This window comes from Calonectris borealis, chromosome 4 (genome assembly GCF_964195595.1).
Source record: "Calonectris borealis chromosome 4, bCalBor7.hap1.2, whole genome shotgun sequence".
Lineage (NCBI taxonomy): Eukaryota > Metazoa > Chordata > Aves > Procellariiformes > Procellariidae > Calonectris > Calonectris borealis.
In genome coordinates this window covers 51,143,628-51,714,531 of record NC_134315.1, presented here as the reverse complement: position 1 = coordinate 51,714,531, position 570,904 = coordinate 51,143,628, and the positions used below count along the sequence as shown (strand labels likewise).

The 570,904-nt window shown below is 44.9% G+C and overlaps 16 protein-coding genes and 1 long non-coding RNA gene across 52 annotated transcripts; 10 read left to right on the top strand and 7 right to left on the bottom strand.

The window, feature by feature from the left end:
- Positions 1-120,247: 120,247 nt before the first annotated feature.
- On the top strand, positions 120,248-125,147 carry GPRIN3 (GPRIN family member 3; the record flags this gene model as incomplete). The annotated part of the gene is made up of 1 exon (XM_075150297.1): positions 120,248-125,147. A coding segment is annotated over one exon (2,376 nt), but the record flags the coding sequence as incomplete, so codon positions are not given.
- Positions 125,148-164,501: 39,354 nt separating this feature from the next.
- On the top strand, positions 164,502-300,311 carry FAM13A (family with sequence similarity 13 member A). 11 transcript variants are annotated; one of them, XM_075149561.1, is made up of 23 exons: positions 164,502-164,543; positions 167,193-167,382; positions 170,227-170,436; positions 180,066-180,246; positions 190,949-191,108; positions 221,174-221,346; positions 247,568-247,609; positions 257,218-257,262; positions 258,878-259,057; positions 261,952-262,138; positions 265,083-265,159; positions 265,882-265,924; positions 271,023-271,173; positions 278,893-279,106; positions 279,486-279,624; positions 280,734-280,815; positions 280,954-281,174; positions 282,530-282,613; positions 286,795-286,890; positions 288,445-288,528; positions 292,560-292,756; positions 293,452-293,553; positions 294,614-300,311. In XM_075149561.1, exons 1-23 carry the CDS (start codon positions 164,517-164,519, stop codon positions 294,738-294,740), a joined length of 3,012 nt encoding a protein of 1,003 aa, XP_075005662.1. In that variant the 5' UTR covers positions 164,502-164,516; the 3' UTR covers positions 294,741-300,311. The 11 variants fall into 11 exon arrangements, with proteins under 11 accessions (XP_075005662.1, XP_075005657.1, XP_075005654.1 ...); XM_075149556.1 differs by lacking the exon at positions 258,878-259,057 and having other exon boundaries at positions 164,503-164,543; XM_075149553.1 differs by lacking the exon at positions 288,445-288,528 and having other exon boundaries at positions 164,503-164,543.
- On the bottom strand, positions 299,163-354,092 carry LOC142082027 (putative E3 ubiquitin-protein ligase HERC3). Of its 13 annotated transcripts, none has more exons than XR_012673554.1 (26): positions 354,019-354,092; positions 348,811-349,068; positions 332,506-332,665; positions 330,987-331,063; positions 330,189-330,410; positions 327,687-327,778; positions 326,530-326,660; positions 325,755-325,915; positions 325,154-325,230; positions 324,254-324,378; positions 323,658-323,717; positions 319,405-319,516; positions 318,487-318,676; positions 316,502-316,665; positions 315,857-315,970; positions 315,356-315,504; positions 314,567-314,590; positions 314,391-314,480; positions 312,443-312,613; positions 311,664-311,807; positions 310,131-310,297; positions 308,921-308,987; positions 307,018-307,100; positions 303,567-303,750; positions 302,729-302,831; positions 299,163-300,965 (listed from the first exon to the last, which is right to left on the bottom strand). XR_012673554.1 is itself a non-coding variant. In XM_075149552.1 (26 exons), the coding sequence occupies exons 5-26, from the start codon at positions 330,195-330,197 to the stop codon at positions 300,757-300,759; spliced, it is 2,535 nt and encodes an 844-aa protein (XP_075005653.1). In that variant the 5' UTR covers positions 330,198-330,410; positions 330,987-331,063; positions 332,506-332,665; positions 348,811-349,068; positions 354,023-354,046; the 3' UTR covers positions 299,163-300,756. The 13 variants fall into 13 exon arrangements, 11 of the variants coding, with proteins under 11 accessions (XP_075005653.1, XP_075005646.1, XP_075005642.1 ...); XM_075149552.1 differs by lacking the exon at positions 315,356-315,504 and adding an exon at positions 328,515-328,572 and having other exon boundaries at positions 354,023-354,046; XM_075149545.1 differs by lacking the exon at positions 315,356-315,504 and having other exon boundaries at positions 299,163-302,499.
- A 4,243-nt stretch (positions 354,093-358,335) lies between these two features.
- Positions 358,336-378,730, bottom strand: LOC142082029 (putative E3 ubiquitin-protein ligase HERC4). Of its 5 annotated transcripts, none has more exons than XM_075149566.1 (23): positions 378,637-378,730; positions 377,482-377,614; positions 376,714-376,790; positions 375,925-376,146; positions 375,071-375,162; positions 374,342-374,472; positions 373,412-373,560; positions 373,021-373,097; positions 372,613-372,707; positions 371,328-371,387; positions 370,512-370,614; positions 370,167-370,350; positions 369,659-369,837; positions 368,405-368,503; positions 367,093-367,197; positions 366,891-367,013; positions 363,501-363,641; positions 363,230-363,396; positions 362,176-362,242; positions 361,895-361,971; positions 360,686-360,869; positions 360,201-360,300; positions 358,336-359,563 (listed from the first exon to the last, which is right to left on the bottom strand). In XM_075149566.1, exons 1-23 carry the CDS (start codon positions 378,728-378,730, stop codon positions 359,349-359,351), a joined length of 2,874 nt encoding a protein of 957 aa, XP_075005667.1. In that variant the 3' UTR covers positions 358,336-359,348. The 5 variants fall into 5 exon arrangements, 3 of the variants coding, with proteins under 3 accessions (XP_075005667.1, XP_075005668.1, XP_075005669.1); XM_075149567.1 differs by having other exon boundaries at positions 378,646-378,730; XM_075149568.1 differs by lacking the exon at positions 378,637-378,730 and adding an exon at positions 378,428-378,558.
- On the top strand, positions 363,814-365,055 carry LOC142082030 (phosphatidylinositol N-acetylglucosaminyltransferase subunit Y). Of its 2 annotated transcripts, none has more exons than XM_075149569.1 (2): positions 363,814-364,004; positions 364,172-365,055. In XM_075149569.1, the coding sequence occupies exons 1-2, from the start codon at positions 363,814-363,816 to the stop codon at positions 364,311-364,313; spliced, it is 333 nt and encodes a 110-aa protein (XP_075005670.1). In that variant the 3' UTR covers positions 364,314-365,055. The 2 variants fall into 2 exon arrangements, with proteins under 2 accessions (XP_075005670.1, XP_075005671.1); XM_075149570.1 differs by having other exon boundaries at positions 363,892-364,004.
- A 2,834-nt stretch (positions 378,731-381,564) lies between the features above and the next one.
- IGFBP7 (insulin like growth factor binding protein 7) lies at positions 381,565-399,689 on the top strand. The gene is made up of 5 exons (XM_075149540.1): positions 381,565-382,042; positions 394,969-395,078; positions 396,606-396,722; positions 397,834-397,960; positions 399,443-399,689. Exons 1-5 carry the CDS (start codon positions 381,565-381,567, stop codon positions 399,460-399,462), a joined length of 852 nt encoding a protein of 283 aa, XP_075005641.1. The 3' UTR covers positions 399,463-399,689.
- Positions 399,635-426,931, bottom strand: POLR2B (RNA polymerase II subunit B). 2 transcript variants are annotated; one of them, XM_075149538.1, is made up of 25 exons: positions 426,889-426,931; positions 426,543-426,615; positions 424,647-424,797; positions 414,395-414,507; positions 413,909-414,128; positions 412,823-412,981; positions 411,617-411,781; positions 410,884-411,080; positions 410,043-410,162; positions 409,501-409,687; positions 408,256-408,399; positions 407,835-407,974; positions 407,606-407,717; positions 406,997-407,151; positions 406,539-406,737; positions 406,261-406,429; positions 405,701-405,797; positions 404,302-404,396; positions 403,761-404,011; positions 403,584-403,673; positions 403,202-403,309; positions 402,600-402,713; positions 402,347-402,507; positions 400,779-400,974; positions 399,635-399,895 (listed from the first exon to the last, which is right to left on the bottom strand). In XM_075149538.1, the coding sequence occupies exons 1-25, from the start codon at positions 426,905-426,907 to the stop codon at positions 399,806-399,808; spliced, it is 3,525 nt and encodes a 1,174-aa protein (XP_075005639.1). In that variant the 5' UTR covers positions 426,908-426,931; the 3' UTR covers positions 399,635-399,805. The 2 variants fall into 2 exon arrangements, with proteins under 2 accessions (XP_075005639.1, XP_075005638.1); XM_075149537.1 differs by lacking the exons at positions 424,647-424,797; positions 426,889-426,931 and having other exon boundaries at positions 426,543-426,612.
- On the top strand, positions 426,895-437,323 carry NOA1 (nitric oxide associated 1). Its single transcript, XM_075149539.1, is given in 8 exon segments — positions 426,895-427,139; positions 427,142-428,105; positions 428,837-429,001; positions 429,866-430,062; positions 432,455-432,586; positions 434,762-434,878; positions 435,711-435,828; positions 436,440-437,323. Coding segments are annotated over 8 exon segments (2,133 nt in total). The 5' UTR covers positions 426,895-426,905; the 3' UTR covers positions 436,646-437,323.
- A 6,723-nt stretch (positions 437,324-444,046) lies between these two features.
- Positions 444,047-460,650, bottom strand: REST (RE1 silencing transcription factor). 2 transcript variants are annotated; one of them, XM_075149534.1, is made up of 4 exons: positions 460,558-460,650; positions 458,288-459,198; positions 452,693-452,776; positions 444,047-449,565 (listed from the first exon to the last, which is right to left on the bottom strand). In XM_075149534.1, the coding sequence occupies exons 2-4, from the start codon at positions 459,186-459,188 to the stop codon at positions 447,863-447,865; spliced, it is 2,688 nt and encodes an 895-aa protein (XP_075005635.1). In that variant the 5' UTR covers positions 459,189-459,198; positions 460,558-460,650; the 3' UTR covers positions 444,047-447,862. The 2 variants fall into 2 exon arrangements, with proteins under 2 accessions (XP_075005635.1, XP_075005637.1); XM_075149536.1 differs by lacking the exon at positions 460,558-460,650 and adding an exon at positions 459,312-459,480.
- A 1,604-nt stretch (positions 460,651-462,254) lies between these two features.
- LOC142082021 (uncharacterized) lies at positions 462,255-463,563 on the top strand. The gene is made up of 3 exons (XR_012673553.1): positions 462,255-462,289; positions 462,850-462,944; positions 463,109-463,563. It is a non-coding gene; the product is annotated as an uncharacterized LOC142082021 (long non-coding RNA).
- Positions 463,564-473,672: 10,109 nt separating this feature from the next.
- On the bottom strand, positions 473,673-483,702 carry SARAF (store-operated calcium entry associated regulatory factor). Of its 3 annotated transcripts, none has more exons than XM_075149531.1 (6): positions 483,567-483,702; positions 482,909-483,084; positions 481,288-481,678; positions 478,181-478,289; positions 476,126-476,244; positions 473,673-475,601 (listed from the first exon to the last, which is right to left on the bottom strand). In XM_075149531.1, exons 1-6 carry the CDS (start codon positions 483,646-483,648, stop codon positions 475,576-475,578), a joined length of 903 nt encoding a protein of 300 aa, XP_075005632.1. In that variant the 5' UTR covers positions 483,649-483,702; the 3' UTR covers positions 473,673-475,575. The 3 variants fall into 3 exon arrangements, with proteins under 3 accessions (XP_075005632.1, XP_075005633.1, XP_075005634.1); XM_075149532.1 differs by having other exon boundaries at positions 478,181-478,286; XM_075149533.1 differs by lacking the exons at positions 473,673-475,601; positions 476,126-476,244; positions 478,181-478,289 and adding an exon at positions 479,374-480,206.
- A 136-nt stretch (positions 483,703-483,838) lies between these two features.
- On the top strand, positions 483,839-488,633 carry LEPROTL1 (leptin receptor overlapping transcript like 1). Its single transcript, XM_075149528.1, has 4 exons — positions 483,839-484,071; positions 484,528-484,603; positions 485,966-486,152; positions 487,226-488,633. Exons 1-4 carry the CDS (start codon positions 484,056-484,058, stop codon positions 487,340-487,342), a joined length of 396 nt encoding a protein of 131 aa, XP_075005629.1. The 5' UTR covers positions 483,839-484,055; the 3' UTR covers positions 487,343-488,633.
- Positions 488,634-490,633: 2,000 nt separating this feature from the next.
- On the top strand, positions 490,634-505,208 carry SRP72 (signal recognition particle 72). Its single transcript, XM_075149523.1, has 19 exons — positions 490,634-490,796; positions 491,966-492,086; positions 493,881-494,004; positions 494,811-494,954; positions 495,739-495,850; positions 497,027-497,058; positions 497,679-497,803; positions 497,896-497,953; positions 498,146-498,277; positions 498,679-498,807; positions 499,331-499,403; positions 499,974-500,038; positions 501,032-501,127; positions 501,588-501,691; positions 502,297-502,374; positions 503,029-503,166; positions 503,422-503,459; positions 503,776-503,935; positions 504,952-505,208. Exons 1-19 carry the CDS (start codon positions 490,685-490,687, stop codon positions 505,124-505,126), a joined length of 2,016 nt encoding a protein of 671 aa, XP_075005624.1. The 5' UTR covers positions 490,634-490,684; the 3' UTR covers positions 505,127-505,208.
- A 1,587-nt stretch (positions 505,209-506,795) lies between these two features.
- ARL9 (ARF like GTPase 9) lies at positions 506,796-512,895 on the top strand. 2 transcript variants are annotated; one of them, XM_075149526.1, is made up of 5 exons: positions 506,796-506,960; positions 507,436-507,604; positions 510,425-510,600; positions 511,310-511,342; positions 511,712-512,895. In XM_075149526.1, the coding sequence occupies exons 1-5, from the start codon at positions 506,811-506,813 to the stop codon at positions 511,889-511,891; spliced, it is 708 nt and encodes a 235-aa protein (XP_075005627.1). In that variant the 5' UTR covers positions 506,796-506,810; the 3' UTR covers positions 511,892-512,895. The 2 variants fall into 2 exon arrangements, with proteins under 2 accessions (XP_075005627.1, XP_075005628.1); XM_075149527.1 differs by lacking the exon at positions 511,310-511,342.
- Positions 511,943-527,981, top strand: SPMAP2L (sperm microtubule associated protein 2 like). 3 transcript variants are annotated; one of them, XR_012673551.1, is made up of 10 exons: positions 511,943-512,032; positions 516,293-516,343; positions 517,360-517,482; positions 519,133-519,252; positions 519,566-519,686; positions 520,792-520,923; positions 521,423-521,598; positions 522,175-523,574; positions 525,709-525,858; positions 527,858-527,981. XR_012673551.1 is itself a non-coding variant. In XM_075149525.1 (8 exons), the coding sequence occupies exons 1-8, from the start codon at positions 512,013-512,015 to the stop codon at positions 522,287-522,289; spliced, it is 858 nt and encodes a 285-aa protein (XP_075005626.1). In that variant the 5' UTR covers positions 511,943-512,012; the 3' UTR covers positions 522,290-524,435. The 3 variants fall into 3 exon arrangements, 1 of the variants encoding a protein (XP_075005626.1); XR_012673552.1 differs by lacking the exon at positions 517,360-517,482; XM_075149525.1 differs by lacking the exons at positions 525,709-525,858; positions 527,858-527,981 and having other exon boundaries at positions 522,175-524,435.
- Positions 523,953-532,443, bottom strand: HOPX (HOP homeobox). 2 transcript variants are annotated; one of them, XM_075149529.1, is made up of 3 exons: positions 532,113-532,443; positions 527,161-527,336; positions 523,953-524,622 (listed from the first exon to the last, which is right to left on the bottom strand). In XM_075149529.1, exons 2-3 carry the CDS (start codon positions 527,302-527,304, stop codon positions 524,545-524,547), a joined length of 222 nt encoding a protein of 73 aa, XP_075005630.1. In that variant the 5' UTR covers positions 527,305-527,336; positions 532,113-532,443; the 3' UTR covers positions 523,953-524,544. The 2 variants fall into 2 exon arrangements, with proteins under 2 accessions (XP_075005630.1, XP_075005631.1); XM_075149530.1 differs by lacking the exon at positions 532,113-532,443 and adding an exon at positions 527,591-527,902.
- A 14,067-nt stretch (positions 532,444-546,510) lies between these two features.
- Positions 546,511-551,809, bottom strand: SPINK2 (serine peptidase inhibitor Kazal type 2). Its single transcript, XM_075150591.1, has 4 exons — positions 551,710-551,809; positions 551,268-551,305; positions 550,593-550,702; positions 546,511-546,678 (listed from the first exon to the last, which is right to left on the bottom strand). The coding sequence occupies exons 1-4, from the start codon at positions 551,756-551,758 to the stop codon at positions 546,633-546,635; spliced, it is 243 nt and encodes an 80-aa protein (XP_075006692.1). The 5' UTR covers positions 551,759-551,809; the 3' UTR covers positions 546,511-546,632.
- Positions 551,810-570,904: the final 19,095 nt, after the last annotated feature.

Sequence of the window (570,904 nt, the reverse complement as noted above, 5' to 3'; positions counted from 1 at the left end):
GGGCATTTCACGGGTAGGGCCTGTTCCTAGTCCCACTCTCACTGCCTGTTAAGTCAGCCTAAACTTTGAGACTTTGAGGTCTGGGTTTTCAGGGTTTCTTTCTTACTGTTTCAGCTTTTTAATTAAAGAGGAGATGGACAGTAGTATTCAGCTGGATGCAGAAGAAGAGCTGTCATTCTGTATATGTCACTGGTTTTGTTTTTGATTTGGTTTTGTGATTTCAGAGGCAGCCCAGTCTTGGCCTCTGCTTAGGCTCAGTGCATAATTGCGTTGCCTCTGCTGACTGCACTGACTGACCCCATCCTAGGAAATTGCTTAAGTGGCTGAAATCCAACTTCCCACGACCTCCGGAGACTTTTCTGATCCGTTGTTGTTCTACACACTGAACTGACCAAAGCTTGCCTTCAGTTAAGAGCCCTACTGATACCTTATATCTTAAATACCTCTGGAAAAGGCTGGGCATACGCCTGGGAGAGGGCTTGTACCCTCCACGCAGCACATCAGCTCCTTTGAGGCACTGGTGCCATGGTCTCGCAACTGGCCAGATTCTGCCTGCTGGTGAGAGGTGTTTTGCAGAGCTGCTGAGGAGGACGGCAAATGAAAATCACACTGTTACCTCTCTGAAACAGAGGCTACTTTGCCAGTCTTTAGTAAAGTATTTCCACTTCACAGCTGCTGTTTAGAGGATGAAGGCTAGCCCACTAAGTTGTGCAGAAAGCAAAAGGAGATCGGTAGGTGCCAGGCACGGTGGGAGAGGGAGGAACTCTGCTCCGGATGCCTGCTTGAACTCACTCTCCAAAGTCGCACTTTAAACAGCAAAATAATATTTAGCTGTCTTAGACATCATTTGGATAGAGAGGATGCCCACCAGTTGGGCTGCTGCAGCAGCAGGTCTGCAGCGTGCTGCTTGGGGAAAGCGGGAAGGAACACAATTCCCCAGTCACCTTTGCTCCTACGGTGCAAGGTTTCATTAGGTGTGACTGAGCAGGAAGCTGAAATTCTTTAGGGAAAGGGCATGATTCAGAAAAAGGCAAGGAAAGCAGCATGCCTGTTGGTGACCCCTGTAGAGGTTTACCAAATTGTCCTTTTCATAAGGGAGAACAATTTACATTGATGTAAATTCATTGCTCTCCCTCCTTCTTTGCTCTGCTAGAGATTGCTGCAGGTGATGTTTTTTAAATGAATGCGTTATTTGGGTGAAAGTAGTGATGGATCAGAGCAGGAGTGTTTTCTACTCCCACTTCACATATTGTTGTAAAGATTCTTGCATTGATTGATGTTGGCAAAATTGTGCATGGTTGTTTCTGGCACAGGTGGTAAGGCTGCGGTTATCTTATGCTATTTTGTGGAACTAAAGCAAGCTGCAGTACAGGTATACCCAGCATCTATGTTATTGTTTTATCCACCATCAGAAAAGCAATGGGAAACGTCCTCAAATCATCTTTTATTCTAGAGAACAGTACCACATAAAGATGGCCGCACAGCCAGGGTCCACTGTTATGAGACATTATTTGATTCTTTTAATTTTATTTCTTCTATTTCAAGCAGAAATCTGTGAACCAGAAATCAAAGAAAATTTGATTTCAAAAGCACCTGAATGCAATATATTTGAACCAAAATATTTCCCTCCCTCGGCAGCTGCTCCAGGGGACCATAATATTCTTGTTGTCAGCAACAAGGGCTGCGGAGCAGCGAGGGAGCCCCCACGGTGTCTGTCTCCTGGGTATCCCTGGGCTGTACATGTCGCTTCAGAGCAGCCCAAAAATTCCAGCTCCTCCATCCCACCTCTCTCACAGGAACACTGGCATTTCTAAAAGCCCTGTGTCCAGCTCTGGTTTAGGGATTTCAGGATATTACTCTAGAGGCTGGAGCAGAGCGTGGTCAGGTTCTGTACCTTCAATTCGTTAATTCAGTACCCAGGAACCCAGAAGAATATTCAAGAAATCAAAAACTCGAAGTAACCTGACAAGAGTGGAATGTCAGACTCTCTTACGTTTCTGCATTACTTGTTGTAGGCTTTCTGTACACAGCATTTTAAGTTATTTAGATCAGAACAGAATATGCATGCCACAAACTGGGAACTTCACAGTTTTAAATATATCAGGTCTTAAATATATCAGGTATAGCTTTTTTTTTCCAATGAGATAAAACATTTCCAATATTTTATAAAACAAATCAATTACCTCCAAACATGGCACAGTAGCATTCACTCCTCTTCTCTGAATAATTCCAACTCATGCCTAGCAGGCTTGACTTTGATTTTAAACATAATTCTGAAGAATGATTTAATTTTGGTTTTCCTTTGCAGTGCCTAGGCTGCAGGTGTGTGACGAAAATATTCCCGAGGTAAATGTCCCTGTGCTCCCACTGCAAATTATTCACCTTCATATATTGTAGAGGGTGATAAGAAAACATTGGGAGTGATCCAAGCATTTGTTTATAATAGCATTGTATATCTAATTCCTCTCTTCCTGCTGACGTTCTCAGATGTGTAAAGTGACTGGATCTTTTCCAGGCCCTTCCATACAGCTTAGAGAAGTCATACCAGCAACTCATTACTGACTTACAATAAGCACGATAGACTGATTAGACTAATAGTTGGCTTGGATTATGACTTACAGCTTTCCTACTTTAATTTAGATGCATACAATATAGATTGTAACAGCCACACAATTACACAGATTCTTAGAAATTGCCCAGCAGGAATGGATGATCCCCATTCAATTTTTCTGTTGAAAATTGTAAACATATGAGCAGAACTACAGTTTCAGCTTCTCTCTATTTTTTTTTCCACAGCTGAGGAATATGTCTGTAATCCTCAGGATACTTTCATGTGTCTCTGAACTTACCTTTTTTTTGTGTTACAACTTGGCTACAGAGCCAACTTGGCTACAGAGCCAAGTTGAGTTTACACGAGACAATAAGATGCAGAGATATAACAGTACTGATCTCTGTTGGTGTCAAGAAAAGTCCTGCAAATGCCATAGGACTGAGTTGTGAATAATTTTGGGGGCGTTCATACAGTTTCAGAAATTTCAAGGCAAAATCATAGTCTTAAGGATAAGAATTTTACTGACTCCACACTGTAAAACTGCTGGGTATTCTATTCTTCAGATGATGCTTGAATATATATATCTTTCTTTCTCAAACTAGAATGTTAGTAAGCTAGCTAGCAAGCCTCCTTAAGATTGATTTATCCTGGAACAACATCTTTTATATAATCAAGTTATTTCATAGCTGAGGTTCAAGACGTATTTGTTATTTTCATCTTCTGGTAGTTTTAATTTTGATTCTAGGCACAGATGAAGCAACACTCTTCCAGTAGAAAAATCTGATGAGCCTGATGTAGTCTAAGCAGGGACTTGAATATCTAGTCCTGACTTACACACATGCGCTCACCTGTGTACGCCTTCCCAGACGAGCTTGGCTTATGCTTCTGACCACATTGTACTGGTGCGGGCACGGGGTGCCCAGCTCAGCACCCAGCATATAGAAGAACCAAATCTAAGCTATCAACACAGCATAGACATCCCCAAGAAACTAATCAATAATCTACAGTAGGATGGGAGTTCCCCCCTTTTCTGTTCCTTAAATACAGTCTGTTATTTCAGTGATGTGTCCTTGTCTGCTGTTCATCACATAGTATCTCGTTTTATCTTTGCAACAGTTACTTGGTCGATGGTTTTCAATTGCTCTGAAAAGACTAAATACTTTCTTCTCTCTCCTGGGACTTCTACCTATTCTTTATCTTTTCAAACTGCTTCTTTGAGCTGAAATCCCTCCAGACAGTTCTTAAAAGGTCAGCTCCGCTTTACTTAAAAAAAAAAATGCAGTATTTTTCGTCCAGCTAATTCCCAACGGTTATTTAACACTTGTGAATTTCTATTTTCTTTTTTTTTTTTTCTCCCTGCCTGCCCTGGCCATTTCTGTTACATTTCAGACAAAGGAATGCTGAAAATCTGAGGTCAGTTCTCAGGTTGCACCAAGAGCAGTTTGTGACATGTGTGTTCATCAGATGCAGATGGGGCTCATAGAATAAGCTCTCTTCACCTCTTCTGGGATTTCCAGGCCCTGGAAACATTTTAACTAGTGGTCTACACAGGTGATCCAGAGACAAATTGTCTCCAGCTGCTCATGCACCAGGCCAGCTGCTTTGATATCACTATATCACCAGGCCAATATATAGATGGGTCTTGGTTTTAAGCCCAGTTGCTCTTAAAAGAGTGACAGCTTGTTCAATTGCAGGTTTAAAAAAAAAAAATCAACAGACAGGTTTGAACTTTTTGGAGTGACTCGCTTTTGTTCAGGCATATGCAACTCATTTGTTTAAGGTAAAACAAACTGGCAATTTTTATCCTCCTCTGCATAGCATATAACAGCATAGTGCATTAGGCAAACAAAAGTCCACTTCTAAGTCAGAAATTAATTCATTTAAAGACCTATGCAGGGGGACACAACTTGAGGAGGTAGAAGATTGCTGTGGTCCGTGTTTTTGTAATAGCTGCGTGATGGCATTTTCAGCGCCCAGGAGCTGGATTTCCCTGCTGGTTTCCCGGGTGCTGGCATGGATAGACTTCAGGAGGAGTTCAGGAATACTCCTGGATTCTTGGTACTTACTTTGATGTCGACCTAGAGAACAGCTTGTGCTTACTTTTAAGTAGAGCTGTAATTGGGAATGCAGCTCTGTTTGCAGATTTGGCAGATAATGGGGTTGTTTCCCTCCTCCTCCCCCTCTTCAGTCAAATGTAAACTCTCAGCATCTAATGTAATGCTCTCTGCTCATTCTTCTTTCAACTCTGTAAGATTTCAAGGTAGGTACCATTTTGCTTGAAATCCCATCGTGGCAGCTTCTGGATTTGATGAGTACTACTGACACAGATTGAGGCATTGTGAAGGGAATCCCAGCCACACACTAAAAATACAAATTCTCTGTCATGCTAATGTTCTTTCTCCTGGTGATGTCCTCTTACTTATTCCCCCACCCACACCTCAAACTCCCACTCAATAGAGGCTTCCTTTGTGCATGATTAGTCGCTGCTTCTTCCTGCCAAAATAAACCTACCTACATTTTTCTTGTTACCATGTCTGAAAGGGCCCTGCAATTCTCTCTGACTTGCTTTGTTTGAGCAGTTCATCCCTTTTCATTTCTTTCCTTCTTCTTTGCCATTAGAAAGTATTCATTACAGTGCTTGAGAGGCCAGGAGAGGTTGCCCTTTCAAGCAACTGTTTACTAATGGTAGGTAAAATTTTTGCAAAGAGCTGTGCTCAATATTAAGCCATTTCAGTGTAGCTTTAGAAACTGTGTAGCTTTTGTGAATTTTGCTTTGCAGTTTGGTGGTAAAGCAGAGCTATATCCAGCAAAACTGAGATGACTAATGAAAACATTTGATTCTGAGACTCTGAAATTTCACCAGTCACGTGGTTTTGAAGGCAGCTTATGATTATGGAAGTAGTGTAGAGCCATGCTGCCTTACTGAATGCAAATAAAAGGCCCACAATTAACTCATAGAACATTTCCTTTTAGATATTATGAAAATTTGTTCTCACCTCTCTCCCGAGGAACAGCTTTGAGTGTTCAAGCTGAATTGCAAACAGTTGTTGAGCTGTAAGTAGATAGAAAGGATGGATACTGGTAATAACACAACTACAGTGGTCTCAGTGCCAGACTCCAGAAAATTAATTGCATCCTCAGAAGATACAGGTGGAATTTGTATTAACATTTTTTAATTCAAACATCTTTTTCTCAAAGGAGCTGATAGCTCTTGCAGAGAGACCTTCCAAACTTAGGGAATATGATCTGAGGTGGCTGATCCTTTTGTGAACTCACACACTGAAAGTCTCCTTATGGTAGAGGAAAAGCGGTCCAAGACACAATCTAAGCAGCTCATCTGAGAGCACTGGAGATTTCTGACTGTTGCAAGTCATTCAAGATGACTGAATGTAACAGCAGCTTTGCTTCGAAGGAAGTCTTAGACATGGATGTTCTTGCTGTCACATCTTAACTAGCCCAACAGTCTACATAGTAAATGCAACTATTCAACAGGCTGCGTGCAGGAAAAATTGCTGTATTTAGTAATAATTTTTTCTGGTTATGTTTTAGAAAATAGATGGGAAAATAAAGCTAGGGGCACATGTCAGGAATAAGTCTTGCACCTTTCTGAACAGGATCTGCAAGTTCTCACAGCAGTAAGCAGATTTACCCACTGAATACAGCCTGTGGGGAGAGGGGGAGCTGCTTAAGGAAACATCCGACATTATCAAGTATTTAGCCACCAAACGCGCCGGGAGAAGGGTGGTGCTTACGGTGCCGGCCCCAGCACCCTGAGCACCTCCCAGGGTGGGAAGCTGCCGGGAGCGCTTGGTTTTGCTGACATGACATCGCCACCTGGTGCCTTGCCGGGGACAACAGCCCTTAAACCTGATATTGGCCACTTCGGTCACTACAAGGACAATCCACTCCCCCCCACGGTCACCACTGTGCTAACAACAAGCGATTCGCAAACTCCATCCACGCAACCGTGCCCGCACATCCCCCCTTTTGCCGCGGCTGCGAGAGCTGCTAGGAAACGTCGCTAAAATCCTGACGATAACTTTCCAAGAGGGATTAAAAGTATTAGCTTTGGCCTAGTCTTGGGCTCAAAACTGGTGCTGTGTTTGCTGTCCTGTCCTCCTAAATTTAGGATCTTTTCCCTCCTTTGCTCAGCTTTGAAGAGCAGTCTTCTCCGCATTCCTTCTGTATCATCAAATCCAGTTTTTCCCCTAAAATGCAGGGAAAAGTGGAGCTGGTGAGCTGACATACGTAAACAAATCATCACTTAAGCACTTGGTGAAGCAGTGCTTAATGTTGGGACAAATGATTCCCTTACTTTCATCTATGTGATGTTTTCATCTGTATAAAAAGGCATAAATAACATAGAAAAATAAGTGAACAACATCAAAAATTATATAGTTCTGCTCATGCATCACAGATGATGGCAAACTACATCAACAGAGAGAGACAGAGCCCAAGTGAATTGTGAAAATCTGACTACAAGATGCTCAATCTTTACCAAGGATAAGTGACTTGTTCTGATTACCAAGACGACTCAGAATATTTTTTATTTCTTCTGAAATAAGAAAAAAAAACCCAGCCCAGTACTTTAGCTTGGTGACGTAAAGAAATGAGTCAAGCTTTGGGATGTCTATATGAACCTGCAAACACTCTTGAGATTGTGGATATATGGAAAAGAGACTAAGACCTCAAATAGTAACTGAGTGTACTGGTTACTTTTGCTAAAGGCATCTTTTTATCTTTGAGAATGAAGGAAAAACTCTTTGAGGATTGAAGAGTTACTACCTGTTAGAAGAAGTACAACTATAGGTGTAAAATGTATTTATATATTCACTAATGGTTTTATCTAGATAAAGAGTAATATTAAAGTTCCCCATGTTAATTGCACTTCAATTTGAGCACATTAATTACACTAATTAGAAAGTCAGCATGATGAGTCTTATTAACAAATAGTGCCATGTTTTAAAAATATGTCTTGAGTTTTTCTCAAGATCGGCCTCCAAACATTATAGAGGTTTAGTAGTTGAGGCCAATCGTAAAGGGAAAAAAAACAAAACTCCTGCATGTAGTTTGTTCAGCAAGTTAATTCATTTAAGCGGTTGATCATTAGACTCAGCAAAACAATATTGCCTCCCCTTCATTGAGCTTAAGCTTGTAAGGTTACAACTAGCTGTAGTTATATTCATTAGACATTCTGTACTCTCCAGTACCATCTTGCATTTGTATTAAGACAGCATACAGTCAGGTCCCTAAAACATGTAGGAGTTGGTCATCCAGTCTGAAACCATCTGCTGGGGTCCCCCTCTAATCAATGTCCTTCCCATTTCTTGGGTTTACTGACACTCAAGCTGTGACATCCGTGCACATATACATCCCACCTCCTCTAGAAAATACAGTGATTTCACGCAGAAAGGCACTTTCTGCTCCTAACACATAGCTGCAGCCTGTCATTTTCAGGTGGTTTGGCTGCTCAATTGCCTAGTCTTGAGGCTGTTCATCATGAGTCAAACAGTCAAATGGCAGGGAACTCGTGTTCCTCGGGCAGAGCCAAAAGCTTTCTCCTAGGTGGCTTGCTGTGCTCTGCGTTGCCTTCTCAGCTTTTTTCATTTCACAGCTTTACTTTAAGAGTAATTGAATTTTGCTCTCTTACTGCTGGAACACCGAGGAATGGAAAAGACATAGCAAAGCCAGAACAAAACGGCTATTCAGGAATGAGACTAGAAAGTCCCTTTTCTCTGTCTTTTTTCAACTGTCTCCTAACAGCGGCTCCTACCAGGCAAAGTTTCAAGAGCAAAAGCACGAGGCCTGCACAAAAAGAAATTAGGGCTATTCTGTGAAAATACATGCATTTAAAAAAATCTAATCTTAATGGGAGGAGAAGCTGTCATTCGAGCTATTTATAGACCAATGACTTTCGCTGTTTTGCTGTTGTCAGATCATTTACTCGCGGCAGTTTTCTTTTGCAGAGACTGAATGTACGTTATTGCGTGACTGTGCTGTGGTGTGGCACAGGGCTTGGAGCTGGGACTGCAACCCTCGCTTGGAGAAACAGCATTGCTGACAGAGGACAACTGGTGGATTATCTGGCCTTAAAAAGTCTGGACAGATTACCACAGATAGGAAGGCTGTAGTTTCTCTGGCCTCAAACCTGCCTCACCTTTGGGCTAGCACAAGTATTTGTGCAGTCAGGTAACAGGCAAGACTTGAGGAGCTAAAAAATAGCCTGGCCAAAACCAACAAAGATGTTTATTTTTCAGCCTGCTAGGTATCCCAGTATATTCACAGAAAAGCTTGTGCTAGCGCAAGGAAGGAGTGTGGAAATAAACAATCGGGGAGAAGGGCAGGACTGTCTCTTTCGATGGCTGTGCTTGCTTAGGTAGGCTGAAATTGTCCTTGAAGTACAGCCAAAGGATAGTCATCTGAAAATGTTTGAGTCACTGCACAGCCCAGTTTGATTCCTTTTCCTTTGGAAAACGCAACTCCGACTGTTAATACTGTTAGGGAATTTAAAATTTGGAAAGTTTCCCCTATCTAGATACTTACTTTGGGAGGCAACCTTGAGTAAAGTTTGGGGGAAAACAATCAAACTGGGTGACACACCACCACTGAACACTGTTGGTTGTATGAAAGGCTTTGTCAGCTTAACAACGCAAAGAGAAGCGGGGAGCTTGCGAGGCTCAGCTTAGCAAGCTGTGCAACTGAAATGGGAGCAGGGTGAGACATGCCATCATTTGCTTTTGGCAACTGACTCTTAAGGCCATGAAATGCTGACTCACTTCTCTTACTGGAATATGTTAGGACAGGATTATGAGGATGTTTCCTCATTACATGAGAAGGAACTGAGACATAGCCATTGGGATGCTCTGATGTCAAGGATTTTGTGAAATACCTGCAAGACAGCTGTGACATTAACTGTGTTGTTAATGCGGAGGTAATGTAAATATGAATGCATTGATGTCTATCTGCTAGAAACATTTTTATCTCAAATGTACTGGTGGGATAAAGGCTTATAGCTTCCTTTAAAGTAGCAGGTACTTTATCGTGCTTAGACTGTAGAAGTGCATGTTTGCAGACAGGTCTTTAGAGAGTGTCACCTTTAATGGGTGTCAGTCACCTCATCTGTCTGACCTGGAAGATTATCAATATGGAAGGAAAAACACATTGCTAGCGAGGATTTACTTTATGACTTTGTGACCAGAACCAAAGGTTTCTACTGAAGTTAATCTGTGCTATTTTGTAATAATTTCAGTATCAACAATGCACCAAGCAAAAAATGACCAACATTAACTGGGGCTTGTCTAATCTGGTGGTCAGCAAGATGCAGCAGATCACTGAAGAAAGGCTGCCAGGGGTGTGGAGGATGTGAAACAGCTGCCCGAAATACAGCAAACTGCAACAGCAGCAGAAGCAGCAAGAGCAGCAGCAGCCCCTGAGCAAGCCACTGTAGTACAAGCACTGGCGAGGCCAGAGACAGGCTGTAGACATTTCTAATGAATTAGTCTGGGATGAAGAGATAAAGAGGACCTTGAAAAATCACTTAAGAAGTCAGAACAAACCATTCAAGGGAAAGCATTACCTGCGAGGAGTGTAATCTTAGCAGGAAAAAATCAAGGTCGTTCTAACTTTGCAGCAAAGGTGTACTTGTTTCAAGAAAGGCAGCAAAATCCTTTGTATGTGAAGCGTATCAGAAAGGTTTTGACAAACAGTGTGAGAGCAAAAGGCTGTTTAGTTTGAGCCAGTGAATAGGGACAGGACTTATGAGATCAATACTCATTAGCCACCGTTATCAAGGGTAAAATATGATAAGAACTGACGGAGTTACACAATTTATCATCACCCACAAGTTGAACTGTGGTAACTTATGTGGAAGTTGCCGGTCATCATGACCGATGGAAAATAGAGCACATATGAAGAAGATGGGACAAAGGCAGAAGTATGCGTACACTGATAAGACTAACCTTGAGGTGTATCCTTAGGTACCGACTAACCAAGATTGATGTTTAATATTCTAGTCCAGTAGTGATGACTTTTCCCTTACCTAAAGGATTTACAGTTTGTTTGTCTGAATATATAAAAGCGTGCAAATCTAAAGATAAGGCAGGATTTAGCCTCAGGGCTTCTCCCCAAACGCATGTTCGCAGTAAAAAGCAAATGTTCAGCCTAAATTTATGTTTCAGAGCCTGCTTTGACACTTAGTGTATGGACTCTTCCAGCATGTTCCAGTCATCAACCAAAACATGTGACCTTCAGTCTTCTTCAAAACGACCTGTTTAGGAGCTCTACACCATTCCAAAGACGTAACTTTAATGAAAAATTAAACATGTGTTCAACTGCTGCTTGATGAAATGGTTGGTAGTGAAGAGAGAAAAGACCTCTTTCTTCCTTCTGACCATCCTGGGGGAGGGTGTATTTTCACATACAGGGACTTTCAAGGGCTTTCTACTTCACATATATGGCTGTCATCTAAGAAGCCAGAGAAGTGCTGGGCTGGTGGATGCAGAACAAAAAAGAAACATCCCCCAGATGTGATACATGCATAGCTCTGAACTCATACCTCATCTTTTTTTCTGCTGGGTTATTCACCATTAAGTACAACACCAGTTGCCTCACATATGTTCAGTCAAGCCCCTACTGTGTCCTCAGAGCTCTTTACAGTTTTGGATTGCTCTTGCCTTAATCTAGGCAAGTTCATTGAAAATACATTAGAAAAGGTGTTTTTGTTTGTCTGTGTACCTGGAGAAATATAGCCCCAGCAAGAGTGACCCTGGTATCCAGAAGAGTGCAGCAGGATGTGTCTAAGACAGCGGCTGCAGAAGAGCATCAGCATCCAGCACCTCACCTCACAGATGCTTCCCCTGATAGTAGCAAAGAGTTAGACAAGGTTGTTCATTCATTACAGAAAGGATCAGAGCATGCTAAGCTGGGAAAACTATAAAATGTGAAATTATATAAAATTGAATATGATAGGTGTAAGTGTTAATTAGGAGCTAATTATCTTCTGTTAGCAACTGACTCACAGGTGTTCTGAGCCTCACAAAAAGAGACAGGAATTCATAAGGTAACGACAACAGCATTTTGATCTTGTTGCAAAACCTATGTGTTACTGTCTGTTGCAGTTTAGTCTAGTGGTTTAATTCATGCATTTTTTTATTTTTTGGGAAGGAGACCTAGGGAAAACAAAGTGTTGCTACACTGAAGGGATACCACCAGTTCCACTTTGCGTGCTGCGAGTTCTGTGGCTGATGGATGTGGTCAGTTTAAGGTTACAGAGAGAAATGCAAGTGCGGAGGCTTTTATTTGTCTTTCCTGTTTGTATTTTCATGTAGAGTCAGAGGAAATTCCAGCATAGAAAGAGGTGTTGGGCAACTGATAAGGTGAGCTTATAGATCTGGAGAGGACCTCCAGTCACTTGATGTTACAACTGTCCATGCCAAATCATTTTTTTCTGTAGTGGTAGTAAGCCGAGTTTGAATACAGCTGTGGTGGGTTATCTTCATGCTCCTGTTGGAAGACTGTTCTGGAAGCTCAGTCCCAGCATTGAACGCTCAAAATATCCAAGTAAAATGCATTTTTAACTGGTTGGTACCTATTTGTTTTGCTGCCAGTACAGTCCAGTAGTTTAAGCTGCGTTCTCCATTTGCAGTAGTTACCATTCTGCAACGTTCCTGAGGAAAAATCCTACCCTTTTCTAGCTTTCATTTTGTTAGGTAAGTAAGCTATGCTCTTTCAGCTTTTTTCCTCATAGGTTGCCTGCAGGCATGTAAAACATTAAGCAAAAATACAGGGAAAATACTGAGAAAGAAAATCTCTGTGCAGAGGTAGTGGAGTGGAAGGGGTTATTGCAAAGGAAGTAAGAGCAGAGGAGAAAAGGAAACAAAGATGTCTGTAGCCTGGGACAGAGTGGTATGATGCAATGTGCAACTGAGAAATTCGGGTAAACATTCTAACCTTGATTTCTTTGTAATCTATAAAAAATATTCGTTGATGTATAAACCATTCTTCATACCATTGGTAGACGCAGAATTGTAAAGAATTGTTTCTTTTCATCTTTGAAGGAGTCATCTACAAAGATCACAAATTTCCGAATACTTGCTCAGAAGACTGCACTGAAACAAAAAGACCTGGGTATAACAAGAAATAGTTGCTGTCTGTTTCTGTGTAGAAAACCGTTGTCCTGTGCTTCTCCAGCACTACCACACTCATCTGCCGGCCACACGTGCTGGTGACAAACTTGTGGTAGCAGACCCTGCTGGAGTTGATCATGTCTATTCTGATATGACACCTGATTCATTTTTCATCCATAGAAAACCAGAAGTGCTTTTTTGATTGCTTTCCATTATTCAGAAACAGGAAACAAAATAGCAAGCTCATTTAGTACCGGTACTTGTTGCCCTCTTCTCTCTACGCAAGAGATATTCGTACTATGACAAACTACTCCACAGCAAGGTCTCTCGAGCTTTCTGCAGATGTAGTTTTGTCTAAGTGTGTGAACTTGTGCATTTGGGCTACCAGGTCCAACAATGATAAGTGGCAAAACTATGAATGACTCGGTATGCCTCAAATTAAAAACAGACAGACTGGGTTACGGACTCAGATCTTCCTTGGTTTTCTCCATATCATGCTTCCGCAGTTGCTGGTATGGTCTTGTACTCAAGTTGTGCCCTGTCATCACTACGTTGTGGTTGGATCAACAGGAGGGAGTTACCTGGCGTGTTCGTCATTGTTTGAAAAACAGGAGACAATGCAGAAATCATAGGCATTTTCCTTTTTTAATGTATTTTGATTAAGCAATAAAGGTTACAAAGGCTCTTCTAACCTTAAAATAAATGGCTGGGAAAAAAGCTTACATTAAAAAAATAAGAGGAGTCTTTAAATAATCTTTAGACAGAGACTGAAACTACCTTGATGCTTGAGCAAGTGAAAAATAAGTAAAGTAGCCCAACTTTGGATGTAAATATATCATGTAAATAGATCTTACTAAGAGACTTATATTTCTGTTTTTAACACAGAAGTTAACTACCTCTTAAACAAATTATATTCCCAGGCAAAAGGTATGTCACAAATGTAAAACTAAAAAAGTGCAATTTATATTTTGAACTGATAAAAGGAAAGAAAAATTGCATTTCAATGGCTTAGCCACCCTTTGTCAGATCTTTTGTAGCTCTTCACACAGCATCAATTTAACACCATTATTTTCTGTAAATGTGCTATTTTCCTCTGCAGTTATTACGCAGAGTTCACCAAAGAACAACCAAACGATCTGAATATGCCTCTCGCAGCCGGTGTTTTATTCCACCGTGGAGCTGCTCGCTGGGTATAGATGGGAAAGTGTGTATTTTGCTCACGGTATATATTGAGTTTCTGTAATTTTCCAGGAAACCCAGCAACTCCCTTTGTTTAACATACATTTAGATGTACGTCAAGCAGAGCAAAGAAAGCCATACCAACCATTCTGCTCTGAGGAACAGTCACAAAAGCTTTCACTGTCTGTAGACAGGTAGAGGATTCCTAACCTGAACTCTTGGTTGGAAGGAGATTGGCAATACGGAGAAAACCAGGTCAATGCCAGCAAGCATTTCACACTGATCTGCTTGAAAATAGCATTTACATTTTATTTCAATCGTATTTGTCTGCTTATTCTCTTTATATATTAAAATTTAGTAATAATATTCTAATTGCTATTTTTTTTAATAAAAAGGATAATAAAGCTTGCAGTAGGGGGATATTAAAAAGGATATTAGGAGATTATAGAATAATGATAAAGTAAAAATTGCTGCTGCTCGGACAGATATTGACCATGAAAAGGAAATTAGAACAAAGTCTTGTGGAGAAAAAGAGAAAAGAAGAAATGGGATAGTTGTGTAGAGAGAATAGGATTAAGTTCAGCACGGTTTGCATCAGTTTTCAATGAGGATTGCAGCAGAGGCTACTCTGGCCTATAGAAATAAATAATTGAGCATTGAAACTAGATAAAGAAGATGGTTCTAAAGGTTAAAAAAGACACAGGGAAACAGGTCCTGAAGGTTAAAAAAGACCAGGGAAACAGGATATTCTCCATCCCAGAGCTCTGGCTCAAGGTATGAAAGATTTTATTTTTTATTTTAAATAAACACCAAAATGAGATGCCATAAATACCATGACCATCGAATAACACATGAATAACTTTTTTTTGAGAAAGATTAAAAAATGAGTTGTGCAAACATTGCATCCTGTCATCTGACCTCAGAATGCACAAAATTCTGAAACCTGATGGAGAAAAATAGAAACACTGTGCAGTGATAGATGGCAGAGTGAAGCAGACTAACCTCTAGATCCATGAGACATATGATTATTTTTTTAAGACAAGAAAGTAGAATAGTTTTCATCTACTTACACTTAAGCACAGTATTTGATTTTGTAGCACCAGAAAAAATTACTATTTAAACTGAGGCAGACAAGATTTAATAGAAAAAATAAAAAGCAGGTAAAAAGCTGTCCAAAGGGCATAGAGCAGTGGGCAATCAGGAGACAGCTGGCTGGGGGAGGTAACAAGGAGCAGGTTTGGGGGTGATCTCTGTGGGCCTTTATGGTTGTGCAGATGAGCTTTTATCACATAACCTAACAATTATTACTAAGTGTTTGATACTGCATCATATGGACTGTATTTGCCTATTCCAGGTGCTCACCATACATAGGTGCTCCTGTAGTAGATGGTGTGTATGACTGGCAAAGTTCTGCATCTACTGTAGCAATGCCTTGCTCTTCATGGGAAACCACACAGCTCAGTAGGACTTGCTGACTGAGTCCAGAGCAAATGCCATGCTAAACTGCCAATCACTTAAGAAGCTTAGAGCTATTTTTTGAGCTCTGTGGAGAAGCTGAGGAAGGTGAGCAGCCTCTGTCTCAAGGCAGGGGAGACAGAGGCGACTCTGAAATAGAGCAGGCCAGCACTGTCATCAGAACATCAAGTTGGACGCATTGCAGGGTCCAAAACTCAGCATTTAAAGAAGCCTCTGACTGAGCTGCTCAGGATTAGCATCTTTGTGTGACGGTTGCCCCTTAGCAAAATGAGACATGGATCTCTCCCGTTGTCACTTTTTCACACATTACGACAAAGCATGAAAGTTCTGCTAATCTCTCTGCTTGGCTGAACAAAGCTGTCCTAGTGAATGGCAAATAAACAGGTACAACATAACAAAGAAAAGATTTTGTAAAGCTATTACCACTAAACTTGAATTTTAAGAAATGTGAAAATGAGAAAAGACAGACTATTAATTCCATGTAAATGACTGGCCTTATTCCTATTCTAATAATCTATTTTAACTCCATGTAATCACAATATTGCGTCGATTAGCTCACTGAAATGTAATCTTATTAGTGGTTCACAAGGTTGAATTTAATCTAACTGATTATGCTAGTGCATCTCTGAGTAGTTGGTTCAGTATTGTTGAGGCTCCTAATGAACTGTCTGTGCATTAAAATTCAGCAAATAAAAGTTATTACCTACCTTATTCTGATTTGTTCTAGTGGTCTGCACACACTAGTAATTTTTCCTTTATTTGAAGTCTTATGTAAACTTTCTATTGCTAAGAAGCCACCAAAACCCTTATAGCATGTTTTCTGTATGTCAGCACCTATTTGCAGTCTTCATAATTAAAAAAAAAAAAAAAAAAAAAAGAAAAACCAACCAACCAACCAGGTTTTCTTCCCATGAATACTAGTAAAGCTTGTTTCCACACTCTCACACTGTTGATAACCTCCTTGGTGAAGAGTGCCTGACTTGGTTAGTAGTTCCACCACTCTATTTGCAGAAGGAAATTACAGCTGCAAGACAGGCTTTGCAGTGGTTTCACTTTCTTTCAGTACTGGATTAGTTCTTATATTAATCCCTATTAAGACAAGTAATTATTTTAGAGGGCAGTTTTAATAGCAATGCTAAGATTTTCACTCTGCTTTTGCCTGTGTATTGAAAGTCACTCAGCTGTGAAAGATTACACTTCCATCTGGGGACTTGTGCCAAGGGAAAAGGAAGGTCATCCCTTGCAAATGGACAAAAAAGCACTTTATGCAGCAATTGCAGGTTTGGTACAAGAATTAAAAGCCAGGACAATGGAGTTATGGCTGGTCAGGAAAAAGGAAACATGGAACAAAGAAACAATTTTAGCCTGGTTGTAAGGAGGTTGCAACCTCACTGAAGCCATTGTAATTACACCAGGGCTGAATTGAGCCATGCTGTCTTCGAAGAAACAAGCTGTATATATTTATTCTAGGAAGAATAAAAAGTGTAAGTATTTGATATAGCCTTTTGAAAGTGCATTAGCTGAACAGTGACATCTTTAGCCATCCCACTCTCCAGTACCTAATACTCCAGAAAGCTGGGAGAGTGCAATGTGTTCATCTTTCTGCTGTCTATTTTACTTTCTTATATCAGGGAAAGAAACCTCTACCCTGTCCAGAAGAGGTTCAGCTTTGCAGGTCTCTGTGAGGGGGATTAGCGTTCTAAATCTAAAGCTGTGATTTCTAAATCAGGGACGCTGGTATACATTTTCTAGATGTTTATTGCCTGGGTGTTTAAGGCTGCATTTGCTGTGGCAGTTTCTGGAGCTGTTCTAGATACATCTGGTGGGAAGAAGGTTTAAAAAGTTAAATGGCAGTTTGCAATCAATGGAAAGGGGGAAAGGGAAAGAAAGAATGGGCTGGTGTTCAACCTCAAGGTCCACCTCCAGCTACCGGTGTGAGATGGCCTAAACTCCTCACATCTCAGGGGAATCTTGCTCGTGAAACGCTGCCAGAGTGACGCTTGGTGCACGCTCTGGTCCCTTGCTAAGATGAGGTATTTCTTAGCAGCACTTAAACTGCCCAACTGTTGTGTGTCAACATATACCTACATCTGGCACCGCCAGGATGACTTGTGCTCCTGTGCATGGTGGTTGTGTGGCATTAAAGTGCATTTCAAGTGCTCAGACTTTTTTCAATCTATCAAGTTGAGCTTGACCATGAAGCCAACGAGCCTTACAGCTGTTGCTAAGATGGTATAAACCTAGAAGTGGAACTAAAGAACATAAAACTGCTTGAGTGCTTGTAATTATCTTTTAAATTAAACATCTTTTAAGTTAAAACAGATGCCTTATACTAAAGTGTGAATAAAAATTTCATAGGATCTGTGTGAGCCACCTCAGGCTATTTTTACTTCTAGCTTATAGCCATGATGGTGATGGGAATGACCAGCCAAACCTGGCTGCCACCTGTGGACCACCCAGTTTGTCTCACCTGGAGCTGCAGGACAAGGTCACACCATGCCCTGAAAGCCTTTTTAAAATGGTAAGCGTACAAAAATGCTTTTTGATGTAACCAGGGTGAGTGTTGCAATGTTGTTATGGGTGTTTATAGTATACATGGGAGAGGGACACAGTTATGGGTATTCAGTCTCCAATAGTAGAAAAGAATGCATGGTAAGAAAATAATATCTATTTTTACTCAGCTGCTTTATATGAAATGTATTTGAGATGCTATAACCAGGCTTCTTTAGCGGTTCTACCTAGTATAAATTTTTGGTTTTGGCTTTGTACAGATACACAGTGAAAATACAATTAAAATACTATCTCCTTTCCTCACAAGTGAGGAGACTGTTAGATCAAATGCAGTGGTATGATATTAGCTATAAGCTGCCTCTGAGGTCACATTTTCATGATAACCTTACTGACCCAGAGATTCTCCCTGCCTTAGGGGCAGCTTCGGATGTGAGCGGACAGCACAGAGGTTGGAAGAAGGAGCTTCTGCTGTGCTATTTACAGAGAAACAGCAAGTGGACACAGTAATAACAGTAATAATCTGGCTGAAAAACAAATCACAGAGTGGCTGAGGCTGGAAGGGACACCTGGAGGTCATCTGGTCCAACACCCCCTGCTCAAGCAGGCCCACCTAGAGCAGGCTGCCTAGGACCACATCCAGACAGCTTTTGAGTATCTCCGATGATGGAGACTCCGCAACCTCTTTGGGCAACCTGTGCCAGTGCTCGGTCACTGTCGCACTTAAAAAAGCTATCAAACTTAGCTTCTACATACTGGGTCAGATGCTTAACTGGGACCATCCTTGCAGTCGATATAGTCTGCAGTCCACTCTTCTGTCCTGTGCTGAAAACTAAGCATGTAATTACTCTCTCATGTAATTCAGAGTCCTTTCAAGATCCTGAATCTGCCATTCCCCTTTGTCTTATGGGGTGCCCCTGCCTGACAAGATAGATGAATGTTTTCAGAGCGGAAGAAAACTTTAATGTTTTTTCCCCTCTTCCTACATGTTTTTGAAAAAAGCCCTGAAAATCATGACCTAAACTCTGTGTGGCACACCGTGGTGCAACCTGGGAAAATCAGCTTACCCGACATTCCGCTTCATGCTAACTGTCAACGGTGCCATCAGCGAGTCAAAAAGACGATAGTTCATGACCGTACTGCAGCTCTCATATTCTCTTTCCAAGCACGCTCCACGGGAGAGGGGAGCCTAGGCAGGAATATACCTCTGTTCTGATTTGTTGCTGTATGACAGCCCCACCGCTGAAGTCAGGGGAGCGGAGGTGTGCTCCGTACGTGCCTCCTTTCGCCACAGCTTTCCACTGCGCTGCACAGTGCATCTTCAAACAGCTTCATAAAGGAGCTAGAGAAAGTCTGCTTGCAACAAGCGTATGGCTATAAGCCTCTCTCTCCATTCTGATTAAATGCCTGCTTTTTATTCATGGCTCCTTCCACTCTGATAAACATCAGAAACAGCCTAATTATGTTTTTCTCTCTACTCAACTTGTGTTCATTAATCTTATCTACATGTATCATCTCCCACATTACACCATAGAGACTTGGAGTCAGATTTTTCAAAGGCTTTTAAACACCTTATGCACGATGATTTCTATCAACTGTGACAAGGACGATTTCTATAAAACCTTGTTTTCACCAATCAATGTAAGTAAAGCTGATAGCTTAGGAAAACATTATACAAATCATCTGAGTAGAAGTGAGGCAGAGAATGGAAAGTCTAATTGGCTGTGGGTTTTCAGATTTCCAAATTAAGTTTCATACTAAACAGAAAAATAACTCTGAAATAGAGTCGATTTAAACAGCCTGTATTCTGCTATACAATTGGAAATTACTAAATAAAACACCTAGAACTAAATTCTTATGAAATGTGGGCTATTACGAAAAATGGCATGTTACAGTATTGTCAGAATTCTTTTCCTTGTATTGTCCTCTGAGACAATGTTTTGCAAATCAGTACGATTTCTCTAAGACATATTTTTTAAGGGAAATTAAGTTCCCTGATCACTGCCCAGCCAGCCCTGCCTGAACTGATGTTTTGTATGAGCTGAAGTTTTGTATGAGCTGACCATGTGCATGGATTTTTTCTGGGGTTCTAATGAAAACATGACCTAAGTCCTGCCTCTGGGATTGTTTGAAAGTTTCAGCTCCAGCCCTGTAAATACTTGTATTTTGGTATACTCACTGTGCAGTGGACATACGTGCTCCTCCTTTCCTTCTGCAAAAACCTCATCTCCAGAAACACCCTGAGTAAAGCAGGGAGAGATGACGTGAGTTTTTTTAGTGGAGCAGCTATCGGGTTAAAGGTGCCCATCAATTCCATATGGCTGTGATATCCTAGGGGATTCATGGTGCTTAAGGGCTGGCCTGGATGGCACATGTAGAGCAGCATGGATGTTAGTGAAACACAAGTCTTATGTCTTCAGGTCACAGAGCCCATCTGGGGCTTTGGGCACAGCTGCAAGTTTTGGAACTGATGTGCTCCAAAGAGTCTGGATGTGTTCAGGAGTGGAAAACCCCAAATTTTCCATTGAAGGCATGAAAGCCCCGCTCGGTCAGGTGTTTTCCGAGCCTTTACTAAAACATGGCAATTCTGACAAGCCTCAGTAGCAGACATATTTCTGTTTGGCTGAAAGTTGCTTGGGCAGTTCAAGTATAACGCAATAGTTGTCTCTCAGCGTGGGCAGAGAACAGCATGAATGTGCCCCAAGATAACAGGGTGACCAACAGAAACTGCACTTTAAATAACAGAAAAAAATCCAGGCAGGATCTGTCCTTTTCTGGGCTGTAAAAAACATGCATATACAAGGAGGAGGGGAGGTGAAGATTCTGCTATATGCATGTTTTAAATATTGAACAAATTATATAGTTTACCATGTGAAATCAATTTCTAAAAACATTTTCAGTAAAACCTGAGTTACTTAATGAACCCACTGTTCATCCATAAACAGCATATATACTTAGAGTGCATCACCACCCTGAATGACACAGAAGACTTGCATAACCCAGATGTCTTCGCTAAATGTGCAAGGGTACAAGAACACGGCTGGAGCCAGTGCTTGCAGAGAGGTGTCATGCAGGTTTCTGCATGGATTTCGTGTGCTGAACAGGTGCCTGTTAGAAAAGCCACAAGACAATTCACGCTGAAAAAGTACTGAAGTCAGAGGAATTACCCTCCTAGGTCAGACCATCCATACTGTCTGGAAGTTCTTGGGATTTCCGAAAAAAAACACCCCACTAGAAATTGTCACAGCAAACAAATATGGTGTAATTTTTCTCATCCTGTTCTCTATTAGTCAGAGATGTGTTGCAGGCAGAAACCAAAGGCTCTTATCTCTTGCCCAGTATGAACGTGGATATTGGTGAAATTTCTGTGTGTTCTCAGCCTTTTCTGGAAGGTCTTGGTGTGGGGTAGAGATCTGCTTTGCAGCCATGTGTAGTGTAGAAAAGTGTTTCATTTTATCAGTTTTCACTCACCCCCTCTTATCGCCTTTATTGGCTGGCCTCTTGTTTCAGGTTTGTGGAATGGGGAAGTTTTGCGTCAATTGTATTTTTATAGGTAATCATTAGGTCTCCTCTTCCTTGTCCTCTGCCTTCCACAAGAAATTCCCAGGCTGTTTCTTAATCTTTTTTCACGCAAGAGCTTTTCTAGATCAGCGATGACTTGCAGTGCCCCCTTCAAGCTTGGTTCAGTGTCGGCGTCAGATGGTGCCACTCCAACTGGAAGCACTTTGCCTTGAGTTGCATCGATATCATCACACTGCTCTCGGTAATGTTCACTGCCGTCTTGTTTGCCAGGCTGCTTGTCTGGGTTGTTTTGTTTGTAGCTGTACCTGGAACAACGGCCTCCCTGCAGCAGGTTACAGTCCCCCTTGTGCTTTCCAAGCACCTGTAAGTGAGTCTGTTTGACAAGCATGTTCAGCGGGTAATCAAAGGTTATCTTAATTTTGACTATAAAACACTCTGTCAAAAGACAGTATTGAATTATTCCAACTCCTGAAGTATTCATGTGTTTTAACTTCAGGAAATGTAGGGCTCCTAATGTAAAAAAAAAGGCAGGCTTGTGAGTGACTGAATATCTTTGGAGAAGGCAGAATAATTAATTGGTAGGTCATTTCTAAGGAGCAGAAAGACATTCTTCAGATTAATAAGATATTGAATTGTTTCTAGAACTAGAGAAAAGCAGCCATGCAAAGCATTTCGCTTTGTCACATATTGGTGGGGGAGACACGTCAGGTGCTGGTGAAAACATTTTGCTTTAGAAGAAACCACTTCAGAGTGTTCACCCAGGGCAGAAAGCAGAAGAAAGAAAATCGTCTGTATGCTGTCAGATCCACAGCCTGTTCTGCTGCCTGTGCTTTGAACGTCAGATCATAACCATCAATTTCTGTGGAAGGGGGCTGGGTGAGCTTTGTGCCTAACACGTGCCAGCTGCCGAGGCGAGCTGCCCCGGTGTCGGCCCGGCGCGCAGCAGAGCGGCAGATCCCGGCGTACCCCACGGGGGTTTCCTGAGGCGGGGAGGGACCCGCCGGCAGCTGGCAGCTCTCGCCAGAGCGGCTGGTGAGGCCTGGGCGTTGCCAGAGCAACCGCAGGCACCCCCCCACCCCCTATAAATATCGGCCTAGGGAGCATGAGGGACCAGGGCGTGGCACAGCAGTTGGCGCGGCAGTTGGCGCAGGAAGGGCGCTGTCACCCTACCAGCTCAAAAGGTCCCTTCAGTCGGTGGTCACCACCCTCCCACAAGGTGCTTAGCTACGGTAACCACCAGCAGAAAGCCTCGTCCTCTGCACTCGCCAGAATGGACGCAGCAACCCAGACAGAGCTCCCATGAAAACACGCAGCCATCCAGGTCTCAGGCTGCAGGGCGTGCCAGAGCCTTTCACCATAACTGATGGCCCCTCGTGTGAGGCATGACCAAGTAGATGATTCGCTCAGCTTGGTGGCAGAGCTTTGAGGGGAAACACACAAATTAAGGAGCATCAGGGAGTCTGAGAAAAAGAGAGACTGGTGAAACCATGCTCTGCCCTCCCTGGGACAGAAACAGGAACATCCACCAGAAAAAACGCAAAATCAAGGGGATTTTGTACCCTCTCCACACCAGGCAAAGGCAGTAACTTAAAGGAAAGCTGTGAATGGAGGCAAGTCTATGCTCAGGGCAGCAGGCAAACTCCCTCCTTGCCTATCTCACCTTCCCAGGTGCCTCCATACAACAGGTATGAGGCTCTGGATGTGGAAGGCCAGTCAATGGACAATGTGGATGATGATCCGTCTACACCAGAGGTGTTGCCAAGGTCAGAAAGGCGTACACCCCACGTATCACGACTACCTCCACAAGGAAAAAAAGATGTCTGTAGGGTTACAGTTGTAGATGACTCCCTTCTGAGAGGAACAGAGGGTCCAATATGCCAGACAGACCCTCCTCTTAGGGAAGTCTGCTGCCTTCCTGGAGCCTGGGTTAAGGACATCACTAGGACACTTCCTAGCCTGGTACGGCCCTCAGACTATTACCCATTGTTACTTTTCCATGTGGGTGGCAATGAAGCTGCAACACGTAGTCCAAGGGTAATCAAAAGAGACTTCAGGGCCTTGGGACGGTTGGTAAGGGGATCTGGGGCACATGTAATTATTTCCTCTATCCTTCCAGTTGCATGCAGCGATACTGGAAGAAACAGACAGATCCAGTCTATTAATACATGACTCCATGGCTGGTGTCACCACCACAATTTTGGGTTTTTCAATAATGGGATGGTATACATGGCACCAGGCCTGCTGGTGTCAGATGGGATTCGTCTTTCTCAAAGGGGGAAGAGGGACTTTGCTCATGAGCTACTGGGGCTGGTTGACAGAGCTTTAAACTAGACTTGAAGGGGGAAGGGGATAACATCAGGCTTGCCCGTGACAAGCTGTGGGATGTCACGCCAAGGTTAGAGGGACAGGGTGCTAGTGAAGGCCCTCACCCTGTTGCTCTGCGACATGCTGGGTATACTGGAGCACACTTGAATTCTTACAGAGAGGAGCCAGGGGATCCTGAGGTAATAGGAGCCAGCAGGGAAGTACCAGTGAAATACCTGAAAGGAATTAAAGTGTGTTTCTCTAAAAAGGTGACATGGCTGACAGCCCAGCTGAAGTGCCTCTACACCAAAGCACGCAGCATGGATAACAAATAGGAGGAGTTGGAAGCCACTGTGCTGCTAGAAAACTACGACCCAGTTGCCATCACCAAAACTTGGTGGGATGAATCCCATGACTGGAGTGCGGCTATTGATCGCTACAGGCTGTCCAGAAGGGACAGGCAAGGAAGGAAGGGTGGAGGGGTTGCCCTCTATGTCAAGAAATGGATAGATTGTGAAAAGCTGTCTCTGAAGTATAGCCACGAGTAGGTTGAAAGCTTATGGGTAAGAATTAGAGACTGAGGCAACAAAGGGAACCTTGTTGGTGGTATCTACTACAGGCTGCCCGATCAAGAGGAGCCTATTGATCATAGAATCATAGAATCATACAGGTTGGAAAAGACCTCTAAGATCATCGTGTCCAACCGTCAACCCAACACACCATGCCCACTACACCATGTCCCTAAGGGCCTCATCTACACGTCTTTTAAATACCTCCAGGGATGGTGACTCAACCACTTCCCTGGGCAGCCTGTTCCAAGGCCTGACCACTCTTTCAGTAAAGAAATTTCTCCTAATGTTCAATCTAAACCTCCCTTGGTGCAACTTGAGGCCATTTCCTCTTGTCCTATCGCTAGTTACTTGGCAGAAGAGACCAACACCCACCTCGCTACAACCTCCTTTCAGGTAGTTGTAGAGCACGATGAGGTCTCCCCTCAGCCTCCTCTTCTCCAGGCTAAACAACCCCAGTTCCCTCAGCCACTCCTCATAAGGCTTGTGCTCCAGGCCCTTCACCAGCTTCGTTGCCCTCCTCTGGACGCGCTCCAGCACCTCCATGTCCTTCTTGTAGTGAGGGGCCCAAAACTGAACACAGGATTCGAGGTGCAGCCTCACCAATGCCGAGTACAGGGGCACGATCACCTCCCTACTCCTGCTGGCCACACTATTTCTGATACAGGCCAGGATGCCGTTGGCCTTCTTGGCCACCTGAGCACACTGCCGGCTCATGTTCAGCCGGCTGTCAACCAGCACCCCCAGGTCCTTTTCCTCTGGGCAGCTTTCCAGCCACTCTTCCCCAAGCCTGTAGCGTTGCCTGGGGTTGTTGTGGCCGAAGTGCAGGACCCGGCACTTGGCCTTGTTGAACCTCATACAATTGGCCTCGGCCCATCGATCCAGCCTGTCCAGGTCCCTCTGCAGAGCCTTCCTACCCTCGAGCAGATCAACACTCCCACCCAACTTGGTGTCGTCTGCAAACTTACTGAGGGAGCACTCGATCCCCTCGTCCAGATCATTGATAAAGATATTGAACAAGGCCGGCCCCAGTACTGAGCCCTGGGGAACACCGCTCGTGACCGGCCGCCAACTGGATTTAACTCCGTTGACCACAACTCTCTGGGCTCGGCCGTCCAGCCAGTTTTTTACCCAGCGAAGAGCGCACCTGTCTAGGCCGTGAGCCGCCAGCTTCTCTAGGAGAATGCTGTGGGAGACAGTGTCAAAGGCTTTACTGAAGTCCAAGCAGACCACATCCACTGCCTTTCCCTCATCCACTAGGCGGGTCACCTGGTCATAGAAGGAGATCAGGTTGGTCAAGCAGGACCTGCCTTCCATGAACCCGTGCTGGCTGGGCCTGATCCCCTGGTTGTCCCGGACATGGCTCGTGAGCACCCTCAAAACCAACCGCTCCATGATCTTCCCCGGCACTGACGTCAGGCTGACCGGTCTGCAGTTCCCCGGATCCTCCCTCCGGCCCTTCTTGTAGATGGGCATCACATTGGCGAGCCTCCAGTCGTCCGGGACCTCCCCAGTTAACCAGGACTGCTGGTAAATGATGGAGAGCGGCTCGGCAAGCTCCTCCGCCAGCTCCCTCAGTACCCTCGGGTGGATCCCATCCGGCCCCATAGACTTGTGAACGTCCAGGTGGCATAGCAGGTCATTAACTTCATCCTCTTGAATTACAGGGGGTTTATCCTGCTCGTCGTCCTTGTCTTCCAGCTCAGGGGGCTGAGTACCCTGAGGATAACCACTCTGACTACTAAAGACTGAGGCAAAGAAGGCGTTGAGTACCTCAGCCTTTTCCTCGTCCTTGGTGGCAACGTTCCCCCCCGCATCCAGTAGAGGATGGAGATTCTCCTTGGCTCTCCTTTTGTCATTAACATACTTATAAAAGCATTTTTTGTTGTCTCTCACGACAGTGGCCAGGTTGAGTTCTAGCCGGGCTTTTGCCTTTCTAATTTCCTCTCTGCACGACCTAACGCGATCCCTGTACTCTTCCTGAGTTGCCTGCCCCTTCTTCCACAAGTGATAAACTCTCCTTTTTTTCCTGAGTCCCAGCCAGAGCTCTCCGTTCAGCCAGGCCGGTCGCCTTCCCCGCCCGTTCTTCTTACGGCACATGGGGACAGCCCGCTCCTGCACCTTTAAGACTTCCTTCTTGAAGAACGTCCAGCCTTCCTGGACCCCTTTGCCCTTCAGGACTGTCTCCCAAGGGACCCTCTCGACCAGTGTCCTGAGCAGGCCAAAGTCCGCCCGCCGGAAGTCCATGGTAGCGGTTTTGCTGGCCCCCCTCTTTACTTCATCAAGTATCGAGAAGCATTCTCTACCCCAGCTACAAGAGGCATCGCACTCGCAGGCTCTCATCCTGCTGGGGGACTTCAACCACCCCAACATCTGCTGGAAAAGTAGCACGGCAAGCTGTAGGCAATCCAGGAGACTCCTGGAGTGTATCAAGGATAACTTCTTAGGCCAGGTAATAGCCCTACCAGAGGGGATACTGGACCTGATGTTCACCAACACAAGTGAGCTAATCAGCGACATTAAGATTGGAGGCAGCCTGGGCTGCAGTGATTATGCACTGGCGGAGTTTGCAGTCCTGAGAGATATGGAACAGGTGAAGAATAAAGTCAGGACCTGGAATTTTAGGAAAGCAAACTTCCAGCTGTTCAAGGAATTAGTCAATGGGACCCCCTGGGAAACTGCCCCAAGGACAAGGGAGCAGAACAGAGCTGGCAGATCTTTAAGGACACTTTCCATACAGCGCAAGAGCTCTCAATCCCCATGTGTAAGAAATCAGGAAAGGAAGGCAAGAGACCGGCATGGCTGAGTCAAGACCTGGTCAAAGTAAAGGCCAAGAAGGAAATGCACAGGCAGTGGAATGATGGACCCGGTTGTGTAGGGATGGGGTCAGGAAGGCCAAGGCACACCTGGAGCTGAACTTGGCAAGGGACACAAAGAATAATAATAAGGGCTTCCATAGGTATGTCAACCAGAAAAGGAAGGTCAAAGAAAGTGTACCGCCCTGATGAACACAACTGGTAACAACAGATGAGGAGAAGGCTGAGGTACTCCACAACTTTTTTGTCTCAGTCTTCACTGGCAATCTCTCTTCCCACACCTCTCAAGTGGATGGACTGCAAGGCAGGAACTGGGGGAACAAAGACCCTCCCACTGTAAGAGAAGATCAGGTTCTAGACCACCTGAGGAACCTGAACATACGTAAGTCTATGGGACCTGATGAGATGCATCCCAGAGTCCTGAGGGAATTGGCTGATGTAGTTGCCAAGCCACTCTCCATGATATTTGAAAAGTCATGGCAGTCAGGTGAAGTCCCTGGGACTGGAAAAAGGGAAACATTGCACCCGTTTTTAAAAAGGGTAGAAAGGAGGACCCTGGGAACTACCAACCTGTCAGCCTCACCTCTCTACCTGGGAAGATCATGGAACAGATCCTCGTAGAAGCTATGCTGAGGCACATGGAGGACAGGGAGGTGATTCGAGACAGCCAGCATAGCTTCACCAAGGGCAAGTCTTGCCTCACCAACCTAGTGACCTTCTATGATGGAGTGAGTACATCAGTGGACAAGGGAAGAGCTACAGATGTCATCTATCTGGATTTCTGTAAGGCCTTTGACACAGTCCCCCCACAACATCCTTCTCTCTAAATTGGAGAGATAGGGATTTGATGGATGGACTCTTCAATGGAGAAGGAATTGGCTGGATGGTCGCATCCAGAGAGTAGTGGTCCACAGCTCAATGTCCAGATGGAGATCAGTGACAAGTGGTGTCCCACTGGGGTCCGTATTGAGACTGTTTAATACCTTCATCAACGACATGGACAGTGGGATCGAGTGCACCTTCAGCAAGTTTGCAGATGACACCAAGCTGAGTGGTGCGGTCGACACGCCTGAGGGTTGGGATGCCATTCAGAGAGACCTGGACAAGCTTGAGAAGTGGGCCCATGTGAACCTCATGAGGTTCAACAAGGTCAAATGCAAGGTTCTGCACCTGGGTCAGGGCAACCCCCAGTATCAATACAGGCTGGGGGATGAAGGGATTGAGAGCAACCCTGCCAAGAAGGACTTGGGGATACTGGTGGATGAAAAACTGGATATGAGCCAGCAATGTGCGCTCACAGCCCAGAAGGCCAACCGTATCCTGGGCTGCATCCAAAGAAGCATGGCCAGCAGTTCGAGGGAAGGGATTCTGCCCCTCTACTCCACTCTGGGGAGACTCCACCTGGAGTACTGTGTCAAGCTCTGGTGCCCCCAGCACAGGAAAGACATGGACCTGTTGGAGTGGCTCCAGAGGAGGGCCACAAAAATGAACAGGGGGATGGAACATCTCTCCTATGAAGAAAGGCTGAGAGAGTTGGGGTTGTTTAGCCTGGAGAAGAGAAGGCTCAGGGGACACCTTATTGCGGCCTTTCAATATTTAAAGGGGGCTTATAAGAAAGATGGGGACAGACTTTTTAGTAGGGCCTGTTGCAACAGGACAAGGGGTAATGGTTTTAAACTAAAAGAGGGTAGATTCAGACTAGATATAAGGAAGAAATTTTTTTACAATGAGGGTGGTGAAACACTGGCACAGGTTGCCCAGAGATGTGGTAGATGCCCCATCCCTGGAAACATTCAAGGTCAGGTTGGATGGGGCTCTGAGCAATCTGATCTAGTTGAAGATGTCCCTGCCCATGGCAGGGGGGTTGGACTAGATGACCTTTAAAGGTCCCTTCTAACCCAAACTATTCTATGATTCTACATGCTCCACAGATCCGTGACTGGAAGAGAAACTATAGATATTCTCTCAAGTGTGCCTGTCAAGATGATGATGAATTTCCTCAGTTGCAGAAATAAGGAGGTTGACGTGGACAAGCTGCTGCAATGTTCTTTTGCCAGCCAGAAGAGGTTTACCTGCGCTGTTATTAGGTGTTATTAGGTTTTATATTTAATGTTATGCTGGAAATCTGCTCCATGAAGGGAAATTAGTGTCACCAAAAGATAATATTTAGTTGTGTGGGGTACTGAAAATCCTGCTACCAGGATGGAAAATAAATAAATATGTATTATTTGTGATGTGAGACCTTCATAATCGGGGAACAGCCAAGAGCAAATAATAATGCTAAAACACTGAATATGGCAGGGATTATCAGAGTTACCGCTAACATTGTATCCCATGACCTGAAAATAAATCTGATTGTTTTCACCTACTTGTAACAATTTTAGATTACTTTCTAACTTTTGAGACAGTTGCATGACTGACAATAGAGCTCTGTATTCAAAGTGACTTTTAATTTCTGTAGGACAACCATTGCTAACGCTTAGGATGGGAATCCATACTGGAATTTAATTCCTGTGTAAAGACCATTTGATCTGTCTGCAATATATCCACATGATGGAGCTGTTTAAAAATAGGACTGAGGAAAGTCTTATGCCATGCCTGTGAGACGTAACTCGCTCTTGCCAGGTCAGTATTTCTGAGGTTTCTGGTACAGCATGAGGTTGTGAACTGACAGAAATGCTTTGGATGGTGTTTATAGACCCGTTCAATCTAATAGGAATTTTCTGACTTAAGCAAAAGCAAGGACGGGTCTGCATTACTGTAGAAGCTTATCCCAGCAGCGTGGATAAAGCATGGCCCAGGAGTAGCTGCTATGAAAAAGCATGCCATGGCTTCATTCTCTCAAGGAATTTCAGAAATGCTGTGGTCTATCGGAGGTGGACAGGAAAAAGGGAGCTTGTTTCTTCTGAGATGCCTTTAATAACAAGAAACATATCCTGAAAAGAGTGATCCTGACAGACAGTTTGATGGCTCTTATGTCACTTCTACTGCAGAGATTTCAGTAGAGAAATCTCTGCCATTTCTATGATCTTGGCTGCTAATGGGAGCGTTCATTCAAATGGCAACAGCATGTCAGAGCTTTGAAATGGCTCAGTGATGCTCAGCAGCTGAGGCAGAGAAGCAAACTGTGTGCACTTACATGGATTCCCTTTATTACTTCTTATAACTGCCGTGAGAAAGAAAAGAGGAAGATTTTAATGACAGTTTTGTCACCCTTTAGCAATGTTGTTTATAAACAGCTTAAAACATAGTTTCTGATTTCAACGATGTTCAACAATGTTCAGTTTTCCTGACCTGCTTCACAGGGTTACAAGCTTGCTAGAAGACCAGTGGTACCCAACGGGAGCGAATCAAATGTCATAGATGTATTAAAATGGCACTAGCTGGACTGAAGCCCCTGAGAAACTCAAAGCCAAAATGGCTGTAATGCTACAAGTTATCAGTTACTACAGCTGAGGCTGTTTTAAAATAGTTTTGTGGGGTTTTTTATCAGGGCAGTGGATGTTTTTCTTTGGGATTTTATTTAATTTTTTTTTTTAAAGTTCTCAGGTCATGGTATTCAGCAAAAAAAACAGGCACACAGTTTATAGCTATGTGCATGCTTCATTGGTGAGGTAAAATGTTTACCTAATACTGAGTCACATTTTAATAATAATTACGTAAAATTACACAGACTGGGAACTGTAACAGCAAGTTCCTGAAAATTTGACACAGCGATGGGTGTAAGTCTGACTAGGACCTTCTCCTGTCTTTCCCCTGAAAACTTACATTTGAAAAATATGCATCTATAATCCTGCACATGCTGCTGTTATGAATTACGCGCAATGTTAATCAATTGCTGTTAACTGACAGTGTGGCATGTCACACCCACCATAGAGTGCTGCCGGTGCAGAAGCATTGGGTTGGTAGTAGCCCAAATAAGCACATACTTTACACAGAAAGAGCTTTCTACAGCCCTTTAAGATTACTTTCTTGAGACAGTGTCTTAAGGACACACTCTTGAGACAGTGATGTCTCCTAATGAAGTCCTAGTTTACTAGTTTTCACTCTCCTAGGTTCCTACATAGTATCTTTCTTTCTCTGAGGAATCCAGAGAGAAAACTGGCCTTTGTCAGGAAGCCAATAGACAATTTAATTTAAATGCATCCCAAGCAATATTGTGACCCTGATTTCTGCTTCATCTCAGAGCCATCTGCCCAAGCCTCTGTGTTTGGCAAGCTGTCGTGAGTGTCCAGGCTCTCCAGGTAATTCCAGGCTGTGGTTGATGTGGTGCCACTGGGGAGAGAAACGACTGATTTTGTTCACTGACAGAAGCTGTGAGCTTCACACCTCAGTGCTGGAGGCTTTAAAAGCTAAATTACATGTTCAAGTAATATCAGTGTTGTTTATAATTAAACTGCCTTGTGCTGTGACTCAGCCAGAAAGCAAGAAAGAAATTACACGCATACAAAACTCAGAAGATCCTTACCATGCACAAAATATTGGTACGACATGATGCCAGTAAGTTGGCAAGAGTGTGCATGCTATTTAGGTTTAGCATTGAATCCAGATTCAGTACTAGATGTGGTGAAGCTGATGGACTTTGGAATGTTTTTTATCTCCAGGTTTAACACCCGAATCCCAGATCAGGAGAAGACATTGTGAAGACACCAGCAAGATACAGCTGAAGTCCCATGGAAGTTAGCTACTGAGGCAGAGAATGCCCTGACGGGAAAATGAAGTACTGCAAGTCCTAGTTTCTTACCTTAGCAGTGACCTCAGTGACTGGACTGCGGTAAGTTGACAACTGTGTCTCCCATTGTAGCCCCTTACAGAGGTTGCCGATAAAGAAATTGTGGCAAAGATGTAAATTCAGCAGTGGAAAAGCTGCTATAACATTTGAGCAAGGCCCAATATAACCTTGAAAGTTGCTGGCATAGTCAGGCAATTAATGATTAAAATGCCATGTGTTTGGGCCAGTGCAGTGTCCTGTGTCAGTGAAAAAGCTTACATGTTGTTAAGCTGCTCTTCAGCTGAGCCTCCTATCTTCAAAGTAGCCTCCTGGTGTGTCTGCAACACTCACAGCACCAGAGCAGCACTGGAAAAAAGAAAAAAGAAAAGGCAATGGAGTCACATGGGATTTTGACCTGCTCGGAAAGAAGTCCCTGAAAACCTCTAGAGTCTAATGAGGACTTGGTGCTTGTTACTTGTTCATTTAGGGGTTTGCAGTGTTTTTCATAACCAACCTTGGACAAGCAGTGGGGGGTAGATTGCCACAACAGCGTATGAATTTTAAATCGCCTCTCCAGTGGGCAACTGTAGAGTTAGAGAACTAGGACTGGGAGCAGGATTTAGCTCACGTAGCTTACCAGGGAGCAAAAAGAAAAGAGGGGGAAAGTAGACAAATGGCAGTAAATAAAGCCTCTGGAGGAGGCTGATGAATGTGGATTGCCACCGCCATTGGCTCAGGACTAAGGCTATGAAACAGAATGACAGAAAACAAAATCCAGAGAGAAGGCAACCAGCCGCGCATGATTTTGCTTTATGAAAAGAAATACCATTTGGTCTATAGATTATCTCAATGAGAAGTAGGAATGAAAATCTATCTTAAAACGGCTTGTGAGAACAGACAGAATAGTTTGCTATTTTATACCAATCTGTCTTTCTTGCTGATATCTGTAAATACTGATGCTTAGTTCTTTGAATTCCTATTTGTTCTGTTTTGGCATTATTATCTCTCTATCATTACCAACAAATGTGGAGTTAGCCATCTGGAAAAAAAAGTCTATTCTAAATTATGTTTCTTTCCTTACTGTCATGTGATTATTAATTCAGATAAATGAATTTAAGCTATTCTTGGGTCCATTAGCAATCTGTTAGAGAATGTCAGTAAATTACTCTCTACTTTTTTAAAAACGTTTTGAGATGTATGGAGTGAGAGCATTAAATAGTAATTCACCCTTCTGAGTGATAACACTGGTCATTACAGCACCTGTTCTCACACTTTTATCTGTGAGTCAGAACTGCAGCTTGCCACAGCTTTTCCCAATGATCTACAGGGAGAGGTGTTTTGGGGAAAATGCTTTTTAGTGATTATGAAATGGGTCATATTTTGCCTGTCAGCTCTTCAGAACTGGTATTAATTTCTTTCACTGCCTGCCAAATTTATTTTACTGCTGACCACACATAGATATTAACTACAGCTGGCCCGCATGTTGTTGCTCAGATGAAGCATAGCCTTCAATGAGATTCCACAGATACAACTTTGAAAAGTAATATTCCATGATTCAGCTGATAATTCTGGTAGACAAAATGGAAAGGATTGCATCTCCTTCAGTTTTAGTCACAGGAACTCCACGCAGCTTATAAGAGAGTAATACTGTAGTCATCAGATACAAACATGTAACAAACATGCTGACTGAGAAAAACCTGGTTTGAGTCACATGGGTCTTAGTTTAGATGAGTATTTGGGATGCCTCTTATTGGAGCTGTAGTGCAGAATTTTTGTTCATTTTTCTCGTACTTCAGAGAGGTTATTGTTTAGTGACATCAGTATGTGTCTAGATTTCCTTATGAGCAATCAGTCAACCTTTAAAAATTGAAAGTGAACATGTTTGCCTACAGTGAATAGATTTCTTTCCCTATTTATTTTCCTTCTGCTCCTTCTTTTGGAATATATCCTTTCCATACATATTCTCATTTTAGATGTACATATATAGACAGTGTATAGAGAGATACTATATATATTTTTTTATTATATATATGCATATATCTTGTGGATACACACTGCCCTGGTGTAATGCTACAGTGACTTGGGAATTGTACAAAATGGCCTATGGTTATGTTTTTAGCAAAACTGTAAATCTGAAAAGAAAGAATGAATTGGAAACCTAAGATATCACATTCCCATTCCCATACCACATCCTGACTTTTTCTGTATCTTAAAGGGTCCCCAGGGCTCTGCACAATAAATTTTTTATAGCTTTTGACATGAACTTTTCTGTCAGGAGTCACCAAACTTGTAGCGATTTGTTCGTTAGAGATCAAAGGAAGGGAAAATGCTGTGAGAGGTTTTCTATGAGCCCTACCTGCCTTGTCTCCACAGTTCTTGCCGAAAGTGCATTCATCGTTTAAGTTAATGCAGAAATAGATAAATAATTTGGTATAAACTGCTAATTTTCAACACTACCAAAAATCATCATCATCTTTTGCAAAATTTGATCCATATCGCCTGATTTTTTTCTTTGTGGGGAGGAGGGAAGAGGGATTTTTTCCTTAAAAGCTTGTGTCTAACTTACAGCTTAAACACTAATCAGCTGCTGGCCTAACAGAGCTGTGCTCTTTGTTAGTGTAGAAAACCAGTTATGCTATTCCTTTACATGATACTCGGTCTTTAGGTGGACGTGTCCACAAGGCAAACTAGTTTCTGGCTTTAGTTTTGCAGCAACATCATGACAGCAACATTTAGTCCCCTCCTCCTGTCAAGGAAAACAAAGGTAAATAAAGAAATCAAAACTCCTCCATAAGTCAAAGTGAAATTCCTAGTAAACTATTAAAGAATGCTTAGTGAATATAAAACCACACATGTATTTCAGTTATGGCCATATCTAGCACAGAAATGCAGAGGGAAAAACAAAACAGGAATGAAATCATTCCCTATAACTAAGTTATCAGGTCCTGGGTGCTCTGATGTCTAAAGCAAGGACCAATCTAACAGGGCCACGAGCTGCCCTCTGCACCCCAAGTCTTTCCTTCAGGCTGGCCTTTCTATTGAAAGAGGATGCAGGGGTATGCCTGCTTGCACGGGTGCCCTTCCTACTGCAGTTTGCATCTTGTCTGGTGTGTGTCTCCGGCTCCCACAGCTCAGATTTCCTCCAGGTGCCCTGGAGGGGTTGGGCCATCCAATTGACAGCTCACATCCTAATTCTTTCACCTACTCACAGGAACAGGCCCCAGCGCTGAGATTCCAAATCCCAGAAGCTGGATATTATTTTACCGGTGTAATCATTAGAGCCAGCTCCAAACTTTACTAAAGTTAGTGAAAGAGTCCTATCACTGTACTGGCTTTGGAAAAGCTTAGCATCTAAAGGCAGAAGTCGGCAACAGTCTTCAAATGGATGGGCTTGCTAGAGAGCATGTTTTATAGGGCACTTCTTTTCTCTCCTACATATAAGCAGTGGGCTCAACATACCAATTTATTTTAGCTGCTGGCAAAAGGTCAATAGCTATTCTCTTTCATTTAATGGAAAGAAAGCATGAAGAAACACTGTGATTTAGCCCTTCTATCTCTGCACTAGATTAATTATAGCCAAAATGATCAAATCCTCGAGTTCACAGGCAGCTTCAAGGAGAAATCATTTCTTTTTCTCATTGCTTTTTGTATACAGTTGTGCTAACCAATATTTTTAACAAAGCTTTTTTGATAATATCAACATTTAATAGTGAAAAAAACCAAGTGAAGCTGTGCCAATTCAGTACAAGATGAAAACTCAAGACTTTCAAAGGGGAATTATTGCAAATGCAAATAGTTATATCTAATATAGTCCTTCAGGTGCTGAACCTTCAAGATTTTTGGCAACTTCTGAGGATGCTGAATAGCACTGATTTTTTTTTTTAATTGGCTGGGGAGAGCAAGAATTACTTTGTAGCCAACTGGCTGCTGCATTCCCGTTGGGGTGGGACAAAAAGGACATATTCTGCAGTTGGATTCCTTGTTGATGCAGAGTTACTAGGAAACATGATTAATTCCTGGCACTGTAATTTGCTGTCACCATGTAATTCCTATGTTCTGCCTAATACCTGAATAAGTAATGAACACGGTAAGTCTTTCTGTGTAATTATATATACAAAATGCAACACCAAGAGAAGTTAAGACAATTCTGCTATAGGGTGCGATAGGGAAATGTGCAGAGTGAAACTACCTCAAGAAGGGGAAGGAGATGAATTTGAGCTTCTGGCAGCCTGGACTATTAAGCCAGTAGCTGAAAGAACAAGGTGTTGCAGGAGGATCATCATACCACCTTAATATAAAACTTACCTTGTCAGAATACGTGCCAGTTTGTACACTAAAGACTAAGGAGATGGAAATGAAACATCGAGTTGTGGATGCGGGGCACCTCGCTGCTCTGCCCTTCAGAGTCTTTATTGCACTGGGATTTCACTGGTGAAAACCCTGATCTGCAGAAACTTTACATAACTCCAGAAGGCATGTGGCAAACAAGCAGGAGAATGAAGAATGAACTTTTCAACTTTACACTGGGTTTTTAGGCAGTACTAAAGTTTCTAAATGCTTTTGTAGCTATAGTCCTTCATTAAATATTATTAGTGTATTATAAATGGTTTCTTATTCATATTTCAATAGAGACACTATTATAAATGATTTAGGAAAGCTACAGCCATTAATACTAAATGCTATCTGCCCCTCTGTGTGGGCAGTAATACTAAGGTCTTCAAATTGGTACCTCACCTCTACCTACCTTAGGAGGGTGTGAAAAAAATTTCTTTAATTAGGTGATTTTAAAACAAGGTTACCAAACAAGGAAAGTCAATACATGTACTTTTCTAATGAAATGAGTAAGGTAACCTCTACTTTATTTTTAAAAAGATCAAAGGAAAAGCTCACAATCAATAACTCTACCCTGGGAGAAAAGAGAGGCAGAGATTAATATGACATTCTGTTGGTACATGCCTGTGTAGGTGAATGAGAGAGCAATTACGTCCCATAATGAAACTGGACAAAATTATGTATTTCTACACACAGTAGACAGAAAATATATGTCCTTCTAATTCAACTAAGTTTTCTATGTCAGTAAACCAGTACCTTCCTAAATAATGTCCTAGTAATATTTCTCTATAATCTATTTCATCTTTTTCTTCCGTAGTATTTATCCTTGCATATTTCTCTGTGTATTAGATAAATCTGTATATCAGGTTTGTCTGTATATATTCTTATACAAATTCTGAGGAAAGTTTCACATTTCCAAGCACTTCTGAAATAACTATCCAATCCTGTTGTAAAGGGTACCACTTTCTTGGCCTTGATAAGATGGAAAAAATAAATTGTGTGTGTGAATTCTCCTTTTCTACTATTCTTACAGTTTCCTATTTTTCAAATAGCTATGGACTGAATCTGAATATAGAGAGAAAGAGAAGATCATGGTGCAGAATACTTTATTACCTGAATGTGGGTCCTAAGTTTGCTCTGCCAGTAGGGAATAGGAATATCGGTTCTGCATCAGGTCTTGGCAGGACTCCTGCATCCCCTAGAGATGCAGAGAATCTAGCCAGGTTGGTATAAATTAATTAAGTTTTTTAAACTGTGTTGTGGTTTCAGAGTAAAAAATCAACTAGAGTACATCTTTTTTTCCATGGAACATGTCCACAGCGCTCAAGACCAGGCAGTCACCTTCCTTTTCCAGCGTCAGTTGGCTACCAGGACTGGTGGTGATTCATTACCTGCTAAGCACAAAGACAGGCTGTACAGAAACCGAGATACGGATCCGGTGCGTGTCCCACAGAGTGATTACCATCCGTGTCAGGGAAACATACTTCCTCTTCAGTTCATATTTGACCCTTGCTGTCATTCTTGTTGATCTTTCCCAGTCCAGCGTGAATTCAGTATTGTGTTAATGAAACGTGAGGAAAATGGCTGAGTTAAATCTTCTCCAATTCTTTGCACCAGCCACTCTTCTTTCAGCGGGCTGTTCGTAATCACTGCTAACACAGAAAACAGGCTGACAGCCATGAAGTACCTTTTGAGTCAAGCATGCTTAGATTTTACTATCTTTCCACTCCGTTTCCTTTCTGCCAAGAAAACAAAAGAAAACATTTTCCTCTATGTTGGTCTGCTTGAAATAATTTTGTTTTCTGCAGTTCTCATGGAATATTTCAAACCCCTTTCCCTCCAGATAATGGACCTGAAAACTGCTCAGCACTGGCTGCTCTGCAGCAAAGCACATGTGCAGATAAGCTTAAGCATGCATTTAATTGTTTTGCAGGATCAGGGGTGGAGTTAGCAGCATTTTGCTGTACAAAGGACAACAAAGTCACCAGTCCAGTGAAAGAACAATGAAAATTCAGGTTTAAGACATTCACTCAAGAGCTGTCAGAGGAATCTGATTTTAGTCAGATGACTGTACAACACACTAAGATGCAGAGGGTTGATTTGTGTTTAAGAAGCAGCCGTAGGTGTTTTCCCAGATAACAGGAGGTTTTTTTCTGAGAGCTAGTGCAAAGAAAACCTTTCTTGAGTTTTGCACCTCTTTCTACAGCATTGCAGGAATTCATGGCAGAGTGCAGTACTGAAGGCTGTCTCAGATGAAATAGGAGCAGCTACTTACTGACATTTTTAATAGATACAGATTTTCCAAATGGGTGAAGACCCATTGAGACTACCAGAAAGAGAAGCATGAGCTTTCCATTCTCCTTCATGAAAAGATTTAAGCCACCTCAGACCTCTTAAAAAAACCAGCCTCTTCTCTTTCTCCTTTTCTCTTTTCTCTCGCTTTCAAACATACCTGATGCTACCAATAAATAATTCTAATATGAGCACATAAGAATGCTGTCATCCACAATTTCTGGATTTTACATATTCCTTTCACGGATTTTTCACTAACTGTTGTTAGAACAGGGACTGTGATGGAAATAGATAATAAACTTTCTCTGACTACAGAAATTTCCTGGCACCCCATTGGAGAGTCTATAAATTCTTGTTGAACTGTAGGGATCAAAAGTAATTCAGGAATACGAAAGAGCTACTTATCTCCTGGAATTTATTTGCTTGCTCCAAAACCCTGATTAGGAACCAAGGCTGTCGTTTCAGGACACTGGAAGCACAAAATATATAGTGAAAGTAATTAATTTTGAAGTTTGTGACCTGAAGGGAATTGCATAGAATATATACTCATTTTTAACATTCAGTTTTACATTCATTTCTTCAGCATGCTAATGCATACAAATTATGACTGACTTCTAATGCTGTAAGTCAAAAAAACCCAATCTAATAAATTATTTCAACATATATCCATCTGGGCTTCTAGGTGCCAACCTAAGTAAGAATAATAATAATATAGTAATAATAGCACTGAACTAAAAGGCAATCTCTAAAAACCATTGCCATTTCACAGGCTTATAAGAATATGCTACTTATGATAAGTTAAATGTAAACTGAAGTCCTCAAAAATTTTCTACCATAGTATCTAGGAATGGCACATCACCAAAAATAAAACAAATTAAAATAATCTATCCATTTGTCCAGCAGTGCAGGAGTAAAGGGAACAGAAGATTATATTAGATGTCTACAGTATTTGGAGTGGTATGTTTTATCCACACTAGTAGTGGAAGGGATCCCTGCACAGGAATTATAGTAAAATCAGTATGCATCTTTTTCGTTCTCTCAGAACCTGTCTGTTAACCTAAAATACTAGCCGGGACAGGTCAAAGGTAAAAATCTGCCTAGAGCAACCATTTTCTTTGAAGTGTGGAAAAACAGCAACAATAGTTTTCCATGTTCCTGGTCATAGCAATAGAATCATGTGAAATACCAGGAGAGGTGAGAACTTTTGTCCCGCATAGATACATTATTTAAATATTGGCACAATACACTTTGGCTGCACGTTGTCCTTTTCCCTGCAGGTTTGCAGGCATGTTCTTTCCAGATCCTGCACACACCCTGTTGTTACCCTCACACACAGCTGACGAGTGAAATTACTCCCCTAACCTAGTGTCTTGGCATCCTTGCTGGTCTGACTGCTGAGCAGTTCAGTGGTAAAACTCCAGTAGTCCAGTTTTTACTGGAGCACAGTCAGAGCTCAGGTTGCAGAAGCTAATATTGGGCTAAATACCTGTGAATAACCACTGCCCAACCTCAGAAATGGAAGGCATGGAGATGTTGATATTCTGGCAAATATCCTTTCAGATTTTCCTAAATAAAGACATTTAAATGGGTGCTGATATCACTTTCCTAGACAGCTAGGATCTTGCTCACTCCAGGATATCTCATCTGATATGGCCTAATATACTTTCATATATGAATACTAATATACAAATGCTACTACTATATGTCTCTAATATACTTGCACAATTAAACCAGTGTTTTATGCCATTTGAAAAGGTCACATTTTCTGGAGATTCTTGCATCATTCTTAAAAGAGGCTCCAAAATCTTTTAAAAATGTCTTCCATCAAATGTATATTTACTCAGTTCTACGTTTATCCAGTGTGGTCCAGCTGTCATATGATTAAGAAAACTTCAAAATGCCTCACAGGAACAGTTTTGTAATCCTAAACTTCAAGCTTAACTACACCCATTTGAAAAATGTGTTACAAGAGTGCCTTTGAGCTGCTTCAGAGGCATACTCTGTGATTAATTTTTGCAAAGGTGCTAGAAGCAGCTGTATGAGCTGAGCACTCAGAGGTACTATCAACAAAATGTAGTAAGCACCAGAGAGCAAAGCCTGGTCTTTCCAGTCTAATCTTTCCCACTGCTATTCTAGTTTTTTAATTCATCACCACAAATTCATCATCACCTCTTCTCTTTCCTCTAAGAGTGGTTACTAAGAGGGTGCTCCTTAGTAGGAACTGGAAACAAAGTATCTCTCATCTAAGAGTGTTTACCTTAGAGATAAAATGAGGAAAAACAGTAAAAAAATGCAGTTTGAAATACTGTGAGTACCCTTAGACAGCAGGAAAGCAGCTGATATTAATGATGATCTTTTTACAGCACCGTTTCTCAGAGGCTCCAATGCCTAATTGACTTCAGCAAAGTGTGCATTTACACATATCAAGGAGAAGAGTACAGTGGTACAGCTTTATCTTCTCTTCGTGCATTGATCAGCCAGCTTGCCCTGACTTGCACCTCAGGCTGACTGAGAGTAGAAAAAAAATGGTTATGATTTTTTTTTTTTTAATTCTTTTTCTTGTTTTTCAACTGCTCACACAATTCTGTAAATAGGCAACCCCCACCCCCCCACTCCCCCAACTCTTTAAAGTCTTGACTTAAATGTTTAAACACTGGTGTTCTGGCCACATAGCATTCCTGGTCTGTGGTGGGAAACTACTACACAATATGCAAAAGCTCTGTTGTCTGAGAGGAAACAAAATGCATTAGGAAGAGCAAGAGGGAATTCTCTTAGACCCTAACTACTCAGTCAGCAGCATTAGCTCAGCTTGGTCTGAGAATGGCTAAGTTAGGTAAGGAGACCTTACTGTAGTTACAGTAAAAGAAATGTAGAAAAATAAAAGAAACCTGTCCTATCATATGTCCATTATAGCTCATGCATTCCCATGTCAAAAGACCTCTAGGCCCTAGGTCAGCCTTTTGGAAGGATAGAGTTCTCAATTTTCACTTCGGCCTGATCAACCAACTTTCCATGAAGGTCAACAAAATTAATAAAATTATTATTGGCAGCCAGATGTATTCATAAAGCCTTCTCTGAGGGAGAGAACAGAGCTGCTGTTCCACTCAGTCTCAACTATGCATCAGTGGGAAGAGGCACATCATAACTGTGAAAAGAAGCTGTGATGGCTCTGACACAGAGCTGGTAGAGCCCCAACCACTGCAGTGCACAGTGAGACGGATTCATCTTCTTACCAGAGTACCAGATGAAGAAGATGTCTTTGGAGGTATCTCTGTGTGTGCTGACAGTTACTAATAAGATCACCATCTACTGGTATGTGAAAACACTTGCCACAGCTCAGGTACCTATATCCTGTACCATGCCTCCCACATTATGTCTGTCTTTAGACCTGTTCAGATCCATCTGACCTGACAACCAGCAAAAGCTGAGCTCCTGTGCTGTGTCTCAGGACCTGGCAGAGATCCCTAGTATCATCTTCCGCTTGCTAGAAGGTCTGACTTGGCTCAGCAGCTCACAATTCAAAGTGTGCGTGGAGGAGAAATAATTAATGTTTTTGGGGTTTCCCCCTTGTTTAAAGACTTGGCTGTCAGACAAGAATCACTGTACACAGAAATGACAGGCACACACTCAGAACAAAAGAGACAGCTTGGAAATGATCTGATAAAATTTTAAATGTCCGAGAGAGCAGCAGTGATTTTCAGGAGCCCACAGGTGCCTGAAACCTGGCTGCAGCCCATCCTTTGTTTTTGGACATTACTCTGCAGCTAAGACTGCAGCATTTAGATTTCTTTCCAGAGATCTGGATGCAGTGAAGCAGTGTCATTTAATCACAGGGAAAAGCTCTCTGCGCAGTGTTCTGTGCTAGCTGTTTTCCCTGCCGCAATCACAGAAATCCACTTATGGGCCAACACTTTTACATTTCATTTCATGTACCTAGATGCCTATAGCCAACTCCTGTTCTCTACAGGAACCCAGGGACACTCAGCACCTTTGAAAATTAAGCCACTCTACTTTTCCTGTCTTCGAGTGCTTAATCAGAATTGCTTGAACGGATTCCTAGAACTTTGTTGAGCTTAGAGAAAGATAGAAAATCAAAAAGGGGGAGGAAATTCTCAGTATTTAAAGATGCTGTAACTGTCACCATCTAATATCTTGCAATTTTAGTGGGTTATCCCACTAGAGAGTTGCTGGGATGGAAGGTCCACTAGTCCCCTTCCTTATGACAGTGCACAGGAGAAATGTGCACTGAATCCAGCATTTTCCTACCATGGCTGCATTTAGTTTGGACATAGAGATGAGAAATTTTCACATGGGATGCACAGAAATTGAAACCAAGTGTCTATGGCTCATGCATAGCTTTTACTTTATCTGCTGCTCTAATTGAATTTCCATGGAGAGATATCAGAGACAATAAGGCTTTCAATTCTGCCTTGTGTGACTTTATCAGTAGCTGGCTAGGGAAAGTACCACAGAACACAAAAACTCTTTGGGAAACCCTGCATGGGGGAATACTTACCAGTGGATTCATCACTGAGGTGAACGGCTGCAGCGAGCAGGATTCTGCCAGGCTCTGTCTTAGCTCTGGTTGTTGTCTGTATTTTCTGTAACAGGGACAATATGTATCACGTTTTCAAACAAAACCAATCTGGAAAGATTTGCAAATAGGGTTTAGAGGACCTCATTAGCTGGTCTAAATTATCCTGACATTTGGAATAGTGGCCTGGAAAAACAGGATGCTATTCAGCAAAAAGAAGTGATTATTCCCACCTAGGCAGGAGTTATCGCTAGCATATAGCAGGACAGCATTGGGTATAATTGGAGCATGGGGCCAGTTTTACATTGCAAGACAAATGCAAGGCACAGTGACCAGGTACAGCTGCTCCTGACTTGAGGCTGGAGGTGGACTGGCTCTTTCAGCCCAGATTTTCTTTGCTACCATGCCAACTATTAGCAGCAAGAAAAAGGATAATGTAGCACATAGCTAGGAGAGGTCTGTCTGCATTTTCCCCCAAGGCACTAAGTGGGGCTATAGCTGGCACAGACACATGAATTCCAGCTCATTAGCTCTCCTGAAGACTAAATTTCTGCCCAGGATACAGGCACCTTATTCCCATAGACATTAGTGAGAGCAGCACAAGCACACCCAAGGGCAAAAGATAAACCCAGTGCTTTAATACCTCCTATAGTTTTTGTTACCCATAAGATTGCAAAGAACATGTTCATGTTGGAAGAAAAAGAACAAATGGAATAAAGGCAATTTAATGGCTAAAACATAAATGCTCGTAATCTTATCTCTTTGTGGCACCTGCTACCAGCAGCAGTTATAGGAGCTGGAGCTAGGATTTAAAGTTATATGAGTCATTTAAGCCAGTTATGTATCAAAATCCATATGACTAAAATATAAGCCTAGGGATGTTTCAAAGGCATAAAAAATTGCAATCAATGCAAAAAAAAAAAAATATCAGGGTTTTGGGGTTTTTCTCCTTTAAAACACCCCTGTTGACTGAAAGAAGCTAGGCTTCGGAGGGCAGACTATAAGATCCTGGACTGGATTTCTGGAGTGTATTTAGCCTCCAGAATGCATCTGTCAGTAAGACAAGAATATTTTCTAAAATGGCTAAGCAAGCTAGGAACCAGTCTGCTACTGGTTTTCACTAGCAACCGTGCTTGTGCATTGCTTTGTGAGCAGAAACGAAAAGTAAGAGCCATCTAGAAAAGAGAAGGCAAATGTAAGAGAGGTGGTTATACGAAGTGAGAAGGGAAATGCTTGAGTTCAGATCTGTGGCTAGTATCATAGTATCAGCCCACACTTGCAATAGTCAGTTTTTGTGGACTGTGGCTCATAATTCAATCCTGCATGGCAGATCTGGGGCTCTGGGCAGCAGCAGTACTATGGGACACATAAGGCTGATTGTGGATAAATTAGATAATTTACTTGCAATGAGCGAATGTGGCAGGCTGATTTTTTTTAGCCTTCTCACAGTGGCTTCCCATCATACAGCAAGAATATAGTGAGACAACAAGCAAAAACTGGTATTCCTGAGTGAGAGGTGAATCTCACTTGGCATCTGAGCTGACCCTCACAACTAAAATATCTAAGTGATTCACATTCTTTAATACATTTATCCTCACAATGAACCTTTGAGACAGGAGACAATCTCTCTATCTTATGGACATGTGCTACAGCAAAGTTAAGATACCTCTCACATTTACTGGACAGAAGCCTGCTGTGGATTTACAGTATTGTATTGTCCTAATGCCTTGGTGGACTGGCTATACCCACCCTAATTAAAGCATTTGAACCTCCTCCTGCACAGAATTACTTAGGCAGCCCAGAAAGATACAACTCCATGGACAATCATATCCCCATGGAGACAGAAACAAATTGCTTTTTTACATCACTGAACTGTCATCACTCCACTACGCTTGGACAAAGCGACGCTTTGGTTTTGCAGACTAGGAATGCTATGCATTTCTGTCACAAATGGCAACATCATAGGAGAGGGCAAAATCTGCCTTTATAACATCAATGTTTTGTTCTTCCTATGAGAACCATGACCTCCAAATACAATCCAGGCAGCGGTATTAGAACAGAGGATAGCTTCTATCATCGGAGGACAGATATTTTCACGTAAACCCTAGCTGTGTACATCCGCCTGCAAACTCACCAGAACAGCATCTGTTACACGCAGATTTTCTATTTTACAGTGACACCTGCAGTGTTAGGACGAAAGTGCCACTAGCAAGAGCAGTGCTGCTCAGCTGTTTCACATTAGGACACATGCTGATTCGCTTTGAGGGCAGGCTGTGAAGCAGCACAACACATTGTCAGCCTTGGAAGACGCTTTCCAAAGAGCGCAGATCCACCACTGGCTCATCTATAGGTTTGATGAAGAGCAAGCACTGATTGCTCAGTGTTACTAAATGAGCCAGGATTTCTCCTCTTCACTCCCCCGGTGAGTGAAGCAGTGTAGCTTCCAAGCCCTCCTTGGATTTCACCCTTCAGATCTTTAATTATGATGACTATATATGATTCCTGTGTCTTTAAACGAGATGGTGTTTGAAAGGTAGTTGGGGAAAATAAGCAGCTGTTGAAAACCTACAGTGCAGTCAATCCTGCAGTTCCCCTGTCTGTTGGGGAATTTAAATTCAGGGACTGACTTTACTGTCTACATTCCAGGCATGAATTATTGGGAATTCCACACGCACTATTACTTTTATATCTCTGGTGATCTTTCTGAGAGTTTTGAAATTTTAAAAAATGGCAATTCTATCTTCTTTCTGGTTTGTTTTTTCCCTAACCAAATTCAGCCCTGACCTCTGACGTGCAGGTGCTGGCAGCTCTTGTTATAAAGCAAAAGCAGAACTGAGTTTGTTTCTGAGGATTACTGCTAAGTTTGTGACAAAATGTGCCTCTCCACAGACAGGTATGGTTCAGAATATGTTTATATATTGTCCCCCGGATGTAACTGTGCCATTCATGATGAAACTGCTGAGCTGCTGTGGGTAATCTCATAAGATAAATGCAACTGCCAAAAAAATGGTGCATGGTACACTCTCACTGATACTATATTTGGTTATATTCACTGGTTCTTTCTACAGGTTTAACCATCAGTGCAACCATTAACAGACATACAACTCTTAAAAAGATTCAGGTGTATCCAATAGTAGCCAGACTTCAGTAAACCATAGTTGTTTGAAGGTAGAGACTGCCAATAGTAATGACCAGGTCCTCTGAGGAAAGGGAATGTTTCTTAGAAGAAGGTATGTCAACAAAACTTCTTGCACATTCAAAGGAGTGGGGCACTGAATCTAGCTTCCCAGAGGAGCTGATGGCTATATTTCATGCTTGTTAAAATGCATGCCTAAAGACTTCTAATTTTACTGCTTACATATATGTCATAATGAGCTTTTTGTGCACAGAAGTAGAAATATATGGAAGTATATATTGGAACACGAATGAGGACTTTTTTTTTTTTACCTATAATGCTGTTATTCCTCTTGGAAGTGGAAGAATGAGACAAGGCTTAAAAGAAAAGGACTGGAATTGATGAAACCTAAGATGAAACCTTGCATAGCTACAATACACTAAAGAAATAAGCATATATTTGTAGACCTTCACCTGTCACTACTTCCATGTTCCTGTTTCTGATGGGAGAGCAGTCCATGGCACATGGATGTGTCTCAGGTGAAGCACTCTACAATTTATGGAAAGCAAAAGTTCTGCCCTCGTCTCTGCGACTGCGCTGAGGTCTTGGGAAAGTCATAGATTTGTGTGCGGGCATAGATATTTCCAGGCATGCCAGCAATTTCTTAAAAAGATTATTTTATTTAAATTGCGTTAAGACTTCTTGCTTTCCACCTTTTTTTTTCTCTGATCACCTCTAACTGAAGGTATGTTTTCTTTTTACATTGCCTGTGCTGCTACCTTAAGATTTTAATCCACCTCTTTAGAAAGTCCTGTTTGGTGTAGTGATCCAGCCCTCTGTGTGCAGAGATGCTCATGAGAGGGGAGCCTCGCTGTTCCCAGCTGTCTGCAAAGGACCCACACGTCATACCAATTTTTCATCTGCCAAACAGACTGATTACATGAATACAAAGGGAACACAAGTAAGAGAACAGCTACAAGGTGACCGTGTTAAAAGATATATACTCTTTATGGTGAAAGTTAGATTGCTTCAAATGAAAACTTGTGTTATGGAAATCAAGCCTGCTCTTGTCAGTGGGAGTAAGTTCTGGCCCATATGTCTTTTGTCATCCCCCTACACGTTGTTAGTGTTCAGCTTCAGTCTATAGAGGGAAGGGGATTTGGAGCAGCGACTGAGCAATGCTTGGGGGTGCGTATGTATGAATTATATTCCTCCATGTTTGATTTAAACAGCAGACCTGCATAAGAGTATGCATGGGTATGCCTCTACTAGAGGGCCACAACCCAGTGCATGAAGACAACTGAAATAGAGAAGACAACTGAAAGAGAGATACAAAAATCTTAATGTCCTCTGGAAAGATCAGAACATGAAAACAGATGTTCCAGGCTAGAACATGCAATTTACATTATGCAGTTGCCCAAATTTCTCTCAAGGGACAATCTTGTTCTGTAATCTTCGTGTTGTTGCTGTGACAATTCCTTCCTTTGATTTTCTTCCATGAGGCAAGTCACAAAGCAGGAAAGACTTTCATATCAGCCAAAGGAAGTTTGACCAAGGGGATAGGGTCATGGATGAGGATTTAGGAAGATTGGTCACTATTCCTGGCTTTACTGGCAATCCTTTTCATTGCATTGAATAATGCCTTTTTCACTGCTGCTTGCCCCACCTTTTATCTCCACTGCCTGTTCAGCCTGAAAGCCCTCAAAGTCAATGATGTCTTGCATGTTTGTACAGCACTCAGCATGTTGGAGCACCTATCTCCTTCTGGGTTTCTAGGTGCCAACTAAGTAAGAATAATAATAATATAAAGAAAGTAATAATAATAGTAATCTAAAACAGAATAGGCAAAGACAACACGTGACAATGGTCCTTGTAGTGGATAGCATATGGAAGTTGTTGCAGTGGGAACACAAGGTGGGAAGGATTTCTGGGCTTGACTGGTGAATGTAAAAAGGTTAAGGAATGTGAAAGAGTTCATTCTTTGAGTCACACAGAAAACATAAAGTGTGAATCATCAGACAGACCTAACTGCAGGACGCAGAGATGCCGCCCTAGTTATAGTACAGCTTTGAAAGACCTAACCAACACTGATCAAAGTCTGGACAAGAATTATTACATTTTACTGGAGGAAAAACAGGAGAATTCTTACCAGCCGCTATTAAATCAAACCCTTTAACACCTTGTAGAAGTATCCATTTCCCAAACTGCTCTCAAAAAGTACTTGCAGGTAAGCAATGACTACTATGGTCAGTAGAGAATCGCACAACACAGTCTCACAAATGAAGCGGCGGGCCATTTAGCACTAATCTTGCCTCAGTTATTAATTTGTCTGCCAAGCCCTCAGCTAAAGGAAGAAATTCCATGGGTAATTGCTTTTTATGAAACTTTATTCCTGGAAAATCAAAGGCTGAAAAGAGGAGCGATTTCCTCGGTTGGTCCCTGCTCCCCTGCATCACTGCAGGAAGGGGCTTGCAAGCTCAGCTCTGAGCTTCAGAACAGGGCAGAGTGGGGGAGAAAAAAGAAAAGAGAAAGGTTATACTGCTACCTGCTGATAACCAGATGTCTTAAATGGTATCACCACTGCTTCCTATCTATACATCTGTAAATCCTCCTTCTTCCCACCCCCCTCCCAGTATCTGTCCAGCTCACCAGCCTAAAGGACGCCTCTTATCCACACAGGCAACCTGGCCCTGGTATTTCTACCTTAGCACCTGGACAAGAGCTGCACTGCTTTTTCTTAGCCTAGGTGACTAATTTACTTTCCTACATTCCTGTGAGATAACAAAATTTCCTTCCAACACAGGAGGAAGGAAAAGCAATGTGATTTTTCAGGAAGGCTGTATCAGATGTGTTGGAGCTGGGCTTCTGCAAGCCAACTCCAGACCTGAGGCATAAGCCCTCTTCCCTCTGCAAGCCCTGCTCCTGTTATTTGTGTATGGTTCTGCTTACGTGCTTGTAGACACCCAGCAAGTTAGCAACTGGTTGACTAAAAGAGCGCGGGTTTGATCTGACGTGTGATCCTGATTACCAGTCTGCTAATTGCCCTGTCTTTGGGCACAAATTGTATATTCCAGGTCTCGAGACTTGACTTTTTGTCCCTTCTGTTCCCTTCTCTAGAAGGGAACCAGGTACTTAGCCACATTTTAATTTCTTGTTTCCCTACATACAGTCCCTCCATTCTACGTATTCTTCTTTCATAGAACACAGGCTAATTTTTGGTAAATATATCATATATCAAAATGTGTATATATATTATCCTTGTCTACTAATTTGACTCTCAAGTCAGTGGTGCTGTTTCTTACCAGGCACTGACTGAACCTGCTTTACTAGTCTACTGTAGTGAATAAGCACAACTATGTTTGGCTTGGGGAAGGCAGAAATAGCTACCGTCAGAGGAGCTGTATCATCTTTTTCAGGGTTGAATTCAGCTGAACATGTAGAGACTATCTGCCCTTTGGTTCTGAAATAATAGGAGTACTTGCCTAATCTAATCCTTTATACCTTCAAACATGCTCTGCTTTATTCTGCAGGTCTCAGGTACTATGGGATTAGAATAAAATGTGAAGAGCTTTGGTGCTTAAGCAGTGTTTCTAAGGTCATCGCTTATTCCCTGAAATAATTATTTCTGTTCTCCTGTGGAGGTTGAGATGAGGAACTGGGCAGGTTGAGAGGACAAAGGTTTGTGCTGTTCATTACAAAAAAGTCATTCATTCTGAGTACATTGTGGAAGTCCCAGAAGAAAAGAAAATGCAGTGAAAGATCATTTCCACCCTGCTTGCTGTATGTCCCCACATGCTCAGGACATGGATAAAAAGACAGAAGGGAAGTGACTTCTCTAAGAGTTACTCAGCAAGTAAATGACTGTCAGATCTCAGCCCAGTGCCTAGAGCATGTGGGCACAGTGGGGGTGTCTGCCCCCTCGAGTGCAAGCCTGGGAGACCCTGACCTCACCTGCTGGATAACCAGGAGAAAGTAAATTCATCCTGGATCTAAAAGATGATCTTCCTCTTTGAAAATGTGACATGGAAGAGCTCTCTAGATTTGCTGTGAACTTGCTAACCAAGCAGGGAAGCATCAGAAAAGAGGAGCAGTCTGTGCAGTTGCCTCTCATTGGTGCAATGACATGTAGACTAAAAACTCCAGATAACCAACAATGGAGCAAAGATAAAGCTGTTTCTTTTTCTTCCATAAATATCAAACAAGATATAACCTCTGAAGAGTTTTGCCAACATCTTTCACTCCAGAATTTTTTTTTTTATTAAGTGGAGGTGTATATTGACAAAATTCACCTGAACTATTCAATTCAGGTTCAGCCATGTATTTGTTTCATAACAGGAATGCTTGTCATTTCTTAAATGAAAATGCCATGGGTGATCCTCAGTTGGTGCAGATCAGCGCAACTCCATTGAAGTGTCAGGAGTTCATGTCAGGAAACAAAGGACTCTGCTTATTTGGGCTCCTCCCATAGCTATGACAGAACTGTGGTTTCTAAATTATTGCCCCATAGGAGACCAGACAACTCCTTCAAGCTGCTAATGTTAGTTTTTCTTGTGAAATCTAAACCCACTTAATAATATTCCCCTTGATATTTAACTTTTGGAGACACCATGTCTGATGGTCACCAACTAAACCATCTGAAAAGCCAAGTGTGAGGACAATTTTTCTATGTTACCTTGGAGCTTCCATTTTCAACATTTCAGCCTCTAAGAACAGAGCAAATATTTTCAACACCAGGAGTCGAGAAGGTTCAAAACTTCCAGTAAAGCCCACTTAAACTTCCAGTAAAGACCATTTCAAGTGACAGATGAAGCTTTAAATTCTTTCTTATTTTATCTGCACCAACTGTCCTTAGCTCACCATCAGCTAGAGCTTGCAGATGGTATCCTTTGATGACTTCTCAGAAAGCAGAGTAAAGCTTCAAGTGGCCTCCCAAACACATGCTAATTTAAAAGCGCAGAATGAAATTATGCTAATGGATTACTTCTTGTAGCAATAACACTTCATTTGCATTCTTTTTTTTGTATCTAGACTCCAAACGGTGCGAGGTGACAGCTCCGATCACAAACATTGCACTCTGGTAGTCCCTTGGTAACAGCCACCTCCTGCCAGAAGACTCTTTTTCTGGGAGCCACACAGCAGTGCCCCGCAGGTTAATGGGGAGAAAATCAGGAGCAGAGGGCATCAAAACTGGAGACAAGTCAAAAAGGAAGTAGGCTGTAGAAGTGTCACCTGATGATTTCAAACTGGTGAGAACCTGGGGAATTCCTGCATTTTTCCTACAGAAAATAGGTTGGACTTAGTTTTTTCTGTTCATTTATGGTTCGTTCTCTGCTGGTCAGAATCACATAGGCATTAGGATGCTTAAAGGCACGGTGGAGGGCTGAGAGCACAGGGTTACTCTGGCAATGTAAAGGAAAGCCATGGGCAAGCCATCAGCTTTGGATGGCTGTCAATCAGGGGAGACAGATGTGGGCCAGGACAGGCAGACGGGGCAGGACAGAGCTGAGGACGTGTGGCTGAGCTGGCCAGTTCAGGGGACAGATGAAACCTGAGGTGTTGCTGGGCAGGAAAGGAGTGAAGGCAAGACTTGCAGCAAATTAATATTTTTAAAGATTAAATAACCATTTTCAGTCAATAGCAACATTCACCCAGCATATACCCAGTGCCTCTGTTTGTAAGCCACAGCTTCCATTTCATCTTAATTAACATTAGTGTGCTCTGTAATTACCTTACACCAAAAACCGTGAAGCCCCTCTCTGCCTGTAGTCACTGGTAGCTGGAAATTACAGTGGGTCCCGTTGTGGTGCTGTACGTGACAGAGCAAAAAAGAGATTAAGCCCTTGTTTCATCTACCTAACAGGTATCTCTGTCAGCAGCTATCTGATATTTTGGTAGAGACGTGCCCTTGTTTCTGTAAATCAGACCGGGATGTAAACTGAAGCAGTAAAGAAAACCATGATTGGCATATTCAAAATGTTAAGGCAGCGCATTTTAAAGGCATTTAGTATAACTGATGAAAATACACTTGGTGCTGTGCCTTGTTGCTGTGTTGGAGCAGGGCCACCGGACACAGGGGCTGCCAGAAGTGCTTTTGGCCCAGGAGCAGGGCTCGCTGCTTGGGTGCTTCGGCAGCAACCCCGCGCAGCTTTGCCAGCCAGCTCTTTGGAGAGGCAAGGTAAAATGCATATCGAATTCCTCTAGATGGCACAGCACCTTGATAAATCTGGGAATGAACACTCTTCGGTGGACGGCGAGAGCCTCCACTCCTATCCTGAGAATGCTTTTCCTGCTTAATTGTGGTTAATTGATCTAATGCCACTGTTAGGCTGGAGCTTCTTCTTAAGGCAAGGTGGGCTTTTGTGTCCAAAGCCTTGCCTCACCCACCAGCCTCCCAGGGCACTGTGCTGTCTGCTCGGGGCACTCACGCAGGGGTGGGGCACGTCCCACTGGAGGTTACGCCTTTTCTAAGAGCTGGAAAAGATGAAGAAGGAAAATTTGAGTGGTGTCTGATTCTTATTATTCTGCAGCATGCTGGGATTTTTGTTTTACTTTTTAAACAAGTAACCGTATGCTCAGGATTCAGCAGTGAGCTGCTATTCAGTTGAGTCCCTTGCTCTCTAACACAGGCAATATTTTTCATGAGAAAACAGCTTTCATGAAGCCACTAAGTGGCATTGCTGTCTTGTAACCGTAGCCCTGAGAGAGATCCACAGGAAGGTTTCTACAGAGCTACAAGCCAGGCTGCTCCTTCAGTTACTACAGGAAAGCAGTCGGACCAAGCGCATCCAGCTTTCAGTAACATGACCTCTCCAGCACCAAATTCACTTGCAGTGGTTTGCTCATCTGATGAGTCCCATCTCTTTCTTCTGAAGCTTCTGCCTCTTTTTTAGGAGTGGATCACGAATTGCTTCAACTCTCACCTTCCTACAACACACACCTTCCTCATGAGGACAGAAGAGCTGTGGGGTTTTTAACCTCAGCTGAGGACAGATTCTGACGCCAGAATTTCTTGGATTTATTTCTAACTCCTGGTTGGCACCTCTGCCGCTCCACCTCAGTGAGCAAGCAACTCCTTTTATCTCCTCCTCCTGGTCCTAATTAAACAGTTAGCGATTATATATTTGCCCCCAGCAAACTCCCCACCAGGCTCTCTGCCTCCCCAAATATTTTGTTTACAGTTAAAAACACAGTAATCTGGGGGGAAGGGCCTAATCCATACAGTAAATGGACTAAATTATACCCACACTGATACAGAGCACAGGAGATTTACAGAAGGCTGAGCAAATTGAGATATACACCAAAGGGGAAAGTACATTTCCCTTGACCATGCTGCGCTCATCAAAAGATAATGAATATGCAAACGACTTTTGACATGCACGGAAAGTTGTGGGCCCAGATTGCACCAGCTGTACTTGAGCAGCGTTTTCCCCCAAAGTCACCTTGGCCACTTCGCTGGGCTGGGAGCGTATATAAATACAAATGAGCAAACTGTTCTTCACCAAGGCCACTGCTGTTCTTTAATGTGTGAAATATTATAGATCGTTTCTAGAACACCGTGCTTGAAGCACATGGGGGATCTTAACACAGAGTATTTTTAGATGTAATATTTCTAAAGGCACGATAGATCTGGAATCAAAACCAAGCAGAGATCATTAATTTGTTATTGCGCTGGCTTCCTTGCGAGTGGCAGCTTGTTAAGGTAGAGAGACTGTGTGTGAGCTGAAGTGTGAACCAAGATCATCACGCTGATTGTTTCTAGTTTACACTGGTCACTTAATTTGCACTAGATCTGCTGCTATACAAGCATAAAGAAAATAAAGAAACACATGCTAGGCAGGAGGAGAGCGACTATCTGAAGAGTTTGTCTACTTTGAGCAGTTGCAGTGTTTGAAGACTCCCAAGTTTTAATGCATGTAGTCCTCCCCTTGGGTCAAAACCATATTTCCATTTGTGCTTACAGCTTGTAACTTAAAGCAGAGTCATGCATTTTCCTGTATGGTCTATTGCCGTCTGGTTGTATAAAGCTGCATCTGCTATAGCTTTTTTTCTTACGTCACAGATAATGATGGTGTGAGTATTGGTAATCAGAAAGCAGCTATGGGCTGTCATTCCAGGCACCACCTGTTTAAATCTTGTATAGGAGATTTTGTACAAAACGAGTCATTTAAGTGCTCATCATTTTTGTGCTCTGCGGCCACCAAAGTCCCTGCTCTTTGATCTTCTTTCTCAAGGTGGCTAAAAAACCTGGAAGATCTCTGCACCAGGGCTTCTAGCAAAACTGCATCAGCCTTAGCAACAGCGGAGAGGTTTTCAGGGAAAAGCATGTGTGTTTGCTAAGTTTAACAATGTCATCCTCCTGTTGCGTATGCCCCTGCTTTCTGTGCACTATCCTCAGTAATTCTGAGAACCGAGGAACAATGCGACTTTGCTTGCACGCTTTGTTTTGCATCCGTAATTTTCCAGGTTGCATGTATGAAGTCGGTCTATGGCGTTGCAGAGCTCAGCCTGCCATCTCTCTGGGTTATTAAAGGGACTCAGGGATTTAAAATCAACACTTCTGTAAGGAAGCTTTGCACCTGTTATTGCCATAAGTAACAGCTCACATCACGCAGGCAGCCCAGCATACACTGCAGCAGCCATGACATGGACTGAATCAGCCCATGTCAGGCTCTGGTGAGTGAACAGATGGTTTTCAAGCCTCATTTGCCCCTACTTGCTAGTCTTCCACCATGCACAGCTCAGACAGATCGCACGGCTGGGGCTCAGTGGTTTTATTCGGAAAGGAGCTAAGCACAGTGACGCAGCACTGTGTCCTGCCTCTGCCCCCACACTGAAGGCAGTGGGCGTCAAGAGAGCTCTGTACCTGGCAGGGTTAAATCATTAATGCTCTGTACCTGGCAGGGTTAAGTCATCAATGTATGTAAATGCAGCAGCGGAAAGGAAAACAAGATGGACAGATGCATGCTGCTTTGGCATAACTTTGTCTAGAAAGGAAAGAAAGTGATGCTAAACTCTGCTGGAAAGGTTGCTCACTAGCAAAGCGGCTGGGACAGGGAGTGTCTGTTTTGTGTATTGCCTCATTCTTGCCTGGTCTTTAGCAGTACCATAATAAAACAGATGAATAATCATAACTGTCCCAATGCACATTTATAGTTTAAATCCTATGTTAATCCTAGCAGTACAGTCTATTGTACCTGAGAGGAAAGGGGAAAAAAAAACCCAACCCTGGCTCCAAGCTAAACAAGTCTCTCCTCTGGAAAGGTAATTAACAGCTGGTCTCCATGGAGCCTTTATCACAAAATCAACAGGAGTCAGTTCTGATTTGCCTTGTTCTTCTTTACTTTGTGCTACTTTCACTGTTTATAAAAATGTTTGTGGGTCTGTGGACTCTCATTGGAAAAATGAGGCTAAGAGGGTTGTGACAACTGAGGTGCATGAAATCAGGTAAGTTTGCTTTATATAGAGATTTTGGCAAATCTTCATTTCAGGATTTTACCCTACCTTCACTTTCCTGAGCTCCCTGTTGCAGGCTGCCGATTTTATCTTTCTTGTGCCATTACAGAAATCATATAAAAATTATGACTTTCCATTGATTTTATCTTCAATAGTACAACTTAAGACTTTTTTTTTTTAAGACTACTGTGTCAGCAGCTGCCCTAAACACAAGAAGATTTAGCGATAAAACCAGTGGCAAAGTAGAAGATGGAGATGTTTCTATAGCTGTGCGCACAGACCAGGCTCCCTCTAGGATCATCTGGAAAGGCTTTAGAAACCTGGAGTGGATTCAAAGAAGCACAAATAATGAGACCTAGTAATCGCAACTAAATGCACACATTTTATCAAAAAGGGAAGGAGTAGATGGACATTTATTGAAATGCGGATGTTCTTGCAAGAGAGGAATTGCACAAGAAAGTTGACAGATTCTCTGTCAAATCGATGTTTAAACCAGATCAGATGGTCTTCTGGAAGTCTTATCATGGGTAACACAAAAGCTGTTGGGCCTGATGTGGAAGTCACTGGATAAAATTCTCTGGCCAGTGTTACGAATGAGGTTAGACTAGATGCACACAGTGTTTTCTTCTGACGTTAATCATGCGAGCATTTTAATCTTCTAGCTGCCTGGTAGGGTCAGCATGGCTTGTAGCTCTCTTTTCGTATGTCTTCTGAAAAAATAGGACTCTCTCTCAAATAGTTTGCACTAAGTCCACAGAGGACTCAGAAATTAAGTCTGACTTCCGATGCCTTTCCAGATCAGCTAACCTCTTGTTATCTTTCTCTCTACCCTTTGCTTGGCTTTTCCAATTCTCATTTACCCTGACCTTCAGGGCTGTAATAAGAAGGGACTTGCAAGTGGAGTATGTTCCCTTATCTGTTGGCTGCATCCCAAGAGAGCAGAGCTGCCAGGGAACGCAGATTTTATGGGGTACCAGGGTGTTAAATATTTATTATATAATGTGCAACCTACACACCATAAAGGCCTTTTTTCCTTCCTGTCCTCCTTTCCACCTTTTTTTTCACCCCTAATAAACTTGCTAGGCTGCAAACAGGAAGAAAAGAACTCAAAGCAAGCCCTGCTGCTCTTACCAACATTATCGACAGGGAACAAACTGTTATCAATAACAAAGCAGAAGAATACGAGGAGGACCTTTTTTCTCATATGCAGTGTAGTGCTCTGGATTTTTTTCCTATGGATTCTGTATTGGTTTTTCCCCTTACTGTTTGTAACAAAATGGGGAAATGAGATTAAAAATTCAATACTGAATGCAAACAGACCATTTAGGTTATACTTTGTTCAGTAGTGCTTCATGTTTACTTTACCGATATAACCTTTCCAGACATTGGCCACTTCTGGTGTGATAAATAAATATTATCTTTAAAATAGAAGCCTTACATCACTGCATACGTAATAGACCTGAAAACACGGACACTTAATAATCACCATAAATAACAAATAGTCATTTATAGGTACTGAGCTGCCTGTCAAGCAGTGAGCTTTTATATGCACAGGAAGATGAAGAGTGAGATGAAGAGTGAGAATGTGTTGACCCAAAACCACATCTGTAAAAGCACCGTCTCCACGGACTGTTAGGAAATGGAAGTTCTTTAAAGGAAATGTCAGGTTTTTCTTTGAAGTTCAGATACTTCTGGATCTTCTTTCTGCTCTCGAAATAAATAAAACCTAGTTCCAGAAACAATAGAGAAAGCAAATGCACCTATATCTAGACATATTTTTAGTTTTTTGAGAAAAAAATAGTAGCTAATCCAAACTGGGCATGAATAAGGATTTATGGGTCAGGGTTTGACCTGCCACTGCTTGGGAATGAAAGAGAGTGCTTGGGAATGAAAGCTGGGACTGAGTCTCACTGGGACAAATGAGCGGTCTCCGTTTACCTTCTACCCTGGATTCCAGGGGTTTTCATCCCAGCACTGGGATGAAACCAGTCTGGGTTTTTAATTTTAAGAGATACAAAATATCAGCAAATTAGGCCCTGTCCCTTCTAAAGTCAATAAAAAGATATTCAGGGAATTCAGTGCAGCCAAGTTCTCATAATGCAAAAATGAGTTGAAATCACTAGGTTTCTCTTTCACCTCTGTAAACCATGGAAGTTTTTTATAAGTTTATAAGTTATCTGCAAGCACAAAATTCTGCAAGATCTGAAAGCTTTTCTATAATCTTGGATGATTCTTTAGCTGATAATAATATGCAAGCGTTTGTTACAGCATTACAGGCACAATGTTAGAACAGTCACAACCCTCTTTTTTGTAGTGCAAATATCTTTAACTAAGCAGGTGGCTTCTAAAGGTGCTGAATGTATAGCGGATTTTTTTAATTTGCTGGCCAAACAGGCAAGTGACTACTGACGTGGAAGAATATTAGCAAAAAACGTAGCCTAACATAAAGACTGAGCCTAGCAATCTGCGGATCTCACATACAGAGAAATGTTTCTCTATATTTACTCTTACTTGCTATGATTGGGCAGCTACTCCCTGTACATTAACTGTAGGAAGTAATAAAATGAATTTTCATGTCACAGAAAGGATGTCTTATTTTCCTCTCTACTGAAATGATTCTCCCTATTTTTTTTCTAGTGCAAAACTCGTTTGTGTTCTGTTTCACGCCAAGCTCTAAGAAGCAGATGCTCTTTTGGAAGAGACAGGTTCTTTATTCTTCCAATTTGGGATGATATGCAGAAAGAGATTTTGGCTTTTCAGTGTGTAACTACTGGCTGATCTATTAATTCAGCACGTCTGTGGTGGATGCCTGGGCCAGAACCAGCTCTGCTGCGTAGACCTGAATCTGTTCAGATGTGAAGTTTGCGCTTTGATCAATTCCACACCTGTTTTTGGATCCTCTGGCCTTAACCACCAGGCAGGAGATGAGGTTGAAGGTGGTAAAGGACAGCATACTATTGTAGGTATTATTTTTCTAGCAACAGATAACTGAATTATAAAAGGAATGTGAAAATAGATGGAACAGCAGCAAAGAAAGGCAAAACACACATTTTCATCTATTGACTCCCTCTGAAGATTTTCCAAGGATACCTTTAAAAGCAACCTTTTGTTTCTTCTTGTGTGAAAGGGCTGGTGCGGAGAAAGACTTGGGTTGCTCAAGTTGTAAACCTGATTCATGCCTGAGGAGACTTTGTACTGCATCTTACAGCTTTGTCACATCATGCAGCCTTAACATCTCTGTGCTGTTAATGTTTCTGTGTACTCCCCTCAGAGCTGCTGTAACTGCGGCTTTAATGGGGCAGATATTATTTGTTCCTTATTCAGGAAGTGAATTCACATTGAAGTCCATGCAATGTTGCCCTGAATAGGACCAAGGTAGTAGATTTGTTAGAGGCTGCCTGAAGGAGCATTCAAATTAATGGACACTCCTTAGTTGACTTCCAAGGGCATGCAGTTGAGCGGTGCTTTAGATGGTGCTTAGCAAAGACGCATATAGTGTGGGACGCATCCTCAGCTACTGCGACCTAAGTCACTGGAGATAACTCAAGTCAGTGGAGTTGTGCCAGCTTGTGCCAATAAGCTCTTCTCTCTGTGTGGAGATACAAGAATAAAATGCCTTACACATGGAGAGAGCCTGTAAGGACATGCGGGAACATAACTGGAACTGTGGGAAGACAGTAAACAATTTCATCAACATTTCACTGGGAAATAGAAAATAATACTTCCAGCTGATCATTTTCAAGCAATTGCCTGATGGCCTGTGGAAAGATGGGATATTTCTCTTTGGAGTCCTGTGGTAGTGCTAACTATTACATCCACTACGTACACTGCAAGTATTAGAGGAAATATTTGAAAGAGTTGCTTAAAACTGGCTAACTTCAAGTTTTTCTGTAGGCTCTAAGACATTTCTCCCTCTACCTGGAGCTAACATCTTTCCAAAATTCAGATATTGATAACTAAATAAATAACTGTTTGACATCCTATCATTCCCACTAGGGAAAAGTCACGTCACTTTGCATGAAAACTGTATCTGCTAAGTAATAATGTTCAGAAAAAAGCCCAGTCCATGTCTCACTCAAGGCAATATTTATTTGGCGTATTCATGTTGGCTAATGATAGCCTAACACACCCACCCCAACCCAACCAGGGGCTGCATGCTCATGGGACCCTTACCCAGGTAAAACACCTATTGAAGTCATGGCACTTCATTTTTTTGGAATAATACTAAAAAAGCCCTGTATGATTTTCTAGGAATCTGCAGGGCTTTCTAAGACCAGCTAAGAACTCGTCCCAGTGACTACAAGGGGGCACGTGCACAGCCTTGCACAGCAATGAGTAAGCAGTTGGGGTTCACAGAGCCTGATCTAAGGTGGCGGTGGCTGTCACTTACCTGTCAGGGAAAGGGATGTTCTCTGCTTTTGCTAGCACTGCTAGCACTGAGTCTGTGGGGAGAATTACATCTCCTAACATGGCCAAATTAATAATTTATTCAGTGGGGTGGGTTTCTGAATGCCAGCAGGATGAAAAAAGTGCATAAACAAAGTAGTCTAACACCTGCCTTACAGCTCCTTGCATTAGCAAACCAGCATAATGTGGGGTCAGAGCAGGTTGCAGCAGGGAGAGCCACAAGAGCAGCAACGACTTCCTCTCTTGCCCGTGCAAACTACGCAGGCACAGCTTGGTTCCGATGCCAGTCGCTGGCACGCTCGTCTAAATACACCACTACGGATTTCTTTAGCTTCCCAAATGTCACACGTGAGTACCATCCAACAGTGAGGAGCTGGCAGAGGAAACTGAGGCAGATGGCTTCTCAGCCCCTTCCTCACCCAAAGGGCTTCAAGTCCTTCTGTTTCTCTGGAAATCTGTCTGCATTTCCATTCCCCAGAAGGGAATAAAGAGGAGCCATGACATCTACCACCTTATTCATCCCATGACAGCTCAAGTCTATGACCAAAGCCCTTTCCTTTATCCCCTGCAAAAGAGACATGTGTGCTGAGGCCTCCTGCATCACCAGCGTGTCTTGTTTCCACCTCACACCTTCCCACTCATTTTCCTCCAGCCTTTCCACTGCTTTTCCAGCTTTGTACAAACACTTCAAAACCTGTCTCCTCTTCATACACCAAGTGCACAGCAATGCCAGGATTGGCCAGGGTTATCAGCAGGAAGTCTCAAATCCTGCACCAGATGGCTGAGAGAGTCTAGCAGCTCCTAGCAGTGGGGAGGCAGAGGAGTGACAGCCTGACATGGCTGTAAGGAAACATTTTTTTGCTCCACGGTGCACTTGTCTCACCATTTGCAGAGTTGTTAAGCCATACGGTATGCTGTCACAAGCTCCGGGGAGGGAAGCGGGGAGCACCACTTCAGACGATGGGCTGGCTTCCTGCAGGAAATTTTTACTTCTCCTCTTCCTGTTGCCTTTCTTGCTTTAATGCTGGCTGTTGTGGAAGCCAGGGGTTTGTGAAGGAACATTGCCGGTTCTTTCTGTATGTTTCTGAGATAAAAAGAGTGCCAGAATTAGGTGACTGAAAATGAACTCTGGGTATTTGGTTTATTTTTTTTTATTATTATGGGCTACTTTGGAGTTGGGGCATGGTTCTGAGTGCTGGGAAAAGGGCTTGCCGAGGACAGTCATTTTTTACCTGCCATTACAACAGCTGCCAAAGGGGGTAACTGCTTATATGCTCTTTTTCTTCAGCCTTCAAAGCCTTTAAACTGCTCCTTCTCTTGCTCGTGCTTGATGAGACAAACTGTAGCTTGCCCATGTTGTTTGAACCTCAAATAAATTAAAGCAGACCGCGACATTCTGGAGTAACTTGCTCCCCACACCACAAAGCCACTGTAAAATGTAGGCCCTTTGTGATACTGGGCTGCAAAAACATATGAAAAGTGTGTGCACACTGCATAATGTATAGAAAAATGAGCTAGAGGAGATCCTTGCTGGCAACTAGTTAGCTGTAGAAGCTAGCTGTGCTTCTGGCTGCACAGCACCAAGCAGGTGTGTGTGACTTGGCACTGTCTCAGCTGAGTTGCTTGACGTTGCTTGTTCAGGACAACCTGGCTATCTCCCTCCCCACCCTACTGCAACAATGCAGCATGGAGGTGCCTTTGGAGGTTGCTCCTAACTCCGGACATTTAAAGTCGCATTAGACAAAGAGGAGGGGAAGGGAAGTAGAATTTGCCGGCTTCTGCAGATGACCTGGCTGCAGGCAGCTGAGGTTGTGTCTAGCTCTGCAGCAGGCAGAGCTGGAAACAGAAACTCAGTCTCACGAGTCCTGGCTGGTCTCTGCACTTGACCAGAAAGATGAAGAACATTGGGAATGTCAAAGCTTCACTTCACAAGGCTGCTGGCAGAGACTGTGCTACAAAGAAACGGTCTCCCAGTAGATTCATAAGCAAATACCGCCATAAAATGAAAGTTATTCTTTCCTGCGGCAGAGCCTATCAATCTGACAATGCATGTATCCAGATTTAATTTATGCTTCCAAGTAAACTGGCATTTAGAGCAATTGGCATGGTTTTTTTTATTGGCTGCGCAACCTTCATGGGGACCGAGCATAGATTCAACAGCATTTCAAATAAACAGGCTCTCTGCCCCAAGACAAATTCTCCAAAGTGACTGAGATCTCTATAATTCAAACTGATATGCTAGGAGAACTGGAGATGTGTTCAGTTCAAGACGCACAGCGCTATGGCAATAACATTAGCAGCACCAAGCTGAAGAGGTAAACAAAATGATGAAACACTTTGGGATGAGCATTAATCAAAACCTCAGGGAACCTGGGGCAGGTTCAGAGCAGGATCCACGCTCTGCATGTTAGACCCCTTCTGCCAACCTTGGCACTGCTCCCATATAGCCATATTGTGATATTACAGATCATCTGACAAGAGACGGATGTCATGCAAGCACAGCCAGGAAGAAAACTTCCCTTCCCAAAAAAACATGCAATTCTTCATGATTTTCCTTTAAAGCTTGCCACTACATTCCTGTCTCCAGCGTGTAAGAGCCTTATTTAACGTTGAGCCTCACCAGTTTAGGATTGATTTTTCAGCATTCCAGCCCCCTCTTCTACCAGGATTTCTCAGCCTGCAAAATATAACTATGCTAAGATACCTATTCCCCTGGTGAATGCCTTCAGTCCCTGACTGTATACTGCAAGCAGGCTGGGAGGCTCAGCATGCTGGATGAGCAAGCTTACTCTTGGCATGAAAAAGAGATGTGCTTCTCCCTGGTAGAGTGGCCAGGAAAAACCAAAGACCTGGAGCTCCCCAGAAAATGTAGAAGCAGGCCCCCAAATCTCCCCCTGTCCACTCTCCTATAGATGAAAGAAGTCTCATTAGGATCAAGACCCCTGTTCTGTTTTCTTTCTATTCTCTAAACGTGGTGTTCAAAAACTCTATGAACCTTTTGGGTAGGCAGTGGTTTACCTACACATCTAACCAGGAGAAAGGATATTTGACTACCTTGAAATCACTTTCTTTTTCTTCACCTTTCAGTGTTTTTGCCAGACAACCAGAGAACCTAAACAGTGTCATTTGATAGAGGGGATTGAATCACACTTGCAAACACAGAACATGTGGAGCAAATAGCACACATTCAAACTGTAAGCTGGGATAGGTTTACATTTGCATTTACAGCTGAAAACTCAACAGTTGCTGAGAATGCACAGGCCATTCATGCACGGAAGAAAAAAAAATGCCATCAAATACAGGATTTTCTAGGAACCACTTATCCACATTTATTTTAAAAACAGTCGTTAAAAACGGAAACACTTTAAGAAAGTGAAATACAGGATATGGGGAGCTAACACTTATTTGACATTGAATGTGTAATTATTGTTATTTTTCCTAGGTATTTATTACACATTTGAAAGAACTTGTTTGTTTCCCCTTAAGTCATTGCAAAAATAAACAAGCAAAATTGTTACTACTGTTGCAGTAACAAATACAAACAAATAAAAATATCTCATCCCATTTTAGTTAGCTAAATGAAGTTTGTGGTTAATTGCTTTTCTAATGACTTTGGACCTAAGGATGATAGTGTTGGTGGAAGGAAGGAAATTATATGGTAGATGACTGCTGATTAAATTATTATAATGCTTGTGGCAGGGGAAAGAGCTTATCCTGTAATAAGTATAGCCAAAAAATGCTGAGAAGGAAAAACGCAACTCTGAATGAGTTTGTTTCTGCTTGCATTAGGGGTTGTGGTTGTGGCACACCAAGGTGAACTCAGGCCCTTTGCAAATGGTCCAGCTGTGTCCTGTTTTGAAGACACAAGTGGAGGCATAGGGTCCTCCTGACCTGCCTGGGCATCATGGTGAGCTGACCTGTGAGCAAAGGGATCTCCCTGGGCGTGCTGTAAAACCAGCATGAGCAGGGCAATTATAGGGCATCTTCTAGTTCTCATCAAGCCCCTGAAAGCAAACACAACGGACTCTGGGAGACTCAGGTCTGTTTTAGGGAGGAGGAACTATAGCCATCCTATTCCATTAACACTTCTTGTTCCCTTCTCCAGCCCAGCACCCTTTCTTCACGGTCTGCTTTCCTGGGCTATCTTGCATCAGGATTTCTCTCTAACCGGGGTCACATTAAGGTATGGTCTTAAGCCTGACTTTCTCTGAAGTGTGAAGAACTGGTTACTGGTATCAGTTTGTATTGTATCATGTGCAGCCCCCAACGGGAAACCAAATCCCTTTTGTGCTGAGAGCTAAACAAATGAAAATGTGCTCACTTTTCCTGCATATTCTCTTTAAAATGACTTGGTCTCTTTTTGAGTGGAGTGGTTATATTTGCTGGAACATGCAAAGGGTAAGAACAAATATTTTCAAATAAAAAATGGGCATATCAAGTCTTCACTGCCCTTTCTTGATCGGAGACTGAGGTTGGTGCATCTTAAGTGCTAAGGGAAAGAGAGATAGTGGAAGAGCAGTGAGGGTAAACTGCAGTATTTACAAACTGCTACATTTGTGTAGATAGTCCCAAGCACTCTGGGTATCTACACCCTCATTTCATACTGCACTTTGAGATGCACAGGGTTATTCTGTAACACACATCCAAGGTGATGAGAGAAGGACTGAGCTAGAGTCAGGGATTTTCACTGCCAGAAGCAGTAAGAACAAGATGGCCTTAAATTCGGCTGCTTGGCCCTAGTCATTCTCATGGTGGAAGCTATAATTTTGCTTTTCGGCCCCCTGCCCATCAAAACTAAACATGCAACTAATGTTAAAAGGACAATGGGATCAAACCAAGACCTTCTTTTCTGTGAACCTTTAGGACTGAAACGTTTTTCTTCTGTTCTAACAGACCCTGGTGCAAAGCTAGAATAATAACAGGCAGCTGGTGTGGAGCTGAAGTTTAAGCCTTAAACCTGACAAGGCTGTTATAAAACTAATATGCCCTTATTTGTATTCCTTATGCTTAGAGATGGGAGGGAGGTGTAAGTTCATGGCATGTAAAAGCTGGAGCTCCTCTTGCAGAGATTGCATGTGTGATGTGTATATTTAGCATCTATTGCCTTATATTGATCTTCAGCATCATGTTTTAACGTATTGATTATTATTAACCCAGTGCCAGGGTTATAGAGTTACTGCAGGTGAATGTTACCCAGCGTTATGTATTTCAGCAGTGATCTATTTTCACGTTAAAGTATGAAAAAGGGACACTGCCTGCTAGCTTTTGAAAAAAAAAAAAGGCAATAAGATTAAATCTAATATGACTGGAAACGTTCCACAGTTTCTTTTAAAATTGCAATCAGACACATCATTGTTGTTTCTATTTCATTTGTCCACAGTGATGAAGGACATCGCAAAACACCTTCACATTCCTTCGGCTAAAGGAGGTGAAATGCAATAGCAACAAGATGCAAAATCACCCATTTCGTTCCCTTCCCCAATGCCCCTGAAAAGCCGCCTGTTGAAATTACATCTGGCCAAAGTCTGAATGTCCGGCTGTGCCTCAGCTGCACCAAAGGCAAGCGAATGGCTGGCGGGGGCTGCAGACAGCTTGTGCAGGTGTGCAGAGGGGTGGGTGTCCACACCTCCCCACCTGGCTGGTCACATAGGCTCTGCCTGCTGCAGAGGGTGCACTCTGTGCCAGAGTCTGCCTTGTGTTGATCTGCAACACAGTGAAACTGGCCTAAAGAGTGCCTCTGGCCTGGAGCTGCCCTACAGTTCAGTCCCCCTTGGTTATATTGGGACAATTTTTTGTGCAGCCCCCCTGTAAACTGGGTAGCAACTGGCACGGGATTAGCTGGGAGAGGACAGGGGGATGGATGAGCTGGGAAAGACTGTAAAGGGTCAGAACAAAGATCCAGGTGCCCACGATTTGCATAACCAGTTTTTCTGAGGTCCTCTCTCTGCCCATGTTTGCTACCTAGAAAAACCTATCATGGACCAACAGCCTGGTTGAGGCATAATTTTACTCATTTGTTTAAACTGTTGTGTCTGGCTATGAGACTATTCTGTTTTAAACTAGTTTGGCTGGAATGAATTAAGCCTAATTTTGAAGGAACTATCAATCTTAAATCAGATTTTAAAATGCCACAACCACGTGTAAAGGCTTGATCCAGTTTAAGTTCATTCAGCTGGTTTCTATTTGTACAGCTATGGCATCAAGGATCATACAACCACAGCCTAGGAATCGGTTTGAGTAAAAATGAAAAAAAAGAAATTTCAATTTAGGCCTTTTTCTCAAGGTTCTCTTGTAAGGTAATTATGTAAAAGGCAAATTGCCAAACAAGAGTCCAGTTCTGAAAACAGGTAGGCAAACCTCAGCAGTGATATGGTGCTAACTGCATAGGTAAAGTGTGTAGATACATTTTGTTTTCTGAATCAACGTTCATGTATTCTTTGCTAAAGGTTTCCTACAGCAAGTAGTAGAGGTAGTCAAAGAAGGCATATTATTTTCTTTTCTCTTTTCATCTTTGTTTGAGCATTGAAATACTAACTGTCTTTGTAGCCAATTGAAGTACTTTTAGAAAAAAAAACTTTGCAAAGGTCTTTTTGTCACCAAAATTCACAATTTCGAAAACAAATAGCATTAATGTGCAATATTTTAAAATTTTGACTACTCCTAGGAAGCATCAAAAGATTCTCATCTTCATGAATGAATAAAGCTCGCTCAAAAGCATGGAAAATCTGTGGTTTCCATTAAAAATTGTTATGAAGATTTAAGGAGTAAGAAATCCCATAAGTACAGGGAAAAGGGAAATTGCAGCACATTCCACACAGTTACAACTGTGAATGCCATAAGGCTTATATTGGAAACCGTAAAAATATTCTCAGGTTAGAAACCCATTTCAATTTTCTCTTCTAATGCTGTTCTTGACAGTGTAAATGCATGAAATCACACCAGGTTAGGCACTTAAAGCAGGTTTTTAAAATGTCTAGGAGATAGGGATGCCTGGTTCCATCCACTTTAATAGACACAGGGAATCCCTGAGGCAGCTTTTACAGTTTTGCATTAGGCTTTTCTCCAGCTCTCCAAGCAAATCTAGTGTGTGGCTGCCATTGCATGGGAAGATGAAGTAAATGACAAACACAGAGTGTCAGCATGGGTCAAAAGTTAAGGTGATCTTGAAGCCCTTTAATGCCTTGGCAGGAGTAACCAAACAAAGGGCCAAAGTGGGATGCTTGACGGAGGCAGCGAAGACTTGGAACAACTGCAGGTACGCAGCACAGAGTGGAATGGGGAGACGACCTTTGGCAGGTAGAGACACCCTGAGATAATCAGCCTGGAAAGGATAGTAAAGGACCTGATGCTGGAGAGGAATACCACGGACAAGAAGCAGATGGGTCATGCCTGGTGCCTGTATATCTAAAGGTTAAAAAAAGTTCACTGAGTCTTCAAGCTGGGACTTAAACAAGAGCTGCATTCCTTAACTAAGGAAGGTAAAGAGGGGCAGCCTTGATCTTGGATAAAACAGTGGTGGTGTTTACATCGCTCTTGAACCAAGCAGACTGTCCAATCGTCCAGGCTGTCCCTCTGCTGCCTGCTGTGGCTCCTTCACAATGTCTCTGCGTGACAGAACCATCTGCCTTCTCTATCAGTGGGAGAGTCTGGCTGTTAAAAATGATGCTCCTCAAAGCGTCCCCAAAGGAATTTATCCACAGGTATTAAAAAGTCACCGTGTTGCAAAATGTTCTGCACTTCTACCAGAAATTATATTTTTTAAGTATTTATAGGTCAGAATATTGTGTTAATTTTTTGCTGATGCTTTATGAAGACTGTTACGATCCGGAACTCATGAAGTATCATATTTTTACACTTCATGCTGTTAACTTGTAAACCAAAGAGTGAAATATGGGGACCGCACACTTTTTGTCTTGTTAGGAATAAAAACAGAATGTGCCAGTTAATGCCAATGATTGTAAAATGGAAGCTAGTGCCCCTTTTGCAAAATGACAGTTCAGTTTATACAAATGAAATATGAAGAAGGCAACACATTTTGAGTAACTTTTAAGAACTGAGCAAGACAAAGAGGTGTGTTGTTTGCACAAAAAGCTTAATGAAATTGCCATTGCCTTCCTCTGCATGGCACACAGACGTAGCACTAAGCAATTAACTTGATATCTTTGGATTACTCCCAAACTATACTTGACTTCATTGCACACCCACAGAGGAATTACTGCTTCTGCTTCCACTGAAACCAGGAGTGCGCAGTAGGATCCTACGCTGATCACGTGGATCACAGGCAGGGCTTTCTAGGATCCTGAATTGCTAGTATATTCTGAAGCTGTAATCTTCTCCTTCTGACAAGTTACCTGCTTCATGGCTTAACCCACCCACAGTTCTCTCTTGGCTGGAAAGGAGTGGGTCAGCTTTGCTAGGAAAAGAACCTTTCAGAAGAGCCGGTCCTGTAGACTTCTCTGGCTATGGCCTATATGTGGGGATTATATGACATATCAACCCTGGAATATGTGTAGGAGTCTGGGAGACAAAGATTAAAGTTCTTCCGGAGCAAAAACTTACTATTCAAAAGGAAAAAACTCCATCAGCAGATATTGAGACAATATTTGTTTTCCCAAGATCAAAAAACCCCAGGTGGTTCAGTCATCACTGCTAGCTGATTTGAATCAGGCAAGGTAACAGCTAGAAATTCAGATGGCCTACATACCAGCAAGTAATACAATCACAGGATGCAGGGTCCATCTTGTTCGCGATCTCTGTGGTCAGTGAAGAGTTAGCTGACAAAGCATGACAGAGCTCCAGCTGAGGAGCAGTACAAACCAACTACCAAATAGCAAAGGAGGTGAACAAACCTCAAGTCCCTTTTTAATCTGATAGAGGAAGAGCTGGGTCTCTTGCATCATAGAGCAGTGTCAGATTTGGGGCTCATTTGATTAAAGGGCAAGCTGTCTGTGTTTCTGCCCGCTATTTTTACTGGCTTTGTTTTGTTCCAAAAAGTCCTCTGTCTTTAAAAGCCCATAGTTTTGTTGCTTGTGCAACTGAGAGGATTCCTGAAATCTTGACATTTCAAGAGACAAGAAAAATACTTCATGCCCAAGGAGGGAACTTCTCACTGAAATAAGAAACAAAATTCTAAAAGCAGGAAAAAATAAAGCTTGCTTAGAGATAATTGCTGTGGGAAAAGAACACTGGTACCTTGTGAGGAAAACTGAGAATCTGATTTGAACAATTATCAGCAACCAGGCTTAAAGTGCTTGCTTGGCTGAGAACGTCTGTCTCCATCTTAATGGAGAGGAATTCTTCATTGAAAACACAAGTCTGTTTCCCCCTATGCTTAAATCAGAGGAAAACCTAATTACATTGGTCTATCTCCTGAGCAAGATTCGCCCTGAATTAAAGATGGCAGACCCTGGTCCAAGATGAGCCACAAAATATGTGTCCGTGTACCAGCATATACTTTCAAGTCATTTAGTGTTGGTGTGTTTGCAGTCAGATCTTTACTTCTTCTGTAAGTGCAAGAGTGAAGAGAGGGATGCTAGGAACTGTCAGAATATCTACCAGTATATGCAGTTGCCAGATATAACTATCTGGAACATTTCACATTTTTTTGAAAGCTTAAAACACAATATTAATGAGCACAAGGATTGAAATTTTGAGCTCTCAAAAAATACAGGAATTGAGATTATCATCTGTGCAATTTTTATTTAGGTCCCCTTCTGTGTTATACGCTTAGCATCAAATAGGAAGTCTGCAACTGACCCAGAACCTTTGACTCATTTTCTAATGTTTTAAGCCCAGAAAAAAAAACCCTGTTTTTTCCTGCAGTTCTCTTCCTCATGCACTGCCCACTCTGTGCACTCCATGAGCTAACAACCTTCCAGGGCCACTAGTAAGAAAACAAAGATTGTGTTGGTATATTATTGGAAAGAAGGCATTTAGATCTGTCATACCGACTGCTAACATTTACACTAGGGAAATAACTAGTAGAAAAGAAATAACAAAGCAATAGTTTTTGGCTTATGTAGACTACCTACTAGGGGTGGAGGTATATGTGATCCTGCCATTTTACAGACCCATGTCTAAGCCCAGTGCACAATCTCCAGTCGTCTGCAACATAGTGCTGTGGCAGAGTTTGGAGCTGGTACGTTAAAGATCTAGGGGCATAGTTCCCTAAATACGCTTGGGTAAGTCACTTCAGGGCTGAAGGGGGGGGGGGGGGGGGGGGAAAAAGAAGCTTTGGATAGTGGTTTTACTTTGGTGGAGTAGTTCAGCAGTTATCTGGTTTCCTTAATCTGATCAGTTTGTCCAACATTTGTGTTTATGGTTTAGCACAATCTGAAAAATGCTGTGTAAGTTACCGGAGACATTTTCATAAAAGAAGGCAGATTCTTACAGATGGCTGATGCAAAATTCTTGAGAGAAGAGACTTTAGCTCTGAACAGCATGTCTCTTAATGCAAGGAAGGGCAATGCAGGTGCTGCATGACAGGTTACATTATAAATGACATATTTAGTGTATCTTATTCGGTTGCCTTATTGAAGAGGTCAAGTGAGTGTTTTATATACACCTTGGTGCATTATTAGGAGTAATTGTAAGGATGTTGAAGCTATACTTATCTGTAAGCATCCTAGCAGATGGAAAAGGCAGCAGGAGGAATCTGAAGAAGGCCAATAAAGCCGGAGGGGTGTTATTGCAGAGAAATGGTTGGGTACACTCCACCAACATTTCTGATCAACCTAGGAGGTAATTAACAGGAGAATCGGTTTGGTTGACACTTTGGACATCACGAACACCACAGACTGAATCACAGGAGCTAACCTGGAACACTCTGCTTTCACATACAGATAACAGGAAGAGCTTGGTCCCTGCCACATGGCTCAGAGAACCTGCGTGAGATGCCACCTCCCCTGCTGAGCGGGCAACCAACCTGGCATGTGTAAAGGGTAGCGCAGTGTCCCGCAAGTGAGAGCTATCTGACAGGCAGTGTTAGAAACTGGTTTGCCCTGTATTTGTATACGAAATGTACATATATATGTGTGTATTTCAGTTAGGACTGCACATTAACGTACCCAAAAATGGCTTCCTCCTCCACACCACATCCCTCATTTCTTTTAACCTATGAGCCCTTCAGGTCAGGGGTTGTTTCATACATTTGCCAGCTGGGGGTTATTGTAACACAGATCAGAATAACTGATCAGGGTTGTGCTGACAGATGCTGTTGATTCTTGAAATCTTGCCATGATGCCCGAACCAAGTTTTTATTTCCTTTCATCAAAAATACCTCTTTCCATTCTGAGAGCAAGGCAAGGCTAATCATTATTATTATCCTGTAATGGAGTGATAAAACCCAGTGACACACACGAAGCAGCTGTCACAGCTTCTCTCAGCCAGCCCATCAGCCCCGTCTATTTCTTTACGACAGTTTTAATGACAGTGCCGTGCTGATGTCAGGGACAGGAAGGGCTGTAGGAGGGGCAGAGCATCACGTAGTTTGTCCTGTTGCCCAAGGCAACTGAGTATGCACAGACCTTTGCAAGCTGCATGAAAAGACATTATTTTCATGGCCCTTGTCTTGCTTAATTATCACTTCAGCAAGATAATTTCATTTCTTTTTCCCCCTCATCCCTGCCTATTCTTTATAAAGATCTCTCTTGAGTAGAAAAGGTCAACTATGGAAAAAGTCATAGCAGAAAGCAATGCTAAATAAAGGTTAGGTGATGTGATTTGATTTGACTCCTGTGTAAACAGCAATTGTGTTTTCTTCTTTGTGATTTATTAATGAGGGAACTGACAGAAATGTCTATATTTAGATTCTGTGAAAGATTTCATTATAAGAGGTTCTTTTATCTTTTTGTTTGAATAAGCCTGATGCTTGACAGAAGGGCTGCCCATGGCTGTAGTATGCCTCTGCTTTGCTTATGGAGCTCCATACAGCTTTCATCCATGTGAACAATATGTATATCCGGAAGGGTACATGGTGCAGAGTCAAACAGGCCACCTCTTGAAGTCAGTAACCAAAATGTTAATCCAATCAAAGTGGTCAGCAACTTTTTAAGAGATGTAAGCTCTGCACTTGCTGGGAGAGGACATTAAAAATGGCTTTATCTCTGTTCTCAGTTATCTGATAAATGCAAAGGTTTACAATGGACCATATCCCCCATTTGATTCCTAGGAGTGACTGCAGCTACTCCAGACCTAAACTGACAGGGGTTAGAAAGAATATACAATTAAGGGGCGAGAAGGTAAAAATAGGAAGGAACTTTACTTGATGTTCTGAAAGCACAGAAAGACGTCCTAAAAAAATAAAGCTAAAGTTTAGGTGCTAAACCCTTTAGGCCTTCTGTTACCTGTTTTTTACCTAATACACCTCCGTCTTCCAGCCACTCAGCATGTGAAGTTGTAAAACTTAAGAGTCCCTTGCATCTCACTACTGTGTTTAATGATATGATACTTACACCTGTCGTATCACCTTCCTTTTGGTCTATTGAACTGAACAGTATGGGGCTCAGATGGTCTGTCTCTACTCCAAAATGTCTGTAAGATAAAGCCTCTTGGATAAAGGTGCTATAAAGTAATAACGCAAACAAGAAGCACAGGGGGGGGCAGGGGAAAGACTTGCAGCAACAGAGTAGGGTTAAAGGGAGATTTAAAGTGTAAGACTGAAGGATTAAGGCAGTATCATTTCGGTTGCAACAGGCTGAATATTGTTGATGAGTACCAGAAAGCCAGACAGTTTTCACTACAGGCTTTTGCCTTTTCCTGTCCATTTGTATGCAACACATCACACGTTCAAGCTTGTGGAGAAAGTGACCTTACACAGGGGAAAGCGAGAGTGAGCCCAACCACTGTGCTGCTCCAGGGCAGCCAATCCACAGCCGATGTCTTGTTGCTAAATTAAGCAACAGGCCAGGGTCTGAAGCAGACGTGGACTCAAGGCTTCATAAATCAAATTTCCCTGTAGCAATAGAAGCTTACAGGGAAAAAGCAAACAGTGCTTTTGTAAACCCATTCATGCATTTCCAGACTGGGCCTATTATTTTTTTTTTTTGGCCATTTCTGAACAGTTCAGAGCTATTAGTAAATAAATGCTGCAACAGATTTTTACTACATGATAATAGAGCACTTATACTATTACTGAAATATTTACCGAAACTAAACAGTATTATGTGTGCAAAACCCAGATCTCATATGCGGAAAACTGAAACAGAAGCAGTATAAATGTTGGATCGTAATTATCCATAATTGCAAAAGCTTTGAACTAAAAAAGAATTGAATCCTTCCACTTGCTGGGCTTGATTTAGCACTTCATTAGTCAGATTTCGCAGCAGTTACAGAGCTGCTTTGGAATTCAGCTGGAGTAGCACAGCAGTGAATAATGGGCATGCTTTACAGATGTACTGCTTGCGGAACCGGAGATTTTAGGGCTTCTAAGGTTATCTTCTAGAGGGCTGCCAAACAGGCGTCACCTGAAGTTCCTCTCAAGGGAAGAATCTGAAAGCTTTCACTTTTGTGGGTAAAATTTGAATGATATGTTCAAGCTGTCAAGTTGTCCTGCAGGGATGCTAGACCCACTTGAAGTTCTCGGCTGGAAAATCTTTGGTGAATCCTGTAAAGACACTTTCCTTTCAGTGACAGTCCAAAGAAAAGTAGGCAGGGCCCTGGAGCCGTCTGCCTGGTTTCTGCAGGAAACCTTCCCACTTTGCCTGTTCAGCTGCTCTGTGACATATTGTGGTATTACCTATGTGGCAACAGAGAATGAGGTTTCATTGGTAAAGTCTTGTGCAAATATGGAATAAGGAACATTGTATGCCAAAGGAGTTTACAGTATCTATCACAAGTTATTCTCTTGTATGGGACCATTCGGCCTGTCCAGGACAATCTGTTTTTCTAGGGCCACTGGTTTTTATAAGTTCCCTGCTTCAATAGTAATTACTATGTGGCGAGATCCAATATTTCTTTAATCTTTCAAACCTTGAAAAAGCCACCCTTCCTTTTGAATTAAACCTTGGAGTTTGATGTCTTATTGTAAGAAGGGCATGTTTTTATTTATAGAAACTGAAAGGCCCACTTCTTGTTTCTGAAGCAGAACTGAGAAACAATAGGTTTTCACATCAGCATTGCAAAGAGAAGTGGTAGAGAAGCACTGGGACCTTATCCATGACTTAGGTACAATTCCACAACAGCTTAGGCCAGCTCTATGATCTGGGGGTTTCACTCCTCTTCCCACCCTTCACTTGAGGTGGTGGGGGATCCCTACACACTCGTGGTGAGATAATAATTCAGAGAGAGATAGTTTTTGCCTGGGTTAGCGCTCTGGTCCAGCTCACAGTGGAGGCAGGTGAGCGTTTATGCTGGTGTGGGGAGAGGCAGGAATGTGCAGCTGCGGGGGAGGAGGCAGGCAGGACTGTGGCCAGTGCAAACTGCTCTGAAACTACACTCCTGCATGTCCTCCTGGCAGCCCCCAAGCAAAGACTCTGTCTGTGGCCCCCCTGCTGAAGGATGAGGCCAAATGTCATGGAGCAAACTCCATTGAATTTTATAAATTCTCCTATCCTCCACAACAGGATGCAAAGTGCTGTTGGGCATGGACCTGGAGCGTCCTGTCTGCCAGCCAGCCATGCACAGGAATTGCTTGGGAGAGTACTAGCTGGCACTGATAAAAGCATGAAATACATGAAGGCACAGTGTTCTGGAGGAGGTTCTGGTCTAGCGGGTTACAGTAGCATGCCCCCTCGACCCCCCAGGAGCTTGAAATTTGCTAGATCAACATTAGTTTTCCAGAAAAACCACAGTCCAGCTGCATGCCCTGTATTGTATGAGCCTTCCGGGTTGCAAGAGGATCAGAAAATCCATATAAAGGGAGAAAACCATCTTAGGTAACTGCTTTTTTTTCCCTGTTGAATTCCCTCTGCACCTTTATTTTATGTGTCCGAATGGCATCATACAGGCAGGGAAAACTCCTGGAGGAGACTGGGCTAAGTCTGAGCTCAGTGGCTATGGAAAGCAAGCATATTGCTATACTCTGTGGAAACATGATTAAAACGAGTCAGTAAACAGCACAGGCAGCACAAGAAAAAATCCACACGCTGCTGACGTATACGGAAAAGCAACGTGTTGATTACTCTACAAACACACTACATCTCTTTTGCATGAAAGACTTGAAATTAACTCATTTGTCTCCACTTCATAATTTTCTTTAACTTCTGAAGAGTCAGTAAGTTAAAGCTGGCACATCAAGGCTCAGCACATGCGAGAGGCTATTTGACAGAACTGCCCATGTAAATGTTTCCAACTGACTTTCCCACATACAGATATGACACTTTCTCAAAAGAAATAATTGACTGCGTACAGGAGGCCTCACTAGGAACATGTTGGGATGCTCAGTATTGTCCAGAAGATTAAACATTTGAAAACTGTATGTGCTCTAATGTTGTTGTGAGACATTTCTAATGGATGGGGTTTTTTCAGAGAGTGGAATGCTAAGTTTTTTTATTAGAGACTCAGTTCGGCTCCTTCTGGAATATTACAAAACTCCCAGTGAGTTTCAGAGAAGGAGCTGACTTTCTCTTATCTCTCCCTAGTATGGGATGCATCTTCTTGTATCTTCTTTTCCCTTGAATACTCTTCCCTTACACAAGGCTAGCCTGTGCCTTTTAAGCAGTTAAAAAACTTTAAAAAAATTTGAACGTCAACTTTGGCCAATGTTTCAAAGGGCAGTACATCTAGCCTAATTCTACGAAGACTAATTTATCTTATAGGAGCATCCCTAATGTCAGAGACATCTCAGTCTGTGGTGTTAAAAGTGCCAAATCCTTCACAGTCACTTTGCCTGAGTTTAGGTCATCTGTGCCATTTTCTTTGAAAAACAAAATACAATGTGACTCAAGTCACTGCATGAAACGTCTAGCCCCGGGACCTGCTCCTGACCCTGCCTTCACCCAGAAGAAAACCAGGTCCAAATGTTATAAACCAGAAATGAGCAGAAGCACATCCTCAGAACAGATGTCTAGGAGTTAGAACGGCTGCAAAACATGGTGGCCGGGTCACTCCGGGGTACAGAGCTGTGGCAGGCCCACCCCGGTACCCTGCAACGGGGGGAACCTTTTCACCCCTGTGCACAAGATGCAGGGGTGCACCCAGGCCTGGAGGGGCAGAAATGGCAGGACCACCCAAACACACCTGCAGCCTGTGGGAGGCATGACCCAGCAGGGAGAAGGCACCTGGGCTCCCGGTTTTGGAGAGCAAGATGCTGTTTGTGGGGGCTGTGTGCATCCTGAGGGAGAAGCCTACCAAACTGAGGGAGAAACCAAGTCTTTCTGAGAGAGGCTGGCTTTGCTGAGGGAGCTCAGCCAGGGGGTACGGACTTGACCCAGTTGTACATACTCAAGGGTAAAGGGTGTGTATGTCGAGACCCTTGTCATCTAACAAAAGTCCTGATCAACACTGTGGTGCCCCTTAATGGAGGTCATACAGCAGCACGCGGCAAACGGGCAAGCACATAGAGTGCAAATTCCCCTGTGCCCTGCCACTGCAATGGCTCATATCTATGATGTGGAGGGGACTGTCTTCGGAGATGGTATGGTTAATCCGTGCAGTGGTGCAATACAAATGAACACAGGAGGGAATATTGCTTTCATTTCTCTAGCCTCTTCTCATCAATCTTGGTAAATAAATAGGTTTCTCTCTTCAGTCTACTCTTCTCTCAAGTAAATGAAACTAAAAAGCATCTGCCTCTGACTGTGCTCAGCTGAACCTGAGTTGCTTCTTAGCAATGCCACTGAGATCAGAGAAGTATTGCCAACAATTAAGCTAGAGTGAGAGCACAATGGGATCCAGCTTTGATTACAGTTTTTAATAAAAAGCCTCAAATTCTTTGATGGATTCTTTAATGCTATCAAGATATTATTTTTTCTTTTATTCCCCACCCTTATTTCAAGAGAGCCATTCAGTGCATTGGTGATACCCAGTTTATTCTTGTAGTTGTGAGTGATATCCTCCGTTAGCAGTATAAATTGCACCCGTTGCCCTTGGCAGAATTCTCATTTCATTAATATACACTTTTTAGAAGACTAATTGAATTTTTCCAATATATCCCGCAGCAGCCATTGAATTATTTATCTAGTGGTGGATATGTGCAAGCTCACGGGCAGTGATGCTGAAGAGTCACCAGCGGCTAAGGGAAAGTGCAGAACATGCTCTGCTTATGTGTTGGTTGAGATGCTTCAGAAGGCTCCTGAGAAAGCAGGCAAAATAGGAAGTTCTTGTCAGCATCACCTTGCTGTGACAGTGATGCTTGCTTGTGGGTCAAAAGACTTGTCAAAATCATCTGCTGAGAATACACTGGGATAGAGAAAGGTAAACCTAGGCTGAGAAAGGAAGGAACAGCAATGGACTCTATGTTCAAAACCTTGCACAGCATCATGGGGAGAAGATGATATTCTGCAAAAGGCATAGATTGCACTGTGACCTTTGATAGAAATCTTAACAACCCAAGACTTCCTTGGAAGTATTCTGCAATGATGATAAATTCACTATCCACTTCACACACAGGTAATTAGCATAACTGGAAGTAAATACAGAGAATCAATGCAGGAGGAGAAAAGGGAACCATGAAAGAGTGAGAAAAACCCCAGCACTCAAGACAGGGACTGAGTTCAAAGATAAGCAATATTGTCACTCTTGCTACATTAAAACTAGCATAGACAAATGCATGTCTAAGTCTGACAGAAATTAATTAAGAAGTTCATGCCGCAGACTTGTTATTACTAACAGAAAAGAGCCACATTAACAATTGCACAAGGACTCTTAGCATGATGCAATGTGGAGTCCCAACAAACATTTGCAGGGAACTCATAAATGGACTTGTGACTTTTCCTGGTGCAGGTAAAGCAGGAATTAACTTCTCCTCTATTTTTTCCACCTCCCTATCTGTCTATTCCACTCCTGTGCTGCAGGTTACTGTGCAGAATGAAGTCAACACAAAGAAATGTCTCCTTGAATCCCTGAGGCTTCAGAGATTTTTATTAAAATCACAATAAAGATGGCTTTAAGGATCACCCACTTTGCTCCCTCAGACCTGGGGATGGCAATTCCTGTCAGGAAGGACAGGTCACAGGAAGAAGTAACTTTCAATCTCTCAGCGAGGATTTCCAGGGCTCATTTAGAAAATCTCCCAGCAGTCTACCATTGAGTCAGATGAACAGATTCAGAAGTAAGTTTTCTCCATGTGTGACTAGTTCATACTGCTCTTCACTAAGATCAATAGATTTTTAACATTTTTTCCTCTTGACAGTATGAATTCTTTGTATGTATATGCATAATAGGCAATTGTTAATGTGTACAGGGAGATAAGCCTACTGCCATTAGTATTAATAGCAAACTCTTTATGGAAATTAATCCTGTTAAGACTTACTTAAAAGGAAGATTTGCCACTACTGACTGTCTTCAATAATTACTAAAGTTACTGTTTCTCTCTGTCTGTGTTAAAGGTTGATGCTGTGCTCAGCTCAAAAGAAGTTACACAGGGGCAGAGTTTCTTCCAGAGGACCTGCAAAGGATGAGGCTTTATTACCAACTGAATTGTCGAAATGGCTGTACACCATCTGTTACAGGCTGCTGCCTTTGTGTCCATCAGCACAATCCACTTAAAGACTAGTCACAACCAAATTTCCTACACTGACGAGAGTTCACAGGCTGCTTTTCCAATGAGCAATGTGACCCTTTCCAAAGAAGAGCAGCAATAATGTGAAGTAAACGCATACTCTTACAAAACTGGGGACATCCCAGTGGAAAAAATCTCTGATGGTGACTCCTGAAACAGGGTATTGGAGTATTCTGGGAGCAGGGTACTTCTGCATATACATGCAGATTAAAAGGAATTAGAGCAAATCTGCAATGACTACAGCTGCAAATAACATTTACCAAATACAAATCAATTTTTCAATTACACTGAAGATACTATCTCAGCAAAGAATTCACTGCCTTAAAAGATTCTGTCTTGAATCTTAAGGCATTCTCTACTAAATTTAAATGGCCACAAGCCTCTCAAATATCATGATGTTCTGTGGAGAATATGGGTTGTATGGTAGTTACGTCAAAGTCAAGTGAACAATAGCAGAGTCTTATCCATCCTTTGTAATGTGGCAGTTAATATACTATAGATTTATGGCGATGACTGTAGTTTGACTTACATCTCTCATATACATAAGGTTACCTCACAGCTGAGTTTTTCTATACGAGTCCCTTAACCACAAAAATGTTTCCCAGAGAGCAATGCAGTAAATCTTTTGGTTGGGAACTGAGTAGGTGATAAGAATGTCAAGTCATATTTATGCTTTTTTTCCCCTGTAACGAGTAAAAGTGATTTACACTTAGGCAAAGAGCTGATATAAAATGACCCCTATAAATTTAAAATGTTTGTTATCCCAATGACATAAAAACACACTGTTTTGCTGGAAGAAAGAAGCATGCTTTCTCTGTGTATTCCAAGAGGGAGTTAAAATTTACAGTTGTTTTTGAAAACTCAGAAATCTTTTTTTCTGGCTGGACTTCCACGTGTCTTCCTAGGATCCAGCCTGGTTCATGTCACTACCTCATTCTCCTACTCTTTACAGCTCTCAATACCCAGCAAAAGGAGGGGCGGTTTCATGACTACCTGAAGTTGCAGCCACCTGCTTCATCTCTCAGGGCTTTTTGCAGCAACCAGGGAGCCGCCGTATCTGGCAGTGCTGCCCTGTGAGTCCCCAGGATGCCCACCTAACCCAGAGCTTTCAGCTTCAGCCTTTTATGACAGCTTTATGGCTGCTGAGGAATGCTGTGTCTTACCAGACCATTTAGATCAGCTTTAAGGCTTTCTCTACTGCTAAAGGCAGATTCTTATCCATTATAAATTGCCAGAGATTCATTGATTTGAGTTTTCTAATAATGATTGCTTCTTAGAGTATTACCAGTTGGCCTCACTTTGATCAAGATGCTGGCTCAGAGCACTCTGGCAGGAAAAACGGGTACAATTCTCTCATTTAAACCCAACATGGTTATATCTGGGGGACTGAGCATTAAAAGAAATGGGGAGGTTCAGCTCCTTTGAAGCAACACAGCATTAGGAGTTAGGCATGCAATACCTTAGCCTAGAAGGTTTTTTATATATATATATCTGTGGTTTTTTTTGTGTATATGACCACAGAAAGCGTTGGGCATAATGGCTGAGAGCTTTGCAGTTTTTCATCTATGATATGGAAGCAGTAAAGGAAAGAGGATTTTTATTTGCCTTATTCTCTCGCTACTTTGGCATCCTATTCAGTGACCACATCCAGGATCTCACGCCAGCTGAATCTGATGATGAGCAGGAAGGCAGGACTAGTCCCAGGCCTCTGATTTTGGAGTCAATCCACCAGGATGCCATCACAGTGGAGGAAAAGTGGCAGCTGACTCATAAGCATTTAGCACAAGTAGGGAAAAGATAGGAGGGTGAAAGGTGCCATCACATGAGGACTGAGGTCATTCCCAATAGGAGCATGGGGAAATGTGATCCGGTGGAGACTCATAAGGGCGAAACCCGTCTGCGTGTTTAATAGCAGGGTCAGAGTAAAGAGAGGATTTTGTGGCCATTCTAGAGGTAGGAGACTGGGAGGAATTGGCAACCGGATTGGGGGAAAGCCACTGGGTGCCCAGAGGGTTTTGCCAGCTGGGAAACAGTTCTGTGCTATTTGACAAGGGAACACGGTGTCAATATGTATCCCTTAATACTCAGCAGCTGCTTCTTCAGAGCACAGCAGGAAAAATTTTGCCATGCTTGTTCTGCTGTCTGGGCAAATGGGTGATTTCCCTTTGCAAATCCCCAAGGCATAAGGCTGCCAACAGGGCTGCTGTTACGGGAATCTGAAAAAGATTCTCCCAATATAAAACGCAAACCACACCACTCTTGTAGTACTTTGCTTTTAACATTTCCATCTCCTGGGAGACAGTGGAAATTAGCACCTTAGGACTATGTTCAGAGAAAGCTGGGCGAAAAAGCATCACAGGTAGGGAGACTGGTCAACCTTTCACAGGGAGAATGGGGAAAACCAAGCTGCTCTGGTGGGACAGAGATGCGTGAGGTCCACGGTCTGAGCTGGCTGGCTTCTCCCACATGTGCCTGGTGGGCAGCAATGTTAAAGTCCAAGGAAATCTGTCAAACCTTCCTATCCATTAAAAAAGGTACCATTTTGTATATGAAGCAGGTTTCAGGTAGTTTCTATTCCCAAATATCAAATCTGCAGGTTCTGTAAACAGTTGACCGACAATATGGCTACCACTGATTTTTCTGCCTCTTGTTATTTCACACAATACTATCTCTGAAAAAGCAAACCTAGAGTGAGTCCTCTCTGTCAGCTCTGACGATCACAGTACTCAGGTACGTTCTACTCCACTGCAAGCTTGGCAAAGAAGAAAAAAACTCTGAAACCCCAGCAGCCCTGTTTTGCAGAGAGCTATCTCCTTTGCTCCCAATAGCTTCCAATTCTGTCATTCTTGAGCACCTGCCCTGTGCTTATGGATTTCTTTTCGCAACTGTCCTGTAAAGTAAAGAGAAACAAGGCCCTAAGGGCTAGACTAACATCATGAAGGAGGTCTGTGGTCACGCTCAAATGGATATAAAACAATGTCAGAATCCAGTGCCCCAACCACTGAACCGTTTCTGTCTGTCTCATATTTGTAAAAAAAAAATCTCTCCCAAAGCACTTGAGCCAGCCTTAGTCATTTGTTAGCCTAGAAAAGGTTCATACCCAAATGCACAATGAGACATTCAGAGACCTCCAGCTCCAAAACACGCACATTTCTATGCCAGCTGGGAATGTTCTGGTGACTAATTTGTAGTGAGGCCCATGTGTGCATCTTTAACAAATTTGTTCTAAAATATTCAGCCTCTCAGATAGCCATCTAGGTCATTTGTTTCTATTTTACAGTTTTGTTTTGGGGGGGGACCTGAGGGGGGTTGGTTTTGGTTTGGTTTTGCTCTTAATGTGCTGGTGGTTCAGTGTTGTTGATGTTGTCGGCAAGTGCTGTTTAATGCCTTTGGCTACACACGCAGCATTGATCTTAAGACCCTTGAGCTACACAGAGTAGTACTAAACACTCAACTAAGAAGAATGGCAAATAACAATAGTAAGGGAGTAAATGAAAGGCAGATCCAGGCTTGTGTATTCTAGACAGTGTATTCTATAAAATATCGTCTCTTTCTGGAATTTTGGGAGTTTTCACCACTGTTAGTACCTAAGCACAATTGCAAGAATCATTCTTGACTAATCTCTACAATGCTTCCCAAGATCAATATAACAAAATTCATACATGGTGGGTTTTTTTGTCAGGTACATCATAAGAATTAATATTTGTTACCTTACTGTTATACCATGGGCAAAAAAACTGAAGTCGTTTGGTCGGATATAATGCCTGACTTTATTTCACGGAGCCAACAGTGAAATGCTTTTTCTTCTTGTGCTGTTACCCAAAATATGCCTGAAATGCTCAACTGATCTTCAGCAAGAAAATTGTCTTACCTCTGCTATCTGAAGAAGAAAGATTTTATGATTCTTACAACAGCTTTATCTGGTAAGCTACACTGTAAAGTGCATTTGCATTCATGGCCAGGTGTGAAGATTAACATCTGTTGAGAAAAGCTTCAATACTGTCTTCAAAATAAGAGGTTAGAACACCTTCCCTAGTAGAAGATGCCTCATATTCTACCGATTCTAGAGGGAAAGGACAGAGGAGGTGACTAGACTCAGTCAGGCAAATGATGGGTTGGGACAGAATTGGAAGAGGAGAGGTTACTTAAGGTTGACCTATGGAAGTGGGATGTTTTGTAATTTAGCCCTGACGTGGGATAAAAGGGGGATGCTACTCTGAGCATCTCGTTTGACTTGTCTTGAATGTTTCGACATGTCTTGAATAGTAGAGAGAAGTGGCTTGCTTTCTCTTTTTTTGTTGTTCCTCTAATCTTGTCACAGCAGTATTTAAGCTGAACTTTCATGGAAAGGAAAAATTCCACAGCACACGTCAAACGTCACAGCTAACATTTCACCTAGGATACGGCTAGTCCCAGTCCTAGGAAGTGTAGGAAGGCACACTGCTGGATTGCAGTTTAGCTTTGCAAATTGACCCAAATGCACATTCATCCATTCATTCACTCATTCCGAGTGCTAGTTATCCAATATATTCTTAGATAACAAAGATTGCAAGTCCCATAGTGACCCTGAGTGTGAGGGGTCCTTAGCTCTGTGTTGCGATGTGAAGTCTAGCACATGTGGTCAAAGCCAAGGATGTGTGGTTGTGTCTACTGGTAATGTATACTTGTTGAGTATATTTTCTTGACAGTGAATTCTGAAAGAATATACTGAAAAGAAGAAATAACAAGTCTTTTTTAAATTAACAGCCTTCTAGAGCTGACCTAAACTCACAGACCATCAGTTTCTGAGTTCAGAATGCTGCTAATTAATCAAAGCTTCTGTCATAAAGCAATGTGACATTAAATTCCCATTAGATGTAGATGCAAAAATGACTTATTTTTTTCCATGCTGAACACCATTCAAATATGTTATCAGTAGGCAAGATAAAATAAAATTATTAGAATTAGTTTCAGCTATTTCTGCCTGTGCCTTTTCCCTGGTTAACAGGAGTCTGAAGATTTTTTTAGCTCGAAGACAAGCTCAAGCTCTTCTAAAATTATTTTACTGGATGTTGGCTTCAAAAGGACAGTAAAACGTTTGTTCTTCTGCTGTCTGTGACTTATTCCATTATTTTTGTCTTGTCCACTGAAATCAGTAAGAAATCACCAAGAAACTTTGGTGTCAGTTATGTTGAACTCAAAGACAATTTTTGGTACCCATACATTTCCTTAGAACTGACAGGAAAATGTCTTCTTGCTCTGCAACTGTGAGACAGGTATCTTACAAACCTACCTGTGAATCACTGAAGCTTGACTAGCTCATGTTCTGGAGGGATGTCCCAGACTCCAGAGGAAAAAACATCTTTAAAGAACATGCAGACAAAGCACCCTGTGATAACCATGCTGCTACTCCTAATGCTACTCACCAACAGCCAAAACGGACATGGTTTTTGGTAGAACCTGCATAGGCAACAGTGGTGGTCTATACTGAAGAAAGCCCATCTCAAAATACTTTCCATAGGTTCACAGGTCATAAAAATGCTGAAATCATACAGAATGGGCCCTGTATATATCCCAGATGGATCAGTTCAGTCCTGGCTTGAATGAGTCATGTCCTTGGTGTTAGTGACAGAGTTTGGATGGTCCCTGTAGCAAGGAAGGGGCAGTAACCAAGGAACAGTGAAAAATCAGCCTAGCAGAAAAAGTTACAAGGACAAAGAGGGAGGGAGAAACTCCCAGGCAAACCTTGTCCATTCGAATGAAACTAAGCCAGTGTGAGCTCTGTGGTGAACCTGTTCTGGAGGAGCCCACGGGGAAGGTGCAGCACGGCCATTCGGGCAGCCCTCTGAACAGGGCTGGCTGAGCCTGTAGATGAGGGTGTCCAGTGTGAATGGACTGAGCTGTTTACAGCATGTGTGAAAGCTTAAACGGAATCCTGAGAAACAGAAGACAGGGCCTGACCTACTTTAGCTTGAGGAACTGTAAAATCAGTCGATTTGATCAAGTGAAGATCTTTACTTCTGCAGTAAGAAAAGGAGAAAAAAGGCAAAACAAGCTTTTTGAAACGATCAAGCTCAGCTTCTAGAAACAGCTACACTGAGCACACCTGAGCTACAACTAAGCTTTTTTAGCCAAAGATTTAATTTCTATTTATTCGGATAAATAGAGCAGTTATTACCTGTTTCTGATACCAGTAATGTTATTAGACCCATGGCTGGGCAAGAGATGTAATAGATGCATGAAAAGGCCAAAAAACTGGAAAGATTTTACTTCCTTATTTTAGATAAAACAACATAATAGATAGATGACCCATAGATAGATGATGATGATAGATACAACAACATGAAGAATGGCCAAGAAAAAGTAAATCAGATTTTTTATATAGAATTCAGGAATAATGGGTACACAGACAAATTTAAAGATGATAACCAGAAACGTTGCTTCACAATGCACAGTTGCATCACAGACACTTTGAAACCGTATGTCAGTAGGATTCTGATGAAAACGAGTGAATACATGCAGGAAACAGAAACACCTGATTTATTATTTTATCAGCTGCCTGGAATGAATGTAAGGCTTTCTGTTGCAATGAAGTACTGATGTGTTTAGAGATCATACCGACAGGTGATTTCATTCCAGATTTTTTTTACCTTTTTGGGCATCGGGTTCTAGACTGACCTATGGTACACGTAGTTTTCTTGGGTTTGTTATATTATTTACATTTAAACAAGAGCCTCTGCTCCTCTTCAGTTTTTTTCTCTCCATCTCCACTCTCTACTGTTCATGGTACTTATTCTCCATGCTTACATCTATCCATCATTTATCTACTCACCTTGCAGCACCTATTACATCTGCTTTTCATCTTGTCTGTTATATGAATCAGCATAAAAATCCATGTTGTTGGGAAGGCAACTGTGCGCCGTAAACAGCCTTGGTAGTGGTCCAGGGAATGATTCTTTTGGTAGCATGAGAAGAAGTTCCCGTCTTGTGCGACAAAATGTGAAAGTGTGAAAGTAACTGTGGTAGCCCTGCCAAAGGATGTTCCCCTCTGGAATAACACTTTTTACAGCCAAGGAAGCAAGCAGAACTAGCCTCACAATTAGAACAAACAGGTTCTTAAACTCAGTGCAAATGTACAAGCCGTAGAGTGGTCCCACGTCACAGAACTGTATTGGGAGAGTATTTCATTTACATTTACATTTAACTTCAGCACTCACAACCATTCCTTAAAAGAATCCCTGGCTGATTTTCTTTTTTCCTGAAATTGTAAAAATATCAAAGACTTGATATATACAGTCAATATAATTTAAGCAGAGACAGGGCTCTGAATCCAGAGACCCCATGTGTCTGATACCGCATTAGCTTGATTTATTGTTCACAGTAGGCAGTGGTTGTCTGAGCAGATAGGCTTTCCAGTTGTATTATTTGACATCATTACAGTTGAATATGCACCAGAATACCATGTGGTGAGTACGTAATAAATCAGCTCATTATGTCTATAATCATTATGATTATGTGTTGTTCCAGATCTCAGTTTTGTTGACATAAAAGGAGGTAAACAGTATAAATTACTGACTCATCAAATGGTTTGGTTTAATTTGTTGAGAAGGCAGAAGGTTATTTTTTTGTATGGCCTATTTCACATTTAGAATCACAATAATGAATATATAGAATATGTGTGAAATGGAAATAGCAGAACCTGAAATTAATCATACCCAAATGTACTTCATAAACACTAAGGGTGAAAATATAAGTGTCACAACACATTGACCAAAAGCTTCCCATCATATCAAAGAAATCACAGAATCAAGACTACTAGAGGTTGGAAGAGACCTCTGGAGGTCATCTGGTCCAACCCCCCTGCTCAAGCAGGGCCACCTAAAGCAAGCTGCCTGGGACCACGTCCAGACGGCTTTTGAATACCTCCAAGAATGGAGACTCCACAGTCTCTCTGGGCAACTGTGCCAGTGCTTGGTGACCCTCACAGCAAAGCTGTCTTCCAGCTGGTCAGTCCCCAGCATATACCGGTGCCTGGGGTTATTCCTCCCCAGGCACAGGGCTTTGCACTTCCCCTTGCTGAAATGCTTGAGGTTCCTGTCAGCCCATTTCTCCAGCCTGCTGAGGTCCCTCTGCATGGCAGCACAACCCTCTGGTGTACCAGCCACTCCTCCTAGATTTGTGTCATCAGCAAAGTTGCTGAGGGTACACTCTGCCCCATCATCCAGATCATGAATGAGAATGTTTAACAGTATTGACCCTGGGGGTCTTCACCCCTGGGGTATATCACTAGTGACTGGCCTACAACTAGACTTCATGCCACTGATCACCACTCTCCGGACATGGCTGTTCAGCCACTTTTCAATCCACCTTACTGTCTGCTCATCCAGCCCATATTTCATCAGCTCCTCTATGAGGATCTTAGGGGAGTCAATGTCAAAAGCCTTCCTGAAGGTAGACAATAACCACTGCTCTCTCCTCATCTACCAAGCCAGTCATTTCAAGATAGAAGTTTATCAAGTTGGTCAAGCATGATTTCCCCTTGACTACTCCTGATGACTTTCTGATCCTTCATGTGCCTGGAAATGTTTTCCAGGATTAGCTGCTCTATCACCTTCCAAGGATTGAGGTGAGGCTGACTGGCCTGGGTCCTTCTTCGTGCCCTTCTTGAAGATAGGAGTGACATTTGTTTTCCTCCAGTCTTCAGGTACTTCTCCCAGTCACCATGATCATTTTAAGATAATTGAGATTGGCCTTGCTATGACATCAGCCAGCTCCCCTAGCAGTTGTGGGTGTATCCCATCAGGGCCCATGGACTTGTGTATGTTCAGTCTGCTTAAGTATTCTCTAACCTGACCCTCGTCCACCAACACTATGTCTTCCTTGCTCCGGACATCTCCTGGTCTCTGGGACCTGGGATTTCTGAAGGACAGTCTTGCTAGTAAAGACGGAGGTGAACGCGGCATTCTTACAGCCTTTTCCATGTTCTGTGTAACCAGGTCTCACATCTCGTTCAGCAATGGGCCCACGTTTTCCTTAGTCTCCCTTTTGTTACCTATGTACCCATAGAAGCCCTTTTTGTTGTCTTGACGTTCCTAGCCAGCTTCAATTCCAGCTGGGCTTTAGCTTTCTTAACTTCACCCCTGGGTGCTCTGACAATGTATCTGTAGTCCTCTCAGGTTGCCCGTCCTTGCTTCCTCCCTCTATATGTTTCTTTTTTGTGTCTGAGTTTGGCCAGGAGCTCCTTGTTCATCCACGCAGGCCTCCTGGCATTTTGCCTGACTTCCTCCTCATAGGGATTGACTGCTCTTGAGTTTGGAGGAGATGATGCTTGAATATTAACCAGCTTTCTTGGGCCCCTCTTCCCTCCAGGGCTTTATCCCATGGGACTCTACCAACCAGATTGTTGAAGATGCCAAACTCTGCTCTCCTGAAGTCCAGGGCTGCGAGCTTGCTTTTTACCCTCCTCCCTCCCTTCAGGATCCCAAACTCCACCATCTCACTGCCACTGCAGCTAAGGCTGCCTTTCACTTTCACATCCCCAGGGAGCCCTTTCTGGTTGGTGAGTATGAGGTCCAGTGAGCATTTCTCCTGATTGGCTGCTCTGTCACTTGGGTGAAGAACTTGATGCACTTCAAGAACCTCCAGGATTGCCTATGCCCTGCTGTGTTGTCCCTCCTGTGTATATTGGGGTGGTTGAAGTTCCCCATAAGGACCTTCACGACACAGTCAGAAGCAAAAACTGTCAAGAGGCGCATGGTGAGAGCCAAAGACTCTCATAGTTTTCACAATGCTGTAGAAATTCACATCCTTACATATTTTCAACTGAAATTTGACATAGCTGCTTGAGGTACAGCAACTAGCATATGGATTCATAGTGTTTTAGAACCAGCGTGAAACAGAAAAACACCACAAATACTGAGTTTGCTCACAATGGCATATTATTTCTTCCATGAAGTTTTCTTTATATGCCCTTTTTTTTTTTATAAAGACCATAATGTTTAAGAGAAACGTTCTTAAAAGAAATATGACCAACAGAACCTATTCTTTCTAGCCATAAACTGTGTTATCGGTCCCAGTCTAATGATCCAGGAGTGTTATTACCGTGGCTGAACAGCGCATCCATTTGTGAGATGCCCAGTACAGCCCATTAGGTATGTGAGACGTAAAGGGAGAGGGAGATGCCGTGTAACATGTGGAATGAATATTTGCTCTGTTCTGTCGGTTATACGGAAAGTGCATGATCACAAAACACACGCATCACATCACCTCGTGTATGGTTTTCTTCCTCGATACATTTGCCTCTAATGGCACAGCTGCTGACTGCAGCTATCATACCAGAGGACTTGTAGCTTTTTTTGGCTCAGCTCCCAGTCGAAAATGAACGTGTTCAGCCAGTCATTCTCTTGTTTTTCTCATTAATGGGAAGCAAAGGTGTAAGTGCCTTCACAAAACTATAAATGTTAAATGGTTGCAGTCACAAGTTTGCTCTTCATTGCTTTTTTCAGCTCAGTCTTCAGCTGGAGTTTTGCCTGGGAAAAGTTTTGCTTTTATTTACTTTTTGAAGTATTCCTAACTCCTTTTCCTAAAGACGATGTGAAAGATGCTGCATAAAAAAAAGGCTTCTACAGAATTTAAATTCGGTATCAATGTCATCAAAACTGAAAATATATTGAGAAATATGGTAGAAGCAGTGCAGTAAACAGCAGGTCTAATCCACACCAATGTAAATTTGTGTATCGCTACTGAAGTAAATGAAACTATGCTAGTTTAGGCCAACTACACATCTTCTCAACGTGTTATACCACTTCTCATTTTGAAAAGTCATCAGCTCTATTTTTTTCAGCTACAGTAAAGAACTTTCTTTTAGCCAGATGGTGATATAGTTTAAAGATGAGATTTTAAAACATTCTACAAGAGTCTTCAAAGGTGCTGTAGAAGTGCGGTTGTCATTTCTGATGATTAATTTTATTCTGGCAGCTTCTAGAAAATCCAGGCTCCTGTTGCCCTGAGCTCTGGCCTAACACATATCAAAAGATAATCCTTCTACAGTTAAATCTATGCTTTCACTCTGGTCAATACTAGCAAGTTAAAATGGTTTAATTCTTTATTATTCTCGATATTATTGAGACCTATGCACATATTTAATTTTAAGCACGTTCTGTTGACTTTAGTAAGCATGGTGCTTAAAGCTAAGCATCCATCTATGTGCTGCCCTCAGTATGCATGCTCTTCTGCATTAAGACCTACAAAGAGTTAACATAAAACAAATGTATATAGCTGGAGATTAAAGCAGACAAAAGGATGGGGAAAAATAATAGTAAATTGGCCATGACTCATGGGTGATTAAGCAAATGAATTAAAAACTCGGATAAATAAACCAGAATAATCTAAATATCTGGTTTGCATTGATATGGTCACACATTGATATGTTGAGATATGATGACTTCTTTAGCCTATCAGGACAGCAGCTAGTGGAGTTCAGAGCTCACAACAGGGTTTAGATGGTTTAGAGGTCTTTAATACCAGTATTGGATGATATACCAAATGAAACCATTCTATGGTAGGCTGTGGTTCAGGGAAGAGAAAAGGACTGTCCTGGTTTCGGCTGGGATAGAGTTGGTTTTCTTCCTAGTAGTTGGTATAGTGCTGTGGTTTGGATTTGGTGTGGGAATAATGTTGATAGCACACTGATGTTTTGGTTGTTGCTGGGTAGTGTTTGCATGGTCAGGGACTTTTCAGCTTCCCATGCTCTGCCAGATGCGCGGGAAGCTGGGGGGGAGCATAGCCGGGACAGCGGACCCAACTGGCCACCGGAGTATTCCGTACCATATGACGTCATGCTCAGCATATAAAGCTGGGGGAAGAAGAAGGAAGGGGGGACGTTCGGAGTGATGGTGTTTGTCTTCCCAAGTAACTGTTACATGTGATGGAGCCCTGCTTTCCTGGAGATGGCTGAACACCTGCCTGCCGGTGGGAAGTAGTGAATGAATTCCTTGCTTTGCTTTGCTTGCATGCGCAGCTTTTGCTTTACCTATTTAGCTGTCTTTATCTCAACCCACGAGTTTTCTCACTTTTACCCTTCCGATTTTCTCCCCCATCCCACTGCAGGGGAGTGAGCGAGTGGCTGGGTTCTGCTTAGTTGCTGGCTGGGGTTAAACCACGACAAGGATGTAGGGGAAAAACCATGTACATGAAAAGAGTTCATAAATAAAGTGGCCATGCCCTGAGTGCGTGTGTGCACTTCATCACCGTAACCAATTTCTACAATGATCTGAGTCTCTTTGATGCCTCTTCTCAGCTTTCCTAGGTCATCATTGCATTCAGAAACAAAAGCATCTATGCCCTACTGGGTATGGGGAAGAGATTATTAGTTGAGCTGTATTTCAGTCATATTACTGTGTTCATTCCTCTTGGATTTCCTTGTCCATCAGGCGATAATAAGTAGACCCAGTGCTCAGCCATGACTGCTGAGAGCAGCATGGGGATTCTCAGTAATGCTGTACAGACAGAAAGAAATGTTTATCTGAACTCGGCGGGAAAACATTCAGGCACTAGGTCTGAAGTACATGGGCATGAAGGGGCTCGGAGCAAACAAAGCTCCCAACCCCTGTCTTTTTTGCCTCAGAATTACAGTTGCTCCTTTCTGGCAGGTGCTGGGACTGATCCTCCACAGGCTCTGAAGGTGCTTCACAACCCTAAAATAGAAAGGGCACAAGAGCCCATAGAAAAGCTTCCTAGCCTTTCCAGCTGAACGTATATGACTCTTATTGCTGTGACTTTCAAGGCTGGATGGCCAACTGCCTCTCTTACACGCCTTTGAAAATCCTACCATGTTTCCACTTCAATTAATCTCAGAGTTGGTTTCCAAAGAAGAGGAAAGTATTAGCTATAAGTACTAAAACAGCTTGCAGAATTGAGTTAATTGGTTAACTGAATGCCAGGACTGTGTTTTTAATATCTCAGGCTAAGGGGGGGTATTATTAGCAGAAAGGGTTTCGCTTAAGAATCCAGATAAGGAATCTTATGTTTAGGAAAGTTTAGGAAAACTACACTAATTATAACTGTCTCTTGCTGAGCAACCCCTGAGGTCTCATGAAGTCCTTGTAGCAGGAAGGTCTCGAGTGCTTATAGCTACCTCTTCATAAAAGTACAATTGCTGGCAAAAGGAAATTGCGTCATCCAGTCTTTCTTCTTCCTTAACAAAAAAGGGGAAGTTTCATTGTAGTAATCTTAATGGCAGCAGGATTGATTCTAGGAAGTTTGGCAATGTTTCTTTAAAAATAGGTCATTTAGCAGAATAATGAAGAGGAGTTGAACACTGACTCTGTTTGCCAACCTGATCCTTGTATTCCTGACCCAGACATGACAGGGTGAGGACCGGGCTCTATACAGCGCTCCAGAGCACCAAAAAAAGTAGCAAGATTGTAAAAAGAATGAAGTAAAGAAGAATTGCCAGGAACCCCTGGATGCGCTAGTCCTGTAAATCTTTTCCTGATAAAGTTTGATGCTCCCTCCACTCTCCCCCGCTCCAGTGAGGTACCCTCATGTTTGGGAGTACTTAAGAGTACTGCCGATTTGATTTTGGCACCTGTGAAACAGTGGTTATTGTTGGTGAATATTGAAAATACCTCTTAAATTTTCCATGGTTAAATAACTATCAGAAAGCCACATTCAGGAATGGCTGTTACATAAATACGTGCTGATCTTAATGGCCACTGTTGGGGAAGAAATTACATATGCCACGGTGGGAAATGTAAGACGTTTTTCATGATCACTTAACCCATGAGTCAAAGAGATTTAGGATCAATAACTGAGCCTGAGGGTGTTTTGCAGAGAAGTGAATAAAATATGGGTCCATTCATATGGATCAAGGGAATATGATTCATTGATATTTTCGACGATTAGAGATAAAAATTATTTTCTTAGGTCCTCTAGTCAACTGTTCTTTTTTCCCCCCAATCTTTTCCATATTGCAACAAGAGTTTTCCTCACAGCTTGCCCTATAGTTTTGGAAATCCTGCTCCTATTTATCCATAAAGGAAGGTAGAAGAGTTAAAATCTTCCCGGCTGAAAACCTGTACTTGACTTGAATCTCCGGGCACTGCAGAACCATTTCCTGTGATTGCGGCAGAGAGAGATAAAATTCCACACTGGTGGGAATAAACCGAAATTAGATCAAAGATTTCCAGACAATTATGAATCCTAACCCAAAATGTCTCTTGCTGCTAATATTTTTGCTGGAATTTGTTTTTTTGAAGGCAAACAGGGCAGTGCTTCATACAGGAAGCCAAATTTGCCTATCGAAAACAACAATCCAAATTGAAAGCATGACAAGAGCTGATCCGCATTTGCATACGCTGCAATTCCACATGCAAATTTGTACAACTCCGCAAGCAAACGGCTCATTAGGTGCCTGGATAGCTATCTATGGGCACGCTTCCTCAGCTGACACATGCAAGTCTAGCAAAGGTGGACGGAATTAGTGGATTTGGGATGTGCAGTTCTAGCTCTTCTGCCGTGAAGCAGCTTAGCCTGTAGTTTTGCTTTAGGAGCTGAAGAGAACCGGCTGGCACAGGAGGCAATGCGGGGCAAGCCCTGGCGCACCGTCGGGGGTCAGACACGGCTGCCGAGCTCTCTCGGGGGTCTGCGGAGGGGCCCGAGGACCCCCTGCTCAGCCCCATGCGCCTGACGGAGGGCAGGAGCCTCCAGCTCCTGGGCTATAAAAGCCAGGAGAGGCCTGGGGTGGGGCTGGCGTCAGCTGGAAATGCCTCCCTGCAAGCAGGTACCTGCCCGCGCCCTCCGGGTTTGGGAGGGCTGGAGGCGGGGTCCAGGGGCTAAGCGCCGGCAGGCGGATGGCGCGGCGCCCTCCGCGGCGGCTGGGGCCCCCTCGCCGCCTCCCGGGAGCTGCCCCGCTCTCCCTGCGGCCGCGGCGGGGAGCCCGGGGCCCCGGCCCGGCGCTGCAGCCCGGGCGCTTCCCCCCTCCACAGGCCGGCCGCAGCTGCGAGCGGCCGGGGGGCGCCGCCGCCCGCTCGGCGCGGCTCCCCGGGCGGCGGCGGAGGCTGGCCGGGGCCGGTCTCCCCGATCCTCCCGCCGCAGCTGCCTCTTCGTAGTCGGCACGAATCGCCTCCCCCGTGCCCCCCGCGGCGGGGAGGGCCACCCCAGCGGAGCCCTCCTCCTCCCTCCCTCCCTCCGCCCGCCCTCCTCCCGCCGCTGCACACCCCGAGGAAGGGCTTGTTTTCCTGCCCGGATGATGAATTTCTCCGCAAGGTCATCCCTGCCCGCGGCGGCGGCGTGCCCGCGGCTCCCCGGGCGCCGCCGCGGAGGTAAGGGGCGGGGGGAGCGGAGGGAGGGGGGGGATCGTGAGCACCTCCACACCCCCCCCAGCAAGTTTTTTCGGCGCCGGAAGGAGAGGAGCGGGTTCGGTGCGAGGACAGGTGCCCGGGGCACGGCGGGGGGCTGCCTCGCCCTGCCGGCCTTGCCCGGCGCGGGGGTGCTGGGAGGGCTGAGCCGTGCCCGGGGAGCGCGCCCCGAGGAGCCGTGCCCTCCTCCGCGGCGAGGGGGGCTGCGGCCGCCGCCGCCACGCCGAGCGGACAGCCGTGGGTGGGGGGCGGCCCGGCCGGACCAGCCCCGAGGGGGCCTTTCGAATCCTGTGCTGATTTTTACCGGCGCTTGGAAGCGGGTTGGGCTCCCGCGTGTCCGGGAGCGCGGAAAACTTAGAAGAAAAAATAAAAAGAAAAATAAGGTGCCCCGCCGCCGGGCCGAGGGGCTGCGGCGGGCCGGACCGGGGGGATGCGCGGCGCGGTCGCCACGGCAGCGGCGCGGTCGCCACGGCAACGTGCCGACGGCCCGCGGCCGCGGTGTCGCAGCGCGGAAGGTCCCCCGGAGGCCGCCGCGGGGGGCAGCCCCCGCCTCCCGCCGCCCCGGCGCGGGGCTCACGGCGGCCTCCCCGGGGCGAAGCCGGACGGAAACAGACGTGCGGATGTACCGATGTACCGCGGGACGGGTGTCTCCCAAACCCGGGGCTCCCGAAACCGTGCCCTCGGGGGTGCTGGGCTGAGAGCGGGAGGGTGGTCTGCCCGGGTTGCGGTCAAGTCACAGCACGGCTTGACGGCTCGCCGGGTGATGCTCGCCCCTGTTGGAGCCGCGCTGCCGCTTCGCTAGAGGCGCGTTTAGCGACCTGGCTGGGGGCGTGAGGGCTGGTCACAAATCCCTGGCCGGCCTCTTCTTTCTCCTGCTGAGGTCAGTGGCAAAACTATGGATGATCTTGCCAGCTCCCAGCCTGCGACTTGTGTTGTCTACAGATCAACCTACCTTTTGCGCCCCAGGCCTTGTCTTCGTTAATACTTTTTTTTCCTTCATACTTCTTTTTCTCTCAGGAGAAGATAACAATGCTGCTGGTGGCTTTATTAGAGTCATAAGGAATTATTATGATCCCATAATCTAACCTCTTCCATAATATGAAGCACAGACTATAACCCAGTGAATGCGAGCTCCAGCTCACCAAACAGTCTTGATTTAATGACTTCCCGTGATGGGGAATTTACTACATTCCTGGATAATTGGCTCCTATTATTAATCTCATTATTAAACGTTTGTGTCTTTTTTCCACTTTCAACTTTTCTGACTTCATCTTCTAGCTACTGGATCTTGTAATGTCTTTGTCTGTCAGATTAAATAGCTATCTAGTTTCAGATCGTCTCTCTCTGCTCAAGTATTTAAGGGCAGTAATTAAATAGCCACTTAACGTTGTCTCTGAGATAAATAGACCCAGCTCCTTTGGTCTCTCCCTGGAATGCAGATGCTCCCGAGGAGAAATGGCTCGGCCGCTCTTCTCCGAAACCCCACCGTTGTCCTTGCTGGCCACCGGCGTTGCACAGTGGATTCCAGGAAGGCTCTCGTTAGTGTCACGTGCGGAGATAATAACCTCGTGCTCAGTATTCCCCTGTCTATTCACCCAATGGCACGAACTCTTCTTTCCCACGACTACACAGTGGGAACTTCTGTTCTGTTAGTTACATGCAGCGATCCCTGCGTTTCTCTGCGAGCCAGGGTTTTCTCAGAAACTGGTTGCCTGTCCTGTAAGGGCATTTAAATTAAATTTTCCTACATGTGTAACTTTGAATCTGCCTATATTAAATGGATTTTTCCCTCCTCCTATCACTCTACTTCCAGGGAGCCCGCAGCTCGGGAATGTCGATAGAGCTCTGGAGTTTCTCCCTCTAGAAGTCAGCTGAGTTTATTCCTGGGACCTCTGTGCTAAAACTATCTTTCTTCTTCTTGGTAGCATTCGCTCCAGATGACCTTAAAGTTATTTGAAGTTTACTGGGGGAGAAGTTATATTGAGTAATATACAAACTGCAAACTGAAAGTGCCCACGACAGTGACTTGGTTTCGTAACTGCTTTTGTTCAGCTGTGCCTCCAAGTGTTGGTGAGAGAGAAAGAGATTTGCTTTCCTATCTTACAGAACTGTAAATCCCACTGCTGGATATGATGTCTAGGCTGATACATATATTGTCATTACGTTGTGAATCTTTAACTTGAATTTTGTGAGTTTTACTTCCTCTGAAGTGTGCTCAAGCCTGGATTTGTAGCTGTCTTTAGAAAGCACAGTATCTGAGAGTATGGGCCAGAGGTGGGTGGTTGTGACAGGATATTGTCAGGTTTTCCAGTAGCATGTAGGAGCTCGAAGGGGACTGAAAGGATGAGATTGAGTAGTCTGAAGGCACCTGCTCCAGGAGATGGTATAAAATAATTAAGTTCTTTGAAGTGGGCTTTTTGTTTGGTTGGTTTTTGGTTTTGGTTTGGGGTTTTTTTTTGGGGGGGGGGAGAGGGGTGGATTTTTGTAACCACCTTGACTTACCCTGAGAGCTTAAAGCACACTGAGGGAGGGTGATGTTAGAAAGGTCCAAAAATTAAAGACCTTATCTGTACATGCAGACCATCCCATGAAGTAAGTGAGGTGATGATCCTTGTGAGTAAAGTTTGTTTGCATGACTGAAGATAGCAGGTTACAGCCTTTAGAATGACCTAACTGTCTTCAGGGTGTTAAAATTAAGAAAAAGTACATTCTGGTCATGTAATGACTTAAGTGTCAGGACAACGAGCTTTCTTGAAATTTCACACAGGATTTTTTGTTTTTCTCTTCAAGTCCCTGAAAATATGTCTACAAAAGATAGCACTAAGATGGATGAATGAGGTACCCTTAAAAGGTCTGAAAATCATTACTGAGCTCAGATATCACTCAGATTGAATAGAGTGACCCTATGAGCTCTAGAATTTTCTACAGGCTGGTGTCAGCATCTTAGGAATTGTTTATTATGCATATAATTTTATATCCCCCCAATATGAAATTTTGAAATTTTATTACCTGGCAGGTAGCTTCCCCATCCATTCAAACTTAACCTCTCTTCCCCCAAGCTGGGCTAATTTCTCTGATTTTTTTTTTTTTTTTTTTTCCCCCCAAAACATGCTTTCCCTTCTCAAGGTTGCATTTTCTCTTCAACTCCTTTTGCAATCACAAGAGCAGACATATCTTTCCATAGAGTGACTGGTCCCAAAACTTACCCATTCTTGAGTCATGATGCCCATCCTGGGTCAGCCCAGCGTTAAGAACAGTGGCTGTTAATTAATCCTGCAAGGCTAGGACAGACAGACGGTAGTATTTTTAAGTCTCAAACTTAGTGTCAGCTGAAGACTGTCCAACAAGTGCTAGATTAGAGTTTGGCAGATTTCATTAGCAAAATATGTTGGCAGTAGTAAAATTTGTCAGATTTGGGTCCTACAACTGTTACTGCCACATTTATTTTTGACAACATAAACCCCCTCCATCAGCTGCAGTCGAAGCTAAGGAGAGCCTGATTATATTAAGAACAGCATCCTGCCCCGATTTGTTTGTGAAATCGTCACTGATGTAGGAGTAGAAGCAAGCTGCTCGTCGTCTTACAGCTACAGGCAGAGCAAAATTTTGTAACTTGTACGACTGTGCTTCTAGCAGCGCATCATTTCTTAATTTATAACCCCCACATTAAAGGCAGAGGTGGGATATAGGCTGAATCTGTTGCCTTTGTGGATTTAAGAGCAATCCTGGATGAAGAGCCGATATTATCTAACGGCATGTAACGACTTCATAGCTGATGAAACTTTCATACCTGCCCTACAGGGTTATGAACTGGTTCCATTTGTGCAAAATTCTTTAAAATTAGTTGTGTTGTTACTGGCAGAACTTTGATAATATTACAGAAGATGAGAAATATAACAAAAATCACCCAGGATTGTTTCTGTATTAACCTTGGATACTAATTGTAAGCCTTGATACTATGTGACAAAATGTTTAAACTGATCCCATATTTGGGTCATTTAGGTAAACATCACCTTCTCGAGAGTCAGAATAAAACAAAGATTGATATTTACTGGGGAAAAACAAGTTCTGGATATGTTCTGAATGAAATTAAATTACCTTCCTGTAGGAAAAGCTTTTGAGAACGTATCTGAGCACAGTTTACTTTTGCAAATAGTAAAAATAGAAAAAGGGCTGCATATATCTGCATATATTTATTATATATATGGACTTTGAACTCGCTAACAGTTCTATAGAAACAAAGACTTACAGGAATTAAAAATTTAATCGCAGATGATCAGTTACTTATTAAAGTTGAGCGATTCGTTTCTGGGAGTCCAAGGCTAAGAGTTCGCATTTGCAAATTGACAGCAGATCCGAAAGGGCAGAGGTGTCAGCACGCTGCTGAGTAAGTAGGGGAAGAACGCAATGCCAACACTTGCAACTCCGCACGGGGTGTGGGGGAGTGAGACAAAGGGAAAGGTGGAGACCAAAGGAGTAATGACTAGGAACCAGCGTAATATCACTTTGCCCCAATTTGTCCTCTGTCAGCAGTGGACACATGTACTAGGGGAAAATAATTAAGTGGAGGGAAGAATGCCAACCATCACAAATATTACAATGAATTGCTGTAAAAGCTTCTATCAGGGTGCTACAGGCATGCCCACAGAGGACAGATTGAATTCTTCTTTTTGCCCCCATCTCTAACTCCATGATCCTGTGTTACAAAACTTAGTGGCAGGTATGGAAGCTATTACCACAGCCGATATCAACCAGACATCCAGGGAGATCCTGTTTATTTTTTTTGAATGACCCAGGAACCAGAGTCTGTATCTATTATATCTGTGGTTGTAAATGTTAGCAACACCCATTACTTTTACTGTTCATTTTACTATATTTACTATACATTAGTAAAATGTGATAATAACGGTTGAGTTTGCTCGCTTCCTTGCCTGCTTTCCTCCCTCTGAAAGTAGTTCTCTTAGAAGGACAAGAAGGAGTTAATTGAGGGGGACACGGACACACCAGTGCTTGATTAAACTATTAGTATCTGTACTATTAGCATCTATACATACCATTAGTATCTGTATCTAACATAGTGGAGACCAGCTCTGAGCTGAGACTCAAAGCCTGTATCACTTAGCAAATGATAACAATTCATTTTCCAAACTAAGTTATATCACTGTCATCTAGCTTTGGAGATGAAAATATGCTGCTGGGGGAGTGGAGAAGAAGTTTTGTAGAATAGGATCATAAGAAGAGTATTCTGAGCTGAGATATTTCTCGTCTCCCTCTCGGGCAACCCTCACAGTCACTACTAAGGAGACAAACTCAACTCTGATAAAATAGACATGAAGCACATTGCTAGACAGGAATCTTCACTGCGGTCTGATGAACTTCTGATCCAGAAAGCAGCATCATCACTAAGTTTAAAATAATTCATATTGTCTATGGATTGATCGTAGTTACGTAGTATTTTGTGTGCCTATACATTAATGCACACACACAAATTGGGGGGGGGGGGGGGGGGGAAGAGCAGTGTTTCCTGAAGGGTTGGTAGCCTAGCAAAGTCTGACAAGAGCTAAAAAAGCTACCTCAGTAGTTCAGTTAGCTACAGCTATGTATTTGTTCAACTGGAGCATAGATTAGGACTGAAATAACTAGGCTAGGAAAGGTTGCTTGGAAGGAACCTGCAATCAGAACTAATGTATTCTTACTGTCTAAAAACCAATATACTAATCATAGGGAGAAAGTAGTGACCAAACATTCATCTTTGGAAAGGCAGATCTTATTACTTGCCCTTTTATCTGACCTTTTTTTTCTGCTAAATGGACCAGGTGTTTCTAAAAATCTTGAAAAGTAATCAATGTTTGCTTGAATTCTCTCTGTGACACCTGTATCTTGAGATTCTGCTGGAGCTCAGTGATGGTAATTAATATTGTCAGCTCTTCACAATCATCATGCAATTATCACCAGTTGGTGTTTTGTCCCGAAGAACAGGATAGCTTTCTATAGGCATATGTGGTTTTCTTTTTCTTTTGGAGAAAGTTGAACAAATATTGGTTATGATGATCAGGATCCCAGATCGCATTCTAGTGGTCTCTTTCCCAGTGATGCTAATGTGCAAACAAACAATTTTTAAAAGGGAAGTCAAAAAAAAAGAAAAAAAAAATGGAACTAGGTGCTGTGCAATTATTTTTACTGCTCTTCATGCAAAAAGACAAATTCAAATAGAGGACATGAATACTATGCTACATTATGACTAATCTTAAAAGGATACTATAAAAAGCAATGGCTTCTCTCAAATGATGACAGTGAAGTCAGTGAAGATTTAATTCAGAAATTTTCCAGTGGCTTCAGGCCCCTTTTTACATGCAAGGCTAGACCTGCTGCTCCATGGAAAAGTCACTAGAAATCTGAGAAAATCAGTCAAGGTGTTATCATGGAAACAGGATAACGAAAGATCTGATGTTACCTTACATTTGCATAAACAGGAGTCAATTCATTCACATTTGTGTGCAAAGCAAATAAAAATAGTTATGTGGTTGGGCATATGTTTCAGATGAATGCATTTTTCCTTTCCTGGGTGGAAGAGAAAAGGTGGAGAACAGTAGACTGGTTACTGATCTGATTTTACATCATTTTTGGAAGAGATGAGTGTTTCTGTTGGTAGAGGTTTCTCTGGAGCATGGTTTCTCTGGTACCAGGGGAACGTGGTGTCTGTCAGCTCAGGGGTGAGCCGAGTCCCTTAACCTAAAGCCAGACTGACTGAAAGTGATTTTTCTACTCTTGAGCAGTCATTTTGCCTTAGTTAAGAAACTGTAAAACATGTTAAAGTCCAAGGACTGGTGCTTTACCTCCAGTGTGTTGCCAGTGGGATCTTAGTCCAAAAAGTAGCGTGGCTGCGGAGTGCTCAGGAATGGTCCCTCCCCTTCCATAGGGCCCCAGGTCTCTGACCGTGGAGTATTTCCAAAAGCAGCATCAAACAGCAGAGTAAATCTGGAAAGTCAGTGTAATGGACTAGATAGGAAATCTTCTAACAAAGAAGGTGATGTGGACAGGGCACTGTTGCATTTGAGCAAGTCCCCATTTTCTTAGACTACTGGAGCAGCAATTCAGAGCAGCTTTTAGGATGTCCTTTGGGCACTGAGAAATGAACTAGGTATCACCAGGTCCCAACTTCAGAGAGCGGAGTGCTATAAATCTTCCCAGCTTAGCTCTCCTAGAAGCAGTCTGGCTGTTGGGGAGTTAGCTAGCCCTTAGGCTAGAAAATGCTGAAGGATAATCAGCCCTTAGTGTTTAACAAACTAAAGGGTCACTATCAGTAATGTCACTCTCTTTCCTCTGAAGCATCAGTTTCACGAAAAACTTCACACAGTTGAAAGACTTAGCTTTAGAGATGAGTCATTAGGAAAATGAGAAAATATAATAAGCATGCTGGGGGGGTGTAGGGAGGGGTAGAAGTAATGTGACAAAATATTTGTCAGAAAGATGATACTCTGAGAAGAGCGGTATGGAAACAAGATGACGGAATTATTCCACCCTGAAAGGCTGGTATTTCACAAGTGCTGAAAGTTTCATAACACTTCAGCATGCCATGGCATCTCCATATTTATTAAAAGAAAATGTTAATCCTCCCCTTGAGGTTAATAATTAGGCAGTATCTGTTAAAAGCCAATAAGCAGGCTATGAAGGTCTGCATAAGTTTATCAGAACCGAGATTTCTGCTCAAGCTAAGCAGTAGCCTTACAGGATCTCCTGTTTCGGCACTCTGAAAAATAACATACTGGTCCAGGCTGTAGGGACAGGTATACCAATTAGAAATGCAGCTGTGATAACGTTTGACAATTCTTAGCTGCAGCACCAAAGGCATTTTCACAGAAAGGGTAAGTGATATTTCTAAGGGTCACCCTAGTCCATGGTATGGCAGAATGAAGTGACCAGGCTTTTGGGCCCCTGCCTGCTGCCCGGACCTTCACATAAACCTGTTCATGCCATAAGCACGAGCACTACTAATTGCTTGGAAGACCCATACCTGCATATGGTGATTGCAGGTCAGGACTGTGCAGAAGGTGTGCTGTTTATCTCAGGCCTGAGAACATAGGGTTCATGGGGCTAAATTCAGCTTGTAGTTTTGGCCATGTGCAAATGATGCTAGAAATGCATGAGGATGCACTGCAAACAATGACTGAGGAGTAAAAGCTGTTCATTCATTTCCTGAGAAGTCAAGCGAGCTCCATCAAGAGATGCAGAGGAAAGCTTTAACAAATGGGTATTATAGAAGGATTAACTTCATTAATTTAGCTGCTTGTGCTTTTGGCACTGAGGAATTAATTCAGCCTTTATTGATTGTTTAAGTCTCGATTAGCTTGATGCCTAAGAAATGGAAGGGACAAGCAGTTTCCTCCCACGTATAGCAGGCGTGGAAACTAACAGAGATGGTCTTCCCTTTGGTGAGGAGAGGGGTCTTTACCTCCTGGCTGCATTCAGTGTACACCTCGACTTCAAACCTCAAGCCATGGGGCCAATTTACACCATCCACAGTGCAATAAAAGCAGATAATACCCTATCATAAGGCCTGGGAGCCTTCCCTCAGAAATACTCCTGTATTAAATGGTCTATTTTGAGTTGCTTCCAGCTGGACCATGCTTGGCCATTATCATAGAGACATGTGCAGTTGATATGGAGAAATAGCAGAACAGTATTTATCCAGTTCAAAAGATGCTCTTAATATGAAGAGCCTCAGGGGAATATTGCCTGGAAAATGCATTTTCATAATAAAATGACCTATTTTAGAATTACAGTTTTCCATGCTGGAGGAGGCAGGAAGGTGGCAGGAGGCTTGCCAAAGAGATGGACAATAAGCGCACTCACACTTGCTCCCTAACGAGAAGATGAGTGGACTGAATGTATTAATAAGATAGCATAGGGTTTTTTTTCAGCTAGGTTCCTGCATGCAAGCTATTTGTATGTGTCTGTTATATCCAAATGAACATGCCTGCAGGAATGTGAGCAGACGTTCCTATCAGCAGCCAACCCAAACACGCAGATGATAGGGAGAGAGCCCACACAATGTCTGTTTGAGCCGCTCCTCAAAAAGCCTTAGGAGAAGAAAATAAAGTAAAAGGAGGACAAAGCTGCTAATAGTTTTGTTAAGTATCTATCAAGAAAGCAAGCTTCAACTACATTACACTTCTTATACTAGGATCTCAAATAAAGAGCTGTGTAACAAGTGCTATTTGCTGTTACTCATCAGTTCATCTGCACAGATGCTCCAAGACAACCCATGTGTTGTTGCTTCTCCAGTAGCAGAGCCTGCCTTCTAGTGACTAATGTATCCCACCTACTCAGCCTCAGTTTGTCTCATCTTTTGCCTGTTGAAACCTTTCTTCTTTTTTAATGTGATTTATAATCTACCTTCAGCAATCAAATTAGTCTTTAACCACCATGTGAGTTCAGCTAGTTGGCAATCAAAGCCACACCTGTTATTGTAAAATCACATCAGAGTCAGTAGCTAACACACTGCTCAGAAAAAAAAACTTAATTAGATGGGTGAAATTTGACCCTGCAGTTAAAGGCTGTAATTCCTTTGATGCAAACCCCATCAAATGGAGCTGCCGGAGGTATCCAACCAGAGATACTAAATTGATATGAAATTATTCCAAACACCAGAGTTGCCATTCTGACATGAAACCAAACAACATGATCCTTTCAGTCATCCAGTCTTAAGCAGCTGATTCAGAATCAATTTAGGGCAGATGAGGTAGAGATGAATGGACAGAATATTTAGCCATGGTACTTCATCCAGCCAGTAGCATGCCCTTTGAAATCTTTGTCCTCAACAGTCTTTAGTGATGGTCCAGAAATAGTCCTGGTTGTACAGAACAATGTTGCCATCCTAAACAGTGGATAATGATGATAATGAACTCCCAAGAGTTAAAAGTTTGATTGTACCAGTGGCTTCTGCAAATCCAGAACCTGTCTCCAATGTACTTTGCATGGATGCAGTGCACTGTGCAGAAGGTTTCAAGTCCAAAGTTTTCTATATAATAGTTTGTTGCAATAGCTTCTTATCATTGAATTTGGGAAAGATCAGAGTGGTAGGAAATTTGCAGAGAAAAAGACACTGAATAGGTCTTGTCATGACCTTCTGTGTCTGGTTGCAGAAAGGAGTTTTCTGATCACTTTTATGCAGTTTTACTGATGCTTCTTTGATCCTTTGTCTGAGTGGTTAATGATTCAACTTCTCCTCATATCTTGAATGCAAACAAGAGTGTAAAAGTACCTGTTTTCTAGCAGACCATATGTTGGCTCTTGCTAAGATTTTGCACAGTGGAGTTAAAGACACATTTAAATGTGTTTTGGAGTGGACCTGTTAGCTTAGTTTTGGAGAGCGTTTTGAAGAAGAAATGCAGTGAAAATATATATTACCCCTTGAATTAATGCAGTATTCTTCCATCTCTCCTTCCCCCTCTTGAAGTCTGACTTAGTGTGTTGCATGTGGAATTTCATCCATGGGCTCCTGAGCTGAACTCCATGACGAGGATTTAACTGGGATAAATCTCCTGTAGTCACCTACTCTTGATTTGAAATTCTTCACTGCTGATGGTTGAAATGGTTAATCAGTCATATACACTTAATGACTAATTCTGCCTTTCTTGAGAGAGGATTTCATGTTTGTGACTGAAAAGAGGGCAGTCTTTGGGAAAATGGGCTTTCCCCTTCTGCAGGGATGCTTTTTTTGGTTAAGTCGATTTGCTTTCCTTTTTTTGCTTCTTATGTCCCTAAACACAGAAAAATACATTCTGTATAGTCAGAGAGCAGCTTTTTGAATAGTGTTTGCTGTTAGTCACCCATTGAAAGAGAAAGACATAACAGATTACCAAAAAAAAATCAGGAAATGGAAAAAATACCCATCAGAGGCTTAGAAAGACAGAGCAATGCTTACGACGTTCAAGTTGAGTGTGCAACGTGAGGTAGCAAGAGGTATGAACATGGTCACCATCACAAATATTTAAGCAGTAGTAAAACTGTCGTTCAAAAGGATGCTATACCATGGTGCAAAACATGATTTAAAAACATCCATTTCTTGTGAACAGTTTCCTGGCCTTGAGCTATATGAAGCTGTGAAATGGTCTGGCAAGGAGCACGGAGTAAGAGACAGATGGGGAATCAGTGCTGGAAGAGCATTCAAGCCTAGGTCCAGGAGGCAGAGGGCCAACAAATTTCTGTATCACATGGACCAACCAACTTGCTTGCTCCTGCACGTCCTCTTTTTTCTGACAGAGCAGCTCTCCCCTTTACCTCTTACCTCCTCCTGCCTTCTTACCCAGCCAGAATTCACTCAGCAGGTGTAGAGATAGGTCAGCCTCATAAATGGAGTAAAGTCGTTGAGTCCATGTGGGAGAAGGCTGGTGTTCCCGGGATTGGCATTTAGCCTCATTCTCCGGTTTTGTGAGAGAAACTTAGGCCTGAGGCACACTAACCTTGAAATTCAACAGCTGAGCAACTCGATCTAGTTGCTGCCCAGAGAGAAGACCAGGGGCTAATGAATTTCCAGGGGTTGCGGCTTTTCCCTTAGAATAAAGGGCAAAGACCCCACACACTAGGGGAAAAGAACATGTTTTCTGTCCTCCTGGGAAAGGAAAAGAGGGAGAGTTTTGAAGTGGTGATGGGGGATTTTCCAGCCCGTCTGCAGTGCTAACGAAACATCTCTCTCAAACCACCTCCCGTGGCAGTCTGCATTTGCGAAAATGTTTTTCTCCTGTTGACCTGGAGTAGAACAAACCCAACGGTTTTCCTGTGGCTGCCCACGCCTGTGGTTTAGAGTTGTTAATAAACAGATTAGGGAGCAGAGTGCACAGAGCTGAGGTAGTTAGGATCAAGCTATAATAATTACCTGGACTGTGCTGATCAGCAGCTGAGCAGGGATGCAGGGGAAGGTGCAGGCTCCTCACCTTAGTGACAGCCAAGTTTCTTGGAGCAGGGCCTGAGTTTTTCATAATATGGTTATACAAGGAATACCTGATAAATTGCTCTTAGTTCCCTAGCTCTGTAGCCTGGACTTGCTTGATCTTCTGACCCAATACTGCTTCCATTCATTCTTGGTCTGCTCTGTCCCCCTTTGCTCAAGCACACAGGCTACAGGTTTATAGGAAGGGTCATTCAGAACAAATTGCCAGCCTTGCTCTGTGCAAAAGCAGCAGCTCACCTGTAAGAAGAAAAAAAGATAATCGAGTGGAGTCGCTTGCTCAGTATTTCACTGCCTGCTGCCCTGTTCACACTGGATGTCCTCCTCTCTGTTGTCAAACATTCACACCCCATCCCATCCCATGCCCTGCCCGATCCCATGTCCTGCCCGAGCTTTCTGAAGAGCAAGAGCATTAACAGAGCCTTTTCCAAAAGTGCTTACCTCCTTGTATGAATACTTACAGATCTGCAGTGGTTGCAAGTACTTTTCTTGGGTGGATGGCCTTCCTAGGTCAGTAACAGCCTTTGCTTCTTCAGCTTTAAGGCGGTGCTTTTTGGGTTTTGTGGATTTGGGGTTTTCTTCTTCACAAATGCTGGCAGCAGCATATTCTGTACACGTGTTCGGTTTTCTAGCTTGTGCTTTAACAGAGGTACCAGTCTGCTTCGCCTCTTTATAGATTCAGGACTTGCTGTATGGCAGTAATCCAGTGAGGGGACACCCCTTTTAATATTTTTTGGTAACGTGTCAAAGGTGGATCTCTAAAGCCAGATTCCTACGCTCATGATTGCAGAGTTTTTAGTAGTAGGTGATGAGATGTAGGGTAAAGATGTTCTGTAGTTAAATCAACTGGTGTTAGACGCTGACTATTGCACAGTTTTCTCTGAGATCTTCAGCTGTGTTAGCATCTAAAGAAGAGGCAGAAAAAGTACCAGTTCCTACCTCTGCTCTGTCTCTTGCCTGCTTAAGCTATGAATGTTTAGTATCTTTATGCTCACATGTAGCATCCAGCAAAATGGCAGAATATGTTAGGACCTTCTGGCATTTCTTGGATAAGAAGAGGAACAAAAGGAATTGTGTTTTCAAAAATATTGAGCAGCTTTTGGCTCCCACTGGCTTCACTGGTATTTCTGATTATTCAACACTTCTGAGAATCAGACTTCTTTGATTTCAGTGCCTAGCTTTAATCACCCAGATTAGGCTGGATGACTATCTTTATGTTAGCATATATCAAAGTTTTTGTGTATATGTATGTCTGCAATCACGTATGTATGCGTAGTTTGTGGTAATGAAAATTGTATCCATAAGTAGGATGTCAATAAAAATAAATTGTGGTGGGAAGCCTACCGTGCATCCACAGCTGTCAGATGACTGGTTGAAGTATCTAGTGCTTATCTTCAAGAAGTTCTGTGTGGAAGTAAACCATCTTGTCTGGCTCATGCTGGCTCTAAGGTTGCTATGCGTTTTCTCGCTCCTTCAAGTATGCCTCTGTGCATGAGGCATCTGCGTTCAGCGCGAGTCCAGTAATTAAGCCCTAAGCTGTGAATGATCCTTTTTCACGCCCTGCCAGCTTCCACTCCAGCTGACTTAGAAACAAGGACAAAGCTATGGCACAGCCCCGCTCGCTCACAGCTGTGCTTTAGCAAGGTGCAGCCTGACCTCAGCTCATTTCTAAGATTTGCGGGTTAAATATTCTGGCAGTTTGAGCAAAGGCAGCTAAAACTGCTCCGAAAAGGAGTAAAAAGGAATGCAGCCTGATGTGAGGAGCTGGGCATTAGGTGACAAACTCCGTAATTGCTTGGGGCTGCCACATCCTTTTTCTTTTTTTTTTTTTTTGAATGCTTGGGGACATGTTTTGCTTTTGTACTGTGAAGCAGCTGCGCGTAGCTTGAGAAGCTTGTAGCTTCACCACACGTGAAGGTGAGCTGGAGGGACAGCTGCCACGGTGAGTGCCGGTCACGCTGCCCATGGGGCTGTCTGGTTGGGGCTTGACCAGGCGGTTAAGGCAGCCAGCTTCAGTAAACCCGAGACTTTGTTAAACCCAGATGTGATATATCTTGTTTGCGCCGTCATTTTAATTAATGCTAATTATGCTCATTAACCAATTTGGCAATCATCCTGAGGGGTGGTAATTCAAGTCAAAGTTAATGTCTTTTACCAGTGCCTCTCCCACGGTGTGTGTTGCTTCAGTCACCTGGTAAGTGGAAATGTAAATATGCCTGGCTTAAATGCAGAAGAAACGAGGAGAAGAGGTATGCCCAGCATTAGGTTCAGCGTAAACCTTGAACTCTAGTTCTGGAAGATCCCAGCCCTCGACAGGAGTGGGGATGTCAGGTTAGCTGGTATAAGCCGTCATGGCCTTGCAGAGGTCCAGGGTATGGACTATACATCTGGTATGGGTAATGCAGAGCTCCAGGGTGTGGCTACGGCTGTGCCATATCGCAACAGGCAAAGCTTTGGTTTATGACGACTCCAGTAATTGACTCCCAATATTATTCTTAGCTTACAAAATAAGACAAGCTGGGTCTCTGTTTCCAGCATGTTTTATTGAACTAGTTTCCAGATTTTGCATTACTATCTCTTTAATATGTGCTGTCTTGAGGAAGCATTTCTGGTTTTACTTTGGTTCTGACACAGATGGGGTTTTCCAAGTCTCAGACACTAAATAAGGATTTGCCTTATGAGCATTGTGATTTTTAAGAATTCGGAAGCAGAGAATGTAATTATTCTTAAGCCTGTGAAAATCCACATTTAAAACATAGTATAAAAAGCTGCAAGTAGTTGGGTACCTTAGTCCCCCTTGTTGGGGCTGGAAGGATAGAAGCACACTGAATCTAAGGAAAAAAATACATGTTTTGAATAAGCCATTGTTAGGAGACAATCCTAATGGAAGGGAGGATGGTTCCTGCGATTGTTAGAGCAAGAGATTTTTACACCCCTGGGCTGCCTGCAAGGGCAATTCTGAAAAGCTATTACCATCAGACACCTGTGGGATAGACTGCAAATAATGAGTTATTCCTAAAATAAGCCCTCGTACAGCACAGCTGTTGGTGTTTTTCTTTGCTGCAGGAAGGCGGAGGTGTTGAGAGAGTGACTTGGTGACTGAGTTGGCTTCTTCACCCAGGAAAGCACTGCAGTCTCTTTGTTCAAGCACATCCATGTGGCGGATGGAGAAGGCTTAAGACTCTCTCTTTGTCCTGAAGAACTCTGGCTATATAGTGAATTTCAGGACTCAAATTTAGTGAGGTAAGGTTTGGAGGTTGATTTTTACCAATGCTGAGTTGGTATTGATGCCAGTACCTCCTTTTTCTCAAGCCAAGAGCCAGAACAGTTAAGTTTCTCTCAATTTTAACTGATCAGATCTGCCACGGTGGCAGTTGCTGTCATCTGGGAAGTTTCTCAGATGTGGCTTTCAACACCTTCTGTCATCTCTGGGTGGAGACTGAAGAAGACACGGTATGGTTTATAGGTGTAATATTTTACTAACGTGTTCCTATCTAGCGTTTGCCTTCATTAGGGTCAAGTGGCTGGAAGCCCTCACACGGCTGCAGTGCTATGTATGCAGTTAGGCTGTTCAGTCATTTCTGGATATAAAGAACAATGGTGTCACTGTTTATTTGCAGTTCATGACGAGTGTCATTTTTCCTGGCTTTGCAAGGTGCCATTTAGGATGTGTCATCCTGCCCCTGCTTGATTAGCACATCCTGCTTTCCCCGTGTCCCACATGCGGTACCTCATCAGTTAAAAAAATAATGACAAATGAAGCACTGGTCTCTGGTTTGGTCCAATTCCACCAGCGTCAACGTTCAACAAAATAAAGCGTATAGCCTCCAGTAAAGAAAAAGAAGAGATGACAGCTTTTCATGTAACGGTCCCACTGAAGTGATATCGTAAGCTTGTGTGGCTGAGGTGAGCAGGTTAGAGTCCTTAGCTGGATGTACAGGTTTGAGTCATTGCCCTCAAAAGAGCATTTCCCAGTGTTGTAAAGATACCACTGAATTGCTCCGATTTTATCTCTGAACACCGAAGGCTTCCAACCTGCAGCCATTTGGTTTCCTGCAGAGCCTCAATGCATCAGACAAAAAGTGGCCCAGCACACGGCGCTTCCTCTCGTGTTTTTTGAGAAGGTGTTTAGCAGGAGGCGGTTTACTAAGGAGATTATTTTGTTCTTTTTACTGCTCTTATTGTCAGCAACAGACAGCAGTGGAGCAAAGTGAGAACGTGAAGAAACAGGAAGCAACAGCTGAGGTGGCAGCAGGAAGAAGGCAAGATATTTTTAACTGTTTGGTTTTTTGTTGTTTTTTTTTTTAAAAAAGCCACGTTGATAGCTGTTTCAGCTGCCAGCCTCTTTATTCGCATTAGTTGTGTTTCTGATAGCCAGGAGGCAAGAGCAGACATGGTGAGATCATCGTTGTGCCTTTCTTAGGTTAATCACACGCTACGGCAAATTTCTGTTACAGTAATGACTGGTTAGGCTCTGCATCCTTCTTCTCTAATTACATGCCATTTGGAGTAGTTCTTTTCCATTAGAATAACGCCTGTAAATTACAATGGATATGTCCTTTGCCAGGTGCCTGTTATGTATAGATCTATTTCCTTCTCTAATACTGAGCCCAGCATCTTCATTAAAATAATATGATATATGAGGAGAACTTAAATTTTCAGATGGTGTGTGAGACTTAAACATTATTGTTGGCTTTTACCTTATGCAGAAGACATTCCTCCTGCTATCAGCTCTTCCAAGGCAAAATTTCCTTACTTGCAAGGTTGGTTAAAAAAGAAGTGCTGCTACACTACACTTCTCTGGGCACTGATAATATGGTTACTCAGCAGCAAATCAGGCCTAATTATCTAGGGTGCTACCACCACTACTGGGGCTGCTTCAGCCATGTGATGAATGTTTGCATTCTGTGCACTGGGGGAATGTTCTTAAGGAGAAGGTCATAATGAAATTCAGGAAATTTGCTTTCAAGGATCTGAAAGCATGTTAGAAGTAGATAGCAACCTTTGTCCCACAGAGCCACCCTTTCCAAGGTACACCTACTCAGCAGTAGTTATGTTTTTCTGATCACACCAAATGTGATTTCGGTCTTGATCCAGCTCCCAATAGATCTATGTCCACATAAACCTCACCAGCTGGTTGCTGCCAGTTGACTGGGAGTCTTAGCAGAGAAAGCAAGAATTGCATCAGCACTGAGCCAGCATTATGCTTCCACCCCTAAAGACGATCACTCTGCTTTATAATGAAGTCACGTTGGCATTGCTGTGTAGGAAAAAGGTATTTATTGTTGGCTAGTGTTAAACTGCTCTCTCGAAAAACAGAGCTTTTGTTTGTCAGCTGTCAACATTCAAATGCATTCAGTTGCATGAAGTGCATTAATGAGGGGTTAGATTTCACCATGCTTTCATCAGACAGAAGATAGCAGGATAGATAAGGAATGAAATTCCCATTTGGTTGATGGGCAATTCTGTTGCTTTCAACATCAAACATGAAAGTGGTGCTTGAAAGGTCCATACAACCCTCCTGTTCACATCCCTCAAACACCATTTCTTGTTTTTACTCAATAATAAGCTGAAGAAAAATAACGTAGCAGTGAGCTATGTGAAATGGAGTCACCTGCCTGATGTGGACAGCAGGTTGGCGGTTTCCTCCCATGTGCACGTGTCAGCAGCGTGTGCGCAGACGTTCCTCCTGAAAGGTGGCTTACCCTTGAAGTCAGGCTGCATTTCCTCAAAAGTCACTTCCAGTGTCAGATACTGAAATTAAAAAAATGCACTGATAAATAATGAGGCTAAACATAATAACATGCAATTAAAAAAAAAAAAAAAAGAAGCAAAATATATATCCCTCGGGGTTTTATCCACAAGTCACATCCCCTCTAGGGTGGCCAAGGAAATGAGGTAGGAGTGCCGCTGTACCTTATGCAACTGTTACAGCTGGCTGCCAGTTGGTGTAGTTGTTGTTTGATTTGGCTGTGTTCATAAAGCCATTTATCCTTCCCTTTCACCTTGGAGGAGAAAGACTGACGGGCTCTTGGCGCTGTTCTGCAGCAAGCCCAGTGTTCAGCAGGGACTTTCGCATACTTACACGCCTCGCCGAAGAAAGTCTTTTTACCGGGTGCTGTAACCCTGGGAGGAGGCGTGCAAAGAGAGAGCCTGTCTTTGCAGCCCTGTGCTGCTGCCCAGGACCCCCCTCTGCCGGCAGGGAGGACGCTCTGGAGCACAGGAAAGCACAAGCTGAGTGGGAAGGTAGAGGGGCAGGACGGGGACACGGGGCAGAGGAGTGGACGGTGTGGGGAGAAGGGAGTGGAGGTGGCGCACGTTCAGGCTGCCACCCAACCTCCTGCGGTTCCTTCCCACGCCACCTGCCTCTGACCGTGCGTGGGGCTCTTTTGAGAGATTCTAGAGGCTGCAATTACGTGAGGATCTCAGCTTCCCCCAGAAAAGGCTTTTAATCTGTGAGAAGGAGGTGAGCTTTGAAGGCTCAAAATTTCAAGGGCAACAGATGATGCCACAATTCTTAATTTAAATCAGGATTTTCAATCTCCTTTCCAAATGTTGATTTCTAGCAATCTTCTCGAGACTATATTTTCTACCACTTTTAAATATTGTTTTTCCCTGCTTTAAAGTGTTGGAGTGCAAAGCGACCCCGTTTTCCTTCTGGAAACCTGAAGGAGTTCTGCAAAACCAGGGTGCGCTCGTAAATCCATAACCGCTTGGTCCTTACTCCCACGAAAACAAGCTGCTCTTGCAGCACTTCCACAGCACTTGCCAGCCTGCTGCCTTTGGCCGTGGCCAGAGGATGGTGACCTCTTCAGAAGAGCCAGCCCAGCTTTAGTGCTGGGGAACCCCTGAGAGAAAGTCACTGGTGTGACGCGGTAGCTGTATGCATCAGGGTGCAGAAAAGGATAATGTGATCTTTTCCGATACAATGACTTGCTGACAGAGATTAAAAGCAAAATGCAACCAGGAGTGAAGTTTACATGCATGCAGAAGATTTACATCTGCTAACAGTGCACGGGCTCCCATCAGGGCTCTGTGCACAGGCGCCAGAGCTGGACGTGGTGGTTGCTGCTTGTCTGTCTCCTGGCCGGGGCGAGATGGGCGCTGCCCACAGGGAACAGACGGGACGCGGGCTAGAACATCCCATCTTAGAGCAGAGCTGCGGTCATACTTCCTTTTAGACCGACATCTTTCTAACTGAAGGGTAACTACTTATTCTGCTGCCAGCAGGACAGTAGAGCTGAATCAGGCTTGGTCACCACACAGTTTTTATTCATCCATGGTTATGGGCCTGCCTATTTAAAGCCGGCTGTAGATATTCACACGCATCTGTCCCTGGGCGACTGCTGAGGTGCACACATGTCTCTGGACTGTTTTGAAGTGTTGGGGAGAGGTTCTGCTCAAGCTCACAAGCCCAGACTCTCGGATGAGCTTGTCAGCACCGCTCTGCACTCAGGCAGCCATGGGACTTGGACGGGTTCGCACCCGTCAGCCTGAAGTTGGAGCAGAGGTGTACTCCCAATCTGGTTCAGCCCTGCCTGGGTGCACTCTTTTTAGACGAGTCTAAAGCTGCTGATGCCAGTACTGATTCTTCTGGCAATTCTGAGGTTGTGCTAGGGATGGAGTGACTGATGCTTGCTTCTAAACTGGGATAAACACCACAGTACCAAAATTATAGACAGATGATCCCTTGTGCTCACTGCTAAGTACCTGAGAGTACTTAAGAGAGATCCCATCTCTGCAAGCCTCTTCTGCAGTCTGCTGGACCCTGCCCTTTCTGGACTCCCAGGAATTCCGCAAGAGTCTAGGGAGCACAGAGAGCGTAGATTTAAAGAGAAAATGTGCAAGAGCTACCTGCGGGAACAAAATGCAGCAACGCTATCTGCATGCTGCAGTGAGAAAATATTGTAAATATTAGATTTAAAAATGTATTTAAAATTAATCAGAATTGCTTTGCATCTAGTTGAGTAGACTCTGTCATTCACAGTAAGGTTACTGTGGCCTCTTGGAAGGGCGTACTAAAGGTTTGCTCAAAAGCTCAGCAAAATGAAGGAAGATGCAAAGCAGTTTGCTTTGCTTTGGATTAGGCCCAGAGGCCACTGTGCCATTTGGTAGGACTGGCTTAACCCATTTTCTCATCTGCAGGTTGTGGGCAGCAGGTTAAGCTGAGCTTTGTCCTTCTAAAGTGAAGCTCCCGTGCTTTGCACTTTGCAGAGTGTAAGCCTGTGCTTGGCAGAGAGGTGCAAGGTGAGAGGAGTCAGCAACCAGAAAAATATATTTCTTCAGCTTATACAAAATGCTGCTAGATAAACCTTCAGTAGCTGTCAGGCTGATTGGCAGCTATCTCTTTTTGGCAAAAAATGGCAGTGCATCTTGCCCTTGATTTTTCACGCCATTTTCCTTGGTTTATTACCATTACAAAGCAAGCGCAAGCAGAGCCTGGCATTTTTCTTAAGTACTTACCCTCTGTTTTTCCTTTTGGACTCATTTCCCATTTTTCCCTCCGCTTTTCCATTTTTCAGCATCGTGTCTTGACACCTGTGCGAGCAGACCTGCTAGGCGCTGCGGGCTGTGTCTCGGCATCCAGGAGGAAGAGCTGCGAGGTCCGGTGAGGAGCCAGGCTGCGCCCCGAGAACCCTGGCAGGAGCTGGGTTTTCCTCGGGGCTGTTCGTGCGGTTCAGTTGGCAGTTTCAGCTGATGTAGTATTGCGGCGTGCGTCACGGGTGGTTAAAAAGTGCTTCTAGCGCAGGTGCTGGGAAGGGTTTTAGGAGGGGCTGTGGGGTTTTGTTTGGAGGTATTCGCTGTAATACTAAAATGAGTGGCCTAGGCTTCCAGAGAGCAGGCTTGTACAAATAAAGGTTCTTTTCTCACGGGGCATGCATGTGTCTGTTGCCACAGCATTTCATATAGGCCAAATATGCAAAGGGGTTTCATAAATAGGTATGCGTTCATTTCCAAAGGTGACTAAAGTGTGTCCTTCAATTCAGGAAATCCTTAAACTCCTGATGGCCAGCAGCAGGAAGGGCGTACAGAGGATCCATGTCTCTGTGTGTGCTAGGACTTCAGGCTGGCCAGGAGTGGATCTGATGTTTTTCTACAGCAAACGTCCCTACCCCAAAAAATAACAAGAATAATTGAAAAGCTTTTCAAATAAACCCCCACACACCTAGAGTTAAAAACTCACAAATGAGAAATGTAATTTTTAATACAGTGAAAAATAAAAATAAACAGGTAAGATAACAAGTTCTTGTAGGCAGGCCCTTGCTCCTGGGCAGGGTTGCAGCCAGCACAGGGGCTCCTGAGCTGCATGAGACTGCCTGGTCCTCTCTGGTCCCCGGGAAATTCCTCCTGTCACATCCCAGCTCCTTCTCAGCTTCCTCTCAAGCATTTGTTCTGTGGCCCATTGAGCTGAGCTGTCTTCCCTTCTCCTTCTAGAGGGGTATGACTGAACCAACCAGCCATTTAAGGGAACGTAATAGTGAATGCACAAATAAGACACATACCATCTATCACATCTTGCCCTGTTTCTGTCCTTAGGGCAGATGTGATAGAGCCAAACAAGGCTTCGGGTGTGAACTAGCATGACCTTCATATGGTCATACTATTAAGCGGGCCCATAACAGCTAGCCCTGAGCCCAGATACTGCAACAGAAGTGCTCAGATACCATGATGATGGGCTCAGCTGATGAGCGGAGTTGAGGTGAGTTGTAGTTTAAGGCAGCAGAAAAGCATCAAGAAGCAACAGGAAAAGGTGAATAGCGAAAAAGGACAGAAAACACCTATTGCACTGAAAGCAGTCTAGCAATAGGCTGTTGTGCATCTGGGCTGAATAAACTCATATCGGTTCACTGGCTAGTGAGGGAGTAAATAGATATTTTGCAGTATCTGCTAAAGTGTTACAGCAGTTCTGCTAACTGAATCAGCAGAGGCCAGTCAAAAGCAAACCACCACGTACAGTCGCCCACTTTGCCTAACGTCTGCACAGAGGTGCTGCAGCCCCGTGGTGTTGAACTTGCTTCTTCCGTCCACCTCCCTGTCTGTCTGTGGCACGGGTTCCTGCAGTGTTTGCAGTGTGGCCTGCAATAACATCTGCTGTCCCCAGGTGTAGGAGGGGAAGTGGGACTTTCTGCACCTTCTCCTTGAAATGCCAACCCCATCTCTTGTGGGAACCGCATGTGTGCAAGTATCTGTGGACATCCCCGGGTGCCTCTTGCTTCCTGTGATTGTAGCGTAAGAGTCTGTCTCCTATCAGCATCCCAAAGCATGCTGAAAGATGGAGGCTGTGTGTATCTTGTATCTTACCTCTTTGGGCAACCTCTTTCGTATTTTAATGAATACGTCCTTGGTTTGTGGTGTCCTTCATTTGTAGTGCCAGTCTTTGGTCCCACAGATAATTAGGAGAAAATAACCCATGAAGCAAATTTTTCACAAACAAACAGAATAACAAACACCCTTTGACATTAAAAAGAGGCAGTCACAGCATTTACAGAGAACAACAACTTAATGAACTGGAAAAAAAAAACATTGGGTGCAGAATTAGAAGGATGCAAGTGCATCTGTATGCTTAAAATTTAAAGAAATGTGCTTTGTGTACTACACATCCAGTGGTCTAATACGAGTTAGAGCGTGCCATTGTCTTTCCTCAGATAAAGAAATGAGAAGGAAGGCTGAATTCCTGCTTCAGCAGATGTTTATCTGTGTCCTTAACCCACGAGGTTGTATGATGATTTTCGTGACGATCTGAGAAATCGTATGATGAGATTAGAACGGTTAAGAACAAATATTCAGTTTTTCCATTTGTGGACAAGGGTGAAGAGAGGAATGGAAAGCTGAGGAGAATCCAGAATTGGGGAGGGGGTGCTTGATTAGTTTGGGAGCTGCTTTTTAATTGTTTTTCATAGTTTGTTTTTAAATTCTTTTTAAAATTGAGGGTAGGTGGAGATGCTGGCAATCTTATTTGTGCTTTTGCAGATTTTCAGATTTTTCAAGAGGGAATGCGAAGCAGAATCTTATGCTGGAATTTCCTGGAAATTTCTTGTTTTGTTTTATTAAATGTGCAGACTTTCTGGTCTTGTTGACATTCTCATAAGCAGCAAGAGGGAAATTTGTAGTGTTGATTTATTGGGGGATGGGTGATACTGAAATAAATAGGAGTTTCTTTACGTTGTCAAAGTTAGAAACTACTTCTTGCAAAAGGTCCAGAAAAATTCTTTGTTGAGATGAGATTGACACAGGCAGGCAGACTAATTTTGTCTGAAAGAGTAAGGTGAAGGAGAACTCTGTTGGTGTAGAAAATCTGTTCTTATTACTAAAAATTGATTTTGACCTCTGTGGAGACACTGATTTCACCTCCTGATAAAAGTAAATTTTGGATGATTGCTCCAGGTCAGGCATACAACACTTGAAAAATTCATCAGTGATCTTGATTTGTTTTGACATGTTTTTTGGCCTACTACTGAGTTTTGTATTTCTGTTTCTTCTAGGTATTTGCTTGCAGTCAGTGTTGCTTGTTGGTTTGAATCCTCACTGCCTTGGCAGTTGAATAGTGTTGCCCACAGGTCCCAGCGTTGTTCTTCACTCCTATATAATAGGACTCCAATAATAAAAATGAGACAATAATCATAAATAAGACTCCAACAATAAAAATGCCTTTCCAATTCTGTAATTAGTTGGGTTTGCTTGCTTTTCTCTTGCGTAAGACTTGTATTTCATTCTGATTTTTATTAATCCTTAAGAAAGAGCATTGTCAAAAATTACCACATTTATTTAGACTACTACAGTGCCTTTGGCTCCTGTCATTAGGATGGCTTAGTGAAGAGTCTAACAAGAAAATAGCTCCCATGACTTTGACAACGGAGTCTTTATAAAAACCTTATTCTCATAAACTAGCTCATTTCCAGAGTCATCCCAGGCAGTAGAACGACCCAGCCCCCCAACCCGTGTTCAAGGGACAAGCGAAATGTCTGGGTTATGCTCTGTTGCCCCCCACCAGTGAATAGGTCCGTGTGGGGTTTTTGGGGCAGAATTTCCTCTGTTGGCATTATATGTCGAGGGCTCGGTAGCAGAATTGCTTTTAATTAGCACACATGGCCGTCATTTAAATGTGTGTTTCTAGTGATGCTGGTGAAGAGCCACTAAACAGATGGGGGGAATTCATGTGGCGTTCAGATCGGAACTAACTCACTTAATTGAAAAATTAGGCATCGTTCCCCCATCAAGTGGGTATGAGTTAAAGACAGTGCTCCACCATGCAGATTGCCTTTCCCAGTTTTTTTATAGTGAAGAGCTCTGCCGTCTTTATTTCTTCTGAAACTGTTCGCCAAGTAGTACATCTCATCCTAAAAATGGGGGTTCGTCTTGTTCCATTATTTGGTTAGTTGTTCTTAAATAAACTCTGGATCTGAAAAAAAGAAATGTGACCTGCCCAATCGTATATACTGGCTTGGTTTGCATCGATATTTGGAAAAGGAAAGAAGAGAGTAACGGAAGTTAGACAAACAGATGCCCAAAGCCATCTGCTCCTCTCCTCACGGGCGTTAGACGTTCAGTTTGGAATAGCTCTCCTTTCCTTCAGGACTATGTTGGCTGGCTTTAAAGTGAGCACAAAATGAAGTGGAGACATCTCGTAGGCGGTCACAAACTTCCACAGATTTGCAGTCTAATTAACATAAACTCAGTACTTCTCAAAAAGTTTCGCAATCGTTAGCCTTGCTGGAAAGCCGTTGTGGAGTGATGCAGGGCTGCTATCGGAGATTGCAGCTAAGAAACTCGGGATCCTTCAGGGGCAGGATCGCAGTTTCCCAGGGCTGGCTTAACCCAGCAGACTGTGTATATCTGTGGTTGGACAGAGCCCAAAGAGAGCCAGAGCAATATAAAAACAATAAATTATTAATATCTGGAAGACATAAAGCTTAATGAATAAGTAATAAGTCTCAGCATTTTCCTTTTCTTAGAAAAGTAGGCTGGCTGTATTTGTTTTAATTTTCCTTTCACTGAGCATTTTTATCCTGTTGCTTTTCTAAGTACCGTAAGCTGCTGAAATTTAGGATTAATTTTACAGTAACTAAGGAAGTTATACCGCTGCCATTCAGGCAGAGAGAGAGAAGGAGAGTAGGGATGTTTTTTGGAAAGGGCTATTGCTGCTTTTGGTAGCAGGGAGGGAGGGTCTGGAACAGCTGAGCGATTGCTCAGCTCCTTCCAGCAGTGTCTCCCAAGTAATGTAGCAAAGGAGACCCCACTGAGTGCCTGCAGAGACATGGGCACACAGAGGTAAAGTAATTTTCCCAGCGTCATCCCTCTGGTTGACAGAAAACCAAATGTTCAGGATGTCTCCCAAGCGTCATACCCGTGCTTTGCTGGCAGCGTAAGCTGGGGAAAGCCTTTTAAACAAGCATAGGTAGCCTGCAATTTAAAAGATTGGGGTGGGACTTCATCACTGGCCACCACCACTCCACTGACACGAATCCAGCCCTTGACCTCTAGCAGGATCCGAGTTGGGCTAATCCTTTTGAAAGTCCAGCCAACAAGCACATTTGGAGATCACCTCCTATTTGAAGCGACGGTTTCTCTGCAGTCCTGGCCGGATTTCAATCTGGATAACTCTGCTCCACCTGCTTAAAATCCCTCCCCAGTGTTTCACTGGGTATGGCATGGGCCCCACCTGTTCTGCGATGCTGTAATGTCCCCTTCCAGTTTCATACCACCTGCTCGTAAATTGATTTCTAAATCATCTGTGCCTCCATTTATTAATCGAGCTGCCTTCCTTGTAATTGTTTCAGAGGATCTAAATGTGAAAGCAGCAAGTATGTGCACAGCCCTGGTGCTGTACAGTGCAGTAGCTTCTCTTGGTGTTTATCTGCACCACTCAGCAGGTTGTCGTCCCTCCATATTCCTCCTCATAGGCATAACAGGCAAGGTAGCACCTTTCCTTCCACAGGTGGCTTGCTAGAGGATTTTATCACAGTGAGTTTCTTTTGTGACCTCAAACTTCCACACAAAGTCTCCTCTCCTTCCCATTCCTCCCTGCTTTCAGTTCATATTTCTTTTTTTTTTCCTCCCTCTTGGCATGTCATTATGTTTTCATTAATGTATCAACAACAGGGCAGCTGTTGTTGCTTTGTCCCTAGTACTGTCTTCTCCATCTGGACCTTGGAATTGGGAGATCCTTGAAATCCGTGTTCTTTATGTGACTTTTAGGCAGAATCAGGTGCTTCACTTTCCCCCTTGCCTGCAAGTATTTCTCTCCAAGCTGTAAAATCAATCTGTTCTGGGTACTTTTTCTTCTTAAATCTGACTGCTGCTAACACTCTGTTTCTTTCATTAACAGGTTAGCTCTACAGGAAACTTATCGCCGACAGCCTGCCCTGTTGTACCCACCGCCCGGCAAGAAAACTCCAAGGAGAAGCTGAGGGCAAACCACATCTCTAGGACAGTCCGTGGGGACAGTACCAGATCCTCTGAGGTCTGCCAAGCTTTCCCTGGTCACAGCTTCTGTGGAGGAGGACAACCTGGGAGACCTGCAGTCTGCTAAGCACCAGCCTCAACTACCCAGTGGAGAGAGGGCCAGCAATGGCTTCCCGTGCACGCCGTCCGGCTCTGCTGGAGTTTGCTTGTTCAACCTGAAATGCACAGCGGCTGCCAGCACGCAGAGGTGCGAGCAGTGCTGCGAGGACGATGCTAGCCAGCAGGAAGCCTTCCCTCCCGGGCTCGCCAGCCACGCTGCGGAGGAGCGTCCCGCAGCCATAGAGCCTGCTGGTTGCTCCCTGCCAGCGGGCAGCCGGGGACCGGCAGCGCCAGCCCCTGCTGCAGCAGCAGCCCCCTTGGCGGGGCGGGGGCCAGAGATGATGCCAGCCCCCCAGAGCTCCCGGCAGTTTGTGCAGGGCAGCCAGGCGAAAACGAGCTCCCTGACGCAAATGGATGACTCTGCCTTGAAACCACAGGGGACTGATGATCAGCCAGCACTTGAGGTGTTAATTTGTTCTTCCCCAGGCGACCCTATTAGGGGTAATGAGTCCTGCTGTACTTCTCAGGCAAACCTTCTGCAAAAAGGGGAGAAAGACAGGGGAGCAGAAAAAAACGGTTCTGCTGCGTGTCGGTCAGCCTCGCCAGCAAGGCACGTCGAAGCTGACCTGGGGAGAGACCCACAGACCAGTTTGGAGGCAAAAAGCAGGGCTGCAGACACTATGCAGTTGCATCCCGCAGATAAAACTGAAGCGGTGCGGAGCAGCGAGGCACCAGCCCAGTCTAGCCACGAGAGTCCGCATCCCATACGCAACGCGGACGCCGAGCCGGGGAGTCCAGGCCCCGCCCAGCTCTCCAAATTCAGAGAAACGGGTACAATGACGGTTCAGTCAGAGAGCAGCTCTTTAACTCAGGAAGCAGTAAGCAGGACATGGCGAGATGCTGAGGTTCAGGCTGTGGCTACAGTGGAGAGCAAATCGGCCTCCACCAGTCCCAGCATCCTTGCTGCCTTCTTAAAAGGGAATCTTCCTCCAGAGGAGAAGGAAGAACTGCACATAATTTACCAAGGAGGTATGGGGCTGAGCCAGTCTGCACTTACTGGCAGTTTACCCTCACAACAAAAGTCCTCGTGTTCTCCTGGTATCACGTCAGAACCGACTGTTGTTACGGCTGTGACTGCTTCAGCCCAAACCCAGCCTGTCAAACTGCCTGGGGTCCCGTCTGATGTGGTGTCTCCAGCCTCAGCAGATAATGCAAATCCTGCTCTCCCCGTCTCCCCTGCAGCCGTTACCTCCCCAGGGACACCTGTGGGTAATGCTGAAATGATCGGCGCAGCTCGTGACGGCAAGGATGCTGCTCGGCTGCCGATGGATGCTCCAGTCCCACCGAAGCCCATCCCTGTTGAGCAGCTTGCAGCTGAGTCCAGTAATCAAACTCCAAGCACCGCTTCTGCTGCCGCTGTCCCGGGAACCGAGAACAACGTGCGAGATCTCGTCCATGATGCAGGAAGCAGCCAGTTGCCTTTACTCTGTAGCACAGATGGAGGAGTCAAGCAGAAGGAGGTCCTGGGCAGCTCTGAGCAAAAGCCTGTGCAGTGTAAGGGTGCGAGCCAAGGGGAGGCCATTCCTCCTCAATCTGTGGTAAAACCAAAGGAAGAAAATGCGGTGGTGCTTGATCCTAAAGGAGGGATGAATGTTAGCAGCCAACCTGCTGCTGTCCGCATAAAGGCGTGCTCGGAGGATGCAGGTGAAAAGGAGGAGAGCAGAGGCCAGGGAGACGCTGGCCAGGCTCAGTCGGCCGGCGGCCAGAGCCTGCAGGCAGGACTGACGCCCGAGTTGAGTGCGAGCTCTGCACGTTTCGCCCCTCCCTTGGAGGCATCAGCATCTCCCCAGCAGCAAGGCCTCCAGGCCAGACGCCCGCTTCACACAGCAGCTCTTCCTGCTTCAGCTCAGGCCTTGCCAAACCTGGGGGAAAACAAAAAGCAGCCCACCCCGGCCATGGAGGCCAAAGTGCAGGTGAAGCAGTCCAAGCATGTCAGGGATGTTGTCTGGGACGAGCAAGGCATGACGTGGGAGGTTTACGGTGCTTCCCTCGATCCAGAATCCCTGGGAATTGCCATCCAGAACCACTTACAGAGACAAATACGGGAACACGAGAAACTGATCCGGACCCAGAACAATCAGACCCGGAAATCCATTTCCTCGGATACATCCTCAAATAAAAAACTGAAAGGGAGGCAGCACAATGTGTTCCAGTCCATGCTGCAGAATTTTAGGCGTCCTAATTGCTGCGTCCGACCCGCTCCCTCTTCTGTGTTAGACTGACGTGGTTTGCAGGGGTGCGTAGATGTCTGTGGTGGTAGAGAGAATCCCTCCCCTCAAGTCTCGAGTCCTGCTGTTCAGTTGTGTTATTGGGGTTGTGATGCAGCAACAGTGGAAAATTATTCCCCTTTGTTTTCTGAGTAGCCACGCGCTCCATCACGCCGTTATTATTGCCACAGCTGGTGTATTTCCACATTATGCCCCCATCCCGACCACTGTCAGATGAAAAGCTAGGCACTTAGCAAAAGCACAAATTTCAATTGCCACCTCGCTGCAGGGAGGGCAGCACCTTCTGATAAAGCAAGAAGCAGAGAGATTGTCAGAATTATTATGGGAAGTTATTTGTGTGCATCACGAGGTCTTACACAAAGGGGTGGGCTGGGGGAAGCTGGGTGAGGTGAAACTGAGGTCCAACAGCTGTAAAGACCTCATGCAAGACAACTTTCCTGGTGTGTAAGTTACCCACGCTGAGGCAAGCCCGTGAAAAGGCTACGGACACTGATCACTTCTGTTGAAACTGTGGGGCACCGTTCTCGTGTGAGCCCCAGAGAGCCAGGTCTTCCCCTCCCATTGAAATGGAGAACCAGGCAGAGTGAGGATCAAGGCCGAAGGATTATCTCTTCGGGAGAAGTTAAGTCAATGGGATTTCGATGGCGAGAAGGGGAGGTGAGAGAGGGATATACTCTGTGGGCTTTTTCTCCCCTGCATCAGCCACGCTTAAGGTACGAGCAGGCGATGCGCAGAGAGCAGGCGAGGCACGGGGGAGCACCTCAGCAGATGTACCCGCATCCGACAGGACGGTGCCCTCGCTGGCGCTGTGGTGCTCCCGCCAAGACTTTTGAGAGCAGCCAGCCGTTCTGGCCCCTCCGCCGGGGTGGGCAGCGCCTGCTCCCAGCCTCCCGCGGCGCCGAGCACCTCTCCTCTAAATCGCTCTTTCAAGTGATGTGGATCTTTTTTCTCTCTCCAGAGATGCACAGTAACGTTTTCCCGTAGGAGCAGGCTATCCTGTGCGCCAGGGCCCATGAGCCTACATGTTCAGTGTGTTACACTGATTTTTTTCCTTTTAAGTCCTTAGCCAAATCTACTCTTTTTTGCCGTATTTTGGTGCTTTTCTTGCTGCCTTTCATAAACTGAATACCATTTATTTAGCCTGTGCATATTTTGTTTTACCTAATGCTCTCCATATTATAAACCATTATATTGTTAACTTGAAACATTTACTTTACAGAATTACTGAAATCTTGAGACAATCTTTGCTGTATTTCTAACGTTAGAAAAGTTGTAGAAACTGCTAATAAAAGGTAGCTTAGTGACTGTTTCTCCAGAACTGTGATATACAATAATGTCTCAACTGTATGTTGGTCACATTTCTCACCTTAATAATATTTTTCAACCTGGGAAATGTGTTTCCCACTAGCTTTTTATTCTGTCCACTAGAGTTCATGATGGGAGGCTGGGGAACTCCTGCAGTTTGTAGAAAATTTAGTTTTCAATCCTGCAAAGCACTGAGGATTTGGATATTGTAATCCTGCAGAGTACTAGAGTTAAATAGGGGTTATTTTTATTCCATTAAAGATTTTTCATGAATCATGATGATAATTTATTTCTGTCTCTAGTACCACACACCAGACTTACTCTGTAGATCTTACTCTTACAACTGACTCGATAAATCTTACAGTTTTACACAGTGTAAATGAATACTAATATCCTTTTTTTTTTCCTTCCTTTTTTTTCCTGTGAAGCAGACCTGAGGTGGTCCCCTTTTATTTAGGAGGCCAGACTTTTTAAGTATATCAACTGCCAAGCCTTCAGAGCAGTTGTTCTGGGGCAATTTTTCCCCAGCAGAGAGGTAAAATACTGTAAGATACAATATTTTAACCCAGTTCAATGAAAGGTGTTGCCTCTTAGGCGTAGTACTGAACTGACTCCTTGTTTTCCTCTGGTATATATTGGGGGCGTTATGACATGTCCTTGTTCCATTTCTGTACATTATTTCAAGTCCTCTGCCACTTGACGCTGAATTGCTGATTCTGAAATACCACGTTAGAGAGTGTCTTCCCACCTCTGCCTACCAGGAGGAAAGTCTCCTACCTTTTTTCTGTTACTACTGCTGTTTCCATCCCCTTCCTAGCAGTGTCCGAGATGTGAGTTTCATGTGAAATTTTGTGTGGGAGTAATACTGGCAGTATCATTAGGTCAGGTTAGTTGACAAGTTCGGTGTCTCTTCCCACGTTGTGTCCGTGTCAGCCCTGAAGAGGTTCCCCGAGTTGTCCGCGGTGTTTGCTGTGTCCTGTCCAGGTCCAAGGCTGCTCCTGCTGCCCCCTCCCTCCAGCTGCTGCCCAGCCTGTCTTCCTGCGGAACGGTGTCCCTTGGCTCAACTCGCGTCCCTCTCTCCACTGTCCCCCTCGCTGTAGCGTTGTCAGCCAGCTTACTCTGAACTGTCCCTTTACAAATATGTTCAGTCTGAATATATAAATGGATTGTCATATTTTTTTCCAGAGGAGAATAAATGGCTATTGCACATTCACTGATTTCCATGAACTTTATCCTTTAGCTTAAGCTCTCCAAAATATTTCCACCGTATGGGTTTGAGTTGCTTTATTCAGACCAAACTGGGCTTGGCAATGAGTGAGCAGGGTGCTTGGCCAGCACCGGAATTAACTCTTCTTTGTGAGGAATGGGAGATCTCTCCTGGTTCCCTGCAGCTGCTTCCAGCTGTGAGTCTTCACCAGCCGGTCCGCCCACACCTCCCTCCCCACCCCAAACGACCTTTCTTCCAGGAAAATTTCATCAATACATACGTACCACAAAATGCTGATGGGCAACTTACTAAGTGGATGCATCTGAACAACTGTATGGGCATAACTGGAAAAACCGTAGTGGTCAGCAGAGCACTGTGCTTTTTGTGTTCTGGGAAAATACAAGTGCAAAGACAAACCGCAAAATGTCGGTGACCTGCCTGGTGGGCACAGAAGTCCTGCAGGCGTGCGTTTGAAGCCAAGCAATAACGCGCCAAAAACCAACACACAAAAACAAGTCAATAATCACCAGCACATCTCATGGAAACTGTTTTAGGTTTTCACTTTGCCTTGCTAGGGCAGACTGTAGGCAACCTGCTCGTTTAACACTGGTAATTTATGCTTTCTCCTGCGTACAATGTCTAGATGACAACGTGAATCCTCATAGGAATGATGCATCTTTCACCAGCAGCAAAACAGAACTAGGTTTTGGGTAGCAATTAGCAAATACTACGCTTGTGAGTTGTCTTGTAGCAGCCAAGAAAGACTGTTCTTGGTGTCACGTCAGTGTCGAAAATGAAAGTGTGCTTGGAGTAGCAGTATGGCAGAGGGTAGGGGGAGATGATCCATGTGCCACCACCTCGCTCTTTTCCTCTGCCCAGTGACACATTGCATTGGTTGGATGGTTAACAACCAAGGAAATCCATTTGGGCTAATAAAAAGAGGGTTCGAAACAGAAAGTACTTTGTCATTCTCAAGAGTAAATCTGTATGAAAAAAAAAAATTACCTGTGTTGCAGCCTAGCCAGTTGAAGTAACTCTTAAATTCGGTTTGTTGCAAGATGAGAAATTTTGGGAAACGAGCTAATTGTCAGGAAATTCTTCCCCGTTGGTTGAAAGGTTGGCATGGCCAGAACCATTAATAAAAGCAGTGAATGAGAAGGGAAGAGTTACTTCTAGTTTCACTTCAGGAGCTTTCCAATAGGAAAGATGAGAATAAGCATGTTTCAATGTTGCCAGTACAAAACCTAAGTTGAAGGAGAACCTCACTGCAGGCAATTTGCAATATAGTCCTGGATTTCGTGTGAGGCTGTGACATCCACCACTGTCTGTGTGTGCTTGGTTGGTGTCTGCCAGCTTTGCGTTGCCTTGGGCACAAGTGCTGAAGTCCTGCCTCATTTCTGCTGACTTGGTTTGCAAAAACGAGTGGGGAAAGAGCTGGAGGGACAAGGAGGAGAATATCTGTCTCTTCCATTTCAGAGGAAGAAAACCTCCTTTTGAATATACAGGAAGGAATTGCTGAGAAACATGGGGAGGGAAGGACCAAAAGAGAAGTAAAATGAAGTTGATGTAGGTGCTTCATGAGGAATTCCCATTCCTATGTCTGTAAAGCCAATGTTTTGCTCAAGTTTTGCCCATTTGTTTGTTCTGAGCTCACACATTTTTCGTATTGTTAGTGTCCCGTGGCTTTTAGGAAAATGAACATTTCCAAAGGCTATATATTTTGCTGGTATGTATAGATATATCCAAATACAATTCAACAAAACCACTAGGTAAACAACCTCTGTTTATTAGTGCTACTACCACATAAGAGCTTGTAAAATGCACCGTTTGGAAAAGTATATTCAAGGGATCCAGAAAAGGTGAATATATGCTCTAAAAATAACACTAGCTTTTATCTGGAATTTCATTACTACGTTGAAGTATTAAAGTTAGAAGTGGAAATCCAAATGAAAATCAGTGTTGAAGCTGATGGAAAATTCAAGTCGGCTGCCACTGGTTTTCAGTTTGGAAACTTGATGGAATCTACCATACCTGTGTTTCATTATTTAGCTCAGTATATGCAAGGTTTGTATGAAAGTACAAATTTTATTAGCTTATTAGGTCCATTGTCCTGTTCCACGTCTATCCTTCTACACCTTTTAAAAATGAATGCAAAAGATTACCAAGACAAAGTAAGTATTTCACACCCAGCGTATGGAAATGGCTGCTCTGAATGAGAGACAATTGATCGTCAGGTTCCATGGTCTTAGAAAGTTAAGGGCTATGGTCTGAAGGAAACTCTCCCCTCCTTCCCCCCCGCCCCGTTTTTGTAATGTCTCAACCTCTGCTGATTTATTTTTCGGTGACTCTGTGATGTCTTATGAGTGGTCAGTATTTTCAGTCATCCTAAAGATATGCACGTAGATCCTCATCCAAGTGCTGCACACTGCCAATTATCTCTCGAGTCACTGGATGCTGCGGTGGTCCATGGGCCTGAAGGTCAGGTCCTGTACATTGAAATGGCTGCAATGTTCTCTTAGAGGCCTAAATTATCCCACTTGAGTCAGTGTAGATGTTTAAAAGAAAGAATGAAATATTATAGCTGAATTGAACTAAACTGAAATTAATATCATCCATTTTTTTTGAAACTCTGAGATTTATTGTTTTTTCTGCTTTGTGCTTTTCTGAGCAGCTCTTCATTCCCAGAGTTTATAATGTGGATTTTGCATCAAATCCTGGCAAGAAAGATTTTGCAATGTGAAACATATAATTCAGGCTGCTTTAAAGAAGAAAATTATGTTATTACTATGCCCAATCACACAGAGAGGAAATATTTTTTCCTGTAGGAAAACGTTTGCTGTAGGTAAGCTTAGCTTATGTGTGCACGTGTCCATGTTTGAAAGGGGTGTACATGTGTGCAAGTCTCGTGCATTACTCATACTCTAAGATGACTTTTTCCCTTTGCCCTTCTGATTGAATGCTGGAGGCTTAGCATTTTCCACAACTTTGAGGCAAACTTAGATCACTCTGCAATACAGAAACGAGGATTTTCTCCTTATCTGGTCTCTAAAAAAATTCCCACAGCCATATCTAAAAAAACCACCAGTTGGCCAACCTCTGTGTCCAGACTGTCAACAGAAAGTGCGGTGGCTGGGCTGTACAGATATGCACACTGGCTCCTGAGCTTTGTGGAAATCCACACTTGTATGTACAAACTGGTTTCTGCACAAAGACTATGGGTGATAGCAAGCATCTGAGCTCATTAGGAACAGAATCACGTCAACTGAGTCCCGTTTGAAATACTAGACCTTAAGTTTTTGTTAGCTTTCTGCTTAGATTCACACTCTCTGGAGTAGAAATAAATGATAAATCTGCCAGCAAAGTCTCCAGCACTTGTCTGCTGCAGAATACGAGTCTCTCAGATGCTTCTCAGCAGCTCTGCTACAACAGGCGACCCTTCTGCTGGAGGGTCCTCCTGACAATACTTCCCTCAGCCCAGCTTATAATCAATAGTTTCAAGTACATCAAATGCAAGTTTAGACACTGCCCTGAGGAATTTCAGGAAAATGGGAAAGAAAGATCCATGCGTTCATGGTGCATAAAATCACGTCTGAAGCCTGAAGTTAAGGTCTCAGTAGCACACTGAAAAGCATTGGGAGTTTCTACCCAGAGTTTAAGGGAGAGAGGGTAGGTGAACTTTGAATTCCTGGCTGTTGCAAGTACCACGAAAATGATGGCCGTGAATCAGTCAATAGCAGAAGAAAACCAACTTGGGGGCTTCTAACGACAACTAATATTATTGTGGCTTTATTATTTTTATAGTTACACTGAACGTGATGTACTGTATGAAGTAAAGATAGTATTAGGCTTCCAGGTGTACCGTGGCATTCATTTGGCACACACAAATAGAAGTTTGCATGTGAAGAAGTCTTACAGTGATACTAAAGCAATGTTACCCACCCGATCGAGTCCCTTAGGAATTTAATGTTTTGCTGTTTTACATCTCCTGGTTTCCATGCTGAGTATAATAAAATGAACACTGTCTTAATTATTCTGGGTCTCTGTTTGTAGGCTGACATGGGAAAAGAAAGGACTTTTAAGTGTTGCTGGCCGTTGTGGCTAAATCTGCGAAAGTCTGTAAGACAGAGCAGCTACGAAGGGCTTTCTGAATTCAGGCCTGAGACCTGGCACCTTGCAAAGCTCGGTGCAGTGGAAGCCACCACGCACTGTCCCTGCCAGAGAAGAGACCCTTCTGTGTCAGTGCCGGTGCCTTTCCGCAGCTGTTGATGAGCACAGGCTTTTCCTCGGTGGCCGCTACTCTACCCTTTCGCGTGAATTCAGTCAGCCTTTCAGCAGCCCGTTGCCGCACAGCAGCACATTATTCATTCAGCTCAGCTCCCCAGGAGCCGCGTCCTGCTCCGAGGTGGAAAGGGCAGCATTTTAACCCTGCAGTGTCACTGCTGTAGCGAAGTGCCACCACCACCCGCCAGCACGCCTGCACGCCACACACAAAGCCGAGAGCATCAGCATCAGAGTGACCTGAACCATTTTCCTCCCCAAAAGGAAACAAAGTTTTACCTTATGGTACAAAAGAGCATAAGATAACAGATGATGGCAGTGAAGTATTTTGGTCCGGGGGTGTTACAGGTATGGTATTTCCACGTTCCTGTTTACTACTAGTGGGCATGAGGACCCCACCTCGGCGTACTCGTTCCTATGGCGAGGGGAGAGGAGCGGAACAGATCCTGAGATAATGTGGTTGCGCAGCGCCTCGGCTACCAGGGACATTCTGGCTGCTCACCCCAAGCTGGAGCCCTCTTACCAAAAATAGTTGTTTCCTTCGCTGTTTCTGTACTTCTCGTGTCTGGTGGTTGGCTGCTAGGGTTCAGGCTACTTCAACTAACTGCCCAGTGCTTTGGGCAATCGCGCAGGGTATTTTATTAATGAGCTTTGCTGGATTCCTTGTCGTATGGTTCAGGTTCCTGCGCGCCACCGGCTGCCAAAGATTAGTCCCGAACCCAAACTGCCAGGGGCGGGTGTTCCCCCACGGTATCTGGGTTCATTCAGCTGCGTGCCGCAATTGGCAAGCTCTCTTTCTAGGCAGGAAAACTGAGGTCTCCCTTTCCTACTTCATCCATGTAGTCTTGATGCAGTAGGGAAAAAACCTAGAGATTCCCCGGCCCCAGGGGACTGATCCAGCAGGAGAGGGACCAGTGCAGAAAACAAGCTAGCATCCTATGAAACCAATAATCACCAGTGTACATTTTCCATCTGACACAGATTTTATACCATATCACATAGCAGTTTCAGTGAGATAGTGCCTGCATATGTAGAGAAAGTCTGGCTCCTTGTTCATGCATCAGTTGATTTCCTGAGGACGTGAGCTTTCCAACCAGCAGCACTACATCCCAGGGTACCTGCTTCGCTTCTTTAACCAGCCAAAGAAACTGTCATGCCTTTAGGGATTCAAATGCCATCAAAAACACTCTGTGGCAGGTGGCAGTATTGTGAGTGGAAAACTTAAGATTTCCTCATCAAATTTCAAATTACTCCTTGGAGAACCATAAATTGCTAGTTTCGCTAGCCAGTGTTTTAAAAAGTAGGCACTTAAACCTGCAACTGAGTATTTAGACAAATATGGCCTCATTTGTGAGAAGTGTAGGGTGCTCTTATCTCCTGTTGAGGTCAGGTCACGGAGACCTGTGGATGCTTGATATCTGAAAGCTTGACATCTGATGCTTGATAACAGAAAGCCACTGTTAATTAGACACCTATACCCAGTATGCTAGTAGGTAACTCACAGTAGGCAACTATGCATAGTAATGACAGTCTGCATGTTTGGACCCACAGAAAGTTGTCAGCGCAAATTAGGAAACGGTCACGTATGCCCCGTTGCTACTCATATTTCAGCAGTGTTTGTCGGAGTGAGGGTACCGCTGCTTGCGTTGCAGAGCACCCTGCTTCTTGTCCTTTGCACTTACAAGAGTCAAATTAAGTGGGATCAGCAGCTTGGGAGTGTGGGTGCCAGCCTGCAAAGGAATTTGCTTTTGCTGTGCCATCTTAGGGCTGAATTAACTTCTTGAAAAAAAAATGTTCTCTAATAGCCTGCTGTGGACTGCGGCACAAGGAAGGGATTTGGGTCATTCATGCTGAGGTTCTGCCTTAATTCCATAATTCTATTTATTTCTTTTCCTAATTAGAAACCTGCTCATGGCAGTGCTGTTTCTCTAAATCCACTTGTATAACATCAGAAAGACACAAGCGAGCTGAGCAGTTCAGGACATGTTTCTCATGGGCTCAACCGCTCGGCTCAGCACCCGCCTTTTCCTCGGTGCCTGTTAGAAAATGGCTGGTGCGTAGGAATGGCCGCTGGGTTCTGCAAAGCCTCCGCATCCGCGCTGAGCCGGGGACTACTGGGCTGCGTCGCCTCGGGCTCGGGAAGGAGGAGAGACGAGGTCCGCCCGGGAAACGGCAGAGGTGAGGCCATCCACGAAGCTGCTCCTCCTGTGATTTGGGAGCCCCTCACGCTTCTTCCCTCATGTTTGTGTCTTCCTTTTTGAAGGAGAGTTACTGAGCTATTAATTAATGAGACAAGTTGCTTATGTTTAATAAGCCTTAAGCTAAGGGAGAAGCCTCTGGGGAAACACTGGCTCCACGCATTGGGTTATCCACCCTTCTGAAACGCCCGGGCTCCCATTAGGTTTCAGATGCTTTGAGCTCCTGATCTGTAGGCAGAGGCAGGTGGACAGGCTTCCCTGTTTTTTCCTGGCTCTAGAAGAGAAGGAATAGGGAATAAATAGGGCTGACACTTGCTCGGGTCATATCCAAATGTCTCCTCGCACCCAATGTGACCATATCTTTAGGTATACCAACTATTTAAAGGGGAAATGCTGGCTAAGAAAGCGGAGAGCTATACGGCAAATCCTACAAATTCTCCTAGGCAAATGCAAATGCAGTATATGCTCCAATTTTGGTTAATGATGTGAAATATTCTTTATTATGGGTTTTTGGTTAATGATGTGAAATATTCTTTATTATGGGTTTATCTCCTTGCCTTTACTGACATGGCTCTGCACGCTTATATGCTTCTCTGCTGGGACAGTTTTCCTGGTATTCACCCTAACTTCCCTGCCACACAGCTTACGCTACAGCAGGCTATACCTCCTTCATCCACCCGTCTTAAGCAGTGCTCTCTCTCCTCCCAAACTCACCCACCTTTCCAGCTTGGGTCAGTTGATGTTGAAGGACTGTTTGGAAGAATGAAGCGCTGGTCGCTCGCTCCCATCTGCTCTTCACTTTTTGAATGTTGCTGTGAGCGATACTAGCAACTGTCTTGCATTTCTTAATGTGAGTTCCTGTGCTTTGGGGACGTACCCTGAGATCATCAGACGGAGTGCAAACAACACAGCCAGTACATGGCTTCTGCTCCCTGGGGTGGACATGGGGGAGTAGCTTCTTTCCCCTCTGCCACGCATCTCTCACATCTCCCTCTTCCCTTGCAAAGCCAAAGCCAGGTTCTCTGGCCCGTTTCCCCGTGGCAGTGCAGGTGGAGTGGAAAGCAGTCATATTTTCTCCACTGGATATTTCCCTGAGATGGCACACTTCCCACAGGCACAGAGCTGCAGTAACGATCTCATAATGTCCACTCCTTTGCTTGCAGGGAGAAAATCTGTCCCGTTTCTTTTGTCCATTTTCTTTCTAGCCTGGCTCACATACAGGCTGGAATAGCTACTGCAAACTAATTGATGGCACTGTAGAGAGCGCCTGCAAAATTGAGGGCAGTCCCTAAACGGTCCTAATCTCTGCTGAAACAGAAGCTGGAGCTTTTGTAGAACCTGCCTCTTACAAAAAGAGAGCTATATGGTATAGCTTACAGCTTTTTTTATAGCTACATATGTGGAGGTTGTGTCCAACTCAGCACAGCTGGTCCTTTCTGTCTCCAGTGCAGGTTAAAAAAGAAGAAAACTACATTGAAGCCTCCCTCTCCTGGGGCACACTTCTCTCTTTTATTCATCCAAGCACATGTAGTGGCACAATGCAGGCATTGCTCTTTCCTGCTGGCCTGCTCTGACCACACACTTTTCTACCATTGCAAGGCATCCAATACCAGCTCCGGAAGAGCTGTCATACTTCTTTAACTTGTTTGGCAAGTGTTGCTTGAATATTTGGGTCTTTCAGTGCTGTGGCTTATTTCCTTAAAAGGTCATATGCCTAATCAAAACAAAAAAAAACAATTACATTTCCAGATGCTAGGAAGACGAAGAGGTTTGTTTTCAGTGTTCCTGGCCGAGAATGCAGCATGTGCAACAAACAAGTGCGATTGTGAAGAAAACCACAGCACAGAGCTTTGCTTTGATAGGAAAGAGAAAGGTCTGCAGAGGAAGGGATGGGCTGATTTAAATGCTCCTTTTCCTGGGATGCTCCACATCTTTCCAAGTGAATGAATTATGTTTTGAAAAGGCATTTCAGCACCATTAAAACAGTTCAGCTTGGCTTTCAAAAATCAAGTGATTGACATGTTTTCCAAGGTGCTGCAATGTGGACGAAAATGAGTGATAGCTCATTAAAGGAAAAATACCCATTTGGGTGAAAAGTCTCTGAGCAGCTTTCCTGTAAGACTGGTTTCTAATCAGTGGTCTTGGCAGGTTGGACCTTGCCAGGGAGGACAGTGAGAAAGGAGGCTCCCATCTCTCCCTGCCTTTGCAAACACCAGGTGTACTGGTGGTGTGCATTAAGCTCAGGAGGCAGCAGAGGCTCTGCAGGGTGGGAGGAGGGCAGGGGCACAAGTGCTCTTCATTACTTAAGCCCAGTGAGCAGGGAGAGATGAGAGGCAAGAGCCTAAAGACAGTTGACGAAGATGCAGTGAGTTGCAGCAGAGACTTAGGTACAAGAGTGGGCAAGGGTCCCTCTCAGGAGAGATGGGAAAGCCTTGGGTGATGGCTCGAGAAGACTGTTCATCCTGCAGGACAGCTGAGAGGATCAGGGGAGCGGAGCTGCAGGTAAGGTGCGACATTGAATTCTTGCATGTGTGATGAGTTCATTCGAGGTTGGTTCAAAGGGTTGTGAAACTTGCATCTGATGAGTGGAGAGGGTGGAGGGCCTGGGTTGAGAGGATGGACCCAGAGGTGGAGCACTGTGCTACACGGAGAGCATAGTGTTATTAATGCATAGCAATGAAAAGGTGCAGCTTCTGGGAGAGGCTTTGATTCTCTGCACGGAAATGAAGCGGTTTGAGATCCTGGGCTGGATTTGGTTCTTCTTTGCAGGCCCCTAGTAAGAACAGGTAGAGTTAGATCCAAAGAAAAGAAGGACAAAAGAGCTAAGGCTGCAGCAGGTGTGTCTGTGCTCCCACCAGCCAGGGCCACGCAGCGAGTGCCAAGTGGCCCCACTATCTGGACTTATCAGAGAGGCAGACAAAACCCTGTTAAGGCCAGGATTTCCCTCAGAGGTTTTCTTGTTTCCCCTCTCTTTTTCTTGCCAAGAGACACATAGCTGCAAAAAGAAATATGAAGTTTGTGGTTGATTGTTTACCTTAAGTTTGCAGTGGTTTTAGTGGGAGAAAAATGTGTTGACTGGTTTTTGATGGCTAGAAAAGGCAGATGTAGATTGAGTGGGTAACCTCTGAGAGTACTAGAGAAATGTGACATGAAAGCTTTTACATATATAAAAAGGTATTGTCAGCAGACTCTTTCTTTAGCATTAAGACTCCAATAAAGAATGAAATTGTGCTCTGGTAATTTGAATGTTCTTGACAAGTTATATGGGATTGCCACCTATCTTAAATGAGATCTCTTTTAAACGGAGCTAAATTATTGAGTCCTCTGTCTCCTAGCTCTCATCCTAGCTCTGCCCGCCTTGTTTACCAGGACCAAACACTGCCTGCAGGTATACACAGCACACGTTGATTTTAATGTCACGCTAACACACTGCACACAAACACCATTAACAGTTCTTGCAAGCAGCACCAGCCATGGTGTCACACGGTATTTAACTCTTTCTCACCCTGTGCCTTTGGCATGCAGGGCCCGGAGTGGATCTGGCCTTGCAGAGTCTCTGTTTCTAATTGGGGGGGAAAAAAACCCAAAAATCTGAGGTTTAGCTCTCCAAGCTGCAATGATTACCTTGAAATTGTGCCTTCAGCATAATTGATGCAGCTGTATGCCTTATACCTGCAGGTAGCTCTAAATCATTTCTTGCAGTGCAAATTAATATCTGACTGAAGAATCAATTTTAAAGCCCAAAAAGACTGTTGGCAATAATTTTGCACAGAATTTGGTCCTCCCCTGCTGTTAGCTGTGGCATAGCATAAAAAAGCTAGGAAGAGTGAAGGTCACTTTTTCTCCTTTGTTTGAGCAAAAGGGTAAGATTCTCTGCTTTGCTTCTAAGTGAAGCAAATCAAATCTTTTTTTCCCTCCTAACTTTTAATGAGCTGTCAAACCCTGATAGAAACCGAGAGGAAACAGCTGATCTTGGCAGGACTCACAAGGCAAAGCTAATTGTCTCCTCTGGAGAGAGTGACCATCCTTACAGTCTATTTGACACATGAATGGCTAATACAGCTATTCAACACATGATGATCAAGTTTACATCCTCCTTGATAAACTGTTTCAGCAAACAACAGACTAAACTGTATTTCAAGCCCAGGGTATTGAAAGTGTCACATAATGTACAGCTTGCATGTCACAAGCAGCAAAACATCGCACCCTGGTAAATGTGCTTTTTAGCAAAGGCAACGCCTTCACCCTTCTGAGTGCCTGCTGCCATGGCTCAAGGCTGGCACGCTCCATGTCTGAGCTCCCCCTCCTCCTGAGGTGACCTTTCTGAAGAATTTTGCAAGTGGATCACTCCATCTTAAGGAAACCACTGAAACCCTAGGGAGCATCAACCAAGCATGCCATCTTAGGTCATGGTGATATAGTGCTTGCATACAGCCTCTTGCTCACAAGAGCAACAACTTTGCAGTAAAGAGGGCAAATGTGTTGGCCCAGGGTTTAGTTCTCGCATGTCTCGCTCTAGTGAGTGACAACCCCCGGGTAGTGCTCTCTTTGCCTATCAAACCAGCAAGGGAGTGGTTAGTCTCAGGACCATAGTCTTTCCTCATTGTGTCGCATTGTATAAATTACTATCAAAATGGCCAACCTGGCAATTGTGGAGGTAATTTTGATTCTTACGTACTTAGGCACCACTTTTATTGTAGGCTATCCCAAAGCCATCAGGCAATAGGGAATCTTGGGCACTGCTGTGTAGGTAGGTTTCAACTGGTGATCTAGGCACCCTGGCACGGGGCTTCTAAGTCTTGGCCTTAATGTCTGAGAGAGGCTCCTTAATCTTCTAATTATCTGCCATATCTAGAGAAAGTTTTTCCTTCCGTGTCACTTGAACAAATGCCTGCACCCTCTGCTACCTCCAGTCTAAGAGGACATTTTTCTCTAGGATGCGCTAATAGCATGGGAGCCAGAAAATGCTGCAGTCACACTGCAGGGCATTTTACAGCTTCTTTTGTAAGCCCAAGCATTTTAACCCATTTGCCTTCAACACGCAAAGTGCTCAGTTATGGTTTTGGGCTTTTTTTTTTTTTTAAAGCCACTCAGCTGTTGATCAGCTCATGGCCTGGACAGGGTGTGACATGTGGAGGCCATAGCAAGGCAATGCTGGCTGGCAAGTACCAAATAGTGTCAGTGCCAGAGTCTAGGAATGTTGTCTAACTAAATCACTTGGGAGTGTTTCAGGCAAGGCTGGTAAGCTCCAGCTCAGTCACCTGTGTGCAGAAGTTAGTTAACATGTTTCTCTGGCATATGCTAGGCAGACAATCTGCTCAGGTGACTAGTAGGATCCCTTCTGGTGATAAAACCTGCAGAAGACCTGTTCTTCACTGGGGTTTTCCATGTCTCAAAGGACATAAGCTTGCAGAAAACAGTTCCTTCCAGAAGCTGAGCTTATTCACCTCCCACAAGGCTCAATAGGGAGCAAAGGCCTCCAGGCTGGGTCCCCAGTAAGCGGAGGCAGACAGCCCTTGCATCTCTTTGCTAAGCAGCCAAAATAAGCAGGGAACCTCTGCTAATTAAATGCATTAAATAATGCTGCTTCCTGGAAAAATTTGTAAATCAATGCTTGTCTGTCAATCTGCCCAAGCATTGGCATCTTCCAGCCAAATCTGCAGTAGCATTGCTAACAGACTGATGACACATCTCAGTGCTGCCTATGGCACCTTGCCATCTCTGATGTTGTTATGTAGGGACACCCTACAGCAAGCATGCCCTCTGCAGAAGGATGAATAAGGCACAGCATCTGCACCGCTTGCTCCATGCTGCCCTCAAGCAGTACGTGCTTTGGTTACTCTTCAATGCCATCTCTGCAGTCCTGCTACTAGTACAGCCTTACCTGGATCACTAGGCAAGAAGGTGGCCAAGGCTTTTCTTGAGGGAAGGCAAGGTTGCAGGAAGTCCATTGGAGCCAATCTCCTGTTGCCTTCATGTCGGACTTTGGGCCAAACTGTCCTTGTGCAAGATGGAAACAGCCTGGCTGCTGGCCAGCAGCCAGACCTGCCTGGGACCCTCACCTCACCTGAGAAGCCCCAGCTCCCTCCTGCCCAGGTGGGATGTTACATTAGTGCTGTCCTTTTCCTAGGATCACATGCAGGGGTCGCAGAGAATGCATTTCCTTTCAGCTTAGTCCCACCCCTACTTTACCGTTTCAGTAAGACTCCCCTCTGGAAGTCTTCTCACTCCTTCTGCTCCTTAACCCTCCTTAACCCTAAGAGTTGATCAGATTAAAGAAATTCCTGAACTGTGGGAACTCCGGGAGGATGTCTGGCACCAGAGCACAGCAGCATTGCTCAGCGGGGAGATTCTTACCAGGAAACAAAATGAAGGGCTCTGATTTCCTTCTGAAAGCCGGAGGGAATCTGCATTTACCTATACCCCAGCATCCTATTTGGCTTTTCATTCAGCCAGTCCCTGGACTGCAATCACCAGCACTCTGGGCATTGCCACGGACTCAGATGACTGCCCTGGAATGTAATGAGACTGCAGTGTATCAAGCACAATAATACACATCATACTCCTCCACTGCACCGTGTTGTTTTTGCATATAAGGACAGGGACTCTGGTTTATGTAGCTTGCTCTGAAGAGACATATTGAGTCTGACCTGATGTTAGATTTGAAAACAAAAAAAAAAACCCATAGCTGTTAAACGTACATGGAAAAAATCACCTCTTTCTTCCTGTTCTAATCAACGGGCTGTCCACAAATGCACCTGCAGCTTCTCATGTTGGTGTTTAGTTGATTAAAGATTTGTGTCTGAATCAAACCCCAAGGGTCAGATTATCAGCTGGAGTTAATGAACATAGCGCTATCGACTGCAACAAAGCCATCAGTCACTTTATAGCGGCTGATGAATTGACTTTGATTCTGAATAACTCCATACACTAGCGCACCTAAGACCTGAATCTGACTTGCGCAGCTGCTGTCCTGTAGATAGTGAGACTGAGCTTTGCACGTTTTGGGGGAGGTTAGACATACTACAATGTTACATTTCGAGGCTTACCTTAACCGAGCCAGAAATTCCGTGTTCAGAGTCGATGGAGCCCAGTTTATTGACTATTTCTTCACCTCCCAGCCCTGAGTCATTTTTTTTGCTGTTCTGTTTCATTCCAGTCCTCAGGGACTGGGACTGCAAACCCCGAGGGGTAGAGAAACCACACACACCCCCACTCACCCACCTACCCCCCTCCATACCCCACCCCCCACACACATACCCCCGAACACACACACACCCCCAGCTGTACAGTGCCTGGCGTAAAGGGGCTCTGCCTCCTGAGTGACCTTCTTGCTGTTGCCTGAATATGGAGTCATTGACTATTTGTGAGAAGCTGACAGGGCTGTTAGCGCTACCTGCAGGCATTTGGTTCCTCCACCCTTGATTTAATTAGTTATTCACTTGTCATGGTGTGTCTATTCAGGAGCAATTGGGGGGTTTGCTTGTTTGCTGTAGCTGTTTCCACATCTGGATGTGATCTTCACAACTGCAGCCGGCAGAGCCAGAGCCTGGCCCCTGAGCTCCCTCTGATCCCTGAAGCCTCCTGGGGGGTTTCCTTCCCCGCCACACGCAGAGCCCGAAAATGTTGCTGCGGCCACATGGCCGTGCCACGCAGGCCTGTTGCTTCCCCTCTGCTCTGGGAAAGGCTGCAGTCCTACCTGCAGGCCTGACTGCAGTTTTGTGCCTGGTTAACACGTGCATTTCTCTGTGTAAACCCAGTCCAACGCTGTGGTCTCTGCCAGGAAGCCACAGGAAACATCTCATAGCTACCATACGCTCGGCTGCTAACAACACTAAACAGAAGGTTTGGGGTGTTGCTGATCACCATCAAATGACCTTTTAATCCCATTCCCATGGGAGTGTATTAGGTTAATTTTTCAGCTGTCAGTGAGCACATTGCATCTCCAGCAGTGCTGCAAGGACAGGTCCTTCTCTTCACCAGGTGCCGTCAGGGGCTTTACGCACACTGCTGTACTGAAAGTCAATGGTAATGGGCATTTGGCATCCCAGATCTTATGGGTCCGTTGAAGCAGAGATGGTCTGGGAGGCAGAGAGCATCTGCAAATTCAAGCCTCTCTCAGAAGATGTGCCTGAGAGATAACGATGATCAGTAGCATAATACCTAATAACAGCTTGAGGCAGCTGGGCTGGTAAGAAAGCCCAGTTGTGGAGGTGGAGCTGCCATAGCCTGTATAGTCACTTGAAACAGAAGGGGGAATGGGGGAAATATTCCGTTTATGCCCGTGTGGCTTTTGTCTCTGTGAAGGCAGCATGATCAGGAGATGCTGAAGCTCCGATCTTGTCTCCTGGGTACCATTTACACCCAACTGGAGCGATAGGGAATAGCAGGCTCTAACGGCAGCCCTAAGCCCTAGGGGTATGAGAGCTCAAGGTCTCAGTGTTTAAGCAGTCAGAGGATTTGTGCATGGGGAAGCAAGAGGTAGTAAAGAACTCGACACCAGGCGAAGTCATCCTTATTCCAAAGGTAAGAGTTTCTTTGGCAATTCTTTCAGTATCTCCTGCTTTGTCTATAATGTACTGATTTCTAAAGGCTTCTTTCTCTTACAGTGGGTCTTCAGCTTGTTGCAGGGGAAGTGGCTGTGGTCCGTGATGGTATGTGGAAGAAAGTGTTTTGTGGCTGAATTATATCACCACTCTGCAGAAAACATTACTTGATCATCAATGTCCATTTTTTGCAGCTTGCCTCTATGAGAAGGAAAAAGTGCACTGCTGCCTTAGCTCTAAGCAGTATCTTCAATACTCCTCAAATCAACTGACTAACTGCTCCTTGTACTACTCAAGGAAACATGTAGAAATAATTAGATGAGTGAACGTATGTTGGTTTAAGGCATTAATAGCATATCTTTAACTCCTCAGATGTATCCAGATTCAGGGGAAAAAATGATGAGAACAGCAGGAAATTCAGTGAGTTTTGACAGGTCATGGCGATATTTTTTATCATCTTTTTTTTTTAAATGGACAGGCCGAGACTGGTTAGCGTTATTACTGTTGGACTTAAAGCATAAGTTATGAGGGTCTCCTCTGCACCATTCCCTGCAGTGAATTAATGAACTTATCCCAGTGCTTTAATACCTAGTCAGATTCTCATTTGCTGAATCTTTATAAAGTGTCTTGCAGTGAAACTGTACTATTAAAGTAGTAATTTTAGAGCAGGCTAAAGTAACAGCAAGCCCATCATTTTCATCAGGCAGAATTTCACTATATTGAAACTGAAACTGAGGGCTCAGACAACTGCATTTAGATTAATTTGTAATACTGTTCTTTCTGGTAGATGGGGCCTGGAAAGACCAGAAATGGATACAAGAGGGATGACCCAAAATTTTTGCTCAGTATTTATACCCTCAGATCACTGCAAAATCTTGGCCTTTTTGAACTCACTGGCAAGACTGGTATCAGAAGCTTTTTTTTCCTTGGGGAGCATGTTATCTTTCCCTCTAAATTTCCAGCAAGGAAAAAAAAAAAAAAAGAAACAAGTTTGTGCCAACTTAAGGTCCAGCTGAAAACCAGGATATCTTCTAAGTGGCTTCCTACAGGGGCAGTCTTCAGGTGTCTGTCTTGTTGGTTTGCAGGATGAGCTGGTGGACAGTGACACATTGTCTGGGTAACACGTTTCTCCAGCAGCAGCCTGCAGGAAGCCTTTGGCACAAGCTCAGAACAACGTTTGGGGTTCAGAGCAAAAAGCCATCACCACAGTCTTTAAGGAGCCCTCAGACAGCTCCACGTCCAGCACAGAGCTCAGAGTGGGGCGACAGCCCTGACCTATAACTGAGGGGTTATTCTGGTGGCTGGGCATGTTGCGAAGCGCTTGTCTTTAGATGTGTCATGCAGACATCCCCTCTTGCTGCTGGGATGCTGGGGACATAGGAAGGCTATCTGCTGTTCACTCCATCCTTCTTCACTGCAGTGCCCAGGACAGCACCTGCAGGTCCTCGGTGATTTTCCCTCCCTAGTGTTAATTTCTTAAAACATGCTTATAAACCATACAGTATATAGGTGCTACTTTTCATGCATTGTTTCTGACAAAGTAGGTGAACGCGTTTCCCAGGTGTCCCCAGCTAAAGACTGCCTGGCTAAGCTAACTGGGATTTTATGGATTAGCCCTAACTTCAGCCTTGCCCCCCAGGCCTTCCCAGGCAGACACGCCTGTATACATCGCTTCAATGGGGAGAGCATCCTTCAGATTACACAGGCCTCCTTCCTGTTTGGATAAAGCTTCTACAGAGCAGTGAAAGAAGCTGTGTCTAGGGGATATAAATAGACAACCTTTCTGAATGAAAACATGTCTGTCATCTTTAAAACAACAGCAGTGAGAGACAGCCCAGGGATATGTGTGACAGATGCCTTGTAATAGATACCAGAGGAGCCATCTATCAGCCCTGCCTGTCCACTGCTGTACCTGGAGTGCCTTCAAAACTAGACAAAATATTTTATTCTGATAGAGGAACCCAGAGCAAAATTAAAAATCTCTTATGATTTGAACCAGATACATTTTCATTACAAATAGAGCTCAGACCTCACTTCAAGATCACCAAATCTGACTCTTCACTCCTTCCTGCCAGTTAGGTGGTTTTTCTATTGATACGGTTTTCCTAAATCTTCCCATCGGTTTCCAAGCCTGGCTCCAAGAAAAATTTTAAGACAGTACTTAGCTCTAATGCCAAGGTATGCAGGACTTAGAAGTCCTGTTACTTCTATTTGAACTAGACCATATATGTTAGCAATAGCATCTTTTACGTAAGGCAGGTGGACAGAAGTTCCTTTGTCTCTTACCGGAAGAAGCATGATTTGGCCACAGAATGCAAATGCCACCAAACCAGTGAGTCCAGAAAAATGATGAACAGCTAGTAAGTGTTTAAAAACTCTTCTTTCCAGCCATGGGCAAATGACTTACCGAAACAAGATATCAAGAACTGCTAAAATTTTTTACAAGTGTACCTTTGTGGTGCTTCAATTTTGCCTCCACCCCTGGAAACAAGAGTTGTGCTATTCCAGCAGCATTTCGAGGCAACACTTCCACTCCATTAAATACTGCCACTTTTTGCACACATATTCTAAGCGCTTTTATACAGAGTCTCTTCCTACTTACTTCTGTCCCAGCCAAAACCAGGACACCCTGCCAAGAGGCACTGGCTGCAGTGGGCTGGGAGTGTAAACACCTTCATTTCTGATTTTCAAACATTTGTCATTTAAAATTTTGAAGTGATTGATGGAAAAGGTCTCCGAGGTTATTAAGGCTTTGCTCGCTTCCCATGTGTTGCCCGTTTTTTCAAATGACACCAATACCTGACAGCAGCTGTGGCAAGGCAGTGTCATCCAAAACTGGTATTTTGGCTTGGTTGTGGAAGAGGCACAAACTACTGTGATTTATTGTTTGATGCACTTGCAGGCAAAAATTGTAATAAAGCAGCACTGATAAGCAGAGGTATAATAGCTGTGTAGAGATCAACTTCATGATTAAGTGGAAACTGTGTCCACTGGGTATATAAAGTAATAATCTTACTATTCCTATATTGTTTTCCATTTAATTACTTTTGTTGGTATTGTCTACCCTGAACCTTTAAAATATCCTCAGAAAATTATTACATCTTCATGACAATGCATATAAACTATTTATCTCTGTCTTCTAATTTTTACACCTCTAGGATTTTTGTCTGTAGCTAAGCGATCCACAAACTTGTAATCAGGAGGTGGTAAAATATTGTAGGTAACAGAAAAGCCACTTCAGATACTTCAAGTACTGTCAAATAATAGTTCATGTTCTGTGAAGGGGCAACATGTGTGCTCTGTTATGCTTCTCTAAATCCTTCTTCATTCAATGTAGCGAACTTTGGTCCTACTCTTCTTTCTATAGAAATGACCAGCTGAAAATGAAGTAAAAGCTTTCTAAAACAAGAGGAAAAAACCCACTGACGTTCTCTTTGTACTGAGCAGAAATTTTGCTGGTTTCCTATTATGAGCCTCGGTGGAGCAACATTTACTTGGTACCTGGCAGGCTGCTAACTCATGGCATGCAGAGTTAGAAAACAGGTTTTATCTTGCTGGACTGACTCCAGAAACGCCTACTGCATCAAATCCAGGCTCTGTCTAACCCTGCTCAGCTAAGATTCAGCTGCTATTCCATGTTGTCAGTGGCGTCAGGCTACAATGCATTTTCTTAATGAGCATGTTTGTGTGCTAACTGCAAGTATCATGATTCGAGTGGGGCTCAGCCTAGCCATGCCTTTTGCTCTGGTTTGTTTCTATCAGTGGGAATCCAGAAGGGGGGAAAAAAAAAAAAAAAAGGTGTCAGAAATTGTCCCTAATTTTCACCTCTCTTTTGAACTAAGTGGGAAATGAGGGCAGTGCTCAGCAGTGTTCCCAACTATAAATATCTTCTAAAATCAAGAGTGGCTTAAAACTATGCCTCAGAAAAACTATGCCTCAGATTTTGGCCTGCAAACTCCAGGGCCTGAGACAACCAAGTTTACTGACTCGCTTTTCAACAGGGCTAGAGGTTCCAAACAAGAAACCAATGGTGTGGGTACCGGTGCCAGAAGAGGGAGCGTTCACACTGGCCGAATAAAATCTCCTTGTGCTTCTTGTAGGATGGTTATCTATGTAGTCTATGAGTGAGAGCTGCTGTTTGCAATGTCTAGTTTCTGTGTTTGTAGCACAGCAAAATCATGAGCAACTCTGCAATAAGTAGTGGTGGACCATCCCTGTGTCTGGTCCCAAAGAGAAAATGAAGCTCAATCTGAAGGCTGCTCATATGGTTACCTTGTGATTGGCCTTTCTGTTAGCAATATTTCTTATTTTCCCTTTGCCTGCAAAAAAAGATCCTAGTTTTGATTCTTAGAGAGGTAAATGTTGGTTCAAGTCATTTGTTGCTAATGCAGGGTTTGCCTGGATACTAATTTGATGCTTTTGCTGTTGGGAAGGTTTGTGGCAAACTTCAGTACTCATGGTAACAGCGAATGTGTGCACTTTGTATACTATAGATGTTAGAATTAGGGACTGAACTGAATAGGTGTCACTGGCATATGGCTGAGATGAGTTTGAGGGTAGTCATTAAAATCTGTCAAATACTAATACTCGGTTCTTTTTCATAGCAACCTTCCTTGCTTTCTCTCCTGAGATTCTGGGCAGCTTCATCAGTTTAACATTTCTCCTGGATGGTGAGGGAGGCCAGCAAATCTCCTAGGCCTGCCGAAAGTGGACAATTAGTCAGACCTGGAGAACTTGGTCTTTGATTCACCAACAGAGACAATATTTCAAAGAGCATTTCAGGCTTCCCGGTATCTTGGTGCTAACGTGACTCAGCCTACGCTAGAGGAACCATAAGTATTCCAGGAGTTTCACTGCCATTTCCTGCAAGTTTAAAATGCATTTGCTGTTTTTGTGACAAAAGAAGAAACTAGGGAGCAAACCTTAGTGCAGTGAAGACTTTTGCACAAGAGCAGGTGTGCTTCTAAAGTGTTCCTGTAACCTTGTAGGCAGAAGGTTAAAAAAAAAAAGGAAATTGGATGCAACTCTGTTGTGCTAGGCTGTAACTTTCCTTTAGATATTTTAAACCTGAATTTCATGTCCATATCCAAAGTGAAAACAGATACTGTCTGTTTAGATTGTAATGTAAACACAGCAGCACTGGCAGCTGTGGAGAAGACATAGTAAAGACGACATAGCTCTGCCAAAACCACCACTTGTGGGATAATTGGCTGTTAGTGGCTTCAGCCTGAGTATATTCCAATGACCGTTATCTCATGACTGAGCTGTTATTCAGCTCAGTTATACTGCTATATTTTAAAAGTTATATTTTACCCACCAAGAAAAGTAATATGAAAAAGCTGAATATAAATCTGAATTTAGCATGGGATCTGTGGCATGCTGCTGGAATAACTGTTGGAACAAAGGGTATTAAGCATTCCTGGTAAAAACAATGATTTATCACAAAGCAAATGTTCAAAGTCAGTTTGCAATCCGAAGATTTATCTTTGGGATCTGTCTTTTATCCCACCAAAGCCAACAAACAATACAAAGTAGGAATCAATCAGAGTTGTCTTTCTTTTTTATGTGATTAAGAATGGGCTTTAGAAATACTGGAAGCTGATGAAACTAGGCAGATACTTCTTTCACTTGAGTAAAGCTGCCCCTCACTTTTATAAATTGCTCAGTCAATCACAATCAAATAGTTTCCTCAATTTTGTTAAAGAGCTTCCTGTTCATACTCCGTGAGAATTTTTTCTTCCCTCTGGATGCAGTTCACACAATCATATACAGGTCGGGGCTGGAAGGTGACTCAGGAGATTGCTTTGAGCGTGGGGGTTGGAATAGACAGAGTCAGCTAGAGCAGGTTACTCAAAACCTGACTGGACAGAGCCCTGGGCATCTCCAATGATGGAGACTTCACAACCTCTCTGGGCAATCTATGCCAGTGTCTGACCACCCTCACAGTGGTGAAGTATGTTCACTTTAATGTTTAAATGGGATTTCCTATATTTCAAGTTGTGCCCATTGCCTCTTGTCCTGTTACTGGATAGCACTGAGAAGAGTTGGGCTCCATTTTCTCTATCCCCTCCCCCCCCATCAGATATTTTTACACATTGATGAGATCCTCCCTCAGCTGTCTCTTTTTGAGGCTGTACAGTCCCAGCTCTCTGTCTCTCCTTGTATGACAGATGGTTCAGGCCCTTAATCATCTTGTGACCCATTCTCTGGACTCACTCCAGTAAATCCATATCTTCCTTGTATGGGGAGCCCAGGACTGGACCCAGCACTCCATTTGTGTCTCACCAGTGCTGGAGGAAGGATCACTTCCTTTGACGTGCTGGCAATGCTTCTTCTAATGCCACCCAAGAGGCTGGTGGTCTTCCTTGTCTCAAGGGCACATTGCTGGCTTATGGTCAACTTGGTGTCTACCAGGACCCCTAGGTCCTTTTTTGTAAAGCTGCTTTACAACCAGTTGGTCCCCAGCATGTATTGGTGCATGGGGTTGTTCCTCCTCAGGTGCAGGGCTTTGCACTTCTCCTTGTTGAACTGCATGAGTTCCTGTCAGCCCATTTCCCCACCCTGTCAAGATCCCTCTGGTTGGCAGCACGACCCTCTGGTGTACCAACCACTCCTCCCAGTTCTGGGTTATCAGCAAACTTGCTGATGGTAGACTCTGCCCCATCACCCAGATCATTAATGAAGATGTTTAACCATATTGACTCCAGTATCCTCTCCTGGGGTACACCGCTAGTGACTGCCCTCCAGCTGGGCTTCATGCCACAACTGGACTTCATGATCACATCTCTGAGTCTGGCAGTTCAGAGAGCTTTCAATCAACTGTCCATTTATCTAATCCATACTTCATCAGCTTGTCTATGAGGATGTTATGGGAAACAGAATTGAAAGCCTATTAAAGTCTACTCAACAAATAAACAACATCTGCTGCTCTCCCCTCATCCACCAAGCCAGTCATCTCATCATTATCAGGTTGGTCAGGCATGCTTGTCCCTTCATAAATCCATGCTGACTACTCCCTCATCTTGTCCTTCATGCATTTAGAAATGGTTTCCAGGTTTATCTCCTCCATCACCTTCTCAGGGATCAAAGTGAGGGAAAACAGCTTGTACTTCCCCAGATCCTCTTTCTTGCCCTTACTGAAGACAAGTGACATTTCCTTTCCTCCCATTCTCAGGAACCTTCCCCGAGGACCACAAGCATTAGCAAAGATTAGCAAGAGTGGTGCCACAATATCACCTGCTAGCTCCCTCAGCACTTGTGGGTGCATCCCATCAGGGCCCACAGACTTACTCTATGTCCAATTTGTTTAAATGTTCCCTAACTTGATCATCTTCCACCAAGGATAAGTCTTCCTTGCCACAGAGTTTCCCACTGGTCTCAGGGACCTCGGAGTGCTTAAGGCCGGTCTTACCGGTAAAGACTGAGACAAAGATGACTTTGCGTACCTTGGCCTTTTTTGTGTCCGTTGTCACCAGGTCCCCTACCCCTTGCTAAAAGATGTTCGCAAGCAATATCCCTCCTGTAGACTTATTTTTAAGAAAACATGTAGAGTAACCCCATGAATATCACTCAAGCGATTTGCATTGTCTGTACAGCTGTTGGGCAGCAGTACAGCAAAGCACATGAATTAGCCCTTTGCTGTCAATAGCATTACTCATGTGCCCGAAGTTAAGCACATATTTAAAAGCTTTGGGAAATGGGCCTTTAATTTCCATCAATGTGAAATGCTTGAAACACAATCTGCTGCTATTTAAATCTTGTCTGAGACATGTATAGAGTACAAAATTGTACACATTCAAAGATCAATTTAAAGAATTGCTGCTAGCAAAGGAAAATGATAGAAAATAAGAGACCAGCTAAGAGTGGTGATTTTAAGGACGGTTAGGAGCTGGACCAGACTGACCTTCTCATGCTTGGTATGCATTTTGCAAAGCTGGATGTGTTGTTTGGATGCATTTGGAAAAGTACTGTATAAAGCCTGAAACACTGATCTTAAAACACAGAAGACTTAAGATGATACACAAAAAAACTTAAACTCATCTCAGCTCTGAGCACCTCTTTTCCTCAGGTAAGGAGTTGTTTGTCCTATGTGCACTGGCACTTTCAGCTACAGAAATTTGAGTCTTGGTTTTATGGGACTTCGGATGTTTTCCTCTAAGGCCGGTAACGCAAAGCACATTGCTAAGCGTCTTGCTGAGTGTGCCAGTCCGGCACCCTGGGGAACGCTTCTCTGTGTGTGCATCTTGGCCCGTTCCTTCATTAGCCTCTCTGCTAGGACACACGGTTCTTGATTGTAATAACAACTTTGTACAGGTTAGAGAAGGAGTTTAGCTGGTTCCTGTAAATATGACTGATCTGGGAGTCAGAAATGAGTGTTTTCAACTTTGTGATACTGCTGATGTCATTTCATTTCTCGGGGTGGAGGGGTTGCCTTTGTAAACTGTTTCCGGCAAAAACTGCGTCTTTGCACAGTCTCTGCCCCTGTGGGAACCATGGCTTTTGCCTAATCTGCTACTTTGAAAGTAATAATAGTCAATTATTGTAGTGGGACCAAGATCACAAGTCCCTTTTCTGAAAAGCAGCAGAGTGGCTACCATGTGCCACCAGGGTAATCAGCGCTGGCTTTTGAGAACAGCCCTTCCCAAGAGATTATAGAGATGAGGGCCCGAGCTGCCCCTGTTAAGGGCTCTCTTGTAAAACTGAGAGATTAGTTTCACTTAGATTAGCCCTGCCAGATTCCGACCTGGCTCTTTGCATCCTTCTTCCTGAAATGATCTTTGAAGTCTCAGTGAGACTTGGTGCAACAAGGCTCTCTGCTACTTAGCATCAGTCTGCTATCTTCTTCTGTCTTCTCTCTGGAGCAGGTCTGTGGGGACACACAGAAGAACAGTTGCACGGAGGCTGAACATGAGCTGACAGAAAAATGCAGTTTTTTAATTTTTGCAAGTGCCCTGAGGTTCCTTGAGATGAGGAATATGGGGAAAACATAAGCATTTAATATTGTTCATCTAGGTATACTTTTACTTGATTAACGTATTTATTAATAGTGCTATCAATAGCACCATCTACTGTCTTCAGGATAGCAGGACACAAGCTCTGCATTATAATAGCAGAGATGACTAGTGAAAAGAGAAGAGGGCATCTAAAGAGGTTGCTCTCCTCACCTCCTGGCAGCAGCGGTGCTGGAGAGCCACTGCATCTACCTGTGTTCACAACGCAGGCAATCTGCTGGGAGCTGGTGTGGCAAATCTCCATCAGTGCGTCGCAGCCCTGTTTTCAAGCTATTGGGGCCTTCTGTTCAGCTGTGTGTCTCCAAAGCGTCCATCTTAGCTGGTAACAAATACCAGGAATATTATTTCTTCTAGCACTTTGCCTAGTCTTCTCCACTTGCCCTTCTAATCTTTAAGCCCATTCGGGGGCCAGCATCACCTTCTCACTGCCAACCTACTGGGTCTGCCTCTCTGCAAGGCACAATGTGATTTCCTTTCTTCCCTCCCCAAGATACACGCTGTGGATGCTCCTGAACCTGTTCAGAGGCTAAGCCAGGCAAGGGAATACAGACGAAGAGACATAGATATGGCTGACCCAAACTAAAATCATGAGCTGATACAAGCCATTGTGGGTTTCATTAATCATACAAACTACATGTTTAAAAAGGAGACCATAACACAGCGCACAGTCTGAACAGCTGCCTGAGCATCAGGGCATGACAAGGTCTCCGTCCTTTGCACAGGTCAGATTAATAGTGATCTCCATATGATGCAATCTTTAATTTCTTTTCCCCTCCCATAATATCATACGACTTTGGGCCTCTCTGCCCTGCAGAGCCATAATCCCTTCTCTAGCCTGTCAAGAGGGAGGTTTATCCTAAAGGGAGTGTTATGAAGGTTCCTGGATGCTCCAGCCCCACCCCTGGGATTTGATTATGGGAAGCAATCACCTTATTATTCACTCCAGATTTGTCCTCTTGTCAAAAGGAACAAACTTTTCTTGTTCCTTTGTTTGGCCTTTTTTGTGTTGTTCCAGGACAAGATGTCTCACTTACAAATCTAATTTTTTAAGAGGAATTCAATTTCTCACACTGCTGCCAGTTGCTTTCCAGCATTCACAGAGCCACTGCTCTGCCCCGGGGAACTGAAAGAAAAAAAATCATAGGCAAGGAAACAGAATAATCAGAAGTGGCCAGCATCAACATGGGAATGAGGAGTACCAGGGAAAAAAAGCAGTCATTTCCAGTATTGAGGAGGCAAGGACATCTGGAATATGGAAATGGATTTTCAGGGGGAGTCTCTGGTGTCTGCAAAAGGGTGAGCCCACATGCCTACCATCCCTGCAGGAGGGCATGAAAAACACCTCTTTCCCCTTCCTCAGTCAACTGTAGAAACCTAATGTCTCTGGGGCTCCTAATCATCTCCAGACTCTGGCAGAAACCAACAACTGGGTTCAGCAGTGGCAGTGGTTAGGGGCAAGGGCTGGGATGGGACGAACAGAGAGATTGTCCCCTCGCACTCATCTGAGTGAACCTTCTGCAGCAAATAAGCCAGCCTGATAGCCCGGCATAAGGCTTAGGGTCAGATACTCAGCAACAAAAATGAAAACACTCCTCGTGGTAAATTACCATGGGGTTCTCTGGAGAAAAATAGTGTGTGATCATGTCATTAAGGGCTGTATAATGATGCATCTGCCTTTGGGGTCAAGTTAAATCTGTACAGACAGCCCTCATTATAGCTCCTCCTCACTTCCGAGTGTTTGGCTATGCAGATTAAATAGTGTTCTTTTGCTGCAGGATTTGGGAGTGTTGTATAAATTTATGCCATGAGAAAGTCAATAAGTGACAGCAGTTTAAAGATCTGCTCAACAGAAAAGTAAAAAAGAAAAAACAAATCCAAGCCAAAAAAATCCAGTTGAAGAACAGACAAGTCCTGTCTGGATTTGAAGATTAGATAACTTCATAGCTAACATTAAACAGGAGAAAAAAGTCCAAGTGCTTACAAGACACTCAGGACCATGTCTGAATATTAATTATGAAGTTGACTTCAAAATTGAGATGCTTCTATGGGGATGCTTCTATTGGCTGAATTGTAGCAATAGTCTGACGGGGCAGCAGTGATGTTGTGAACAACCACCTTAGTCCTTGGGAAGGTCAGGGATCCTACTGGTACTAGTCAATTAATTGGCTAACCTATGATTCAACATTGCTAAAACATTGACTAGTGCTTGTGGAGTATTTCAGCACTGCTAATCCCTGCTGAAGCACTCAGGCATTCACTGCAGGCAACAGGAGGCAACTCTACCATTGAGTAGCTCCTGGGCTTGGTGAGCCCTCATCTCCCCTGCTTCCCCACGCTGCACCTCCCTTTCCTCCCCATCAGCATACACAGCGTATTTTTCAGCTCAGTGCCTTTCTCTAGCCCCCCTGCTGCTGTCTTGCCAGGCTGTTAATCACAAATGCATCCAATTGGAATTATTCTGGGACCCGTTAGCCTTCATGCCATTAACGTGGCTGCCCATGAATCAGGGTGGCTTGAAAAAGGGGATTTTCCCCCTGTGGCCCTGAGCTGGCTGGCAGAGCCCTGGTGCCCCTCTCCTCAGCAGAGCATTTACTTTCAGTGCCCTAATGGGTGCATGTTTCCATCTATTGCCCACCTCTGTAAAAATGTAATTGACAGCAAAGATCAGCTCGGTTGCCCCAAGGCAAACTCCGGGACCCTTCTTCATACTCCTAGACAGGTGAAAATGTCTTCAGCCCATTGGCAACGGCCTGTAAGTTTTCTCTGAGACTCTCTGCTGATAGTGAGGAGGGATCTTTTCTCCACCCCACTCTGAATAGTGGGAAAAGAAGTTGTTGCTTGGGTAGGGAGAGAATAGAGAGTAGGTTGGGCAAACCCATGAGGTTGGATAGATGAGGATATGTGCCATCATGTGCTGTGTTCTGTAATCAGCGTGAAAACAGTTATTAGCAAGTACGCACAGCAGGCAATGAGCCACAGAGACCTGCGAAAATGACCTTGTTTCTGCTTTCTCCTCTTCTGAATCCTGACCTTGCTCTAAGGGGGATTCATCAAGTCAGGCCGCAAGGAGCTGAGTGTGCAGTGAGGTCCTTCGGCAAGTAGTGCATGTCAGTGCTGCATCCCTGTGCTGGTTATCGTATACCTCTGTATGCTGTGTTGGCTTTTTAGTGTTGGTTTAGCATTCACAGTGCTAGAGCTGGTGTGTTATATGCATCTATAGGGTACTTAAATTCATACTTCTGGGAGCAGAATTCTTTGGAGAGTCCGAACTCCCCTGCAACTCCACCACTGTCTTTGCAAATTAGTCTAATACCACCATAGGTACTCCTTGCTAACTCAGAGTGCTGAGTCGAAACGTCCAAAGGACACTTGTGTTCCTGTCTCTGACTGCCCACGGTTTTGTGGTGTGCTGGGTGGGTGATGGGCAGCAGTAGTTGCCCTCTGGGGTGCCAGAGCCATGGGTGGCCGTTGCTTTGGGTGTTCACAGGGCATACTCTCTCCGCACCGTTTTCCCCTGAGTTGCAAATGAAGCATATGGAGGTCTTGCTAGAAGGACACTACAGGATCTGTCTACACCTTCACTGTGAAATGGGGATTGTGCTCCTTTCCTGTCATGGTGAATACAACTATTCAATGAAAGCGGGCTTTATAATTGCGGTGCCCTAAGGTGACAACTGTGTTTCATCTACATCCAAGCTATACTGTTTCCGTTGACCTCGTCTGGTGCCTGTATGACCTTCAATACCCTTATGGGCTGTGAAACATAAACAGGATTATCTGTGCATGGAGACTTTCCTGTCTCCACTGAGGACATGCACAGCAAGCGGCAGCAATCCCCACTGCTTTATGTTCCTTTTTATAGGCAAGGGTGCTGCGACTCCAAATCATTAGGCACTGTGTGGGGGAGATACGGTAAAAACGACCTTACAGCCTTTCTGAGCCAGCACAGACACTAAATCAGTTGGCAGCTACAGTAGGAAAAGACGACTGTGGGGAAAAAAAACACGGGTAAATCAGAGCAATCAATCACATCTGAGTCAGATCTGCGCACGTTCTTTTTTGTTCGGCCAGGCTCTGGCAAGCGGGGATGCACTGGAGGAGAGCTGCTGCCTCTACTGCATCCCACAGAAACTCCCAGGCACGGAGAACCCTCTTTCTTTCTGCAGCAGGAAGCACACTGCGTGTGTGTATATGCACACGGGCATGCTTTTTTGGATTAGGTGACATGGCAAAGAAGCTGGGTTGCAACCCAAAATTATGGATCGTACCTGGAACAACTCCTGAGCTGTGGGCAGTACAAGATCATGAAAAGAATCTGAATTCTGTGGCTGAGCACCCCCTGCACATCTTGCTGAAAACCAAGCTTTTGAAAAGCTGTATCAAAGAGCTGAGCTGAATTCTGTGCTAACTCAAGCTTGTTGAACTACATTTCCCAAGACACTTGTAGGTGGCAAAAATGTGGAAGACCTGTCAGAGGATGCATTTTCTCCAGGAAGAAAATTCATTATTCCAGATGCGTAAGATATACAGAGCTCTGTGTGACTCACAGCATAAGTGAGCAGGCAAGTAGGAGAGAAGGGTTATGCTGCAGCGGATAAAACTTCATTTCTTCTTAAACAGAACAATTTTGTAATGGAATCATTGAAAAACAAGCTCTTAATCCCATTTTTCTCCTCTCGGAATAGGATTACTTTTCAAATAATTACATGCTTTTTACTTAGCCTGGGTTCCTGAAATGCCACCTGTTTGGTCCAATACAACCGTTAGCTGATTTGTTGTAAACAATAATTTATTGTTATTTATTATTTTACCCTTTCATTCAGCTTTATTCCATTAAGAGCTTGTGCACTACAAAGTCCTGTTTCAGTTTTCTGTGGCCAGGTTCATTGCATGGTTTACATCATTGCAGGACTCCCGCCTCCGGCCTGGCCACTCTCCGAGTGCGTCAGGGTGGCTCGCTGCCCTCTCCTCTCGCAGACAGCCTGTGGAAAGGCGAGCTGGCAGAGGCTGGACGGACTCTCTCGCCCCGTCATCCTTTATTTATCTGTCTCACCAAGGGTCTTTGACACTGAAGAAACAAGGAGACGAGGCCATTGCACAAGGGGTTTACAGTGCAAGCAGATGTTAGCGCTCGGGCTTCTTGAAAATTTCCAGATGAACTACTTTTCAGTGGAAAATAGCTTCTTGACTAAATGAGCATGTTTGTGGAATGTGTCTGCTTCCCATAGATCAGTCCTCTTTTGCTGAAAAAGGGAAAGTCCCAAACTCAAAAAAATTCCAATTTGGAAACTCAGTTCCTGTAAAACACTGTGACCTGGGGTTGCCATGTCATGTGTCTTTCCCTACCAAGCCTCCCCTTGGACCACGGACAGGAAAAAATCTGCTGGTTCCCTAGGGCTGCTTCCTGCTGCAACAGCACCCGCATCGCATAATCCAGCTTCAGACTAGTTAGGCTTCTAGCCTTTACTCCTCCGTCCAAAAAGCTATTCCAGAACTTCACTAGGTTTTAAATATTTTTTTTTTTATTTCCACCCTAAAATTATTCACTAGCCACATATGCCAGTTTGACTTTTTGCTAATGTTGTTCCATACATTATAGCTCTCTCCTCTCTCTGGTGTTTACCTCTACTATGTTGTGGCAGTAAGCAATCATATCTGTTTTCAGTCTTCAGTTTGCAACATCAGACTGAATTTTCTCCTCTCTATTTCATACTGCTAGTTCTTTTCTGCACTTGTCTTCATTTAAATTAATCTTTCATGAAGCAGGACTGAACACAGTACTGCAGATGAGCTTATGCCTGTGCCTCAAACACCAGAACTGATATTTCTTTGATTCAGCTGGAAACACATCACATCACAGATCCTAGGATTTTCACCAGGGTTCATTATCATACTGCAGCCAAAGCAGGTCTTGGACTTCCAGCTAAAGCAAAGGATAGGAGCAGGAATCATCTAGCCAGATTGCTAATGAGATGGGGGGGGGGGGGGCGGAATTTCAGAGTTGAAATAATCGATTTTCAGCCGAAACGGCATAAGCTAACATTTTACCAAAAAAAAAAATCAACTTTTTCTTCTGAGGAAAACTCTCTTTCTCTGACCAACTCTGCTGAGCTCCAGATCTCTCCATGGTACTAGCTTTCAGGGCAGTGAACAAGCCCAGTAAAGAAGTCTGTAAAACCTGGACAAAATCAGATTTGCAAAACTTGCCTCTGGTGTGACTCTGAGTTTTGCTTGGCTCCAGGATGCACGATTTCCAACCAGAACAGGTAATCAATGGTTTTGTTACAGTTGTTTTTTGAAGGGCATTTGAGTGGGCTTCAGCTGGGATGCTGACTTTTACAGTAAATCAACTTGTCAAATGCCATTCATTCTCAAAGTGCATATTTTACACACTTGGTAAATGCCTGATAAACTAAAAATATAACTAAAAACAACTCATAGGGCAATGGCAGCCAGCACAAGATCTTCCTTCTTATCCTCTACAGAGCAGCTGGGTAGCCACAATAAGGCCTCAGAGCTTTACCATGAAGGTTTTGCTCTCCTTATGGGCAATGACAAACTCCTGATAGACCAGAGATTCCTAAAGCAAGGTCAGATTTAATGTAAGTGTTATATGTTTGCACCACGGAGCCTAAGTGCAAATTCCCTCTTGAGTGGTTTTCATCTCCAGTGCCCAAATCCTGGCTTGTGGGCTTCTCTGCTCATACAAATTAATGGGCAGGATCCTGTAGCAGTATCATATGTGGCTCTCTGCAGTCTGGTACTCAGAGACCTTTTTGTTATTTACACAGACTTGTATTTTCAAGACAACAGCAAAAAACACCAAATGTGTAGAAGTTTTATTTAGACCCAGCCCACACATTTCTCTGCTATTGATCATGCTTCACTTCACCCTGCAGTAAGGGACGTGTGATTTCTGTTGCCTCTTTGGCTTGACTCTATGATTCACAGCCTCTTCTGAGGCAACATCTGCTCATAACACACCTTTTGCAATGTTCAAAGCCAGTAAAACCAATTCTGACAAACTAATAGAAGCTCATAGCCCCGGTCCGTTCTGGGGAAGACTTCACAGTATTTTGAGTTGGGAGACATGTGCAAGTACTTTTTTCCCCTAGTTACACTTGAAAGGGAATGAATGACTTTGATCGTAATTTGCCAGCTGGTGCCTCATCTTTGAGGCCACCAAGGTCACTTGCAACAGTCAGGGCAAAGGTCTGTGTTTTGTGGCTACGTTTCCCTCATCACAAAATCCTCAGCAAACAAACTGAATAGTTTTGGTAGATTTTGAGGGAGCTTTGAGCATTACTTGTGTCAGCAATACCAGGGAAGTCTCCAGGGACGATGGGGAATAGCTTCTTTGAAAGGAGAGCCTGGCTTTTACATAGTGCAGAGAGGCAATGAAAAACAGAAAGTTACAGAAGAGCAGAAAATCCTGACTACTGTGAGTAGCCAGCCCTGCTGCCTTGTGTTGCTTTTGCTGCCAGCCATCTCCTGGGCAGGCAGCAGTGGGGACATAGCTGCCAGCTTTGCCTGAGAAAGGGCTGTGAGATTAAGCTCACGCACATAACAAATGAAATTTCCAGGCAAAAAAATTAACCTGGTCTGCTGCATGTAGCTGGTCACTGAAAGATGAACATTTTTAATATGAAATATTGGAGATATTTTCCTTACAAAAAAAACATTTATTGCCCTCCCATTTTTTCTTCCCTTCCACCGTTCATCTCCCTGGGGAATCCTGGAAACTCTTCCCTGCTTTCTGACAGTTGCCTGGAGCGACTGGCACTCTTGAAATAGCAGCAGCCCAAACACATTGGGCTGTGTTGCAACCTTTTCACAAAGTCCAGCCAGATTCAAGAGCTCGGATTCTCTTTTTAGTTGACTTAAGTCTAAATCTTCACTTCTGGCTAAGGCTGCCTCATCACCATGTGTTAGCTGAGTTCACACAACATTGCCCTGTTCACAGCTGGATTCTAGCGGGGTCTTGATCCCTCTAAACCAGGGATCCTGGCCCGCACTGGGCACGAAGGTGTAGCCAGACACAGAGGCTGGATTATGGTGGTTCTAGGTCAGAAAATACAGGCTGACATTTTTGAGGGCTTTGGAAATAGGGTAGACATCCCGTTAATATCCCCAGAAGTGTGTCTCAATGGCAGCACAGGCTCCCACATGCATCTTGTCCCATGGGGATCCTACGTATCTTTATGCATGTTGCAGTCCTGCCAGCTGCTGCCTGGATCTGCCTGGTTTTAAAAGTGTGTGCAGGTTTCACCAAGCATCATTTTTAGGACCCCATAGCTTACTGTGGGATAGTGTAGTAATGCCATTCTCTCTCCTTGTAGAGCTGTTGATCTTTAGCAGTTTAATTGCTAAGGTTGACTCACAACCTGAGGTGGGGGCTGAGATGGGGGGAGAAAGAGGGGACAAACATTGCTTATCTGCTTGTAAAGCTCACCACTATTCTCACAGGGTTTCCAATGAAGTGTTATTATTCTGTTGTACAAACATAGGACTAGTCTCTCAAGAACGTGCCTTCTGGAAAAATGGACCTATTCCCTCTTCTGATCTTCACAGCAGCCCATCCTCTTACCTCCTGTTTTACTTATAGCTCTGACCCAAAATTTATCAGCAGTCTATGAAATTAATGGTCTTAAGCTCAGGTGTCCCCTGCTAAGATGGGATTGAGAAGAGGATCTTGTTCCTAAAGCATGACAAGTAGATTTCCTAAACTGGTTGGCACAGTGCTGGAATGGAGATCCTTTCTACACCAACCAAAAGAAAGTCTTTGGAATGCAATGTTGCTGAGATTTTAGAAATAAGTATGTTATTTTTTTTATTTTGACAAAGACAGGATTTTCCTCGGGCCCCTCTTGTTGATGTGGCAGAGGAACTGGAGGCAGGGGACCCGGTGTGAGATTAGAAACTGCATGACAGCAGTTACCGAGCCAGGAGGGCATGCTTTATGCATCCCTGCTGCTTGTGAAACCGTGGTTACCCTAGGCCACAAAATATATTTTTCTTTTGCTGCCTTGCAACCATTCCCTTTTGCCACAAGATGGGGATGTAAGCACGTGTTTAGGTATGAAAAGGCTTCTTCCCCTGCAAGAATGACTCTCCGTGATCCTTGTCCCCCCAGAGACCTCCTTTTGTTGCTATTATTTGGAGCGTGCATACTGGCAAGATACATTAATTCATAAATAATATCTGGTGGTATGCTTTGCTGTTATTGAGGGATGTTTGGGTTTGAAACAATTCTGTTTCTTATCTTTGTTGAAATTAAAACATCTCTGTGATGTAGTTGGCCATAAACCCTTTGAGCTTCTTGCAACTCCATGTCAAATTTTAACTCATTGCAGCAGTAGTCAGAGGCAAACCCCTCTCTAAAAATATCTATGTGAATTTATGTCACTAAGTAGAGATTAGTGAGCTAATGATTAGTCAGCTAATAGCTGACTACTGATTTAGTCAGCTAAATCAATTCTAAACTTATATAAGCTGCTTTATTTTCTGTTTTCAACTCCAAGAGTCACCATACACCCACAAATGTTGCTCCAAGTGGCCAAGGGAAGAAATCCAGGCTAAACTGTGGCTGAGGCAGGCCTTTGCCCTGCAGATCTGCTGTTTAGCTGGCAGTGGTTGGCAGCTTGGCTGAAATGACTAACAGGCTACATTTCGTAACATAGCAATGGGCAGCCCCTGAAAGGTTTTGGTAGAAAATACTATGTCACATATATATTTATTTTCTTTATGTTGCTGTAATGAAGCCTCCCATTCCTTCTGACCTAAGGGCAAGTGTTTAGCATACTCAGCCATGCATTTAGCCAGCATTTTCTTAGGCCTTGCACACATACAGGGAGTTGAAAGGGACTTGAACATCCAAAATCCCATCTTGCATCATCCATGTTGTAAGGTGATACATCCTTTCATCGCTAGTTTGGGACCACTGATATCTTTGTGAATAGCTCTAATCACTCTCACAGGTCTGCTCCAGGATGTGGGAGCTCTACAGAGATCAAACACTGCAGCACTTCGATGAAATATGCGTTTACAGTTGTTTGGGGGGGAAGGAAAGCAGAGAAGGAGGGGAGAGGAGAGGAAGAAAATGAAACTTGGAGTACCAGAAGCCATAAATCTGAAAAAATCCACCACCACCCTCAAAAAAATACTATATCAAAATGTAGGTGCATTCTTCATTGTTTACCTACAATAAAAAATAACTTATTTATAAATCCTTTTCCTGTTTATCACTACTGATTATTTATGTGCTTTCCTTTACAGTACTGTTTATATGATGAAGTACTCATCATTCGGAGTATTCTACGTTCAGAGAAGTCATATGTAGTAATGAGTGCCTCCAACAAATATTGACTGTTCCTAAAGGAAATTCTGCATAAATGAAGTGGGATGTCATAGATAACAATATAATGCTAAGCAGCAGAACAACATTATTCAGGCTTGATTAAACTGTAAATTGTGTTTCAAGAACAAGAATTTTTTTTTTTTTTTACTTTACGATCATAACTTTCATACCAGATTGCTCTTTCTCCCTACATCCTCCCCTGCCTTGAAGGGCAAAGGTCCTGTGAAGGCATTCAAAATTCATCCTGCCATTTCGGTAGGGTTTACACTGGAAAAGAGCCACACAACAAAGCCTTGCCCCACCTTTTAGTGAAAGAGCTCTCAGAAATGCTGGTTTTAATTTTCTGGCCCCCATGTGCTGTCTGGTGGCTTGTGGTGTTTCTCCATTTGAACAACGCAATGAAGTGAAAACAAACTAGTTTCTAGTCCCCTTCACTTTCTGGTTTTCATGCAGAAGTGCAAGGTAGCCATGTATTTGTTCACAAAAGCAAACAAACAAAAAAAAACCCCATTTAATTAGTTTTAGATATTTAAGACGTTTAATCTGTTTACAAGAACAACATCCTGGGGAAAGTCATCCTTCTTTTGACTCCAAAACCCAGTGTATTTTGGTCTAGTGTTACTAAAGGGCAGGCACTACCGTTAAAAAGCAAAGATACATGGAAAGCTGATGAAATGGGAGCAGGCAGGGGAGAAGGCAGCATTTTGCCCAGCTGCTTGGAGAAGTTAGTTTGTCTATTTGTTTAGTTATTTATATTTATTTTGTGTCTTCCAGTGTTGGTGCCCAGGCAAGTGGGACGCGGGGCCTTGCTGCCAGCCCTGACCGCTGGCAGGCTGAGTCCAAGTGCTGGCGCCATCGCCAGCCTCTGCACATCTTTCTTTGTAATGCAGGCATAGGCTGTGTTACTGAAGAGTAAAATCCTCAGGAGTAGTTTGGCTATCGGGCAGCTTGCACTGCATTTAGGCATTTAGGCAGAAACTGTGTAACACCCTTTGTGCTTTTAGTCTCCCACATACATTTAACAGCCACAGTGATTTTTAGTACGACTTCATGCAGGCATAGTGATTTGCCTGGGCAAAAGTTAACTGCCGTGATATAGTTTTGGTTTGGGGAGGGGGGTGACATTTCTGTATTATGCTACAAGCCGGGAGCTGGGGTGGCAGCAGGCAGCAGCAGCACTCCTGCTCCTGGTACTCTATTGCTGTTTTAAAAATCCAGCTTTCCCTGGATCTAAATTAAATAACCTAAATTATCACACAGTCCTGCAATGGTACTGTTTCTCTGCACAGCAAAATTACTTAGATCACCAAATCCTCAAACGTCAAACAGTTTTGCACAGACATATTTAACTTTGTAATTAGGTAAGCCTGAAGAAGCCTGGTATTATTTCAAATAATTCTGTAATTAGTCTGACTGTCTCTATCTCATTGATTCAGCAGGCTGGTAATCCCGCTGCTTAAGTGTACATTCATTTTTTACTCAGCTATTTAATAGCTCAATACTTCACATAGATGCCTTGATCAAAGTGAATCACATGCTTTTTATTGCATGCTCGTTTTTGTGGTTTTTTTTTTAAGACAAGGTGTCTTCTTGTTGCTTTTTGGATGAGAAATTATGGTTAGTTACACAATGGTAGAGAAACCTGTCAGCCAGGTGCATTGGTCTGGCAATTTCCAGCTGCTCTTGCATGCTTCTTGATTTCTTAATTTGTCTGCTTCTCTCACCTGCAGCTGCCAGGTCTTACACCACGCTGGTCACTGGAGTATGCCCCATGTTTAGTTGGACTGGCCTTCTCATGAGTGACCTGGAAGGTCTCGGCAAGTGTCCTGTGGCTGGCTACTTCGCCTAGCCAGGAGAGAATGGAGTAATGTTCAAGGATGCCAGAGCTGGCAGTACACATTTATTTCACAGCAGCCTGCTTTTATGCGGGTTGTTGTGAAATGAGTGCTGAATTCTGATGTCACAGTGGAAATGATGAATAATAGTCAGGTTAAAGCAACATATTGCATAGCAGAGATAATGGGATTATTCACAGAAGTGGCGTGAGGAAGCTCCTTTGAACTTCTAACACTACCCAGCTGTTCTTCCCCTCTGGGAAAGTTGTTTCAACGTCTGAGGTTAAATGCCTTATTTGTAAACAAATGGAAGGGAAAAAAAAATATTTTTTTCCTTTCTTGATTCATTGCATGATTTTATTAGCCTGTCCTTTGCAGTGTTTTTACATTAGCTTTTAGCTGTTATGTGGAATTAGAGAGTAGATGATGGAGGTGTCTGTCTCAGCCAGAGAATATATTCTGTTGGCCCCCCTTAAAAGGTAGGCATGTTAAAAAGTCATCGAGCGCTTCTTGCACACAGATGATAACAGTATAGCTGAGAACTATAGGAAACAACTGTGTAACCAAAGGTAAGTAGGCATGGGATGTCATAAAAGCTAGTGATACTCAATTGTGGGTCTCATAGACTTTTCATCAGTCTTTCACAATGCATTTGCTCTGATCTGTGCTCTCATGGCTCTAGACGTATTTATGACAAGTTGCATAAATATTCATCCTGCAGTTCTACTGCCCATGCAGTATAAAATTCCTCAGGAGTAGAAAAGGGAAGAGACGGTGGTTTGATGCAACACCTTAGCCAGAGAACATGAAATAGCATAATGGGGATCTTATACAGAGGTGTGCTTTGTTGTTGTTGGGTTTGGGGAGTTTTTTGTTTCTCTGTGATAGGCATGACTGCTTCTGATTTTTTGTTTTCTAAGGGTTTTTCTGAATTGCTTGCAGGAAAACAGTGAAGGTTTCCTGAGTAGGGTGCAACCTACAGTCAAATACCACAGCATGTCTTGGCTGATTTCTGTGGTGCCAGAAGCACATACTGGTGTTCCCCATTCATCACACCTTTCTTTTCAACAGTCATCCTGAAGGGCGGTGGTTCAGTGAAAGGAGAGGAGGAAGATCAGGATACACATAAACATGTCTCTGTGGGAAGGGTGGAAGGTGCAGGAAGGAATCCACTTACTTCTAGGCTGGGGTTAAGGAAAAATTCAGGTAAATATTACTCTGCCCTGCACAGGGGAAGCTGGCCCTGTGGGGTGCTGATGAGGAAAAGTTAGGAGGGGACAAAGGCATTGAGGAAGTCTCAGTCCGGTTTCCATTCTTCTGCCACACCAGAGACGAATATGCTGGCCTTCAGCTCTCTCAAGACTTTAAGCAAGTACAGAAGTGTCTTTATTAACCCAGAGAAAAGTTACCAGCATGTCACAGCCCCAAGTGCTCCAGTGACTTAACAGAGGTGTGACTTTCCCAGCTCTGATAAACAGCTGTGGTGGAAAAATACTGTACTCCAGCCAGAGTATTGGCTCTGGAGCTGCTGCCGCTAGTGCTTGTCTTGTGGTACGGCTTTTTATAGAATGAGAATGTACCTGCTGCCTCTCAACATACATTTATAAAAGCCTTAATGCCGTAGCTGCTGTTCACTGCGGGTTCATGCCTGAACTCTTCACCCCCAAAGTCTCCAGGGAGTTGCAGTTTCTCATTGTTCACCCTCCAGATTACAGTTTGAAGCATGCCATAGGGTTTTACTGTGAAGCTGCAATTAGGACCAAGAAGAAGAGAGCTGCGTGTGATTTATGTGAAAAACACGTTAGAGGCTTACAGTAAAGAGGGAGGTAGAAGAGGGGGAGGATGTTACATCAGCTCACTTTGAGAGTCCCATAGTAGACTTAAAAGGAAACAGTAATGCCATAGTCTTTCTGTTGTAAACTCGCAAAATGGGAAAGTAGTCATTTGGGGTTAGATTGGCTTAGAGGGGAAAACAGAAACTGAGTATGAAGGAGATTCTGATTGCAGTACTTAATAAAAAATGAATTGCGAATGAAACTCAAATCTGCAGTTAGCATTTTCCCTCTGATGGAGAGCTCGATAAAATGTTCTTCTTCCTCCCTTTTTCTCCACTTGGACAGACTTTCTTTTGTCCCTGTACCAGAGGCAGGTATTTCTGAGAGGCACTTTCCAAAGACCTTCGCTCCTACCCTGATGCTAAGGCCCTGCTGAGCAACGCTTGCCTCTGAGCGGATACAGAAATAAGCACGTGTGTATGTGCTTTTCTTCCCCAAAAAAAGGTCGAACATTTGAAACACCACAGCTCCACAGTTCTGTTTTGAAACGTGCTTTACATTTCTAGTACAAACTCTGCTTCCAGCCTGCGGTGGCCGGGAGCGGGGCGCTGGGGGAATGAATTCCTCTTCCCGCCGCTGCCATGACGTGACTGCTGGCAGCCGATAGCTGTGCGGGGTGTCCCCCCCCCCCCCCCTTTTCGCTTTAACCTTTCTCTTATTTCACCAACATATCCCTAGATGGAAAATCACAGAGGGGTTATGTTTACACCGCTTCACACTTTATACATTCAGGCCAAATATTGCACCGCGTGGTGCTCTGCTGGGCCCCGGCACGTCTGGCTGTGCCGTCAGAGGCTTCCTTGGCACAGGGGAGTTCGCTTTGCCTCGCTGACTTGACTCCACGCCACGCTGGCCGGCTCCGTTAACCTTTAAGCGTGCGAGGGCAAGAGACGCTCGCGATTTCCACCACAGTCCGCTAACCCTACTTGGCCGAAAGCGGGTTTTGTGGTGACATTTTCAGCGGCGGCCCGGTTCTGGCCGAGCCCAGGCTCCGACACAGGCGGAGCGCCTCCTCTTCCCGCTCGGCACCAAGCGGTGGCTGCCGAGCCTGGGGTTGCGGTGATGCCGGGCCGGGGGTCGCCCGGGGCAGCCGCGGGGCCTGCCCCTCGTCCAGCGTGACCCGGGGAGCCTTCGTGAGGGTGCGCCCTGCCCGCCGAGCCCTCCCGGCGGCTCCCGCGGGAGGGGCAGGGGGCAGGCCCTGCTCCCCCCGCAGGCCGCGGGGGCGGGCCGGCAGGGCGGGCGGCACCCTGGGGCCGGGCCTCCTGCCTTGAGGGGGCCGCCGGGGCTGCGGGAGCCGGCCCAGCCGCCGGCCGGCATGGGGGCCGGGGCGCTGGCCATACGCGTGAGTAGGGGCTGGGCGGCTGGGCCGGGAGGACGGGGACGGGGGCGGCGCTGCCGGGGGAGCGGCTGCGGAGCGCGGCCGGGCCGTGCGGAGCTGGGGGCGGCTGGCTGCTGCCTCCCTCCCGCCCTCCGCCGGGGTCCCTCGCGGGGCGTGGGGGAAGAGAGGCCGGCCTGGGCCCGGTGCCTTCTCCTCGTCCCGAGCGCTCTCCTTCTCCCCTCCCGGCAGCTGCCGCTCCTTTGGGAAAGGTGAAGATTAATAAAGGCGATTCCAGGCTTTTTTTTTTGCCCCCTCCATTTTTTAAGCCAGCGAGCAACTGCGCCGCGTCGTTCCCTGTGTTAAGGTGGTTGGATGAGCTGAAAAAGTGCGTCCCTGCGGCACGTAAATCGCTTTTCTCAACTCCAGTCACGTTGTCTGGGCGGCACTTTGGGCGGTATCGTGCAGAGATGATGAAGTTGCTTTTTCCAGTCTTGGTGATCAGTAACTGTTGCATTAATATTTGAACAAATTTTCTCTGTGTAAAATCAGATCTTCCATCTATAAGATCCTATAAAGTTGAACTCTTTGTTTCGGAGCTGTTTTGAGGGGGTGATTTAATTTTGATTTTGGTTAGATGTGTATTTTGGATAACTGTGCATAACTTTTTGTTCCTAGTTAGCGCATTCTCTCCAGATCCTGAAAAAAGCTCAAAAATTTCCTCTGCTGTTTCTGTGGACATGAGAAATGTCTCTTGGTTCTCTTGCAAATTTAAATCGTGAATTTCCCCAAGTAAATTCAGCTCCGTGACTCAGGTTTTCAAATGCTGAAACGGAAACAGGCTGGAAACCTGTAACTGAGCAAGATCGTGAGGCTAATTGGAGGCCTTAATTGGAAAAGTTCTCTGAGCATCACAACTGCTCAAAGGATTTTGGTGTCTTCTGAATTTAACCCAGGCTACATGGTTTTTGCCTTGGCATGTGTCTGCCTGGAGTGAAAATCATATATTATTTGTTTAATCCTGAATGGGAACATCTTTTTTTAAAAGAGAGGTGATATTTTAATGTCAGTCAAATTTTAGTTCAAACACTGATGCAGGTACTGTTTATCGTAAATATTTATAAGGTGGTCACAAATAATGCTGGTTTTATTTGTATTTTGCATTTCTGTTTCACAAATAATAAAACATATTTATGACATTTATACAAGCAACATCTTTCGTAAAGATCAGATAAGTGTTGCATAGGACCTGGGACTGTAGAACACACATGTGCTCCAAATAGCTGCGTCTAATGGGAAAAACACAGCAAAGTCAGTGCAATGAACTGCCAGATCATTTTCTATCTGAAAGAAGGACAGTCATGCTTAATAGCAGCACCAATGCAGATGTTCATGTTGCTTACAGACAGCAGTTAAAATATCATCGCACAAATGAAGAGATTTCAAGGGTTTGTTTAAAATAAAATATGTATGCCTTGCTAAAATCTGGCTTAACACAGTCAAGCGCCAAGACCTAGCCAAGAGTTTGAGCGCTTCTTTGTGTTACTGTACAATATGCTCTATGTGTAAGGTTTTTACTACCTGTTTGTTAATAAAACACAGTAGGAATAAGTTCATTTTTGAGCATCACGCTAGCAGTGGACTTCTTAAACAGACTCCGTAGTGGCAGTGGCCCCCGGTTCCTGCAGTGTGATGTCAGAAACATGAGGAAATTCTTCAATAGAAAAACTTACTTTTTTTTTTTTCTTTACTGAGATTTACTGAGTTGTACTGTGCTTGTCCGTTTTAGTGAAATAATGCTTAGGTGTATGTGGAAATCAAAACTGTGGTGGGTGATGCTGCTGCTCTGCCTTGAGCTGTCTTTCCAAATGTGCAACACTGTATGCTGATTTAAATTTCTGCCTATTATTGATCCTATAAATTAATCCTATATTATGTTATTCCCTTGAGTTTTATTGGCTATGCTCTCATGTTTTCTCTGTAACTGCAACTCCAAACTTGTGAGAATGTCGTGCCTCCAGAAGACCTACGGGATGTATGCAATTAAGGGTTTATTGTGGAGTGGTTTTCTCACCCCCCTTTATTATGTGTGATTAGATTACATAGTCCCTTTCTAACCTTAAAACCTCGGTAATTAAATTTCAGACTTAGCAGGTACTAAACATAACATAAAATCTTTCATAAGGATTCATTTCACCTGACGGTGGCCAAAATGAATCCCTAGGGAACAGCATCTGAAAGAAGGGTGCAGTGAACCTTCCCCAGAGTACTCTCCCAGACTCTGACAGGCATCCTGGAGATAACCTGAACTAATGGTGGTGTATTGGGATTTTTTGTGTTCATGTTTGTCCAGTTGCTTTTGTAACCCATGTGAACTGCATGAGTTACAACAGCAGTTGCCTGCGATTCCCAATTACTTGTTACTGTAGTAACAAGCTTGCATATCTTAACTACAGACCGCTTACACTCTTCCTCATTAGTTACTCTTCTAGTTTTTTCTCTGTTCATTTTTATTTTCCTACCTCACAGAGATTTTCCTGTGGATTAGAAGGAAGTAAGACCAAAACCTTATTCTGGAGCGTAGAAGCCAGTTTTGATGGATGTGCTTATGTTGTAACTATGCAACCTTCTGCAGCAAATGTGACTAATGCACTTTATTTCCTCTGCTCCTTTAAGCAAAGCAAATCGGCTGTGAGATTGAAGGAGGACATGAAAAAGATAGCCGCACTTCCACTGAACAAGAAGAGGGACACGACCTGTCCAAAGGTGTTTGGTGTGAGTCTTCTGGAGCTCCAGCAGCAGGGACTGAGCAAGGATGGCATCCCAATAGTTGTGTGGAATATAGTTGAGTACCTCACCCAGCATGGTAAGCTTAATGGATTCACTTTTGCTTAGTAGCACTCTTTATGCAAGATTCTTCAAGGGGAGGGATCCGTCTTTTTTGTGGTACAGGGGCTAAATAAGGTTGTGGCACTAACCACAGGCAAAGAATATTACTGTATGTGGTTTGCTTCTTTTTTTTTTCCGCCTTGATGCTAAACTTATTTTTTAATAGGATGTTTATAAAAGTAAACTACTTTGTTATGAAGCAGCACACTCATAAACAAGCTGTTTAGTTTATAAATGGAATATATTTCATTTATGAAGGTTTGTGTCATTTTCTAGTTGCAAAACAATTGTCTTTAACACTTTCTGACAGTGAGAAGACATATAGAGATATATAGAGATATTCACACACCCCCCATCAGAGAACATTACTGAATAGGAATACATGTTCTTACAGATTTTCAGGTAGATTCCAGTTATTATTCATTCCCTCCAGGAAGTAGGTGTCCAATTCTTAGCTTCTCTCTGCATTCATTTAATGGGACTTCAGTTCCTGTTGTTGAATACATCTCTTTGCAGAAATTTAGAGCACCATTGGTGCACAGATGTATTCTGTGGCAGTTGTTCAGCAATGGAAAAGATTTTGTGGAGGTAATTTCATCTTGTAAGAAGCTGCATCTGGTTTTACCCTAAGGTTTTTCTTTTAGCTACTCAGTAATGATTACCCAATTGCAGAGCCTTAGATTCCATGTCTGTATCTTGATAGACCCTTAGAAGCTGACAGATGCAAACATGGATTGAAAGTTAGCTTGGATTAAGGTACAGTGCAAATTTAAAACATGATCCTACCTTTACACAGCAGTATCTTGCTTGATCTACTTCAACTTGCCTTAAAGTGATCTGCTAGAACACTGAAAGAGCAAGGATGGGAAAAGTTTTTGCATCATTTAGGGTTTAATCAAAACCAGAAGCTGATAAACACTCTTGACTGTATGTTGTGGGCTGTGCTCTGTGTTCCATAAAAAGATCTGAATCCCACACGACTGTGTCTCAAATATGAACTAAACAAGCCAAGTTCTCTACTCCACAGCAAGATTAGCTAGGCTTCTGAATGCCAAGGTGATTATCCAGCCCCGATAAGGATACAATCCATTCTCTTTCTCAAAAGTGCAAGCAAGATCTCAAAGATGCCCTCTGACATGGGAAGTTCTTGAAATGGGTGTTCTGTGCTTGCCTAAGGTTTGTTTTGTGAATTAATGGTGAAGTTAACTGTGAAGACATTTTTAACAGAGGCCCAGGTATGAATTCAAACTGGTTTGGGGCAGAGTGTTCTGTGAATCATGGTTACTGTTTGTTCAGTTTTGTCTTAGAACTCCTATTCGGCAAAGATGTTATAACAGACGTTGTAGGGTTTTTTAAAGCCAGACTGTTTCAGAGGCTCTCTTCTAGCTCATGAGGAACTGACTGCCCATTTGAAAAAGCTGAGCTGACTGTTGGGCAGCTACATCCTTGAACTAAGTTTGCATTAAGCTGCCTATTTTCAAATTTATAAGTGAAGCCAAGTTTTCCTATGCTGAATTTAGTAGTAGCTGATTACTGTTACCAGTATGTTCTAGTCTCTCTTTATTTCCATAAATGACTGAGGAGGAAGAAGCATGGGGACTGTGTCCTTTGCTCACTTAGTGCTGCAAAAATGAAAATCATTGTTGAGATGTGGTGTTTTCTGCTGCCCCCAAGATGGCAGTATAGCATGCCACATGAGAATGCGTTTTGTTGTGAATACAGGAATACAAGATCTGTAAGCAGTATCTTATATTAGTCAAGTAAAATGCTTGAGTGCTTGTCCATTTTTTTTTTTCCCCTTACTAGATCAGTTTGTCTTCTGGTCCAATAAAAGAGATTCATTCTTTCTACAAACTCTGCTACATCAGTATTGATTTATTGGACTGGAAGCGTTCTGTCAGACTGCTGTTCTGTGATGTCTACTCTGAACTGATGAAAACCATATATATTTTGATCCTTTCAGTGTTATGCTTCTGAAGAAGAATAAGCAGGTCAAACAGTATTAGAAAAGGCAGAATTTTTGTCGTGAAAGTGTTCTAGAGAAAAATTAATTTACTGAGTTCAGTTTTAGGCACTTTACTGAAGGTTTTGAATCTCAGCTATGCCTAGAAAGTGGTTTGATACAGTATGATTCATTTGGCTTTTTCCATGGAAACCACCTTCTTTCTGCATCTCCTTCACTGGGTGTGGGGTGTCTGGCCTGAAGTGATTGATACCTTTTCTTTTTCATTGTGAAATACTTTTGGCTTCGTGCTGTCCAAAATACACATTTGCTCACCGAGATTTTCTGCTATCGTAAAGTTGCAGTGCTCATTATGGAGTTACTGCTGCGATCAGTACGTATTCAGGTGTTTTTGCTTCATGATGGTCACAGGTAAGAAGCTGTTACCCTGAAATGTGAAGCTGGAAGTAGTCACGTGTGTGAATTTGGCAGAGTCCTGCTCAAGGTAACGGGCTATTTGCAAAAGTGAAACAACAGAGCTGTTTTGTAGAATCTGGATCTTTTTCTGTTGAAATATACCAATGCAAAATGCGACTGTCTCAATTGATTTCTGCATGGTGTGAGGTTGCAGCAATGCCACTGAGTTTTGTGGGTTCTCAAAGAGTATCCCAGGCCTCAAGATCTGGTCACTAGTATTTGTTAATTATCATAATCCAATTACTTGACTAGAGGGGGGGTATTTTTTATTTTAAACTGTGTTGTATTAATTGCCCTCCTTTGTATTACTACAAGTGTATTATTCACACTAGAATATCTTTTTCATCATAACACTGGGGTGTCTTAGTTCAGATCAATCTCATATGCAATGTATAATTACAGGTATGACGCAGGAAGGCCTCTTCAGGGTAAACGGCAGCATGAAAATGGTAGAACAGTTGCGTCTGCAATTCGAGCGTGGAGAAGAGGTGGAACTTGTTAAAGATGGTGATGTGTACTCAGCAGCCAGTCTGTTGAAGTTATTTTTGAGAGAGTTGCCAGATGGGATTATCACCTCTGCCTTACATCCCAGGTTCATTCAGCTTTACCAGGGTAAGTGAGAGGTGAAATCTCCATCCTTCAATGCGCTTTCTTTCTGGATAATTGGTTATGCAGTGAACATAACCAGTGCTCTCTGTTTACCTACTTTGTTCTGCATTTCCTTTGACTTTAGCTCTTACCTGCTCCCAGAGTGCTTGCAGATGTGCAATTCTGTTACAAGAGACAGAAAATTGTTTCTTATGTTTTTGGTAAAGTCTGAACTATTTATGATTTTCTAATCCAGTTATATCTGCTGAATATAAACTGAAATGATCAGATGGTTTCTTTGAGCAAGCTTGTAGACAATAGCTGCAGTCTCTTTAGGACACAGATTTGCTTCTGTTTTGGTAGAGTGATTTCTGGCAATTACATTCTAATGGACTCTGGAAAGTTACAACAACTTCATCTGCTAATCAAATTGAATATCCATTGGGCCCAGAGCACACATTGTCTAAGTTTCTACTTCTCACTAAGTAATGTGATTGCCCATCAAAAAATGAGCCAGTCTGCAAGTAACAACAGACTTTACCTTTTATTCCCCATCATAGCACACAACTTAGAAGACTTCTTTTTTCTTTTTTTTTTTCCCCCTTCAAGTGGTGGATCAACCATAAGAAAGAACATCATTTCTGCTTTAGAAAGTTGAAACTGGCACAACTGTGTCAAATGATTTCTCAATCTCATTCATCTGTATCAGACAGTCTGTGTTGTTATGTGGAATAGGTGGTGGCTGGTGTGTTCCTTGACTGTGTGGGTCAGTGGCAGTTCTTTTCTCTTGCTGCAGGCGGTCAATGCCTCTTCTCGCTGCATCCTAAGAAGCTGCAAAGTGAGTGGGTAAATGTTACTAGAGGTGTGCTCTTCACAGTAAAGCGGGCAAATGTCATGCACGATGCAGAGGAGGAACATGCACCCTGACATGCATCCCTAGTGGAAGACGGTGCAAAGTTCTCACACTCTTGTCCTGAGGTTTCCTTTTGGCTTTTCTTGCCTGCAGTGGAGATGAGGTTTAGCCATTGCCTGGAGGAGGGAGAACATGACTGTGTCTTTTCTTTCTTTCCTGTTTGGGGCTGTACAGACTGAGGGTGCACTGGAGAAGAGCTCTGTGCCTTCCCTTGAGTGCAGGCATTTCAGCTGTAATCAGTTAGTATGTGGGCTATGTAAAATACCTTCCTCATTTAGTAAAGTTGTCTGGGGCCCAAGGATGGGGTTCTGGAAGTGTTGTGTAGGAAGGTGCCGTTGTTTTAGAAAGTCCCTTTTTTCTGGTCATAGCTGTGCTTTCTTTTGGGTCTTTTAGATTTCACCAGGTCTGACTCATGAGCTGTATTTAATTATGTTCTTTCTTATAAATCACTGTTTAAGTGGAAATTTTAAGTCGCACCTTCGCTGTTCTACATCCCTGTCCCCACAAAGATCATATTGGTGTACTGCACCAGGAGATACTGATGTACTTTGTGAACAGTGCTGTTTGTGGAAAGTTTCATTTGTTCCTGCTTCCCACAGGAAATGCAAAATTCCCCCAGTATTTTCTGTGGAAATGAGATAGATATCCTTACTTAGCAGATTTACCCTCCAAGCTTTCTTGTTTCAAAAACAGTTACTGGTGTAACTTATGAACCCAGTTCTGCAAAAGTCAGTCCAACTGTGATATGTCTTCATAGCTAAGTTTGCTTGTATTGCACAATAAGCTCCAGTTATAGTCCCATTATAATTCGATTAGGAAAAAAAAAATCTTATTTGAAAAATGCCAGATTGGCTGTAATGGCAAGGGGAAGGCTTCTGTAAAGTTTGAAGAAAGCTGGGGGTTTTTTCATGCCCTAGAAAATACAGCATAAATGAGTTGCTATGAAAGGCACTGATGACTTTCATAGGGTTCAGATTAGCTTAAGTGGTAGATGGACCTTTGTTTACAGTTAAATGATCAACCAGCTATGCAGGATTGGAGGAGTTATCTATTCACTTATCAAAGTATGTACAAGGGTATTCGTTGCAAAATGGTACCAAGAGGGTGCGTGCATGGATGTTCTTTTTGTAAACTATGAAGAAAGTAGATCAAGCTGTTTCTGAGCCAGCAGGTGATTAAAAAATAACTTTGAACCTGGAACCACTTTGCTGCATGTCTACAGTGAAGGCAATTAAAAGCTCTGTTGCAACCTCTGTATTCCCTCCTGTTGCAGCTTTGCATGGGAAATGGTGTTTTTGTGATTATGTTAGAGTTTCCTTGGAATATTTTCAGGGATTGATATCAGCGTTTTTTTTTAAGACAGCTGAGATCTTGACCTGAGAGTAGCACACAATTACTTCACTTCCTATAAAAACTGTTAGGGAGTGATTCCTCTAGCTAAAAATAGGTGGACTGAAAATTACAAATTCTACCTGTAGCTGTAACCCTCTTTAATTCCACGTATAGTCTTTGTCACCAAACCAAAAGGTAAATAATCTGCCCTTTTATGAAAAAGAGAGAACCTGACCCATTGGTAGTTCAGGAAGTCTGTGCAGCTGGTTTGGCATGCTGTCTGCAGCCTGTGCAACGTCGTGTGAAACTGAGCTCTGCACGCTGCCCCCAAATAGTGACACACTGCTGTTTATATACATGTTCAGCATAATGCCAAGACTATTCAGTTCCAGAAAACATCACATAGCATATCCTAAAGGCCATTTGGTGTGTCCTGATGTTCTCTCTCTGCCCTTTGGAGAAGGGCAGTGGCAGTGGGAGCTGAGAAAGGCTCCCTTTGTAAATTATGTTGACCAGAGATAGCAAGTGCAGGCCAGGGACACAATGATAGTGATCTTTGTGTTGGCCGGTCTCAAGAGTGCCTGACAAATATGAAGGCTGCTTCTTGGAGGGAGTCCTGGGGTAAAAAATGCCCGTCGCAATCTCTTTTGTGACTGAGGCTTCACTGCAGAGCAGAGCTGTGCCTGCCCGTGCAAAACAGGCCGTGCTTACAGAGCGGTGAAAGTCTCTTTCAGAAACCTCAGCTGGAAGAAATCAGCAGCTCCCATAGAGCAATCCCTGCTTGAGCTTGTTTATTCCTTCTGGCTTTTCATTCCTTATCTTTATATCGTGATCACTGACTCTTAAGACGTTTGTACACACTAGGAACTGATGCACAGCTCTTATCCCCTTTCACAGATCACTTGCTTTCAGCAAGACAGGTTGCTGTTGTACTTTTTAGCATACAGAAAGCTTTTCCCTTATGTGAATTTGTTGTTTGTCATTGTTGTTGCGTTCCCTCCTCCAGCAGGGATACAGTGAAATGTGGGTTCCTGTCTTCCTTTGGTACTCAGTCTAATTAAGTTGAATGCTATTTGATGACCATGGCTTCTTGACATTGCTCCATCCTAGAGAATTTATATTTTTCAGTGGGCAGCAGCTAGATGTGAGTTCTATCTCACACATCTCCTCCTGCTCGCAGCCTGCCACGGCTGGCAAGGTTTTGTCTGGTGCCTGTGAACAGCCCTGCTAGTTTCAGGGAGAGGGATGGGAGGTGGTGGAAGGGAAGGAGCAGCTCCCTTCTGGATCAACAGGTCAGGGAGTGCTTACTAACCAGCAGCTGTTTGAGTTACGTGAACAAGCAGAACCAAAAATATAGGTTGTGTTGGGGGGTTTTAGAAGTCAAATTTCAACCTGAACAGTGACTGTGAAAATGAATAAATGAGTGTGAAAATGAGTAGATGAGAGCTGACCCTTTAACCATGGTAACTGCAGCGGTGCAGCGAATCAGATTCACTAGTTGCCTGTGGTTCTCCAGGCTCTTGTGGCATGATTTTAACCTTTTCCTTTGGCTTTTATTGTCATTTTGGTGTTATCAAGACTAGTTCCAAACTAGAGAAATAACAGTTCTGTTTTCCACATGCAGAAGATGTTTGTTACGCAGTAAAAACTCTTGGAACTGGATTTCTTATGCAGATGATGACACTCAGCAGAGCTGCAAAAGAAGTGAAAGTGCTCTGCTTCCAATATATCGAAATGAAGCATAAATACAGCTCTGTAAAGTGCCTTAATGATAGAGAGCAAGGGGTCTCAAGTTGGATTGTGATGACAACCTTCTTATGATGAGGACTTCCAGCATTTCTGCTGCTGATGGCAACAAGGTGTGATTCCCCACCCCAAGGCAGGATCGTGTCTGAAGCAGAATGCTTCTTAGCAGGGAGAGACTGGAGTCCCACTTCCCATAGATTGTGGAGGTGGAAAGAAATGCTTTGATTCCCCCAACAGCCTGGTGGGTGCAGTGGTACTGCAACGTACAACCTGCTGCCTGTGTGCCGAAGATTAACTTCCTATGGCACATTGATAGCTACAGACAGATGCAAGCTTTTCTGTCTGCTCTCCAAGCTGGTAGTATGCAAGGCAGCTGAAAGCTATGCAGACCTGGTAGCATGACACTGAGCCCTAGACTCTCTTCCTCGCCTCACAGCAGAGATAATTAGCTAGGGCAGGGCACCGTGCTGATACGGTTTCAGTGCTTCCAGGCTGGAGTTGTTTGGGGTCAGACCATTTGAGACATGAGCAAAGCAATTACACACACCTGTCTGGAGGCATTCATACCTTTAGTGATGTTCAGGCAGCATGCTCTGCAGGGGGAAAGAGTAGCATGAAGAGGGGTGAATTGGGGAATTAGATCGTGTCTGTAGCATGTCAAAGAAACTCAATATGTTCAGACATAGGATGAACCGTTGGAAAATATGTCCCTCTTGTTGTGATCTGTGGGTGTATACTGAAATTAAATGAGACTGAAAACACCCTTGCAAATGTGTCTGTGCCTCCTACACTGTTGAGGCTCCTGTTTCTAGATAATTAACATTTTTAGAGAGACTGCCTGTCCTTTTCAGTTGTCTCCTTGACTTGTTCTTCAGTAGAGAGTCCCTAGCTCAGTTCTGAGGTGCCACACGACCCTTGCTGGCTTCCTTGGCTCTCTGCCTGTCACGCTGTGTTCTGTGTCCTCCGGCTGCTAAGCCTAGACGTGGCCTGAGGCTGCTGGTTTTGTTCCCTTCCTCAGCCCAGAAACCACCATCTCATCCCTGGTTTCAAGCCCTTCCTGGCTGCTCATCTAGCTAGGCTTCTCTTGCAGACCTTTGCTGGAGTGCCGTCTGCTTCACATGGCTTCTGGCAGGGTCCCAAAATAAAAAAGCAAATGTCTTTGACTCTGCCTTGAGAGCACCGTCCCCTTAGCCTTTATTCTTCTTTTACTCCTTTCTCCTCTCTGCTGCATTGGGCAAATTTTTCAAAAGACCTTCATCTACTGTGCTTGAAAACCACAAGTGTGTTGGTAGCTGGGCATATCTGGAAATATGGCTTGAATATAAGTTCTTGAATTGCCTTTGAAAAACTGGCACTCTGCTGTTTCCATTATTGAAAAGCTCGTTTGTCTTGTCTCAGGATGCTGCAGAGACTGAAGTGTATGCTTAGCTTCATGTTGCCCTCTTTAATCTGACCGAATAAGAAAGCCTGCACTTGGTAGTCTTGACTTCCACGGGACAGCTTGTACTTCACAAAATTAGGCATGTACATAAGCTTAGGGCTTTGGTACACTTGATGCTTGTCTGCATGGTAGCATAAACAGCTCTGGTGCTCTAGTGTTTCTCTGATGGTCAGTACCAGCTGAGTAAACCTTAGTGATTGACTTTTGAAGCAAATTGAAAAATTGTCTAGCAGGTGGACAAAAGGAGGAGGAATGCTCCAAGCAATTGGTTGTTGTGACTCAAGACTATTTTTGCTCTCTAATAAGTTGAAAAGATGTTTTACTTGGAGTAATATGGTCATGGATAGCAGATGTATACTTGTCCTGAAAAATGTACAAAGTGCATGGAATACTGTGTATGCGTGTCACTCTCTAAATTCACCATGAATTGTAATAGTAATTTTTAAAAATAAAGCTGAAATCCATGAAAGTGTCAGCAGCAGGAGAATTATCAAATTAGTTTTGATTTTTGGATTGTATTGGGAGAAAGGCTTGAGTTCCTTCCCTTGCTTTTTCACTGGAAAAGGAGGAAAGAGAGGAAAGCCATACTTTTTTTCTCCCGTTTCATAAGGACAAGGAATTTCATGGCTCAGTAAATGGGGTTTGCTGCCTTATGTTGTTTGTTCAGCGTCTCTGTGTCCTTCAATTAGGGTAATTTCTCAAGATCTTATGATCTGCTACCTGTCTCTGTTCTTGAAGGTACAGAAATGAACAAAGGTTTGGCTGCACCCAGCGATAAGCATCTCTGATGTTGATCCGCACCACATAATATATCATGGTTAATGAACATCGACATCCTACCCACCAAATACAACTGATGCCATGAGGCCAATAGCTTTGTTTGTTGTCAGAGTGCAAACCTATGTTCATAGTGTTTTGTGGAGGTTATTAGCACCTTTCTAGTTTGAAAAGGATGGAAAATCCTTCAGTAAACGGAAAAGTACCTGTCAATCTAAAGCCCCAGTGGGAGGCTCAGAGAGGCAATTAGTTCTCAAGGGCATTCCCTAATTAGGTAGTGGGGTGATGGTGGTGGAAGAGGTGATTTTTTTCTGAGAGATGGCTTTGGCTTTCCTTATCATAACTGCAAGCAATTTATAATAGAAAACACTATGTGCTAATTGTTTTGTTATCTAAAGAAAAGTATGTTAGGAGGTGAATTTTAATGTTCTGGCTATGTGGAAATTAGTTGTGTTTTGTTTTTCTTTAAGCTTCACGAAAAGATAATTGGTAATCAAGTCAGAGACTGTCCAGTCCACTTTAGTCAGTGCAAATACAATTAAATTCCTTATTGTTATTCCATTCAATACAGCCTTCAGAAGCATCCTGAAATTTTGTTGCAGAAATGAAAATGGTAAATCAGATTTCTTACTGTTACCAAGCTGATTCATAGTAGCAAAGTTATGATTGTTTTTATTCTGTATAGCTCTAAAAAATTTTGAAAGAAATACATGCAATAAATAAGCAAATAAGATTTTTGCTTATCTGCCTCATGCGTATTTGATATTTGACTTTTATGAAGGAGCTAATTTCTGAGCTGTAGAAGAAAAGGATAAAATTAATCAGTTGGTTGAAATGTTTGGCCCTGTAATTTGACTGGCATTTTAAACATTGGCCTGCTGACATGAAAGAATTCATATTAAGTCTGTGGTACCAAAACAAATACATAAAAATGAATTCTCCATGCGTATAAAACTTAAAAAGGCTTCTCTCGCCATGCGCTATATTATGTATGTCATGTAAGGCAGGAAACCTAAGCTTGGAAGCAGATGAAATCCCACAAGTTCAACTGTGTGAAGTGGCAAGTACGTACATACAAAACTCATTTGTTTCCCCAACTATATGCGGGATAAATCCTGTTTATTAGCCACAGAAATATCTGTTTGTAAAACAGAAATCATATTGCGACTTAATGGTTGAGTTCTCAGGAGTCAGTTTCAGCTATTTTTATACAGACTGCTAATTTACATAGCTAACCACTTTTCAAAGTACTCTAGCCTTGGAATACTGTGCAATCCAGCCCTGGAACATTTCTGGGAAATGAAAAGTAAAAATGAAGAGGAAACTTCTGAAGCTTTTATACATTCCTTGCACTGTGTTCAAAGCTTTTCTTTTTTTGTGCCTCCCTTTTTTTTGTGCCTCCCTTTTTTTTGTGCCTCCCTTTTTTTTGTGCCTCCCTTTTTTTTGTGCCTCCCTTTTTTTTGTGCCTCCCTTTTTTTTGTGCCTCCCTTTTTTTTGTGCCTCCCTTTTTTTTGTGCCTCCCTTTTTTTTGTGCCTCCCTTTTTTTTGTGCCTCCCTTTTTTTTGTGCCTCCCTTTTTTTTGTGCCTCCCTTTTTTTTGTGCCTCCCTTTTTTTTGTGCCTCCCTTTTTTTCCTCGCAAAAATGTTGGAGAAATGTAAAATGTTCTTTGTTCCTGCAACATAAGACATGGGATGTCTTCTCCTCTGCGTGCTGGTAGCAAGGTGTACAGCAGAGGCAGCAACTAGTTGCTGAACTGTTTCACATGCAGCCTGTTTTGTTACAACTTTTTGACTAAAACCAAGTCTTGAAGACTGAGCAAGGTTTGGGTTTGACTGAATGCTGGGTGAATCTCCTTGCTAAGGATCATAATGTCCTCTGAATGAAAAAATAACCTTGTTACCCTAAGCATGGGGAGGATGTCTGTATTCCCATGGTAAGCCAGCAGCTGCTTTGGGACAAGGCAATCTGTTACAGAGAACACCGAGGGTTAGCATTTAGGGTGAGCTCACTTTGGCTTTGTGGAATAAAGACATCCTTCCAACCACTAGAACTGTTTTTAAACCTTAAAGTATATCTCTAAGGAAAAAGAAATTACCCAACAGCAGCCTTGCAGCATTAACACCATCAATCTATAAGGCTGTTAAATAAAGAAAAAAAGTACTAGAAATGCATAGCTGCCCTCATGTTAATGGACACTGCTTATAATTAAATTGGTGAGGAAAACCTTTAGGGCCTGAGGTCTTCTGTCTGAAAATGCTGTTGCACCAAAACCCAAGAACTCTGCATATGTGAGGGTTTCAGTGAAATTTCATTTTGGTGGAGAGTAGAAATGCCTATTTCCAAGTATTAAGGTATCCTGTTTTGTCATAAAGGGAAGGAAATGCTGAATTGTTTTCAAAACTTTGCTTTTATTAACATGTAAATCCAAGATTTTGGTGGATGCAAATTACTTTTTGGAAAGTGTTTTTTGGGGTGGAGGAGGGGAGCAAAGAATTTTGCAGGTTTTGAGTTCAATTCCAGAAGCAGAACACAATTGAGCAAAAGCTGTGTGTGAGGCCAAGCTTGTGTTCACTGCCTGGGTCTGTATAAACACAGCATCTGTGAAGTTCATGCGATTTGTGCTTTAAAAACAAACAAACAAACAAAAACCAACAACAACAAAAACCTGCATGAAAGAAAATTGACCTTAGTCATACTTTGATATTACTCAGTTCAGTATGGGAAACTTTTATCCATACTTAAATTCCAGAAGATTGTACAGTATAACAAGGCTACTCTCTTAACATTAGGCCAAGTTTTGGCTCGTTATGGAGTGTAACACTGCCCTGAACAGCCTTTTTTCTGCAAGCAGCACTCCGCGCCTAAGACTTAGTACAGAGTTGTCACTCTGACAAAAGATACAAAATTGAGCTTTTCATAAAATGTACCCACAGAAAGTACTGTAGTACTGTTATTCTAGCAACACCTGCATTTCCGGAGCCTGCTTGTTTTACTGTTCTTGCTTGCTTCTTTTTGAAGGTTTTCATGGGAGGGGAAACTAAAACAGAGTATGAGAAGAGGTTTGGGAAGCAGAGATAACATCCAGGAGAAGCATGGAAGCAGGAGATCTGGTAGAGCTGGAGTTAGAGCAGATACAGCTACGTACTGTGTGGGAATAAACATGCTGTTAGCTCCAATGCTGTTAGCTATAACCACTGCTGATTCTGCTCAGGGAAACAGTTACAACGTAAAGGTGAACATGAAACAGTGCCAGTGGTGGTCAAGGTGAGCCTTAGGAGAAAGGTGCAGGTTCCCTGAGGAAAATTGAGGGTTTGGAGGATTCTGTGTCTCTGAACAGAAATAAGATTGAATTTTAGATCCCACTGCTTGCTCACCCATGTAAGTAAATTGCCAGCAAAGTAGAAAACCATATACATATGTTTTTTCTTCTCTTGTTTTTCCTAGACACTAGAAACGACATGCAGAAGGAAAGTAACTTGAAAGAACTCCTTAAAGAACTGCCTGATGCTCATTACTGCCTGCTGAAGTATCTGTGCCAGTTCCTCATAAAGGTTGCTGAACATCATGTAGAGAACAGGATGAACCTTTGCAATCTTGCCACTGTATTTGGACCAAACTGCTTTCAGTAAGTTGGGGTTTTCACTTTTCCCCATATGTTGACGGAGAGTGTAACGGAGCAGATGGCCAGAAATGTAGCTCAGAGCCCTAATTTGTCAGTGTGATCAAATGGAGGCGATGACTGGGGCTTTATGCTAAATTTTAGTGCTAAAGCTATTGTTTGAGCTGAATGGGAGTTGAGTTGCTCTCCCATCTCCTCTTGCTATTTTGCTAAACAGTTGGTCAAATTTGTATTGCTGCGTCGACAGCAGAGCAGGAGTATAACAATGAAAGGCCTTCAGACTGTATAAGTGCAAGGAGACTTGTGCTCATACAGCTTTCTTCCTTTGCTATTAGATAATATGGATGCTTCTCTGCAGAAGGCTTTGAGAAAGGATACCTAGGGAAAAAGGACTTGTATGCAGCACCCAGGTGCTGTGTAATTTCTGGAGATGGATACTGTATACTCTCTGCAGATTTGGCCTTGTGATCTGGTGTCTGTCCTCAAGATGCCAATGATTCTGGTCTCTTTATCCTTATAGTACATTCAGAAACTGGTCTGGAGGTTATGGGGTTCCAAGCCTCTTGAGACTTCTCACTGAACTCGCTAGTTTTACTAGTTTCTTCCATTGCGCCCAGTTCCTTGGTGCTTGTGGTAAAGAAAACGTGTTGTACATGCTAGTGGAGCTTGCAACAGTAGCAAGAAAAGTTACAAGAGGTGCAAGAACACGCTTGAGCGAGAACGTTTCTCTTGAGTCACTGCTGTGATGCAGTGCACCCTTAGCACCTCCACCCTGGTCTTGTCTGTAATACACCCGCTGGCTGGCGTCCAAGATCTAAGACATGGGAGACACATTGGGAGTTTAGTTCAGTCATCAGTCTTGAAAGATGTGTGGTATCAGTGGAAAGAGACAAGTGGGTTCCTTGTAGCAAATGTTGGATTTGTATTGATCCTTTTAAAATTTCGCTCTGGAATAATACTCAATTGCCTAATGAGACTTAGCTTAGATTAATTGCCTAATGAGACTATCTCCCTAGGCTTCCTCTGTGGCCAGTGGAAAGAAGTAGACTTCTTTAAAGAGAGAAAACAGAAATTAGGTTCCTTGTAATGTACTGAGCCAGTCCCACATACCTAGGCTAGATGCTGCCTGCTCTCTTTTTGAAAGGAGCATATCTTTTTCCATTGATTAGGGAAAGAACATGAAGAGATGAGACATTTAAACCAAAGCTTGTCCTTGTGACTACACTGCTGCCTCATCTTAAGATGTTGCTCACGGATGATGAAGGTGAATGTGTCAGGATTAAAGCATTCACTGTGTTAATACAAAAAGATAAAGCATATTTTGAAAAGAATTGTCTTCCTCTCCAAAAGAAAGAAAACTCAAAAGACAGCAGTGTGTGCAGCAATGCATAAGTATGAGAATTAGTGGAAGCACAATACCGCAAATTTCTGACAAGGAAAAGCAAAACAATTTTTAAAGATTACATTTGTATGGGCAGTTTGGGAATTTCTATCTAAATGTATTAGTGCAGTTAAGAACAAACAAAATAAATTAGAAGAATCTGAGTCCAATGGCTAAATCTCTATGACTCAAACTCCCAAGTGGCTATTGGAATAATTTTTAGTTTACTCATCACTTTGTTCAGGAAAGTTTAAAAATTAGCTCTGCATACTTTTTGGTGTAGAATGCAGAGAGTTGCAGTGTGGAATTGCAATTGGCATTCGTAAGACCAAAGCATACTTAAAAGCTGCAGAGTTGTTGCCTCAACTGATCTCTGCTCCTAAGATGACATCGAAAAGACGTAACAATTTTTGTAATGTACAGGCCCTGTGTGTAAGAGGGGCGGAATCACATCATTCCATTGCAGAAGACTGAGAAAGGCAGAATTCACTGGAGATGAAAACACAAGGACTCTTGTGGCCAGCCCTGCAGTTGTGACACACATTGAAATAAATGCTCATGTGGCAAAAGAGGCAATGAAAGCAAGGCTTGTCACTTAACAAATTGCTAATGTGTTTTTTTAGAAGACCCAAATGTGTCAGAATTATGGATGTAGGTTTTTATTTAAACTAAGTTTCACCATCTGGTAATTCAGCTATGTGTTTCATCAGATCTTGATCTTTTCAAGGTAGTTCAGGATTGTGGTCCAGACACAACTGTGAGCAACAGTTCAAATACCCTTTTCTCACATGTTAATGGATGCAGTCTTAAATTGCTGGAACTGTGACCATCTGTATCAACAAAGATTTGATAGGAGGAAGAAAAAACTTGCAGCACTGAATTTTAGGCATTGGGCTTAGCCAGTTGGTTGGCCAAGCAGCCAGAGAGAGATCCTCAGAATGCAATTCAGAACTCCAGAGTAAGGCTGCCTGAAGCCTGCTTGGCAAGGGCTGTCTTACTACTGGCTACAGGCAGCCCCTAGAGAGACTAGCTGTAGAAATTAAATATCAGCAGGTCGTTGAAGTGAACGCTCCTCTTGCTTTGCATTGTTTGTTCAGAGCAGTATATGGGACGTTTCTCTGGGACAAGGAAAGAAGGCTTAGCATCCAACTTGTCAGCAATTACCCTGCTGAAGCAGGAAGATCTGAGATTTTTCTGTCAGAAATTCACACTCGTGTCTAAAATCAGCGTCGGAGTCTGTGTAGTTAATGCACAGTGTTAGAGAAGATAAAACCCATCTGCCGATAGTGAAGGATTGCTTTCTACAAGGTATTTTTAGTGACATTTTAGCTATTTAAACATATTATCTCCTACTCCGTAACTGAAGCTGTTTAACAATTGAATAAATCTCACTGTTGGCCACTTTCCAGACATTTAGACTTCATTTTAATTCTCTTAATCTCATTCTATTTTTCTACATCGTGTTCTCAGTAATTTATCTCATCTCCTAAACTTTCAACCCTTATTACTTTTATCTTATCCACTACTTCCCCTGCTTCCTTACTTGCTGTTTGACAAACTACACTGGTGCTTTTCTAATGAAAGGTTATCTTGTGCTTTCTGTATTTCTAATGAATAGAAAAGGGGAGAAAATGGCTATTTGCATTCCTTGTAATGAAGCGTGATGTAAGATATAGGAAAATATAAAGGGCAAGGTCAAACAGCTCAAAAAAGGAAAATATGATGGTTTGAGATTTAGTGCACTGTTTTCTTCCAACGTAGGTTGTTCAGATTTATTGTGATCGAAGCCAAAGGTCAAGTATACAGAGAAATACAGCCCTTGAGGAACAACGAGCATGAAGGTATAGGAACATAAATAGTTTTCTGTCACTGGGCTAATCTGTGTGGAGTATTAACACTTGCAGTGTAGTTATTCTTGGAGGAAGTTATTGTCCATTGACCTGAATTTCAGCTCTAGTAGAGCCGTAGCCTTAGTTATGGCCTGCTGCGTGTCTCCGCTCGGCTCTCACAGCTTGTGCTGAAGAGGAAGGAGAGGACCAGCTGGGTTTTCTCTCCTCCTCTCTGCTTTCTTGGAGCTGGGTATCAGAGGGGCTGCTGCACTCATTCTGTCCTTTGGTTGGGATGGTAAGAGACATGAGGTCTACCAGTTACAGAGTAAGCAGAGGATCCATTTGCACCCTTTTTTGCAGCTCTCTCTCAAAGAATGATCTCTGTGTGTGGCCTCCATCATTCAAGTCCTCACTAACTTGACTGTGTTTCATTCCAGCGGAGATTAAGCATGTTGTGGGGGATTGCTCCATCTCCCCAAAAGTGGCTGGCAAATGCAGGTATCCAGTTAAAATGCTAGAGTTAGATGCAGTTATTTCTGTATGATGACTACGTAACAGAGGTTACCTGAAGAGTTGTACAAGAAAGCATTAGGTAGGGAGAAAATGTGGATCGTCTGTAGGGTAGCTGTAGGTATTTCAGAGATTCAAAAAGATTTCTAATGTGGTGCTGAATTTGTAAGAATTAATCTGATCTAAAGTTCTGCGTGAATGTCTTACCTCGGTCTCTAGCAGCCTTGGAGCCTACACAGATTGTGTATATGAAGCTGAAGTGAAAGCAGAGGAGCTGAACTAGAACTCCTCAGTGAGTAATATTGGCCTTTGAAACACTGTGTGAATGGACTTTGTTTTCAGGCAGTGCAGTCCCAATCCTACATCAGTCTCAAAAACAAATGTGAGTCCAGGATCGGGGTCAAAGTGAGTTCTGAAAATTGTTGTTCTAACATTCATTATTGCAAATTGGAGCATGCAACATAATCTTTCTTACAGGGTTTGTATAGATTTTAAATACTGCCTTTGCCGGCAGGGTAAAGGAGTTCTTTTTCGTAAGAATTCAGTATGCTACGCCCTATGATGCAAGTTTAAAGCATCAAGCTTAATATAGGAAGGCCATAAATGTTCTCATCAGTAATTATATTAAATACTCATGAGTGCTTGCCTCCTCTTTGGGAAGTGCATAAGGGGCTACATTGCCGAGCCTTTCTGTGATATATTTTCATGTTTTCTTCTCCTGTTTCTTTTCTGTTGTGTGCTCAGCTTTGTCATCTGGAGTCCATTGAATGGCCTATATGTAAAATAAACTGAAGATTGCTAAAGATGCATTGCTCTCTTCGTAAGTGGAGTGTTCTGGCCAAATTCCATTTCAAGTCTTCCGTTCTCCTAGTGAACACCCACCCCTTAAAGTTCCTGTTGAGAAAGTTTCTCTTTTATGATCTGTCCAGTGTCAGGTATTATGATATTTCCTATTTCATCTCTTGAATGAAATAGTGATTATTTCAATAGGAAATGCTCTGTGTTTTCGTTATGGTTTTTTGTTTTGGTTTGGTTTGGTTTTTTGATTGAAAAACTCCATGAAAATAAGTTACCGCTCTGGGTTGAAAATGTTCTTTCTTCTGATCTTGATTGAGGATTGGAAATAAAGCATACACCCAGAATTTAAGTGGAGGAGCAGTTTCACAGAAAAAACTACAATCATAGAATCGTAGAATATCCTAAGTTGGATGGGGCCCACAAGGATCATGGAGTTCAACTCCTGTCTGCACACAGGGCAACCTAAAAGTTAAACCATGTATCTAAGTATGTTGTCCGAATGCTTCCTGAACACTGACAGGCTTGGGGCCATGACCACCCCTTGGGGACCTTCTTCCAGTGCTTGGCCACCCTCTTAGTGAAGATCTTTTTCCGAATACGTGCAAAACAAAAAGGTGTTTGAGCTCAACACTACAGCTCAAATACAATCACAAGGAGCATTTTCGAAAAGCCTCTGTTTAGAAATGTTTGGAGATGAGTGTTGTACTTTGTGAGCGGGTGTGAGGCTATGGACTGCCCTTTGTCTCCCTTTGTGTAGGTCACTTTCAAAGATGCCGGCTATCACTGCAATTTCCTGATGAAACATAGAGCTTTTGCTGGAGCAAAATATTTTGCATATAGATTAAGCCAGTCACTAAAGGCAGCATCACTCTGCTTTGCGTTACCTGCATTACCTGTATTTTGCATTATGCATCTACTGCAAGTAACGTAGACAGATGGAATTACCGAGTTAGGCTCCTAAATCTGATGTTACAGAAAATAATCTGGAACAGATTTTAAAAGGTGGGCAGTTAATGCCTCATGGGATTCTCCAGTGCCTCAGAAGCTAAGACACTTCTGTAAAATCTCAGTAGTGACATGTGTCTTTGCGTTTGGTCCAAACTGGTGAGGTGTAAGTCTGTAAATGATGCAGAGCATGTAAATGACACGCACACTGAGATGAACACCTGCCTCAAGTTAGTGTTGCTGTATCTTTAGCCTGTTAGCCTCTGATCTTGCAGCAGAGTCTGCAGACACAATTATGTGCCTGTTTTCAGCTGCACCAGTTTGTGGTCCAGTGTATTAAGACTTTCATCAGCTAAAGTGCAGGGCCGAATTGTGGCCATGAGGTCACATCTGTTATAGACACAGTAATGACTGTCTAGAGCAACAGAGCAGACTGCCTGAAGTTGTAACTTCTTGAGATTACTGCAGCTCTGCTCTCAAAACCTTCAGTTTTGCTTGTTAAGGGGCTCACGGGCATCTGAGGTACTAATGAAAATGTTTTGCGAGGGCTGGAGAAACAAAAAACCCATGTAGTGTTCCCTGTCCTCTGAGTCCTTTCATTTCTTGCAGAATGCCCTAGGAGAATTGTAAGGTGACTTTGTGGTGCTCTTCTACAAAAGGTACTGTACAAACAGCAGAAGTAGCAGTCAGAGAAGACAGAGCATATAGCCCTTAGTGGTTTGTAAATTAGGATTATGGTGCTGTCATTCCATGCAAGCTACTTCTGCAAAGCCACTTAAGGAAATGGTAATGTGCATTCATCATCTCAGACAGGGCGGGGTCGAACACCGCCTGGAATTCATAATGAGACGTACTGTTTCACATGGAAATTGCTGGTTCTCAGTTGTGACAGGGAGCTGTCAGCAGTTGTTGCCTGGGGAAATCAGTTCAGTGATCTCAGTCCAGCTCATTACAGGCAGATGACTACGTCCCAAGTCCTCCTGGCCCTCGTTTCCACTTGAAGCAAGTTTCTCAGGTGTGGTGGATGGTGACAGAGCCCTGTAGTGATGCCTGTCTCGTGCCGGATGCAGTCGTGTGTGAATGTGTTACCGTACCACTCGCAGTAGAGTCTGGAGATTCACTCTCTCAGAAGCCCACTCTGCATTTAGCCTGTTACAGCTTGTTTACAGGGACCCTGAGGTAAATTCGTTTAACTAATGCATGAAATATAAGTAATTCATTCACAGTGAGTTGATCTGACTTCAGGTCACTTCAGTTCTGAGTAAGAGTTGTGACACAGGGCTTTGATGTGGTTTAACCCAGTTGAGATTAGCTTTCTTGAGCATCCCCATGGAAGCAGACACACTCTTGGCTTAGTGGTCTGGAAGAGCCAAAAAACAAGTGAGCGCTGGACTGCATGGACATGAATGGCATGGAGCTGCAGTGGGCGGGCCAGGCGCGCTGGTAGGACATTGTGCAGAAGTGTGAAATACTGCTGGGTGTCATATTTTGAAATGAAGGGCTAACAGCTTGATCCTATTCCCAAGGAATGTTTTAACTTTGAGAACTACTTTTTTTCTGCTTTATAGTGGCTTCACCAATAATTTCAATCTTTAATATCTTGTAAAACTTGTGGTACTAATGCACCTTTGCCCTCGGCCTTGCTTGACTGCGTCAGATACTGTTAATGCTAGTGCCTCATCTAGACAAAGCACATTTTTTCCAAATACTTAATGTGGAGCTGCTGTGCTTTGCGCACAGATCACTGAGCATTCCTCTGGGAAGGGCAGGGTGTCCGAGGAATCTAAGAGGGAGACACTAGAGAATTTGCTTCTGTCACTGCCTATGCTATATATCTGTGACTTTGCAAGCTACTGCGAGAACTCAGTGGGAGTTTTCCAGCTTAAATCTCTAAGATAGAACTGAACTCATCAACATTTTTTCGTCTAGAAATGACCACAGAAATTACAGGCTTATGCCTTCCTTCTAGAAAATGTGTTTCTGGTAGTGAAACTGATGTTCTGCTGCTGTTTCAGGTGCTGCTACTGAAGTAGTTCGTACATACGTGGCTGTAAGGGGATCAAGTCCCGCCATTGAGATTTTGTAACTGGAGTAAGATGTGCATCTAACTCTAAAAGCAACACAGTTTTAGTGCCTAATTAACATGCAAATTAGACCTAAAGGAACCATGACTATGAACACATTTTTACTGTAATGTTTTAACAAGGTCTTCACAAAAGAATATGGAAAAATTTCCAAGGAGTAGGGTGTGGATCATGAAAGTGGTAGTGTGAGAGAATACCTTCTCATAGGACTGGGTTTTTCTAGTGAGTTGAAGTGAAATTTGTAGATACTATGACTTTTCAGACTAAGAAAAGCCGAAGTAAGATACTCTTTTTTTACGCACATTTTCAGAAAAGTCTAGTCAGACTGTGGATCATGCCATGTGGCAACAGATGGGTTTTAACTTGTATAAATATGCAGGGTGATGTGCGCTCATAATCTAAACTACTTATATATGCTGAGGTGAAGATTTATTGCAAGGAAAAGGTTACCATGGATAGCTCAAAGAGTATAATAGTCTTTGCTGTGGTGGAGGCCTAATAACAGCAATTAAAGAAAAAAAAAAAGAGAAACTTGGTAAAATATGCCTGTTTAAGAGGCAGAGAGATGGCAATGGATAAAGTATGTTACACTGCCATTAAAATAAAACAATTCATGCTGCTCTGCTTGGTTACATTCAGAGAGAGGTGATAAAAAAGACTAAAACCATAAGCTTTAGCCTTGTGTTCTGCATATGCATCTCACCATACATGTAGAATTGTTCAGAATAAGATGTTGGACTTTTCACAGATTTGATTTAATAAACTTTAACTGACAAAAAAAGGTGGGGAAGGGAGAGCAAGAAAGCCATGGAATTGTGCAGAAATTAAATACTGTTGTGTGCTTTGTGGAAACTTTATAGGCTGGGCTGTTTTTCAACCAGGAAGAGTTTTTTGGTGTTACCTGTTGCCAGTAGGGAGGTAGTGGCTGTAGTTCCCAGCAGATGTGGTTTAAGTCAAGGTTCTGCTCTAAAACTCATTGAAGCTATCTGGAGTCTTTATTTTGACTTGAACTTGCTCTAGTACGTTTTCAGTCCATTTCCTAGGAATGAGTTCATAGGGGAGCCAGGCTTATTTCAGTGGTACCCTGTTTTGGAGAAACACATCAGGAAGATAACAGTCAGGATTTGCCTGAATTATCAGGCACCGTGCCAACTCATTTAGCCAACATCATTTAGCATGGGAAGAGGGCTTTCCTTGAATGGAATGGAGAAATGAAAATGCATGGGTCTATTGCATGTGTACGGTTTCTTTTATTCAGGCCAGTTGCTATCTTTTAGTGAATATGTGACATTCTTTAAAGTGAATTGGCCCAAGTATGCATGCACATCGGTCAATAAAATTTGTCCCATTTTTTCTTTATTTAGTCTGAGGCCAGGTTCCACACGAATTAAATCAATGGATTTATTTAAGGCAGCTGAGACTGACCCATTTTACAGTTGGCAATGTTTTGCAGTGTAAAATAATCCAGTTCCTTTAAACTTCAGGTCCTGCGACTCCAACATGTATTGAATGTTGAAATGAGAGCAGTAAAGATTCTCCTCTGGAGTTTACAAAGATACATTCTGCTGCAGTTGACAACCTCTCCCTGTTGACATGTAGATGTACTGCAGAGAGTAAAATATTGAGAAGGATCAATGGGATGCAACCCCTACAACAAGGCACTTTTTGATGGCAAATTTCTGGGGCCATCTGCTTTCAGAGCCTTCTTGTTGAAATGCACATCTGGCCCCAATAAACTATAGTTACAGTTTTACAGTGCATAGTTATTTGTAAATTTTAATTTGCTGGTTATAGTAAACAATGGTTTACTTTCAAGTTACATCCCTGTACAATAGCTCAGATGGCATTTGTTTAATTTTTGGAGGGTTGGGTTGTTTTTTTCTCTCATACAATCACTACTTGTCCTTAGCCAAAAAATACTTGAAACTTTTTTCATTTCAGGTTTCTGCTCCCCTGCTTCTTCCCTTTAAATCTTTCCTGTGTTTTCTGTACCTCCTGATCTGCAGTCTCTGCCACTTTCTAAGGTCTTTAGAAAATTCACATCCATGCAGCCTCTTTGTGGATTATTGAGAGGAGAGTGCATCTGCTGGAAGTGCTGTACAATGGCAAACACTGGATGAAGTATTTTAAACACTGAAGAAGATTCTTCAGAGATCTTACTTTTGCATTACAACGGAATTTAAGTCAGTTTTGGGCACCAAAGTCCAATAAAACAGAAAGCCTACATTCCGGCAGATGATCATTAGATGCTTTAGTTAATTGTGTGCTCTGTTGTGAGTAATACGTGGTTTTTACCACATGACAGGGTTGTGTGAAACACATAAGGAAGGCAAAGAAGCATAGACTGGAATACAATGCTTCTTCCAAATTGGTATCTTGCCTTTTCTTTTGTGTGTGCCTTTAAGGTTTGTGGCAAGCAATTCCTGGCTGCACAGGGGCCTGTTTCAAGAGAGCAAGAAGTTGCTTCTTCTGCAGCCAAGTAGTTGGTTATTCTCCCAGAAAGTGGAGGTTAGAAACCTCTTTTTATATGAGTCTTTTAGGCTGTTCTAAAGAAGGCAGCCTCCATCTCCATGTTTTAAAAAGCCCCGTGAGTTATGAGCCTACTTTCAAAAGAGATGGCAGCTCAAAAATTAGATTAAGAAATCTGGTGTAGAGCATGGGATCACCTGAAGCTGCGAAGATCTTGCTTAACTCTTACTTCCAGTGTTCTGCTCAGCATGTGGGTTTTCTTAATTTTTTGACTGATCCTTCTTGTATAACTTTGAAGTCATCATAAACCAGTTTTTGGAGGAATCTGACTCTTCCCATTAACGGTTCAGAGCATTTAAATGCCTCGAGCTGTCTGTGTTGCTGTCATGAATCCAACTTTTAGCAAAGTTGGTGGTATCTCATTTGGTGGTTGTCTCAATTACATGTCTACCTAGATTCTGTGGAGTAGATAGTTTGACCAGCAGATACGGTATTTAATATCAGTAAGAAAAACTGCAAACAAACCATGATAGTTGTTACCACCATAGACACAATCCTCCTTTCCAAGACAATGTTTCCTGTGCCTGCTAGCCAGCCTGTATCCACAACTGAAATGTTACAGAGACTCTGTGCAGAAACTTTTGTATATTGAGTACCTATAATGCTCTGCTTTGTGTTCTGTCCAATTTTAGCGTGCCCTCTGGATTTGAAGGTATAAAAGAACAGGAGATCTGCAACAAGATAATGACAAAAATGCTGGAAAATTACAATACCTTGTTTGAATTAGAAGGTTTGAAAAAGGATGAAGAAAAGCCTGTATGTGAAGAGCTAGCAAGAATTATTTTGGTAAAAGTGAGTATCTCTAATATTTCATTTTCTTATAGCAAATCAATAGTGCAGGCTTATTGCAGGCTTCAATTCAGAAATCTTTTAGGTAAGTGGGGGGCAGCCACTGCTGTAATAATGTTCTGTGTTATTGATTGGTATACAGTTTACAAACCGATTCTGCTAATAGGCTAATTTTCATTACTAGTCTAGAAATTGATTCTATTAAACATCTTTATTCTTTGTTAGCTACACACTGTTATTTATATAGGAAATATATCTGCTAAAAATTAAATGTTTTTAAATGAGGAGGCAGAATAATTCAAGGAAGTATTCAAGTTTTCTGACATGGTGATCATTTATGGTGTACATCAGTGATGATGAACTTTCATACTTTAGGACAGTATCAGGTCTTTAGCCTTTGCCGCTATGAAGTCTGCTTGTCTCGAACAGGTACCTGAATTTAAAAATCACATGTTCTGACTCAGAACAGCCATTTCTGAGTGCACTTGAAGACAAGCATTAAATAGTAGTTACTACTTGAAGAAAGTACATTGAAGCTGTTAAATAAAAGTGATATAACTAAAGTATAATATCTTTGGGGGGAGAGGGCATATGTGTAACATCAGAGGATTCTAAAGTTCATAAAAACTTGACAAAAATAAGTAGGGCAGCCGAAAGTGCCTTGTTCTGGCTTGTGCCATCTCTGCTGAAGTCTGTGCAGGAAATGGTCGTGAAGACAGTTTGCAATTGCCTTACTCCTTTTGTGTGTTAGCTGTGCAGATAATTACTCCCTTCCAAGGTGTGAGCCCTTGAGTTTGAGAGGGTTGAACTACATGCCTTCCCTTGGTAGGGTTTTGCAAGCACCCACTAATGAAATCACCTTAGCCTTCACGGGCTGGAATGGAAATGTCAGAAAATAAGTTATAAAAATACAGTGTCTTTGACCTTGGCAGAACAAGAAGTTTGATGTGAGCCGAAGTTCTGCCAGTCAAGTGAAATCAGCTGAAAATATCTCTTCCTTTGCAGTGTATCGCAGGAGGGTCTGTTGAATCTGAACTGCAGGGCAATCTGTATGAGTCAGACCCAGCTGCCTTGAGAAGAGTTGGTTGTTTTCTTATGTGGTGAATTAGTGAGGAAGTCTTTAGCTGTTTAGTCTTTTAGCTGTTACTAACATTCACCTAAAATGCTTCTGTGGAAGGAGATAGAATGACTGATGACTTGCAGTGTCCTCCCTAATATATATTACTGACATCACAGTAGCTTCTCAGTAATGGAAATGATCTGCCTGGGAGTGATGTTTAGCAGGTGATGGTCGCTTCGGTAACAAACACAGGTTAAGAACAATGTAATTGTAAAAAGATGTGGTACTTTAAAGAGCCCAGAAGAAAGACTTCAGATATGTCTCCATCTCCTTCAAGCCTCAGCCAGTTGCAAAAGCCAAGATAGTCTTTCACTTCTAAGGACTTACTAGTAATTGGGAATGCACAAAGGTGGAGACCTGGGAGATTTCCCACAGCAGTTCAGAGGTCTGAGCTATCAAAGTACACGGTGACAACCAGAATTACTCCAACAAAATAGCCTGAAAGATATCGTTACTCAAGTGAGATGAAAAATGTTGCCCATTGCTTTGCCTCAGGAGACAGATGACTGCCTGAGAGGAATGAGCCTTGACTAAACACAAGGGCTTACATTGTGTTTGTGTCTTTGGATCTTGTTGATAGCTTCCAAATTCTGCAGTGAGCTGCAAAAATTTGTCCCTTGTCCATCTAATTTGGGTGGGAAGTTTTCTAGCTTAACAAATACTCAAACGCAAGAAATACAAGCAGCTAACTTCATGTAGCAAAGCTGCATAAGAAGTGGTTGTTGAGATTTGTCAGGTCGCTCTTTGAAAGGATGCTTTATACTATTCCCAAAGGTTACTTTTCTTGTATCCTAGCAGATATCCCCTATCCTAGCCAATTTATATAATAAATTAGAGGTGGTGCACTCAAAGAGAAAACCAAATGGTAATAAATGACATTCAGTAGAGAAAAGTGATTGCCAGTTTGCTAATGCATGAACTGTTACATACAGTAGGAGATAACCCATCCACGTCATAAAAGAACAAGTGCATCAGAGAATTATTTGGCGTGACCTGCATCACTGTGTCCAGAAAATAGCAAGCCATTTGTAAGCAAAGTTACTGCTTCTTGAAAAGTCATTGATGAATTCATATCTACAGGTAGCTGGAGAGAGATTTGCCAAGTAATCCTGTTGGAAGGAGTTAAAAATGTAGGATGCTCAGGACAGTGCTCTCATAAACTGCAGCCCTGTTGATTTTAAAGTGTGTTGCACTCCAGCACGAACCGTGGTGAAATGGGAGAGCAGACAGCAAGGAAAGGGAAGAAAATGAGGACTTGCCCTTTACCAAACTCAGCTGCATTTATCTAAATGGCTTTTTTTGCTTTTACATTGTTAGCAGCAGGAGGGTGAAGAGAAGAGATTTAGATGACCTTGCTCGCTTCCTTCTGGGATGTTTCTGTCATCCCCTCCCCCAAATGACTCGCTTTATTGCCAGTGTTTCACCCTGAGTCACTACGCTGCTACCTTTGCCATGATTGCCTTCAGTCTCTCTCCTGTTTCTCTTTTACATGTTAACATTTTTCTCCCAAATGCCCACAGCCCTGTCCCACTATTCTTCCTGTACTCAAATCTGATAGCTTTTCATTCCCAGTCCAGAGAAAAGGCTGGCAGTCTGTAGTGAAGTGCAAAAGCTGCAGCACTCTTCATACATGGCCTTCCATCACCTCCAGTCACTGTGCACACACGCTGTAGCCCATCCACAGTCCATATTTCTTTGCCATCCTTTCTTTTACGTTCTTGAATGTGGAGATAACTTTTCCTCTAGGTTAATACAGTGCTTGTGGTAATGTGACCTTCCTTATGTGTTCTCCCAGGTGTCTAGTGTGGGGCTAGGGTTTATTGAGACACTTTCCCTGGACAAGCATTAATGCCTCCTTTTGGTTGGAATGCTGCTGTTAGTCTTACCCAAAGGTAAGGTTCCCAAAATGAGGATGGAGGTACTTATAGGAAGAAATTATTTTTACATTGTGTTAAGAGATTAACCTCGTGATGGTCAAAGCCAGTGGTGCTGATCCAGGTGTTTCTTGGTTAAGAGTTTGGAAAGAGCACCTATAAGCATGAAACTTTTTATACAGGGAGAAGGACTAACTTGAATCAAAATTTGAAACCCAGTGACAGTGGTTTAAAAAAATAAGGAAAGACATCAAAAAGTACAATATCGAACAATGCAGTTTTCTCAGTGGTCTAGTATTGCCTTTCCAGCTTACTGCATTACAAAATTAGCCCTACTTTTTCTTATCTCTTTTTCATGGCTTCAGGCTTTTACTTTGGTGCTGAAATCTCAACTGGAAAAACAGGAACCTATTTTTAGTTAGTGTCTAAAGTGCCTAAAGGTATTGTGAGAATATTATTTCTCCCTGCAGTCTTTGGTCATTCTTGAGATGGCTTAGGTGCCTGTTGCTTCACATTATCCACTCATAATCATCTTTTTTGAAGTCATCATCAACCCTAAATCATTAATTTTGAGCAAATACCCAGAAACAGGGGAGTAGTAGCTCATGCCATCCCATCCCAATATGGGAACATACCTCCTCTCGTTTACTTGGTGACGTTTACCATCTTCCCGAACTTGCATGACTCCTGACACTTCATGGTCTGGATATCTTAAGATTTTCCCACACTTTGGCCATAAAATCAGTGGATTTCTAAAAGCAGGAAGTACTGCTCTTTTAAAATGAAAACAAGAATATGTGGATCATTCAGATAAAGTCATGAAAGCATCAAGCTTCTTTGAGCGGTGTATTGGAAAGGAAAAACAGCTCGAGTGGAGCAAGTTGCATCTTGTCTACCATGTTGGTCATAGCTAGGGGAAATCCACAATGCTACAGACTTTCAGAAGGAGTAGCAGCATTTCAATCAGGTATAGATTGCAGCAGCAGCTCAAAGAAAACCTGTTTTAAGGAAAGCAAAAGTTAATAAATTTTGGAGATGGGAAAAAGAGACGTGATTCAGTAGTGCTGTTGGTAACTGAACTGCCATTCTTGCTGTGTATGTGCACTGAGGAGGCACAGGAATACCTTCACCCCAGTTATATTTCTTCTTTCAAAGATTGCTCAGTCATTGGGAAAGACAAGTTGTGCCAGGTAAAAGGATTTCTTAGCTTACTTTCTCAGTGGATCATAATTTGGAAAGTAAGGGAGCCGGAAATCTTTGCAAGCTGCATTCCAGTCCCTGATTTGTTCCTAGGACTGTAAAACCTCCTCTTGCTCATTGCTCAGGTATATAGTAGGATTATACTTAGAAATGGTGGGGAGTTTTTCTTTGGAAACCTGTGCAATTTTCACAAAATAGAAAATTTATCTTAGAACAGTTTCTATTTCAATGGGAAATTGAAATGTCAGGTTCCTGATGCCTTGCCTGGAAGGACTTTCTTCAGAAAAAAAAAAAAAAAAATATTCTTCCTATAAAAGAACTATGTGGTTTGATATTTTTTTTTTTTTTTTTTGATTCCCAATTAAGTTGAGGTTTGTTGGGGTTTACAGGTTTTCTTTGCAGCCAGCTATTGTTACAATCCTTAAGACTTTTATCCAAGCTTCAGTTTAATTTCCTAACCCAGTGAAGGTCTGGAAGAGTCTCAGTCTGTTGATCAATAGAATCCGCTAGTTAGAGAGAAATGGGTGGAGAAATTAGTTGAGTCTTCTGATTAGCTATCTGATCTGTGTTGTATTTTTCAGATTTTCAGGATCATAAATAGCTATTTTTTATTGGGCAGTGTTACGTGGAACAATTAAGTCTCTGACAGTATATCTGCACTGCTGTGCATTTATAAAATTACAAGTGTCAGGGTATTACAATAAAATGTTGTTTATGTTTTGCTTTGGAACAGAATTCCTAGTGTGTTTAGGTATAGTCCTGCTAGATTTTTGTGGCACTAAACTGAGCAATAACTCATGCAATTAAAGATTAGTCAGTCTTGAGTTGCAGTATTGCCAATTTTATCATCTTCTTGAATAAATAGGTTTATGAAACCTACAGTAACAACAAAAATAATAATTTTGAACGAGGACCTTTCATTTCCAAAGGTCTTAGAGGGCTGTGCAAACTGCAGCTGCATATAGTCCTATGTTGTATAGCTAGCCAGTGTTGTATTGTTACAACTGTAAAAAAAAATGGGACCTTTAAGTAACAGTGATAAGGCTTCTCTGATGATCAAAGATAGGCAGTGAAGAGGATTTTTATTTAGTTCAAGTAGCCAGGGATACCTGGGCAGGCAAACTATTACCAAACTCATTCTTGGGAGATTTCTGGCATTACCCCTTCCACTGGTTTCTGGTGAAACATGTCATCGTTAGTAGTATGTTTTTTATGGTTTTTAACTGAGTATTGTCTTCAAATAAAACATACAACCTATTAACCTAGTCATTCAGGGTTACAAGATTTTTTTTTTTTTTCCTTTTTTTCACCTTTTCCCTCTAATGCCTTCTTGACAGAGCGCTTTCAGTTTTAAGAACCAGTCAGCTCAGAGCACTTAAATGTTTGCACTGGAACACAAGCACTGGCATGATGAGGATGTAATGCTGTTCCTCGCTTGATTACATATTTGGGACAGGAATGCAAAAGGCTTTTCCCTTTCTTCCCCCACTAGGTGGTAGAATACATAGCCCTGTTCACTTGATGCAGAAGAGAAAGCAAGTCCATTTATAAAATTAAAATTATAAAATTAAATTAAAATTGGAAGTTACAAAGTCAAGTAAAATTATAAAGGTGCAATTTCAAGATTGTGAATATAATGTAGGTGCATTCTGATGACTTCTGAACAGGGAGATTTCACTCCCTGAAGAGCTACAGAAACTGGTCTCTTGCAGGGTTTTGCAAAAACTAATAGTTTCAAAACAACCCATTTATTTCAGATGCAATTAATTTCTTGCATTTTTATCCTGTTTGTTTCCAGTCTTCTAACAAAAGCTGCCACTTCAGTTGGGAGGATTAGTTGGCAAAATAGTACTTTAAATGGCTGCAAAAGTGCATGCAACTGTGTTCTGCAAGCCTGCTGTTAGATTTCTAAGGAGGCAAGCAATCCACCACGTGTAGCTGCATCTGCTGGCGCTTGGTGTGTGCAAAGTGTGTGGTGCCCAACCCAACCAGGCAAGCCCTTAAGTGCATTTTTTATGTCAAGAAGAGTGCTCCAGCTGACTTTGGCGGCACTATTTTAAAGTGGAGTGCTTGCTGCTCCTTCTGATTGAACACTCAGACCAGATCATTCAGCCCTTGGTAGGATTTGAGCTCTTCATCCCTGGGGAGAAGTAGGAAAGGTAAGATGGTCAAAAAGTTGTCCGTCTTGGCTTGACTTTGCTCCCTTTGCAGTCAGTTGTAAAGCTCCATCTCCACTGAAAGCCACGAAGTTTCGGATTATTTCCCCAGATGTGTAAAGCAAGATCTTCACTAATAAGTGTTTCTTTCCCTTCCTCGGCTGTTTTCACTTAAATACCTTAGCATGAGGATCTAATCCCTTGACAAAATCCAAGAGAAACTGCTGAAAACTCACCAAATCCACGGCTGAGGGGGCTCCCCCTAAATAAGTCACCCTTCCCTGCCACCTCAGTGCTCTGGCCCCATGGTTATACATTCAGCAGACACGAGAGCAATCCCTCATTTACGTCAGGAAAAAAGGCATCCGCTTCTAATCCATGTTGCGCTGCCCTGGCTAAGCCTGCAGGGTCTAGATAGTTTCCTTTATTCTTCTTTCATGTCTGGGACCATTTTAGCATCGTGTTAATGGTCGACTTTCAGTACTGGATTAATTCTTTCCCATCAGGAGGCAGCAGGAACTGATCTCCTTTGAAAATCCTTTCTGAAGGTCTCAGCAAACATTTCCATTTCATTCAGTACCCCCTTATTTGGGCAAGTCACACCAGTTTTCTCCTGCCTGGGCCAGGGAGGCCCCAAGGGTAGGAGTGGGTTCACGTGGGAGATGAGAAGATGGGTGGGAAGTGCATGAGGAGAAGGAGCACCTGTGGAAGTCTGTCTCTGGTTTTCTGTTTAGTATTTCTTCAGCGAGTATTCACTTCGCAGTTGTCCACCAGTGAGCAGATGGGCATGTTTATAGTAAGGGTATATAGTGATTCAGCCAGAGTGACATTTTATGATGCAAGCTGACAGGAAATGAGCAATATGAGATTTGTAGGGGAAAGTTTATAGGCCTCCAAACCCTTCACCTATAGCAGATTCAGTCTGGAGTGAGGTGGACGGTTATGTTTAGGCTGTGATTCAGAAAGGCAAGTAAAAAATCAGATGATCCCCAACAATTCCTTGTGTAATTTTGAAATAGTTTTCCAGTGCTTCTAGCTCTGCTGTTTTTGACAACTCTGTATATGCAGCATTAAAACAGAATGTTTCTGCTCTTGAAGTTCGTTAAAGCATTCATGAGATTATAAATCTGTCACTTGTGGTGTTACTAAATGCAATCCTGAATATTTACACAAATATGTTAATGCTAAACTCTATAAAGTAGTAAATTATTATGCTGCTATTTCTTTAGCTAGAATTTCACCAACAATATTTTCATTTTAACACATTAAGATTTAGCATGTTTAAAGGGAACAGGGGCATATAACAAACGTCTCTCTATCCTGCTGTCCATATTTCTAGTATACTATAAATTTTTTTAACCCAGCTGGCAAATTTTGCAGTTGAGATACTTAGGAAATTTGCTTCTACTCTCTCGCAATTTTTTTTTTAAAACAAATACCCAGTGATATTATCATTGCCCCAAGATAATACCACATAGCCAAAACGTTGAGAAAATAAGATCCATATGTGTATGTGTGTCTTGGTCTGTATTTGCACATGTTTTACTTGAAATGTTTTTCATTCATTGTCTGTTGTTGTTTTGTCGTGGGGTGGTTTTTGTGGGGGAGAGGAGTGACATCGTGATTTAGCACTTGGGAGCAGTCCCTCAGTCAGTACAACATCATCTTTCCAAAGGGAAGCATCAAAGTCAGCATCAAGAAACAAGGTACAGTAAAATAAGCGTGTGAGCCCCTGCTCTAGCCAGCTGTTTCTGAGCATCCTTGCTGTACCATGGAGAAAAAAGGAGGTTAGGAGGAGGATGAGTATTTTTCTACTAAGACAAATCTCTCAGTTCCTTCTGTTCAGATTCCCCAATGTTTACTCTGTTTCTCATTAATTAGTCATTCAGTTAATCAGGTTACAAAAAATGATCAGCATTATTCCCACTGTATAAATCAGCAGTGAGTGCTGTCTTTATAACAAGGACATATTGCAGGCAGTCAGAACTGATCCAAAGTGATGAGGTTTAAGGCGTTTTGCAGCCTGTGGGGATTTAATTCTTGCTGACCTCTGCCATTAGCTTCACTGTAGTACTTCCAAGGTGGGAGCTTCAGAAGGGCTCAGCGCTGAATTAATTCTTTTTCTCATTATAAAAGAGTAGTGAAATGCTCATTGACTTCAGTGTAAGTCCTATGCATTTTTGAAAAGCCCTTCTTTGAGTACTATGAAGATCAGTTTGTCCAGAAGAAGCTGGTGCCCCAGCTTTGCAGGATTTCTGGTGCCTCAAAACTTACTTGTAATAAACAGGGCTCAGGGCAGACTAAGAGCAACAGGAGTATGTGATGCAAGGGACACAAGGGGCCAGACGCTCTGTATGTGTCTGAATATGTATGCTATTGAAGATCTGATCTATCAAGCAAATCCCAGCAGCATTTGACCTTAATTGCCAGCAGTGAACATCTCAGTTTCACTATTAAGAAAGGGTCTGTTCTCTGTATGTTGGAAATCTTACACTGGTAACTGGAACAATATAGAGACACTTAGGACTCCCTAATTTACTGTAACATCAGATACTCTTTTTAAAAGTAACATTGCTGAATTTCATGTGTGAAAAAGCTTTTTCCTTGTGAGTATTTTGATTTAGATCAGAAATGCAATTTAACTTTTCCAAGACTGAGTTTAAGCAATTGTAACATGAGGTGCAGGTCTGGAGAGCCTGGGTTTCTCCCATAGCTAAGTGAGATTGTACTTTTAGATCGTACTTTTTCTATTTATGACTAACATTACATTAAATAGATAAATCAGACTCCAGTTTTCAAAACTGCAAGGGAGAATAAAATGTTCCCCTGGAACTGATCTTAGCTCTGTGGTTATTCAACACACATACACACACGTATTAGGTACACCCAGCAAGAGAGCAATGTTGTTGTGTCATTTTGTAAATGTTTGTTTTGGTTTTTTTTTTTAATCTTAAATTCTGCTGCTGGCTCCTTATTTGTACCTCAGCCATGAGAAGCTGAGTTGTGGTCATTAACCTATTGTACGACACCTTAACCTTGCCAGCTAATATATGATGGGCACTTACAAATTGTGGGGATGGCCATGGAAGATGAATGTTTTCACTCAGTGAAGTCTTTGTAACCTTTTACAAGTTCTGGAATTATATTTGATCGCAGCATTACTAGTTTAACTTTTTGCAGCATTCAGTAACCGGTCCTCTTGGATGGCTGGAGACACATTTTTCTTTTCCTCCTAGAAAATACCATGATATTCCACAGATGTAGTTGCCAGCATTGAGGTATATCACGGGATTATTACTATGTTTGTCATTTCCTTTTCTATATTGCAGTCCTCTCTAAAAATAATGGATTTCCGCATCTCTCTCTTGCTTTCGTATCACAATTCATGACCTTTGTACGTGTTTTGTGGCAATAATTGCAGTAGGTTAAGGTTGTACTGAAGCGAAACAAAGTAACCTTTAGCTGTTTATTAAGAGATATGGTCTCAGGTAAAAGGTCATATGTAAAAATAGTCTTGGGAGAACAAAAGGAAATGAAAGAGGAACTGAATAGGGTATTAGATTCATATTGCAAAGCAGTGATGCGTTTTTTGCAAACTGTGAGATTTTGCTTTTTATTACTTCTGTCTGGAACAGCTCTGCTGCATTCTGCTTATTAAAGTATAGTGTAAATGACAGCAAGGTAGAACAGCAGATAGACACTGAGTCGGCTTTACTGTTCTTCCTATATGCCAATAGCAACCAAGGCAAAAATCCCATATATAAATACTGTTTTAATCTTTGTTACATGGTTTGTTTAGATAAGAGAATGTTTAACAGCTTTGCTAACGTTGTTCCCCCTTCTAACAAGGATGTTTTCATCACTTTCTGGGTACAAGATGGAAAGGATACCTAATACATCGTGAAGAGAATTTTTTTTTTTTAATTACTGTTCATGTTAAATCATTGTCTGTAGTTTTCCTGAAGGTATCTGTGCCACTGAATGACAACTGTGTGAACTGATATCTGAATAAAAATTAGTTGTTTCATCCGGTTAACATTCATGAAAATACCTGTGACCACATGAATTAGAAAATGCCTTTGAAAATCCCCATGCCATCCGCTATACAATTTTAGTCTTAAAAACATAGATTATTTGATACTTTGCATGTCTTACGGAGCCTTAATCAGCCATGAGCTATTTTGCATGATCACAGAGAGAAAGAGATTCCATATTTTCTTCTTCTTGTGCGTAGAGGGAAGAGCAGCTCTGTAATTACTGTGGCTCTTTTGCTTCTGTGTTGGCACCCTTGACAGCACTGCTGCATGTCACGTCTGCACTGCTGTGCTCCAGGGAACCTGGTGCAGGGGACAGCATTCACCGCTCCAACATCAAGGGAGAGCCAGGAACTCTGAAATTCACTGTTTCTTCTGCACTGCTCCATGGACAACACTGTTGTGCGCTTTTTTGTAGCCTAGGGAAAAATCGCAGGTGTGACCCTGCTGACACTACCTGAAGCAAAGGCTGCATTGCACTGTTAGGTGGGGTGCTGCTGAGGGAAACGGAATATTCCCTCCTCTGTGGTGTACAGCTGCTGAGCCAGTAGAGAGTCAGCTGTTGCAGGCTAGCCCAGTGCAATCAGCTAATGCATCATTTCTGCAATCATTTGCAGCATTGAATTCACTGAATAATCCTCTTAATGGTTGCTCATCCTACATAAGAGTGGCTCAGACTTGGGATCCATCTAGCCTAGTGTCCTGCTTCCCACAATGGCCGTAAGCGGATGTCCAGGGAGGAGTAAGAATAGGGCAACAAGGTGTTTCTTTCAATTACTCTGCCAATTTGTGACTATTCTCAGAGGCTTTCCTGGTGTTCATGTGGTTCGTGTATTTAGTGATGTCCAAAGTAATTGTCTTGTGTACCCCTTGCACATGTGTAAGCTTTTTGCTTCCAACATGTCATCTGGCAAAGAGTGCCACAAATTCCTTCCTCTGATGTGGAGAACTGACTCCTTTTGTTTATTATAAATATGGCTTTTACTAGTGTCATTTGAAGGTCACCTGTTTTTTCTCTTTCCTTTTTTTCTTGTTTGTTGTTTTTTTTTTTAACTGAAGGAGATAGTGAACAGTTCGTCTTCTCTCCACCACCCGTGACTTTGTGTATCTCTGTCAGATCCTCCCTACAAGCTACCATGATTTTTTTTTTCCTAATGAAAAATTGGTACTGACATTTGCAGCCTTAATCACTGCACTGTCAACAACTGTTTGTTCTGTCAAAGCCCCTGCATAGAGTCAGTGAGCAAACAATCATATGTAATAGCTCTTCTGGTTTGGGGCACAAGGCCAAATACTTTGATGCAGTAGACTGGATGACGTTTTGGTGAAGTTCAGAGCTGCACCTTCTTTATATCAGCAGGGAATCTGACTCCTTGTTTCTGTAAGAAAACTAATCTGAGCCTTAGTTAAGAAAAAGCTTCACACTGATAAAGTTCGAGTTTGTTTTAATTAAGGTCGTCTTCTAGGTATTAACAGCTAACAAAATAGATCTGATGCTTTCTAGCAGCATTTAAAACTTGAACTGAAAATCCCACAGGCCAGTTTCCTCTGATTATGCAGTTTGTGAGGCCAAAAAGAGATTAATTACTGAACCAAGTAGGAAAGAGAGGGTGAGCACAGCAGTAATGATGAGATTGTTACAAAGATGTCTTGGAATACCAAATTATCAACAAATAAGTTTATCTCTATCATTAAAATAGAGCACAGTGTATAACCATTGTTTTTACTAACTCTTTTTTTTTTCCTAATTACTTCCTGGGGCAATTGTAATCAGATGCATTTAAACTCTTGTGTTACAGCGTGGTAGTGTGCTGCAAATACAAACCACTGTAAATTCACTGTGCGGTTCAATATCTCTGAGACTACAGTTGACTGAGGCTGAAACGTAACAATTTTTATGCCCATTCAACAATTTGTTGAAAAGGATAAAAGCAAGGGTAGTGTTCTGTTCAGTTTGAACTTTGCACCCCAGCCAGATAACAGTGCAAGATGCAAGCATGCTGTATGAATCCCTCTTACTTAGTAATGGCAATAGATAAAGGAACCAGTACAGTTCATTCTGTTTGAAGAAAAGGTATAATGAATAACTAAAGCTGAACTACTGTAGTAAGTATTTTCTCATTCCATTGAAATGTACCAAAAATTTGCCAAGGTTCTCATCTAAAGGCAATAGTGTTAACTGTTCAGGATGTGGGAGATGAGGTCTTTTTGTGCTAAGGTCTTTCGTAGTCTTTTCTGCTGATGTTAGTCATCTCTCTAAAATTAATTCAAGTACGTAATTGAAAATAAATATGTAATTGAACACTCTAACCCTTCCACCAATAATCCCGGTCGGACTGTCTGTCCAAAGAGGTAAACATAAAGAGAAATAAGTGCAGGAAGAGTAACTGAGTAAGAGGCATTGCTAAATATCTTATACCCTGCCCGTGATTTAGTCTCTCCTTTAAGGATGCCCTTGACCTATTGTGTTTCTTCATTCATGTGGGAGGAAGCTAGGAGCTGGAGTACTCAACCACCTGTCTTTATTAGCGTCAGCACTTCTTGACGTAAAAGGATTATTCTCTTGAAGAATAAATAGGTCAAAGAGTATTCTAGGGGTGTTCTAATCTTTCCTAATCATTGAGGTCTCCATAGTTAATTGGTTTAAAGCTTTTATTGAGGTGGAGTCTCATGCACTGTAAAATCTGCATTTTGTATGACTTGCAAAGAATCTGCCAGAGAGAGAAAAATTTCTTTACCAACGCAATAGCCTTCCTAAGGAAGAGGACCTGTTCTTTGGGTCAGTGTAATTCATCTGATCTAGGTGTAAGAATGCTGGGCTGGGATTTGAATGAAGTGAGTTCTTTTCTGTTTTGGGAGATATGGACAAGTCAGCTGTGGTCTGTAGTGGTTTTTGATAATTATTAGCTTTTGTAGCAGAGTCTTACCTAAGAATCTTATTTGAGGGTCAGGAAGCACTGCTATGTTAACCCAGAGCTAAAAGATGGTCTCAGGCATGCCTGAGACTTGTTGAGCTGTTTGAGCAATATGAAGTTTTTAGGAGTTTTGGTACAACAGTAATACATCTTATGGAAAATAACAGTCCATGATTTAGAATGGGCCATGGAAGTTGTTATTATAGCGTAGGTTATAGGTTAGGAAGATCTGAAAGTCTCTAAATTTGCTACATTCGCAGATGTAGGAGATGACTAGAAGCTTTGCTTTATGCTGACATAATTCTGACTGGACCATTTGCCAATAAACATTGCCTATCAAAGTTAGGAAATTAAATTAATAGTCTCTGGCTTTTCCCATGATCTTCTCAATTCTTGCTTAGAAATCGTCAAAGAAACTTAGTCCAAAACCTGGGTTTTGACAGTGTCCTGTTCAGATGCTGACTGTTTACTTTGGCCGAAGTACTCTTGATAGTAGAAAATTTCCCTTAGTAACAGTAGTGGGGCTTGATGGTGGGACTTGATGCCATAATGAGCAGGTACTCAGGGTTGGGCAGGTTTTGGAGAGACTCTGCTGCACGATTCAGAGTTGATAGGTGGGAGGTGGCAGTTTTTCCAGGTGGGATTGTCTTTTTGGGAAGTGCGGGATGGAAAGGTGGTCGCTGGCAGCTATTGACAGTAAGCAGGACTTTGGTAACTTTTCAGATGTAAACAGGTTACACAGATCATTGAGCACACACAGTTGAGCAAAACTTGAGCTTGTTTTGTATCCAGTATGCTGTACCGGAGAATTTTTTCTTCATATGAGAATGGAAAGTATGCAATTGCTAATAAGCCTTATTCCTCACAGCATTCTCTGGAGGTCCATAATGGTTTAGAAGAGTGATGCTCAGGTAGAACTTCTGCATGGGATGCATGCTAGTCATTTTATGGCTCCAAGCTGACTTATCCCAGCTGTATATAGCCATGTCATTGTTTTTTGTTGTGATTTAACCCCAGCTGGCAACTAAGCACCACACAGCTGCTCGGTCACTCCCCCCGCCTCCCCTGCAGTGGGATTGGGGAGAGAATTGGAAGAGTAAAAGTGAGAACACTTATGGGTTGAGATAAGAACAGTTTAATAATTGAAATAAAATAATAATATAATAATAATAATAAATTGTAATTAAAGAAAAAAAAAAAAAGAGAGAGAGATAAAACTCGGGAAAAACAAGTGATACAACCCCTCACTACCGGCCAACTGATGCCCAGCCAGTCCCCCCGCAGCGATCCTGCCCCCTGGCTAACTCCCCCCAGCTTATGTACTGAGCATGACATCATATGGTATGGAATATCCCTTTGGCCATTTTGGGTGAGCTGTCCTGGCTATATTCCCTCCCAGCTTCTTGTGCACCTCCTTGCTGACAGAGTATGGGAAGCTGAAAAGTCCTTGACTTAGTGTAAACACTGCTTAGCAACAATTAAAACATCATTGTGTTATCACATTATTCTCATGCTAAATCCAAAACACAGCACTATACAAGCTACTAGGAAGAAAATTAACTCTATCCCAGCTGAAACCAGGACAGTTTTAAAGGAAATCAGGCTTTAAAGCACAACAGATTTCATCCCATAGTTTCACAAATTTCACAAGCATCACCAAAAATGAATAAATAGAAATATCAAGGAATTCTCAAGCTTCAGTGATTCAGAGATGCACAGAAATGCATATAGATAATTACATAATAAAATTAATTTTTTATGCAAGTACAAAAGTTGGTGTACTTGCACAATTTTTTTTATCAGAAACACAGACAGACATCTGCTCTTTAAGTCTTTGCAAATGTGACTTGACTAAATTTTGACATTTTTAGTACACCATGTGGAATGCAGGTGCCTGACTTTAAATGCTCACATTTGAAAATTACAACTTACATTTATTGTTTGAATCCTAATACCAGAGAGTGTTCTGAGACCGCCAAGGTCAGATTTCTGAAGATGTACTTCTGAAGAAGTTATTTAATCTTTGTTAGGAATCAGTGTAATTACAGTCAAAATATATTCCAAAATATGCTTAGTTACTGAAGCATGACATATTATCGGAAACGAGCGCATGTTCTTTCTACCTTCTAGATTTTAAAGGGTATCATCAAACAGACTGTCAGTCCTTCAGGAGCTAATATGTAAGAATAAAACATTGACAACAGTGGATTCTCAGCTTGAACTGTGTTTTGCTTTGTTTGTTCTAAGTTTTCCAAGTAGCCTAGGAACCTAGGCAGCCTGAAAATGTGACTGTTAGGCCTGCCTGGTACCTTCTAGTAGCTTTTGTCCTTCAGCTTGCCTCTTTTATTTTAACGGTGGCAAGTTCTTCCCCTTGTCTTAATTAACGTAAAGATATGCTGTAAAGATAAAGTAAGAGAAAACAGCTAGTTTGTAGGAGGAGTGGTATAATCTTGTGCTAATGATTGCCTTGTAAAAACCAGCATGGATTGGAGGACAATAGGGAGGGGACAGGAGGTTTGCAAGTGTTGGAATAAACTGTAAATACAACCTTCTTTTAGAGAACCACAAAAATATACTTGTGTGCACTCTGCCCAGTGCAAATAAGATCTCTTGCCACAGGCTGTATTGAGCAGACTTGTGGAGGTTAATGTTTAATAGGTTCTTAGCTAGAGCTGCTTACTGTGTTCTCAGTATATGGATCTCCTGTTCCCTTGGAAGGATTATTTTGTGTAAACTAAATGCATTTTTATACTGAAACACATCAATCTACATGTGCTGTTACAGAATCCATGACGGAGCAGTTAATAGTGTGCTATCAAAGGGTTTTCTCCTTTTAGTTCGCATGCTTTTGTTCTCATTTTTCATCTCCATTCAACATAATGAAAGCAATTATTGTACTGCGTGATTCCTGCAATCACTGCTCATCTTAATAGTATTCAGTCAGCAGCAAGCCTGGTCTTATGCTAACTGCAGGAATGTTAATTTTAACTTTTGCTAGCAAGTGACAGAAGAATCTGATCTAACACACCTACATGACTCACTTGAGTCATTTGTCTGTGATGACTTGTACTTAAAATTAGAGGTATACTTATAATGAAGGTACAATGCCATGAAAATGAGAGATGGAAAAGACCTGTGAGATCACCTTGAAGATCCTGTTACAGTACAGAATGTATTTTCTGATTCTTTTTCTAGTTCAGAGGTGAATGCTCCAAGAACAGGAAGTTTGTAACCCTTTTTTGCTGGATTGTTACATGGTCTAGTGGAATTTCTAGTGGAGTCTCAGCTTATCTGTATTACCGAGTGTTGATTCAGAGGGCTGTAAAAAAAACGTACCAGTTGAGCTTGGGCACGTGTAGTGCCAGTTTATTGGTATGCTTGAAAGTGCTGCTCCCCCTCTCTTCAAAATCCCTAAGGCCTGAACCTGCTTTTTTTACAGAGTTCGTAAACAGCATTCTTTATTGCTGAGAAGGAAAAGTGATTGAAGAGTGTAGCTGGGGTGAACCTTTGTGGTCATCATTTCAGTTCTTGAGGTTCCTTTGATAATGAGTTGGCCATATGGTATTGCAGGGCAGGAGAAATACAGAGGTAAAACGAATTTATTTTCCTTGAAGGATCTGTCTGCACTTTATGAGGTATAGTACAATTCAGGCCAGTGCCAATAGTGTCTTTCAGGCAGCAAATTCTTTCATTGCTGTGTAATTCATTGTCATGCTGTGAACGGGAGAAGTACCATACATGGAGAAAGACAGGTTTCTCAGCAGCTTGTTTGAGACTTTCCAACCTACTTACATGGACTTCAGTGGAGCAGCTCTGAATTTTGGCACAGCTTCATGCTTTTCTAACGCAGAAATCCTTTGGCAAACACTTACTTGTTTACACCTCAAACAGCCAACAGGGAAGAGGAATGTGATGGGTGCTGTACTGACTTACCTCTGTTCCCTGGTTTTTGATGGTCTCATTAACATTTGCTTTTTAACAGCATAGCTGATATTTACAGAGCATTTGCTTTAAGATTCCTTCACTGGAGGTGGCATATTTATTTTAAGAATACATTGAAATATCAAATGATGCCCGTTGTAACTACAATAACCTACCATAATTTTTATTGCTCTCACTATTGTTCTGAATGAGCAGCTGGATGCAGACATGAGCAGAAAGTCTGCCCCATCGGAAACTGAAAACAGAAATGATCACCGTAGTCAGCCTTCTAAGTTCATTCCTACATCTCTCCTCTGATTGTGATCACCTGGCCATATTTGTGCTTCTTACTCTTGATACATCTTCTGTTCAAGCTAGGAGAGTCCAAAGAAACCAAGTGAATAAAAGGCAGAACTTATTCCCAGAGGAGCAGTGTCTCTGTAGTCAGGTGAGAACTCTAAGATTTGGATACAAATACTTATGTTGTCCTTGCTGTCTGTGGGATACTCTGACTTTACATTCAGGATGGCGACTGAGGCTTGATTTTTATTTTTCTCAAGAGGCCGTAAGCTTTGTTGCTGCACAGAGGTACTCTGACTATGGGCTAGATATGTCCACACAAGGAGTTGGTTCAGACCAACTGTTCAGCAGTAATTGCTTGACCTGTAGTGCTGTCCCCACCTAAGCATGCCCAAAAGAGGATTAAGCTGATTCTTGATGCTCATAGTGTCCAGTTGCCTTTGTCGGAGCCTGTGACAGAATTCCTGGTTGGTGCAGATGTCTGCTTATGAAAGCAACCTTGGGATTTGTTACCAAAGCTTCACTTGGTAATTTGAGATAACAGGATGCCTCATCAGCATTTCTGCCTTGCTTGATACTGCTTAAAAATCCTGAAGCCGAAGGATATCCACCAGTATGGAGCAAAGGCCATAAGAAATACTGAGTTACTTGCTGTGGCCAAGCAATGCTAGATCCATCTTTCCAATCTCCATCTATGAAACAGAAATGGAAGGGAAAAGAAAGTAAATACCGTTTACACTCCACTAACTGGTTTTACCTATGAGGCTGGTTTGTCCCTGCTTTATACTTGATGGTGATGTCCACACGTGCATAGGCTCAATCCCAGAGCAGAAGAGAAAACATAGCCAGCCTAATGTGTTAGTGCATTGTCTGGGAGTGCAGACACAGGAGTTGAGAAGGGAGAGTTTGAGGTCCTTGGAGTTCAAAAATGAATTTGTGAATGACTTTGCAAGAGTATGTGGAACCAGGCTTATACATGGGGCAGATTTAGGTTACCAGCAGTTCGTATGCTGAAGTAATTACATAAACTTAAAAGGGGAAAGTGAAAAAAAAAAAAACAAACCCTAAAGGCTAGAGTCTTTCTCAGTGCATTAAGACCATCTGTGACACAAAGACAGTATGTGCCAAACGGTTAGCCGATGGAAACTCTAGGAAGGAGTGCAAGAGAGGATTATTTCATATTGTCCCGGAAAACGTACACATAAGGAATTTGGTATTACCTCAAGAAGGAGGAGGTATATTTGTTATTATGTAATCTTTCCTGTATATTACTTCGAAATTAGGCAGTATATCTCCCTGATTTGAACGCATGCATGCTTGTTTTGCTTTTAAGTTTTTGGTTTTTTTAATCCATCAGGGAGTCCTCAACATACTTTTCACTGAGATTCCTCGCTGATGGGTGCAGTTGCCAAATCAGAGACTTAAAATGTTTCATTTCAATTTGCAGTGAACTAACTGGGCGCTCAGCTGTGGGCTGCTATTCTCTGCTGCACCTGCAGACCCCTGACTTGCCAGGTCTGCATCAATCCCACTCTTTCCTCTCTACCTGAAGAGAGTTCTTTCCACTCCGATTCAGAACACTGCCCGTGCTAGGTTTCCTTCTGCAAACAGATGCTACGCAGCAGTCAGAGATTGCGGAGAGCTTGTTGTATCTTCTGGCTTGAGGCCCATACATCTTGTCGCTTTTTGGCCTCCATCCCATGCATGCTGCACGCTTGCAGCATTTTGACAAAGCTGCCAGTAGAGCTGCACAGGGTAGGAGGCTGAAGGGATTCCCTTAGGCAAATGCACCTGGCCTCCTGCAGAAAAGGGGTCTTCAGGTGTTGCTGGTTCCCTCCAACAACCTCCTGTTGTATACCATGGAGAGTCCCAGGTTTGAACATAATCTTACTACTGGGTTGACTTCTTGAATTTGAATGGTTTTAGGACAGGATAGCTTTGGGTTCAAGTTAGGTCCTTCTGGAGTGTACCATTTTTATGTTTAGCCGTCAGGGAGAATTTGGAATTTGTTCACTGAATCTGCTCTAACAGAAGTGTCTCCAGCATTATTTTTTCATCGTTCATCCAGACCTTACTTGAGCACTGGAGTGTCAGTTATTTTTGGTAAAGCACTTAATCAACAGGTTTGACATTTGGAATTGCCAGTTGCACAGAGAAAACAGGCAAATTTTGTTTTCCTTAAATATCAATAATGTGAGTGTTGTCCCAGGTCATAATAAATGGCCACTTTGCTATCGAAGTATTTTGTTTTGGATTTATTTTTCCTACATATCATGCAGCAACATATTTACAGTAAAAGGCCTTTTTCGTTGGTGGCAAAATGATTCAGTAAGTCATATGATATGTCTTAGGGGATAGAGCTAATGGGGAAAAAATGGGGTCAGTATTGAAGTCTTTTAGGGAGCTTCTACTTGTCATTAAGTCTAGCCTTCTTAGTCATATATGGACAGTTCAAACTGAGATAGTGACTGCCTAAATAAATAAGTATAGAAACACAGGTAGCATGGGTAAACACTGGGAAATGAAGACACAGAACATATGCATAGGGCTTCTCCCTTCCTATGCCTTTCTGTAGGGATTCACTGAGTAGGCTGGTTTGACTTAATGTTTGGGAAGCATGTCTGGGAAGACGAAAAATGGCACCAAACATGTTCCAGTTAATGCAGCTGGACGCCGGGGTAACAGTATGTGGTCCACAGGGTAGGTACCACTACAGTCATGTTCACTGGTGCCTTAGATTTAGTGCAGGGATTTGAATTACGTAGCAAAGTATGCAGATTCTGGGATGCCCCATTTCTGTAGACTTGTTTAAAGATGAGAGTAGCTGGAACTGATTCCTCTATGCATCTCCTTTTCATCTTGCTGGTACAAAGAACAGTGAATAGCAAGCTCAAATACATTCACTGATACACCATAATCTAAACAATAAACCACAGGTGCAGTCTGCTAGAGTGGTTTCATGTGGCCTTCGACCAGCATCAGCCATATTGTACAGATTTCTTTTTCTTCAGACTTTTCTGTTGGCAGCATTTCTAAAGTTTCAAGGAATTTGTTTTGGTAGAGAAGTAACTGGGGAAAACTGTTACCATCTCAATGAATCTCAGTCTATATTCAGAATCCTGTCTATTAACTTTAACAAGTAAAGTAAGTGTCTATTGCTCCTTATTTAGATTAGCTCTGTGGATCTGGTGCAGTTAGAGACAATGAGTTTATTGTGATTTGGATATCTGCAAGACCAATTGCTGTTACAGCATTAAATTCACTGAAGATGGACAAAATTCAGTACAGCAGTTACAAACAAGAAAATGGTCTTAAGTCTGACACAAGAAATTTCTGTACAATTTTAAGTCCATGGACTTTGTCCGGTCTATAACAGACTTTAACTTTGAGAAAGTTTACTGAAATAAAATTACGGGATTCACATCCAGTGACAAGTGAACTAACTCTGGAGGTAGAAATGCAATATTTGCATAGCTGGGCTTGAATTTCATAGGCTTTCTGAGAGCATTTGCTAGCTCCCTACCTCTGGAATCATGCAGTGCTAAAAAAGTTTTTAAGCATTTAAGCAGTTCTGCTGTTTGCAGTGGATTCTGTCAAATACGGAGGCTGTGGTGATGTGGTTTAAAGGAAGATAATACTCAGCTCTTTGAATCCAAAGAGTCTTGTCCTCGTTAAGACACAGGAATTTGCATAAAACATCAAAACTTGGTTGAACTTTAAAGCTTCATACATTTTAGGATTGCATCAAATTTATAACTTTGATATCTAAGTAGGGCGGAGTACAGAGGAGGTGTTTTAGTGATCCAATGCCTAAAAATACAAGTAGAGTAAGAGAAATCCAAATTTGGCAGTGGCAGCTGCACAGATTGTAAGGATGACTGCATTCATCGTGACTTTATGATTTCAGTGTGGCAGTTAATCAAGGAAGGATTTGGGGCTTGGTTCTGAGTATGGAAGAGAGCTGGTAACTGAATTGTGCAAGTATGTGTTACTGCTTACGTTATCTGTGCTGACTCTCTGCTAAACCTGGTAACAAAGATAGAGCTATTGATCTTTGTCTCCCAGTGTCGGTAATTTAGGATGATGAGGCATTTTTTCTTTGAGAAGAACTTGTCAACTGTAATAAACCTACATGGTTTTAAAATCAATATTGTAGGTGGTAGGTGAAGTGACGAGTTGAGGTGTTTTTTAATTTTTTTTTTACATTTTATTACTTTCTGAACTGGATATATGCTTCAGCAAGCATTTGAGCACAAGCCCATTTTTAGCACTTACAGCAGTCTTACTAAAGATGACTGTTCTCTTGCTTTAAGTTCAGTCCAGGCTTAAGGACTTAGAATCATAGAATAGTTTGGGTTGGACGGGACCTTTAAAGGTCATCTAGTCCAACCCCCCTGCGATGAGCAGGGACATCTTCAACTAGATCAGGTTGCTCAGAGCCCCGTCCAACCTGACCTTGAATGTTTCCAGGGATGGGGCATCTACCACCTCTCTGGGCAACCTGTTCCAGTGTTTCACCACCCTCATTGTAAAAAATTTCTTCCTTATATCTAGTCTGAATCTACCCTCTTTTAGTTTAAAACCATTCCCCCTTGTCCTATTGCAACAGGCCCTGATAAAAAGTCTGTCCTCGCCTTTCTTATAAGCCCCCTTTAAGTACTGAAAGGCTGCAATAAGGTCTCCCTGGAGCCTTCTCTTCTCCAGGCTGAATAACCCCAGCTCTCTCAGCCTTTCTTTATAGGAGAGGCGTTCCATCCCCCTGATCATTTTTGTGGCCTTTGTCTGGACCTGCTCCAACAGGTCCATGTCTTTCTTGTGTTGAGGGCTCCAGAGCTGGACGCAGTACTCCAGGTGGGATCTCACCAGAGCAGAGTAGAGGGGCAGAATCACCTCCCTTGACCTGCTGGCCATGCTTCTTTTGATGCAGTCCAGGATACGGTTGGATTCTGGGCTGCAAGTGCACATTGCTGGCTCATGTCCAGCTTTTCATCCACCAGTCCTTCTCGGCAGGGCTGCTCTTAATCCCTTCATCCTCCAGCCTGTATTAATGCCAGGGGTTGCCCCGACTCAGGTGCAGGACCTTGCATTTGGCCTTGTTGAACCTCATGAGGTTCACATGGGCCCACTTCTCAAGCTTGTCCAGGTCCCTCTGGATGGCATCCCATCTCTCTCAGGTGTGTCGACCGCCCCACTCGGCTTGGTGTCATCTGCAAACTTGCTGAGGGTGCACTCGATCCCGCTGCCTATGTCATTGATGAAGGTATTAAACAGTACCGGTCTCAATACGGACCCCTGAGGGACACTGCTCTCCATCTGGACATTGAGCCGTTGACTGCTACCCTCTGGATGCGTCCATCCAACCAATTCCTCACCCACTGGACAGTCCACCCATCAAATCCATACCTCTCCAGTTTAGAGAGAAGGATGTTGTGGGGGACCATGTCAAAGGCCTTACAGAGGTCCAGATAGGTGACATCGGTAGCTCTTCCTTTGCCTTAAACTCTACTATTATGGAAAAAAATGCCAGCGTATTTCAGGTATGTTTAGATGATGTTGTTCCACAGTCTATCTGACACCTTTGTCCCTACTAGTGTAGTACACACAGCACTCAAACCACGACTTTGGCACTTGCTTCCTCACACACAGAATTCTGTGCCATGACCAGTAACGTAATGAATCAGGCCCTCCTTTGGAGCATAGGAATAGAAAGTGAGAGAATAATAGGAGTGTGAGAGGAACGTAACTGAAAAATCTCACTGCAGAATTATCCCTGCCTTTGAAAGCCCTTTGGGCCTGGAAGATACATGGTCCTCACAGCTGCAGGAGATTCATCCCATCCAGATTCATCCCAGAAGTCCGTGACTGCAATAACATGATGGTGAAGCTGGTGTTGTGTGAGAGCTGGCTGCACTATAAAGCTTTGGAGAACAACGCAAGTACAGCATAGGTACTTGGTCTATTCACTGAATGACTTGAAGGGCTTTGGCTGTCTCAGCAGGAATTTCCACAAGATTCTTTGGGACAACTTAGGATGACCTAAACCCTTCAGCAAAAGTCTGCATCTCCAAGCAAGGCCTGATACAATTCATTGTCGTTGTCATTACTGTTAAGTGACCTTGGTAAAGAACTTGCAGCTCTGTGTATGTGTGATTAGAAATCCCATTGAAATAGTTGGTATTTTAAATTTCAAGAGGTGTCAGTGGCCAAATACCAAGCCTGGGTAACTTTGGCAGGTGGCTTATTCCCTGGTTATTTGACTGGACAGAACTGGTTGAATCAGGTTGGTTAGCTGTCAGGCAAGAGGTACATCTGCCTAATGGTGTCCTTTTCTCAGTCATTCATGAAGCAGAGGTTACACTGATGAGTGGATAGATTGACATGTAAGGTTTGTGCTGGTAGATAGCCAAATTGAGACTAGGGTGAGAAAGAAAACAACATTCTAAATTTCCCTGTATCACTCAGCCACGCCTAGGTTTTTGCAAAGAAATGTGCCTTTTCCTATTCTGTAGAATATTTGTATTGATATACATAACTTGTAAGCTGAAAGAGCCCTAGGCTGACAAAATATGAAGCCCTTCAAAAGGTAGTATGGATGTCTTTGTTTTGGTGGACAACTCTGAGTACCATTTGTTTATTAAAGAAGTTTTTGGTGAGATTTCTCTTCTGTCTGGAAGAGCACTATTAAATAAAAGAATGTGCTGTATATGTTTTAAATACCTCCTGTTTTTTTGATGATAACCTTATGGAAACATCTTTATCATCCTTTCAATTATGACATTTAAGCTAGCTTCTTCCAAAAGTTCTGCATTTAGATTTCATAATGACTTACTCAAATAGGTATGAACTGCCCTAATTATTTACGTGTTCATGCATAGCTTGGGATATTGGCAGTTTTTCTTTTTGCTCCTTGAGAAAATGAGTGAGATACTCAGAAAAGCAGGATGACCTGTGCTAAGGATCTGTATCTTTACTCCATGTCGATGCATATGCACAGAGCTCTCCAGACTCATCTTGGTGTGGAGCAGTTCCTGTTCTTCAAGAACAGAGAAAGATGAGAGTCACCATACCACATCAGATCTTTAGAATATATGGCATATTTATCTTTGAACCCAGGAACTTCTGACACCTCACAGGGAGATGAAACATCTCTATGATGTACCCAGTCAGTTATGAAGAATCTTGGCAGTGGTATGTGTGGGATGATGCCACCTTGACTGGTCAGCTTGTGCCTCTAGGGGAAAGGTTTTCTTGCACTTTCTTCAACACCCATTATGATGTATGTTTATACTGGTCATAAAACTGACTAGTCTCTATTAAAACTGCAAAAACAGTTCCTTGCATCTGAACTTTCTGAGAGAGCAAAACTTGAAAGCCAAATGCAGGATGTATGGTGTAATAATTCCTTGTAGTTGTCTGCTCTTTGGTGTTTTGATTATCCTTTATTGGGATGGCCCCTTTGATCATCAGTAGCATCTGGTACTATTTTACTTGTATTTAGCTGAGAATGAAGACGTATTTTAAATTACTGAGTGGCAGACTTCGGCATAGCCCATGCTTTCAGCGGCCACAGCCTGTAACTATAATGTAACAGCCCACAACCTAGTTCAGGCTGAGTCTGATCTTTGTCAAAGGCAGTTTGAGGTTGAGCTTCACCAGATAAAACACTTTCAGGAGACAAATACCAAATTATTTGCTCTTCAACGAAAACATCCCTATTCTTTGGGGTTGTCTTTGGATTTACTGGTGTCATCTTCCAAAGTGAAGCTTTTTATGTATTTACAAAGATTTGTAGATTTCTCTTTGGCAGACCATATCAGTTAGATTTCACCTGGGACAGAATGCTCCTTTGACACATGCCACACCACATTAGGCATCTCAGTATGCAGCAATTCATATGTTCAATTCATTTGCTGGATAGATGAGAATGTCAAAGGGGAAATTACAAAATCACAGAGTGGTTGAGGTTGAAGGGATCTCTGAGGGTAATCTTGTCCAACCCCCCTGCTCAAGCAGGTTCACCTACAGCCAGTGGCACAGTACCACATCCAGATGGCTTTTGAATATCTCCATGGATGGAGACTCCAAAACCTCCCTGGGCAGCCTGTGCCAGTGCTCGGTAACCCTCACAGTGAAAAAGTGTTTCCTGATGTTCAGAGGGAACCTCCTGTGCTTCGGTTTGTGCCCATTGCTTCCTGTCCTGTCGCTGGGCACCGCTGAAAAGAGCCTGGCTGCATCTTCTTTACACCCTCCCTTCAGGTATTTGTACACTTTGATAAGATCCCTCCTGAGCCTTTTTTTCTCAGTCCCAGCTCTCTCAGCCTTTCCTGAGAAGAGAGATGCACCAGTCCCTTCATCACCTTCATGGCCCTTCGTTGGACTCTCTCCAGTACGTCCATGTCTCTATTGTACAACGCTGGGGAGCCCAGAACTGGACACAACACTCCAGGTGTGGCCTCATCAGTGCTGAGTAGAGGGGAAGGGTCACCTCCCTTGACCTGCTGACACTCCTCCTAGTGCAGCACAAGACACCATTGGCCTTCTTTGCGGCAAGGGTGCATTGCTGGCTCATAGTTGACTTCTTGTCCACCAGGACTCCCAGGTCCTTCTCTGCCAATTTGCTTTCCAGCTGGGTAGCCCCCAGCATGTACTGGTTGTTCCTCCCCAGGTGCAGGAGTCTGTATTTCCCCTTGTTGAACTGCATGAGGTTGTTGTCAGCCCATTTTTCCAGCCTGTCAAGGTCCCTCTGGATGGCAGCACAACCCTCTGCCATGTCAGTCACTCCTCCCACTTTTGTGTCATTCGCAAACTTGCTGATGGTACACTTTGCCCCATCATCCAGATCATTAAGGCTAGTTACTTGCCTCTAACTAGACTTCGTAACAGTGATCAAACAGATAAGCAATGAAGTCAGATTAACATTTGCTTGATGATTGTTGTTAAATCTGAAGGAAAAAAAAAAACTAAAAGCGGCATAAATCAAATGCGAAGGGCTGTGAGCTAAAACACAAAGCATGATACTGTTTCCTAAAGTTGTCTTGAGAGAAGCAAAACAGCTGCTATACAAGATGGTATTTTAATGAATAGGAAGTGGCTTTCTTTTCTGTTTGTTAATATTTTTAAGAACATTATGAGCTGAAAACAACTGCCTTGTAGTTAAGGGTAGTCCTTATCTGGGAAATGGGGGGATTCTTCCACTCACGACCTTTATAAACCTCACTTAAATCTTTGTCATTCGGTGGATTGCCTGCTCTGGAGGCAAAATGCAAATGAAGGTGTGCTGCACAGGTAACTACAAACCTCTTACAGTACTTGCTACAGAGTGTAACAAGATACAGCCTGTAGAAATGTGTTACAACATGCAACAAGTTTCCATAGGGGCTTTTTTTGGTTTCCTTTTAAACTAATGCTTGAACGTCTTAGAGATTTCATGTGTGCCTTTGTGATAGCCCTCACGGGGTTTCACTGGCTATCTTCCACATCCCCAGAGATTAAGGTTGCACATTAGGCTGATCACAAAAAGGGGTGCATTGGAGAAAATTAAAATGTCCTTTATAAAGTGTTCGCCTTTCTTTTTTCTTCTCTTTTCTATCATTTAACAACTAAATATGCTTGTCTTCCCACTATCATCTTGATAATGAATACCTATAGCATTGCTGTTTTGCAAGGTATTGTCCTCACTTTGTAAGGTATTGTTCTCTCAAACGTCATTGCATGAAACATATGCATGTGCATGAACAAAGAAATTGCCAAAAGTTTTTCTCTTGAGAGCTCCACCACCCAAAAAGCATTTAAGATGCCTCTGTCCGTAGTTCTTTAATCTGCTTTGTGAGGAATTCAAATTACAGAAGTCTTTGTCTACCCACGGGCATGTCTTCCTCTCAGTGGCACCCCAGTGAAGTGCTGCTGTTACGATAGTTGTGCAGGTGGCTTTTTCACAGGGTGACTAAAAACTATAGAATGAGATAGTGAACACTGTTCCTTCCTATTGTTAATAAGGATTAAAGACACATTACTTAAATTAAAAAGTTAAATTAATACGTATGAGTTCAAGGAATACCTTTTTCTACACGTATTTTTATACTGATGCAACTGAAAGCAGTTTTGCAAAGAAAGAAGGTAAATATAAGTTTAATTCAGATATAAGTTGCCATTACTGGTAGACGATATTGCTAAAGAAATAACTACAATGCTTTGATATTGTTTTCCAAAGCGATCAAAATACTAGCTTATAGATCGTCTGGAACAGAGGATGGAGAACACTGGTTCCTTCCACTTCTTAGTGATTTTGAAGTGCCCTAAAAATGCAGTGGTTGTCCTAAATTTGAATCTGATCTTTCAAACAGAATTTTCCTGCAGAGCTTGTATATGATCGGCATGCCTTTTGTTGGAAGTGCCTGCATCCAAATGATCTTCTTCTGCCAGAAAATGAGAAGAATTGAAGACTGTACCAAAACTTTTTTTTTCCTTTTAGAGCACCGGAATAATAAATAGGTTCTTTATGGAATTCTCTAGTATAAGGAGCTTCTGTAAATCAGTGTAAAGTTCATTAACAATTTGCAGAAAGGGAATCTGATACATGCGGTTTGGCAGATGTTGCCTGTTTCCTAACGCTTCTTGTTGGGTAAGGCAGATTCTACAAATGCAGTACCTGGTAGCAAAATTATTTAGCTTTGTTAATTGCATTCTTAAAATCAGGATGCATGTGGTATGGTAGGGGTGGAAAGGATGGTTTCCTGCTGTTTTCCAGGCTTTGATTGCTGCTGGCGTATGTGGTACATCATAGAAGTTGCCTGTTTGCTTACACCCACATGTGCTTCTGTAAAGTCCTACTAATAGGACAGTGTAGGAACTGTTTTAGTTTAGAGGTTTGTGCATATGTATAGTCACCATTTGTTGTTACTCTGGTGGAGAGCTTTTCTGGTGTGCATGGCATCAGCTCTAGCAGGTGGTGGTGAAGTAGCACCAAAAGGCCCCGGTGAGAGGTGTCCCTGTGCCGGCACGGGAGACAACGGTCACCTCCAGCTGCAGAAAAGCTAAATGAGTGACTGCAGGTTTTCACTGGGGAAGAAATGCTTAACAGCCATTCCAGCAGAATTCAGTGAGTTGGCACCTCTAGATCTCAGGCCCTGCTGCCTCCCGTTGTGATTCCCTCCTGTAATGCTGCCGATGTGTAGTTCCCTGCCTCCCCTCCTTCCCGCAGACATAGTCTTCCCCTTTTAAATCACGGCACCGCTGCTGTTTTGTAGCAGCTGAGAACCACGGCCTGGTGTCTACATGCTGTGTGCCCAGTTCCCATGGTGTCAACAGTCAGTGACTGCTGCAGGCGATGGGCTAACAGAGCATTGCTGGAAGCCAGCGGTGGTCCAAAGGTGAGATCTTGTCTCCGGGCAAAATGCCCATTGACGTCAGCAAAGGCAGGATCTTGCTGAGAGCGTGCGGTCCAGAGGCTGAAACCGGGAAGCTCTCTCAACGTATCTCTCTGGTTTCCCTTTGCCTCTGATATACCTATTATTTTTCAGTTTATTCTCTTCAGAGATCAGTAAGAAGCAGTCAAGAATGGTATGGGGAAGGTGGGTAAGGAACAATTATTTGCAAATTCTCATAATTCACATAATTTCCCTTTTAAAAGGGAAAGATTCTCTCTCACCATGTCTAAAATAGAAGTACTTTTTTTTCGATTTTAATCAACATGTAACAATGTTGTGAAACTCCTAGCTGTAGGATCTTGTAAAGGCAAGTGAACACAAGAGAAAATGGAACGTAATCACAAAGGTTAGGTTCAATGTTTGGTGTTAAACACAGTGAACCAGGTCCAAGTCAAAAAAAAGCCCTAAACCACAGACTGCCAAATGCTGGGGCAGTGCGTGAGGGGCAGACCTCCGAACTTGTTCTTCTCCCCTAAGCAGCCTTTATCTGCTGCTAATACTGGACGCTCGTCTGACGCAGCACTGTCTCTTCTTGTGTTCGTACACTTCTGCTGAAGAGTCAAGCAAGAGCCCTGGCCTTCCTGTAGATGGACTCAGTGATGCTTGGAAACTTTGTCTTGGATTTAGGGAGCCCAGCTTCCAACTCTTGTGTCCTGGCTGCCTCTGCAAAGAACGCTAATCCAGAACGTTCACGGCCTGAGAAATTTCCTTCCAAGGCATGTGTTGACATCAATTGCCATTAAAAAGGATGGGAGGGGGGTTGAGAAGAGGTGTATAATTGCTTTTACCATCTGTTTCTCCAGTTGTGTCAAGAAGCAAGAATTTTTTTAGTCTATCTTCTGTGATACAGAAAATAACTTCCTGTTTATTTTACTTACCTTTTTTTTAATTTAACTCTTGCCCCTGTTCTTTCAATAGTCTCACCTTTATTTTTCTTTATATAGTTTTTATCAAGCAGAATGTTTGATCTGTATGTATTTTATATTATTATTTTGCACCTTGTCATATTCTTTGCTGTTTATACACTGGTACAGAATGTCTTTCTGTTACAGATTATCTGAAAAGGCTGCTCTGCCCTCTCTTCCTTTCACATTTCATTTTTCTCTCTCTTTGCTTCTGTAGATGACAAAGTCCACAACAGAAGGATCCAGCCAAACGTGCCTAGTGCCACAACCAGGCGTGTCAGATGGAATACCTCAGGTCAGCCTCCAATTAACAGATGGTGGTTCGTGTTGGAGGGAGATGGATTTAACAGATGAAATCTCCTTCATTAACAGTGATGCGTTTTTCTCCAGGTTAGTGCTCCTTTTTTGTCTTTGTGTGTGTTTGTTTGTTTGTTCTGTACCTGCACCTCCAGCGCTGAGCATTTTGAGCACTTTTTTCCCATTGATGCTTACAAAGTCAGTATGCTGGGGTGTAAGGCAAATTAACGTGTGTATCCCTGTTGAAGCCACACATTCCAACAGGTTCCTTTCAAAGCCAGCTGTGTGCTTTAGTTTGCCTTTCCAATATAAATTTTCAAGCATACAAAGGTGGCCTGCTTGGTGAAGGAGTGCCAGATGGACAGGACTGATCTAAGATCAGGCACTAGAAATTACACGGAGCGCAAGATGCAACCGAAATGTAAGGTGTCTCCTCTGAGTAATTAAGCGTATTTGATCTGCCCAGTTTAAGTTTTAACAGATGGCTGACTTTATTCCCATACTCAATCCAAAAAGGAAGGGGCTTTTGAGGGGTTTTATCTTTCTTGCAGGAATGATGATAGTACTAGTGTTGTTCAGACAAAACAGAGAATAAAAGAGTATCTATAGTGTATCTGTAAGACTATCTATCTGAATTTATCTATAAGATCTATCTGTCTAGAGCATCTAGAAGAGTACCTATCTAAGGGAGTATCTTGAGTTTTGATTGCTGGCACTTTGTCAATGAGGTGAACAAGTAATGGCAATTTGCTTTCTTGTAAAGTCCTTCCCTGAACATCAGACTGAACCAGTATCTTTTCGTTGTTCTCAGGATATTGAATTGAGTCTGTCATTCCCTTTCTTCTTGTGTCTAGTGCAGCACATGAAGGATTCAGGTTACTGTGGGAAATTGCTGTATGCTACTGAAATACGGGGTTGGCCTAATGTGGGAAACGGTGCTATTGACATGTCATGAAACGCGACACCGCAGTGTCTCTGCATACCAGCGCGGAACACAAAGCAGAGGCAGTGCTGCCAGACACGTAACTGAGTGACTTCACTCTGTAAGCAGGAGACGGGTGCTATTCTCAGCACTAGCGCAGACAGACAGACAGCACTCAGCTTACAAGACAAGTTAGCAAATTATGCGCTAACACCAGATTTTGAATCATAATGATGGTGGTGAACCATAGATGTCAAATCCGGTTTCTAGCCCTTGCAGGCACACATGCTCTTTAACTTCTAGCTGTGTCAGCTGTGTGGTTTACTGTCCCCAAGCCTGCCCCCAAAATTTCCACAGCCAGAATGCATCAGGTTCGTTTACACATCTTCATTAATCCAGCTCCTTTTGACTGAGATGAGTTAGGAAACAATTACCGAAGCAGGTCAGCTGGCAAAACTGAGAAGGCAATACAGTTCTACCAGCTAGACAGGGCCGAGCAGGTGGGGCTGGGTCAGACGTTACAGCCTCTTGTGTCGGTATGCTGGAGCTTGGCAGAGTGTGCCCCTGCCCGCACTCCACTGCATGTTGCGAGGTGTAAAGGGAAATCAAGTGCTCCAGAGTTGAAACAAAGGACTGCCGAGTCTCGTGTCTGGGAAGGTATGTGTGACTGACGTACTTCATGAGGAGCCCCAAAAAATTGTGATTCTTTTAGGAGAACATTCCCCAAAACGTGATTATTTGCTGTAGGAATTCATACGTTCCCATCAACATGTAATTCCTTAGAAGAGTACTGTTGAAGTATGGGACAGTTGGGCCAATACTGGCACAGGACATTAAGCACCAAATGAGATGTGTTTGTAATTAGGCAGAAGCCTAACCTCCATGCTCAGGCCCTGAGATAAAAGATGTCTGCATCTCTAATTTTACCTGGGAAATTAATAAACTGTAGAAATTAATTCTCTTGTAATCCCATTTTGTTCAAGAATGCCCTAGTTTTCTGTCCTGTATCACACTTCTGTACATATTTACCTAATTGGGTTGAGTATCTGCACTGCAGTTAACTTCCAGTACTTTTCTGTCAGTGATCTACTGCTGCTGCTGAAGGAGGAGCAGGTAATGCTTGCTGTTTTCTACCCAGCTCCAGGATGGCAGGTCGTTGGGCAGGACGGGATGGAGAGGAGGCCCTGGACCACACTTAAGAGGAATAGGGGAGAGAGGTCTCTAGCAGACCTAACACACTTGGGGGACAGCTGTCTGCGCAACAGTCAGAAACCCCAATACCCTGACATTAATGTAGTGCATTGATATATCAGGAGCGGTTTTAAACATGCTTTTGGCAGCCTTGTGTCACTCTGTGTAATCTAAGCTCACAGTCAAGTATTACCTGGTATTATCTCAGTGCAAGGCTACATTAGCACTGAGCGTTTTTACCTTTTTCAGCAGAAGGACTCTGGCATCTGACCTAGACTATAAAGTGCTTTGCAAACACGCTGCTATTCTTGTTGGGGGGTTTTGTGTCACAAGGTACAAACAGTTCTTAAATAAATGTTATCATTAATTATATGTAATTATCAGATACGTTTTAGTGAAATGACTGTATCTGCTCAGCTATCATATGATCTTTGTTAGAAAAGAATAAAGGTTGTTCTTGGCAATGATAATCATTTGCTGTTTCATGAAAACACCTGTGGTTTGTTCCCTTTCCATGCTCAGATACCATGATACGGGTGGATTAGAAGAGGATGAAGGGCTACATAGAATGGTAGATGCAGAACTCCACCTTTAGCAGGCTCACAAGTGTACAGTGAAGAAATAACCACACACACACGGCCCATAAGGCCCCCCCCAGCAAGGATTGTAATCTTTAATAAATTTTCAATCAGTTTTATCTAACACTGGAGCAGAGGTCTTCAGGGAGAAAATGAGAGGCTTCTGGTTGATTAGTAATTTTTGATACTATTTAAAATACCTCTCAGTATGTGTCTTCATACAGTTGACCTGAAAATGAAGATCTGCCTATTAAGTAGCAGCTACGGTTATGACTATGTCTTCTAGAATGGCTTACCAGTTTTTTAAATATTGCAAAGACATGTTATGCCTCCTTACAGGTGTGATATTCCTCATCGCAGGAATTTTTTGAAGGTGCTGCTGTCATTTGAAATATGTGAAATATCAGTTGCAGTCAAAACATATTGCAGAGCATAAAATCTGTATCACCTTCTGTTCACAACTGTTATCTTAAGAAAATGGTATTTGTAAATGTGATATGTTCTTTTTTCTGACCAAAATAGGTGGATTAACTATATGTACTCATAATCCCCACTAGCACATAATGTGTGTGTTCTCTTGAAAATTGCCTCATTATTATAGCTGTGTGTCAAGGGCAAACTGCTAATTATGCAGTAGCAGAAAAACATACCGGTAATGCAGTCTTCGAGTAAATCCCAAAACAGTGGAGAAAGAAAGAAAGGAAGTGGCAGGAGAGAGGAGACTGGTCCTCTGAAAGAAGGATGAAAGTCTGCAGGCAATATGCAGCCTGTTACATATTTCTGTGAGGCTTATCTCATTTTTGCAAGAGCTCCTGTGCAGAGCTTCAGAGCAGGGCAGCCAAACTTCCGGACCCTGGGAACCACACACATACTTTATCTTTACCTGGTTGAGAGCCACAAGACCCACGCCGCAGACCTCAGGAGCTGGGGGAGGCAGCAGCTTTAGGACTAGGGTGTAGGCAGGAGGGAATGGGGCTCCCTGGGGCCTTACCAGACCTCAGTGAGAGGATGCTAGGGTGGGCTTGCAGCTCTGTGAAGGTCAGAGTCCCTGTTTGGGTCCCTCTTTCTTTCTACTCTCTAGAAGGAAAAAGTCCGCTCAAAGTTCTGGTTCAGAAAGGGCATACATAACTGCAGTAGGAGCTGGAGTGATTTTGAATGTGCCTAGAGGTGCTAAAACTTAAGCGCTTCAAATAACAGATTCAAATGGATTTTACTTCAGGGATAGGATATATTAAGATTTAAGTGGATACAAAGGTAGGAGGGCCTCTTGCAAGCAATGCTCTTAGTCTTTTGTGCTAAACTTCATATACAAGCAAAGAAAAGGGGTAGCCTTCAGGCAGGAGGGAAAATGCTTCTTGCAGCCAAAATGTGAGGCAGGGGATTGTTGATGGTGAGCAGAAATGTCTTTCCTGATGCTGGCTCAGAGGTGCATGCTGTCTGCAGACTTTTGTTGTCACCATCCTGGATATTCTGCCTGGGAAAGGGCGCTGAAATAGGCTTTGTTGTTGTATATGGCTGTTCTAGCACTTGCTGGAGCTGCATCTCTTTGCAGTCCTGGTTTTGAAGGAGGATCCCTCAGTGGGAGGGCACCCTGCTGTTTGCGGTGCTGTTCGGCTCTGTGCGTGTTCCCTAGGTGGAAATACTGATCAAAGGAGTGCGACCGGGTACCCTTCCTTGCTAGTAGTGGTCAAGTGCTGGGGAATGGGTGCGTGTATGGCAGCCAAACTTTGTGAAAAACATTGTGCAGTTCCTGTGAGCCAAAGCGTAGAGCAACCACGGCAGTCGTTCAGTAAGCAAGCCGCCTTCTCCAGTACTTTCTAGCCATGTCTTTGTGTGCCAAAGATCATAAATTCCTGTTTGTGGCTGCAATCACAGCTGCAATGAGATTTGCCAGCACAGATACCCCGTGCTGGCTTTCTAACATGTGCATGTTCTCAAAGAGAAGGTTTGTTTATATCAACCTTTTGTTCACAAAGATCCTTACATCTGGCCTATGTCCTACAAATAAAGGGATCACATGCTGTAGTAGCCTCCCTAAAGTAAGGGGTGGGTTAATGTACCCTGCTGCACCCTCTGCATGTTCTCGCTGTTAATTGTTGAGGTATGAAAACACATGTATTTGTACACTGAGAAGTTTGTGCTTACTATAAACACTTTCCCTATTTATTGGCTTTCCTTTTAGCAGCTGCAGTTTAAAACCAAGGCAAGCCAAAACTTACCATTATTCTCTGGCATGTGATAAGAACTTGGATGCCTGTTGTTGCCAGAACAAACCAAACAGGGGGGCTGGTGTTGTTTGCTTAGCTGAGTATTTTTGTTTAGGTTTGGGGTTTTTTTGTTTTTGAAGTCTGTCATGCCAGTACATTCAGTCCCTATCCAAAGTAATAATTTGCCTTATCACTCAGGAGCCTTGCTGCCAGGTTTACATAAGGGATTGCAGCCAGGCAGCCGGCAGGGCTGCCCTCCGACAGCCATGGATTCTTCGAGAAAACTGCTCAGGAAAGGAGTAAAGGTCTGGAATGAGTTTGGTGGGGAGGTGGTGAGGGCAGTTGCCTTCTGCATGGTTTGGCAGCAGCCTCTGGTGGGCCCTGCTCTGAGCTCTCAGAGAGGACTTTTTATGTAAGGTATTGTTCTGTTTGTCACTTTTCTCTCTTTAAGTTGTGTTGAGTTAGTTTTTCCAAGCTGACTCATTTAACTTTGAGAGTACATTTGTCTCCACCCTCCTATGCAATCAATTCCCTTCTTTCTTGCATTGTGAGATGCTGGCAGTAGGAACTGCCTTACATAATGAGTTGTTAAGAAAAGCATTCAGTTTTCTAAAAACACAGCCACAAAGACATGTGATTTATGTGTCTCTCCAAGGTAGGTGACTGTGAATGGCGAGTCAGGGTGTGGTCTCAGCTCTTCCTGGGTTCTTCTCCCTTGTCTATAGCCACGATGTAATGACAGTCACAGAAACATGTAATTACGTAGATTTTTTTCCGTGCAAGTCACCTGGGTGGATTTCAGTTTACTTTTCCAAGCATTTGCCCTTTCTCTTCCACCCTGCACGGGTTACCCTTTTAGATTAGGCTTTGTCCATTACACTATTCAAACCTTACTATTTACCTCTAGCCATCTTATCTTTACCTCTCTATGCAAGATTTACCTGGTGACAAATTATGGCTTGTGGGATGGAGAACATTTTGAATCTGATGCCCTGACCTGTGCCACAGAAGTGGAGGTTCATCTTGGAAGCAACAAGAATCATAAATGAAACAAAGATCTGACAACTATTAGATGTAGGAAGCAGCACTTTAATGCCATAACGTGCATATGGAAACAAAAGTTCCTCTTTCAGTCCATGAGCCAAGTATATTAGCTTTTCCTGTTTCCTGGGACAGCATCCAGCAGCCTTAGAAACCAGAAAGGGACTACAGTAAGTTCACAGCAATTGAGTAACAAAGCTGAAAAAAACTGACTCCCTTTCTGTATCTCGGGCATTGTCCTCTCAACTAGAAGGATTCTTTATTTTGTCATCTTGTTCATTTTTTTTGTATCTGCTTTTGCTATGAGGAGAAAGTCCTTTCATCTCATGAGGCTGGTGGCTTTCTGATACCGACTCTGTCAGATAATAGTTTTTGCTGTAGGAAATAAGGTGCAAACATCTGTGACAATTTTGAAGTAATTTTCAAACAGAAGGATCGGTGACCTCCTTAATAAGGAATTTAAGCCAGCCTTGGAAATCTTTGTGCTTTTAATATTTGTGTTTACAAAAACCAAGACACCCATCACTAACCTGTCTTACTAGCAACTAGGGAAGAGGCAGAGCCCCTGCACTGTGACTTGACGCATTTTTACCGCAGTAAGTGAGTAGTTCCCTCTCCTGTAGCTTCCTTAGCCTGTCTCCTGAAGTGCCTGGTGCATTGTTCAGCTGAGGAGGTTCAGCATAGCGTGCCTTGTTTCCGCTAGCTCTGCAGAGCAAGCAGTTTTCTACCACCTGAAGCTGTGAGGTACTCCTTCCTGTGCAGCTTCCCAGAGGGGACCTGGGCCTGCGTCCTGCGGGCAGTCCGCAGGAAGATCAGCGGGCAGAGGTCACTGAGTTCTCAGCCAGGCTTGTTTGCTGCTGCAATTTCCCGGTTCAGCTGAAAGAACTGTGCATTTGGACGTTGTGTTCAGCACGTTGCAGTGTAGGCTGATGGAGTTCAGCTGTGACTTCCCATGACACATATGTATATTTTTAATCAAAGTGGTCAGCTGGCTGTCTAATAAGACAAGGCTGGGGGTGGCAGGGCAGGGTTGTCACTCGCTGCTCTTGTCACTTCGCTTGCATCTGTTTGTTTCTGAGCTGTTTGTTTCAGTGTTGTAAAATCCTCCTCTTTCATGGTCAGCGGCCATGAGAGATTTCCTCTCATTTTATCTGTTGTGAGGAATGTGATCCCAAGCTGACTGCTTATCTACGAATTGCACTTTCTCGCATTGGCTCAGTGCCTTCCTCCTGAGAGGGTTGCAGTTAGAAGTGTGAAGATAGTTCCGTTTCTGTACCGAAGCTTTCCTTTTCATTCTGCACCTGCTGCAAGAAGTGTATTTGCACTAGGGATGACTGCAAAGAGAGGCCACTAGGTAATTGCAAAGAAATTACTAAAGGCCACTTGGATGTTAATGACTTCCAGTCATTAAGGCTTTGACAGGACTCCTGGAAACAAGAGATTCCGCCACCAATTCTTCAGGCCCTTTCAGAGTCTCCAAGCTCTCTGCATTCAGAAAGCATTCAGAAAGTTTGAGTCACGTAGGGAGGGATTAATATCTAATAAAATAATGTTTTTATTGTCCTGCATTATGGTTAGGAACCACCTAACCACCATGAAATGATTACTCTCTTGGGAGCGCTGCTAACAGTGCACCATGTTTTATAAAATTTATAGAAGTTTCCTTCAAAAAAACCCACCCCAAAACTCCAGAAAGTGTCAAATTCCAAAAAAATAAAGTGACCACCATTCTGAGAGGGCTACTGAGCATCACAGAAAATAAGTTTTCCTCTAAACTCTCATTAGCTTTTGCTGGATTTATGCCCCTTGGGTAGAAAAACTTGGATTTTTCCCAGGACTGTGAAGGTGGGTTGGGAAGTTGCAAGCTTACAGACCTTTTTCTTGTTGTTCTGAATGTTCCTGATAACTAAGCATAGCTTATGCTGAACTTTTGTTTCCCTTCAGTATCCGCTTGTGCCACTCCTAACATTGCTCAGACTGGCCTGCAGCAGGATAGGAGCGTGTTTACGCAGCCTGGACACGTACAGAGTGGTTAGACTCAAAGCTGATGTTGCAAATGAGGGGCACAGCCGTGAGCTGCGCTGATTGAGCCCAGCGTCGTTGTATCTGGCTGCGCATAAACAATAATTTGTGTTTCTTGATGTACGCACAGCTGGGTGCAGGAAGAAGCCCTGGGACTGGCCTGAGAGATCTGTGCGCCGGTCAAATATAGTCAGGTTTTAGTAGAGCTGGTCAGAGTTCTCTTTTAGCCAGGATCTCCCTTGCTTCCGTGGCAGATGCATCTTCTAGCTTCTAGGCAGAGAGACGGAGTTATTCTCACCCAGCTCACTCTTCTCTTAGTGCCTCCCAGCCGGAGTCAGACTCTCCCGCCAAGTCAACTTTTCCCACCACCTCTCCCGGGAGCCAGGCCGGCCGCCGGGGCGCTTGTGCAAAGGGAGGACTCCTTTCAGTCACGTCATTAGCTGAAGAAGAGGAGCTATTTCTAGAGGGTTTTTCTTGAGGGTATCTGGCAGACTGCCTCCCTTGCCAACACGGATGGCAGTTTATCTTTCAGTGGAGTAAAAAGCCGCGTGCACCAAACGTGAGTGGTGTGGCCTGTCCCTCCGCTTTGCTCAGCCCCTTCTGATATGGTTGTTATTTTCGTAAGGCTAAGGGTGAACTATAAGCATTTCACTTAGAAGATGCTTTAGAACGCAGGAAACATGGTGGGTGCAGAGGCATGGAGTTCAAAGGATAGTAATTTTGTAGAGGATTGGAAGGATGTTGTCGGAAGGTGGGAAGTGTGAAACCAGTGACATTTTTGGTAGGGAATCTAAATAATGCAGGGAGTACCAAGGGGTCATTTAAAAATTCTTGGAATCTTTTTGCTGATAAATGAATGCTTTTTCTTCAGTGTTTTCTATGGCAAACATTTTCATTGGTCTGAAGCAGGTAAATTTGTAAAAGGTCTTTGTGCAAACCATTTTCTAAAAGTAACGGTTTAGAGGAGTAGGAGAAATTTCATTAGACATTAATATTTAGGAATTTCATTAGATTAGCAGAGCTTTCGAAAAAGCCTGCTTTGAAAATAACTTGTACGCGACCAGACTCCAGCTTGTTTCCTTGCTCTCCCATGCTCTGGCACTTGAAATAACTGGTGCAAATGAAGAACCTAGTGACCTGTTGCACAGCATGCTTTACCCTGTTCCCACAGCAGATTAGCTGGCACAACCATTCATTACTTGATGCTTTCCCAGAAAACCCTTTAGGAACCTACTCCCAATCCTCCCCCTTCTCCAGGAGGGAGGCTGAGAAATAATTTCTGGGCTATCCCATGGGGCGAGAGTCCTTTGGAACAAGTTAAAGCAGCTGACAAGCGGGTGTGGCAGTGCTTGCAAAGGACACTGCTGCTTAATGAAGAGCAGCCACTGCAGCTAATCCAGGTCTCCTGGGAGCTTGGGGTGCCCCTCTTGATGAGAAATGTGCTTGCACAATTATCTGTTGGCTGAGATCAGGAACTCTGAGAAGCTTTCAGGCTGGTGTTTACTTTTCTCCTGTCCGGACAAGTTTAAGGAACAAATTCTGGAATATGTTTCCTCCTTAATAGATTTTAACTAGCTTTGTTTATAAGCTAATTTGGCCTCCAAGTTGCAGGAAGGAACAGAAGAGCTACAGTGCAAAAAACCAGTATATTCCCCATGGATATGCCAGCAAAACCTGTATTTCTATGCCAGTGCAAAAAATAAAAGGGGTAAAATGAAGTCAACTGAGAGCAACCTGCTTCTCTTGGAGAAGAGGGGTATTAGTTAAGAAAACGAGTAAGAGAATTCTGCAAATTACATCTGGGCAGTTTGTCTAAGGCTCAGCGTTCCTGAACAGAGGCAACGGTAAGTTGTAAGAACATTAAAAATTCACCATCGTCTTTGACGAATTCTGTCAGTAGTTAGTTATCCTCACCGTTTAAAAATGTCTCATTTCTAGTCATAATTTGTCTTTGACTCCCAGCCATTGGATCTTGTTCAGCTTGTGAGTACTAGGTCAAATATTAACGTTTCCTGCGTGCATAGGCTGTTTTCTTTGAAAAGCGCTAAACATACGGGGTTTAGTTCTTGCGTTCCCTTCATGGGTTGTCTCTGAGCACTCTTCAATTTTTCACAACTTGCTTGAGAATGGGAATTCCTGAACCGATCAGTCTTCTGTAACAACCACCCCAGTAGGAAATAGAGACATAATACACGTTTTTCACGCAATATCCATGTTAATGCCTCTGACGTTGATTTCTTTAGCCGCACAGTCACTCAGAGCTTGTATAGAAGTGCTGATCTGGCGTGACGTAGTATCCCCCAGTAGGACCCGTCATCTTGCATATAGTTCCCAGATTTGACTCTTACATGGCTATACGGAAACTTTTAATGCTTCCTTGCACACAACATACAAAAAGAACCACCAGTATTATTTTACATTTCCTTTCAGATCATTGATAAAACAATTAAGTGATACAGGGCTGAGTACCAGCCTTGGAAAGTCACTATTACTATTTACCCCCTTTCTGAGGATTCTCCTTTTACTAAGTTTCGTTTTGTTCTTTCTTCCCGTTTGTGCTCTTTTGGACAGGGCCTATTTAATCGTCTGTCTGTTTTGTTTGGACATGAAGGGCTACAGTTTCCAAATCTGGTTTCTATTTACATGTGACTTGCTTATTTCATGTGTGCACACAAATTTTCTGGCCTAGGGGAGATTTTCCAGAGTATTTATCATTTGTAATTGCAGATGTTTATATGCATAGATACTCTAAAGACAAAAATGCATGTATCAATGCATGTATGTGTACATAAATAATGGCATTTTAAATTTTGTATTGGTGGTATTTTGAAAAGTACATTCTTTAATTTTTCAGTCTGATGATATCTTTGCTTTGCATTTAACGTTTCTGCCAGGGGGAAATTATTGCGTAACTTAGTAAACATTGTGGGAATACATTGATGGTATTGAGCAGAACTCCAGCATCTTAAAAACCCTCAGATTTTATCAGACCAGACAAGATCATTTTTCTTCTTTTTTTAAAAAATAGTATCTAATTTGTGTATGACAGTGCAGTGAGACAAGGGAAAACTGCTTTTCAGGAGGCAGACACAGCCACATCCTCATAAAATCCATTATCTAGATCACTTATACCTCCTATCTCTGGTGCTGTTCACAGATCCTCTCCTCTTGTTGCTTTATACGCTGAGAAAATCACTTGGTGTGCAGCTAAGTATGAAAAGGAAAGAAAGAGGAGAATCATCATCTGTAATGATGATTGACAGGAGACTTCCTTTCCAAACACGTATTCATTCTTTAAACATCAATGGTGGTGGAGAAAAGTGATTATTCCCACCGGTGTCTTTTTTCCTTTTTTGAATTTCAGTGAGAAATTTGCAAATCAAATAATTTGAACCCAGGTGTTGCCTTGGCATTGGTGCTGAAGTGTGGCAATATGTGTCGGTATTTTAGGGGGCTTTATCGTTTTTATTGTTATTTGCTGTCTGTTTTCCTGAAGCATTCATGATACACTAAGGAGCATACAGTCAATGGAGAGGATGCTGTGCCTGTCCTGAGAAAGGTTCCCCCCCCCCCCCCCCCCATCCTCTGTGTGTATGTTTGGTGGTACCATAAATAGCCACTGCAGTGCATTGTTGCTGCCAACAGATGAGTTTGGCCTTTCTGAGCAATAGGAATGCAAGAATTGTATGAAACTTGCAGAAGAGGTTTTGTTTTCTGTGTTTAACATGGGAGAACAAATTCAACAAGTACAAACAAATCCATAACAAAATGTTGTATAATCCCAGGTTTTATATGTGATAACCCAGCTTGAATTATGCAAGTTAAAAAGGGTGTAAGAGGGCAGGGGGAGGGTAGGAATTCCTGCCTCTATCAAGTAGCAAGTTGGCTTTAACATAAACATCTGTGAGAAGGATGTGGAATTGTTTGGAGATAAGACTGCAGTTTTCTGGTTGCTTTTGTCTGCCTACTTTGTGCCACAAATACATCACTTGTGGCCCGAACCCATGAGCAGGGGAGGTGAAGAATTAAGGAGTTGTGTGCTCGTTGAGCAGAGTGAGAGATTCAAAGGGCCCATTGAGATGATGCAAACTGAAGTAAGGTGGCGTGCACTGTGGGGCTATTTCCCACTGTTTGAGTAGCAGGTACTACTGCTCTTACCGATGGTTGGCCACTGTGCCCCACAGTAATTTTTTAAATTTCACTCTCTTTGACATTTCTCCATGTTAAAAGCTTTTATTGCAATATTTGCAGCTCCTCCAGAAATAATTAAAACCTTGGGAAACCTGCAGTGCTAGCAAAAGTCCACCAGCTGCATTTTTTCATCTTTGGTCTCCTTTCCTTTAATGGGTGTTGAAGTTGCATGCCAGTGGGTGTGCAAGGAAACGTAAGCTAGGGTACCTCTTCTTAGTCATGATGTTTTTGGCAATGTTAAAGAGGCAGATGAGGAAGGAGAGGAGAAAACTGGTACCCCATTGAGAGGACTCCAAAAGAAGAGAACAGAAACAGAAGGTGGATCTGAAGGTGCTGGTGCCCCAGGGAGCCCTGAGCAACTTTAATGTTCTCCCAAGGCATCTGGTTCATTTTAGCATGATGCCATGAACTAACCTTCTTCACTGATGCTAATTCATAAATTAATCTTTCTGGTTATTACAGCATCTCTTTTTATTAGTGAATTCTTTGTCGAGGATTTCAATACTTTTAAGCTCATTTATACAGGCAGTTACGACAAAATAGCTAGGGTATAAATTCAGAGCACAGCAGCTACTTGAGTTATTCCACTACTGTTTATTCAGCAAGCTGCTCTGGAGAACCCTGACTCCTTCCCCATGTAGATGGGTCCTTAGTTAAATGTGGAAAATCATTTTTTTCTTTATTGGCATACTGATGGTAACACTCAGTTTACAGAAGTGTAATAAACTATGAATAATTGTGTGTGTATAAATAAAGACTGGCCAGGAAGAGGCAATTTGATTTATTGTCAAATTGTGAAACAGTACAAGGTGCTTTTGTTTTATGCTGAAGAAGTTTTATATAAAATCTTTCTCTCATGGTTTTAGTTTCTTAAGAGGACATATGGCGCATTTAACAGGAAGTCATCAAGATATTCATTTAATTGCCACAGATAAGAGCAGCCCAGATCCGTGATGGCAGAGTGCTTTATCAGCACTGCTGACTTTCCTAAAAAGGGGCCCTGTGCTGTGCCTGGCGTGACTGTGGCGCAGCAGAACGGGCTTGTGCTGAGGCAACGGGCAGAAGCATTACTAATGCACTTCTTCCAGTCAGCCTGCTGACAGGAGCAAATATTAAACAGTTCAGCGTACTGAAGCGGAGCCACTTCTCGATTGATCTCTGCATCTCTACTCCATGCCGCTGCTTTCTGAGGCTGCAGCTGCCTGCTGCTCTTGTTTTTAAGATAGAAAACGCCCCTGCCTCCTGCTGAGAAAGGTCAGGATCTGTTAGGCATCCCTGTGAAATGTCTGATATCCTTCTGCTAACTTGTGAGAGTCTGCTGCTTCTCCAGAAAGCTGATGTGGCTCGTGTCTAATTCACATGACCTACATCTGTATGGAAGTCTTGAACATACAGGTACTAAGCTCTTTGCCACAGCTTTCTCCCAGACTAGTGCCAGTCCTCGCTGGGGTTGAAGGTGACGGTGCTTTTAATATTGACTTGAATTTTTGAAGATTGGCGTGCCTGGCTGTGCCAGAATTAGCCATTAGGCTTTTACCACCTAAAATGTTGAAAGGATCCATTCTCTTATGCCCCTTTGTCAGTTTGAGATTGCCCCTTTCTCCGTTGCATAAAGTGTGTGATGTGGTAACGTCGTTCACAGGTAGGGCAGCAGCAGCAGCGTTTCTGTCCGATGTTGGGGGAAGTTGAAGGTGATTCCTTAGGCATTCTGTGCAGAGGAGGTGCAGAGGTAAAAAAATAAAACTTTGGGTATGCTCCTTCAGCAGCCATCAAACATTTCAGTGGAAGACCTTCTGACAGATTCTGTACTGTTCATTTTCCAAGGCTGCTACGTCCTGGAAAGTGACACATCCATTGTGTGGGGTTCTTTTGTTACTGCTCTTCCCAGCCCTGAATTTCCACCAAATGAAATGGTGTGATTCGTTGTTTCAGGGCAGTATTAGGTCAGCAGCTGCAAATGTAGAAGCAGGAGTGCTTGAGGGTGGCCCACTGGGAACGTCAGTAAAAATGAGTTCGGCTTCTGCTACACTTCTTTCTTCATTTCAAATGTTAAGGGAAGAGTTCTTATATGTTCCTCTTCGATGTGTGTCCGAATCGGTTGGCCAACTACTGCGCAAACCCTCTAAACCCCAGTGGCATCTACTGCAGCGCAAAGGGATGGTAAATTCAAAGGCCCAGCTGTGCCAGCCCCTGTGGACACCTACACGCGGTGGAGGCGCGGGTATGCAGCGGCGCGCTCTGCGCAGCTTGCGGGGGGGGAGCAGCCCGGCGATGGTATCGTAGAGCTTCGGGTGGGCCAGGTGCACGCCGAGTGCCCTGCCCGTGGGCATCCCGCCCGCCCCGAAGAGGACCCAGGGCCGCCGCGGCCGTGGGGAGGGAGGTTGGGGGTGACTACATTGCACCCTGGGTGACATTTAGGAAGGGGGGGGGGGGCGGGTTATGGTTACTGAAGGGATACAAAAGACTTGTGGGGTGTTTTTGTTAAAAGGTATCCTGTGGTAACTAGCCCTCAGCTTGTGGCATTTCTTGCAGGTCCAGGACCAGCTGGACATCATAAACCTCTTTTGGTTAACCTGTGTCTGCCAAGGCCGGTGGAGCGGGCCGGGGCCGGGGCGGGTGTCCCTCGCTCCCCGGCGGCAGCGAGAGGGGGCCGGGCGGGGGCCCTCGGCGGCGGGGCGGGTCGCCGTCAGCCGCCAACCCGGGGCTGGCGGCCCCTTTGCCCCGCCCCGGGGCCGGGCCGCGCCGCCGGCTCCCCGCGGCGAGGTGCTGGCGGCGTTGCGGGCGCGGCGCGGCGCGGCGAGGCGGGCGGCCCCATGGCCAGCATGGCGTGCGAAGTCATGCCGCTGCAGAGGTACGTGTCCGGCCGGGGCGGCCCCCGGCCCAAAACGCTGCGCGGGCAGGCGGGGCGTGGGGCTTGTGCCGGGCTGCCCGGCCCGGGGCACGGGGGAGCCGGGACTCCGGCCCTGTCGGGAAGGGCAGCACCGCTCCGGGCCGGCTGCCCGGGCAGCGTAACAGGTCAATGTATTAATGGGGCTCCGGGGATGGGGGAAGATCTCTGGCTTCCTCATGCGGAGGAGGGGGCTCGATGTAGCGCCCCGAAATCCGCGCAGCCCTCTCCCTGCGGGGAGCCTGCCGCCGGGTGGGAGCAGCTCAGAGGTTTGTAGGGATTTAGGTGCCCCCTTTCCGGCGAGCGGTGGGGGTCTGACGGCTCCCTGCGCCCGGGCAAATCTCTCCCTCCGGCCGCTTCACTGCAGCAGGGGCTGTAATGCGGTAAGGGAGCCCAGCCGAGCCCGGCCGGGCTTACCCTATGTGTACCCCACGTATAGCTGTCTGCTTACACATCCAGCGTGGTCTGCCTTTGCAGCTGCTTGCACAGCATGGGCGAGAGGTTTAGTTTTCGGAGGAAAAGGGCTGTTTTGTTTCCAGAGTGTCGAGACACACCTCCCTTCAGCACCAGCTGTGAGCGCGTACCTGTGCTGGCATGTGCTCCTGCCACAGTATGGCAGGGATAACTGCAGTCAGGCTTTTGAAATGGAACTGCACAGACCCAGTGGGGAGGGAAGAGAAGTGTACACAGTCCTTTTACTCGGTCATTAATTATATATTTTTTTTTATTACTCTTTCAGTTCTCAAAATTAAGCGTTCTGTACCTCCTTAGCCTTATTCGAACGGGCTGAATATCAATCTTTATGTAATCTACAAAACAGTAAATAAGTAATTTAGCATGCCGTTTCAGCACTGTGGTGGTGCTGTTTCAGCAGAAGCTGCGGAGTTGCTGCTTACTTGGACACGATAAAATAGTAACTGAAATTGCTGCCTAAACTGTTATTGTCTTGATAAAGCACGGGGTCCTCTGCAGATAGATGTGGAGGAAGTCTCTTTTGCAGTAATGCAGTCGCGGGGTTCCATGTTGATGACTGCAGAGAAACAGAAATGTGGTTTGAATGTCTTAAAGAAGTAGTCATAGTGCATCGTTCCTATTTGAAGGACCAGTATGACATAATGTTTTTAACCTTTTTGTGTTCCCGAGGATCTGTGACTGCCTTAGCTTAGCGGAGGTCAGAACAAGTGGTTGTTATTGTGCTCTTGACTATTCACCCCAGGGGAAGATAGGTTTCACAGGGTAGCTCTAATTAGATTCTTTGTTTTTTGTTGTTGCAAGGATTAACTCTTGATCAGTTAGAAATGCACTCTGCACTTTAAAACTGAAGATTTTTCTTCAAACTCCCATTAAACCTTGAGCATGGTACAGAATTGTTTGAGCTTTGCAGTAAAAAAAAAAAATTCACAAAGTCTAGCTTCTTTTCCATCTCCTTGATCTATTTTTAGGATGTGTATATTATACTTTTAGCACCTAATTTTCTTTGGACCCCAGGGCAGACAAGCACAGACTCCCGGATCCCTTCATAGCGGCATTCTCCAGGTTGCACCTTTATTTTCCTATTCTTCCCCTTGGAACGTTGTCTCCTCCCTTCTTAGTGCAGAATTTTGCCGTGGAAGAGGGTCTTGCTGGCTTCAGGCATTTTTTTTTCAGCTTCAGGAAAGGTGATGCCTGATAATGTTTAGTACCAGCGCGGGTAGCAATATGCTTGTAGTTCCTGTGAGGTGGACAGGCTGATGCTGCTATTCCGGCTGAGGGCACGGACAACTTGCAGTGCACGGTTCCTGTTGCTGGGTCTAAAGCAGACTAGTAGCAACCTCCAGGTGCTGCAGCTCAGGGCATTTCCCAAACCGAGAGCACCCGTCTTCCCCTCTCAGGAACGGGAATGAGCTGCCAGCAATGATTGCGGTTGGTTCCCTTCCTGGGTGGATAAACTCCCTCCCGTCCCCTGCAGGTGCCCAGCTCTGTGCTCTCTTTGGGCCACAAGCTGGCCATGCTGAGCCTGCCATGGGAACCCTCCTGTGCTGAAGTGATACGAATGCATCTCTGTGTGACTGGTGTGTAAAACTTGGGAGAGGGAGAAAGGATCTGTTTAAGAAGCTGTGACATTTAAATAGCATTTGTCACTAGAGCAGCAAAGTATTGTATCTGCCAAGGTACCTGTAAGTTGTGAGTGTGTCTTCCTAAAAATCGTATAATGTGCTTGCATAGAGCCATATGTACTATACGGTGTCATTTTATTCTATATATAGATGTCTGTGGAATGGCACATGATGGGATATGGTGGCCTGCTGCGAGGGAGTGACAATGGGGACGTCAGGGTTATATTTCGTTGCATGGGAAGAGGTGGAAGGCCGAATGTGTTGAACCCTCCACTGCAATAGGTACTATATTTCCCAAGCACTGTAAAAGGCACCTGTGAATGTCACACAGTTAGCATTACTGATTTTCCAACAACCTATCCACCAGTAATTGTCTCTTCTATTGCTATTGTTTTCTGAATAACAATAGCTTACTTTAATAACGTAGGTTCCTAGTTAGAGTGTTACTAATGCTGTTAATGTATGTTTTAATTCATTTATTCTAGCTCAGTCTATCGCAGATTTAACAAAAGCTGTGCAAAGCTGAAACCTGTGGAAGCCACCTTTGCCAATCGCATCTGCCAGTTTCCATAGGAGATAAGAAAGACAGGTACACACTTGGGCCTTGTTTGTGATCAGTGGCCTCTCTTACTTTGCACTTTGCTGAAACAAATCAAGGCAAAGGAAGAGTGAAGCCATCACAAATATTTTTAGAAAGTGCATCTGATAGAAGTAGGAAGTATGAATGATCTGTTTCTAACCTGTATAGCAGCAGTTGTCTGTATGGACTGTCTCTCTTGCAGTCATCATTGGGGTGGTTTGATTTACTTTACTGGTTTGTTTGCTTGGGGTCTTTCACAGATACCCAGTATTTTAGCCTGAGAACACCATTTGTATTCCACCGCACTTTCTTCTTTTTTTGGAATGACTGCTGTGTTCTCTTTAACAGATTAGTGAGTGTTTGTGTTTGTAAAGTTGTATCATAAATAAGTCTGATCCTTTGGACTTTGTTATCACTTTCTATACAAAGTACTGGGAGAGCTTGACAAGCCCTAGTGAAGTATGTTCTGGAATATGTATGTGAGGCGAAGTGTGTTCTCTGAGGATGGAGAGAACTTGTATCTGATCTGATTTTTTTCGTTTGGTTTTGGGTTTTTTTTTTTTTCCTGGTGGAAGAATGAAGACAAATTCAAACCTGTAGTTCTCATCTTCCTCAAGTCATAGTCATAGCCTATTACAAAGTGCTATGTGAATTTTTGGCCTTCCAGGCTGACGTTTGACCCACAGCTGGGTACCCTGTCTTGTCAGAGCTGACATGAAGAGTCTGTGGAAGCTCTTCCTGGGTACCACTGGGTGGGCAGTGCAGGGGGGCTGTGACTAAAAGAGGAAATTGATGTGGAAATTTTCTGCGGTGTTTGCCTCCAGGGTGTCCACCTGATTAAGCAAGAAAATATGAATATTTACCTAAAAATGGGCTCTTAGATACCTTTATTTGAAGCATGCAGGCTTTTAACAAACAATCCTGAAATTGAAATCGCTGGTTACCTAGTAACAGTTCTTCACCATTATAATGCAACAGGTATGTGTGCGTTATGCAACTTCACACTGTTAAATTCTGAGAAGAGGTGAGACTTTGGCTGGTACATTCATTCCGCCTCTTTCTGAGCCATTTTCTAGTTTTATCCTAGTGAGGACTATTGCCAAACCACAAGTAGAAGAAAAGACACTGCCCCGTCTTTCATAATAAGCCCCAACTAGTTTAAGAAGTAAAACAACAAAAGCAAGCTGTTTAACATTGACGTCATTTTATAAAAGATAAACATATTTGCAATCCAGGAGGATAGTGAGTAGAAAATAATTATACAAAATTATGCTGTCAAGGGTTCCGGTAGATTCAGATATGTTAATATAAATGGAAAATCAGCCTCTCGCTCACGGTGCCATTTAATCAGCAAGAAGTTCTGCTCATTTCAGCTTGCCATGGGATAGCCTGTACTTCCCTGATGTTGCTTTGAAGCGGGAGGGGGTGTGCAAAAAGGTTTCAGTGTATTTTTTTTTTCCCCTCGTTCAGGCAACATGCCTCAATCTCAGTGCCCCCTCACGCACAGCCTGCGCAGTTATGCCTGTGGATAATGCAGTATATTCTCAATGTGTATGGCTGTGCTGTATGTTAGGGTTTCCTAGAATTAAAAGGCCCCTACTCTAGTCTTAGGTACTTGTCCCTTAATCTTGGCTGTGGAAAATAGAACAAGAAATAGTACATGCTCCTCAGATGTGTGACAGAGTGATCCTTCATATTCACCTCAGCTCGTCTCTGTGAAATAGTAATATTGGTATTTTGAATGCCAGATAAAACAGGAGAAGCTCATGCTTTTGGAAGGCTAATAGGGAACTCTTCCCCCAAAGAGGTCCCTTTCTACAGCCCTGCAGTTACATTGCTGCACACTGTGATCTCACAGACTTAAGACATAACTTAGCTGAGAGACCTTTAGGAAAAACACTGCTGAAGAAATGGCTTTGGGGAAGACGGCGGGATCCTTTGGAGATTAATATTTAAACCAATACCAATCCACCCCCGCCCAAGTTATTGGAGATATTTTGCGGAGTATGCGAGTTCAGAATAAAGATGATGGGTTATCCGCCTAGTATTTTGACATGTGGCTCATTTGGTGAGTAGCTTACGCAGGTACTTAAGCATGAGCTTAACTTGGTTTCAGTGGTAAGTATGGTTAGGTGTAAGTGTAACGATTGTGAAGACTGGAGATAAATATCTGAAACAATGTTACGGTTTTGACTATAAAAGTTACTCTTCAGGGAAAATGCAAATGTTTGCATGGAAATAACTCTCCCAGAGAAATAGCTGTTAAACATTTGTTTCTTTGGCAGTTACTATAATAGTGCATTCCTCCTCCCTCCCCCTCTGATTAAGGGTATAGAGCAAGGGTGGCATTGCTCAACAACTGGTGGTAAGTGCTGACTTTTAATGATGACCATTGTATCACCACAGTGTTATCGCATTAGATTAAATTTATGGTTAGTCTTGCATCAAGGATGGTATTATTCTTTCTTCTTTTGCATAACATACCTCAATATTTATTTGAAGGAAATTTATTTTGAAGGCTTTATTTGAAGGAAGAAGCTTATATTGCCTGCTATTTCTCATTTGCAAAAACATTACCTTTTACCCACTGCTGTGAAGCACAAACTATGAATAAATCACTCTATTGAGAAAAAAAGTATGCAATAAATTTTCATGAGCAGTTTCAATCTTGCGTTTGTCGCAAGCTTGAAATAACTTTTATGGGGAAATGACTTGGGGGGAGAAGTGCTGAAAGATTTGTGACTAAGACAAGACATTCAGCAAAAAGCACTACTGTGGCCTCAAAATTGAGACTTCCTTGAAGCTGTTTTTAGTGCTGTTAATGTTGAATGTCAGAATAAGTAAATAAACAGTATTGTTACAATCCTCTGCAATTGCAAAAATTGCGTGTCTGTTAATCCAAGGTGGCACAGTGGTTCTAAATGGTGAGAAGAAAACAAGAGGGAGATGACTTTAAAGTCTTAACAAGTCATCCAAGCTTAGCCTTCCTTCTCCCCCCAAAAGCTGCATTAACTTTTGATATCATTAGTAGTTTGACGCCACTGAATTTTCAATGCCTTTTTGTTTGATTGCCTTAAAATTAGAAGCCGCTATCTCATTGCCTGAAAAAAAGTATTCTCACTAAAAAATAATTAATTTCTTTTGAAGTCCAGAATATCTGTGGTGGAATAGAAAGCAAGCCATTTCTTTATCTAACTTTTGAGGTCAGAACAAATAGAGCCTATGGCAAGACATTACGAAAACATGACCTTGGCTGAGCAGCATGACCCTGCCAGTGTCTAGGCCCTTCATGTCTGGTGCAAAATGTTGACATTTGAGTCAAAGTATGTTTTAATGATTGTAAAAAACAAAAACAAAAACCCACACCATATTTTTTTAATTTGATTGACTAAATGTCCCATTTAACTTTTGAGAAGAAATGTGGAGTAGGAAAGCAGCGGTAGCTTTACAATGGAGGTTCCAGTGCCAGCAAGCCAGGACGGAAGAACTGCTGATAATTAAGTGCAAATAAAACAAGGGAAAAGGGCCCTGAGCCACCCTCTGATCTGGGGTGAGAGCTCAGGCCAGCAAGGGGGCTGGGACAGGGGTATCCCATATGCATGTAAATAAATTGGGAACTCTCTGTCTAAATGGGTGTTTTACAGCTTCAGCTCTGGAACGGGCTCAGCAGCTCCCTTATTCTTTCTGAAAGGCAAGATAAGACATTAGGGGGAAAAAAAAAAAGGAAAACCATCATGGCATACTTGAGAATGCGATGGGTGAACGGTTGCCTTTAACATTCCTGTTGCAAAAGGGAGAGGCAAAAAAAGGTAACTGTGGTTCTGTAATGGAAATTTATCGTTTAACAGTTAGACTTCACCCAAGCTTTCCTATTTCCTTCTTTAGAGACAGAAAGGATGTGTTGCGTAAATACTGTAAAATACATGTGCCTGAAAATCCTAAGATGTGCTAAACTAACTGGTGGGCGATACTGGTGTTCCTTCCAATCTGACAAACTTTTTTGTTAGCTCAGTGGAGGTCACAAACATAACAATATTACTTCTTTAGCCGTAACATAAAGAGAACAAGTTTTTTCAGGTTGGCTGATATTTGTTTTGGTTTTTAGCAAGAAGGAAGTGATTAGATATTTAGATGTCCTTTAGGAGTGTGAGAAATTGTTCTCCCAAGTATTGCATGAAAGAGCAATTCATTTCTGTTTAATCCCTTGGCTTAGGTGAGCTGTGTATATATCTGAGAAGAAAGAGGCTGCTGTATTTTGCACTTACCTGCTTGGCCAGGTAATCAGCAATAGTTGAATAAACAACTGAATTTTTTTTAAAGTTATTTCATCCCTTCAGTGCCTTCTGGCCATAAAGCATGTGTAAAGCTGGACAAAACTATGAGGGTATAAAAAAAACCCCACAAAACAACACACCACCTAATTTACTACTAAACCTGCTTGCCTAATGGATAAATTCTTTGCTGGGCAAGGTAAAAATTTAGACTGTGTAAGAGATGCATATCAGAACGACTTGTCCCTTCCATACTGTGGACGGCTGACTTGGTTTGGCAGGTCACTGTGCCAGGTATTAAGCTTTCCTTTCTTTCTGGAAGGGTTGTATATCCCTTTAACCAAAAAGGAATTATGCAGCCCAAGTACAGTAGAGGTAAATGTTAAGCATATCTTAATGACTTCTAGCATTTTCTTTTGAAAGGATACATGGTAGAAAGGGCTTCCTAGCAATACTAATAAACCCTTCAGTACAAGGTGTTTTAAAAACAAGTAAGCAGTTGTTTTTTAATCAGCATAGTGTGAGTGATAGTGATGAAGAGACCTGCGTGGAAGGCTTTAAACTAATTTCTAGCCAGTTTATTGTGTAATATCAACTGATGATCATTTATGATTCATATCTTGTACATTTTTGCTTGCTTGCCTGTCTCTTCTATATCCGAAACCATGTGATTAGGTATACACAGGTTTAAAACCTCTCTCACACAATTTTCATTTCTTTCATTAAACTAATCTGTGCTTGTGTGTATAATATAGGCATATCAGTTTATTCCCTTACAACATTAACAATTCATTATTTCATAAAGTATTTGAATCAAAACAGAATCCTTGTGTGCTAAGTAATTGCAGTAGGGCTTGATAGTCTCACATCTAATTTGAGGGATTGTGAATTATATGAAATAGCTGGTTTAAATTTGTTTGTAATTTACGCAGCTCATGTCTTCCAGCTTGCACAGATGACTTCACTAAGGTGCATGAAGTTAGGGAAAGATGTTTGGGATACGTTGTTTTTAATGATTTAGGGGGGAAATGGATAATGTGCTTTACTTAGATGCAGGAGATCTTTTTAAAGTTAAAAGATTTTTATGGTTTTTCAAAGGTCTAGATTTCATACTAGGTAGCTTGGAACTCTTCATCCCAGATGAAGCTACTGATCAGTGCTGCATGTGTAAAACTATAAAGCGCTATTGGATAAGAAAGGTTATGCACAGCTACAACTATTATCAACCATGTGAAATTTTGAAATGTGATGATCTAAAGGAGACTGGTATTTGGTTTCTGACTTCCCTAGAGCTTCTTTCTCCCCCATTCCCAGCTAATGTTCTTAAAATACTTGTTTCTCCTCAGTTACTTTGTGTAAGTGGATAATGTTTTTTTGTACAGAAACAAAACTTGCTTGAACTTCTGAAGGAGCAGTTGTACTTGCTGTGGAAGAAAAGGAAGGGAACGCCAAGAGGTTTCAGAGTCCGTGCTGAATACTGCTTTTCCATCAGATCTGTCAAAGCAGCTAGTGGGATTATGAATACAAGAAAGTTATTTGAGCTTTTTCAGTATCATTGTGCTTCTGTGACTTGGAATTTAATTACAAAGTCTGAGATGATGAAGGGTTTTTATGATGGAAAAGAAAGCATGTTTGGTGTGGCTTTGACAACTGCCACTTGCACACGAAGCAGCATTTGGTGTTGTCATTTGAAGTTGCATTGATGCACAGAAATCTTGATGGGGCTGTGAACTTTTCTCTACATGAGAAAACATTTTTATGTTTTGTGTCCGCCACTGGGACTTGTTTGCATTGAGATTACAAGTACAGCCATTAATGTAATGAACTGAACAGAACAAAAAGCTCTACCAGCAGCTTTGTGAGTTTAAAGTAGCTTCTTTACTTTTTTTTTTTTTTAAGGTGTATATTCCGTGAGTGCTAAATAAAGAGAGAACTTATGCATGCTAGCTGTGCACACCGTCAGGGGAGGGAGCCTGTACCTGGCAGAGGTTCTTACCCATGGCTTTGTTGCAAGTCGTCTTCTGGGAAGGGCAATGATGGGCACTTCCATGTTTCCCTCCACTTTTTCTAGGCAGTCTCAAAGCTGTAGCAGTTTCTCGCGAAGACCCTTCAGGTGCTGTTTGCCGCAGGGCAGCTGCGTTACCTACCTTGCTGCAGGCAGGCGCTGTCAGCCCGCCTTGCACTGCTCCCTGCGCAGGCCGGGTCTCGGAGGAGGGTGACAGCGGCGTTCAGTGCTCCCGCAGCAGTGGCCGGCTGCAACTTGCTCAGGCCGCTGAAGATGGGCTTGTGAAAGCGTCAATAAAGTTTTCGGTAGCAGCTGTGCTCCCAATCGTCTTGGGGAGCTGCTGAAAACTGCCCAGTCACTGTTGTGTTACAGAGGCGATGCGAGTTTTGGCAGACCGCGCTGATTTCGGAAGCAGCTTCTCTTCCTTCCGGTCCGTGGTATTTGGTGTTACCCTTGAATCAGTATTTCAGGCTTCCCGCGCGACGTGCTGGAAGGTTTTTTCTGTAGGTGTCTGTAGTTGTCTCTTTATGAATCTCTGCGTACTGTAGTGGGGGGGGCGGGGGGCACGAAATGGTGCAGAATTAAACCTCCGTGATTTTTTTCTGGCACACTGGCTTGCTGATCTGTCTGCCTTCCTGGCCTTTCCGACTCCCTTGCATCCTGCCTCCTCCCTCATGCTCTTGCCCCCTGGATGAATTTGGCATTCATATTTGTGGATCTGTTATAACATTGGTTGGGTTCAAAATGAGCCACGGTGAAATCTGCCTCTGGCTATATTCAGTGTGAAAGCAGGGTGCTTACCTGGCTGCAGGCCAGCTTCAGCTCTTTCAGTTTCTTGCTGAGGGAGCGTCCTGCGAGCTCTGGTGGAAGCTGCAAAAGGTACCTGTGAGTATTTGATCTCCTAGCTACAAAACCCACAGAGATGTTCCTTTCCCCTTTATTCTGTGCTTAGAGAAGCTTTTGTAAACCAATAAATAAAATCCTTCAAAATTCAAGAGATTAATGGACTCGGGCTGGCTTTTCAAAAATTGTTCAAGCTTGATCTACTTCAGATCCCTGTTGAAGTTGGTCGGGGTGTCGGGGCGATCAAAGCCCCCAAGTGACTTGAGTTTGAAGCTGAGCTCACCTCACCTAGAGCGTTCTCCCATATTCTCTCATCCTCTGAACAAGCTCAAAAGCAATGGGTGCCCTCACAGCGTGGCAGTGCCCCGCGACCTGTGGCTGAGTACCTGTGGCAAATTGCTGAGTGCTGGCGCAGTCCCAGGCTGCTGGAACAGCAGGAAAGCAGCAGGGAAGTGCTTGGTTTCCAGCGCCTGTGGGATGTTATCCTTTCTGGTTTTGTTAAGTAATTTATGCAGCTTCCCGTCTTTTCTGCCTTTTTGCTGAACTTGCTGTGCTCTTCAGCAGACTCAGTTAAAAGTCCTTTGGGTACAAATCGACCTTGGTGGCATTTCCTGTATGCTTGGAGGAAGGCGAGTGTCCTGCTCTGCAGAGTTACAAGGCCTAAATGCCCTGCAAGGCTGACCATTTATCTGGTTGGAATGAGTAGGTGAAATTCGTTTGAACCCTTTCTTACAGCGGCATGGTCTTAAATTCCCTTAAACCATCAGTCCACCACACCCTTAAGCTTCAGCGCACCAGGAGCTCATTCTTACCCTTGTGCAGCACAGGCATGATGAGCTGGATCAGGGAACTGGTCAGCAATGCACACCAGGTAGTTACATTTGGGCCAGGTCAGTTGACCACTGAAACACTGTTTTGTCAGAGGAGCTCCACACCAGCCGATGGCAGCCCCTAATCTCAAGCCTAGGGAGATTTCAGCATAGTCAAATTGGCTTTCCACAGGAGCAATGAAACTGGGGAATTTGTAGCCTCATGCCTACGCCCATGGCCATTACTTTGGTCTCTCAAGATGCCATTTGGGTTTTTTCTCAAATTTTGCTTTAATAGGCAGGTTGTTTAATTCCGGAACAGCATATGGCAAAAGGCTGTGGTGGTTTGCTGGCAAAATGCTTTATTGTTGCTATGGGAATGATCCTTGCACTGCTGCAGAGCCGGAGTGACTCCTGGCCGTCTAGCAGGAGATCTGTTACACCACATTTGTGGGCACTGAAAAACGAGTTGGATTCTCAGGATTTATGGAATATAACTTAAAGCTTTCTTCCATGAGTACAACCAGAGGACAAGGTAGACATAAGTGTTACCTCTGTAACAGGTGTACTGTTTCACTTTTGTTACCTCTGCTTTTTAAGAGTGAATATCTTGAACTGCAAATACAAGAGAGAGTTGCCTACTAACTTTAAAAAATATGTTTTGTTTTTAGCTCCCAAGATGATGAGCGGCCTATGTCACCCTTCTACGTGAGGTATTTACTCAATTGTTTTGATTTATTTTTCTGTGTGGGCTTGACTCGTTATTGGAATTAAATGTGGGGAGTAATGCCAGAAATGCTGAACAGACTGTAATCAAACTGAAGATTAACGTTAAGTTTGTAAGTATGGCTCATCTAGTGGGATGAAAGAGTCTTCGGAGATACAAACTCTGTTGCAATTTTTTTGTATTTAGAGACGAGGCTCAGGGTTTAACGCCAGTCTTGTAAATTCTTAATTAGAAGATGGACGTTCGTTTCCTCTTTTCTTCAGTTCATTATGTAGCTTAGATGCCTGTCATGAGTAGCTGTGGGCACAGAAGAGATTTTTGCCACAAGCTTTGAGGAACTGGCAGCGTGTGCTGCTCAGAAAGAAACCAGGAACCAGATGGTGAGTCAGCAGCCCATACAGCAACTGCTCCTCTGCTGCAGCCTAGAGAAGCAGGAGAGTGCCTGGGTGCCCAGCGTGCCTGCCTGGAGGGAATGCTCGCGCTGCATTTGAACAAATTGCGTTTCTTGTTTTGCCAACTGGAGGGCAAAGTCACAGCTTGTAAAAGTGGCCTAATTCTGTTGACATCAGTGAAAGTTTGCTCTGCTTGCTTCAGTAGCAGGCTCAATTCCAGTGCTTTCATTTATACTTAGTGGAAGAGGAGCCAGGGCAATTAACAGTGAAGGGCTGCAGAGGAGGAAGGGCCAGATATTATAATTGGATTCTTTGATCTCTACGGAGTTTAATCAAATAAAAAAAAATCCCTGATGCTTTTTGTGAGAGCAGCAATATTTGGAATTCTTACAGTGATCTCTTAAATTTGTTAATTCTCTTGCATGTATTCCTATCTATCTTTGTAGCTTGGGTTTTTTCTTAGAGAATTTTTCCAATATAAACTACAGAAAGTGTGTATTTCATGCATACTCTTAATTTGGACACTTGCATTAAAACTGTGCAGAAATGTGGGTCAGTGGACTGTTCGTGGACTAGCCTGGTTGTGTGGTCTTGTCTGCCTTCCTGTTGATTCACCATCATTCCCTGCAGTGTATTTGTGCACATGTTGCCTAGTCTGCGCTTCAAAAGCTCCAAACTGTCTGAGGAGGTTCTGCTTTTCCCTTTGGGAGATTATTTTGTAGCTGCATACATTTCCCTGTCACAAGTTTTCCCGAGTTTAAATCCTCATCCTGTCTTTCCATTGAAAATAGTCCCCGTCTTTTTTCTGGCTAGGTGTGACCTTCAAATGATTGTAGGCTTTCATTATATTTCCATCTGTCTTACTGCTTAAAACTGTCCTTCCAAGCCCTTTCCTGGATCATGGAAAAATGATCCAGGAACGAGATTCTCTTCAGCGGAGCTTGTCAGGATTGCCAAGGAGAAGAGGAGCAAGGAGTGGATCTGAGGAAACTGGTATCAAAGCCTGACATTTCTGAGAGGGAGGAAGCAGGTTTGGAAATTTTAAATAGAGATGTGGGCATATTGGGATGGGGAACAAAGAATGAGTGTGTCCATTGGAATGAAGGGATGTCTTTCCGTGGTAATATATGTTGCAAATAGGAAAGGAACAGTCAGGAATAAACACATAGTTGGAAGTGAAGAAATGGCTAGCAGGAGCAGAGAGGGAGCAGCACACCTTGCAACACAAGGCTTCATGCTAAGCTTGCGTCATTTGTAACATCACTGAGACACAATTACTTGCAAATAAAGCTAACACCTTGTAAGTCTTGCTGCTATTTATCACACATCAAAAATGTGTGCTCCTGAGGTCAGTTGCCAAGTGCAGTTAATTTGGCAGGGGAGCTGGTGCTGGCTGGGCAATTCATGGTCCTTCAACAGCTGAGGACTTGAGTGGGTGGCCAGTTTTTTCTGTGCAACTTTGAATGTTCTAATTGTTGCCCCAGAGCTGTGCATGACATATGTAGGAATTGTGTTTCACACCATGGAAAAGGAAGGGGAGACTGTCTGCTTTAGCCGTCTGATGGTCAAATCTATTTGCATTGCTACCAGCCACACTTACATAGTTTGAAATACTGTTCAAATAATCCTTCAAGTGAGTCATGAATGTGTATGTACAGAGCGGCTGCTGCTGCGTTTATACAGGACTTCCATATAGATAGTTATGCAACAAGTTAATTAAATGGGAAAAAGAGGTCTTTAGCTTCCAAACACTGCATAATACTTGGCTTTTGCCAGACTGAAGGAGCATTGTTTCCCTCCGAAAACCAGTTTTGGTAGGATCAAACCAGAGACTTGATTCTTCAGTGCTGTACCGTGTCAGCTAGCAATGGAAATGTTTCCCTGGATGTTACTTTTAACAATAAGGCAAATGCTCAAGGTCTTAACTTTAAGCCAGAACTGTCAGAATGCCACCGATACACTATTTCTTAAAATGGCACTGATTTAAGATTGTGGATTTTTTTTTTTTTTCCTTTAGGCATTGGGAAAGTCATGACCGAGTATAGAATTAATCATCACTGCTGCTCTGTAAGGGAATAAGCAGTCATTAATGGTACAAGAGTAAGTGGTAAATGAGGCAGAGTGTGACAAACGTTTGTCAAGAGAGATGATACCAGTAGAACCAAATTATTTTTTATAAGACTTTACAGAGGGAGGAAGAAAAGGAGTAGACCTGATCTGTGTGATGTCACCAAAATGCTTTATATCATGCCATCTGTATGGAGAAAATGGCCATTAGCGCTAGAGCTTAAAGATGGGTAGGGAGGCGGTGAGACCTATAGGTATTGCTGGTAGGAGAGGAAGGAGATTGCTAGTGGAGCTCCTTAAGTGTCATGGACTTTTTTTCTTTAATAACCACTGGCATAATAAAATAGAATCATGCTCATGAATTGGGCTTATAGAAGAAATTTAGGAGGGCTGAATGGGATGGGGGTGTCCTCTGGGAGAAAATATAAGACAGCGAGATATTATATAGGATGATTGAGATAGATATAGATATATATAAAGATAAGCATGAAATATAAGATATAGGATGAAAAATAATAACATAGGTAATAAGGTCATACATCTCAGGACTAATAATGAAAATCCTGACATGAAAGGGGAGTTCCTCACATTTGGAAATGCCAGGGAAGGAAAGGATGTGGGCATACTTGTTCGTGGAGGGATGGAAGGGAGGCATGGGATGAAAATATTCAAGTCGAAGTAATCACATGGCAGTGGATATATAAAGTGAAGTATTTTTTCAGTATATTTAGAGGAATTATGGATGCCCTTGTACAAGAGTCAGATGAGGCCTCATACAGTTTCAGTAACTCATATTTCAATGGTATTAGATTTGTGAAGATGATTAAAGAAGTGGCTAGACCCTGTTACAAGATGGAGAAAAGAGCGGGGAAGGCTTATTTACCATAAGAAATGAACCAGAGTACACATATTCCCTCTGGGTTTTAAACAGAGGGGAAGGATTGTTTATGTTAAGTAACAATACTGATGCAAGAGAAAATGTGTACTAACAGGCTATGAATAAATTTGGGCAGAAAATTAGAAATTTTGTAGCTGGAGCCCTCTTTTATTGGGCATTGCAAGGATGAGGTGGGCTTGACCAGTTTGTGAGATGTGGGGTTTGAATCCATTCACCTGCTGCTGACTAGGGTTATCCTCTCCTTCTCTGTACTCCTTGGTAAGACAATTTGTTGATTCAGCTGTGCTCAATACCAGGCAAGGAGATTTCTGCACTGTTAAAAGAAGAGGAAAACCTTGCTGGGTGATTGATTGTTCCAGGGAGTCGTGCCTGAAGGGCATGTATGTTCCAAAACCTTTTGTAACAAAACCTTGTGGTAAAGGGAGTTGAGATTGTTAAAAAAATGTGTTGCACTGCTCCTTGTGTAATTCTCTAATAAGACTGTGAATGCCAGCTGTACTGAGTAATCAGTACTGAGAAACAGTGTGCAGTTTCAGGTAATGAAGCAGCATCTGGCAACGGCAATTCCCTGTAAGCACACTTCTACTCAACGTGTGCAATGAGTTTTTAGGAGACAGAGCATCTACAGACGTGCTTCATGCTGGCATATATGCTTTAGATTTGACATTAGTCACGTAGATGATTTCAGAGGAGTTTCCTGATGAGTACATCCTGAGATAAACCAGAGTGATATTACAGGGGAAAAAAAGCAAAAGCTTTGTAGTGTGGAGCTTCCTTGTTAACATGCAGAGCATTAGACTGAAATTGGGATGAGAGTTGACATCATGAGCAATGCCAAAAATTGCATTAGATACCCATGAGTGCAGGGCAAGGCGTTGGACAGTTTTGCCTGTTTTAGTACTTCTTTTCTCTTGAAGTACTAATGTGCTGTTGGCGGTATTCAGTACAGCTGACTGTTTCTCCTTTTAACAGTTGTTATTTGAGACAACTCTTTTTATATAATGCAAGTCAAGTATTCTTGGCCTGTAGTATATTGGGTAAAATGTTTTACTCTGTTTGTTCTCAGGTCAATTTTCTGAAGAAACTGAAAAATCTTGTTTTAGATTTTGCACCTGCTCAGAGATGTGCTTGGCTGCCTTCCCACTGGACGCTTCCTCCTCAGTGGGACATGCCGTAAGAGGTCCTAAGGCGCATAGGAGTGCTGGGCGCTTTTACAAATCACGATTACATTGTGTGATGCACGTTCATGTCCTGCATCATATCAGCACTGGCTGAAAATAAACACCAGGCTGCTGAGTGTCCCTGCTCGCAGTGTCCAGCTACCGTGCGGGTCTTAGGCCCCCAGAGGAGTATTTCCCTTCTCTGTAGAGGAACCTGCACAGACACAGCCATCCAAATTCACCGAGCTAAATCGGGTGACGTGTATGAATCCCCTTCAGGGTTGTCTCTGCTCCAAGCAGTAGGTGTCAGTGTGCACCCATCATAAAGAGTGATCCAGTGCAAGTGAAAAACAGTAGGAATCCTGAAGAAAAGAGGACAGTTGCTTTTAGTGGGGTTAGTTTTCTGCATAGTAAGAAGGTAGTGTCAAATACAATGTACTACACTTAAAGGAAGGATAATTGGATGTGGGCTTGTGAAAGCATGAGGGTGCTGAGAAAACATTGAAAGCGTGTCCTCTGTGTGATGGGACATCCCAGTAACTAAGAGCATATCTCTTTATTTTTAAACTCATTATTTTCACATTTTATATGCAGACACAATCCTTCTCTTTGGGGTCTGTGTGTCAAATGAAGTAGTTGTCTTAAAATAGATCCCGTGTGAGTCTGCAGTATTGCATGTCACAGTGTGCAACAGTTGTGGAGAGTGAACAGTGTTTAGACTATATAAACACCTATGAAAAAGGAATTTCCTAGTTCACGGATTGGAGTAGTAGATTCAGGAGGACTTCAGAAATTTCCCATCTGAAATGTCAAAGCCATTTAAACATCCACTACTTTGCTGGAATGGCAAAATGGTAAAAAGCTTTTGCATCTATTAAGGCTTTCTTACTGTTGTGCTTAGCTTTTAAACAAAACAAAAACAGGGGAAAAAATAGCTTTGCTTCCTGAATGAAGCAGATGGATTTAAATAAATCTCAGCAATGAGTGGCCTTAGTTCCAGGTTGCAGGTATAGCTTATGATTTAGGCCATTAAGTATGGTCAGGAATTAATTCATTGACTTCATAAATGAAAACCCAATCTGGGAAAATACTACGCCAGTAAGTCAGTTTGCTCTGGGTGATGTTTTTACTTTGCTCTTTTAGTACCTGGATGCTAATACGTTTTGCTCAATAGTGCCTTGAATGAAAAAAACAGAAGGGGGGGGTTGATATCCCACTCAGTTATTTGCCTGCTGTCACAAGATGCCCAATGCAGACCGAACAGGGTGCAGGTATGGCATGAGATAATTCTCACTCCAGTATATACCTTTTAAACCTAGAGAGTGCTAGTTAGGGGGGGCAGGGGAGATTTAATGTCCTTAAAGGTGATGGAAAATACCACCTTCCCATACTTGAGGTTGAAACGGAATGGGAGAAGAGGCCATGCAGTAACAGTTTACCTTATGTGTGAAGCAAGACGTTATCCAGAGCTGATGGGGCACCTCTGAAAGTGAGCAAAAGACTTCGGTAAACAATTTAGACAACACTGGGACATGCTAGAGGTCAGACTTCCCAAAAGGAAAAGCGTGAGGGTCATAAGAAGCCAATTCAGAAGTTTATAGCACTTAAAACAGCTGTGTGCCTTGGTGCAGGTTTTGTGGCTGGCTCTCTGAAAGTAAAAGTCCCCAGCACTGAGAAACTCTCCTGCTGCTTTCTGTCACCCGAGGAGAACCTTTAATTTCTATCGAAAGTCATTATTTCTCAGCGTGCTCTGCAGCAGCTGCATAATTTAATAAAGATAATCTAGCTGTGGAGATAATTGACCGTACGTATCGGTGAAATGGAACAGACATGAGGAGAAAATAATTAACCGAAGCAGAACATGAGTTCCCGTTGTCCGGATGATTTACTGAGCAAAGCAGCCCTTCTGAGGCAGCTGCCTGCACAGGCGGGCATGCCAAGAGGGCTCTTCTGGGCACGGCTCGCCTCGCCTGCTCCGTGAAGCATAAACCCAACAGCAGAGCGACTTTTGCCACCCAAGAAGTTTGGAAAACCCTGCAGGATACACCCTGCCTGCCTGGTTGCTCTTCTGGGCTGTGAAATCCTTACAGGGCTGTGCTTTTCCCTGAGTTTGCTAACAGGCTCAAGCACCTCCTGCTCTGTCCCTGGGCACTAAAGCCCCCTAAAGCCACTGTGTGACACTCTCCCCTCCACCACTTGTTTTGGATGTGAACTTCCTCGATGTAAAAAAGGTTGGTGCAGAGTAAGTCAAGCGATTTAGCAATGCATTTAAATTAAGCTTCAAAATGAGATAGCGAGGAAAGTTATCAGTTATGGAATTAAAAGAAATTTAGTATATCTGGAAAAACTTAAAATCTCTTATTTTATAATAAGAGATATAATAAATAAAAGTCTTATTGAGATGGGGCTAATAAAAGAGCATTAAAATACCACAGGGCTAAGAATAAAGTTATATTCAGTAAGCAAGGAAGTAGTACTTAGAAGGGAAATATAATAAAATCAGGATGTCAGAGCTTCATTTTGTAGTCATCCACTCAGCTGGCATGTGGCTGTATACATATTTCCTTGTTATTTGTTGGTAGTTTGAAAATCACCATGTTACTGGCTCTCTGACAGATTCTATATTGCCTGAGTAGGGCTTTTCTAGATACCACAAAGTAATTGTTATGTAGATGTGCATCATTATGAATTAGCAAGGTTAATGCACTTAAAACTGAACTGGTGTTAGTAAAGCACACAGTTAACTGAGAATTAGACAACTACAGAATATATTGGGGTGTTATGAAAATTTTTGGCATTTTACTTAGATTTTGCAGCTTTATCTTTTGTTTCTTCTTTGTACTACTTTTTGTGTAAAGAAGCTGGTGTGTTTTCAGTAATGATGTGCGTGGTTTGCAGATAGTGTCTGTTGGCCTTGAACACCACAGATGGAGTTAACGGCATGAAGTTTTACTCACAGTATCTAGTCTTTCATTAAGTTTATGTGAAACAGGAGTTTGCATTTTTGCACAGTATTAATCCTGTTGGAAATAGAGGGAGGAGCTGTTTCCTGAGATTTTCTGTCTTTTCTGATGGGTAGATATACCTACATCCTAGGGATGTTTTAAAAAAACTAGAATCCAAACAATCCTATCTCCCCCTTCACTTCCTAACATGAAAACGGAGAAGAAAGGTGGGATATGAAAGACACCCCTGCTCAGTATGGATTGCATGTAAATATTATAGAAAGTTGATACAATATTAACTTACTCCCACACACGTAGGAGTGGTAGCCAGTGCATGAATTGTATCTTATAATGTGGTTTAACCTACCGCACTAGCATCTTACTTGCTAATCCATCTCCCATGGGAGGCCAGGTCTTAAAAAATAGTTTCGGGCTGGGAAGAGGCCAAATAGTTTATGTAAGTGAACGGGAAAGCAAGTAGAGTGCTTGAAATGTGCACTTCAAATTGCAAAGCCATCCCATTAGTTAATAGTCAAGATGTTACATGTGGGAAGAGAGGGATCTTGCAAATTTTTTTTTTCCCTGTATGCAGATTGTATGTCCATAATAATAAGTATAGTAATACTTGTTTGTATGTCTTCTGTTCATGAAATCATCTGAATGACACAGCTGCTTGGGTGCTGTGCAGATAATGTGGGATATACTGGCAAATGCGTGACTGCTTTCATGCTGTGCCACCACTCCAGGGACCTGTGCCTGGGCTGGAGATGAGCACTGAGCGAAGCCGGGACTGGAAGGGGTGCGCGTGTGGTTAGGGCACGCTGCTTTACCCACACCGAGGTGAACACACTGGCTCACCCAAAGGAAGCTGAAGCAAATTGCAAGTCTGATTTGCAGCTGGGTGTTTGTGGGTTTGTATTTCACTACAGGAGTTACGCTGTTTTGTTAAACTGGCTGTAGCGGCCCCTTGTTTACCCTTCGCATCCTCTGTCGCCTGCCTTCTGCCACAAGTGACTCGAACCCAGAAAAGCCAGAAGTGGTTATCATCTGAGAGTGCTGCAGCTTCTTAGCTAGCTCTAGATCTATACAGTGAAGTGTGAAATATTCGAGGGAAACAGAGAGGAAACCTTTGGTTAGTGAAGGGAAGTCGGCTGTTGTTGGTTTTTCTGCATTGAAATGGTTTGGGAGAAACTGGTAAAGACTGAAAGCAATGAATGGCTGTTTTGGCAGGAAGCACATCTTGCGTCCAGCCTGGCTTGTACCCTGGCCATACAGTGCCAGTTTATCGGGATATATCAGCCACTTTTACTGCTAATTCCTCTGCTGATACGGGGATAAATCAAAATGAAATCCCTAGGCCTGTAACTTATTTGACTTAACAAAGATTACAGGAGGGATGAATAGGCGAAAAGTGTCACCTTATCTGCAGAGCCAAGTCAGCGTGGGGGAGGAGGGGGCAGGATGGGACTCAGTTTGGCAGAGGGAGGAAAGTGGTGACAGCTGTGTGAGGTGGCACGTCAGCTTGTTCAGAAGGGCTTTAAACAGCAAGCAATGACACCTACAGTCGTGTCAGCTCTTCCTGAGCCTGGAAACAGACTGAGGGAAAAGGGAAAGAAGAAAGCACACATTTTAGTTTTAAAAATGTGAAGCAAAGAACATGAATATCAGAGAGCGGCAGGAGGAGAACTGCGCAAAGCCTGTATTTTGCCTTTGTCCTCTGTTAATATTTAAAGATTCTTAAATATTAAGTCCCCTTTCACAGCATATGTATTTTCAAGCTGGTCTCAAAAGGCAAGGACTTTTGTGATGAGGCTTAAACTACCTGCAGCAGCAGAAAGCTCAGAAGAAAGCAAAAAAATCTGCAACATGCTGAGATTGAAATACTTTCCGTTAGACCTTGGCCTGCAAGGGAATGACAGGGAAATTAATTCTTGAGGATATTGGCATTGTCAAAATGCACCACGTCACCATGGGACTGAAAATTCCTTAAGGGGAAAACTTGTGGCATGCGCATGCCATTCTTGTTGAGACAGCTCAGACCTTTAAATCTTAGTGCCGCAAAGAACAAGGGTTTTTAAGACCTTATTGTGATAATTAGATCTAACTTTCTCCTCTTTTTTTCTTTTACACAGTGCCCACGTATCACAAGTCAGTAGTAACATTCCTGCTACAGGAGAGTAAGTGTCTCTTTTACAATTTTGTAGATACCTTTTTTATATATTGGAGCTTTTTAAAGTACTGGTGGTCATTCCTTGATTTCTCTTTAAGAGTTGTTCTTACACAAACAAAAAAAGACACTTTCCCAAACCAAAGCATCTGCAATGATAATAAACCACTTCATTCTGAAAAATTCTCAGGCCTTTGGTTCTTTCCTTGGACTCTGCCTGCGATGTTTTGGTTAGGCAGAACTTGCATATTTAGAGAAGCCATTTGCACTGTGTTGCTCTTGTTTGCGCCCTGTTGCATCCCAGCAGTGGATGGGGCTTGACCCCACTACCATAAGCGGGAGCAGCAGAGCTAATGAGTTGGCTCCCTTGCTGGAGCTGGAAATTTCCAAAGGCTGATGGGTTTGCAGAACTGATTCTTGTCAATACATGAAACACAGACATGCTTGCCTAGTTAAACCATGTGTATTTTTGCAGTTGCTAAGATCTTCTGACATTTTCGGGAACTGCAGTCTCAGCAGACTGACAACTATAGCAACTTAGCAACAACTTTTGTAAATTCTCTGGAGAAGTCAGCCCAGGTACAGGTTCCCATACTCATAGCTACTTAGTTGAAAATTAACCAGCAAATCCTGCAGATAACTTTTTTAATTATGGAAAAAGCACTAGAAGCTATATATGGACTTTGGACAGGCGTGTTTGAAAAACTCATTCTTCAGCACACTACTTAAAGCATTGCAAGAAACAGGGATGGGGCAGGGATGTACAAAAATGTGTTTCCAAATGATCTTTTCACAAAAAGGAAAAAAAAAAAATTTAGATTTTGCCCATAAAAGCTTCCTCTGCTTAAGGAAGAAAGGAAGGAAGTATTGCAAGAAAATGTCGGTACCAAAATGAAGGAGATTTGGTTGTGTTGAAAGTTCAAGTAGTCTCACATCTTTAACCGATGCAACTGCAGAGGCTCCCTTGCTGTAGCTTGTGTGGAAGCCCTCTTACTGCCAGTGGGCGTGATGGTGGTCTCGCACCAGAGTAAGTCAGGGGTGGCTGTGGGTGCATTCATGGCACAAGAACAGTGCGAAACCACCATGAACTCAGAACCAAATCCGTCCTTGGTCACTGAGTTAAGCATATGAGGAGTTTGTAGTGAGGTACCGTTTGCGTGTTCTCATCCCCCTGTGAGACAGCAGTGAATCACCTTCTTGCGGGAGATCCATTCCCTTACTGAGCTGGGATTGCACAAGAGACTTGACCGGGGTCAGCATGGCTGGGTATCAAATATAATTTTGTCAGGGCAAGGACTTTTAAAGTGGAGGATGAAAGTTAGGCACCAATGTCTATAGTTGCAGTAAGTAAAATTAGTTGTTTCACTGAAGGTTCAAACATCCCTAGAAATAAAAAAGAGCAAGATTAATTTGGGGAAGGCTCAGCTCCTCTGAGGAACCTGAACATCAGGGTATCTGAAGATTTTGTCTTAGCTCTTTGCAGATGTCACAGCCCTAGGACATTTATACTGCCTTGCCATCATAATAAAACATAACCCTCGGATACCCTTTCTTTATTTATTGTTGCAGAGAGGGAGCTCCACAAAGTCTTTGAGCTCAATTGACCTTATTTTTCGGCTTGACAGGTATTTAGAGAAGACAATCCGCTCAGCCGTGGAGCAGCATCTCTTTGATGTTCATGGCTCAGGCGGCCAGAGTTCAGAGGACTCTGAATCGGGAACATCTTCAGCCTCTTCTAATGTGTCTGCCAGGCAGAGGAGGCGACACCACAAAGAGCAGGAGGAAGCCCGGAGAAACAGAGACATGTACGAGCCTGATTTCTTTGTTTTGGAAAGTATATTTGATTAAGTGTACCCTAGTCATGTCCTCTTATCAAGGCGATGCTTAGTTCTGTTACGAAATGCACTGGCCCTTGCCCTGGGTTGAAAGTGCAGAGCAGACTGCAGTGCCTGTGTGGAGCTCCATTGCATCAGTTAGAGCTGGGAAATGTAGAGTTTATTAGAGGTCATGGAGTGGGGCAAAGCATGGTAAGAATCCGATTTTTTTTAAGCAGTATAGTAGAGTTTTTAATTACAGTACTTGGATTGTTTAATTACAGTATTTGTTGCTTTAGTGGAAATTCCCAAGCAGTTGGCCCTATTGCCTGTAACTAACTTTAGGTAAAAACATTGGGTTTAGATGCTTTTCTGAATTCAGAATGTCTTCAAAAATGAGATCGAGTTCCCCTTTTGTATGTGGAGGCACACCTTATGTTTATTGAGGAGACTTGGGAGTTTGTCTGAAAGTAGGAAAATCTTCCTTTTGATTAATCAGAATTTAAGAACTTTTATCTACCCTGTTACACAAAGTTTAAACATGATTTAATGGTGAATTTCATTAAATGTCTGTCAAAGAGTAAAACTAATACCTATTTTTCCTTTCATACTCCTCTACTTGTGGCGTATATTGTGTGGTACAAATGTGTTACCACCACAGCCTTAACAAACACTTGGCCCAAGGCATAGCTATCTCTGAGGAACTGTAACTACAGACTTTGCAAGGCCATGATCTAATCAGTGCTTACACATATGTCTAGCTTTAACACAGCACTAGTTCTTGTAAAGAATGTGTATACTTGACTGTAGTATTGGATTGCTAGGATTGCAAGTTAGATTCCAAAATAAATATCTAGTCTCTTCTTCTTTTTTCCTGGGTGCTCAATTCCCCAAATCCTATTGGATCTGCACCTTCCTATACAAAGCCACTTTTATACAGGTGCATAACCATCAGTACCTCGTGTTAATATTGCAGCCATGCTATTTCCCAAAATGTGTCAATGCTACTGTTGTGAAAAAAAATCCGTAGTTACAAAATAAAAAGCCATTTCCATAGTGAATGGAAATACGCTGTGAAGATGGACTGGGAAATTAGCGCTTGCAAATCACCAAAGTATCTGGCAGCAGCTCTGAAGTAGTTTTTCTTGTTTAGTAGCCCTGCTGACAGGCTTCTCAGGTAAGTAGGTCAGAGACTGGCTAGTGTACGTGTTTGGAAGCATATAGTACTGCAGGGCTTTTTTTCAACATTGTGTTACAGAGCTGCCTTTAGACGCAGTTGGTTGACGCAGTTGTTCAGGTTCGGTCCATAAAGCTGGAGCCAAGGATTTAAAGCACATCGGAAGTTTTGAATGCTGGCTAGGGTTCAGATTATATTCCCTGGTTCCCTTACATTAGATTGCTGGAACTCCTTTGGGTGAATTATCAAAATTGGGAATCCCTTTCAAAACTTCTTTCTGTTGTTGTTGTTTTGATTGTCAGTGACTTCATCTCCTTGCCTTGTGATAGATCACAAGAGGATTTGTAATGTCACAAGACGGGACTTCAGATAGGAAGAGTGTTTATCGCAAAAACACATATGTGAACACCCAGGTTACATGCTCTACATGCTATGTATATGTAATCGGTCTGCTCAGGGGTTTGTAAAACCTTCCACAGAGGCAAATATGTTATCTTAGAACTTTAATCATAGATTTATAATACCTCTTTGTATCTCTCTTCCACCACCAAAACCTAAGAGATTCATGATCTAGAAAACGATTGAAACTTTCTGGGTTTGTTTTTGATCTGAATGCTTTGTCATGCTGCCACTGTCCAGATACTACAGAGTAAGTGGTTTCTTGTCACACCAGTGCAAGTCTAGATAAATTCTCCTGCTGTTCATGAAAGCAGGCTTTGGAGTCGCACGGCACTGTATAAGGCAGCCGCACATACAACAGTCAGCAAACGTTCTAGTTTCAATGTCAAGTGTAAGCAGCTTGCCTTTAGCCTCCAGCAGGGTGGGATGGTGAAGAATGAGATGCATTGTGTTTCTCCTGTTCCCATAATGCAGTGATGTGTTATGTATCAGTGTGTCTTCATTATTGCATAAAGTAGAGGGAAGACTACTAAACAGGTTGTGAAGGGAAAACTCTATGCTGAAGGACGCAGCAGGCTAATTGTGCAGGGCAAGATAAGCCATACGTCAGGCTTCTGGAAAACAGCACAAACCCTGGTAGCCCAGAGAGTCCCAGCTAGCACATCACGTGATGACTTAAAGCTAGCTGTCCCGTTCACTTCCCAACATAGCAGAACAGTCCTCTGTCCTAGCAGTTGTGTTGCTGTTGCAGAGATGCATTCCCTTTCCTGTTTTGTGTAATTCCCACATAGGAATCAAGCATTTGGCTGAAGCACCACAGTCCTGCTCTTGCATTTGAGAATATGAGTAAGAGGGCCGATTGTGCGGTGTCATGCAGCAAAGGAGATCCTTGGACCACAGCTGTGAATCACTTTTCTAAATTGAAAGCACGTGTCTCAAAGGAAAATATGCTGCGTATTCTCTATAAAAATACCACAGACGGCCAGGAGCTAGTCCAGCTTCCATGTGAAGTCAATGCGATTCTCTGCATTGGCTTTAGTGGGAACTGAATCAAGTCCCAAACGTTGATCCTCACAGCTTTCTCACCTGAGGTGTATACAGCTGGCTTTCACTCCTCAAAGGGATCTGTCATTGCACAGTGTGTGTTGTTTGCTGCAGTAGGAAGAACCAGAGATACTGGTTTCGTAGGGCGTAGAAGATGTTGCCGGAACTGCACCAGTCAGCACGATGCATTTCTCTATTGCTACCATAAATGTAGCGGGAGAGTGTTTTAAACAACCTCTTGTTGTAACGTCCCTTTTCTTTTTAGGGAAGTTGTCAACAAAGAAAACATTCCCTCTGGATTTGGCAATCTTGAAGACTGTATTCTAGCTGCTCAAGAAGTAGAAAAATTACAAGACAACAGCTCCGGATATCTTAGTGAAAGGAATAAACCAAAACGGCAGAAATCCAGCACCAAGCTTTCAGAGCTTAATGACAACCAGGACAGTCCTGTGGTAAGCCAGCATGCTGTACTATTTGATGCCTAGTACTAGGGTGGGAAAAAGTCTTTTTTTTTTTTTTTATTTCAGTGCACATTTGGTTCCGTTGGGTAGCCATTTTTGCCTACAGTACAAGCATAAGTGGTTATTTTGGACTATGGGGAACGCTGGATCCCGCACTTGTGATGAGGCAACTGAGAAGCCGTATTTCTGCTATGATCCTCTTACTCCATCCATAGTCGTTTTCTCTTTCCACAATTTTTTGCTTTTTTCTTCTGAATTCAGAGAAGCATTTTGGAAAGAGAAAAAGGAAGTCAGTCTTTTTCCCAGTCTTTCAGAAGTCTTGCAAGGAGGTTGGAACCTCAGATGTAGGTTCACCTGTTTAGGTCAAGTTTGGTTTTATATTCCTGCTAAGTTCTGAAACCGTAGATCGCAAGTGACTTCTTGCTAATGAGATGACAAAGGTGTTTTATGCCTTTTCCCTAAAGTCTGTGTGTTACTGTGGTGTTTGCAATTTGCAAAACACTTTGGATTGTGTTGGTCCAAAAGATGATCCCTCTAGCTACCTTTTACTGAGGAGGTAAAAGACACCGATATAACGACCTAAAAATCTGGAATACTGTAGAATTTGCCCAGCATATTCTTGTGTGACCTTCATGGTAGAAGACAGTTTGCCAACTTTTACAAGCTGTAGAATAAAATTGATGCACCCTCCTTCCCTCTCAACCAAACCAGACACTGATTATAGTGTCAGCAGTGAGAAACTGTACTGTGCTTCAGCGCAGGGTCTGCTTACACTGGCAGAAGTGCTATGCATCCCGGTGCCTGGCACTGGTACACGGTGACTAGTAACAGTGAAAGCTGTGTGAAAAGACTGTCCTTCCAAGCTATAGGGCATTTCCTTCATTGTACTTGATTAAGTTTTAGAGCCTGTTGTGAGTGAGTTCCTTCTTAATGTCACATTGTGTTGGGACTTATTTTGTTTGGGTCACAAAATTGCAATGATCTGATGCTCTTACCCTGTGCAGAGATTCTAGAGAGAGGCAGATTTGGCTTCTCTTTGTGATAAAAAGAAGGCAAGATGCCAAAAATTTTAGGCTGTGCTTAGATTTAGTGCTCAATATCAGTAACCTATTTATGTGATACTTCATGAAAGAGTACAGTGAGATAGACACATTCTCACTTTGTGTCTTTGCTTGTAGCAATGGACTTTAAGATAGGCAAAGGTCAAGTGCTTACATTCTTTTCTGCACCTCTTCTCTCTACCTGTGGTGTGTAAAGCAGTTTAAATGTAAATGAGAATTTGACTTAGGATTTGGGAAAGGAAAGGCTGACAGAAGTGTCCACTTTTGCTGTGGACCCGAAAAACATTCATGAAGTCTTAAAACATGCCCAGAAGAAATGCCCTCAAACTTACCTGTGTCCACTGGACTTTTCCCTGCCCCTCATTTTTGGATCTCTTGAGGGGCAAAGGCTGAAAGGAACATAAAATGAACTAACCTTGCACAAAAAGCGCTTTGACCAAGATGACCATCAGCGTGATTCTTGCTTGCTTTGCTAGAGGAAGTGTCGCAGTGGGATTGTCAACTGGGAGTGTTGTTATGAAACAACTTGCAGTGAGCCCGGTGTTACTCTTTTTGAAGAGCAAAGGCAGCTTTTTAAGTTTTCATGAGTGCGCTTATTTCATACTTGCATTTCAGAGACTGCCAGCAGGATGTGTGGCGGTTTAGCTTTCTTTTGGCTACATCTTTACACTTCAAATAGTAATCCAAATTGGACTACCTGCTTGGAGTATCAAAGGACATAACCTGCACCTTAGCATTTATTAATAGGCCTTCGTCATGTAAACAAGTTTGTGATGTTGTGTCTTCTTAGCCACTGTTTTCTGAGCCTTCCTGCCTTTCAAAGCCTGAAAGAGTATGTAGGACAGTGTGTGGAAGCTTTCCTCTTAGCTGTCTAATTGCATCTGACTCAAAAGCATAAGTCAGCGGTGAAAAAACTGTCAGTTCCGCTTACTCTCCCGAGCAAACCAACCACAAAGCATTAAAAGCTTGTAACTGCATTTCAGAGACATGGTAGCCAGGTTCCAGTAGGACTTGAAGAATCACATTGAGCAAGGCTGAAATGGCTGAGCTGTGTCACCTCACGGGGCTGAAGGTGTAGCAGGTGAGAGAGGGCTGTGACTGTCCCAAGAAGTCTGTGCACGCAGTTCCCGGGGCCGGGGCAGGAACCACACTCCATTCTACTGGCTGACTTTCCTCCTATTTAAGAGGGACTTGCCCAAAAACCAGGGTGGAAAACCTCCTGGACCTGTGCCTAAAGTGTCAACATGGCTCATCTTCACAGTACTTTCTCAAGCTCTTAGAGGACAGCAGCATTAATGTTCCTAATGGTAGCCAAGACAAATTTCAGAACAAGTTGTCATAACCAGTTGAATTTCTCGCCATGCATTCGTATTAGCACAACTTAACATTACCTCTGTGTGTATGGCAGTCTCTTTGCATTCTTCTGCCCATTTAAGAAGAAACTAGGGAAGGGTTTGGCTGAGAAGGGGAGTATTTTCTAAGATGAGCATAAGGAGTTCTGCTGGGAAGATGCTGTGGGTTTTGGTACCTGCTCTTACAGGACTTGTACACACCACAGAATTGCTCTCAAGCTCAGCCTGTGTGTCAGTCTGTAAAATGGGAACTGGTGGGATACCATGCAGCATTATTCTGTTAAACATTTTGAGGCCGTCTGATGAAAGAGACGAAGCAGTGAGCAGTTGGTTTTTTTGCAGGTTATGGGCAATAAAATGTGGGTTTTGTTTTGTTATAAATGTGCAGCAGGCAGTAGTCTGATTTTTGTCTTGTTTCTAGAAGTCCTGTTGGATATTTCTATATTCGAACTGTTTAATGGCCTGCAGCTTGAATCTGTTTCTCTTATGTATCTTACTGCTTTAACATTTACTGTATTACAGAGTATGGAAAGCTTTAGCTCATCCAGGCCAATAGACAGAACAGGACCTGATGACATGGAAATTTTATCTGAAGAAAGGTGATTTTTTGTTTTGTTTTTTTTTTTTAAATATATGTATGCTTTATTTTCCCCGTGGTTGTAGTACAGCCTAGGAGATCTTCCACCAGACTATGAGGGTGACGTTTAGTTACGCTGCAGAACAGCATTACCCACCATGTTAGCTTCAAAGTAGAACTGTATGGAGGCACTGCGTATGTTCTGTGGGCTCTGCCCAGCAGCATACGCCACGAAGACTCTTCTCCCAGCCTGTTAGGAATGGCACTGAAGATGCTGATGGTGCAGACTTGAAAAGAAGTCAGCTGTGAAGTACCTGAACCAGCATGCTCCACACAGGGGACTGCAGGGCCTGTCTCACCTGGCCTCTGGGTTGGGAATCTAGCTCTTCTCTTTACGCGTCGCTCTTCTGCGAGAGCTATACAGCCCCACTCTGCTCGCCTGAGATGACAGTTTCTCTCCACAGTTATGTTTGTTGGGAGAGTTGTATTAGTTTGGATTAAGGGCACTGGAATTAAATGACATTACATTTTTCACAAATAGCTCCTGAGAGGAAGCAAAAATACATAGTTTAGCAGCCTGAAGTGCTGCAGCCCAGAGTGTCCCTTCATTTACTGAATGAGTTAGTAAGTGTGCAGCAGTAGCAAGAATCTAAAAACTTGTGTGTGCAGAAGTCCTGCTTGTTTTTGTTACAAGTCTGGTTTTGTATTTGTAATATGTTGGTTTGTTTTTTTTTTTTTTTGTAGCAAAGAAAGTGAAAACGATGAGGTTTTTTTCAGGCACACTCAGGTTGGTATTTTTGTTTTTTGTGTTTCAGTTTTGTGCTCTCTAAACGGGCTTTTTTATTGAGTAGAAAAAAGTAGTTAGGCATATAGTTCTGTGAAATTTTGTTTCTCCCAGAGAAATGGAGTTAGCATTTGCTTTTTCTTTCTCTTCCCTCTGCTTTTTATTTACATAATTTAGGGAGCCTCTCAGCCACTGAGGAGTCTGAAGGCATCTGCTTCAGTCCTTTCAATCCCTCCTTGCCAAAAAGGGAAGCGTCACGGAAGTCAGCACTTCGGTTTAAGTGACGCCAAGTTCCCTCATTAATCATCGCAAACAGGGTGTGTGACTGGTTATCTCCCAGGGTAGTAAGATTAGCTTGTGTCTCTTGATTTCTCCAAAATCATTTGGTCTTTTATTTATGATTTCCCAAAGCAGTCTGTTACATTTGAACATAGGTGTCTGTGATCCATTTGTCTTAGAAAACTGGATCATCTCCTGCTTCTCCCTAAGGGTTGGTGGTTGGGATGGATGTCAGGAAGGGAGATGGGACTTTGATGGCAATATATTTTTCCCCAACTTTCCGTTTCTGCTCAACACCTACCTCCTGCATTCACTTTATGGTGTTTTTCATCTAACTGTTCAGCAAAGCAAAGATTGACATTGGGTTAGGTGAACACCTTTGCAGTCACTGGTTCATCTGGGTTTGCTTGAAACAACTCTATACAGCCAAGCATTTAAAATACTAGGGAGAGTTATCTGAGGCACCTCTCCCTCAGTTGTACACTCATTTTAGAGGAGCACAGTAAAACAGCTGTGGACAATGTCTGGTTTCTCTGCCCGTCTGGAGTTAACTGAGGGCTGATAGTGTTTTTAAACTAGCCTCTTCTTGTGTTTTTTTTTTAAAATAAAAGCCACAATGCGTTTATTGTCTTTGAAAGACTTCATTTCTGGTAGGTATTATTTCCATCTAGCAAAGGTAAAAGAGATTATTTGCTAGCAGCTGGGCTCTGACCAGCTGTGTTGTAGCTGGAGAAGTTCATGGGACACTGAAACATGTAACCTCTGCAAAGGGTGTTCAGAGCTGCCTTTGATCACTGCTTTGACTGGGCTTAGATGGATCTCCTACTTTGCTCACAGAGGGTCAGTAATCCCCAATGATCCTGCACTTGCTCATGAGCTGTTGCGTTTTCTGGAGCATGTATTTTGCATCACCGTGTTCCTCATGTACCGCCTTGCATGTGGAGAAGTGCTGTCACTGTCATGCCGCCCAATACTCCCATTAAGCTTTTAAATTAGTCTGGGAGAGGTATATTTGAATATGAAATCATAATCTTAAAATAAACTTCTCCTTAGGAAGAGTTTTAAAATCTAGAATGTTAACTACAGGAGAAGACATAGCCTTAACCCAGAGATTGTATTATATAGGAATTACAAGGTCAAGAAAATGTTACATTCCTGCAGAGTAGTTTTACATTCCTTTTCCCTTATAAGCCTTTTGCTTAGGGCAGCTTAAAGACATACCTTTCCTAACAAACAACTCATTCAGGATGAGGAAGGGACAGGGACTTTCTTACTCTTTTCTCTTTCTCACCCTGTCTCCAATCTGAAGATACTAGGAAAGGTATTTGGAATTTGCCATAGCTACTGGTTGTGCAGACTCAGGTCTCCATGAGGCAGTAAAAATACCTTGAAACACATGTCCCGAATGAATTTTCAGTGCTTTTGTAGCCTTCATAATCTGCCCTTGGAAGTAGCTAAGCTCCAGGATGTAGACTCTGATTTGAAAAACACAGGTTTCTAGTACCCAGATTTTGATAAGGGAAGGGTGTTTAAGATTCACACCAACATGGCAACAAGTGTAGAGGGGGATTGGCATGACTCAGGAGTAAGGCAGCAGAATGGCTGCGCTCTTGCATCAGATTGTATTACCGAGAGGTGCTTAAGGATGCTTGCTGCTTGTGGTTATAACGGATGATCAGATGTAAGGGAAGCGAGCCTTCTGAATAAAATTGATTTGAATCCACACGTAATCAAACAGAATACAATTTCCTCATCAGAATTCAAAAATCTTTCTGTTGCCATTTATTTCTAGCTGCTTGAGCTACTCTTTATGCTGAATCTGCTCTGGAGCAGGGAGAATGAAAGCACTGACTTATCCCAAAGTTACTTAGATCTGTAGTTACTGGTACCTGCAAAGCATGGCTGCAAAAGCAGCTTCTAAAAAGCAGAACTCGGGTGCCTAGTTTGAAGATTTTTTTTTTTTTTTTTTTTTTTAATAATGGTCATTTATGTAATATCCGCACTGTGACTGCCAGCTGCTACTGGGATCATCAACTTGCTGCCCCTTTGGTTTGTAAGAAATTGTGGCACATCCATACCTAAAGCACAGTAGTTCTCCATTACTTGATTTTTGTCCTGGATGTTGGCAACTGGTGGCATCAGGAAACCAACAGGAAAATAAGTGATGGGAATATTGAATTATCTACCACTCTATGGGTTTGGAGCATTAATGCAAAGAAGGTTAAACATCTGCTTTCTTGAGTCTCCTGGGTTTGTACCACCATTGTTCTTCAGAATGCCTAATGATTTATTCATTGTATTAGAGGCTGCATCAGTGAGCAAGGAAAGGAGAGTAACTGGCTGCAGGCACAGCACAGGCCTGTTCCTGTTTTTAAACAGCTTTTAAATACTTCCAACAACTGAAGTGACTTTAGAAGGATGACATTGATATGATCTTTCTCATATATCTGTAACGGAAATGTTTACCCATCTGGGAAGTGCTCTTATATCTAATACAGATATCTTTTAAGAGTCTTAGTAAGTCAGGAGATTGTACACTCTTTGTAGAAAGACATTTAACTCTGTAATTAGTATCAGTGGTGGTGATGAGATGGTATTTTCAGGTTGCTCCCTTTGAAATTGTTAAAATCTACATAAGTTCCTCTCTTCACACTTGATGTTATTAAAAATAGCACCTATTTTGAAACTTACTGCTTTATTTCTTTCAGCCTTAAAATATTGTGCGGGCAATTTAAATGCAGTTTATCAACTGGTACAGTTTGTTCTTTAGTAAATTTAGAAGATTGCCTGTTTCTGGCCACTGACCAGTCTTTCTGTTTGTAATATACACTGACTATTTAGATCCTGGCAAGAAATTTGTTACTGGACCTTAAAGAAATATTTAAGTCCTCCCAACTTGGAAGCAGCTTAAAAGATATTGAATGGTGAATTAGCATTTTTCCATGTACAGCTCTCACAATAAACACGTTTGTAATCAGATTTAGTGTCAAGCTGTACGAGTTATTAGTGCTTGGCAAACTGTCATCTAGTGTTTCCTTTTGTTATAATGTTTCAAAAAGGCGATTTATTGAAATGAAAAGAAAATACAAACCTTATGCAAATACGATGCAGAACACTTTTTACAAATACCAGGGTGTTCATCACCCAGGTTTTTAGAGCCATAGAACAGTCCAGGTTGGAAAGGACCTCGAAATATCACCTGGTCCAAGCTTTAGTGGGAAAGGGAGCCTAGATGAGATTATCTAGCACCCTGTCCAATTGCAGGGATTGATGGGACTGAATCCAGATAAAAACATTTATTCATATGATTTGTCTACTGAGCAGGTTTTTTCCCTCTCTACATGAACCTTACTTGGTTTTCTCTGGTCAAAGGGGAAAAAAAAAAAACAAAGCACATCATTAGCTTTATGCAGATGAAAAAAAAATTAAATGTGCCTTAGTGGCATGTACTAAGGATATTGATTTAGTACAGTTTGGCTATGCTTCTGGGTTCACAAGTAAAATATGTCCAAATGTACCGGTTATTTTCTTTAGGCCCGTTTTCTTCGCACATCAGCATACGCAGATTGCTAACTAGATTATCAAAATACCTGCGGGGGGAAAATCTGCATGTTGACTACCTGCTAGGCTATATTTGAGAGAATTATGCCTAAGCTGTTCTTACCAAGATCAAATAGTTTATGTAGTAATGTAATGCTGTCTATTTGGATAGCTCTGTGTTTGTTGGTGTGTTTATACATATCGCACTATATGTTTATGTACATGCTTTACACTTCCTTTTCCCTACTGCCCTCTGTGAGGCATTACAGCTAATTTATTTTAGAGTGACAAAACTGCTTGTGTCATCAAGCACTATTACAGACACGCGCACTGTGTATCTGGATTGTGGGAATGGCAGTGATTTCTGCATAAATGCACACGACGTGTGGTATGTGCAGGGGTGAATAGTGGTGAGACAAATAGCAGTTGCTTCTAGGTAGTGCTAAATGATGAATCATTTACTTGACAGCATTCTGCCTTTTTTTTTTTCCCTAAGTCATTGGATGCTTGTGTGAATTTTTTGGCTTTTTCCCAGAGTCCACACTGCTTCCAGCTGAGATGCCAAACCCCACTGCCGTTTGGATTTGCGCAACACTGCTTTAATACCCAGAGCTCCTCCATAAATAGTTCTGCTCTCCCCACGCCTAGCTAGAAAACAACCACAGGAAATCGGGGAATGTGCAGCCAGCACAGCTTAGCTGGCACTAATTGATCTGAGCCAGCGCAGCCTGCATGAGAGCATTCATGTACGTAGCCTGCGCTGCTTGCTGTCTGCGGCTGCTACCTCAGGAGCTCCTGTGCCTGCTTTTTAGAAGACACCATATTGCTACAGCCTTACAACAGCAGCAGCGTTTTTGTTGTTGCTCCAAGGAGTTGCACTCCTGTAGGAAGTGCATGCAGCCGCCCCCTCTCTCTCCCTTTCTCTCTGCCTTCCTCCCTCCCTTTTCATCCCAATCAATTACTGGAGGCTTGTTCAGCTGCATGCAGTTGTCAGGGCAGGCAGTCTTGGGAACTTGCAGTGGCTTTCTAAAGAAGGAAAAATTCAAGGAAGGCAGATGGACAGATGTTTTTACCAGTGTGAGTGAGCAATTAGTACGTAGGGGTCAACAAGCAGGGAATTTGGATTTGGAGCTGGAAATGTCAGGGTTTGTTTGTTTGGATCTTTTTAGCTAAAGGCATGAGCTTACTGCTGCTGTGACTGCAGGTTTTTTTTTTATCTCCTCTGCCTCCTGAAACATTTTTTTCCTTTCTCTTTCATTTCTGTGGGTGTATGGGAATATAGCTGACTTCAGGTATGAAGATTCAAGAGCATCCAAGCGTTCCTGAAAACAAGTTGCAAAGAAATCAAGATGGTGATGATCAGGAAAACAGCTTTGTGTCAGAAGTGCCTCGGCTGGATTTGACAGCGCTCTGTGATGACAGCAACTGGGAAGGTAGGATTGTGTGATGGCTGATTGTATGAGTGAAACGAGAGAGAGGGAAACCTGAGTGGGTTGGGTATATCTTTATGTGATCATGTTCCCTTGCCAAAAACAGCAGGAAAGCAATTTTGTTCTGAATATGGAACTGAAAGTTTGGAGAGCGAAATACTGGATGGGTACCAATTCTAATTGTCACTTAGAGGAAGAAAAATAATTGGTTTATTCTTGAAGTTACTTTCGTGTGCTGTTTAGTACTGTTATGTCCCTGAGTGTTTCAGGATAACTTATTTCTTGGTGGCTGGCTCTCGAATATTAAGCTAGGCTGCCCTACACTTCAAGGAAACTGGGTATTTCACAGTCTAAAAGGAACTTCCTTCTTCCTCCCTTTTCTTCCACTTCAGTCACTATTTGGAAATAATGATTTGGATCTGAAAAGCACAGCTGGAAAAAAGGCTGTCTATCTGCTAGTCTGTCTTTTGATGGCTCTTACAAACAACTTTTTTTTTTATGTATGCTGTGAAAAAATTCTGATCACCAGCTCAAACGGCAGTGTTAAATTGCATGTGGTTTAAATTATTTTAATACTGTTTCTTAGCTCTCATCTCCAGAGTGCATGCTTGGTTGGCTGTTTGCGCTGACACACTTAAGAGTGGGAAATCTGGGGGAACTTTGGTGCCACAAACCTCAATTTCATTTGAAATTGAGATTAATTGAAGGTGTCCAGCACCTCTGGGATCACACCCTTTTCCAATTACTGAGTATGTCTCTGTGTACAAGCAAGAATTCTTCTGTTTGTGCTTCAGGAGTGAAAGAGGGACTTTGACAGGGAAGAAACAGGAAAATGCGAGTCTGGTATTTTAATAAAGCAAGAGAGGGAAAATGTGTAACTAATTTATTGCTCTAAAAAAACAATCTCTGAGGAACACTAAAAAGTTAAGTTCTCTGCTCCTGCCTCCACAGCGTACGTGACCTAGTATATTTTGCCTTTCCCTCTAGGAGGGGAGTAGTTATGACGCTTCAGGCATGAGTAAAGAAAACCCACAGCCGTGGCTGCCTTTGATTCAGCCAGGCAACTAGTCACCATGGACGGGAGAGAAGTTCTCCACTTGCTTGCCTGGCAGGGATTCCCTGGGTGGTATCACCATGCATGCAGCATGGCTGATCAAAGCGCCATGGAAGGACTCCCAGGAGACCGTGGCTGCCTTATGTGTTTGCTGAGATGCTAATTAGCACTGCCCCACAGGGTCTCGAGCCAGGGTGAGCATGTCTGTGTTCTCAGAGGTGATGTGTGGCTTCAGCCGTCGTGTGAACCTTTGGAAATAATGACACTTTTTTTTTTTCCTTCCTGGGTTACTAATGGGAGTCATATGAATGCATGAAGGGGAGAACGCAGCTCCTTTCTGTCTGCCAGAGGCTTTCCTGTTGTATGAAATAAGTTGCACCTTTGGTACAACTCCCTCTTCGTAGGCATGCTCTTATTTTTGGATTCTAGCTTTCTTGACCTGCAAATATGAAAAGGATTATGAGCATGTGTGACTGTGTGCATCTCGCTGATTCTTCCTTCCTCCGTTCTGTTCACATGTATTTCACAAGAGGAGGAGGTGGGCAGTTGCAAAAGAATCAGCTGTCTGGGGTGAGAGAGATGTCATCTAAAATACTTGCCTTCCAGAATCCCCATTTTGTTGGCGCAGATGAAGGAGCAGCAAAATGGTGCCTTCCGTGTCTCAGCAAGGAAAGACTGAGTCTTTCCTAGCTGTGGATGTGAAATCAAGCTTGCAGCAGCCAGGAAGGGGAAGATGTTAATGTCAACTCTCAGACTGCTTCTGCAGCTAATGGCAGTCTGTCGTTGAGACTGGCTTTGCAAGGCAGGGTTGTACCGCTCATCCACAGCTCTAGCAGCCAGGGCATCCTCCCTTCCCCTGCCAGCCTGTGTCACTCAAACCTTCACACGTCTCTTCAGGATCTGTTCTGCAGCTCTGGTTGCATCCCTGGTAAAAAGGGAAAGGACTGTGCCTCCAAATGCAGTAACACCGAGTTATTTGTTTCTTTGCTCTAGCGAATTTGGTAGGTCCATCTCTCAGGAAATTATCCATTCCTCCAGGACATAGTTGAGCTGACTTTTGGGGACAGGGCCCTCTGTATCACACTGCAGGAGATACAGAGCGTGTAGTGACCAGGGCAACTGCTGGGCTTTTCACAAATGGCTTGTGAGAACAATTACAGGTTGAGGGGTTGCCTTCAGCTGTAGCTGTCACTGCCTCCAGTCAAATGTTAGGAAAGGGCCTTGAAAAACGGGCACAAAATTATGCAAGACAACATTGTCCATTGACTAGCTTTTATTTGTCAGTCAGGCAGACTTCCCTTCATGTTAAGACCAGAGCTGCCTTAAAAACCCTCATTCAGGGGCACAGAACTGTGATAACTGCTGCCAGGTGAGCTGGCAGGGCCCCCTGCCTTTTATGTTATGCTAGAAGTAATTTTTACCAGTTTGTTGTTGTTGTGTTTTTTTTTTTAAGGTTCACCACATAGTCAAATCTGTACACAGGAGGAGAGACTTGCTGTACGTCTCCAGGCTATGTTCCCTTTACCTAAAGCTGAGCAGAGAGAGGACAGAGAAATTTGCTTCCCGCTTCCTCCAGTGCATAGACTTACACTCTGCTATGTGCCCATAGATGCCTTCTGCATCCACCTTGCCTGCTACGTATAGGAGCATACATGTAGTAATCATCAGACTATTGATGTAGTACGCTAGGTGTGAGCAGTGCCCCAGCCAAATTCAAGTCCTAAACACTTAGCCTAGGTGCGTTTCCCATGGTCCGAGAGAAGTATTTTACTAGTGTGCATTTGGCGGATGCAAATCAAATAGTTTTATTTTCAGGCTGGGTGTAAACCAAGCTGTCTCTGTGAACTGGGATGTCTGACTGCTATGCTTGCCTGCTAAGCCGGCCAGTCGGTGCCAGCTGAGACGGCTTGCAAGCAAGCGTTTTCAGAGCTACTTCCGTAGCAAAGGTTTTTAGTTGTTGTGGATTACGATTGAATCGAGTGCTGTAAGCGAGGAGGACAAAGTGTTCTCTCACAGTCCAGCACTATTGTGCAGATTTCTTACCAAATGTTTCTAATTCAAGCCCAGAACTTGCAATCCTGCCCTCAAGGAAAATGGTGAAGTATGTTGCTCTCCCTAGAAGCGGCAGGCCCTGTCAGCAGCTTGGAGCTGAACAGGCAGTTCAGTAAATCAATATGATGGGTGTGATTGCTGCCTACGTCGCCTGATTACTGACGTTTTGAAAAGAGTTCTGTAGATGAGATTTCAAGCAGAGTTTGCAGTAACAAGCCCTTATGAAACAATCAGCGGACATTTTTCTGCAAACTTGCAAGCTTAAAAAAAAAAAGAATAAAAGTAGACGTTTAAAACACAATTTGAGTTCTCAGGGTTGAGAATTCAAGTATTGCAGCACCGAGACCCTGAGGGTGAAGCTGATCTACAAATAGTTTCAACACTGACTTAATTGATACTTTCCCATGAAAAAAAAAAAAAAGAGTAATGCAAAAAAATCCAAAGAGTACAGCAATAGGGAAGCTGGATTTAGATTTCTTTTTTTCAACACTGTGGACTTAGATACATCAGTGTATTTGCATGTATAACACTAGCGTAAGAAATCAAAAGGTGATGAAACACACTGCATTTTTATTACTATGTGTAGAAAAGAATAATTGCATTGTTTACTGATTTTATTTTATAGCATCAATATTTTTAAAATGTATTCTTTCATTGTTTATTATGACATTATATTATAAACAAAATACAAAGTTGGCTTGCTAGCTGAGAGATGTGTCATCTCCGTAACTGAAAAGGTGTGGCAGTGCTTTATTTGGGCCATTCTTTTTGATCTATGTAGGAAGAATACCTCCTAATGTATTCAAACAACGATGTTTTCAAACAATTATTTATAAGATGAGTAAAATAGGTAGTTACTGAGCTAGTGAATGTTTTGGGGTTTTAAATTGCTTTATTCACTTCATTATGAGAGGTCTTTCTGGGGTCTTTCAAGTGGGATTTAATACTAGGACCTCAGGTGTTGTAATTAGTTTAGGCTTTTTAATCCCTCCGGACCTACTTCGATGTACAGCAGCTAAGATTTGGCCTCCTTTGTTTGTCAGAGGGGTGTGTGTAAAAGCAGTGTTAGCAGCATATATCAGCTGTGTGGCTGCAGAGAGGGAAACAGGAGATGCCCACGGCATTTTGCTGGCTGCACCTCAGGTGGGATGTGTGTGTGGGCACCCCTCTGTTGGCCCTGCAGCCCCCAGTAACCCTGTGGCAAATATACAATGTAAAGACAAAAAAAAGTCAGTTTTTGTCAGTAAGGGGCTCACCAATAATATACCAACTTGATACAATTAATCTTTCTTCCTTCTTGCATGATACAGATTTATTAATATCTCCAGCCCTCCATGCAGCAGGTTGGCAGAGAGGTTGTATTGCTGTAGGCGTATGTGTGCCTACAGAGTTCTGCAGAGCAACACCTGGCAGATGGCTGACAGCTTTGTTGAAAGATAGCTGGTTGTGGGATTTTGAGCGGGAGTGGAGCACTTCTGAAGGACTGCAGGCTTGATACCAGTGTATTTCACTTCTTCTGCGCCAACTTAGAAAAGGTGTACCTAAAAGAAATGCGTTGAGAGTCTAACCAAGAAATAGAAAATTTTTTTCACTCTTTCTCTGCACTGGTACATCCATGGTGGTTAAATATTCCCAAATACTTTTTTTCATGAAAGGTTGTCATTATGGAAAATGGGGGAAAAAAAAGTGGAGATGAGTAGAAAACTGAGTTTTCTCTGAGCAAGAGAGATCTGTTCAAGACAGAAGATGAATAAGGATAACTTGACTCTGTCAAGTCAATGGCAAAGAAAAGGTAAAACATTTACATTCTTTACTGAGATTTTATTCTTCAATTAGCAGAAAGGGGAAAGGGTAACAACACTAATCCTGACAGCAGATACTTCAAGCCTGAACCATTAAGTCCAGGAATTTAGCAGCCTTCAGAAAAGGCTCAACACTTTGATAGCTATCTTGGATAAATGAATAACAAAAGATATTATCTATTCTGGTAAACAGGAATTGATTGATTGTGCACTGTCAGAAAAAGCGGCAGCTTACCCTTCGTGGGTGCCTGTATATTTGTGCAATCCAATGATTCCAGTGCTTCCAGCTGAAGTGCCTGGCACCTGGCCAGTATGAGAGAGAAAGCAGTTGGACTACAGCTTTGGTCCACTTCGTGATCTGATGTAGATAAAATCCATAATTCTATATACCTAAAAATGTTCCTTAATTAATTGCTGTGTTACTTTCTGGGGAGTTAGCCATTTTGTGTCCAGATGAGATTTTTTTCTTCTAAATACTTAAAGTCAGCAAGGGAAACAAGTTACCCATAGAGTCAGGCCTTCCAGAAGCGAGGGTTAAAAACAGCTGACTGTCTATAGCGGCCATTTCTTCTGTCAAGTCTCAAATTTGATTTTTCCTTTTAGGACTTTTTTTCCTTCTCCTTTTTAACACTTTCTCCTTTGGAACATGAGTTTCTATTTTTGGGCAGTATTTTGAAATCAACAAAATAGAAAGTACACATACCTCCGTCTCCGCTAGCTTGCGTTAAAGTGCTTTGCTGTCTTTTGGGGTTTGATCAGAGGTTCTTTGCGCCATTGCAATTCCCTGAATGTCGCATCCTATCTGGTATATAAATCCACCTTGGGACAAAGTCACATGCATCACGCATGATTAGTAATGGCTTTGTTAGCTGGTGTGGTAGGAGCTTAATTTGGTTACTGCTAAATATGCTGCTGATTTCTTCTAAGTTTTTTCTATCTATGTAAATCCCATGGAGGTGTGATTTAACAATTTCCAAGAGCAAATTCTGTTTGGGGGTGAGAGTGTATTCCAAAGATTGGAAGTGAGAGATGTCTGGAAGAATTATGTGCATCACTTAACCTCATTCCTGCTAGTCAAACGCATCAAATTTGTTCCTTTTGTTTTATTAGTCTTTATTTTGCCACAAGAGATCTTGTGAGGACCTTCCTGAAATCATGAGAGATTCAGGGAAGTGTGCGACGCCTAAGTGTCGCACTTTGGCTGAAGGGTTTGCCCTTCGTTTCACCTTCCTTCTTACTAGATTCCTTGAACAAAGTATTTCAGGTATTAGGAACTGGCAAGGTTGAACGCAGCTTAGAAAACAACTCTTGTTCCAGAAATTAACTGAGAGAAGCGCAGGCTGCATAAGCTTTCCAGTCCACGGCAAAAGAGCCCACATACGCTTGGGACTTGCACACCTCATCAAAGTAGCCTCTGCGAGCCAGGCTTGTACGTGCTTCGCTTATCACAACACCTGTGAGAGGCTCTTATGCAAAAACCTCAGCCATCCCTTTCAGAGCAACACATCAGTTTGCATGCAGCACCCACCTCTAAGCAGAGGCGTTCCGTTTATATTCATGTGCTAAGGAAGAAGGGAAGACGATGATCTTGCGCTGTCCAAATTGTACATGGCGGGGAATATTAAACAGCATAGAGGTTCTGTGAGGGAGTCCTCATGCAATCCATTCTGAGCTATGAAAATGTTAACCTTGTTCAGCAAAAGGAAATACTGCTTTTTATTCAAAAATTGGTAACTTCAAAAGCCCCTTCTCTTCATGGAAGAAGAGTAGACACACTAGGCACAGGGAAATAATGAGTCCATAGCTCTGCACCTGGTCTGGGAGCTTTCTATAAGGTTTTTGTTTTGTTACTTGACTCTAGAACTATTTGTTAGATTTGTAAGTTCAAAGCCTGGCTCTTAAACTGTCTAATCCTGTGGTGCTAAGTAGGAGCATGCAAATCAGCTTAGTAAACTATCTGAACACAAAACGTTAGACTCCTTATGGCATCTGGAGGGAGTGATCACAAGATTGAGGTGATTGCTTTCCGTGGGCTCCGCTATGCTAATCAGCAATGCTAAGTTGGGTTTCCCTTTCTCTCCCACTCCACCATGTCCCTGTAGAACATTGCTTTTACTTCCAGCTGGTTAGATCGTCCAGGGGACTGAAGATTTCCTCACTTTTCTACCATGCTGTTAAGCAGCAGGATTGCACGTGAAAGAGAAAAGGGGGAAACTCAGACCATATTACCATCGTTGTTAATTTACAGGCTAGGCAACCTGTGGAACAGGTAGTAGTGTGAGACACCTTTTCCTTGCAGACTAGAAGAACCTATGCTTACTCCTAGTCTTCGAATTTCCAGTAGTGGGCGGCAGGGTCTATTGGAGTGCTGGAGGCTATGGGAGGACAATTAACATGCTATTCACTTACAGTATTTGTACATCCCGAAACTGAAAAAAAATCCTCCTGTAATCCAGTTGCCTCCTTTATACTGCCATGTGCCAATAATTCTCTCTTGTTCAGCATAACTTTTTCCTCAAAGGTGCCGGCTGGTGATAGCCTCGTTTGGTGATAATTACTGGCCAACTTTTGGGTACAGTTTTCTGTTGCACCTAGGAAATTATTTATGTTTGTGTAGAGTACCCACTGTGGCCAGGCAATGCTTTGCATTACTTTGCACACTGGGCAGATGCAAGTAATGACCCAGAGAATGCCTGACGACAAGGAGTCATGGTCCAGGACAGACGGGTCAGGGTTCATTAGAAAAGTTGCCTGGAGTCTGTCGTACGTGTAAAACAAAAACAATAAAACCAGCCTTTGTCTTACTGTTCCCAGAGCCCATCCCTGCTCTTTCCTCATGGCAGCGAGACGGCTTAGACTCAGATGAGGCTCGCCTTTCCCCGCAGGCCGGTCGCTTAATTCGCCAGCTTCTGGATGAGGACAGTGATCCTATGCTGTCCCCTCGCTTCTACGCCTATGGACAGAGCCAACAGTACCTGGATGATACAGAAGTGCCTCCTTCCCCTCCCAATTCTCATTCCTTCATGAGGTGGGTTATGATTTGCCTGCACTGACTCTCGCATCCAGCTGTAAAGGGCTTGCACAGTTGCATCATCTCTTTTGATCTCATATGCTGGATAGCTCTGCTGTGTTGGGTTTCTGTTCCTGCTGGCGGGCAACTGGTATTTTTAGAAAAGTTCTTGGTAAATAATCATTTCTGGGTTTGTGAATTAATATCTAAGGAGTTGCTGTTGCTGAAAGAGGCTGTTACAGCATCTTTTGCTATCTATCATTACAGAGTAGCAGCATAGCTTTCTCACTTCTGTGGGATTTGCCTCTATTTACACAAAGTTTAAATGGCCTTCTCTGCATGAAGATGTACTGTGGCTGTTTGGATAAGCTCTTCCTGCAATCTCTGCTCTTGGTAGGAGGCGGAGTTCATCTTTGGGATCTTACGAAGACGACAGAGAGGACCTTACCCCTGCACAGCTCACCCGGAGGATTCAGGGACTGAAGAAAAAGATCAGGAGATTTGAGGACAAATTCGAAGAGGAGAGGAAATACAGAGTGAGTCTCTAGGACTTAAGCATTTGTATGGAGAGGTATGCATTAGCAACAAAGGGAAGGGACATCAGGGAAGTCTGTCAAACATGCAGAGGGCCTGAAAGATTTTATAAGGGGAAAAAAAAAAGAAGAAGAAAAGAAGAAAGCTGCTGCCCAAAAAAAGAAAATGTGCATTCATAACAAGCAAATTACCTTTCCAGGCATTATGTACTATCAGTGCCGCACAAGAGAGAGCCTAATAAACTCACAGGATTTTGATCAGTGCTTAAGACAGTGTGCCAAAAGCACACACTCAATGTGTAGGAATAGCTACGTTAAACTTCTGTTTGTTTATTTATTTAAGTTCAGCTTATGGGAAGCACAGTTGCACATCTCATTTGCATGATGGTAATCCCAGGACACCAGTGCATTGCAGAGGAGGGAGAGTGGCCACCTTTATTCCTGAGCAAGCAACCCCAGTCAAGTGCTGCTGAGCAGTAGCAGTGTACTGTACTCTAATTATTCCTGACATGCCCTTCCAATGCACAGAAAGCTTTTTAAGGAACTAAAGCTTTGCATGTGTGCATCTTTGTTGGTGATCTAAACCACAAAGGATTGTACTGAAAGGATCTTGCCTGCAGTAGAAAAGGCTGGAAGAAATGCTCCGAGCTTGCTGTAGCCTAGCATTTGGGTTATTTCGGTGTCTTTGGATGTAAGGCAGCCTTTGGTGTGGATACATGCATCCTAACACTTCTCAAACTGTTCATGCTAGGCTTCCTCTATTTCAGAGGTGTCCTCTTGTTAAGAAACAATAGGCACAAGGGTTCCACTGTGCATCTGGCCCTCTGAGCCACTCCTACAACTTCATGTTTGCCATCAAAACTTTTGTGTTTTCTAAAAAGAAAATCAATCTCATGATGCCCCTAAGAGACAGTGTTGTGACATGCAGGAGCAATTAAAGTAAGGTCTGAAATGAGCTGGTCAGAAGCATGCAGGTGCCAGTCAAAAGCCAGTGCCCATGCTCTATGCTAGGTCCAAATTCTGTTGTACCTCTTTTTGTGATACACGCTTGTTTCAGTGGGTCTCTCCTGTTGGTTTAACACAGATTCAGCATGACTGTTCTTTCCTCCCAGCCTTCCCACAGCGACAAAGCAGCCAACCCTGAAGTGCTCAAATGGACAAATGATTTGGCCAAATTCCGAAAGCAACTTAAAGGTGAGCAGCCACCGCTGGTGCACCTTCGGGGGGCAGCTGGACTCTGACTCATTTGATTTTTATGTTAGGCAGTGATTCTGTCCTGTCACATTTTAAAAAAGAAAAATTATGCCTCTTCCCCTATATGTCCCTGTTTAGAGTCAAAACTGAAGATATCGGAGGAAGACCTTGGCCCCGTTGTGCGTCAGCGGAGCAACACGCTCCCCAAAAGCTTCGGCTCTCAGCTCGAAAAGGATGATGACAAGAAGCAAGACCTGTCAGATAAATCTGCCAAGCCTGCTGTGGAAGCAACTCTTGATTCTATCCAGAAGAAGCTTCAAGAAAAACGAACGGAGACAAACCGACCTGAAGATATTAAGGTACAATGTAGACAGATCAGATTTAGGCCTCTAAGTACAAATAGGTAACTTGTGGCTGCACAGTTGCTTGTGAAAGCCCTGTGGTCTTCTACGTTCTGTTGCAAAGTCTACAACCCTTACTCCTGGCTCACTTGCTTTTGTTTCTTTCCCTCTGCCGTTAGTATCTGATTTTTTTTCTAGAGCCTGGTTTCTACTGAATGTCGTTGTGTGTTCTTTTTCTGATCCTTGTATATTCCAGGTAATGTTTCTGATTTATTGCAGCATTTCCTGCTCTGTATTTGGCTATTTCTGTTGTTATGTCCAAAGGCTTTTGGCAAATTCTGAGTCTTCCAGTGATTCTGGAGATTGGGTCGTCTGTTTTCTTCTAGTTCACTCTAAAGCTGAATGCTCTTCTCTCAGGGCATTTTACCGCTGCTCTTTAGAGTTTCACACTGAGCTCTGTAAGCTGCTGTAATCTGAGGGTTATCAGCAGGAAGGTCTTTGTGTCTGATGTTGCTAGTTCCTGAGGTTTGGGCAGCCTTGTAAGTGAAGTCCTTGAGTGTGCTGACATGCAAATTGTGCAATGCTTTGCAAGAGAGGGGCAGACAGCATTATCTTTGTTTACTAGATCTGCAGAAGATGATGATACACGCAGTGTGTGTTTGGCTGTTTTTTGACGTAGCAAGAGTCTACAGCCTTTTAAAGAGGCCATTTAAAGAGAGCCTGTGGTAGTATTTGGTGCTGTGATAGGGAGAGAAAGCTCAGTGTCAGGCAAGTTCAGTGGGGGAACTCTGGCAAACTTAGGGAAGTTGTTTCCAACTGTCTGCCCTTTTTTTTTGGCTTGGTCCGCTCAGCCTGTCTGCCAGAGCTTTTCAATCCATAGCAGAATTGGCAGAAGGAGACGGACTGACTGCGCTTCAGTTCTTGGTAAAGTGTATTTGTGGCAGTCAAAGCAAAGATGGCAAGAGGTACTGGAGTTTGTCTCAGATTTGGAGAAAAAGAACGAACGTGTTTTGTTGCAGAATTTACACTTTGGATATTAACTGAAAAAGAGCCACTATCATTAAAAGTTGCATACCATTGTTTTTTCAAAGCACACTGATAATCGGTAAATCCCCCTTATGTACATAAAATACCTTCATATGCAAAGTTTATATGGTTTTAATCTGCCTGCATTGTGCATAGGACACTGCCATTCACGTTAAAAGTCTCTATGGCAATATAGCTGGGAAAAGAGGACTGGAAGGCAGAGATGAGTCTTCAAAACATTAATGACAAAATGATATGACTTTGGTTAGGCCACAGATCAGTATTGTTTGAGTCCAGGAATCTGACTTTTTTTTCCTCCTCTTCTCTCTCTGTGCTACTTTTCATAGGACATGACAAGAGATCAGATAGCAGCTGAAAAAGTGGCTCTTCAAAAAGCTTTGCTGTATTACGAAAGCATTCATGGCAGACCGGTATGTATAGTAGCATGTTTTTCCTAAGTGCATCTTTGTATGTCTTTGTCTGTGGTAAATGATCCCCCTAATGCTCCTTTGAGGTCACAGTCACTAGAACTTGTTGCTGTTCAAACACACGTGCGTCCTTTAATCCACCTCCCTAATCCTTCAGTACTGCTGCTACTGAGGAATCTGTTCTCAGCAAGGTGATGTCTGCACGCAGCGCTGGGCTTGGCAGATACCCATAGGACCGAGCCTATAGGCTGAATGAGGCTGAATGTGCATTATTTTGGCATCACGCTCGCCAGGATCCACAGACATCCAGTTTGTGGCCCAGCGGACTCACCAGCTTTACCGGGGATACAGTCTGCACGGGAATAGTTGCGTGTAGTCCCCCGTCCAACCAGGAATTTTGCAATTTGCTAGTATTAATGGCTATCTGGGAAGACAGGTGTGCATACATTGCTCCTTCTTAGAGGAGCTACAGCGTGTTTCTTCCAGCACCTTGCTGTGTGCAGGGAGGCGTCTGCACATTGCTATTTGCAGAATCCTCTTGTGCCAAAGGACAGGAAACAGTTTGTCTCCTGAGCATCACAGCGTAAGTTGAGAGGAGATTTCATTCTTCCCCTGAGAAACAGATGGTTTTTTCCATGTGCTAGTGGAAGCAAAGGGCATGAGGTTTCTTGCGCATTTGATCTTAACAAAGGAAAATTATTTGTGAAGACAGAGAATTAAGTATTGTGTCCTGTTGATCCCTGCCATGGCAGAAACACAGTGGCTTCCAGGCCACCAAGTTGGCTTTGTATGAATCCCTCCTCTTTCACTGATGACATTATAATCTTTGCTACCAGCTGTATAGGTAAAGTAACTTAATTTCAGAGTGGTGCTAATCCCTTGAGCAGTGGCTTGGGAGCAGCAAATTACTGCTTATAAGGAGTACTTGATTAGTGCAGCTGACAAATCTGTCATTCTGCTGCTGCATGGGATTCCTGATTTCTTCCTTCCTTTTGCTCCTGAATTATCTCCTCCTTTGTCCATTGTTTTAAAAGTCTCTCTAATTTATTTAAATACCTTCATGAAGTGCTAATATTGTACAGTCACATATACCAGCAACTGCAAACAACGTAGTTGTACAAGAGGACATGCAGTTTTATTCTTGTGTAAAGTAGCAAAAGGCCAGCACAAGGGAATCCACTTAACCTTCCCTGTCTTCTCCATGAGACCGAGTTTGCTTTTGGTGCTTTTACAATGATATAAATCAACAGGTGGCATCTTGTTGAAGTGAACTCACTTAAATGTGTTTAAAAAGAGAACAAGCCCAGAGCCTAGCTTGTCAGCATATCTTTTTTTTTCCCCTCCCCTTTCTGATGCTTTATTTATACAACTGCTTTTTAATTTGTTTGTTTTTAAGTAAGCAGTCTATACCTAGCAACACTGAACTGCATGGCAAGGAAGACTGCAGCTGATCAGCTTTTGCTGTTCCCAGCTCCTGGCACTGCAGCAGTGGAAAAGTACTGAGAGCTTGAGGAGAATGGGGATAGTTCAGCCAATTATTTTTTTTTCTTAAAGATATTTAACTAAAAAACAATGGAGCTCAGATTTATTGTGCAACTGGGTCTTTCTGCACCAGTGATAGATGAACCTGCAAAGGTGGAACTGAACTCTTTTAGTTAAGCCAAAAAGTCCATCTCTGCAGAAATTCTCGAGTTGACTAACAATGCAAGCAATGGTCTGTTCCTCAGCTGCTGCTCTTTTGCCATGTGGAGTGTGCGCCCAAGTTGTGTCAAAGGCTCCATTATTCCAACAGTCTTTCTGCATTTTGATGGTCTCCCAAAATATACTCAGGTTTTGCTGGTATTACTTATGTTTACCTAGTGAGACAGTTTGCCCATGTGCTAAACGTTTTCTTTCAGAATCTGCTTTCTGTTAAGTGTGCTGGTGTAAGTCTGCAGGGCTGACTCAGGCCCTATACACTTAACTTCCAATGCTTAAATTAATTCTCTGTGTTCTTCCTCCATACTGATATTCAGACACTGAAGCATGTCATTTATTTTTTTCCATTCTTCAACATACCTAAGGATTTTTTGCCTGTTCCAAGGCTTATGTTTATTTTTCTGTACAGAACAGTGCTATTTATTGACTTCGAAATGTCATTAATTGAAGGTTTGGTTCTCAGCCTCAGCATAAGCCTCAGCATTGTCTTTTTTTTTTTTTTAAAGTAGCAAAGACTGTCTGAGGCCAACAGTAGTGCTTTGCCTCCTGTTCTACTAACTGCTAACCTTGTAAAGCTAGGAATAATATTTTTATATGTATATATAGGCTACCCAGTTTCCCTAGTTGTATGCTTGATTGGTTGCAGAGAAAGATCCAAGGTTGGAGGCAACTTGCTAGCCAGTGCAATTGAATGCAGACACATCAACACGAAACTCGATACAGAGAGGGCAGAGTGAATTGTTTGATGCTGCTCACATCCCTCTAATCCATGTGAGCTGCTTACTCAATGAACAGCCAGCTTGAGGCTGTTGGGTGTTGGAGCCCGACTGTGCTTCGGAGGTGTGGGACATGCAGGCCCTAGAGCTCAGACTGCCCATCTGTATGCCCCTTATCAGGCTTGGGGATGTTTGCGTTGAACCCAGAAAGGAATAAAAAGGTCTTCATTCTTCTTCCTCCCTATTCATCTGCCCCCAACATAGAAAATAGGCTTGGTTTACAGGAGGAAGATGCTACCTCCAGATTCTTGGAGTCCCTGCCAGTCTCTCTCCCAGCAACACTTACAGCTCTTCTGCCCCTTGCAAACAACACCCTCTCCTGCTCTGGAGGGAGGATGTGAAAGCTTGAGAAAGCTTACTCCAGTGAAAGTCAGCTGCAGACAAAAGAAAAGACAGTTCATTTTAAAATTTCCTCCCTGTCTCAAGCTGCATTCCTTTTCCTCCTATTTCTATTGTAGAAAGGGAGACTGTACAAAGCTCGCTAGGGCTTACACTGTTGGTGTTGATTTTTATATGGCAGTTGTTCAGATGCTCTGGTGATTAGCAGCAGTAAAAAGCCTTGAGGCAGATAGGCATGACATCAGAATCAGTTAAAGCTTCCCCTTATGAGAGCTTTGTAATCGAAAGTTAGACAAAAGAGCTAATGGAAGGACAGTCATAGGATGTGGGTCAGACAGTGCTGAATACAAAGAAAGGTGATGATCAGGTTGGTTCTGCTATTTTGTTTGTTTGTTTTCTGACCCTGCTGTAACAAAACATTGAAGAAATAAAACCCAACTTCCTCACAACTAGTACTTAGTTGGACAGACCTTTGCTTTCCCACACTAGCTGCTGTCTGTTAGGTCTTCCCTTCTCCTGCACTGTCAGTACTACTGAGATTTTCGGCTTAGTTTGGATCTGAAAGAAAAACAGAAATGAACACTCACAGTTTGCAACACTCTCAAACTGAGGAGGGAGCGTGACATGCAGCTAGGAGGAGTGGAGTTAGGGACAGAGCAATGTAAGGAAGACTTGGGATGGGCATCACAGCACCATTCCATCTTCTGTAGTCCACACAGTCCTGGCACCTTCATCCCTTCTCAGCTCTGTGGTAACTTCTCCCTGGCAAAGTTGCTGGGAGGGAGGGGTGGAGGGGAGGGTTCCGGGGTTAAAAGGATGAAGAACTGCTGGCTTGGACCAGAAATTAGGAGCAATAGCAAAGCCAGAAGGTCAGCTTTTGTGAAATCTGTAGTTTAACCCACCCTGGGAAAGTCTCCCTCCACTGCAGTATCCAGTCATTGCAGCTCCTTTCTCTTTTCCTGGGTCATAAACACTGCTTCTGAGGTCCTAGCGACAAAAATAAGGGTGGGAAACCTCATGTTGTGCCTTATAATGGTAGACGTGATTACAAGCACAGACTGCTGCCTCTATGGGTCACTTTGTGCTCCGGACAAATGATACTTAGGTTGGTCATTTAAACCACCTGTCTCGTACAGCCACATTACAAGACACCCCACAGCTTGGGTGCTGCTTCATCTGGCACCTGAGACAGGAGATGCAATGACGTACATGAGCACTTGCATTACCAGTTTCAGAGCTAACGCTGCTAACCTGTCATCCTCATGAAATTCCCTTCAAGCCTGCTCTGACTAACAGCGATCACAGGCACATGCTTTATAGAGTGGAGTATCTGCTGCAGGCTTCATGGATCTCGCTTCTTTTTCTTTTCAGGTTACCAAAAATGAACGACAGGTGATGAAGCCATTGTATGACAGGTATCGCTTGGTCAAGCAGATCCTCTCCAGAGCCAACACCATCCCTATCATTGTGAGTAGAGCATTCTTTGGGGGGCTATTTCTTTGGTTTTGAGCTGAGGAAACAGGAATCACCACACTTCTGCATACAACACAATCACTATGGCCAAGTCCCAACCTCCCTTATCACTCAAAGACCAAGCAAATGAGTGAATCAGTGACACACCGTATACTGAAGTTGGGCAAAGCTGGTCAAGGGACTCTAGTGCCCACCCCTGAGCCATGGGGCACATCTCACCTTGTGTTGTTTCTCCTCTTTCCATTGGGCTGCTGCTGTTATTGCATCATCTTGTGTTTGGCTACAGCCTCACTTCCCTTTCCTTACCAATCCACTCTGAGCTGTAGGTCTTCCGTGCTGCTTGGTTACACAGGATTGTATGTCAGGAACACAGACTTGTGTGGGTCCCACAGGAGATGCCAGTCTCCTTGGCTGAGAGAAAGGGCCAACAGTCTCCGAACCCTTCATTTGTATTAAAGAGATCCTGCAAGTGGTAGATATTCCCTCATTCGAGGTGGTGCTTTGGCAAGGAGGCACTGCCATCAGCAAGGAATCCAATGCACCCCTCTAGGGAGCAAATGCACTCTCTCTAATTTTAGACAACTTTTGTAGGCCACTTTTTAAAAATTATTTGATCTAAAAGATACACACAGAATACTTTTAGCCTGTCTATGGAAAGAGAAGTGTTTTATGATGGTTCCTGTTTACTCTGTCTGTCATGTATGATCCTTTACTTTTTTTGCTGTTCCCAAGCAGTGCTCGTGTCCTGGCCGCTTTTTGTAGACTGCCAGTGAAATGAGTGGACTGGCACAGCATTACTCAGTGCAGTCACACTGAGAATCGGGGTTTTTTCCTGCAAATAGAGGGAGGTGGTCCTGCATTTAAAACAAAACAAAAAGCTGTTCCTCCTTGAATATGCAAAGGACTCCCCAAAATGTGTGCTGTGAAGATGGTGCTGGCAATCAGAAGGAAGAAAGCATGTAGCTGTGCATGGGCAGTTTAAGGGAAAGCTCTCAAAAGAGAGCTCAGGTCCTATTTAGACAGAAAACTGAAATTGCACAGTTGCTAGCAGAGGAAAGACAAGACTGGCTTTCCCCAGCCCCTCTAGTGTGAACGGTGAGAGGCTCACGCAGAGGCAGGATGCATTTGAAAATCCATCTCTACATCATTAGGCACTTCAGTGAAATCAGTCTCCTGGAAAGCGAGCCTGGAGAGTCGAGCTGGGCTTACATTGTAGCTCCGGAGAGCCAGCCAAATGTTGTGTGTGTGTCTGGGCCTCGGGCTGGGGATTATTTTCTTGCAGCCTTTACTTTGTAGTTCCTGCCCAGCTAGTATTCCAGCATCCAAGCTTTTTTTCTTAAAAGTGTTCCTTGCTAAGCAACATCCTGAGAGAAAACAGCCCAAGGTCCATGGGGTTTGCCGGGCATGTTTTTCTTCTTTAAGAAATAGATTTTTCCTGATAGTCCAGGGATGAGCTGAGAGTGAATGTGTGGGTGAGAATGAGCTGAGAGCAGGTGGTGGAGGAGAAAGGGATTCATAATGTAACGTACTTGTTAACACCTGTCACAGGGTTCCCCCTCCAGCAAGCGGAGAAGCCCTTTGCTGCAGCCAATTATCGAGGGCGAAACAGCTTCCTTCTTCAAGGAGATAAAGGTGAAGACCTCCAGCTGCTAACTAATTGCTCAGTTTGCATCAATTTCCCCCTTATACCAATGAAAGACAATGATTGATTGATATTTTTTTTCCATCAGTGTTGATTTTTTTGCAGTGTCCACCTGAAAAATCAGTAGCTGCTTTAAGCCTCGCCAGTTCTGATCAAATTCTTCCCTTGTTGTAGATAAGACTACAGTATTTCCTTGGCTTTGCATTCTTTCCCATCCTTCTCCTTCCCCCTCCACCTGCACATAGTATATTTTATTTTGCTTTAAAAAAAAAAAAGTCACAATTACCTTTGTGCGTTGCTTTTTTCTTGCTTTCCTCCTTTCTTTTTAATGACACTAACTTGTTTTGTGGTAGTTTCTCTCACTCCAAAGCTCTGTGGCTTGCACACAGCACCGTGGCAGGAATGAGCTCTCACAAAACTAACACTCGCACGTGGAGCCAACCGGGGCACTTACGGGATGCTACCTACTCCCATTCGTGTGCTTATTTTATCCAGGGCTCTTTGTCACCACCTTGTGAATGGTATTTCTCACCAAGTCACATGAGGATGGAAGTAAGAACAACTCGGTTCTACTAGTTAACACTTGGTCAGGTTTGGATGGCAGGATTATTGTGTTTCTTTCTCATGCTGCTGTGGGGTAGTAATTCTTGGTGGTGAAGACTGCTACAGTATCGGGCCTTCTTCCCCTGAGAAGAAGGGAGGTCCAACGATTGACCAGAACATGCAGCGTGGAGCGGGGCCCTGGCTTGCTTCCGCTACCCTTGCAACGTAACAGGGGAAGAAAGTGCTTCAGCACACTTGGGTCACTTACCCGTTACCCAGCCAGAGTTTGGTTAATGGTGTAAATACTGCAGACGTAGACATCCAAGGTGATTTGATTATTAGGCAATTATAGTAGATTGTATATTAATGGACTATTCAAGGCACATATTCATTAAAACCAGATTGCAGACTGAAGATGTTAATCTGCTGTTTGGAGGCTGGTTAATTGTCACTGAGCCCTCAGTATTTTCTAGATAACTGCTGGATCAAATCTGCAATAGTGGTGGGGGGTATTTTTGGTTTTGTTTTTTTTCTTTTAGTGTCTCCTCTATTTTTCGCCTATGCTTGCACCCAGAGTCAATATCAATTATGGTGATCTCTAATGACCAGCATGCCTGGTGCTGCGCCGGGGCAGCATCACACCAGCTCAGCAGTGTCCTGCAGGGAATACAAACCTTGAGAGGTCTCTGACTGAAGATCAGGGTGACAGCCTTAAGCCCGTTAACACTTACATGCCTGCTAACACTTAAACAGGGCCCTGTGAAGCTGCTGTGGCAGCTTTGCACTGAACTACACTCAGAACTAAAGAGAGGAAATTACCAGAAGGCCCTGAAACTTACTCCCTGCACAGGTCCACTATGAGCAGAGCACTACCTATTTTAACGGGCTCCTGACACTATCAGGTTTTTTGATTTTGGGTTTTTTGAAGCATTTGGGAGAGTTGGATAAAAGCTTGAAAGGTGACTTGAGGTGAAGCCTTACCAAACATTTGGGTACAGTATCTTGAATATTGTCTGTGTAGTAAAAGTCATTGGGAAGCTTGCTTGCTGGGAGTGCTGATGATGGGATACTCTGGAGATTTTATATTTGTAACTCTGGAAAATTTAAATGCCTCATGATTGCCTGAAGATCCAAGCACGTGCAAGCCAAATGGATCTAGTCAATGAAGATCATTCTGGTTCCAGGTATAAATGCCAGTGCAGATTTAAAATAAGATTCCCGTGTGACACTTGTTTAAAGCGAAGGCCTTAGATGGTCATTTCCATTTGAGTTCTCACTAAGAATCCTTTTAATTCGCTCCTTTGTTTTAAACAGCAAAATGCTTTAAGAGGTCTTGTGACAGCCAGATGTAGTGTTTTGGCACTGAGGTCTGAAGAAGTGAAATTTCTACACTTCCTTTTCCTCCCATGGGCTTCCATTGGCAGGCGGCTCGCTCCTGAGCTCTGGGCCAGAGTAATCCTTGCTGGCTTGGGCAGCGCGCTGGTGCCCTGGAGTGAGGCGAGTGAGACAGGCTCGTGGGCGTCTATGGGGAAGAGACTGCTGCCAGATTTACAGATTCAAGTTACACCTTGCCTCTGTCCTCGGGAGCAGTTCGTCACACTGCTTATGAAAATTGTCCCTTTCCTTTCTCTCCAAAGGGGGAATCCAGAAGCAACTTGCTCTCCCAGGGAAGGGCACGGGAGCTCCTCCTTTGGTGCCAGAGAGATTCCCCTAAAATAACGCATACCATTTTTACTGCTTAGATTGACTTAGCAAATCGTCCTTTGCTAATTGCTGATTGATGCAGCAGGATTGGCGTTCTCCTGCTTCAAGTCCTAGTTGCCCTTACCCGGCAGGGAAGGACAGCGTGCTTGGGGAATGGTAAATGGCAGTGAGCGATGGTCGCCCCTCCCCAGCCCAGCCTGAAGCTGTTTGCAGGGTTAAGGAAATATGTGACTGCTGTTTTGTGCCTTCTGTTTAAGCTATACAATTTACATCTGGAGAAATGGTTTTACCTAATCATATGATAAATATTGCTTTAACTTTCACAATCCCTGCAGATTTTCCTGAGATGTTTTCCAACTTCTATGTATCTTTTATTATTATTGCTCAAAACTTCCCTCCAGCTAATCTTTTTTTCATCCTCAAGCCTCCATCTTGGTTGTAATTCTCAGCCTGTGGCTTTGCATTGCGTTTTCATGGCTTAGAGCTTTAACATAAAAAGAAAACTCTGGGCAAACTCTGATTTGATGTAAACGTATGCATTTATAAATCATTGACTTTGAGGATTCAACAGGACTATGACAGGTCCAGGTGTTACTTTCTCCCCTTTTGCTTGAAATCTGGGAGCAATCTCTTAGGAATAATTGAACTATTCACAAGGAATCACATGAAAAAAGTAAAAAAAAAAAGGCTTCTTGTACAACAATATAGTTTTGCATATACTTCAAGACTTCAGTGATATTATCCCTCAAAAGCTTTTAAAGAGATGCATGTGCTTAGATCCTTCCTGGCTAGAGTTACATGGTTGTAAAATGTATATATACACACATACATACATATTTAAGAGACTTACTGTCCATGCTGGCATTTATCATCTTCCTCTAATGCTTATGCCTCGTTCCTTATATTAAGGTCGAAAACTGCCTTCTAGAAGTGTCTCTGTAAGTAAGAAACTGGGCCCTGTTCCCTGAAAATCCAAAGGATTTCTGGACAGTATTGCAGGACAAGCCCTACATTTGAGAACGCTATGGATTAGCAAGTACCAAGTGCAGCAGAGACTTCCAAATCTTGTGCCTATAAATTTTGGACAAAATTTGAATGCAACCAGTTTGTCAGTGTATTTTGGGGAAATTGCACTCGGCAGAGTGTATCCACTCAAGTTTTTAGCATATTGCAGCTAAATGGTACAGAGCTGATGTCAGGAACACGTTAGCAACAGCAGTCCTTTTACAGTCAATCATATCCCACATTTGGGCCATTGAAAGACTGATCTGAGCTCATTGGTATCACGGTACGAGCAGCTGAGGCCTTGAATTCAGCCGTTAGAGAGAGCTATTGAGCTGCATCTATTGAGAGAATATTTCGCATTCTAACCTGGCATCTGTATGCTGCCAGGTGTATTTGTAGGGAAGCGTAGAGGATGGCAGGTATGCTTCACACAGTGTGCATAATGGCTGTAAGCGTTTTTATTTACATCAGAATACATAAATTAAGTAACAGGTTGCTAAGAACCCCAGGTATTTTTTCACTCAGTTTTGTTGCCTTGCGTCTCATTAACCAATCTGAGTTGGCGGTCGCGGTTTCTCTGACATGCTTTGGGTATAGGGTGTCTTACTGGTGGTCTTCTGGTGTCCTGTATTGCTTAGTGATTGAAGTGCTTGCTCTGTCTATCCACTTTTCGTATCTGTTCCCCAGTGCATGTGGTGAAAGGAGGTACCTGTTTCTGGGAAGGGAAGCAATAACCTATTCTGAGGGGGTGCTCTGTCCCTCTCGGTAGGAGGAAGAGGAGGGGTCCGAGGAGGACAGCAACGTGAAGCCAGATTTCACAATTACCATGAAAACAGATTTCAACGTGCGTAGCTTCTTGGATCAACTAGAAGATGATGCTGACGGCTTTGTTTCCCCAGTGGATGATAAGATGCCATCTAGGAGCAATCAGGATATGGGGCTTTCAAATCTCCATGAAGCATCCATGTATGTTGAATTCACAGGCAACTTCAAAAAGTTATTTCTTGCTAAGATAGCATTTTATTTGTCAGAAAAGTGTCTAGATTTTTTTTCCATTTATGATCTGAGTCAGAAGTTTTTGCACTTTATTTTCAAATGCAATAGACCTTCGTATGTTAGGGTTTGGGAGAAAACTACCTTGTCCCGATGCTGGTACTTGACTTCCGCATCTTTGGATTCTAATACTAAATAGTAGCACTGCTTCACCAGTGGCAAGTGTTTATCATGAAAACAACCCTGTACTCTACAAGGTTTTTAAGGTTTTGGAGAGGTCAAGTTGAACTAGCTTTGCTAGTTTCAAGCACCTGGGTCTGATGCAAACACACGTAGGTGGTAGCCTTAAGTCGTGACCATTGAATCTTGATCCTATAAAAGTCACCAAAACCAGACCCATCTTCAGCAAGGAGGTTTCATAGAAGTTAGTGGTGAATTGTGAAATGCACACTTGACCTCCTTAGAGGCTTCAGCTTCAGTGTATAATCATTTTGCTGAACTAGATTCAGAGAGCTTTTTGTTACTTGTAACATCAGGTTGCCAAAGCTGCTTGCAGGAGCAACTCCATTGCTTGGCATATGTACAACCATACATTTGTAGATTTACTGTATGTTTCCTGTTATAATTGTGTACATATGTATAATCTTGTTTATATTTAAACCCAACAGCCCTGAACTCTTAGAGCAGCTCCAAGAAGTCAGGGAAGAGAAAAAGCGAATCAGAAAAAAATTGAGAGACTTTGAAGATAATTTTTTCCGACAAAATGGAAGGTAATAATTTCTAAGCTGTCTTTCAACTACTTTTAATCTGTTTGGCATCTCCAAAGACCTCCAAATATGGAAAGTTACCTGAATTCACTGTTACATATTTCTTCTTAATCATCATCCGTGTTTTACCCACGTTCATTACCATTGCCAATTAAAATGAATTACTTCCCTCACCCCTCCACAAAGAACTTCAGGAACCACAGCCTCTTTGAAAACTTTGTCTTAGGACAAAGCAGTGGGAAGCAAAAGTACAGATTGTGAAAATCCAGCTGCCTTTACCACAGCTGGCAGGAATGATAGAAGAGTTTCTATCATGTGATAGAATAATTGGGTTTTTTCCTAATGATGTATGTTTAGATTTCTGTCCGATTCTTGCTTGTCTGTGAGGTATTCAGACACTAGTTTAACAAGTGTTTCTGCTTTAATGTAGCTGGGTTTATTGTTTTCAGAAAATGTCCTTCATTAATGAGCTGGTAGAATGTTTTAATATATTTATATTCTTAAGTTATCTTGTTAGTTTCTTGCCACTGGCCATCATCCTTAGACGTTCTTGTAAAATCACTGAAAACTTAAAAATTTCATGTAAGCTAAGAGAAATCTGATCAGATACCATCTTCCTTTTCACAAGTGTGCCTGTTGATTTAAGCGATGTGGTGCCAAGCCAGGAGAAGCTGTATTTTATTTTGCCATGCTCGCGGGCTGACATTCAGATGGCTCCTGAAATGTTTTTCAACTGTTGTGTAGAGGCTGGCGATTTCAGAGAAGTAGGGCATGCTTCAAATAAGGTTTTGCATTTGGAACCATGGGATTGCGTTCAGCCTCAATATGCAAGCGTCCCATGCTTTGTGGGGGCAGTTTGTTTGCCCTTCTTCTTTTTTTTTTTTTTTTTTTTTTTCCCTTTCCTTCTCTTCTCCTCTCAAAGGAGAAAAGTTTTGGTTTTGTTCCCTGATGGGGAGTGGAGGAGAGGAGCTGCTTTGTAGGTCTTGCTGGGGGACGGAGGGAGGCTGCTGAGGGAAGACATCCTGTTACAGAAATCCTCATGATCTGCTTTTACTCCCACTAGGAACGTGCAGAAAGAAGACCGCACTCCTATGGCTGAAGAATACAATGAATACAAGCAGATCAAGGCCAAGCTGAGGCTGCTGGAGGTCCTGATCAGTAAAAGAGATATTAGCTCCAAGATCATGTAAAGGAGGAGATTGTTTTTGCCAGTAAACAAAGAGGAGAGAGCACCAAATGGACAAATGCATGAAGTGGATGCAGCAGGAGCCTGGCTGGGGAGAGCTGAGGAGCTCCCTGGGAACTGAAGGGCCATTCCCAGAGGCGGGAGGGGGAGGAAAAGTGGCTTTCCATCACTTTCTACACTTGCTGTTGCCCACTCTTTCTTCAGGCCTGATGCCCAAAATGGAGTTTGCCAGTGTAGGAGACATGACGCTGCGCTCAGTGACTTCACTGAAGGGATCCTTCTGTTTTGATTTGCTTACAGATCCTGTAATATTTAGAATATTGAAGCCAGCCATGCTATTCTTTTTTCCCAGGATATCATAGCAAGAGGCAAAGTAGGATGAATAGCGATTAAATCATCAAATAGCTTCTACTTTAGTTTAACAGACGAGTGCCCTGACTGATCTCATGTGAAGGCACAGGTCAGATAGCACCAAGGCTGTTCTCTTGTAGCTACAGTAAAGATTTGCTCAGACTTTTGATCTGACTGTTTGGAGTCCAACATCTTCTGTTGCTCTAGATAAATGCTGTAAGAATCTCCCGGTCATCACCCAGAGCTGTGTGAGTTACAGTTTTGCTTAGGCTTGAGTTGGGTTTTCTTCCCACTTTTTTGATGGCCAACTCGACTGAAGTAGAAGAAAGTACTTGGATCTGTTTGGGATAGCGAAGAAAATGAGCCGTGCGGCAAGGTTCTTGCTGGCTTGTTCCGCTTGGAAGGTGATACTGTAACATTATGACCATGTTCAGGCAACTGGTAGGAAAAGAGGTTTTAAAAGCTTTAAGTCAGAATCCCTTGGGATTTTGGTAGCTGATCAGTTAAATGTCTGGTGTCAAGTATCTGGAAGACCCACCCCATTAGTACGTGTGCTTCATCATCTGATACAGACGTAAGAGTCCAAGCTGAACAGTCCATGTGGGTGTCATACATACTCGCTAGCCTAGATTTTGTTCTGTGTGTACACTGTCAATCAGACGACGTGGGCTGCAGCAATGACACTGTGATGGTGGCAACAGAGGATGGTCTTTTCTTCCCGGTGTGTATTGGTGGTATACCAGCGCAGAGGGTACCGCAGGGAACTGAAAGCCTAGAGCCATGCTCTGCCTATAAAAAGGGCCCATGTCTCAGGTTTTGACGAATCAACGTTTTTAAATTCGTTTATGACTTTCAGAAAAGAAAGTCCTGGGACACCTGATTGAGATGCTCGTGTCAGACAGATGCTGCCTGAAGGAGTGAAAGGCAGCAAGTTCAGGAGCGCACCAAGTAGCTGAGGGCTCACAGCTCTGCAGTCCCAGGCCACCTGGGCTCGCTCTCCCACTCCAGAGGCTTGCATGGACCAACTCGCTCTGCCCCGAGCCTGGGCTGATGTCCCAGGGAGAGCATTTCTGTAATGCTTTCTTTTGCGTTGATCCCCCAGGGAGCTAATGTGCAGAAGCCAAATGGCTGACATCAAATGCAGTGCCAGTCGTTGTAGCCAGGCCTCACGCAGGTCACGCCGGAGGAGGCAAGAAGAGGACCCCCAGAACCACTTCTCCCCCTTCCTTCTTTAAATGGGCAAGTGGGCTCACAAATAGATATATTTGGGTTGTGGTACTCAGACTTACCTCCTTCCCCTTGCTGTATGTGCTATGTTAATTCTTGCCAAAAATGATGCTGAGGGTGTTTTGGTCTCTTCAGGATCCCATAAACACTTCAAAAGGCAACCTTCTCCCCATGGGCTTGCACGTGCCCATTACTGGTCTGGATGGGTAAGGCAGTGATGTGTGTGCGTTAGTGAAAGTACTTAGGAGGGGGCTGCCAGGTTGGTGGTTTGTTGGGTTTTTTTAACTGATTGCAGAATTGCCCTTTCTATATAAAATCAGTGAAGACTGAATTTCATATTTCCAAAGAGTCTGGAGGACTTGCGTGCTGACCTGGGGCTTGGCTTCTCAGAGATGCTGAGTTTCCATCACTTGAGAAATGTGGGGCTCTGCCTCTGCAAAACTGATCCTTTGAGTGTGTTAACTGGGCTGACAAATGGGCTCAAAAACTGCTTTTGAAGATGTTTGACTGGAAGGGAAGCCTGACCGGGGTGAACCCCTGTCTGAACACAGGGCAGCCCAGGAAAACAGAGCTGTGCCTTTGTCCTTCAGCCTGCTCTTACAGGCTCTTCTTCTCAGAGTCCCTAGTCAGCTCCCTAGTTATTTTAGATATAGCAGCTGAGCCAAACCGGCTCTGGTGTCGCTCTACTAGTACAAGCGTGGGATGAGAAAGGATGCTGGGTTACAAAAAAGTCCTAGCGCTGGCTCAGTTTGATGTTGTTCAGGCCCAGTTCAGCAAAGCAAAAGCATGCGTGGTGAGCGTGTGCCTCAGGCTGGTCTGCATTTGGGATTTTGCTGAATTACGATGGACTAAAGCTTGGGCGCTTTGCTGAATCGGGGCCTGGACATCTTTATATGGACAAGAGAAGCAGTTTCTGCCCTTTCTTCATAGTCGTACATTTTTCCAGTGGGCCAAGGCTTCCCGGGAGTATGGTTTCTCTGCTTATTTTTAAAAGCCTGTTTGCACTGTGTACTGATAAATTATCTGTTTTGCTGGGTTTTGCCCCTGACAAATCTTGATAAATGATATGTAGGGAACAGTCCATTTTATTTTTAAACTGATGAGATTGTAGCATTTTCTGATGCTTAGTTACCGCTGTTTACATGGTATATTGCTAGAATTTCAGATAGTTTATATGAAATGTAAGTACAATTATGCACTTTAGAGAGTTTATATTTTTGAACTTTGAAAGCTAAAAGTAACAAAACCTGTTAATTGAGATTGTACATTAAAAGAAAAAAAAACACACCTAGCCATCTCTCTCTTTAAACTGTTCTCTTCAAGTCTTTCCCCGTGGCAAAAAAAAAAAACCCAAACAACTATCATCTGCCTAGTTGCAGAGGGAACTGCTAGGAAAGACCATCGTAGAGAAGAAGTGAATTTTAAAATTCCAGTCCTGAAAAGACACGTACAAATGACAAATGCTCAGCTTTCTGTCCTGGGTTTGCAGATGCTGTGACTCCCCTCTCCCAAGCCTGCGCAGGAGGAGGGCTCCAAGACCTGAGCACCAAAATGTTGTCTTTGTATCCCCCACAGATGATTTGACTTCCCATTAGCCACAAATAGCCAGAAATGATGTTGGCCCTGCCACACTCCTCTAAGTCAATCCAAGCAACATCTGTGCGTTTTGTTTGATGATTTGTCTATGCTAACATCAGTGAGTATTGACTGGAGAACATTAAAAACAAGACTGTGTTTTTAAAAGGTGTGAAGTACTGTACAAAAATCTACATTATGTGATATAAATAAGCTGTTAGTATACGACAACCTGTTTCCATGTCACTAGAACAAACTGACTGCTGTAGGATGGCAGTACGGTCTGTTGGGCTTCCCATCCGCTGGGGCCATTTCAGACACGCATGTCTGTGTCTTACCACATTGTGGTGTAATAAATCTCTGCGGTTTATTTAAATGATGACGATGAACGGGTTACGGACAAAATAAGATTGCAAGAGTTAAAGATAGAGGAAAAACCTGTCATTCTTACAAGTTGCATTTGGTTTTATTCTGTTTACTCCTGAGTAAACAGTCAAATAATGGATGTTTATGTTAAAGGCAGTGAAATTAAAGCATCTTATCTTTTAATTGTTCTGCTAAGACATCAGTTGTTTTTCCTAGTATGTGCAAGTTTCAGAGGGTAAGTGCTGCCAGACGTCCTCCAGCCTGAGGTGCTTCCCAAGTCCTCTTTGGATGTGTTTGCAAATCAGTGATTCACCAGCCCTTGAAACGAGCTGCCGAGAGGAGAGCCAGGCTGTAGCCTGCGACTGTCCCCACGGTGCCCGGAGCGAAACTCGCCCTGTGGGTGGGGCCGTGCCAGCCGCTGGCCCAGGGCTGGGGTTGAAGTGCCGGCCGGTCAGCGAATCTATCCATATATACATACATGCGTGCAATATATGTGTTTAACTATGTGTGTATTTATATTTTCCATGGAGGCAGGGAAGTATTTTACTTTGTTCTTAAATAAACTTTCCCCTAGAAAATTCCTCTTCCTGTCTGGCATCTGAGCAGTGCCACCGTTTGCCACCAAATGCTCGCCAGTGCCCGACAGCCATTTCCCCAGCGTCCTGCCTTGCTCTCATTTAGCCACCAGCGCACCGGGCCCAATCCGGGCGAGGAAGGGGAAGGGCAGCATTTGATGGAAGCGAGCGACAAGGGGATGGGCGGGGGTGCTCACCAGCGGCAGGGCCAAGCGGAGGCAAGCAGCGCCTTCTTCCCGATGCTCAGAGGTACGGCGAGGCCGGCGGGAGAGGCAGTGCCGGTGCCTGGAGCAGCCCCTCCTTTGCTTCCTGACACAAAGGCAGCCACTCACTCAGAATTAAACATCAAATTTATTGCATAATACTGTACTATGTACACACACATCGAAAATAAACATTTGATATAATTGTATCTTTGTCTTCAATGCTGCATTAGAAAGAGGCTGGAGGGCTCTCAGTGTAGCCCACAGCTTGTCTTAAAAAAAACCCAGAAGCCTAAAACCTTTTGTCACGAGGTGCAAAGTTCAATACTGTATATTGAACATGGTGCATAAATACTATGTCCTAATAACAAGTCAATGTCAAAACCACCTTAGGCTTAAAATGAGATTTACATCAAGACCTGAAAAAAGGGGGGGATCATTCAAACTTCATTTAAAGGGGGAAGGAAGATAAAGGCTCTCCAATCTTACAGGATAGATTTAGGTAATGATTTTGCCTGCTCAAGTCCTAATGTACATTTCCAGTCTAATTCATACAGATTGTCTTTCAGGGCCCCCCCAGCAAAACAGCTGTCCAGTGAAAGGGCTCCTCTCAAACAGCAAAATAAAGTAACCCTAACTGCAGAAATAAAACCAATCTCCAAACAGAGGGTTATCACTCAAATGTGGAACTCGCGCTTCTTTCTTTTCTCTGACCTGATGAGACTGGAGAGCTTGTACACACCTCATACACTCACGCACCCCCGCACGCTCACACGTGCGCACGTGCACGTTCACACACGCGTGGCTCCTCTGGAGAAAGGCGGCAGTGGTAAAAGCAGCCACCTCATCTTGTACTGGAATAGCAGGTCTGTTCGGATGGAAAAGCAGGGCTCAGCGAAGCCCACCCGTCTAACTTGTAGACTTGCCAAGATAGAAACACAACACAAGAGAGATGCAATTTAAGAAACCCGTTATTATAGGTAGGGTTTGTCCTTCCACAAGCCTGAACATAAACCCCGCTCCAGAGGAGTCTGAGGCTTCTTTGAAAAGACATTGCTTGGAAACAAAATTCGAGACAAGTGAGGAAAAAGAAGCCAACCCCCCCCCAAACCATCATATTCTCCATGAGACATTCTGGTGCAAAAAAGACAGAGCATCACTCATACGCCGCCCTGGGGGTCACAAATGACGTCCCAGCCCAGTACCATCCACCAAGGACCAAAGGGCAGAGGGGATATTTCCATTCAAAGCAAGCAAGAACCAGCTTGCATTTAAAAAGGGAGGAAAAAAGGGTGGGGGGAAATCACAGCTTTTCAAAAAGGAGATCACTATTTCATCCTCAATTTCCACCATAGCCTAACTGTAAGGAACACCAAAATATTTAAAAGGAGAGGTAAGTGTGTGTGTGTGTGTGTGTAGGGGCAATAAAAGCAAACTACAAGGTATTGCCGGGAGGGCAGTGATGTCAAGTTGGAGGGGAAACAACAAAAACGCCCACTGAACTGATTTTGTTCAGTAGATGGGAAAATTCAGAGCAATAGCCTCTGCCTGGTGGAGCCCCACAAAAAGCTGGCAGCATCAGGCTGAGACTGCATCATCTCAATCTATGATTATTAATTATATTTTCCCCCAAAATGTTCTGATCCTTTCCCTTATAAAAAATAAAGCCAAGCCCGTCGTTTTCTTCCTCCATACCCAAGTGTCTGTGCCTCTCCCACACTGGTCAAGCTAAGCTAAAGCCCTCGTAGTGATCGATGGCTTGCACCAGCCGGGCGCTGAGGATCTCCTTGCTGCTGTACTTGGGCAGGTCCAGGAGATTGTAGCAGGTATGCGCCACGGGCAGGTACTGCTCCCCGCTGGCGGTGGACTGGATGACGATGCGCAGGCTGGACATGCCGTAGATGGGAATGCGGTCGCTGCCCGTCAGAAACACTAGGAGAAGCAGGGGGAAGGCTGGACAGTTAGGGCAGGCAACCGAGGGCTGCACCTGAAGGCAAACTCCATCCCCACCTGCCCGGCGGGACCCTGCCTGGAGGGCCGAAGGGCTGACTGAACTCCACGTAGGGCGTGGCTGGCCTCACAGGGGAGGTGCAGGAGAGCAGAGGCAAGAAGCAAGGCCGTTGCTGGGTGCACAGATGAGTACATAAAGCAGCCCACGGCTCCCCTTCCCTTAAAAGCTCCCTCCTATGGGGGAGTTACCCACAAAAGGCTCTGCTGTGAACCCAGACTCCCCGACCCTCTCTACACAGCTGCTAACTTCAGCGTGCAAGTTTTGACCAAGCCATTTTTCCAACTCAAACGTGCTGACTGCTCGTTTCTTTGGGGGAAAAAAACCCTCACAAAAACGCTGGCCTTTATCTTTGCAGGAGTCACTGAATCACAGAGTGGCTGAGGTTGAAGTGACTTCTGGAGGTCCTCTGGGCCAAGCCCCCTGCGCAGGACTGTGTCTACCTTTTGAGTATCTCCAACGATGGAGACTCCACAACCTCTCCGGGCAACTATGCCAGTGCTCGGTCACCCTCACAGGGAAAAAGCGTTTCCTGATGTTTCAGTTTGTGCCCATTGCCTCTGGTCCTTTCACTGAGAACCACCGAAAAGAGCCTGGCTACGTCCTCTCTGCACCCTCCCTTCAAGTATTTATATACACTGATCAAGTCCCCTGTGGGCCTTCTCTTCTCCAGGCTGAACAGTTCCAGCTCTCGCAGCCTTTCAGGAGAGATGCTTCAGTCCCCCAGTCACCTTAGCAGCCCCTCGTTGGACTCTCTCCGGTATGTCCATGTCTCTCTTGTACACTGGGGAGTAGAACAGGTCACAGCACTCCAGGTAGAGGGGAAAGATCACACGCCTTGACCTGCTGGCAATACCCCTCGTAATGGAGCCCAGGATACCATTCGCCGCCTTTGCAGCAGGGACACGTTGTCAGCCCATGGACAACTTGGTGTCCACCAGGACACCCAAGGGAGCAAAAGTTGTTGGCTGTAGCAACAAACTCAGAGCCAGCTGCCCTTAAAACCATGTATTTCTCCTCGTCTCTCCTTTTGTCCCCAAATAAAGTGACCCACACACAGCAGCTCAGATCTGCGGGTGGCTGGGACACCTGAAGCGACACACAGAGACATGCACTTCCCAAGGCCACTTCTGCAGGGGATTTCCTCTCCTCCTCAGCACACCAGCCACCACACCAGCACAAGGAGACCACCGTCAGGAGGGGAGGTATCTGCTACCCAGTCACACCAATACGTGGTCTCATTTTCCTGTCACATTACACACTAGCTTCTCCACTCAGCTGTCACCCTACAACTGCCCCATTGCCCTTAAGAAGAGTGCTGCAATGCCTGAAAGCTCAGCTTGCAGAAGAAGGAACCAGATGAAGTATGAGCACTGGGGACTGCTATGAATTCACCTCCTGGCAAGGCGAACGGATGGATACTGCACTCCCTTGTGAGAGACTGCATTGGATCTTGCACTGCAGATATCATCCAGTGATTTTGAGGGTAAAAATGAACACAAAAGAAAAAAAAACAAGAGAGGGAGAAAACAGCTTATCTGACTAGCAGATCACTCAGGGGATAGCCATTCATGCTGGATCATCTTCTAGCACTTAATGCAATGTGCCATAACCCTGGAGCTCTGCAGACGCTCCCACCTGAGTCTTCAATTTCAGGAGAAACTCTGCACCACTGCAAGATACTTACAGAGAAATTTCTTCTTCTTTTCCAAGGGAAATGCATGAAAGGTTTCCCAAAACATTCGCACAGTTGGGTGTGTCGCAGTGTAGTCTCCCTTATAGACAGCGCTCTATTAAAAACCAAAAAGGCACATCATTTCATCTGGCACTAGAAAGCAAAGACTAAGCAGAAACCAGACCTGATCTCTTCTGGTATCTGACATCAGATTGATGTCTAAGAGTTATAAACTGGAGCACAGGATGGGTCATGGGCAATAGCATGGCTCGAAGACCCAGCAAAGGGTTCTCCTAGCAATATGTGGAAGGCAGGCATTAGGCTTCTAGCTATTCAGCTAATTACATGTGTCATGAGGAATCCTGGAGTACCTTCACAGGCTGGACTCCTGAACAGGAGTGTTCTGCATGGCAAAGCCACTTTTACTGCTGAGGCTGAGACAGAGCAAGTAACTTGCTGATCTATGCATTTTGAAAGGATACAACTCCTACTTTGTGTCCAGACTCCCCTTTCAACTCTTGGCTGTGTACTTTTTGCCCTTGTGCAGTGGAGTGAGTTTTACTGCCGGTGAAGACCCTGACTTTGTCTCTTCCCTTCAGTCTCAGGTTTCATCCCTAAAAACAGCAGATGGAAGTCCTTCTCCCCTGTCCTTTCTCATCCTGAATTTCCTCCCTGAGCTTTATCAGTAGCAGGACAGCCCAGTAAGAAACTTTTCCTGTGAATGATGGCAAGGTGTACAAGGAGCATAAAAGACGACATCTGTCGTCCCAGGCTAGTGCCCACCTCATACAACTATGCAATCCTGGTACTTGTAAAGAAGAAGAAAAATACGACAAGAGGGAAGCTTTACCTCCTCCAGTTCCTCCCAGTTGTAGTTACTGTTTCCAACTATCATGGCCCTGAGCTCTGTGGGCTGGAAGAGTTCCAGGACTTTCCCACCACACACTTTCAGGAAGCCAGTGGAAAAGGCCGTGTACCACTCATGGATGGAGAGGTTGAAGATGTAATTTACGTAGGCTTCAACAAATTCTTCCCTAGTGCATTGAGAGAGAGCAGGCAAAGGAAAGCACTTTTAATCACATGCCTGAGCAACAGCACTGCTAAGTTTACCTGTTTCTGCCTGTAATGTGTCTTGCAAACACGAGTCTCCAACAGGTTCAACCCACTGCCCTCCTCTCACTAAGCTGAGTCACTGCAACATGGACAAAGTATTAGGCAGCAAGTACCACCATGTGCCTGCTTATTCCCCGGCAGTGGCAGCATGGGAGGTTCCCCAGCAGCCCAGCTCTATACTACCAGTAAACCCACCCAGTGGCCTTGCATCCAGTTGCCCACAGGGCCAGGAGGGAGCTAGGGTGACACCAAGCGCGGGGGAGGTGTCAGGAACAGAGCACTCTTCCCTGTGGAATTCGTGCCTGCAGAGTGTTAAGCAAATATCAGTCACCAGAGGAACGTGTCCACCCCCCTGTCCCAGCTCCTGCAACCCTACGTTTAGCAAGTCCAGGAAATAACCTACGGCTCTTCGCAGCCCGCGGGTGTCCGGGGTTACTCCGCACAGGGCTCTGTGCCCACCTGCAACCACTTCGGACTGCCAGGCTGCTGTGAGCAAGTGCTCTGCTGGGGAGAGGGAACCAAATCAAACAGACGATGCCCAGAAGACTACCACCTCCACAACCAAGAGCCTCACAGAGCCCTAGTTAGGTACCCTGTGAATTTTCAGAGGCAGCTGCTGGTGACTCAGTCCCCAACGAGTCTTGCCAGTGGTTCAGTACTTTCAAAGCCAAAGCTGTAGCCTAGAGGCAGACTGAGGAAATCCTGCTCTGAAAAGTCTTGATCTGAAACTGCATGGCCAATTCCCTCCCTCCTGGCCCCAAAGAGAAAGCAACTAAAAGAAATCAAGAAACACCCCGCACTACGGAGCAAGAAAATAGTCTTGGGAAACCTCCTCTTCAGCCTTCACACTCTGGTTAAATAAATACAGGACTTGTGCATTTGGAGTACGTGGCAAAGAGAACGACTCCTCTCAGAATGACAACTCTCTTTTGCTTCAAGGCTTCCCAAGAACAGCATTAAAATAAAAACACCATTCTGTAGTCATTGGCAAGAAACTTGTGGCAGGCCCTGGCCAAACCCTGGCTCTGGATTTTGTTAGGAGCTTAAGCATCTTTATTCTACTCTCTTTTTCCTATTCTCAAAGCATCGTGATCCGAGTGCAACACTCGAATTTTATTTATGCAATTACTTAAAATATTTCCCCTGACGTTTGTTTTTTTTTTTAAACCTGATGATAATGCACCAGCCAACGTGGCAAACTGGGGCACGAAACTATTCTCTGTGGGTGGAGGTGTCCTTTTTGCCTGACATTGGAGAGCTGCTCACATCTGCACTCAGAGGATAAGCAGATCAGGGAACACCAAGGAATCTGATATCTCAATCTCTAGCTGAGGAGGTCACAACTGAAAGAAATATTTTGACCTTTTGGTGGAGGAATTCTCAATGCATATGCTATGTAAAAGCAGCAAGGGAGGGGTGAGAAAGTAAAAAAAAAAATAAGGAAGCAGACTGACAAATATGAAAACTTGGAATAAGAAATCATATAGCAAAGGGGGAGTTATTTTCCACTGCATTTGTTTTATTGTCGTTTTCCTGATAGTCACCTGAGCATTAGGGAAATCCAAGCTGATTAAGCACTTAACTGTTGCTTAATACCTCTCTGGCTGTTACGGTCATGAACCCTTTACCAAGAACATTTTATGTTGTGACACCCAATATTAACTCCAAAGGAGAAAGGAAAAATGCAGGCATTTCCTATCTGGCATTTTTCAGTCAAAGCAATCCTGTGCATTCCTCGGTTCCCAGTGAACTTTCCTCAAGCAGGAAGGGCAGTGCCAAAGACATGCACACGGCAAACTATTCAGGCCAGGAGGGCAGCAAATTGGTCCCTGGCCTCTAAATGTAGGGGTGGAGGAAGTCATTAAGCACTGTAAGGTGGATGAATTGACAGCCATGTCTAGACTTGGATTTAGAGGTTAGCTTGAGTTCAAAACTCTGGTCAAGACGAAGCAATTGCATTTTGGAATGTGTTAAGCTGGTGGAACTACACACTAGCCTTTCTCCTTAAGGATTTTCTTCTCTTGTTGCCTATCCTGACTTAATAAACAGTTGCAGGAGCTCACCTGGGTGCACTTCCCAAACATTTGCTCAACTAAAATCTTTGTTCCTCCCCCTAGGGCCAGTATGGCACACAGTAGAAAAAAGGTCATTTTTCTTTCGAGTGTACCTAAAGGGTACTATCACTGGCATTTTCACCTTTACTTCACTGACACAAGTGTAGATTAAACTCTCCTCTAATTACCTAAAGCCCTTCTTCTCTTTGCAGGGAGACAGACTTACACTGCTCCATCTCCACCTGGGTTTTGCATGGAGGCAGCTATTCAGCTGTAAAATTGCACCCTTTTGGGTAGTAGTAAAGTAGGTAAGAAGGTAATACAGACAAAGCTTTTGTTACAGCAATGGCTTTAGACACAATCAGAACCCTTTTAAATAATCAGATTAATAGGAAATGACTTCATCTCCAGGCTTGCCAGCAAGGTCTTCAGCAATCCTAGCACAAGCCCCTAACCACGCTGCTGACAAGTCACTGGATCACACTGTTTTGCCAGCAGAGAAAGAATTTGAACGCTGCTTCAAGTAATAAAGGCATTTGTAGAAATCCAATTACAGGATTATGAGAAGAAAATAGTTTAGCAGCTGGAAAAAAAAAAGGGGGGGGGGGAAATGGTAGCTGTGCTAGTAATAACTCTCAGGTGTTCAGTCAAACGGAAAGGAATCTATGTACAGTAGAGCCTTATGGCTCTAATCAGGGATGGTGGTCCTCTATCAGGCGTACCCAAGGGAAAGTGTTTCCGGCTCCAGAATTAACAGTATAAACAAGTTTGCCAAGTTCAGTTCTGTTGGTCACATACAGTTCCTCTCTAAACCATCAGGGAGATTAACCTTCAAGGGCCAAAATCTCTATTTACCATGAGAAAACCGCCAAGGGTCTTTATGAAGGCATTTTATAGGGAAGATGTCCATCCAAAAGGGTGTGGGACATTTTCCAAACATTGGTGGAAAGATGATGAAAACTTGCTTTTTATTCAAGTGCCACTGGCACCCAGTAACTTTTGAACAACTGGTCTCAGAATTTGTTTGTGGCCACTTCTAATTCTATCCCACATTCCACCTCAGCCAAATTTTCTGTGGCATTGCACCTGACTTCACCACAAATATGAGTCCATCCCCACATATGCCCCACTTACCTATTGTCCTTCTGCACCAGAATTTTATCTCCATCTTCAATCAGGTTCTTCTGCTCTGTCACACCATAGCTTTCCCTGCAGATCTATACAAAACCAGAAAACTAATTTTACCAGACGTACTTTTCAGGCCATATGCCTGCAGAGAGATACAGAGTTCTCTTTCACAGTTGATGACTGGCATGTGAAGGGTGGGCCAGAGAAAAGGGTTTTTGCAGAACATTTTTTCTCTGCTCCAAATGCCCTGCGTGCTTCACCACCTTGCATCATTTACATTTGCTGTAGGACTGCTAATAATTCTGAATGCAAACACAGAAAGGAAAAAAGTTAATCTTTTAAGTAAATTTCCTGTGAAAAAAACAAGAGATTGATAACTAAAAAACTGTATTTAACTAAGCCCACATGCTCTGGCAATAAGAAGGATTCCCTTTTTTATATTAAGAAGCTCAGTAGCTTAATTTATCCACTCTCACTGCAAGATGGCATGACCACAGACATCTTCCTGCTTTTGCCTGGCCTAGGATGGTACCAGTACAAACATATATTCTGTACATACAAAATTGGTCATGTGGAAAAAATGCAAGAGAGTCAATTTTCAAGTTGCCATACACAAGAGGCTCAGATTTTGACATGCAAGATGAGTTATTAATTTCAAAGTTTGGGATATCAGTTATTTGAAATGAGTAAAGTTTTAGCACATGTATCTGTACGTCTTTATAAATTATGCAGTATATAGTGCAAGAAAGAGAGAGTAAGAATGTCCTTTTGTGTGAAAAGAGAATTTGCAGAAAAATCTCTTGTGTTACTTCAGAGGTATTCTTTTTTACACAGTCTGCATTATCATCATTATGGCTTCATCACCTCACGCTGAATTGCAGCTCTGACCTGCATGAGACACAATCTGTGCATTCCTCAGAGTCTGACTCACTCCAGAGGTAAGTTTGATCTAAGACACTTTATGTGCTCTCATTTATGAAACAAGGAAATGGACAACACTCTCCTAGCTCAGCAAGGATTTTCTTCACAGCATGTAGCAGAGTTTCCTGGTACCTTGTTTTTACCCCAGGCAGGTCCTTGACAGAGAGTCAAGAACCCAGATCAAACTCAAGATGAACCCATCACTCACAACCTGTTAGAGCATCAGGACTTTAAAGCAAAGACATTGAAATATGGAAGTCTTTACCCTGCCCTAGTCAACAGAGGAAAACACAGCTTGAGAATAATGATGCTGTACCTCTTTGTGAGGTTCTACATGTTTGCACGTGATGAGGGACGTACCTGATATTCCAAAGATCAAACTCTGAATTTCACGGAAACTCCACTGTGTAATAGAAACTACTGCATCTAGGTTACTACCTAGAAGAAGAATTTTTACTGCCATAGTCGCACAGAAAAGCTGACTACCTCAGCATGTCTCCTAGCAATAGCCTCCAGCATTTCGTTTCTAAGAAAGTCTGACCAAGTACACACACTATAAATTTTTAAGTTAACAAGTATTAGTATTATGACAGCAAGGAAAATTCTAAATTGTGTTAGCATTTCAAGAATTGACCTAGTGATGTCAAAGCCTAACTTCCATTTTCAAGGAGGATTCCGGAATCAACTTCTAACTGTCTAGTGTGAGAAGTTGGCCACTGGCATGTAAGTCACGTGCCACAGCAATAACAAGGCTATTTTAAAAACCACTTTGCTAGATCTACTTACTAGCTCAGTTTTCATGACCACATACAAAAGAACAAGAGAGTTGACAGCAAAAAATTTTAACATTTTAACATTAACAGTTAACATTAACATGAGGTATGTGCCACAGGCATAGTCGGGAATAAACCATAATACACATGAATAAGTAGATGGGCTTCAACTGTACCATAGCAATCACAGAGCTGATACGTTAAATGTGTCTTACTGTAAAATTCAAGCAGAATGTCTCTTCTACATCTTCCCCAGGGTAATCTAAAAGTTGCTGAAGACTCCTACATGATAGGTAGGGAAAGAAATGAGAAAAGAAAAAAATCAGAGATTCAAAAAGCCATACATCTAAAGGGGAAAAAAAATGCAGCAAAAGTAAACAGCATCATACATCTGGGTAATAGAATTGCAAGAGAGAGAATCTCTGAGTCACCTGAAGGGGTAAGAAAGAAATACACCTCAAATAAAGAGATGCTTTGTTAGAAGCAGGATAAATGCCAGTCCACATGAATTATCAATATAGTCCACGCCTACCTAGTACATGGATCCCCTTTAATGGTCCTGGCCTTAGAACAGAATTACATTTCTAGTTCTTAAGGAGTGCTAGATATTTATGCCATCGCTACACGAAGGTCTAAGGGAGTGGAGGAAGAGAGGGTGGATTATATTTGTATCCCCATCATGTAGAAAATATTCTTCTCCTATCCCTCAAAATCCTGCTGCTGTCTTCCTGGCATTTTACCTCATTATTGTTAAATACAGCTGTCGCTTTGTGCAGATAAGTCAGACAGCAACTTCGAAGAAAAAAGAAGACAGCAGCCAGACAGTGGGATCTTAATCTCTCAGTGTCAGAGGGAACCAATATCCCCACGCAATTAGGCAGAGAAGATTCAATATGCCATTTAGAAAAAGTCATTCCCTCACTCCATTCAAGTCCCTTCTTTCTGGTATGGGAGCAGGCCAGAGTTCAGGGATAGGACAGTTTACATCCTACGCACTGTTCCCATCCTGGGCTACATGAGACGTGCAGCAGATCTGTTTGCTAACCCAAGCCTGGCTTGGGGAGAAAGGCTGAGGCTAGGATCTGGGATCATGCATACAATCACACAGTGGAGGGACAGGCTCCCACCCCTGTTTTCAAAGGAGTGTGGTAGATATCTTTTGGCTGTGTTGATACCCAATTTCTGGGGGTTGGGAAGGTGAGTACAGAGGTTAGAGCCTAGGCAGATGGATCTGATAGCCTGTGGGAAAGAAGTCTTGCATGAAATTCACCACCGGCTTGCTAGGATCACAGCCCCCCAAATTCATTAGTCACTCAAAAGGATCAGGAGGTGTTTTATTGAACAGCTTTTACCCAGTTTGGCATTTCTTGTTCTCAGATGGATGGTCTGCCTTCCCAGAAAGGCTGCAAATTTTGTTTTTCATACCTTCCTTCCGTGGGGGATAGCTCCTTCAAATCCTCTAGGCAGGGCTTCACATTCAAGAGTTTTTTGTACAGAGCCAAGGGAAAGTGAAGGTCTACCACTGTGAAGTTGTATATTGCAAGACCGCATATGATGCCGATCAAGTGAAACCAGTTGTGTTCTACAAAACACTGCAAAACCACACAGAGAAATCCTGATGAGACACACTGTCACGGGTGCAATGCACAATACCCTTTCCCCCATGCACTAAGAAGCCAGCCCCTGCTTTTCTAACTGGGACAAAATCAGAGAGCTCCCATAAGGTCCCAGGTCCTCATCATCCCCGCCAAGTGAATTCCTTGCTGGAGTGTGGCACAGAAATGAAGATTCAGAAACCAAGCCCTATTACTTTTGTAAGCCATGATTAGTTGTGGAAACAGCAACAGCTACTTTCCACCTTACCTGCCTTTTATTTCCTTTCTACATACCTCTGCATTTAGACATTAACAAAGCTTCAATGTTTGCTGTCTATGTACTGCAAGAAAATGTGTTAACAATTCTCTCCCTATCACCCATCCTATTTTCTATTAAAAGCTTATGCATCACCACAGTGCCACCCAGGCAAATATACCAACATAGGTGTTGGTATACTGGCCTTCATTCCTTTGCATATTTACTCTCACACTAGTATGTCAGTCACAGACCAGCTGCCTGTATTTGTTAAATGTTGTAAATACGTGACTCTCATATTTTCAGTGCTTACACTGTCATTATTCTTAGTGTGAAAAGACTTCATTTTTTTATAGCGTTAACATAAGGAGTAATTGCTCTGTAATACTGTTTACAAGTTACAAAAGGTGCCATGTAATTTCCTTCCCTGTAAAAGGCAATTAATAAATTAAAAGAACCCCCACCAGTGCACCTACACCTTAAGGGAAGACTGACAACATAACATCATTTTCCATCTTGCTAGCTAGGCAGGTGAAGAAAAAAAGGACATAAACCACCACCTCCAGCATAATGCTATCTGACAGGTACAGAACTTGCACTCCACACCCTTCCAAATCCAACCAACTTTCACTATAAACCGTGTTTCTTGCCATTTAAGAGCTTCCTCACATAAAGCATTAACAAGTTTAGACCCTGAAGGTGATAGTGATGCATGACTAAGTGGATTGGTTGCAATTACGTGAACAGCAAGGGAATCACAGAATTCTAATGCCATTACGACCTAAACCTGTTCTGTAAAATAGCACATGATTATCACATTCATGATAATAAGAGTTCTATTAACTGTCATCTGATACTTAATACAAGTTTTATTATGGGATAAGGATAAAGAGAAAGAGCCAACTCCTTAACAGGCACAATCATCACTGGTCTACTAAAGTTAATGGACCTATACTAATTTCCACTGACTGAAAATAGAGCTCACATTGTATCGTGGGTGGAAAATGAGAGGAAGATCATTTCTTTCCCATAGTTTGCCAATAACTTTCTTGTCATTTAAATGCAGCATATTATTTCAACTTGTGTGTATAAAGGGCAAGGGCTTACCGTGTCTGAAAACCACAGCAGGTTTGACTCTGGGTAGTAAGTGAACATGCCATAGATGGGGTTGAGGAGTTCTTTTAACAACAGGAGGAAAAATTCCTTTGTCACTCCTCCAGCGTCAACAGCTTCCTCACCATCAAAGATGACCTGTAGAAAAAGCAGGTCAGTTACAGGGATGCAGAGCTGAGACTGAGTGAATCAGACACCTTTCTAATTGGGAGCCACGCAAAACAATTTGTCTAACATGCCCAAACCCACTGCAACCCATGAGCCTGTTTCAGTGCTCTGCTTGTAGGGAGGGAAAGGGAACAGGTGGTGGCAAATGAGATATTTTGAAAATGTTTAACTCCTTAGGCAAATCATAAATAACCACCTATCCTCCCAACAACAGAAGCAGCAACGTGGCAGCAGCTGCTGAATTTTGTAGCAACCTCTCAGAGATAAAACATGTCCTATTCTAAATGGCCTGTTCCTGCAGAAGAGCAAAACAGAGGCTGCATAATATCATAGAAATGTTTCCTCCCCCACCCCTTATACAGTAGATACACCAGGAAAAGAGAGTAAACCCCCTGCTTGCCTTCTTGTAAACTGTCAACCACCAAAACACTCCAGGAGTTGGAAAAGAGAAAGACTCAACCCCCGCACTGATTAGATCAAGTGTCCCTGTGTGCTATACCTATGGAGAAGCCACTGTACACTGGTGAAGTGGTAACGTGAAGAGCTGAAAGGCTGCAGAAATGTCAGCTGGATGAGCGGGTGCTAAGGGTGTGGGGAAAACTTACTTTAAGAGGCTTTTTCAAGTCAATGTCTGAATGGATGCTCAACTCCCTTAAAGCATCACCGACTAAGTTACTCCTGCGAACATGAAGTACCAGGAAAGGGCTTCTGGCCAGCAGAGGCTCCAGGGTAAGAAGCATGAAGACATTCTGCAAATTTGCACCATTTATTGCAACCTGTAAATAAGAGAGGGGTGAAAACCAGCCGCCGCTCAGCTCCTTTCTTCCTATGGAAGGAAAACAGTTAACAACTATACACCTGGTGTTCCTTTCTTCCTTACTCTTTTAGTTTGGTTTCCCCAGTGTACAAGGATTATGTGCTCACTCTGTACAAGTGTGTGTGCATGTGTGCGTACCTGCCCCCCCCATTTCCCACACCAACACCTTCTGAGTCCACTGATTGATTCACCAAATTTGAGCAACAGAAAGACCAAATTCCTGAACACTTTTTGACATTAAGCAGGTGGGTGGGAAAGACAGTTTATTCATGCTCTTACTGAGTCAAGAAACTTAGTGTGAACCCAACCCTGATAAGAGTCAGAGAATCCACAAGGGAAAGCAGTGTTTCTAACATGCCAGGCGAGGAGTCAGTTGACAACCACACCTTGCAAGGGAACCCGTCACATACAATTCAAAGCTCTCATCTACATGGATTTTCTGGCGTTGGGTACGGCACAAAGTCCAGTCAAAGCTTTGACCATACATAGCATATTCATTCCCATGCATCGTCCATAGTAAGTGGCAAATTCACATTTGTAAATTCAGTTTAAAAGTCGGTTGACCCTGAGACAGAAATCCACTGGAAACCAGGCTTCCTCTGATCCAGCCCTCACAGAAGTACTGGCTTCTTTGGCCTCTAAGTGGTTGTCTTCATAAAGACCCTATCTCTCAGGGCAACAAAACTTTTACCAGCCTGCTGTCCTGCCAAGATAAGGTAGATGCCCTCCTCACAGCAGTGCACTGCTCACAAACTGGGCAGCTGGAAATATACAGAAGAGGCTGGCAAAACGAAAGCAGGAGAAGTTGACTCCAGCTTCTGAGCGCAGGCCGAGCCTCCTCTGCCTTGCTGCGGGCCATGTGTTCAAGCGGCCATAGAAAAGCTAAGAGATGGATATTACATGGAACCAGCACCATGGCCACAAGTAACTGTGATGACAGTCTTCCACCCTTAAGGAACCTGACAACCGAGGACCTCGGGGAACTCGTTTCCTCCCACAGAGGATGAGACTAGTCCTAGACCCCAGCTGCACTGGATGAGGGACCAGTGCCCAATGCTTTGCTGCTCCCAGGAGCCACCTGCATGAGCAATGCCTGGCGCTGGGAGGCTTACATTGGCACAGAGGCCGGCTGTCCTTGTCACAGCCTGTGAGCTGGCTTGGCTGCCACCTACAGGTAAGGGTGCTGGAGCTCAACACCTGCTGTGAACACGCTCCTGGAGAGCCTGGGGTCTGCGCCCCTCACCGCAAATGGTGGGTGAGCTGCTGACAACAGCTGCTGCTCACAACCACGAACAGTGTCAGGAGTTAGTCTTCAACCCTCACTTCTGACAAACACTCCTCCTGCACCAGGCAGAAACGTGAAAAAAGTGCCCACTAACCTGAAAGCCTGTCTACTTTTCCAGCCTTACAGCTCCTCTAATAGACACCTCACCTTACTTCTTATCCTTGGACTATCATAAATACATAAGCACTCCTTCCCTATGCAGTTTAAATTTCCACCACATGCACATCTGGCAGTTCTGATGTTACCAAACATTTTGAAGTGAAAGACACCAAGCACTGCCTCTGCAATATCCAGGACAAAGAGGTTCTCCAGCTACTCTGCTCTCCCATATCATGGAAACAATGAAGTGCTGTACACTAACTCCCAGTGAACTCTTTTCCTTGCAGGCACCAATGAAAAAGGCAGGAAAAAAAAGAAATGGGGCAGGAAAATTGGGAGAGAGAAGGATTACCTGCATCTGTAGTTCTGCATCTGTCTGTAACATCTTGGTCTTAGCCTGAGCATCGAAGATGAAAGGATAAGAACAGAGTGTCACAGCATCCTGCAAGAAAGGCAAGCAGATTGGTTCCTATTTACAGCTTCCATAGCACTTCTTTAAATAAGAGTAATGAAAAACAATTTTCTTACCTGCATGATAGATGGTCTTACTTTCTGTGAAGAAAAAAGAGCAATATGAGTGTCTTTTACTCTTTTGATTTTGTGTTGTATTTTTTTGGATGGACTAGTTCAAAGGTGACCCAAAGAAAATTTTTCTCCTCTGGGAACAACCACCCAGCTTTTTCCTCTTAGAGAAAAGCATGGGAACTTCCTTCTCAAGAAAACATACAAGTCTAATTCAAAACTTGCACATCAAATGTTACTAAGAGGACTAACTGGCACAGAAGCCTGTGCTAGCCTGCCATAAGTGAAACTTACTCTCATGAAGAAGAACTTACTCTCTACCTCCAAAGGCAGAGGCCATACGAAACAACAGGAGGGACCATAAGGCCACAACATGACAATATAAGACCACTCCTGCAATGCAAATTACTCCTCTCACTAGCTATATCGATACATTTTTAACTATTTTTAACTATCACTGTTACATAAATTCGAGTCAATTATTGCGCTGCTCACTAAAAGTAAGCACAGAGCAGCACTATTTAAATGATGGAAAGTGGGGGACGGGGACACAGCACACACAACATTTAGAAAGTCCATAAAAACACACACAAAAATTCTTGCTACAGTCAGGTTTCACTCTTGCAGCATCCCTTGGCGGACGTTTTTTGGTGTTTTCTCACACATGGGATTCCTTTCCTTGCTATAATTAAATAATCTCACTGGGTTCCTACACAGCATATTCCAGCCCTCAGTTTAGTTATCTCCTTTCTTACAGATGGGAAAGTGAGGCATAAAAGAGGTGAAGGGTCTTACCCAAGATCACCCAGCAGGTTACTGGAAGAGCCAGGAATAGAACCCACATCTCTTGAGTCTTGGTTCAGTCCCCTAGCCAGAACGCCACACTGCCTCCTCTTACAGAGCAATATTTTAAGATCACTGGCTACATTATTCACAATACCTGCCTAAACAGCAGAAGTAAAGGGTAAAAATAATTTTAGAATACAGGATTTGGCTCCTGAGGTCTTGATTACATTAAAAGGATCCAGTGACTGAATTAATCCCCTTGTGCAAGGATTGAATGAGATTCACATGAATAGTCACAGAGATTGTTGCAAGCGTTAGGTAGATATTGTTAGCTCCAGCTCTTCTGACAGCCTTATTTTAAGCCAACTTTGTCAAGCCACTGAGTACCCAAATCTGAGAGATTTAACTGAATACGTTACACTTTCATTAAGGATATTAAAAGTACATATCTCTATAACCAGAGAGACAAACATGGACAGCTATTTCATGACCATACATAAAACCTCTTACCATTCCAGCCTGATGTAAGAACCACATGAGATAATCCTCCTGAATGTCCACCAAGCTGGAAATCTCAGGGATATAAAACTTATCATATTCTACGTGTTTAACCTTCTGATTTACCTGATGAAGAAAACAGATGTTTTTTTTAAAATATGGATATATTCAGCTTTTTTCTTAGAACATGCAGGTTTGCTTTCATAAAATCAATTATAGCAGTTGCAACAATAGGCCCCAGAAAGTCTTGCAAAAACACAAGGTCCCTTATATTTTAGTAGGAACCAAGAAGAATCGAGATAAACCTTCTTCTGACTTATTTTAGTTCCTCCTCCTCACCTGGACTAACCAGAACCAACAGAGTGGGAGCAGAAAGCATCATGAGACGGGTATTTGTGATGCCACAGCGCATGCAGACTGGTGGCTCAGCAGCAGCATTCTTTAGGGTAAATTTTTCCTAGTGTTTGAGACGGGACTAAACAATCTTCAAATACCCTGAATTCAGGAAAACCACTAACACCTTCCCCATGTGGTGTCTTGGTGGACAATGACACAGCTCACAAGCCAGGGCCATGACCACTCTGCCCCTGCCAACTGGCAAAGGGCAGGCAAGACTGAATCATCATGAGCCAACACACGCTCAGGCTTTCCTCTTACCTTATGGAGTTTCTCCAGAAGTCTGAGAGCAGCTGTAATGTAGCTACTGAACAGGACTGGAATCAACAGCGTCTTTCTTCCACTGAGGAGGTAAACCACTGCGCCTTTATATAGGTCCACTAGCCTGAGGAAATATCTTGGGCACACTTGAGACCACCAGTTATCTGGAAAGCAGAGGCACATCAATATAAATCCTGACTTAAAGGCCAGAGTAACCCCTAAATAAGGGGTTACAGCTGAAAATAGGGGAACACACCTAAAGATTGTTTCAAAAAACTTCCCTGTTTCTCTCCTAACTGTAGCAACAAGAAAGCGAGCAAAAAGTCAGCTAGATACCAGAAACTGAAAAGCTCTTCCCTTTCCACTCCCATACAACCACCCCAGTCATTACACAGCGCCAATCCCTGATCAGTCTGAGAGCCTGAATTCAAGGATTTTCAACTTTCAATTCAAGATACCGTTTCAAGTATCTTGTATTCAAGGTACTGTGATCTTGCAGGCAAACCATTGTCTCTCGTGAGTGATAAGAAAGCAGTTGCCTGGGCAATTCTCCATAGTACCACATACTTTTCTAGCAGGTGTCAGTGTGTGTCACCTGGCACATCCGCACTAACGGTCTGAACTCCCCCTCTTTAGAAAGGCTGATTTCTTTCTTGCCAAGGACGGGTAACCCTTACCTCTCCTCTGAAGGGACCCTGACTATTAGCTTCTTTGCTAGAACCAATCCACCTGCAAAGTAGAAGCTGGAGCCTGGGAAACCACCATGTCAACTGTTAGAAACAAACACCAATTTATCCTCTCAAGTATCAGCACAACAACATATCCTGGCAGGCAAACAGGCAAAAGTATGAGAATCCTTTACATTTCTGTATGCTAACAATCACAGTGGACTACATATGCTGAATAGAGGAGGAAACTTGATTCCAAAGCCTCTTGGAATTAAAAAAAAAGAAAAAAAATCACTAAACCTCAAAATAAATTTCACTGAAGCAATGCTCCTGGAAGTCTGAATGCATTACATAGCACTTTACATGATAATATGATATTTAGTAAAAGATAACCTTAAGAAACAGAGTAAGATAACAAGAAAAGTAATAGCTTAGCAAACATGACTAACAACCATTAAGCAGCACATGTTCTGCTTAGCTTAAAATGAGCTCATAGGAAATAATATCAGCAGAAATGAGAAGATTCAGAAGAGGGAGAAGAGCTGGGGTGTTCAGCTTGGTCACAGACCAGCCAAGAGGTTTTTCTGCACCTTATATAGGACAAGGTAACTTTATATTATATTTAGTATATTCTTTTATGTACCTTATACAGAAAGGATATTCTAACGTGCAAAAATTTAAGAGAATAAGATCATTTAATCTTCAAGATATACAAAATCTATGTTCACAGAGAGGCATGAAAATTTATCTGGAACTGAGTCTCTGAATGTAGGTAAACCAGATAAGGTAAATTAGATTAACCTCCCTAGTAAGTGTTCTTTGAAATTATATTTTATTTCTGAATTAAAACAATTTTGAAATTATATTTTATTTCTGAATTAAAACAATTTTTAACCTGACTTTTCTTTCTCATTTATTATCCACACCACCATAAATTTTATACGTTCTATATTATTGTAATTAACTTCCCATATCTTATCTGTATGGCACATTCTTCACTTCCTCATAGTTCATTTTAATGAAAAATTCAAATTTTATGTTTATAATTCTTTTACATTTTATGTTTATAATTCTTTTACATGGGAACATAGGTTTTGGAGAGAGGATTCCTTGAATGCTTTTGGTTTCCAGCTGCTTTTTAGAGGTGGCTGCTTCATAACCACACTATACCACAAATAATATCCAATTATCATTGCAGCCGTTGTAACAGAAAAATTAAACCAACACAAAAACAGGACTGAAAAACCTAAATGCAACACTTCATGTCCCAGCTGGATGCTGAGAGAGCAACACGCGTCTTAAATGCCAACCTCTTACCAAGAACTTTGCTGGGGTTGGTATCTAGGCGCAGAATAGCCATTGCTAGAGGAAGCGTTAATGTGATATAATACTTTGAGTCTTGGAAGGGTGGGAATTCAGGGAGAATCAGATAGATTCTCATTGCCTCGACATCTGGTGGTGAGCTGGACAGCTGAGGAATCAAAAAACTTTCAAAGCTCTTCAGTATCTAGAGGAAAACAAGACAAAAGAAGGCAACTTATCGTGGGTGATAGAGCACCTATGATGCAGATGATGTGTAAGAACGGATGAAATGGAGCACACTCAGCATGAGTGGACTTAACAGCTTTTGCTGATGATCTCTTAAGAACACTCCATAGGACAGGACTAAACTCTGATTTTTTTCCAAAATGCATAAATGTTTGGATAGGTTTTTCCAGGGCTGGCTAGAGGTTAGTTAACTCCTCTTGTTAAGGTCACATCCCTGCTTTAAAAGTCAAACCCAAAGTAAAAAAAAAACTATAAAAATTATAGCTAAAAATGGCATGGGGAACAAACACGATTTTCTCTCACAGCTCTGCACTCGTGAGAGAAATCCTCGGAATTAGAATAAATTATACAACCATAAAGTAAGTACTCATCAACTCCTGACAGGCAATAAATGAGCACATAGTTATTACTTACAAGTATAACATACACAGAATTAATTTCAGCAGCCATTTAAAGTATTAAATGCCGTAAGATAAAACTTTTTTAAAAGCAAGTCTTAGAGACACATTCTGAGAAGGTGAAAATCAGCCCAGGTCAGTGGAGAAGTATCCATTGATATCATGAAGGATCTGGCCTGCAGATTTGCAATACAACCCTTCCCCAAAAAAGCTGCTGTTACTTGCATGTTACAGAGGCACAAAGCCTTTATTTCCCCTCTGAATACCCAAGACCCCAGAAGTGCAATACCTGGTCTAGGAGAATGGAGTGCTGAGTGTTCATCAGCTTCTCAAACAGCACTCTGGTGGAGTTCAGATCAATCCCTGGGATCTTCGGACTGGTTTTAAAATGTTCATCGATTCTTTAAAAAAAATCCCAGACAGACAGGCTTGAGTTTAAGGAAGAAACACCATCACCTGTGTATTGTCATGGCCTGAGAGCAAGCAATGAAGAAATGACCTCTAGGGAATTAATCAGACTAGAAAAAAAGCACAAGTTGGAATCTTCTTGCTAAAGAGAAGATAGACAACTCTGCCTTCTGAACTCCTCTGGGCCTTGGTTAGGGTTGGAATTCTTGCAGAGAAACACTTTATGGAAGTCTTTGATTTCCCCAGGACTCCTTCACTGACCTAAGAGCCTGCCTAGACAGGCTGGACTGCTTAAAAGTCTACAAAATATGTATCTATCATATGTATCAGGTTGTCTTCATATACACTACTTTTGTAGCAAAATCTGTTTAATCACACCCAAGATTAAGGGTAAGAAAGGGAAAGAAGAAAGGTTCTCCATCCTCTATTGGATGCGGGGGGGAACGTTGCCACCAAGGATGAGGATAAGGCTGAGGTACTCAACGCCTTCTTTGCCTCAGTCTTTAGTAGTCAGAGTGGTTATCCTCAGGGTACTCAGCCCCCTGAGCTGGAAGACAGGGACGGCAAGCAGGATAAACCCCCCATAATTCATGAAGAAGTTAATGACCTGCTATGCCACCTGGACGCTCACAAGTCTATGGGGCCGGATGGGATCCACCCGAGGGTACTGAGGGAGCTGGGGAGGAGCTTGCCAAGCCGCTCTCCATCATTTACCAGCAGTCCTGGTTAACTGGGGAAGTCCCGGACGACTGGAGGCTGCCAATGTGATGCCGATCTATAAGAAGGGCCGGAAGGAGGATCCGGGAAACTACAGGCCGCTCAGCCTGACCTCGGTGCCGGGGAAGATCATGGAGCGGTTGGTTTTGAGGGCGCTCACGAGCCATGTCCGGGACAACCAGGGGATCAGGCCCAGCCAGCACGGGTTCATGGAAGGCAGGTCCTGCTTGACCAACCTGATCTCCTTCTGTGACCAGGTGACCCGCCTAGTGGATGAGGGAAAGGCAGTGAATGTGGTCTGCTTGGACTTCAGTAAAGCCTCTGACACTGTCTCCCACAGCATTCTCCTAGAGAAGCTGGCGGCTCACAGCCTAGACAGGTGCACTCTTCGCTGGGTAAAAAACTGGCTGGACGGCCGAGCCCAGAGAGTTGTGGTCAACGGAGTTAAATCCAGTTGGCGGCCGGTCACGAGCGGTGTTCCCCAGGGCTCAGTACTTGGGCCGGTCCTGTTCAATATCTTTATCAATGATCTGGACGAGGGGATCGAGTGCTCCCTCAGTAAGTTTGCAGACGACACCAAGCTGGGCGGGAGTGTTGATCTGCTCGAGGGTAGGAAGGCTCTGCAGAGGGACCTGGACAGGCTGGATCGATGGGCCGAGGCCAACTGTATCAGGTTCAACAAGGCCAAGTGCCGGGTCCTGCACTTTGGCCACAACAACCCCAGGCAACGCTACAGGCTTGGGGAAGAGTGGCTGGAAAGCTGCCCAGAGGAAAAGGACCTGGGGGTGCTGGTTGACAGCCAGCTGAACATGAGCCAGCAGTGTGCCCAGGTGGCCAAGAAGGCCAACGGCATCCTGGCCTGTATCAGAAATAGTGTGGCCAGCAGGAGTAGGGAGGTGATGGTGCCCCTGTATTCGGCACTGGTGAGGCCGCACCTCGAATACTGTGTTCAGTCTTGGGCCCCTCACTACAAGAAGGACATGGAGGTGCTGGAGCGTGTCCAGAGGAGGGCAACGAAGCTGGTGAAGGGCCTGGAGCACAAGTCTTATGAGGAGCGGCTGAGGGAACTGGGGTTGTTTAGCCTGGAGAAGAGGAGGCTGAGGGGAGACCTCATTGCGCTCTACGACTACCTGAAAGGAGGTTGTAGCGAGGTGGGTGTTGGTCTCTTCTGCCAAGTAACTAGCGATAGGACAAGAGGAAATGGCCTCAAGTTGTGCCAAGGGAGGTTTAGATTGGACATTAGGAGAAATTTCTTTACTGAAAGAGTGGTCAGGCCTTGGAACAGGCTGCCCAGGGAAGTGGTGGAGTCACCATCCCTGGCAGTATTTAAAAGACGTGTAGATGAGGCACTTAGGGACATGGTTTAGTGGACATGGTGTGTTGGATTGACGGTTGGACACGATGATCTTAGAGGTCTTTTCCAACCTGTATGATTCTATGATTCTATGAAAGGTGATGCATAAGAAGACATTGACCGCTATACAAGGGAACATCAGACGCGGGTTTTCAAAAGAACAGGGGAAGATATTCAGAGTAGCTTTTTGGCAATTCCACTCCCAAATTTTCTAAAACTAAACAACCACCATAATCAAAACACAGCACAGCTGAGAACAGTCTTCACATGGTCTTTAGTTGCAACAAATATGCGCTGTCCTTTCTGCTCGCTTGAAAGGCTGTAATTTACTTAGGCTACCTGTGTAAGAGAGAGAATGAAGGCAAGCCTGCAGGGGACAATAGGCTAACAGCCAGATCTAGCAACGCTGAATGTCCAGGCCAGCAGGTAAGTTACCCAGCTCAGCGTCTAGACCATAACCAGCATCTGTAGCAGAGGCTCTCAGCACCACTGTCTGCAGCAAAGCTGCACATAAACCCTTGCAGTTACTAGTAAAAAAGGGCATTGCTACAATTCCATTGACCTCAAGGATTTCCCAAGTCTGTCACTGCTCATCTGATACTGTGCTGTATTAGACACTGAAGTAAAAAGCAGCTATTAAAGATGGGATGCATTTGTCAGTTTACAGGTGTGGCTATAATGATACGAGAAGCTAAACATAGCCTACGGTAGTGGAATGGCTATTTCCGTAACAGCACAGGCACCAGGCTGAAAATAGCTCCTCAGAGCCACACTGCAGTACAGAGGCTTCAGGCTGTGATGTGCAGAAGCAGTACTGGAGCGTGCCCCGTCACACAGACACAGAAAAGCTGCTTTTCCATCTAACCCTGTGTACCACAATGCTGTACTGCAAACAGGCCTATATGGCATTAGGATACTGGAGGGATATACGAGGGTATTTCTATCAAGTGCACCATGACACAAGGCCTCACATATAAAGGTACCTGGTTAAACGCAGCCTCACTCCAGTGTATGGTGGCTTCAAATTTTATCATTCATTTGGTCAAAGATTTTCTGTACAAGTTAAGTCCTGCGCTAGCCCAGGACATCATTAAAGTGGAAAGAGAACTGCATTGGGGTGATGAAGTCATAAACTCCACTCATTTCCATATTCAAAGGAGACATGGGGACTATTTACAATGACTCAACAAACTCAACAAGTGTTTTAAGCCGACATGACACAACTCTCCTGATGCAGTAACATGCTGCCTTGTCGCAACACTAAAGAAGAAACCATTGGACAAGTGGAAAAACGCAAGAATAATGAGTAAATTGTTTTCTTTTTCAAGTTGCTCTTGGAAAATATTACTCAAAGATTACTCAGAGTAACTAAGCTTTTCTTCACCTAGTTACAGGTCATTTACTCATCACATCACCATAAAAAATTTCTCATCCTCCTCATCTTATGCTGTTACCTCCCCAACATTTACAGATACAGCCAACACAATTCTCCCCATCCCACAGCCTTTGACTCAGCTATGCTTATTACAACCTTGTCACCACCTATTGTTGGTTACACCCATTTGAAATTCCTGCATTTGTAAGCAGGAGCACAAAACTTTCCACAACTGATGTCATCTCATGAAAAGGAAAGTGCTTCCATGCTGCCCCAGATGTATTTTTCAGGAGCAGCCTGTGTTGAAGTATACTCCACACGCACCAGCCCCCACCAGCCAGCTCAGCTGGGTAAGAGACTATTCAGATACCTGGCATCACTCACTTCCCTTAATGTCATATTCCTATCCCTCTCTTTTAAAGATGTTGATATTCATTTCATAAGGAAAAACAAGAGTTGTGACAACTCTAAGGAATCTGTACCACTTACAATACACTCACCATGCACTTTCTTAGGCCATTTGCCTTCCTTACCCAGCTCCGACCACCCACCTCTTTAGTGGACACTCTCTGCCCCCGTCTCCTGTCTGATCAGAAAAATCAAATCCCACTGCAGCAGTGAGTGAAGTAAATGGATTCCAGTCTGCCTCAAGGGAAAGCCACACTTCTGGATTCTGTTTGCCACTTACTTCTTCTCCAAGAAGCTTCCATTCCAGCAGGCAGCTGAGGACAGTATCTGAACAACATTACTGTTTGCAGCAGGAAGACAAAAGAAAACGGAGATAGAGGTTATGAATAGATGTCCCAGCAAATCTCTTCAGCTCTCTTCCCTTCCTTCTATGGGAAACAATGTCAGGATCACCCCTTCAGAGGCATAGAGTGTAAGCGGTTCATTCAGGATCGTGTAACGTCCCTCTTTGAAAGGAGAGATGTTAGCAGTGCCTCCTTTCCACCTATTCTGTCCTTCTCATGGCAGGCACACAAGGGAAGGAACTTAATCGGTCTGTTCACAAGTTCTTGCTGCTTTTCATGAACTCTAAGCACACAACGAAGGACAACTTTAAAATCCATTTCCCACCCACCATTTGCAATGTTCTGAGGCAACCTCAAATTCCTCTGGTTTTGCTCAGAAGCTCTAACCTGGCAGCTGTCCTCCCCTTGGATATGACCAAGAACCACACTTGAAAAGGCTGCTAAATTTCAAGTGAAAGCATGGCACGGAAGCCAACAAAATTATTGAAATAAAACTTTCAACAAAAGGCTTGTCCAGTGCCACAATACCTACTTGACAGAATTAGAACTGTTCTTTTCTAAAAGCTTTTGCCTCCAGACATCTATAGTTTCATCATTTATTAAACAGGTGTAACGTGTTTCATTTATGGTCCGGAAATCATCAGCAGGCAAGGAATTCTGTGAGAAGATACAGATTTCAGCAAAGACAAGGCTTGTAAAACAATTCCTTCTTATTCATAATCTCTGTTTTCTATATATAACTGACAGCTTCCTTAGTGTGGTCTCTGAACAGGTTTGGTTAGGAAGCTGTGGCATTACTAAGAAGTCCAAAAGGAAAGGCATGGAAAGGTACGGAAAAAACCAAGATCTTCATCAAATACATTTTTAAAAAGAGGAAAAGAAAAAAAAACAAGATATCATTTCCTTAAATGTACCAAAGCCCTCTTAAATACTGCCATATATAACTACAGGCTTAGTACATTTATTCTAGACCTATTTCCATGCCTCAAAAGTGTATGTCAAACACTTCTTGAAAGAAATAAGAAGACAGAAGCAGAAAAAACAATTCAACATTCAGCCCTCCATCCAGTATATCTTGACAAAACCCCAGTGCATGTGGTCCATGGCCCTACATGCAGACCCCCGTGCCTCAGGAGGAAAGCAGCCCCTCGTTTCCAACCTGCAAAGGAGCCGGGACTCCCCGCCCTGCTGATCAAACTGAAATCAGTGTCTTCCCAATGGCTCTTTGACGTGCCTCTAAAGGAAGGCAACTTTCAGCCACTCCTAAGAAGTTGTAAATCCCTGTAACAACTGTCATCATTGGTAAGGTTTGCAAGGCAGAATGGACTCCAAAGCAACACTTCATTTTCGGGAGATATTACCAAAAACAAAAGATTCATTGTGAAGGCTGGGACAGGGGAACAGACTTGACAAGATACTTCATTTGTTTTACCTCATATTCGGAGCAAAGCACAAATGTTTGGTCTCCTCCAGAGAAGATATGTTTAACAATGTGATATTTACAGGCATCTGTTGAAGAAAGAGACACAGTTGTGTTAGAGGTTGATGAATGCAAGTTCCTACTGTGCCTTTTCCCCCACATATGCACTGCCAGCATCTCCGGTTTTATACTACAAGGAGCACTTGGGTCCCTTGAAGGCCAGGCTGAAATCAGCTGGAACTCAAGTACTGTAGCACTTTCTTGAGAGATACACAGGGCCTGGCAGGAGGGAAAAGTTGTAATTCTTAAACTGCAATGGGAGTTTTAAAGAGAAACCAAAGCCCTTGGAAATCAGTATAGTACGATTTCATGAAGGCTCAAGATCGTCAAATGTTGAGCTCTGCCATGAAAAGAGAAAGGGAGAGGACACACGTTAACAGAGAGAGCAAGAGGTCACCCAGTAATTTCTGTAGTGCATTTGGGAGAGGAGCATGGGTTTCTTTTGCTATTTCAAGAACTTTCGCAGAACAACGTCAAGATGTCTTTAGACAGCCATGGGTGAAATTAAATTATTTATGTCCATTTGTGACTCCAAATTGCGCATAGTACATACCAGGTTTCCCTGAGAGTTGCCCATTGTGAGCTGCCCAGTGACCCTTGACAGGAGAGGGACACTTAACATTGCAAGTGTGCCCCGTTCCCAGCTGGCCTCTTGTTCCACAGCCAAATGCATAGATCATTCCTGAAGAAGGCACAAAGGCTAAAGTGTGATGTCTGCAACAGAAACAGGTACAAAGTTTGGGCCTTGCTTAACAATTAGAAGAAAAAAAAAAAAAACCAAACACATTGTAAAACTTATTCTCGGTTCCCTTAAGCCAGAAGCTGGTGCAAAGCAGCATCTTTACACTAGCACCAATGCTCACTTTTTGCCACCTGATGGCACCAGTTTATGGGATGGAGCTCTTTAGATGGAAGTGACAAAGAGCAGCGTGTGCCAGCATATGGCTGGTATCAGGCTCACAGATGGAATTAGCTTAGTCATTCACTAAGCCTGTACATATCAAAAGCCAACAACACAGCACCAGTGTTACTAACTCTCTTTACATGAAAGAGGCTGGAAACTTGTGACCAAAGGGGCTGCTGGTCTAAAGTCTTGCTGAATTATTAAGCTGGAAAGGTACCTTTTACCAGGTTACAGCACAGGGAACAACCCCAATTAAAAAACAACCTCTTTTGGAGGGCCTTAAAATTCTCATGGGAAGTAAAATTTAAATTAACTTAGTTTTGACACGTAGGATGCAGAAGCAAGACTATTCCCCCTACTTACAAGACTCAGTGTCAGCATTAACCTCCACCAAAGAAAATCTCTGACTGCACACAGGACTCACCTGCCACAAGCAATCTGGGATACTTCACTGCCCATTAGCTCAAGAACTCTTCGGGGGTTCACTTCATCATTCATGGAGTCATGTCCCAGTTGTCCGCAGGAACCTGCACCGAACGTGAACACCCCTCCACTCTGTTAGCAAATCAAACAGCATATTCTCCATTTAGGGACCCATAACCCAGCAGTATTTCTCTGACTCCAGTTTCAGTACGAGCCCAAGCTTAGGGAGAGATTTCCTTTGGGGATTTCCAAAGGATTCGGAAAAGAAACTTGGGTTCTGCTAATGCAGCTTCCAAATAGCTACCTTGTCACTCAACAGAGATTGACAGAATTATCCTTAGGTATGTCTACACTAGTCCAGCTTCCCCCCACCATCACCAGGATGAGTCTGAAATCCCAGCAGGTTTAAACATGGCTGAGCAGCACCCACTTCCACAGTACTTTACACCCATCTCTGTCAGCTGCTGATCAAAAGGACTGTGACATTTTTCCTTGAACAGCAGCTTCTACATAACTGATCTTCTACAGTGTTTTTCCCACAGGAATCCCAATGTCAGGTGTTTTAATTCATTTTACAGTGGAGAACACTGAGGCATCAAAAAAGGAAGCAACACCTAGGAAGTGGCAGAGGCAAGGCAAGAACTGAGCAGTGATCTAACAAATCCTAGCCCTGTCCTCTGTCCACTAAGCTATACACCACTTGGAAACAGCAGGTTTGGAACTGAAAACCTCTTGTAAATCTGTAAGGGACCGCTACGGTTTCATTTAAACGCTCATTCATTTTGACTTGCATTTTATTCTGATGCACAACATCGCTCTCTTTTTATCTTCCAACAAAATGCTATTTTCACCCCTTTGGATGTATGTTTGTTAATTTTTTCGCTCAAAGCTAATTTCTTTGAACGATTCACCCGAGTTTTACTATTCATTGTCAGGGATTACTAACCATCTTCATCTTCAAAAACAGCAATGGATCATGTTGGCAATGAATCTCAGAATAAATTGTAATACGACTATACTTTCCATTTAGTTTCTTTTACTGGAGTCAGATGGAATACGGTACGTCAATCTGTTCTTTTCTACCATTACCCAGGAAACTAATGTGAAACCATCAGGCAGGTGAGATAGCAGCCAGGGTTCCCAGGTTAGCATCTTTACCTTTGTCAGGACTGCTGTGTGTTCCTCTCCACAGCTGATGTAAACAACCTTCTGAGACCGCAACAGCTTCACATGACAAGGGGATTCTCGGTCTGCATTGAAGACAAAAAAAAATAAAGGAGCTGTTTCATAAACACAAACCTAAATATCTGAGAAAACCACTGGCAGTTTGATTTTCAGATGTGATCTACATGTGCAATGGAAGCTTTAACAACTGTGGGACAAAACCCACATCCCTGAGTACTTCACTCCTTCAATTCTTAAAAGATTTGTCTTGGCTCAAAGAAAATTGTCCAGAGCGAGAATGCAAATATGGAGAATCTTGTATAAACTCAACATGCACTTGCAGTTTGGAAGGTATGATGAGTGCAGCCTAGCTACACCCACCTTCAGCCTCATGCTCCATTCCAGACTCCTCACTGACGACTGCAAACATTTGTTTCCAAAACTTTGCTTAGACCTTTTCCATACAGAACAATCCTGACACGTGGGAGACACCAGTGCAACACACATGACAAGCCGAATCCCAAGGTGTATTTAAAGGCCTAGCCCTTCCTTCTATTGTCATCCTTTAAGAAGAAGATCCGCCTACTTGCAAAGGCTAATCTCTGCCAACCATTAAATGATGCTTTTCTCCTTCACTCCGACATTCTAATCATTAAAAGTGGGTCTCCCGAGGATGAATAGACTAAGCAAGGTTACATGTTTTACTGATGTAAAAATAAAGTAATAGCTAAGCATTCCAAGGAGCAGTAGACACCCTAAACCAGTTCAATATTAAAGGGAGCAGCTGCTTGCTTCATACCAACAAAAAAATCAGGTTCCTACCTATAGAAGCTGTCCATTTTTTAGGACTCTCACCCAAGGATTTGACAGGTGCTTTCTTCTGGGTAGTGAAAGGAAAACGGTCACATTTTCATGGATTTAGAAATGAGAGCAGATTTTTCATTTACTTTGTTCTGTTTTTTAGCACTCTGATCTTTATTTTGACAGGAATGACACTTCTTATCTCTCCAGCATAATTGTTTAAATAACAGTGCTGCAGACTACTCATGTTTGTAGACTTCGCTATTCATGTTCACTAAGGATAATTCACACTGTCTTACCATCATTCACTTACCATAAACATAAAGTATTTACTACAATGAAATTTATTGAGGGTAAGCAGAGCATGATCCCTGGCCAACACAGCCCCATAAGCAGATGCCCCTTATATGTTCATCTAAGATTAGTCCCATGTCAAAGCAAGCCTCTCATATATAAACTGCAACTTTGTTGAAATTAGAAGCATTTATCTGCCAGCCTACATGGAAAGAACATGGCTGCTCTTAAACAAGATCAGCTCTAGCTTACATATAGTACAAGAAAATAGACCTGGAGCATTTTTGAGAGAACACAAGATATACAACAAGTCTTACAGTTGTGTTTCATATTCCTAAAGTGTAAAGCAAGACAAAATTATGCATATAGCATTTGAGCATCCTTTGCTAAACTACAGGCTGGTTTTGAGTAATCGCTTTAAATACATGTTTCAGTTGGTAGGGTGGGTTGTCAAAACGCATCATTCCATTATAGGTACACAAAACGTGAGGTAACACTTTTCTCTTGCAACATACAGTATTTATATGCTACTACATTATGCAACCTAACATTTACCAGTATATACACCTCATGTACTCACCCATGCAAAATCAATTATCCATGCATGGTAAGTATCACATCCACACTCAGTAACTTGCCTAGATATTTAAAGCTACACAGCAACTATGCAGAAAACTATGAAGAGGTTGATTTAAAGCTCCAAAGAAAATCTTTCACTGACTCGCTTTTGCAAAAAAGTTAAGAATGTGTTAACAACAAGCAGGGGAGACCTGGGCTTTTCAGACTAGTGGTAATGTCATATCCACTCTTCAGCCTCATTTATAAACCTATCTTCAAGTCTGTTGATGGCTAGGCTTCACTGAACATGGCCACCTGAAAAAAACTACCATTGTCCCTGTGTGTCTGGAAAATTGTGCAACCAATAGGCTAGACAACATCTTACAATACTGAGATACTCTGTGTTGCCACCATTTTGTAGCATACAGTTGCTCACCAGCCAAAAACACGTTGGCAACCAAGGGGATGGATTCAGCCTGCCATTCTGCCGGAAGAACCTTTGCTCCACATCAACTTCAAACAAAACATGGACAAAGCATTTTTGAGAAGAAGAAGAAAGAATATGAGCACTTCCTCCGATGCCTGCATGTTGACACATTTGAAAGATCTTTCTTTTTGACCTTCCCTCACTTTCACTAACATCCACAAGGGGAAAAAAGTGTTTCTGTTCCTGCTAAGTATGAAAAGCCTGTAGAGTCCAGCAGAGACTGTTCCTCTGCCCTCTTCTCCCAAGAGGAGTTGCTGAGGGTTACATATCCGCTCAGTAAAAATATACTGTCAATGCAGAGACACTAGGCCAAAAAAGGACCATCCTTCTTTCACCTAGGCGCATAATTTTAATACCTCGTTCATCACTTAGTCCCAGCTGTCCTGAGCTGTTCTTCCCCCAGCCAAACACAGCTCCTGAGAGAGAGAGGGCAAAACTATGGGCTCCGCCTGCAGCAACCTGAGCCAAAGGGATCCCATCAAGAGACTTGACACGTTGTGGACTGGCTTGGGAGGGACATTCTTTACCCAAGCCCAGCTGACCATAGCTGTTCTGCCCCCATGTGAAGAACTGGCCATCTGAAACAAGGAAAGAAAGAGAACGGCAAGTAAAAGCTGGTCAATAGAAAAGCAAGTTTGTCAAAATGAACAAGAACTGGTGCTGGAGGCTTCGTTCCCACCCAAGCCTCGTGATGGAAAAATCAAGCAAGACATTCTTTGCCAAAATAAAAGCAGTCTGAAGCTACCGGGTAAATAAACAGACATGCAACTAAGTGCAAAATACAATATCAGACTGCTGTAACTTAAACAGCATAACAAAGAATGGTTCACATGTCGGATACGCAAGAGTAATAGGCAAGGATAATTTCAACACAAAGAAATTAATTACACACATTTTTCTACATCAAGATGGAAAGCTTTTAAGTGTTCCTGCCATCATTCACCAGTGAGACAGTGGACGGCCTGTGTAACGTTTTCTTTCTTGACAGTATTGGCAAAGCTCTTCTTCAATTTTCATGGTACCTGATCCATTTTATAGCCTCCCATTTGGCCTGAAAGCAGTTGGGACAGGGATGTCCTTGGTTTATTATGCAGAAATACACAATCTTGGACACTGTGCAAAATAACATAAATAAATAAATTATGTTACAGTACCTGCTGCCAAAGCCATGCAATGCCAATTTCCACAGGAAACCTGCAGTATTGTCTGTTGGTTCAATTTCTTTATCAACCTGAAAAAGACAACACTATTTCAGAATAAGTGTCCACAAATACAGTATCACCTTAGGTCGAAATTATGATTTCCATTTAGATATTTGTTGTACACATACACATAATCTATGGTTTTGAGACTGAGGAACGGAGTCTTGAAGGTGATGCAGATCCATACATAATAGATGCAAACCTGTGAAGACCTGTAGACACTTGACTACTAACTCTAACTACATTTACTGCCATAACACTGAATCCAGCCATCTGGAAATGGTGAAAATAACTGGTTCTGGGCGTCTCTCTCACAATTTCAGGCATCGAGATTTTTCATGCTGTCAGGGGCCTAGCAGTTCCTACGAGTTACAGCACCAAAATCTCTTCAATGCTTTGTACAGAGAATAGCATGTTGAAGGTTCAAGTTATTTCACAAAAATGTTATTTTTAAAATGGCACTATCACATTGACATGTGAGCCTGTCTCACTCTGTTATATCAGAGCCACCTGCAAGTTAAGGACTGTCTTCCCACAGAGCTCTTCAGCTCAAACATTAATGTTTTGTGACTGAAACTCTTTTCCTTTAAGCACTGTTTCAGCAATGACAGCCACCCTAGACAGATGTCCCAAACTTCTGCTCTGCACTGGATCTGCAGCGGCAGGCCCAATAAGAGACAGACTACATCTGTTACTAAAGTAGCACGGTACAACACCATTAAGTACAAAGAGACCAGTTATCTTTGTTATGGTGGTAAGCTGAGATCTACCATCTGTGAACTTCTTTGGATGGAGGCGTCTTGGTGTCTGCCACTGGCCACTGCCACCATCTACATGTCCTTGCACTTAACCCTATTAGTGCTCTGACACAGGTAAGATACATTAAATAAGTAAGTAAATAAAGAAAATTGAGCACTACCCTAAAGTTTCTGAGCAACATTCATTATTCAGAATTGCAGCAGGCTGGCTTAGTAGCTTTGCTGCTAACGGGCAACACTGCAAAAGAGTTTCAGAGCTGAGGTGCCAGTTCATGCAGCCATATATTTCTTCCCCGTTCTTGAAATCTATCTCCTATCTCAGAGGACTTCCCAGGGACTGAAATAGAGACGGGTATCACAGGCAGCATTTCTATTTTTGGGTCCTTCCTCATGCACCTCCTTGCTCTGTACAAAACACGGTGGCATTTTTCATTGAGGATGCCGAGCACGTTCTGATTTTCTTTTCTGTGCCCCAAGCCTGTCCTGCCCAAACTTCCTGAGGACTTGTCTGAATCCCAGGGGGGCTCAGGGAGCACCAGTACAGTATGGAAAAGGAGGAGTCATCACCCTTACATCCCTACGTGAGAAGTGCCCAATTACCGTCCCTCTGAGAGAAAGTGCTCCCAGTGTCTCCAGGCTGGAAGGCGAGCAAACCTTGATGCATCCCCTCCAAGAAGCTGCCTTAAGGAAACCTGAACCTGTTAAAAATTTACCTCGGTACCGTCACTGCGTCTTCTACAGTGGTGAGGCCCAACTGTCCATCGCTGCCAGCACCCCAGGAGAAGAGCTGGCCCCGGTCGCTGAGCGCCACGCTGTGAGACTCTCCGCAGGCCACGTGCACGATGTGCTGCCCGGCCAGGGCTCCGATTTGCTCTGAGGAAAACAGGAAACCTCTCCAGTCACAGGATTCCTCTCACAGTGACATGCAGACGTCGGGTCTAGGCAAGTCTGTATGCAAAGCCATTCAGATGGGTGCACTGATCCCCAATTTAATTTTAAAACACTTCCTATGAGAGGAAAGCAGCAGGTTTTACCGAAAACATGTAGCTGCTGAGCTCTTCTGAAAGTCTGGTCCGCAAATCATAGCAGAAAGGCAGGTACATGCCCCCAAGCACAATGATGGTCTACACACAGACAGCCCCACAGATACAGGGAAACCTATCAGGTTATTTAGGAACCACCAGACTTCCCAGATTTGAGGTTTTCTCACTCAGTTTTGATGTGTGGGGATCAGCCAGGACTCAGAAGCTGGTAGACCCCATAAAACATATTTGACCTTCCACAGCTCCCATGTCCAATGAAGACAAGTCATCCACAAAGCTAAATCAACCCATCCGCCCCTTGCTTTATTGCGTGATGCGTGAAAGTGTATGTGTTACAACATCCCCTGTGCTAAGCTTGGAACAGGTTTGAACCTATCAACCTATTACTACCATTGTCAGACACTCATAAAAAAGTCCCATAAAAAGGAAGCAAAGAAAGAAGGCCTTACAGAGGAATAAAAGAGAAAAAAAAAATCAGTCCTCTGGAAGATCACCCACAATTGACTTTTCATCATTACATCAAGTTAGACAACTGAAGTAGGTCTGACAACTACTCTTACAAGATCAACAACCAAATCTTAATCATTATGCAGAGTTTTTACAAATGGACATGAAAAAGTCTTGTTTTGCAATAAAACGTTGGAAATGCCACACATCTGATGGAAAAACTCCCTGCAAGTCAGACAGAAGCAAAGTTGGTTTTCTTTTTTTCTTCCCTGAATAAATACAGATGTTTCAGGTTGATGAAAAAAGATTTCACCCTGTAAGCTACAAAGCAGTGATCAGTTTTATTAAAGTCCCACCTGCCTGCGACATGAGAGGAAAGGGTAGTTACATGTCATTTTATGAAAACGATATCCCACATCACATTATACCCCCAGAAATCATGAACATACTTAGCACCAAAACCTGCATACCGATCAATCTGATGTCTTAAATGAATTTAAAAGGAAGGCACTCCTAGGAGGGCTTGCCTTCTAAGTTTGGGAGTCAGAAAATGAGGAGAAGAATCCCTAATGGATGTTATGGAAGAGAAAGGTGACAATTATTTAAATATGTATTCTAACAGAGGAAACGTGTGCTTCCTTTCACTCAAAATAATTAATGGCAGTGGCGGTGCAATTTACAAGTAATAAGCACACAAACATCTGGGAGGGCTTGAGGACTGGGCCTGCCTGCCATCCGGCCATCCTTTAGCCCTGCCATCTAATAATGCCCTTTGCCCTGCAGCTCTTTCCAGCAGGACTAATTTCACCCAGTCCCACTGCCAACCCTGTGCACAGACATAGACAGGTTTTGAGGGCGGTAACTCAATTTACACTTCCAGTTTCCATGCCTGGACCCATAAGCGTCCAACTGTAGTACTGCTTGGCAGCCTGTTTTATATTCATTTGCATATATAATTGAGGGAGCTTATTTTTATCCATGAGCTCTAAATAACCAGCAGCTGTACAGGCTGGTCAAGGTCAATCATAAACAACAGACAAGGTGTCTCAACAGCACATGTGGCTATGGTCTCTTCCTCTCAGTCAGCCAGCAATACAAAAAAAGACTCACTGCAATGTGCCTGACATGCCACCTAAGTTCAGCCAAGCGTGTTTCTGTACTGGGACCTGAAGGTCCAAAACTAAAGCTCCTGCTGGAGAGGATCCCACCATCAAAAGAAGAGAGGGGATGAAGCCATCCTTATCTCCACAGGAAATCCCTTTGATTCATGAACCCATCACTTTGCTATAAGCTTGCTGGCCGGGGTGCACTGAGACTGGCTGTTATCCAGAGTGCCTGAGCTCTTAAAACTGCTCACAAACTCACCAGCCTGCCCTTTTTCCAAAGCTGGTCCCCACACACTGCCAAACACTCCAGGGGACAACACAAGTCTGACAAAACAACAAACGTGGACAATACGGTAGGCTAGGGCATCCATAACGGAGACTGTGTTTTGCTACCTGCAGGCATGACTGAGCTCACTTCTTCCCTGGGAAAGCAGTATTTGCCACAATAAGTATACGTGTCTCATTCGCTGTGGAAGGACTACTGTGAGCTGCCCCTGAGCCATGGGAGCATCTTGGGGAGGTGACAGAAGACCCCAGTGACCAAAGATCAGCATCAGGAGCTGGAGAAGGCAGGACTCCGACCACAGCAGTACTGCAACTGGAGAAAAAGTGCCCTGAGGTATCAGGAGGCTGTGGCAAGGACTTCATAGCGAGGGCTTCACACACTGGGACACAGAGAGGGCGTCCAACGGGTTTAGAAATCCAGAGTGGTTGCTTCAGTCCCCACAGACTCCATCTTAAGTTTAATTTGGCAACACAAACCTGACCTTGCTCTATGTGCCATCCCAGGGGACTAATAAATACCGACTTGTTTTGAAAGGCTGCCCTGTGTCACTGAAAGCCTTCAGTGACTGCACTGCTCACCCAAGAAGCAGAGTACAGCCTCACCTGGACTCGCTAGATGACCACAGACAGAGAAAACATGCCTGTCTTGGAGCTGAGACCTTTGCCTTTAGAAATGTACGCATATGGCCCATCTCACCACAGTACATTCCTAAGACCCTGTCAATCGCAGCTTGCCTGCAAAGTCATGGAGAAATGTAAATGCCAAACAGTTTAAGTTTTACATACTCACACACCTCTCTTTCCAGAGATGGAAAAAAGCCAGCCTTCCCCTGGGGGCACAGACTGCCCAGGCAGTCCAACAAGGGTCCCAGTTCATTGTCAGGCTTGCCAAGCCACTGAATGGACCATCTCCCTGCTAACACGGGTAGTATTATCAAAAACGTCTGACAACTACTTCTTTGTTGACCTCCTGCCCCTTCCTCACATCAAGATATGAGGTGTTTTAGTGGTTGGTATACATTTGTTTTAATTTCCAGAGCATCACAACACCATTATTCATTCCTTAGAAAAGATGCATCACTGCACTGAGATGAAGGGTGCAAATGGTGAAGTTTATTCTTTGTATTGTGTCTTCAGTAACTGATGAATGAAACCAGTCAAATGGAGCTTAAAAGGCACAATTACATACAAAGCTAAGCAGAACAAAACCCTGAAAGCAACACGGAAGGGCCGAAGGAGTTATGCAATACAGTGTTTCAACATGTCATAAAACTTTCAAAAAACAAACAAAAAAAAACAAGTTCCAAGAAGTACACACTGACCCAATCTTTTCTTTCTGACGCCATTCTCTGTCTCAAAACAGCACCAATGCTCAGAAGTCATTTATCAGTTCTTCGTATCTGGTGGAGTTTCAATTTTCATTTCTCTCTTCTGTCCACTTGAACTCATGGATCTCAACATAAACAGACATATCAATGTTTGACTTCTTTTAGTCTTAACCTTGTTAGATCTTTTCATAAAATACACATTGGACCAAAGAATGAGGTCCAGGCAAAACACCTTCAGGACAGCCCTTCTCTGAATAGTGATAGGCCCGGTTCCCAGGACTGCTCTCGTGCTTTCTTGCCTGTCTTTGGTTTGCAGGGACACTCCAGCAGAAGTTGAGGACAGGTGCTATATGTTTCTGTAACTCAGCTTTCTGACATTCAGTACATTAGCTTAAATGTTTGGAAATGGCAGTAAAGCTGAGCCAAGAATGAAAACCCCTGAAAAGCCCCCCTTCAGTCCATAGCTTCACTATTTATGAAACAGGGCTTTTACTTTGTCCCCGCAGTGTTGGAAAGCTATGCAAGATCTTCAGTGCCTGTAACTGCTGGAAGCACAAAGCATACAGTTATACTGCACTGATTAGAATGCACAGGCAATGAATGATTAATTAGCTTTCCTACTCTTAGTAAGTTTATCAGAGAGTTGGTACACTCTTTCTATGTATAGCTTTCAGCTGCCGGCAAGACAGGCTTTTGCTAGAGGACATGGCAGAATCCTTCAGCCATATGTGTACTGGGGTGTACATGAACAACACCAGATGGCTTCTACTGTCTGAAAACGACGTAGAGAAACTATCAGCCCTGAAGTTACACCTTCACTGGCAAAATATGGATTTCTTCACTGGTGAGAAGCAGCTGTGGCTTGGAAGAGTTTCAAGTGATTTCAGTCTGCTTGGACACCTGGCCAAAACTCCTCATTGCCTCCGCAGCTTGACAATAAGCAACTCGGAGCATTTGCTCATCTTGGTTGTTGCTGTCTGCTAGGAAAGTGCTCACAGACTCTCTAAGATAGGTGTCTTACTAGCTTGCCCAGATAAGAAAGAGATGGTGGTAGAAACACAGGGAAGGGAGAAACAACTGTTGGCAAGAAATTCCTCTGGGTTAAGTGCTAGCAGCTGGCAAGTCTGAGGACCGATGAGCCAACTTCTTTGCGTTGCCATGCTTGTTAACATAGTCCACATCCACACTGAGGATGCCTGAGCACCGTGCAACCAAGATCTAAAAATGAAAAGTGTGAGATATAGTATTTTAAGGCAGCTGAATATTTAATCAGACACCACTAACAACCTGAACTTCACCCATATGGTCTTTCTGTTCTGCGAGTACTGAAAAGCCTTAATTCTTACAGGAAAGGAGCTGAGTTCTCTCCTTTTGGAGATGAATTACACCAACACATTAAACCATTTAACAAGGTGACACTAACAGCATTAGCACGTATGGAAGCCTGATCCAACAGCCAAAAACTCCATGGAAAAAGCTGCTACTGCCTTTAACAGGTACTACAAGAAAATGAGAAAAACACTGTGGCCCAAACTTATCAGTCACCAGCATTTCATTAAACCACTGTACAAAAAGCAAGTAAACAACAGTGGATCACCAAACTCCCTGACAAGATTTTTATACATTAAGTAGGAAACTTCAGGTGACTGCTGATTCCCCAGTCTCCACCGGCACATCCCCGAGATGTTTCTGCATATGGACCTCCTCGCTGTATTTCTAGGCTGTGATAAGCTTCCTGATTTCAGTCCTAATGAAGTCAGCTGAGCATTAAAACATGTCTGAGTGTTCTAATGAAACTGGAAAGATGAAAAGAGAAAAACAAAGTGCAGCAACTGAAATGCTTGCAATCCAAAGTGCACTAAGAAAGAAGTACACCCAAGATTTCTTCCTCCCCTTATGAGGGTTTCTCCTTATTTTGTTAGCATAACTTCAACGTCTTAGCTATTCAATGCTTTTACCAGTATTAGCAGCACGAGTACACTAACCAACTTTTCCAGGAACCATCATCCCCAGTGGAAGTGTGATTCTACCACTTAGAAACTGGTAACTGGGGAGGGGAAAATCATGCTGTTTGTCAGGGCCTTTTTGCCTCTTCCTCCCTCCTTTAAAGCCCCCAGAATGAGCCTCTCATTTCCCTCTGCACACTTTCAACTCCGACCACCTAGGCATCTCGTGCTCACAGCTGCCACAGACAACATCTGGAGTCTGGGACTGGGAGGAAGAAATCAGACTCTATAGACCACTTAAGCAAAATACAGACTTTGCGAAGCTATCAGGTGCTTTTGAAAACATAATCTAACCCAGCCAGCTAAAACTGCTGCTGTGACTTCACTCACACCACCTCTGCAGGCTGTGGTCTGTCAGCAGTAACACCAGAGGAAGGCTCACAGGGAGGAGGCGAGGGCTGAAGGATGGTGGTTTCAGGAACACGCCTTCGTGACTGCAGACAGTCTCTGGCACGGCCAGGCGTATGACACGCACAACACGTAGGCAGCTGGAACCACCCTGCCCGACACCAGCCCCACAATTTCACCGCCGCTACCTTCTTCCTCCCTGCCAAGCCTCTCTGAGAAGGCATTACATGCTTGTTGTGTCTTGCGTTCAGACTACGTGAGAGTACTGCATGCAAGGGTGTGGGAAACATTGTGCTCTGCACCTGCACGGCACAAGACTACAAGAGCAAACCCCATGGAGAGACCACATCCCCGCTGTACGACAGCCACCCTCACTTTCTGCCTGCTGTTCTCACCCATGTACGGCAGCCCGCCTTATTCTCAAACTTCTCTTAGTATGGGGCAAGCAAATGTTTACATCAGCATGTAACTTCCTCCGACTTTCAACAACTGAAGTTTACTATATCCATCGAGGAGGCTGGGTTTTACAAGTCCAACTCGCAAATCTTGAGGTCTTCCTTTCATGAACTTCGTGAACTGCTGCTACGCTCGCAGCAGAAAGTGGAGTAGTACCAAAAGCAGCCTGATTAGAAAGACTGACAATGGCAGCACTGAAGCTGATAAGGCTCTGATAATTGGTTACAAAGGAGGAAATGTAAACATAGAATAGACTCACTGAACAAAAAATAGAGGGGGGCAAGACAGGAAAGAACAGAGGACAGACCAAAGTAGGTGATATTCCCAGGAACACTGTCCATAGGTCAAGGCTGAGAAGCTCCAAGTAACAGAGACAACGATTCTGCAGTCCCCTTTCATCCACGGACACTAATGACGCTTATCGAGATGACTGCTTCCCGGCACAACACGTACAGTACTGCTCATTAACTTATTTAGCATGGCTATTTACAGGCTTAATCTGAGAGAGGCTGGTTCAGTTATTAGCACTGCCTTCACTTTCTAAAGCTGCCTGTGGCCATGTCAAGGCAGGAATATAAGAGCATGAAGTGAGAGGCCACCGTGACACCCCAGGATGTTACTTCGCATTTGCTTTGCCAGCTACTCCCCCTCACAGCTGTGAAAGCAGACACCCACCCTGAGAAAGCAAACCCTTTCCTCAGACATAGCCATAGAAAGCCTTTTACTTCCCCACATCGCTGCCTTTTGTTTAGGGGACACAGCCCCTCAAGGGCCTCTCTGAGGAGCCATAGGCAGACAGGCATGGGCACAGCCAGCCAGAGAAGGCTCTTGGGCAGGCAGAGGCAGCTTCAGTCTGACAAGTGTCAGCTGGCAGAGGGAAAAATCCACCTTCAGACCCTGGAGATAAACAAGTAAGGGCAGCTCTTTCAAAAAGGGAAGGCACCAAGACTTGTGAAAGAAACATGGGAAAAATGTTCAGGAAATCCAGAGTGAGCCTGTTTTCAGGTTACTGCAGAGAGCTATAAAGGTGGTCACTCAGCCGGGCTGGCTGGCTGCTGGCAGCACAGAAGCTGCGGCTGGGCCACGACTGCTGAGAAACCCCCAAGGTCCACCATGCACACCCCGGCAAATGCCACAGCTCCAGGGCAGCAACTCCAGCATGGGCAGGATGCGCTAGACTTCAGGGTGATGTGCTGAGGGTGGACGTCAGAGGTGGAAGGAGGAATTAGGGAGATTGGTGCGTAGATACTGGATTTGATGTACTGGTACTACACAAGTGCAAAGCCATATTTCTGCCACCTTGAGAGCTGTGACAAAGGTTGATGGCAGTAAGCAGCGACATGGACCAGGGAAAAGGAAGAATAAGCCCTTCACTACAGTCCATCATAGCCACATGGAGGATTTAACATAGTTCTGTGGCGAGTATTGAGCCAACCTTATAAAGGCAAAAAAAAAAAAGAAAGGCAACCAGCATAAAATTGACAGCTCCACTTAAAAACCAGCACTTTCACCTCCTAGCACCGCAAGGAAGAGAGATCTGTTCATTTCTTCCCTGCAGTGCTCCCCCAAACACAGCACCACTCCCTTCCCAGCTGCCTTAATACAGCCCCTTCCAGCATACATGCTGGCAAACCACAATGGATTTAAGGCTCAAAGACCCAGGAACATCTACGGCCTGTCCTTGGGGCTCAGTCAGTTGCTCCAGGCAGCAAATCACTGCCCTAGGAGGTAAGATAAGAGTTTACTATTATCCATCTGCTGTGCTCAATCCTGCAGATCACTGCTGTACGAGTGTCCTTCCACAGCAGGTGATCATGTCTGAGCAGAGGGCTCAAAGTAAAGGACCTCCAAGTCCCTGCAAGACAGACCTGCTGTATACCATACACACTGCAAGCCAGCTACAAAGGCTTCGCTCCATTTTTTGCCTCTGGACAGGTGCTATTTTGCTATCTTTCACATTATTGGAGCAGTTTTGCACAACAGGAAGCATTTAGCCTTCACATGGGCATTTTATATTTTCTTCTAGAAGAGAGGCTGCATTTTCTAGGTAGCTGCACTTGGTCAAGTCTCACTTGTGGCAGCCCCAGGCTTTGATGAAGTAGCATGTGATTTTCAAAAGCACTTGGTGTGCTCCTTGCTTTGTTCCTGTTTACTTCAATCCTGCAGTGATTTGCATGGGAGTAGGACAAAGCCACACGTTCCAGAAAAGCCACACCTGCACAGTGCAGACTCAGTACAGCACCCTTGCCCTTGCTTTCAATGACATCCCCATCAGGTTCACAAATACTGCTTGAAAATACATTACTGCAAATAAGCATGGTGACTGGGAAAGGGAGGCAATTAATGCAATCCTATTAAACATTTACAAAAGTTTATCTATTAATTTTCTCTACTGTAAGATTTGAAGAGCATTCTGAGAAAAGGAGATATGAGCATCTGTACATTCCCTTTTGGTGAGTTTATATAGGCAGGCAGCGGTTTAAAAGGCAGGTCAGGTGTTGAGAGTGAGGATTTCTTCACAGCTCTGCTGTAGGAACAGCTGTTTTCTGCTAGCAGCTTTAAGTGTCAAAAATATTTGATTTCTGAGAAAAAAAAAAGAAGTTAACCTAAAGATCTTTGATATAAATTCTTCTTTCCAATACAGCTTAAGGAGGAGTATCAAGCTGTTTAATGTTCACTAATTCAAACTTAAAATCATCACGTAGTTATGCATCTTCTGGAAGTTCTGATGTCTACATGCAACAGAGCAAGAAACAAGCATACACTAAGAGCCAAAATTAAACTCAGTATTTCCATATAATAGTTACACACTGAAAAACAAGCCAACCCCTTTTCCATCATGAAAGGGGACATTTATCCTGTAGACCCCACACACTTTTGTGAGCCTTCAAGATCAAAGCATACAGAATGCTTTACCTTCACCTTTACCAAACTCAGGCCTTGTAACCTCAAAACACACGCCTGCATGTTTTCATGCAAAGGAAACATATGATATTAAGGCAAGGGAAAAATCATCCTTACTGAGGAAAAGCACCTGGGGTGCTTTACTGGGAGTAAGAATAGAGGTTTTGGAGTTGGTGGGGAGAGGTTTCTTATTTCAGATGTCTATTCATAGACCCCCACCTATACAAAAGCTGCCCAATAATGGCATATCATAATCTGTGGTTGTGTCACATAAAACAACGTGAAGACAAGAAATTATGAACTTCCAGCATCAACAGCCACCAAACTACTGAAATATCTCCTAGAAGCTGGGACTCTCAGCCCTACTTACGCTTTCAGCTTAATGAAGTCATCACTTTTGTCCAGCACAAACAACTATCCTGAGTACAAAAAGGTTGGGGTATTCAGAAAACTTGCATCTATCACCTCAGGCTTCTTTCCTGCCCTCTCCCTTCACCTCATCACACACACAGCCACCCACCCATTTTATCCTGAGCCCATCTTTCCGCTTCAGCATGGTTGCAGGAGAGAGGACAGTCATTATTGCCACACACCATGCCAACAGCAGGGTTTCACGCTCCTTCCAAGCCAGGCATGCAGACAGCCTATATTTCTGTTGCACCTTCAGAAAGCCTCTGAATAGTAGACGTGATGCAGGAATAACAAATATGACCAAGATAAATGCAAGTTTAGGCTGCTAAACTGCCCTACAAATCCCCAACTAAGGAGCAAAAAGCTAGTCATTCCTACTGCAGCTCTGCCTTTCGAGATAAGGGACATTAAAATGGTCCCTCATGGCCTCAGTAAAATAGGCTGTACTGATTCTAAAAAAAACAGTATCTCGCTTCCCTGGGCTTACTCTTGTTTTCACCCCTCAAAGTGAAATCAAGAGAGAAATCTGGGGGTTGTAATAATACATGTGTTTTTAGAGACAGCACATCAGAGTTAAATCTGAGAACACATTACAGCCATTTCAGGCTTGGACTATAAATTTCTTTACTGACAAGAAACCAGATTTTTTACAGTTTATGCTCACCTAAAAAGCCTTCTCTCCTCAATTTAGGCTCTCCTAATCCTGCAGTCTCAGCGACTATTGGTAGAAGTCAGTTCTCATGATCCAGACCACGCAAATTTTAAAACAGCCCACTATAAATATCTGGCATATTCAGAGCCCTCAGCCAACCAATTCAAAGCAATGCATGCATATTTAACATATCTAAGGGAAAGCACTTCCTTTGATTTTATTTCTCATTTGACCATATACATATTGTTTCTAAATGAAGTAATTTTTAAATCCAGCCTTCTAATTTTGAAACCTAAAATCATCCTGAAGCCCAATTGCACCAATTCATCTGAGATGGACACACCATAACGCAAGTCCACACTGCTGGATGTTGCTGCAGTCACTAGTGAAGACGTAAAAGCCTCAAACAGTTTGGTCAGATCCTGTGAGCGATCAAACGAGGGAAAGGGATGAGCACAAATGAACATACCCAACTCTGCAGGGGGTGGCCAGTTTAATCACCTCACTCTTTTTACAAAAAAGATTTACAATAGATGCTGAAACATAAATTGTGTCCTAACCCTTCCTTTATTATTTTTCCATTACCAGAAAAATAATCGGTGCAGGCAGCACCGAAGGGCTGATTCTGCAAGGGCCTCTCTGTCCCCCAGACGGCTCCATCCGCCCCGCACATCCATCAGCACGCTCGTTTCCAGGCACGTCCTCCCAGGCTTTGGCAGGACCAACGCCTACAAACAGCGCTGCCATGCCTCTACTACATCCTTTACGGCATGCGGTTCTGCTTTGGGGGTGCAGAGAAAATGTGATGAATGCGAAGCAGGACTCTCCCAGACCGCAGCACTTGGGAAATCTTGCAATAGCTGTGTGCTGAGCCTCAGCTCCATGCCCTAACAGGGGTACAAAACTGTCTCGGATCCTCTGTGAAAAGCCTGCTTAGTGGAACCTCCTGGAGTTACTGGTGTTTAAGCTCTTTTTCTCGTTTCACTCCTCGTGCAAGGGAGAACTAACCATTCTCCTGCCACTGTCACCCTACCTGTGAGCGGCTTTCAACCTCACCTATTCAATGCAGCAGCCATACCTCCTCGTCTGCAACCTGCTCGCTTCCACGGCTGCTTCCAGCAAACACAAGCCCTGCCACCTCTCCTCCAGAGCAACCAGGGCCTCCCGGCTGACTTCTCACCCACCAGGAAGAGGCTAAAAGAGGAAGATCCTTACAGACTGTCCTTCCAAGCAGGTCACACATCTGAATTCTCAGCTGTTACAGGGTTCATGATTAACAGGCATGCCACACTGAGCACCAAGGTCTCTGGTCGCTGTAACGCTGTGCTGAAGTTCAGGACAAGTGGATTTTTGTTTGAAAAGAAAGGCCACTGAGTTCAGAGAAATGCAGGGGATCTGGATCAAGTAGTGGTTTTTGTTTTGGTGGGTTTTTTTTCCTGTTTTTTGAAAGAGATTGAACATCATGATGATATTTCTAGCCCTGCAGCTATGAGCAGATAGATTCCACAATGCACACAGAAGTAATGCTACCCTGCACATTTGCATCCAGACAGGAAATTTGGTAAAAAAGTATGGTTTTGTCTGCTGTATGTTACCAGAGGAAAGGTTCAAGGCAAATTTGGCACCAGACATTTTCCTGTAACTCTCTGGAGACACTAATTACCAAAGCCCAGGTTTTCTCACTAGCAGAAGTCAGATGAAGTCCAAATGACTTGCAGAGAACAAATCTCTAGACCAGAAAACAAGTTCCACATCTCAGACTCAAGCATGTTTTTAAAGCTTTACAAATTCCTAACAACCAGCCCATTATTTCACATTTCTGTGATTCAGCCCAAATTCCAAAAGAGCCTTTACCTTAGGTACCTGGGCCTGTCTTTTGCTCCCCAGCATACGCGTGCACATTCAGATAACACACACTTATCTAAGAATCATCACAGGGAATCAAGACATCATGTCAGACCTGAAGAAAATCAATCCAAGTGAAATTACAGTGCTGAAGAAGTGGAAATTTAGATAATAGTTACAGAGAATAAATTTCTTGTTTCCTAAAACTATTGCAGTACAAAATTATCTCTTCCCATTAGAGACATAATGTATGTTAGCAGCTGATGATGCTCAGGAAATTAATGCAAACTCAGACTGATTTTGCAGAACAGTGGGCTCAATACTTCACAACTAAGATCGCCAAGTTCCTTCTGCTAAGGCATTGTCAGAGACTCTGGGGACTCCAAGTGCGTAACAACGCAAGTAAAAATTAGGACAGGTCAGACAGAAGCTTTATTCACTATGGTCATGGTGAGAGAACATTGGGACAGCGTCTCCCCCTCTGCATCCCTGCCAAGTGATTGCAGAGACACAAACTATAGACTGTTTCAGGGGGAAAAAGGAAAAAAAAAAGTGAGGAAAACCAATCATTTCAATATTATCAAAGCCAGGTATCCATCCCTGAGAGGGATGGACTCCTCAAGTAGCTTGCTAACCATCACAATTCAAAGAAGGAATGAAAGAGTAAATAGCATGACAATGTGGGGAGATGGCTCTTAGTGGAGCCTATAGGAGTGGCACACCCAAGTATTACCCTAGCTCAGAAGTGGGGAGTTGGACATCATCACAGACTGTTAGCTTTTAGTCAAAAGGAACGTTCTTTTAGTTAGAATGAACTTCTTAGACATCTTAAATATTAATTTTAGCACCACCATGTAAAATCCAAGGAAAGGGCACTTCCAGAAAATAAACCTCTATTGACTCATACTCTTTCAGTGGCACACACTCCCCCAGTAATTTCTGTTCCCTGTAGCAGAGAGGCACAAGAATCACTTCACCAGCTGCTATCCTGTTTCTGCATTACATCCACAAGCTCAGCTGATGTGACAGTAAACACAGCTTTTTAATTAACAAGTTCCATTCATTTCAAAAGGTGCCCTCTAAAGGACTCCTCTAAGAGGAATTGCTGAAACAATTCTGTGCCACTATTTGACATTTTTGTGAGTGGCATGAATGAGAAGCAAAATCGAATCCTCCTACTACAGATATGTGTAAATGGGCAGCAGAACAAGAGAAAAAATAATTTTTTGTAATACATAGTAAGGGAAGAAAGGGAGGCAAAGTCTTCAAAAGCACTCACTGCAAATATAACAACTCTTCTTCCACTGGAAGTCATTAGTAAAACCTGCAAACTTTGCAAGGAGAACAGGGTTAGATCCATGTTCAGTGCATTGCAAAGTCCCAGAATTTTATTCACAAGCAGACATCACACTGAGAAATAACCACCTCTGATTAAACAACATGATCCTATATTCTGAAAAAACTAATTGAAGCTTTTAGCATGCTGGCAGCATAAGCCTCACGTACACACACACACACACAAAAAGTGTGAGAGATAAAAGGGAGTTTCCTCTTATGAGCACAGACCTGGGCAGCAGGAAGGAGATCATTCCACCCCTCTGAAGTCATCTAGCCTTCATATTTTAATGTCTTGATGTTACTCTCAAACACAACCAAGCCACTCTGCAGGCCATGGATAGCATTTCTGCAGTCCAGAGGGGGCTCTCCAAGGGGCTGCCTGGAGGGGACAATCAGTATTGGCAGCAGGAGAATCAGCTCACTTCCAGAACTGGGCAGAGGTCAGCCACTTCTAGCTGCCCTCACAGGCTAGGCAGAATCAAGCCGTAAGGCAGTAAAACCAAGAGACCTCAATCCACACTGCCCTGTCTGGCAGAGGCTGGAGAGATGCAGCTGCATCCAGTGCCAGGCATTTCTCCCGTTCTCTACCTCAGACACCTCCCGACAGTCTTCTCTCTATCATCTTCAACAGCTCATGACCCTATGCCCCACACATACATCTTCACTTCTTATCAGACGTGGCTTCATTCATAGGTCCACAACTAATGGAGAATAAGAAAGATGATCTTTGACATGCCTTTTTATACAGAAGGTGTAAAGTCATCTTTATCCCATGGAGGGGAGGTGGGGATGAAAGAGGAGGGATTGATTCTTCTTGTTCCTATTTGCAAAGGAGAACTAAGAAATTCAGTTCCCATTGCCGCAAGCCAAAGCAGACCCACACAAAGCAGTGTGTGGGATGGGACTATCCCCCAGTTTACTGTTGTTATCATAGAGACTGCTGTGACTGTTCACCATGAGCTAAAAAGGGAAGCTGTTCCTTGCTTTACAGCACATCCCTCCCACCTGCCCCAGCCAGCAGAAACCTCATCGCAGGCACAGCTGGTAGTGCTGTGTCAGTAGAGAAATGGTTTCTCAAGGATGGTCACAGGCTCCTCAGAGAGCAGCATGGCAGAACCTTTTTCAGAATAAGTGAAACCTGCAGGATAACTGGGAGTTGGTGTCACATCTTAGTGACAGTCTCTTAATTTAAGGGGTAAAAGAAGAGCACTTGTGATCAAACCCAAAGAATTTTTAATTTCTATTTCCAAATCTCAGACTGCCCCTCCTCTACAGCCCTAGCTGAAGGCAGGATTACCTAGTTGCTGTAAGTCTACCCTTCAGCATTCAGGATTCATGAGATCCATCTGCAGCTCTGATCTTCTACTCATTGTGAAGCTTCCATTTTCATTACCATCTTATGCTTGCTTTATTTTATGGGTAAACAGCAGGCTAGCCCAAAGATGTTTCTGAGAGTACACATCTTTACAGCACTTAGAACAGTACTGAATTTCTGGGGCCTCTGCACTAGAGTCATGCAGCTAGTTAGGCGATTTGCAGGATGAAGTATCCTCATCAGGTTGGGTGGAACATTCACTAGGCTTGGCTTCCTTTTACTAAGCATCTCATTTATTCCAGGCCTAAATTTGCCAGTCCTCAGAAGATGAACAGTGGTTGTACACACAGAGGACTTAAGCACTCCTGATAATCCCAACCTCTTTTAGTAATTGCCTGGAAACCACCTGTAGGAAAAGCAAGAGAGGCCAGATTCAAGGTCAACTCCTCTAATCCAGCACCACAGACATCCAGCATCCAACATCTACCACCCCATTTTGAGAGAAAGAGACAAAAGACATGCTAACAGAAAAAAGGAGCAGTGGAATCAGTCAGGTCAGATTTGCACATACTACATGGGGAACTGTGGCTATTTTGTGCACATCTCGTATCTCTATTGTGCAATAATAGGGTACGTTACAGAAGCCCCAAGCCCTACAGAGGGTAGCCTGCAGTTTGAGGAAAGATGGTGTCTTATTGCTCTAATTACCCATGGAAGGATTTTTATTATATTATGGAAACAGAAATACCTGTATCTTTACCACATGCCAAAACCACATGCCAAGAAATTAATGGAAAGTGAATTGGGAGGCCAACCTTCAAAAGAAAGTCCATAAGAAAGGCTTCATGGTTTCTTAAATAACAATACACAATTAAACTACTCCTTCACCCTGGGAAGGAGAGGCATTAGCTGCCTATGGTTCTGCACACACAGGTTCTGCCCATGGGAACACAATGAAGAAAATGCAATTTGAGTCTGGGGAACACAAGGCTACAATGACTTTCTTCTAGATTAAGAAAGCGTGAAGGGGTGAAGGCACAGGTTGACAAGAGATTTCCAAGAGGGGAAAACAAAATTTATAAGCCCTCTTGGCCAAAACCAAGTTTGTTCTCCACAATATATACTCAACACAGATCTCTCCTCTTTGATGTAAATGAGAAAATTCTCAACAGTAACTGAACAAGAGTAGTGCAATTGGAAAGACAAAGCAGAAGACACTTATGACTCATGGCCCTCTCTTCCCTTTTATAAAAAGGCAAGATAATGCCAAATAACAAAATCTGCCCTGAGACCATCTGCGCTTGCCTCTGTTTTGATGCATTTCCCAGACAAACTGAGCAGACCTGTCTCCCCACCCATGCTGCTCAGCTTTAGCTTTCCAGAGCCAGCAAATATTATTCAGCATCATTACTGTGTTATTACACATGATCTTCAGCTCTGATAGCTGCTCCAGCTCCAGAGCAATCAACACAAAGCAGCTTCTCAGCCCACCAGCCTCAAGACAGTTTGAAGTGCATATAAAAAGCGGACTTACCTGGCTTGCTTCCTTCACAGTCATGCCCCAGTTGGCCTTTGGTGTTCAAGCCACAGGTATACACTTCCCCATCTTCCAACAGGAACACGGAGTGGTTTCCTCCACATGCCACCTCCTTGACATTTCTGTCATGAATGAATCCATACACCTGCGGTTCAGGAATGATGACCTGGAGGTTGCTACCTATCCCAGGTTGTCCAAAAGACGAGTATCCCCAGCATAGCATTTTCTCTCTTTTCAGCAAGTCATGTATTCTTCCTGGGCAAGAGAAACAAGGGAAGGAGTGTGAATGAAGCAAGTACTCAACAGGTGATCCTACAGAGATAAGCTGCTCAGAGCAGGAGGTGGAAACAACCAAAAAAGGTATTTCCTACATGACTGTCAGGCTTGTGGACTGCCAGTAAAAAGGGATTTCCATCATTACACAGACAAACAAAGAGGAATCCAGACAGCTCAGCTCAGGTACTGAGTCAGCACCTTCGTGCCCTGGCCATCTCCATCTGTAAGGCAGCAGAAGTGTTCTGAAACCCAGCAGACCTGAGCTTTTATTTCAGCAAAATCACTCCGCTTCGAAAAGCAGAAATCCACCAACTCCCCAAACCAACTGTAATGCTTTTTAGACTAACAGGCCCAAACGTGAACTTTCAGAGTTATAGTGTCATATTTGGGACCACTGCTTAAAGAAATCTTTAAAAATTATCGAAGGTGGTCAAACTAGTCCTGAACAGACCGACATAGGTATTTGTGGTGTACTGGCCAATGCAGAACTGTATTATTTCTGATAAATCCAGATTAAGAAGTATTTTGCTCAACTGAACATATTCTTGCAATCCAAATATGTGCATGTACACATCCCTCAACTGCAGCAAGAATTTCCCAAGAAGCAGCAGTTCACATGGAGCAGCATACTGACAGCTTGGCCCCGACAGCAATGGACAGGTATTGTTGATGCAACTTGCCAGCAGTCAGGTGTTATCTTTTGTGCTGTGCTCAGTGAAAGTCAGGGATTTCAGAGATTGGTGTAACACGGGAAGGGAAAAAAAAATACCAATATAAAAGGCCCAAGGAATTACTCAGCCTGAACTTGATAATGACAACAGGATGCTAATGCATAAAAGCTGGAGGGAGGGAAACAGCTCTCATTTCAGAAGAAGCATGTGAAAGATTTTAGTAACACTCCCCTGTCACTCCTAATCTCAATAGGTTTGGGTTATTTGTTAAACATGCTATACTAATAAGACATTGAGAACTCTTCTGCTTAAATCAGAAACCAATTAAAGCTTTTTTTGTAAAGGGAAGAAGGAAGAGAAGAAAATGAAAGATCCAAGACATCAAGTCTTATGACTCACCATGCCAAGTTTTAAACTAAGGCAATTTACAGCAGCAGCATTTACTATCTTAGCACAGGATCGAACAGTGAAAGGTAACCCGTGAAGCGCCGAAGATTCCTCAAGGAAACAAGATTCCTTCTCCTACTCTGCTCCTACTCTGAGCATAGGAAACGCATGCATTCGGTTTGTTTCCAAAGCCTGGTGCTAATTCAAGCTCTAGGTATTAGCAATAAAGCCTTTCCTAATCTAAGCCCTAAGCAACGGGTGTTCATCTCTTACCCCGCTATCCTTGCCTGTCAGCTGTGGCCACGCAGTCAGGCGTGGTCCCTTCCACTGAGGCAGGACTGAGCTGGATGGGGGAGGGAGAGGATTGGATTTTCCAGTTGTACTTCATCAGTGGTGCAGTTTCCTACAACAAATCGTTTACTAGGATCTCTTATTAGATGCTTTAAAGCATGCTAGGAATCCCATTTATCTCTAACAGCCCTTGCTCCTTTATAGCATAATTCAATTCATTCACATCCACACACGTGCTGATCACTGGCCAGCTCCAAAGCACCCAGAGGAAAAAGCAGGAGGTTACAAGGCTCTGCCTGGTTAAATCAGTCGTTGTGTACGCTCTGTACTTGGTTGGCCTCAGCACAAAAGCCTGATGGAAGATACCCTCTATGCTGGCTACACTATTCCCTATACCAAGAATAGGAATGCCGTGGGACACTGTAAAATTGAAGTCCGTGCATGTGCTTTAAATGACACAACTGCTATATTTATAGTGAACTCCATGTTCTGTCTTTAAAAAAAAAAAAAAAAAGCAGCATAAGCAACACCCTGACGGTGGCAACACTAAGGCAGGGAATCATTTCAAAACAGACACCTGAAACAGCAGGAATCTGGGACTGCCACTTCTCTCAACCTGGGGAATTACCTTGTTACAAAGATACAAGCAGCACTATAGCAGCAAACCTGAAGATCCAAAGATCACATTCCCTGCTAGTGCAAGTGGATGTTGCCTCTGAGCTGAAAAGCTTTCACCACTATACGACTTGAACTACAATGACATTGTACAACATGAGCTAAATATTAATTTGGGATATCTTTCTAAAAAAGTTCCTGAACAGTCTGCTCCCCATAGACTACAGTCATCTTTCCTAGTGCTAATTTCATTTAAAATGCTAAAAATATTTTAATTACTTTCCTTGTGTTCACATTCCACACTAGAAGTTGCTGTAATGGGCAGGGGGATGCAACGCAATTGGTAAGAGATGCTTTTTTCTCTGGGTAAGTCACTATTTAAAACAGGAAGAGTTCAAACTCCCAGTAATTCATATGGACACTAGGGTGATATTTCAGAGGAGTTCAACCCTTATTCATGCTAGTGGCCAGATTTTCTAAAGCACCCTGAAGTTTAACAATCCCTACAGCAGACGATGAGGCATGCCAGACCCTTCAGAAAATCTGGTCTTAACTAGATTTTCAGTTAGTTTTTTTTAAATCATGTCCATTGAACCCCACCCCCCATCCTCCAAACATTTTGCTGATAAATCCCTGTGCAACTCTATTCCAAGGGGACAGAGCAGCACTTTCCACTCAAGAGTGAAAACCAACATAGCCACTTTCCAATTGAGTGTACAGGCACAGCTAAGTATTTTCCAATGGCTGCTGAGCCACATTTTTAATTTACTTATTTTGAAGACATAGCACATTTTTAAAACCACAACTGTTTTGGTTTTTTCTCCCCCCAGAAAAGCTGGGGAGGAGAAATACATTATGTGTTCAAGTAGGAGCTGTGTCCTGAAACACAACAAGGCTTCAAATGACAATTTCATGCTCGGTTTCCAATCTGGTTAAGGCAGTTACTCTTCTTTGACATTAGCGGAGGAAGTAAAAATGCATGTTACGCTGCAGACTACCTCTACAAGCTGCATGCCCTCCTCATACTAAAACAATTATATAAGAAGTTTGTAGTGTGGGCAGGCACTAACACAGACGTGTCTGCACGTACACACACACACATAAAATATAGATAAGGTTTATATTCACTTATCTGAAATTTTTAAAGTGACTAATTAGTCCTAGTGCTTAGCTCAACACACCTTAAAAATGGTGTGTTGAAATTTTTAATTTCAGAGGACAAACCCTTAGGGAAGGTGTGGTTTTTTTAAATGCATCAGTTAGGGCATTACAGTTCCCAGTCCCTTTTAAAAATTGGATTGCAAAAAGCGCAAGAGCTGCAGTACTAAACCACATCACCTATTCCTGTTCTTCACAGATCACAACACAGCCAGCCTGGTATTTATGTTTTAGAGATAAGAACAGATGCAATGCAGCAAAGCTGGTCATTTGCAGACGCTCCCCATATATAATAAAAAAGGGGGGGGGAGGGGAGGAAGGTATAACCCAACATCCTCAAGCACTGACATTCCAGGAATAATTCACCATCAAACAGTGAAGGATGTACACAGCACAGCTAGAGATAGGAAAACCTCACACTGTGGGGAACATTTTGAGGAAGTCTATTGTGGGTGGAAGATCCACCCTCTGCTATATTAAGGCTCAGCTGACATACTAAGTATATATCCTTTGGTGAGAAAACAACCCTGGTGGTTTGGTAAAATAATAATGCTACATGCAAGATCATGACAGGATGTGTTTTATTTTGCTTTTTTTTTCCCCTTTTCTTTCTTTTTAATAGCTATCATGACATACACAGACTCTTCGCATGATCGTGCAAAGATATTCTAAAGCCATAGCTGCAACCGCAACTGCACCCTTTCTGGGAAAGTTAGTTAAGTAAATACCATGCTTGCAACAAGCAACACTCAAGGCTGGATGCTCTCTAAACAAAGAGATCTGTCAACTGGCAAGGCAAGAATATACAAGTTTTTTCCTTCTCTGTTGTTTGTGAGATTTCAGCTAGCAAATGTACTCCTTTTATCAGCATTGCCCAATAATGAAGGAATTTACTGCTTCTTTCTGCCACTAAGCCTCCAAGCCCTCTTTCTTCTTCCTTTTGCCTTCATTTTACTCCAACTCAACGTCCAATGTAGACCAGGCTATAGAGCAAAAGAATGCAAGGTGTAACAGCGAATGAGTTAAAGCAGAAACAGAGCATTTCCACTGTATAACTACAGGCCCTCAGCTAGAGGTGTCCCCACAGAAGGCATTTAAAAACAGATAAATAAAATCAAACAAGACCCACATCATCTCCATTTTGCAATCCCAGCAAGAACACCTCCCTGGCTTCTTGGCTTCCGTGCTTACTGCTGCTGCTTCCCACACCCAGACCGGCGTTTCCAGCGAGCTCTGCGGGGCCCGGCGGGCACACCGACCCCCCGGCGTCAGGGAGCGACAGCAGCAGCCTCGGACACCCGCCGCCCCGGCACCCCACGGCAGCAGCCCCCTGCCCACCCCGCAGCCAGCCCCGCCAGGTGATTCAGCAGCAGCGCCGAGCGGCTCCTGCCGGACCCCCGCTGCCGCTCCCGGCCCCCCGCGCCGGCCCGGGGAGGCCCCGCCCGGGGACGCGCGTCCTGCGCAGGGGAGGGCGGCGAGCAGGGGGGGCCGCGGGGCTCCGCCATGCTGCCGCGGGGCTCCGCGCGCCCTGGCGCTGCCGCCGTTGCCGTTTAGCCCCGTCTCGCCCACACGCCGTTTCGGTATCAGGACCGGCAGCAGCCCTACCGGCGGCCCCGACGGGGAGCTGGGCTTTCCCTCCCCCGGCCAGGCCCGACCCCAGCGCAACGGGCCCAGGCTCAGGCCCACCCCGGCGGGGCGCTGACCGCGCCGGGCAGGGCAGGGCAGGGCGCCCGGAGCAAGCAGCTGCCGCCGACCCCGCGCCCCCCGTTCGCCGCGGCACCGCTCGGCACCGCTCCCCGCCGCTCACCTACCGCCGGCCCCGCCGCTGCCGCCACGGCAACGAGGAAATCCAGCCCCCCGGTACGGCCGCCGCCGGCGGGAGTGACGGCGCAGGACGGCCAATGGGAAGCGCGGGGCCGGCCCCGGAGCACAAATCGGCGGCGGGCGCTGCGTTTCGCCCCGCCCCGCGCGGGGTGGGGCGGGGCGCTCTGTCAGTCGGTGGGCCCCCGCCTCTCGCCCCCAGCCGCCTCAGCGCTTTCCCCGGGCCCGTGGGGCGGGTGCGGGAAGGGCCCCGCGCGGGGCACGCACCGCCCGAACAGCCCGGCGGCGGCGGGCCGGGCTGCTTCAGGCTGGCGTCGCCTGCGCGGGCGGCTGCTGTGGCTCGCTCGGGCCGGGCTGGGCCCGGGTCCCGGTGCTGAGGAGTTCCCTGGCGGAAGCAGCGGTGAGGAGGAAGCCAGCCGGGCTCCGGGGCTCCCCGGCCTGCTGGCGTCGGGCAGTGGCTGTAGCCTGCTTCTGGGGGCAGGGGGTACGACGCTTCCTCGGGGAGGTTGTGTTGCCGTTTCTGCCTCGTCCCCCGGGAAGGTCTGTTGAGGGAATCTCCTTTCCCTGAAGCCAGGGCACTGCTTGGGGTCAGAGCTCCTTGCGGTCATCCGGCATGCCCGCCTTCCCGCCGACGGGGAAATGCCACAGGAGCTGAGGCTGCTGCCGAAGACCGAGCGCTATGGATAACCAGCTCACTCCGCAAACTGCGGCCAAGGGTTGTGACTGCAGAGATTTAGCAAGCCTTACAGGCTAAGCAGATCAGTAGCTGCACTAAAGACAATAGAAATCAATGGGTAAAGTTAAGCATATGCCAATATTCTAGAATTTAAGCTATTCTAAACAAGGTCTCAAGGGAAAGCCGGCTTTCCACTGTATCAAATGATTCTTAGGTTTTTTTGCTTATTAGTAACAATAGTCAGTTCCTTTCCCCTCTCCTTTTTTTCATCTTGCGTTTTACACGGCCTTTAGGCACCTGACAAGCTTGGTTGCTTAGGAACTCTGACATTTTATACAAAGTTTCAACCTTAAGAAAATATTTGTGGTCAAAGGATAAATCTCTGTTGGGAGAGAGAGGGGAGAAAAAAAGAGGCCAATGAGCAAGCAATTATGTAACTCCCGAGTACTCATTTTCTGATTTTAATGCCATCCATCAGAAAAAGACTGCACGCCACAATGCACAAGCTGGATCCCACTCAGACCATCAAAATGACAGTCAATATTTGAGCAAACCAATGTTTGCAAGGACTCCAGGTGCGAGGGGGAAGAGGTCCCTAAAGCAGGTCCAGTGCCCACAGTATTCATCTCCCTTCACTACATCTCTGGCAGTTTGCAGTGTTTGCATACTTAGCATGCAGTGTGTCACGCATCGGATAAAAATTCACCTGTATTTGCATGGATCATGCATGATTAGCATAGAAAGAGCTACTTTCTAGTGTAAAATCACACCTGTGATGCAATAGCTTTTACTTCACCAGTGTTACAAGCAGCTTCTAGAACAACTGAAAGCGTAGAGGAAAAAATATTTCCTTTGTTTGTTTTTGTTTTATTTATTTTGTCATCTAGAGACCTTTGCAAAATAGTCAGCGTTTCCCTTTACACTCAGTTTCCTCTGTTTGTTTCTGATTGAGTAATCATGGAGGGGAAGATACACACAAAAAAGCAAAAAAAAGAAGTAGATGAGGGAGCAAAGCCCGGAATTTGTCTGGGGAGCCCAGAATCTCTTGCTTAAACCAATTTCTAACTGCTACATTTCAGGTTCATGGAGAACTTTCAAGGCTGGTCCTTCATAAACGGATAAAATTAAATAAAGGCACCAAAATAAACCATCTTGTTTGTGTCCCTGCACTCCACTGTGCACAGCTCCCTCTGGAGGCCGCTACCTCTGCTGGTTTCTTCGTAAGAGCCCAGGTTTCATCGCACCATGGGTCTTCCTCACCTGGGGGTGGTCAGGCTGGAGTCCACATCTCCCTGCTGGCTAAGGGCTGCCCTAGAAGGGTCCGTGACAAGGTTGGACCTTCGCCGGAAGAACATATAGCTCACCGTTTCCTTCATGGGTGAGGTCACCCAGAGACCAGGTCTGAAAATATCCAGAGATGCCAAAATCTGCAGCTCATTCTGATTTCCAAAGCACCTCTCTTCTCCCCCAAGCAGCAGTCCAGTGTCAAGAACCACATGGGCAAGCATATGGTGAGGTCTCCTGAATGTTGTGATAATACAAGTTATTATTCGTTAGAGTTATCTCCACAAAGGAAGACAGGGTGGCAGCTTTCACCTGCTCTCTGAACCCTCCTTCCAGGAGGTGCTTTCCTCCAGAGTTCTTCACTAGGTGCTGTTGGTAGCCTTCTGCTACAATGGGCCATGGCACACACCTTTTAAGAGGGCTGTGCAGAGGTAGTGATGCTTTATGCCTAGTCAGTCCTGCCTGTGGTCAGGGCTTTTCACCAATATGGCAGCCTGAGGAGGGCAGGAAAGCTAGCCGCAGAGCACGCCACCCCAGGGAAACTGCCGCATGGGACACAAGCCTATGCCCCAGGCATCCGGGCCAGAAAGCTGTGTGTGTAGGAAAAATCCTTCTATGTGGCCATTGATGTCTCTGTGCTGCTCTGAAAGCAATGAACTCTTCTGTATTTTTTCTTTCTTGGCCCTTCCGTGTTAGGGAAGAGCTTTTCCAGCGGGCTCAGCTGGGGATTAGCCAGCCAAGGCAAGGTCCAGATACCTCCCATGGAAGCGGTATTTCTGCGCGGTGTCCTCTCTGCAGCAAATCCAGCACAAAGCTCACCCCTAATACACTTCACCAGGCTACCTCCCTTCATTTCTCACGGCTTGCAAGCTGCCAGGGTGTCCTAGTCGCCCCAGATCCACCCCTGTTACATCAGCTGCTCGTCCAGGCTCTTGCGCTTCTCTACAGGTGACGTTCAGATCAGACAAGTGGTCTAAAAAAATTCCTGCTGCAAGTTCAATATGCTCTTGCTGCCTGTGTAAAGCCTTTTAAACTCATAGCTGAGTGCGAAGCTCACTCATGCTGTGTTCCCCTGAATACTTTATAATGAGCACTGCTTGACAAAATATAGACGCAGCTTGGTGCTCAAATATTTCAGAAAATGACAGAGGAGCGCTCTACTCTGTTCCCTCTGAAGGTCTTTTTTTTTTTTTTAATAAAAGCAGGGCTTATTTGAGGACAAATTAAAAATAGCCTTGAAAGTTACTCTGGGCTTTAATCTCCCATGTGACGTTGCATCATACATGATGAGAAGGAAATTCCTTCAGGCTCTAAATAAACCTATTATCATTTAATCTCTAATGGGTTATTTTGAAAAACAGAATACATCTTTTGTACAGTTGCACAGCATAGAAGATCACTCTGGATTTCCAAGCTCTAACGGAGGCTTAGAAAAACATAAAAAAAGAAACAAGCAGCCAGGAGCCGGCTGGCAAAGAGCAGCGGGCTAAGCTGCCACAACAGACAGCTGTGATGGTGTAGCAGCATCAGCTGGGCGTGGGATGGGGACCCTCCAGCTCAACGGGGACAACAGCTTGGGCTTCTGCCAGTTCCCTGTTTCCACAAAAATACACCTGCAGCAGGGTGGTGCCTTTCCCAGAGGATGCAAGCATCCCTGCGGTGTCCTCTCTGCCCCAGGCAGGCGAGGGGGCTGGGGGTTAGCTCTGCACAGGCCACGTGTCCCCTCGCTCCCCTTGGCTGGCAGCTGGCATCCTCCCGGGCGCTAGTTCCCCTTTTCCCGTCGCCAGTGCCGTGCCACCTGCTTTCCTGTACCGCCCTGGCGCTTGACGTGAGTGCTTGAAGTTTTTCTTTACTAATTACTATACTGTAACTTAAAAGGAAGCTTTCTTTTTCTTAATATGTAACAATGTCCTTTTTACTGAGCTGGAAATTCATCAATAATGCCTATGTCTTTCCTAGGAAACATTTACTTTCCTAAAGAAAAAAAAGCACTAGCCTAACAGTCATTTCTAAAAAAGGTTTATATAATTTACGGCCATTTCAAAGACGCAGCCTCCCTGGTCCAAGAAGGTGTGCATGTGATACCCAACACAAATTCAAGACAGAACACGAGGTAAAAATTGCTGTCGTCTTCTCGCTCTCAATTTTTACATTCATCTAAAGCATATTCTGCATCGAACGTGAAAGACCTTGACTTGTTCAGCCTATGCAATGCATATATTTGAAATAAACTTACATCAGCCTTTGACCCCTCTTGTGAATGGCTTCCCTGTATCAATGAGGACCGAAAACACAGATACACTGTCATGCATAGGGAGCTGCATAATGAAGGAAGAACACAACTACAGGTGTGCAAATTTAATGAATCATCACTTAATTCAACACAGTAAAAGTAATCTTTACATATGTATGTCCACTGACACATTTAACACACCAAAGGAAAGAGGAGAGGACTGCTGAAAAATCATGATTGTTCTCTCTCTCTCTTTCTCTCTCTATTTTTACACAAAGCAAAATATACAGAAAAATACACATCCTGCCTTTACATCCTGCCTGACATGGTCAATACCCTGCCAGTGCTACGCACTGTTTCGACCATGAGCTTCCAGCAGCCCTGCAAGCCTCATGTCCACAGGATTCTGTAGACAGAGCTGTTTGGCAAGCCTAAAATTTTGTTTAATTGCCAAACATCTCCTTAGAAGATATAAAGAAACATGACAAAAATCACAATGTTATCACACTAAATAATAAAAAGTCCATTAATGCTTTACAAATACAGCTTTTGACAAAGTCTAGGGATGATCAAATCCTCATCCTAAGAACTTCTCTCAGATAAGTCAAAGGCCATATTCAGGTGAGCACAGACTGCTCCTTCAATTCACTGTTTGCAGGAACATGTCTCCTAAGCGTTAGTTGCTCCCCAAGAGAATCCTTAACTAATACAGATGAAAACTTTACCCTAGCTTCCTCTTGCAATGATGACTGCTTAGCATATACTGGCTGTATGTTTGGTAATGTACAAATCACAGAATCCCTGCTGCTGAAAGCTCACCAACTCAACAAGACCCGCACAGTACAGACAGGATGGACATATATGTAAATATACTTGGTAATCAGTTTGCTTCTTGGAAGCATGTTAAATAGGGTTCTTCTTTCCTAACTTTAACAATTAGGTATCTGGTCTAAGCTCATTTTTATAATCAATATAAAATCTCAGTGAATACACACACTGAAGTGTTTATAAAGTGCAGTAAAATTAAGACAGGGTAGAAACGAGTAAATTGGAGTTATTAAGAGAAAAATATGACGTGAAACAAAGACTTGTTTTCTTACTTTTGCTTGCTCCTGACCAAGAGTTAAGGCAAGCCAAAATTTTCATTATGTCCTATGACATGGAGCAACTGTTTCTTGAGTATTCTTTTACTGCTGTATCTGGGAAGGAACAAAATATGGTTGCAGGTACTGGCAAAAGGACAGTGCTCATCTGGATTTTCTGCTTGAGGATCTACAATAAAAAATTTAAAATGTTCCAGTCCACAGCCAGGGATTCGATCAGATCCTGACAAAAAAGCTGAAGGAAGGGGAAAAAGAAAAACAAAAACAAGTTAGCAAATTAAAAAAAAAAAAACAAGATAATGTTATCAGAGGATGAAAATCATGAGAGAAAATTAGTGTAAAAATATGGCTATTTCCATAAGCTAATTCTTTTGCTTTGTTGAATTTGTACCTGAATATAAGAACGTCTCTTGCTGATTCATAATGGTAAGTGCTTTTTTACTTTTATTTATATAGACTTTGTGGATGAGAAAGGCGAGGCTAGATTTGACCTTCTACATTTAAAAAGGATGAGCTAGCTTTTGCGATCCTTTGAGAAAGCTAAACTGCTTACATCAGCATAGCCTGCTCACACAAGTTGAGGCCTCTGACCAACAACTGATAACCGCGAAAGTAAAGGATAAAGTAATTGCAAGGTCCAAGGCAGTCAGATGCACTCGGGCAAGCCTCAAGGGATGTGAGAAAGGTCAGAACTGTGTCTGTGTAATTCTTTGTGTCACTTCTTTGTGGCTTTCACTAGAAAACGTGGCAGGGGGGGAAACATGTCAAAAAGCAGCTTGGAACTATAGTATTTTTCATGTGCAAACCTCTAAAATGTATGTTGTGGGGGAGAGAAAAGGGCTATGAAAAGTTTAAAATGCCTCATATATTACCAAGAAATGTTTTCTTTTTTTCTTCTGGGAGTTTGTGAAACACAGTCCAAAAATTCCTGATGGTTCGATCTAACTTTTTATACTGTCTATACGTCACATTCTGTCAAAGAGATAAAAATAAAACCGGCCAGTTAATCCCCACTATTTCCATTTTTATTTAAAGCAACAACAATTTATCCAATAAATTTTATAATCCAGTGCATAGATATTCAAATCCTCTTAAGTTCTGGAATCTGCTTGTTCATTTGTTTTTCAAAGATTCATACGACAATCCTTGAGCTACGACTTGATTTTTAGTCCCCTTTATTCTTGTATCTGATGCAGATTAGAAACAGACTCAAAACAAAGACACGAATCAAGAAAAGAGAAAGTCCCTCGAGCTTCTGTTTTTCTGTTCACGACCTATGCACTCAACAAAAGAACAGGTCAGAAAGAGTTTACACTCAGCAGATATAGCAGAAGTACACTGTGCTTGTATCCAATACCTTTTCCAGCAGATGCCAGTCAAATTTTGTGTGTCCCTGGAGAACAGTCTGAAGCTCTACAGGGAGAAACATCTTCCACTTTCTAGCTGGGCAGCCTCTTAAAAACCCTTGCATAAAGTCCTCAAACGGCTTCCGTATCGATTCATTGAACACATAATTCACATACAAGTCAACAAATTCCTTCCTGCAAAGATACTTCGAATCAAACAAGCAATGCAGTAGGTGCTTTTTTAAAAGGAGAATTATAGAGAATTTTATTCCTTATTCCTTTATTCCGTATGACCTGCTCTACTGTAAAGACTCAGTTTTTACTGAGAGCAGTCATCACTGGCAATTATTTATTCACTGAATAAGCTGGGAGGATCATCACAAATAAAAGAGAATGCTGGCCAACATGGATTCATCTTGATAATACTCCTTGTACTGCATGTGAACTCTCCAATAAAATCCTATCAGACACTTCACTATTAAGATGGAACCTAGCAGACCTAAATGGTGTAAATTCAGCAAAACTCCCACTGAATGCCCAAGAATTACCCTGAAATCAAAATAAATATTTGCACAGATGTTAATCAGTACAGTTTCACCCTTCTCTCTATTTGTGATGGGGATTCGTTTAGTGATGATGTACTTGTACAATCAACTCAATGTAAATGCTATACTTCAAGCTTCCTAAACAGCCCTTTCATGCATCCCTATGGGTCCTCAGATCATCTGCATAACTCAGGCCACAGAATGTCTCTCTGTCGCCTGTGCCGAGGTTAATATTGACACAGTACCTTATTGAAAGATTGCTCCTCCTCTGTTATATACAAGATACATTCCATATACGTAACTAAGCAGGAAACATTTTGCTCATAAAAAAAACCTTATAGAGATGTACCTATAGCTGGATTTCCCAGACAAGTATTGTCTTATTCCCCTGAAAATATTGGTCAGGGGTATTTTATACATCTGTTAGGAATTTCCCTGATAAGACCAAGCATCTCTATACGCAGATGCCGGGATGTCCAAGGATCCCCTTCTTATCCATTGCTTGCACAAACTGCTGATGTCTGGCGCAGCACACACAGCAAGAACTGAAAGCATACAACCTACTGGACCAACGGCACAATGTTCAATATTTTCTAAGAGTATATGGGAATGGGTACAGATATGGTATTTCATACGCTCATAGCAAGACAACCGGCTAAGAAAAATAAAACTGACCTGTTATCCTTAGTGATAGGAATGTTGGCACCATTTTTTTTAAGTTCAACAGCAACCATGGAACCTTCTTCCATTATCTATGCAAATAAATGAAAACATTGGATGCTATATCTATATATGACAGATATATACGTGCTACATCTATCATTATTTCTTTCTGTAGGGCCTGACATAGCACTCTTACTAGTTTGAGTTTACAGACAAGTTGTGTTGTTTGCAGTGGGACATTGTCTTGCCTGAGTACATGCATGGCACGTCTGAATGGCACAATAATGTCTTACCGTGAAGTCCATGTCCAGGCTCTCAAGAATATGATCACATTCTTCATCCAAAATTCTCTGAAGACTCCTTTCGAAAAACAAAGGGGAAAAAAGAGAGAAGAAACATGACCATTCAACGCACTTTCAAATTCCGCTGAAAACCATCTGTTGACAAGCAGTATTTAAATGCATATGTATACAGAACACCTATACTCACACAGAACCCTCATATATGGCCCTAAACTGATCTGTACGCTTATGTCCTGCTGCTGCCATGAGCTGAGGGCAAATTCCTTCACCGTGAAGGATTCCAGGCAAGTCCCGTGAGGATAACTTTACATAAAGTTCCGTGGCAAGTGGGCTTGGGCCACAGCCTTGTTCTTCCAAATATCATCTAGTGAGAAATTAAGTGTGGACCAGTAGGATGATCTGGTACAACTGTTCTGGGGTGCAGCACCTCTCAAAGTATTACAGACAACCTGATGTTTCAGTCCACCTCAACAGTTGCTCGCTCGTGGGAAGGGGTTCTCATCTTCTTGGCTGTTTACAGCACTTGCGTGGAAAGCTGGGCTTCAGGGGCCTAGAAGCTTTATGTTGGTGGCAGCAGCACCTCTCCTGGCTATATCTGCCTGAAATCTTTCCCAGCGCGTGGAAACCCCGCATGCGCGTTCTCACATTTGGCACAACCACAGCATATGGTAATACTGTGCTTGTGCATAACATCATTGTGAAAACTGATAACTAGTAAATCAGAAAAAAAACCAACATTAGTAATTGGGCACTTAGCTCTTCCAAGTCGAACTACAGCTCAAAGCAGTTTTGAACTATATATTCACAGTGTGGACTTAAGCTCAAGCGGAGCGGAAATCCAAGCCATGGAGCTTGGCTTTTTATTTTGGCAATGCCACCCTCTGTTCAAGAGCAACGCCCGTGCCCTGGACGAGGACCACCTTGGAAATCTGTGGCTTTTAGCATCTCTGCCACGGGTAGCCGGAGCACGGCCTTGAAGATCTCCGTGCGCACCCTCAAGCTAGGAGACCCGCCTCGGCAGCAGCTTCCCAGCAAAGGCTCGTACCGGCCCGCAGCGGGCAACAGCTCCTCCAGGTCCTCCAGGGTGGGCGCCAGGCCCAGCAGCTTTTTGTAGAGAGCCCTGGGGAAGGGGAAGGGCGCCATGCACCCGTTATACAGGGCCATTCCGCATAGCGTCCCGATCCGGAAGAAGGTGTCCTCACAGCTCGAGGCCTGGTTAAAAACAAGCACGTGAAAGACGCCGTGACTGCCTTGTCCCGGGAGCAGGCTCCCCCCTCCCCGGGCCGCGGGGCTGCCGCGGCGGACCGGCCCCTTACCTGGCTGGGGAACCAGGCGAGGTCGGAGGCAAAGCGGCGGAAGGCCCCGGTGCTGGGCTCGCAGAGGGTCTTGGCGGCGACGCTGAAGAGCTCCTGGGACAGCCCGCCTTCGTCCAGCCCTGCCTCGCCCACGAACGACACCTGCGAGCCCCGAGACACCCATAGCGCCGGGGAGACCGGCACCGGCACCCGCGGGGGAAAGGGGGGGCTGTGGGGGGGCGGAACCACTGTGCCCGCACCGCAGCGCAGCCCGGGGCGGGTTGGCGGGCGCATCGGAAGCGGCGCGGTGCGCGGCGGACCGCGCGGAGCGGCCATGCTGCGCGGCGGCGGGCGCGGCGCGGCGGCGGTGCTGCGGCGGGCGGCAGCGGGCGGCCGCGCAGCGAGCGGCGGCGGGCAGGGCCAGGACCCGGGCCAGGGGCAGGGCTCGGGCTCAGCGCGGCCGCAGCCGCTGGAGCCGTCGCTGCTGCGCTTCCTGGTGTGCCCGCTCTCCAAGCGGCCGCTGAGGTGAGGGGCGGGACCGGGGCCTCCACGGCGGGAGCGCAGCTTTCGCAGCCCGGCCTTGGCCTGCTGCTCCCCCGAGTCGAGCGAGAGGGGCTGCCGAAGGGCAAACCCAGGTTATTCACTCCTCCTTTTGTTCTGTTTTGTTTTTTTCCCCTGACTTGCCTGGCCAGGTACGAAGAAGCTACCCACGAGCTCATTAACGAGGAGCTGGGCATCGCATACCCCGTCATCGATGGCATCCCATACATGATCCCTGAGGCTGCCAGGACGACTCGGAAGAAGCCCCCAGCTGAGGGCTCGGAGCAGCCCTGAGCACCCACCAGCCACAGCGGTAAACCGGGCCGATGGCCGGAGGAGGCGTGCTCCCCTCCCTGCCCACACTGACTGTACTTGTTCCCCTCCTGTCCCTAGCAGGCTTGTTTTACTCAGCCAGCGTAGATGAAACCTTCCCACAGGGCTGCACCAGCACAAACAGCTTATGTTTCTACAGTCTCCTCCTTCCCGTTACAATACCGGTTTATGTATTCTTCCACCTATGGACCTGGATGGGGATTAAGCTTTTTAGGCACAACTAGTGCGATGCATTTGCTAACCCCTGGGCTTCTCTAAAGCAACGCAGTTTATTTAATCTCATCAGGTAGTGCAGTTGATTTGAGAGAGTTCCCTTCTGGCACTAGTGACTGTTGTCATTTTTCTAGTGGTATCTGGAACAGTATGAAGTCCTCTGCAGCAGCCTATTACTTAATTACTGCTAAGGCAGATAAAGAGGAGGAATAAGAATAAGCACTAATTCCTTGTAGTGTATCCCTTCAAGAGTGTTGTGCGTTTGTAGTGGCAGTAATGAACATCATCTAGGTGATCATTTTTACGAGGAAGAACTGTACCCTGACCGAAATAACTGATCTTAAATAATAAGCAATGACAACATGCAGCAATAGGAATCTCTTTTTGAATTATGAGTTTTGGTTTTGGTTTGAACTGATGTGTATTGAAATGTATTTGTCTCACTGTCAGAAGAACGTAAAATAAATTAGGCTGATGTTTAATAACAAAACTTGAGTTAAATGAAGAAATTTACGTGGATGATACCCATGTCTATATGTCCAGTAGCTGCTTGCTTGCTTGGTTTTTTTGTTTTTTTTTTTTCAGAAAAAGATGGGGAAATGACAGTGCTGCAGAAAAGATGTGCATTTGGGGATTTTGTTAGAGTGGCCTACTGCATGTTCCAGTGTCTGTTTAGGAGATGTATGTGCCTGTACTATTTGTTAATTGTGTCTGAGTGCCCAAGTTTGATAGCCAGGCTGGGTCATCTTCGTTCAAGAGGCATCTCCTGACAGGTTAGAGTAAAAATAAGTCCAACTGAGCCCAGGATTTGGTAGCCAAGTCGGCAGCTACAAATGCTGTTTAAGTATGTAGAGTATCTTTCCCCTTAGCACTATCCTCCTCAGTAGAGAGGGAACAGGAGATGGTTCTGCTAAATACTTCAACCTTCCCTGTTTTCATTTACAGCAACACTAGAGAATGGAGTGACAGACCACTATGAGGGTGTCACGTGCAAAGTTCTCGGTACTGTCTGACAAAAAGTCTTAACAGGACACAGCTATGAAGGGGACAAGTTAATGCTATGATATTTTTATGTTTTGTTACTGGGTGGTTTATATCTGCAACGCAGACACATGAATGTCCTTTACCTGCTGAAAAATTCAGAAATGCGGCACCAAGTTGTAAATACTGCAGACCTCAGTGTCTCTTGGTGGGGTACTAATAATGCAGTCAAATTGATCAGGCTGCTGCTGGCAAATAATGCATCACTAAGTGACGCACAGTATGAAAGGCAGTGCCCACAAGAGGTGTATTCGAAGGCTGACTAGCTAAGTGCAGCTGTTTGTTGAGGCTCTTTGTACAATCAGCAGAGAGAGACTGTAGATCTAGAGGACAGTACAGAGCACAAGCCTTATTGCCTCCGTAAATAAATGCCTCTTTCAGCTGATGTAGTGAGGAAGAGGGAAGGAAAGGTAGCTCTAGGAGCCATTGTGAATCTTCTCCTAAGTATACAGGAAGGAAAAGCTTTGACAGCTCTGGTTGGCAAGGCGGCTTACTTGGAAAGAACCAGAACTGGGTAATAGGGCACTGAGGTTGATAGTTCCTGCTGCACAGGCGTGGTGCCAGACTCTGACGGCCTTTGTGTTAGTGACTGATGCGGCACATGGTCCCTCAGCTGAGCTCCGCTCTGGCCAGGTGCCCTGTTCCCACGTCAGCCATCTAATGGCTTTTGCAGGACAGGGCTAGCATTGCGATACCTGAAGAAAATAGGGCTGCCAGAACCTTTGGGTTTGTGTGGAAACCACAGACTAAAGCCACATGGAGATAGCAGCATTATAATGAGCTTTTCATCCCTCTTGCTGGCACTATCCTTCCTTTCCCTTCAGGTAGCATCTCCATGAGAGAAATGGCTATTGTGGCTATGTCGCTTGCTGGCCTCTAATGCTGGCTCCCCGGCCACCAGCTTTTTCACATAGAGCAAACTAGCCTAGAGTCCTTAAAGTCAGTCTAGCAGTAATAGTAATGGACTTTGCCAATTACCAGTTTCCTGAGCAATCCTATTACATTACCCCAAAGCAAACTCACAGTAAATAGCGCTGCCACTTGCATTTAACTTATGCCAACAAAGCTTGATGGCTACCTGGAATAAGAATGTAAGATACTGCCCTCCAGATTTACTCTACATCCCCCGTGGAACATGTTTTATAATAATTTAATGAGTAGTTGTTTTGTTGTATGCTCAGTGAATACTGAAACCCTTCTACCAATACTTCAGTAACACTGAAAACCAAAGAACACTGCAGCAATATATTCAGAGCTGGCAAGTAATACAATTTGGTATCTTACCTTTAAGAGCTTCCTGAACTGCTGGGTTGGTACACGATTTAAATGGCTCCATATGTCTTGCAGAAGGCACTGTCTTCTGACTGGAAAAAGCCAGTATTCCTGGCCCATCTCTATTAAGTGTATCTGAAGATTGAAGTGTGTTAATAGTGTGTTAACAGTGTGTTTCTCTCTTCTAAATTGTAAAAAAAATGGCCACACTTACGCCACTAAAGGGTCTGGACAGAGCATTGCATTCTGTACAATGAATGTCAATCTTGTCTTGCATGTCAAAGATGCATGGATATTTGGTCAGCTTCCATAGGGCCATCTGAAATGACAAGGAAGAAAGAAAAAAACTGATTTTCTCTTGCAAAATCAGGGTTCGGGGGTACGTGTGCAGACTGAACTGCCAGTCTGTACCCTGGCAAACTCCTACATCTCTGAAACACGCCCTTGTTGTGTACCTGAACACGACACCAACAGAGGCACACTTTCTAAAACCAGCTTCAAAACACTTCTGTGAGTAGGAAACCCTGACAGAGAGGCATCCGAACTGTCTTGTGTAGGCAGACACTTGTGTTACAGTGCCCCAAGAATAAAACAGACACATAGTGATTTTAATAGCACCTTCCATAATTCAGCTAAACCAAAACACATAGTAAAAATGTCCTGGATACCCACGTTATGGTATATTGTTAAAAACTGTTGGGTTTATTATCTGTAATACCAAAAGTAGATAGTGGTATACAAAATAACCTAATTCAAAGTATTACACCTCCAGTGTGATAAGGCAGCAACTTCAGGTAATGTCCTGTTTGGCTTTTGATTCTCTACTGTTTCTCAGACCTCCTTCTCCGCTCTGGTTAATTGGTACAAAATGAGTACATAAGCAAATGAAAGCTTATGAAAGAATTAGGCAGTTGCCCTGTGGATTCCAGTCAAGGTGCCAGAAAACTGCATTTTTTTGCCTAAGGAAGCCCCTACTATCCATGTTTCCATTTCATGCTGCTTCCTGTGACACCAATTGCATTTGGTAGCTAATTTTCACTCCTTCATGTCGTCAAGAAATTAACCATCTCACAGATTATTTTTTATTACCACGGTTTTGTTTTTAGATGTAAATAAATTGAAATGGTCAATAGGGTTTCTACAGAAAAGTTTAAAGAGACCTCACAATATTTCTGTTAATTAAACATAATGAAATCCAGAGTAACAAGAAGTATAGCAACCATCCCTTGTGGTGCTGTTTCACACTGACCACCAGTTCAAAGCAAATAGAGCTGCTTAAGATGCTGGAGGACAGCTTCGACTCTCAGAACCAGGGGTCATCTCAGGAAAGGCACTATTGTAGCTGCTAAAATACTGGGATGGTAAATGGCTTGCATATTTTAGAACAGCTAGAGGACTAGGGAAAATGCATGGTCTTTGAGATGTACTGGGCTAGAGTCTAGAGTTGGCTTTCATATATATTGACTCATTTAAATAAAACAGGAAAAAAAAGGTGGTTTGCAGTGCTGGTAAGATTTTATACTTACTTCTTCTGCATTAAACAACTGACACGATCTGATAAGCACTTTCACTTCAGGCACATAGAAGTTGTTTTCTTGTACTCTGAAACCAGTTCTGGAGTTCACCTGCATTGATACACGCAATATGAAAAGGGGTGTCAGCAGATCTGGTGAGCGATGTGTCTGTGTGGCAGGACAGGACTAAGGAGTAACAGGGCTCTCTGCAGAAAGAGCTCTGAGACCCTGCACAGAAGTGGAAGGATAGAAGTGCTACGAGTAGCACAGCACTCAACAGTGAGAAGTCTCAGAAAGCCAAGTATAAACTAGCAGGGAAGCAATTTTCATTTACAGTGAAGACCCCTTAACAGGACCTCATCAGGAAAGGTATGTTTCACTTCAAGTGTCTTCCATGTTGCAGGACAATCTGAAGTTCCCTATTTACATTCATACTTGTTGCCTGGCAAAGATAGGATTTGGGGGGGGGGACAGTGAATATGTAAAGCTCCAAATGATGTAACCACTTACGGAGGAGTAGTCCTGCTGCATTTTTGAGTTTATTTATCTGGATAAATACAGATTCAAGAGTCTAAACTTCGAGGCCCACATCTGCATTCTCAGCCAAAAGGATATTCAATTCTGAACAAAATTTAACAATTCTCTCAGATTCATACTAAGTGCGTGCTTGAGCTCTTGACTTTCCTAAGCTTTGAACATCTCAGCAGGAGAAAGGATGGTTATCAAGAAGAATAGTTATTGCCCCCTTTCTTCCCCTATGCAGCTAAAGGTGCTCTAATTCTGTTGCCCCAGAAAATTTCTCAGGTAACAGGCTCTTAAAGCATCATGCAATGTTACTGCAGCAGCCACGATGTGCCAAGCAGGTGGGTTGTCTTTTAAATGCTGTGAGCAGTTACTGGGGCGGGGGATCTTACCAGCAGAAAGAGGAATGGGCATGCTACGTAACGGACAGCACATCCATAGCTCTGTACACATCAATGCATGCACTCCTCACACCACTGAAAGCATCCCCCCCCGCTAGGGGCTCTAACATCCTTCAGCTCTTCATTTCTATAGAGGGTCAGCCAGGCACCAGTCAAGAGCAGGATTCTTTTTCAAAGCTATGCTGGTGCAGAGCCAAAGAGATTCCTGAAGCAATGTCAAATGACGAGGCCCCATGTTCCCTTGTAAGAAGGAAACCCAGAGAATTCAACAAGTAAAAAGGGTTAAAATGATTTAACTTATACTGATACCTCCTATCTAATCAGGATCCAAACACTTTCTCACCTGGTAAAGAATCTGCAGTATTTGCAGAGTCTCTGTTTCATGTGGGTGCAGGTTGCAGGGGTTTCTTTGCCAACCACTGACTTCCATGATAAATTGAAACAGGTTTTTCTGGGAAACCACCTGATACAGAATGACCAGCTCCTTGAAAAAGGATGTTTCTAGATTTGACCACAGGCATTCTGTAAAGAAAACAGCTAGTGAAGTATTCATAACAAGTAACATGCAAATAACTGCAATTTCTGGATGAAGCTGCATTTTCTCTTTTTATCAAATGAACTAAACCAAAAAAATTGCTTAATTTTGCACTACAAAAGTTAGTAAACCTCAGACTGAGAATTTTTTTTTTTCTTGTGTCTTGCTGTGTAGTCCCCATGTTTCTATTTCTATTGAAAGCATTTATTCCAGGCTGAACTCTGGAGCAAATTACATCGGCGACACTAACTCCTGCTCCACAGCCAAAAATGACCAAGCATTTAAATCATTCAGTTCTATCACCATAAAACTTTACCAAGAGTTTGCAGGTCCTTTGGCTGGAGCTTTGTGATGGCTTGTGCTAACAGCCTGAGAGAACGGAAAGAGCTGTCATCTTTCCCCTGCAGAAGGAAAGGCAAGATCAAGTAGACTCTGAAATTTTCAGGTGAGATGGGAGAGGAAGACAATGACGGCAGTAACTTCTCAATCTCCTTTTGCACCTTCAGAGGAAAAAAAAAAAAAAGAGACAAGGGTTAAAAATGCAATTATGTTTTGCCAAAATCATCTATGAGTTAGGTTGGCACAGAATTCCCAAGTTCCATGCATAAATCCAGAGGTCCTCAGTACCTGTGTAGTGAGAATCCTTATATCAAATCCTTACCTGCTGGAAGACTTTTGGCTTCTTGCTGATCTTCTCATAAAAACGTTGCACTTCTGACATGTCTACACCCGAGAATTCTTTGGAAGTTTTGAAATGTTTGTCTCTATCACAAAGGAAAAAAAGAACACCAAATGATGTGAGAAGCTGTTTTTTTGTTACTGCCTGAATAGTGAAGCATCCTAACATGAGAAAATACTTGAAAAGTTCAGCCCCGGCTCCAGTGGATATAATTTCATCTGTTCTAAGAAGATACTCTCACTGTGGTGTGACATGATTAATATTCTGTCCTTCCTGTCTTGTGTAGCTGTACACTGCTAATGGTAGGCTTCCTGTATTTCACCCTAAAACAACTTGCACTTCAGTGCTGGGAGGAGCTATTATGGATCCTTTGGAAGCTGTAATATTGCCTAAAGGGCTTATCATAGAATCATAGAATCATTTAGGTTGGAAAAGACCTTTAAGATCATCGAGTCCAACCGCAAACTTAACACTGACAAGTCCACCACTAAACCATGTCCCTAAACACCACGTCTACATGTCTTTTAAATACCTCCAGGGATGGTGACTCAACCCTTACCATCATCGGTCAAATGTCGCTATGGGATAATCTGCTAGAATGTGAGCTTCTATAGCAAATTTCAATAGGACTGGGAGGATAAAAAACTTAATTTTAGCACGGGCTTTGAAAAATACAGACTTGCTTCTTGCAAATTCAGATATGACTAACATTTTCTACATATGTAGCCAAAATAACACTTTCTGGTCAGTTTACATGCAGCCAATATATTCTGTTACGTCTAAGTCAGCACACACTACCTTTTCTCCAGGAAGCTTCCATTGATGCAAGCCTCAGATGAAAAGATCAGTCCAATATTCCTGATAGTAAAAAACAAACCAAAGTCAATCCTTTCAACATGAGTAGTAACTTCAGGTTTTTAATTCTGAAAGAACAAAAAATGTGTACAAGTGTCTGCACTTGACCACATAAAACTTTTCTTAGCACCATTTCATTGACAGCGTTACAGAAGACCTTGTATTCGAGGAGTTAGTGATCTTCGGCAAGCCACCTCTGCTTTCCTGGGCCTTGTAAGGGAACCTGCTCAAGCGCCCCACGCCAGCCTGTGTCGCCTGCTGGTGGGCATTAGGATGGATATATCTTCTCCTGACAGGTTGGGACGTTATCTGATTTTGTTTGTTACGTAAAATAAAAGGCACTGCGGCATGGGAGGGAGGAGGAACCCCTCCACGGACAGGATCTTTGTAGCACGCTGAAGGAAAATCCATCAGGGTATCCATTTGCTGTTGCACAAAAGCTGGGTTCCCAGTGTCTGAAGGGATGTTAGACTTACTCACTACCTGTATTCCTGGCTCTATTCTTATTAAAGTAGCTATTTTATCAAGCAATTTGCTGTCAGGACCTTCCTATTAAGATCTGGAAAGAACCCTCTCTCTCTAACCCTCTCAACAACCACTTTCCATATGATCCAGACTCTATAAAAGTAGTCAGGGAAACATTTAGATCCAAATTAGCCAAGATTTTTAAATGCTCAAAATCAGCAGCTGGAGTCAGACTTGCCCAAAGAAAATAACCTCCCACGTTAAGATCTGAAAAAAGACTACATCATCGTAATTCTCAGCCATAAGTGTAAGGCTTCCTACAGTAGTATATATACTTACTGCTTTTGAAAATGGATAACTAAAGAAGAGATCACTAATTTTTAAATGCTGACACACACAAAACATTCCAGTTTGGGTACTCTCGATTATAATTTTTGCACAAGGCCTTGGTCTGCAGACCGAATCTTTCACGGATTTAACTTGTCGGCTCTTCATCAACTTAACAACCGTGCAAGAAGAGGAGGACAGGCTTCCGAAGCCAGGCAGTACATCTGCTCTGTTCCAGCAAATGGGTTGTCGAAAGGCTGTTGCTTATCAACATCTTTTTTTTCTGTGCAAAAACTAGGTAAGAAGCACTGGTACAAGATTCTGTCTCAGCTAAATTCTTGAACATCAGTTCCTACAATAGTCTCCAAAGAATAATAATTTTTAGAGAAAATCATGTATCAGGGAAAAAAAAAAAAACAGCAGGTTTCTGACTTACTTTTTTATAATCTCCCAATGTTGTGAATTGGAATTAGAAATCCATGTATCCACTTCTTTATCCTTCAGAGTGGCAATTCCATTCGAATAGGAATTCTATGTGAAATGCATGGAAATATTGACAAGATTACAGGTCTACCAGATGGGATTCTTTTTTTCAAGCCAATCATTACAAGAAGATTTCAGCTTAAGTATGAACAAATTAATGGTCTTCCAGCATGATTCAGATGCATTAACCACAGAACAGATACATAATTGCAATACAAGTTAGTTTCTGGGTAAGCATGGAAAGAACTGCAAGAGACATGCATGAACTTGGAGCACTAAAAGCAGGATGGAAAACCCAAACGTTTCCAGCAGTGATATGAACAATGGTAAAATTAGAAGCCATGATCAAACGTGCACATACCTTGTTCTTCTTGCGAAGGACAATACGTTGGTTTCCTCCTGCAATAATTTCAGTCGTCTTTTGTGATGCATTGCTTTCTGTGAAAGAATAAAAAGATTTTCAAAGGAACGTTTGAAGAGACAGTCATTATCTTCAGAGAGTCAGTGCACAGATGTGGAACAGTAAAAAAACCCCTGAGATAGTAGCTGTCTGTCTAAAAGTTGACTCTATGTGGCCGTTACCCATGATGATAAATCAAGCAGCAAATGCGATTATCCATTGTAGAATCTGTAGGGATGACCAAGCAAGCATGAGACGATGTTAGCCTCTCAGTGTAAACATGAAATCAAGAAAGCAAACATCTCCCTGGAAGAAACGAATACAGATTGTACACATCTGCAATGGTCATTACCCTGACTGGATTTTCCAGCATTCACTGGTGAATTGATGGGAAGTGGTATCAACTGATTAGGCTTTCTCTCATCTTCCAGCTGTCCTTCTTCACCAGAACCAAATGAATAGACTTTGTCCAAGGAGGGGACATAGACCAGGGTGTGCTGTCTGTTCAGAAAAAGAAAAATGGTCATAATGAGCTAATACCACTGGGCTAGTCAGAATAAAATTTACAGATACGTTTTCAGAGTGGTGAGCTGAGGCTTATCTTTAAAAGTCCGGACAGTCCAGCTATAGAATCCCTTTAACCAAAGTCTTAGGACCCTTCCTCCCATAAACATTCAGCAATAAAGACACACATGGACTCAAATTTCCTATACTATCCTCTAATGCTTGTGATTTACCCTGGTTCCATGTACAAGAATGAAGTGTTATGCCTTGCTAGCTTCACGCCCTTGCATTTTTAAAAACACCACTTCTATGCTGCTGAGCCTGATACAAAGCCCACGAAAATTGACAGGAGACTTTTTCTGGCCCAGTTCCAGAAAGGCACAATGAAATTGGATAATTATCACCGCTCTTCAGTTCTTTCTAAGGACCCACCAGTTTGTCAAAGTGGACGGGAATTCGGTGATTTTCCCGAGGCAGGCTTTTGACAGTCTTTTGGCCTTTGGAACCCAGTACACCCTTCGTTTCTTAAAAGAGCAAAAAACCAAGGGCTTTTGGTGGGTTTTGCAGCCCTCTCCCTCTGCTCGGCATGGGCTGAGGGTTCTGCTTTCACTTGGGCTGTGGCAGGAGGGCTTACACTTGAAGAGTGAATGATATTCTGACAGTGCTGATCTACTGGGATACAAGGATTTTAACATCTTGGTGACTCCCCTCCCTACTGTTCTTCAGTGATTCCCCTAAGACCTTGACCTTAGAAGGCACGTTATTGGTACTTTCCCACCTGCCGCAGGCAACCTGTGAAACTGTTGCTCCCCACAGCTCGGCCACCACACGAGGCACGAGTTCGTTCCGGGTGGAGTTGTGACCAAGCTGGCCAGCCCCTCCTGCTCCAAAGGTGCACACCAACCCCTCCTTGAAGATGAAGAAACAAACAACAGGATCACTGTATTATTAATGGCATTCAAATGGTCACCACTGAGAGTGGTGAAAGCTAGCAAGACACAACATGTTACATGGGACTTGATTCAAAACATCCCTCATTCAAACACAGGTAGAGTTCACTTCGCATCAAGCCTAATCTTACACTGTCTAATGTCCAAATCATTTAACTCCTGAGAAAAGCAATTTAACTCCTGAGAATAACTCCCCGTTGCTCAAGAATTCTACTTGTATGAGTAAACCCTAGTGAATTAGCTATCGTTCACATTTTCTGAAGTTCCCAATATGCTATAAAAAAGAAAACATTTTCAAAAAGTATTGAGAGTTGAACTGCACCTCTTTGCCCCAGGATTCCCATTCACCATCTCCCTACAAAAGTTTGCATGCAGGTGATGGGAATCTGAGAAAAGGACAGTTTTCCCCATAGCTTAGTTAGCATCCCTTGGGGATCGTCTTAAGACTCAGATGGAAGCAGGCGTTGCCACCCCAATTTCTCCGTGCGTATCTTTTAGCAGCGTATCTTTTCTCACAGGGTGAGGTCTCAGATGCTGACTTTCCATTTCAGACTCACCTTGGAGAGAACTGCAGTATGGTCTGCCCCACATGAGATAAATACAGTCTTCCAGTGCTCTAACGCTCCAACATATGTTGGGCGGTCCCTGTCTGGAAAGAAGATCACACTGGTAAAGTGAAAGAGTACTGGGGGGTCTCACACAAAGAAAGATTTAGAAAATAGGGGAGTTTAGTGCTTTTCAGACCTCTCTTACAGCAATTCATGTATTTACAACTTGGTTTTGAGTTTTCTACCCTCCACTATAACACACTCTTTCTCATAATGTTCTGCCTTTTTCATAGTATTTTCTTTTCATTCACATTCGATCTGAAACAAAACGCAGTGCTTTCACATCAGCTTGCCAAAAGGTACTTGGCTTCAAAATATCTGACTTTCAAGGGTGCGGACTCATTCAGATCCTGCTGACTTCAGGTTCTGTCTGGCTAGGGCAACTCTGCTCTAGCCTTCTAGGTTTGAAGACAATGGGTGATTTTATTTCTTCTCTCACCTCGTGTTTACAGAAAATTAAAGAAAGCAAAGAGGTATAAAATGAATTTCCTTCATGGAAGACTGCCTAGAGAGAGAATGGGAGTGAAAAGAGACCTCTGAGACATGGTTTTAAGAGCCCACGCTATCCAGTTGGCCACCTAAAATGATTGGAAGTTCTCTGTAAAAATACATCCCCTAAATCCCTTATCCCTGCATGCCTTTCCTGGTCAGGAAACAAAGAACTTATCCAGATATGCTTTCTTCAACAGACTTCACTGTCCACTGCTGCTCCAAAGGGGCTTGACAGTCCTGAAGAGCCACTCCTGCACCTGCAGTAAGCTCACTGACCAGGAAAACACCTTCCTACTGCTGTCCTTCCTTACCTTCTGTGTCGCCAAGTCCCAGCTGTCCAAAATCGTTCTTTCCCCAGGAGTACACAGCTCCAGAGAGTGACACAGCGGCGCTGTGAGCTCCTCCAGCAGCAATGTGAGCGAGTGAGAGGCCCTTTAGTCTTTCCACCAGCTGTGGTTGGGAGATGAATGTGGTTTGGCTCCTCACTCCAAGCTGTCCGCAGGCGTTCTGGCCCCAGGTGAAGAGCTCACCTCCTTCACACACAGAACAAAATAAAACAGCTCAGCCTCACTGCTTCCCTTGAGTCTTTGCACTTTGGGAGTGGCAGCAAAAATCAGTGCCGTTTTCAGGGATCTAGCTGCCAGGTGAGACCATCAGCAGCAACGAAATCTCCCTGTTTGTTTCTGACCCCTTTGGGGCAGTCCCATGCTGCCTGTGTGACTCAGCACAGCAAGAATAAAGGCAGGGTGTTTCCACCTCTAAACCATACTTATGAGAAGTTCCCAACTGGAGAGGTGCTCCAACTTAAGAATGATCAGGTCTGGTGACTGCAGAGTGGCGCAGCCACATTTGCTCTTCACAACACGCCTTTGCAGAGGGGTAGTGCTCAGAAACTGGAGAGAGACGGAGCTGCAGGTCCTTGGGTGCTGGGAGGAAAGGGCAGCGCTGATAGCCAGCGCACTTTGTGTCCTCCACCCATCACTCATTACTCTCTAATGGTGTCACCAATTACTGGAAGGAGTTCAAACACTCCCTTCCGAGAGCAAGCCTGCCATAATGTGACTCCCATTTGGAGGAGAAGTGTGCTTGAAAGAGGCTACCTCTGGACAGTGCCATGGCGTGCTGGTCCCCACATGCTATTTGAACAATATTTTGGTTTCCTAATTCTTTCACCAGCCTACAAAAATAAAGGAAAAAAAACACAAATCAAAATAGATACATGCTGTGCCAGGAGACAAAGTAAAGGAAGAAGATCCTCTGATCACCAAGTCCTAGCATGTTTAGTGGGAATTACATGGAAAAAATGTAATTTTTTTACAAAAAATTAGGTCACCTGTAAGTTGATTCACCCTGCTTTTAATGCTAACCTACTGCAGCTGCCCTAACTGATTTGACTGTGGTTTGCACCATGGGAAGCTGGAAGAAAATCATGCTCAGCCCTGGGCAAGTTAACAGAAAATCCCACAGCAAACTGCTGTGCCATTTTTAGATGATGGTTACCCTCACAGCTTAATCAGAAGGTGGCAACATTCAGATGTGCGTGGGTCTTTCACCCGCAGCTTTCCCAAGCCACGTGTGGTTTGCAAGTCATCTGCATTACTCTGGTATATGCTACTGAATCTTACTAAGTTTGAGAGAAAGCTGTCTCATGTGCATCTCAAACAGCTCAGATCTTGATATTATCCTCAAAATCAGTGCACTTCTTGCTGGGTAATGAAGATAAAGTTTTGGGTACTAGCAATGAAGGTGTTCCAGTTCCCTCTCTACAACAGGAACACACCTCAGTCTCTTCGATGTCACTTTAGGAAAAGTGGGCCACCTTCTCTAACTGTTACCATCCATACCTCCACCCCGTGAAAGCTTCTTACTTTGTCTTAGAGCGGCCAGCTGAAGCTGTAGCCCACTGTTCAGAGAGCTTCCCATCAGGGGAGAGAACGAGCATATGTGTTGCATCATGGTTTGAACATTGCACCTTCTCATTCCTCTGCGACTGAGTGAGTTCTGCAGAACAAATATGGACAGGCACGACGGTCACGCTAAGGCAGCGGGCATCTTAACTATCTCAGCCCCCTCCCCAAGATCTCTGTGTACTACTGCTTTCAGCAAGAGCTTCTGCTCCTCAGGAAGAAGTGAGACAAATGTGTATGACTTATTTTCTCAGGCCAGTTGGGGTTTCAGTGTCGTACGCACTGCCTGGTGTTATGCCAGAGAACTCTCCTGGCTATCACTGAAAGACATTTCTCCATCTCTTAGGCTGCTGTGCCACCAGCTCCCAAGACGATCAGCAAAATGTCAGCAGAAGCACATTTTGTTACTTTTGCACAGTTGTGGAGAGAGTCCTGGGGAGATAAAGCACTTCCTGAGGTATCTGACTGCCCTTTTCACAGCCCACTTGTCACAGCCTTGGGAATGGGATGCCTCGAAGTCAAATATTTTACAAGACACTGGAGAAGCAATGATGGAAAATTCACACGTTGCCTATTTGCAGCAGAAGGAAGTCCCTTCTTACCTGCAGCTGATGGGCTGCGGGTGCTTTCCTGACCCTGAGGCACCAGATCTACTCAGTTACTCGTGTGTGGCCCTACTGCAGCACAAGTGCCTGAGAGCCAGGATGCCCAAGCATGAAAGGCAGTCACCAGCAAAGCCTTCCCCGATTTACCTAACACCTCTGGAGACTCACTGTCCACCCTTCTCCCACCTCCCCAGCTTAATCACAGCATGTAACCAGAGAGGAAGATACATGCCTGTTCCCCGGCATGGTCTGCCTCCTTCCAGCCTCCCCCGACTGCTGCGCACCAGCACACGTTTAAGCACCTCACACAGCGCCTCGCTCTCCCCGAGGGGCAGCACCGCAGATTATTGCAACTTCAGCGGTTTCATCTCCACGGACCCGTCCTCGCCCACGCACGGACCCGTCCCGGAGGGTCTCACCGCCGAAGGCTCCGGCCAGGAGGCTCCCACCCCCGGCCGGGCGCTAGCCGCCCTCCCGCCCTCTCCGCCGCGCCGCTCCCGCCGCTCGGTACCTCCCGTACCCCGTGGCCGCCGCGCGGGGCCGCTCTCCCGGGCCCGCCGCCCGCCCCGCTGCCGCCGCCGCCGCCGCTGCCGTCCCGCCGCCATCCTCCGCTCGCCGGCAGCTCGGCGGCAGCGCCGGGAATGCCCCGCCCCGGCGGGGAAACGAAAACCGAAACTCGGCGGGTGCCGCGGCAGCGGGAGGAGGAGCGGGCGCGGCCGATTCCCAGATCCGCGGGAGCTGGCAAACCCTGACCCCTGCGCGGAAAACGTGTGAGCTGCTGGGTTTTGGTGAGCTGCCGGCTCCCTCCGGTCTTCGGGAGGCGGCTGCTGCCGGCGTGGGAGGAGAGGGGAAACCGGAGAGCGGGTAGAAGGGTGCTGGGTTTTTCCACGTGGAAGAGACACCCGTTTGACTTCGTTATTCACTCGGAGAGTGACCCGCCTGTGTCCATCCTTTGTAGGCTTCTACAAGCTGAGAGACCTACTCTGCTGATCCCTGTATCCTGCTGCTGCTCCCTGTACCCCGAGTAAGAGCCCGCGCAAATTCAGAGGGGCTACTTGGCTGCCTGAAGTCAAGCAACAAGGGAAACGCCCGGTTTAGAAATATATCGACATCTAAAATCTGTCTGCTTCCATTCTCACATAGTCTCTGCTATCGTCTGCTAAATCTCCCCCTGTCTTCAAAGACCCTGGCAGCTTCCCCCCCCAGGAAAGGCCGCCTGGCCTGCCCCACCTCCCACACTTTCTCACTGGAGTGATGCATGCAGGACCATCTTGATGATGAAATAAGGGATACCCTTATTGATGAATGATGAAATGGATCAAAACACGTAAGAGCATTTTCGTTGTATTCCTAATAGCTTCCACTGATGAATTAAATTCAATCTGCTTAAGAAAATTTTATGCTGCTGAATACTAAGCACAGATTTTGGTGGGGCACTCTACAAAAGTCCCAAGAAGCACAACATGAATCTACAGCTTTATACTGGTGTTCACTGAAACACAGTGGAACATTCGTTACTGAGACACCAGAAGCATTTAATATATTTGAGTGGAGCAGCCTGTGGTGCACAAAAAGGCACACAGAGGCCCCTGGGATGAAGAAAAAAGGCTGTGGAGGAGCCGCGGAAGCAAAGCAAGGCGAACCTGGGGCATACAGTAATTGGCTTCTCCCCGGGGAGGAGCAAGCCAGCCTGTCTTTCCCAGCCACTTCCCCGCACACACTATGGGGACCTTATCTCCCTCCACAGCACACAGGAAGGTCCTGAGATCAAGAAATACCGAGCTAGAGCTGTGAGACCAGAGCATGAGCTACGACGGGACACTAGAGGTCCTTCTGCACCAAAGTATGAACTAACGCCTCCTCCTTGGGAGGAAAAACTGCTCCAAGCAGAGAGGAGGGCACTCGCCTCCTGTTCGGCACAGGAATGAAAAGATGCGAGGGGAGAGAGGAAACGCCTTGATGTCCTTCTTCCTTTCGGAGCTACATTTTTCCTCCTGCCAACTGGACTGCTGACAGTGACTTCATGTCAGAAAGGCTCGCTCTGGTAAGCTACTGCAGGTTCCTTTAGCACCCTGCGGTTCTCTGCCCAAGAGGTATCAGGGCTTGTGACCATCTGACAAAAAGGAATCTGAGGGCCCGTGAGGGAGGTGCCTGGCAACTGGCAGGACACAGAGGAAAGACGTGAACTGTGCAAAATGTTTTCATAGCTAGAACTGGGTTTGACAGGTGTGTCCATCCATACTTTGGCTATTTCACCCTGTTTCATCACTTCTACAGTGACTTACCCATGCAAAAAAAAAAAAACCACCACAACCCCCCCCATGTGTCAAACCCCTGGAGTTTTGCGTAGTGCTTGCTTATGAGGGCGGCCCTTCTCCCAGAAGAACAGCACGGAGTACTTCCAGGGTGAGGGGAATGGAGAAATCCAAGGAAATGTATGCACATGCCATGATGTCCCAGGAGGAACGTCCCATGGTGGGCCCCAGGGAGCCAAGGAAGCATGCGGCAGAAGCCCATTCCCACAATGTCGGCAGCTGAACAAGCACGGTTAATCCCTCCAGAGCAGATTTGGGAGCGTGGGGAACTTGCAGCCCCTCTCAGCCGGCTGGCCTGACTCACGGCCCACAGCTGCTCTACATGGGAAGGGACACGGTGAGCCGGGGGCCACTCGGCAGGGCTCAGCCGCTGGCAACCCATACCGGCCAGTGCTGCATCCCCCAGTTTCACAGCAAGGGACGTGGACTACCTCCGTCCTCCACTCCAACGTGCCAAAGCAGCACCTGCCACGCAGGCCCCGGCAGCACCAGGGCTGAGCATCGCTTCAGCCTGGACTGCCCTGCACAAGATGAAGCCCCCACAGCCGCCCCACCACCCTCCGCCCGAGGGGTTTAACAGCAGCACCGTGATGCCTTGGGGTGCTGCACTTTCCAGGCACAGTCCCGACAGACTCAAGCAGCATCGCCCAGCGCTGCCCGAGGAATATTCCCAGTTTCTCCTGGTGGCAACAGCCCCGTGGGGACCCCTCAGGAGCCATCCCGGGGCAGGTGCCACAAGCCAGGGTGAAAGGCAGCGGGCAACAACTTTGTCCCAAGTGTGTACAAACGAAACCTGACAGCTCCCTTTTCTCTCTCGTCCCCACTCCCGCAGGAAACCGGGACCCGTCTCTCGGGCTCAGCGGGGCCTCTGCAGCCCCTCGCAGCTGACGGCTGTGAGCTGAGCACGGGCGGGTGGCAGGACGAGAGGGGACCAACCTGATGCCAGCGCTGAGGGGCAGCCGGGACAGCACACGAAGGGGCCGAGGCCGGCGGTGCGGAGCGGCCGGCGGCCACGGGAGGGCGGCGGGCGGTGGCCGTGGCCGGGGCCGGGCCGGCGCCGCCGGGGAGGGGTTTCCCCCGCCGCGGCTTAAGTGCCTGCCGGGGGCGGGCGGCGCCGTGCTGCCATGCCGCCCTCCGCGCTGCTGCTGCAGCTGCTGCTGCTGGCGGCGCTGGCGGTGCCCGCTGCGGCGGCGGCGGGCGGCTGCGGGCCCTGCGAGGCGGCGCGGTGCCCGGCGCTGCCGCCGCGGGGCTGCCCGCTGGGCCGGGTGCGGGACGCCTGCGGCTGCTGCTGGCAGTGCGGCCGCGGCGAGGGCGAGGCCTGCGGCGGCGGCGGGGCTGCGGGGGGGCGCTGCGCCCCCGGCCTCGAGTGCGTGAAGAGCCGCCAGCGCCGCAAGGCGAAGGGCGGCCCGGCCCCGGGACCCCCCTCTGCCGCCGCCGCCGCCGCCCCGCCCGGTGTCTGCCTCTGTAAGAGCCGCTACCCGGTGTGCGGCAGCGACGGGCTCACCTACGGCAGCGGCTGCCAGCTCCGCGCCGCCAGCCTGCGCGCCCAGAGCCGCGGCGAGCCCGCCATCAGCCAGCGCAGCAAGGGAGCCTGCGAGCAAGGTGCGGGGCGGCGGCGCGGGACGGGCGGGAGCGGTGCGGGGCGGCCCGGACGGGGCGCTCGGGGAAGGGCGGGGAGCGGTGCGGGGCGGGCGGGGCGGCGGGCGCGGTTCGGGAGGGTAGGTGTGCGGCTGTGCTGTCTGACTTCACGGTGGAAAAGCTGGTCCCGAGTGCTCCTCATGCTGTTGTGTCCCAGCGGGATGCTTGTTTGTAAAGTCCAGATGATTTCAAAACCACCTTAAATGGACTCGAGAGTCCCAGTCGGATGATGCTGCCTAAACTTGGAGTAAGACTTTAGACCAGCCCCAGAAACGCAGAGAAACTTAGCCACTCTTGGCTTCCAGCTGTGCTAGAACTACCCTGCCCTTCTTTTCATACTTTGCCTGCAGTTTGGGATGCTGTGACATGGGACAAAAGGATTGAGCCATCCAGGGGAGGGTTTGGCAGAGGAAGATTGCAAACAGTGAGAAAAGGAAATGATTAAATGGATGTGAAAGCCACAGAAATTCAGAGCCAACATTCACTGGCTTGCTTTGGTTCAAAATGAAAACAAGCAGTGACTTTTCCTGTGAGCTGCATATAGTGGTTTGCACTTGCAGCATTTCCAGCCAGGAGCTCAGTTCTTCCCAAGCTTTTGCTTAGGGATGGTGCTCAAGGAAGAAATCGTTGTGCTGCGGAGCCTCAACTAGAAATCCTGGCTTCCGAGCTCGCTGGAGGCGAGCAGTTAGGAGAGGGGGTTTTGCTGGGAGGGAGGGAGGGAGGGAGGGAGGGGTGGGACATAGCACACAAGCCATTTGCTGAATGTCTCAAGGACAATATTGCAGCGCCAATGCCATTTTGGTGGAGGAGTGTTTTCATAAACACAGTATGTGTAGGGTCACAACCTCCACCTCCTCCTTCTCTTTCTTCCCATAACTGAGGCCAAGTATGTCTTGCAAAACAATGTTCCTGAAACTCCCAAGGAGAGCGTGAAAGACTGGGTAAAGATTGGGTTATGCACTTTGATGTTGCCCATTAAATGCCCTGCGTGGCTTTTCACAAACCTTGTGTAAAACATCAGGCTTATATATTAGCCAGAAACATTGTGGTACAGAGCGTTAACTCCTGGAGGGAAGGAGCTTCAGCTCTCAGGCCAATGTGGGATAAGCCGAGAACGGCCTCTGTCCGGGCCTCCATCTAGCCTAGCATTTGGAAGGAGCCCTTCCTGCCCAGCGCACTCAGGAGGAGGTCACAGCAGTCCCAAAAATGCATGCTGCTTCTTGGCCCTGCCAGCCCAGATCGAGTGAGCAGATGTGTTTGAAAGATGTCTGAGGTCACGCTTCATGTGTGTATTTGAGAAGAGGGTTGCGTTCTCACTTGTCTTGCCCAAAGTCACCCAGGAGTTCGTGGCAAAACAGGTATTGATACTCATATTGTAAGCTACTGCCCCAACCCTTGGCTGCACTTCCTTGTGTCCATGCCAGAGAGGATGCTGGCTTGGCCTGCTGGGGCTTTGACCCAGACTATGGAGACAGAGTGTGATCAGGTCAACGCAAATATGAGCCACTAGGCAGGATGGTGGGAGGCCACCGACCCGCCAGCCTCAAACAGCTCCCACGAAACTTTCTCCATCCTCTGGTCATCACAGTGGCAGCTTCTCTGAAGAGGGCCACAGTGCGGGACAGCCACTCCATGCACAAACTATGTCCCTTCCTTGGAAAAGGTCCCTTCAGATGTGCAAATGTGCAGCGAGACACCTTTGCAGGCTGTTACCTGTTGTTTAAGAACTTTGCTGGAGCATGTGGTGCCAAGCAAAATGTCCCTTCCTCTGTCACTCTGGGGAGCCGCTCTTCTTTTGGATTCTGCTGCTGGGAGAGCTCTGACTCAGCATCTTGGGGAAGGGAGCAGGAGGGATGTGGGCTGCTCAGCAGTGGTGTCGCAACTAACTCTTCTGAGACTTCCCTCAGCTGCGAGAACCTTCATCGTGCTGTGGACCTTCTTCTGGTGATACGCATTGCTCTGTAGCTTGCAGCTGAGGCAGGGACTCAGCCCACACACGTGGTAGACATCTGGAAGTATTTCTGTAGCCCTCAGGGCCTCCTGGCAGTTAGGACTGTTGGGTGGCGAGGGGAGGGCAGTTGTAATCTCCACACTGATTTTGAAACAATGGCAGGAGAGGACATCCATCCCATCAACCCCGCAGGGCAGAGGCTCTTTTAGTATCTTTCCAGATAGGAGACAGCACTTTTCTGGGTTTCTAAAAGAACCTTAAATGCTGTGGAAGTTCTGGCTTTTGCCATTTCCCGCCACAAGGGGATGTGATCTCCTTAAGGTGCTGTCTAGGGTGGGGTCCTGCACAGGGAGACTACAAACAGGCAGGATCCTGCCTGCATCAGTCATTTGTGTGACAGCTTTTGCACAAAAAGAAGTCCTTGGGGGACAGGGGACTTGGGCTTCCTGCTCCTGGCAGATGGGCTCTGAGGTGTCTGCATGCACTCGCTGGACTATCGGGATCGCGTCTGAGAAGATCCAGAAAGTCTGAGAAGAGATCCGGAAAACCATGTTTCCAGCAGCACGTCCTGACTGTGTGTGATTGCTCTTTTTTTTTTTTTTCCCCCAAGTGGAGCTGGAGAGGGAGGGCTCGTTTTGCACATCCCGTATGAAAGCTGGTCCTGAGGAGGAGAAACTGCAGGGCTGCCACTGCTGTTGGCCTTTGCTGTCGTCTGCAGGAGAGGCGGCAGCTGGAGATGGGGCATCCTGTGGAAGAAAGGAACGTGTCAGGAACGGCTTATTGGTAGATGCTCCTCCTCACACACCCTACACTACGACACGCTGGGGGTGGCAGGGCAGGAGACAGGACACGGACAGATGCAAATGGAGCAAACGCTGCTGGTTTATCCCTTTCTTGATTCCTGCCACTGTTTGCTCAAACCTCACCTCCCAGGCAAGGTGGGAGTGAGTCTTACTGCAGCTACCTCCTCTGCTTCTGCCTTAAAATATGTGCTTGAGACACAGGGATCAGCCACAAGCAATTAAAAGACTTGGGCTCCTATTCCTTGGTTAACTGGGGTTGCATTTCATACCCCCTCTCTCGCCTTGTCTCTCTCTGTCCCATATATAGCAGTATTCAAAGGGTCTGAAGGAGGTACACCTGCTAGGAGGGGCAGTCCTACTGATTGGTTATAGGCAACACCATGCGGGCCTGAGTAAAGCAGCCTGGAAACAAAGCACTGGGCTACATAAGGCTTAACATGCAAAATACCCCTTGAGACATGCAGCTTTTTCCGCCATAGATACATTTCCAGGGGGATAAAAGTTCATTAAAATTATATTTGACAAAGCTGACCAAATGCATGTCCAGTTGAGCTTTCCGTATTCACCACGGTGCCTATTGCAGGGTTTTCTGTGCAATGCTCGGCAGTTTTTGCTTGCTAAGAGGTACTGCCCACTGACTGGGAACAGCTTGGATGTTTCTTTGTTGTTAAATAGCAAAAGGAAGGAACCAATTCTCGGCCCTACGTAATTCGCCTTGACCTTGTCCTTGGGATTCTCTTTCTGCTGCTTGTTTCCCAGACCTCTCGGATCTGATGCCTGTGTTCTTTGTACAAAAATAGTGAAGCCATGCAGAAAAAGGTATTTCCGTTGCAGCCAAAACTTCCTGCTGGAGGGCAAAGGAAGACACAGTTGAGAAGAGTTTGAGAGGATGGAAATAACCCTTACTATACCTGCATTTGGCAGGTGCAGGGATCCAGCCAGTCCTTGCTGGAGCAGATTGCACGTGGGCAGGAGGACTGTTGGGAATGGCTGGAAAAAGGCACCCTACTTTATTCCCAGCTCCTTGAGCCTGCCTGGCTGCTGGTGGTGCTGCGTCAGCTCCGGGGTAGCAGGCAGCGACGCCGTGCTCCCTCCCCGCTGGGCTGGTGCTGTGCCCTCACGCTTGCACTCACAGCTGGCTCGGGGTTTGCCCAGCTCCCTGCCAGGGAGCCACTACCCGCATCCCATCTCTACCCTCGTGCCCCAGCAGCCTCTTTGTAGCTAATCCCAGTGCTGAGGCCGTGCAGGAGATGGATGCTGTGAAGTTTTCCAGCTGCTTTCCAGCATTGCTTTTGAATGGATCGGCCCTTTGCTCTCTGCCGATGAATATGCATGGCTACGCTCGGCTCTGCCGCCAGCTCTTGCAGGCAGGGCAGGCCCGGACACAAAGCAGAAGCCTGCTGGCGGGGCAGGTACAGGCGGTCGGAGGTGCCACCTCTGGTGGTCCCCTCAGCAGGAGGGGAGGCTGCCGGGGAGCTGCCCGCTGCCGTCACCCGGCTGTGCGCAGATGTTCAGAAAAGCCTCTTATGGAGTTGGTGGCTTCAGTAATTTAGGCTGAAATTAATTTTGCAGTGCACACACTGAGGCTGTTTACGGCCAGCTAGGAGCTGGGGCAGGAGGACCATGGTAGCCACTGCCATGCAAAGCCAACTGGCATGAAGAATTCGGGTTGCGTGGCTCAGCTCAGGCAGAAAACAACCTCAAAGCACCAACCCCCATCAAAAAGCTGGCAGGATTTTTGGCATGACGATCCTGCTGAGCTGAAAAATACCAGGCACGGACTTGTTGCCTAACCAGCACAAGAAGGGACGAATACCCCCAAGTCTGTCTTATTGTTAGCTACCAGCAAATACCTGCTTCGAGGGACATGTCGTGGCTGCTGGAAATACTGCTGAAGTTGCCTCATTACAGCCCAAAGGCCTTATGGTTTGAAGTCCCTGATACTTGTTCCAGCAGGGTTGGGGTCTCCAGGTTGTTTTGCCGTTGTCAGTCAAGGCTTTGTCTATATTTTATGCTCACTTCTCTCTTGGTGGAAGCCAAGTGCCTGTTCTTGCCCAAATGCAGCGTCCCACAAAGCGGCTCTCGGCGGACATCAGAGGACAGCGTTTCACCCTCCAGGGAACTGGTGCTGCTTTGTACCTACCTACAAAGACCTCCCGCAGGTAGAAGCTCAGGGCCTCTCTGGGTGAAGGGTAGATTTGCTGCCTCGCCAAGCAGCCTGCTTTATTTCTATTGATCTGAACATGGCTTGAATCTCTGTGGCCCATGGAAGTCTTTTTCCAGCGTTGGGAACGTGCAGGGGTTTGCCCTGTGGTGATGAGGGCTCAGCACCTTACAGGATCCATCCCGCAGGCTGCAGAGCTTGTGAACAGCAGGACCAGGAGAGAGATTCTTTTAAAGCTGACTGTAACCAGTGCTAAACTTGCCTAAATCTCTCTTTCACCAGCAAAGAGATCCCAGCCACCGGAGCTGAGCTGTCCCCCCAGAGGGGTATCGTTTTGGCTTGCCAGAAGCCCAGACAGCATCCCTCCTAGAAGGGTTTTTTTGCTAAGGTGCCACCCAGCTCTGGGGCTCAGGAAAAGGTGGGTGCAAGGTTTCTTGGCTGTCCACAGGGCTTAAAAAATGGGCTGATGGACATAGGATTGTGGCTGCCAGGCTCTCGTGGAGACTGGCAGCCCCAGGGGCAGGTACACCCCCCCTAGATTCCTGCCACTTTACCCCAGCAATGGTTTTGCTTTGCTGGTGCCTCAGTGTCCCATAAAGCTACATCTGCGCTGCAAACAAAGAGGTGCCGAGTTCCCACAGGTCAATTTTAAAACAAGAAACATAAATCACATCTGTTGGCTTATTCCATCCAAATTCAGCTGTTGAGGCTTTGCCAGAAATATTTTAGTTTTGAAGGTGATTTGGTTGTTTGTTTTTTTTTTTTTAATTCACTGCCGGAGTAGAGCAGAAACAGGGATTTGGGGGAGAACCTTCTGGGAGATGGCAGGCTGCTGTTATCACTGACGTTGGCTCATCTTCTCCTGATACAGCTGCCTTAAATTCAAAGGCTCCCAACTCTTTCAGACACCAGAGAGCATAGTTCATATCCGATCACATTTTGCAAGAAACTCTTCTGGATTTGTGCTTGTTAGTTAACAAGTGGCTAAAATTGCTTTAGTTCTTTCCTCACGCTTTTGCTTTCCTGGAGTTTAAGGGACTTAAAAGAATATCCACATTTTATGAGTGATTTCTTCTTTGCTGTGGAGAGAGAGATTTTGAAAAGTTTTTGCTAAGTCATGTGTGGTTGGAAATGAACTGAGTTCCCTAATTCTCCTGCGAAGCTGGTGTGGGTTTCTGCATCAGCTGGGAGGGGGGGGCTTGTCACCTACTTTCTCCCACCGCAAAGGAAAGCGTTGCATTTGCAGGTGGATCTTGGCAGCATTTTTGTGCTGTGTCCAGAGAGCCTGTGGCAGAGCAGGGCTGCGCAGGTGCGTGGTGGGGTTACACCTCTTGGTTTGTACCACGGGGTCCTTTCAGAGGGAGTGTGGCGTGGGGATGTGATGTGATTCGGTGTGGTGCTTGCTTTTCCAGCACATGGTGCATTGGGATTTTGAGACAGAGTTTCTAGGGCTGAAGCTTTATGCTTGTATTTTTAAAATTCATCAGTAACTTTGGTTTTTTCCACTTGTTGTAGGATAGGCCATAAATTCCTCCTTAAAAGGCATTTAGTTATTTGAAAAGGTTTTGGTTCATTGGAGCTTGAGTTTTTATGGTTACTGTGCTAAAATCTTGTTAGGGAAGCTGTTTAATATATTACTTGGCAGCTCAGAGTCTTTGAGAGCACCAGTATGCCGGGAACTATGCAAATACCTCCACTGCCCAAGAGGATCCCATATTTCACCTGTGTCTTCATTCTCAATCATCATAGCATGTCCAAAATCACTAGGAAGGAATGATTACAGATCAGCAAATTCCTCCCCATGTTTGTTCTTTCTGTTGCTGGAAAGGCATGCTCTGTTTAAAAAAATGCGTTTAATCCTTTGTTGAGCTGAGGTTGATTGAGGTTCATACTAAATAGGAGATTACCACATAACAAGTCTAATCAGGGCAGGCTTTTGAAAGCCCTACTTGCTTTTCCATGCATAACTGCTGCCATGCCTTGTTTCTGTGTCTCCCACTGGAAGCTTTTCACATTCTTTCCAGGCTTTAGCTCGTGGTCCTCCTTGTGCCACAATGACAGTTTTCTTAGTAAAACTCAGCCAAGGTCACATGAAGAGAAGAGAGGAGGTGATGGCGGGAGGAGAGAAGTTTCTTGATAGAGCTTGTCGGGGAGATCCGGGACAAAAAAACCCAAATACGTATCCAGATATGGCTGGGAAGCACCAAGCATGTTTGCCGAAAGCTACTGCCTGTTTGACCCCAGGGACAGCATACTGCAGAGACTGGCAAAAGGAAGGGGAGAACTGGGAAGAAAGGGCAGGACAGGGGGAAAAGGCAGGAGAGAGGTTGGCTTGTGGCAGTCTGCTAGCAAGGGCAGCGTCATCTCTGCTCAGAGGGCTTGCCCTTTCCCCATTTGGCTGTTTCCAGGCGTAAGTGTGGTTATAAGCTTGCAGCTGAGCTTCAGAGCAGCCTCAGTCTCGTTGGCCCCCACATTACCCCAGCTTTGAGATTCGGATTGCGTTGAGGACGCTGCTGGATGCGGCAGAGCACTGAGCTAGGCACGAGGCATGCAGAGGCGCAGCCTTTTCTCTGGGCACAACGCCGGGGCCAGCGCAGACCCATCCTGCGTGCTAGGTAAGGGGGAAAGGGCTTGGGGTTTTGTTCTTTGCAGTGCCGCCCTGTTCTCCCTCCCACCTGTATGTAAACCCCACGGAAGACCGATAAGCAGCCATGCACAAGGTTTCTGAAGGCAGCATGCCCGAACCATGGTAAAACAGCAGGGGTGGGATTTCCAGCTGTACCAGTCTGCTCCGTGCTGAGCTTGGTGGGATGGGAAGCAGGAGGAGATCCATGGCAGATAGATGGTGGCCTGGGGCCCTGCCTCACGCTGACTCAGCCTTTAGTCTCCAAGGCTTGGGGCAAAGCTGTGTTCACGTTTGCAGCCTTTCCAGGGTCATTGGGCTGCTGAAGTCTGAGTGGGAGCATCGGAACAGGCTAAGCATCCAGCATCTCCCTTGGTCTGGATGTCTCGGAGCTTCGTTCTGTAACTCCTTAGTCTCTTCAAGGCCAGGTTAAAGGAGGGGGAGAAATGCCTTCAGAAAGAGGTAAAGGAGGATGCTTGTAAATCTGCCAGAAAGCAGCAGGCAGCTTTGGGAATGGGGAAGGACAGAAGCTGCTTGCACTTCCCATCTGCTGCTGCCTCTTGCAGAGCACTGACCTGGGAGGGAGCAGCTGAGGCCGTGCCAGCTGGAATGAGTAGGTGCTGCTTACGGAAGGTTTCCCCTTCTCCATATAAAGTAATTTTGAAGGGAAAATACTTTCCCAGCAACTTAGGAGACTGGAGTGGGTCTATTTTCAGACTTGCAAAAGCTTGTGAGGGTGAACCATGTCTAGCTTTTGCTTTGATTTGCTGTCTCCCGGGGAGTGTTCCCAGTCTGTGTTTCACCCGGGGCTATGGCACAGCGATGCAGGGCTCAGGACGGCTGGCTGGGAACCAGGCTGGCGCCCACGCGAACTTCAGCCTGTGGTACACAGCTTCGTGTGTTCATGGTCGGGACTTCCCACTCACATCCAAGCGCCAGGGCATACCCCACAGTGCTTCATGTCGAGCCTTTAGTGACATCCCTGTAGCCCCCTTGATGTTAGCAAAACAGTTATTGCTCTGCTTGCAGGGCTGTGATTTATTTGTGTGTGTGAGTGTGTGGACACCAAAGGAAGATCAGCGAGGACCAGCTAACCCTGAGCTGTGATAGACCAGCCTGGTACCAGTGAGGGGCAGGTGGAAGGGCTGGGAGATGCTGGATCTCTGCCTGCTGTGGCTGAGCCGAGAAGAGGTGCCCGGCGCGGGAGGGGTGTCGGGAACAGATGCCAAATGATAGTGTCATCGAGTAAATCGCAGGCTCTGCCGCATGCTGCTGTGGCAGAAAAGCAACTACTTAACAGCAATGGGAACTCCTGTCCGGCTGCTGCTTTTGACATAACGCAGGCTGTCAGCTCCCTGTGATCTGCAGAAAAAACAATCCCTGTGCTTTCAGGCTCCTCTCCCGGGGTGAATGAGCTCGCTGGCTCTGTAGATAAGCCCCTTCCCGGGCCAGGGAGAGCTGTTTGTCTTACGAACAATGGGCAGAGCAGGGAGGAAATGCCTGAAGTGCCTGCGGGGAGCAGCTGATCTCCATCAACAGCCTGCGCTGTCCTCTTGGCCAAGGAGGTCCTGTGCCGTCAGGGCACGTACCGGCCGGGAGCATCCTGTACATCCACAGTGCCCCTGGCTCCGTCCCTGCCGGGGAGCAGAGGCCACTCAGCCGCATTGATGGTGGTGACCATTTTCGTCAGCAGGTGCAACTCACAAGTCCCCAGCCCGAAGGAAGCGGACGGAGAAACGTTCCCCTTTGTGGGCAGTGCTGCAGGTAGAGCAGCAAGGCCTCTAAGATGCAGGCTGTAGGGTGAGGGCCAGGAGGCTTCTTGCTGGCAGGAATTGTCATCTGCTCTGTACAAGGTGGGCTTGTTTCCAGTCCTGCTGAGCACATGGTGGCCTTGCTCCCTTCACAAGGACCCCCGAGGCAGGAGGGGTGACTTGCAGGAGGGAATGTCCTCACATCTTCCGAAGTCCCTGCAAGGCAGAGGCACCCCCTCCCTCTCCTGTTGTGGTGGGTTGCCGTGTCCCCTGTCCCTCTCTGGCTGCTTCGGGGGGCTGTGGGAGAGAGCGTGAGTGGGACCAAAACAGGCAGTGAGCAGGGTGGCTGCCATGCAGCTGGGTGTCAGCTCGCTGCGGTGGGAGTCCAGCTACTGCTGTGGCCTGTCGTGATTTGACTTTAGATCTGCTGACTTCTTGGCCTTTCTCATTTATTTTTAGTGGAGGAAGAAGCCCAACTCTAGCATTTTGGCTGTCTGGATTTAAGTCAAATATCCCCAGAGACCACACTGACTCTTCCCATGACACTGTTGCATCCCTCCGGATGTGCATTCCTTCCCGGCCTCAGGGCTGCACCGGATAGAGGCGGAGGCCTGTGAATGCTCCCAGTTCATTTTGCAGCCAAAGGGAGCGTCTCACATTCCTCCTGGCTAGATCAGGATGTACATCTCGAGCTCGGGGCTGCCTCGTAACGGCCAGGCTCTGGCTGCGCTGGGGCTGTGTGCCGAGCCAGCCGGAGCTTCGCTGTGAAGCTGTGCAGGCAATTCCCTTTACAGGGAGGATAAACAATTTCTCCTCGCCCAGGAGGGGGGCAGAAATTCCCTCTCTCTTTTCCCCTGCCAGCAGTTGCTGCAGAATAATCCTGGCATGACCTGCTCCTGGCAGGGCGAGCAAACATCCCCGGGCAGAGGGTGTCCGGGCCCTGGGCAGAGGGGGAAACTCAGTGGCAGCCGAGACTGAGACACCTCAGGCAGTGGACTTAGTGGTGCGTTGAATGCTGCCAGCTCCCAACCAGGGAAGAATTGAGCCAGATTCTGGAAGAGCATGACAGTGCCTTAAAATCCACCTGGCTTTTAACGTCAGAATCAGGATCTCTTCTTTTCTGCGGTGGGAGATGGTGATCATTTGGGGGCAGCTGTGTTTCTCCTGCCTCATGGAGAACCCCAGTGACTGGTGATAAAGAGGACGGTGTCATACAGGGGCAAACGTAGCCCTGCTTCTGGGGACGGGCCCCAAGCTCTGCCCTAGGAAGGGCACCTTGCATGTGGAGGGTTTTGCGTGGCTGGAGCAGAAGGCAGCAGCAGCAGCAGGCGGCTGTGGTGGGTGCACATCTGCTGGAGGTCCTCGCAGAGCGTGGGGTGAGCTAAGCCGCCTGGGGACATCCGGGTCCCACCGGAGCTGCCAAGCGCCTTATTGTCCCTATTGTTCAAGGGACACCAGAAAAAGAACAGCAGGGCTGTGCAGGAAACGGCCGCGCTGGGGAAGGGGAGCAGAGTGCGTGACCTGAGGTGGCCCCGTGGTGGGGACGGCGATACCCTGGGCTGGGGACAGCCCTGCTGCTGCGCGGGGGCCAGGCAGTGCTGCGGGCAGGGGCGCGCTCGGGGTGGTAGCCCCACGGATCACCCCACTGTGCTACGCTACGGTTGTCCTGGGGGAACAACCTCCAGCGGGGTGTTGCTGAGAGTGCAGAGCTGGGCACCGTCTGGAGGTACGGGTCTGCTCTGGGCCACACGGAGCAAGGGTAACTCCAGCACCCTTCCATACAGGAAAGGGTGCTGTGACTCTGACACACCCCTCTCCTGGCCGGTGCACAGGAATCAATTAGTGCAGCAGCACAACCAACAACAGGGTAAGCGATGTAATGAAACACTGCTTAAATCCTTTTCTCAGCAGAGAGACTCAGTTCTGTGCAGATGAGGAGCACCTGGGGTGTGATGTCTGCCAGGAAACCAGCCCATACTGATCATTAGGTGTGGTTTTAACCGTCGCCTGAGGCTACACATAAAAATTCCCTGCCTCTGCGCAGCTACCTCCTGTTAAAACCAGGGCTGAGATACCTCTGTAACAAAGAATTTGGATTGCAGCCACCCCTGGTCTCTTAGCAGCTTCCCACCAGCAGGCCGTGTACAGTCGTTTCTGGACAGGGAAGTCTTGGAAGAGAAGAGCAAACACTTCTCTGGGATCACATCAGCTGCTCAGGAGTGGGGAGCCACCTTGACATCCCTTGTGCTAAGACAGAGGGGTGGCTGATGTCCCCTGGCTGGTGATACCAGTGTGGATCTGCCCCCAGATCCCGAGGAGGAAAAAAGACGAGCTTTCTGCTGGAAGATGTTGGTGCAGGGGGATGCACCTGGAACCGGCTCCCCCCTGCCTGCAAGAGGGCTGCAGGGCAGAGTGCGTGTGCAGGGCTGAGGTCAGTGCATGTTCAGGACCCCAGAAAGAGCATTAGGACCCAAATCTTTTATGGGGCTGGGAATGAGCCATGGTCTGTGAGCCAGCATACCCAGCGGCTTCAGTCAGGCTGGCTCTGGAGTACTTGTTCGCGTAGGAAATGCCTTCTGGTGGAGCCTAATGGGAGCTTCAGTTTCCTGTCACTGCCTGCATCTTCAGAGCAGAAGGGGAAAATCTGCTGTGTTCTTCAAGCTATCAATAAGTGGAAATAAACGCTATGTGCTCCTTTGGTCTGCACTTTCTATTGTGGGGAATTAATAGCTGCATTTTGCAAAACAACCCCACTAAAGAGGCCTTGAACAGAAAAGGCCATTCTTCCCTTCCTGCGATACGGGTTACGTCTCCAATATTTCCCAGCCCGAGGGGTAAACATCTCCAGCCAGATCTGCAAAACAGCTCTGTTCCCATCTGGCTTTGGAAACAACTCCCTGTTTAACCAGGGATTGGAGCAATTTGGGGAAAAGGGAGCTCTGTATTCACCTGGTCCCTTCCCAGGTCCCCCCCAAGGAGACCTCTGCCACCCTCCAGCCAGCCTCCTTTGGCTGAATGTGGCACACAGGTAAAACAGGAGCAGCGTAACACTGAATTCTGCTAGCCAGCTGCCACAGGCTTTGCTGTGGATAAAATCATGCTGGGAAAAAGGATGCTGCAAAGCTGGCCAAGCTCTCCGTGGCATGGGAGAGTGAGTGGGACCCACCCTGTCTCCTGGGGGGTCCTCTCCTCCATGCCAGCTGAGTATCAACGATGCACTTGGCGGCTGCAGGGTGAGCAAAGGCTGCCGTTTGTGAAGTCCTGCTCAGTTCCTGAGATAACAGAATACAAACACTATCTTACCTCTGACCTCAGTCTTGCAAGTAGATGGGCTGATCACCTGAACCGCTCAACACTTGAGTTTCCATCTGGGGCAAGTGCCCATCAGCTTGAACAGCTCAAGGTCGGATGCACGTGTGTAGCTTTGGAGAGGGAAGTGCTGTGATGTGGGATCAGTCCAGCAAGCTTTGCTCCAAGCAGGGCCCCCCTTCACCTTATCCTCCAAACCCGTCAGAAGTGACTGGCCCCACTTAAAAGGCTAGCAAGGAGACAGACTTGCAGTCACCCGCTGCTTAAAAGCGTTTCTCCCTTTTTGCAGGACCCTCCATTGTGACCCCTCCTAAGGACATCTGGAACGTGACAGGAGCACAGATCTACCTGAGCTGTGAAGTCATGGGCATCCCAACCCCTGTCCTCATCTGGAACAAGGTAAGGGCCCTGCTAGGAGCCCTTAGAGCAAACCTGAGGCAGCTGAAACTGGAAGGCATAAAGCCCATAGCAGATCCCTCCTTAGAAACACACATCTTTGGTGAGTTCTCCTATCTGTGCAGTTCTGTCCACCCCCAAACATCTGGCTTTGCTTAATCTTTTTCTAAACTCTTGTTGATCCCGAGGCAGAACACAACTTGCGTTTCTCTTGGTAGTGCCTGGTATTCAGAGCACGCAGGGAATGTCCCTTGACCTGCTGTCACCCTGCTGGTGGCAGTGACTCTGAGGTGGCTGGACACGGCTCGCCCACGTCAGGCACAGGAACCTGACGGGGCAGTCATCTCCATTAGCCAGAAGTGTGCTGATTTTGGCAGCGCTGGTAACACCTGGCTTAGGGCAGGGACCAGTCTTGAGCAGGGAAGATCCCAGCCGTAGGGCTGAGAGCCACTGCATGGCGCCTGTAGCCTCTTCAGATGCCGCAGGTTTGTGGACGCTTGGGAAGTTAAGCTAAAACAATACTAGATTAAGAATACTACAGAGGAAAAAACTAGATTGGCCCAGAGATTGCTTTGTTCTGAGACAGCAAACTCTATTCATAGGGGACCCAGAGCAGACTGTCGGGTGAGCATATGACATAGGCAGCATTTTCTGCTTGTTTACAAGCAGATGCTGTGTTTACACTGACTGTCAGTGCTGGTCTGCTTTTCGGGCCTCATCCTCATGGCCGAGAGACTGCTTGATCTGGTGATAACAGTGGCTGAGCACCACTTACCCCATGCTATGCTCTGGGCTCGGATGCGCAGCACTGAGGAACGACTGCACTGCTGTTCTCTCATGAATGCTGTGCCCACCAGGAGGGACTGCCTGGTTTGCCACAGCAGAAACCTGCAGGGCTGTCCCTGGCCTGTTGGGAAGAGGATAGGTCATGCAGGGAGAGCCCATACCAGGAGCAACATTCAGATGCTCAGTTCTCTGCTACTGCCACGCTAAAAAGCGTGATCATTAGGAAAGTTGCGGGGAAGCCTCTCAAAAAAAAAGGACAACAGTTAGCTCCTGCCGTCCCCCCAGTCCCAAGCCAGAAAGCAGCTGCTCCAGCCTGCAGAACTGGATTGATGCATGGCTACCAGCAACTGCAGGCAGCCGAATGCTCCTTGTTCAGCACATGCATCGTTTGATGAGCTAAACACACCATTGGGAACGTGCACACGAATTCTGTGAGACCGTCGGTGCACAGTATGTTTGCACACCCCACTGCCCAGCACTGTCCACTCCAGAAAGCCGTGCTGCTCTATCATTCTCCTGAGGCAAGGAGAATGCAGCCCCAGTGCAGATGCTGAGGCATTGGGGTAGTGGGGCTGCAGTACACAGAAGATAAGGTGAAATGCTGGCACTAGAAAAAACACTGCTCCTGCACAAAACACATTTGTGTAAAACTAGTGTTGATCTTGTCTGTGTGCAGGTATGGTCCTAACAGTTCTAGCATAAATAAGCCCCAAAGTTCTCACACCTTTCTGCCCTTCTGTTTAGATAATTCGAGGACAGTATGGTGTCCAGAGGATGGAGCTTCTACCTGGGGACCGGGAAAACTTGGCTATCCAGACCCGAGGCGGCCCTGAGAAACACGAAGTGACTGGCTGGGTGCTCGTAAGTACTTTGTGTATGCACGGAGCTGCACAAACAGTACAGTGCAGTTTGCAAACAACTCACAAAGAAAGAACAGTACAGAAGACAGGGCATTTAGAGGAAAACAACCTGTGTGAATTAGACATGAAGGGTAAGGGTGGCTGCTGGCTCCGGTCTCACCCGTTGCAGTTTTTCACCTCTGTCTAGCATGCAGAAGCATGCATTTTAGGATCAGAGAAGGCAAGACTTAAGTAAAAGATCTCCTTTCTGTATGTCATTACGTCCCTGCTGCCATTAGTGGGAAGGAGACCCTCTGCATGTCTAGGGTACAGAGGCAAGGCACACCTGAGAAGGACCCGCAGCTGAGGAGCCCTTATAGATCTGCCAGAACTGTCCTTTCCTCAGTGAAGCACATCACCTGCCTGAGAGTAGCCCAGCGCAGAAGCCATCAGCTCTCACTCAGCAGACCTCCCAAGCTACAGGAGTACCTGCAGGCTAATCGGCGACCGCCACACATCAGAGGGAAGCAGTAAGGTGGCCAGAGGGAGCTGCTGTGCATCCCAGTGAAGGAATTGCAAGTACGACGGCTCCCAGCTGCAGAGGAGCTGGCAGCAGGGGAGCGCAGCTCAGGGTGTTGGCTCCCGCGCCGCTTAGAGAAGCAGAGGTGGAAACAAGGAGAGGGAAAGGTTTGAGCCGAGGATTTTGCTGAGCTGGCTGACTGGATGCAGCATGTTGTAGGAAGGCTTTTTCTTCCTGCCTCCCTCCCCCCTACCATGCAGTGGTCTGACACATCTCCAAACTAAGTAAACAAAGAAAAGGAGGGAGCGTTACAGCACACATGATCTGGCCTAGGAGGGGAGAAGAAAGCTAGGCTGAGCCACAGGACTGGGTGCTTATCCCAAACCTTACTGGAGAGAGCCACTGCAACCTGAACCAGGCTGTTTAGAGCAGACAGAAGAAATCATGCAGTCAGCGCGGTCCCTAAGGGTTAACTGCTACTTCATGCACTCTGTTCATCTTATTATGTCTCAAGCAATTAACAAGTTATATAAAGATACCTTAAAACAGAATCACCTCCACCTATGCACAGGATGCTTACTGGGGGATGGGGGGGGTGTGTTTTTTCCCCTAGATATCTCCTCTGAGCAAAGAGGATGCTGGAGAATATGAATGTCATGCTTCAAATGCCAAAGGAGAGGCAACAGCTTCTGCAAAAATCCATGTTGTAGAAACTCTGCATGAAATAGCCCTGACCAAAGGTAGGTAGTGTGCTTGAACACTCACCAGCTCTTTCCCCTAACAGTTTACTCAGTTATTTGATAGAGAAGGACCACCTCTGCTTAATGCTTTCCAAAAAAAAAAAAGCACACTAGAAATACCAGTTTAACATGCAGCTTTTACGGGGTTTGGCAAAACATTCCCAGCAAATCTCAGCTGCTAGAGTTCTCAAGGGATTGTTAAATAACCCCCCAAGTGCTGTAAAGTTCTGGAGATTAAGATACCAAATTAAAAATACCTTTTGGGGTTTTTACAAAGCAACTTTCAGTGGTTTTCCAGCCCTAAATTTGTATCCTCCTTTCACTGTTCTCGGGGCACTTCCAAACTTGCCCATCTCTCCTGGGAGCAGGATTGGCACAACCAGCCCCAAGACAGAGCGGGAACCTCAGGCACTTAAATTCCTGCCAAGTCCCTGCACATCCTGCAAACATCCTAGTCCCTGCCATTCTGTCTGCATGCTGGAGTGTCAAACGCGGGAGGGCACAGATACACCACAGCAGGCCTTTAGGCAAGACCTGAAGCCATTACCCTCCCAGCCCTCAGCCAGTTTTCAGACCCAGGTCCTCTTCGCCAGGCTGTGTGCAAAGCTGATGGCAAACCAACCACCCTCATTCCAGCTGCAAAGAGGATGGCTTAGTCCCAAGGCCACATGTGCTTCAGAATACGTGTGGAGAGCTGGAACAGTAAGTGTGATCATGCTCGAGGTAGAGGCACCAGGAACAAAGCATCCAGCTAGAGACTGCTGTGCTACCCAAATCCACTTTTGGACATAATCTTTATTTTTAATCCCAGTAGCTTTATCCGAATGATATAGTCTCGACTTTCTGTGTCCTTATATCCCTGAATAGCTGAAAGACTTCCTTTAGGAGAATCTTAACAGCACCTGGCATGGAAGTAAGAGCACAAAATAAATCCCGATATTACTTACGCATAGGAACTTTGCTAAAGGTTTTTAGCTAGTCTCTAATCCCTTTTCAAACATCTTATTTATGGATGTGAATGAAATTGAGTTTTACTGAGTTGTGCCATGAGCAGCACACTTATACCCCAGAATAGAAGATGTTCACTCCCCCTCTCACAGTAACGCTACTGCGAGGTTGTAGTACCGCGTATTATATTGCCTCACAGTTTATTTCTTATACGCACACCACATGCCACAGCTGTTTCTTTCCAGCTGTAGGAAAGCTCTCAAGTAAGCATGCTGTAGCTAAGCAATAAGCTGGCAGTCCACAATTACGTAGTCTGTGTCCCATCTCCAGGTGATCTCAGCACAGAAAAATGCCATCTATTACCACCCCCCTGCTGCTGTAATCCTGCAGTAGGGAAGGACGGAAAGAAGGAAGGAGGGGGTCAGGACCGAGCTGTCAGGTCTCGCCCTCAGCTCACTCGCTGTGCTACTGCCCCAGTTGTGATATTAGCCCTTGGAACAGTACAGAGCATAACATGCTTTTGTTTTTTCACAGATGATGGTGCGGAGCTGTGATGTGATGTGAGGACTTTCACTTACGCACAGTCTTAAATTAGTGTTTTGGAAAGCTGCAACCTCTGGCTTTTTCTAGCTCACTAATCATTCCCTCTTAACTCCCTTATTCTTTGATTACCAGTTTGCTTGCACACTTCTTTCACAGATGATACACAAATAAAAGATTCACAAGTTTGATTACAAATTTTAATTCTATTTACAGGAAATAAACATACTTTTGAACAGCACATAGCAGATGAGTAAAACTGTATTTTAAATGCAACCTACACAAAATGAAACAAAACCTGAGCACTTCAGTCTCATCATTTAAAAAAAAAAAAACCAAAGAAAACCTTTTTAAAGGCTAAACACTCATCATACGAGGTGCAATACTCATAGACATCAGTTCTTGGAAAAGGAGTTTGCAGGCATAGGGCATCCGAACCAAAGATATCTGGAAAGAGATTTCAAAAGGCTTGTGATAAGCACTCCTAAAGCATCAACTTCGACCACCCTCTACACAAATAACTTGTCAAGTTTTTGGCTCCAAAGTGAATCTGAAGTTACGCATGAAAGCATTTAACAAGAATTGCTCACAGACAGTAACAAAGCAAGAGGGAAGCTGAGACTTTCTGTAGAGGCTACACAGCAGCTATCCAGAACACATTTTTAATGATAAAACCTGCAGCCAAGGGATCTGATCTTAGACAAGAGCCATTTAACAAGGGAACACATGCAATAGCAGAGTGTGCCTGATGGGCAGTAAATGCAGTTAAGATTTCCAGCACACGTCTCTTTAATAACCCCAATGCCATTGTTAGAGTTGCAGCAGTCAGTCCCTAGCACAAGAACAAGCTTGTTTAAGGCAACCATTTTTATCTCTGCTGCCGCTCTCCCTTGGCATAGTTCTGTAACCTGTAACCAAGCACACACTACAGAGCTTTTTTTTTTATTAAAAAAAAAAGTGCAACACAAAAGACCTCCCATGGGGACCCAGCTCTGCAAGCATAAATATCTTCACGGGGACAGTCACAAGGGCGATGGCTCTAAATTCCTGTGATTCTGAGTTTTACTTCTAAAAATAAGCTCTCAAGTCTCTGAAAACTCTGCACTGCAAAATACTTGGAACAGCATTTCCTGCCAAGTGACAAGCCAACACTGTAAAATTAATAAGGAAACATCCAAATTAACTATAAACACTTAAAACAGTTATGAAACTAAAATAGCAATTGTTCTGGTGCTTCTTTAAATATTTACTTCCCTATCCTCCTGTTCAACCGAGCGGCATTTCCTCTTGCCCACAAAGAGAAACGCTGGCTGATGAAAACCACACGTACCTGAGTTTTATTACGGCATCCCCGGCATTCATAGGTGTGAGTCCTCGTGTTTGCAATCGCCATGATTCCACAGAGGTTACAGACATGGACTTGGTATGGGTCTGAAGCTTCAAACAATCTTTCTCTCAAGAACTGGGCTGCTCCATGAGCAATCTGGCAATCTCGTTCCATTTCTCCAAAACGAAGGCCACCATCACTGAAAAGAGAAGAAAAGGAAAAAAGCTGAACTTTTGATTTCATAGGCAAAAGACATTAGTTGTTCTTGGTGGAACAAGTAACTTATCAGAAACACAACAGCAGTATTACAAGGCAGGAGTAAAGCTGTGCATTAATCTTCCTCTAGCACCTGAGAATAAACCTTAAGGAGAATGCGAACACAATAATTTGTAATTGCTGCTGAGCACTTCTAAAGCAGATGTCCGACAGCTAACAGCCACAGCACAACCAGCACAATACAGCAAAATGAGGTAAACAATTAAATCATTCTCTACTTATCTCTGGTTGGTTTAACCTTGGCTGGCTGCCAGATGCCCACCAAGCAGCGCTCTCACTCCCCCGTGTCGACAGGGGGAGAAAATAAGATGGAAAAGCTCCTAAGTCGAGGTAAAACCAGGGAGATCGCTTACCAATTACCATCACCAGCAAAACTCAGCATGGGGAAAATTAGTTTAATTTATTGCCCATTAAAAATGGAGTAGGATGGTGAGAAACAAAGACAAAACTAAAAACATCATCTCCCCTACGTTCTTCCCAGGCTTAACTTTACTCCTTTATTCCCAACTCCTTCCTCCCCTCCCCACAGTCACAGGGGAAATGGGGGCCACAGTCAATGCATAACAGTTCCTCTCTGCTGCTCCTTCCTCCTCACGCTTTTCCCTGCTCCAGCATGGGGTCCCTCCCATGGGATAGTCTTTCACAAACTGCTCCAGCATGAGCCCTTCCCACGGGGTACGATCCTTCAGGAACAGATTGCTGCAGCGTGGGTCCCCCACAGATCACAGCTCCTGCCAGGAGTCTGCTCCAACATGTGCCTTCCACAGGCTGCAGTGTGGAGATCTGCTCCACTGTGGTCCTCCACGGGCTGCAGGCAGATGACCTGCTTCACCATGGTCTCTCCACAGGCTGCAGGGAGAATCTCTGCTCCACCACCCGGAGCACCTCCTTCCTCTCCTTCTCTGACCTGGGTGTCTGCAGGGCTGTTCCTCTCACATTTTCTCACTCCTCACAGCTGCTGGGCAGCATTCTTTGCCCTTTCCTAAATATGTTACCACAGAGGCACCACCCGCTTTGACCAGCGGCAGGTCTGCTGGAGCCAGCTGTAAGTGGCTGTGTTCAGCACAGGGGCAACCCCCGGTCCTTTCTCAGAAAGGCCACCCCAGCAGCATCTCCTGCTACCAAAACCTTGGCACCTGCACCTAATACATATCTTAAGCCAAACACATGAAAATGGGTGGCTCATTGGGGTAAGCTAATTAAGTTCTAGCTGCAAAGCTGAGGCAGCTGATTTTTAGGGCTAAAAACTTCAAAGAAAAATAAAACACTGTATAGAAACCAATAAACATCCTTACCGAGATCTGCCTTCCATGGGCTGTCTGTTAAGTATCTGGATTGGCCCTCTTGCACGAGAATGAATTTTGTCATCTACCATGTGCTTCAACCGCTGATAATACGTAGGACCAATGAAGATCTGTGATGTGATTTTTCGACCAGTGAAGCCATTGTAGAGGACCTGAAGTAGTCAATGCAATCACTGAATCATAAGCCTTACTATCCAACAAATGTACATTAAAAAAATACAGTGAATCGGTATTTTGATTCTACCTCATTTCCTCTTAGATGATACCCATAATCTGATAAAAGATTGGAAATCTTCTGCACGTTGACAGCATCATTAAAAGGTGTAGCATCACCAATTTCTCCCTTGTTTGCGGACACCTACAGAGAAGAGATTTGCAAAAGCTTGACAGATTTCTGAAGGACTGGTCAAACAACATTAAGCTGTTTCAAACAGTTTTAACTCTTGATGCCAGAACTTGAGATTCCATGCCCATGATAGTACTGTACCTTGCTTTGGTTATCAGCTACGCAATTTATAGTGAGATTTTTAAAAAATACACAGTATCAACAATTTTGCTACTCCTTTTCCTAGGTCACAGGAAATGTTTGGAATAAAAGCAACAGATCAGAGAGTACACTGTAGTCTGACTTGCTGGACAAAATTTACAGGACTGTAGGTCTTCCCCAAGAAACCTGCTTTTGCTATCAAAACTGGAGAACAATCCTTATTTTTTAGTGGATTAACACCGACCAGGGAGTAGTATCTTAAAAAAAAAAAAACAAACCCAAAACACACAAAAAAAAACCACCCAAAAAACATTTTAATTCATATTGCTCAGACATGCAGCATAGAAGATTCTTCTCACCTTCCCCTGAAGACACTCAATCAAGTGACCGATGGTCATGCGGGAAGGGATGGCATGGGGGTTGATAATTATATCAGGTGTGATGCCTTCACAGGTGAAGGGCATATCCTAGACCAGGGAAACAGACAGTCAGTACTTCCCAGAATATCAGCTTTAAGAAAAGCAGTTGCATGGATTCAAATTAAATCTTTTAAAGTATTTCAAAGGCATTGAAGTACCATGTAAGAAGCAGCTGTGTCCCTTTCTAAACTATTTTAGCTAAATTTAAGTCAATATATTGCACCTGAGTAGATACTCCACGACAACTCACTTAAGGCAGTTCCAATGCTAAGAAGATCAGAGACAAGATGTTAAAAAGGAGAAGAAAAAAAAAAATCACTACCTCTTGCCTGTATTGGATACCACAGGTTCCTTTCTGACCATGTCTGCTGGCAAATTTATCTCCAATTTGTGGGATTCTTACAGACCGTACCTGTAAGCCATAGGAAAACATTCAATTGGTAACCTAAATAGAGAACGAAAATGATTAAAAGTAGAAGGCACACATGTCAGTGCTCACCCTAATCTTGCAGAACTTGTATCCTTCCTGGTTAAGGGTTACCATGACCTGATCTACAATACCAGTCTCACTAGTTCGCAGAAAAGTGCTACAGTCTCTCTTTGTGAAACGTCTGTTAGTGCTTTCCAGTTCGTCTTCATTTTCTGGCAGCGTTACTGTTTTGCCAATGATGACATCATCCCCAGACACACGTACCCCAGGTGCTATCAAGCCATCATCATCAAGTTTGTCATAGATTGCATGTCTCATACCTTAGGAAAAAAAAAAAAAGAAAAAAAAAGGAGACTCCCAAATTTTTCAACATACTGACTTCAATGTTCTGTAGAAATTCAAGAAGTCTGCTTGCAACTTCAGACTACTGCTAAAACGTTTAAAGATAATTTTATGCAAATATCTCAACTGATGTATTTTGCTATTAATACAGACACTTCTGATATTTTATATGTCCCAAAATAAATATGAATCAGTTCAACAACATTAACAACCTTGCCCACAAAAATTTAATTTAAAATCTCAGTCTTCATACACACCTATATCTTACCTTGGCAAGTTTCGCGTGTAGGCTTTTCGAAAACTTCCTCTTGGTCATACCCTTTTTTAGACTCCTGCTCTTTGTATGAGCGATAGAACACAGATCTGAAACAAAGTCATAAAGCGTTCTCCAGTGAAACCAGCATCATTTTTCCGCATCTGTGCATCTCAGTTTCACTCTAATCACCCTTTTATCACATATTATGGCTACTGTTACTAATGACAACGAAAACAAATAACGCTCATATGCCACACAACCTTTCCTCTAAAGTCTTGTTAATCTGACCATCATTGAGGAGGGAAAACAAAAACAAAAAACACCCCACCAAACAAAAACCAGTTTCAGATGGCATTTTGATGGTCACTTTTCAGATATTGCCAAAGTACCTATAGATAACATGCTAATTTTTGATGAACTGCAGAGACCTTCGGATCTCCTTTCCATCTCAAAAGTAGTTATTATTCCTGAAGATTATTCACATGTTCATCGTGTCATTCTCATATTACTTTTCTCCTTATACCTGCCATTTTGCAAGCATTTTTAGGCTTCTACTGCCACCTTGCAGCGCCACACTCAGTACAACCGAGCTGCAGTGGAAAACTTTCAATATATATAGGCTTCTTTCTTGGGGTTTAGGGGTTTTTGTCTGCTTCCTCAGTTGCCAGCACACCAAAGCCACAGCCTTTCAGATAAATATTATCCACATTTATTGCTTCCATGCACACAGGAGGTTCTATAAAAGCTTCATGTGAGCCTTAAAAGTCTAACAGTCTCATTCTACATTGGAAGGCCGTAGATGCAAGATACCAAGCACACACATCTTGGGCTCAGCTTGGACAAAGGAAAATGAACAGAACTAGAAACCCATTGACCAGCTATACAGCTAACCACAGCTGTCCAAAACTGTAAATGCACAAAGTCACATCAGTTGCCAGTTGTCCCACAGCAGTTCCTACTATGGAGAGGAACACGCCAATCCTCTCTGGTAGCAACTGTCATGCTACTGAAGACAAGACTATATTACAAAGCTGCAATATTGCCATTAAGAAGTTCATATAACTTGCAAGAGTTATAGGAAAATATAACAGCAGAGTGTCCAAATATTTTTTCATTTAACTATTGTACAAAGAACAGAAAACACAGTAAAGACCAAAATGGAAGAGTGGGAAGTCAAAGGATGAACCATTCCTCACTGTGTTTTGCCAAGATACACATTCACCATTTTCATTGTGCTGCTCCCTCCACCCCCATTAAAAAAAAAAAAAAAAAATTAAAAAGCTTCTCAGGTTGGAAAGATTTGGAGAATGGCGTCTTCCAGCGTAAGATGAACTTTTCTTGAGCCTCTGGACAACTCAGTATTTTTTTTTTTTTTCCTTCCAAGCAGTTAAAAAAATTTATGAAGTCTTACCTGAAAAAGCCTCTGTCAACAGCCGAACGGTTCATGATGACAGAGTCTTCCTGGTTATAGCCTGTGTATGATGCAATGGCTACAATCGAGTTGATACCTATAATACACAAATACTTTGAAAGGATTCACGCATACCAGACAGGCATTACTTGTAACTCAAAATAAGCCGTATTCTCTACAGTGAAGCTGTTCTACCCTTTCTGAGATAAAATCTCCATGTTCCACACACAAAACCCACGTAGTATCAGCAAATGCAGCTTTGGATAGAAAAGAGAGTCAAGAGTGACCCCTTGTGAAGAACCTAGCAAATACCAATACAGAAAATGCATTTTTCCAGTTAGATGTTAGCAGACTATATGGATAAAGTAGTTTCAGCTGCAACACTAGCAATATATTTTTTGTGATCTAGGTGTCCAGCTACAAGTTAACATTTAACCTATAATTGATTTTTAAATTACAAACATTTGCTAAATATTCAGGTATTCTACACAAAACATATGTGACATAGTTTAAATAAAACAGTAGTATATTTGTTTAATAAACATTAACCGACAACATACCTGCTGGTAACTCTCTAAATCGCAAGTACTCCATGGAGCGTGTTGTTACAAGGGGCTTCTGAGGATAATACAACACATGTGCCAGCGTATCCATACGAACGTGAAAGTTTGTAATGTAAACTCCCATAGCCTGTTTACCCATAGCAGACTGGTAGGTGTTCCTGGGAGACTAGACAGACAAGGGAAGACCAGTATATCTGTACATAAAGCTCTTTACACATACACATGAGGGTTTTCTATCAACTTTAAAAGCAGGATGTCAGAAGTGATGCACTGACCTGGTTGTGATCAGGGAAGGGGATAATAGATGCACATACTCCCAGGATCATAGACGGGTGAATCTCACAGTGTGTGTATGTTGAACAATATGCCACACCTTTCTCCTGCAAGTCATCTGGAGTCATTGCCAGCATCACAGTCTCTTCTTCCAGTGTATCGATGTACTCCACTACACCACTGGCCACGAGATCCTGCCAACTGAATAACCAATGTCTGAAATACTCAACTAACGCATAAAATGTGTCTCTTCAGCAGTAACAAGAATAGGGACTTGCCTGGCTTATTATTACTACCACTGCCTCAGTGTGATAAAAAAAAAATGGGATTAAGCTACCAGGCAGATAAAGCATCTTTGTGTTGCACAAAGCTTTAACATTTCTCTTTCCGATCTGGGGGAACTTGCAGCTTCCAAGACGGAAAATCAGACATTCAGTTGAATTTCAGGAACATATCTCACCTGTAATTGTTATACTCTCGTTCCTTCAGTTGGTCAATATGCCTTTTTTTCAACAGCAACTTCTGTTTTTCCACAATTAAAAGGGGTCGACAAATTCTGCCTGCATCAGTATAGATGCGGATTTCTCGCTCACGAATATCCCTAATCATTGAGACCTGTACAAGAAAGCAGCATCCTGTGAGTACAAAGCCTCAGTCTGGAATTAAAACTACAGAACACAAAATAGGATAACAAAGTTCCCTAAAGCAAAGGCCTTACAAGTGCTATCAGCAGCACAGAACAAACATTAGCACTCCTACAAACAGAAGCACTTCAAGAGACTATTTTCAACTGTTTTTTCAACTGGATCCTCTTTAAAAAAACAAAACAAAACAACAAAAAAAAACAAAACCAAAACAAAAGAACCAAAAAACTCACAACGTCAAACAAACACACAAAACCAAAAAGCACCAACCCCAAAAAACTCCCAAAACAAAAAAAACGAAGCAATGTGAAGTATGTTCAGAAAGAGCCTTAAAAATAATTCTATTTGGAGCTTGCAAAGTAGTATCAAGGCATTATCCTCTCTCATCTAAAAAGACATCCGAACTGTAGATGTAAAATTTATACCTCTGACACAATGATGTCCATCTGACGACGGAGCTTCCTTAGGGTATTCATGAGCTGCTCTGGATCTTTGTGTATTCCTACCCAGCAGCCATTAACAAAGATCTTGGTAGCACTAGAAAGAGGGAAAAACAAACAAATAATAATAAAAAAAACCCCAAAAACCAAACCCTTGAAGTGTTGTGCAGGATAAAAAGCTTAAGTCTGTTTAAACAGTTTCATTTGCACATACTCAGCTATTGCTGCTGGAGATATTTCTTCCAGGTTTTCCATACTCCACTCTTCCAAGAATTCCAAAATTGGGGATGGCTGAGACCCCACAGAAATGTAAGCCATCAGGGCTAAGTTCTTCACAAGTCCTACTGCATGACCCTAGTAGAAACACAAAGTTAACTTGCATTTCCAAATCAAGAGATTCCCCCAAGAAGATCCGAGAACTTAAACTTCAAGTCCTCAAGGAACTGGACACAAAACATGCTATTTACTTTATTAATTTCTACCATTAACTACAGAGTTAACTATAAAGCTAAATATTCATGTCAGCGTTTCAAAAAAGTGCAAGTGATCATCACAAATGCCATAGCTATAAAACAACCAGCAGATAAAAGCAGTTAGGCATGAGTAAGCACTGACGTAAATATTACTTTCATTACCTCTGGAGTCTCAGCAGGGCAAACCATTCCCCACAGCGTATTGTGCAGCTGTCTGGGCTTTGCTAGTTTGCCATCTCTACCAATTGGAGAATTCAGGCGTCTCAGATGGGAAAGCGTAGATGCAAAAGTCAGGCGGTTTAACACCTGCACGTAGTAAGGAATTCAGTTAGTCAAAGCTGCTTAAGTGTGTTATTGACAGGCATCGTGATACATTAGAGCAACAGGATCAATGCCCTCTAGAAATTATGTACTTCAAAAGAACTAAAACAGCTCTGATTTTTGTTAGCTACACTTTTTAGTTCACCTCCATTAATCTTAGACTAAGTTTACCCTTAAAATCTGGTTTTTGCAGTATAGCTTACTCTGATCAGATAACTAGAATGAGTGATATTCATGAAAATACTTTTTAAGCTGCATTTTCACCAGGAGGGTTTGCTAGTGCAACGACAGAGATCTTTTCAAACTTAGTTTGAAAATCGAAGACAACTGAGTTACTAGGAGTAAATCAGCTTTTACATTCTTTTCACAGTCTGCTCAAGGCTTCTCAAAAATTTAAGAAAATTTAATTTTACAGTCTGAAATGTGAGAGTTTATTTAAAAAGCAAACAAGCACCTCGTACACATACACCAACAACACACTATCCAGGGACAGCTACCATCTTCGCTCCTTACCTAACTTCGCTTTCCCCAAATTATGATCTCACCAGGGCTCCAGACAACAAAATGTGCTGGCATTTAAAAACTCTCACCTCTTTCCACCTTTATGAGAAACAAGCTCAAGTAAGCAGTGCTGTGGGCTAATAAAGTCAGTGCTCCTCACCATCAGCTGTGGAATGCATAACTATTATATTACAAGATGTCACTCAAGTTTCTTTAACCACCTGTGAAGCACTGGAAGTAACTAAAGGAAAGAAATCCATCCTCCCTAAAGATTCCCTGGGACTAGGACTTGACCAGACACACAAGCATATGCTCTAACACAAAAAGCCTTTACAGGAGTTACACCAACTGTTCTGCAGTGAACACAATAGCTAAAACCAAAAAGAAACAACAACACAAAAACCCAAACCCCACACCACGCTCAACTACTTGGATCTTCATCTGTTTCAGCTTTGGAAGTTTCCTTTTAAAAGTGGTTCTATTTAACATACAACATGCACGGCTGCCAAGCAATCTCAAACTCCTCCATGGTATACTTTTACGTAAACCTGACAAATGCTACCATGCCTTATTTAGCTATTGTACCTGAGATACTCCTGCTCTGGCCTGATGAGCTTTCTTCTGGTCACCCCAGTTTCCAGTTGCCAATGAATACTTCAAACCATCTGAAATAATTCTTGTTTTAATCGCCAGTTCCAAGTTGAAATCTTTCCCTCTGTCAATAAACTTTTGTGCATATATTCTCACTTCCTTCAGCAAATTCTTAAACATTCTGTAGAAGAAGATGCCAAGAAACATGATTAAACAGTACTGTAGCAATTCAGCCTACCCAGCACTATTTGGAAAAAACATCACTGGCCTCCTGAACAGAAGCAAGTAGGGGGGGAAAAACCAAAACAAATTAACCTGTTTGTTAACATGCACAAATATGCTTCAAAACAAGCTGATGCTAGCCACCTGCTATCAGAGGAAACTTAAGCACTTCATGAAAAAGTCATAATCAGATACAGGCTGTGTTGCCCAAGACCGGATATCAGACACAAAAGAATAGTCTGATTTAGAAGCACAGAGTTGGCAATGCCTCTACCATTAATTACGTCCAAAGAAAATGTATATATTATAGTTACCCTCTGAACAGGAAAGCTAACAGTGGCCCAGCAAGATCCAGTCTTTTGTTGCCATAATGATCTCTGTCATCAAGCTCTCTTCTTCCCAGTGCTGCCAGCAACAATCTATGAACCATATACCTAAGCAAATAAGATAGTTTATATTTTAAACCGACAGCCCACATTCACAACAAAGATCACATGCTTTCATAGATAAATCAGTGAGCTGTTTCCTAAAGGTTGCCCATTCTAGATCTTTAGGATACTGCTGTCCTAAAACATACCTCTTCAGCACTTACGTCCTTAGAGGTGCATGACCCACTGGAAGTTCAGATAACTACAGAGAGAAGTTAATATTTACATCATGATGGCAATACGTCTTCTATTACATGTCTGTCCTGTACTATAATATGGGCTATGTTTAAAGATGTGGAATTAGGTGTAAAATGGTAAGTCTCCTGATGCTATGGTTCATCTGCATACCAATAAGCAGTGATCAAGAGGATGTGCTGTTAAAGAGTGGGTTTACATTACAAACAGCTTATCAGTAGTTATCTATACATTAGTTATCAACCTCTATACTCGTCCATGCCACGCGATGTCAAAAGGAGTAATTTATCACTATCATCACATCTAACTTAAGATCCAGAATGCGTTGGAGGCTTGTTTTGTTTCAATTTTTTTTTCTATTTTATCAGCATTTGAATTTTCTCAGCTAGGAAAATATACCAGCGCCCTAAAGTTTATCACTGAGTATCCAGAAGACTGAGGTTGTGCGTTCTTCCAATCATAATACATATATGTGAAAAAAATCTGTATTCAGTGTCCATTTGCAGATGTGTGACAGAAAATACCGACGTACCCTAGAAAATAGGCCTTTTTGGTTTCACAGAAGTCACTGACACCAACATGCGGGAGCATTTCTTTCTGCAAGACTTCTTTAGCGTACTTGATTCTCTTTTCTTTGGTGACACCTGGCTTTGCACCTCTTGATCCAATGAAGTTTAGAGCAACATTTTGCTCCTGAATGACAAACGCTTCATCCAGAGAAGGTTTGACCTAATGCACAAAATACAGAAAAATCCTGTAGCATCCAGTGCCTGTTGGGGTTGAAGGAAACTATGCAGCAGTTTGCTGATGGTTCTTTTCAGGAACTGCTAATTGCTGATCCAGGCCTTTCTGGTTTTACTATAGTAGCTCTTTCAAGAGCAGCAGAAAACAGTAATGGAGCACGCAGGAAGCACACAAAAAATAGTTTAGACTTCAGAAAATAGTTCTCATTCAAGTGCATTCGAGGCCTGTTGCTGCTTCAGGTATAAATAGGGATTTTACAATTAAAGTCAATGGCAGTAGGATAAGATGCTACCTCTCCAAATACATATTAACTCTTTAAAATTTCCATTGCACTTTGGAATGGAAATACTCATTGGAATAGGTTTAGGCAGAGAACTTTTGACATTTCTAATAGACAACCCACAAAAATAATAAAGTAATAAATTACAATTGGAAAATGAACAATACTTTGAAAGATGATTAGCCACACCTACACATCACCAAATGTCAAGCCAGGAAATAACTTATTTAACATATATTACCATTTCCATCATTTCCGGATCTTCAAAATCATATATGATGTGCTCTAAAATGTCCCTGTCGGACACAAAGCCTAGTGCACGAAAGACAATTATGATGGGGACTTCTTGTTTGATATATGGCAAAGTTGCTACGATGCGCTGACCAATAGCACTCTTCTTCGCACCCTGAAAAGGTGGGGAAAAACATACAGTAGTCTTAAATGGTCTTGCTTTTAAATAAAAATCTCTCTCTGGACTTGGATGATACAGCATAAGTGTATTTATTCAAGCACTACAGGAAAACATGACTTCTCAGCAGGCCAACTAAGGAGCTCTTCTGAAACCTTACTCCAGCAGTGACTTTTTTATTTTAAAAACATTTCTAACTTTAGAAGTCTGCAAAAACTTGGAAGGTTTTTGTTGATACAAAGGAATTTGAATAATACTATTCACTCACTCGTATGCATTCTTTCTCTCCCATTGTGTATTTGCAAAGAGCAATCCTATCCACCTTCAGCTTTCCTTGTGTCAGCTTAAGCCCAGTTTTTCTAATCCACTGTGTAAGACTCCATTATGGCGATTATTCAAGTAGCTGCTCCCGCCTCCCAGAAAGGAACAAACATTGTGGGATGCAGAGGGACAACCACTCAAGAGTGCCCCAGCCATCAGGAGCAAGAGTGGCGTAAGGCTTCTGTTAAAGTTACTCTTTGAACATGTTTGGGAATTTCCAAACATCAGTGCAATGGTAAATGAGTACTGACACCTTCTGCTTTTGAAGTTATGAATAGCACTTATTTCCCCTCATGGGTGACGCAATTAGATGTTAAATATGAATTAATACGTGGTCTGCAAAACACATCTAAACCTATATCCACATATAATAGGTCCCTGCTCCTATTCTTGTCCTTTGTCAAAAAAACAGGAAGCAGATTGTTTGGATTTTCTAAAAACTCATTTACAGTAATTCTAAAATGATTTTTTAGCCTCGCTCTACAACCTGCCACAAATTGGGTCTTTCTCAAATTATTTGTCCCACAGACAGGCATAAACTATGACAAACAGAATACATTTTCATTTAATTTTACCTTCTTTATAGCTTAGCATCAGAAGAAACTTCTTCTCAAAATCCCAAAAGTAAATGACATGAAGAGACAGGACAGTATCAAAACTCCTAAAACAATCTTTAATGTAAGCCCCAGGGCAGGGGTTATTACTGCTTAGGCATACCTGCCCACCTCTGGCCAGCATGCTAACCCATATAGTACTTGTTGGTCGAGAGGAATTTTCCAGACAAGATCTACACTCTCCTGTGTAGGCATATTTTGAATCCTTCTTTGCGAACACATACACTGTGTTTGTAGCCATTTTCTCTTGAGCAATCAGAACCTGTGTTAGAAACAAGAACACTAGTAAATAACTGACAAAAGGGCATGCTGAAAGTAACAAGCACAGTGTGTTTCTACTATTCCTTCAGGTGCCTTAACTTTAAGAGCACCACACAGCATGAAGTCAATTTGCCAAACTCAGTTGGATTATACTTTACATTTTAAAAATACAGTATTAAGCAAAACATACACCTAGTTAAGACAGAATACCCAAAAGACTCCGAGAACACTGTTCTCTACAATGTACTTACTGCATCTGCTAGCTGTGCTGAGACATTTGTGTTAGCTTTAGGCACAACACTGATAAAGAAAGCATTTCACTATCTGTTTCCAAGGCCAATGCACTACACAGGCATTTAAATTTAAATGCCAGCTCCGACAGTCAAAGATAGATTTTTTTTCTCCCAAGAAGAAAAATACAATTCTATTTCTTTTGCTGCGTTTGCCCAGGTGTCAGTTAGAAAAAAACAGCAGTTTCATTGGTGAGGTACAAGCATGGAGAGGATACGATTTGCTAAAGCTGAATCCACAGCGGTGGAGGGAAGAACCTGTTCTTATAATAAAATGCATCTATACAGCTGTGAACAAACTGGAGGAGACTCCGAGTGAAAAAGTATCTCATTTTAGAGTGCATGCTGCTCTGCAATGTTGAAATTGGAAAGGAAAATATCTAGAGTACTTAATGGCATTCAATGCAAAACAGTTTATGAAACTGAAGAAAGGAAACGTGCCTCAGAGAAGAAGAAAAGGTGGCTCGAGAAAGTCCTAACAGAGGACTAAAATCCCATCTTTCTACAAGATTATGAGTGCCCACAGTAACTGTGATACACTGGAATAAAAGCGGTTATGTTCCTGGCAAAACGTATGGAAACAAGTAACAGAACTTTCAGTGTCTGTAAAGATGACTGTGCAAGGTATAATCCCTTACCTTTTCTGATCCATTAATGATAAAGTAGCCACCAGGATCAAGCGGGCATTCATTCAGTTCACAAAGATCACGGTCAGTTAAGCCATTCAACAAACAGTATGTTGAACGTAACATAATAGGAATTTTTCCTATGAAAGTTTTCTGATGCTGTGTCTGTAACTGATCCTCCCCTTCTTTAATAACTGTTTTAGTTATATCCACATACAAGGGGGCTGAATACCTACAGAATAAAAACACCATTGTGTTATCTGTCAGTTATTACACCAGGCTGTACAGAAGGATAACGAATGCAGTTATTCAAGCACTCACTAGTAATATTAAGCATTATTACCAAATCACCGTCTGGATTTAACAACTAGACATCGAAATTTAAATAAAGCAGTAACTCTTACATTTTCAAGGCACTACTGAATTGAAAAAGACTATCAATTAATAATGTAGGGCCAGTCCTTCCTTGTGTTTACCCACTATAGAGTTCGTTCTTACGTAAGGTTTCTCAGTCTGGCTTCGTTGGGCATCATAGGTGAGGGTGCTCCATCTCTTTCCCAATGTGTAGGTTTGGAGAGATAGATTTGTTCAAACTTCAACAGATACCGGGGCTGGAAAACAAGAAGACATTTATCTATAATGGAAGAAACATCCATTTTGCTTGTTCAAAAGTGGCCATAGAGCTTAATACCCAATGCTGCTGCATGTCCTCAGCTCAACAATCCCGCTTCAGATGACTAGATCAAAAAAGCACTCAAAACCTTTCAATCTTTTCTAAACATCTTATTAATAAAAAAAAACAGAGGAAAGGGTCAAAACCATTGGTAGGAGAAGAATAAAGTACCCAAATAGGTCTTCTTCCTATAAATAGCTAATAAACTCAAAATCTGCCATGTCAGTGAATATATTAACAAATAGAATATGCCTTACATACACCTACTTGGATATTTATTGTTTATGTAACTTTAGATAAAACTGCTAGTTTTATGATGCAAAAAGGTGAATCTGCTTCAACACATACAATGAGACAGCTGACGTATCAAACAAGGTACGAGTTTTTGTAACGCTTTGCTCCCATGCATAAAACACTGTGGAAGGATTTTTATTAAATAACGGACATCCTATGAACATTCCAAGCACTGAGGATTTGTTAACAACAGTATAAGGTAAAGGGTTGCTAAAGAGCAATTGTAGTTTTAGAGTCTCTGAAGCGATAGCAGAATAGGGAAGCAGGCTGAGGAATGTAACTATCAGTAGATTAGGTAACGGAATGCAGGCGGGGAAAGCGTTCGCGTGGACACCTGCTTTTGACCAATCTGTGTATATTAAGATTCGTGTGCTTGCTGACTGTAAACCAATAGAGGATTCGTAGGTGCGCGTGTTAGTGTGGCTGGCTTATAAAAGTAGCGCAGTATTTTGAAATAAACGAGAATGATCATACCCATATTGGGACTCATCATTACTCCGGGATCGCCTCCCACTCTGACCCCTGGTCACTGCGACATCTGGTAGCAGAGGATGCGGAAACGCGCTGGGCTCGTAACCCAGAGGTCGATGGTTACAAGCTACAATTCTTCGAGACTGCGGTAAGAGCAGCAAGAGAAGGGGAGTGGGAAACAAGCGACTGGGAGAAGTACTATTCTATTGCTCAAACAAATAGAATAGATAACGGTGCAGAGTGGCCAACTGCCTCCTAGAGGGTGAGCTGCTATCACGGAGAGTGAGGCAGCTGCTACGTTGCTCGCAGGCATACTCGTGAGGCAGCTGCTACGTTGCTTGCCGGCATACTCTCTAAGAGCGGGATCGAGACAACGGTGAAACAGCTTATCAAGCTAATTAAGTTAGGACAACGTTTGGGACATTTTAAAGACACCCACACGTTGTTTTCTGTGCCGGAATGGCGGGAGCTGGGGAAACTAATGTGGCAGAAGATTATTGAAGGTGATGAAAAATTGGAGAAGGAGATTAAGTCTGTGAGAGAATTGTGGGGAGACGTACTAGAACCTTTAAAAGCTATGAAAGCTGAACGGGAGGTGGCGTGTGCGGCTGCTCAGATGCTGGCTCCGGACCCCATACCGGACAAGTCTAAGAGCATGGAATCCAAGGTGGGACCTATCGCGCAATTTTTTGGGCTGCCTGCTGTGAAGGGTATGACGGGGTCCACCTGTAAGACTGTTGCCGAATTGCGCGGTAGAGTTGAGCAGGACTTTAAAACGCCCGATGCTCTATGTTCGCCATCTTCCCCGACAATATCGTCTCTGCTGGAGAAGACGGAAATTGCCGGGGCTGTAGCAAAGCAGTAGTGTGGGTCGAAAGCGGAAGAGCAACCACCGAGCATGAAGGGGGAGGAGCGGCCAGCTCCACCCACCCCCTCAATTCAATGCGGGGAAGGGTGCCGCCCTCCTCCCACTGCCCCTCCTCTCCACCCGCCCTTGCCACTCTCCAATGATTCCTCCGGTGCTGCCACACCGCCATCTAGAGGAAAAAGCGAAACTTCAGTAGAAAGTACTAATAAGCTGTTAAAAGAGGTCGTGCAACAACTAAAGGAAATAATTATACAGACTCAGAAAAAAGGAGAACCTTGGTCAACCGCAGGTTCGAGAGACAACTTGCCACCCTGTTTCTCTGGACCTACCGCAGCTACCCGTCCCGGCCGATGGAGTGGAGTTGTTCGGGATGCTATTTTGGACGGACAGTGGGGGGTTGCATCCAACATTGGCCCCATGGCTTTTCCGGTGGTACAGGAAAACAGTCAAGGAAAATGGGAACCACATGATTGGATGATTCTACAACAAGCCAAAAATACTATATCGCAGTATGGTGTTAAATCGGAAGCCTCACGACAGATCGTTATTTGGATTTTTTCTGCTGATTTGATGTGTCCCCATGATTGCCAAAGTCTGATGAGGCTTCTGTTGACACCTACACAGTTTTTGTTATGGGGATCGTCATTGTCTCAGAGGGCAGTGAATGCTGCTGCCCAACATCAACAGCAAGGGGATCCATTATATGGGGTCACAGCTGAAATGCTCATTGGGGGGGGACGTTATGCGGATATAAATGCCCAACTGACTTTTCCTGTCAATATGTTACAGCTATCTTCTAAGCTTGCTTTAGATGCGTTTCTTTGCTTACCGGGATCGGCAGCCCCTTCTTTTAGCTCGGTGACGCAAGGTGCAACTGAGAAGTATAACAACTTTATTGATAGGCTTTGGGACGCAGTAATGAACCACCCGGATTTGGGAGAGGACAATAAACATCAAATGTTTAGAATTTTGGCCTTTGATAACGCCAATAAAACTACCAAGGCCATTCTAGCCAGTCTGCCCAAAGGGGCAGGAGTGGAAGAAATGCTTTCTCGGGTGGAAAGAGCAGGGGTTCAAAAACAAAATGAGTCGATGGCAGCAGTGGTGCAAAGTGCTGTCAAAGAAGTAGTGCAACCATTGGCAGCTCTTGTTAGGCAAAAACACTCTCCAGGAATAGTCCAGCCCGTTAAAGGCACCTGCTTTCGTTGTGGGGAACAGGGGCATAACAAGCGAAATTGTCGTGCTACTGTATGGTGTGATAAGTGTCAAAAAAGTACTCATGCTACCAAGGCCTGTTCGGGAAACTTCAAATCGAGCGCGGGGAGAGGCCGCGTGCAGACACAAATGCCCCCTCAAAACGACAGCAGCAATCAGGGTTTTTACAAAAACACTCAGCTGCCACCAAAGGAAGTTTGGGGGTCAACCTGGAAACAACAATAGATTTCACTTTAACCAATACAGAAGTGTGCAGAATCCCTAGCAATGCGGTAGGGCCTTTAGTAGCTGATAGTAGTAGGATAGGTGGAATCCTTTTAGTTCGATCTTCTGCAGGAATAAAAGGATTGATCCTAATTCCTGGAGTCATTGATGCAGACTATACCGGTCAAATTCATATTATGGCCTATACAATAAGTCCTCCTCTCTTCGTCCCAAAAGGCAGTCGGATAGCCCAGATATTAGCTTTTAAAAATCCTTTAAGTCAATCAAACCAAGACTGGGAAGAACATGGGTGTAAAGGATTTGGTTCTACTGGGCCTGCTGTACGTTTCACTACAAAATTAGACCACCGCCCACTCGAAACTGTGACTTTGAGTCAGGAGAACCTTTCAATAAGAATAAAAGCAACGTTGGACACTGGGGCCGACATAACTATTATAAATCAAGCAAATTGGCCGTTGCAGTGGGAAATAGAAACCCCAAAGGCATTAATCGCAGGAGTAGGAGGGAACTCGGCCCCATATATAAGTAGTAAACTGGTTCAAGTGAGTTTCCCAGAAGGCCAGAGAGCAACACTGAAGGTCCATGTTTTGTCGCTCCCTGGAGGATTGGAAGCATTAATCGGACATGATGTTCTCAGTCAGATTGGGGCAATGCTGACTACAAAGCATTTTTAGTCATGGGCACTGGGGAGCAATCGCCCAACCCACCGTTAACATGGATCTCCAATGACCCTGTTTGGGTTGACCAGTGGCCCATGACTGAAGAGCGATTGCACATAACTAAACAACTGGTATCTGAACAACTTATAGCAGGACATATCAAACCGTCTGTCAGTCCATGGAATACTCCTATTTTTGTCATCCCTAACAAAAGTGGGAAGTGGCGTTTACTACATGATTTGAGGAAAATAAATGACCAAATGTTGCCTATGGGAGCCTTACAACCTAATGGAATGCCATCACCTAATATGCTACCCGAAAATTGGCACATACTTATAGTTGACTTAAAGGACTGCTTTTTCACAATCCCACTGCACCCTCAGGACACTCAGAGATTTGCCTTTTCCATACCCTCGATAAATAAAGCAGCACCAGCAGAACGGTATGAGTGGGTGGTACTTCCACAAGGGATGAAAAACTCTCCTACATTGTGCCAATTATATGTCGCCTGGGCACTGCAACCGATAAGAGAAAAATGGCCTGAAACTATCATCTATCATTATATGGATGATATTTTGTGTTGTCAACAAGTTCCTTTTGAAGTGCATCATATACAACAATTAACAACCATGCTAGCAGACAAAGGACTTGTAATTGCACCAGAAAAGATCCAAAGGTCTCCACCTTGGAAATACCTAGGGTGGATCATTGCACAGGCAAAAATTCATCCTCAAAAAATAGCATTAAAAACTCCACTCAAAACATTGGCTGATGTGCAAACCGTCTTAGGCGACATCCAATGGGTTCACAATTGCGCTGGCATTACCAATGCAGACATTAAACCACTAACTGAATTACTGCGAGGCACTCAGCCTGCAGCTGAAATTCATATGACGAACAAACATCACGTAGCCTTACAGCACATTATAAACAAACTTACTATAGCCTGGACCGCAAGAAGAATCCTTGAATTGCCACTTTCTTTGCTTATCTGTAACATCGAAGAATCACCTTTTGCCGTTATATGTCAATGGCAAAACAAGAAGGGGGAGATGAAGGGACAACAGGGAATGAACTCTGTGACTGCCATTGACAACAAGAATAATGATAACTTGCCAAATTCCTCCTTTTTTCAAATTTTGGAATGGGTTTTCTTACGGGTACAACCACGTTTCAGTATACAAACTCGTCCTGAAGCCGTAGGGGAATTAATCTGAAAAGGGAGAACGCGAATTATAGAGCTGACAGGACAGGAACCAGCAGACATTAGTATTCCTGTTAACGCTGTAGATTTAGAACGGTGGATACGCCACGTGCTGGCCATTCAAGAATCTCTGTTAGGATTTAGCGGAAAGGTGCACTCTCAGCAACCTCAAGGGAAATTGTGGCAGATTCTAAAACGAAATCAGTGGCTAGAAAAACCTAAAGTGGTTGATAGCCCGATACTCGAGGGGTTGACGGTATACACAGGTGCGGGAAAATGCTCTAGACAAGCTGCATGCGTATGGTTGGGAACAGATCAATGGTGCAAAAAGATTTTGCAAGGGCAAGCTGGAGATACCTTACAGACTTTAGAATTAATGGTGGTGGTATGGGCGTTAGGGAATTGGCATGATCATCCTTTGAATGTGGTGACTGATTCTCTATATGTAGCTGGGCTTATACCAAGAATTCAAGACGCACTGATTAGGGAAACAAATAATCCTCAGCTAGGGAAACTGTTTATTCAATTAAGATCGACCATCTCCCAGCGAGCGGCTCCGTGTTGTGTTATTCATATCCATAGCCATCAATGGGAGTTGGGTTTAGGACAAGGCAATCAGATGGCGGACAATCTTGTCAGTCCAGCGTGTCATGTACCACCTGTAGATAAATTTTTACAAGCTAGGCAGGGTCATGAAATATTTCATCAAAACTCAAAGGGTTTAAGAAGGCAATATGGGTTATCAGAAAACAAAGCTCGCTCTATCATACAGGCCTGTCCCAAGTGTGGAAATCATGGACCTGGAATAGGGCTGGGCATTAATCCAAAAGGTCTCAAGGCTTTAGAGCTCTGGCAGACTGACGTCACTCACATTGCTGAATTTGGGCAGCTCAAATATGTACATGTCACCATAGATACCTTCTCTAAAGTAATATGGGCCACGGCTTTATCGGGTGAGAAGGCTCATCATGTGTGTAAGCACCTCCTTGCTTGCTTCGCGGTGTTGGGTGTGCCAGAACAACTGAAAACAGACAATGGCCCTGCTTACACCAGTCAGAAGCTGAGAACCTTTTTGATGAGATGGGGGGTCAAGCATATTACTGGCATCCCACACTCACCGACAGGGCAGAGCCTTGTAGAGCGTACGCATCAGGTATTGAAGGACTATCTAGTAAAGCAAAAGGAGGAAGAAAAGGACCCGCAGATGAGACTGCATAAAGTCCTATTTACTTTAAATTATTTGTGTCTGATGGGAGACAGAGAAGAGCCATCAATTATAATACATCACCAAAACCTTAAGTTTAACTCTCATACAACGCTTCCAAAACTAAAAGTAATGTATCGAGACCCAATCACTGGCATGTGGCTGGGCCCAGTTTCGGTAATATTTAATGGGAGGGGATACATGTGTGTTTCCACAGATAAGGGACCAATATGGGTGCCTAGCCGAGCGGTGAAGCCTGCACTCTCACAAGAAGAGGAAGACGTATCAAAGGAATTGTAACGACCGAGACTGTACGTTGTTATGAACTCTCCTTACGAAATAGAAAAAAAGCAAAATCAGATGCGAAGACTGTCACCGATGTAAACCCTGGGTGTTATGTGAATGTTATCAATGTGAAAAAAAATGGTGGGTTCGGCTTAATCACGCTAATCGATGGTGTGATCACCGTTATCAAAAGAAATTGATTTGACTAAAATATTGTTGATTACTGGGCATGAGATAACTAACACACTTTCATATCAGATCAGCTGTAACCAGTGGACTAGATTAACTGCTGAAAGAGCTTGCTTGCCTATTATTTTAGGTGTTGAGTGTAAATGACATAACCTGGTGCCAGAGATCTGGAAAGTACCCTTTAACCAATGGGTTGCAACAAAAGAAAAATGTCAAAAGTGGTTCGCATGGAAAGTAAAGCAAAACAACTACGAAACCTGGTGATTGGAACATTAGTAATAGTGATGGTAGTCCCCGTGACCATGTCCATACATCATATAGAGCCTAGGGAAAATATGTGGGTTACCTGGGCAAACAAAACAGGTCAATCTGCATTTTGTTTGTCTCTTGCTATGGCAACAGAGCCTTTCAGAACCTGTTTGGTGGGCGTGCCTGGTTTCCGGGTAGAAAAGTTTATGTATTGCATGAACCTATCTGATCATGATGAGTCTATACATAAACAATTACAATGGTTAAAAAACCATGCAAGCATGATACAACAAAATCATGGCATTTTAGATGAATGGCTCATGAATATTTTTAGAGGGTTGCCGCAATGGCTGATAGTTTTGATAAAAGAGGGCTTGCGTATATTGATTATCATCTTAATATTGTGTGTATGCTTTTGTATTGCTTTTAGTTGTATAAAAAAGGCTGTATCGAAAGTAATAAATCAGGCTTGGATTGTTCAAAAACAAAAAGGGGAATTTGTGGAAGGATTTTTATTAAATAACGGACATCCTATGAACATTCCAAGCACTGAGGATTTGTTAACAACAGTATAAGGCAAAGGGTTGCTAAAGAGCAATTGTAGTTTTAGAGTCTCTGAAGCGATAGCAGAATAGGGAAGCAGGCTGAGGAATGTAACTATCAGTAGATTAGGTAACGGAATGCAGGCGGGGAAAGCGTTCGCGTGGACACCTGCTTTTGACCAATCTGTGTATATTAAGATTCGTGTGCTTGCTGACTGTAAACCAATAGAGGATTCGTAGGCGCGCGTGTTAGTGTGGCTGGCTTATAAAAGTAGCGCAGTATTTTGAAATAAACGAGAATGATCATACCCATATTGGGACTCATCATTACTCCGGGATCGCCTCCCACTCCGACCCCTGGTCACTCCGACAAAACACTAAATTTAATAGCTTTGTTTTAGTTCCACAGAAATCCTTTCACGTGTTACAGTGAAACCATGGGCATGAAAGGACAGATACCTTTCAGCAACAGAACAATTCTCTTCCCACTGTGTCCCTTTGCAGAGCAGAAGCTAACACAAATAAAGGACTACGGTGCTGCCACCCCAACTAAGTATCTGCCTAGAAGCCAGCTGAGAATATCTATTACTAAAACAAAACTTGAATTCCATGCAGGCATTTTACCATATCTCAGCCATAAGGACTCCACTGTAGCACACCACCAAAGCAACACTTGCTCTGTCAGAGCAAGCTCCAATGCAGAGAAAAAAAAGTCAGCTTATGGTTTATGTCGCAAGTTGTTTTAGCCTTTCTAAAATACATTTTCAAAGTACTCACATTCAGCCCTTTCTCTAGACTCACCATTGAAGGCAAAGGTGCAAATTACCCATCCCATACATTTTGTCTTAAAAAGGTGGTTTCTGTGGCTCTGTGTAACATCTGTGCTGGGTGGTTTTGTTTCCTCTAGAGATTAAACACATTATTGCATCAATTTATCAAAAAACCACAGCTTTCAGACAAACTGAAGTGCCATTGCTGCTCTATCCACAAGATATACTAATAACTAGCCTTCTGTATTCAAGATATTCTCTTTTACTTACTACTATGCAAAACTGCTACTGGAGAAGGATAATCTTTATTAATTACTGAAAACACAGCAAGTTGGGTAACACCAGTTCCTAGGATGATTCTATAGGATCAGTAAACAAAGTAAAACTTGAATTATTGGAAAAGACCTGAAAACAATCTGATTTCAAAAAGGCAGAAAAGCTTCCTACAGTAGTAGGTGGCAGAGACTTGTTGGCAAACATTTTGTAAGCCAAAAAATTTCTCTCAATTCTTACCCAAACACCTTTTTCCTGGATTTGTAGCAGCAGCCATGAACCAAGTTTCTCAAGTTCTCATGCAAGCGCTCTCAAGGAGAACACATTTACCATAATTCGTATCTCTGAGCACGGTTGCTAAACCCTCTGATGTGCTACAAATTGCCCAAATTGCCTTCAAAATTTGAGGCTGAGAAGTGGAGGGACAAAGAAACAAAAAAGTCAAATTAGTCCAATACACTCAGTCTCCTTAAATTAATCCAGTATCTTCAAATGAGGCAAGAGTTTGCCTGCAAGTGACTCTAAAGGAAAAAGCAAGTTTCCTTTTTCTCATATCTAGACCTATTCCTAAAAACTTTAATTTGGTAAATAAGAAAATAAAATACTAGCTTTTGGGCAAAAAGAAGCCAGGCACATACCATGTTTGCGATCTGTACCTTAACCATGTACAGTGCATACAGCAACTGCAGAACTGCACAGCTAGAGAATTCTGCAATAATATACATAGAATAAAAGAAGAAACATTAAGGAGAATTACAGTGAGATAAAGCTTATGAACTGTTTGTCTAATAAAGAAACTAAAAGAAATCTCAGTTATTTTCTCTACCGGATAGTTGTTTGCCTGCAAAAAAACGCAAAGGAACAGTCAAAACGTGTAACAAGTTCAATGCTCAGGTGTCCAAAATTTCCTTTAAATCTCTACAGGGAAGCAGCAAGATAGTGACTAATAGCAGGGGAATGGATCGCTTATGGAACAGGGATCACACCACACGAGGGACAAGGATGCCACTGTAGAAGCTGCACACTCATTGCAGAAGAGCCATCACACAGCGCAGACCTTAGACAATTTGTTCTCCTTTGGAACATGGTGCCAATAGAAGATGATGAGCAACGGCACCCTTTGAAAACCTGGACCTAACTTCGGCCAAAGAAAGCTAACAGAGAACTTTTCAGCCATAAGCTTTTCTTGCCATGGTAAAGCTACTGAAAATCAAAACCACACCAAAACATGGTTTGCTTTTGGCTACCTGACTTGCTCTACTACATCCCTGTCAGTGCAGTTTCATACAGTAACTGACAACATGAGCTGCAGCAGCTTATTGTTCTTGGCCATTTCTCAACTCAACCACAATGTAACCAGCAGGAGAGAGTAACTCTATAGGATAGGGAAGTTCGATTCCATGGATAACAAAGCTCTTGCATGTGTTTCTCAGCCATACACCTGACTATCTGGAAACTTGGTCGTGTACCTCAGACTCCAAAGAGTTCATTCTTCTGTATTATTGACTGCATGAGCAGTGTCATAACTCACATGTATTTCCCTCTCTTGAGATGGGGGCTGAATAAAACCCACATAAAATCATTCTGCATTATAAAAACACATCACCTCTGCTGGGGGTCTCCACTCACCGGCTCTTCCACTTCTCCTGTGGCATGCTGGGCTTCAGCTTGTAAATCAATTGGTGGAGCATCTTCAACAATTCTCTGCACAGACATCTGAATAAACTCATCAAAAGAATCCAACTGTTGCCTGACTAAACCCTTTTCATCAAAGTAGGAGCTAAAAAAAAAAAAGTGCATTAATGAACAAGAGATCTTAATTTAATTCATGTACTTTATACATCAACAAGCTTAAGATGTGTTTATTACAAAACTTTCAAAAGCCGTAAAATACAGTACAGAATCAAACACATTCACTTTTCCCAAGGCATGAGTTTCAAACACAGATGCTCAGAAATGCTAAACAATTCTCTCTCAGTGTCTGAAGGCACAGACTCTACAAAGTGACAGACTTCCTGCCACCTCTTGCCTAAGCCATGACTATACACACAGTCTACCTTAAATTAGAAGGGAAACATGATGACTGAAACCTCAGTAAAAGTGGCATCAGCTAAAGTTTTCAAAAATGTATATAAATTACTTTGCTTTAACTAATTTTCCAAGCTGCAGTAAACTGAGTGCATGCCCCTAAGTAAAGGTAACAGTTCTCAGAACTTTTCTTAGCTTGGACCACCCTCTGTTCCAGCCACAGAGAGACTCCCAGCTTCACTCCTTCTTTGGATTTCCCCTACCCTTCGTGTCACCCAGCTTCAACCCCACACTACCTAACTGTAAAAATTAGGGCCTAAATTTGAAGTCCCACATCCTAACTTTTAATGGGATGACCTAAACATGTCTGCTGCATGAGCTCCTGCCAGCAAGCTCCTCTACCTCAGATTCCTGAAGCCAGCCAGGGAACCCACACTACTCAGCTTCTGCCCCATCACTGCCAAGATCTCTAGAGAAAACTGGTAAGAACTACCTCCCTACCAATAACCTCACACTTCCCCAAGAAGGGGAACACACTCTTGGCTATCATGCTGTTCCCACAGCGAATCTTGCCAGCACGGTCTGCTATTGCACAAGGGGAAGGAAGAAGGGAAAGGGCAATCTGTAGCACAGAACAGTTGAGGTTGGAAAGTACCTCTGAAGGTCATCTTTTCCTATCACCCAGCTCAAGCAGGGTAATCCCAGAGCTGACTGCCCAGGACTATGTCCAGACGGCTTTTAAATACCACCAAGGATAGAGACTCCATAACCTCTCTGTGTAACCTGTGCCAGTGCTCGATCACACTCACAGTAAAAAAAGTGTTTCCTCATACAGAGTGAGGTGCAGCCTCAGCTGAAGGACTTGCCGCAGTTACCTCCCACCTGACTGAAAGCAAAGGTAGTGCTTTTCACAGGGCTGCAAGAGAAAGGACTTCCTCCTGCCTCCAAAGTTTCTCATCTCTGCTCTCCATCCAGACTGCCTGTGGGACCATCCCAGCAGATCTATTGTTCTGTTTGCAACTACTGCCCTACGACACCAGTCATACACATATTATGAATGATGCAATTAGCAAGAGAAACACTTTTTACTCAGTTCCACACAGCATCCCACTCCTTAACAGCCACAAGAAGCTGCAGGTCCTGGACGTTCATGTCTTGCTAAAAAAACACTAGCATGGTGAAATAGCTAAGAACTGATTTCCTAATGCTGGTAGTGAGAGTAGTGGGCAAAATCACGTGCTTGATATGGAATCAAAATCACTTCTTGCTGCATTCAAAATAGTGTACCTCACTGGGGGTCAGTAGGGCTTCTTAATCCCTAATGACAACCCTGCTGTTTCTGCTTACAGCCCTTCTGCTCTGAAAACGTTAAACCACACAACTCAGCATAACCAAGCCTGCAGCTTCCACGACATGCTGCTAGCAAACTGGACATTACCTGTAAGACCAAAAGCACATAGGCTGAAGCGTTAAGAACAGTGAGTTTTAAAAAGTCACCTAATAACAATCCAGCAGGCTTCTTGCCACAAGTCCGGGGTGATTTCATCATCGTCTTCATCATACTGCATATCTGTCGAGGAAGCACAGCGTTTAAGACAGGCTCCAATCACCTCGGTGTCTCTCCTCGCCTGATGAGGGACCCTCCGGCATCCCAGCAGCGCCCCTGGCCGCCCGAGGGCCGCAGGAGCCTGCGGGAGACCCCACCGCGCCCGGAGCAGCCCCCACCTCCCGCTCCCGCCCTCCGCGGGCCCTGCGCGCGCCCAACGGCCCCCCTGCCCGCTTCGCCCGGATGAAGCGGGGAGAAGACCCAGCGGGGAACGGCCTGCAGCCGCAGCGCCCTCACCTTCGTCCGCGTCGTACATGGTGGCGGCGGGAAGAGCCGCGGACGGCGGCGGCCGAGAGGGGAACGAGGAGCGCGGCGAGGCCCAGCACCCAGCGCCCGGGCGAACGGCGGCCAGAGAGCGGTGGAGCGGCGCCTGCGCACTCTGCGCGCCTCACGCGCGGGGCGGGGCGGCTGCGCGCGCCGTCTCTCAGGAGGCCTCACGGGGGGACGCGCATGCGCGGCTGCTAAGTCCCGCCCCCTCCCTCTCGCCCGCCCCGGGGGTGCCGGCCCCGCCATGCACCGCCTGGCCCCGGCGCTCCTGGCCCGCCTGGCCCGCCGCCGGCCCTGGGCCCCGGTGCCGCGGCGCGGGGCGGCAGCCAGCGGCGAGGAGGAGCGGTTTGTCTTCCCCGAGTACGAGCCGGAGCAGAGCGAGGAGGCGGCGGCGGCGGCAGCAGCAGCGGCGGCCGCGGCGGCGCCCCGCCGGGAGCGGAAGCCGGGCAGGGAGCGGCGGGAGCGGGGCCCGGTGGGGCGGCCCGACCCCTCGGTGCCGCCGAGCGGCGTGAGCTGCTCGGGCTGCGGGGCCGAGCTGCAGTGCTGCGACGGCGTGGCGCCGGGCTTTGTGCCGGCAGAGAAGTACCGGAGCCTGTCGGAGGGCCCGGCCGGCGCGGCGGGGCTGCGGGGCGCCGTCTGCCAGCGCTGCTGGCTGCTGGCCCACCACGGCCGGGCCCTGCAGCTGCGGCTGCCGCCCGAGCAGCACCGCCTGGTAGTGAGCGCCGCCCTGCGCCGCCCCCCGCGCCACGGCCGCGGCCCGCTCCTCCTCTACCTCCTCGACGTGCTGGAGCTGCCCGACCCGGTGCTGCCCCAGCTGCCGGGGCTGCTGGGCCCCGACATCCCCGCCGCCGGACTGCTGGTGGTGGGCAACAAGGTGGACCTGCTGCCCGCGGACTCTCGCGGGCACCTGGGGCGGCTGCGGCAGCGGGTGGTGGCGGCCTGTGCCCAGGCCGGCCTGCGCGGAGCCCCGCTGGTGGATGTCCGCCTGGTGAGCGCCAAGACGGGCTTCGGCCTGGAGGGGCTGATCAGCCGGCTGCAGCATTCGTGGAAGTGCGCCGGCGACGTCTACCTGCTGGGCGCCACCAACTCCGGCAAGTCGACGCTCTTCAACACCCTGCTGCGCTCCGACTACTGCAAGTCCCGTGCCCCCGATGCCGTCGACAGGGCCACCGTCTCCCCCTGGCCAGGTCAGGGGTGCCGCTCTTCCCATCGCGGCTGGGGTCACGCGTGGTGTCGGGCACTCAGAGGTCACCTGGCCCCGGGCCTCCTGCAAGGCTACCCTCAGCCACCCCTGTGGCAGGAGGACCTGTCACCAAATGGGTGCCCAGCCCCACGAAGCGTCACCATTGTGGGAAGCGAGCTCCAGTGCTTCGAATCATCGCCTTCCTCAGGGCAGCAAGGGTGGGAGGCGTGCACAGAGGGTGCTGTGCGTCTCGTAGCACTAAGGGGGCGGGTAAACCAGAGCAGCCCGTGTGCTCCCCTGACAGTGGGGACGGTACCTGATCTGCGTGCCTTGCCATGTCCCTGTCAATGAGGGGTGCCCTCCAGTCTAGAGAGAGACGGGGAGGTGAGCTGGTGAGCACCTGTAAAACAATCGTGGACCAAACCAAGCTGCCTGGAGGTGGGACTTGCCTGGGGTGTATTAACTCAGTCTTGGCACCACTTGGCTTTGAGACCTGTTTCATCGCACCATATAGAGAGCAGATCTCAAGCGGATGGATGCCTTGTTTCTGCCACTGTGGCTGGGGAGGCTAGTACTTTATGGGAGCAGCTGTAGTTCCACCTCCAACTTTGTGTTACTGGGTTTCACCCAAAAGCTGGAGAAGCAATTTTTTTTTTTTTTTTTTTTTTCATATGCCTCAGAGCTTAAATGTGCCAGGTAGTCAGTGGCCCAACCGTGCCTTCTGTTTTTTTCCAGGAACAACACTGAACCTGTTGAAATTTCCAATTATTAATCCTACATGTGACAGGATATTCCGAAGGCAGGAGAGGCTGAAAGAGGAGGCAACGAAAACAGAAGATCAGCTAAGCAGTGAAGAAAAAAAGTACCTTAATCACCTTAAAAAGCAAGGTTACCTAGTGGGTGAGTAAAGGTATTACCCCTCTGCCCTGATGAAAATACTGCTTTATACAAAGGACTGTTAACTCCTTAATTTGCTGTATGATCTAGCTGGTTTTGGCAAGTAATTTCTTCCCATTCTGAAATAACTCATTTCCATTTAATTATGGGAAGAACATGCTATCTGTAGTAGCAATAAAAAATTTCCAAACTTCCATTCAGGTTATTTTTGCCAGTTTTTGTTCCCTGAGTAGTGGGTGCGAGACCTCTGGCTCCTCTGTAAGTAGCATCATTAGTATTTCTTTCAAGTACTTGTTTTTCAGCTGTTGTAGTAGCGTCGCAGAGGTTTCCTCTGTGCAGTGCACCTCCCATCGGCCAGTCATTTGCTAACCTAGTTAAGATAGCTTAGTAGTTTACAATGGTATTGCAATGTAGGCTCTCTCTCATTCCCCAAGGAAGAAAACAGGTTTCATTTTTAAATAATCACGTTTTGGCTGCAGGCTGCAGTGGTTGTGCATCATTTTAGTATGTATCCAGAAGAGGGCGTTGCCAGAAGGTAGCTCTGATTTTCAAATAATTCTGTGTTTGACAGTCTAAGGCACTGAAAAGAGAAGGCAGCCTGCTTTACTGTAAAGTGGAAATGATGGGGTATCTGTGATCTGGTCTCTGTTAAGGTTTATGGGCCCTGAGGCGTGCTAAGCAAGAATTATAGAAGGAATTTTGTAGCATCCTGGCTTTTGAACACGCAAATTTCTAGCCACATAGCATCCTTATCACCTTTATATTACCAATGTGCATCTCTTTTAAGCCAGGGAAGGGACAGATGTCCAACTGAAGGAAAGGCAAGTTAATAAATTAATTACCAGGAAACCTTTCATTTTAATCCAGGAAGAGTTGGAAGAACGTTTCAACGGCAGAAGTCTAGCCCTGTGGTTGACTTTGACCCTGACATGCTCTCGTACAGCATAGATGAAGATCCCAGACATTCCCCTACAAAGCATGAGGAAAGGGAAGAGTTCACATACAACGAAGTGAAAGATGCTCGCTGGTGTTTTGACACTCCAGGGATTGTAAAGGAAAACTGTGTAGGTACTCTGTGGTGCTGTGTTTCAGGAGGTCAGGGTTTGGGAGGACTGTTCTGCCTTAGCTGTGCGTGTGGGAGAGTATTTCTGCTGCAGTCCTGGGGTTAGGATTCTTTTGGTTTGGGCAATTGTATTAAAATATGGTTTGTATTTACTTGGGAAGGGTTCATTGTGTTAACACTCTTACGTTTCTGATTAGTTTATACTGTGATCTTTTGAAAGGAACTGTATGACTGCGTCAGCAAAACTTTCTTAACATCTGAATGAAGGGAAGTAAGCAATAGTGCTATAAGCAAGTTTATACCATCATCACCCAAAGAAGTTTGCACCTTTTTAGCTCTGCCAGCCTACCGAAAAAGGTGGAGCTTAGGAGGATAACCAGTGTTGTGTGACTGAACCGAATCTTTGAGAAAGCATTCTCCTGAAGGTAACAGGATCTGCAGTGTTCCTGTTAAGAGCTTTGATACCTCAGTGTTTCAGTAGAGCAATGGCTCTGAAGCCAGTGCTGATGTAGTGCACACATCCAAAAAAAGTCGTGTTTTGATTTTTGATCACTTTGATATCTATGCAGAGCTGCAGGTCATCTTTTTTGGGAAGATTAAAAAGTACAAGGAAATAGGAAAGTTCCAAAGAGAAGGAAGTGCAAGAACTGTACTGAGACTGCACAGCTCAAGTGCAGATGCTGCTTTTATGAACACTAGAAAACTACTGGCTTTGTAGTAGATATGTTTGCCAGATCGTAACCCACTTTACTGTGGCACTTTGCTCTCTGATAGCTGGTTAGTGTCCAGTGTAAAGACAGTGATCAGCTTAGAGGCCTGGTTTGGTAACTGGAGATTGGATATGTTCTTCCCCTTTTCTGGAGTTGAATAAGTGTGGGAAACAAGTGGGCTTTCCTGCCTTCAGAAATACTTGCTGCCGTTTCTGATTTTGATTATCCTTGCTGTGCCTTTGGAGAGCTACATGCCAAGTTTCAGATCAAATTTTGTTTCTGCGATCAGTGTTCGATCTGGCTGGAGGACAAGCCGATGGTCTATGTGGCAGGGTTTGGCCAGGGAGATTTCTAATTATGAGCAGGTTGGTTTGGGGTTTTTTTTACTTTGGAAGACAAGTGAGGGAAAGTGGCTGTTAGCATATGATGGAATTACATTTTTGTCATTATTCCTTGGAGGTTTGTTTTTAGCTGCTTCCTCATGACTCCTTCCAAAGCCAAACTTCTGGAAAGCTTAGAAGAGGATTACTGATAACTCTCAAATTTTGGTTTACCAAACACATCAGAAAACCTGCAGCTAGCAGGGCAAAGCCTCCTGGTCTTTCAGAATCGGTGTTGAAGGCTGCCCTGACTTTCAAGCTAAAGATTGTCTGCTTGTGAACATAGGAAGAGCGTTCAGGGTTCTGGCTGCACCACAACCCTTGTTAGTTCGGTCTTTTATTGCTGAATTGAGGTGAATCCTCATAGCCAGACTGCTGCAAACTTGTATTTGCATGACTGTGGCATGCGTGGGGGGCACAGTTGGAAACATTTCTGCTGTCAGTTCCCTGTGTTTAGGAAAGAGACATCACCAACCTGGAGACTAGTTGTCTCCTTCAAGGCGCTGCTTCCTGAACTTCTGTGCCTGCATGTTGTTTCATAGATGGGTTTGAACGGTGCTTCTTTAGGCAGCGATCAGACCACTGTTACTGCAGCACTGCTGGTTAAGTCGCTGGCTTTTCAGTAGACTTTGGGGTGGATCATTTCACTGAAAAAAGTTAGCACCTGAACAGATGAGCCAGTTAAGCCAGGAGATGGAAGGGAAGAGGGAAGAGAGGAATACAAGCAGCAGGAGCATTTGGGAGTCCTCACAGAGCAGAGAGCTTGTTTCACCGTGCCCAGGGTAGGGATCCACGCTGTGTGGCAGGCTGGTCATCCTGCAGTTTTAGTTGTTTCACAGTGTGATCCAGCACTTTTCTCTCAGTGAGATATTTGAGACTAGCTTTGCTGCTAGTATTGATTTGGCACTTTGCATCACTACCTAAGTGGAGTAACTCAAATGTCATAGCCAAAGGTGGTCTCCAGTTCTGCACATGGCTGCACTCACGCTAAAGCACAGTAAATCTTGTAAATCTTGCATGAGCTTGTTCCAGCCAGACCCAGGATTCCCAAATCCATGGTCCAACAGGCTGCTGGCAGCTGTTATACTTTGATATGGACCCTGCATTGCCATGGAGATTGGTGACATCCCTACCTCCTCCTGCTTCTCACTTACTGCGTGGACCAGAATTGAACTGTTCTATTAGACGTTCTTCACACTGCTCTACTTGATCTTTTTCCTCTATCAACGTAATACCAATATTAATTTCATTGTCCCCATTGAAACATCTGGAATGAGTAATGGCAGTACAATTTATTTTGCAGGTTTTAAATCTCCTGACAGAGAAAGAAGTAAAGCTGGTTTTGCCAACACATGCCATCATTCCACGGACCTTCATTCTCAAGCCAGGAATGGTCTTGTTTTTAGCAGCCTTGGGACGTGTAGACTACTTACAGGTAAGGGAAGAAAGGATTTTGTGAGCAGCTGCTTCATCTCTTGTTGTAGTACCAGATGATAATAGGCTTTCTGGGTAGCTTCCCCAGACTCTTTCTTTGCTGCTTTTGAGACGATGAATCTGTTAATAAAGCACTACATAAAGTCAGAATGCCTTGGGATGGGGAGTTGCAGTTGAAAGGTTTGATACTTGTTACTGGTGTGCGATATTTTATGTCGTATAAGGGTAGCTGCTTTTGAATGCTGACAAATGCCTTCAGCTTGATATGCTTCCCATAACATACAAAGACACGAGGCAGGGAGGGAGGGAAGGAGGAGAGTGCCAGAATTAACTGGGAAAAGAGGTGGTTTTCCTCATTTCTGTGTTTCATGAAAGCTGTCTTGCCAAGCGAGAAAAGCATGGGCGGTTTTCTTTCCTGACATAGACCTCTCTGAAGAGTTTGCCCAAGGAAGCAGTTAAATGTACATGTATTTTAGTTTCTGTAAAAATATTTGTAAAAGGCACTGTATGTCTCCTCCCGTGCCCATTTCTTCCATTTATTAGAATTCCCATGCTATACACCTTTATTGGGCTGTATGGAGCTGACCTCCCATGATGTTACCTCTGGAAGGGGTGGTTCTTTCCGGATACGGGTCTAGCACTTATGATAATGCCTTTCTCAGTAGTTTGCCCCATTTTGGGAAGGGCGTATGTGTATGGCTATTCCTCTGTTTGAGTCAGCTTTCCAAGATCACCATAGAAATGTTGAATCAGTACTTTGCTGGGGACACTCTTGACCTGCTGGAAGAAAACCAGAAAGATGAAGGGGACAGAATTCTGTAAGCAATAGTGTACCAGTATGGCAGGAGAGCTCCATCATAGCTAAGGTGAGAATCCAGGGCCGTGGCCCAAAAAGTAGCTTGGCAGTACAGAGTAGTAATGCCTCACTCAGGAAAAAATGCTGTTTGTGAGGAGAGCAACCCAGCAGAAGAAAAACTGTCTTTATCCATACTGCCTTGGGCAAAGCTCTCAGAAAAGAACTTTCTAGGCATGTTGGTTAGGTGCTAGCAGGGACTCAAGAAAGCACCTGGATTTGCATCCCTGACAAAGTAGGGCAGCGATACAGGTGACATCTTGCTGGCAGTAAACACCCTCTGCTGCGAGATCAGGCCAGCCTGTGAGTACGGGTGAGGCCTCTGACACGATGAAGAGGATAGGGCAGGTAGTCCGGCCACAGGGCTGCCCGAGGGGTTGTTTTGTCGTGAGGAATGACTTCTGTTCTTGGGAGTTGTGCAGAATGTGGCTGGTGTCGGCAGCCTGGGGAACCTGAGGTCAGGGTAAAGGAGTGTCGCACCATCTGCTGATGAGAGGATCGGGCTCAGAGACGTGTCCGGTGCAGCAGGGCTGGCGGTTAGGCTTCGTGCTATAAGCCTGTTCTCCATGTAATGGTGCTCCTAGCAAGTAGAGCTGTGCACATTTAGGGTCCCACAGGTCTTCAGTATCTGTCTCAGCCCGTTGCTGTATCAGTCTTTTGTATCTACATCTTTCAGAGACCTTGAAGGAAGGCAGTTGTGATAGAGGAGCCTCAGATTAGATCTGCGAACTTGAAGGAGGAATTGCTGCACATTGGTTTCCTTATTTCAGGCTGCTAGCAGTGTTTGTAGAGGTTTCTCCCCTCTCTGACCTTGTTTGCTTTGCGTGCAAAAGTTACGAGAGCGCTTGCTGAAATTGCTCCACATTCAGTCTTTGTATAGCTTGAGAGCAGCTTGGAACCAAGTAAGATTCGATGAGAGGTGCATGTTAGAAATGTAAAATGATAGGAGAAGAAGCACCAGACAGGAGATGTCCATCACCTCTCATGCTAAATAACCACACTGAGTTTGTTCTTGAGAATTAAATGAGAGCAAAGATATCTCTTGGATGATTTGCCTGAGCTAAGCAGATGTGATGGCAAGGGATGTGGTATTGGGGGTGCTTTGGGGCAGGATGGTGAAGCCACGGATGCTTCTCTCCTGGCAGCTCAGCTCCCTTGTTTATATAAACCCTGCAGTGACAGAGGCAAGGACCCCTCCTTGGACAAGGAGGGGACATCAGTCAAACAGGTTTTCAACATGCAGGAAAGAAACGGAGCAGGAGAGAGTAAGTCAGGGCTGCTTTTCTGTTATCATAAGTAACATCCTCTTCTTATTTATTTCAGGGAGAAAAGCCTGCCTGGTTTTCTGTCGTGGCTTCTAACCTGTTGCCTGTCCGCATTGCTACCCTGAGTAACGCAGATGCTATCTACGAGAAGCATGCTGGCCAAGAGTTACTAAAGGTAAGAGGAGGTGCTGTCATGGGCTCTTGGTTGCAGATAGGCAGGCCATCCCGCCCGGTGAAGCGCCCTGTCTGGGGCACAACTGATGGGGAAAACCAGCCCATGTCAGGAGTTTGGGACTTCTGCAGTGGGAGAGTGGAGATCTGCAGTGTGGAGCAGTCTTGCACAGACTGCATGGCTGCAGCTGTGTTAGGAGAGAGCACCCAAGATGATGCATTTTCAGCAGAGCTTCAGTTTCTAGCGTTCAGGCTGATAAGATTTGCGGTGCTCTGCTCTCTGATGCTTGGCTTTTCTTCAACAGCCTTAAAGTGCAGGCAGCAGTGGGGTATTTTCCATGGCAAACTTCAGACTTGGGTTTCAGAACAGATTGCAGTTGAAAAATGTACCTTTCTTATTCTTTCCCCGCTGGATCCTCTGCACATTCCTGCATATTTTGGTGGTCTGACTTTTTCCTTGATACTGCCACATACTGTGTAGCACATGCAGATTGATGGGGGACGGGGTGAGCTGTCCTTGTCCTGGCAGCTCCCTTCCTGCACACATCGAGAACAAGTGCTGTCACTCACATCAAGGCAGCTGGCTTGAGCCATCAGGTGGGTCCTGCAGTGGGCACTCCATCTTTGCTCACCTCTGAGCTCCCACTGGGTTGCTCTGGATGTGACCCTGATTCCGTTCCTGGCAAACCTGGATTCAAGGGTATTCAAGCCAGCTCTTACTTGGATAAAAACGGCCCAATATCTTTATTCCCCCTTGTGCCTTGCTCACCAGTTTAAGGTAGGAGTGCTGAAGCAACTCTTGACTGTTAAATCTTTTCTCCATGTTTTGATGTTAGGTTCCCATGGGTGGGGAAGAGCGAATGAAAGAGTTCCCCCCGCTTGTCCCTCAGGACATTACGCTGAAAGGAATTGGTACCACGGAGGCAGTCGCAGATATCAAGCTTTCCTCTGCAGGTAATTTAATATTTCTTCGTTAGTTTGCTTTGCAGGGTCTGCGTCCTAGAAACATTGATGGGAAGAGGCCTCTGAAGGGATGAAGCCCTATTTCCTGCTCAGAGCAGGACTGTCACCAACACAAAATCAGGGCAGCCGTGACTTTGTCCGGCTGAGGCTTGGCAACCTCCAAGAATGGAGATTGGCAACCTCCAAGAATGGAGATTGACAACCATGCTCGTACAGGATGACCACATTGGAATACTTTATGCTCTGGCTGCCATACAAGTTCCACAGCATCAGGAATGGCTGTGACACTGTCCACTGTTCAGGTGAGAGGGAAAGGGCCGTGGACTGGAAAGCTTTATTATTGTGGTTTTGGTAGTTCCCACCATCCCTCTTAAGGAAAGAGCTGTGCCTGGGGAGAGCAAGATGTGGCTTTAGGTGCTGCCTGCTATTGGGAAAGGGCTGGATATTACCTTTGAGCTTGGTTTCTCAAAGAAATCACACCTGGGTAGCTCAGGTTCTTAGCCAACACAGGAGGCACTGAGTTTGCGTCAGAAAACAACCCTCATTCTAATACTAGTCACTCGTCTCGCTGACTATCTTTTTTATTTTTTTTGGCTGTGCAGGCTGGGTGGCAGTGACAGCTCACGCGGAAGAGAAACTGCTGCTCCGAGCCTATACTCCCAAGGGCACCACGTTGGTGGTGCGGGAGCCTCCCCTTTTGCCGTACATCAGTACCATCAGAGGGGCCCGGATCGCAGGCACTGCTGCTTATAGGACCAAAAAGCCTCCTTCCCTGGTGGAAAACCTGAAAACCGCAGGGAGGAGATAGCACTTCTCATCATCTGAGCAAGGCAGAAGACAGAAAAGCCTCTCGAGAACCTTGTTGCTTATTAATATTCAGGAGAGCTTGGACTCCTTGTTAAAGGCAGACAGGCACGTTGTTGAAAGCAGGCCTGGGGGGAAGCACAGCGCCTGATGCAGGACTCCACAAGTCTGCGCCTGATCCAGCTGTCGCGCTGCAGCCATTTTGAATGAGCTGAGTGGCTGGTACCTTGCTATGAGAGGTGAAACAGCTTCTCCCTGGGGCCTGCCAGTATCTATGAGCAAATCCCTTTACCTGTTTCCTCCTGAAATATGGGATGGAAACTCACCTGCCTGCTGTGGGCTGGCTTTGCTGCTCATAGAGTAGGTCTGCTCTTGTGGACATGCTCCCACAGGTCAGAAATTGTCACCTTGTTCTTGGGGGCTTTATGGTGTTTCCAGGGCGTGGGTATGATTCTCCTAGTGGCTGATAGTAATTCAGAAACATCGACCAAAAATCAGGTCCTTTCAGTCCTTAAACATCTGGGAGAGATGAGGGAGTGCAACACCCTGCTTTTGGACACGGGAAAGGTGAATTAATGAAAAGTAGGCCACTCGTTTTGCAACTCGCTGCTTTGATTTGGTTTCTGTAGTTTGTGTAAAGGTTTCTGAAACTGAGGATGTAGAATAAAACTTTTCAAAGGCACTTATTCCTTTGTATCCTTTTCAAATTGCTGACAAAGCACTCTTGTGTGGGCATAAGTGTCCTGCTAACTACACAAAAGCTCCAGCAGGAAGGCCATTGTTGAGGAAAATGTTTCATGCCAGATCTGACAGCCGAAGAGAGGTGCGGCTGCTCCAGCTCCATCCTGCCAGGACCAACCACTAGTGAGGCTGAAGATGTATTCCCCGTGGGCACGGAGCACACATACACACCACATACATACACGTCTGGCCACACAGATCACAGAAAGACACACAGCGCTTAATGTGGACATAGCACCAACGGCCTGTAATCACACACAGACACACACGTACGTGGTGGGTCCCTCCAGCTGTTGGGCTCAGACACTCAATCTGCCCAGTAACTGCTGGTCCCTGGATGCCATTCTCCCAGTAACTGGCACCTGGAGATGTGAGCCCCTGAGGCTGCAGCCCCCCTCCAGTTACTGGTACAAACAGTCTGGCATACAGACACACAACTGGCCAGGACTCCATGGTCCCATAGCCTTGTGCTCTCGCTCCTAGGGACATCCAGGTGCTCTGACACCCTGAGCTGGCCCTTAGAGACCGCACACCCCTTTCCTCCCAGGCCACTTCACCTGCTCTCAAGCTAGTCCAACTTGATCCTCACTAGCGATTGCACCCCCCTCCCCACTTCAGTTGCTGCATCATGGACGCACACCTCTTCCGACCCACGGTCTGACTCCAGGTGCTGCCCCCACGTTCCCATATGCACACGTGGACACAGAATACAGAGCCCTCGCCCAGGAAAGTTAGAAAGGAATTTAATAAGGGCACAGGACAGATGGTGCTGATCAGGTGCAGGGCTTGGCCAGACATGCATACCGACTAGCCAACTATTTACACACAACTAGCCTTCTTTATCCCCTTACCCCTCTAATTCCCACACTTGTTCCCCAAATCACCTAAATACTTCCCTTTTCCCACCTTTGATTCCTCCCCTGAACATCCCATAATAAGTCCTGTGCCATCCCAGAATGTTCTTCGCCTGCATCCCCTGATGTGTCCCACACCACTAGACAGCAATCTCCCTTAGCCCAAAGAGTGACCTGGAGAGCTCCATGTCACACAGACTCACAGCATGCTTGAGGTTGAAGAGACCTCTGGAGGTCCTCTGGTCCACCCCCCCTGCTCAAGCAGGGCCACCTAGAGCAGGCTGCCCAGGACTGTTGTCTAGATGGTTTTTTATGATCTCTAAGGATGGTGACTCCACAGCCGCCCTGTGCAACACCTGCACTAGTGCTCCGTCACCCTCACAGTAAAATAGTGTTTCCTGATGCTCAGAGGGAACCTCCTCCTGTGTTTCAGGTCGTGCCCGTTAACTCTGGTCCTGTTGCTGGGCACCACTGAAAAGAGCCCGGCTCCAAAGAGCCTGGCTCCGTCCTCTTTGCACCCTCCTTTCCGGTGTTTATAAACATTGATGAGATCCCCGCAAGACAAAGACTTACGGTGATGGGTTTCACTCCTGGACAGAGGGGCTGATGGCTCTGCAAACAGAGCCCTGCAGGGGCCCAGACAGGGTGTTCATTCCTCAGGAGTCCTTCAGCTGGGTTCCTGCCTGCCATTCTGTCCCTGTGCAGCTCTGTGCAGATGGGCCTTTGATGGGCTGATGGCCCCGATGATGGGCCTGGGAGTTGCCTGGCAGGGCGTTATTTGGGCTCCCCCTCCCACCACTGCCTCTGTGTGCTCCTTTGTGGGTGTGCAGCCTGGGCTGGAGAAGTTGCTTGAGTTTAGATGATGCTTAAAGTCGCCTCTTCGCTGGCCAGCACTGCAGCTGTGTTTAGACAGCTCAACAGGGCCAGCCTGCAGAAACCCGGCACCAGCCCCATCTCGCTGCCCACCGTGACATTTCCAGCCAGAGCTAACCACAGGCATCGGGTTTTGCTTACACTGTCACACAGATACGCAATGTTTTGTGCCTTGAGGAGAACCTGTCTCGTGCCGGTAACACACTCGATTTAACGGGGGGTGTGGGAGAAGACAGTGGAAAGCGCCTCTTCTGCTTGGACCTCCTCACCCGGGGGGGTTATGCGGGGCAGCCCCGGGAACGCAGGCATGGAAAAAGGCACAGCGCGCTCAGCTGGAGTGGGAGGCAGGAAAAGGGTCTGGCTGCGGTCTGTTGAAACTGGCTTGACAAATCCAAACCAGGCATCCCCTGTAACATTCCTCTGCCGCTGTAAGTCTGGGAAAGACACAACATGAAAGGCAAACAGCTCTGCGTGCAGAAAGAGTAACTGGAAGACCTGCCTCTGTTACAGCGGCGGTCCTCAGCCCAGGGGCTGGATGTGAAAAATTGCAGCCAAGGCAAGTGATTGGTGTAGCAGGTCCCCTGGTTTTGAAAAAAAAAAAAACCACAAAAAGCCTTTTCACAAGGATGAGTGGGCTGTGCGTGGGTTGAGGGGGTGCCGGAGAAGAGGCTTGCTGCCAACACGAGGAAGTGCGGGGCGGGGGTGTGCACGACTCCCGTGCCCAGCGTCCTTTTGTGTCCAACCCAGACGGGCAAGCGGTGAGCTGGGCCAGCGCAGGGCCTCGAGTGGTGCGGGTGTTGAAGGGCTTTTGCAAAAGCCGCGCTGTGCCACGAGAGCAGCAGCCAGCTAGCAACAGCCCCAACAGGGAACAAAAATGGGTGCTCCTGACAGATGCTAAACCTCGGCATGCAGGAGGTTGTAATGTGGAAGCAATTAGTGCCTCAATGGAAGCACAGACATGCCTTTTATGAGCTCCCAGGGCTGAATTATGCCGAAGCTGAAGACCTGCTCTCAAAGGGAGGGTTCGTGTCTGGTTTATGCCAGACAGCCTGAAAGGTAATACAATTTTTACCATGCCTATGGACAACGGCTAATTTCATCTTAGCACAGGAGCCAAAAGCAAAGGTGGTTTGAGTCTGTGTGCAAAAATGAGGCAGAAGGAGAGGGCTGGGAGGGTCCAACCCCCTGGGAAGGTCTGCTTTTCACGAGTGTCCCAGTGTGCACTAGCAGGGTGCAATCATTTATAGCTGCTCCAGAAGAGTATATTCAGCAGAGCCGCTCAGTTTGCTGGAGAACTGCACAAAAACCAGTTCACGGCATAGGATGGGGTAGTTAAAATTACAGGTAAAATCCTACAGAAGGACAGATCTGAACGTATAACAGCAAAAGGTGGCTGGCAGTGCCTTTGAGCCGGCGGGGGGGCTGCAGCAGCTGGGGGTATTTGCGTACCCAGACGGGGGTGCTCCCCAACTTCCCGGCAAAGCGCAGAGCTGGGCTGGAGCTGGGGAGGCGCAGGGTGCAGAACTGGGCCAGGCAAGGGAGGACTGCATCTCCCCGCCGCCCTGCAAGCAGGGACGTGCCGCCGCGGCCAGGAGCCCGTGGGTTGGTTTGCTTTGGCACGCATCCCATGTGGCGCCAGCTCACCCAAAAAAAAAAAGAAAAATGGCTTCCTTTCCCTGCCCAGTGGCTATTCCCTTTTTGGAGCTGCTCATGGCAGGGAACTCCCAGCCTAGGAAAATGGCCGCTGCTTTTCATGGCAAGAGCAGAACAAATCCCATGCAAAGTTTGAAATTTTGCCCACTGTTAACACTCCCCAAATGGCCTGTAGTGTAGGGAGAGGTGCATTGGGCTGGGAGCCTAATGGACCAGAAGTTTCGAGCATCTGCTTCCTGCTGATTTTCCTGTGATTCACAGCTTGTCATTGCCTATAAACTTGCCCCTCACCAGCAGCTGTCGTCACTGATCTTGTAGCTAAACTGCTGCGGGTTGCCCAATATGACTGGTGCTGCAGCAGAAAGTTGATGGTGGGCCCATGCCCTTGGGGTGCATTGACCTGTCCCGGTGGTTCCTCTGATGGCAGAGGAGAGCTGTGTCCGTGCAGGTCAGCTCGCAGCGTCCTGAAACACTGGGGGGAATTCTTGACCGGCTGCTGTTGAGGACAAGTTGGTGGTAATGTCCCACACCACATATTGGGTGCCACAGTTTGGCTGTGGCAACATCTTTGAATTATTCTGTGCCGCAGGTCCCCAGTCCAGCCTCACCAGGCAGCACCGAATCAAGAAAGAAGAGAAGAAGAAAAAAGAAAAGCCCTCAAACCATCAGGGTTATTCTGGCCAGCTCTGAGCAGGCCCAGGGCTTCGTGCCTTTTGGAAGGGCTAGAGCAGCATATGAGCCCTTTATTAAAACCAGGACCCCCAGCACAGCGACGGGAAGGGGGCTCAGCCTTCTTTTTGGTTTTCCTCCATGACTGCAGGGCTCAGGGATGCTGAAGAGAGTGCAAACAGCCAGGCCAGATCAGAGGGCAGGCGAACATGTGCTGTGCTGCCCATGTGTTAGCTGGGGAGCGCGTGCTCTGCGAGCGTGGGGTGCGTGCCTGCAATGCCGCAGCTGTGTGCTCGCTGCCTTGCGCAAGCGCATGCTATGCTGCAAGCGTGTGCTCCTGTAATCTCCGCTTAAAAATTACTGCCCCTCGGCAGTTTTACCTCCTGAGTCCCTGCTTAAGGCAGCACACACCTGCGCCAGCAGTCAGGAGGTGGTCCTGCCGCTTTGTAACCACCCAGGGCATTGCTGATGTCCCTGTCCCCCACACCCCCACCAAGGGACCAGTCACCCACCTTCGCACTCAACTTTTCGCCACAAGTCTCCTTCATCTGTTTGTGATGGAAACAAACCCAGCCACAAACCTCATCTGTCCCCTCACCTCCAGCACGGCCTCTGCTGCAGATGACAGCGGTTTGAGTGCTCTGACCTATACAGGGCTAAAGGAGACCAAGAATGGCTCCTTCGACCAGCCCGCGGGCAAGGGGCAGGTTCAGCCGCCTGGCTGTAGCCGGAGGGTGTCAGAGCACTGCCACAGAATTGCCTTGCTGCAGGTCTGGTGCTTCCAGCAAAGGAGGGAGATGGAGGGAACTCTATTTACCAAGCTTAAAAATACAACCTGGCCAAGGGAAGGGTTTTGCCTTTCTAGAATTAGCTTTTCCAGTGTACAGGTTATACTGTACATGAACAAGGTAAAGCCACTTGTGTCAGCATGGCTAAGCTTTAAAAACACACAAACAAAAACCAACCACCAAACCAAACTCAGGAACCCAGCATTTCGGCTCCTTCAGAGCACCAGCAAACCCGAGTAAGGCAGCTAATTAAGACATGAGCTTGCTCTGTCCCCGTACAAGGCAGCAGGAAGCTAAGCCATCCCCCACTTGAGCAAACTCACCTTTTGGGCGCCTCAGTATGTGGGCAGCAGCTCATGCTGGCCTGCAAGGCACCACGGAGCCAGCACTTGAGCTCGGCTACCCAGTTCTGTAAAAAAACAACTTAGCATAAAGAAGCTTGTAAGCATGTTTTCAGCCTAGCAGGTTTTATCCCGGGTTTCTATCAGGAAAAAACTAGCAGGTTTTCTGCCAAGGTGCAAGGAGCCAGTCGAAGATAAGGATGATCTGACTGCAGGTTTAAGGGAAAATGGTTTCTCAGGTTGCCAACCCATTTGTGTTTCCTCACTTCAGCTATCTTGTCCCCAGAACACCTTCCTGGTGGTGGGGGGCAGCACTAGCTGGTGGTACAAAGGGCAGGGCCTCCTCTATCGATCCAGTTTGAAATCATTAACTCACACAGGCAAAGAGGCAACACAAGTACCCAGACCCTGCTGTCTCTATGCCACGGTCTCAGAGCATCTCCCTTGCAGCCCCTGGGCAGGCTCAGGTACCACTCCCGTCCCCTGTCCTTACATAGGCTTCACCATAAACTGCATACACGGGGTCTACAAGACTTCGAGGGGAGCAAACCAAAACCTGCCCTTTACGCAGGTGATGACAGCCCCTGCCACCCTGCAGCCCTCCAAGGCTATGTCCCGTGGTAGCGGTCCCGTGGTCCCCGCTCTTTGCTGCTTGACTACTAACTGCATGGCTCAGAAACCCAAATTCTCGTTGACAGACTAAGACCACTCTAAGGGGCCGTTGCTTAGGAGAAAACATTTAATCAGAAAAGACAAAGGCTCACTTATGCTTCTAGAGTGTCCCAAATAGTTCAAAGCTGCAGCAGCTGCATATACAACTATCCCCACAAGTTCATCAAATGCCGTTTGCCTTGATCCCTTGGCAAATAAGAACTGTTCTGCGTTAGCAGGAGGTAAGAATGACCGAGCCCTAGGAGGCAGTTTAGCATCATGGGCTTATCCAGCTCAGGTTTTCACAAAGGGCCAGGCTGGCAGAGAGATGAAAAGTCACCCTTGCAGGCTATACGGGGCTCCACAGCTCTCAAGCCATTTTCAGTATCTATATAGACAGTATCGTAGCCATAGGGATGATGGCTGACCTTATTTTAAAAGCTGCAGCTTCCCTCAAGTTGGGTTTCTTCTCACATGGCAGGAAATACGCATTTCATGCCCATCGGGCCTGTCCTGCCAGGTCACAAACAGGTCCAGCATTAAGTTTGAACCTCATCTGTATGCACACATCTCCCACCTTGTGCCCTGCCCCCAGTGAAGCGGGCAGGGAAATGAATACAACACGTTGACATGGAAAAATAACCGGTTTCTGTAGCCGTTGCCCCTGCCTGCAGTCAAGTCTGCGAGCGCACGCACGTGGCACCTATGTACTGGCTCCCCCAGACCATGCTGGCTTGAGGTCTTGAAGAGCTCCGTCAACGATGTTTGCACTGCTCCTGCCTTAGTTACAAACGGCTTCCATAGCCATTAATAAGTGGGAGATAGAAGCTGCAAGTTCCTTAATAAAGTTTATTTAATCATAACTATGCTTAGGAAAATACACTTGTAAGGGTTAATATAATGCAATTTAGTTTAACTTTATACTACATTTTGAACAAAAAACTTCGTATACTTGTTTTAGGTAAAAACAGGATGTATGATCTGGCTTGTTTTACATCTATTACAAACGTAGAAAAGACTGTCATGCACTACAGTAGAGAGGGCATGAAAAAAAATTACCTTTGGTTTAATTCAGAGAATACAAGTATTGCACTGTAAAAGCATCAAACATGGTGCAACTAAACATCATAAACATATTTCAATGCCAGTTTACAAAAGTTTGTTAGCTAGTGTAATTTTAGAGGGGGAAAATATATGTACACATAAAACAATTCCGTTAGCTATTTGGATTCTGTTAATTTTGTATACATGCCACGTATCTACACAACTGACATTCAAGAAAACTCTTGAATTTAATTTAATACCTTTCAGCTACATTAAATCTGTTGAAATCAGTGATGTTACCATATCTTAACTGGCCTGTCAGTTGTTAAACATTCTTCTTTAAACAACTAAAGTTCCAGCTAGATCATCAAAATCCAGAAATAGCAATTACATTATTATTAATGCCTAGCTACCCACTTCTAGATCATTTCTCAGGGCAGTTACTTTGAGTGTATAGATTCACACAGCAAAAGCCCAAAACACCACGTTGCTCAACCAAGGGCTGGCAGCGTAGGGGTATCAGTGTGCTAATCCTTCCAACCACATACTGGAGGTTGAACAGTCGCACAGGTATTATTGCCAAGAAACACAAAAATGCTACCATTGGCAAAACCAACACAAAATAATTTAAGAATATTGAAAAAGACAAAAAAAAAAAGGCATTGTTTAAAGGGAGGTACAGCAATGTAAGACCACCGTATATGGTGGATTACCTGACCTGCACCCCCCCTCAAATACTCAATATTAGCAATGTCTAATGTTTTAGTTACACACAATGCATTACATCCTTGCTGCTTTACCATAACATACTCCCAAACCTTGGTCTTAACCAAGCAGAGAATTCCAACACAGTTCTGCACCAACATTAGGTATTTCAGGACATTGTTGATGGGTCTCAGCTAGAAAGAATCAACTTTTCTTCTTCTTAATATGTTAATAATTTATTTTCAGTTTCTAATCTTGTGGTAAGAAACACTGCCGAACAGGAGCCAACTGTCATCTTCAAAGAGTTCTTGTCAGATCAAGCACTGAAACCTTGACCACTTCACAGAAATGTGCAGCAGAGTGTCTCAGAGTACCACATCTTTGTTTTTATCTCATAGAGAGAGATTTAAAGTCAGTCAACACCACATTTTCATTTAAAAACAAACCAGAAAAATTATCAGGCCAGTCCACAAGTTTATTTGAACATAGCTAAAGTCCTTGAAGTCTCTCACAAGATGGCAAAGGCTCTTCGCAAGGATATGAAGGGAGCTATAAAACCTCTACACAGTACTGGAATTCCCAGCATCTGCTCACATCGCTCACAAATGGTGGCAACATTTATATATAAAGGAAACACTATCATGAAGAAAAAAAATACATCTAAGACTATTACAACTGGTTGTTTAGGAAAACAATTAATCTAGGTTTATTTTCTTAATGTTTAGCATAAATATAGTTGCAACTTGATCTTCAGTTGACAATGATTGTCGCAGCCAAGGTAAGGATTGAACACTATCTAAGCAAACAAAAACTCACTATACATTATACAATTTATTTCTGCCACGAGGGATGCCTTCCCTCTCAAATCTTTGGCCTCCTATTACCAATCTCTCCCAAAAGCAGAAGCAATGTAGCATTGTTGCTCTCTATTCATTCAAGGCAGTGCGTTTGTTTGGAGGGGAAGATGCTGTAGGGACATGCAGAGAATAGGGTTTATTCCAGAGCTTACACTGAGAGTATTTGCCATAAAGTGCTCTGACAAATACTGTCTGAACTCCTCAGCTCCACTCTCCAAATAACACCTGCCTCCAAATTTGCTTCTTTGGAGCTGACAACCAGAGAAGCTGCCCGCAACTGCTCCCACTGGAAAGGCAGCTAATGACAGACAGAAGAGTGCAGAGATGGGACTGGAGGGCTTTGCTTTTTCCCTGCTGCTTTGGATTTTGTTTACATTTTGCCACTGGTTGGCCACAAGCAGTAAGCATGCAATCTCTCTTGTGTTTGTGTGTGCCAGAAACTAAGTCTGTTTAGAATTAAAAACTCCTGGTATGACATTGCTTGCATGCAGACCTGAGATGACAATCTGATCACTTACGTGTTTCTCTCTGCATGGAAGCAGGATGATTTTATTAAATGCAGCTTGAATGAATAAGGAGCAGGAATTCCCACAGTTTTTAATGCCAGGTTTGTTGCTTACCAGTTGATTTAACTTTATTTGTATTTTTGTGTGTGAGATGTTAGATTTTGATGAACCATACTTCTATCAGTGCTACTATTTTACTTTTTTTAAGCTCATGAAGTCTGACTGCTGTCCACCACCACAGAAATGAAAAGAGGAGGGGGAAAAAAAAAATCATCTGGACTTGCAGAATCTGCAGACCATTTCCATTGAGAGTGAGTATTTTTCTGTCTGGTGATCCCAAATTAAAAATTAGAATTTATTACTCTGTATGTGTATTTAAAATATCAGAAGTGGCATTTCCATGATAAAACAAAAGTCTATAAAATAGTGTTTTGAAATTGCATTGATATCCTTTTGCTCAAGAACTATACAATTTTAAAGCCAGTCAAAAATATATAGCCAAGCACTTCATCATTTCAGCAACTTCATGCACAACTAATAATACCGCAGGAAAACAAGAAAAATCTGCAGTAAAAAGCATCACAGAAAACTGTCACAGAAAACTGTTCAATGGTAAGCAACGAATCTGAACGTTTCCAAATAAAAAAAACAACTTACACAAACAAAACCAAACATGCATATATAAAGTGTACATGTACTGCACAAGCGCTATTCCTAAAGGATTAAACTGCATAGGTAAAAATCAAAACCAATGTGCAATATTTAAGCCCTTAAAGCACAATCAAAAAAAAAAAAAAGCAGAAATTAAAAATAGCAAACTTGCTCCCCCACAACAAAGCCAATTTCATATCATAGTCATTAAGATATTAATCAAGACAGAGGTTCTCCAATCAAAAGTTGGAAGGACTACTCCCAAATTTTGGCTCACCATTCATGCTTAGGGGATCTGAAATGTACGTTCACAATTATAATTATCTTAAACAGTTATGTTCATCACTAGCCAACTTGATTTCTTTTACAAAGTGCTCTTTTATGTAACAGAAGCTATCTTCCTGGTAGAAAAATCATCAAGTAGTTTAACACTTTGAACATCAAGACACATCGAGAAGAACTAAAAAAAAAAGGGGAAGGGAAGAGGGGAGAGAGAGAAGGAGTTGGCTGCTAGAACAAAAAGCAACTAATGCCAATGGCTCTATAAACATCCAACTTGTGTATTGTTAGCTACAGTCTTGTTCCTAAAACTCAATTTCTAAAAGAACTGCATAAGCTAATAGACTAGAAGCTTACACTGACTTTACAGGACACAGCCTCATACGCCCTACCTGCCTTCTCTAATGAAAAGATCCAATAGTTAATGAGTTCACCATTACACAAAAAGTTGTCAAAAATATTTTCAACTTTAAAAAAAAAAACAAACCAAAAAATAAACCAAGGCAGACACTAAAGCAAACCGTGCTTAAAAAAAAAAAAATCTACAATATCTGTACATAAGCTGTATAAGATCTTACAAAAGAAGATTCCCCCAAGCCACAGCTATTTCTACTCCTGCCCTTTTGTTGCCTTCTCAAGATAATACACATTGACTAAGTGGCGATTGAGGTGCTTGCTGTATTCACCTTCCTTTTTAAACGAGCGGTCACAAAAAATGCACACATAGTTCTCCCTGGCCACTGTGGTGTCTGCAGCTCCTTGTGACGTCTTTGGACTTGTTTCCTCTTGTACGGAGCGAGCGCCATTTAACCCCGAGTCATCGCTTCCTTCTGATATGTTGTCACTTATGTCGCTGCCTTCGTGGCTGTGGATGCCCTCATCCTCATCCATTTCCTGAGATTCATTCACTGCTGTGTTATCTGGAGATGATAAGGCCAGAGCAACTTTAGGGCTTTGCGTACACCCTTCTGGGGGTGCAGGTGCCGGCACGGCATCTCCTGTTGGCTCTGTCACTGGCAGGCATGTCTTAGTCAGGTCCATCGGGTCGCAGCTACTCACAGTTTCTGCCATGCAGGTTCCCTCTGGCTCCTTCTCAGGCGCCAGATCTGGTACCACATCCATGGGCACATCGAAGCTTTTTTCAGAAGACACTGCATGGGAAGATTCCTCAGGGCAAGTGTCTTGCCCTCTGTCCGCCTTTCTCTCGTCCTCTTTTTCACCAACAGTGTCTTCACTCTCTCCTGCTGCAGCAGGCATTTCTTGGTCCTCTACCTCAGCTTCTGTGTCTGCATCCTGAGCTGGCAGACAAAGCTGCCCTGGGTCTTGCATGCAGCTTCCTTTGGGATCAGTGCTCTCCCCCTTGAGAGCATGGCCACCATTGTTGTTTAATGCCGCTGTGTCAGTGGGATCTTGCTCCTTCTGGTCGCTGCCCTCAGTGTCAGGCTTCACGCGTCCATCCTCTTCTGTGATAGGACACTCGTCTGGCATCTCCTCATCCTCGATCCTCTCCTGATCGAGTTTACTGCTTTTCTTACCGTGCTTATTTTTCAGAGCTTTCTTTTTTCTGTTTTTCTTGAGGCAAGAATTTTGCTTTTTAGGCTCGTCCTCTGGTACAACATCACTTTTTTGAGCTTCCTGGAAGTCTCTGGGTTTAGTTTCCACTTTCTTCTTCTTTTTCGTTACTGCTGAGATATCATTTGCAGACTCTTGCTTTGAGGAAGTTACTTCAGCCTCTGCCTTTCTTTTGATCTTCTTTGTTTTACATGTTTTCTCAGTATTTTTCTCAGTTTTAATATCCACCTCCTTGTTTTCTGAAGCCGATTTCCGACTTCTGGTTGTCACCTGGCCTGCAGAAACATTGCTCATCGGCTTCTTTTCCTTTGCCAAATTATCTTTTTTCTCCACTTTCACAATTTTCTCAGTTTTCTTTGTAGCTGAATCCCCTTTCGTTTGTTCCTTCTCCGCTTTGTCATTAATGCCCTCAGAAAAGTCAGCTTCGCTCTTTTTAGTCCGTAGCTTCACCTTTGAAACATCCATGGTGATGTCAGAACAATCAGGATGCCTGGATTTTATGTGATACTGCAGGTTACATTTTTTAGATGCTGCGTAATCACAAACAGGACAGAGAAATTGGCGCGGATTGACGTGGAGCTCAACGTGCTTTTTGAAATTGCTGCGGTCAGCTGTTTTGTAGTCACAGTGTGGGCAAGTCAGAGGCTTCGGCCCATTGTGAACCTGCCTTGCATGACGAGTTACTTCATGCTGGTTTGAGGCCACATAGCTGCACTGATCACATTTGAATGGCTTCTCACCTAAGGAAGGAAGGGCGGAAGGGAATGATGGTGATTATTAAGCATGGGAGGTGGGGGGGGAAATCACTTCCCACTAATACAGATACAGAAATGTGAAACTCAAAAAGAAAAAAAAATTATCCATGCGCCTTTAAAATTAAGTAAAATCAACAAAAGAAATCCACAAGTCACAAACACATTCACAAGACACCAAGAACAAAATACAAAAAAGAGAGAAGGGGCAAGGGTTGGGAGGAAGGGGATCCAAAACCAAACAAGCAGTAACAACGTCACAGGTTCTGGCTATGCATACATACCGGCAGAGATCTCTCTACAGTAATATTAGCAAATGGAATCCATACCCAACTGGTCCATTGAATGCATTGTAGAAAAATGGAAATGTAACATTTGATGAATAGCAGTTTCACACAAACGTTTCAAAAAAGTCCAACTTTACACAGATTTAGCGTACTTCATGTTTGCATTGAAAAGGAAATGAGGGGAAAGAAGCTAGCAAAACCCAAAGCATGTGAAAGGGACACATTGCTCAGATGATCTTTACCTCTGAGAATTCAGTTCACTGTTACGGTGTCTCAAAACACATGACATACTGGCTGCAGGCTACTCTTAGCAAGCCAACCATATGCAGTCCAAAGCCATCGTGTTACTACTGAAATCTGGATTTACAGTTTTGCAATGACTCTTGCAGAAGTGTTCCTGAAATGTTCTGCTTAGTACACGCCGCTGCAGCAGAAGTGGCTTTCCATTTGCACATCAAAGCAAATAGGAAAAACACTTCTAGTGCAACAGCTCAAGTCCAGAAATACTTTGAGAACATCTGCGCATGTGCAAATTCAGCTGAGGAATTTGGGATGCTCCTGAGCTCTGAACCAGCATCTCAAAACTGACCTGTGGAAAAAATGCATGCCACTTCCTAGGTACGTTGAAAACCCACTCCAGCCCTTTCTGCTCACGGTACAATAGTACTTCTCCCACCCCTGCAACTTGCTGCCCCGACACTGCCCATACTCATGCTGCTCCTCTGCAGCACAATTAGGAGACCAGAGCAGCACTCAGTGAAGATGAAGTCACTGTGACTGTGGTCTCTGTTTGTGTGTTAGCCACATGGCTGATCTGCAACGCCCTCACAAACTCTATGAAAGGCTGTGCTGCCTCCCTGGCAGGAAAGATGGGGACACTTGTTTAAGAGTCTAGATCATTTCACATCTGCCTGCAGCATCTCTTTATTATTTAAAGAGGGGTTACTTTGATTCCCTATCATCTTCAGCCTATCTTCTTTCCTTCTTTCCTTCCTCCCCCCACTTCCTGGTGACATTTTCAACAAGTTTAACCTTGATGTGCTTCACTGGTCATCCTTCTCGCAAGTATGGGCCTTTATCGCCTATACTTCAAGGAACAGTTCCACATTACATAGAGTGAGGACAAGAACAGCCTCTCTCTTACATGCACTGGAACAAGCTGTTCTAACTGCACAGAGTGCTCAGAGGTGGCTGCAACACGGAAACTCAAAGATTGTATGTGAAGAGTTTGTGTCCATCACCTCTACTAAATGCAGGGGTTTTGTTGCACAAGTGGAAAGGACACGTATCAAGATGGCTAAGAATACAGCCACAGTTGTGAAGTAGGCTCTAAACCACTGTCATTCACTGCCTGACATTTGAAGAAAGCTCCAACACCAGTTTGCCTTAAAAGGCAGCCTGTGAACTGCAGGAGTCCAGAAATTGCCACAGAAAAGGTTCAGCTGCCTGGGCAATGTGGCAAGACATGCAAGAGAAGTTATGAGAGCTATTAATAAAACACTCTGATAGCAAGAGTCCCATGTGCACTCCCACTTCTGTCAGCACAGCTCATGCTCTCCCTTCCAGACCTTTAAGGGCCAAGGGCAGATCCCACTCTTCATCTCCTTCAGATTTGAGACTTCCTTGCACAGACAAGGGGAAAGTAAGATGTTCATGAAATGGTTTCCAGGCTCAGTATTGACCAAACCATTTGCAAATTCACACTTAGCTCACAGGTTCAGCCAAAAATTATTTTTGTTTCTGGAAGCAGAATACTTCATTCATAAAATTCTCAAACCAAAATACTGGCATATCATTTTAAAGCTGGCTATTTTTAATGGGTCCAAACCCCCCTCCACTACAGTTAGAATTGCCTGCCTTCTGGTTTCAATTAAAAGCCTCATCTATTGAAATTGAAATAATTACTGTTCAGGAGACTTTCACTACTGTTTGCTAGAATTAGGAATTCATCTAGGTCTGGTCAATTCAGATATCAGCAAACCAAAAGCACAGGCTGAGATCTACCTGAGCTCCCCTAGGAGGGTCACAAAGGACGACTGTGCTTGTGTCTAGCATGCCTATGCTGTTACAACTCACAAAAATGCTACTAATACGTTCAAAAAGAGATTCACAAGAGAAAGAGAGCAGGAGATGTTTGTAACACCACAGCTTATGACCAGCGATGGGAAATAAAGGCTACTGAAAATTGCTAATTTGGCTTTTAGTGCCACAAGACCGAGTCATTTGTGAACACCCTCCAAGTTTGCTCTTTTCTCCTCTGTGTCTCCTTGCCGTAAGCAGATGCTATTTTGCATCTTTCTGTAATACTAAGCAAAAGCTAAGGGTTCCCTCAGAAACCCTGGCTGAGATGAGATCGCAGACATCACAGGGGAGACTCTCAGTTGCTCAAAATTTTCCCAGCTTCATTGACTTGAACTGAGTTACAGCAGCAGACAGAACACAGGAATCTGCTCCTGTATCATCACAATGTTGTATTTGCTACTAGATTACTAGGACTACTAGAGCAGCCCTATGAACCTCAGAATACATCCTGGAGAGTAAAAGGGAAAGAAAAAGATATATTCCCCTCTTATGACTTTTATTCATGACACTTAGCATTTTCTTTGCAGATACAGACAACCTTCTCCATTGAAATAGGAACTAAAGCTCAGGCCGTACTGGATGAGATGACATCTCACACAGAACTGGGCAGCCTGTAGTAAGTGGCCCTGCTTGAGCAGGGAGGCTGAACCAGATGACCTCCAGACGTCCCTTCCAACCTCAACCATGCTGTGATTCTGTGAACCACCCCCTTTTTCTAAGCCATGCTGCTGCCGCCCCTTACCAACCTGAGTGGGTACGCATGTGCCTGGTTAAATGGGTCTTCTGAGAGCTGGAATAAGGACACATAGCACATTGATAGGGTCGTTCTCCTGCAAAAAATAAACAGCAAATTAGTTACTAAAATACAGCTGATTCCCAAACTTGGTTACCGAGCCATACATGCGAGGCTGTCACAGATCCCCAGGATGCATCTGCGGGCACATTTTCCCTCAGCAAAGGGTCACAGTGAGAAGCATATGCCTGAGCTGGACCAGTGCAACATGTCATGCCTTATGAACGAGGGTAGTGAAGGGGCAGAATATGAGAGAGGCATATCCTCATGTTCATCTGGGGTCAGATAGTAACCTCAGGCAAAAGGTGGTGTGGACAGCCACCTGTTGGGAGCCCTAAGCCACCAGAGATGACTTTCCTACAGTATTTTCTCCCAGCACTCAGAAGATGCACAAAAGATACAGACCCTGTAAGAAACCAGGTATGTTCTTGCTTCACGTAACACATTACCTGAAACTTCTGTGTTTAATTTGGATTAAGACGGGGAGCAACCACCCATTCAACGTGGACCTGCATTTGCCAGAACACAAGCGCAGATAGAGACTGGGTCTCTACTTCCAAAGTTCTATTGGCAGAGTGAAATTAGCTTGGAGCATGGAAAAGCATGATGCCCTGCTCAGTGAAACTATGCTGCTAGCAAAAGCTCAAGTGTAGCAGCAGCATTTATTTTGAAGAATCAAATCCCTCTGCCTGCAGAGTTATTGTTTCTGGAGAACTAATGGAAACTAACCTGTCATGAATTAGGTCTCCACAAGGGACAGTTAGCTTGTGTAACTATCAGTACAATGATACTTGCAAATCCTTTTCAAGTGAAGACAAGCCCCAAATAAAGGCAGACAGTTTTAGAATTAACATCTGTTAGGCAGGTCCAGATAAGTACCAGGGGTGTTTAGCACAGCGGAGAGATCTAGGCTGCTTTGTCTCCACCACAAGTTGTAAAAACACTTTTTAGTCTCGGGTGGATACCCCCAACAGAAGAGGCGAGTGAAGCTGGGAAGGGAAAAGTAAGTTACTCGGTTGTAATATTTATTCAAGTCATGGTCAGAATTCCACTACAGCATTTTGCCACATCAGTTGAAGCATACAACCAACGTGCTCGCCAAATCACTGAGACCTGGACGTCAGCAAAACTCCTGCATACAGGCTATTTGTTCACTTTCAGAGGCATAGCTCTGTCTGCAGCAGCAAAGACCTTCATCTGCCAGTATGTGATGTGAGGCTCCATTGCAGGCCTTTGCCAAAACAGCAGTAGAAGCAGTCTTTGTAATGCAGACTAATCCCACATTTCTTCCTCCCATCAAACATTTAGACTATCGTTCTTGATTAGATCAGCAGTTTAAAGGTAAATTCACCCCAACAACCATACCCCCTCCCTTTTCCAGTTAAAACAAGGTAGGAGATTGGTGCAACACACACAATAAGATTAGGTCATGTACAAGGGAGGGGTAGGCCTTTTGTTATAAAGAAATCGTTTTGTTTTTAAATGACTCCTTACAATCTGAAAATATGTGACCAAAGGTCCTGGAATATTCAGTCATGTCTTCTTCCCGTTACCTGAAATTTCATATCTTTAAAGTTACCTACAACATTAGGCTTTCTTTCAGGTATTTTATATAGGGCATTTAAAGTATGATGAATGCAACTAATTTAAAATGTGTTATTGCCACTTGAGAATTAAATGCCTGACTCCATTGTAAGGGCTGTTTCATAAAATGCTACTCCCCAAAGGATTTTTATTGTCATTTTACAGGCTCATTATATGCAAACAAGCCACCAAAAAACCTCTCCACAAGACACTTAAAGAATAAGCCCCAACCTAGCAAAAGCTTAAGCAGGCACTTAACTCTATGCAAATGAACAGGCAGACCGACATCAGTGAACAAGTTCAGAGATCACCTCTTTATAAAGCTTTTCTTGTAACGCTATTAAAAGTTCTGTCTGCTTGAAATGAAACTGCTTCCATCAAACTTCCAACACAGTGGCAAGCAAGAAAGATCCCCTATGACAACCAAAATTTAAAAAAAAATTACAGCCCAAACCTAGGCACTGAACACTGTGACTGCCTGAAGTAGACGTCTTACTTATATAGCTCTGCAGATGGTTTTCGATTAAGTTTTCTAGAAATTGCTTCTAACAAGTAAAATGGAGAAAAATTGAGAACAATGCTGCACTGTCTTGCACGTAGTACAGTTCCAGGATCAGCAGTGTAGATAGCTGATGGGATAAATCAAGTCAAAACTTGGTCTAACACGTCTAATGAGCACAAACAAGTCCAGGTAGATCTGTCCCTGACACAAAGGGTCCTTTCTGCCCCATCAGCAAAGGAAGGGAGGGCCCTGAACACCTCCAGCCACCCCCTCCTGGGCAGCAGACGGGCTCTTCCAGATGTAGCTCTCCCAGCTGACAAGCTTATGACCATCTGCAGGCTCCTTAAACCAGCCCTCTGGCCAAGGTCCCCCATATTTGTCAGCAGCCTGACACACAAGCACTGTCACACGCTGCAAGGTATCTTCCAGTACAGGGCGGGTTCACGGACGCCTGCTTTCCAACACGGATGCAAGCAACAGGCAAGCAGATAACCTCTGCCGTCCTTCCCGTGGCCCCCAAACACGCAGAGGGTAGGTATTTCTCCCACCATGCAAGGTGGTAGTACGCAGCCCTCTTCCCTGCTCCTGGCCATGTGCTCTGGCATTTGTATGTGTCCTTAGCAAGTCGATTCATTTCACTAACCAGCAGAAAAGCAACCTGGGGAAGAGGAATATTTTACTGCCATTTTTGTGAGCTGAATCAATCCGTCCCAGGAGAAAACTGAGACTGCCTTTCTCCAGCAGCAGCAGAGCATTTGATCCTGTGAACCTGCACTCTGTGCAGAGTCAGTGTTTCAGAAAACTGGATGGCTCAAACACAGCAGAATCCAATTATCTGCAAGGAAGCATTCTCCCACACAGAAAAAAGCAGGTGAAGTACAAAAAACAGGAGAGAGAAAAAAGTATCTATCCAAAATTATTTAACCTATTAGCAATCAGGAAACTAAAGAAACAAACAACTCCAACTTTCTTTTTAATATTCTGAACCCATAAAATAGGAAGAAAATGCAGTATGTATGTATCCCTTTCACCTTTTTTCCAACAAATATTTTTCTTAAGTTTTTAATGAAAACTGTAAGCCAAAGATATTTTAGTATTATTCAGACAGTTTTTGTTAAATTCAGTACTGTTATGTTAACAGTCTGCAAATACTTTTGACTATAAAATACCTATGGGTGTTTTTTCTGAGTTTTTTGGGGGAGGTTGTTTGTTTGGGGGCTTTTCGTGCGTTGTGGTTTTGTTTGTGTTTTTTTTTTTTAAGGCAATTGATTACACATTAATACCAGCAGAAACTTTCAGCCTGGTGTATAAATATACCTGCCAGTAGCTTATTCATTCTTCTAATACTCTTCCTTTAGCTTTAACACTCTCCCCCACAAAATCAATGTTACTGGAAACAAGGCACATTCCTAAATGAGTCTACTAACATATTTGAAAGATTTTTATCAAGTGAGAACTGGCTAACAGCTCTTAACTTTTAGGTAAGAGCTAGCAAAGAAACAACCACCAAGGTGGACTAAAAAATGCTGAAAACATAGTCACTCATTTCAGGTTAATTAAAATAATGAAAAGGCATGGCAAACCAAAGAACCAGAAACCTTGATTGCCCCACTATTTTTAAAGGAGGAAAGAGGGACTGGACAATATCCTACGTAGTTTAACATGCTTGATTTTTTTTTTTTTTTAATTTTAATACAGTTCACTGGTAAATTGGTCAAATGCAGTGATAACAGAGCGCTTCCTCAGCAAACATGCTTTCATAGTTAGTTCCTGTAAAACTCAACAAGAGCTTTCAGAGATCAGAGGGGGGGCCTAATGTCATGTACAAACACGAGCAGGGATGAATTTAAAGTCGAGACAAATGTAAAACAGACAGGCACCACAGCATGGGCTCACATTTGGCCACGAGTTCCGCGGATGATTTATTTAGTTTTCTCCTGTTATTTTGTCGTTTGTACCTGGTCTCTTTCCTGCTATCTCCCACAATACACACAAAGAAAACAAACTGGAGAATAAACCACATCATTTTCCTAACACCTCTCACAATAATCTTTGTTTACTAGTTTAGGAAAAAAATATTTAGACAGGACTGATTTTTAAACTGATGGTATCCTCTAAACAACAGCACGTGGCTATTGTTAAGAGAAGAATACGTCTTAACGTACTAAAACTCCCAGCAGACCCTCCAAACCCCGTCCGAGCAGATACTGAAGCATGCTGACGAGCACAAACTTCAGCACACTTGAGCTCAAGCCCAGCCCCGAGGCCGCCCGAGTCCAGCCCTCCCCTTCCAGACAGCTGCACACAACTGAACTGAAGCCTCCAAACCATTCATGTCACTGCTGTGACAAAACACAACTTCAAAGGAGAAATTCCCCAGTGTTTTGCTCAGCCGGCACAGCCTACAATAAAGGGGAACCGAGTCAGGTCAGCACGCCAGAAGATGGTTAGCAAGTCTGCCCTCTCCTCGGAAAGCCTTGACAAGGTAGAAATAAAAGCTTCTGAGAAGCTGCAAGAAAGGTCTGAACTGCCCTCCCGCTTCCATAAAAGAGATCAGGAGGCAAAGTAACTGTACCTCACTGCCCAAAGAGGCGAGGCGGTTACGACGTCCCCTCCTAGAAAGGAGTCTCAGTTTGGCTACGCTTCAGGACTTCCCATGCGAGAGGCTGACGAGGCTCTCGCTTCCTAAACCACCTGTGGTCCCAGCTCACAGGACGGCAGCAACACTGAAGGTCCTCCAATTCCACTTGGTATAAACCAGAGTAGAAAGGGGCCTCCCGCTTTTCCTTGAGATTACAAACCGACCTTAGGAGAAGACAGGAAATCAGGCCAAAGTCTCCCTCGAGGGCTTCCTATAGGCCAACAGAAGTATGTGTCTACTTCTGGCTACTGCAGTGCTGCAGACCTTAGAACAAACGAGGCCCCTGTACATTGAGAGGAATTAATTCACTGGGAACACTACTCAGCTCTTATTCTGACTTTGTAGATGCTGGAGGGCTCCTTTGCATGTGCGTATCAGCTCTTTCTTCTCTGTAATTACAGCTCAGTCAAGTTTCAGCTCAGTCTGAAAGTACCATTTTCAAAACTACCTATGTGATTTAGGCACCTTTTGTCAACCTGCTTGTTTTGTTTTTAGAGTACATCAGCCTTTCGTGTTGTAGACTCTGACAACCACTAAAGGCACACTGCCATGCCCTCTTCAAAAAACTGGCTTAAAATTACTAAACAGGATGCTCTTCATCTCCTCGTGGGCCCCTGAGAGATTTTCTCAGTCCTCTAGGACTGCAGACTGGAGGTCAAACCAAATCCACACTTCCATGAGGCTATAACCTGGTAGCACCAAGAGGAGAGAGTGCAGAGCTTTACCGGGGTGGAACGAACTTTGCAAATAGAAGACTCTCAGCTTGCTTCATTCATCACAGTTTCTCAGTACACTTAAATCAAGAAAGATGAAAGACTTACCTGTGTGAGTTCGAATATGTTGAATATAATTGTTCTTCCTGTCTGAAAAATAGGAGCATTGTGAGCAGGTATACACTTTCCTGGGAAAATGATTTCTTAGGTGTTTCTTCCAATGATATTCACTGACGGTAGTATAAGTGCATATGGTACACTTGTAGACTCTCTCATTTTCCCCTGCTTTGTTGTGGTGCTTCAAGTGAGCCAGATAGTGATCATATCTGTTAGTGTTATAGCCACAACGATCACAACGGATCGGGCCCTTAGAGAAATCCACCTCTTCTGCAGTGCAAGAATCAGACTCCTTCACCTGGGCTTGCTTTTCTGCATTTTCTTCCACAAAGAATTTCTTAGCACTGTGAACTCTGATATGATGCACAAACTCCTCTTCAGACTCTGCCTCGTACTGGCAAGGCTTACAACGAAACGGCTTGCTCTTCAAGCTCTTGCACTTGTCCTCTGTGCTTTCTGGAGTACCCGGTGCTTCCAATGAGACATCTTTGTCCACACTGGGAGTCTTAGGAGGGGGGCAAGCAGCTGGACCTTGGGTTTCCACACTAGGAACTTCAAGAGAGCTTAATTCCACAGTTGCAGGTGCCTCGCGGTCACTCTCCGCAGCCTGGGTATCTTCCATACCCTCTCCATCGCTGTCTGAGAAGTTGCTGTCCCCCACCGTTGTCAGTTCTGCCATTTGTCTCTCTTCTCCAACCAGGTAATCGCAGCAGTTGCCATTGACTTCTCCCGTCAAGGCCACATTTGCCAACATAATAAGCTGAGGAGCTGCCAGCTCAGCTTTAGAAAGGTCGTGTAAGTCATACATGTCATTGGACAATGCCATACCGATATTAGTGCTGCCAGGAAAGAGGCTGCTCCCACCAGACTGTCCCAGCACTTGAGTTGCCATGGCAGCAATTCTGTTGCAAGAGAAAAGGAACACCTGTAAGCACCCGACTTGCGGAAAAGCCTCCTCTGCTTTGTACTGTCCAAACAGCCCTCCAGGTAACACCAGAAAACTAAACCTCCTCACCGGGGCAGGGGGAGGCAGAACCCGGGGTGAGACGCTTCCTCGCTACCACAGACCACGCTCGGCCTCGTGGTCCCGTTCCTCTCCCGAAAAGGCTGTTTGGTTCCGCCCAACGCGCGGTGCGGGATCCCACCGTGTGGAGGCCGGGCGGGGGGGCACTGACAGCGGGGTCCCACGTCCCTGGTCCGCCGGTCCCGCAGGCCCTGGGCAGGGCTCCGGGCCGGCGAGTGCCCCCGCGCCGGGCCGGGCCGGGCGGCAGGGCTGCCCGCTCCCACGGGGGCCGCCGGGACCCACCAGCTGCCGCGAGGCCCGCCATGTCAGACACCGGGGGCGGCGCACGCGCCCGCGGGTGGGTGCTGAGGCCGCCGGGCCCCGCCGAGCCCCGCCGAGGGCCCCCGCCCGGCTGCCGGCCGCCCGGGGGACCCCGCCGGGCCCAAGGCCGCCAACAAAAGGGGGCGGCCCGGCCCGGCCGCCGCCGCCGCCACCCCCCGCCCCCCGGCGCGGCCCGGCGCACATCCGCCACGGGAGGCGGGGGAGGCGGCCGGGGGAGCCGGGCCGGGCCGTGCCCCCGCCGCCGCCGCCCTCCCTCCCTGCCAGGCATGCGGCCATTTTCTGCCTGCCCACACAAAGCGGCCCTCCCCGCGCCGCCCGCCGCCGCCCCCGGCCCGCCCGCCGCCGCCGCTGCCGCCGGGGGGGCCTGGCCGGGCACGGCCGCCCCGCCGCTCCCCCTGCCGCCGGCCCGCGGGGACGGGAGGCGAGCCGAGGGCTCGGCTTCCTCCTCCCCCCCGCGGCGCGCAGGGCAGGGCAGGGCAGCGGCCCCGGTGCGGGGGCGCGGGGCGGGGGAAGCGGCTCGGTACCGGCAAGGTCACGGCGGCCGCGCCCACCCGGTGCCCGGCGGCGGGAGGGCGAGCGGCGCCCCGGGCCTCGGCCCGGGCCCGCGGCCTGGGGCTGCGCCCGGCCCGGCCCGGCCGGCGGCGGCATCGCCTTCCGGCGGCGGCGAGGCCTGGCGAGCGCCCCCGCGGCCGGCGCGGCGCAGGCGGCGGCCGCGGCTCCTTAGCCGTGGTGCTGATCCCCCCGCGGCCCGGCCCGCCCCGCCGGGCCCGGCCGCCCCCGCCCGCCCGCCGACCGCAGATCAGCCCTGGACAGCGCCTCTCGCCCGGCCCGGCCCGGCCCGGCGCCCGGCTCCCGGCTCCCCGCTCCCCCCTCCCCCGGGCCCGGGCCCGGGCCCGCCGGGCCCCGCCGCACTCACCGGCGGCGCGGGGCCGCCCGGCCGCGCGGCTGCTGCGGGGCGCGGGGCGGTGCGCGCGGGGCCGGGCGCGCGCGAGGCTGGGAGGCGCTGCTGGCGGCGGCGGCGCGGCGGGAGGCGCCGCGCATTCCAACACACAGCGCGCAGCGGCGGCGCCGCCCCGCCCCGCCCGCCCCCACCGGCGCCCCGCGCCCCGCCCCGCCCCGCCCCCGGCCGCGGCCGCGAAGCGCGGGGGGGGCGCGGGGCCTGGCGAGGGGGCGACGCGGGCGGCGGGAGGGACCGGGGCCGATGGGATGACCCGAGGGCAGGGGGGTGATGGGAGAACCGGGGCTGCGGCAGCGGTAGGGGCGCCGGGGGCGGAGGGGTCACACGGGGGAAGGGGGCCCGGCGGGGCGGAGCCCCCTCGGCGGTGGCGTTCGCGGCCTCCACCCGAGGAGAAGGTTCCCCTCCGGGAGCAGAACCGGGAGCCGGGGGGTTTGCCCGTGCCCGGCTCCGCTGCCGCGCTCTCCTTTGTCCCGTTCGGGGAGGATAAAGCCGGACTGCCCCGCGCCACCGTGCTGCCCACGGCGTCGCCTTCACCCTGCTCGGCCGCGGCACGGGCCGGGCAGCTAAGCGTTACCCAAATTGCCCTCAAATTGTAAAGCGCCTGAAGGCATCGTGGGACCACAGACCTCCACGGTGATCCCTCTTTGTTCCAAAACCAGGAAAAAGCCCCGAGCGGGTGCTGCTGCAGAGCCCGGCCCTGCACGGGCTGGCTGCGGCACGTCCCTGCAACGGGGAGCGCAGGAACAGCGGCCAGTCCCACTTGGGCTGACGATAAATTCCAATCCCAAATGAGGAACCCAAACCTCCCAGTGGCTCTTCCTTCTCTTGGGCACTCGCGTGGCTCCTCGACGTGAATATCTGAAAAGTCACCTTGGGCCTGAAGTTCTCCAGCTTGAGTCGATTGGTAAATCGCGAACCTTGCAGCAGGAGCCGAGTGCTTGATGGGCTGACATGGCTGGGAGGCTGCAAAAAGCCTCTCCTCGTTCCACCTGGCCAGCTTCAGGGCCAGCTTTGCTGCACCGCCGGGCGGCGGGCGCAGAGACGGGGGCAGCCGCTCCAGCTGGCAAAGCGGAAACTTCTTCGAAACCAGGGTTTTTCCTAGATACAAAAATTATTAGAGAATTAAAACTACGTTGGGAATTGTTGAAGGAGCATAAGGAAGTTTTGTCGACTATTTTGTCAGACACTTACACGGGATATCTAACGAGCATCCCTGATCCGTTTCTGTTTAGTCCGTATCCCAGCAGGAATTTCAGCTCAGCTGAGCCCAGTGGGTGCCGAGACTCCCGGGCTGCATTTCAAGTTGTGGAAAATTTTGAAGCTTCTCCCCCAGATGGCTGAGGGATTTCATATGGCGTTTCTTCCCTGGGTTTTGAAAGTTGCTTTTTTTTCTAACTGTCGTCAGTAGAGGCTCTGATCGAACCAGTCCCCCGAAGGCTTTAAAGCAGGGTAGAAGAGTTCAGCTTCAAAGGAACTGTACAGTATTTAATTTAATTTAATAGTACAGGTGCTGGGGTCAGGCTGCGAGTACCAGACTGCGGGATGCAGACCACAGCCTGGTAACTCCTCCAGAGGTGCTTCTATCTGTGCTTTTCAGAATCCAAGCCCACATAATTACCGAAATGGATATTTAGACAAACACTGAGATTTTAGGACTCGCCCCAAAGCGTCATGAATACACTTGCGGATGGTGAGTACCAATCTTCCCGGCCCACACAGCAGAGGTTTGGGGTGTGCACCAGACGCACCTTGCCACCCTCCTTGCCAATGCGCCTGCCACAGGCACGCGCCGTTACCCTTCGCTTTAAAACACTGCCACGGTTCGGTCACGAGTCAGCTCTTTGCATCTTTTTTTCAGTGTCTGATGAAGACCCATGGTGATTTGGGTTTTATGCTGGAGGGTTTTTTTTCAGGAAAATATAAAAGTGGACTCTTGTACCACTTCAGTACTTTTTTTAACTGTAACGTGGCACTTCGAGCTTTCAGAAAGTTTCCGAGTAAAACAGCAAAGCACATAAATGACCTAAGAACCTAATTTTCTTCCAATAGGGCTTCATTTTCTTAGTTGTTTTAAAGGAGTTTTAATGTTTCCCACCTCTTTTGAAAAATTTTTAAACGCCTTTTACAATTTACATTTCTAGAAGATTTCTTCATTGTATAATTTTTTTTCCCCAAAGACTCATTCAGTAGCAGTTACAGAAATGCCAACCACGCTTACAAATCTTTCCAACTGGCCCTACTTCTACTTAGGTATTTCTGGTTCCCATGGGCAAGCTCCTTTCTCCAACCCCCAGATATGCCTGCCTGTCATTTTCTTCATCCAGAAGAGGAACTCTGTAATACAGGTATGTTATGTTATGGATTTATATATTTTTTAATATATATATGGATTTATAGATACTATGTTATGGATTTATTTGAAAGAGATTGCCCTAAAATCTTAACCTTAGGTCCCTTGCCAAAGCATCACGCTCTTGCAACCTCCGTGTGTCTTTTCTCCTGCTGTCAGGATAATTTCCCCTAGTTTGGGGCGGGGTGCACTCCGGTGTTAACACAGGCTACAGCTCGGAGCTGCTCTTTGGGCAGAGAAACCTGAGCGCATGGGAGGCCAGACTCACATCAAAGATTTGCCTTTCCAAAAGGTACAGATGCGACTGGCTCCGAAATACAGACTAAGATACAGACTACTTGGCTCCGAAAAATCAAACCCAACTTTCAGTCCAGCTTCCGACAGTATTTTCGACATCACCGTTGCCTACCCCTCTTGCTGAAGAACTTGCCTTATTCGCAGACAGCTCTTTGCTCAATGCTCTCCTTACCCCAGCCCAACACAAAAGATGCGTTCCCCAGTGAAAAGCTCCTTTCAGCTCCAAGTTGAACATTGCCCCTAAGTCAAGTCCGAGCCATTCACAAACCCCCTTAACTCTAGTGGCTGCCCCATCAGATTTATAAGCTAAAACTCAAGTTACACCACTCCTTAGCTGCACCAGCAGTCAAGTGCTGTTAGTTCTCCAGTGCTTTCCAAAAAATCCCACATGTGCACCCCAAGAAATCTTAGTGGCACACGGAAGTGGCTACAGCAATTATTTTGTGGTTGGGACACTTTCGAGCAGCTTGAATGTAGATAATTCTGCAGTGAATATGTCTCCTGAAAGAAATGATCCACATCAAAGCCTGTAATGTCTGCAAAAAAATGCAATAGTAAATAAAAACTTCTGCCAGAACAAGAAACTTGACGTTAACGCTAAGATGGATCGTTTCCATTCTGGATCAGCTGGGGAGCAGGGAGTTGAAACTGGGTTTGTAATAGAAAGCATACTTCAATATTAACATCCATCTGTTATAAAAATAAAGGTGCTGCATTTGTAACTGTTAAAGCATTTTAGATGATTCGAGGTTCCTAGGGGAACTTAGGTTCTTTCCTTTGTGTATAATTTCACAATTGGATTTGACATAAGTGCCCTTTTAGGTTCATTCCCTGGAAGCTTTTATTTTGCATCATCTGGTTTTCCTCATATGTTTTTTTTCGAGTGACCAGATTGCTTAGGCTTCTCTGAAAGCACCACTATTAATGTTATCTTAATAGTATTTTAATGTTTATCACTTCAACAGAGATCTCTTTCGCCTTTCAGAAACCAGTTTGACCAGATTTCTCAACTTTTGTACTCTGCAAGTATGCCAACTTGCTGTAACTGTCTATGTTAGTGTTGTAAAAATGTCTTTATGGTTGCAGTGTTCTAAATTACTTAAATATTAATTGCTTCACTGCTAGGAAAACAGACCCTACAAGCACTTGCTTTAAAGATACAATGTAGGCTCTACTGAACTTCTAAAAAGCTATTCAGAACATTACAGGGTATATACACTTTGCAATACTGTGCTCTGAGAGGACTCTCTTTCAGTGCTAGTGGAGAAAAAGCATTGCAGCCTGGCTTAAAAAAGGTCTCCATTTGTTTTGTTTTGCGTCATTTGCTACTTATAAAACATCTCGTGTTTGAAGGTCAGAATGGGACAAAATTTCAAGCCCTATGCATCATCACTTGTATTTCATAAATTCTGGTTTTAATGAAAAAGCTCTTTCTACAGCTTACAGAATACGCAGGTCTCATGATGACAGGAATCTAATCAATCATTTTTTTTCAAGTAGTCAGAAAAATTCTCTGACTGTAGCCATTCCACTGTGGCACCTCCTCCCTCCTTCCAACATGAAGGTTTCTGCATCCATGTGGTGAACACAATCAGTAAAACAACACATATTAAAACGACCTCTCCAAAAAGCTCCTCTTTGGTCAGCAGTGCCAGCTTATCCCACCTTGCAGGGTCAGTGGAAATGCCACGTTAGCTCTTCTGCCTAAAAATGAATGTAATGCAGGGTCAGTTTGTGGGAACGCCAGTTTACAGATGGCTATCTGGACTTAGCTACTCTTCTGAGCTCTTTCAGAAAAGCACACAGAATAGATTGCATTTGTAATGGTTTTGCTACCTGCTTAGGTAGCAGTGGGTACTGTGAAGGGGCAAACTTCAGTGAAGCCATAATTTCATACAGTACAAAATATCATGTTCAAATAAGGCAAAGACTCTTCAGATAAGTACTCACTAAAAGTAATTTTTTTACTCACAGGGCATTTCTCTACGAGCAATCAATCAGGTTTAAGATTTCTACCTATTTTTACGCAGCCTTTTCAAAATGTCTTTTGGCTTCTAACGTACGCCTGTTACCAACTGCTGTGGCCGTGATTTTACCAAGTGGCAAATCTGGCGTTCAGGCTGCCGCTGCCAGACCTCACCCACCACAGCCATCTGACTCAAAGCATGAACATGGCACACACACACATGAGTATTTGAGTCCCGTTCGGTTCAAGATGCTCTGAACAGTTAATTTTGTGCCATCAGACTTTACACAGCTCCCATTTCTGTGGCTGGGTTTCCAAATGATTTCAGGCCAGGGAAGGGAGAGCTGGTAGGTACCGAGTGCTGCGAAAAGGGTGCCTGCTCTCACATTTGCAGCTGGAAGCCATGCAGTTGGGTGTCAGGGCTAAGCCCATAGCCCCTCATCCTCTGCAGCAATTCCTGGCTTCTAAACCAGACAAATAAAGTTGACCAAGTAACTGTTTGGAGGGGAGGGCAATGTTGTCCTTGGACTTACAGTGCCGCAGCCTAAAGAGAGGTGCAGCTGCCGCACGTAAAACTGTGTTTAAAAGCCTTTCTCGTATGGAGGCAGAGGAGTTTGCACTGGTGTAACCAGATTTGGAGCAGTACATCTTTTGTCGCGGGTGATGGCAGGGTAGGGAACGGTGCACCTGTTTGACAACAGAATATGCAGTTGTATGGTGGGGCTCAGCTGAGCCCGGGTCCTCTACCTTGGTTTCCCCTTCATTCCCAGCAAGTCAAACTCCACGCTGCACATCTGCTCTCCTGCTGGGAAGAGTTTGGCTTATTCACCTCAGGTTCAGAAACTCCACCTAACTTTCCTAAATACCTCTGGGTTTAACCCGCAATCCTCTCGCTCCTGCTTCTCACCAGGCGTCCTGTGCCCACTGGCTTGGAAGTGTCAAACTCGGCCAAACCCATTTGGGACGTTCACCCCACCTTTAATTGAGTGCTTTCTTCCTCCGTTCCCTCCTTCACCAAGTCTTCGCCGTGTCTTCCCCAGCACAGGAGCCGCTGCCTGTTCTCGCACCTGCTGCAGCACAAGCGTGTCCTCTGACAACCAGGCAGCATTTAACCCTGTCTTTTACTCTCTGGAAGAGCTGTACCTTTCCAGTGCCAGGGACAAAAGAGGTCAGAGATTGGACAGTAGCGAGGGGAGGGTACCCCAAATCATGCAGTAAGACTGAAATACATCCAGCGTTAGGTGTAGAGAGGCAGTAAAAGTATCTTTGCCACTTGCTTCAGTGCATAGGTTTTTTTCCAGAAGACATGAGGATGCCATCTCATTGTATCAAGTCACTGTTCACTCCAGCCCAGCTTTCCAACCTTTGCTGTTTGCACCAGCGCAACTATACAGGGGGAAAAAAACTGAAAACATAGCCTAAATAAACATATAAACTATGTGTCCTTTCCACTTCGCCTCCAGTAATTGTTCAGTCAACAGAAACATCGTTTCACCAGCCTGAAATAATCCCTAAGAATCAGTGAAGTGTACGAGCATTTCCCAAGCACACTCTCTGCACGCTTCCCTGCAGTTGTACAGGCTTTTCCAAACGCTGAACTCTTGGTGATGCTGTGGCTTTCTGTGCCGGGAAAGCCGCACAGGGCAGGACACCCCCTTACCGGCTGGACAAAGGCCCCGAGGGTATTTTTTGCCTTTCTGGTCCCAGGGTAAGCTGTGGGGTTGCAGCACAGTTTCAAGAGAGGTTTCACTGACGCAGCCACACCAGTAACAATACTGGCTAATGCCCAGATTTAAGCGAGGCCTAACATTTCTTTTAAATATGGAAAATTCAGTGCTCTGTGCAGAGAAAATGTCTTTTCTATTGTCCCCCCCCTCTTTTTTTTTTTTTTTTTGAATGGGAAGCCAGGGAAAAAAAAAGCCCCAAACTGATAGCTCTCAGTAACAGCCGCCGCTCCAGCTCCACCGATGGACCTAGACGGGCAGTTCAGTCTCAAACCCCAGTTATGAGTGTCTCCCTGTTCACTCTTTTCTTTGTATCTCTGGGCTCATCTCGGACTAACAAAACTCTGCCCACAAGGTAAGAAAGGAACCGGAAAAACCGCATCCCACCCATGCCTGCAGGGCGATCCCTGCCCCCAGCCCTTTGTCTGGGGGCCCAGCAGGACGGGGATTTGTCTTACTGGGGGGATGCAGTGCCCAGTAAGATCGGTTTCCTCTCCCAGTCTGGGCTGGGCCCTGAGGCACTACTGCAGGGTAGGGAAATCGTGCCAGTCCCGTTAACTCTCCCCTTGCCAGCCAGCCGGCCCGCTCGGAGGCCTCGTCTGGGACAGATGCAGTTGTCTGAACTCAGTGGGCTTCGGTAGCAAGGCAAGTTGTTGGAAAAATAAGCTGAAAAAGCTTATTGAAGAAAAACAGTGAAGAAAAAACAAAACGCAAGCTCTGTTTCATGCTAATAAAAGATACTTCTCCCTACAGTTCTCACCTGGCTTATAAAAGTAGACTGCTATGGCAAGCAGAAGCTCCTGCAACCTCCCTGCCTTGGGTGGAAATGCAGACTAGTGCACTGAGATTTTATTTGCTAAGATCTATGAGGTTTGTTAAGATCTATGAGATCTTAAGATTTATCTTCTGTAGATCTAGATGTTATGTGGCCACACTAATATAGCACACGCTGTAATATAGCACAGACTACAGCTCCATCTCTTGAAACGCAAATGAAATATTTAACAATTGGCTTTTTGTTTATTTAGGATGTTCAACAAAAATGTCCAAAATGTTACTATGCCTTTTCTCCTGATTTCAGTGGGAAATCAGGCCACTTACTGAGATGAAAGAATGTGGATTTTGTTTCATCATCAAAAATCTTAACTTTAATGTTTCATGCACAAACTTTCCTGGAAGACAGGTAATAATGTTACCTGCCCTCATATGGCACCTTGAAAAATTAACACTTGTTTAGCAGTCTTGTCGGCAAAGTGTAAAGTTGTCTGAATGCAGTAAGGGTAACTTCTTATTCAAATCATTGGTCTAACAGAAATGCTGAATAAAGGGGTGCCAGGTATTGTAACTTTATTGTTAAGTTTGGTCTACAGTTACACTTTCTGCAAATAATATATATTGGGACAGGAATGCAAAATACCCATGCTCTTCTCTCCTTCCACCTATGTCAGCAAAAACTCTAGTGCAATTACAGGTATGCTGTTTGCAGAATTTCAGTAAACTGGACTGGGAAAAGCACTTTTCAGGTAGCATTACCTTCCTGTACTAGGAGGTTGTGCTAGTAAATAAGGATGTAAAAGCTGTCATACTGCCTCGGAGGAAAGCTCTGTCCACCCCAAGTCTGACAGAAGCCGTTAACACCTTCTGCTTCTGGAATTCAAGATCTAGGGATTTCTGAGCCAGAAGTCACATAATGGCTGTCACTGATCCGTTTACTTTCTGAGAAATTGCCTAATCCTTTCCATTTCATGTTTGGTTTTGGCCTTTACAAGTCCAGTAAAGGAGTTTCATAAACCAAACAGAGGGCCTGTATTTTGAGGTGTGTGTATCTCTGAGCTGGCAAGATTGTGAAAATGTATGGTTAGGCCATACATTTGGGAGGAGAGAAAGAGAACGGCAGGGATGGCCTGACCTGGCAGCTGAATGTATACAGTGTCCTCATAAACCAAGTGCAGGCTGGGGGATGCAGCTCTGTAGCGTGCACAGAGCACAAGAACACCCTCCAGTATGTCTTCTGGCTTCACCAGAGCATCCTACATCATTTTTCAAAGATCTTTATTGCCGACCATCCCTTCCCCTTGCTTCATTTGTCATTTCAGGGCATGAAACATTCCTGTAGCTCAGCTGTCTTCCTGGGCCTCTCCTGACGTGCTGTCCAAAGGTCATCAAATACAATCTTCCCTCACCCACAGCCTCTTGGCTTGGAGGTCGGCCAAGCTGAGGCTAAGTGGTAGCACTCATTGCTCCACGAGGCCTCTCAGGTGCTTGAGCAAACAAAGACTGGAGAGGAGCAGATGCCTCGGTAGCACGTTCAGGCCAGAAACACTCACCGGTTCCTGTCTGGGACTCCTTGCTCTCCCCTGCTCTTCTCAGGTTGAATGCTGTTGGAGATGGCTCACGTGTTTTCCCTGATGGTTCCCTCAGCTACTGCAGAAAGTTCTGTTTCTCAGTTATGCCCAAAGCAGCTTTGCAATGTAAAACCCAAAAAAAATCCAAACCCTAATTTCTCTTTAGCAGCCGCATGGCTGAGCTAAAGGGAATGTATTAGTACCTCGGATAAAACTGGATTACTTGATTCAAGTGTGGTCTTCCTCTCATCACTTATGTTTGCACTGTTTGAGCTCTATACACATTCACTTAGTTACAGCCTAATCTCCAGCTCCTTATTACAAAGGAAATAAATCCTTCCACCTGTTATGAAGGAGAGCACGTAGAATTAACCAGCCAAGCTTGCCAAGAGAGAATCAAACTGCACTGTGACCCAGGGGGCCTGGCTGGCTTTCTAATAGTCATGATGAGGACACAGGATTTGCCTACCTAAGGAAAATAGCACTTCACTGCTGACAGTAGGTGTCAGCAGCACATGACAATTGGTGCTGACCAGGATCTCCTTGAACTCGAAAGCAAAGAACAACTTTCTGAGCTGTTTCAGCCCTACTTTGAGCTTGATTTTGACCTGAATTTCAGAAAGAGCACAGATTACTGTTTCTGTGTATGCTGCAACCACATGAATTTCTGATCTAACTTCACTTGTTACTGCTACCAATTCTTTACAAGCAGTGTATCAAACTACAAAGGACCTCAAACAGGTCTGACTTTATTGAACACCAAACTTGTTACAGTTCTAAGTCTCCCACTCTTGCTGGAGTGGTGCAGAAAGCACTGGTGGTGTTCAAATCCACAGCAATAATAAAGTACTCCTCCTCCTGGAAAAAGAATGCTGATAAACTATTCCCAGTGTGAAGTTCAGCTCTGCAAAGTTGTTCCATCTCAACATTTTACCTACATTCATTACACTTTTTTCTTTTTTCCTTTTTCCCCTCAACCATAATTGTTTTCTGTCCATTAAAGCAGATGTGATGCATTTACAGCTGCTAAATGACATGAAAATGACTACAGGAGTTGACTGGGAGATGAATAACTCCCGTTACTCAGCAGCAGCAAAAGTTATTTTGGATTGCTCGTAACTCTAGTGCTGCCTCAATAAATACATCCCCACGTGCTGACTACAAGGGCACAGGGGCTAGCAGGGGCCATGATCTCAGGGCTATGATCTCAAGGCCAAGTCTCAGAGGATCCTGTACAATGACATCTGAATATAGTTGTAGAGCAAAGACTGCACAAGAGTCTCAGTGCCAGGGAAGTCAAGGCAAATCCAGTAAATGAGCAAAAATTCCCTGCGCGGTAACTCAAGAGAACCTGGTCTTTAAGCAGATGGTGATTTGTCTCTACCAAACTTCACAGTGGATAGTTTGAAGACTGAATTACGCTATGGCTGAGATGATCCTCAGAGCAAAAGCTGTCGCTACATATCACTGATAATTGCCCTCAGGACTTCTTTAGAGATGCAGGATGAAACTTTCAAGCCCAGTAAAATAATCCTGATACAACTGCTGTTAGAGCTGCCTAGGATTTCCTGCTGTTGTGTGAGAAGAGCGAGCAGACATACCGAGAGAAAGGCTCCACTTGCAAGCCTGCCTTCGGCTAGTGCAGGTGTAAACTTGCTACCCTTCCTCATGCTTGCTTGCTACCCTTTCCATTTCTGGCCTTCTCAGTTCATTCCAAGACACGCTGCAGTGGGAAAGAAACATGGATGCAGGGCCAAGTCCCCCTTCTTGTGCTTGACGCTAGCACTGTGGCATTTTCAGAAGCATCTGATATCTTTAAACATACATCTACCTACAGGATTTGCAATGGCATGTCTGTGGAGTGGCTGAGCTAGCACATCCTAGGCCAGCTTCCTGGTTACACTAGTACAGGTCTTCATCATTCCTAAGGTAGGATGGAGAGGATGTTTTCAGGTCTTCTCCACGCTGCCAGTTCACCAGTCCTTACCCTGCTCCAGTCACCAGCTGCCCATAGTGTACTCTTGACAAAAATGCTCAGTCAGAAGGCTGAAAAAAGTTCTTTTTGCAGACATACTGCCTACAAAGGTCAATTCACAGCCTGACAGTTTGCTCCCTTGACTTCATCTCAATCTACTCCAGCCATTCCCAGCTCATCATACTTTTTGCAAGTGCTTGTCACTTCCTTACTGAAGAAACATTGACACTCAGCAGGAACAGAGGGAAGTATAAGATGGAAGACAGTGGGAGATAAGAAATACAGGCCACAAAGGGAGACTGCTGATTATTTTCATTAGCACTGGCAAAACACAGCTGCAATAGAAAAGGAGATGTCAGAGAGTGAAAACTACTGTAGTCAGGAAACATGATATTGGGAAAGCAAGAGAATGGGCTGCAGAGGAAGGTTTCAGCAAAATATGCTGCGTGATATGGAGCCTCTCCCAAGCAGCACTTAACCCTGAACTGCCCCAATAGGTATAGAAGGAGAACAAGGGACCTAACAATATGTTTCCTTACACACAAGACAACAGCATCGTCTGTTGGTATAGACTGCATCTCCATGAGTTTGTTTTTTTTAATTTATTTTTGTGGTGCTCATATACTTGAGTTTGGAGGCAGCTGGGCTATTTCTGTACCAGAATCACTGGTCAGTAAGTACTCTGGAAACATTAAGAACTAATACTAATTTGCTTTACTAAGGAGAGAAAAATACAACACTTGTAATTGGTGCTAAGTGGACAACAGTCTACATACAAATACTGCATTTTCAGCTTTTAGATGGCTGTGTGGGCAGGCATCGCTTGCTACTTTATTCCAGCAATTTCTCTGTGCAACAACTCCTAGTGCTGGAAATTGTGCCACCTGGCTTATTTTCCCTTTTGGAACTTAGTGATGTAAAGTGATGATCATGGAAGATTCCCCCCCTCCCCCCCCCCAAAAAAAAAAACCAAAAAAACCCAAAAAAACCCAAAAAAACCCCAAACAAACCCAGCATACTATTTTGCCTTGCTGGTAAGTCTAACACACACCTTGCACCCAGGAAAAGAGCAAGTTGCATAGCATGACAGTCTGCAGAACTAGCCAAAATCTGACCTGGGAGTTGAGTCACAAGACAGAGTGGCACAGAGAAAGCTTATCTCTGTGCATCTTTTTCTCTTTCATCACATGCTTCAGGGCAAGTCAGCTGTAAAACCAAGAGTTTCATTCCTGTAATGAGCTTTCGCTTTGTGTGAGGATGTAAGCCATCTCAGAGTACGAGCAGAACTAGTCCCAGGTGCCAAGTAGAACTCCAATTATCCTACAACAGCATTTAACAGTTTAAGCATTTACATATGCCTTGCAACTATGAAGTTGCTGTGAAGATGCTGTCAAAACCCTGTCCAGGAGCAGAAGGAAGACTAGGACCTTCCAGATCAGATGTTCAGGAAGGAAGCTCAAGGTCTCTCACAAGTATGAGCTCTAAACTACCTTCCACAAGTTCTTTTCATTCAGGAACCTCACCAACATCCTTGATCTTTGATCAAGGGAACTTTGATACCAGAATTTGCAGGCCTCCGTTTAACCTTACAGTACTACTGCCAAGAAGTTGAACTGCCTCTATCTGTAGGCCGTGTCTCTGTTCAGCAGTGACACACTCCGAGTATAAGAAGCAGATCTGTCAGCTGCTATCCCAGGGTAGAATTCTGCTATATCCACAAGCGGGAACAGCAGCAGTGATTGTAACTTCTTTTGAAAGGTTCAGCTAATCACCTTGTAAAACCAGGAACTTGCCAATGTAATGGAGCTTTTCTACAGACTCAGAAACCTTGATTTACAAGAAATCCTTCATTTCTTTACATGGTTCAGTATTTTGTTATTGAAAATCCAATCAATAAAATAACTCTATTCCCAGTATTGTTTTATTTTGTTTCAACAAAATATACAGCTTACCAGCTCTGCATCTGGGGGTAAAGGCTGTTATTACACCAGCTGGGAAGTTGATGATGACACATAGCCAACGCTGAAAAACAGACAGCGCCATCCCTGCAGGCCTCAAGATAGTGCTTTAAAGACAAAAGTACCCTTTATTCACTTATTTCATTACCTTATCAAAGGGAAGGGGAAAAACATCCTACAAACATATTCGGAAACTATGGTAATTCATCAGGTTTATGTATCAAAACACATTTCATGCAGAAACTGTAAATACAAATGAAAACGTTGTCTAAAACATTTTATAACACATCATAATTTGAGAGCAAACTTCAGCTTCAAACTACCCAAACAGTTAGCAAAAATCGTTTCATCGTTATGTAATTAGTTGGCAAAGAGAGTATTGACTGCGACAAGTTTCAACCTGAATACACTTAGAAATAAGTAAAACCTCCACATTTAAAATACATTATTTTCCTATATTTGGTCAAAAAGATGAAGATTTATCAAACACTTTTCCTCATAGAAGGTAAAACTTTCTAATAGGCCAACAGTAAGATCTTTGCCATTTCCCTGCTTTCTAGGGTGATAGAGCAGGCCGCTAATGAAGATATATATCTTCCCCTAATCCTCAAGCAGCTCTGAGCAGCAAGCCACTATTTCATTCTCAAGTTATCAATTTTATCACGATTCCCATGTTTTTTCCCAAGCACAAGTTCTACACTTTTTCATAGCTTCTGTGACTTCTTGAAGATTTCCATGTTTTGTTGTTTTTTTTTTTGTTGCTTTAACATTAAACTGAGGCATTACCATTTGAGCCAATTACTTCTTGTACTTGTGAATGGACATAGTTGCTTTTTATGAGTAACGCTGAAGTCACTTTCCTAGACTAACCATACCTGCTAAATCTCTTTGTGGAGATGCAGCCTGTATCAGCAAAACAGTGCTTGCTTTTGCTGTAATAGTTTACATCAATTCCCAGACACAGTATTTTCACAAGGATGAAAACTATGCTTCTCAGAGTGCTGCCAGCATAGAAAAGCTGTGCACACACACACACACTTCTAAGCTGTATTAGGATAGCCTCTGGAGAAGGCCTGGTGGACAAGCAGACCATTTTTTTGTCTTCCCCTCTGCCCACCTCCCTGCCCAATCCCCAGAAATTTCTCTGGTTCTTTTTTCAGCAATGCCTCTCCCAGGGCACAGTCAATCACAGGAGAACTATATGACACTTCTCAGAGCCCCAAAATATCATTACAGAACCAAGCAAGGCCTCTCTGCTTCCCACTCTTGACAGCACTTTGGTTTTAAGAAGTACATTTGGGAAAGTTTACATCCCATTAGACATTCAACTTCCTTTCTTTGCTTAGTCTCAAGGCCTGCTATGTTCTAGAGATACCACCAGCTTTGGATTAAGAATGCTCCCTTCCCTTTTGCAATGAGCACCTTTGGTTTACTGTGTCCTGGACAGGTCACCTAGCAGGACAGACAGGGGCTGAGATAAAAGCCAGTTCACATCAGAAATTTCCATAGCATTGCTAACATCCACCATAAAAAGAAAAGTCTGGAGCCTCAATGTGGGTAGTGTGTCTGTAGCCACCAGAATTTAAATGACCTCAGTCTTCCAGAAAAAGGTCCAAATTAGAGAAGGACCATCTTGTCTCATTTCAGGTTATTTATTATTTTTTTCATAATTTATACACAAAATCCCCCAGGTTTGCACAGCCACTTGGATAAACCTTAAAACATGGAGTGTCCTCGAATCTGCAAATTTTCACTCCAATAGTCACATAGCACAGAAACAAACATTAATATAATGTTAGTCTCTCTCTCTCTCGTTTTGCTCTTTCCACTAAACAATACCCATCTAAGTAGCTGATTGCACTTACAGTAATGTTCACATGGATTTTGCAAAGACAAACAAAAGTAGCTTCAAAGAGCAGTAACCCTTAGATATCAGGTGGATTACACACTAGGCCTTTCAGATGCTGGACCACCAAGAAAAACTCAGAAATTCTGGATTAAATGAAATTAAGGCCAGAACATGAGTAAGCTACTTGCTTTGAAAATCTGGTAAAGCTACCATTGCCATAATCCCTCAAGTATAGACAGATATATAGGCACTGGAACATCATTCTTCTTAACTTGGATGAGTTTATTTTGTATCTTATGAGAAGCTGTTGTGAAACAGTGGATGTTCCAGTACCTGTAATACCCTAAACAAGAGGGAGAGTTCACATTTCCTCAGGGAAAGAGAGGAATTCTTTGCCTAGTCCTCTTCACACCTCTTCTCATATTCACTTCTGAAGCCTACTACTAATAAAGAAAGTGATAGCACACAGGAAGATTTAGTTCAATCACTGAGATGTAATAACGTCAAGGATTTCATCTTCGTTTTGTGCCCCCAAAGCCTGCAAAGGAGAAAAAAAAAAGTGTCAGCTCCACCACAGCCTTTCCACTGGGCTCTCCCCAGTTCTAAAAAGGCTAACGGTGGTAAGTGAGACGAGTTAAACATATTCACATAAAGTAGAACAGCAAACAACTGTTGAGCTGACTGGCCTGAAAAATATTCTATTCTTGCAGATTAGACAACCTGCTTTCTACAAATAAACCGTATTTGTACATGTTTGCACATGTTTGCTAGAGAAGGGCACGTGTAGCGCACACCAAATGGGAAAGCCTTAAACTAATGCACCTTGCAGATGACGACAAACCCAGTGCTGGTGGTACCACGCCCATCGTAGGCCTGTGGGGAGTTTCACGCCCCACAACGCTGCCCCACTTCCATAGGAAACAGAAGTACAGGACATTGTTACATGCCCACCTGTACCAAGTGGTAAAATAAAACAAAGAATGCTCCTCAACTAACATCTGTGTATTTTTGATTGGTCAAAGTCTCTCGAGCTTCAGGAGATTAAAAGGTCTTTTGCCTTACCAGAAGCAGTTCTTGTTCCTGAACTGCTACCTTGTGTGGAATTGCTTGACTGCCCATTCATGGGAGGTGCAGCTGTGGGATCTGTCCACATACTGTAATACGGGGAACGTGGCTGTGCTCTGATGAGAAACAGAGTAGAAGAAAGGCTTCATTAGTGCCCTTATGAAAAATTAAGGAATTACCATGCCGAACAACAAGGGGACTGCATCTCTGAGGGAAAACTGTAAGCAGGCAGTTGTTTCAAAGGTGGAAATCTTCCTATTGAATACAATTAACATATATGTTGATAGCAAGGATATCCAGTGTTGTCACAATAATATCAGTAGACTTCCAAAAGGAAGTCAAACCTCATTCTTCAGGATAAGCAATTCTAACAATTGCCAGTAAGGAAATTTTTCCCTCTGAAATTCTGTCAGACAAGAAAGTAGATTTGACATCTGAAGTTTAAATGCATTGTGGCAACATCTACGTCCCAGCCATGTAACGCAAAAGAAAACATCCTTCTGTTCTGTTAACTATCTTGAAAAGGCTGTATCAATAAGACTAACACATTATGACCTTTGACTCGCTGATTTAAATTACTTGCTTCTATGGATATGGAATTTCCTGCTGTTTTACTAGCTAGATTTACAAATAGCTATCTCACACCAGCATTTTCAGGCACATCATTTCAAATGACTGAAAAAAAAAAATAGTGGACCAAGGACTGTTTTAAAGGAAAAGAAGCCCAAGTTAGAAGGCTTGTTCATGTATTTGGACTTAAATATTCAGTCAGGCCTCTAATCTTGAACAATAAGAGGAGGCTACTGAAATGGGGGTGGTGGTGGAAATCAAGGAATGAACCTGTATGTAGATAATACATAAATACAATGCTTAAACACAAGGGTCATGTATTTAAGACTTAAGAAGTATCAAGTCAATAAAACCTTTAACACTTATACCTTTTAAGAATTCTTAGCAGGGTTAATGTAATAGAACAAGATATGACCTTTCAACCTCTAAAGCTCTACTCAAAGTAGAATTTATAGACAATTTCTATTGTTGATGGCATCACTGTCCCAGTTTCACCTTACTTGACCCTATGACATCAAGACTGCACATTGGATACTTTAGAAATTCTCTTATGTCCCAAGTTTTTACTTCCTTAATGAAGAGACAATCCTGATAAAGCTTCTGTCACTACCAAAAAACTTTACAATGGAGGAAGATGTTTTAACACACTCCTGTCCACATGATCTGTTACTCCCAAACTTTCAATATATAAACACATATGTGGTTATATTTATAATGCATTCCTACAGGATTAGACTTGATACACATGCAGTTATTTGATAAATAGAGGAAACTGCTTGGGCTCTAAAGATTTCCTGCAGGAGCCACCTAGTTTCTCTACTGAAGTCTAAAATGGCAGCAATTGCTCCCTTTCAACTGTTTATCTAAAAATGATGCATTTTAAATGTTTAAAAGTGTTTAGCCAATATGACCAGCAGATGTTTACTCCAGCACTGAAACTGCTTTTGAATGCTCTTTGCGTTACATTTTTCCAAAATGCAACTTACATGTGACCTACAAATTCTTTGGAAAACCACACCTCTTGGATTTCCACACATGGGCCATTCGGAGGCTGTTTAATCTGACCACACTGAGTATCACAGAAGAGCAGCTGCCATCCAGACTGACTTTAGGAAAGATGACACTAATACAAGAGGCCTATCCACAGATGGTTTTATGCTTAATATTATTATCTGTGTTTTAAGGCAGTCTGCAGATGGATGTTTAAATGCTCATTTTAAATTTGCAGGCCATCATGCCAGGTCAGAGTAACCAGCTAAAGCAGGATGAAGTACCTCAGTCCTCTCAATTCTTCTTCCCCAGAAACATGTTTAAAACATCTCTGCTGCTGGAGCTATAGATTGCTCCTCAAAATTGTTCTAGAGGTAGGATTTTATAGCTTGAATGATACAGGCCTGAAAGCTTAGAAACAATGTAAACATAGTATATGGCATACCCCCTGAAAGCTTAAATACTTAAAATCTGATTGCATGCATATTTTACCTGTGACTGCCAGCCAAGTAGCCTAGCAAGCCTCCTGCTCCTAATCCAGTCCAAAATCCTGGTCCTGAATTGGTTCCGTGACTGGAATGAGTCTCAAAGCTGTTGCCTTCTTAAACAAAATGAAAATGGAAAACATATCACTTAATGGCACCTAATCCTCAGGCCAGCTGTTGCAACAAGACTCTCCTCTGTCAAAGATAATGGAAAATTAGACTATAAACAACTCCTGATTTCAGTAGATTTTGATCAAGTTTATCTTGAAAGGCCTCACAGTTTGGAAAGCAGGAAAAAACATAGAAAATTAGAAAATTAGCTTCCACTCAATCTCACAGCCAGAAGCAGACGCAGGAACAGAAATCAAGTACATGAGACCAAAGAGTGAACTAACCATTAAGACATGCTGCTTCTAATCTCACTCAAAACAGCTGCACTTTTTAAGTAACAGTGGCTCAGTCTAATGGCTCACATTACTTTCTATTGTTTCTGGTAATTCTAGTTGGGTATTTGTTATCAAAAGACATGCTAACTGCAATCACATTGCAATGTTTTTTATTATGCATGAGTCACCATTGACAAATACCTTGATGAAACTGCAAGCGTATCGAGTGGGTTGTGGGGGTAGGAGAGTCACAGAATTTTCACCTACATAACATGAGGTTCTGACTCAGAACCAAATGTCTTCCATTTAGAAACAAAAAGAGAAGATGCAAAACCAAAGTAGAATGATTTTCTTGTCTAGAGAAAAACAAGGCTGCAAGAACAAGCTCAACCACAGGTTTAACACGCAAGGAAGCGTAAAAGCCAAGGACTGAAGATTATAGTCTCCCTGAAATATGCCCACCTAAACAAGTGGACCAGAGATTTTGTGTGTAAAAGTTATACAGGGCCTGGTTTGTCTTCAAGTTGGTGTGGATTGTTTGAAGTCATGGAAGATTAAAAAACAATGGATTTGATATTGAATTTCATTTTGAATGCATTGGGAGAAAGACAAACTCTCATTGGGATGATATACCCATTAAACTATGCTGATTTGGAACAACAACAACAACAAAAAGTACTTCATTTACTGTAAAAACAATGTTAATCAGGGAGAGGAACCAACTCACTTGTTCAAAAACACCATGGCTGAACACTGACTCAGAAAACTGAGTCATTTTTTGTTGAAATATCTAGAGTAAACATTAAGGATCATGTCAAACCACTAACAAAGAAAAAGCAGAATTTAATTAAGATAGGCTAGCTAAACAAGTTTCACAGGATGCATTCTGCATGTTAAGGGGATTTAAAATGAGGCAAATTAAATATTAACAGCAATAAGTGAATGACACTGCTTTTCATTACCATCCAGATTTTCAAAGACTAATACATTCCTGGAACGCATGGACATACACACTCAGAGATGAGCTTTTGCTCCGCTGCTAAAATTTAAGGCAGATACTAAAGGCATGAAGTAGCATAACCATTTTTAAGCTGGCCCCACATTCAAGAGGTTTCCTCCTTACACTGTCTGAAATCTAAGGAGAAATCATTGACAGTCATTATTAAAAATGCCATAAGTTAAGCCTTAAATGGCTCCCAACATGCATTTTAAGTGTCTCAGTTTTCAGTATTAATCAAGAAAACATTTTCAAGGCCCTACCCTTGCCAGATTTCAGACTCCTGCAATGAAAAATGCGTTGGTGCAATTAATTGACAAGGAACGGGACAGAAAGTAACCCTTCACTCTGTTTTGCCTGTGCCCAGTACGACAGAGCCCTGTCTTATGACCAGGGCTCTTAGTAACTACCACGGTAACACCAGTGGCAAGCGGCATGTACGCACACAGTCTGATGCACACGCAGCATAGACATACTGTCTGAAGTCTGAAATAACTACAATTTGGAAAGCCACTAGTACTACAGAAGCAGAAGCCCTTTAATTTTCTGCTGCAGGTACAGCTGAAAGTTTCTGCTGCTCATGCCCTGCACGAGGGTATCCAAAAGAGTTGTACTGGCACCCTCTGTTGGCCGAGTGGCTTGAGCCAAACCTGGAAGAAAGCATTAGCAAGCGTTACTAACATACAAGCTTTTGACTAAGCAAATATAATCCTTGCTATTTATTTACTTGATAGAACCCCTTCTCCATCTCACAAAAAAAAAGAAAAAAAGAAATGGAGATTATGAAATTTGTCAGAATATAATCTGAGATCCAATGCTGTGAGCATTTCACATGTTGACAGGGTTTAATGAGTTGGTCACACACCAGATGAGTAACATTTATTTTCCTTAGACACTATGACTGTCTAAGGCAGTTCATTTATTAAGTAACAAAAGTAATCTGTTTCTGGGAAAATAAAAAGTGCATCTTTTCCTAGCAGCAGGCTTGTCACTGCTTATACGATTTCCAACTTCAGGTGAAAGGCATCACGTGAGATTCAGGTCCTGCACCTCTAGTATAGTTCACAGACACTGTTCTCTGCTCTGGGAACCAAACCTTTCAACCACTGGGACTACACTGAAGTATCTGTTAAACAGAGGACTGGTACCTGATTCTCAACTCTATCAACTGTTCTGTGAATGAAATCAGGGGTTTCAGCCCAACGGCTGAAAGAACTTTCTGGAAAATTTCAAAGCGCTTCTTTGGCATGAGTTTGTTTCTGCCTGCATGAGATTATCCTCTCTTCCAGATTACTTATGAAAATTATTCTTCCCTTTCACGATCCTCGTATTTCACAGAGTATGAAAAGGACATTTCCAGAGTGTGGGGAGATGGATTTTCAAAGGTCTCATGTTTCTTGAAGTATCTGAACTTAGGTATCACCTGTAACTGTAAATGACACGTATTTGGAGGGGGGGGGAGTAGTTTCTAAATCAATAATTCAGGACAGCAGTCCCACCTCCCAATTCAAATTTGACTGTATAAATTTGAAAGCCTGTGGGAAACCAAGTTCTTATTTTCACTTTGGAACAAAGAACAGAATGCAAAGCTGGCTGCAGGCTCCGCAGCCAATTCCGCAGAGTCAACTGCCAATGTATTGGTTTTAAGTCTAACCCACCTGCACTTACTGCGGATCAAACAGTACAATTCTGCTTGCTCTTTTGAGTACTGTAAATGGCTCGGAGCCCTACCTGTGAAGCTGGACTTAAAACCAGGAGGAGGGGGTGCCTGCTGACTCTGCCAGGAAGGCCTAGTGAATCCATCACTGTCACCAAAACTCGGCTGAGGCTGTTGGTTACTGAGGAAGAACTTGTATACTCCAAAAGCAAGGACCAGAAGAACAATTACAACAATTGCTCCAGCACCAGAATCAGAAGAATCCTTCCTTGACTGATAATAGCCAGATCCAAAGCTTCCAGAGTTCTTCACTTTCCTTTCACCTTCATCAGTCAGCTCTAGCCTGAACAGCAAACTACAGGAGCCTCTTAAGATGTAGGGATCATCCGGATAATCGTAGCCTTCACAGCTCACTTCAATCTGTCCAAAACGGTAGGTATTTTCCAAGTCTGCTTTGCACTGCCACTGAAAAAATGAATACAAAGTAAAACCTCCTGCTCCAGAGACGAAAATACTTGTCTGCTTCCCCAAATATGCTCTGAAATAAAGCTGTAATTGCTAACAAATCATCTAAAAGGCCACAGGGTAAGACATCTCTGAGCGCTGTTATTCCGAAAAGGACTAAGAATTTGAAATTAACTAAGAATTTTTTTTTAAATCCTAAAAGTTTAAAAATCTGATCTTTCAGAACATAGAAGTGTTACAACTCTGGAAGATTTTGTTTTTCTTCACTGAACAGGTTTTTCAAGTATCCCTTCGTTAGGTATAGGAATACTTCTAAAAATAACCTGTACCCTGTGCAACAGTTGTTTAATAAATGCCTGTGCCCTGTAAACTGGATGGCAGCTACAAAAAAATAGTATGAAAGCCTGAAGTCCAGTGCACCTGATTCCATTATGTCCACACAGAAATCAAAAGAAATTGGGACAGACATCATTAGGCATTCATATGCAACACTTAGCAATCCAATTGCAATTCTGCTGTTGAATATGTGTGGATTCCTCAGTCTCACGTTTCCTTGAAGTATCTGAACTTAGGTATCACCTCTAACTGCAAATGACACGTATTTTGAAGAGGAAAAAAAAAGAGTAGTTTCTAAATTAATAATTCAGGACAGCAGTCCAACCTCCCAATTCAAATTTGACTGTACTTTTACAATACTGTATCAGTTTTAACAATTATCTTCAGCCTTGATTCCTGGTTAGGTAATAACTAACAGAACAGAAATACATGACTATTTACTGATTAGTACTGATGTACTAACATGCAAGAGGAAGTCATGTAAGTCTGAAATTTAGTTTTTAAAAGGTAGAGCTGAAGTAATGCAAATATTTATAGCCTTTTCTACTCTAAGAATTGGAAATCCGCACAGCAATACCAAAGCAAGAGCATCCTCAAGGGTTCACAAGAGTTTGATTTTATAAACTCGAGCAACATTTTAATTAAAACCAGTGAAGGTTTGCTATGCAGTGTTTTAACATTACAGCCTTCAGGAGTATTTCAAAGATATACCTACAGTCGTTCTAGAAAATCCAAACCCACGAAGTATTTGGGTTAAGCTTTAGTTGTCAAAGTTCCGCTAACAAAAAGCGAACTGAACTGACACCATAGCCTGTTACTCTTTTCTCCTTCAGAAATTACCAAGTCTGGGGGAAGATGATTTAATTAAACGTTTAACAAGTTTTAAACAGTTACCTGTACATCATAGCCATCCCAGCCTTTGTTGTAACACTGAACAACCTCAGGGACACGGGAACATCCAGCGGTGCCTCCCGTGCACTGTAACTGAGGGACTGCAGCTGTCCGCCGGGATGTGGTGTACTGACCTCTGTGGAGAGTGAGTGCCTGTACCTCCCTCAGCAGAACCCTCCCTGCAACAGGTAGCACAACGGTCAACGTCTGTCCAGACGCGTTGCCCTTAGCCACAGGGGCTTCCTTTCAGGAACGGGCTGACAATGCAAAGGACGCAATAGCGTGCTTCTTCAAGAGGCAAAGCTCTAAGAAGCATCGGAGTCCACCAGTTGGGCAGAGTCCCCCATTTCCTGCGGACGGGCTACTCCTCTGAGGCGCACAACCACCACTGAGCGCACGGCGGGATTATCACTGCGACACAACCCGATTTAAAAGCAGCCCAAACCAAAAAGCCTTGCCGGCACAGGTCCCAGCACGCCCCCTCCCCCGTACCAGGCCGCCGCTAACGCAGCAGCGCTGCGCGGCGTTCGGGCGTGAGAAGCCGCCGCACTCCCGGCCCGCCGCCACCGTGAGGGGAGAAGCGGAAGGGGCAGCTGAGGGGCTCGAGGCTCCTTCAGCTGGGGGGGCCTCGCGAAGACACACCCAGCCCCACGAATCTCACCCGGCTGGTCCCAGCACCGCGCGGGGCCCGCGGCAGCGCAGAGGAGGAGCAAGAAGAGCGCGGACGCCATAACAGCCGCCATGACAGCTCTAAGGTGAGTCAACCCTCTCCTCCGGGCACAGCGCCTCTCATTGGCTGACTCTAACGGAAGGGGAGGGGCACGAGGGCGCATGCGCACTGCGGCACTGCCCTGAAGCCCCGCCCTAGTAGCCATCAGGGCCAATGGGCGGCGAGGGAGCGGTGGGTCGCAGGAGAGCGTGCGCTTGTTCTGAGTGGCGGCGCGGCAGCTTCCCGCGCTTCGGGAAGGGGGCGGAGCTGGCGCCGTGGGGCCTTCACGCGCGCAGCATGTAGAGCGCGTCATGTGGCTGGAGCGGGCGGGGCGCGCTCGGCGCCTGCGCGCTCCACTCCCGGAAGCGGCTCCGGGCGGCGCCAGTTCCGCTTCCCGCCGCGCGCCCCTCCGCCTGTGCGGCTCGCGGGACGGGCGGCGCCATGGCCGGCATCAAAGGTGCGCGGGGGGCGGGCGCGGAGCGGTTGCCCTGGCAACGGCGGCCCACCGGCGCGGCCGGGGCGGGGCGGGGCGGGCGGCCGGCCGTGTGCCCCCGCCCGTGGGTCCGCGGCCTTGCGGGAGGCCCGCCGGGCCGTGCGGGCGCGGGGCAGCTCTCGCAGGGAGGGGCGAGGAAGGGGCCGTGCGGCCCTCCTGGGGCGGGAGGGGCCGGCAGCCGCCGCGGGAGCCCGCGAGCCCCGCTCCGCCGGGGCTGCCCTGAGCCGCCCGCCGCCTCCAAAGAGGAGCTGGGCTGCCCGCCCTGCCAGCCCCGGGCTCGGGGCGGGGGGAAGCGGCGCCTGGCCCCAGCCTGGGCTCTCGCTGTGGCGGAGCCTCGGCCGCGCTTACTTGAAGGTGGTGGTCGGCGTTTGTACAGCGGGCGAGCCCTTCACCTGTTGTCGATTTGTGTTCTCCTTGCAGCCTTGATTAGCCTGTCCTTTGGGGGAGCCGTCGGACTCATGTTCTTGATGCTCGGATGTGCCCTTCCTCAGTACAAGTAACGTGCACTCTTCTTCCTCCTTTCTTTCTGCATGTCGGTGACTCCAGAAAAGTTTGGCTTTCAGGATGACGGACTGATAAGTCCTCTGTGTGTGGGAGGGGTTTTGGGTGGGTTTTTCGGCTTCAAAAGATTGGGATGGAAGAAAAGACCATCCGGGAGTTAATTCACCATAAAAGTGAAGGCAACAAACGTTAAATTACCGGGCCTGGCTGCAAACTGTTTCAGAACGCACTGTCCTAACGTGTCTCCAACAGTGTCCCTCTGTGGCTGGAGAGCAGGTGGCACCTCCTGAAGGAGACAGCGAGTGTGTGTTATCGGGGAAGCGTTTGCGTTTTCTCTGGCTACTTAGTGGCAGCTGGGCTGTCGGTGACTACGGGGGCTGTGTACTGCACCTGGCAATGCAGCCTCTGGAATAACTGCAGCTGCTGTTTGGGCTTTCGGTCCATTGATTCCTATCTCTTCGTTTCCAGGAGATACGAAGTAGCAGACCAAAAGTTCAGCAAGTTAGGCCTATGGCTTTCACCCTTTGCAAGTGAATGCTGACTTTACAGAAAATCTTTTAAATCGACTTATTTAGTGTTAAATAAATATCAAATATCCTGTTGATAGTCCTGTTAGTGGTTGTGAATTGCAGTTCTCTACATATATGACTAGCTTTCTTATGCCAGCTTGCTTTTGTTATAAAACCAGGGCTGGTGACAAACCCTTAGGAAGCAGATCATCGTGCAGTCACCCTTCAAGCTGCAGAAAAGTTTTATTGAAACAATGTGCAGCTGCATTGGTGTGTCCGAGAAATCTACTCTGGCGAGCTGCAAGCAATAAAAGAAAACGTTGCCAAATATGATGCTGTAATTTCTGTAGGTTTTTGTTGGTTGCGTTCAGATTTAAAAAAAAAAAAAGTCTCGGTGGCCCATGGCAGCTGAGTATTGGCTGAGAACAGCACTCTGTTCCATGTCTGTGCACTGAAAGCTTATGGGCAAAATGACATGAGGGCTCTACAAAGGTATCTCTGCTTTTTAACTTAAGAATTCTTAAGTAAAGCTGACAGGTTAAACTTAAGAGGTAAGCTCACCTTGTGAGGTGGCGTTAGATTTAGGCTTGCTTAGTGAAATCTTGCTTTACGAATATCCCGTTAGTGAGTTCTTTGCTGCTGCCGTTGAGGTCAGCTGAAGCCGCTCACAAACATGGTCTGTTGGATTAATGTCAGCTTGTTCCAAAGCGAAGGATTTGCTTTCTCTGGGCTTGTGTCTGTCTTTCCCGAATGTGGATGCTGGATGGGGAAAATGCCTTGCATTGATTTTGGGAAGAACAGGAAGTAAATCAAGGTAACTTTAACTTTTCTTTTCCTTTCTTTTTCAGCCAGTACTGGCCACTGTTTGTTCTGTTTTTTTACATCCTTTCTCCTATCCCGTACTGCATAGCAAGAAGATTAGTAGATGACACAGATGCTACAAGTAATGCCTGCAAGGAGCTAGCAATATTTCTTACGACAGGCATTGTTGTCTCAGCATTTGGGCTACCGATAGTGTTTGCAAGAGCAGGACTGGTTAGTAATATTTCAATCTATGATTTTTTTTTTTGCTAGAAAACTTTGTTCTTTATGTTTTTTTTACTGAAGGTAAAGCTCTCATGCACTAAGCAACTCTTATAAATATGTGCTTAAGATGCTTGTAGTGGAAACAGAATAAGAGTTCTTTTGGCAAGAAAAACTAATACTAGAAACGGAAGCATGGCAGAATGTCGTGATTGCCAATTGCTTCACGTGGTCATGGAATAAATCCTAACAGCCTATGTGCAATGCAGAGAAAACAAGATAGAAAATAGTGTGAAAACTTAACAGGCAAGTAACCAAATATGAAAGTGTATAGAATACTTTGAAGGCAATTTGTGGAATAGTTGGGCTAAAGAAGCATGAATAAACAAGGCATTTTTGTACTCACTGTAAATGATATGTGGTGTTATTTTTTAAACTTGCGCATTGTCATTACATCTTTCCCAGTATGCGGCTTTTTGCTAAAATCCTTTAAAAGATGACCTTGCTTGTGTGAATTTCAGAGAACACTCCTAAGTCAAAAAACATGGAGTGCACTTTCATAAAATCTCTTTGGGCAAGAACAGCTCAGATGGTCAGTTTGAATGCCTCACACCCTTTGAGTAGTCCACTTACTCTCCTTGGAAAACATTCATCTCCTTTTTTGTTACTGGGATATCTGCTGGCATTTTGAAGAGCTGCACCCTTAAATGTCTATTTAAAAAAGTCTTAAAGCATGGTTAGCAAGTATAGCTGGGCTGCAGATGTGTTTGATGCTGTTGCCTAGCTGTACTTTACCATTTTTGGATGTTACAGCAAAACAGCTGTGCCTGCTAGCCAGTGCTTTGAACATGGCTAGAAGAAACTTGCAGTGCTGCTTGGCTAACTGTGAATGGGTCGAGTCATTTTGGGTAAACCCACTCTTCTTGGCATAACCACAAATCATGAGATACCATGATTTGGTATCTTTTTTTTTGCGTCATGGAGCTGTTGCTGAACTTTGTCTAGAATGTGACATTAAGACGTTACCTTTTGTCTTGTCAGTATTCAGTTCAAAATGTGTCTAACTAAATTCCCCTTGTTCGCAGATTTACTGGGGCGCGTGTGCACTTGTTCTTACGGGGAATACAGTCATCTTTGCCACGATCCTAGGATTTTTCTTGGTCTTTGGCAGCAATGACGACTTCAGCTGGCAGCAGTGGTGAAAGGAAGATAAGAGAACTATCACAGGCATCTTGTCATGCAGTGGCCATCCATACAAACGAGGGAATGGGCAATAAAGAGAAGTAGCGTAGCAAGCCTCTTGAGCATTCTAGATGCTCCTTTTCACCTTGTTCATTCTGAGTGTACTACTGTTGCTGACAGGGTTTCTACATTTTTATGAAGTGGAGAGATGATTGATTTCATTTTTACCTATGGTATGTTTTTAGGTGCTCTCTTTGTTTAAAATTGTCATTCTTCTGTCTGGTGTTTATGTGAAGCTTTAAATCTGGAACAAGAACATTTAAACATGGTTTCAAAGAAGATTTAAAGTTGGGTGGTTTTTTTTTTTTTAAGCTAAGCATTAATACTATGTTTCAAAATAACTTTTTTTTATATAGTGATTAAGTTATATACAAGCTGAATGGACGTAAAAGATTGTGCGCCACCATTGTCAATTACCAGATCAATAGATTGTTGCTGTAATTTAGCAGAGGCAAGGCGGGGCGGGGAGTACCAGTTGCGGATTTTTCTTCTGCCCATACCTCAAACTGGGGGATGAATGTTGACAGCCTTCATTTCAGGAGAAGGCTGAGGAGCAGGTAGAGTTATTTGGGAGAAGTCCTAAATTTTAATACTGCTAGCACTTTTACCTGCTTTGTTATAAATTCTTGCGTGGATGTGACATTCAAATACTCTGTAAATGTATTGATGCTATGACATATGAAACTGAAATGTATTGTAGGGGAAGGGAAAATGATGTTTAAATTCCATTTTTTTAAAAAATATCTTTTGAACTCTTTCTATTTATAAGTATTGTATGGTTTTGAACTTTTATGTCAACTTTTTACCATAAAGATGGTAAAATGTTCATTTACGGAACTACTGGTCTGTGTTAATTTGAAGCATATACAAAGCTATTTCCTCCTTCCCCTTTTTAATTTATTTTATACATAGTATATATATATATAAAAAAAAATAAACCAGCTTTTCAAATGTAGATTAAAACTTTGTGTTAAACTTGCCTAAGAATGATTTCCCCTGTCCCTGTCCCCCCCGCCTCCCCCAATGCAGTTGAGGCATGACTTTTTTGGAAGTCACTGGCTGAACTGATTTCACTGACTGTTTTTAAGTTCTTATGCACTATCGGTTAATAAGATTTAATGTTATGTCTGTAACTGTAGCTTGTGTTCTGTAAGATTGCACATGTAGCTTCAAATACTTAAGACAAGTTTTCTGCATACCTCTCAATTGTCTGGATTTTTCATTTAAATAAATCTGCCATTAGACATTCCATCACGAGATAGTTGATGAGTGCCAGTTAACCAGATTTGATTGTACCACATGCAGTGATAAACTTGACCAAACATACTTCTAAACTATATTTTTGTTCAATTCTTTAAAAAAAGGTCTAGGAAACTTACTGTGCATAATTAAAAGCTGACAATTGCTTGGGTTTTGCTTAACAGTGGAGCAGTATGAAAAGGCACAGAATTGCAGGTCTTAGCTGTAGTATTTGTGCGCAGATGTAAACAAAGTATAAAGCTTGAATATTTGAAGTCTGATAGTAATGGTAGTCACTTACAGGATATGCTGAAGGAACGGATGCCAGCAGGTCGGGGCAGCAGGGGTGTGGCTACCTACAGGCACTGCTTTGTTAATGTCCTGTGTGTAAAATAAGAGCTCGATTTTATCCGTGCTGGTAGAGGAACAAATAGGTGTCAAGACCCTAGCGCAGAAGCCAGTCTATAGCAGATGTGCTTTCAGCCACAAGTGCGTGCCTCACCAGACTGCCTGCGGTGGTGATGTTCGGAGGTGCGTAAGGGCTGTAGAATCACTCCTTGCATCACCTTTTTCAGTGAGACTTCTGCATCCCTGCCCCCAGCACGACGGCTGCTTCGGAAAATCTTCCAAACCAGTGGCTAAATTTGCAGTCCTTTGCAGTCCTTGTGAAGGAAGAACGCTTGGGACTTGTACAAATCTTCTGAATCTGTTACCGACTCCTTTTTTGTGGTCAGGAACTGCGTTTTCTTTTTCGTTCCTGTGCTGCTAAGCCTTCTTCTCAATGTGCTGGTACTTTCTGGATCACTGGCCATAGAGTTGACCACGTATGTACTGGCAGTGCATTTTTTGTGCGTTAATTGCATCACAGCGTTACCTTCTTTTGCTTGCACACTGAGAACGTGCAGTATTGCTCTGATTTATGAGCTAGACACTTGAGAGGTGTGATCCTTCCATATAATACGTGCTGAGATAGCATTACCATCCTTCTAGAGGGAAAAACTTTGAACGATAAAAATTCTAAATAGCAATCGAGTTCTGTATGCTTAATCAAAAATACTCTAATAAAAGAGTATTTTATTTAAAGTATTAATTTTTTTTTTCTTTCTTCAATGTGATTGTCATTCCTGTTGAAGAGATGTCACCAGATTACTCAATAGTCCTTCAGAGTGAGTATTTGTGTCGTTTACCTGGGACTACTCTGTAAAAAGAGGCTCGATCATCCAGCGCTGTTCTAGTTGCACTGAGCTGGCTTTGCTGGTCGTATCTCACACCTGCAGTTTATCTTCAGTTTGTGTTTGAAATCCAAATTCCGATATGTTGGTATTAGTATGCAAAGTGATAGCCACCTTCACCCTCTGATGTATTTATAATTTTTATTAAAAAAACCCAGCCTTTGTAATATTTGTAATCATTCATGAGGCTTCTGAAAGTTGAAAACTGATGACTGATGGCAGTCTTTTAGCAGAAGTAAAGGGAATTCTGGAAAATCCTTTTTTTTGGGGGGGGGGGCAGTCGCCCCCTGCCCCCTCCCCACACACTCACTTTGGTCCTATCTGTTGATTTTTTTTCTTTTTTTTTTTTTTTGTTTGTTTGTTCCAAGAGGGGGAAAAAAGTTGGGTAAAATATTAACAACAACAACAACAACAACAAAGTTCCTCAGAACATCGGAAGGGAAGTGGAGCCGAGTAATTTGGCAATAACCAAGATGCTACAGCTGCACGCAATTTTTTCAAGAAATCAAACTAATCTCGCAATGTCGCGTGCAGGCGTAAAAAGTTTCAGCGTAATGAAGAAAATCACGGCGCACCAGCCCAGCAGGTGCACCCCCCTGCCTACTGCCAGCCGCTTTTTTAGGGGGAAGGCCGGACGGTGGCGGTGTGAGGAGGCCAGGCGCCGAGGCGGGCAGGCGGTGTGAGGGGGCCGGGGCTTTGGAAGAGCGGGAGGGCTGGCGGAGGGGGCCCGGCCCGGCCCTTCGCGACGTGGCGGCCGGCGGGCGCGGCTCTTCCGCTTCCGGGGCAGCCGCCGGCCCCGCCCCCCGATGTGTTTCTCCTCCCGGTTCCAAGATGGCGGCGGCGGCGGCGGGCGGCGCGGGGGCCGCGGCGGCGCTGTGGAGCGAGGTGAACCGCTGCGGCCAGAACGGCGACTTCGCCCGTGCGCTCAAGTCCGTTAACAAGAGTGAGTGAGTGCCTGCGTGCCTGCGTGCCGCCCCCACCGCCGCTTCGGCGCCGGGCCCTGCCGCGCCGCGGGGCCGCACGCCGCTAGGAGAAGCCCCCCCCCCCCCCCCCCCCCCGCCTCGTATCACTCCCGGCCGGCGTCGCTCCCCGTGGTCTCTGCCCGGGCAGGCTTGGTTTTGTGCAGGGGCGCTGCGGCGGGGGCACGGCTGGGGTGGCGAACGGCTGGTTTCCGTCTGTAGGCTTCGTACCGGGCTGCGGGAGCAGGGCTGCGGGCAAAGGGCGCCCGGCGGCGCTCCGGCGCGCGTCTGGGGGTTTTACCGTGCCAGGGGAGAGGCGAGCGGGGCGGCCGCCTGGGGCCCGCTCCCGCACCGGGACCGTCACGGTCTGATGCGTCTGTTGCATCACGTCGCCCTTGCTGTGCGTGGGCCAAGCCTTTGGAGTTACGCGTGGGTTTTCCTTCGGTTCTGACGGTGGGAGAAGGAGGGCCTTTCCCCCGGGGCTGTGCATATGGACCAATGGACTCGGGAGTGAGGGTCCGCATTGACGTGTGTTGTTCTGATAGTTTGGCATCCCAAAGGGGATGCAGCGTAAGGCACGTTATGGCTAAAAGTTCTCTCTTTGCTCTGTGTAGGGAGTAGGGACTCATCTCCTGTCCCGGCAGATCTGAGAGTTGGGATCACGTGAAAAAATTAAATACCAAAACCTATTTTTCTCTCCTAGTTCTCCCGCACTGTTTTCTATTGGCAGAAGGTATTAGCATATAAAGTGACTGCCTGTCTAGAGCCATACTGTTCTTCTATATCAGATGTTTTTCTTCCTGTATACGCTTTACGTGGCAATCAGGTTTTGGCACTGTGTTCTCTGCCTGGAAGTGAAATGCCAATGAAAGGTTTGTCCAGGTGTGCACAGCTCCTTTGGTGCAGCTCTGTTCCAGGCATGTTAGCACAGCAGTCACTTTGGGTAAGTTCAGTATTTATACTGGATTCTTTTATCCTGACAGGATTTGTTTCATGATCTGAGCCAAAGCAAGCCGTGCCAGGACCCTTTTAAATTGATGTGACTGCTCTCTATGATGCGTTTTTGCAACTGTAACAACATATGGCTCTTACAAAGCCCTAGCGTGTCTGATGATGAGTTAAATCGTTGTGTTGAAACTGATTTCTCCTCCAGTACTGCAGATCAGCAAGGACGATGTGACTGCACTTCAGTGTAAAGTAGTGTGTCTTATCCAGAACGGGAACTTCAAGGAAGCCCTCGGCGTAATCAACACCCACACTAAAGTGTTAACCAGGTGAGTTGTGTCTTGGCTGTACTCTACAAAATATGAAACCACAAGTCCTTGAGAAGCTGCTGCAGCTTCAGTGGAGGGGACTAATAGGCAACAAAATAAAGAGCAGGAGATGCTCGGAGCCATTGGGATTGGTCTTCTCAGTGAAACACTCATTTATTCTGGGTGTTAGAGGTGGTCTGGATGAGTGTGAGACAGTCTAACATCTTGCTGTTACTGTTGAAGGGATTGTCCCTAATCTAGTTTTCAGCCACCTTTATGAGCTGATTCTGCTTGTTGACGTGGTTGAGCACCATAGCTGGTACAAGGGAAGACGACAGATTTCATGGGCAGTGAAGAGAGGAGAGAGAAGCCCTTGCCGGTGTCAGCGAGCTGTTAGCTTTGCTTGGCGGTCTTATCATACAGCTCCTTGCGGTCTTTTTCTTTGCCAGCCTGAAGGTACTGCTTCAGCTTTTGGGGTGGTGCAAGCCCTTTGTGCATGTTCTCAAAATCAGGACCTTGGAGACAACTTGTGTTTGTCCCATTTGTGTCATTAAGCAGACTCTAATTTTCTTCCTAATAAAGATGATATTTGGGCAACAACTAGGATGAAAATTGCTACTCAAGAACTGCCTGGCAACAAAATTTTTGTATTTCAGATACTGCTCTTGTAAGGAACTTCCTGGAAAAGTGTGTTGTAGTATCAGTGCGATGAAACATACCCTCGTTTATGTTCACATCTGAATAAAATATTATTCCCTTATTCACAAATTCCTTCTTTCCTGGGACAGAGGGGTTTAATTTAAGTTTTTTAGCTTGTTTTTTAAGTATATGGTGAGGAGGAAGAGTAGTTTCTTTAAATTCAACTGTCTTCAGAGTTCTCCCTATAATTTCTTTAGCTTGGCCTTACTGTGCGTCTGTCTCTATCCTGCGGAGCAGGGAAAGTGGTGGTTTTTGCTCTACCTTGGAATTGTCCTGTCCTGCACTGAGGCTGGCCCACTGCTTTGCTTTAATTCTTAATGCCATTCGCTTGTTTTCAGACTCCCCTAATACTCAGCTGGACTGAGATAATTTTAAATAGACAGAGAAATAGCTGGTGACAAGTGGTACCAGTGTTGAACTAAGGGAATCACGGATCAATTTTCCTTTGGCTTAAGTGGTAACCCAGGGGGTAGGTGGAACATAGTGTTCAAGACTCTGCTTGTTGATAATGCTTCCCTGCTGGTGTGAGCTTGCTTTGAAGCCAATTTTATGTCAGCATCAGCAAACCTTTTGCTGAAGTTCTGCTGCGCTGATATTTCAAAATAGGTTAATGTTACCGTTGGCTTAGTATCAGACTGTAAGAGGGACTGTGTTTTATACCATTTCCTTTCTCTCTCTGTGTGAGTCGACTGTCTTTGAAAGTTTGCACTAACAATCTTTTGCTATAATGATATGCCTTCTCCTTAAGAAGGAGTCACATGAAGTTTGCTATTGTTTTTACCTTTAAGCATTTGATTCACATAATCAGTAGGAGGCGGGGGGCAGGGATTTGAAATGCCATGTGTCTGGAAACACCAGAAAAAAGGAACCTCTTTTTAGGTGAGATTTTGATATTCCTTCTCTGTTAAACACAAAGTAGGTTTAAGATATTTTCAGCGCTCAACAGATTCATAATTCAGTAATCTGGGATCAGGTGCTCACCTCTGGTGTTTGGCTCTTTGGGAATGTAGCAGTCTGTGATTAATTAGGGCTGCTTAAACAAGCGTGTTCAGGTGGATGAATGGTGTTGAATGAAGACTGCAGTGCCTGCTCTCAGCCTTTGTCTTGTCCTTGCAGTGACATTATTGCCTTTGAGAAGGCCTACTGTGAATACAGGTTGAATCGTATTGAAAATGCTCTCAAGACCATTCAGAGTGCCAGTCAGCAGACAGACAAACTGAAGGAGCTTTATGGACAAGTGGTAATTACAAGCTTTTCTTCCTGGTGGGAGTTTCATATGCTGGATGCCTTGTCCTTCCTCTAATGTGGGGCAAGTATGGGGACAAAATTTCCTTCTCTGTCTTGAAGCTAAGGAGAGGTGCAGTTCCCAACTGCTCCAACTTCTGAGGAGCTTCAGTCACCTCTTGCTGGAGGCAGAGTGATCATCTTATTGCCACTGAACAAAAGCAATACATTTGTGACTCCCTCTCCCTTCCTGGGTCTGGCCTGATAAGAGCCATCTGGCTGAGGGGATGGAGGAGGGAAGAGAGCCATGAAGTTTATTTGTGGTTGAGCCATCTGCTTGCATTAGATGTCAGGTCCCGCAAACCGTTCCTGGACAGGTATCTGAGGTGTTAGAAGCGAAACAGAAAAGAACTTGTGTTTCTTCTCTGGTTTCTCCCTGGTTGATCAGAACAGTTTTGTGAAGAATTGGCTGTTTTCTCTCAGCTGCATGAAAGCCCCCTCATTTAATCTCTCTGAGAGGTGACCTAATCTGGAAAAAGGCTGTTTGAGGACAAAACTGTGTAAACTGCTGCTTTTAAAGAAGCTGTTTTAGGAGTAAGAACTGTGCTGTTTGTGTGCAGGTATCTGGTGTCATTGCTTGAGTCCTTGCAAATGCAATCTATAGAGTTTGCCCTTAAAGGTAGATGCAAACGTTAGTAATGTTCAGCTTAAAACATGTGATGCTCTGCTGCTGCCAGTCCATGGGGAGGGAGGAAGGAGGCTGTAGTTACTAGCATACACAGGGAAATACTATTCTGAAGGCTAATCCCTTCCCCTTCTCAGTTGTACAGGTTGGAGCGTTACGACGATTGTCTGGCTGCGTACAGGGATCTTATCCGCAACTCCCAGGATGAGTATGAGGAAGAGAGAAAAACCAACCTCTCTGCTGTTGTGGCAGCACAAAGCACATGGGAGAAGGTGATGCCAGTAAGTAAGAGTGTGCGTGTATGTGTGTAAGAGTAAGAGCCAAGGAGTAAAGGGTATGGAATCATAGATGTCTAACAGGACAGAAATGTGTTCCTGTCTCTTAATGACTTCTGAGTGTATTGAAGATCACCTAGTGGTTTCCCCTGTATGGAGGACTAAATAATGTTATTGCTCTGAGGGATGAAGAGTTATACTTCATCTTTGATCTCTACGAGACTCGTATTAGTAGATGTCACAGCAGAGTAAGAAGTACCTCTCTCTTGAGCCTGCATTAGACAGAACACCTGTGGTGACTAGCACTTTCCTCTGTCTCATTACCCTCTTGCCCAGGGTAAAACTGCCTGGATCACCCAGCCATGCTTGGGAATATTTTTGTTAATGAGCAGTGCAGATTGCAATGTTCTCATTTTTTTCAGAAATCTTTGTCCTTGGAGGTGTGCACAGCATGCTCAGCTTTCTATTCAGCACTGTGGATCCACTTTCTAGTTCTCTAGAGTAGCGGTTCTTACCTGCCCTCTTCCAGCAGCCTAAGTAGTCCCCAAGTTCAGGCTGGAGTTTAGTTGCCGCCTTGTCAGTTGCCTTTGGCTTTGTTGTGCAGTGTGAGGGAAGATCCTTCGCACTGTGACTTATTTGCCAGGTGTGTGCCCTTTTAAAATTGCCTTTAAATTTATTTTGCAAGGAATAGTTTGAATGTACATGAAAACTATAGTTTGTATCTGTCGCCTGTCAAATCTGTATAGATCACTTGGTGTTTATGCAGTGTTACGTTTGCTTTTCATGCTAGGAGGATTTGGGCCTTCGAGAAGCTACCTACGAGCTGTGTTATAACAGTGCATGTGCATTGATTGGGCAAGGAAAGTTGAATGAAGCAATGAAAAAACTACAGAAAGCAGAAGGTAAAACCATGGTGAGGTGAGAGGGAAGCTTTGTGTGATAGGAGTAGTTACTTGGCTCAATAGACAGGCTTAATCAGAGAGAAAGAGGTTTTGAAAATTTAAAAACTGACCCACAGCAGAATTTGTTGTAAGTTTCCAGATAGTTCCTGACAGAACTGGTGTTTTGTAGAAGCATTCCTCTGCAGCTCTTTTCCAGAGCCATGCGGCATGTACCATCTCCTGGCTCTCTTACAGCCCCCTGATTGCTGTTCAATGCCTTTGAGCAGTTTTTCGAAGTAGGAAATAGACATGAGTGTAATCTCTTCTCATAAGCGTGAGATGTTTCATCTATTCTGACTCCTGGTTTTGTTAGTATATGTATATATAGAAACACATACTATAAAAATTAAAAATACTTCATGGACTGAATTAGGTATGAAATTAGTATGAGCCAGTAAATGAGCTTTTTTTGTGAAGAGGATTTTTTTCTATGGGGTGGAAGGGGATTTTGTGTGTGTTTAAAAAAAAAAAAAAAAAAAAGGCTGGGGGAGAGAATTAGGAAGAATTAGTTTCTTTCTGATCTAATTGCTCTTGCAGATAAATAGGTCAGTTCTGTCCCAATTTTGGTGGTAGAATAGCAGCTCTCCCATACAACTGATGTATTGAGCATGATTTATTTGAACCTATGTGCTGTGATAGCAGTCCTTTGGAGAGCAAAACAAGTGATGTTCTGGTGTGGTATATGAGAAAGCTAAGAAGTGACTGGCACCTGTACTGAAAATTGATGGAATTGCTGCCCCATAAAGGGCGGTGTAATCTGAATATTGCAGGCTTGCAGCACTTAAAATAACTCCCAAGATGGTGAGCAGTTGCAGCTGAGTGATCCCTATGGAAAGGATCAGGAGCTAGGTTTACGGAAATTTGTTCAGGAGAGAAAAGAGTGTGTGACTCTGCTCTCAGAAGGCAGCTTTGTGAAGGACAGTATCTCCTGTGCATTTGATGTTTCTTCTGCATCATCTAGGTGTCTCCCTCATGCTCAGTCCCATCCATCACCAGACTTGTAGTCTGATGTGCCCTTGTAATTCTGCAGAAGTTTCAGGGATACATGAAGAAAGTCTATGTTCCCCCATGCTTCTAGGCTGTGTTTTTCCCCTAAAGCCTTCTAAACTGTGTCCTTCCATTTGTTTTTCCTTCTAGAGCTGTGCCGCCAGTCGCTATCAGAAGACTCTGTAAGTTCTTGATGTTGTTCTGGAAAGTCTTCGCTTTGCACCAGCATGAACGAGAGTGCGGTGATAAAGTGTACCGCAGATAGCCAGCGGATAGCCAAAGCTGCTGTGCACCATTAGCCAGCAAGACTTGCCACTGCTGCTGGTACCCGCTTCTGAGGCGGGGGCAGCAATCATGGTTGTTGCAGAAGTGTAGCTAACACTGCAGGCTGCTGCTGTGCTCCTTGCAGAGTTGCCTATGCTGGTGCAGGCAGGATGGGCACGGGTTGTCTGAAACCTCCCTCTGACCCACTCATGCTATGGATGAATACACTGAGGGGGTGTTGGGAAACGTAGGAAATTTGTAATCACTGTCGTCGGTTCAAGCAGAAGGGCAGATTCAGTGCTCAAGTTAAGGGTGTCTTCAGATTCTTGCAAGAGCAGGTGAATCTTTCTTTTCTCCTGGTTTAACCCAGATATGCTTGTATTTGTGCTGTGCCTACAACCTTCACCTGTAGTGGCTGGGGTACTTTGCTGCTAATACTGCCCAAGAGAGCTCATAGACTTTTGCCAACAGAATGCTGAAGCCAGGGGAAGAGAGGTGAGACGGCAGCTTTTTTCTTTTTGCCTTGATTTTCCTTCAGGATGTGACGGAGGAAGACGTTGAGGCTGAACTGGCCATTATTCATGGTCAGATGGCTTATATCATGCAACTGCAGGGTCGTACAGAGGACGCCCTACAGCTCTACAATCAAATAATCAAGTTGAAGTAAGGGCTTTTCTAAAACAAATGCTCAGTCTTCCACTTGTAGAGAGACCACTGTTTAATAACGATGTGCTTTCTGCTTTTCTTATCTGCAGGCCAACAGATGTAGGACTGCTTGCTGTCATTGCAAATAACATCATCACAATTAACAAGGTATAGAATTACCTTGCCACTTTCAATGTGGCCCTTCCTGGTGGTTACTCAGCCTGCTTCTCTGCTTCTGTGGAGAGAAGGGGGATAATCAGGAAAGACTTTTTCCTAAACAGTAGTTAAATTGCAGATCCAGAGACCTTTTCTTCTTCAAGGACTATAGTGAAATCTTCTTATGATGTGTGATTTCTCCAGGACCAAAATGTCTTTGACTCAAAGAAAAAGGTGAAGCTGACCAATGCAGAAGGTGTTGAGCATAAACTCTCCAAGAAACAGCTCCAGGCGATTGAATTCAACAAAGCTTTGCTGGCAATGTACACTAACCAGGTAGGGGAAACTGATCTGCAGTAAGTAGCTAGCGATTTGGCACTCTCCACCGGAGTTTGACTAGGCAAAAATGAATATGCGGCTGTTCTGTGTCAGAAGATAGACCACTTAGTTTGGGCACATAAGTGAGGAGAAAAAAAAAAAATTCCTAAAAGAACAGACAGCCAGTTGTGTAGTGACTTGAGTGTTGCTGTAGGGAAGATGGCGTGGAGATGACTAGGAGGCAGTGGGGTTCTTAGATGCATATGAAGTGCTACTAAGAGGACTTGTTCCTTGGTTCTGTATACCCATTTCAGGGAAGCCATCACTAGCATATCTTCTTAGATGCAACAGGTATATTAGCCCTGCGTTAGGTGTTTCCAGAGGTTGAGAAAAGTGTATTCTCTCTTCCCATTCCTCAGGCAGATCAGTGCCGCAAGCTGTCAGCAAGCCTGCAGTCACAGAGCCCTGAGCATCTGCTCCCTGTGCTTATCCAGGCAGCCCAACTGTGTCGCGAGAAGCAGCATGCGAAGGCTGTAGGGCTTCTGCAGGTAGGTTAAGAGAAAGTACTCCTTTGGCCAAGCTCCATTTAAACTTGTGCTTTGTGTTCTTGTGTGCTTATTTTGTGTGCTTAGCTTGTTTTGTCTGGTTTAAATTTCCAGGGGTATCTGACTGTGCTTATTTTGGTTTGGTTTAATGCTGCTGGAAAGCATTTACACCCAACTGAACAATGTCGCTTTTAAAGGGAAATAGTTCCCTTGCACCTCTGATTTTTATGCTTAGGAAGCTGTAGTAGACTTCTAGGGTAAGCAGTGGGCTCTTGCTCTGCTTGCAAGCAGCTTGCAACGGCCTCCTTTTGGGAGGGAGTGAGCGGCCTGGAACGGAAATCTGGAAGGATGATGGGCCACTGGCACAGTTTGGGGCCCGCCTCTGCTGTATGCTGAAGCCTGCCTGTGCTGGAAAGCTTCCTTTGGCTCTTGCCAGCTTGCTGTGACTGAGCATGAGATATGATTCACCAGAGCAGCAGCCTGGTGCCCATACACATGTTGAATTGTTCTTTCCTCTGACTCTCAGGATTTTGCAGACCAGCACCCTGCCAATGCAGCTGAGATCAAGCTGACGATGGCCCAGCTAAAAATTGCTCAAGGTATCCAGTGTCCTCCTTTATTGGGAAGTGTCTGCACATGATAATGGTACAAGGGGTGAGAAAAACAGGCTTTAAGGCAACCTTTTCTGCAGTCGCTGTTGTGACAGGGGTGCAGAGCAGAGAGACTTTCAGCTGGGTATTCTATATATTTGGCTGTGGCAGGGTAGAGCTCATAGCTTAATGTCTGGATGTCCAGGTTCCACAGATCCCTGGCAGAGATGCCTGCAGTCTTTGTGAATAATAGGGCTGAATCTGTTCTGGAGCAGGAGGGTCTTGGGAGCAGCGTGGGGCTCCCTGATGCTACCATTCCTGTATACGGTTGAGCAGCGCAGAGTTGCTCCTGGAAGAGAAGACCCTGCTTGCAAGAGCTTGCTCCTGAACTCTTGCAGGATGTGGCAAGGACAGAAAGGTTCTTTGTGTGGAAGCCTGTCCTTTATTCCCGGAAATGGGGGAGATATTCTGAGAAGGGGATCGTTATGTCCCCATTGTTTACCTTTGGCTGGAAGTTCACAGGCAGGGTGAAGTGTTACCGTGCCACTCAGAGCACGTTCCTCCCTGTGTCTCCTCTAGGCAGTGTCACGAAAGCATGCATGATCCTGAGGAGCATAGAAGAACTGCGGCACAAGCCTGGTATGGTAAGCAAAACTCAGTCTGAACTGTGTGAGGTTTTTCCCTTGTAGAACAGTTTTGTACTGCCTGCTCCCTGTTGCCTCTTCCCTGTGGTTTTCACTTGACCTGAGTGTCTGCAGGGAATTTGAGCCCATCTTCCTTGTCTTGGACAAAGGTGGGATTATAACTTGCATCAGGTGGCCTGAACTTAGCCACAGAAGTACTCTGCCTGTCAGCAGAGATGCTCTCTGCCTATGTTCCCACATTCTTGTAATCCCTCAGACCTGCATGTTGCCTGGATTTACTTGCATGGCATGACTGGAGCAGCTGCTTCCCTGGTATGTACTGTTGGGAATTTTTTGAAGCAGCTTTAGGACAACAGGCATTAGGGAGAAAGTGTCATGTTCCATCCCCACAGCATCACCCTGGTCTGCACGCATGTCCACATCTGGTATTCGGAAAAGCTTGATGACCTTGAAAATGCTCAAGTGTACAGCGTAAGCATCTTGAGCAGCGGCTGACAGTTGTAGGTCTGTTCCAATTGCAAGTGCGAATGATCAAAGTAATTTACAGGGGCAGGCAGCAATACCAGCTCCTTGCCCTGGGTCACTTCTAGTTATGACTTGGGTGTAGTCAAGCAGATGGTGTTTCTGTCATCTCTTCAGTGCTGTGTTTTTTGTTCATGGCTCTTGGGATAGAGAATGGGGGAAGAAAGAGGGTTTCTAATGAAACTGTCCAGTGGCAAGCAAAGAAAGTGCCAAGACAAGAAGGTTCTTTCTGTGAATGCAGTCTTAAGCTTGTACCGTAGGAGAAAGATTGGTGGGGACATTTCTTTGGGAGAGACCTGTGTAGGAAGGTCTTGCCTGGATATCCTGCCTGTTACCACAGCTAGTTTTTAGGGACAGAGCAGAAAGCTCACATTAAGGCTGCTTTTAGGAAATACTGTCATTTAACTGCTGACTCTGCCTATAGACAGGTTTTGTGAGGATCTGCTATAAGCTGCTCTTGAATGTTTGCAGGTGTCTGCATTGGTGACAATGTACAGTCACGAAGAGGACATTGACAGTGCAATCGAGGTCTTCACACAGGCTATCCAGTGGTATCAGCAATTCCAGGTAAGTCAGACCAGAGGAGCTAATGCGCAAGGCTTTTTCCCAGTCTTTTCTAGCTAGTCCAACTCAGCTTTTCCCATTGATGCACAGCCCCAGCAGCTCATCCAGTTGGGGTTTTGGAGATCTGTGAGCTCCTGTTTTGTGAGTGTTCGTTTTATCACTGTTTCATTATTTTAGATGTGTTGCAAACAGGGAGCGGCAGCTCCTGTCAGATTAGGAGGCAATGGGTCCCCAAATGGAGCAATTAGGCCTTCTCTCTGATGAGAAAACATTGTGGAGCAGCAAGCTGCCTTGTCCCATGCAGTTCTGATTCACATCGTAGAGCGCAAAGGTAGTCTACTTTCTGCATGGCAGGGTGCCAACTCAGTTCTCCTTGGCCAGGTCTCAGGGGTGTTAAAGCCCGCTAGAGCTGGGCTCCATCCTGTGATAATGAGGAACTAACTATGGCTGCTGTGTCTTTCAGCCAAAGTCTCCTGTCCATTTGTCGCTGATAAGGGAAGCTGCCAACTTCAAACTAAAGCATGGCAGGAAGAAGGAAGCAATCAGCGACTTGGAGGAGCTCTGGAAGTGAGTTGGGCGGTTGCTGAACAGAAGGTCTCCACCCAGAGACCTCTGCAAGCTGGCTGGTGCCAGGCAGTGCCTGACAGTGTTGGTTGACTGGTAGCCCTCCTTTAGAGTTGCTTTTGCACAGGGGCTCCAATGCAAAGCCATATTTTGGAAGGAGGGGGGATCATTCATTTGATCTATAGCTGATGTTCACTTGCAAACCTGGTTGACATGTCCCAGAGGCCTCTTGTGTGCAGTGAAGGTTGCTTTGGGGACTGGGATGCATCAGTTTTTTAATGCTGTATAAACCATGGATGTTTAGGTTTTAGTTTTTATTATGCACTTGATGGGATTTTTTGGGGGGACTGTTAACTTGTCTTTGCTACTGGGATCTGAGGATTTTCATCTTTCATTGCCTGCTTCCTGATACTGTGGAGATGTCTGCACCTCCCTTTGTCCACACCAGTGATGTTTGGTGATGTGCTCTGGAGGAGACCACAGGCTGACATGCTTGTCCCCACAGATAGCAGCTGTGCTGCAGCAGCAAGCACTGCGTGGTGATACCAGTCTTTGGGATGAGTGTGTACCTTGGTAACTTCGTCCTTTTCTTTCTTTTACCTACAAAGGCAAAACCCAAAAGATGTGCATACTCTGGCACAGCTCATCTCTGCCTACTCCCTGGTGGACCCCGAAAAAGCTAAAGTGTATCCTTTTGATGCTGGTATCAGAGCAAAGAAAGAGGTGTTTGGGCATTGCTCCCTTGGATTTCAGCTGTGTGGGGAATTCAGACCCACTCTTGCCTGAAGAAAGGCAAGGAACATCTCCAGAGCAGCTGCATATCCAGGTGAAGTTGTCTGGAGCTACATTATTTCCCTAATTGGTTTGATTACTGCGGGATCCCAGGACCCTTTTGTCTTTGGCCTCCTCCTCTCTGAGAATTGATAACTTAAGACTAGGTGGAACCGAAAATAGGAGCTCCTCCATCTTTTCTGTTGATATCTTAAACCTGTGGTAGTGATGCAGGATTGTGCCCAATAAAATACGGCTAAGCTCTCACTGACCCAAACCAGCAGGTTCACATACTGCTTTTGCCACCCTGAGCAGCTTTCAGGGGAAGTTGCTGCTTCTGTCCCCATATCAAAGAAGGGAAAAATGAGGCAGATGGCGATTAAGCAGCTCATCCCAGCTTGTGTAGGAAGCTGGTGAGAGAGCCGGAACTAACCCTGTAGGCCTGGCTGGTGTCTGCATTGTTAACAGGCTGAATTTGTTTAAGCTGAAGTTGCCCGTTGCTATCTGGACAAACCTGGGTGTTTATCTTTTTGCTTGCCAGTTTGCATCCCTGAACTCTTCCCTTGCAGTCTTAGCAAACACTTGCCTTCCTCGGACACCATGTCGCTGAAAGTAGATGTTGATGCGCTGGAGAACTCCCATGGAGCAACCTATGTTCGGAAGAAAGCTGGGAAGCTCACTGGAGACAACCAGCAGAAGGAGCAAGGGTAAAGCTGTAGCTCTGGTGCAGTCATTCTTTGGGGTGGCATGAGAACCACACCTGGTGTGGTGGGCACATTGCTGTAGAAGGCAGGCTGGTGGAAAGGGGGGCTGTTGTTAACTGCAAGGAGCTTCAGGTAACAGCAGATCAAGTTTTTGAGAGAGATGGGAATGGTTTAGCTTCTTCTAGAGCTAGTTTTTAGTTGACTTGTCTGCTGTGTCTGTGCTGTGTCACAGTGGCTGTTTCCCTTCTTGCTTTTCAGACAAGGGGATGTGAAGAAGAAGAAGAAAAAAAAGAAGGGTAAGTTACATTTCCTAGCTATTGACACGGCACAGCTCCAGAGAGCTCGCCAGATTGTTTCTTCAAATAGCCAGCCTTCAGCTCCCCAGAAGCTGGAGCCCTTTGCTGGGACTGGGTCCCTGTGAACCCAGATCTTCACGATAGCTTCTTTGGATGGGTCATTTTTCCACAGAAGTGAGAGCAACACCCCAATAGGATGATGTGGGTTGCTGGGCTCTTTGCGCTTCTTGGCTACAGACATCCATGCGTATCCCTTGATGATGCCTCTCTAGTGTGTTGACCCCAATCTCATTTCCTGGCACTGGATGTTCTGCAGGAAAGCTGCCTAAGAACTACGACCCCAAGGTGACTCCCGACCCTGAGCGGTGGCTTCCAATGCGAGAGCGTTCCTACTATCGTGGACGGAAGAAGGGCAAGAAGAAGGATCAGGTTGGCAAGGGGACTCAGGGTTCAACGACAGCTGGCTCCTCTGAACTGTAAGTACCCATTTTGCAGGGCTTGGTGTGGGGAATCACTCCTGGGTGGCTGGGAGGGCTGGGTTTGTGCTGCTTTTCTGTGGCTCTGTCACCACACCAACTGTGGGTAGCACAAGTGAAACTGTGCTTTGCCACTTGAACCTTCTACCAGCTGCTCTTCCCGAAGATGCCTATAGGTCGCTGAAAACCAAAATTATATGATAGGCATGCTTGAAGGTGCCAAGGTGCAAATAAAATTCTCATAATCTTTTTTAATGTGCTTTTCTTAGCTTTGATGATGAGATGAATTTTGCATGCTTTCTCTCGAGCTATTTGCTTTCAAGTCTTTTGGTGGCTGGAGAACCATTAGCCATGATTTGGGAAAACACTATACTTCCTTTTAAGTTGACGCTGATTATTTGAGCTCGAATCAGCGTTTACCATTGTGTATGAGGCCTGACAGCAAGATGGTGACTTACTAGCATCTGAGAGAAGGAAGTGCTTCTAAAATAATAGCAACGCAGGGAATTGCCAGTGCTCTCTGATAGTTTCTCTTTAGACAGCTGTCTCAAAACAGAAGCATGAAAAGCCTTTTGTGGTACTGTTGGCTTGAGCAGTGCTTGCAAGGGGAGCTGGCACAAAGATGCCTTTGTGGTTAAGGGGAGAGAAAGGATGTTGGGTTTGCACTGCGTAAGCGTGGGGGCCTGAAAGGCTTCTCACGTGTTGCATGAGCTGTCACGCATCTGTTCAAAAGTTAGCCTTGCTTTCGTTGTTGAGGACTTACACTATCTAGTGAACATCAGTTAGAAGGTGATTGCTTGCCCTTTGAGACATGTTCCCATCATCCATCAGCCCTTCTATATATGTTGAAGCTTATTTAAGATCTCCTTGCATGAGTGCCCTCCCATATATAGTGCTACCTAATGCTATCTTATGGGGCAGCTGCTGTTTTTTGCTGTCAGTTTCCTGCAGTAGTGCCATATCTTGCAGGTGGCTGTCAACCCACGTGATATCTCTTTCTCTCATCTTCCCTGCAGGGATGCCAGTAGGACTGCCAGCAGCCCACCTACCTCCCCTCGGCCCGGCAGCGCTGCAGCTGTGTCGGCCACAAGTAACGTCATCCCTCCCAGGCACCAAAAACCCGCTGGTGCCCCGGCCACCAAGAAGAAACAGCAGCAGAAGAAGAAGAAAGGGGCTAAAGGAGGGTGGTAAAAAGCAGGATGTGTAACCTCCCTCCCTCAGTAGGTGATGCTGGTTGCAGAATAAAGGTCAAAAGCAAGTGCTGGCGAAAGACTCTTGGCATCCAGAACTCTGTCCTGCCTGTCAGTGGTCTGGGGGGCGATGGGCTGGTGTAGCCACCATGATGTGTCTGCTCACCAAGTTGCCTTCCTCACACTTGCCCCTGCTGTGACTTAGGTGTTGCCATCAAACTCAAATGCAGCCCCTAAGAAGAAATCTGTCCACGTTGCCAAACATTTAGAAGATGCGGAATAATCAAGAACTTCTTGAAATGTAGGTTTATGCTCCTCCTGCATATGTTGGTTAAGGCCTTTAACAGATTTATCTATCAATGTTTCTGATTATGCGTGATGCAAGCACTGTCTTCTATGTCTCACCCCAGTCAGTCATTGACTGCCAAACAGCACAGGCACAAAAGGTCTTGGAAAACAACATATGGGCTAGATTATACAGGAGGAGATAATCTGAAGGGGGAGAACGAGGCTGTTAGGAGAAAGCATGGCCAAGTGTGTGGCAGCTGACTCAGTGTCCCCTTTTCTGCAAGCCAGATGCCTTATTCTAGTGGGCTTGGCAAAACAAGAACGAGCTAAAACAAAGTGGCTGGTTGTGGTGGTGGGCTGCTTTGAAGAGCCATTGTACTTCTCAAGTGAAAGCTGGCGGTGAGAGGGAAGACATGTCTGCTCTCCTAGCACTCCACAGGTAGCCCCCAAGCATCTCTTGAAACTTCTGGTTTGGTCTGAATGTAGCAAAAACATTTTTCCGTACATGGACTTTCAATGGGTAGAAATAGCACCTTGGGGAGAGTTGTCAGGTGTCAGCCCAAAAGGCAAAGGCTTCTGTCTGAAAGAATTTAAAGCAAAGGCCTGAAGAGGCGGGGAGCAAGGGAGAGGTTACTGTGGCCGAAACTCCGCCCTGAGTCCTCATGGAGTAAAAATCTGCTAAGTAGAATCCAATCTTTATTACTGTGACTGTACACTGGCAGCATCTGAAGGGGGCTGAATGTGTGTGGTGCTCTTGAGTGAGAAGAAAGAAGAACAGCATAGAGAAAACAGCTTTGTGAATGGCTGGCAGAGTCACTTGCAGCCAACCGAGTGCTGGGTAGCAAGGGCTGCTCTAGATGCCTTGCCTGGGTGATGTGCCTCCTCTTAGCCAGCCGCTGGTGACTGCAGGAGGGAGTGCGCTGCCCTGCAGCGACGTGGTTTCTGGAGGGTGATTTGGAGGGAGGAGGTACTGGAGGAGAATGCAACTCTGTGTTCTCCAGACGCCTTCTCTGGTCAAACCTGGCAGAAAGGGTGACTTGTGGCATTGCTGGAGCCCTGACCAGGCTGCCTGGCGGGTGCCCTGACTGCTTCCCCGGAGATGGATGCCCAGGTAGAAGCGAGCTGGGAGCAAATCCCATTGTGGGGGGGGGCAGCAGCAGCAGCTGTGGGGAAAGGCTGCCTTCCTTTAACAGCAAAAAGCCACCTGTGAAACGGTTCGCTCTTTATTTTATTGAAACTAGTAACTTCCCAGCCCGACGTCGAGAACCCAGCTGATGGGGGGAGGGCTGCCGGGGGAGCCGTGTGCGCGGAGGGCTGCAGGGGGAGCTCTCCGTGTGTCCGGCTGTGCGTGTCTCCGGGCGCGGAGCGAGCGCCGAGCGAGCCGGTGCGGGGCGGCCATGGGCACCCGCGGGCGGCCCGCCGCGCTCTGGGGGGCGGCGCTGGCTGTGGCGGCCGGCGTGGCCGTGGCGGCCTGGGCCTGGGCCCGCCTGCGGAGCCGGGCCGCGCTGCCTGCCGCCCGCCCTGCTGCGGCAGCCGGCGCCGATCAGGTACCGGGGCCGGGTGGGGGCAGCGGGCGAGGCCGCTGGGTCGGGGAGCGCCAACGGGGCCGCCCAGGGCCTCTCGGCGGGGCTGCGCCGCCCCCCCCTCCATCGGTGCCACCGGGCCCTCGGCCCCGTCGCCCCCCGTGCGCTCCCCGGCAGCGCGGCGGGGCCCTGGGCCGGGCCGGACGGCGGGGCCCGCGGCGGGGCGGGCCGGCCGGGGCCGCTCCCTCCGCTTCCCTCCCCAGCTGCGCGTTGTCTGGCCGGGCGGGCCGGGGCCGGCGGGCGTCCCGGGCTTCCCCTCGCCTCGCCGGCGCTGCGGCCGGGCGCTTGTGCCGCAGGAGCCCGGCAGGCACCTTCTCCCTCTTCACGGAGAGGTGGCTTTTGCTGTTCTCTCCAGGCCCCTTGTTAAGCCTCCTTTTCCCCCCAGCCCTGCTAAGCTTTGCACATGCCCTGGCTAAGCGTGCTGTCCCCCGTTTTGCAGGGTAAAGGACACCGCAAGCAGATACTGGTGCTGGGCCTGGATGGGGCTGGGAAAACCAGCGTTCTCCACTCCCTGGCAACTAACCATGTCAAGCGCAGCGTGGCTCCCACCGAGGGCTTCAATGCCGTCTGCATCAACACTGGAGAGTCCCAGATGGAGTTCCTGGAGAGTGAGTGAACCTGTTTTAGTATGGAACATAAAATAAGTTCCTATCATATGTCCTAGGGATCAGGCCCATATTTTAAAACTTCCATATTCCCTCGTGCCTGCTCTGATAATGTGAAGTTGTGATTGTTTTCTCTTTGGGGATTATGCTTCCCCACCCCGCTTCTTGAACGAGATGATACACTGGTGTAAGAAGGGTTCTATGTTCAGTCAGCCCTGTCCTCCAGGCAGTTCTGCTCCCAGAGGGAGCAGGGTAAGACTGATTGTGTGAAACCAGCCCAAAGTGGAGGTGTCCCCAGTAAGCCACGTGTTGTGGTCCATAGCCATCGTGTGTGGTCCGTAGCCATTGTGTGTTGTACAGCTTCTCCTTGGTACTCATGCCTGGCAAAGGGCAAGAGCAGAAGAGAAATAAATAATAAGGTGAAAGAAGAAAGGAGGAAGAGAAAAGCTTTGTACCCTTTTTGTTCAAAAGCCTCATCAGTGGTGTTTTCTTGTCTTTAACGGCTTTTGAACATCTCTAGGTTTTCACTAAACTTTCTGTGTTGTCCTTAGCACTGATTTTTGGGTATTGTCTGTGTCTGCAGAGAGCATCTCCTGCGATGCTTTTGAGGTGTCACAGCTGTTCTAGGTGCAGCTAGCTGATGGGGGAAGGAAGAGGCCCTGGAGTCAGGTCAGTCCCTGGTACAGAGAGGCTGACATCCTTGCCTCATCGGTGCCTGCCTTCTGTGGAGGCAGATGCTGCCCTTTGCTTCCTGCTGTTTCAGCACTGTGCTGCACCAGTGCTCAACAGGCTCAGTTGGCAGCTAGCCCATAGACGCCTCCGTACCTTTGATAGCAGGCTTAAAGGAGTTGTGCTGTTCCAAGGTAAGTCTTTGGGATCTGAGGATGAGGCCACTAAGGCAGAGTTTCATTCCCAGTCCTACTACCGTAGGAGTCTCTGCGGTGTCTTAGGGAAATAATCTCTCCAGAGATGCTTGTAGTCTGTGCCCCTCTCCTGGTAAGAGTCTGTGTCTCCTGCTGGGAGGTGCTTTGCGTAGCTGAGCCCAGAGAAATCCACAGTACCTCTCCTCCTGCCCGGGGGTGGCCTGGGCCCAGCGCTGCGCACCCCATGGCAGAACCTGTTGTTTCTGAGTCGTCCTTCCCTCTCTGGTCCAGGTTGGTAGTGACTGAGATGTGATGGCTGCGATCTGACCCATGGGAAATGAAATGTCTCAGGCCAGTTTCAGCCAGGTAAATCCGTGCATGGCTCTCTAATCTGGTTACTTATCCAGTCTGTACCGCTGCCTAGTCCAGGGGTTAGCAGCCTATGCTGTGATCACATGGCACAAGATGATCAGCACGCAGCAGGGTTATTATGTTGCTGGCTTAGACAGACAGAAAACTGTTCTATCTTTTTCGTTGTACCATCATATAGATAAGTGGGTGGTATCTTGCCTCTGCACGGGATAGGAGCTCCTGGCTTCTGCTGAGTTCCTTCTGGTTTGGGAAAAATAAATGTTTTCTGTGAGGTTGCTGACCCCTGGGTTATGCAATGCATGAATGCACTTAACACAGGGAACGGTGGTGAGCCCCCAAAACATCACAGTACAGAATCAGAGGCACCTGTCCCAAGTGTGATGTGTCAGTCACAGCCCTTTGGCTCCTTTCCACAGTGGCAGACTTGCAGTTCTGCCTGCAGATACACTGGGGCTCTTGAGGAAGTCAGGCATGCCCCAGGGGGAGATGTTGCTTCCATTTCTACGTTCTTGAACGTACTGAATCATTTTGACTTAAGTGAAAGCAAAATTGCTTTGAAACAGAGCAAAGTCACTGAGGGCAGTAAAAGGTGGCTGATTAGCAAGTCAGTTTAGAAACGAGCTCCTGTATAAGGCAGGAGACAATTATAGGGAACCCCAAATGCATTGCTTTGAAAACTTGCTACATTTGGGGGACTCACCCATGCCTTTTGAGCACCTCAGTACTCTTGAGCGAGTGGTTCCGCAGTGTACCTAGGAGAAGACCCGGAGAACTGAAAACACATCTGAAATACTTACTGTACTGTTGCTACTCCTGCTCCTATCAAACTCAGCAAACTACCAAACTCTTTTTGTCCCCGGATGGGAACAACAGTCTCGGGCAACTTGCAGCATATGGTTTCACCATAGAATTGTTATACGACCTGGTTTTGAAGGTGGACAGCTTTCATCTGTATCCAGCAGAGAAAGGGTCAAGGGGTATCCTGTGCAAAGATTTCTCCCATCACCTAAGGATTGCCTAAAGAATCTGCCGGGACTTGATTTTTCTCTTTTCCTAAGCACCTCTGGTTATTGGCAGTATGAAAGCTGTGCGAGCTTTGAACTGGTCCCCAGGGTCATACAAATCTGATGAGAGCCCTCCCTACCTCAGAGCTAAATTTCTTCTTTGGAAATTGTAGGCCTGCTTTGTCTTAAGATGAGATGGGCATGTGGAGATAGGTTATATGGGGATATTCTCACAGGGTTTTTGTGGACCCTGAACCTCTTTCAGCTCTCCCTAGCTTGAGAGCAAGAACCGACAAGGCAGAAAGCAACCATAAAGAAACTGAACCCAGAATCCTCTCAAATTAAGAGCTTAGAATGGAAAGATTTTCCCCCCTCCCCCGCCCCGAGCATACACATATGCCTGCATGGGACTTCACTGGGGAAAATAAAGCTATTTCCAGTTTCATATAGAGTAGCCCAAATACTTTGAGTTTTTGTTAACCCAAATACCTTGGGTTTTCAGCCCAGGGCCTGCTGTCCACACCTCTGGGAGCAGTGCTGCTTGGATTACTTGGTGAATCTTGTGCTGCTGTTTTCTCTTCCAGTCGGGGGCAGTGAATCTCTGCGTTCATACTGGAAGATGTACCTGCCCAAAGTGCTGTTGCTAATCTATGTTGTGGACTCGGCCGATCATGCCCGACTGCCTGTGGCGAAACAGCTGCTTCATCAACTGATCCAGAACAACTCCACCCTGCCGGTGGTGGTTCTGGCCAACAAGCAGGTAAGAGTTTTTTGCTGCTAGCTGGGCTTGGGCTGGCAGCAGCTCTGGAAACAGCAACAAAGTCTTTCATGCCTTTAAGGAGGCCACATGGCTGGAGCTGGGGGTCTTTCTGGGACACCTGTTGACTGCAAAAGAAAATAATCTGAGGTTGAGTTTTGGATCTGCAAGATGCAGGTCCTGTGCTCAGAGACGGTACAATCAGAGCTGTGGGTGGAAATAATGGTGGAAACTGCTGTAGAGTTGCAAGGTTTGAGAGCTGCAAGGGAGACCACAGTTAGACCTGTTAGGTTTCTGTTCTGAATGTCTGTCTAGAAGTACCACTTTACCTAGCAGCAGCCAAAAAGTGAAGCATCGTTGTTTGCCTTCAGATTGTCCAGTTGGTTGCTCCTAAGGCTGCTGCTGAAGCATGAGAGAAGAGCAGCTTTCCTCACAAAGCAGTGCTTTCTCCTAAGATCTTTGTGACAGTGTCAATGACTGGTGCTGTACCTGGAATAGAATTGTGCCTATGGTATGGTCAGATGACGGAACAGCCCAGGGTTTTTAAGCCCAGATTTTCTTTTATGAGGGCTGTGTGCTCGGTTTGCTCTACATTGTTACCTCCTAAATTTCTAGTAACTTAGGCATGTTACTAGTAGTCCTTTGTGTTACCCTTGAACGCAAGCGCAGGCTTTGGCTTCATCAAACACAAATGCTACTACTGATTCTCTAGGTCCCGGAGTCAGAAACACTGGTGGCTGAGAAGGTACGCAGGGAATGACTGTTGTATGTTTGCCTGTTCTCGTAACTCTCTGCTGGGCGCCTGGGGTCTTGGGCCAGCAAGACTTTTGTCTGCCTTGTACAGGTAGTCTTACATTATTATCAGAAACACTGGAATTACTAGAAACAGAACCGTACCTTTATTTCTTTGGGAAGAAATTAGGTTAAGGATAAACATTTTTTTTCCCCAAAGCATTTTAGGGCATGGGAACTTGATCTCATAGAAGGGACGTAAGAATGGTGCCCCCAGAGCCTTTGAGACCCTTCCCCTCCCTGGACAAAGGCAGTGGCTCAAAGCAGGAATGGTGCTGCCACATCATGCAACTAACAGACTTGTTTTGTTTTTGCGTATCAGGACCTCGAAGGTGCATATTGCATCACCGATATCCACGATGCTCTGGCACTGTCTGATATTGGGGACAAGAGAAAGATGTTCTTGATTGGTACCCACGTGGCAGAAGATGGCTCCGAGATCTCCTCCAGTATGAAGGATGCCAAGGAGCTGATAGCACAGCTGGTTTTGGAAACACAGTGACAGCTCTTTTCCTACAACGTGATATTTGCAGCTGAGGGAGATGAGGTGTTAGTGTATGGTCAATTTGCTGTGTGGCGACTGAAATGTACAGATATCTTTTCCTTGTGGGTGTGGAATTCCTATGAAAATGATGTCTAGTTGGTAAGAAAATCTAATTTATAGTGGTTTGAAAATACATTTGAAAAGTAGTGTATTTTTTAGCATATTTGTAGGGGAAAATTAGTGTCTCAGACAGCAGAGTTAAGGGGATATATAGCTTAGATGGGCTGAGATGGCTTCTTGCCAGGTGGGAATCAAGCATTGACTTCAGCAGAACAAAGTTGTATCCAGTGAATTTAACCTGGCTTGATGTCTCAGGCTTAAATTGAAATATTCGTCAAAACTTTTTGCAGAACCCTGTTAATGGTGATGTTCTGTTAAAAATGAGACCTCGCTTCTTGAGAGTGTCAGAAATATAAAGTGCTGCGACTAGTATTTTTGACAGTGGTGATTTTTGTTGTCGCTGTATTGGAGCCGGCTTTTAAGGGAGTGGCAAATTAGTAATCTCTGGAAATTGGGTTGGTTACTGCTTCCTTAGCGGATAAGAACAAGAAAAGGAAAGCGGTAAGACATTAAGTGTTTCTTTGCCTACAGGGGAAAAACAGAACAGTGTAATTTAGGATGGTGACTGAAGCCATTTAAGTTAAATTGGCACCAGAGGTGGGAGACTCCTCCATTGGGCTGAGCGGCTTATTTTGGTTTAGTCCAGCTTGTGCTCGAGCAAGCACTCTTACATGTGGAGAACCTGTTGTTTTTCGAAAGTCATTTCTGTTAGCGCAGCAGGTGGGGAAGATGAGTCGCTGACGAGTGTCACTCTCCCACTGTCCTTGTAGTTGTGCTCCAAGAACATGATCCAGGATCTGGGCAGTTCTGTAAAGGACCCATTTTGCAACCGCATTTATTGTATGAGGTTTTATAGTTTTGTGATTTGGAACGGATGCATAAAGCAGACAATTTTACCCTAACCGGTGGTCCGGGCTTCATTTACCCGAACAAGGAGCGCTGCAGCAGACCCCCGAGGCCTTTCTTGGACAGCAAACGGGCCTTTTCACCCCTCTGTAACGGCCGGGTGCCCCGCCGGCCCGCCTCTGCGGGGCCCCGCACATACTCCCCTGCCCACCGGGCCCTGGCTTCCGCCGGCAGCCGAGTCCTCCCAGCCGGGGCCCGCCGGAGAAGCAGAGGCCGCAGGAGCGGCTGGTTCCCCCTGCTGCGGGGCCGGCGGGGCGGGGCGGGGCTGCGGCCGCCGCCGTTGCCGTGGCGACGGGAGCGCGCGCCATGGCGGCGGCCGGGCCGCGCGGCGGTGGGTGGGGACGGGGCGGCGGAGGCCGGCGGGGCTGCCGGGGCCCGCGGCCGTTGGCGGGGGCGGCCCCTCCCGCTCCGGCGGCGGCTCCCCCGTGCCCCGGCCCGGACTCGGGGGCTCCGCGGGCCGCCGGCGGGAGGGCTCCCGGGCCCGGCGCGGCGGGCGCTGGCAGGCCCCTGGCACCACACCTCCGAGCGTCTGCCGGGCAACGCGATGCCAGCCCGTTGCGTGGCCGTTGCCGCCATCGCAGCGCGGGCCTCCCCGAAATCGCACCTGGCTTCCCCGCAGTGCCGGTATCGCCACGTCCTTGGTTTTCCTGTCCCCCCCTTTAAAATGTGGCGGCTTGTTTTGTACTGCTACGGAGTCCCAGTTTAATACAGCCGCTACTCCCCTCCTCAAAACGCTACTCCTCAAAACGTCCCCTTGCCGTTATTGAAGGCAATAATAAGGGGTAGCTACACTGAGCCAGGTGGGAGCCTGCAGGTCAGCAGTGGCTGCTGGTGCTCGTCCCGGGAGGGGGGTGCTGGTGAGGGGACCTGGTGCTGGGGGTGCTCTGTCCTGCAGCCTCGGGGGCTGCCAGCGGAGCAGCCACCAGAGAGGAGTGCTTCATGTGCAAGTGCATTGCTGTGCAGCTGCACCGGGAAGGTACCGGGGGAAAAAAAAATACAAACACCTGCCAAGCAATTGTATCCTAAGGAGATGCACAAACTTCTGCCTTGTGATTATTTCATACTGAAAAGCAGGCAGCCCGGGGTGCAGGTGTTACCAAGCTTTTAAATTCACCTCTTCTTGCCTTTGCAGTTTCTTGTTACTTGTCTGCACGCTCACGCGACAGGTAAGAAACCCTCCCAGCCCCGGCCTCCTGGCTGAGTGTCCAGGCCGTGCCCCAGGTCTCTTGGGGAGGGCTCGGTTGGGGATTTACGCAGAGCAGCGAGTCAGTATATCAGACGACACTGTGATAAACACACAGAGGAAATGATGCCTGGTTTTGCCCTTCCCCCTGCTTCTCATGGCAAACAACAGCCGACCATCCTGCCCCTTCAAAACGGAAGCTGTGGCCCTCTGCTTTACAAGGAATTGATCTCAAAGGGAGTTGATACTGCTTAAGCAACGAGTCTGCATGAGCTCAGGCAGTGGAGGGGAGGTGTTTCTGTGTCTGGCTGCAGCAAGGCCTTGTTTTCCCTGCTGGGCAGCATGTGTGAGACCAAATGGCAAAGGCTCTCCCAGGGCTGTCCCCTTGTCAACAAGGTGGCTTAACTCCTTCAAGTTGCAGAGCTGCTGCAGGTGCGTCCTGTGTGGGGATGCCTGTCTGTCCAGAGCTTTTGCCATGATGAAAGAGTAGAAAGTAATCTTTTTTTGTAATTGGAAAAAAAAGTAATACTTAACGATTGTCAAGTGAGTTGAGGGACCTGATTTGGATGTATGTGTGACTCGTCCCTTGGCTGGGTCATGATGCAAGCTTTGCACAGCAGTGTCTGAGCCAGCGCTGTGGGGCTCTAGGGCGACGTGCACTTTGTGCTAGGTTTGGCTGTAGCTATGTGGTGGATCTGTGCCAGCAGTGGAGGAAAAGCAATGATGAGCCTGCCTGCAGAGATAGTGCCAGCTCTGCGATGCAGCTAGGCTGGGGGGGGACACCTCCACGTGGTTATCCTTCACCCATTTGCACTTTTGCAAGGAAAAGCCTCTGGGGAGCCGCTTGGGAATGAACAGCTGAAACTGGTTTTTGGCTCCTGAAATGACAGCTGCCTATCAGAGCGTGTCCCGTCTTGAACTGGTGGCAGGGTGCCAAGGTCCCACAGGCAGTTTCTTCTGTGGGATCTCAGTGGGAGCCTTGTTTGCAGTGTTGTGACCAGCGGTTAGGCGTGATGGGGAGATAAATCAGCAGGAGTCTCGCAGGGAGCATGCGGTGAGGATGCTCTAACAGCAGCCTGCCATTGCAAGGGTCTCTGTGGTGCTGAGCTCTCCGGCAAGTGTTTGCTGGGGCTCGGCGTCTCACTAGAGGTATTGACCCCATCAGAGAAACCACAGGTGTGTTCCCAAAGCACGGACCGTTTTCTGTCAGCAAACATCTCTCTATTGGTGTCCCTCCTCCTCTCTAGGGCTATGCTGCCTTATTGCCGGGTGATACTAAGCATGGAAGTAATGCCCCAGGCTTTCACCTTGTGTGCTTTTTCCGTGGTGGGGCACTTCCACAGCTGCGTCGTGTGGTTGTTTCCCAGCTGGCTGGGGGCAGGCACCTGCGGCCCCAGTGGGTGGGTATGGGCTTGGTCCGTGTCACCAGGGAGTTCTGCAACGCACTTGTGGCACTGGCATTGTCTTGTCCTTCTCTTTGTACTGAGGCTCACAAAGCACAAGCGCTTCCCGGCCACGGGGTTTCAGGCCTCGGACACTTGATCAGCAGGAGCAGACAGCGATATCTGGTCTTCCTGAAAGGTTTTGCTCTGATGAATATTCAGTAAAAACATTTTCAGTGCTGCTCCTAGGGCACAGACCATGTATATTCCTGTGTCTCTATAGCATCTAAGGCCTCTAAACGGACATCTAAACAGTGCTAAATAGACTGAAATAAAATTATAAATTAAAAAAATGTCTTCACCTGTGCTCCTAAAGGCATGTGGGAACAGTGCTATCTCCATGGTGCCTTTTTGTAGACTACAAGAGTGTTGATAACAGGTGTTTCTGTTCATCTGGGCTCCTGTAGGCTGGGAGATCATCCATCTCCTACCTGCTGGGGTTGCATGGCATGTTATTAACCAGAAAAGTACCTTCCCCCTCTCTCTGCCATGTCCCAAAGGGACCCTGCAGTGACAGCAGAATTGCAAATTCGTGTCTCTGCAATCCAAGAGATAGCACAAAAATCCATGGGCTGGTGAGTCCATCAGATGGAAAGTTACTTGGAGAGAGAGATATCCCTTAAACGCACTCTCACAAGGGATGGAGGCAAAGGCATGGGAGTTCGAAAGTGTGTTATATGGCTTTGAGTACAGCAGTAGCTTCTTCATGCTTTGTTGGTTTAACTGTATGTTTAATGGCACGTTTGTCCTTTTCTGCAATTTTGGCAGGATACGAGAACTTGCAGAACCCAAGAAAGCAGCTTGTGCAAACGATCCCAGGTAAGGAGGCGCCCAGACAGCCCTGGCTTGAGGGCTGGGGACTGATGGGGCCTCAGCCGGTGCAGACCTTTTGCCTTTGTCTTGCTACTGCTTTCCTCTCAAGAGCAGAAGTGGCTCCAAAAAACCAGATTGAGATGTTCAGTGTGTGAGGGGCTCTCTTCAATTTGCTTTTTCTTGTTTTCAATCCAAAAACTGGGCTTGACCCGAGTCTTGCCTTTGCTGCCCTATCTGAGCTGCCCCACCGAGATGTTGCAGGGTAGAATGGTGCTGTGGTGCAAGGGGACCGGACCTTGTTGGAGCCGCAGGCTGCTGTATTCTGGAGGACAGAGTCAAGCTTTAGGAACAGAGTTGCTATCTGCATTATGCAGTCAATCTATGGCTTGACAAGCCAGGGCAACAGTCTCTTGGTAACGTCTCTTGTCCACTGTTTGGATGGATGTCGCTGTGCTTGAAAAAGGCTCCACAAACCCATCGCCCTGCTGTGCCCTGTCCTGACTACCCTGGTACCCTCTCCCACCATGGCCTCTCTCTCAGTGGGGGATAAGCAACTCCAAATTTGCCCTGGGCACAGGAGAGTAACCACTAACGTACTGCAAAACCTCACCCACTTTCCATGGCACACCCTGACCGTAACATTATTATTATTTTTACTGTCATACCTGTGGTATAGTTAGATGTAATGGTGAGGCAAGAAAAATGCAATCATGAAACTCCCCCAGGGGTTTCAGAGATGTAATGGAACGACCCTTTCTGCACATCCACTGGGAACTGTAAAACGAGACTCATCACTTGAAGGCTCTTTTCTTTTTGAGTTGACAGCAACCACCTGGACAGTGTTAGGAAATTAAGTGCCAGAGAAGGTGAGTGCTCAGGGGATGGCAGTGGCACTTTACAGCTGTGGGGAGCCATAGGGACTGTGTATGTGTCCCATCCTAGGCAGGGAAGGATAGCCCTGGCAAGCACATTTCACACTTGTGCAAGTTTCTAAAATTTCACACCCTTGCTGTTCTTGCTAGGCTTGTGTGGGGAAACCAAGAGACAATCTGGACCCTCTCGCGAGGTGCTGTGACAGCTCAACCATCCCCAAGAACACTGGCACTGGCCAAGCCCAAGCAAGATTTTGGCAAGCACCAGTGCAGGTCAGTGATGTGGTAGCACATCCCGGGGAAGGAGGCAGCTCAGATGGTGCTCTCTAATCAGGGGCATGTGCTGGCTCCTAGGGGAAGGAGAGGTGCCATCTCCTCTCCTGCCACCGCTGCCCCACAGGTGACTCCATGCCACTGAGACCCACCAGGCTGTACTGATGCTTGGAACAAGGGCTGTCTGTAGCAGGGAAGAAAGTGCTATGGAAGCATAGTCACCCTGAGTGCTTGACTTCCAAAAGGAAGAGGAACTTGGGGGTGCTAAGTTTTGGTGCCCTTTTATTTCCTCATACCCGCTTCCTGGCTGTGGGAAGGGCTTCTGCAACACGTGGTGGTTGCTGGTCTGATTAGAGCTCTGGGTTCGGATCAGCTGCCGTAGGAGCCAGTCTTGATCTGAGTCTCCAAGAACATGGGAGCATGTTCCTCTGCTGTAACAGAAAAAAAAAACCCCAACAGCTCTGCTTGGGCTTGGAAGCAGAGACATCATGAGCATGCATGCATGCCTTGATGGAAACGTGTATGTGTCATACCTGTGCATATAGAGGGACTGTCTGTCCCTAGAGTGGTCCCTGTCTGTATTTGGAACACTCTAATGCAGCCCAGCCAGGCACCTGGACACAATTAGTGAACCCCTGCATCCTCTTGGAGCCTGGCCTAAATCTTGAGGATAAAGGTTAGGAAGTGCTATGAACAGAGAAATCTTGCAGCATCCTGCTGGCTGGAGGGAATCCAGGTCTCTTGCCTTGAGTTAAACCTCTGCTGTCACTGCATGGTGAACAACGAGTCAAAGCAGTCCATGCTTGGGAATAGGAGTGAAAAATGATGTAAAAAATGTAAACTTCAGCGGGGCTGGGTGATGCTGCATTACTTGAAGCAATTCATCTGTAGCTCTGTTGGAGGGGATGAAGCTCTTTTGGAGACAGGATGGTGGTTGCTAGTCTGTAAGAAGTCCTAGCAGTGAGAATGGAGATGAAACTGTGTTGCACTCCTGGCTTCCCTCTACCTGGAGGGATGTCAAGACATGCGTGTCTGTAGTTTTCTCTCCTCTGCCACTGTCATCAGTTCAGGAGCTCTCAACCACCTGAGAGCTTCTGCCTCAGACTAACGGTGTCCATCTGACAGCCCTTCCTGCCTTTCTGATCACCTCTTCCCTGGTGATGACAGGCATCTGCCAACGGCTGTGGCTGATGGAAAGCTGGATGAGCATGCACTAGGCAAGCCTGGGGAGATCCCAAGATGAAAGGAGCTGCAAGAGCATAAGATGCTATTAAGCCACTGCAACAAAGAGGTTTCTAAATTGGCACCTTGCAGAGCTGAACAACAGAGATACTGCCAGGTTTGTGTTGTAGAGTGGCTTCTTGAAATGGTCCAGGGAAAGGCCTAGACCTTGAAAGCAATGCACTGAGGGTGCTTCAAAGAGGACTCTTCATATGCAAACAGCATTTACCTTTAAAGTCAGGAAATCTCAAGAGTAAATGCCCATTTGTTCACAACTTTTCCATGTGCATCGGTGCCAACTTTTGTACACGCAGCAGGCATGGATGTTTAACCAGACTTAGGATACCATCTGCCAGGATCATGTTCTCTGTCAGTTGCCTTTTACTAACTCTTCTGTGCTCTTCCTCATTGATCCCTTTTCTCGTACAGCTGTGGGCAGGAATCAACGATCTGGGAGCGTCCCCCGCTAGTGGATTTTGGCTTCCCTTCTGATCGGCTGCTGAAGTTGTCTGAACCTAAAAAATACCAGGCTGCTTACCTGCAGCAAAGGTGAGAGGCCAGAAAGCCTGTAGGGCACTATAGGTAGGCCCTCGGGTCTTGTAGCATCAGTGCAGCTTCAAAGTAATAAATAGAGGAACAGAGGATGGGTACAACAGAGGGCAAAATGCAGAGCAGGGACTATGCTGGGATTAGGACCTCTGGACTCTCTTATGGGATGAGTGGGTTCTACGCTGGAAACGGCCACAAGACAAAGCTGCCTTCTACTGCAGCAAACATGGGGCTTAAACATCCCACTGCAGCCTGGTTTAACCAGTGTGAGGGAATATCCGTGAGTGGTGGTGCCATGACTCTCTGCTTCCAGACCTCGCCAGTCCCCAGAGTGGCCTGTGTCACCAGCTGCACTGAGCTATAAGGCCTCCCCACGGATCCTGGAGCTTGCACGGCCAAAGATGCTGCACCCAGACTTCCTGCTGGCCAGAGAGGTGAGGAGGTCATTGAGTGAGATTTGGAGGGGACAGTGATGCAGCCAACTGTCCTGAGCTTTTACACTCTGTATCCTGCCCTGGATGTGCCCAGTGTGTGCTATGGAGGTGAGAAGTTGTCTGGTTCTGCTGCGGTTTGTGATGCTGAGAGAAACTGCCTTTTTGGAGTGAGATGCTGTCTTTGAAAATCTCCCTGCTGAGAGGCAGAAAACAGCCAGGCTGGAGCAGCCTAGAATAGCAGGAGAGCCAAGGGAGGAATCTGGGTTGCATCCCCTAATAAAGCAGCCTGGGAAACTGGAGAATCCTGATGGGAATGGCCTGTTTAGCTCCTAGGGAGTACAGTCATGTTTGTAGCTGGGCAGCTGTGCTCCTATCTGTGTATATAGGGGGGATGAGCCTGAAAACACTACGTATATTTTAACAGCGTTTTAAGAAGCCTGATTTAGAGATGTATTTCTGAACTTGCTCCTTTTAGGCGGGTCATTGCTTTGGCAGGGGTGAAAGGGCTTGGGGCAATCTCAGGTTACAGTCATTTCCATGGCAGAGGCTAAGTTTTCTGGCTGCAGTCTCTGGGCTGGGAAAATAAGGGAGGCTGTGCTGGAGTGGGCCTTGGCATCAGTAACCCCATGAAAAAAAGGGGAAGAAGTCCCATGCTGGAGCAGTAATCACTTTTGCTGTAGGAATGCAGTTAACCGCACCAGCATTTTTACCCTGAAATCTGAGTGTCTCTCCTTAGCAAGGAAATTATTTGATTCAGCCAGGAAGATGAATATGAAAAATATTTCTCTACTCTGGAAGAAATTTCTCTGCACTTTTACGTGGTTACACAGGCTCTAATTACAGGCATTCCTTCCCTGGCTACGAGTCGGTGACAGCTGGGGAAAAAAATAATATTGGCTAAGATGTACAAATCCCAATAGCACCAAAATTACCTTGTAGTTCGGGTGAAAGAAAAATAACAGGTGCTGGGAAAGTAAGAATGCTCCTTCTTGTGACTGTGTCTGAGAGGAAGGGTGCTCCCCTTTGGAGAGGGAGTGTGTCCCTGTGGGCTGCTGGGGATGAGCTCTGTGTCTGCACATCCTCCCCCCATTCTGAACCCTTGTAGGTGCCAACACAGGTTACAAATGCCGCAGCCTTGGCCAGAGCATCCTCGCGGTTACAGCATCTCGCAGAGCCCCGGATCAGGAAGGTGACCTGCTGCTATGAGCACGGCTTTCCCGAATCTGTCATCCGTCCGGTAAGGCAGGAGCATGCATGGCAGGGGTGCCAGGCAGAGGGGAGGGCACTGGGTGCCCAGTTGCTGGTGGCTTTCTTTATGGCAGCCCTGGATGTGCTGCTGTCTGTGAGGCTGACGTCGCTGCTTCCGGGGCTGGAGAGCAGGACTCATCCTCATGAACTGGCTCCCAGCAGACATCCCCAGAGAAGGGCAGACCTGTGCCTAGCCTGCAGTTGTGGAGATGGGGAGAGATGGACAAGTGTCTCATTGGGATCTCCAGTGCTGGGGGATGGGTTGGACAAAGGGCTATGGGTAAGAGGAGATTGGAGGGCAGGTTGTGGGACTGGCCATGCAGTGGTTTCTCCTTCCACAGCTTGTCTGGTGCTAGACACAACTGTGGACAGGATCACATCCCATCTGTGCGTGGTCGGTGGCTGTGAACCTGGGTACACTGTGTTGCAGGCTTGTCACCCTTGAATGCCAGGAGCATGGGAAGACCTTCCTCCCCATTCTTCCGCAGGTTTCCAGGTTGGCTCAGGAGGCAATTGCAAGCCCTCGGACCCTGGAGCTGGCTATGGCAAAAAGATTGCATCCTGACTATGTGCCCCTGCGGGATGCTGAGTGGCCAGTGGCGAAGGCTGCAAAGCACGCAGTGGCCACACCAAGGCTCGTGGAACTGGCCCAGCCTTGCAAAAGGTAGGTGCTGCTTCCCTGCCATGGGGAAATGATCAACTGTCAGCCCATTTTTGTGCAGGCCGTGGCTAAGCCACTGCTCTTCCACTTCCAAAATGCATGTAATTTATATGGTTGGATGTGCTAATGCTACATGGATTGTGGTTTAAAAAGCATTTTTGAGGTGGAAGGAGAACCAAAAGAGAAGAAATATGAACTTTCTAATTCCAGTAGAAATTACTGGTTGGGACTTCTTAATTATTAACTAAAAAGCAACCAGCTGACACGTGGCAAAGTGTAGCACATTCATGTTGCCCAGCATGATGCAGCTGGCCTCTGCCCGGGCTGCAGGAAATGCTGGATAGGATATTTCACAGAGGGTGAGGGAATGCCTGGCTGTAGTGGCTGTGACAGCTTCAGTGAGAGATGGGGCACCCCCTCTCACTAGTGTCCTGGTGACAGCAGCGGCGGCATGACTGCTTTTGTCCTCCCTTGACAGGGAAGGGCAGGGCTCAGGTGGAGGTGTGTCAGCTGGCAGGCAGCTTTGAGAGCTGGCCCTGCGCCAGTTGGAATTGACGGGCTCTGTCCTCACTCCCCCAGGCCTCCTATGTGCTTGGCTCAATTCAACCCAGACGCGTTCACAGTGAAGGAGACTGCTAAGAAGGCAACTTGTTCTGCTCGGATCCAGGACCTGGCTCGTCCGATTAAGCACTGAGCTCCCTCAGAAACACAGCCCACCGCTCGTGCCGGCTGTCCCCATCACCCCTTGGAACATCACCCTCTTCGGGCTGTGCTGTGGCTGGAAAACCTGCTTGAACACCCAGCAGGAACATTTTCTTATGAGCAGCCACTTTTACTGGGCTTATCTGGCGAGTTAAATAAAATGATCATTCCCTAAGAACAAAATTGTCATCAGGGGAAGCGAGCAGAATTTGACCTAATGTGGTCAAATTCCCTAATGTGGGAAGCCTCTACTCCCTAGGATGGGTTATGTCTGGAGTTTATCACTCTCATTATTTTTTTGCTGTAATAGCTAAAGAAGTAATGAAGCAACTGCTGGGGGAAGCCAACACAGAAACTGATCTTTCACATAAGGAAGTGTGGCAAACCAAAGCCGACGGTGCACAGTAGGTTGATGCAACACAACTCCTGACCTTGGGTTTCAAAATTTTTGCTAAAGTTTAGAGATCTTAGTGACACTCAAAGTTTTGTGCTTGTGACAGAAGTTGAAACACAAAAGGCTGCAGAATTCCAGATCCAGGGCTGGATTTGATAAGGTGCAAAGCTTTAGTACAGACTTTGGAAATGCTGGGGTGGCATGTGTGTTGAGTTGGCTTGGATTTGGGGGCCGTTTTCTCAAATGCCTTTAGAACAGGGAGATCCAGCCTTTTGCTTTGCATGCATCTTTGATACAAGTTCCACAGGTGGGTTAAATCTGTGCAGTTCAGATATTCAGTTGTGTGACCCTGGGCAAAATAATAGAGCTCTGCACTGGGATTTTTGGAGCCTAACTCAAAAAGGCAGAGTTCGCCTCAGTGTAAGGGAGAAGGCACGTTGCAAAGACTAAGAAGAAAACAGATATCAGTGCCAGACTCTGCAGAACAAACACTGAGCTCCAGTCGGGTCTGAGGGCGAGTCAGTTTGGCAGCTGGATTGCAGGGGAACAGCACAGCCTGTGTAGGACATGGCACAGGGAGACTGCTTTTATCTGTTTCCAGCGAGTTTGATGTGCTTTGCACTGGCAACCTAACCAGTTGGGCTGGAGATGGGCTGGAGATACTGAGGCAAGAGAGGTGCTCTCCAGCAAGGGACAAAAGCCATAAAGGAAAGCATGTGGCAGTTTCAGTGCCAGTGTATTTTAATCTTCCCTGTGTTAAGCTGATTCTCCTTCCAAAGGACCGGAGGCAGGTGACCACAAACCAGAAGAGGATTAATCAGAGGATCCACTAATTGATTCAATAATCCACTAAGCAGAGGATTTTTGAACCCTTTTGAACAAGGTAAGGTCACTGGGCAATTGTGCTGGTTATTTTTTAGCCCATGCATCATCCTGTACCAGGATGGATGAGAGTTTGGCCTTTGTGCAAGAGCCCCAGTGCAGCTGCATGGCCAGAAGGAGACTGGGGTCTGCCTCCCCCAGCCCGCGGGGCAACCCCAGCACCACCAGCCTCTGCCACCTTGGGGCTTGGGGTGTGCGTGGGTCTCTGTGGGTGCCCTAGGAGAGGAGGTTGCCCGTGTCTGCAGGCTATCCCTGTGGCAAGTGGGAAAACCCATGGTCCCCACTGAGGCTGCCTTGGAGAAGTGTTACCCTCCCAGAGGAAGGAGTCTGCCTCCTGCTATTGGGGCAGGGAGCACAAGCAGTGACATAACACAGCTCCTCTCATCAAAAAACTTTGTTTTTTTATTAATGCATTGGAAAAAAATTAAAAGACCAATTCTTTCCCTTTGGTGACCTTTAACAGAAATGTGAGAAATGCATTCAAGGGGGCTTGGTTTGGTCTGATTATGGTGTAGGCACTTGGTTTGCCAACACCCAGAGCTCACCTGAACAACACACATAGTTTTCCAGGTGCCCTCCTCTCTGGATGATCTGTATATTAAAGCTAGTCACATACTTTGCCTCTGGGAATCACAAGGAAAAGAAATCTTTTTTCCCCCCTTCTATGTTTGAACCTTTCATGGCAGCTTTTCTGCAAGCCTGGGACAAGAGCATGAGGTTGCCTTGCCCTTTGCAGCCGCTGTAATGGATGGGAATCACTAGACAGGTTATGCAGCCATCAGAAGCTGTATATGCATATATATATAAAATATTTTTTTCCTGGTTATGTACACTTTAAATAAAACTTATGTTAAATAGCAGGGTATTACTTTGTATCTCAAAACCTATTGCAACAGAAGAACCCCAAGGAAACCCGCTCTGAAGAGCTTCACCATCATTTACAGCAGGCATGGGGATCGGAGCAGCATTCTCTAGTCCCTGACAGACCCACTTTCTGAGGGCAGCCCTTCAGACTTCCTCCACTCTGCCAGGCGCTGCTTGAACCATTTCTGGAGAAAAAAAAAAAGAGAGATTGAGTGCACTGGGCTGAGCAAACCCTTTGCTAAAGGTGCAGATGTGGTCAGCAGGTGGGACCAGGTGAGGGAAGCTCACGGCACTGCTGTCTTGTAGCAGGGCGCTGCACTGTTCCCAGGCAGTACAGGCAGCAGGACAGCCGGCCCTGACTAAACGGTCTTGTTACCTATGTGCGCATCTCTTTCAAACTCATTTCTCTTGCTCGCCTCAGACCTTGACAGCACGGGTGAGTCCTCGTTTTATTGCTGTGAGTCCAGGTTTTTTTTGCAAACAGGGTAAGAGATTGGCTAAGGAGCTGCTGGATGGTGTCTGTTTAAATGGCTGGAGCAGTGAAACAATCACTGCAGGTCCAAAAACGACAGGAATCAAAAGCTGACCTGCTCCAGAAAGGATGAGGGACAACACGTGTCTCTCAGCAAATTTAAAAACAAATAGATTTAAAAAATGGGTTAAAAAACTTCTTAGTCTTCAAGCAATATGCATGGCTACATTATTCTGTAGTAACTTAGCATCTCCAAGCCAACTCCCAGAGGTGCTGATGCCACTTCAACACAGCCTCAATTTCAAATGTTAGATAAAATGCAGCTGGATAAAGCCACACTACCTCCGTAAGAGGAGAGATATAACTCCTGTGCCAGAAGCACAGCTCAGTCTTTTATTTGGGAATGTGCCTGTGATTTGCTTTGTTGCTGCTCATTTTGTTGCTATATTAGTTCATGGCTATTTTTGAAGCTATTGTGGTCCGTAATGATACAACCACAGTGCTCTCTACAAGTGGCTCTCGCACTAGCACGGCCTTGGACCACATCCAGTCAGATGATTGCCTGCCTAGCCTCCTCCCAAAAATTTCAGTTCCTATCCTAAACCATCATCTCCTGTTGACTCAGTACTTCTTTGCATCTCATTTTTACTAAATTTTTTATTAAAATGGCTGCTATATCTAGACAATAAAGCACTCCGGATGTCAGGAGCAAGGATTCTCTGTGTCATACGCAATGCAGGCACTTTGCAGCTCACCATCCCAGTCTCAATCCTGTCCCTAACATGACCTTCATCTCCAGATCTCTAGGAGCACCCTGGATTCATGGAAAAAGATGGCTATCAGGCAACGTTTTAAGACATCTCCAGAGGTGTCCTGGGCATATATGGCCTGTGTTTACAACTTGCTTTAGGAAAAAAAATGGAGCAGTGGCATTTCTAAGGAGGAAAAGGTATTTCGGGGGTATTGCCTTCTTGCTGCCTCAAACAAGCAGTGGTACCTGCCTGTCACCAAAGCACAGCATAGGAGGGTCTCCTTTTCCACTCCAGCCAAGGACTATCAGGGCAATGGATGTTATACCAGCATCCTTCCCTGGGACAGGCTTAATGCTGGCATTGCCTGCTCGGCTTTCGTATCCCTTTGGTTTTGCCCAGGGAGAGCCAAGCTTGGCAGCTCTCAGCAAAATGCTGCTAACTTTTCAGTGAGTTGGATTTCTTTTGTAAACCCATCAATGCTGCTGTGGTCTAGTAGCTTATAAAACACCTGCATCAAAAATGGCTGCACTGCAACCTGAAGGAATTGGGAGGGAGCTGTTTGCTTTTGAAGCCCGAGGTAGCCTGCAGGCAGCCAAAAGGAGCACAGGGCTCAGTGGAAGCCCCAGACAGTGGCAGCCTGTCCCTGTGCAGTGACATTTGGAGGCCTCTATGTCTCCTGGAGAGGCTGACAGACTTGCCTGACATCTGGGCTTGGGGACGCTGAATTAGCTAATTGTAGTGAGGGGGAGTGTGCACAGCCTGAGCATGTCCCACAGCACGTCTGCAGGCGTTGCATGTATCCTGTATCTGTTTTAAAATGACTGTAGTTTCTTCAGACTATAAAGACAGCAGTCATTTGGGCACCCAAGACTATCAGAAATGGGTTGGAAGGAAAGGACAGCATGCATGGTTGTATATTCAGGGCTCCTCGGGGACCCTTGGGGTTTGCCCTTGTTCTGGCTGCGGGAAGCGCTAACGTGGTCTCCAAGCCCAGGCTGGGGATGGGGCTCCTGGGTAGGGGGGGCGCAAGGATCCCAGTGGGGCACAGGGCTGCTGTGCAGGAGGTCGTGGCTGTGGGATGAAGGGGCTACGATTACAGGGGAAGGGGCTTTGGGGATGCAGGTGCAGGAACATGTGGGGTGCAGGGAGGACGGGGGGTACAGGCAGGTGCGGTGGTGCAGTAGAGATCTGTGGGTACAGTGTGGAGTTGGGGGTGCATTGGGGGTCGCAGAGGTGCAGAGGAGATTTGTGGGTGCAGTGCAGGGTGCAGTAAGGAGTATGTGGGGTGCAGAGTGGTGCAGGCAGTGCAAGTAGGGAGCCTATGGGTCACAGAGGGGTGCAGGGGGCGCAGTAGGGAGCATGTGGTGGGACAGAAGGGAGCGGAGGGTATGACAGAAAGCCAGGGACAGGACAGGCAGGAGATGGAGGGAGAGTGTGTGGGGCACAGAGGCATGCAGGGGGAGCAGAGCTGGTGCCAAGGGTGGGGGGTGCACACTCACCAGGGTCTGCTCCTCAGAGAGCCCGGTCTCGGCCGCTATGAGGCACAGCGTGGTGGGGTCAGGATGCTTGTTCACCTTGCAGAAGTTGTACTCCAGGATCTCCAGCTGCTCTTCAGTGGGAGTCACTGGCTTCTCCGTGGCCATCTCCTCCTGGGGCAGGGCTATGGGGCCAGGCACTGTGGAGAGGGGCCAGCGTCATTGCCCCAGCTGGGAGTGGCCAGTGGGGCCACACTTGCTGAGCCCAGATTTCCCATCCCCGTGGCCACCAGCTCTCCCCTCCCCAGTGGCCTCTGGCTGCAGCAGGGCACAACTCCCTTCCCAAAGGCATGCCGGGGAGCTCAGCCGGGAGCCCCAGCCCCTGAGAAACTCCTGCCTCAGTTTTCCCACTGTGGCGACCACACACCAACAGCGCCCAGCTGAGCTGTCTCACCATCCTTAGCTGGCAGGAAACTGCAGCCTGTCCTCTGCTCAGTGCTCCCCTCTTGCTGTATTTATAGCCAGTGTGACTCCCGTGGGGACGATTCCTGTTTACAGCCGTATTTAGGCCTGGGCGTCACTTGGGAATGATGTCACAGCAATGGGCATGTTGGGGGGGTTAATTTCAAGACATTCATTAAAAAATGTTATTTATCCTCTGGGTGAGGGGACAGTATCTGGCATCCAGCCTGGTGTTTTGGTTTTTTTTTCTTCTCCCCAGCCACCAGGCAAGTTTGTGCAGGGGAATCACAAACCAGAGGATGCAGGATCTTTTGGGAGTGTGGGCTTGGACCCAGCAATCACCCCATTTTCCCTCCTGATCAATGTCCTGGTCCTCCTCCTAGCAGCATGGCCAGACATCACACAAAGCTGGCGATGAGCAGGTGAGCTGCTTTGTTTTTACTAATATTTAATGATATCAGGCATGGGCACAAACAGTTATTCATGTTGTTCCTGAGCATGGCTGAACTGTTTGTTTGGTTTTTTTCTGGTGTTTAAGTGAAGGGTCAGTCTTCGGAGAACCATACCCTGTGCATGTCTGTTGCCCAAGCGCTCACTGCCTTCAGCTGTGATCAGTGCTAGGTGCTCCCGGCAATGGCAGAAGCAAGGAGCCCACATTCTCCTCCAGAGTAACGTTTGTCCCACTTGTGCTTTGCATGAATCTCTGGCAGACTTGGCACAAAGGCACAAGCAAAACAAGTAAGTACACCTCGGGTAAGTCCCACACCTCTCTTCTGCAGGGCTCCAAGTTTGCTCCTGTGTGGCAGAGGGTCAAGCCTGCCAATTCGGTCAACTAAAACACGAGGCATTGCCCCTACAAAGCAATGTAGTCCCTTGACACTGAATCATCTCAGTGTTTCCGAAACCAAGCTGTGGGGTGTTGGCAGGGGAGGAGCTGGATGCAAAAATGTGGCCTGTCTTGATCTGCTCTCCTGCTGTCCGAGTTGCCTGGCCCATCTCTGTCAGGCAGGCTGGTTGATGTTGCTGGCTCTCCAGTGCTGCCAGGAGCCTTTGGCCCACTGTGGGACTCCTGTGGGCCGTCTGCTCCCCTCCTCAGCTGCAGACCTGCCCTGCCTCCACCTTGCAGTCCAGCTTCTCCTACCCTTTGGCTCTGGGATGTAACACAGGCACCTCCATCATGCTGCACCCCTACTGCGTAGCTTTAAATCCAGCTGCTTTCCTGATTGACGGATAACTCACCTTAACCCACTTGGTACCCTGGGGTGGACTGAATGCCGCAGGGCTCCCACTTGCTGACAGCAGTGCTGGATTGGGGCTCAGCTCCAGAACTGCCTTGCAGCTTGCAGAGAGCCAGCTCTCCTATTCACAAGAGGCTGGAGAGATCCCCTTCTTTCACCTTTACCTCAAAAAGCAAAGGCCCCACTGAGCCTTATCTGCAGGAGGTTGTTTTGACTAATAAAAGGATCCTTTGGCATTTGAGTAGGGACTTATAAATAGACCAGGGCTGGTTGTGAAACAGCCCACTCTGCTTGAGTCACTTGGTAAATACTGATTGTAACATGGTGGTTGCGTAAGGCCGGAGCACCTCTGAGCGTGATGGAGTGTGCGGGCGGATGGCATCAACCACCACCCTGGATGGACTGGGGAAAGACCATCTTTAACCCCAGGTGCTGCAAGCCGACTTGGCCTTGTCTGCAGCGTGTTGCAGCCACAAGTGTGCGGCAGCAGCTCCCTGGGCTTTCCTGGTGTCAGCTCAGTTCAGAGGTGTCCGTGTAGGAAGGGGGCAGACAAAGTTCAGTTGCTCATGCATGTGAGCTGGTGGGGGCCAGGTGAATGCTGATTACCCACATTGGGCATTTGGAGACCTCTGGAAATGATGCAGGGGAGAAGGAGATCGCCTGGACTTGAGGTGCTGCTCTCCAGCACTGTGGCTGCCGGGCTCTCCATGAGGTCAGAATGCAGATGAGGCCAGGCTCAGGCCACAGTCCTTCCTCCCCTCCTTGATCAGCACCCCACGTCAACTCCAAGCCACCTGCCCTTCTCCTAGAAAGCTCAGTCACCACAGGGCTCCTCATCACTTCTGGATCATGCATCTAGCCTGGGCCACCAGCAGCAACATGTCCTGGCGGCTTATAAATCATCGTTTGCAGCCTGTACAATTAATGTACATTGATGTGTGTGCTTTGATTTGCATAGGGAACATGTGCTTCAACTTTCATGTTTCATCTTCACAGCTGTTTCTAGTTCTGATAATCTCCATGTTCCTGAGGCATTTCCCCGTAGGGCACGGTATCTTCTACCTGCTGGCAGCTCAGGGTGCCCCAGCACGCAGGACGTGATGCCTGATGGTTTTTCCTTGTCTCCCCTCTACCACTGCTCTGGAGGGACAATAGTTCCTACCTCTCAAGGCTGTGAGATGGCTTTCAGGAAAAGGTCAAAACCCTGGGGGTCCTGGAGGGCTCTGTAGGTCTCCCCACATTGCTCCACTGTGCCCTGCAGGTTTTCAGGAGCCATGTGGCCCTGTGCAGCATGTGGCACCCAGCACTTGGCACCTCAAGGGTGCTAAAAATTGGGGGTATATGACAGGACTTGAGGGCACCAGGAGCCCCTAAATGTCCTGATTGGCCGTATCTGGACCACTGCTCACCTACCGCTACTTAAATGGAGCCCCATTTAAGCTCAGGCCCGGAGCCTGGCCTTCAGGCTGCACAGGACTTCTCCCCTGTACAGGAGAGGTGATTTTCTTGCTCACATTTCTTTAAGCCTGGCAGAAATAGGGAGAATCACAACTGTTTTGCTCAGCTGCTGAAAAGCACCATTGCTCACTGCTTTTTTCTGCCTAAATTTTTGCAGGCATTGGGAAAAAATGGCTTTTTCAGTGCAAAGGGTATAAACTACCTATTCGGCTTTCAGAAAGGCTGGGGGGCTGTGGTCGTCATTCAGCTCTTTGAGCAGTCCCATGCCCGCTGCTGTCTCCCCTGGGCAGCAGAGGGATGAGAGTTCGGTGGCAGGGAGTTACTCACCCAGGCAGAAATGACAATGCCAGATGCACTGTCACAGTGAAACCACAGCACCGGTGACACCTGCTCTGTCCTACGTGTCAAGCCAAAGAGCCCTGGGGAATTCACGCTTGGCTCTGACTAACTGTTTTGGTTTTAGGTGGAGCAATGTGAGAGCAGCCACCAGCTGAAGCTTGCAAGGGGTTCATTGGTTGCCGGGGCTGCGGGCGGCTCCAGCCCAGCATTGCTGTGTGCGTGGAGGCTGTGCAGGCAGCACCTGGTGCTCTTACTGTGGCTGATGGGGCATTTAAATGCACCTCCAGGGCCATTTTGGAGTGAGCAGACAAAAGGCAATGGCTGATGGACACAAGTTGCAGCAAGAGAAAGTCTTATTAGATATTGGGGAAAAAATCTTCATAGTGGGGGGTGGTCCAACATGGGGACAGGGACCAGAGAGGTGGGGGCACCTTCATCCTTGGTGACCTCTAAAAATCAGCTGGACAAAGCCCTGAGTGACCCGACCTAGATGTGAGGTAGTAGCGGTGGGGTGGAGAGAGACCTCCCTCTGCAATTATACTGCCGAATCCTGTGGTTGCACCCAGCTCCCCAGAGACACCTTGGGGTTACTAGCAGGGCTCCCAGCTCTGGCCTGAGACAGGAGAGGACATCCCTCTGTCTCCCAGCATGCCTACCCAGCACTGCTAGTGCGGTATCCTGGCAGAAAGCAGCAACTTTTCCAGAAAAGACATGATCTCTGTTTGCTCAGCTTTGCTTTTCTGAACAGCAGACACAATAGCTGACTGGCTGTGCAGCTTTCTAACGATTTACTGCACCCGAAGCCCCTTGAAAACTCTCTGAGCAGTAGCTCCTGCCCAGCTGATGGGGCCCCATAGCCCCTGCTGGGCTTCTTGACCCCTTCCCCGATGTTCTCCCTACTGTCATCGCTGGGATGCGACTGGAGGCATCTGCGTCTGGTTTTAGCTTGCAGCTATTTCCTGCCACTGCAGGGATCAAAATAGCAGTTCTCAATGCAAACGAGCCCTCCTGCCCTCCCTTGCTCTGCTGCAGAGCCATGTCCTGTCCTGAGCTTTGTTCGGCCTCCTGCTGTGGGGTGGCTGTGGATAACATCAGCCGGCATGGCGCATAGGATAAGGTGGGACAGAAGCTTTAAAAATAAACCAGACCCTGCCATAAATAAGGAAAAACCACCTGTCATGCATCCTGTAAACTACCCGTTCAGCCTTTTAGAAGATAATATCGGATGGGAACAAAGCAAACAAGAGCACAGCAGCTGCTGAAGCAGAGGCAGGTCCCCGTCGTACCCCCAGCCTGGGGTCTCTGCCTGCCTGTCTGCCCCTCTCCCTGCCCCAGGCATGAAGCTTTCCCAGCACAGCCCTGCTGGGTGCTGCTCCAACCTCCCCAGCATCAGTAAGTGCAGGTCAGCTCCTTCCTCCATCCCCCCCATCCCCAACTGCAAATCCACCCCAGCACCCTCAGCTCAAAGCCTGCACTTACCTGGAGGTGGCAGGGACCAGAAGTGTGTAAAACAAGAACCCCGCAGGTCCTTGGGTGACTGCTTAAGTATCTGCGTGTGTGTGTGACAGGCGGGGACCTGAAAAACCTGCCGCAAATCACAGGAGCTCCCGGGATCCACAGCCGCTCTCTGGGCTGGTAATTCAGGTTTGGCATCCACTCTCCTTGGCAGGGCTCAACGCATGGTTGTAGGCGCTGCGGGGCTCTCCGGACGGGTGGCACGGGGAGCCGTCGGGGCTCGTCCCACCACGCTTTGGGCTGGGGGATGCTGTCCTGCGGGCCCCGGGCGAGGGCCGCTGGGGCTGTTTCCTGCAGGGGTACAGGAAGGGTGAAGGCAGGGTGCGGCGGAAACTGAGCTCAGCCGCTCATCGGCGTTTCAGCGGAGGCTCCCTGCCCCTCTGGGGGCCCTGGGGCCCCCATCACTGCCCCCTCGGCCGGGCTGCGACCACCTCTCCTGCTGTGGGCAGCCCCGCTCCCGGCTTTGCTGATGGAGCATGGTAGCAGTCGCTGCTGTGCAGGGCTGGATTCTCATCTCACTTTAGTCCCCTGCAAATGATTTGTCCAGGTTTAAGGTTCCTGACTTTGCTGTTGCTTTAGTCAGCCCTGTGATCCCGCCAGGCTGGGTATAGGGGCAGGACTGCATCCTGGATCTGACCTGCTGCTGCAGCCCAAGTCCCCTCAGAGGCACAGGGCAGGAGCCTGGATGGGGATGGGGAGGAAGGCAGGGCATCCTCGTCTGCCAAAGACCTATACTCTCCTCGATTAAAGTGCCTGGGAGCCTGCAGTCCCCAGTGGGGTGGGCTGGAAGCATTAGACAGCAGCTTAAAAAGAGGCATCTTGTGGAGTGGGGTACAGTGGGGAGGAGATGATTTTCTCTCAGCTCACAGACAGCTGGAAAGGGATGCTGGAAAAACAGAGGGGCTGGAGAAAGGGCTCATGAGAAACTGAGTATGGGTTGCAATGGCTGAGATTATCTGCCAGAGCAAAAGGAAAACTGGCACTGGATGCAAAAAGCTGTGGAGCTAGCTGGAGCCGGGGCAGGGACCCCTGCCTCTGGGGAGAAGTGGCTGGACAAACCCAGGCAAGAAATCTGCCATATGTTTAGCAATGAGCCAAAACTGTCCTGAAGATTGAGTGGTTTTGTAATGCGGGGGGAGACACAGGCCAAGGCCAGGGGGTTGCAAAGAGATCTGCGCCAAAGGGCAGGCAGACCGGTGCCAATTTTCCTAGCAGGATGACGTTGATCAAGCAAGAGTGCTTTTGCTACAGGGATAGCCTCACTGCCTGATAAACCAAGTAGTGCTGTTAGGTGGCTGCCAGAGGAGGTTTTTGGGAAAAGACTTGATTCTGCATGCCTTGGGCAGGCACCCGGCCAAGGGGATATGCCCTGTTTATCACTGGTGCTAAGCGACAGGAGTATGGGTAGCGATGGGTGGGGGCAAGCAGGTTGGAAAACACGTTCAGTAGGATGGCTCCAGCAGCCGTGGCTTGGGGGATCGGGGTGCGTTCAGGGGGGCTGGAGCAGACCCCTGCAGCAGGACACAGCCTTGGATTTCAAACCCAGTGTGGGAGGTCCAGACAGAGGCCCTGAATTGCGTACTGCCATGTGCTTGGGGGAGCTCTGGTGGGTATTGCCACTTACCTACCCCATGCCTATGCTCTGCCCTGACACCTGCTCTTGGCCACCATTGGAGACAGGACAGATGGGAAGATATTCTGGCCCAGAAAGATTTTCTTATGTTTGTATGCCGTCTTTTATTTTCTTCCATGCATGTGCCCCAAGCATTGTAAAATGGGAGTAACCTGGCCTGCGGGAACAGGATCGGCTTCTCTCTTCCCTCGTTTATTACTGTCAACAGAGAGAAAGTCTTTAATGTGGAAAAAGCCCTTTTCCCTTAGCCTGTGAACCCAGCCCAGACTTGCACTGGGAGCGCTGGCAGTGACGTGTTTCAGGCTGAGACATGCCACTGAAATGGCTTCAGAGCTGCTGGGAGTCCTGCAGTGACAGTGCGAATGTCACGTCACAAATCTGTCTGTGTCTGGCTGGCAAATGCTAATGCTATTCTGATCCTGAAATGTTTTAGGTCCCATTTCTCTTCCTGGGAGAGGGTCAGAGTACTGCTGGAGTTTATGCCTCACCTGGTATGAGGAAATCCTGTCTCCAGAGGATGTCCCTTTGCCAGGACAGTTAGATTAAATAGAAACAAAATGCAGGGTGCATCCAGGCCCATCGCAGAGTTTTCCTCCCTACAGCGGAAGAAATACAGCTGACAATTTTGTGTGATACTGTGGCATTGCAGCGAGGAGTTGGCAGCTGCAGCCTGTGTTCAGCATCCCACTCCTCTGGACGCTCTTGCGGAGGCTTGAATATCATCCAGTGCTTGCACCATAGCAACATGCTGGGGGGGGCATCGGACACATAGCTCATGGCCATCCTGGCCCAAATGTTGTCCCTCTAATGCTGTGTGGAGAGAGGATGGAAAAAAGACCAAGAGGAGAGGGGGGAAGCAACTTGTCAAGCCATCAGAATGGGATATAATTCAGCTTTTCTGACTCGTTCGTACTGCCTCCTTTACATGCATGTATCTCTCCTGAATTTTGCCATGTTTTCCTTCCTGAAAATTAGGTTTAGTACCAGCACCTCTTGTCTGGGCATTAAGCAGAGATATTCTTTTTTTTCTAAGTATGTCAGTTAAAAAATATGTGCTTTCCAGAGACCCCTCCCAACCCAATTGTCAGAGAGGGAGCAAAACCTTCCCTACTCCCCCTGAACACACCAATGCAAAGGAAAACCGCAAAAGCCATCTTCTTTTTCTTTTCCAGTGTTTGTTTCCTGATGTGCTGGGGTTTTCTGGCTACTAACCCAAAAAATGTGGCTGGAAACAAGGCTTTACAGAATTTTTTGGCTTCCATTCAGCTAGAGAAGAATTTCCTAACCAGCCAGTACTGACTCACAGGATAACTCTTGCAGCTAATCAGATGAGATTTCTACCTGCAAAACCCACTGGCCCCAGAATAGCATAAGAAAAGGGTTGCTCTGCAGGGTGCAGCTAACAACTGCCTTTTTCAGATAGCCCAAAACACAAGAACCTGACTGAATCATTGATCTTTTGATCAGTTTTGCCCTGGGAGAGCAGCAACACTAGCTACAGCCCAAGAGCCAGCAGCACACAGAGCTCAGATCATGTCCTGGGCAGGGGGAAGAGGAGGAGGTGGGCACAGGCGGCTCCTTGCTGCCCTTGTTGCTGGAGCAGGGCTGCCCGCTGCCCACCCAGGCTCAGCGACTGCCTCGGCTCCACTCTCCTTCGTGCGTTTTCCTTTTGTTTTAGTGGGCAGGGTTCAGCCTGTCTCTCTTCAGCATCAGAGCTGATACAGGCCAGACAGATATGAATCAGGTGTGACTTCCAATAAGATCCCTGCCTTTTCTTTGTCCATGGCATACAGCCGTGTGGATGGAAACGGCAGTGTTTTATTGCTCCTCCAGTTGTTCCAATACTCAGAGAAGAGTGTCATCTCATCGGTATTTCCATGTGCAATCTCTGCCTGGAGTACAGCCTTCCTCCCTCCTCTCCCTCTTACTAACTAGATTGTTTTGAAGTGACTAAACCAGGCGCTGATACGTGCAGTTCCTTGCCAGGAGGCTTTTCAGCAGCGCTGCCGTTGCTTGTAGGCAGAGCGTGCTCTAGCACGCGGAGAGAGCCGGCAGGGCATCACACGTGTGAGCCCAGGAAAACATGGGCTGCGGCACTGGTGAGAGGCAGGCAAGAGGCTAGAGGAGACACACAAATCCGCTCTCTACTCCTGGAGCGCCGGAGGAATGTGAAGAAGAGCAAGCGCCCTTCCAGAGATTCGGATGGCCGCGCATTTTCTAGGGAGGAAGTCAGGGAGGCGGGAGGCTGGAAAACGCCAGCTGAAATCCATCCTGGTGTGAACCTCTAAACTGAAGCTGCCTGGTTTTGGAAGTCCTGACTCAAATACTTGTATACCGGTCAATGAAAGGACGTTATCCCTCCCTGGAGCAGGGATGAGCTCTGCCAGACCACTAGCATGCGACCAACATGGCCCTCCCAGTTGCAGGCATGCTGTCCTGAAGGACTACCCCAAGGAGAGCCAGGGGCCGTAGCGGGGTGAGCACAGGCACCATCGGGCCCAGCCGCTCTCCTCAACCTTCACCGTGAGGGACAAGGACCACGTTTTCCCCTGTGCTGTCCCAGGCCGGGCAGCCCATGGGTGCTGCTCGTGGTGAGGGGCAGGGAGGGTGCCCGTGGCTGCGGGAGGCGCCTGGCCCCCACACCCGCCTCGCGGCAGCAGCGACGAGCAGCCGGCAGCGGTCCCTGTGGTTTCTGTCGGACAAGTTTGGGTGGGTGGCACAGGGCCATCCATCGTGGGCGCCTGCTGAGAGGTGACCCCGGCGCCACCAGCTGCTGGGGCATCACCGCAGGCTCCAGGGCTGTGAGCAGGGTGGGACGTCTCCCTGCGACACACACCATGGCCCCCGGGGCACCTGTGGGGCCCCCGTGGCACTGGCAGGTGACCAAGATGACTTGCAGAGTGACAGTGAACAGGGAAGGGACGTAATGGAGGCTGGCCCTCTGCTCCGGCTGCCGGGTGTCGGAGAGCGGCTTCAGGGGCCCTGTGCAATTGACTTAAAAAATGTTTTTCCCTTTAGCAACCTGGGTTTTGCTGCTCTTGGGAAGCCGGCACTGAGGAAGGCGTTGCAGCTACCTGAGTGCTAGCTGCCAACGGTCTTCTCTACATGGCTGGCCATGGGGACAGCTGGGTGAGCACAACAGAGGCGCTCACAGCCGGCTCCCTCATTGCTCTGACAGCCTCACCGCCCCAGGGAGCGGGTCACCCACAGGGGGACATCCCCTATTCCTGGGAGCTCCCCCCTGCTCCAGCTTTGGGGGCTGGGGCACTCTGCTGTCAGAAGGTCGGTTCTGTCCAGCGTGTCTGGCAGAGAGGCTCCAGGCTGGAGGAGGATGCTCCTTGCCATCTCTCTCAGGATGCGGTGTCGGGGCTGGCGGATGGGGTGCTTTCCAGGGAGGAGCACTGGGAGCAGGGTGCTGTGCTGCACAGACAAGCCCCTGGAGAGTGCTCAACTCATGGGAGAGCCCAGCAGGCTCAAACAGGCACAAACACCCTAACAAACCTGAGCTAAAGAAGCTGTACCTGCGCCACTGCTTAAGGAAGCCCCACTCTTGCCTGCAGCATGTGTTTTTGCTCCTTGTCCTGCTGGAGGGGAGTGGTTTGGGGAACACAAGAGGCTGGGGGTGTCAGTGCCAATTGGCAGTGAGGTCAGGTCCCGGGTGCTGGCAGGTGCTCCCTGCCAAGCTGAGGCTATTTGAAGCAGAAGGAGGGCTTCTGGCGCTGGCGTGGGATTGCCTTCATGTTGCTCCGAGTGTCTATGTGCCTGTCTCTTGGCTAGCTGGTACTACATACAGCGAGTGTGTCTGGCTTCCCTGCGTGGGTTTTTCTCTGTTCTTTGAAGGCTGTTTCTTGGCTCAGGCCTATTCCTGGCTAGTAAGATTTTCTCCAGAGAGGGCTTGGTGTAGGGCCGTGTCTCCTGTTTCTTAAGTCTATGGCCTGGCCACAGGGAACCCTGCTCAGTGGGGTGGGCACAGTGGGGCTGAGCCGAGAGAGCCCACTGGAAAGCTGTGTCCCCATCACCGTGCTGCTCCTGCTGTCCAGCGCCTGTCTGCATGGCCAGGGAGCACTGAACCAGGCTTTCAGGGCTTTCCAGAGCTTGCTTCCCTTGAAATACACTTCACTTAGCAGATTTTTTTTTAGCAAGATACTAATTCTAGCCTTCACTGCCCATTCAGCTCTTCTGCACGTAGACATGGCTTTGCTGACTTGTGAGGCTGAGCTGGCTTTAAGTCAGGGAAAGGCAGGCTTGAGTTCTCCTGACTTGATTTCTCCCAACTTGATTTCTTCCCCCCCGCCGTCTTTTTGGGTTGTGGCACTGGGAAACCTCTGCCAAAAGTGAAGAAGTGACAAACTTGCACCGGCCAGGGTGGCAGGATTCGCCCAGGGCATCTTACTGCTGTGCTGCAGCATCACCTCTGTGCTAGATCTCTGCACAGCTTCAAAAGACACCGTTCATGGCAGTGCTGTAGAGCACTTCCAGCTGCTCTGAACCTTCTCTGGCCTAGGGGAAAGCAGGGACAAAGGAGTTCTCTCTGGCTGAAAATGCCACTTCACTGACCCTCAGCTAGCAGGCTGGAAGGACCGTGCAGGCTGGAAGGACCATGAAGTCTGGAAGAGAAGGAGCAGGTGGCTAGAAGGGGCTGACATATCCCAGTATCAGCCACCCTGGATTGCACTCTGCTTGTCCTTAACTTGTCACTCCATGCTCCTTTCCTTGGTGCCAAGAAAGGAGGTCCCTGCAGCTTGTACATCTCACCCTGGTGCAGAGCTCAAAAGTGAACTCTGGCGCTTGGCTGCACTCATCCTGGTGTTCACAGCAGCATACTTCTGGACCCTCTTCAGACTCAGAAATGAATTGCACAGCTAGAGAGCAACCCTGTATGCCTGAGGAAGAGTTGTGCTACATCATTATTCCCTGGGATGACCAGGGTCCTCCAAGGGAACTTGTCCAATTGAGCACTGCTGATCTTTTCCTGATCTGCAGCCCTGATATGTGTAGCTCCCCATTTTCAGGGATGACTGCAGGAGCTCCCAGAGCACAGAGTGAAGCCCAAAGCTTCATGCTCTGTCCTTACCAGTCTGCTGGAGGCCTGGCTGAACTTGCTGGAGAAGTGCATCACCATATTCCATGCTGAAGAGCTCTGGACACTGGAGCTGAACTCTTCACCTGCCAGGGGGAGATTGCAGTCATTGCCCCTCCTGTTTGAAAGCCAAAGGGAAGCTGCCTTCTCAACAATCCAGCTCTTATGCCCCTTGGAGAGACGACAAGGACACAGAAGAACCCTTCACCGCTGGGATCACTGCTGTGCTTTATAACCAGGCCATAAATTGACACAGCAGAGCACAGGGATCTGCTTTCTCTGCTCTGCAAGCTCTCACTGGTTGCTGGGAGCTCATCACCCACAGCCCTGACAATGCACTGACACTTTCCTGGCTGCTCCCAGCAACTGCCCAGTCTGGCAGCAAGGTCACCTCTTGGCATTAACTCTCCTGGGAAGAAGAAGAAGCAGGGAAATGATTGTCTAGGTTAGGCCCAAACCAGCAGCCCACTGGAACTGCCCTGCCAGATTCAGCCCTTAGGGAATGTTTTTTCTGCGCGTGCTGCCTTTTTATAAACCATCTCCCCTTGCTACTGGGGTCTCATCTGCTGAAAAAGAGAAGAAGAGATGTGCATTGAAGCAAAACTCGAATTCCAGAAGGGATTTGTCAAAGCTCCCGGGTTTTACATACAGGCAGGACAGAAAACTGGCGACTTCGGATGAAGCAATAGAGTCCCAGAGTGACTCCACTTCTATAGACACAACTACTTTACAGGGACAGGTTGTTACAATAATACAGTAAGCTAAAGAAACAGGGTGGATGCAAGTAGCTCATGTGTGTCTGCTCATTACTGAGCTGAGAGTGTTACCCTTTCTTTGTTGTGATGTGTAATTGCTGAGTTAGATCACTAGCTCTGCAGTGGGGCGTCAGCTTGGCTGGCTTACCTACTCTTTGTAGCGTGTTTTGGATGTACATGCACCACTTTTAGCCAGCTCCTGCTTTCAGCCTGGCTACCCACCCCACTGACCGTGTCCCATGTTACTGACCGCCAGAATGGATCAGGGCTCTGAGTACACCTAAGGGCTGCCATGGGCTCAGCAGCATTCCCACAGCTCAGCTGGGTGAGCAGAAATGCCATTGTGCCTGATCATGGCAAGTATGAGCCATGGGGAAAATAAAATACATGAGGGGCCAGCTGTGCTCTCCGTGCCCAGCCTGCTGTCGCACTGGAAATCTGGGTGGCCTAGGGGTGGGAGCAGACAGGTGACTATGTACCCCGCCTGGAAGGGACCTGGTGTGAGCCAGGGACTTGTTCACAACCTGCTGGTTTCTGTCAGCTGCTGTTCGGGCCTGCCATTTCTGAAGACCTGGAGGCTTTCCTAAGACTCTGAGACTGTACTATCTTTTCTGAAGAAAGCAATCACAACAACCCCAGGCAACGCTACAGCCTTGGGGAAGAGTGGCTGGAAAGCTGCCCAGAGGAAAAGGACCTGCGGCTGAATATGAGCCAGCAGTGTGCCCAGGTGGCCAAGAAGGCCAATAGCATCCTGGCCTGTATCAGAAATAGTGTGGCCAGCAGGAGCAGGGAGGTGATCGTGCCCATGTACTCGGCACTGGTGAGGCCGCACCTCGAATACTGTGTTCAGTTTTGGGCCCCTCACTACAGGAAGGACATGGAGGTGCTGGAGTGTGTCCAGAGGAGGGCAACGAAGCTGGTGAAGGGCCTGGAGCACAAGACCTATGAGGAGCGGCTGAGGGAACTGGGGTTGTTTAGCCTGGAGAAGAGGAGGCTGAGGGGAGACCTCATTGCGCTCTACAACTACCTGACAGGAGGTTGTAGCGAGGTGGGTGTTGGTCTCTTCTGCCAAGTAACGAGCGATAGGACGAGAGGAAATGGCCTTAAGTTGCGCCAAGGGAGGTTTAGATTGGATACTAGAAGAAATTTCTTCACTGGAAGGGTTGTCAAGCCTTGGACCAGGCTGCCCAGGGAAGTGGTTGAGTCACCATCCTTGGAGATATTTAAAAGATGCGTAGACATGGCACTTAGGGATATGGTTTAGTGGTGGACTTGGTGGTGTTAAGTTTGCAGTTGGACGTGATGATCTTAAAGGTCTTTTCCAACCTAAATGATTCTATGATTCTTATTAGATAAACTTAATCATCGATGTGACTTCCCATTCACAATCATTTCACTACTGCTTTGACCATTCTAGCTGTATTTATGTCTCCTAGCATAAGCTTGGGGAAGATAGGAACATTGTGGGGCAAGCATACCCATATATTTACAGAACACCACCTACTCCATAAAAAAAAATCCCCAGAAAAGCTCTGAATCCCATGTAAATGCAAAGCTGATTTTCAGAAGTTCACAGAGAGAAACAAGCTACTTGGAGTTTCCTAATGCTTATCAGAAGGTAAAAGTATGCATACAGATAGCTATCGTAGAGCAGCCCCAAAGCTTCCTAAAGGACCCACTCCTCATTTTGAGAGATGCTCTTTAAACAGAGATGAAGAGAGAGTGTTCACTTCAGGTGTCCATTTACGGACATCTGCAGCTTGCTGGGTACCCAAAATATTTAAAAGAGACTGGCACATAAGAAAAAGGACTTCTAGAAAACCCAGGCCCTTCCAGGCTGGCAGTTTGAGCCTTGCTGCAATATCCACAGAATGTACAATCGTACCAGACTATTACTAGACAAGTTCAACATCTCAATCCCAGCCCTATTCTCTTCTCCAGAGAGCCTCACAGTAGGATTTTTCAACCCCTTTGCCTCTGGTCACTGGGAAGCTGGAACAGACTAGCTTAAGTAGGAATGGTTTTAGGTCAACTCTAAATGCTTTTGAATCTAGTGTCAGGAAGAAGAATTCGGATCTGCTTAAAAGGTAAAATAATACAAGTGTACCAGAATCTTATATAATTTCTCAACAAAAAAGCACTTAAAAAGAGTAAATTTTTCCTCAATGTAAAGATGACACTCAGTCACAGAGGAAAATTACTTTTTTTCTGAAGTTCTAGCTAAGAATGCTCTGTCCAGAAACCTGTGCTGCTTCTATAAATGTTTAGAGTTTAGAAAATGAAGCAACTGCTACATGACCAGCTAAAAAATCGTAAAGCTAAGACAGAACGCAATGCAATCCTATGCATGGCAATGAATGCTACGGGTTCATCTATAAGGCATCTGCCCACAGAATAAAATTTTTACAAAATGGGGTACTGTAGAGGCTCTTTCAGCAAACATACTTGGCTTCAATGATCAGGAAAAAAGCAAGTTAACTTTGCCAAGTAAATGAGATTGACTGCGTATCAATTACACTAATAATACAGATGAAAAGAAACAGCTCCTAACAGAACGCTTATGCATATAAATGATAATTATTAACAAAAAGTCTTTCCTACACCCCTGCTGAGAAGACAAAATACAATGAGATTTAAAAGAAAACAAATGCTGCCGCCTAGGGAGCAAGATGGAAATCCACAAGTTCAGGCCCTTCATCCTGACTTCTCTCCCACAGGAGTCAGACCATGGCTCCCCCAGTTAGACTCTCCCTTCTGCTCTTGCTCATGTTTCTGTGCCACCCAGGACAAATGGGGAGGCTGTACACGAGTACAGGCTAACAGTACACTGGTACCTAAGAGGAAGAGAGAAGTCTCTCCTGGGTGACTGTTAGTGGCCAGCACCTTTGGATAGATGTTCTCCAATAGACAAGGGTTTTCAACAGCTAGCAGTATTTTTTGAGCCTTAAACGTTTCAGTGGAAGCATGGTGGGTTTGATTGGTTTCTATCACGCCCAAGAGAACTTCAGTATCCTCAGTCCTGAAAGATTCTGCCAGCAATTCAAGGAGAGATGCTTTCCTCCTTGTTCAAACCGAAGTGTGTTACCTCCTCAGGTTGAGAAAACCTGCAAACCCTCAAAAGAGTGCCTGAAGCAAAGGGGCTGAGCACTTCTGAACTACCCACAACTAAGCTGGGAGCTGGAGCCCAGCTGTCCCAGAAACACACCTGCAGCGTCTGCTGGGCAACAGTGCGTGGAGTCCAGGGAACATTTTGTTTACGTATGTTTCCTGGACAAATTTTTTTTTAATATACCCACAGGAGGAAAAGTTGGGAATTTAATCAATTAAAAAAACCTCTTCTTGTAGCTCAGCCAGGAACAAACCCATTCATATCTACCCTTCATTAGCAAAAGTCAGTAAGACATCTTCTAACCTTCATTTGACCTAGATGGGTGGCTGCACATTCTCTTCCCAGTTAGATCAAGACTGTGCTGATCCTGGGAAGCTAGAAAATATCATAAAATCCTAATCAAACAAAATATTATCCAACCATCTGAGCTCAGACAGAAAAGAGATTCTTTCATATCTTGTTTCACAATCATGCTGTTCAGCTAGTATAATCCCTTGTTAGCCTCATGCAGATGTAATAAGCTAACAATGCTTGGCATAAGGTTTGTTAATGTCTAAAGGTTACAGTAACATAACATCATTCTGTGTTACTGGTTTTAGCCAGTTCATAAATGCCATGAGTAGATGCCAGTCAACACTTTGAGAAATCAAAGTGACATATGGATTTCAATGCATCTGATAAATCAAACATGGTGGTCACCAAACATTGGTGAGTAGTCCTGTGCTAGTCAATTTTTAATTTCAAAGAGGCTGGGGTTTTATCAATTCCTGTCAGAGCCAGGCACGGCATGACTCAATGCTATACACCAGTTTCTCAGTTAAAGAGAACTATACCTCTTTGCTCCAGCTGGAAATGTATGTTTAAACAGTTTGAAGAACAGCGAGAAGTATAAAGCACAATTTAAAATGCAACAAGAGAGAGCAGAAGGAAAGTTGGGTGACATAGCTACAGCAGTTGCAAGAAACTTTCAGAACTGTTCCATCCAAAACCCAGTTTGCCTGGAGGTTGAATAACAGTAAGATACATGAAAATAAAAGTCAAATTAAAAGAAATTTACAAAAGTAAGGAGCTTCTGGGCAACTCCTGCTTTCAATGATTCTGTTTATTTGTTACGATAAGAAGAGCAATGTAAAAAGTTTAAAAGAAAAATAATCTCAAGAGAAAAGAAATACTTCTGCCTTGGTTTAGTGGAAAAGTTAATACTGTCTGCTCCAAGGAGCTCTGGGTTCCAAGACTGAGAGGGTTGCTAGACCCAGTGCAATGTGGCTATGGCCTCAGAACCTGGGTACTTCATCACGCTCTGAGCCTGCACGATCACCTTCCCCTCCAAGTAACACACTTCCAGGATCCAATGACTCCAGAAATAGGAAGGATGGGAGCATAGTCTGTCTTCAAAAACCTCATTGCTGGGTGGCTTCCCTGAGCAGCAGAGGCTAGAGTTGCCAGCAGTGAAACTATTCCTGCAGTCAAAGAGCCATCTGGGTGACAATTTTGGGAACAACTGGATTGTTGTCCAAATTTTGGGCAATCAGAACACATGGAAGTCATCAATGTTGACCCACTGTAGCCACTGATGCAAGACCCACAGGCTGTCTTTCCCTCTTTGCCACTTAATTTTGCCACTTAATTTTGCTCTAGCACTCCACCATCTAGATGATTTCCTACCTCATCTGTATGTAAAACAGACCTCTAACAGCACCAAGGAAGGCAATTGGATTAAATCATGAGAGTGAGTACTCTTCATACAAGTAAGCCTTCTCCTAAGGCTTCATAGGAAGCCTTAGAGTCCTACTCTAGATGCGGGAGTCCTACTCTTCGTATGAATAAGACCAGCATTGTCCTAAACGTAATGTACAATTTTAACTTAAAACAAAAATTAAACCCATCCTACTGAAATTCACCATCTTTTTGATCTACAAAGCTTCATAAACACCCGACTGGAGTACATTAGACTAGAAAGAAGTAGGATCCGTGACATACATCTGCACTTCTTCACAAATATTGCTGTCAAAATTTACCTGCGGGAATTGCCAGAACTTTTTAATGTACAGAAAATGAAGTACAGATGTTGGGGGCAGATTTGGTGAATAATGGCATGCAGTGCTGAATTCACCACTTTTCAAATACGCAGAAAAATAGGAAGATTTAAAGTCAGCTCTAAGGTTATATCTTAAGCATTCATATGCTGGGAACAGTGCTCTAGTGTGATTATAATTGTCAGCCTACATGCTATTTTTTATTTAGATTTGTTTCATTTAGTGGTGTTTACAAAAACATATTTTTCCTGAGTTTTGCAAAAAAAATGCAATGCTATGCACACTTTTGTCAAATACTGAAGGAATATTTCTCCAGCTAACAAGACCGGAGTTGTTAAAGTTCCCTTGTAAGCACAATTAGTTATCAAAATACACATACAAAAAGAAACTGCTTATCGTTTCCATCCACTTTGAAAAAGTGAAAATTTCCAGATCTGGATGTGGAAACAACAGCTGGGAGCACACAGGAACTTTCTCAAATGGATTTGCCACCAATAGAGAAATTGATTTTCCATCCACAAGTGATACTTTGTTGGGAGGCACTGGTCATCTTTCTTTTCCATCCACAGATTCATGTCTCCGTGTGACTGCTTTATCCTAAGCTTCCAGCCCTCCAGTTGTGCCACACATGGCATCCCTCCGTCCATGATCAGCCTTTGCATGAAGGAAATGAAAGCAGGCATGTGCTGGAAGATAAGGATAGCTTCGACCCTTTAAAGCAACTGTAAGACAAACGCATTATTGTTTTTCAAAACCGAAGTCACTGACCTGTAAATGTTCAACAGGCATGAAGTGTGCTGTACATCTCTGCCTGCGCTGCTGCTGCCCAGCAAAGCCTGACGAAGCCATTGTCCGGGGCCGGGGCCAGGGCTAGAGCAGGCACCACTTGGCTTGGATCAAAAGGTAGAAGCCATCTGAATGTTACCAATGCACCGTAAGACAACGCAAATACAATTCATTCCAAGCGACACGCAGAAAGCAGAGGTGTTCAGCAGAACAGAAGGGAGCAAACCTAAGAAAGGCTATGTCGTGCCCATGTGCACGACAAGTGGGTGAAGGAAAGGACCGAACCCGAGTGCTCGCACACCCTCCCTGCGGGAAGGTCTGCCAGACCCACTCCGGAGTGCACCCTTCTACGCGAGTCTTGAGTTTCCCGATTTTGCTTTGATGTTTGTCACGGGAAGCGGCTCTTGGGTGCCAACCCAGGGCGGTGACACCGGCGCCCCAGGGAGCAGAGCCCAGAGGGCTGGGGGCCCGGGGGGCAGCGCGTGCCCCCTGCCCATGCCTCCAGTGCTCCGAAACAGCCATTACTTGCGGCAGGAACAGAGGGTGCCCAGGTCGCTGCCCTCTGCCGGCAGGACCTGCAGGTAGGGAGCCTGGGGCAGAAGCTCGGTGCACGTCAGGCTGCCATCACCAGTTTGGTAGCCGCCACAGGAAACCCCTCTGGTGGCTCCCCAGGGGTCGTTGGCAGCTGTGGGCTCAGATCCTCCCAGAAACAACGAGCAGCTGCCGCCGCCAGCACGGCACGCAGCAGAGGTGCTGGGGCCTCCTTGCTCCCAGGTGCTGCTGTGGAAATGGCACTGGGTACCTCTTCATTTCCTTCTCCAAACGACTGACTTACTGGTATACAATCAGGACATCTCTTTCTTACCCTATGATCTGTCTTGCATGAGAAAATAAATCGGGGTTCAGGTTATAAGTGTACTATGGCTATGTTTATAAACACTGGTTTTAACAGAGTAACAGTACTTTGTTTAAACAGGCAAGCTTGTTTATTAAGACAGGCTACATAGAAGGTACATTTAAGGCATTGTTTCCATTTAGACTGTCTGTGTCCCTCTCATTTTCTTGAAAAGTGGCCATCTGCCATATCAGCATCTTCCCATCTTAAAAATTTCGACATCCTTTTTATTTTCACTGCAAGCAGAAGAAAAATATTTTAGAAGAGAAGCACTACACTTGAAGTTAACAGAGGCATTTTATAAAGCAGACTCTCCGATGTCTTTCTATGTGTTCAATTAAATGCAGCGATGCATTTAATTCCATCACTTACGGCAAACATTACCACAAAGTAACTGTGATGCAAAGATTTATGAATCACACACACAGAGTGAGTAACTTACCAGAGACAGCCTCACTTCAGGCTTCGTTACATATAAAAACCTGAGAAAGCCATCTCCAAATCTGAGAAGTATCAAACCACATGACAAATCTCACAATGAGGACTAAAGTTTCATTACAAAGCACTAATGCAAGTCAAACTTCAGAGTCCATGAAGTGGGAAACAGTTCCAATCCTTACAAAATTTCCCCCTTTCACATGGGAATTCAGTGGGAAGGATGTGCATTCTGACGCATCCCTGCATCCCAGGCTTCACTAAAATTTGAATGTGTGGTTCTCCGAGCGTTGGAATCTTCTTTAAGGAAATTTTAGCCAAGTCTCCCTTAGTTTGGGAACATTTTTTTTTGGAAGTCCCATACATGGTACTTTGGAGCGCTCCATTTACAAATCTCCATTTACCAAGCAAATGCAGATACAAAAAGAAACTGATGGAATGCAAACTGCCCTAGATCTTCAGTTCGCTTCCCTATCTTAATAGAATCAGGCTGTTTTACTCCTCATGAAATTCAAGAGGCTTATGAATATCCAAAAGCAGGGATAATCTGTACTAATAGTTGTATCAGGGATCTTTTAACCAGAAGGTAGTGGAGCAGATTAGGAATATGAAAGGAAAAATCAAGCCCAGGGGATGTAAAACACATGTAAAGATGCAAGGAAAAGTTCTGGCTGAACAGCCCTTATGCTAAACCCTGTAGAGGCAGCTCAAGCTGCTGTGTCTGTTTCCGAAGAGCTTGTGGTGCTGTCAGACTAGGTTTAAATTAAGATCAGCTGTTGTCACTGCCACTGGACACTAAGAGACCTGGGATTTGCATTTGAGCACCCACTTAAAAATGGTTTAGATCTAAGCTTTTTAGAAAAAAAAAAAGGCAGAGAGGAAGACCAGCTTCGGTCTTACAGTTAACGGGTTGCACTGCAGAACCAGGATGGGCAGGGTTTGTGCTGCACCTTTGCTCCAGGTGTCTCATGTTATCGTGGATCAGCCACAGCAACCTCTCCTGCAGTACTCTTGATGCACATGGGGCTCTCCACAGTCTTGCATGGCTAAAAGAGCCCATGGACGGTACTGCCTTGCCCATCAGGGAAGTACAACTCCCTTTAAAGAGTCCTTTAACGGGCTTAAACACAGGTTGAAAGTGACCTGGGAGTTGGCTGTTGAGAATCACCTAAGTTAACTTAGAACTGACTGTTTTGTAATTCACTATGGGATATACCCATATATCTGTTTCTACATCACCACATTACACTATTTATCTCAGCAACTACTGGTCATGCAGCTTGTTAAGAGGGGCAGAAAGATCTCTTTGTTCTCCCCTCCTAAGGAGTGTGATGAACTGTACCTCAGACTCCTTGAAGTGAAATGACCATTGCTTATGACTATAAGCCATTTTTCAAAGCTGAAATTCTTCCAGTAAGACAAAGTGTTTTATCCTTGTTGTGTTCATGCCAAGTCAAACACTTTAGAACAACAACTCCAGACTGAACTAGAAAGCCACTGAGTACACCAACTACTGAATTATTAAAGAAAAAAAATCAGGATAGCATCTGATCACCCTGTGCCCCTTCAGACCAAAATGCATGTTTCTGAGCATGTAAGATGCCAGCAAAAAAAGATGGTTAAGATAAAAATCTGTCTTATGTGTGTAACTGGATTAAATGCCATGTTTCACACCATACATGTACATTGCATCTCATACTAATAAGACGTAAGCCCCATCATGAACTACTTAAGGAATTCAGTGGAAATAAACAGCAGGTTTGCCTAAAGAACCCTTTATGCTATGTGCAATGCTGTATTCAGGAACTTATTCAGTCTCATCTGGAACTGAGGGATCATGCCTAAAAAATGAAACACCCTAGAAATGTAAGGCTGGATCTCAAAGCCCATCATTCTGCTCTGAGAAAGGGTCAAATATACTGTTTAGGTCATGAGACACTCTCCTGTCTATATCTCCACGACATGGATTTGCACTTTCTATGTGCGATACTTACACTTTTCTTTGACTTTCATTGTACTGATTTCAGTCCATTTCTCCAGATCCCTGGGAATTTTGATACTGTCCTGCACAGATCATTGCATCTCATGCCATTTTGCAGATTTTCATTGTCTTGTTTCCGATATCCAATTCATTACAAATATACTGAATTATATACTACACCTAAAGGAAATCCCACTTCATAATCTTTCCAGTTTGACTGTAAAATGCTGATTACTGCTTTTAAACCACAGCATTTCAAACTGCTGTGACTTCTTCCTTTAACAATTTCAGCTGAGTAACTATTTCTCTGCTTATGTGAATGTCAAGCGGAGCTGACATGTAAAATGGCTTATTGATGTCATGGAGCAACACTTCTGTTTCTTCCTACTCTGCTAGGCCAGTTATCTTTCCAAAAAACTAAATCTCACGGATTTGATCGGATTATTTCTGACAAATTTGTATCAGCTTTGCTTACCTCTGGCTGTCTACAAGTCAATCACTTAATAACTTACTCCAACATCATCCTAGGCAGCAAAGATGGGTAGGCTCCTAATATGTAACATGCCAGCACCCCTTTTCATCCCTTTTCACGGACTGTACTGTGTGTGCCCTTTGATTCCCTGGTTGGTTTTTTTTTTTCCAGACTGTAGGTTTACCAATTCTCTTTGCAATTTATCATTTGCTTGGGTAGTTTGTGATGTACTCTGATGAAAATGTTACCAAATTCTGCAAATCTGCATAGCTTTAAACATACTTTGATGCACTTTGGCACTTTCTTTAAAATATTATTTCCTTAAGTGTCCTTTGACATCTTTGACACTTTCCTTATTCTGGCCTATGTTCCCTCTATCTTGGTCACTTGAATTTTGTAAATTATCTGGTCACAATTAATCTTTCCCCCACCCCAAAGTCAGAAACATATTTCAGCCTTCCCTTTCTTGAGATCTATTAGTAATTTTGTAAATGCCCAGCACTGCTGTTGTGCTACTCACTTCTTCCCACTGCTGGAAACAAAAATTCTGTTATTTCATTTATATAAATTCCTTTCACCATCAAATTCAATTTATAAGCAGTTCCTCTGAGTTTGTACTGAGAGGATGCTCTATAGAGGTTTCCAGTCAATCATAATGGGGGGTAACAATGCTCATTAAGTACTGATTTTCTGTGTTTTCAATTTGTTTTAAAAAAATGATTAAATTATTAAAGAATAAAATACCCTCTCTCAAATATTAGGAGATCTTTTTCTTCATTTTTAAACAATCTGAATGGCAAAATAGTATTTTCTCCTAACACTTGGCATTCTTACTCTTCTCTGTGAAAGGAAGTACAGGAGATTGGATCTTGAATGTCAACATTTTGTAGTAAAAGCTGCATTTTGGGTGGGATATTTCATGTTTTCTGGCGGAGAGTGTGGAAGAGTCCGGCATTATATTTAATGGCAATGTGGCACTGTATGAACAGTGACAGGCAAACCCCCTCTGAGATGCTCCTCCTTAAGAATTACAAAAGCGAATATTCAGTACTGCCAGCTAACTGAATCCAATCTAAGCCGTTTACAGGTATCATGATAAAAGCTGTTGCAAGGGATTGACAGTTGAGAAGACACTGCTAAAACTGCAGTTTAACAGAGTGTGAACGATCCAGAGCCAATAATCTCAGTTAGTTGGGATGTGAGGGTGAATATTTTGCTTGCATATAGGGAAGGGAAGGTTAGAATGTCGATTAAGTGACTACCTGTTTGAAAGGCAGAGCACACACTCGTTTGAGTAGGTCTCTCCGTCGGTCCCACAAACGGGATTGTAGTCCCTTGGACATCCAGGCACACCATACTTGTAGCAAGCAGGCTAGGGAAGACAGGTAGGTAAGAAGTCTAAGATACACCATTTGAAACAGGTCTCTGATCAGCTTCTGATCTGAGAGCTTCTGAAGAATACTGGCACACTCGCGCACAGAAAGGAGCGCTCAACAGGAGCTGGCACAGCGTTATAAAGTGCCACTTATCTTTCATGCCTTTATGGGAATTTATCGCTTGAGGCTTGGCTTGAGCTGTGGTGTCAGGACATCTGTGTGCTACAAAACGCAGCTCCTTCAGACGTCTTACGTCACCGGGACACACGGACGGCGAGTCCCCGTGAAGGGCGACCGCAGATCAAGCTGGTAAGAGGTGGGCATCACCAGGGCATGTCCGCTGCAGCCCCTAGCAGCCGGGTGCCAGGCTACCGGGTCCTGCAGCTGTGGGGAGGGACCGCCCGGGGCATCTCCTGGGGCTCCGGAGCCAGGGCCAGGCGCTCCCGGCGTCAGGCCCGGGGCTCCGGGGAAGGGGCCGCCCTGCACCGTGAGGCCTGGTTGGCGACATGGAGGGCAGGTGGGATCGTCCTTCCCGGGGACGACGGGGCAGGCCGCACTCACCGGGACGCTGGCAGCGGCTCCGGGACACGAGAGGAGTCCTGTGGAGAGCAACCGGCGTTAGCGGCCTCTGGTCCCGCCCGGATTCCCCCCGTCTCGGCAACGGCCCGGATTCCCCCCGCGACCTTCCCCGGGACCAGCCGGTGTCCGTTACCGGGCCCGTCCCCGACCAGCGGTCTCCGGTCCCGGCACCCCCTGACCAGCCGGCGCCCGGCACCGTCCTGTGCCGGTTCTCCCCGCTGCCCCCGGGTGGCTGATGCCCGCTACCGGCTTCGTTTCCGCGGCCGCCGCCCCAAGCCGGCCAGTGCCCGGCACCGTTCAGGTTTCCCCTTCCCTGGGACGTGACCGGGAGGAAGCGGGGCACGGTACCGGCCCGGTTCCCGCTTCCTCGGGACCGGCTCGCCCCTCCCCGACCGCCACCGCCCCGGCGCCGTGCGCCCGGTACCGGCGAGGAGGACGGGCAGCAACACCAGCACCGGCACCGGCACAGCCATGTCCGCCAACAGAGCAACGGCGGCAGGCGGGGGCGGGGGTTGCGCCGGGGCGAAACGGCCGCGGTGGAACGCGGGGGGCGGCAGGGGCGGGCACGGGCGGGAGCGCCGGGCGCTGGGGCTGGGAGGAGGTGGGGGGGCACTCGGATGCCACGGGGGGGGCCTGGGGGTTGAGGACCCGTGGGGCACCCACAGGAGCGGGAAGGCCCCGGGAGTAAGGCTGCACCGCCGGGAGCGGTGGCACCCACGGGGCTGGAGGCGCCGGGAGAGGTGGGAGGGATGTGCTATCGTCTTACCTGTGGGCGTGGGGAGGGGGCAGGCACCTCCAGAGGCACCCCCGGGGATGGAGAAGGGATAGGGACCCTCCCTCGGGTTGCTGGGGGGATGTGGGGTTAAGGTGCCCAAATGCTGTCCTTGGCAAGCAAGCCTGTGCCTGCCCTACCAGTAAGTCCCCATGGGGTCACTTATCCCTGCCATTTCCATGGAGAACCCCCAAAATATCCAGTAGACAGCAACTAATCAAGCTCTGCTTCTGCGATGCACAGCGCAGTGCAGAAACCTTGCCAGGACCATGATCACAGGGTGAAAAGCTTTAACGTCAGGGCTGTACAGGCGGGGTAGCAGAGTTAACGGTGGGAGCCCAGCTGTAATTTCAGCATTCCCTGGGCTTCGCTGCTTGACTTCACCTCGTTAGCGTTTTGTTTTGATTGCAGAGTGTCTTGGGCAACGTGGGGAAGTTGGAAATACACGTGCAGTGCCATGTGGCTGTTAAGGTCATAGCCCCTGTCTTGTCATAAAGTGACATGAGATGGCTTGTGCTGAGCTATGAATGCATTCCTGCCAAGAGAAAGAGAAAATTAACACAGCCCCAGCAATAAAGCCAACCTGCCTGCATCCGAAGTCAGGGGAATCCAGGCCAGTGGGTGCTGGAAAGGCCTGGCACGCTGTCCTGCCAGCATGACTGAGTGTCTCGGCAGCGTGGCTCTCCAAAGAGTATCTCATCTCCTAGTCACTGATAAGAGTGGTTAGCTTTGCAAAGCCCAGGGGTTAGCTTTACACAGAGTCTGGCCCTGGAATTGTTTTTTATGCTGTTTCCTAACATCTAGGGTATGGGCTTCTTGCAAAATGGCCTGTGCTGTGTGTATTAGTCGGGGTTTAGACCTATCAAGTGTTTTGATATGTCCCATATAGGTGCATATGGAGGCATCACACCCATCCTTCTTGTCTCTGTTTCAGCCTCCGGGTCCTTCCAAGCACGGCTTTTCTTCTCCTGCATGTTTCTGACAGTGTGCCCTTCCCGCATGGCATCATAGTGAGGTTGGTTTATTATCTGCTGAATATGTTCTTATTCCTCCAGGTAACCTCTACAAATTGATTGCAGTTAGATTTCCATTCAGAGCACACCTTTGAAATGAATACCCATCACAAGAGATGTTTCATGCAAAAGCCGCTGGCTTGGATATTTTAAGCAAGATGCCTAATCAGAACATTTCATGGCTGGTGGAGCATGTAGAGGGGTATTTCTCTCTGCTGGATCTCCTTCCCTAGCTTTGCCCAAGTCTTTGCCCCAGCTTTGCCTGCTAAGCCATTTGAGAAGAGGGCAACTTTCTGTTACCTTGTTATTGGTGGGGTGGTTGCTGGATTTGCCATCCTTGGGGGACTTTTAGGTCCTTCTTCTCCTTGGGAGAAGAAGCACCAGGGGGTTAAATACTGGAAAGTTAGACCGGGGTGGGTTTCCTTGCTTTTTGAAGGTGTGATTTTTCAAAGGAAAAGGTGCCAGCTGAAGGTGAAGAAAGCAAAACCAAGGGGAAGGTGAAGAAAACCAAGAGTAGGAGTTATCTCCTAAGTTGTTAATTTCTTAAGTTCATGCCACTAAACAGCTAAGTGCAAAGCTCTTGCACAGAGCTGTGTTTGCACAGGAAAAAACCCAAACACAACAAACCAAGTAAGAGCTCAGTGCCCCAGCTGTTGGTAGCCCTGACAAGCTTTCTCCTGAACAACTCCAGCACAGCAAGCACAAGATGGATGTGTTCTGTCATCATGTCTAGGAGATGACTAGGAGAATAGCTGCCCCCAAAAAAACATTCTCCATACTAATGCATTTTGCAATGAGTTAATTACGTGCTTATCAATTTGTTGCACTTGATCCTAGATAAACGGGGTGAATGGGACCATTTTGGTTTAACATCGCTTCAGTTGCCTCTCTGTGACAGTAACATGAACTCACTCGAAGCCATGTGTTCTGTCCCGGACGCTTCCCCTTGATGTTGCAGCGAAAATATGGAAAAGTAATCTGCAGGTGCTTTAACAACTCTCAACACGACACTCATATTTTAACTTGGTACCAGTCCAGCCTCCTCAGTGCTGAAAGCATTTCATTTCACTTGTTTAAATTCTTTCCACTGAGAATATTAAACTTTGCCTTATAAATTTTAGAGACAGATTTTTAGAGAAGGGAAAATAAAAGAAATGAGATTTTAAACAGAAGAAAAGATAACTTACACAACTTTTCTTCTGGCAAGATGGAGTATCTATTAGAAAATACCCATTTTCTTCCATAAATTATTAAGAACTGGAGGCAAAGAAGAGAATAATTACGCAGAGGCCTTCTTAATAGCCTTTGTATCCTGTTAGCACATTTCTGATGTGAATGCTGAGTCACTGGAAAAGAAAAATGCAGAATTATTTGCATATCTCCTAGAAGTTATCTTCTTGTTAACATCAGGTAGCTGATTAATAAACATGGAAGATAATAATGATCCTAGCATATAGGCTGCAGGGAGCAATACATAATTAGAAGTTACATCCCTACAGAGAAGCTCTGTTTCTGCCTTATGCTTAGTGGAATAACCCTCTGTGCATGGAAGAGAGAATTTGTTTGAATTTCTAAGTAAATGTATATGACTCCCTGAAAGAAAAAAGTTCCCTTAGTGAATTTATATGTACACACTCTTCTGCTGCCCAGTGGTTAGGTACTAACAAGGTTGTGACCCAAGATATAGAGATCTTGTGACTGAAAGATGTTAAGAGCAGCAGAATCGACTAAGGGCAGGTTTCACGGCAGAAGCGTGTGCCTGTGTTCTTCTCTTGGAGCAAGGAAGTGTTACGCGTGAGAGTCTATGTTTGGCCTGGAGAACACAGGGCAGAGTTCAGAGCCTCAGGTTCACCTAAGAAGAAAGTGATTGTATAGGAAGGAGTGACATGCTTCCAGCATGGCTGGCCTGTAGTCTGGCTGCATCTTGGAAGAAAAAAAATAAAACAAGCTGCTGAGCAAAACCTTTGGGGTTGAAACCTTTCTGATGCTCCTTGGCCTTGCTGCTGCTCCAGCGAGCGCCAGCCAGGTGCTTCTGAGATGTACCTGCTGCCAAGATTGGCCATTGATCATGACCACCCTAGTGACGGCAACAGGAAGGTGAGGTCCTTTTATGTCTCCACCTATATAGTTTATCCTCAGCCACTCATGACTGCCCTGCTTGCTTGAGATGCTCGACTGCTTGGATCTGCCTGTGGGAGTGCTTCCTCTCTTAAATCTGTGCAAATCATCTAGGTGAGCAAAGGCCTACTGCTAAAAATCCCCAAGTATCCCAGCCACATTGGACTGAAGTGGCAACCTCTGGCACAAGGTCATGGCGTGGGTGGCCCCAGCTTATTCCAGGATGAGAAAGTTTGTTCCCTATCTCCCCAAACCAGGCTAATCAAAACAGGAACAGTTTTTATATACAGTCAGTAATGAGTAGGTCTTAAATGAAATAGCTAGTGATTAAGGCAGATATCCACAAACTGCAGCAAAAAGAATTTGGTTGAATGTGGAATGGATTCAACATCAAGGAAAGCTTTTGGACAAAGAATGATAAATGCCATTATCTGATGTTCCTTTTTGAATAATTGAGTCCCCCTGTGAAAAACTGAACTTGCCCCTCTCTTGGTGTTCCTTGGAAAGAAAATGTGTTGAAGACCTGTGGACTCTGACATCTTCATCCCTGAGGATTTCCAAGACTCGGCTAGACAAGGTTACAACTTCACTGTTCTACTGTTGGCAATAGTCCTGTTCCGAGTGGGAGGATGGGCAAGAGACCCCAGAGGTCCCTTCCAGCTGTCGCTGCCATGACTCTATGTCCCTGTCCCTGAAATCCATTCAGAGCTTTCATCTGCTGATTCATACTGCGTTTACTTATGTCGCCTATCCTCCTGAAATCAATGGGCATCAGGCACTGGACGGATGGAGACTTCCAGTGAGAGACAGCCCAAAACTCATGCCTGTGCTAGGAACTTTTTGCAACATTTCAATACCAACAAAAGTCTGGATATGCAGCTTAACACAACTATCAAAAATGTATTCAGTGGTGCCATTTATTCCTGTTTTTTGGAATGGTATGACCTTTGTTGGGAAAGAGGGATTGGCTGGCTTACCTGTGCCAGGCTGGGTGTGCCAAAGCTGAAGGGACAACAGGTTGTTATTTGTCAGTTCTTCAGGAACATACCAGTGAGACAGAGGCAATTTCTGGGAGTGCAGAAGTGCCTGCATTGCAGTAGAAAGGGCTTCAATATGTCCCTTACTCTTCTCCCACCTGAAAAAAAATGGGTGGGGATCTGGGTTATAAACCTTAGCAGCATTCTCTGTTATTCTCTGATTCATGTAAAACATTTGAATTAGTGGATTAACATCTACTTCGGGCCTCTCTCAGTGCCTCAGAGAGTAACGCCTCTGAGCCTAATAAAAAACCGCATTATTTCATGAAGATGGGACAAGTGGAGAGCTGTTTTGCACCATTTAGTGAAATTAAGTCTCTTTGCAAACAGAGAGTCAGGCTGCTTGTGGCTTTGCTCAAGCACAATAGCAGCATGGGCTTAGGTGGCAGGGCATATTGGGAACAAGCTAGGAGACCTATCGCCTCATCTGCTTAAAACAAATACAGGGAGAGGTCCAGGTGCCAGGAGAATTGGGACTAAGGGACTGGATTGCCTGCTACTTAAACTGGAGGATTCAGGAGTTTGACGTGGAATATCCTCTTTGCCACAGGTTGTGGTGGATGCTAAAAGTTTAAAAATGAAAGAAAAAAAATAGAGTTGCAGAGCAAGAAACCATAGGTGGACTTAATAGCATGAAAATTCCCACTTAAACAGGTTCCTGCAGGCTGCTGCAGGCAGGCAGGTGACACAGGAGAAGTCTCACTATGCATCTGCTCCAGTTTTCTCTTGGCCATCACTGCTGGCCTCTCTTGGAGGGAGGAGGCTGGTGAGAAGGATGATACAGTCACACAAAACCTGCAGTTAATGTCCTCGCGCAGCCCCCAGTCATACGGGGGAGGATGTTTACATCCACTGAAGCAGCAGGACGGTGCAGCTGGCTTGCCTGCGCTGCTCCAGGCAGTCTGGCAGGGCGCAGTGCTTGGGCACGTCCCAGCTGTACTTGTGCCATGCATGTGAGTCTCTTGCTGTAAGTACGGGAGCGTGTCTTTCCACCTGAGTAATTACTGGGGTAAAAGCAAGCAACGCGCTTGAAGGAACATAGCACAGGCCGGTCAAAAATGCTTCTGAGCTGCTTTTCAGCACATCAGCCTGGGGTGGCACTGCTGAAAGCCTCTTTCCTAAGGCACTGGAGGGCCCCTGCTTCTGGTGAGACTGGGAATGCCCTAGAAATGGTTTGGCACTTGCTAATTGGCCATTTCTACCAACTTGAACCTGGCACAGCAGCAGGGCAGAGAAGGACAGAGGGGAAAGAGCTGATTTTCCTGAACATTTTTATCTCCCTGACAATGGTTCCTTAGGGAAGAAGTCAGCAGCACCGAGCAGACTAAGAAGGTTTAGGTGTAAGTCTGGGTTTGTTGTGCAGGGGGGATTGGTTCCAGTTGACAAGCTGCCTCCCTGGCCAGGTCCAGAGCCCTGAGCTGTGGCATCACCTCTAATTTTGGTAGACTCCTCCAGGCTGTTTTTGTAAAGGCTGGGTTCAAAGGTTCACGGAAAGATGTGGAGGAAGCTTCTTGTCTCATCACATTCCCTCACCATCCTGTCAGTGGCATTCCCACCCCCACACTAATAAGAGATTGCTCTGGGGGTCCTGTCTGTCACACACAGCCCATGAATCATTCACTTCAGCTGCGCTCCTACATTTGCAATCCCACGTAGCCCAAAAGACAGGATCCAGGGATTCAATTATGTACACGCCGCTCAGTCTCTCCTTCCTTGATCCCTCCGTGCCCATTCATTTTGCTCCATCCTGTGCTGTTCTCTGCTGTATCAGTCACAGACGGGCAATTTATCCTCTCCTGTTTCCCACATGAACCCCATCTATCACCTGCCTGCCTTTGAAATTAATTTACTGGCTGGCCAACTGCCCACTTTGCGTCCCTGGCTCCCTCCCATCTGTGGGTAACATGGCGGGTGCTCCCTGGAGGGGGGGTGACTGTCTCATGGTGGCAGCATGCACTGCAGCTTCCTATGGCCCTAAGGAGTGTTGCTGACCTGTGGGTAGTGCTGCTGGACGGCACCGCTGCACCCGCTGAGGGATGGTGGGGACAGGGCTGCTGTGGATTACCCCCATGCTCCTGGAGGACCTGCTCATGCCCCCAGTCACCATCACAGCACAAAGCAGCAGCCTTCCGCCTGGCAGAGAAATGTGTGTGGATTGCTGTGATAGTCAGTCTTGAGCAAGGGCTTTAGTAGTCCCTGGAGCCTCCAGAAAGCTCCAGAAGGGGTGTCCTGATGGGCAGAAATCAACACAGTTTTCCTTTTCTCTCTCCTCCAGAAGTGTTTTTCTGCTGTTTTTTTCAGCTCGACTAAGCACATCTGTCTACTTGATCTGTCATGGACAGATTTACAGGTGGTGGCTTTGACTTCTGCTGTCTGTCTGTGTGCTAGTTCAAATCATGCATGGAAGAGCAGGGCCACACATCCTGCTAGCGGGGAAATGCACTCGTCTTAATGATTTGCCCTGGGATCCTGATCACTTTGGAGGGAGGTGGCTGGTGCCAGTGGCATTTCTTATGTCAAAAGTTTTCTCAAAGAGCAGAAACTTTCAAGACAGGCTGTAAAAGCTTCTTCAAACTGCTTAAGCTGTTAAAGGAGACAGGGTTAAGGGAACCTGCCTGGAAGGCTGCTCACCTTTTTCTGAGTGCTAAGGCTAAAAGCCATAGATGACCTGCAGCAACAGCGAGGATGATGGGTCAGCAGAAACTGTTTTCAGCTGTGAAAGGGCAGAGATTGTCCATGGGGGTGGGAGCAAAGGTGTTACTGAATCAGCACAGTGCTTGAAAGTTAGTTGATCCAGCAACTCTTGTCTTATTTCCATATAGGAAGACACTTTGAAAAGTCAAAGGCATCTTCTTTAATGGCCACCTATTTCTCACAAAGCGGGTGGTTTCGGCCAGGGCAGTGTCCATCCAAAGCTGCTTTCAGAGACAGCCTCACACCCTCTTCTGTCTCTTCACCCTGCAGGAACGGGCTCTGTGAATGGAATGGTCACCTGAGAAATGCCTAATCCAAGCAAACCCTGTGTTCCCCATGTCTGTCCCAGCAGAGCTTCTGTCCAGCATCTAGTGCCCTTGGGCTGGATTTGTGGGACAAAGGCACTATAGCTGATCCGTGCCAGGGGGGAAAGGGTTGCTGGTCACTATCAATGGCAGAGGGAGGGAAGGTGGAAGGGAGGGCAGGCAGTCTGCCTGATGGACTGTCTGGTAAAATGGAGGATAAAAAGACCTTTATTCACCAAGGAAGTTAAGTGATGGCTTGGAGATGGAGATGACTTTGCTGCAAAGGTGGTAGGCACCATCCCCATGAAGGCCCAATGCTGCTGAAGGCTGTGCCTTCCCTGTGAAGGCCAGTATCACTTCACGATGGGTGTGTGTGCGTCTTACTGCCTGCACCGCTGCCAGCCACAGCTGCGGGGTCTGTATTTTTGTTAGAAACCTGCCATCAGTCAAGGCAAGCAAAAGGAGGAGGAGATGACAAAGCTTGGGGCTTGTTGGAGGCACCATTTCTGAGTGGAAATGCTGGATGGAAGATCTGCAAAAGGCAGGAGTTCCCGAAACACTGCCTGGCTTGAGGATGATGGAGGAAGGTAAATCTCAGCTTTGTTTCCCCCTCACCCTTTTATGGCCTGACCTGGCCCGTACTCCTCCGTCACAAAGCTGTGGTTTCTCTTGCTCTTCTTGCTGCTACATTTGGGGCCGTATCTGGCATCTGGGGTGTGTAGTAGGCCTGCATTCTAGAAAAAGCTTTTTTTTGAAGTAGCGTTTGAAATGGTTTTTATCCTCATGATGTTTTTTCCAACAAATAAAGGCAATTTTCATGTGTAATGGAAAAATCTCAGTTTTTTTCTAGGTTTTCAACTCCTCTCTCCCCCACATTTTTGGGGAGGATTTTGAGGGGGCTAAAAGGGAGGAAGAAAAAATATTTTCTGTCTTTGGCAGATCATTCTGTTATTGCAGCACAGAATCACACTTACCTGAACTGCTCTGTAGTTCAACACGAGAGGCCAAGGCTCCCCAGCCATTATTGGAAGTATCATGCTTTTGGATTAATTCCACGCCTGCAAGCAATGCGAGTTTAGGAACTGCAAGAGCTTGGTATGTTTTTGTATATTGGTGCTCCCAGGCTCTGCTGGGCCCAGACTTTTCTGATCTTTGGGGCACTCTTGAACTGGTTCACTTGATTCAAGTCTTCCCTAGTGAGAACAGCCAGAGCTCATCTGTGTCTTAGGAATCCCTGGTTTGCAAGACCCTGGTGGTTTCTCTGCAAGAAATTTTAATGACTTGGAGGGGAGGGAAGGGTGCAAGAGCGACAGTTCCTGACCAAATTAATTCATCAGGCTGAGACATCAGGAATTGGCCATAGCTGGTTAATGAGGCCAGGGCTGCTTGGAGGTGTGAGGATGGTTTTCCCCACTCCCGCTCTGGCTGAAGGAGTCTGCAGGCTTGTCCTTGTACCATGTGGTGGCAGCCTTGCTCACAGGACGTGCTCTGTGTTGCCTGCTCGCATGACTGGTTTTGTTTGCAACATTTTTTTAGGGTGAAGAGCTCGATGGACCATATATGCTGTCAGCTGGATAATATTGTAATGTAATGTAGTGTGTTCATCCCCACAGCATCAGCAATGCGCAACTGCTTCCCTTCCTTGCCATGCTGGAGACATCTATAATTCAGCGTGAAAGAGCCCATTCTGCTGGGCTGGGTGCACCAACACGTATTGTCAGGGCCGCACGAGTGACAGGGCTGTGCAGGTGTGGGGACGTGAGGATGTTTGTGGCATTGAGATCTCACCCAGCCTTTCAGATCTCTGCCTGGCAATCCCAGAGGCGCCCAGGAGCTGTGAGCAAGGACTGGCAGCAGGTAGCAAGGGCCATTCCTAGCTGAGTTCCTTCCCCTTTCCCCTGCTAATTCACGCAGGATTTGTCTGCTCCGTACGTGTCTCACTCTGAGCCCCATTTTGGAGGGCTGGGGTCTCTTCTGCTCCCAGGTTTGCCTGTGCTGGTTCTTGAGGGGAGGAAGGAGACAGGTGGTATTATTTATTTTGATTGAGCTGCAGTGTTGTATTTGGCGGGGCTTTCCAGCATCAATGGCTTAGCAGGTTGTGGGCATACTTGGGAGTGAGTCACCAAGCAGTAATGACAGTAGGAAGAGGAGAAGAGAAATGCTTCAAGAGTTGTTCAGCTTTTCCTGATGGGAACCAGACACAGGGGCAAGGTTTACTTGGAGTGGCAGAAAACATCTAAACTGAAAGGTCACCTGAGGTCATCTGGGGACACAGCTCAGCTGTGGTCTCTGTCTCGAATCCTCATTTGTCCCTGTCACCAGCTGATGTGGAGACTTCCCGGCAGAGGCATATGATGTTGACAGGAGAACTTTCTACCTGTCAGCTTCTCCAGCCACCAAGAATCTCGTCAGGCTGATGTGGCTGTCCTAAGGCACGTTTGCTTCAGTGCAAGCTGGCTTTACTAGAAATCATCCAAACACCACATATTTAAACAGAGAAGCACTTACTGCTGTAATAAAAGTGTCTGCATGGAGATTACAGTGTGCCGCAACTGGTTTACACTTCACTGAGCTCCAGCAGAAAGGATGTATGTGGTTTGCAATATTGGTTTTTTCCTCTTAATTCTGACTTTCACTGCTGTTTCTGAGCAGAGATGCATGTATGGTATAGTAATTAGTTAGGGAATATTTCTTAGGCTGTATTTTGGCAAATGCAAGACTACTGCTGGTGTTTTCACTCTGCAATATATGCTGGCCAGGTGGCCTAAATGGGGGAGCTCTGTTCCCTCCACGTTTGTTGTGCTTCTGATATGTGTGCCACCCTGAGGACTGGTACCCTGTGGGCACATTGCCATTACCGTGGGATCCTGCAAATCCCAGTTTTCCTACATTTAGAGACCCTGTTGCTTGCAGGTGCTAACCCCATGATAATGACCGTAGTATAAAAACCTGCAGAGAAGATGGCGGGGGGAGTAGATAGAAGTTGATCTCACAGCATTTTCCTTAAATGGGCTTTTAAATTATTTGGAGAACTGAGGCTGGGCTGGTGGGTTTCCTTTTTGGCTTATCGCACAGAGGGGACCCTTTGCAGCAGATCTACTTAGTACAGGTGGCTTTGGGCTTCAAGTGGAGGGCTTGGAGCTATGAGATGAATTTATTGTAGGAACCAAGTGTAGTGCAGTAACTAATGACAGAATAATATCAGTACGGAGCTTGGGAATGAACTACAATTGCTGATGGCAGCGTCTCCATGTGCAACGGACGAAGAAATTGTGGCTTCTTACTCATGTATTTGCTATTACTTTAGCATGGAGCTTTTCCTGCTGGTAAGTGGCTCTGTGCAAGCTCCTCACCCTGTTGCATTGGTCCAGTAGGAGATGCTCACTGTTTTACTGTGATTCCCAATAGTTCCTTGCACATTACTAGGTTTATCTACCAGACTCTGGAAGCAAACTGATGGCTAATGCTGAGGTCGCCCCTGAGGACTGCGGCTATACAGTCTGCAGGAGAGGCAAGGAGTGAGCTGGCCTGTGGAGCAGCACACTTGGCTGCACCCAGCATATGGGAAGCCTTCTTTTTGTGAGTAGGTGTGTGGAGAAATGCTGAGTTGAAGCCAAGGCCCCTAGACCACATCCTTCCACATCTATAATGCTCTGTCCTTTTAAAAATGCCATCAACCTTGGGTTGGGCCTGCCATGTTTGGGGTGGTCAGGGTTACTGACATTCCCCCCAAACTCTGTGTTAGAGGGGTTTGGGGCAGTGGATCATCTCTATTTTGGAATGGTGGTGTTAGGGAAACATGGCTTAGGGGCACCTCTAAAAGTGGCAATGGAAAGGCAGCAGGGATGTATCCTAACCACTCAACTCTGGCTTTCTTTGGTTGCTCCCAGCTCTGAGTCCGAACATATGCCTCATGAAAGGAGCCAAGAAGGGCTGGAGGGAAGTCCCAAGCTCTGCTATCCTTCCAGGACTGTTTGGGGAAGAAAGGCCTCTTGTCTGTGCATCTCAGAGTAATCTTTCTGGGTGAACTGGATGTGCAGCAATCCTCAAAGGTGAACTGATGCTCTGTGCACCTCAGTTGTCTCTTCAGTTCCTTCTCCTTCTGGGTTCTGCATGCCCATTCCCATGGTGACCATACCTGACGTGCACACATGGACACCTCTGCAGTTTCTAGAAGATATCAGCAAGTCTCTTCCACAGGCAGCTGGGGAGCAGACATGGAGCAGAAAGTGCCGTGGGAATTTGGGCCTGGGACCACTGTTCAGAGCAGCTTAGGCATTGGTTTGAGTCCCCAAAACTCAGTAAGGGCTAGAAGGGGAATGCCTATGCTCTGTGCTCATTTGGTGCCAAAGCTGGAGCATGCACCCAACAAAGAGCATTGCTGAGAATTAGAGCTTTGCCCAGAAGTTTTGGAGAAATTAAAAATTTTTGCTCCAAAGTGCAGCCTCAGCCTTGTGGCTATCTGAGCTTCTAGTTGCTGCCGTCGGGGCAGAGAGAAAGCTTGCAAACCGCCTGAGGGCATCCTCCAAAGCCTATCAACACCAGGAGCCAAAGAAGTTGCCTTGGAAACTGTGATGAAGCTGAAGTTGCAGGGGGCTTCTGGCAGGCTAACTGGAATTGCAATGTAGATACCGTTCCTGATGTTGGCGTCAGGCAGAGCTCAGCAATCCTGGGGATTCTCATCCCAAGCCAAATGTTAGAAAGGGCCGTCCTGGTGTAGCAGGATGCTAGGCAGCTTTTCAGTCGCAGGTCTGCCCACCCTGGGGAGCATGAAGAGAGGCAGGGTTCATATCAAAGGAAAAGAGTGATGTGAGTCAACTGCGCTTGTTCCTTGGTTATGGTATCCACTTAGAAAAATGAGTGAGCAAAGCAGGTACATTTGCAGCAGTGGAGGAAAGGGATTCTGCATGGAGTGTGAAAGGAGATGGACTGGAAGGCCAAGCAGCAGATAATTTGCCTAAGGGACAACGAGAATGAAGCAGGTTACTCACTTTTTTTTTTACACTTGCCACAGGCTAATTAAGGAATCGATGTAATGCTGGAAACCTCTGAATGCTTAATGGAAAAACAGCTAATTAATTAACATTACAAATCATAATCATTAAGGAATTAATCTTTCATGAACTTAATTAGGAATGGTGAGTGAATGGGTACATGGGAGGATGACTTTTTGAATGTGAATTATGGTTGTTTCTTTCCAAATCACTGCTAGTTAATGAAGACACAGAGCAATATTACTGAGCAAACAATGCAGAAGGGAACAAGGCTGTGTAATGATCCCAGCTAGGAGTGGTAATTGATTCATTTGTTGGGAAGGCTCACAAACTGGAAATGGTATTTGGCATGATCATTCTGTTGCTAGAGATGACCATTTGCGTACGGTAATAAAGGGCCAAATTGTCCTTGACTGTCTGCCTGGACGGCAAAACTCCTGACTGTGGCTGAGCCTTTGCCTCCAGTTCCCAGGGTTGGTTGTGGTCACTGCCCAGGGACCTCAGGGGTTCTCTCATCACAAGGTAATATGATGTAGATGAGAAATGCAGTTTTCAAAAGAGGAAAACCGGCCGTAGTGCTTTGTGAGGGCTGTATAGAAAGAGATTGGAAGGCCTGAGAGGACTGCAGTGATGTGGACCATGGGACTTCCCTATCTGGCATTTTCCTAAGGGACGTGTACTGGCTCAATCTGGATTGAAAAACTCCAAGTGATGATTCCCAAGGTGTGTGGATCCACCTATGGATTTCCAGACTGTTACAAATGTATCTCTCATTTTGTGCCAGTATTAGGGATCAGCTTCCCACTGTCTGATCCACTTCTACTCCCTTCTGCTAAGCAGAGGTCCTTTCTGCACCAGGGTGGTGTGAATGTGTCGGGGCTGCTCCCCGTGGTGCCAGGCAGAGCTCTAAGCCAGCAGAAAACCCTGGCTGTGGTTTGGAGAGCTTTCTGCCTTAGTTAATCAGTTCTGTTTCCTGTTCAGTGCTCATTTGGGGATCATTCTGCTAATAATTGTTCTTAAACTTGGCAGTCAGACAGACAGAGAATTGAGTGAGGCTAAGGACTCAGTTGGGTGGAGGAAGAGGCAGATCATCATACTGGGATTTACCCTGGGGAGCACATGCCAGTAGAGTTACACTAATAGAAAAAGGAGGGAACACTGGTCCTCTATTTTTATTTCTGGCATTGGTGGCTGACATAAGGTTCCTCCAGGGACTAGAAAACTACAAATTGGAAAAAAAGCTAATGAACACCCTCCCTTCTGGAAATATGACTTAAACTACATGGTTAGATACACATTGCTATGATAACACACCTCTTCTGGCAGCAATTGATAGATTTCTCTTTCACTAAAGAAGCTCCTTAAGAACCTTACTCTCCCCTCTTTTTTTTTTTTTTAAATGGATTTAGGTTGTTTGTTCTAGACACAGAAAACAGCCTATGTCAGAGGCTAACACAGTCAAAGAATAAAGGATGCGTATGAACGCCACTCTTCACTGAACATTTCTTTCTGATGCTGTGAACCTGGAGTTAGGCTGCACAGACATCTTTTGTTTGCATTCTCCCTTTCCTGCAGAGTAGGAAGTGTGTTTTTCAGGTGAAAGTGGTAGGAAGCACAGGATGTTTTCAGGGCTTTGCTGTTCCAGGCTCTCCTTGAAGGTCCCAGTCCTTTCTGTGAGTTCTAGCCAGTCCCCAGTCTTTGGGATGCAGAGACTTGGTATGTAGGACTCATGCAATGCACTAAGGAAGATATCTGGACAGAGGTAGTGGCACCAACCTTTTGGGTGATGGGTGATGAAGTGGAGAGAAGACAAGCTAGTCATGGATCTTGCTTACGAGGAGTCGTTTTGATTTAGTGCAGAAAGTCCAGCGTAGACAAAAGAACGGGCTCTTACAGATTGGGGATTAGAGACCTTTCAGACTGAGCATTTTGCTTTGCCCTGATAATGAGCCCATCTATAAAGTTCAGACTTGCTTCTGGCATGGGTGCTTAGACTGTTTCCCCACAGAACTTGCACCTTTCCTAGAGCAGCGTGTGATTGTGGAGAGCGTGCAACAGTCCTTGGCATTACTTTGTGTGTGATGGCCTGTACGATGACTGGGAAGCAGCCAAATGCCCTCACAACTGACCTACAAGCAGGAGTCCTGTGCAGAGTGAAGCAGCACTAATTTTTTCATGCTGGGCTGACTAGACCTTCAGCGAGGGAAAGCTTCCCACTTTTGTAAAAGACACAATTCATTTAAATAAATAATCAAATAAATAAATAAATGAGACCAAGTTCTATTAACATGGGTTTTAGCCTCCTAAATGCCTTTGTGAATTTGGGCTTTAGATATTAGGCAGAATTAAGTGTTCATGGCCCATACCATGACTTGAAGGGGTAGACCAGCCCCATGTACTCTTTATGCATTTTACTAAAAGAAAAAAGTGAGCAAGTATGTGCTTATCAAGCACATTATTAGGCTAATTTACTACAGTTTCATGAAACTAATTAAAGAGGGACAAGACAAGGATGAAAATAAGGTCACAATTAAGACTGAATCAATAAATCACTGGATTCAGCAATTTAATACAGCAAGTAATTGAACTGAGTTATGAATTTGGCGTCAGAAAGAATTACTTTTTGTGTAAATCCTGTTCAGGGAAAGCTAAAGGAGACTTAGCTCTATTTGAATCAAGGTGTACAACTAATTTCCTTATAGATTAGTGCATTAACTTTGCTTGGGAGAACTTGATCCATCATGGGCAGAAGTCTCTGTAGGACCTAGGCACCAGGTCTCCTCTTAGCCCCTCACCAGGTGGTGTTGCTTAGTGCAGGCTGCTCTCTGCCCAATAAGCCTCCCATAACGAAGGAAGCAATTTAACTGCCCAGAGCAGTTCCATTTTAACACACTGTCCCTGAATATCTCTGTGCTTACACGGTTTTATTTTGGTCCTTGTTTCGCTCTTCCAAGTCTATGCAAATACGAAAGGGCCTTTTCACATCCTTCATACAAAGGCAATCGCCAAATCAAGTTGAACAGCAGTTTTAAGCAATGGTCTTTTTAAATCACCTATATTTAGTGACAAACTGGGAGATGCACATACTCAAGAATAAGAAAGTGGATCCTTTTGTTAAAGCAAAGGTGAAGATATATTGAGGGATTCCTCAATGGCTTCAAGTGTTGTTGCAGAAACCAAGAAATAATTTTGGATGTGAAGCTTTTTCTGGAAGACTGTTAGGAATTGTTCCTTGCTTCACAATTAGGAGCAGACTTTTAAAGAAACCTCTGTACTCTATGATGAAATTAAATGTATTGAATGCATATAGATTTACTATTTCTTTAAATACTCAACAGTATATACCAAAATTTCCAAACTGACAAAAAAAGCTGACTAATGCAAAATTCCTCCATAAATAAACTACAATTTTTTTGTTGTTGTTGTTGCACACCCTTCTACGCTGAATTCCTGAAGTTTAGGAAATTCCAGAAGACAACTGGAATTCACGTGAATGCCCAGATCCTGAACTCAGAGATTTTCAGATTTTTTTCACTTCATCATATGATCCACTACCCCTTTCATCTACTGAAAATGAACAGATCTGCCAGAACTGATATCTAATCTCTCAATATCTTCACTGTGGCCTAGTTTCTACTGGGACATTGCCGATGAGATTTCAACTATTTTAAAAACAGGTTAAATTTATCTTTAGCTATTTGACTCTATCGTGGCATCGCCTTCTATCAGCTGCCCCTGTCCAGGACAAGTCTGGGGTGATTGGTGGGGCTTGCTGTCCCTTCTGACATTTCTGGGCTTGCTGCTGCTTGTGCCGCTCTCTCTCCTCTCATTGCATTAATTAAACTTTATGTGGGAAAGATAATATGTTAACAGTAATAAAGTCCTGATGAACCGGCCAATTCCTCTAGTAGTCAAGTATTAATTTTAAGTGTTTTTCTTCATTAAGAGGTCTTCAAGAATTGCAATGCTGTAGATGATTATTGTTCCAGAACACTTGAGATTGTGCCCTTACAGCAAATTTCACACTGAAATGAGTGTCAATGGAGTACTTATATGAACTGGCAACTTTTAATAGTTATGTCCTACTCCTAGTCACTACCTACTGCTCTTGCTTCATCATTCCCAGACTGACACTGTGGTGGAAGGTTGTCATTGCCCTGGCTGTTGGCAATAGGATTGAGAGGCTAGGAGTGGGCCTTTGCGTGGCTGACAGCTGTGAAGCATGGGAAGAGTGTACAAACAAACCAAGTTTGAACGGTAACCATGCTGTACCGAAGAGAACTGGATACGCAGTTTTGTTTCTAGGCCAGCATTCTTCAGCAATGGGGCCTGTTTGCAGCCGACTCTCCTTAAAATGTGATTTTTGTCCCAGCAGAAAACCAGCTATTTCCTGAATTTTTCAGCTGAGATATCTAAGTGCTATCACGGAAGAAGTCCTGACCTCCTCCAGAGTTGTTTCAGCCTGCGTCTCGCAGTGCCTCCCCTCATGCTCGCGGCATCAGTACGACTGAGGCTTGCCCTACCATCCCCATTTGAGACCATCCCTACAGCTCACGCGAGGCTGGGTTTGCCTTCTCCCGTTTCATTCCTTTGGCTTCTACCCCCAGACTATCGTTCACTCGTTGCTGGTGATCACCCACATACTACGACAACTACCCTAACAAGCAGGCTGCAACGTGTTGGTCAGGGCAGCTCTTGCCATCCCTGAACGTCCCTGGCCATCTTGTGGATGAGGAGCCCTTTGCTTCTAGTCTCCAGAGTATCTTCCTGGACATGAAGAAAGTGAAATATGGGCAGCGAGACTCTGAGAGAGCAGGGGTTCAGCAAGGTCTTTTCAAGGTCACGCTGCTACAGCAGGAAAGACACAATCGTTTGAATGAAACAAGCCACAAGAAATTAATGAGCTTTAACCCCATGTGTATCCTTTTGCCAGTGTAGTAAGGTTACCAAAACTAATGCTTCAAATCAGTGCCAGTGCCTGATTTTTAACGGAGCCCTGGCCTCTCTCAGATAGAAGGAATTTAAAATAAATTCATTTACAAGGCAGGATCTGAGGAGAGACAAAGAGTGACTTCGGGTTTTTTTGGATCAAATGTATTGAAAAAGAAGTTTGAAGAATGATCATCAGCCTCATTAACTTACTGGGCTGTCCAATGTATCTGATATTGATGCCACTGCTTCTAAAATTATTGCTCTCAAAGGGTCAGCAGCGGTGATTTACTGGCTTGCAGCAACTCAGAGAATTAGTCTGGCATCGCTAAATTCCAAACCCAAGCACATCTTCAGAGATGTGAAATCACCTGGGAAAATGTGAAACTTTCTAAAATAATTTGCTCTTAATTGTCTCTTACTGTTGGAATGGCTCAGACTTCTTTCTAACTCAATGGGATTGAAATGGACAAAAAAAAGAAAAAGAAAAAAAAAGAAAAGAAAGGAAAGGAAAACAAAAGGACAAATTAAGGCTTCAGGATCTGGTGCTTTAAAAGAAAAATGGCACTCTTGGGTGAAATTGCAAGTGTCTGCAAAACCGTCGGGGAGTGGAGGAATCCGTAACTGGTATTGCATTAGGTGGATGCTGATCTCAGCACCAGCCCTTAAATTTTAAGTAGCTCCTTTGATTTCAGCAGAGTTACTGAAGATTATTCTAGTTATAAATGAGATCGTAGACACAGAGGAGCTGTAATGTTTGTCACTTACGTATCTTATTAGTACGAGGCAGATCTCTCAAGTAGCATGGACCAGAAGAAGAAATATCCAGATTGTTTGTTCCCATTTATTCTTCTTCTGCAGGCAAATGTATTAATAAGGTAGAAATAAATGCAGTGAATGAACTACAGGCAGGTGCCATGTTAATGCATCAGAACAGAGTACTTGCTCTTATGTTGAGATTTTTGGAGAACAAAAATAGCTGCAAACCAATCCATCAGTCAAACTCACTTTAACTAAGTTCTGTGTGCAGGTGGGGGTCTTTCTGTTTAAGCAGAAGGATGGCAGTCCCTTGCTCTTATAAATCATGATTCTCAGGAGCTCGTGAAGGAGGATGGCATCATGGTGCTGTTTTACAAATGGAAGTGTGGAGGCAGAGGGAGAAGTGAAGGGATTTCACCAACTACAGATACCGATGCAGTGTAAAGGAGCGTGTGGCTTTATTCTAGTGGTCCTCTTGATCAACAGAATGCAAAAATGCTGGTAGCTTTTTGCCCAGTTGTTCAGCCTGCCCATATTGGGCTCAGCTGTTACCTCTTAAGGGAGCCTAGGCACTGTTTTAGGTTAAAAAGGAGAATAGAACACCGTGTTTAAGAGAAACATGGGGAAAATGCCTGTGAATTTTTCAGGAGGCTCACATAAGTTGTAGTGGTCTTAAAGTCCCAGTTCCTGAAGTCCCGTGGTTATGCCAGGCTCCCTGCTTGCAACGAAAGGAAAAGGGTGCATTTGGTTTTTGAAATTGCAGAGGAAAAACTGAACACAGAAAAGTGTAAGAAATCTTCTTTCAGGATGTCAATAAACACAGTCTGTATGTTAGCAAAACTAAGAGTTAAGTGACAAAGAACATAAAATCAGGAATATTGTTAGAGAATTCCCAAAGAGGGGTGCATTTTAAAATTTTGTGATTCTTGCGGTGGGTAAGAGCTGGCATGATTTTTTAACAACTCCTCTTGCTCTGCTGGCCACTCATCTAATGTAGG

Excerpts from the sequence above, each read along its gene's own strand:
- SPMAP2L (XM_075149525.1), top strand. The coding sequence starts at position 512,013 with ATGAAAATGATGTCTAGTTG. Across the intron at positions 516,344-517,359 it reads GCTTGTGCAAACGATCCCAG|GCTTGTGTGGGGAAACCAAG; the intron begins GTAAGGAGGCGC and ends TGTTCTTGCTAG. Across the intron at positions 519,687-520,791 it reads ACTTCCTGCTGGCCAGAGAG|GTGCCAACACAGGTTACAAA; the intron begins GTGAGGAGGTCA and ends GAACCCTTGTAG.
- POLR2B (XM_075149538.1), bottom strand. Across the intron at positions 414,129-414,394 it reads GCCAGACTGAGAAACCTTAC|GTATTCAGCCCCCTTGTATG; the intron begins GTAAGAACGAAC and ends TTTATTCTGTAG. Across the intron at positions 404,012-404,301 it reads TACACGCGAAACTTGCCAAG|GTATGAGACATGCAATCTAT; the intron begins GTAAGATATAGG and ends TTTTTTCCTAAG.
- LOC142082029 (XM_075149566.1), bottom strand. The coding sequence starts at position 378,730 with ATGGCGGCGGGACGGCAGCGGCGGCGGCGGCGGCAGCGGGGCGGGCGG. Across the intron at positions 371,388-372,612 it reads CATTGGGAGATTATAAAAAA|GAATATTGGACTGATCTTTT; the intron begins GTAAGTCAGAAA and ends TTTTACTATCAG. Across the intron at positions 360,301-360,685 it reads ACTGGCATCTGCTGGAAAAG|AATGTGACGTATAGACAGTA; the intron begins GTATTGGATACA and ends TCTCTTTGACAG.
- SPINK2 (XM_075150591.1), bottom strand. The coding sequence starts at position 551,758 with ATGGCTGTGCCGGTGCCGGTGCTGGTGTTGCTGCCCGTCCTCCTCGCC. Across the intron at positions 551,306-551,709 it reads GCTGCCCGTCCTCCTCGCCG|GACTCCTCTCGTGTCCCGGA; the intron begins GTACCGGGCGCA and ends TGCTCTCCACAG. Across the intron at positions 550,703-551,267 it reads GAGCCGCTGCCAGCGTCCCG|CCTGCTTGCTACAAGTATGG; the intron begins GTGAGTGCGGCC and ends TGTCTTCCCTAG.
- SRP72 (XM_075149523.1), top strand. The coding sequence starts at position 490,685 with ATGGCGGCGGCGGCGGCGGGCGGCGCGGGGGCCGCGGCGGCGCTGTGG. Across the intron at positions 501,692-502,296 it reads GACTTGGAGGAGCTCTGGAA|GCAAAACCCAAAAGATGTGC; the intron begins GTGAGTTGGGCG and ends TTACCTACAAAG. Across the intron at positions 503,460-503,775 it reads GAAGAAGAAAAAAAAGAAGG|GAAAGCTGCCTAAGAACTAC; the intron begins GTAAGTTACATT and ends GATGTTCTGCAG.
- SARAF (XM_075149531.1), bottom strand. The coding sequence starts at position 483,648 with ATGGCGGCTGTTATGGCGTCCGCGCTCTTCTTGCTCCTCCTCTGCGCT. Across the intron at positions 483,085-483,566 it reads GCGGTGCTGGGACCAGCCGG|GGAGGGTTCTGCTGAGGGAG; the intron begins GTGAGATTCGTG and ends TACCTGTTGCAG. Across the intron at positions 475,602-476,125 it reads AGGAACAAGAACTGCTTCTG|GCTTTGGGGGCACAAAACGA; the intron begins GTAAGGCAAAAG and ends TCTCCTTTGCAG.
- LOC142082030 (XM_075149569.1), top strand. The coding sequence starts at position 363,814 with ATGCTGCGCGGCGGCGGGCGCGGCGCGGCGGCGGTGCTGCGGCGGGCG. Across the intron at positions 364,005-364,171 it reads CTCTCCAAGCGGCCGCTGAG|GTACGAAGAAGCTACCCACG; the intron begins GTGAGGGGCGGG and ends TTGCCTGGCCAG.
- LEPROTL1 (XM_075149528.1), top strand. Across the intron at positions 484,604-485,965 it reads TGTGCCCTTCCTCAGTACAA|CCAGTACTGGCCACTGTTTG; the intron begins GTAACGTGCACT and ends TTTCTTTTTCAG. Across the intron at positions 486,153-487,225 it reads TGTTTGCAAGAGCAGGACTG|ATTTACTGGGGCGCGTGTGC; the intron begins GTTAGTAATATT and ends CCTTGTTCGCAG.
- HOPX (XM_075149529.1), bottom strand. The coding sequence starts at position 527,304 with ATGGCCACGGAGAAGCCAGTGACTCCCACTGAAGAGCAGCTGGAGATC. Across the intron at positions 524,623-527,160 it reads TCTCTGAGGAGCAGACCCTG|AAATGGTTCAAGCAGCGCCT; the intron begins GTGAGTGTGCAC and ends TTTTTTCTCCAG.
- IGFBP7 (XM_075149540.1), top strand. The coding sequence starts at position 381,565 with ATGCCGCCCTCCGCGCTGCTGCTGCAGCTGCTGCTGCTGGCGGCGCTG. Across the intron at positions 396,723-397,833 it reads AAGTGACTGGCTGGGTGCTC|ATATCTCCTCTGAGCAAAGA; the intron begins GTAAGTACTTTG and ends TTTTTCCCCTAG. Across the intron at positions 397,961-399,442 it reads TGAAATAGCCCTGACCAAAG|ATGATGGTGCGGAGCTGTGA; the intron begins GTAGGTAGTGTG and ends GTTTTTTCACAG.
- FAM13A (XM_075149561.1), top strand. The coding sequence starts at position 164,517 with ATGGGGGCCGGGGCGCTGGCCATACGC. Across the intron at positions 167,383-170,226 it reads TGAGTACCTCACCCAGCATG|GTATGACGCAGGAAGGCCTC; the intron begins GTAAGCTTAATG and ends GTATAATTACAG. Across the intron at positions 293,554-294,613 it reads TTTTTCCGACAAAATGGAAG|GAACGTGCAGAAAGAAGACC; the intron begins GTAATAATTTCT and ends TACTCCCACTAG.
- ARL9 (XM_075149526.1), top strand. The coding sequence starts at position 506,811 with ATGGGCACCCGCGGGCGGCCCGCCGCGCTCTGGGGGGCGGCGCTGGCT. Across the intron at positions 507,605-510,424 it reads CCAGATGGAGTTCCTGGAGA|TCGGGGGCAGTGAATCTCTG; the intron begins GTGAGTGAACCT and ends TTTCTCTTCCAG. Across the intron at positions 510,601-511,309 it reads TGGTTCTGGCCAACAAGCAG|GTCCCGGAGTCAGAAACACT; the intron begins GTAAGAGTTTTT and ends CTGATTCTCTAG.
- LOC142082027 (XM_075149541.1), bottom strand. The coding sequence starts at position 349,036 with ATGCTATGCTGGGGATACTCGTCTTTTGGACAACCTGGGATAGGTAGC. Across the intron at positions 325,231-325,754 it reads GCAACTCTCAGGGAAACCTG|ATGCCTGTAAATATCACATT; the intron begins GTATGTACTATG and ends TTTCTTCAACAG. Across the intron at positions 324,379-325,153 it reads TGCTTTGCTCCGAATATGAG|AATTCCTTGCCTGCTGATGA; the intron begins GTAAAACAAATG and ends ATCTTCTCACAG.
- REST (XM_075149534.1), bottom strand. The coding sequence starts at position 459,188 with ATGGCAACTCAAGTGCTGGGACAGTCTGGTGGGAGCAGCCTCTTTCCT. Across the intron at positions 452,777-458,287 it reads ACATATTCGAACTCACACAG|GAGAACGACCCTATCAATGT; the intron begins GTAAGTCTTTCA and ends TATTTTTTGCAG. Across the intron at positions 449,566-452,692 it reads GCACATGCGTACCCACTCAG|GTGAGAAGCCATTCAAATGT; the intron begins GTTGGTAAGGGG and ends TTCCTTCCTTAG.